Consider the following 576,716-nt stretch of genomic DNA (forward strand, 5'->3'; position numbering starts at 1 on the left):
TCGTTGCACCTGAAAGGCTCTTCATTGTGGAGTGAGGGCTTAGTTGTGGTATGTGGAATTTTAGTTCCCTGACCAGGGATCGAACCTGTGCCCCCTGAATTGGGAGTACAGAACTTTACCTGCTGGACTGCTGGGGGAGTCCCTGTCACCAATTTTCTGATTTCTTTGTTTCTTTTTTTCTCATTTATTTCTTAAGAGAAACATTGAAATATGGTAGTTGTACATAAGGAGTTTTGAAGTCAAACATTTGGATGTAGCACCTTCCAGGTATAATTGCTAGACTTTTCTTAACATCCCAAAACTTGTGTTTGCAACTAATATGTTAGTAACAGTACCCATAGGATTGTTAATCATAATTTTAAGCTCTTTGCATTGGGCCAGGAACAAAATAAGCAATTATTATATAGTAGCTATTATTATTATTATTAATTATTTTTGGCTGCCCTGGATCTTCCATGCTGCATGCGGGCTTTCTTTAGTTGTGACAAGTGAGGGGTTACTCTCTAGTTGCAGTGCATGGGCTTCTCATCGCAATGATTTCTTGTGGAGCATGGACTCTAGGGCAAACGGACTCTGGTAGTTCTGGACAGGCAGGCCCAGTTGCCCCTTGGCATGTGGGATCCTCCCGGACCAAGCTCGAATCCTCGTCCTCTGTGTTGGCAGGCAGACTCCCCACCACTGGACCAACAGGGAGGCCCTATGGCAGCTATTGCTAATGTTAATGAGCATTTTGTTTATACAAAAGTCCAGATCCTATTACAAAACTAGCTAGAACCAAGTTAGGATTATGAACTAAACCACAATACATAGAAATGTGAAAGGCTGTTTTCCTTGGGGGAAATTCCCAATTCTGGAGGTGGGAATTGTAAATAGGGTTCTCAACCCTGGCTGTCCAGAGAACCATCTGGAACAACAGCAATTTTCTCAAGGAAGAGGGTGGCGGGGATGGATTAGGATGACTTAAGTGCAGTATGTTTTGCATTCCTATGAGAATTAAATACTGCTGCTGATCTGGCAGGAGGTGGGGTTCAGGTGGTAACAGCCATAGGAAGCCGAGGCTGCAGATACAGATGAAGCTTCTTTGACTCACTGGCCACTCACCTCTGGCTGTACGGCCCGGTTCCTCACAGCCCATAGACCCAGACAGGTCTGTGACCTGGAGGTTGAGGATCCCTGATCCAGAGAATATTAAAGCAACATAACAATCTGAATCAGTGGTGGAAATGCAGGGCTCATATCAATTTTCTTTTAAAAAGCTCTTTAGATAATTTTAATGCTTAGCCAGGGTTGAGAACCACTGGTTTTAGAGACATATTTTGCTGTTTTGGGCCTCAGAGGAGGTATTTGGGGGGTTTCCCTGGTGGAACTCATGGTAAAGAACCCACCTGCCAATGGAGGAGATGTTAGAGATGTGGGGTTCGAGGCTTCGGTCAGGAAGATGACAACCGACTCCAGTACTCTTACCTGGAGAATCCCCTGGACAGAGGAGCCTGGTGGGCTATAGCCAATGGGGTTGCAAAGAGTGGGACTCGACTGAAGTGACTTAGTACGCAGGCACTCATGAAGGTATCAGGATCTGATCTAGGAATGGGCAAACCATGGCTAAATCAGGTTTACTTTTTAAAGGGTTAAACAAACAAGAATATGTGAAAGAGACCTGTGTAGACAGCAAATCCTCAACTACTTATTATCTGGCTTTTTACAGGAAGGTTTGACTATGTCTCCACGCAGAGTGTGTAAACATAGAGTTACTCCCTTTAAAGAAAAATCAGGCCTGATCCTTGATCTCCAAGGGCCTAGCCACCTCAGGAATTCCTGAGGATGTTTTGGTTGAGGTGATGATATTGTTTCAGTAAAATCAAATTATCAGGAGTTACATTTGATGAGTAAAATACCCGTTTTAAAATATATTTAGTTATAATCATAATTGGTGGGCCATGCCTTACTCTGTATCTGATGCTATTTATTTTTTATTAACAATTTAAAAACATTTGGTCTACACTGGGTCTTCACTGCTGCACGTGACTGTGAGCAGGGGCTACTCTTCACCGTGGTGCCAGGAGCCCTCACTGCAGTGGCTTCTGTTGTGCAGAGCACGGTCTCTAGGGCACACAGGCTTCCGTAGTTATGGTGCACAGGCTTAACTGCTCCGTGGCCTGTGGGATCTTCCTGGAACAGGGATCAAACCCGTGGCCCCTGCATTAGTAGATTATTTCCACTGTGTCACCAGGGAAGCCCCTGATTTAATTTCAAAAGCTGACCTTCCTAATCCATATTAAAACTCTAGCTTTTGGAACTTCAACAAGAGGTATGCTGCAGAGAGGGACTGTCCATAGAAGTCTCAGCTTCAGTTCATTTCAGTTCAGTCCAGTCGCTCAGTTGTGTCTGACTCTTTGCCACCCCATGGCCTGTAGCATGCCAGGCTTCCCTGTTCATCACCAGCTCCTGGAGCTTACTTAAACTCATGTCCATTGAGTCGGTGATGCCATCCAACTATATCATCCTCTGTCGTCCCCTTCTCCTCCTGCCCTCAATCTTTCCCATCATCAGGGTCTTTTCAAATGAGTCAGCTCTTCGCATCAGGTGGCCAAAGTATTGGAGTTTCACTTTCAACATCAGTCCTTTCAATGAACACCCAGGACTGATTTCCTTTAGGATGGACTGGTTGGATTTCCTTGCAGTCCAAGGGACTCTCAAGAGTCTTCTCCAAAACCACACTTCAAAAACATCAATTCTCTGGTGCTCAGCTTTCTTTTTAGTCAAATTCTTACATCCATATCTTTGACTAGATGGATCTTTGTTGGCAAAATAATGTTTCTGCTTTTTAATATGCTGTCTATGTTGGTCATAGCTTTACTTCCAAGAAGCAAGCATCTTTTAATTTGATGGCTGCAGTCACCATCTGCAGTGATTTTGGAACCCCCAAAATAAAATCTGTCACTGTTTCCATTGTTTCCCCATCTATTTGCCATTAAAGGATGGGACCGGATGCCATGATCTTAGTTTTCTGAATGTTGAGCTTTAAGCCAACTTTTTCACTCTCCTCTTTCACTTTCATCAAAAGGCTCTTTAGTTCTTCTTCACTTTCTGCCATAAGGATGGTGTCCTCTTCATATCTGACGTTATTGATATTTCTCCCAGCAATCTTGATTCCAGCTTGTGCTTCAGCCAGCCCAGTTTCAGAAGCATAAAGTTTTAGGGTTGTGTGTGTTTGTTCATCTAAGTTTTATTATATGAAAAATTTTATAAATAGAAATCTCAATTAAATAGAGACCAGGACAGGAGGCTTTCACACCCTATGATGATATCCCAATAGGAGGAAGATTCCTCTTCTTTCCTGGTAAGGACTCAGCCAATGAAAAGCCCTGTGCTCTTTATTTACTATAGTTTTCCCAGCTTCTTTAGAAAAACAGCTGTGGCGTCTTGGTGGCCCAGTGGTTAAGACTTTGCTCTCCCAACGCAGTGGGCATGGGTTCCATCCTTGGTCGGGGAACTAGATCCTACACGGTGCAACTTAAGATCCCCTGTGTTGCAGCTGAGACCTGGCACAGCCTCACCCCCTCAAAAAAAGCGGCGACCTCCCTGCCCTGAGGGAACTTGCATGAGGCTTGCCAAAGTTGCAAGATCCTGAATTGCCAATTCTCGGATGCCTCAGAATAAACTCATCTTTGCTGGAGAAATAACGGGGCAGAATATTTGTTTTAGGTCAACAATTCCAACGGGGCATGTCTTGAGCAATTCAATTCTGAGGATTACCCCTAGGAGCTGGCATCAGACACCACAGGTTTAAGGGCTCAGTCTCCCAGAAAGCAGTGTCAGTCACTCAGTTGTGTCCAACACTTTGCAACCCCATGGACTGTGGCCCGCCAGGTTCCTCTGTCCATGGGATTCTCCAGGCAAGAAACTGGAGTGGGTTGCCCTGCCGTCCTCTAGGGGATCTTCCCAACCCAGGGATCAAACCCAGGTCTCTTGCATTGCAGGCAGATTGTTAACCCTCTGAGTCAACAGGGAAGACTTGGTGTCCCCAGAGCTGCCCTTACATTAGAGGTCAGCTTCAAGGGAGACCCCCATGCCACCCATACTTCTGGTTGGCTACATAATGAGGTTTCCACAACCCCCTCAAATTTTATAATTCTCCAGAACCATTCATGGAACTCAGGAAAGCACTCCACTTATGATTTCAGTTTTACTACAAAGGATACAAGGTGAGGTCTGGGAGGGAGCACAGAGCTCCCATACTGCCACTCTGTGAAGTCAGCACGTCCCCCTCTGAGCACATTGTGTTCTCAGTCCAGGATGTTCCATTCAGTCTTGCTGTCCTGTTTTTACTTGATTACACAGGTGTGGTTGATCAGCTTACTGGCCACTGTGGCTCAAATTAATCTCCAGCCCCCTGGTCTGCCAGGAGCCAGCACGCGAGATCCCACCCATGACAAGGTCGTGAGGAGAAGACCTGACAAGCAAGGCAGATCAGGACTTCAGGGATTTGAAAAAGCTGCCCCGGTGCTCACCTTAAAGATTATATCTGTCTTTCTGATGCTTATCTTTCTGACTGCTGTCTTTCTGATTCTCCTTAATTTCTGTGACACAGGCAGAAGGCCTTCCCCGATCTCTTTCCAAATAGAATCAACTTGTTTATGCCCTTGGCACTAACGCACATGACTGCTCACAACACCTTAATCATAAATAGCATAAAGAACCTGATCACACAAAAAGCCCTAATAGAAGCAGAGCCCTTCGGGGGGGTAAAGAAGCCCTATTAGAGAATATAAAATATATTATTCTAGAAGTTGTTACTGAATCAACGTTTGCTAGCTGTGTTTCTGCTCTTGATGTAGAAATTATTGTCACTATACTTAGAATTTAGAATAATAAGAGTTTAGCCCTAGTGTAGAAACGATAAGACAATCGTTAATATTTAACCAGGAGTGCTAGGCAGAGGCTGCCTCACCGGAGCCGCAGAGTCTGTGTGTAGTAACTAGAAAGAACTGACCATTGTGTTAAATTTCTAGTATGCTGCAACCTGCTGAACCTTTACCCTATGAGATTATAACTTTTCTGTTTTCTGTTTAGCTCAAGGCAAGTGGAAAAATAAGAATAGCTTACAAAAAACAGCTTTGCATTCACCTAGCTTGTAAGAAAAGGTCATAAGATGTTAATAGGCCCCAAGGCCAGAAGATAATTATTAATATCTACTATAGAAAAGACTCTCGTAAACAGAAGTATGCGGAAAACATTCTGGTTTTGTAAAGGGAAAACTGACGTAATGTTGAGCTGACTTTGTTCACTCCCTTTAGAATTGTACTAGTTTAGGGTATATAAACACTGATGTAAAAAAATAAAATAGTCTTGATCCTGCTCTCAATCAAGACTCGACTTGCTTTCTTTTCTTCTCCGACGCCGCTCATCCTGAGGCTGGACCCCAGTACTGGTCCAGTCTTCCCAGGAGGTTGTGAAAGTGAACGTCACTCAGTCATGTCCGACTCTTTGTGACCCCATGGATTATACAGTCCATGGAATTCTCCAAGCGAGAATACTGGAGTGGGTAGCCGTTCCCTTCTTTAGGGGATCTTCCCAACCCAGGTAACCCAAATTGGAGGCAGATTCTTTACCAGCTGAGCCACCAGAGAAGCCCTCATTTTACTTATCAGTGAGCAGTTAAATGAAGAACTAAAGAGCCTCTTGATGAAGGTGAAAGAGGAGAGTGAAACAGTTGGCTTAAAACTCAACATTCAGAAAACTAAGATCACGGCATCTGGTCCCATCACTTCATGGCAAATAGATGGGGAAACAACGGAAACAGTGAGAGACTTAATTTTTGGGCTCCAAAATCACTGCAGATGGTGACTGCAGCCATGAAATTAAAAGACGTTTGGAAGAAAAACTATGACCAACCTAGATGGTATATTAAAACGCAGGGACAGTACTTTCCTGACAAAGGTCTGTCTAGTCAAATCTATGACTACTATTTCCAGTAGTCATGTATGGATGTGAGAGTTGGACTATAAAGAAAGCTGAGCACCAAAGAATTGATGCTTTTGAACTGTGGTGTTGGAAAAGACTCTTGAGAGTCCCTTGGACAGCAAGGAGATCCAACCAGTCCATCCTAAAGGAAATAAATTCTGAATATTCACTGGAAGGACTGATGCTGAAGCTGAAACTCCAATACTTTGGCCACCTGATGTGAAAAACTGACTCATTTGAAATGACCCTGATGCTGGGAAAGACTGAAGGTGGGGGGAGAAGGGGACAACAGAGGATGAGATTGTTGGATGGCATCTCCGACTCAATGGACATGAATTTGAGTAAGCTCTGGGGAATTGGTGATGGACAGGGAGGCCTGGCGTGCTGCAGTCCATGGAGTCACAAAGAGTTGGACAGGACTGAGCGACTGAACTGAGCAGTTATGGATGATCAAAGGCTGACTCTCCTCTAGCAGCTTCCTTTGCTTAAGCAAAAGGGAAAAAGGGAAAGGAACACTCTCATACAGAGGTGGATGTCACCAGAGTGAACCCCGCCATTCTGGATGAGGCCCCTTGGAAATATTAGCAAGCCTGAGGGACTCAGAGACCTGCATTGCTTGGGACAGGACACAGGTAGTCAACATCTAGGAGCAGAGTCAGGAAACCTGCATTCAAGCCCTATCTACACTACGCATTGGCAGCAGAAGCCAGGGCAAGATGCTTTACTCTGCTGACCCTCGCTTTGTTTATAAACATGGGATTGCGCCTATCTCAAAGGATGCTGGCAAGATTAAATGTTCGCAAATGTCCTACAACTACACACATGGCACTCAGCAGGCCTTCAATGAATGGTACCTATTAGACGCTTGCTTTGGTGTTCGAGTATAGGAAACACAGAAGTGTTTTCAAGTTCTAAATGAGCAGGAAGCTAGTGGGGATGAGAAAGCAAAATGAATGCAGAGCTGGCTAGAATCAGAGGAGGGGATAAGTAGGAAGTTCAGAAACCACCCAAGCTCTTTGTGCCTAGCTCTGATGGAACCTTGTGTGTGGCAGTAGAAGGAAAACTAAAGAGATCCCTTTACTTTTATCTTGGTCAAGATATTTTCAAGAAAATTTTGTGTGTGTGCAAAATCATTGAAGGAAAAGCTAGACTTTGTTGCAGAAAACCAGAAAGATTGTTTTTAGGCTACTGAACATCATCAGACAAGCATCGTCTTTCAAAAGCCCATGGAAAGTGTTTGGCTTTCATTATAGTTTCACCTAGCAAAGGTGAAAGCAGGGCAACCTCAGAAATAGCACACACTATTGAGATGCATTGAGCAACTCTGACGCTGGCGTTAAGTGTCCATTTTGCTGGAAGGGAGTAGGGAGGGAAGGATGAAGGAGCAGAGTATGAAGTCAGGGGTCACCTGGGCCATTTCTCATACCTCTTCCCCAAACTCCAAAGCCCGTGATTACACTGGAGCATCTGCTAAACATCAACAGAAGTGAGGAAAAGTGTTTTGAAGATTTTTCTGCTTTCAAAAAATACTTTCTTCTCCTGAATGATCCCTATAACCACCTTAACTTTCTACTTTTCCTACTTTATGGAAAATTGTCTCCATGGCAAAAGTAAATTGTGCAATTTAACTCATGTAAGACTTTTCTCTATGCCTGGTTCCCCTGGAAACCTGAGCTGTATCTGCCTGTCTGATTTTCTCCCTACCCCCATCAACTGGCATTGAAACATGACTCTTCTCAAAAGTCACTAGGATGCACTGATGGTTTCTCATATCTGAACGGGGCATTTTAACTGCATACACCTAGAATGTAAATAATCTTACTTTCACCTGGATTCAGAGGATGAGGAGGAAACTGGTCTGTTTCCACTAAGGTAGCCAAAGAACATTCACATGAAGAGACTGGCCAGAGTGGGGGCAGTATTTGTAAAGAAGGTGCATGGCTACCACACAGAATCCATGGGTCAGTAAATGATTGGGGATTCACTGTGACATCTTCAGAAAATGTGTTCCATCATCCCCTATGCTGAAAGGCTGGTTGTTGAACAGAAAGGCGGGAGGTTGAGCTGGCCCAAAGTTTTAACCCTATATTCACCATTACAGGATGGATCTTCCCAGGAACTATCCCCATCCTGAAGCTATGTAAGGGCCCCATTCAGTCACCTTATTAGCATAACAAAGATTTCTTTCACTCAGGGTTTCACAAGGATTTATAAGCTATTTGCCAGGAATGGGGACAAACACCAAATATATTTTTTGTTATATCACATTATTTGACTTTATGTGTTCCATGGAAGTTCATTTAAATCACGAAGCCTCATTTACTGGAAGAAATAACCTTTTAGTCTATAGAAAATGGCATAGGTCATGTGAACAATAAATTGATCTTTTGATGATGGCGTTCTAAGCAGATACAGGTATATTCTTGTGGCTCAGGGTTAATGATGAGCTACTGATTATATTACAATACAGGACTATCTTTGTTTTCAGGTAGAAACAGTTCTAAAGAGGAAAAGAAACTTTAGAACTTTCTATAATATATACTGTGTTCCAGCAGAAAAAAAGAAGTATTAATCAGGTTGAGGTAAATTAGGTTAATTGTTACCTAGAATGTGTTCACTGATGGACAGCTTTGTAGAACAAATGAGCTTTCTTAGATCACAAAAAGAATGGTTAGTATGAAACTCTGTGCTATATATATATTCTATTATTAATAGAAATGATGCTTGCTTTTATTGTCACAGGCTGGAAAAGTGTAATCTTGTCACACTTTGTTAAATTTTTTTAAGAACTATGAAGTTTTCTTTCAAGAGTCACATGTTTAATGGTGCATGCTATGCTAAGTGGCTTCAGTCATGTCCGATTCTTTGCGACCCTATGGACTGTAGTTCACCAGGCTCCTCTGTCCATGGGATTCTCCAGGCAAGAATACTGGAGAGGGTTGCCATGTCCTTCTCTAGGGGCTCTTCCTGACCAAGGGACTGACCCCACATCTCCTGCACTGAAAGGTGCGTTCTTTACCCCTGGTATTTAACGGTAGTTAAGTGAACTCCGGGAGCTGGTGATGGACAGGGAGGCCTGGCGTGCTGTGATCCATGGGGTCGCAAAGAGTCGGTCACGACTGAACTGAAGTGCTAAAAGAGAAGGGAGTCCTTTTAAAAACAATTTATAGTGAGAAAATTGTCAGTGTAGGAAGAAACAAGGAAAGATGATACATCACATGGTCCAGAGAGCAAAACGGCAGACTCGAAGTAAAAGAATGTGCACGCCTTCTCTCTGCTCTGGTTGGAAATCAAAGTGAGGAAGGTGGAAGAAAGTGGACAGAAGAGCTGGTCAGTGTCTTATGAACTGCTACCATGGAAACCACTGCTTTGATCTATGCAAATGAGCAGCTTTCTGGAACAGGGCCAGTCTCGAGCTACTTCTTCTCCTCCAGAAATGGCAACAACAGGGTTTGATAGTTTTCAGACTGTGGGTTATCATCCATTAGTCACTCATGAAAATACAATAAGTGAGAAAGTTTTCTCTTGGTTATATATGTATATACAGGTCAAAATATATTCTGTGCTATGACTGGAAGTCACACGTTTATGGAGCTGGGCGGGCAAGGCCACTTGCTGCCTGTAACTGCGTCAAACACTTCACATTAATCGTGGTGGAGATGAAGGGAAAAAAGAACCACATACCGCAACATGTACAGTAACAGTACCACAGGGAAACTCACATTGTTATTTAAAATATATAATGTAAATATGATACTGACAGTATAAAAATTAAATGCTTATGAAAAACTCAAGGAAGGTCAAAGGGCATACAAGCAAGTACTATACAGATAGTTTCCTTAAAAGATAAATTTTAATATACAGAATAAAATTCAAGAGTTTATTTTTTCACGTTTCCCCAAATTTGTGGCCATGAATGCCTCTAAATCTGACCAGGAGAGTTTTATTTTGGCCCAATACATTATTAGACTACTTGTATGATCAAGTCCAGCTTGATTATCATAAATCATAGCGGTTAATGGAATTTATCGGGAAAATATTATTTTTATAGATGATAAGTTTTCAATTTTTTCTTAGCTAAGAGTTTATTCCACTTTAGCCTCAGAATCAGATTCAAGATATCTTCCTTAACAGCTGGTCATCATGTTAGGGTTAATCTAGGAAAATTATTTACTACTTTATTGAAGACCATAAAAAAAAATATTCCACAATAAATAATGAAAAGAGTACACAAAATCATTAGCCTCTGTCTGCAATACAGAAAATACATGTCAGTTCTGCACCAAAATAATTCCACTGAAATACAAAAAGCGCTAGGGAAGAGTGGAAGGATTTGCACTGACTGCTTTTGGGGGTCAGCTACAACCAACAACCCTCAGCTATTTTGGAAAGTGAAGGTGGGGTTTAATTTGCAGATAAAGAATGTCTTCGGTAGTTTAAAAAAATATAAACTCTAAAAAAGCTTGTGAATCATATAAAAAAGCAGCTGTCTGAGACCAAGGTTGAAACCCAGAAATCTGCGTGTCAGCACCACCAGCAAGCACAGGTCCCGTGACTCATCCACCCTTCTCTCCTGTGCAGAATGCAGCCTGGACGGTTGCACACGTCATTTACAGGTGTGCAAGCCGGCCCGGAGCACAGGTTTCCTGTAGGGTAAAGTCTCAAGCCCGAAGAGGCACCAAGCGGTTACAAAGCCTGGGCAGCCGTCCAGGTCACAAGTTCCGACGATACAACAAATCCCGTGTTGCCTTATCAACTTTTTGCTGGTAGTCCTCCAATTTGTCAAGTATTTTCTGGGACAGCTGTAGGAGAAAAGAAGGGAATTGTTAGAGAATAGGTCAAGGACTGAAAGACACTAAAGTTATCGCTTTGATGGCACCAACCAGATGTCCCCTGATAAAGCTGCTAGCCACTGTGCTTCATTTAATCACCGTTCAGTATAGGAGTCTGCTCTGTGGCTCCACTGCTAAAACTGGACTTTTCTATTATATACAATACTCCAAACTTCTTTTCTTAATGAATTTCTAAATATGCAAATCATACCAGTATTTTTAATAAAAGCTTCATTAGTTCTTGTCCCAATATCAGAAAGCTTATATGTGATTTAATCATTTCGTAAAGGGGCAGAATTCCCTGGTAGCTCAGATGGTAGAGTCTGCCTGCAATTTGGGAGACCCAGGTTCGATCCCTGGGTTGGGAAGATCCCCTGGAGAAGGAAACGGCAACCCACTCCAGTATTCTTGCCTAGAAAACCCCATGGATGGAGCAGCCTGGAAGGCTACAGTCCATGGGGTTGCAATGAGTCAGACATGACTGAGCGACTTCACTTTCACTTTTTCATAGAGGGACTGGGCAGCATGTGAAGGGCAATGAATGGCTTCGGCCCCTCTCTTAATCCCTGAGAATCAAAAAAGCAGGCTTTGCAACTGCTAGTGCAAGGACTTATAACCTAAGGTGCCTCAGGAGAGGATTTACTCACTGCGATGTTGTGACTGTTGGCAGTGTTCTCTCCCAGAGCCTGGAGAAGCTGATCAATGGAGGAGTATGGGAGCCACACCATCGGAGCCGTGGCGGACAGTGGGAACTGAAAGGAAAAATACGGATCGTTTGGAGAAAATCTGAAAAGTAGACCCTTTCTTCTGGCAGTTACTTCTACAGGATTCAATAACATGATACGCTTTTTCTTTTCACAACAAGGAACTGTGTATGTATGCATGCAAGTGCATTCATGTCATCTTTAATTTCATGTCAGGAATTTAAATTCATGTCATCTTTTATCTTAAAGCAGGCCTAAGGCCAATTAAGGAAAAATACACTCAACAAAACTTTTCTCTAAATTGTTAATGAATGATATTGTTTCCAGTCTGAAATTTAAATTCAAGTTATCTGGAAAAACCTTTGGAAAAAGCAAGTGTGATGATACAGAATTAAAGGCAATGTGGAGACAAGCCTACCTCAATTCCAAAGTACTGATGTCCTTTTCCCAGTACAGCATCCACATATTCTGAAACCAACTCCACAGCTTCTTCTAAAAGGTCATAGTTTAAGTACAGACGGAGCAACTCAGCTGCATCAACTTTCTGTAAAAAGTCAGTGGTCAAAAGCATTTACCTGTTTCCATCTAACCCGGGCACTGTCCAGAGGATGTTGAGTGTCTGATTCCCTGGCATTTATACTTTTCTTTATAAATAGACAAACACCATGGCTTGCTTATCTTGGGATGAGGGCTAGATTCCCAAGAGCCTAGTTAACTCTGGGCACCTTGCGAGGCTCTTTCTGTTAAGTGGCCTTCTTCACCTGTTCTTTGATCTAAGACACATTTTCATTCTTTCCTACTTTGTTTTGACAGCAGGTAAAAGTCAACAAAGCTTCCCAGAAATGCTGAGTACCAGAGACAATATAGTCACATTAATTCTAAGGAATACATGAAGAATCACCAACTTTCAATGCTTGAATTATATTTGTACTAAACTCAGGGTGGGAAAAAAAAAACAAAAACTCAGGGTGAGAGAGAAATGGAATACAGCCTCAGTTAGGAAGGCTCTCCTAATCACCCCAAATATGCTTTCTATATTCTGATTTGATCACAATCTTAACCATTACCAACTCAGCTGCTTTCTCTACTATTTAACTTAAGAAAACAGATTAACTTTCTTGATTTTAAGCTTCGTATTCTTTTTTTCCTATTCTTCCCAATGTATTTCAGAAACAGTAGTCCTCAAATTTAGGCATGCATCAAATCAAATTAGGACCTTGTTAAAAATGCATATCCTGGATCTTAACTCCAGATAATTTGATTATGGAAATCTTGGATGGAACCCAAGAATCAAATATTTCAAAGACGCCTACCACCCAAATAATTTAATGCAGGTGTCCCAAGAACCCAATTTTGACAAAACCTGAAAGAAACACTGTTGCAATATTTGAAAACTATTCCATCCACTCCTGTGATTTCTTGAGTTCAGTTCAGTTCAGTTCAGTCGCTCAGTCGTGTCCGACTCTCCGCGACCCCATGAATCACAGCACGCCAGGCCTCCCTGTTCATCACCAACTCCTGGAATTCACTCAAACTCATGTCCACAGAGTCGGTGATGCCATCCAGCCATCTCATTCTCTGTTGTCCCCTTCTCCTCCCGCCCCCAACCTTTCCCAGCATCAGAGTCTTTTCCAGTGAGTCAACTTGTCACATGAGGTGGCCAAAGTATTGCAGTTTCAGCTTTAGCATCAGTCCTTCCAATGAACACCCTGGATTGATTTCCTTTAGAATGGACTGGTTAGATCTCCTTGCAGTACAAGGGACTCTCAAGAGTCTTCTCCAGCACCACAGTTCAAAAGCATCAATTCTTCGGCAATCAGCTTTCTTCACAGTCCAACTCTCACATCCATACATGACCAGGGGAAAAAGTGTCCCACATAAACTCTTTGTTCTAAAATAGATACTCATTGTTCACTGGGCACACCAGCACATACTAACTTAGTCACCAACCGAGAGAACTATAAATCTCACACCCAGTATTTCATAAAAAAACAGAAGCAATCTGTTTTTAAAGTTTTTAGCTAAGATTAAGAAGCTATAAGTATCTGTCAGTATATTTCCATAAATTATCATTCTTTTTCTTTTTAATCATCTTATAAAGTTATTCAGGATGATAAAGACCAGGTTCCTACTCTCTCCAAGCTAAGGTACCACTTACCTTGTAACTATTTATTAGCCAGTTAGGCAGAGGAACTCCATGAGATAAGAGCTTGTTGATGACACAGTGGTGATGTAAGTTATTCTGGACTTTGTACCTTTCCAGGTAAGTTGATAATAGCCGCCATGCTTCATCTGTAGCACTTGATAAAAAGAGAGGACTTATGAGTTCCAGACTCTTAATAGATAACTACAGTACCATTCAAAACATGTATTTACAAGGAAAACAACTGTTAGACATAACCAATTGACAATACAGCTAAGTGATAACTAACATTATTAGGGCCAATGTGACTTAGGGGTGGCATCAGAAACTAGATGACTTGGATTTTTGTATTTCCCAACAACCACATATGAACTCAACAATTTACTTATTTGTTCCACATTTCCAACACAAGGAAATTGGCTCAGACCCCTGTTCCCAAAACTGACCAAGCATTAGAATCATGTAGAAGTTCTAATTTAGAAGACTAGGGTGATGTTTTGTAATCTGTATCTTCATAGTAATTCTGGTGTGAATTTAGGGGCTGAAAAATAATGTCAAAGGACTTCATAACTGTAAGAGAAGGATTCTGAAGACACCAGAGTACATTCAGATAGACACTTATTGGGTGCACTGGGGAAGGATGTGGAGGGTGAGCCTTGCAGGGCTGGAGGAAGTCTAGGGCTGTACCTAGACTCCTTAGTGGTGATGACTGACGAAAGCTGGTTGGCTGCTAGCCAGGCCCAGGCTTCTGCTTGTGCTGCCTCTCCTCCAAACTGCAATTTGATGCATCTGAAATGAGAATGGGTCCACACACAGTAAATCAATTTGCTGAAATGCACATTATTTTGCTACGAAACCTGGAGATAAGGTGACAACTTTAGCTCCAGTCTATTGCTGAATCCCCTGCTGAGATACTGGCTTTCCCTCTCCTCACGGTCACATAACTGGATGACCCACAAGGCCAAGAAGTGTTAAGAGATCATTTACTTACAAGAGAAAACTGATGATGAAAAATTCTGGAAGTTTACTTCTAACTCACAAACAACCTGACCAATATTTAGGTGGGACGCAACATCAGTAGGAAGCACTTTCAAACAATGTGTGGGCCAAGAGGTGTCCTGAAGGACTGAACAGAACGCCTGTCTTGTTTAGACGGACACACAGGTCATCTACTGTCATGTGGGCGTGTGGGCTCGGCAACGCCAGATGTGATTTCTCAAAAGATGCTATACGCCAAGATTAACACCCCTCCCCCACACAAAAGTCTCACAGTCAACTACCAAGAAAAAAAAATCCAGACTACACAAAAACTTCTTTAAAGTTGGCTTATAAGATACTGGCTTGTGTGATCACTGGTTCATACTAAGCAACAGTGAAGTAAATAGAAAATTAAGAATATTTTAGAAATTGAAGACTAGAAAATTAGACTATGTTAGAAAATTAAGACTACAGAAAAGCAATTTTATACATACTTGAAAGCAAGTCCTTCAAAGACTGGCGTTAAGGGAAGCTTGAAAGTCTGACACAGTGATATGGCAGTGTCAAAAAGGCCAGCCTGAACCAAGAGAGTGACCATCTCCTCTGCGGAGGAACTTCCTGCGGAAGTGGGAAAGAGCTATTCAGTGCAAACACTGGGACATGGCAATGAAGTGAACCCAAAGACTGCGTCCTTGATGAATGCCCAGAGTAACAGCGACATGCTCCACACCCACGTGGCACACGATGTCTGCTGCCCGGTCCTGGAACGCGCTGTTGGTGCCAAGTGCCCACCTGCGACCGCGGCCGCCGAGGGGTCGTGCTGAGCCAGGGTGAGGCGAATGCGGGCCAAGGAGCACTCCTTCTCCAGATCTTCCAGTTCCAGGATTTCAATCTGTCTATTTGCTATAAGCCAAAGAAAAACAGTTTCAATGCCCAACGCCTGTTAGACAAACGCAACCTGTCAGTTTCCGCTAAACACTAAGTCACTGTCCGTTTAAGAAGATGGGGTGAGAACAAGGGGCTCAATAAAACAAACAACCCCGCTTCACTCTAGAGCCGAGTCAAGGCACAGAACTCTAATAACCGCCGCCGCAAGGAGGTGCTTGCAAGGCAGTTTACACATAATTTCAGTTAACTCTTCCAAGTGTGAAATACTGTCATCTTTACCGGTAAGGAACATGCCCAAAGTGAGAGGCAGATTAAAACCAAGTGTGTCCAACTCTAGAGCCCAGGCTCTTTAAGGAAGGAAATCATGGTCCAAGACTCTGTGCTCCCACTGCAGGGGGTGGGGGTTCAATCCTTGGTTGGAAAACGCAAAGACTACTTGCCTCGAGGCACCGTCATGAAAAAAAGGAAAAAAAGAGAAGGGAAATCATGCCTCTATGGAGACACTAAAGGAACCCAATTTAAAAAAGTATGCTAAGCTGACTCGAACACAGAAGGCAACAAACACACACACACACCCTTTTTTAAGGATTTTCATTTCACACACAGGCACACAAAGTATTCAAAGGGCAGCCAGACAGAATACTGGTAAGAAACTTTACCATATTTTACCAAAGTAACTACCATACACATACAATATACTACAATATGATTATTTATACTATAAGTACTATTAAAAAAACCAAGTGTAACAAGTGCCATTCAGCAAAATACAACTAGTGTAACAAGTGCCATTCAGCAAAAGTCGGCCTGAGCTCCCCAACTCACTTGGGGCAGCTGTGCATTCTCCATCATGATTCCTCTTAGGGGATGCTCCAGGGCGATCATACTGAAAAGACAAAACAAGAGATTTAACTGTGAAAAATCAATATTTTATTTTAATGTCATTGACTATGATCCAGGGTTTTCATACTTAAATTCTCTCAGCGTAAATTATGTCTGTTTCAACAAGCACAGCTCTTCTCACAAAGTTACTGGAACTACTAGACAAAGAAACTCGGCTCACTTAGCTAAAATTTTACTGAGTCCAGAGACACTGACTTGATGCCCATATAAACTACCTGACTTTCCCTGGTTTACAAAATTACACTCTCCACTCACAACCCTGGAAAACAGAACAGTATATGCAGGAACTACACAAGTAACTGGGGTATTCCATCAGCATGATAAGAAAAACTCAAGGTTCACCTCCTTTAAAATAGTAACAATAGATTAAATTAACAAAAGTGAGTGAAATAAAAACAGCTAGCATTTACTGAGCACTTCCTGCAGGCGAGGCACTGTCACTGTTCTATGCAATCTTACATAGGTTATCTCGTTTAATACCCAAATGATCCAGTCAGGTCATCTTCATTCCTATTTTATGCAAGGCAGCCGACTGGACAATAAAAGATACAGTAATCTGCCTGAAGTTAGGTTGTCTGATTCCAAAACCACTCTGTAATATTTATTCAGAGAACTAATGATTTTGAACTGTGGTGCTGGAGAAGACTCTTGAGAGTCCCTTGGACTGCAAGGAGATCCAACCAGTCCATCCTAAAGGAAATCAACCCTGAATATTCATTGGAAGGACTGATGCTGAAGCTGAAGTTCCAATCCTTTGGCCACCTGATACAAAGACCTGACTCACTGGAAAAGACCCTGATGCTGGGAAAGACTGAAGGCAGGAGAAGAGGACAACAGAGGATGAGACGGTTGGATGGCGTCACCGACTCGATGGACATAAATTTGAGTAAACTCCGGGAGTTGGTGATGGACAGAGGAGCCTGGCATTCTGCAGTCCATGGGATCGCAAAGAGTCTGACATGACTTAGCAACTAAACAACAATACTTATTCCTACAGTAATTCTGAACTTGGAAACCAAAGGGGATAGTAACATCAAACAAATGAATCGCTGCAAAAATAGATTAAGTTCACAAATATCCCAGTGGAAATTTTAAATGAAATGAAGCAAAATGAGGTATTTTCAAAGGACCAAACAAATTAAATGATCCCCAAATTCCAGGATACAAAGTTTTCATACCACTGCACCAGATGCTGGCTGAACAATCCATGCGTATTCTGGGCGAATAAGTCGTAAGCAATTAATAGCAGCCAGATAACAGTTGCCCTGCTTCTCAAGTCCCCGGATAGTTCGAACCTCTCTGCCAAGACGCATTCCATACTCAAACATCACGGTGCCAGCTATGAGGCAATAACAGATATGAGGAATTCAAAAATGTGTCTCTTTAGAGACACAGATAAAATGTCACACTCACCAAATGTTAAAATTAAAAAAAAAAAATTCAAGCTTAACTTAAAACAACAAAAAAATCACGTATTGCTAAGAATGTGGAAAAATCGGAACCCTTGTGTAGTGCTGGAGGGAATATAAATTGCTATAGCCACTAAGGAAAACAGTTCTTCAAAAAATCAAAATTACTTTATAATTCACCAATTCTACTTTTGGGTGTATAAACTACTCCCCCCGCCAAAAAAAACCCAACTGAAAGCAGAGTCTTGAAGAATTATTTGTACATCCCTGTTCATTGCAGTGTTATTCACAAGAAACAAAAGATGGAAACATCCAAGGTTCCATCAAAATTGTTATCAATACACCCATACAATAGAGCATCGTAAATTCTGATGGATGCTATAACATGGATGAACCTTGAAGACATTATGCTAAGTGAAATATGCCAGTCATAAAAAGTCAAATGCTAGAGGATTCTGGTAGCCAAATTTGAAGACAGAGAGTGGAATGGTGGTTGCCAGGAGATGGGGAAGGAGGGAATGAGAAGTTGGTGTTTAAGGAATACAGTTTCCGTTTGGCAAGGTGAAAAGAATTCTGGAGACTGGCTACACAGTCATGTGAAGGTGCTCAGCACTACTAAACAGGTAAAATGGTTAAGATAGTAGTTTATGTTACATGTACTTTACAACCCCCAAGAAAGGCAGAAAAAAAAAAAAAAGTTCTGCAAACATCTAAAATGTTAGTTTTGAAGTTTAGATACTACACACCCAGGTAGCACAGAACACTAGCTTGGAGAACTAGTTCCAATTCTGTGGTCACCTATCACCACCCAGGATCTGCGTGTCTGTTCAAGGTTACAAACTCTTTTTCTTTTTTCTGGCCAAGTCACATTGCATGTGGGATCTTTGCTTCCCAAACAGGGATTGAACATGCGTCCCCCATGTTGGAAGCCTGGAATCTTAACCACTGGATTGCCAGGAAAGACCCCCAAGATCATACTCTCATCATTGTTCTGAGACATCACGGGACTCCAGAAACTAAACAGATTTAAAACTTCTCTTTCAGTTTCAAACCAAATCAAACTCTTTTTCATCCCAACAAATACTTTTGAGTGCCTGGAATATGTAAGACGTTTTTGTCAGAAAAACAGCCTTGCTCCAGAAAGAGCTGAACATGAATCCAGCTAAACTGGTCTTAATCAGGTGGATGTAATGGATGCTGTCACTGTGAAAGCAGTGAGAGGCCTTGAATCGTCTATATTGCCTTTCTTGTATTATTCAAAGAACATGCAAGCATGTTTTACCACTAGGAATATTAAGAACTGGCCTATGAACTATTTCCAACTATTCTTTCCAATGAAAATCAATAAGAAATCTAAAAAAAAATTCGTGAGTGAAAATAGTATAAAAATGATAGTGGTTCCAAAGGGTAACCACAATGATTATCTTGTAAAATATCTTAAAACAGCCATGTAATCCCTTAACTTTAGCTGACCTGATAAAAGATCTCATTGTCATCAAATAAATACAAATTCAGAAACATTCTACAAAAATGATTGGCCCATCCTCTTCAAACATATCAGTGTCATCAAAGGCAAAGTAGGGCTGACAGAATGCCCCGGATTAAAGGAGACTAAACCGACAGGATAATTAAATCCAAGACGCGATCCCAGAGTGGGGTGAGGACAGTGTGAGGGAAATGTACTAGCCGTGTTTGGCGATATTTAAATATGAATAGTGCGTCGAGCAAGAGCACGACATCTACATCTAGTTCACAGAATTAGTTATTCTCTCAATCTGCGGTTATATGAGAAAATGTCCTTGAAATGCATCTGAAGTGTTTATGTATTGAGTCATGATGTCCACAACTTACCCTCTAAAGGATCAGCACAAGGAAGAGAAAAGTAAAGGCCAAAGGCTTCCCTGGTGGCTCACTGCTAGAGAATCTGCCTGCCAGTGAAGGAGACAGGTTTGATCCCTGGTCTGGGAAGACACCAGATGCCGTGGAGCGATTTGAAGCCCGTGGGCCACAACTACTGAGCCTGTGCTCTAGAGCCGGGAGCCACAACCACTGAAGCCCGCGTGCCCAAGAGCCCGTGCTGCACAGCAAGAGAAGCCCAAATGCTGTAACCACTGGACTGCCAGGGAATTCTGGCAGAGAAGTGTCTTATCTTTAAGATTAACAGGTAATCTACAAAGAGGTGAAGCCAATCTTGAACTTAAACATAAGTTCCCCAAATGCTTGTAGAGAACACCTGTCCAGTGGTAAAAATAAGGTAGAAATTACGTAAGTCAAGCAGATAACATTTTTTTGTAAAGCATGAAACAACTGATTGGGTTGCCTCCCACAAAGACGACATGCTTCAATGCTCACCCTTCCGGTAATTGTGACGGTAGATGTGAAAGGCATACAGAAGCTCATAGTAATTGTGAGTCATAAGGTCCACAGCTCTTGCCCGTGATTCAATTATTCCCACCACCTAAAGGAGGGGAAGCGGTCAGATGTCAACGTTAGCAGCCATCACGACGCCCACCAGAACGGCACCCAGCCATCAGTGGGTAAATAAGATGACCTCATTGTGCAGATTCACATAGGGAAACTCCACGAGGTCCTGAAGTTGGGAACGTTCACAAAGAACTACCACCAGCTGCCGCAGACAATCCAGCTGCCTAGAAGGAAAGAAAGGGTATGAGTGTACATTTTCCTTGTGGGTTACACAGGGCTGGTAAACTGCCGCCTCTAAGTAAGACTGTATGTTTGATTACCTGCTGGAATCAGGAATTTGGGTTAAGGCTTCATAGGCTTGGCTGTTGTGACCTAAATCCAAATGATGTTTGAAAATGCATGTCCTTAAAGTGGCCTAAGTATCAAATACAGGGGAAAAAAGAACAGAAATTAAAACACCGTACCCATGATAAAGCTCAAGGGTAATAAACAGAATACAGTTAGTCTTCACCTGACTTTTCCAGTCATCACCTGCTTCAGTTATTGCTGATGTGGCCAACTGAATAACCAGTTCAGGCAAACCTACGACATCCAGCAGACGCAAAACCTAGGGAGAAATATAAAAGCACTTCAAATTGGAATACAATTTATTTCATTTCATGTTTTGGCTTCCCTGGGGATCCAGTGCTTGAGTCCACCTGCCAGTGCAGAAGACAGATTCAATCCCTGGCCCAGGAGGATCCCACATGCAGCTGAGCTCATGAGGCATAGCCACCGAGCCTGAGCCCCTGCGGCCTGTGCGCTGCAACGAGAGAAGCCGCTGCAGTGAGCAGTCCAAGCACAAGCAGAGCGGCCACTGCTCGGTGCAGCCGGAGAACGCCGATGAGCGGCTGCAAAGACCCAGCGGAGTCAGAGATGAAAGGGACTGAGTAGCGTTCCTCGTGCTATATATGGTCCGTGCTTACTGATTTTATATATAAAGTGTATATGTTAAGCCCAAACTCTCATTTATCTGCCTCCCTGCCCCTATTACATTTTTACCCAGTGTGGTGCAAGAAGGACCAAACCATGCCAGAACCTTATCATAATACTGCAGCCGGGGGGTGGACACAACCTCTCCATCCTCTGAACGGATCAAGCGATCTAAGAATTCCTCTTTGCCTACTTCGGACGCTGCCTGGCAGAAACATTCCAGAGCCTGGAGGAATAGAAGGATATAAAATGACCTATAATAGATTGTTCCACTTCCAGATACTATGAGCCAAGAGTTCTTGTACTGAGAAAAGCTGAAAAAAAGAAAGAAAATTATTTAGGTAAGTAATTATTAAGTAAGTAAATGACTGCATTTACTGTTTGTTGTATATAAATTCTCTCTGATGCATTATGTAATATTTTATCTAACTTTTTAACTTAAATGTTGCTAATTACAAAGTAAACTTGAAGAAGATGCTTGATGGATACCTGTGGTACAGCAACTATAGCACCATGTTAATTTTGTTAATCTGAGGGGGGGGTTTAGTTTGAAAGTCTGTGGACTTTTATATCTGAAAGTTTACATAACAGGATGTCAGGGAAAAAATCAGAAATGTAAACTACCATAATGGGAAAAAAAACCAGCATAAAAAAACATGCTACAAAAACAATGTATCTGAGAAATATTTTAGTCATAAAAAAGTATCCCTAAAAGCATTGCACAGCGGCAGGAGGGTTTTAAAGTATTCTTCTTCGTATTTTCCTGTGTCCTAAATAATCTGTAAAGTACATGAAGCTAAACGGTCCCCACGGGCCGATTATGCCCCTTGCTGGCACTGTTAGTCTTCTTTACCCTATCTGGAGGATTCTATGCCTCCAATCCCCGCCCTGAGACGGAAACTGAGTGTCCTTACACTAAAGTTTGCTCATCTTTCAAATGCAGTTTACCTTCTGTCCCTCTCCTGTAACCAGGTAACACCGTCCCAGCATAAATCGGCAGGAACCAACATTGACTTGACACCAGGGATGCAGCAACTGAATATAATCCTTAAAGGCAAAAAAGATGGTTTCTGATTAGAGGATAAATATCCCTTAAGGAGATATTCATTTCCATGCTCTTCAGAGGGAGAGAAGATAGTGGTCATTCAACACAAAAGTTGTATTTTCAGAAAACATCTGGAGGTTAAAACCAAATCCTGTTAATCCATTCTTAAACTATTAATAAGTTATTAAACACTTTAAGAAAGCAAACGGGACGCTAATAACACTATCACATGAAAACAAACACACACTTTCCATCTTGGCAATCTTCCAACTTTTGGTATTTACTGGCTCAACTGACTAGATTCCAGTGAAGGATCTGTATGAAGACAATGATAGATTTTCTTTCTATAAAGAGAACCCAATAGAGAGAATTAACAAAAAAGTACTTTATAAAACAGTGTTAGGAATGATACTGCCAAGAATGAAGTAAAGAAAATCTTTCTGGTGTATGTTTCCGTGTAATCCAGTGTAAATTACTGTGGGTCTTATCAGCCCAATTAAAATGCAGGAAACATTTACAAAGAAAAAAGTTCTAGAAATCCCCTTCTTTACAAGAATAACTGTCCTGAAATGTTCAACAGTACTCACCTGCAATTGTACATACTGACAATTTCCCATCAAACATTCTAGAAAGAGACAACCAGGATTGCTTGGCCATCTAGTCATTGGTTAAGGAGATTATTTACTGTTTTGGTAAAGCTTAAATATACACACTGGGCACCCAAACTCCATGAAATGGCTTAATTTTTAAAAAGAAGGTAAAGAGAAGGTGTTACAACACATGTTCTTCCTACGTAACTATGTAACTTTAATATTAAACACACACAGTGAAAAGGTTATATACTAGGAGCCTGGTCACCTGCATTAGAATGCAACCAACAAAGAACTAAAGCACATATTGCACCTTTTGGTGGTCACTGCTAATTTTAGCTAGGATATCGCCAACGCATACTATGCCAATGGATTCTCAGTACCTAACACAGGACTTGGCATACAAAACCATTCAATAAGTATTTGATAAAAGGAAATGGCAACCCACTCCAGTGTTCTTGCCTGGAGAATCCCAGGGATGGGGGAGCCTGGTGGGCTGCCGTCTCTGGGGTCGCACAGAGTCGGACACGACTGAAACGACGCAGCAGCAGCAGCAGGTATTAACTGTGTGTGCACCAATAAAATCTGGCTCAACCCCTGAGCAAAAAAAAACAAATTAAAAACAAACAAAAAAAGGGATACCTGAAAATAACTATCATTTCTTACTGGGATGGGGGCGGGGGGGTAGACATCCAACCTCATTAAAATTTTTCATTACACAGGCAGAATATTCCTGAATCTTAGATTATTTAGATAGAAAAAAACTTTTCAATTAGCTTTTAAATGAAAGGATACAAGAGCTGCAATAAATAATTGGTAACAGCGGTGATCATCTCTGGCCAGTTCAATCCAGTCTGGCTTAGAGGTGCCTTTGGTTGAGAGAACAGATGAGAGATAATGTGTTTTCTTGCAACTTCTTGGAAGAATAACTCCACAATTGTCTGAGGGCTAGATACTTAAAAATAAAATGTTTTAGCAGTTACCAACTTGTGACAGTAGTTATCAATTTTCAATTAAGACAGCCTACCAATTCATTCTACGCCTGTCACAAAGAACATTTATTATTTAAAGACATAAACTGCATCACTGGTATAATCAATGGCAATATAAATAAAAGCAATCTGTAAACTATGAAGTACTATATAAATGTAATAAAAAAGCCACTAAATAAACATGACAGTCATGCCATTTCTCTAGAAGTGTTTCCAATAAATATAGTCCTAAGATTCTAAATTTTATACCAAAACACAAAATAAATTCTCCAGAATGGTTCTCAAGCATGAGAGAGGACTTCTTTTGAATATCTGTTGATGAATACAAGATTACAAAAGTCATATGAACTTAAGTAAATTAAAAAAATGATTAATCACTGGAGTATCAGTATATAGCGGAAAAGCACTTGTACATATGTATATGTATGTGTGTGTTTACCTATATATATGGCTTCCCAGGTGGCTCAGTGTAGAGAATCCGCCTGCTAATACCAGAGAGACGGATTCAGTCCCTGGGTTGGGAAGATCCTCTGGAGAAGGGAACAACAACCTACTCTAATATTCTTGCCTGGGAAATCCCACGGACAGAGGAGCCTGGGGGGCTACAGTCCATGGGGTCACAGAGTCGGACACGACTGAGCACACACACGTGCGCACATACACAGGCAACACCCTTCACTTCTGTCTGATCCGATACTACTTGTCACAACCAGAGAGGTCTCAGGGCACAGCTTGCTACACCCTCTCAAACTGAAAGCACAGGTGAGGCACCTTTTCTAAAGCAAAGGTGGCAGAAGACCACTTCAATGAACAGGCAATAAACGCCCAACTTACAATCAAACGCATGCGCAGCCCAGTCCTTACCAAACTTATTTGCCGCTAAAGCGCCAGAGTCAGTCAGTTCCAGTACCGATAAATGTTGAAGGTTAGACTCCCTGTGAGGAAAGCGGAAAAAACAAAAAAGCTCAGTAAGTCTTCCTATGACAACGGTACTTCAACACGTTAGCCGATTAAAACACTGTCAATTCCACTAAGAAATTACACATGAAAGCTCCACTGAAAGCACAAAAATATCTGGAAAATGAGCTATGGTTTGGATTGTTTCCCATTATAATCACCCAGTGATCCTTCAAGGAGAAGCCAGAGCAGAAATTTCTTAGGCCTCCATGCCATGAAAAGCCTTCGCTTGCCAGAAAACAAAGTGGCTTATCTAACTGAAACATCAGTCTTTTAGGTACACGTTAAATTTTGTTTCTTATTCTGGTTATAAAGAATCTCAAGTCTACTCTTGATAATTAGCATATTTTTGTGTGTAGCCTAACCTTCTCTGTGACCTCAACTTAAAAAAAAAAATTATTTACGTTTACTTGAAGGATAATTGCTTTACCATATTGTGCTGGTTTCTGCCACACGTCAACGTGACTCCACCACAGGTGTACAAGCGTCCCCTTCCCCCACTGCTCACTCCCACCCCCCAGGCTGTCGCAGAGCACCCTGAGTCACACAACAAACTGACCTCATCTTATTTTGCTTTCCACAGGATTTGTCTTTACATTATTCATACACACACAGAATAATACATATTTATTGCTTTCATTCTTTTTTTATATTATTTTCATTCTTATAACTTGCCTTTAACCTTTAGAAAATGGAGTTATCTGAAAGCTCTGAATTTTAAAGGCATATCATGCTACAGCATATTTAATTTGCTTTTCTATCAGACAATGGAAAAAAATCATTAAGCTCACAATTTATTTTTAAAATAATCAGAACACTGAAACTCACAATGTGTCAACTGGAACATCAGTTGCCAAGCACTGGCTTCCCCACTTAATGAGGTAATAAGATAAGAGCAGGGGAGCTGTTCGATGCAGTAGGTCTTGCTGGGCTTGAAAGAGCTGGCCAGCTCCCAAGATCACCTATATGTCACGGGTGGGTGGGTGAGACAGTAAATAGCATTTAGTAACGATAACCCTTAGGTTCAGGTGGCGGTAGAATGACAAACAGTTACAAAGGGCATACATAAAAGTGGCACACCTATGACAGTTTGGGGCAGCAGGCAGCAAAGGATCCACCCACTGAACAGTACAAAATAATAAAGACAGCTCACCAGGCCACAGGAGCTGATGGTGAAAAAGAAACGGTAACAGCTCAACTGTCACCAGATCTGTAGGTTCAGGACCCAGGAGGAACAGGGAAATCTAAGACATTTCTTAACTTCTGGTTTTGGGTAAAATAAATACGAGGACAGAGGAAAACTTGACAAGAATATCTGTAGCCTTAAAAACGTGCGTCACTTTGGGACTTCCCTGTTGGTCTGCTGGTTAAGACTCCACACTTCTAGTTTAGGGGCACGGGTTCAATCCCTGGTCAGGGAACAGACCCCACAGGTACCTGCTATGACTGGATGCAGCCAAATAAATAAATATTAAAATACAATACAAACTCAAAAAACAAAACAAAAAACAGAACCACAAAGGGAATTCCATGGTGGTCCAGCGGTTGGGACTTGGGCTTTCACTGCCAAAGCCTGGGTTCAATCCCTGGTCAAGTCACTATTATCCCATGAGCTGCGGGGCAAACAGACAGACAACTTTCAGGAACGGGTCCTGCTTCTCCTTGGTGGTCCTAAACCAATCATCTTCCGGAATGTTTTCTCCTTATCTTTTACCTGAAATTCTGCCATTAGCCATGTACTTGAGTTAATGAATTCTAATTTAAAAAGTATAAACACCCCCGGGAAGCTCCAAGGGCTTTCAGTTTATTTATATATTAATATGAATTAGTTTAATCAGATTGCTTCCTTGTCAGGCTCAGATGAGTGAGCTAAATGGGCCTTCTGAGGGTGGGCAGAAAGGTTAACTCTGGCATGTGAAACGCTCAAGCCGGGGAGGAGGGGGAAAGGCAAGGACAGCAGTCTGGCAACAAGAGCCTGGTGGCAATGGGAAGGGAGACACGGAATGGAGCTGGGAGGACCCCAGAACAAACTCTGCAATTCCAAAATTGCTTAGGGTAAATCCTGTACTGCAGAAATAGGTAAGTTCTTTTTCTCTTTCTTCCTCTCTCCTCCGTCCTAAATGGTACCCTGTGATCACATCCAGATGTGTACTAATAATACTGCATTTTGGGAGAGTCATCTGAGAAAATTATCCCACCATTACATACACAAAGGTTAAGAGTAAAACAACCCGCTTCATAAACATTCCTTTTTTTTCCCCCATGTACATTCTTAATCTGCAATTTTAGGCTCACTCATTCTTAAATCAACATGTATTCACAGAGGACCCACGAAGGGCCAAGCACGCGGGACAGAGCAGTGAACAAAGACGGAAGTCCCTGTGCTCTCAGAGCTGATGTTCTGCAACGTGCCTGCAGGTCAAGGCCGGGTTTCAGATTTTACAAGCTTTCCCTCAGGTAGTACTTACAGCATCTCCTAGCCTCATGAGAAGCTGCTGTAAGATCAAAAGGTCTCGGCAGAGGAGGAAGCGCGTGCTGGCGATTTTACACACACTCCTGCACACGACATGCCCTGCTGTGTTACTGCCGTAGAGCTGGGAAAGATTCATTCGAATATTCAAAGGCTGAGCTGTAAATTAAAGAATAATAATAATTTAAAAAAATTTAACTGTACTGCTGTTTTCTCTAAATCAAAAGGCGCAGCTGTTGCTTTGTCATTTACCTGGATTGAATCCCTTTTCCATTTCTACCTCTGTCTCATAGTCCATTTCCCGTATTAGAAGTCCGATGGCATGGATCGGGTTCCTGACCTCCTGCAGTTTACTACAGATATCCTCCATCACATTGTCTCTATAAGGAAGTTAGAAAACTATTACTTCTGAGAATGGATATGATAGATTCTTTACGCCCCTTTAAGGTAAATGCTCTATGAAACAGGAAAACTAGCCATGTCATACAGGAGTGAAGTAATCACTCTGGTATACAAGATAATTTCATGCCATGTAGCAAATTTTCCTTCATTTTTTTTCAGAAATGACAGACAAAATGTATTAGAGGAAAATACGTTTACATTTTAGAATTTACAGCTCAGTTCATAGTTAATAGCTAGACCATAATTCATGAGTCTTGTTTCCAGACTTGAATTCATGTGTTAGATTTTCTGTTTAAAAGCTGAAAACAGCTACTTAGAATCATGACAACTCACTTTAAACCACTACTTTGTACATATGTGAATTACATTTAAACCTGATATTGACACTAAGAATTGCTAAACTTCCATTAGGAAATGGACTTTACCCTAAATTCTCCTTACACATCAATAGTGATCAAATCTTCCAGAATCTGTTCTGCAGCCTTTTCTGGAGACTGTAGGTTGTAACAGCTCATTTCCATCATTACTGACATCTCCATAGTTACGGACTCTCCAATCAGCCGGAGGCATCTTATAAGACACATGACATCCCGAGCTACATCCACGTCTGTAAGAGAAAGGTGCCATTCATGTCTCAGGTCAATGAAGAGCTGCCAGTTAATATTATACTAAAAAAATATTGACAATATATGACAGGTAGCGATCTGAAGTCTTGGAGATGCGTAGGCCTCTTCATTTTTTTTTAAAAAAAAAGTACAATGAGGTACACTGACCAGGAAAGGTCACAGTGACCGTCGGTCGATGTTTTTTGTACCTGTCTGAATGAAAGCACAGGGCTTATGGAGAACGGAGTTTGAATGTGGACGTAATAATCACTCTTACCGTCAGATATGGTTGTCTCATCCTCTGTCAGAAGATTCTCATCAGGGAGGAGATACAAATGATCCACTAAGGAGGAAGGCACAAGGAAAGACAGGTACCCCTGCAAATACAAATCTTCCAGTTATATTATTTTTTTCAGTGAGTGTTTAAAGGTATAAAATAGTTGAGAACTGAATCTTATCACGAGGAGACCCCAGACAAATCCAAACTGAAGGATACTCTACCAAATAACAGGTGGAGCCTTCAACGAGGATCAACGTCAGGACCAGGACTTCCCTTAAGAATCCACCTTGCGATGCAGGCACGAGGGCTTGATTCCTGGTTGGGGAACTAAGTTCCCACATGGACCGGAGCAACTAAGCCCTCGCACCGCAACTAGGGAGTACGCATGCGGCAACGAAAGACACCACAGGACGCAACGAAGACCAGCCGCAGCCAAATAAATAAATAGTTTGAAAAGTTAGTGTCATGAAAGACAGAGAGGCAGACAGCAGGTGGAGATTAAGTACAGAAACATGGCAACTCAAGATATGCAAGACCTTAAATTGGATCCTAGATCAGGGAAGAAAAATTCTAAGCACAACTAGTAAAATCTGAATATAAACCAATATCAAACTGCCTGATCTTTAAATTGTGCTGCAGTTATGAAAGAATGCCGCTGTGCTTAGATACACGCTAAAATGTGTCAGGATCAAGGGGCATGATACTTACAACTAACTCTCAGGTGGCTCAAGAAAAGCAAATGAGTTAATAAATGGTGAATCTGCGTGAAGGGGATATAGAAGTGCTTCATGCTATTCTCGTAACTTTCAAATTAGGAATCACTTCAATGTAAAAGGAGAACAAGATGCAGAAAAGTGTAAATAGTGCAAAAGACTATTTAAACACAAATTAACTATAATTGTAAGGATGCCCCCCACAAGAGAAAACCCACCAAAGTCCTAAAAGCTAACTGCAGTATACAATAGACACTGCATTCTGAAAGACCCACTGAACAGCCTACAGGAGTTCTGTGTGTTTCTGCTCTCTTACTTTCTTCAACAGGCACACCATGTTTGTGTGTGGATTCAAATGCAGGGCAAGAGGATGAGAAAGGGCTTCTTGATACTGAAGACAGCAGGCATAGAACTTGCACCAGAATTCCTGCTGTAAATTTCGGAACTCTTCCTGGGAAAATTCATACTCTGTTACACTTCCTTGGAGCTGGCAAAGAAAAAAAGAAAGAAAGAAAAAAAAGGAACTCTTGATACCATTCAGGATATTTTCTTCCATCAAATGTAAATGTTTAATATCATTTTACTAAACTATAGGGAAGTGAATATTCCTTATGTATATATGCCATAGACTCTGTAAATGTGTATCTAATTTTTTAACTAGAAGTTTTAGAAGTTTATATTTCTTAGCAACAAAGTCCAATGAACAATTTGAACAATTTCTTGATACCAATCTATCCCACAGTGAGATGAAAGAAACTGTCTTTCTTTCTTTAATCAAACCTCACCTCATTTTCAACAGCTAAAGTGACTTCTTTCTTTAGTTCCGTCCAGGAAAGATCTAAATTCCTCTCAGTGCCTCGACAGAAAATCTGAAAAGAGACACAAAGAGACACTTCAGAGTACCACGTAATACTAAAAATACTCCAGTATTTATTTTTCAAGTGAAAAATACTCCAGAAGACGTTGAGGCAACATATACCAATACCATAGGCACTGGACGTGCCTGAAATAACACATTTACTCTTAACATCGTGCAAATAATTTCTAATTGTGAGATCACAGCAAGTTGAAATAGTTTCTATAGTCCAGGATAAACTATAAAAACTCAAGAGCCTGCAAGAATTATAATAGGGTACATTTGGGTCATTACAAAAAAGGAAACATAACATCTACTGCTCAGCTGGAAGGAAGATGTAAGATGATGCCAAATATATACATCCTGACAGGCGCAAAGGTGAGCGAGAATAGTGGTGGAGGTAGGTCACTCTACTGGGAAAAATTCTCCTAAAGTAAAGCTTGTGATCGGCGCCTTACTGATTATGCAGGATCTCAGTCTGCAAGAAACACCATGAGAAATCGTACATTTGATTACTGTTAACAAGAAGGGCTGATGAGATGAAAGAAATAATGCCTTAGAAGTAAGCGACTGTGTCATCTTGGAGTTTTACTAGAGAGAAAATAGAAAACATAGAACAGCCAGATAGTCAAGAATGTACCCAGAAGAAAAGTCAAAGATCTGGAAACCACATCACCTGGGAGAAAGTTAAGGGACTGGGTGTATCGAGCCTGGAGAAAGATAACACGGAAAATGCTTAAAATACCTGAAGAGTGACTTTATAGAAAAGAGCCATGTTCTATGAAGTTCCCAAAGAAAGATGCCACCTAAATGATGCAGGATTAAATCTGATCTAATACTAGGATGAACCTTTCTTTGGCTGTACCACGTGGCTTATGGGATTTTACTTCCCCAAACAGGGATTGAACCTGGGCCCCAGGAGTGAAGGTGCTGAGTCCTAACGACAGGACTGCCAGGGAATACCCTGGGATAAACTTTCAGATGGCACAGTTCTGAACGATAAGTCACACAGGAGGAGCTAAGATACTTGTCACTGGAGGCAGAGACAACTGGAAGCTGATTAGCTGACTGTCAGAGAAGCCTGAGAAGGTATTTCTGCTTTGTGTGGGAGGTTAGATCAGGAGATTCTAAGGTATTTTTTAATTCTATGAGTGATTATTTCAAATTCATGAACCTAAGTGGCAATTTAACGAAGTCTAAGTGACTTGCATCTCTTATACCCTGTAACTTTGAAGCTTAGATTTTATTTTTAGAGTTTTCTTAAACCTGAACCAAGTCAGACCTTTGCTGTACTAACAAAAGGGTAAAAACAGTACCAGCAAACGTATCCAAGAAAACCTTTAAACTTTTTTTCTAGTATGGAGTACACGCAGTGTAGCAAAGCACGCTTTCACAACGGTGTAGGCAAAAGTTTCTCTTTTACTATCGTCACGCTTCACTAGTCAGTGGGAAAGTGCCCTCAATCCTCTCTCCACAGTGGGACTCTTGGTATTCTTATGGAAAGAACATTAAAAGAAATTACAACAGTATTTATAAACACCTGTATATACAATTGCAAAACTATGTTGGGGTTAGTACGTGCAAAACAACAAAAATAGTAATCATTAACTATATAATGATAGCAATAGAGAGTCTTAGATCAACATGAAATATTTTTTCACTGACCTGTAAAGCTTTACATAAAGCTGCGTTAATGAATCGCCCTGGTGTAAAAAGACTCTGCAAATACATCTCCTGTTAGAATATTGAAGCAAGAATTAGCGTCTTTCTAAAAAAGATAAAATTTGGAAAAATCTGAGTGAAGAATCCAACACATTAAAACCAAAGTCTGCATTTCTATTACGTGACTGTGGAAATTCTGCCCTCTGCGTAGAGCAGAGTGGCGGGGCAGTCATATATTTTCACACCGAGAGTGAAGCCTCTAGCATTCTGAATCAACTGGACGTGCTACACTGAGAATGCTGTGTTCCTCACGGAGCGCTTCAGTGGGTCTGCTTATCAAACGTCAATCCTAAAAGTGAAGAGTTCTTATCTAGGTTACGAGTCATAAACACCAGTAAGAGAACAAGTGAACCAAGTTGGTTTCCACACCATCCAGAAAAGGCCTCATTTTACGGTTCCCATATAAAAGGAAAGGAACCCGTAAGAATAGGCGTTATGCATATGTGTATATTAAAGACTGACAGACGGAACTGCAATAGGCTCTACCAAGTGGGCAGATGAAGTCGGGAGGACACAATGGAAGGCCCCGCACTGTCTGATCGTTTTGATCACATTTTACAGACCAGATTCGCCAATAAGGGGCAAATTTGGTTGACCTTCATTCAAGTTTCCTTCCTTTCACTGAGGTTCTGAGGGATATTTACAAAATGACCAAAACGGAGAAAAACAAGAATTTTTAAAAATCAGCATGTGATTTTGACTTCTAGACGACAGTTAAATGCCAATAAACTCTTGGGATTAAAAATACAGCAATATTCAATTTCAGATATTCAAAATCGGTTTCCCAATCCTACAAAGAGTTAATGTCTTAGACCCAGAGCCCATAATCTTTAAGCTCATTTTAACAGTAAAGAATCAAGTTTTTCTTCCGTTTACCTTGAGGATGTCCCTGAAAAACAGGGAGCCTGGCCTGTTTTGTTCTCTACTGCATTCCCTTTTACAGTTGTGTTCTTCATAGCATACACCTCTATCAGAATTTATTTTGTTTCTAGTTTTCATGCATCTATTCACACGGTTAGTAGAGTGGACACCCATGGTCTGTGCCTGCCCAGCATCCATTTCCCTTTCTTTTACTAACAAACCCTTTACCTTTCTCTGAAGAATCACTCCTCTTAAACCCACACCCAACTGAACTTCACCCTCCACAATAAGAGGGTCCAGGCTGGACAGGTTTCTCATGCCAAGCCAGAATATTCTATTCCTTCTGATTAGAGTGACCATGCCAGGTCACTCAGATTGACTCAAGCCAGGCCAGGGTCAACTCCACGACCTAGAACAGAAGCGCTCTCTTTTCCCTGGAGTTGCTAAGTTCACAGAGTCAAGCTTGTTCAGAAAACCTGCCCAACAATAAACCCAAAAAGGAGGGAAGCAGAATAGAGACAAAGGAGAGATGAAGCCCTAAAGGCACTATTCCAGCCGTGGCTGAAACCAGGTTACTCTGAACTTCTCAGCAGCACAAGCCAATACATTCAACTTAAGGCAGTTTGAGGTGGGCTTCTTTCAGCTGCAGCTCAAAGAGTTCTGCTGATACAACTGGTTCTTCTCAAACTGATGATCAGGGTAAACCATCTCCTTATAGAAAACTTCAGCGCCGCTTACTCTGGGGTCTTGATCGTCTCTGATGACAATCTCTTCCTCTGGCAGAGGCTGCATAAAAACTGGACTCCACTGACCTGCAACATTACTAACAGAGAAGAGAGTCCGTCAGTCCACGTAAAGACGATGAAGAAAAATGAAGCTTATGCGGGTAGCACTATCTGGGCAGGAAGGGTCCATTGCTGACCTCTGCAACTGCTGCTTGATCAATTCTATTTTTTTCTGGCTGCACCAGGCAACATATGGAATTTCCCTGATCAAGGATTAAACCCATGCACCCGGCAGTGACAGCATGAAATCTTAACCACTGGACCACCACAGAAGTCCTTGATCAATTCTATTTAAAATAGTTTCCAAAAAAAGAAACATATTCATAGCAGAGTCTGGATTATAGAAGTGCTCTTACTTCTTTTAACAGGCATCTTCCTGAATTAAAACTCTAAACACAAATCTACAAATAATAGCTAACTTTCATGCATTTACCATATGCTATGCCTTCTGCAGGTCTAATTCAAGACATACTTCCTGTATGTGCTTAGTTGCTCAGTCGTGTCCAACTATTTGTGACCCCATGGACTGTAGCCAGGCTCCTCTGTCCATGGGGATTCTTCAGGCCAGGATATTGGAGAGGGCAGCCTTTCCCTTCTCCAGGGGATCTTTCCAACCCAGAGAGTGAACCCAGGTCTCCTGCATTTCAGGTGGATTCTTTACCATCTGAGCCACTAGGGAAGTCCAAGAATACTGGAGTGGGTAGCCTATCCCTTCCCCAGGGGACGTTCCCGACTCAGGAATCAAACTGGGGTCTCCTGCATTGAAGGTGAATTTTTTATCAGCTGAGCTACCAGGGAATCCCACACTTCATGTATGCTGCTGCTGCTAAGTCACTTCAGTCGTGTCCGACTCTGTGCGACCCCAGACGGAAGCCGACCAGGCTCCGCCGTCCCTGGGATTCTCCAGGCAAGAACACTGGAGTGGGTTGCCATTTCCTTCTCCAATGTGTGAAAGTGAAAGTGAAGTCGCTCAGTCGTGTCCGACTAGTAGCGACCCCATGGACTGCAGCCTACCAGGCTCCTCTGTCCATGCGATTTTCTAGGCAAAAGTACTGGAGTGGCTTGCCATTGCCTTCTCCTACCTTATGATAATTCTTTGAAGGATACACTGCCCTCATTTTAAGATGCTGAAAGTGAGGTTTAGGGTATCTCACAGCTATTAAGTTGGAGAACCAGGTTTCAAACTCATCCTACACTGGATTTTTTGCTTTTTTAACCCACTTTGCCTGAATGCCATCTAAAAGGAGTACTCTCTGTTTTCTGAGGTGTGGTTCAGGGTCAACCTGGGGGTAACCACTCCTAGAATTCTAATCTAGAATATGGGTTTCATGAGTGACCCTTTGGGTACAATTACTTTATAGTTAATTCTTGAACAACATGGGGGGTTTACAGGTGCTGACCCTCAAAAGCCCAGGTACAATTTATTCAAGCAACTTTAGATCGAACAATACTAGTGTAACTACTATGAAAAAAATCGATGCATTAAGTGGACCCCCACAGTTCAAAATCCATGCTGTTCAAGGGTCAACTGTAGTTCCAGGAGCATCAAAATATGATTCAGGGAATCCTTCATATGTTTCAGGAATTACACAAGTGTCTGATTCAAAACTGGTTCTTAAATGTGTTTTGTAACTGGTAAAAATCTTAAAATGAATATCATGTAAATAACAGATATACCAAACATATCTAATATTAGAGATTATCAACATGTTATATTGTGTTATAATTTTATACTCATAAAATATTGGTTTTGTTATATACTGGAGTTCATTATCTTTGGAAGGAAAAAAAAGGGTTTCCTGTTTAAAAAACAGAGTTTGAGAAGCACTGTTCTTGCAGAATCTACTTTTATCTTAGGGTGAGGACACTGAGACCTCAAAGGGGCTGCAGTGATTTTCAGAAGCTGTGGGTATCAGAAATGGCCTCTGCTTAAAAGCGAAGGAAATGTGCGGATTGCAGGCCCCTGCCGTCTTGGAGGCTGCCATGGGCTGGGCGCACCCCACCCTGATGGCAGGAGGACGGTGAACGTGAGAAAGTCGCTGGAGTTGCTCAGCTCGAGGCTCCAACCCGTCATGAAGAGTGGAAAGTAGGTGCTGGGGTACGAGCAAACGCTGGAAACGGTCAGACAAGGCAAAGCAACACTGGCCATCCTTGCCAAGCACCCAGCCTCCGGGAAACCTGAAGGACAGTATTAGGCCATATTAGCCGGAACAGGCCTCCATCGCTATAGGGGTATTAACACGGAACTGGCAGAGCGTGTGGAAAATACTAGAGCATGCACACTGGCTATCACGGGTGCAGGTGATCCAGGTCGTGCCAGAACAGACTGGTGAAAAGTAAATCATGTACAACTTTTCTTTCATAAAACCAGCCAGAGCTTGTTTGAAAAACAAAAAAAGAAGTATTTTGGATACATGCTGTCTCTCCCAATAAAGATGGTATATGTGCATATTTTTTGTGTGTCATTCCAACTCTAAGAATCCTTCTTCTGTCCTAAAACCGTAAGGTAAGAACACAAAATGAAACAGAAGGTATGTGAGAAAACAGGCAGACGCAGGGCTGAGTCCTTTAAACGCAAACATTTGACTTCTGTCCTACACAGTGAGCTCCCTTCTTTTCTGAGAATGACTCTGCCTGGGGTAAGGTAGGATGACAGAGGAGAGGGACCCGTACTGTTCAAAGTTGATGTATTTCACAACTGTCTGGTTCTCAGCATCGTGCCACAGGGCCCAGATATCCGTAGAGGTTAAGGCAAAGTCAATCAGTGTCTCCTGGAAGGAAATGTAGGGAGAAAACAAAAACAAAATAAGACAGAAAAGGTACCCCTTTATGGTGAATTAAACTTGTATAAGCAGGAGAGGTAAAAACATGAAAACAAAAGATGGTACCACGTGAACCTGGTCAAATCCAAATCAAATTGTGTTTGGACGAAGTTTCATCAAATATTCCACTTTAAGATTACAATCACATTACAACAGTTAAGTCAGCCAACACTTCTTTCCTGTGCTTGTGTGATAGGCAAAGAATGACTCAACCTACCTGAGAAGTGAACAGTGAGGAGATGTGATCCAGGCTATAGCGGTTATTCTCAGCGCTCACCAACTGGAAAACGCAGAACTGATAAAACACAAGTCGCTAAGTGAATACTTGAAATAACCAACATGTCATTTTTCTAAGCAAGCAAGACTTATTAGCATTCAAAAAACAATTTTTAAAAAAAATGTGTGGTAAAATATACGTAGCACTTACCATCTTAACTTTTTTTAACTGTACAGTTTAGTAGTATTAAGTACATTTATACTTGTGCAACCAGTCCCTAAAACTTTTTATCGTTTTTCAAAACAGAAACGCTGTATTCATTAAATCCCACATTTCCCCTCCCCACCAGCTCCTGGCAACCAGCATTCTATTGTCTATCTCTAGGATCTTGACTACTCTACTCAATGGTACCTGTCTTTTAGGGGCTGTATTTTCACTTAGGACAATATCCTCAAGGTTTACCCACGGTGCAGCATGTGTCAGAATCTCTTTCCGTCTAAAGTTGAACAATATTCCGTTTTATGTAAGTACCACATCTTGTTTATCCATTCAGGCACCGATGGAGACGTAGGTTGCTTCCATTTTGTGGCTACTGGGAATATTGTTGCTAAGAACGTGGGTGTACAAATATCTTTTCAAGACCCTACTTTGAATTCTTTTGGGTATATATCCAGAAGAGGAATTGCTTGATCATACGGAAATTGAAGAATTGCTGAGCTGTTTCCCATAGCGGCTGCAGCATTTTACGTTCCCACCGGTAATGCACAAGGGTTCCAACGTCTCCACATCCTCCCCAAGACTTGATATTTACTATTTCCCCCCACCACGGTAGCTATCCTTGGGTATGAGGTGGAATCTATGGTCAGAAACCAAAAATAATTTAAAACATACTCAAGATTAAAATAAACTCGAGTCAATCTTCACTACAAACAAAAACCTATAAAATAATTCATGTTTCGTATTTAACTCTACTGCCAAAACAAAAAAGATGTCAAACTCAAAAATAATATTTAATAAACATTACTTTAAATAATTTTTTGACAAAGAAAATATACTACAAACTAACAACAGTGATGAAGATTCTATGTTGCTAACAAGCAACTGTTCTCTAGAAGCTTTAAAAAAATATACAGTGATTTCCTTTTTTGAAAGAAAAATAGACTGTACGAAGTATGAGAAAAGTAAGTAGTGGTCACATTCATTCCAGCCTACAGCTATATTTCACAAGCTACATATCTCAAATCACTAGTGAGACATGAATCAACTCAGTAGGTCTCAACCAGCATTTAAGAAAAAGAAAAGATTAAGAGTTAATCAGTTCATCACCCATGGTGAGTATGTTTCATGCAAACTGGTTTCTGTTATATGTCCATTGCCACGTAAGGGCATCCAGACAGCAATGTAAAATAGTTGTTGCATATTCCAGCCAAAAGGCTGGAAAAATGCTGGTCTAGTACAGTGCTTCTCAAACCACCTGTGGTAAAGGAACAAAGGAATTTTTTTTTTTCCTTTTAGTTTTTAACCTGCTCCAGACTAATATTCTTTTTTCTTTTTGGGTGGGGGCGCAGTGGCTTCACTGGGTGGCATGTGGGAATCTTAATCCCCCAAGCGGGGACTGAACTTGTGCACTCCGCAGTGGAACCGTGGCGTCTTAAACCACTGGACCGCTAGAGAAGTCCCTCAGACTGATGCTTTCACGACATACAGAAACCATGAATGTCTGTGGCAACGTCCAATCACTTATGCTTCTGTTCTCTCAGTTTCCGTATTTATTTTACTGCAAACGAGTAACAAACAATTTGTGGCCCAGGACCATTCCACAGACCGCACCACAGGTCTCTGGCACTTCTGTTTGAGATTTGTATTAGTGTCCTAGACTGACTATTATTGTTATTGTGCAGTGGCTAAGTCCTGTCCAACTCTTTTTCAACCCATGGACTACAGTCCACCAGGCTCCTCTGTCCATGGGATTTCCCAGGCAAGCATACTAGAGTGGGGTTGCCATTTTTTCCTCCAGGGGATCTTCCAAACCCAAGGATCAAACCCATGTCTCCTACATTGCAGGTGTATTCTTAACCACTGAGCCCAAGGAAGCCCAGATGGAAATACATATGGCGCAATATAACACTGAGGACATGATGCTGAGAATGATTAAATTAATGCACCCCACTGTGGATGCTGATTGCAGCCATGAAATTAAAAGACGCTTGCTCCTTGGAAGGAAAGTTATGACCAACCTAGATAGTATATTAAAAAGCAGAGACATTACTTTGCCAACCAAGGTCCGTCTAGTCAAGGCTATGGTTTTTCCAGTGGTCATGTATGGATGTGAGAGTTGGACTGTGAAGAAAGCTGATTGCCGAAGAATCAATGCTTTTGAACTGTGTTGTTGGAGAAGACTTGTGAGAATCCCTTGGACTGCAAGGAGATCCAACCAGTCCATTCTAAAGGAGATTGATCCTGGGTGTTCATTGGAAGGACTGATGCTAAAGTTGAAACTCCAATACTTTGGCCACCTCATGCGACGAGTTGACTCACTGGAAAAGACTCTGATGCTGGGAGGGATTGGGGGCGGGAGGAGAAGGGGATGACAGAGAATGAGATGGCTGGATGGCATCACCGACTCGATGGACATGAGTTTGAGTGAACTCCGGGAGTTGGTGATGGACAGGGAGGCCTGGCGTGCTGTGATTCATGGGGTTGCAAAGAGTCAGACACGACTGAGCGACTGAACTGAACAGAACTGAACAGAAAGTGTCCAAAGAACCAAAAGAAAACCAAGAAGAAACAAATGAAACTAACAGGAGTGGCTGTAAACCACCACAGAGATTAAAAAGACCAAACAGGGCTCCCTTGGTGGTCCCGTGGTCAAGAATCTGCTCTGCGATGCAAGGGACACTGGGTCGACCCCGGGTCCAGGAAGATCCCGCAGGCCTCAGAGCAATGAGGAGGAGACGCCACCGCAACGGGAAGCCCACGCACTGCAACCAGCATGGCCCCAACTCACCCGAACTGAAAGAAAGCTGCTGTGCAGCAACAAAGACCCACCACAACCAAAACATAAATCTGTAAAAACAAAACCAAACTTCATATGTGCAGGGTAGGGAGAAAAAACATTCAGAAGAGCAGTTTTTGTTTAGAAAAAGGAAAAAAAAAAAAAAAAAGACCTCAACTTCATTATACTCTGAATAGGCACACCAGCATGACATGGCTGCTAAAAACGAAGCATATCTGATTTTAGGCTTCATTAATAGAACCTAATGCTTAAACCAAAGGAGGTAATAGCTCTGCTCAATTTGACCCCAATCCTAGAATAAGACATCCAGTTTCAGTCTACTCTTTAGAGCAGAGGTTCTCAAAATGTGGTCCACAGACACCCAGAGGTCCCTGGGGCTAATTTCAGGGGGTCAGTGAGGCCAAAACTCTTCACAGTAATTCTACATTGTTTGCCCTTTTCGTTGTGTTAATATCTGCACTGATAATGCAACAAAGCAACGTGGGTGAAATTACTGATGTCCTAACGTCACAGGGGCACCAACCTGAGCACCCTCTCATGATAAAAACTCAACAAGCGAGGAACAGACAGGAACTTCCTCCACACAAAAAATTCACGGCTAACATTACAGTCAGTGGTGAAACACCCAAAGCTTTCTCTGTTAAATCGGGAGTAAGACAAGGGTGTCAACTCTTGTCACTTCTATTCAACACTATACCGGAGGATCTGTCCAAGGAAATTAAGACAAAAAAAGAAAAGGCACATAAATTGGAAAAGAAGTAGTAAAACTATCTTTTTTTGCAGATGTTGCTGTCCTATAAATAGGAAGTCCCAAGGATTCCACTATAACACTACTAGAACTAAAAAGAGTTCAGTGCACATAAAATCAATATAAAAAAGTGAACTATGTTTCCATAAACCTGCAACGAGGAACCTGAAATGAAATTAAGATACCTTCACTTACAATAGTACCAAAAGGAATAAAATACATAGGAATAAGTTGATTAAAAAAAACCCTGCAAAACCTGTATCACGAAAACTATAAAACATTAAATGGAAAAGCATCCTGTGTTTATGAGGCAGAAACCTTAATATTGCTAAGAAGGCGATGCTTTCCAATATGATCTACAGAGTTAACAAATTTCTATCAGAGTCTGTGAAGAAGCAATAAACACACACGCCGCTCTCTGGCTCCTTAGACACTGAGCCCCTAAAGCACCTGCAATCTTCTCAGTGGTGACAGAGGTGCTAGAAGCATCTTTTGTTATAATAGTTGGTCTCTGACCCTGGTTCCTGGCACAGACTCCTAAACCCCTGAGTGACAGGAACACTTTTGCTCTAACAACTGACTCCTGGATAGCTCCAGGATGGCAACTGGTCACCAGAAAGAGGAAGCCTGAATAGAATCTTGAAACTTTCAGCCCTGACCCCTATTTTCCAGAAAGGGAAGAAAGGCCACTGGGTTAATAATCCATCATGCCTATGTGATGAAGCCTCCTTAAAAACCCCTATCCCTATGGGATGCGGGGAGTTCCCAGGCTGGGGAACACATCCATGTGCCGGGATGGTGGTGCGCCTCAATGCCTCGAGACCCTTCTGGGCCTTGCCCTACCTACATCTTCAGCATTTATTGTATAATAAACCAGTAACTGAGTGTTTCCCTGGGTTCTGTGAGCCATTCTAACAAATTACTGAGCCCAGGGAGGGGGTGGCATGAATCAAGAACCCAAGGACAAGTGACTTCTCTTGTGGTCTAGTGGTTGAGACTGTGCTTCCAATGCAGGGGGCACGGGTTTGATCCCTGGTCAGGGAACTAAGATTCCGCACGCGAGGCAGCTCGGCCAAAAACGTAAAACGTGAAACAAAACAGAAAAAGAACCCAAGGAGGTAAGAAGAGTCTCCGTATTGGGCAGCAGCCTGGCTTCAGGTGATGAGCATGAGCATGTGGAAGGCCTGGGGTAGGGTGAAAACTCACGCAGGACGAGGAGAGTGTCCACACAGAGTGACAGTCTGCACTGGGGACGAGAGTCCAAGGAGGTGAGGAGGGTGACCACTGCATGGGGGCGGACTGGGGCAGTGTCAGCGCCCGAGGAGGTGAGGAGGGCATCCACGTGAAGGGGCACCCTGGTGGGGACTGCTGTTGTTTAGTCGCTCAGTCGCGCCTGACTCATGGACTGCAGCATGCGGGCTCCTCTGTCCTTCGCTGTCTCCTGCAGTTTGCTGATGGAATGGCACACCAGAGCCCAACAGGAGTGAGGAGGGGACCCGATCAGACCAGCACCCAGCATGGGGAACCAGAGCTCCAGTGGAGGGAGGACACATCTGACCTCACTGGAATGTCACTAGGATTAAATGGATGGTACGTGTAGTGTGTGAGCCCAGAGGAAGCACACAGTCCAAGCATTTGCTGTTAATGTACATAAAGGGCCCGGCACCGTGTCAAACACAATATCCAACAATCTATTTACTTATTTGGCTGTGCCACAGGGCTTAGCTCTTGTTCCTTTCTGCCATAAGGGTGGTGTCATCTGCATATCTGTTACTGATATTTCTCCCAGCAATCCTGATTCCAGCTTGCAGTCCATCCAGCCCAGTGTTTCTCATGATGTACTCTGCATATAAGTTATATAAGCAGGGTGACAATATACAGCCTTGATGTACTCCTTTCCCAATTTGGTTCATTGGGACCAGTTCCAAATAAACATAGAACTGTTGTTCCGCGTCCAGTTCTAACTGTTGCTTCTTGACCTGCATACAGATCTCTCAGGAGGCAGGTAAGGTGGTCTGGTATTCCCATCTTTTTAAGAATTTTCCAGTCTGTTGTGATCCACACAGTCAAAGGCTTCAGTATAGTCAATAAAGCAGAAGTAGATGTTTTTCTGGAACTCTCTTGCTTTTCCCATGATCCAATGGATGCTGGCAATTTGATCTCTGGTTTCTCTGCCTTTTCTAAAACCAGCTTGAACATCTGAAAGTTCACGGTTCACGTATTGCTGAAGCCTGGCTTGGAGAATTTTGAGCATTACTTTGCTAGCGTGTGAGATGAGCGCAATTGTGCAGTAGTTTGAACATTCTTGGCATTGCCTTTCTTAGGGACTGGAATGAAAACTGACCTTTTCCAGTCCTGTGGCCACTGCTGAGTTTTCCAAATTTGCTGGCATATTGAGTGCAGCACTTTCACAGCATCATCTTTTAGGATTTGAAATAGCTCAACTGGAATTCCATCGCCTCCACTAGCTTTGTTAGTAGTAATGCTTCTTAAAGCCCATTTGACTTTGCATTCCAGGATGTCTGGCTCTAGGTGAGTGATCACACCATCGTGATTATCTGGGTCATAAAGATCTTTTTTGTACAGTTCTTCTGTGTATTCTTGCCACCTTTTCTTAATATCTTCTGCTTCTGTTAGGTCCCTACTGTTTCTGTCCTTTATTGTGCCCATCTTTGCATGAAATATTCCCTTGGTATCTCTAATCTTCTTGAAGAGATCTCTAGTCTTTCCCATTCTATTGTTTTCCTCTATTTCTTTGCATTGATCACTGAAGAAGGCTTTCTTATCTCTCCTTGCTATTCTTTGGAACTCTGCATTCAAATGGGTATATCTTTCCTTTTTCTCATTTATCTTCAGCTTCTCGTCTTTTCTCAGCTATTTGTAAGGCCTCCTTAGACAACCGTTATACCACTGTCAGTCAGTTCAGTCGCTCAGTTGTGTCCGACTCTCCGTGACCCCATGGATCACAGCACGCCAGGCCTCCCTGTCCATCACCAACTCCCGGAGTTCACTCAAACTCATGTCCATCGAGTCGGTGATGCCATCCAGCCATCTCATTCTCTGTCGTCCCCTTCTCCTCCCGCCCCCAATCCTTCCCAGCATCAGAGTCTTTTCCAGTGAGTCAACTCGTCACATGAGGTGGCCAAAGTATTGCAGTTTCAGCTTTAGCATCAGTCCTTCCAATGAACACCCAGGATCGATCTCCTTTAGAATAGACTGGTTGGATCTCCTTGCAGTCCAAGGGACTCTCAAGAATCTTCTCCAACACCACAGTTCAAAAGCATCAATTCTTCGGTGATCAGCTTTCTTCACAGTCCAACTCTCACATCCATACATGACCACTGGAAAAACCATAGCCTTGACTAGATGGACCTTGGTTGGCAAAGTAATGTCTCTGCTTTTTAATATACTATCAAGGTTGGTCATAACTTTCCTTCCAAGGAGTAAGCGTCTTTTAATTTCATGGCTCTCATCTCACACGCTAGTAAAGTCATGCTCAAAATTCTCCAAGCCAGGCTTCAGCAGTATGTAAACCGTGAACTCCCAGATGTTCAAGCAGGTTTTAGAAAAGGCAGAGGCACCAGAGATCAAATAGCCAACATCCGCTGGATCATGGAGAAAGCAAGAGAGTTTCAGAAAAACATCTATTTCTGCTTCATTGACTATGCCAAAGCCTTTGACTGTGTGGATCACAATAAACTGTGGAACATTCTGAAAGAGATGGGAATCCCAGACCACCTGACCTGCCTCTTGAGAAACCTGTATGCAGGTCAGGAAGCAACAGTTAAAACTGGACATGGAACAACAGACTGGTTCCAAATAGGAAAAGGTGTACGTCAAGGTTGTATATTGTCACCTTGCTTATTTAACTTATATGCAGAGTACATCATGAGGAATGCTGGGCTGGAAGAAGCACAAGCTGGAATCAAGATTGCCGGGAGAAATATCAATAACCTCAGATATGCAGATGACACTACCCTTATGGCAGAAAGTGAAGAGGAACTCAAAAGCCTCTTGATGAAAGTGAAAGAGGAGAGTGAAAAGGCTGGCTTGAAGCTCAACATTCAGAAAACAAAGATCATGGCATCTGGTCCCATCACTTCATGGGAAATAGATGGAAAAACAGTGGAAACAGTGCCAGACTTTATTTTTTGGGGCTCCAAAATCACTGCAGATGCTGACTGCAGCCATGAAATTAAAAGACGCTTGCTCCTTGGAAGGAAAGTTATGACCAACCTTGATAGTATATTAAAAAGCAGAGACATTACTTTGCCAACCAAGGTCCGTCTAGTCAAGGCAATGGTTTTTCCCGTGGTCATGTATGGATGTGAGAGTTGGACTGTGAAGAAAGCTGATCGCCGAAGAATCGATGCTTTTGAACTGTGGTGTTGGAGAAGACTCTTGAGAGTCCCTTATACTGCAAGGAGATCCAACCAGTCCATTCTAAAGGAGATCAATCCTGGGTGTTCATTGGAGGGACTGATGCTAAAGCTGAAACTGCAATACTTTGGCCACCTCATGCGACGAGTTGACTCACTGGAAAAGACTCTGATGCTGGGAAAGGTTGGGGGCGGGAGGAGAAGGGGACGACCGAGAATGAGATGGCTGGATGGCATCACCGACTCTGTGGACATGAGTTTGAGTGAACTCCGGGAGTTGGTGATGGACAGGGAGGCCTGGCGTGCTGTGATTCATGGGGTCGCTGAGAGTCGGACACGACTGAGCAACTGAACTGAACTGAACTCAACTGAACTGAATTTCATGGCTGCAATCAGCATCTGCAGTGATTTTGGAGCCCCAAAAAATAAAGTCTGGCACTGTTTCCACTGTTTTTCCATCTATTTCCCATGAAGTGATGGGACCAGATGCCATGATCTTTGTTTTCTGAATGTTGAGCTTCAAGCCAACCTTTTCACTCTCCTCTTTCACTTTCATCAAGAGGCTTTTGAGTTCCTCTTCACTTTCTGCCATAAGGGTAGTGTCATCTTCATATCTGAGGTTATTGATATTTCTCCCAGCAATCTTTGTACTGTATCCTAAATACCTCATCTACATACAACAGCTAATGTTTGAATGATGAGCAAAATTATTTTGTAAAATTAACTTCCCCTGCATTACTTAATAACACCTACATCCTGTTCACAACTCCAGGTTTTTCACTCAGACTTTCAAACTAGCTCTTTCTTGTTTAGTTTTGGTTAACCTTTCCTTCCACGGACTTCCCTTGTGGATCAGCCGGTAAAGAATCTGCCTGCAATGGGTTCGATCCCTGGGTTGGGAAGATCCCCTGGAGAAGGGAAAGGATACCCAGTCTAGTATTCTGGTCTAGAGAATTCCATGGACTGTATAGTCCATGGGGTTGCAAAGAGTCGGACACGGCTGAGCGACTTTCACTTCACTTTCCTTCCACGTTCCTTTAAACTCTCTACTCCCTTTCATCCTGTATTTTCCTTTAAGATCTTTTAATTCACACATTGGAGAAGGAAATGGCAACCCACTCCAGTGTTCTTGCCTGGAGAATCCCAGGGACGGGGAGCCTGGTGGGCTTCCGTCTATGGGGTCGCACAGAGTCGGACACGACTGAAGCGACTTAGCAGCAGCAGTAGCAGTAGCAGCAATTCACACATTAGCACAAAAAGTGGAAACATTTTTTTGTGTGGAAACAATACAAGATACATCTAGAGGCTGATGTGAAGAGCTGAAAAGAGACTCAATGAGTCTGGAGCTATTGCTCCACGTCAGTACACACAGAATAACTCGATATGTGTCTTATCTGTTTCATACCTGTCCTCGCTTTGGGGCATGCAGGTATACTCCCAGGTAGAGTCCCATGGCAGGGGAATAAGCAAGTCGCAATTTGTGTCCAGTCCCAGCAGTGAGCCGGAGATCTTTATTTACAGGGACAAATTCCAGCATGTCAGCCACCATCAGGCACATTTGGTCCTGTCAAGAAAAGATTTAGTAAGCGGTATTAAAGAACCTTCAAGACAGAAAAAAAACTTCTCTTTTAAAAGAATGCATATCCATCATATCTATCACCATATGTAATTTATCTGTTGAAGGGCCCTACAGGTTTTTTTTTTAAAAAGGGCTGAGATGAAAACATTTCTTTGGTCTGATAGATAAAATCATCAGCTGTTTTGTATTCAAAAGTTGAACACTATTTTACCAACTTGCATTTTACTTTTTTAAGTTTTTATTTAAAAAAAAGTTTTGGCCACACTGCGTGGCACGTGGGACCTTAGCTCCCCAGCCAGGGATCAAACCTGCAACCCTGCACTGGGAGCAGAGTCTTAAACGCTGGGCCGCCAGGAAGTCTCTCAACTTGCATGTTAAAACCACATTTGTCCTGAAGTGAAGAGTATACTCTGTACCACGTCAATGTTTCTGTAGGACTCAATTTTCCAAAATAAAAATACAAAAATGTAGGGGAGAAAGGTATGAAAAATCAAGTTAAATGAAACCGTCTGAATCAGGAAATGGCCCATTATTTCCAAAGTAAGAGATCTGATCATCTCTACGAGAGGAAACAAGACTTATTTCAATTTCTCTACAATTCACAATCCTATTTGAACTTACAGTAACTATCCACGTAGCATTTACCTTGTAAGACCACATTCGTAGTTTATGATCTTGACACAGAGCAAAGATGAAGGCATCGTGCTCGACACAATGCACAGCAAGGCTCAGGGGACGATCTGAAGGCCCCTGGTCACCTCTGAAAATGGAAGGCCGAGCATTAGCGTTTCAATGGTGCCAATTACCTGACTGTTAGAATTTGCAATTTAAGAGACAAAATAAAATTATAAATGTACACTCTTAACAGAAGGAGCAAGAGTTTACAGGCTGGTAAGCGATAACCACATTTTCTACCTGACTCATGTCCAGTTACTATGACAAACGGAATGCAATGTTGTGTAGGCCCTTCTCCCTTCCAGTATAATATTTATTTGTGTTGGAGTCAGACTGGAAGCTCTAATCGCTGCTGACCAGGGCAAAAGATCACACTCTTGGGCCCTCTGATTCACTGGCTAGAGACCACTCACCTGATAGCTGTGGGCATCCAGCCTATGAGCAGGCGCTGCATCACTGAGCTTTGTTTCAGCTCCACGACTGACACCACCCCTGCAAGACGGAAAACAGGCCGGTGATACCCAAGGCACCCCGCGACCATACTTGGCGAAACCCAAAGACAAGAGTATGCAACCGTGAACAAGGAATTTATAACAGGTGAGCTTTCTATGCCAAGGAGGTCTTAGGCTGTACCTTTTCCATAGATATCTCCTAACTAGAATATTCTGGATCATTACTGGATCAATAGCAACAGCAGTTTTACATTCCGAGGGGAAATTTCTGTCTTTAACAAATGGTAACCCATGTTGCTGCTCAGAAGCAGCACTTCATTTTTCCCAAAAGCAACACTGGGTACCGTTCCTGCGCTAGGCGCAGTTCTAGATGTGAGAGGTACAGCAGAAAATACCAGTGAAAGCAGTCTTTCCTCCTGGAGCTGAACACTGCGCTGAGACGGAGGGAGAAGCAGAGACAGCTAACGAAGTAAGCAGAACGCAGAGAGTGGAGAGAAGGAAAGCACGGAGGGGCGGCGCGCGATTTAAAAAGCGGTGAACGGGGGAGGGGCGGCGCGCGATTTAAAAAGCGGTCAGGCCGCCCCCTGAGAAGGGGCCTAAGGAGACGAGAGAACGAGCCACAGCGGTAGCTGGGGACACACGATTCCCCCAAAGCCTAAAATCAAGATTGCCGGGAGAAATATCAACAGTCTCAGATACGCAGCTGACACCACCCTTATGACAGAAAGAAGAGCCTACTGATGAAGGTGAAGGAGACAGTGAAAAAGCTGCCTGAAAACTCAACATTAAAAACACGAAGATCACGGCATCCGGTCCCATCACTTCATGGCAAACAGATGGGGAAACAGTGGAAACAGTGACAGACTTTATTCTCTTGGGCTCCAAAATCACTGAGGACAGTGACTGTAGCCATGAAGTTAAAAGACGCTGGGTCCCTGGAAGAAAAGCTGTGACCAACCTAGACAGCACATTAAAGAGCAGAGACACTGCAGTGCTGACCAAGGTCTGTATAGTCAGAGCTATAGTTCTTCCAGTAGTCATGCATGGATTTGCGAATGGAACATAAAGGCAGAGCACTGAAGGATTGATGCTTTTCAACTGTGTTGGAGAAGACTCTTGAGAGCCCCTTGGATGATCAAAGGAGATCAAACCAGTCAGTCCTAAAGGAAATCAATCCTGAATATTCATCGGAAGGACTGACGCTGAAACTGAAGCTCCAATCCTTTGGCTACCAGATGTGAAGAGCCGACTCACTGGAAAACACCCTGATGCTGGGAAAGACTGAAGGCAGAAGGGGACAACAGAGGACGAGATGGCTGGAAGGCACAGTTGACTCGATGGAAATGAGTGTGAGCAAGCGCTGGAAGATGGTGAAGGACTGGGAAGCCCGGTGGCTGCAATCCACTGGGTCGCAAAGCGTCGGACACAAAGCCCTGAGGCAGATGTGCCTGGGATGTTCAAGGAACCGCCAGAAGACATGAGGCTGGCTCGGAGGAGGAGGGGAGAAAGAATGAGAAGATGAGTTAAAGAGCAGCAGGCCGTCACCATAAGGACGCTGGGTTTACTGGAGTGAGATGAGAACAGTCCTGACCCGAGGGCTTCGAGCAGCGGGATGGCAAGACTCAACTTAGGTTTCAAATGTCTTGGTCTGGCTGAGAAGTTCCTGCAGAGGGCTAAGGACAGATCTGGGAAGATAATTAGGAAGCAAATGCAACAGTTCAGGTAAGAGAAGGTGGTAACTTGGAGCACGGTAGCAGCACTGAGCTTCCTTGTTTCAGTTAAACTTATTTTAGTCACAGCACCTCAAACTGAAAATAGACATCAGTCAAATTCTCTCTACTAAAGGCCTTAGAATAGGCCACCTTACAGTCACCTATTTCCCTATATTCCAGTAAGCGGCAATTCCTCATTCACTGCATAAAATCCTACCCTCTTGGGAAAACTGAAAAGTGTTAGGGACTCATTAGGCAAGCAATAATGAATAACCATTTTAGGGTGGTTTGGAAGCAGTTCCTGCACTGGATAATGGCCTTGGACTTCTAACATCTGTCTTAATGCCAGTATTTGTTTAAAATTAAATCCATGCTGCACTCCCGTTCTTACCAGGTACATCATAAGGAGGTAGTTTAAGAACAAAGATTCCCCCAGAGGCAGATGGCAGAGCAAACAGAGCCTCCCCATCATTGCTCAGCCAGGCTGCTGAGGTGGTAGAACTAGGGGAGATGCCAGGTACTGACGGAATTAACTGATAGTTGCAAGGATCCCTGAAATCAACTTTTCCAATGTCAGTGAATATTGACTGCATCTGACTTTCGATTGCCAACTCCTGTGGAGAAATGAAAAAGAAAAATCTGTTAAACACAAAATAAACTAGATTTTGCTCAGTTCCTCCCAACTGCTATCAATGCTTTTAAAGTAAAAAATTGTTGAGTTGAAAAAGGAAGCTGTTCTTTTTAATGAAACTATGTTTGCAACTTAAAATGTATTTGATCATTTTAAATAGTAACTAGGAAAGTATGAGGGTTCCCCAGTGACTCCTCGGTAAAGAATCTGCCTGCAATGCAGGAGATGGGGGGTTGATCCCTGGGTGGAGAAGATCCCCTGGAGGTGGAAATGGCAACACGCTCCACTATTCCTGCCTGGGCAATTCCACAGAGAGAGGAGCCTGGTGGTCTATATTCCACAGGGTCGCAAAAGAGCCGATCACGACTTAGCAACCCAGCAATAATAACAACATGGAAGTATGCTTGGTTAGGGCTAGCAAGGAATCCATCCTTTCCTCAATTCCACTTAGCAACCCAGCAACAATAACAACATGGAAGTATGCTTGGTTAGGGCTAGCAAGGAATCCATCCTTTCCTCAATTCCAAAGCACACTGCTCTAACACTAAATTTGTGACCGAGTAACTTGTGAAACTCCAATACTTTGGCCACCTCATGCGACGAGCTGACTCACTGGAAAAGACTTTGATGCTGGGAAAGGTTGGGGGCGGGAGGAGAAGGGGACAACAGAGAATGAGATGGCTGGATGGCATCACTAACTCGATGGACATGAGTTTGAGTGAACTCCGGGAGTTGGTGATGGACAGGGAGGCCTGGCGTGCTGTGATTCATGGGGTCGCAGAGAGTCGGACACGACTGAGCGACTGAACTGAACTTGAGAAATAAGGAACATTATGCTTAACCAACTTACACTCCTATACATCCGGGAAGGGTGTGGTAAAAGCAACCTATGCACTGTCTGATTGGTTAATATCAAGATTATCACATGATTCTGAGTCTCAGACACATGAACTCCTCCGGGCAGAAGGACGCAGCTTTGGAATCTGAGGCGAACTGCATTATTCAACAGATTTATGTCCAATGACTCTTCCACCAGCTCCAATGTATCTCCAGAGGTTTTCCTATTAAAAAGAGACATTTGTACAAAACAAACAAAAAAAAAGTTTACACTTTTCTTTCTGACTGCTGCATGGAAATGTATGACAATAGTTTTCAGGTGAACTCTCGAATTCAAAAATTTTGGATAAGCAAACTCAAATCAATTCTGACATTCCAAACCACATTGTATAGGCTACAAAACACAGTATTATATACAATTCAACTATTATTATATGTTTCTCTGTTAAACAGAGACATTTCCAAACTTGATAGTACATTTAGAACACAGTGTTAAGTCGCTTCAGTTAGTTCAGACTCTTTGCAACCCTATGGACTGCAGCCCTCCAGGCTCCTCTGTCCACGGGATTCTCCAGGCAAGAATACTGGAGTGGGTTGCCATGGCCTCCTCCAGGGGGATCTTCTCGACCCAGGGATTGAACCCAGGTCTGTTTTGCCTCCCCCACTGGCAGACAGATTCTTTACTCATCTAGCGCCAGCTGGGAAACCTTTAGAACAATAATCAATTCAATTAAACTCCACTAGGATTAAAATTCACACCATACACTCACACCTTAGAGCGTAATGTGGCCTCTACATGTAATTACTATAGCATTGAACTACAGTGATCTTATAAATGTGGGTGTTTCCCTTCTAGAGCTTCCTCCGGCTAGGAAGCAGGGTGGACGCCTCCTCCCGTACAGCTCTGCCCTGTGGTAGCTTCGGAGCCACAGAAAGCGCCGTGCCGGGAGTGTCCTAACCAGTCATCTCATCTGCCGCACTACCCGAGTCTCCTCTGTCAGCGGTCTTCCGCCTCTGGGATCGAACGCCGGAGCTGAGGTCACAGAAACCAAGGGCACAGCAGATGTAACGCGCCTGAATCGTTCTGAAGCCAGTCCCCCACCCCAGGTCGGTGGAAAAACTGTCTTCAGTGAAACTGGTCCTTGGTGCCAAGAAGCTTGCGGACCGCTGCTATAGGTGATCGCCTTTGGTTTAACAGCTTTGACAATAATTTCTAAATCCGTATCTTATTCAGCCCATACTCTCCACTCACCTCCTGACTACGGCCTCAAACTTGCACTTGTATATCAGGGATCTCAAACGACACCTGTCCGAAACAGAACTCCTGGACCCAGCAAACCAGAAAAAACATCTGTTTCACCTGCACTTTCTATAGATGGCATCTCTATAACTTCCAGTTGCTCAAGCCAAAAATCTGGGGTTTACCCTTGAATTTTTTCTTTCTATATACCCTACATCTGATCCGATATTAAGTTCTAACAAAGTCACCTTTAAAACACATCCACTATTAGAACATTTCCCACAGCCTCTGACAATCCCAAACTCATTTTAAGCCACCGTCGTCTTTTGTGTGGATTGTGGCACCAACCTCTGATTGGTCTCCCTGCTCCCACCCCTTCCTACTATACTTTGTTCTCAACACAGCAGACAAGCAATCTTTTACAAACACTGTTATTCATAATATTTCTTCACTTAAAACCCTCCTCTCACTCAAAGTGAAAGTCACAGCCTTGAAATAACTGACACAGCCCTAATCTGCCCCTTGGATACCTTATTCCCTTATCCTTCATTCTCCCAAGAGGCAGATTTCTGGCCGTTTGCCATTCTTTGAAAACAACACACAAGCTCCTGTCTCAGGATTGTTGCCCTTTTTCTTTGAAGGCTCCACCTGAAATCTCATCCTGTGGGTACCCTTCTTTTCCCTGCTCAAATGTTAACTTGTCACTGGGTCTTGCCCAACTGCCCCATGTGAGACATTAAACATAGTAATTCCCCTTCTCCCTCCCCTGTTCTCCATCCCACACATCACCTCAAGAACTATTGTTTTCTGGGGTTACTGTTGTTGATCAGCTCCCTCTGAGAGCAAGGACTGTCTGCTTTGTTCCCAGTCCCTAAACATTCACTGGAACACATTGTGTGTGTGCAAAGTCACTACAGTCTGACTCTTTGCAACCCAAAGCCCTGCATAACTTGCCAGGATCCTGTGTCCATGGGATTCTCCAGGCAAGAATATTGCAGTGGGTTGCCATGCCCTCCTCTAGGGGATTTTCCTGACCTAAGGATCGAACTCACATCTCTTATGTCCCCTGTACTGGCAGGTGGATTCTTTAGCACTAGCGTTGGAACATACTAGGCACGCAAAAATATTTCTGAAATCAATGAGATTTGCACCTCTAACATAGGTCTTTCTTCTGAGCCTATAAATTTCAATGCCTACTTGACACTGTCAAAGAGCAACTACGCAGACACTTTAATAGCATCTCTAAAAGAATTACTTAACATCTGTCCAAAACAGATGGCAATCCTTCTGCAGGGTATCTGGTCAGTCACACCAAAAGACAGGAACTTGTCCTTACTCCCTCCTTTTCCCTCACCATCCTTTATCCCATAGTCAGTCTATCACCTGGTCCTAATGAAGCTACCCTCTAAGTATATCTTGAATCCATCTATTTCTGTTTTTCTAGCCACTCCCACAGCTGAGTCACTGACATGTCTTACTTGGTCCATCATAAAAGCAAACTGTTCTTTTGTATTTTACCCATCCACCCCAAACCTACTTTATACAAAGTAGACTGATTATTTTAAAATGTGATTTTGATCATGTTCGGTTCAGTAGCTCAGTCGTGTCCGACTCTTTGCGACCCCAGGAATCACAGCACGCCAGGTCTCCCTGTCCATCACCAACTCCCGGAGTTCACTCAAACTCATGTCCATCGAGTCAGTGATGCCATCCAGCCATCTCATTCTCTGTTGTCCCCGTCTCCTCCTGCCCCCAATCCCTCCCAGCATCAGAGTCTTTTCCAGTGAGTCAACTCGTCCCATGAGGTGGCCAAAGTATTGGAGTTTCAGTTTTAGCATGTCCTTCCAATGAACACCCAGGATTGATCTCCTTCACTGATTCCTAGAATGTCTACGTTCACTCTTGCAATCTCCTGTTTGACCCCTTCCAATTTGCCTTGATTCATGGACTTAACATTCCAGGTTCCTATGCAATATTTCTCTTTACAGCATCGGACCTTGCTTCTATCACCAGTCACATCTACAACCGGGTATTGGTTTTGCTTTGGCTCCATCCTTTCATTCTTTCTGGAGTTATTTCTCCACTATAGGCTTTCAGTGACTGCTCAATATACTCAGGATAAAATTCACAATCCTGGGGCTTCCCTGGTAGTCTAGTGGTTAAGAATCTGCTTGCGAACTCTCGGGATACAAGTTCGATCCCTGGCCGAGGAAGGTTCCACATGCTCTGCAGTAACTAAGCCCATGCTCTAGAGCCTGTGCTCTGCAACGAGAGAAACTGCTGTAAGGAGAAGCCCGGGCACGGGAACAAAGACCGAGCACAGCCTGAGGTCCTTCACGACGAGTCCAGCCCAGCTACCTGTCCCAGCATCTCTCACGGCCTTATCCGTTTTGCCCATTTGCAGTTAAGCCGCATAGATCTTTAGTCAGTTCCTCAAACCTGTCGAATTCTTTTTACCTCATGGATTTTGGAGATAGTGATCCCACTTGCTCAACTGCCCTCTCCCACAACACCTTGCCTGGCTAACCTTTCAGCCCTCCAATCTCAGGTTAAATGTGACTTACTTTAGGCCTTTCCAGCCTCAGTAATGCTACTTGGTCTTCCCATTAGCCTCTCAAAGCCCTATTCTTCTCCTCTGAGGCAAGAATGAAAAATCTGTATTTATATACCTATGTAGGAACACTAGCTTAATGCCTTTTTCCTTCTCCAAACTGCCCCAGGAAAGATGGGTCCACTTCTCTTACACTGCCACACCTCCCATGATGAAAACGGTGATTGTTTTTGTTAGTCATTTTGTCCCGAGGACACCCAGCAGTGCCTGACCAGTAAAGGCTCAAACACATTCATAGAATGAAGGAAGCTTCATTCGTAGAATGGATATAAAGAACTACAAACACATGAAGGGTTCATACTGAAAAACTGGTCTCTGGGGCTTCAGCCCCTATGCTACATTTCTTCTGCTTTTAGCGTTGCCTGGGAGGGTACCTCTTCCAGAACTCTGCAGCTGCTGCTGCTAAGTCGCTTCAGTCGTCTCCGACTCTGCGACCCCACGGACTGCAGCCTACGAGGCTCCTCCGCCCATGGGATTTTCCAGGCAAGAGTACTGGAGTGGGTTGCCATTGCCTTCTCCGCTTCCAGAACGCTGGTCTCCTTAATTCTCCACTGATTAAGCCGTAAATAGAATGCAGTCTTTTTTTCTTTTCCTGCCTACAACCACTTCGGAAAATGAATGACACCTTAGGGCCAGCCACGAAAATTCAGCCGCCGAACGACACGACCTTCCAGAGGGTTTGCCAAACACAGCACTCACCAATGAATGAATCTGTTTCTGGTGACGGAGAACAACTTGCCACTTTCCACATAGTAGAAGCCTCCCGCGCTCTCACCGTATTTCACGGCTCCGGCCGCTGTATTCGCAGTTCCTGCAAAAGGTGAGTGGTCAGCCTGCACACGTGGTTGTCTGGAGATGACAGGGGCTGAGGTCGCTGAGAAAGCAGAGGGGGACGGACTGACAGTCCATACAGGATGGAAGGGAAGGAAGGAGGAGGAAGCAGGACACTACGGTAGCTCTGATTCCTGTGCTCACAGGCATGGGGGCTCCGAAGGGTAACGGGGGCGCTAGGGATTGAGGAATGCACGGGAGAGGCCCGCGGGGAAGGTGCGGATCGCGCTCTGCTGGGATGCTGCCGTACCGATGCCGCAAACGGTGAACTCCCGAAAGTGCCTCGGCCTTTCGCGCTCCGCGCCGCCGAGCTCCACGAAGCTGCGTTCCACGGCTCCCGCCGCCGCCATCTTCCCGCGCCGCCGCGAGGCCCGACGGGACACCGGCAAGCCCGGGCGGGTGTCGTCACTTCCGGGGGCGGGGCCGGCGGAGAAGCGCGGAGAGGTCGGGGGCGGCCGGATGCTGCGTCGTGAGGCGCCCGCCGGGCAGGCTGGCGACCAGGTGCGCAAGGAGGGAGCCGGGGGAGAAGCGGCTCGGGGAAGCCTGCGGACTCTGCCTGAGGACACCTTCGCGTGGCCGGCTGGGACGCCCCGAGGGGCGGCGCCATTTTTCCCGGCGGCCTCGGGGCAGGGGGCGTGGCCGGGTTTGTTTCCAATTCAAAAAGGCCGGCGCGGCCGCGGGTCTCGGCCTGCTGCGAGGGGCGAGGTCCTGCGAGGCCCGGCGGGCGGGCGCCCTCTGCTGGGCTTCGAGCTTGCGGTCACCTCTCCCTGCGTCGTCGTGTCTGTCAGTGCATCTCCGTGCTGTCGCCTCTTATTCACCCTTAAGCGACCCTTGGGATGGGATGGTGGGTGATGGGGGCGGGGGCAGTGAAGGGCAACACAGTGAAGTTTGTGTTGGAATTTTTCCGAGAGACTGTATCCGTGCAGTCCATGGGGTCGCTAAGGGTCGGACACGACTGAGCGACTTCACTTTCACTTTTCACTTTCACACATTGGAGAAGGAAATGGCAACCCACTCCAGTGTTCTTGCCTGGAGAATCCCAGGGACGGGGGAGCCTGGTGGGCTTCCAGCTATGTGGTCACACAGAGTCGGACACGACTGAAGTGACTTAGCAACAGCAGTATCTGTGTAATTTTGTATAATGAACCTTATTGTATTCAGGTAAACATTGATGCTGCTCCCAGCTGGAATTGCCTAAATGCTGCTCACTTACATAGGTGAAAGGAATTTGCCGTTTCTTCCATTTGTGATTTGAGTGTTTGGAAGATACTCTGGCTTTAGTCGTATGTAGGGCAGAGTAGGGGGCTTACCCAGTGGCTCAGCGGTGAAGAATCCACGTGCAATGCAAGGAGGTAAGGGTTCCATCCCTGGGTTGGGAAGATCCCCTGGAGGAGGGCATGGCAACCCACTCCAGTATTCTTGCCTGGAGAATTCTGTGGACAGAAGATCCTCATTAGCTGCAATCCATAGGGTCACAATGGGGTAAGGTTGTCCATGGGGTCACAATGGGCTAAGTCCATCGGGTCACAATGGGGTAAGGTTGTCCATGGGGTAAGGTCCGCCTTACCTGCCTCCTGAGAAATCTGTATGCAGGTCAAGAAGCAGCAGTTAGAACCATGGAACAAACAACTGGTTCAAAATTGGGAAAGGAATAGGTCAAGGTTTTGTTTTGTCATCCGGCTTATTTAACTTACATGCAGAGTACATAATGCGAAATGCTGGGCTGGATGAAGCACAAGCTAGAATCAAGATTTCTGGGAGAAATATCAATAACCTCAGATATGCAGATGACACCATCCTTATGGCAGAAAGCAAAGAAAAACTAAAGAGCCTGTTGATGAACGTGAAAGAGGAGAGTGAAAATGTTGGCTTAAAACTCAACATTCAAAAAATGAAGCTCATGGCATCCAGTCCCATCCCTTCATGGCAAATAGATGGGGAAACAATGGAAACAGTGACAGACTTTATTTTTTGGGGGGGGGCTCCAAAATCACTGCAGATGGTGACAGCAGCCATGAAATTAAAAGATGCTTGCTCCTTGGAAGAAAAGCAATGACCAACCTAGAGAGCATATTAAAAAACAGAGACATTACTTTGCCAGCAAAGGTCCATCTAGTCAAAGCTATGGTCTTTCCGGGAGTCATGTGTGGATGTGAGAGTTGGACTGTAAAGAAAGCTGAGCGCAGAAGAATTGATGCATTTGAATTGTAGGGTTGGAGAAGACTCTTGAGAGTCCCTTGGACAGCAAGGAGATCCAACTGGTCCATCCTAACGGAAATCAGTCCTGAATATGCATTGGAATATTGGAGGAAGGACTGATGCTGAAGCTGAAACACCAGTACTTTGGCCCCTGGTGTGAAGAGCTGACTCTGGATAAGACCCTGATGCTGGGAAAGACTGAAGGCAGGAGGAGAAGGGGGTAACAGAGGATAAGATGGTTGGATGGCATGACTGACTCAATGGACATGAGTTTGAGCAAGCTCCGGGAGTTGGTGATGGACAGGGAGGCCTGGTGTGCTGCAGTCCATGGTGTTGCAAAGAGTCAGACATGACAACTGAGCTGAACTGATGGGGTCACAAGAGTCAGACACAACTGAACACAGCCCAGGGTAGAGTAGGTGTTCAATTTGGGGGGAAAATAGCCCTTTGCAGGGGGAAAAGGTATTTTTTTCCCCTCCCAGTTAACATTTGTTAAGCACTTGTGTTGTTTGTTGTTATTACCAGTGACCGAAACCTTCCACTGGTGTTCTGTCATTCCTGTATTCTAACTGCTTTCCACTGTTTTTCCAGCTCACTCCTGCTGGTGAAATGGAGCAGGACCCTATGCTCCTTACCGTACCCCCTCCCCTATGTCCTTTGCCTGCCTTTTGACTGTGGAAAACTTTAGTCAAAAAATAAGTTTAATCAGAGAGGTGAGAAATGCAGAAACAAAGGAAAACAGTTAAAGGAGACTAAATAATAATGTCGTCGTTAAGCAGAGTCAAGGACCTTTAGTTCTTTCTCAAGGGCTGTAGACACTATTCTGAGCCGTATCCCATGAGCTGTCTGACAGATACTAAAACACCAGGCGGAGAAGTTAACGACACGATGACCAGACTGTATCCAGGAAATGAGTTGCCTCAGTTCCAAGAATTGGCTAAAAAGAAATGAGAACAAAGGGACCCTGGAACTGAAGATTAACTGTACCAAAAATAATCAAGATGATGCTGGTCAGACCACTGATGACCAATCTGAAGACGACTGTTAGAGATGACTGTGCTGTTTCTACATATAGCCACTGCCCCCCTCTATCTATAAAAGCTCTCACCCTGTTCTTGTGGAGTGGGTAGGGGGAGCTGGCCTTTGGACAGATGTCTGCCACCCTCCCCCCACAGTTGCCAGCATCTGAAATAAAGCAAACTTTCCTTTCGGTGACACCAGGACACCTACTCTAGCAGCGCAGTCACTCCGTCCCACCTACAGTCCATGTTCCTGTTACCTGTTCACTGCCTTTCACGTCTTGCTCTTCAAACCTGTGTGCAGGCGACTGAAAAGACTCTTGGGAAACAAATTTGCTTTGGGGGAGAAGGAACCTGTTACCATCTAATGCCATGGGACCTAAATGTAGTGGCGGGGGGAGCATTCTGGGTGTGGAGTGATTTATCTCCCTCCCCATTCCCACTGGACTCAACTCTGAGACCTGTGGAGGCAGAATGGGGGACCAGAATGAGAAAGTCCAAGTTCATTTCCAATTCTGTGAACCGTTGAGGGCTCGCAGATGCTGCACTGAGACTGCTCTCACGGAGAGAGCCAGCATTCCCTCCCCCCAGATGACTGACCCCAGAGCAGTTTTGCCCATTTAAAGGCTTGCCAGAAATCTGGTGATCAAAAGGGTGGAATGAGTAGCTGACGAGCTGGGGTCTACTGTAGCAGGGGTGGTCCCCAAAGGAGACGAGCCTATCCAGTGCAGCATCTCTTTTTTGGGGGGAGGGGAGTATTTTAATCCCTTTTTTAAAAGAAATTATTATTGAAGTATAGTTGATTTATAATGTGCTAATTTCGGATATACAGCAAAGTGATTCAGTTATACATATGAAAAGTGAAAGTGTTAGTTGCTCAGGCATGTCTGACTCTTTGCAACCCCATGGACTGTAACCCACCAGGCTCCTCTGTCCATGGCATTCTCCAGGCAGGAATACTGGAGTGGGTATCCATTCCTTTCTCCAGAGGATCTTCCTGACCCAGGAATGGAACCTAGGTCTCTGGCATTGCAGGTGGATCTTTTACTGTCTGAACCACCATGGAAGCTCATTTGTTATAAGCTCATTCTTATTTTCTGTTATGGTTTATCACAGGATATTGAATGTAGTTCCCTGTGCTATACAGTAAGATGTTGTTTATTAGCAATTTTAAACAGTTGATAGAGTACTTGTACTGTTTAGAAATGGATTATTTCAGAAGCAGATTATTTCATGAATATAGAGATCCCCTGAGAACCCTCAGAGGTTTGAGGGACTCTTCAGCAGGGACTGAGTAGGTGGGGGCAGAAGTCAGTAGAATTTGTTCACTCTTTTAATGTAACTGCTTTTTACCCATGGGATGGGAAACTTGAGTTTTGTGCTGTTTGGTAAGAATTTTCTATTGCTGATTAACAAATTGCTGCAGATTTAGTGGTTTAAACAATACTCTTTTTTTTTTTAAATTTTATTTATTTATTTGCATTACAATAGTTTAATATGAACAATCAGAACTAATTAACAGTATAACAATATTTTACAACTGAAATAATTAAAATAAACTATAAAATTACTACATAAAACAGGTCTGATCTAGCTTATGTACTTTCTATAATCTCTTCAGTGCTGCAAAACCATTTATTTCTTTTTTTTTCATGTTTTAATAAACACTTCGTCTTTTTGTATTGCTTTTTTTTTTCATCACAATAATAGAAATATAACACCATATATCACTGTAAAACACATTTCCACATAAATGCTGATAAGCACAAAATATTTTTCATCATTTACGTTTTAACTGTAATAATATATGGCAGAATTAAAGCTGCATCCATCATGTGTCTAACTCACCTTGCTGTAATGAATTTTTAAATGTAATGGTTTCTGTCGCAAAGTAAAATCGTACATGATGTCTAGTGACACAGTACGCTGGTGGATGGGTGGATTTGGAAAATGGAAATGCAACTTCATTTTTAATTAGATTTATAAACTTCACCACCTCCACCTCCAGCCAGCTTCCCAACCCTCCCTCCCACCACCATTATTTATTTATTTATTTATTTTTTTAAAATGAGGCTTTTAATTAATGTTTGACAGAGCTGATTCAGGTTGAATAGACTAAATTTCTTTAAACAAACTTACTTATACTCCAGAGACCTTTAAAAACTTAATAGCATTTATACATTGAAGGTATTTGATTTTCTTGTAACTAGCACTTCAAATGCAACAAGCATTTGAAGCAACAAGCATTTGACCCAACAAGTAAAACTTTCTACAGTTCATAACTTTTATAAATAAAATAAATTAAATGTACAGTGAATAAGTTCTCTGAAATATTTCAATATTTCTGCAGGTTTAGTAACATCATAAAATACATTTCAACTAAAATTTACAAATCTAAAAACCTGTTAGGCATTTTTAGGCATTTTAAGTTGGAAATGAAGACCAATGTTACGTTGTAATATGCCAATTACAAATAGTACTTCAAATAGCAAATACTACAGTTTGTCCCAAACTTTAAAAACTATTCATGAACTCAACACTGAACTATTGATGGCTATGAGAATTGTTTCCTAGCCTTTTTGAAAATTTCAACCCATTTACGTTTAAGGTAATTATTGATAAGTACGATCCCGTAGCCATTTTCTTTATTACTTTGGGTTCAAGTTTATACACTCTTTCTGTGTTTCCTGTCTAGAGAATATCCTTTAGCATTTGTTGGAGAGCTGGTTTGGTGATGCTGAATTCCCTCAGCTTTTGCTTGTCTGTAAAGCTTTTGATTTCTCCTTCATATTTGAATGAGATCCTTGCTGGGTATAATAATCTGGGCTGTAGGGTATTTTCTTTCATCACTTTAAGTATGTCTTGCCACTCCCTTCTGGCCTGAAGAGTTTCTGTTGAAAGATCAGCTGTTATCCTTATGGGAATCCCCTTATGTGTTATTTGCTGCTTTTCCCTTGCTGCTTTTAATATTTGTTCTTTGTGTTTGATCTTTGTTAATTTGATTAATATGTGTCTTGGAGTATTTCGCCTTGGGTTTATCCTGTTGGGGACTCTCTGGGTTTCTTGGACTTGGGTGATTATTTCTTTCCCCATTTTAGGGAAGTTTTCAACTATTATCTCAAGTATTCTCTCATGGTCTTTCTTTTTGTCTTCTTCTTCTGGGACTCCTATGATTCGAATGTTGGAGCGTTTAACATTGTCCCAGAGGTCTCTAATATTGTCCTCATTTCTTTTAATTCGTTTTTCTTTTTTCCTCTCTGTTTCATTTATTTCTACAATTTTATCTTCTAGTTCGCTAATCCTGTCTTCTGCCTCTGTTATTCTATTGTTTGTTCCCTCCAGAGTGTTTCTGATCTCATCTATTGCATTATTCATTGTATATTGAGTCTTTTTTATTTCTTCTAAGTCCTTATTAAATCTTTCTTCCATCTTCTCAATCCTTTTCTCCAGGTTATTTATCTGTAACTCCATTTTGCTTTCAAGATTTTGAATCATTTTCACCATCAAAATTTGAAATTCTTTATCAGGTAGATTCCCTATATCTTCTTCTTTTGTTTGTGTTGGTGGGCAATTATCTTGTTCCTTTACTTGCTGGGTATTTCTCTGCCTCTTCATCTTGCTTATATTGCTTTGCTTGGGGTGTCCTTTCCCTCTTCTTGCAGTCTGTGGAGTTCTCTTTATTATGTAGTTTCTTCGCTGTGTGTGGGGTTGGACGGGTGACTTGTCCGGGTTCCCTGGTTAGGGAGGCATGTGTCAGTGTTCTGGTGGGTGGAGCTTGATTTCTTCTCTTTCCTTTAGAAGACAATGGCTGCTTTCCTGGGAGCCTGATGTCCTCTGCCAGTATTCAGAAGTTGTTTTGTGGACTTTACTCCGCATTCAAATGTTCTTTTGATGAATTTGTGGGGAAGAAAGTGGTCTCGCCGTCTTATCCCTCCGCCATCTTGTTCCTTCCTCCCCAGAACACTGGATTCTTATATTCCACTTGATCGTGGAGTACCTCTTCCCAGCTGCTCCAGCAAGGCGCAGCCGCTGTACCTTACCTTGGACGAGGGGTATCTCCTCAAGGCCGCCCCTCCTGCTTTGAATGTGGATCAGCTCCTCTCGGCCCTCCGGTGCCCAAGCAGCCACCGCCTCCTGGACGTGGTACAGCTCCTCTCGGCCACCGCCCTAACCCTGGGTGTGGGGCAGCTCCTCTCAGCCACGATTCTGCACGTGGTCGGTTGCGCCGGGAGCCGGGCGTCTCTCGCGTCTGCGCCGCCGGGAGCCGGGCGTCTCTCGCATCTGCCTAAACAATACTCTTATCTCACAGTTCTATAGAAGTCCAACAAGGGTCTCATGGGCCTGATATCATGATGTCTGTAGGGCTGTATTCTTTTTGGAGACAAAAAAGAGAATCTCTTTTCTTGTCTTTTCCAGCTTCTAGAGGTCATCACATTGCTTGGCTGTTGACACCCTTCTTTCATCTTCAAAGCCAGCAATGTCATCTCTGTCTCTGATCTCTGAGAAAGGTTCTCTGCATCCAAGGACTTACGTGGTTAGGTTGAGCTCACCCAGATAATCCAAAGTAATCTCTGCATCTCTAAATACGTAAACTGAATCACGTCTACAAGGTTCTTTTTGCTACGTCAGGTAGCATAATCACAGGTTCCAGGGGTTAGGGTGTGAACAGCTTTCTTGGGAGGGGACATTATTTATGATTTTACTACTAATATCATGTTCTAATTTTGTTCTCATCACATCCCTTGTGAAGTAGTATCCCTGTAAGGTAGATGACTTTTCTGAAGCACTTGTTAAAAATATAGTTTCCGTCCATTGGCATCACCTTAACCCAGAATTCAGTCTTAGCATTGCTCACATATAAGGACAACCAGATATAAAGTGCCTCCTTCTGCGATGTTATATGGGAGACCTTTATGTCAATGACCTCTTTCTAGATCCAGAGACTCAAAGCCTCTGATCTTACACTATGGCCATTGGGCACTTCCAACAAGAAATGCGCTTGGAGGGTGTCAGCCAGGACCCAGAAGGACTCTGAGGGACTGCCGCTATAAGCCCCAGGGATTCAAGTACTAACTGGGGTTTGGAAAGGTGGGTCCCTAAAGGCTCAACTCCAGCCCACGTGGATGGCCCCTACCCTGTAATACTTTCTGCGCCTAAAGCAGTTGTCCTACCCCCTCTCTCGGCTTCCCCTGTTTATCTTCCTGTCTCCTCCTCTTGGTTGCTGTGCAAAACAGGGCTCGTACCTGCCACCAGTCAAGAAAGGAGTTGAAATGGGCATACGCGCAAGGCCAGTTGACAGTTGCAAGTTATGTAACTATGGGCTCTATAACTTATATATAACTATAAGATATAGTTGTGCATATCTTCCCATAATTCAGCCTATTATAATCAGATGTATGTATGAGTAGAATATTAGTGAACCCTTAGTGGGCCCCTAGCTGCCTGAGTTTACTTGAGGAATCCCCTGTGGTTAGTTTGTATCCCCTGTGTGCCCAGGGTGCATATACAGGAATTGGAAAAGTCTCTGTGGTTATTTTTGTAGCATATCTGTGAGCACTCCTGGGTGTGTCTGGGATGGGGTTTAGAGATCAGCTTGCATCCTGTTGGCTAGGCTAGGCCACCCCTGTTGCTCATACCTAACTGTCTGATATAAAATGAAAGACACATTAACTCTAAGGCATCTTTTGTTCTTTTGGCCGCACTCGCACTCCCGTGCTAGCAGGATCTTAGCCTCACAACCAGGGATTGAACCTGGGCCCTCGGCAGTGAAAGCATGGCGTCCTAACCACTGGACCACCAGGGAATCCCCTGTAAGGCAGTTATAAACAACTTTTTTTTTTTTTAAATAATTTTTTTGTTTGTTTATTTTTGGCTGTGCTGAGTCTCTGTTCCTGTGTGGGCTTTCTCTGGTTGCGGTGCCTGGGCTTCTCATTGCAGTGGCTTCTCTTGTCTCAGAGCACGGGCTCCAGGGCACAGCGGCTTCCGTAGTTGTGGTTCTCGGCTGTAGAGCGCAGGCTGAGTAGTTGTGGCACATGGGCTTAGTTGTTCTGAGTCACGTAGGCTCTCCCCAGACCGGGGATCGAATCGGTGTCCCCTACCCTGCAAGGCAGATTCTTAACCTCTGGACCACCACGGAAGCCCCACAACTTTCTTAAGGTAGTCTTCACATACCATAAAATCCCCGCCTCTAAATTGTGCCCTTCAGTGACTTTGGTATATTCATATAGTTGTGTGACAGTCACCACGATCTCATTTGGGAACATTTTTTATCACCCTTAAAAGTCATTGACCATTTCCGCCTCCCCAGCCCTTGGAAACTGCTAATCTACTTATGTTTATATAGAGTTAGCTATACTACATTTATATATTTCTTCTGGCAGTCTTGATTCCTGCTTGTAACTCATCCAGCCCGGCATGTCACATGGTGTGCTCTGTACGTAAGTTAAACAAACAGGGTGACAACAAACAGCCTTGTCGTACTCCCTTCTCAATCCTGAATCAGTCAGTTGCTCCGTACAAGGTTCTGACTGTTGCTTCTAAAGAACCTCTTGGTAAGGGTGAAGAATGAGAGTGAAAAGGCTGGCTTAAATCTCAGTATTAAAGAAACTAAGATCACGGCATTGGTCTCATCCCTTCATGAGAGATAGAAGGGAAAAGGTAGAAGCGGTGACAGAGTTCCTCTTCTTGGGCTCTAACATTGCTTTGGATGCGACTGCAGCCCTGAATTAGAAGACAGCTGCTTCTCAGCAGGAAAGCTCTGACAAACCTAGACAATGTATTGAAAAGCAAAGACATCACTTTGCCAACAGAGGTCTGTATAGTTGAAAGGTTGTTGCTAAACTATGAAAGATGTCGGGATTCTTGGCCTCCGGAGGAGAAGAATTCAGTCCAGGGCCAGAGACGAGGCTTCATTGCTCAGAGCTTTGGTGTAATAAAGTTTTATTAAAGTATAAAAGAGATAGAGAAAGTTTCTGACATAGACATCAGAAGGGGCAGAAAGAGTGCCCCCATGCTAGTCTTTAGCTGGATGTTATATAGCTACTAGCAGTCTGCTAATTAAAGAAAGGAAATGTCTCAAAACTCAGAGAATCGCACCAGCCTCCTCACCCACAGGATGCATTTTGAAATAACCTTGGCACCAGGTGAGTCATCCCAGGCCGTAAAACGATTGACATGAATCTTGAAGAAAGGCAGATTTCCACACAAATACATAGTTTCATTAACATAGATTAAGAAAACAATGTATGAGGTTAACATACTGGTTTGTCAAGTCAGTTCTGAGCCTTTAGGCGGAACCAGAACCAACTTGAAGACAGAGTCTGGGGTAAATACATAGCACGTTAACGTAGCTTAAGACAAACATCTCCATGAGAAAAATGCATTGGTGAGCTCACGGTTTGAGAAAAGTCAAGCTCAGGTGGAGCCAGGTGTCATTATGGCAACACAGACTGAAGAGAAGCCTCTTTGAACATTTGTGTAGAGAAGGGGAATGTAACGCTCGTTTGTCTCCTCCTGCTGCTTAAGAGAGAGAGAAGAACTGTCTGACACCTGCAGCCTGTTTCTTCCATTTGGAAACCCCTGGCCTTCCTGCCTGTTACCCTCTCATAGTCAAGGCTATGATCTTTCCAGTAGTCATGTACGGATGTGATGACTGGACTGTAAAGAAGGCTGAGCACCAGAGAATTGATGCTTTTGAACTGAGGTGTTGGAGAAGTCTCTTGAGTCCCCTGGACAGGAAGAAGATTAAACGAGTCGATCTTAAAGGAAATCAACCCTGAATACTGCTTGGAAGGACTGATACTGAAGCTGAAGCTCCAATCCTTCTGTCACCTGATGTGAAGAGCCGACTTGTTGGAAAAGAGCCTAAGGGTGGGAAAGGTTGAAGGCTGGAGGAAAGGGCGACAGAGGCTGAAATGATTGGGTGGCATCTCTGATTCAATGGACAAGAATTTGGGCAAACTCCAGAAGATGAAGGGACAGGGAGGCCTGGTGTGCTGCACTCCATGGGGTCTTGAAAAGTTGGACTCGGCAGCTGAACAACAACATTATTTATATACACACATACATGCACACACATCAGTTGCTGGGCAATTGGGTTATTTGCACTTTTTGGCTATTATGAATAATGCTGCTATGAACATATGAAGTATTCTTATAAATATATTTAATTCATATTGTGGCAGGCAGAATAATGCCCTCCACCCCATATGTCCACTTCCTTATCCCTGGAACCTGTGACCTCACGTGGCAGGACTCTGTACTCCGTATGAGTACAGTAAGGACCTCGAGACGGAAGGGTGAGCCTGGGTCATGCAGGTGGGCCCTGTCTAGTCACACAGTCCTTAAAAAGAGAGGACACGTCCCTGCCGAGGTTGGAAAGACGAGAGGACTGAAGAAAGGTCAGGGTTATGTGAAATGACTGGCATGTAAAGGTGGAGAAGCGGGGGCCGTGGGCAATGAGTGTGGTCAGTCTCCGGAGGCTGCAAAAAGCAGACACAGATTCTCCCCTCGAGTCTCCAAAAAGGAAGGAAACCCTGCACACCCTGATGTTAGCTCACTGAGTTTCGCTCTCAGCTAAAGGGAGCTGTCTGGCCTATGGTTATGCCCCCTGCATCCAATGAGTGGTCACTGTGGGGAGTGTGAAGGTCTCAGCCCTTGGGTTGGATCTGGAACGACCCTGAAGGACCATCTCCACTCCAGAGCAGTAAGTGGAAATGTCTGAGGCTGAAGCTTCTCTTTCTGCCCAGTCCTGCCTCTCCCTGCCTCTTCAGGGTGCTCGTTCGGAGAGCGCTCTCCAGCAAATGTCCTGCATGCAGATCTCTGTCTCGGAGTGTCCCCTCGGGGAATCCTGCAGGAGACATTCACTCACACATCAGTTCTTGTCTGAGGATGAGCAGTCAGCTGGGAACCTGCAGGGAAAAAGTATTTGCAAAAGGAGGATCTTCTGTAAATTCCAAAATTGATGATGCAGTACTGGAAAGAACCTCAGCCGGGCTGTAGAAGACTGGGGTTTAAGGTCTGGCTCTGTCCCAGCTCACCTCTTGGCACTCGGGAAGCCCCCCCCAAGTCACTTGAGTGCCCCTCTGTCTCGGTTACTTAGGAGAGGGTGTTGTACTCATTGACCTTCAAGCTCTTTCCTGGCACTAAAGGTCTAACATCTGTGGTCTGAAAGTCAGAGAGTGGCTGGGTCTCCAGCTTCAGCTCTCCTTGATTTCTAAGCTCAGAGCTGAGCCCGCCCCGGCGCTCCCGGGTCTGAGAACTGGCATGTCCTCCCTGAGTCGAAATTGACTCAGAGTCACACAAAGCTGTGACCTTTGTGCTGCTTAGTACAGACAATGATAATTTTTTAGGTACTTGGCTATTACAGTGCTTTCCGTACACTGCATTTTCTCACTCCTATGATGTATACTTAAATTTTTTTATGTATAAAAAAACAATAAAGAGGATTAAAAAATTTTTTTACATAGTAAATGGCTTAACAGAAAAATTAATAAAATACTTAAGAAAATAAGAATGTGTCACACAATCCACATGCCTATTTAATGTGGTCATGTTTTTTTTTTTTTCCAAAAAAAGTAGTTGTTCTTTCAATATGGCGAGGTGGAAAAGCCTTGAGCTTGACCTCTTCTCATGGACACACCAAAATCACAACTAACTGCTGGACAGCCATCGCTAAAAAAAGGCCGGAACCTACCAAAACAGATCGTCTGCATCTAAAGGCATAAAGAAGAAGTGGCAGCAAGATGGTAGGAGGGGTGCACCTGCAAGACCCCCGTGGGTGACCCACCCGCTGGAGAATAATTATGTTACAGATGCTCTCTCACAGGAGTGAGAGTCCTGAGGCCCATGTCAGGCTTCCTAACCCGAGGGTCTGGCATCGGGAAGAGGAGCCCCCCAGAGCATTAGGATTTAAAGGCCAGCAGGGCTTAATTCCAGGAGCACCACAGGGCCAGGGGAGACAGACTTAACTCTTAACGGGATTGCAGTGGGATTGAGGACAAAAGCAGTGATTTCATGGGAGCCTGGAGCCGACCTACCTGCTGGTCTTAGAAGGTCTCCTGGGGTGGTGGGGCACAACTGTGGCTCCTGCTGGGGTCCAAAAGATGGTGGCAGATATTTTGGGGATTATTCTTCTGCACGAACTCTCCTTGAGGCAGGCATCTTGCTTGGGTCCTTAGCAGCAACACCTGGCCCCACTCAGCAGCCTGTAGGCTTCAGAGCCGGATGCCTCAGGCCAGACAACTAACCGGGCAGGAACACGGCTCCAGACAGGTTGCCGAAAGACTTTCTGATCCAACAGTCACCTCTGGACACAACCCTAGACACCATCCTGCCTACCAGAGGGCCAGGACCCAGCTCCACCCACCCATCAGCAGGCATCAGCTCTTTCCAACAGGAAGCCTACACAGCTTCTAGACCAGGCTGTCACCCACCAGGGGGCAGAAACCAGAAGGAAGAAAGCTACAATCCAGCAGCCTGTAGTCTGCAAATGCAGGCTAGACACTGCCCTGGGACCACTGGCCCCTGGCCCTTGGTGATGAGAGAGGAGGGCACTGCTGGGACCCATAGGATGTCTCCTACTGAAGTCTGCTTCTCCAAAGTTGAGAAACACAATTAACTCAAAATGTGGTGGCAGGGGAATCTGCTTCAGATGAAGGCTCAAGATAAAACTCCAGAAAAACCAAGTGATGTGGAGATAGGCAGTCTATCGGAGAAAGAGTTCAGAGTAACGGTGGTAAAGGTCATCCAAGAACTAGGGAGAAAAATGGATGCACAGATCCATAAGTTAGAATAATTTTTTAAACAAAGAGAAAGTATAAAGGACAACCAAAGCAGTTGAAGAATACAATAAATGGAATGAAAAGCACACTGGAAGGAATCAATGGTCGGGTCAATGAAGCAGAGCCGATTAGCGAGCTGGGGGACGGAGTAGGGGAAGTCATTGTTGTGGAGCAGAAGAAAGAAAGGAGGGCGGTTTAAGAAAGCTCTGGACCAGCGTTAAGCACCTACGATTCACATTGCCGGGGTCTCAGAAGGAGAAGAGAGAGAAGGGCCTGAGAAAATATTTTGAGAGAGAATAGCTGAAAACGTCCCTAACCTGGGAAAGGAAACAGTCCCCCAAGTCCTGGAGACACAGTTCCAAACAGGATACACCCACAGAAGGATCAAAATGACAACAATTAAAAGTAGAAGACATTAAAGGCAACAGGGGAAAAGCAACCAGTAACATACAAGGGAACTCCCATAAGGTTATCAGCTGGTTTTTCAGCAAAGACTGCAGAGGAGAAGGGAGTGACATGTTTAAAATGAAAACTAAACTGAATATGTCAGGCAAGAGCTGCTGTAAGGGTTTAAGATGATGCCAGTGAAAAGTGGGGGCCGGCTGGCGGCTCTGCTGGGTTCAGCAGAGTTCACGTGCACCATCGAACGGGCAGCAGCACATTTGGAGTGGTGGGCAGGAAGATTCAGGGCCGCCATCAGCTCGCGATAAGTTGCACTGTTCCTAAAGGGTGGGAGTACAATCAAGCTCAGGCCTTCCACCCAGGGCGGGACGCCAGACAGGTGTAGGGTCTCAACTTGTGCAGCAAAGAAGACGCCAGTGTCTTCGCAAGTGCCCTGATGCATGCCTTAGAAGTGTTGAATTCATAGGAAACAGGGCCAGAATTCCCGACTACCTGCCCAAGTTCACAATGCTGCTGCTGCTGCTGCTGCTGCTAAGTCGCTTCAGTCGTGTCCGACTCTGTGCGACCCCATAGACGGCAGCCCACCAGGCTCCGCCATCCCTGGGACTCTCCAGGCAAGAACACTGGAGTGGGTTGCCATTTCCTTCTCCAGTGCATGAAAGTGAAAAGGGAAAGTGAGGTCTCTCAGTCGTGTCCGACCCCTAGCGACCCCATGGACCGCAGCCCACCAGGCTCCTCTGTCCATGCGATTTTCTAGGCAAGAGTACTGGAGTGGCTTGCCATTGCCTTCTCCGAAGTTCACAATGGCCCATCACAATTTGGAAATTCAAGGAAGGCAGCTACAAGCCCAGCAACCGTAAAAGGAGCTGGCGTGGGAAAGGATGCAGAGAGAGAAGGGAAAGGGCGAGACTGGAGAGGGACGGTAGAAAGGGAGAGGCCGGGGCGGGAGCAGCTGGAGAGAGAGGAGAGGGAACGTCAGGATCCCTGGACAGGAGAGAGGAGCGGGCAGAGGCTGGACCCGGAGAGGGCAGGGCCGCAGCGGCAGGAGCAGCTGGAGAGGGCGCGCGAGCAGAGACTGTCAACGCCCCTGCCCCTGCCTCTGTGGAGCGTCCCTGCGCTCTGTGCCGGGGCCTCCTCTGCTTCGGAGCCAGGCTTGCAGGCAGCTGCTCAGGCCATTGTCGTGGGACCACCTGCACCCCAGCCGCCCCTCCACTCACCCCCCCAGGTCCTGCCCAGACATCAGCCGCACCCCCCTCTCCCCCAGGGCCCCTCCACCCACTCCACTCCCGACCTCAGGGCCTCCACATCTTCCACCACCCCTTCCTAATCAAGTACCCCCTGCTCCTTCACCGCTCTTCCTGTTCCTCCCCTCCCTGCACCTGGATTCCCCGCCCCCCGCCCCCCACCGGGATTCACATCTGAAGACAATCGCCCTTTAACTGGACTTGCAGCTGCAGTTGCTGGCCCAAACCTTAGCAAAGTGTCACGGATAGAGAATGCCTCTTTCCAAGTGGAGGAAGTTTGATTGGTGTGAATTCGGCCTCATCTAAAGGAGATGCTGGTCGTGGAACTGGACCCCTTCTTCTAGGGGGTACTCATTTAGTGGAAAAAATGAGTGCCCTGCTGGCCAGGAGGAAAAGAATTGCTGAAAAGGGATCAACAATAGAAACAGAACAACAGGAGGACAAAACGAAGATTCAGAGCCTGTAACTTCTAAGGCCTCTTCAACCAGTATGCCTGAACCAACAAGAAAACCTTGGGAAAGAGCAAATACAAGGAATGGCAGCAAGTCACCTGTTGTTTCCAGATGTGATTCTCCAAAGAAAAATCAGATCTTTTTGACCACAGGCCTTATGATTCATTACACAGACCAAACTCTGCACTCTGGTCACAGGGCAGTGCCAGCAGAGTCCAGACGGAGGGCCTGGGCTAGGACGGATTGAAGCAGGATGTTTTAGATGAAATGAGAAAATAATTAAGCCAAAAGAAAAGCTCATTGATGCAATCCAGCCGGAAGTGAGCAAGTCAAGTGCTGTCTGGAGAAACAAACTAAGGAGAGAGGGCTTTAATCTGGAGAAAAAAAAACCCTGCAAAGAACACTGACAGCAACGAAACCTTTACACTGTGTGAGCTGTAAGATGATGGAGACAAACAGTTGGAAAGGAGGGAAAAAACCAACACACTTTGAAAGCCTTCAGATGTTACTGCTGCTGCTGCTGAGTCACTTCAGTCGTGTCCGACTCTGTGCGACCCCATAGACGGAAGCCCACCAGGCTCCCCCGTCCCTGGGATTCTCCAGGCAAGAACACGAGTGGGTTGCCATTTCCTTCTCCAATGTGTGAAAGTGAAAAGTGAAAGTGAAGTCACTCAGTCGTGTCCGACCCTTAGCGACCCCACGGACTGCAGCCTACCAGGCTCCTCCATCCATGGGATTTTCTAGGCAAGAGTACTGGAGTGGCTTGCCATTGCCTTCTCCGTCAGATGTTACTACTCTGGCTGTTTCTCTCCCAGTTTGCTGCTTTTCCCCCCTGACCTTTATAGCAAGATGGAAGACAATCGTATAGGAGTTCCTGTGTCAGTTATGTAGAAAATACGAAACCCATCAGGTAAGATCACCGTGCAGTGAAATATTTTCATGTCAAGACAAAATCGCACATTTTCCACAATCCATTGCTAAAATAAAAAAGAGAGGGCTTCCCTGCTGGCTCAGTGGTTAAGAATCCACCTGCCAATGCAGGAGATAGGGGTTCGATCCCTGATCTGGGAAGATCCCACCTGCTGTGGGGCAACTAAACCCATGTGCCACAACTATTGAAGCCCGAGTACCCTAGAGCCTTTGCTCTGTAACCAGAGAAACCACTGCTGTGGGAAGCCCCAGCACTGCAACTAGAGTTAAACCCCGCTCGCTGCAACTAGAGTTAAACCCCGCTCGCTGCAACTAGAGAAAAGCTTGACCAGCAACAGAGACCCAGCACGGCCAAAAATAAAGTTATTTTTAAAAAAGAAGAGAAAGACTTGAGAAGTTCTTTTCAGAGGACATTGGTGAGGAAACTGGCAAGTTCCAACCACAACGACCCCACGAATCACAAGCACGCCAGGCCTCCCTGTCCCATCACCAACTCCCGGCATGGGGTCGCCAAGAGTTGGACACGACTGAGTGACTGAACTGAACCGAACCACAACGAAGAGTAGCCCCCACTCGCTGCAACTGGAAAAAGCCCACACACGGCAGCGAATACCCAGCACAGCCAGAAATAAATAAATAACTAAATAAAAAAGAATTTGGCAAGTTATGCTATTGTAAGTGTTTCAGGTTTGTCTCCCTGTCATATTTGATGTAGCGATATTAATTGAGATCAGCCCTATGTAGGTTAAGATCATAAAATACAGAATAAGTGGAACTGTATATGCTTTCAGAGGGTGATGTTTATAAGAAAGTGTCCGAGAGATGATTTGTCCAGCGTGAGGAATTTGAGAATGATAGCAAGTCTCTCAAGTTTAGTCCTTTCATAGATTCAAGCATAAAATTCATCCAGAATTAAAAGATTTAGATGCCTTCCTAAATTATTACAATGCTTTACCAAATCTATGACTCCTACAAATACAAACCAGTGGTCAAATGTAAAACAATATATTGTAGATTTGGGAGGTCCCTGCTGGTCCAGTGGTTAATAATAGCCTTGCAATGCTGGGGACTAGGGTTCAATCCCTGGTCTGGGAGCTAAGATTCCACCTAAGCCTGTGAGGTGCAACTACTGAACCCGAGCACCTCAACTAGGAAGCCTACCACTGCAATGAAAGATCCCGCATGATGCAGTGGAGACCTGATGCAGCAAAATAAATAAAAATAAAGTGTTTAAAAAGTATGTTGTAGATTCATTGTAGGTTTTCAACCTTTTTTAGATTTATGCGTGTAGACATGTTTATAATGTAGTTACAATCACCACAAAATTAGCTTTTTAAATTGCACATCGTAGTGCACGTCATACTAATATGTAGTGACCTTTCCAAGGTCTTGTCATTGTTGGTTAGTTGCTGAGTCACGTCTGACTCTTTACGACCCCATGGACAGCAGCACGCCAGGCTCCTCTGTCCTCCACTGCCTCCCGGAGTCTGCTCCAATTCATGTCCATTGAGTCGGTGATGCTATCTAACCATCTCATCCTCTGCAGCCCCTTTCTCCTTTGTCCTTTTCCCTTCAGTTTTCCCCAGTATCAGTCTTTTCCAGTGAGTCAGCTTTTCTGATTTTAGACTATAGAGTGGTTGCAAAAATAGTGTTATACAAAGGGTTTCCATACTCTGTTAATCCCTAATGTTAACATTTAACATAACCATAGTACAGTTACCAAAAATAGGATTAAAAATGGTACAAAACTATAAACTGGTGTTGGCAAGCTTTTACTGTAAAAAGCAAGATAGTAACTATTTTAGATATTTGCCACTACTTTGTAACTCCACCATTATAGCACAAAAATAGCCATAGACAATTTGTAGCAAATGAGAGTATATCCAATCAAACTTTATTTCAAGAGCAGGTGGCAGACCAGATGAGATCCATGGGCTGTGTAGTGGGCTAATACCTGCAGAGCTGCTTTCAAATTTTAAGTTGAAATACTAGTAATTTTTTTGGGCTCCAAAATCACTGCAGATGCTGATTGTAGCCATGAAATTAAAAGACGCTTACTCCTTGGAAGGAAAGTTATGACCAACCTTGATAATATATTAAAAAGCAGAGACATTACTTTGCCAACCAAGGTCCGACTAGTCAAGGCTATGGTTTTTCCCGTGGTCATGTATGGATGTGAGAGTTGGACTGTGAAGAAAGCTGATCGCCGAAGAATCGATGCTTTTGAACTGTGTTGTTGGAGAAGACTCTTGAGAGTCCCTTGTACCGCAAGGAGATCCAACCAGTCCATTCTAAGGGAGATCAATCCTGGGTGTTCATTGGAAGGACTGATGCTAAGGCTGAAACTCCAATACTTTGGCCACCTCATGCGACGAGTTGACTCACTGGAAAAGACTCTGATGCTGGGAAGGGTTGGGGGCGGGAGGAGAAGGGGACGACGGAGAATGAGATGGCTGGATGGCATCACCGACTCTGTGGACATGAGTTTGAGTGAACTCCGGGAGTTGGTGATGGACAGGGAGGCCTGGCGTGCTGTGATTCATGGGGTCGCGGAGAGTCGGACACGACTGAGCGACTGAACTGAACTGAACAATGATGATAGCAACTAAGCTCACAGAAATCATTAGATAAAGGGAACACAGTGAGGGTCTGTGCATACTTTTCGTTTAATAAATAAAATGAGACTTAGGTGATAGGAAGAAGGAATTAGATACTCTGCTTACCACCGTATGTGTGCCTGTGTGTGTGCATGCATGATTGTGTGGGCACTCAGGTGTGTGTGTATAATCCATTCCCTTTTCTTTGAAGCTTCTCAGATTAAAACGGGAGAAAGCCTGTATGCTGCAATGATAGAGGTTTTTGGAAAATTCAGGAAATCAGAAATTTTCCGGGCTCTTCATTTTGATTTATGCTTGAGTTATTTTGTGCCTTCTTTGCAGGCAGCAAGTGTCAATCAAAACTGAAGACCGAACACGAATGTTGAGCTCTTATGCTTTGGGTGTACTTCCTTTTTAGAGTTTTTGGTTCTCTGCTACTTTTACCATACTGTTTCATTTAAAATTTCCTACATACTACCTTCATTTGTGCAGCTGAAGTAAAATTGCAATAAAAAATATGGTTTTTAAATTGATGGGGCACCCTCATTTCCCAGGAATCCAGGAATTATTGGGTTTTCCCCTATATTTATCCATATTTTATTTTTCCCTGTTCCCATCACATCTGTAGTTACCAAAACCAGTCAACTGTGTAAGATCAATTTGGTGGGAAACAAACTCTCTCATTTGTGAAAGAATGTTCTGAGTCTTAGAAGAAAACATTGCTCTTACATGGATCTCAATCTGGAATCCACAAATGCTAGGAAGTCAGTTTTTAAATGTTTTAAAGTTTAACCCACACTGACATGCTAGGAAGCCCACTGAGAAAGGTTTTCTAGGCTGAACACCTGTCTCCCCTTAGTCCCCCCAGCAGAGCGTGTACATGTTATGACCCTGTGTGCTCACTTGTGTCCAGCTCTTTGTGATGCTCTGAACTGTAGCCCACCAGGCTACTCTGGCCACATGGGATTCTCCAGGCAAGAATACTGGAGCAGCTTGCCATTTCCTTTTCCAGGGGTTCTTCCCGACCTAGGGATCGAACCCAAGCCTCTTGCATCTCCTGCATTGGCAGGTGGGTTCTTTACCACTGAGCCATCTGGGAATCCCAGTGTACATGTTAGTTATCTTCACTTTACAATCTCTGCTCTCCCACCACTGTACCAAGATCGCCTAAACTGTGTGTGTTGGATTCTGAATGATCTTAGTTATGTATTAACTGCAAAAGATTTTCTGCGTTCACCTGTCACTTGAATCCTTTGGCTACTATTGAAGATGAAGTCCAAAGAACTCTTTTTTTTCCCCTCAAAGAACTCTTAAATGACACTCCTCTGGGGGCGGTTATTTTTACAGAAATTAGCAACCGGCACCTGTATCTGTGCTGATCCCATCTGGGAGACAACTTGTAAAACTAAAGAATCATTTGATGCAACAGCCAACTCAGTGACTCAAAAGCGAAGGTTAAGTTTAAAGAGAAACTGGAGGATAAAAGGCAATCCTGGGGGAACTCATTCTAAGCAGTTATCACTGTGCCTCTGTGTGTGTGTTGTGTGCGTTGTGTGTGGAAGGCACTAGGAGAGTGATTCAGGACAGGCTGGCGGGTCCCAGACAGCTCTCCTTTTTGGGAGACAGTGATCTGAGGGAGCAGAATCTGGCAAGAGGCCCGTAAAGAGCAGCAGTAAAGAGCTGGGGGCATTTATATTCAACCCCCTCTGGAGTCAAGGCTTCCCTGGTGGCTTAGCGATAAGGAATCCACCTGCAATGCAGGAGCCGCAGGAGACCTGAGTTTGATCCCTGGGTCGGGAAGATCCCCTGGAGGAGGGCGTGGCAACCCACTCCAGTATTCTTGCCTGGAGAATCCCGTGGGCAGAGGAGCCTGGGGGGCTACAGTCCACGGGGTCGCAGTGTTGGACACGGCTGAAGCGACTTAGCACGCACAGTGGAGTCAAGCCTACCTCTTGGGGAATTCCCTGGCGGTCTAGTGGTTAGGACTCATGTCTCTCACTGCCAAGGGCTGGGGTTCAATGCTGGGACTTCTTTGGGACACGTAAGACGGAGGCAGCTTACACACAACAGGGCAGGAGGCGCTTCACTTGATTCAGGTGCAGCAGTTCAGCTGTCTCTCACACTGCAGGCACACAAGAGAAATTCCGCCTTGGGTCCAGGGCAGCTGACCAGGCGCTGCTGCTAGTGTCTCCTTCTGGAGCATCCTTTCTGGCCTCAAACTGAGGCCGAGACTGTACCGATTGTGTCAGTTTCATCACGGAGATTCTTACATCTTTGGATGATGGTTTTCATGTAACTTTTCAAAGTCCACAGCTAACATCTTTAACCCATTTCCAAGCTCCGTTTGTTGCTTTTAAACTTCAGCCTGCAGCTCTGTTCTCACATCTCCGTAGATGCTGAAAAGACCCTGTATCTCAGCGAGTCCTCTGATTACAGTTTTTGACAGTGAGCGCTCTCATTTTCAACATTCATCAGAGCTCTCAGAACTCAGAAGTTCCTGGTAAGTGTTTGAAAGGATGACTAAAAGTGAGTAGATGCACATCTACAGTCTTAGAAAACTGAAATACTCTTTTTGGTGTGGTTGTAACATAAATGGGGCTCCCCTGGTGGCTCAGCTGGTAAAGAACTCGCCTGCCAATGCAGGAAACGTGACACATGGATTCGATCCCTGGGCCAGGAAGATCCCCGGAGAAGGAAATGGCAACCCGCTCCAGCATTCTTGTCTGGAAAATTCTGTGGACAGGGGCGCCTGGCAGGCTACAGTCCCTGGGGTTGCAAAGAGAGACAGGAAGGGACAGACACACACTAACATAAATGGAATTATGTTGCCATCTAGTGGTGAGGTGATGACTTCATTTAGAAATAAAATGCAGACTAAGATTGCTGTTTGTGCAGCGTGTTTTATTTACAAATACTTTCATAGGAAAAATAGTTTTATTGCTTGACACTATTATCTTGGTTTACCTCGAGAATGTCTTGATCTGCTAGATCGCCACTCAGTAGAAGAGTATCATAAATTGAGCTTCAAAGCAGATTTTCCTACACTAACCGAACAGCTTTTCCTTCAAAGAAGAATTCAGTGGCTGAAATAAGCATGGGAAATGATGACACAGTTCAACATATTTCTTTCCCGCAGAACTTTTCGGAGACAGTAATATGATAGTGTGCTTTGTAAAACTCCAAGAGGACCTACGAGTGATGTGTTTCCCAGACTCTCTGTTCTTTTCCTTGGAAGGACTGATGCTGAAGCTGAAGCTCCAGTCCTTTCACCACCTGATGCAAAGAGCCGACTCATTGGAAAAGACGCTGAACCTGGGAAAGACTGAGGGCAGGAGGAGAAGGGGGTGTCAGTGAACGAGATGGTTGGATGGCATCACTGACTCAAAGGACATGAATTTGAGCAAACTCCGGGCGACAGCAAAGGCCGGGGAAGCCTGGCGTGCTGCAGCCCCTGGGGTCACAGAGTCGGACGTGACTTACTGACTGAACAACAAATACTCTTTACAAGGGACAACTCATTGGACCGTTGTTCTGTCCACTGCTGCATTGTTGCTTTCCTCATGTGTTAACGTATCCAGGCTTTTCATTTTGTCGTGGTGGGTACGGGGCTTCCTGTTGGTATGGAAGCATGTTGGGACTTACTGAGGTATGGGAAAATTCACTAAGATTAATTCACTACATTTTATCAATAAAAGAAAGATTCTAAAATTAAAAAAGACCAAAGCTATCCCTGCATAGCGTCTTCCTGACTACAGAGCCTTTTTGGCCTTCGTGTCCGTACTCTAGACGCAGCGAGTTCAGGGCGCATCGCAAGAAGTCAGTAGTCGTGCCTTACATTTATAAGGATCTTAGTTAATTTTTCAGTAATAATTTCTTCTTAAAAAATTTTAAAAATATAACTTTATTTTAATTGGAGGCTAATTACTTTACAACATTGTATTGGTTTTGCCATACATTGATGTGAATCTGCCCCAGGTGTACATGTGTTCCCCATCTTGAACCCCCTCCCACCTCCCTCCCCATCCCATCCCTCTGGGTCATCCCAGTACACCAGCCCCGAGCATCCTGTCTCACGCATCAAACCTGGACTGGTGATTCGTTTCACATATGATAATTTACATGTTTCAATGCCATTCTCCCAAATCATCCCACCCTCGCCCTCTCTCACAGAGTCCAAAAGACTGTTCTATACATCTGTGTCTCTTTTGCTGTCTTGTATACAGGGTTATCGTTATCATCTTTCTAAATTCCATATATATGCGTTAGTATACTGTATTGATGTTTTTCTTTCTGGCTGACTTCACTCTGTATAATAGGCTCCAGTTTCATCCACCTCATTAGAACTGACTCAGATGTATTCTTTTTAATTGCCGAGTGATACTCCGTTGTGTATATGTACCACAGCTTTCTTATCCATTCGTCTGCAGATGGACATCTAGGTTGCTTCCATGTCCTGGCTATTATAAACAGGGCTGCAGTGAACATTGGAGTACACGTGTCTCTTTCAATTCTGGTTTCCTCTATTTTTTTTAAGAACACTTTACTCATCTTTGGCTGTGTTGGGTATTTGTTGCTGGCATTTCTCCGGTTGTGGTGAGTGGTCTTCTCTTGTGGAGCTTGGGCTCTGGGGCTCGTGGGCTCAGGAGTTGCAGCTCCCAGGTTCTAGAGCGCAGGCTCAATAGTTGTGGCCCACGGGCTTAGTTGCTCTGTGGCCCGTGGACTCTTCCCAGTTAAGGGATCGAACCTGTGTCTCCTGAGATGATAGGCAGATTCTTTACCGCTGAGCCACCAGGGAAGCCTGGTAATCATTTCTTTAATTGAAATTAGCATCATTTCACATTGACTACTTTTTACAAAATCTACTTGGGTTCTAGGAATGTGGTTTCCTGCCATGCGGACAGTCACTTTCAATAACAGCTGTGAGTGATAGCAGAATGACTTGGGATATAACCACAATGCAAATGACTCGAGATTTTCTATTTCTGCTCTTTTTTTTTTAATTACCTTTCACATATTTGTTGCCAAATTAATCATAGCAGCTAAATTTCACATTCCTGGCAGTAGCTTCATTTGCCCTTCGTCTGTTTAGACTTGCGGCCTTGAGCGCACCCCTGCCTGTGCTGGTCCCCGGGCTTAGACAGACCCCTCGGATCCAGGCTCTGTGCCGTCAAGGGGCTCGTCCGCCTTGTTTTCTGCTGTATCCATGATGCCTGGCATGGCGACCAGCACTTCCTTAGTGTTCATGAAACATCTGTGGACAGAATAAAACTTTCTCACACTCTGCTTTTGAGAGTCTCCCGGCTGCAGCCACGAAATTAAAAGACGCTTACTCCTTGAAAGAAAAGCTGTGACAAACCTAGACATCATATTAACTAGACAGCATATTAAAAGGCAGAGACGTCACTTTGCTGACAAAGGTCTGTATAGTCAAAGCTATGTCTTTGCCAGTAGTCATGTATGAATGTGAGAGTTGGACCACAGAGAAGGCTGAGCGCCAAAGAATTGATTCTTTCAATTTGTGGTGCTGGAGAAGACTCTTGAGAGTCCCTTGGACTGCAGGGAGATCCAACCAGTCCACCCTAAAAGGAAATCAATCCTGAATGTCCATTGGAAGGACTGATGCTGAAGCTCCAGTCCTTTGGCCACCTGATAACAAAGAGCTGACTCACTGGAAAAGACCCTGATGCTGTGAAAGATTGAGTGCAGAAGGAGAAGAAAGTGGCAGAGGATGAAATGGTTAGATAGCATCAATGACTCAATGGACGTGAGTTTGAGCACACTCCTGGAGATAGTGAAGAACAGGGAAGTCTGGCGTGCTGCAGTCCGTGCGGTCACAGAAATCTGGACATAACTTAGCAGCTGAACAACAACAACGGTTTAATAGACAAAGGAGAAAGAACAGTAAAATATGCTCATTAATATAAAAGAGATATGTACCAAAGGAGAGGGAGCACTCCAGGCAAAGGTCTTAAAAAGCATGGAGAACTGGAGTAAGAAGGCGGGGGCCTTTTTTGGAGAGCTTTTCCTTTCTTACTGAGGAGTTTACATTATCATTATACATTATATATGATAATTATACATTATCATTGTAGATCTGGTATAATCATTTTATTGGCTCTCAAACCAAAACTTTGTAAACAGTTAAAAAAAAGTTTTTTTGAAAGGTTGATCTGATCCCAGTATCAGTTCAGTTCAGTTCAATTCAGTCGCTCAATTGTGTCTGACTCTTTGCGACCCCATGAATCACAGCACGCCAGGCCTCCTTGTCTATCACCAACTCCCGGAGTTCACTCAAACTCATTTCCATCGAGTTGGTGATGCCATCAGCCATCTCATCCTCTGTCGTCCCCTTCTCCTCCTGCCCCCAATCCCTCCTAGACTCTTTTCCAGTGAGTCAACTCTTCTCATGAGGTGGCCAAAGTATTGGAGTTTCAGCCTTAGCATCAGTCCTTCCAATGAACACCCAGGACTGATCTTCTTTAGAATGGACTGGTTGAATCTCCTTGCAGTCCAAGGGACTCTTAAGAGTCTTCTCCAACAACACAGTTCAAAAGCATCAGTTCTTCAGTGATCAGCTTTCTTCACAGTCCAACTCTCACATCCCTACATGACCACGGGAAAAACCATAGCCTTGACTAGACGGACCTTTGTTGGCAAAGTAATGTCTGTGCTTTTTAATATACTATCTAGGTTGGTCTTAACTTTCCTTCCAAGGAGTAAGCGTCTTCTAATTTCATGGCTGCAATCAGCATTCGTAGTGGTTTTGGAGCCCCCCAAAATAAAGTCTGACACTGTTTCCCCATCCATTTCCCATGAAGTGATGGGACCAGATGCCATGATCTTAGTTTTCTGAATGTTGAGCTTTAAGCCAACCTTTTCACTCTCCTCTTTCACTTTCATCAAGAGGCTCTTTAGTTCCTCTTCACTTTCTGCCACAAGGGTGGTGTCATCTGCATATCTGAAGTTATTGATATTTCTCCTGGCAATCTTGATTCCAGCTTGTGCTTCTTCCACCCCAGCGTTTCTCATGATGTACTCTGCATATAAGTTAAATAAGCAGGGTGACAATATACAGCCTTGACGTACTCCTTTTCCTATTTGGAACCAATCTGTTGTTCCATGTCCAGTTCTAACTGTTGCTTCCTGACTTGCATATAGGTTTCTCAAGAGGCAGGTCAGGTGGTCTGGTATTCCCATCTCTTTCAGAATTTTCCACGTTTATTGTGATCCACACAGTCAAAGGCTTTGGCATAGTTAATAAAGCAGAAATAGATGTTTTTCTGGAACTCTCTTGCTTTTTCCATGATCCAGCGGATGTTGGCAATTTGATCTCTGGTTCCTCTGCCTTTTCTAAAACCAGCTTGAACATCTGGAAGTTCACGGTTCATGTATTGCTGAAGCCTGGCTTGGAGAATTTTGAGTATGACTTTAGTCGTGTGTGAGATGAGTGCAATTGTGCGGTAGTTTGAGCATTCTTTGGCATTGCCTTTCTTTGGGATTGGAATGAAGACTGACCTTTTCCAGTCCTGTGGCCACTGCTGAGTTTTCTAAATTTGCTGAGAAACTTAATATGCTTGGGCCTTGTTGAAACACAGCAGACATCACTGTATGCTTGGTAACTCATGGGGAAGCCAGGCTGACATTGTAAGTTCTTAATAATTGCCCCAACACGCTGTCTAGAATTTTGAAATTCTCCCCAGGAAACCCCCAGAGCAGAGCCCTGCAGGAGAAGTTTCTTTTAAAAGCAAAATTGTGGAATAAGCGAAGTGTGTCAGTGACATCTCACTTCCCTTTTCATGATTTCTTTCTACCCAGTTAGGAAACCACCCTGATTTCAGACAGCAGGGCCTTCTGATGGCCTGTGAAAGCCTAGAGTTCCCACCCAGACCTGATCTTGCTGGGCTTTGGATTTATCCTTGGGGACCGTATGCCTTGGATTTTTTTTTTCACCTTTCCGGTAATGTTTCCCGTAAATTTCAGCATGTTGTGATTCATTACATGCTTACTTAAATGTTAGTTTTATATCTTTGTAAGAGCTTGCATGTATTATTTAATTCCCAAAAATCAGAAAAAAGAAATCCTTGCTTGAACCATCTATCCTGACTTTTGCTTCTGTGAAGTGTGCTGTGCCTATTGAAACCAGCACTGGAAATGATCTGACATGAATTCACCTGAGACGCCGATGATGTAAAAGCTTAACAAAGAGGTATGGGTCCTGCAGTGCGCACTGCCCTACCCATGGAGCATTGTCATCTTTTCTCTCTTGCTCATCTCGCTAACCAGTTGGGGGAGTCCCTTCCTACCTCACCGTTGCTGTGACATCGTCATTCAGACAGCTGCTACCAGTTGATGGGGATTGACATGTGATACATAGTCAATTCACCATCTCATTCAAAGGGATGGTAGAATTGGAGGCTTCAGTAAGGAACCAGATGTTTTGGCAGGCTCAACAGGGACAGTTAAGTCATCTCAGTAAAATATGATTAATATTGAACTTCAAGACCAAGATCAAAGCTGATTCAGTAAATGGGACTTTCCTGGTGGTCATTGCACCTGCAATGCAAGGTTCGGTCCCTGATCTGGGAACCAAGATCTCACATGCCGTGGAGCCACCATCTCACAAGCCTGCAGGCCACAACCACTGCAACCTGTTCATTCTGGAGCCCAAGTGCTACAACTAGAAAGTCCATGGGCCATACAGAATACTCCACATGATGCAACGAAAATCACAGAAGCTGCAGCTAAGACCCAACATAGCCAAATAAATAATTTTTTTTTTTTAAAAAAGCTGATCCAGTAAAGAGTTTTACTCGCATGTACATGGAGCCCAGAGCTGCTTTTTCCTGTAATAGCACACAGTTAAGAATTTAGAGATTCAGATTTCTAAGTATAGATTCTTATTTGAATCTAGATTCTTGCAAAGTTGCACCCACTTCAGATGCTCCATTCTCATTCTGGCCTTCCCTAAAACCTCAGGGCTGTCACTTCTTCTGTTGCTCCGAGATCATGGGCAGTGCCAGCCAGCCTACCCATGTCTTCGCCTCTGCCACCACAAAATACTGATGGCAGTTAATTACCATCAGAAGACATTGCCATCTGTTTAATTCTTTTCTTCTTTCATCTCCTCCTTTGAGCGCTCTAACTCGATCTCCTGTTCTCTTCCTTCAAAGAGTAAAAAGGTTCAAACCATAAAAATAGAGTTTTAAGAAGTATGACCCCTTCCTCATTTTGCCTGCCAAGTTTCAATCTGGTGCAGGTGCTGACAGACGCTTATAGGCAAATAAAATAAGTCATTTCCATATCACTAAGGAAGGACGCTCACTGACTTGAGTCAGGGTCAGAACTTTGATTAGAGGCTCTGGTTTGAGGTCAGAGGCCAGTGCTTTAGTAAATCCCAGACTTGAGTATTGTTTTAACTAGCTTTTGTCATCACCCTAATTCTGCAAGAATGTCTGGAAATTAAATAAGTCAAAAATGGATGGCTGTAATCTTGGGTCTGGCAGAGCTTCTACAGGCAGCCACCCCGCACCCAATGACTGTTTATACTTCTCCTGCGTCCTTTGGAATCCTGCTTACGCATCAGTTTCTATTGAGGAACGGTGTGTGGAGCCAAGTCAGGAGCGGTCAAGTTCCTCGTCTGCCTTCTCAGTCCGGTGATACCGGCCCCCGACAATGCCAGGCTCGGGAACTATTTGTTTCTGAACTCCAGCCAAGAAGTCTAACAATTCTCTCCCTTCCTCTCCATCGCCCTCTTCATCCTTACCCATGCCAAGTCTGGGATTTTTTCCTTGTCTAGAGACTATATAGGCAAGGAAATGAACTTTCTTGGGATATGACAGACCACTTAGCCGAGAATGTGCCTTTTGTTCTCATTTGAATGCCTTTTCCTTAAATGACATTTCTTAGGCTTCTGCAGATACATCCGCACTTGACTGTTTAATTTCTACAAGGTATCTATCAGATGCTAAGAAGTAGGTGCTGGAATTCCATTTTTTTTTTTTTCTGATCAGGAAGCCGTGGCTCAGAAAGGAAAACTGATATGCCCAAGGACTTAGTCAAGCACTTCTATTAGTTGTGTCTGAGTCCATTCTTTAATTTTATTTAAAAATCCTTTCAGCTTCCAGCAACCACGTCCAACATGAAGGAAGAAACACTTACACAGAAAAAGACACAGGTCTGAGTGTTGACTCCAATTCCACCATGAGTCGGAAAATTTAATTTCATTTGGACACACCCAAGGACAGCCCAGCACAGATAAGAGTCAACAGGGAAATGGGTTCTACTTCCCACTGTTCACTTGCCACTTGACCTTGGGCAAGTCACTTCAGGCCTCTGGACCCCAGTTTCCTCATCAGGAAAGCAGGGCAGCTGAGTTTCATGATCCCTTTGGTTTCCTTCCAGCTTCAAGAAGTCTTATTGTTGTTGTTCGGTTACTCAGCCACGTCCGACTCCTTGTGACCCCATGGACTGCAGCATGCCAGGCTTCCCTGCCTTTCACCATCTCCTGGAGCTTGCTCAAACTCATGTCCATTAAGTCAGTGATGCCATCCAGCCATCCCGTCCTCTGTTGCCCCCTTCTCCTCCTGCCCTCAGTCTTTCCTAGCATCAGCGTCTTTTCCAATCAGTCACGTAGGAAAAAGCTAAAATGAAGACATAAGGCTAAGATATCTCTAAGAAGTCAGCAAAGCATCTACATATAAAAAGCACTTTAAAAGAATAATCTCTGGTAAGTAAAAATACGTGTTCATTTTGACTCAGCAATTTCATTCTGAGGGCTTTATCCTAGGGAAAGAATCAGAGGTGTGCTTCAAGATACAAGAATGACTATCACAGTGTTTGTTTGTCTGTTTAATAAACTTTTAATTTTAGGATAGTTTTAGATTTAACAGAGAAGTTGCACAGATGGTGCAGTTGTTCTTTTAGTCACTAAGTCATGTTCCAACTCCTTGCAACCCCATGGACTGTAGCCCGCCAAGTTCCTCTGTCCATGGGATTCTCCAGACAAGAATCCTGGAGTGGGTTGCCATTTCCTTCTCCAAGATGGTGGAGAGAGTTCCCATATACTCCTCCTCCCTCATTTCCTTTACTATTAACAACTCACATTAGTATACTAGGGTACATTTATCACAACTAATGAGCTAATAGTGATGCATTAGTAACTAAAATCCGTACTGTAACAACATTTTCCTACTTTTACCTGATTTCTTTTTCCTGTTCCAGGATTCTGTCCCGAACACCACATAACATTTAGGTCACATCTCCCTAGGTTCCTTAAGATGGTGGGAGATTCTCCAATTTTTCCTGATTTTTGATGAGTTTGTTAGTTTTGAGGAGCAGCAGTCAGATGTTTTGTAGAATGTCTTGATTTAGGTTGGTTTGGTTTTATTAAAAAGAGACACATCATGAATAGACTAAGTTTCCTGGGAGAAAGATCACACATGTGAGCTGCCTTTCTCGTTACATCGTATCAGGGTATCAGCTGTCTACTGATGTTTACCGGTGATGTTAATCATACAGCAGGTAGCGTTTGCCAGGTTTCACCGTGCTATTTTGCTTTGGCTGTGCCACATGGCTTGTGGGATCTTAGTTCCCTGAACAGGGATTGAACCCGGCCAGCCCCTCTGCAGTGAAAGTACGGAGTCTAACTGCTGGATCACCAGGGAATTCCCTCACCATGGTATTTTTTAATAATAAAACTTTTCAATAATAGGACTGAAGTCTTCCTGAGGGCAGGGAGTCTGCCTGTTTCACTCCCCACAATGCACCCAGTGCCAAGAATAGTTCTGCTGCGTGGAACACAGGGGTCAGTAGGTAGAATTGGTTGAATGAAAAGAGACCTATTCAAATAAATTAATTTATGCAATGAGAATACTAGCAGTCATCATAAATATTTGGTGATATGGATAAACGCTAGTGATAAATTCAGTGAACAAATAGGTTGAAAGCAGTCACCATACATTGTGTCTTTATAAAGTGCGCACACCCCTCTGTGGGCAGAGGCTGAGACTACTATTGTCACAGTGTTAACAGGGGTCATTAGTTACTGCTGGGTGGGAGGATTAGGGGGATTTAAATTTTCTGCCTTGTTCAATATTTTCCAGAATTTCAACGATAAAGGTGAAGTTTTCCTGGAAATTAGAAAGAAACATACCACGAAAATGGAGAGAAGTTTAAACCTTCAGAAAGATCCTGGAGCAAGAAAAACAGATGTTCCAATACAATGCCCAGCAACCACATTATTTAGTCATGTATCAGTGTCTGTGAAGGAACTGAAATCAGTGGTGCAGTGCGTAGAGGGTGTTGTCCTCACAATTCTGCAGTTTCTAGGAAACTAGGCACCATCTGTTTCTGATTTAGGGCATTAGAGTTGCAAGATCATGCGCTGTATCTTTGTTACTCTCATAACAAATTGTTTAAAGTTAGGAAAAAAAAAAAGAAAAGGAGTGAAGAGCACAGAATACCAGAGTGAGTGGCGTTATTGCATGGTTTGCTTTCTCCTCCCTGGGGCCTTGCATTTTAAAAACACATGTTGCGGCTTTTCTGTGATTATCTTCCCACTTCCTGTGCTGCGCCTCCCTTACCGTAACTGTCCTTTTGTAGAGTCATGCTTTTCTTGTATCTCCCGTGCGTTGTGTCTTTCTTCATATTCACTAAACTTTCTCCAAGCTTCCACTGTATATTTTTTTCTAATTTGTATGAGTCCGATGGTATTTATTTTATTCTCCAACAAGATTTTAGAACCCTGGTTTCAAATCCTAGGTCCATCTTTTATTAGCTGTGTAATTTGGAGAAAGTCGCTTAACCTCCCTGAGTTTCCGCCTTGGAAACTGGGGGCCAATATTATGTACACACTGGGTGTGTTGCAAGGATGGAATGAGATTTAATGTAAAGGTGTGGGGGATCCATCCTAGTGCTGGGCATAAACAGGGCTCTTGACCGTTGGCATCTGTTCCTTCCTTCCCCCCTGCTGTGCATGCTCTGTACTGTGTCTCTTGCCATTTTTCTAAAACATAGATTAAAGGATCAAGTCTAAATTTAGGCTTTCAGGGTCCTTTTCAAATAATCCATCTCATGGGCCTCACTATCTTCCAGGAATGTTCTGTATCCCCATGTATCCCCATGTTCTGTAACTCCAGGCACATTGCTGTTGCCTAAATACATGGCACTCTTTCTTCTCTGCTTGCCTTTACACATGCTATTTTCTGGGTCTGGAAGTCTTTTGCGCTCCTACCTAAGAAATGGTCTTTGTGAAGCCTCTGACAGCTTGAGGCCCCTCCGCTCCCCTTCGACCACAGTCATTTGTCCAGAACTTTATTACTGCAACTCCTTATTCAACTGTCTCTGTCCATCACTCACTCATGGCAGCGAAGAGTCATCCGGCCCCTACGATGTGCCAGGCACCGAGAATGCAACCTCTATTAAGAGCTGAATTATAGGTTCCATAAGTACAGGGGTCTTGTCTGATTTCTCCTTCCCCAGGGCTTAGCACAGGAGAAAAGCAAACAGTGTTTGTTTGTTCAATATCGAATAAAATTAGAGCATTTCATTTTCAATCATCAAATCGAAAACCATAATGCTGCCAAGTACTTCCTGGTTTGCCTTTTAAAGGCAAAGATAAAAGACACATATTTTCTTTTACATGTAACATATTGTTACACTTTTTTTTTTTTTTTTAAAAAAAACAATTCCAGGGGGCTCAGAACTATTCCCTTGCTTTGAATGCTTTCCATCTGGAAAAGTTTAGCTAATTAAACCAAAGACTGCAGATGAGTTGGCCCCATTTATCTCCAAGGGATGAAATCTTTTTCTCTCCAGAGATTCTTCCTCAGACAAATACCAAGGGTCAGTGTTATTTTTAGTAACATATAGTTTTGAAAGTCTTAAAAAAATTTTTTTTTCAATTTCTAAGTTTGGTAATACAAACTTTAAAAAATCTTTTCATAAAAAAATATTAAATTTACTAATAAGCCCTAGCCTGTACAGAAGCATTTCTATCAACTCTAGATAATGTTGAATTACTATAGTAGAGGTTAAGTTAGCCATTGATGTACTAACAAGAAGTTAGAAAAAAATGCTTTCTCTTTCCTTTTTTTGGTAAATGCAGGATGCCTGCTGGTGATGATAATCTGTGCAGACTGAGTGGTGATTCAGAGAAAGCTATTCTCATCCTTCATTTTGAGGGATTTTCACTTTTTGATGATTTGTTACTATTTCTGTGTTTTCATTCTTGCCCCTACCCTGTCCCCTTCTCCATTTTCTCCTGATCTACAGACACATACAAACCTTGCTTTCTTGAATGAATTTGGATCCTCATATACCCCATAGGACGATTATGAAAATCATGTGCCAGTTACGTGCTGCCTTCTCTGAGGTTCAAAGTGAAAACGCTATAACTTCACACTAACAATACTTAATGGCCACAAAAGCTGAGTTTTATTGATATAAATTAAAAAAAAAATTTTTTTTTTCCAACTGGAAATAATTTGTCCATCTCCTGAGTTATATCATGAGATTTAAACCAATGGGCCCTGATAGGAAAGAGCTACATTAGGTTTTAGTGAAAAAGATAGTGTGCAAACTTTGATAGTGAATAAACCAAATTTCAGGGCTAATACTGCAGTCTTTGACAGGCAATGTCAGCGTGCACAGTGGATTCAACTGAATTTCATAAAAGCGAAACACCAGTAAAGAAAGTCAGTGTGGGCCCAAGAACCTGTTGAAGTTCATCGGCCCCATGCGAGCGAGGCCCTCTTCCACACCCCTGCCTGGGGCTGCCCCCCCGCCTTTCTCAAGGCTGACCACCTCCTTTCCCATTCTTCTTCTGTGGGAACAAAAGGGCCCCCCCAAAGCCAAAGACTCGGGTGGGGGAGGGCTGTTGAATTTCGTTTCCTTTTGAATTTCCCTGCTTGTTTTTCTGCCTGTGCTGGGTGTCTGTGCTGCCCACAGGCTTTTTCGAGTTGCAGCGCTCAGGCTTCTCACTGCAGTGGCTTCTCGTTGCAGAGCCTGGCTCTCGGGTGCACGGGCTTCCACAGTGGTGGCTCACAGACCCAGTTGCCCTTTGGTGTGTGCAGTCTTCCCAGGCCAGGGGTTGAACCTGTGCCCCCTGCATTGGAAGGTGGGTTCTTAACTGCTGGATCACCAGGGGAGTCCTGGCTGTGGAATTCAGATGACTGAGTTTAGTGGAACAAACAGGTTCTGTGGTCACCGCAGCCCCAGTAAGAGAGTGGACCTAAGCCTTAGCTGCTGAGTAGTCTTTGAGACTTTTGATGCAGTTCAGTCGCTGAGTCGTGTCCAACGCTTTGCAGCCCCATGGACGGTGGCACACCAGGCTCCTCTGTCCTCCACTGTCTCCCCAAGTTTGCTCAAGTTCATGTACATTGAGTCAACCTTGCTGCCTAACCATCTCATCCTCTTTGGCATTTTACAGTGTCCCGAAAGCCTGAGGGCCAGCACCAGGTGTTCATTTCTCTTCTCTCAGGCCCTCCTGGAGGTCATTCCATCCATCCTTCACTCCTGGGTGGTGTCAGAGGAGGTTACCCCAGTTTTGTAGACTCAGGTAGAAATATCGGTGCTTCTATCTTGGGCTTTGGTGTTGTCAGGAGGATCCAGGCCATCCTTCACTATGCTTTGAGAAAGATATTATGATACTCTCCATTAAATTCCTTTGGAATGATCCATGGGATAGTCCGTAGTTTTAGAACAATTATGCTGTGCCTATGCAGTTGATATGTTTATCCTTCAGGGACCCTGTGTATTTTGTAATTCATCATTTTTCTCTCTTGTGTTGAATACCAGGAGGCTCTGAGCCAACTTTTGTCTCATTGATAGCAAAGACTCCATGTCTTGCATCTTAATTATACCTTTGCTTTCCCTCATGTTTCTTATTTCAAATTTATTTGATATCCCTGTAAGTGTTTGCTTCCCTGGTGGCTCAGATAGTAAAGAATTTGCCTGCAATGCAGGAGACCCAGGTTCGATCCCTGGGTCAGGAAGATCCCCTGCAGAAGGGAATGGCCACCCACTCCAGTATTCTTGCCTAGAGAATTCTATGGACAGAAGAACCTGGCGGGCTACAGTCCATAGGGTCTCAAAGAGTTGAACACAAGTGAGTGACTAACACTTTCATAGTGTTTGCATTTTTATAAGCAGCCTTAAAGGTTTCTTGAAAGAAAATAGGTTGCAGATTAATAAGAAAATAAACATTTGTGTGTAGGAAAATTCAGAGACAATGAGTTCTCTCAGGCAACAGACCTTGATAGGATTTAGGACTGCCACAGTTCGGTATGGATTATGTTAGAAAAGTCAACACCCCTTTGAGCACCATGGCATTGCCTGTAGTATGGATAAATATGACCATCGATGTATGAATCACAGCCTCAGGTCAGTGAATGAATGGAAAAGCAGGGATATAGGAAGAGAATGTCTTTTTTAAGTTGGTTGTTGAAAAAGATGAGATTCTCTTGCAGGAGAAAAACTCAAGTGACCCAAAGGAAGTGATTCACAGGGGATGAAAACAGAGTGGTGACAGAAGGCTAAAGATGGCGACCCAGAGGGAAGCGGGAAGTGCCAGGCAGAAACTAGAGAAAAATAAAAATAAATAAATCCACATTTGTCGAAAGGCGAGTACAGAAGCTGTCCAAACCAGGGTCACAAGCTCCCAGCAAAGTAGCTAGAATTTCTGCCGATGAATTGAAGGAAATTTGCAATAAGGAAAAATACACCCATCTGAAAAGAAATCCAGTTCATAAGGTCAGCCCAACCCAAAACAACATCAGTGAACAGGAATTTCATTCTCTGAACAATACCAGTCTTAGCACTACTGTGGCCAACTCATTCCTTTCTAAAGGATGCACGGTTCACACCTATTTTTGTCCTGAAAATTCTGCAGAGAACTTTTGGAAAGAGGCCTGCACAGTTAGAAATCCTCAAATAAAACGTGTGATTGTGCTTCCATGTTCAGCTGCAGGGTGGCTCATGTCCCCTTTAATATGCTGGCAATTCCCAGCTTCACTGAAACGCGCAGATGGACACAGTGAGACACAGGAAGTCTCTCAGGGAAGGGAGACAGGTTGCATGGTAATATTTTGCGTGGAACTGCTCATAGCCTCTGTATTAATCGCTCAGTTGTGTCTGACTCTCTTAGACCCCATGGACTGTGTAGACATCCAGGCTCCTCTGTTCATGGAATTCTCCAGGCAAGAATACTTGAGTGGGTAGCCATTCTCTTCTCCAGGGGATCTTCCTGACCCAGGGATCAAACCCAGGTCTCCTGCACTGCAGGCAGATTCTTTGCCATCTGAGCCACCAGGGAAGCCCTTGTAATTACAGATAACTAAAACAAAGATCATGGCATCTGGTCCCATCACTTCATGGGAAATAGATGGAAAAACAGTGGAAACAGTGTCAGACTTTGTTTTTTTGGGCTCCAAAATCACTGCAGATGCTGATTGCAGCCATGAAATTAAAAGACGCTTGCTCCTTGGAAGGAAAGTTATGACCAACCTTGATAGTATATTAAAAAGCAGAGACATTACTTTGCCAACCAAGGTCCGTCTAGTCAAGGCAATGGTTTTTCCCGTGGTCATGTATGGATGTGAGAGTTGGACTGTGAAGAAGGCTGACCGCCGAAGAATCGATGCTTTTGAACTGTGGTGTTGGAGAAGACTCTTGAGAGTCCCTTATGCTGCAAGGAGATCCAACCAGTCCATTCTAGAGGAGATCAATCCTGGATGTTCATTGGAGGGACTGATGCTAAAGCTGAAACTGCAATACTTTGGCCACCTCATGCGACGAGTTGACTCCCTGGAAAAGACTCTGATGCTGGGAAAGGTTGGGGGCGGGAGGAGAAGGGGACGACGGAGAATGAGATGGCTGGATGGCATCACCGACTCTGTGGACATGAGTTTGAGTGAACTCCGGGAGTTGGTGATGGACAGGGAGGCCTGGCGTGCTGTGATTCATGGGGTCGCGGAGAGTCGGACACGACGGAGCGACTGAACTGAACTGAACTGAATACCAACCTTGTGGATATGATGACTGTAATAATTACACTTGCCCATGCTGACGTGGTGCTTGCTATGTACTGGACCTGGTGCTAAGCGTTTACACATATTAACTCGTGTAACTTAATCCTCATAACAGGTAGTCACGTAAGATGGCCCTAGAGAGGCTTTCCCATTTTCAGAATGTCTGAGTATGTACGTCTTATTGCCATACACTAGGTCAAGATTTCCCTTGAACTTGAATATTTATGAACTCCTTCAAATTCCTTGGGCAAGTGGGTAAAGGAGGTACCAGATGGCCTATTCATGCTGTGCTAGGCACACATTACATTGTGCCAAGTCTCTTCAGTCGTGTGCGACTCTCTGCGACTCCATGGGCTGTAGCCCGCCAGGCTGCTCTGTCCATGGGATGCTCCAGGCAAGAATACTGGAGTGGGCTGCCACACGCTCCTCCAGGGGATCTTCCCGACCCAGGGATCGAACCAGTGTCTCTGATGTCTCCTGCATCGGCAGGCGGGTTCTTAACCACTAACACAACCTGGGAGCCCACACACGACGTCACTGAACCCTTAAACCAAGGCTTTGAGGTGGTTTCTGTCATCAACCCCATTTTACATTCACAGGAACCAAGTCAGAAAGACAAAGTACACTCAGTGCCCAAGTTAGATCTAGTAAGTCAAGACTGAGAGCGCCAACTGGATTTGGCCACGTGGAAGTTGCAGAACGACGCAGGGTCACCAGCAGGTGGAAGAGTGAATGGTGGCGAAGGAGAAAGAGGACTTGAGAAGCTTGGCTGTGCTCAGGAGTGGAGAAGTGTTGTTTAGTGAATGTTCATGTGCTCTAAAACCTGAGATGCCAGGGTGAAGCAGAAGAGCCGACAGATGTGGGCTTCTGTCCTCAGGTGACTGACAGTCCAGCAAAGAGAGACAGGCCACAGATTTATTCAGCTTCAACTTGGTAAGTGCTAAAAACACAAGTGGAGGGTGGTGTGTGTCTGTTACAGCAAGATGGCACCTGAAGACGGGGAGGGAGGAGGCATCTCTGAGGAAGTGATGCTCAAGTGGATGACAATTTCATATCCCATGGGGGTCCACCTTCAGGAAGCGAACACCCTCGCCCTGCTGACATGGGCATTTGGGTCCCCATGGAAATTTCTTATTGTTGTGTGTCACCTCCGTCACCTGGCTTCTAGAACCAGCATATGCAAATGGAAGTCATTTATGTGTGTTCAAAGTATACTGGCTACACCCTCAAGTAGGAACTGAGCCTCCCCCACTAAAGTAGTCCCAAATAACCCCAGAGGAGTACTTCACTCACACTCTGAAACCAGGGTGTGAATGTGAGAATACCCACGTGTGTGCCGGGGCCTTCTCCCCAGGCTTCTAGCACCACCGGTTATCCGGGTGAGGAGCAGGGCTGGGTCTGGGTGGAGGTACGGAGGTGCAGAGTGTGCCGGCCGCACCCCGGAGCAGTGATGCTTGAGCGCATAGTCTCCCATTTAAGTTTTCTGTCTCCTTTCTGTCCTGTTCAATCCCAGTTCAAGGGCCAGATGGGAGGTCGAAATAAGACCTTGGGCACGTTACTTAGCCTCCTTCTGCCTCAGTTTCCTCCTCTGGAATATGGAGATAATGAAAGTACCTATTTCAGGGAATTCCCCGGTGGTCCAGGGGCTAGGACTTGTGCTTTCATTGCCCAGGTTGAATTCCTGGTTGAGGAACTAAGATCCCACAACCTGCGTGGTGTGGTCAAACAAACAGTACCTGTTTAAGACTAAGTGAGAAAATTCATATAAAGTACCTTGCATAGTGGCTAGCACATAGTAGGTACCGGATAATTGTTGGCTTTTATTATTACTATTATGATTATGTTTTGGAGAGTTCTGTTATATTGTGTTTGAGTCTTAGCTCAGCTAGCTAGAGCCTACTATTTAAAGTCTACTGATGGGCATCCCTGGTGGTCTAGTGGTTAAGAATCTGCCTGCCAATGCAGGGGACGCGGATTCGATCCCAGGTCTGGGAAGATCCCACATGCTGCCGAGCAACTGATCAACTACTGAAGCCCACACGCCTACGGCCCATGAGTCCTAACTACTGAGCCCACACGCCTAGAGCCTGTGCTCTGCAACAAGAGAAGTCCCTGTTATTTGCAGCTAGAGAAAGCCCGTGTGCAGCAACGAAGACCCTGCACAACCAAAAATAAAAGTAAATAAATAAATCTTGAAAAAAAACACAAAGTGTACCGTTGAATAAATTGGCGTTTTACTTTTATTCATCAGTCTTACAAACTTAGCTAAAGTACGTCTGACGCTAAGAGCTGAAGCAAAAGCTGACAACCTCTGGATTCAGAATGACAAGGCGGAGGACAGCCTTGGCTTGGGACACATACTCAGAGGCATGAGGCTTCTTGGAAGTCAGCTTGCTGCCCTGCCTGGATACGCCCAACCTCTCCATTGTTTTTCCATTTGAAACTCTGGCATTCTAAGGCCACCCTTGCTTTTTATATTCCAACCAGAAAAGAATGTGTTTTTAAATACAGCAGTACCTACATGCCAAAGGTTTCTAACTGTCTCAAGAGTTTGGGGAGATCTTTTTTTTTTGTAATTTTTGAAGAAAAATTCACAACTTAGGCTGCTGATCAGCCCAACTGCAAGTATTACTGTTATTTTCTATTGGAGTATAATTGCTTTACAATGCTCTGTTGGTTTCTGCTGTGCAACAAAGTGAGTCAGCTATTTGTATACATATATCTCTTCCCTTTTGGACCTCCTCCCACCCCCCATCCCCACCCCTCTAGGTCATCACAGAGCATATGTGGAATCTAGAAAAACACTTCAGATGAACCTATTTGCAGGGCAGGATAGAGACCCGAACGTAGAGAACAGACACGTGGAACAGTGCGGGTTGGGGAGGGTGGGACGAATCGGGAGAGTAGCATTGACTTACATACACTGCCACGCACAGAACAGCTAGCGAGTGGGAAGCTGCTGGACCGCACAGGGAAGTCAGTTCAGTGCTCGGGGGAGATCTTTGTTTCCCCCACCACTCTCTTGCTTGACTTGGTGGGCCTCCTATTGTCTTCCTTAGCGAGGCAGCACAGTGCTGAGCGCCAGCAAAGGCCCAGGGAAAACCTTCTGCCAAAATGCAAAATCAGAGAGAAAAAATAAATAAAAGCAATGATTTTGGAGCAGACTGGCATCAACTGTGAGCCCAGTCTGCCATATTTACTTTTTCTTAATCTAAAATAACAGAGATAACATGCACAATAGGCTTTCTGACTTGCCGCTTTTCCCTTATCTTTTTTCCCTTTGTGAACCTAAGACATCATGTTCTTTCATACAGTCCCGAAAAGAAAAAAGCCTTTGGCCATTGCATTCCCTGCTGCCCATGGAGAAGGACAGACTCTATCTGATATTTCAGCTGGAAGGCAGGGTGGCAGATTCTTTCCAATGGGGTGGCGACTTCCTCCCCTCTTTCAGAACACACCCCTTCCCAAAAATACGCCCTCCGGGGCGAGCAGCACAAAGGGAGCTCTCGGCGTCAGCAAATGCCCACATCCCTTCCTTTTCCTTTTACGCCCAGTGGCCTGAGAATGGCACAAGAGTTTGGGGAATCCGCAGCACAAAGGTGTGTGTAGCCCCTCTGGGCCTGGAAGTGGCCTCACCCTCCTCTCTTAGCCTCCTGCTCCGTCTTCCAAACCAACTGTCAGAGGTGGTTTGGTTGCTCAGCCATGTCTGACTCCTTGCAACCCCATGGACTGCGGCCCTCCAGGATCCTACATCCATGGGATTTCCCAGGCAAGAACACTGGACTGGGTTGACACCTTCTCCAGGGGATCTTCCTGATTCAAGCATTGAACCTGCGTCTCCTGCTTTGCAGGCGGATGCTTCACCCACTGAGCCAGCAGGGAAGCCCGTCATAGCGATTGTCCTAAAACCCAAATCTGATCATTCCATCTACTTAAGAACTTGCTATGGCCTTTTGGCCCAAAGCAAGCATTCTCAAGCTCCAGCCGATGCATGGGCCTGTGCATAGTTGACTATGAAAGAATAGTCTTTTTTAAAAAAAACTTTTACTTTTTGGTGGTGCCATGCAGCATGTGGATCCTAGTTCCCCAATCAGAGATAGAACCCATGCCCCTTGCATTAAGAGCATGCATAGTCTTAACCACCGGACCATCAGGGAAGTCCCAGAATGATCATATTTAAGATATAGTTTCTGAAGTTTGAGATAAGACCTGGGAATTTGTAGATGTTAGTTTGAATTCTTTAGACTGTGAGAAAAAATCATCTCAAACTAGTTTAGGTCAAAAAAGTAATCTGTTATTTCCTAGGGCATTCAGGGGATAAAAGTATCTCCGTTATATCTGGGGGATTTTAATCTCTCAGCATGACTGAGTGACGACATGGAGAGGTCAGTGTCTTTGAAAGAATTTATTACTTAGATTTCCCGAGAGCAAAGGCCCTTGCCATGCAGGGCCACCTAGGGAAGCACGAGTTTTGGCCAGGAGGCAGGAAGAGGTGAACCACAGCCCTCATTGGGGTTTTTGCAGGAAAGGTAAGGCAGGGTAGAATAAACAGCTTAGGACTGGCTGGTCTGAATGATTCTTCTGGGCTTTGGGGCACAGCAGCTGTTCCTAGATGTCTGATATCTGGCCCTGTGTTGATCTGGGTCGGGGAAACAATGGCTTGGTGTGTACAAGTTAAAGGAGGTGATTTCAGAGTATGAGCTCTGGATCTCAGAGGAGCTGAGTAAACAACTTCAGCTGTCTAATGGACGCCAAATAGACAAATATAGAATCTAAGAAAACAGGGCAAGAGCTGGCTTCAGTAGGAATGGGTCTAGAGTGGTGTGGTCTGCAAAGCTGCCACTAGCCACATGTGACTGGCAAACACTTCAAAATGTGGTTAGCCAAACTGAAATGGGATGTGAAGTAAAGGCTGGCTTTCAAAGAGCATAAAAAAGAAAACCATCTCATTAATGATCTTATATATTGATGACACATTGAAGTAAAATTTTGGAAATATTGGGTTAAATATAAAATAGCATGGAAATTCATTTGCTTTGATTCCTTTTACTTTTCCTAACATGGATACTAGGAACTGAAGATTGCATATGGCAGCTTGTATTTTGGAGTAGGAAATGGCTACCCACTCCAGTACTCTTGCCTGGAAAATTCCATGGACAGAGGAGCCTGGCAAGCCACAATCCATGGGGTCACAAAGAGTCGGACATGACTGAGCACAGCACAGCTTGTACTTATGGCTTCCATTGTATTTCTATTGAACAGCATTGATCAAGGTCAAATGATGTCCTCTCTGTCTCTCTCTACCCATGATTCGACCCTGCTCCCTTCTGATACATTTGGAGATCATTCTGTCCGACTATCAACTATCTTTCCCTGTGCGTCCATGGGAAAATGACTGATGGAAGCTCCTGGCTTATAGAATTCCAGCTTCCTAATGCTGTCGAAGACAGGCTTTCTTCCACTGTTCATACATTAGTCTCTGAGAGAAAGACTCACTGGCCTGCTGATGTCATATTCTACTCCCCTTAGAATGATTCTGTCCAGGAAGAATTTCCTGTATCAACCACTTAGTTTTCGTGAGATGTAGTTTGTATCCCCTCATCCCTGTGCTTTTTCATATCCCAGTCCATCAGCCTGGTATTCCACCTTTCCTTCTCTCCTGCCTGGCTAATTCCTAATTCAGCCAGATTCTTCATGACCTAGCTGAAATGTGAAGCTCTGCTAAATCAATCATAGCACTCACTGCCTGTTTTTTCTTTTTTAAATTCTTTTGATGTGGGCCCTTTTTGAAATCTTTGTTGAATTTGTTAAAATATTGCTTCTGTTTTATGTTTTGTTTTTTCGGTGGTAAGGCATGTGGTATCCTAGCTCCCTGACCAGAGACTGAACCCGCACCCCCTGCATTGGAAGGCAAAGTCTTCACCACTTATTGCTTTCAGTTTTGTGCTTTCCTGTCTCCTCCACTGACCTTTGGCCCCTCAAAGGCAGGCTCTGTCTTCTATTCTTTCATTTGGCCCCAACAGAATAATGGGCACTCAATAAACATTGGTGAAATGAAGGTGAGCTTGTTCATTGCAAGCAGCGGGCAAAACACAAAGGTTAGTTCAGTTCAGTTCAGTTCAGTTCAGTTCAGTCGCTCAGTCGTGTCCGACTCTCCGCGACCCCATGAATCACAGCACGCCAGGCCTCCCTGTCCATCACCAACTCCCGGAGTACACTCAAACTCATGTCCACAGAGTCGGTGATGCCATCCAGCCATCTCATTCTCCGTCGTCCCCTTCTCCTCCCGCCCCCAACCTTTCCCAGCATCAGAGTCTTTTCCAGTGAGTCAACTCGTCGCATGAGGTGGCCAAAGTATTGGAGTTTCAGCTTTAGCATCAGTCCCTCCAATGAACATCCAGGATTGATCTCCTTTAGAATGGACTGGTTGGATCTCCTTGCAGTATAAGGGACTCTCAAGAGTCTTCTCCAACACCACAGTTAGTTACCTACTTTATATTCTGTATTGGCTTTGTATTGCTAGGTAGCGAACTACTACAGATCTAGAGGTTTAAAGCAATACATTTATTGTCTCATAGTCCTGTGTTTCAGGAATCTGGCATGGTTTATCTGCATCATTTGCTCAGGATCTCATCAATCAGTAATCAACGTGGTAGTTGATCTCCATAGTTTAATCTGCATTAGGGAAGAATTAATTTCCAGGATCATTCAGGTGGTTGGTAAAATCCATTTCCTTGTGATTGCATGATTGAGGTTTCTGTTTTCTTGTTGGCTGTAAACTGGGGCTATTCTTTTTCTTTCTATCAAAATTAATTTTTATTTTTAATTGGAGGACAATTGCTTTACAATATTATGTTGGTTTCTGCCATACATCAACATGAATCAGCCATAGGCATATTTATGTCCCGTCCCTCTTGAACATCCCTCCCTGGAGTTGCCTGGAAAATCCCATGGATGGAGGAGCCTGGTAGGCTGCAGTCCATGGGGTCGCTAAGGGTCGGACATGACTGAGCGACTTCACTTTCACTTTTCACTTTCACACATTGGAGAAGGAAATGGCAACCCACTCCAGTGTTCTTGCCTGGAGAATCCCAGGGATGGGGGAGCCTGGTGGGCTTCCATCTATGGGGTCACGCAGAGTCGGACACGACTGAAGTGACTTAGCAGCAGCAGCAGCAGCAGCAGAGGTTGCCCACAATTCCTTAGTGCGTGACTTTCCCCATAAGCTCTCTCACAGGGAATTCCCTGGTGGGCCAGTGGTTAGGACTCGGTACTTTCACTGAGGGACCTAGGTTCAGCCCCTGGTTGGGGGAACTACGGTCCTGCAAGTTGCCATCTCACAACATGGCACCTTATTTTTTCCAAACCAGTAACAGAGAGTGAATCTCTCTAGCATGTGCTTTCGGGGTGGAAACATGTACACAGTTGTAACTCTAATCACATTTTTAGTTCTACTGGTTACAAGCAAGTAACAGGTCCTATCCATAACCAGGGCATGTCCTCCACAATTAGCAATGTGACTAATGAGAGTCTGCTGTGTATCAGAAACTATACCAGGCACTTTTCATTCATTATTTCACTTAATCCTCAGATCACCTTAGGAGATGAATACTATGAAAGCTGTTTTAAGACTTGGAAATTGAAGCTAAGAGAAATTGGTTTTGACTTGTTCAAGGTCCTCTCCCGCACTCCCGCCACCAGTACATGGCAAAGCTGGGATTCAAAGTCAGATTTGATCTTAAAAGAACCTTGTGCCCTTTAAACCTCAACTTTTAAGTAGTTTGCCCCAGAAACGTTTAAAAAATCATCCTCTTCTTCCTCTTTCTCAAGGGTCACAACAGAAATAGGAAATGCATATTCTTTGCTTCTTGGGTTCATATTTTTAATCACAGTCAGAATGAAGTCTTCCTGCTAAGAGAGACTGTTTAGATAGAAGCTGGCCATTCTAGGAAACATTATGTTGCAGAATTAGGGCAGGCTGCCAAAGCAGGGAATGAGACCTGACCTGGATTTTCTCAATGCTATTTGACAATAATTACATAATAATACCTCATAGTTATATACTGCGTTATCAATTGTTGTTTCATTTGATTCTCAGTGTCCCTGTGAGTTAACCAGGGCAGAGATTTTGTGTAGTATAGAGTTGTTTTTTTTTTTAATGTACCTATTTTAAATTTTGGCTGCGTTGGGTCTTAGTTGCAGCATGTGGGTTTTCTCTAGCTGTGGCAGGCGGGCTCCTGAGCACTTGGGCTCTGTATATGGTTGTGGTGAGCTGGCCTAGTAGTATGATCTGAGTTCCCAGACCAGGGATTGAACCTGTGTCCCCTGCCTTGGGGGGGTTTCTTAACCACTGGACCACTAGGGAAGTCCCCCTCCATATTCATTTGAAAAAACTATTTATTTTTATTTTGACTGTTCTGGGTCTTCACTGCTGTGCAGGCTTTCTCCAGATGCAGTGCTCAGGCTTCCCACTGCAGTGGCTTCTCTTGATGCAGAGCTCAGGCGCTAGTCCGGTGGCTTGTGCGATCCTTCTGGATGTGGGATCGAACCCATGTCTTCTGCATTGGCAGTTGCGTTTTTTTTTTTTAACCACTGAGCCACCAGGAAAGCCCCAACACCATATTCTTAAATCTTCTCCTTAAACAGGATTTTAGACGGCTGCTTAATATTCAACTCAATGGATCTATTCTTCCTTACTCTAAAATGTTTCCTTAATTTTAGCTATTGAGGTTTCTCCTTGTTTTTCAGTATTATAGAAAGTATTGTGAGTAACATCTCTGATGGTCAAAAATGTCCTTTCATTAGGACAGAGTCCCAGAAAAGGGACGGCAGATGACAACCTTAAGAGTCTCGGTGTATGTAGAGATATGATTATAACCCCCACCTTTTAGGTGCAGAAACAATCTTAGAGTGTGACTTGCCCAGATTCACATGGCTCATAACTGTAGAGTGGAGACTTGGATCCAAGTGTTCTGCTTCCAAGATGAAGTTTTTCCTTACAACCAGCTACTCACAGTGTGCTCCATGGAGCAGCAGCATTGGCAAACTCAGGGAGAATGTTGTGTTGTTGTTCGGTTCCTCAGTGGTGTCTGACTCTGCGACCCCATGGACTGCAGCCCTCCAGGCTTCCCTTATCCTTCACTATTTCCCGGAATTTTCTCAAACTCAGGTTCATGGAGTCAGTGATGCTATCTAACCACCTCACCCTCTGCCACCCTGTTCTTTTGTCTTCAGTCTCTCCCAGCATCGGGGTCTTTTCCAGTGAGTCAGTTCTTGCCATCAGTTGGCCAAAGTATTAGAGCTTCAGCATCAGTCCTTCCAATGAATATTCAGGACTGATCTCCTTTAGGATGGACTTGTTGGATCTCTTTGCAGTCCAAGGGACTCTCAAGAGTTTTCTCCATCGCCACAGTTCAAAAGCATCAATTCTTCGGTGCTCAGCCTTCTTTATGGTCCAGCTCTCATGCTGGTACATGACTACTGGAAAAACCATCGCTATGACCACATGAGCCTTTGTCAGCAAAGTGATGTCTCTGCTCTTTAATGTGCTGTCTAGGTTGGTCACAGCTTTTCTTCCAGGGACCCAGCGTCTTTTAACTTCATGGCTGCAGTCACTGTCCTCAGTGATTTTGGAGCCCAAGAGAATAAAGTCTGTCACTGTTTCCACTGTTTCCCCATCTGTTTGCCATGAAGTGATGGGACCAGATGCCATGATCTTGGATTTTTGAATATTGAGTTTTAAGCCAGCTTTTTCACTCTCCTCTTTCACCCTCATCAAGAGGCTGTTTACTTCCTCTTTACTTTCTGCCATTAGAGTGGTATCACCTGCATATCTGGGGTTGTTATCTCTCCCAGCAATCTTGATTCCAGCTTGTGATTCATCCAGCCCGGCATTTTGCATGATGTACTCTGCACGTAAGTTAAATAAGCAGGGTGACAATATGCAGCCTTGATGTACTCCTTTCCCAATTTTGAACCTGTCTGTTGTTCCATGTCCAGTTCTAACTGTTACTTCTTGACCTGCTATAAGTAAGGTGATCTGGCATTCCTATCTCTTGAAGAATTTTCCAGTTTGTTGTGATCCACACAGTCAAAGGCTTTAGCATAGTCAAGGAAGCAGAAGATGTGTTTTTGAAATCCCTCCCTTTCTTTATGAGCCAGTGGATGTTGGAAATTTAATCTCTGGTTCTTTTGCCTTTTCTAAATCCAGCTTGTACATCTGGAAGTTCTTGGTTCATGTACTGTTGAAGCCTAGCTCAAAGGATTTTGAGCATTACTTTGCTAGCATGTGAAATGAATGTAATTGTGCAGTAGTTTGAACACTATCATTGCCCTTCTTTGGGACTGGAATGAAAACTGACCTTTTCCAGTCCTGTGGCCATTGTTGAGTTTTCCAAATTTGCTGACATACTGAGTGCAGCACTTCAACAGCATTACCTTTTAGAATTTGAAAGAGTTCATGGAATTCTATTACATCTACTAGCTTTGTTCATGGTAATGCTTCCTAAGGCCCATTTGACTTTACACTCCAGGACATCTAGCTTTAGGTGAGTGACCACACCATGGTGGTTTTCTGGGTCGTTTAGATCGTTTTTATATAGTTCTTCTGTGTATTCTTGCCATTTCTACTTAATTTATTCTTCTTCTGTTAGGTCCCTGCTGTTTCTGTCTTTTATGGTGCCCATCCTTGCATGAAATGTTCCCTTGGTGTCTGCAATTTTCTTGAAGAGATCTCTTGTCTTTCCCCTTCTATTGTTTTCCTCTGTCTCTCTGCATTGTTCACTGAGGAAGGCTTTCTTATCTCTCCTTGCTGTTCTTTGGAAATTTGCATTCAGATGGGTATATGTTTCCTTTTCTCCCTTTTCTTTTGCTTCTCTTCTTTTCTTAGCTATTTGTAAGCCCTCCATAGACACCCGCTGTGCCTCCTGGCATTTCTTTTTCTTGGGGATGGTTTTGGTCACTGCCTCCTGTGCAATGTTATCAATCTCAGTCCATAGTTCTTCAGGAACTCTGTCTGCCAGACCTAATCTCTTGAATCTATTCATCACCTCCACTGTATAGTCATAAGGGATTTGATTTAGGTCACACCTGAATGGCCTAGTGGTTTTCCCTACTTTCTTCCATTTCAGTCTGAATTTGGCAATAAGGAGTTCATGATCTGAGCCACAGTCAGCTCCCGGTCTTGTTTTTACTGACTGTATACAGCTTCTCCATCTTTGGCTGCAAAGAATATAATCAGTCTGATTTGGTGTTGACCATCTGGTGATGTCCATGTGTAGAGTCTTCTCTTGTGTTGTTGGAAGAGGGTGTTTGCTGTGACCAGTGCGTTCTCTTGGCAAAACTCTGTTAGCCTTTGCCCTGCTTCATTCCGTGATCCAAGGCCAAATTTGCCTGTTACTCCAGGTATCTCTTGACTTCCTCCTTTTGCATTCCAGTCCCCTATGATGAAAAGGACATCTTTTTTTGGTGTTAGTTCTAGAAGGTCTTATACGTCTTCATAGAACTGTTCAACTTCGGCTTCGTCAGCATTAGTGGTCGGGGCATAGACTTGGATTATTGTGATGTTGAATGGTTTGCCTTGGAAACGAACAGAGATCATTCTGTCATTTTTGAGATTGCATCCAAGTACTGCATTTCAGACTCTTGTTGACTATCAGGGCTACTCTATTTCTTCTAAGGGATTCTTGCCCACAGTAGTAGATAAAATGGTATCTGAATTAAATTCGCATATTCCCATCTATTTTAGTTCATTGAGTCCTAATATGTCAACGTTCACTCTTTCCATCTCCTGCTTGACCACTTCCAATTTACCTTGATTCATGGACCTGACCTTCCAGGTTCCTGTGTAATATTGTTCTTTACAGCATTGGACTTTACTTTTACCACCAGACACGTCCACAACTGAGTGTCATTTCCACTGTGGCCCAGCTGCTTCATTCTTTCTGCCGCTGTTAGTAATTGCCCTCTACTCTTCCCCAGCAGCATACTGGACGCCTTCTAGCCTGGAAGGCTCATCTTCTGGTGCTATATCTTTTTGCTTTTTCATACTGTTCATGGGATTTTCTTGGCAAAAATACTGGAGTGGTCTGCCATTCCCTCCTCCAGTGGAACTCAAAAGCCTCTTGATGAAAGTGAAAGAGGAGAGTGAAAATGTTGGTTCGAAGCTCAACATTCAGAAAACAAAGATCATGGCATCTGGTCCCATCACTTCATGGGAAATAGATGGAAAAACAGTGGAAACAGTGTCAGACTTTGTTTTTTTGGGCTCCAGAATCACTGCAGATGCTGATTGCAGCCATGAAATTAAAAGACGCTTGCTCCTTGGAAGGAAAGTTATGACCAACCTTGATAGTATATTAAAAAGCAGAGACATTACTTTGCCAACCAAGGTCCGTCTAGTCAAGGCTATGGTTTTTCCCGTGGTCATGTATGGATGTGAGAGTTGGACTGTGAAGAAGGCTGATCGCCGAAGAATCGATGCTTTTGAACTGTGGTGTTGGAGAAGACTCTTGAGAGTCCCTTGGACTGCAAGGAGATCCAACCAGTCCATTCTAAAGGAGATCAATCCTGGATGTTCATTGGAGGGACTGATGCTAAAGCTGAAACTGCAATACTTTGGCCACCTAATGCGACGAGTTGACTCCCTGGAAAAGACTCTGATGCTGGGAAAGGTTGGGGGCGGGAGGAGAAGGGGACGACGGAGAATGAGATGGCTGGATGGCATCACCGACTCTGTGGACATGAGTTTGAGTGAACTCCGGGAGTTGGTGATGGACAGGGAGGCCTGGCGTGCTGTGATTCATGGGGTCGTGGAGAGTCGGACACGACTGAGCGACTGAACTGAACTGAACTGACCCAAGATTTTGTGACTCAGAATCTGCATTTACACAGTCGGGAGAGGCCTGTACAGACACTAAGTTTGAAAGCGATGCTGACAGCACGCCCTCTCCTATGATCCCGTGAAAAGCCTTAAAATGAAGCGGAACGCCAGTGTCTCCTCAGCCTTGAGATGTCTCACATTTCCGCAAGGGCTGTTCGCAGTGTGCCCTCCTCATGAAGGGATCTGTTCATTTCCTTGTAAACCATCAGATTCTTTTTAAAAAATATTTATTTATTTATTTGGCTGTATTGGGTCTTGTTTGTGGCACTTGGAATCTCTGTTGCAGCACGCAGGATCTTTTTAGCTATGGTGTGTGGGATATAGTTCCCTGACCAGGTATCGTACCTGGGCCCCCTGCATTGGGATTGTGGAGTCTTAGCCACTGGATCACCAGGGAAGTCCCAAAACATCAGAAATCTTTAACTCCATATTATCCCTGGATATGGCCAAACTCTCCTGCTCAGAACCATACAAACAGCACTTCGGATACTTTACAGGAAGTACCATGGTGAAGGAGAAAGGGCAGGACACCAGGAGTCCTGGTCCAGATTCCATAATTAACAAGTTGGGTGACTCTGGAGAGCTTCTAAATCTTTCTTTATTGAATTAGATGCAGTGATGAGAACATGCTTTGTGTATCATAAAGCCTTGGGTACATCTGGTTGGGAGCCTATATTTAGACATCGTCTTCCTTGTGAGAGAAATGATGGTGTTTAGGCTAGGTGATCCTTGGGGCAAGTACTCAGAGGACAAATCCTTCTGAGAAAGTCTATTTTAGGTGGGATTCCGCCTGTGCTCCCCAGGAATATAATGACAGGGGGATTATACAATGAGTCAAATCAGAATGGGTGAGAGTGAGAGCCTGGAGTAGCTGATCTTCAAAGTCCCTTTAACATCTAAACACATATGCTCTTCTCCCATTTCAGTACGAAAAAAGAATGAGAATTCTAGCATCAGCTGGTTATTTTATGCAACTACCTGCTGTGATTCACGGGGTCGCGGAGAGTCGGACACAACTGAGCGACTGAACTGAACTGAACTGAACTGACCTGCTTTCAGGAAAAGAGAAACTATTCTATTCTTTAAAAATTTGGATTTACTTCAAGTCTAATTCCTGAGATTTAAATATGTCTTCTTGTATGTGATTCAATTAATTTCACTTGCCTTAAGCACACTGAGCAGAGAGCAGGCTCAGGTCTTCCCAATCAGGTGTAATTACTGAAGTCACTGATCTCTGGTCTGTTTTCCTTTTTCCTCTCCACGTATTAGCTTTCTTGGAAGAAGGAAGTTAAAAGCTTTACATAGTCTCTCTGTTTTGTAACCACAGTTCTCAAACTTAAGAGTTGAACATCATGATGACTAAATAAGAGGTCTGATTCAGCTTCTTGGAAAAACACATAGTTAAAGGAATTTATGTGTCACACACAGCAGATTTCAAAAAAAATGGTCAATGATGGCCATTAACCCTGAACATCACAGTCATGTCCACAGAAAAAGGAACCATATTTTTGAGACTAAAATCTAAAACTTCCCTTTTGTTTTAGTGTATTATATAATCTGCTTTCTTATGATAATTCAGATTATATTTTTTTCTTAGAGCTCCTTGGATATGGGGGGGGGGTGTTAAATTGAGCTTTTTGATATTGAGAGGTCAGAATTTTTAAAATCTCCAGGTTCTGAGAGGGGGAAGCAAGGGGAACAGAGAATATTTCAATTACTTTCAACAGCAGGATATTTGCACAAGCATCTATTACTTAATACCCCTTATTAGGTACGGATGGGAAACTAACTATTCATTCATTTTACACGTATTTGGTGAAAGCTGATGTGTCAGACACACCCAGAGATCCCAGGTGAAAGACATAGCTCCTGCCCTCAAGGGGCTTCGAGTGCAGTGGTGCACTGGTGTTGGAACAAGGGTTCCCGCAGGGCGCTACAGAGACGCCAAGGACAGAAAGTTCCTCCAAAGGGGCTGGGAAAACACTCCCTGGAAAAGGAGTCCCTTGGACTGCGGAGGAGATAGTGAGGGGGACGAGGGAGGGAAGGGTGTTCCATTCAAGCTAACAGCGGAGGCAGAGGGAAAAAAAAGCAAAGTGCAGAGGCAGCCGAAAGCACCGCAGCGAATGAGGCCTGCCTAGAGGGCGGCGGACGCGCCGGGGACTGAGCGAGGCGCGGGGATACAGGCCGGGTCTGACGCAGCACTTGCCGAAATAAACCCAGGCAGACCGAGCCAGAGTCTTCACTGCGTGGCTTCAGAGCCTGGACTTACTCTACAGGCACTTTCGAAATAACACCTGTTAGGAGGGAACTTTAGTTTGGAGAAGGCACCGTATCGAAAATCCTTTGGTCGGAACTCCCCTGGCGGTCCAGTGGTTAAGACCAGGCTTCCAGTGCAAGGGGCGCAGGTTTTATCCCTGGTGGGGTTACTGAGATTCCACATGCTGTGCGGCACAGACTAGAAAGTATATTAAAAAAAAATAGAAGAAGGGGGAAAAGAAAGAAAGAAATTCATTGGCATTACTCCAAAGTAGAGATTATCATTCTTATTTTGCCTAGACTTGCTTTTTCTTTCTTTGTGTTTTTCTTCTTTCCCCCTTTGAGAGCAACTGCTTCATCTCTCTTTGGAAGAAAATAGAGCCTCAGCGCAGGCAATGTTTGATTCAGGGCTCATTTGATCTGGTTGATTCAGGAAACAGATGCATCCTCTTGGTCTCCGCACAAATTGTTGGGGTTTCTTTTTTTCTTGGTTTCACCAAAGCCAAAGCCAGATCTATGTCTCGATCAGCACAGAGGAAAAAAGTAATTACCGAAGTATTAGTGTGATTATTATTTCCTGATATGAACTGCTGCATTCTTTACTAGTATCTGGTTCTCTCCCTAGGCTGGAGTCAGAACATTTAAAAACAAACTCTTCTTGGGCAAAGCCTGTACTAATTATTTTTTAACCTCATTTGCATTAGAGAACTCTTTGAACATTTAATGAAAGAGATAAACCCTCTTCTCAGAAAAATTCATTTTCTCACACCTACGCAGCGCAACAACAGTTTCAAGAAGTCCACAAACTTCCTGATGCCCCTAGGATCCTTGAGGAAGCTTAGACCCTGGTTATAAACCTATGGTCTGTACAGTAAAGAATAAAATGGAAGAACCGCCTTTTAAAATTGGACTGTGACTGTTGTCTGTTAATTCTGGCCAGATGTTCCCAGTTTATTCTGGGAAGTCAGAATAAACCTAAATGGCATTGGCCATAGTTGCTCAAGCCTCTGCCACAGCCTTGATTCAGTGGGTGGAACTCAGCTCCCTCAATGTCCCCACCTCCATGCCAACCCAAACACAAGCGAAGGTCCCAGAGGAGCAGGGGGAGCCGGAAATCACTTGAGAGTTCTAATTTTCTAAAATTATCACTCCAGGCTTTTAGTTTCCTAAAGTTGTCTCCCCGGCCTTGGAGTTATAAGAAGACCTGGTTTTAATCTTAGTGCTACCACTTTCTATTTATGTAGTCTTGCCAAGTCATTTACATTTTTCGAGTATCAGCTTCCTCATCTGTAAAATGGGGTCAATTTTAATACCTACTGTCATGGCTGTTCTGAGGGCTGAGAGAGATAACAAGTGTGAACGAATCTCCCAGACATTTGACTCATAGATGGTGCTTGACAAACGTTAACTGAAATTCAGTTCTTCGCAGCCCACTCCAGTGTTCTTGCCTGGAGAATCCCAGAGACGGTGGAGCCTGCTGGGCTACCATCTATGGGGTCGCACAGAGTCAGACACGACTGAAGTGACTTAGCAGCAGCAGCAGGGCAGAGTAAGACCTTTTAGAGACTCCTCAGTACTGAAAAAATTATGGTGGAGGACTTCCCGTTTCCTGTCTGGCATGTAAGGAGCTTAGAAGTTGCTGCTGTGTCATAACAGCAAGTAAAAAGCTGAACAAACTGAAAAAAGAAAGAAAACAAACTTGTCTTAGATCTGTCAAAGAGATGAGGTCGTAGGGCAAATCACCAGACAAGTGAGCGGATACAGAGAATCGCAACTGACGGGAGCAGAAGCCCCTGCAGTGCGTGTGTGCTCAGTCGGGTCGCACCCTGCGGCCCCACGGACGGTAGCCCGCCAGGCCCCTGTGTTCATGGGATTCTCCAGGCAAGAATACTGGGGTGGGTTGCCAGTTCCTCCCCTCGGGGATCTTCCCAGCCCGGGAATGGAGACTGCATCTCTTGCATCTCCTTCTTTGGCGGGTGGATTCTTTACCACTGAGCGACCTGGGAAGCGAAAAACCTGAACCGTAACTGAAAAATTGCTGGAAGGTCAGTGTGGACACAGTGTGGACAAGTCTGAGAGTTAAGAGCTCCAGGGGGACCCAGTGATAAGGGGGCCTCTGCACTTTAGTACCAGTGTTCCTCCCAGTGAATATTGGAGAAAAGTACTCAGAAGTCCAGCAGGTGGTGGGGGAAAAAGAACCACTTTGAAATATGCTAGAGTATTCTGTTCTTAGCAAAACCTGCCCTCAGGAGAAATTATTTCATCAGAACTTAACCTACTAGGGTTTTACCAGGACCTCTCTTGCCTAGAAAATCCCATGGATGGAGGAGCCTGGTAGGCTGCTATCAGGGACCAGCCTCGATATGGCCCAGGGTATCCTCGGGACGAACGGCGTCGGCGTCAGAGAGAGAGAGAGAGAGAGAGAGAGAGAGAGAGAGAGAGACAGGGGCTGATGATTCCTTGGTTTACGCAGGAAACCAATAAAACCCCAGCATGGGGTTTGCTCTGTTTACGTAGGCTGCAGGCGCCCTCTCGAATCACTGGAGGTACCCCACCAGGGCACCCCCTCGAGTGGGTCTTAGAAGCCCAGGCAGATAAGTAAACGCAGAGGGCCCAGCGCTCCAAGGATCTCAACCAGAAAAAGGAGAATAGAGAAAAGGATGGAAAAAGAGAAAGAACGACACGGGGAGACCAAGCTTCAGTGAGCAAGGCCCAAAACTTTATTTTCCAGTGTTGCTTTTATACCCTAAGTTGTGCACATAAAAAATAGAGAAAGAGAGGTATAGAGTCACACCAAAATCACGCGGGGTCAGCAGTCTTGACCCTTATCAGGATCAGGGCTTATTTTTGTATGTCTCGTGATATACAAAAGTTTTAGGTGGTTTACATCATCTTCTGGCCAGGGGGCCTGCTAACAGTTTATGGCCCTCTCTCCTAACAAAGGTTAGTTAGCTAGAAAAAGTCTTATATTCTTTTAAGGTGATTTTCCTAAAGTCAGGTGCTAGACACATGACAAAGTTACATTCCTATAAGGCAAAGGTGTAGTGAGCTACAAGAAAGGAATTTATTAACTTAAGATCTGATGTGGTTAAATCAAAGACTATTACTTATTTTCTCTATATGTGATTAATATATTTCCAAGGATACAATAGATAGAGGAAACTTTGCAGCAAGCATTGATTCAACAATGAAATCTTTTTTAGTACTATTCTGATGATTTTAACTTCTTCAACAAATTCCTGTGTTTTAGAATATTAGGCTTTCTGTCCTTGCATGGCTGGGAGGCTGTAAACAGTCACACTCATAGTTGTAAGAGCCCGGACAAACTTGTCATGCAAGTTAGAAAGCTATCAGAGGGGCTTGGATTGGAACACTCCTATTAAGTCAAGGAGAACTTTTTAACTACAGCTCTGAATTAATGTTTTCAGAGAAAGGTGGTTGGGGGGAAGCCCCCGTAAGTATTAGAGGACTTGGTAAGAGGCATAAGATAGTAAGGCAGTCAGACTCCGGTTTTCTTTGGGGTAGATGCTCAGGTAAGTCCAGGGGGTTCCTCGAGTCCTGATTAGCCTTTGCCCGTCAGGCCTCTTCCCCAATTGACATTTGCCACAGGTAGGATTTCCCTTGCTGGCTCCCGGCAGGCTGCAGTCCGTGGGGTTGCTAAGGGTCGGACACGACTGAGCAACTTCACTTTCACTTTTCACTTTCACACATTGGAGAAGGAAATGGCAACCCACTCCAGTGTTCTTGCTTGGAGAATCCCAGGGATGGGGGAGCCTGGTGGACTTCTGTCTGTGGGGTCACACAGAGTCGGACATGACTGAAGTGACTTAGCAGCAGCAGCAGCAACTTACCTTGGGGAAAGGAAATACCTAACTCAAGCCTCCTCTAGCCTCCCATGTGGGAAAAGGGAAATACGTAACTCCAGTCCCTCCAACCATCCTGGCCCAACTAAGGTGGGAGAGAGGGGTGGGTGTTTAAAGCGCTGGTGAAGTTCTCAGTCCATGGCCAAGTGGGGTTTATACCAGGTATGCAAGGTTGGTTCACTACTTGAAAATCAGTTAATGTAATCCATCTCGTGAACAGACTAAAGGAGAAAAATCACATTATTATAAGAGTAGATGGAGAAAAAGCATTTGATAAAATCCAACACTTGTTCACAATAAAAACTCTTGGCAACTAGGAACAGAGAGGAACTTCCTCGACTTAATAAAGAACGTCTACAAAAACCTCCATCTAGTATACTGAATGGTTAGAAACTAGAAGAATTTCCACTAAAATCAGGAATAAGATGGGGGTGTCCCTCTCACCTATATTTTTCAAAATCACACTGTAAGTCCTAGTTAATTCAGTAAGATAAAACAAACAAACAAAAAAAAGGAAATAAAAGGCATATAGATTGGGAAGGAAGAAATAAAACTGTCTGAGTTTTCTCCTGTCTGTTTCTCCTCCTGAGAAACCTGTATGCAGGTCAGGAACCAACAGTTAGAACTGGACATGGAACAACAGACTGGTTCCAAATAGGAAAAGGAGTATGTCAAGGCTGTATATTGTCACCCTGCTTATTTAACTTATATGCAGAGTACATCATGAGGAACGCTGGGCTGGAAAAAGCACAAGCTGGAATCAAGATTGCCGGGAGAAATATCAATAACCTCAGATATGCAGATGACACTACCCTTATGGCAGAAAGTGAAGAGGAACTGAAGAGCTTCTTGATGAAAGTGAAAGAGGAGAGTGGAAAAAGTTGGCTTAAAGCTCAACATTCAGAAAACGAAGATCATGGCATCCGGTCCCATCACTTCATGGCAAATGGATGGGGAAACAGTGGAAACAGTGTCAGACTTTTCTGGGCTCCAAAATCACTGCAGATGGTGATTGCAGCCATGAAATTAAAAGACAGTTACTCATTGGAAGGAAAGTTATGACCAACCTAGATAGTATATTAAAAAGCAGAGACATCACTTCGTCAACAAAGGTCCGTCTAGTCAAGGCTATGGTTTTTCCAGTGGTCATGTATGGATGTGAGAGTTGGACTATAAAGAAAGCTGAGCGCAGAAGAATTGATGCTTTTGAACTGTGGTGCTGGAGAAGACTCTTGAGAGTCCCTTGGACTGCAAGGAGATCCAACCAGTCCATTCTAAAGGAGATCAATCTTGGGTGTTCATTGGAAGGACTGATGTTGAAGCTGAAACTCCAATCCTTTGGCCATCTGATGCGAAGAGCTGACTCATTTGAAAAGACCCTGATGTTGGGAAAGATTGAGGGCAGGAGGAGAAGGGGACGACAGAGGATGAGATGGTTGGATGGCATCACCGACTCAATGGACGTGGGTTTGGGTGGACTCCGGGAGTTGGTGATGGACAGGGAGGCCTGGCGTGCTGTGGTTCATGGGGTTGCAAAGAGTCGGACATGACTGAGTGACTGAACTGAACTGAACTGATATAATTGTCTATGTAGAAAATCTGAAAGAATTGAGCAAAAAACTCATCAAACTAGTAAGTGGTTATAGCAAGATCACAAAAAGACATGGAGGAAACAAATGCATAGTACTAAGTGAAAGAAGCCTATCGGGGTCCAGCCCCGATATGACCCAGGGTATCCTCGGGATGAACGGCGTCGGCGTTAGAGAGAGAGAGAGAGAAAGAGAGAGAGAGAGAGAGACAGGGGCTGATGATTCCTTGGTTTACGCTGGAAACCAATAAAACCCCAGCACGGGGCTTGCTCTGTTTACGTAGGCCGCAGGCGCCCTCTCGAATCACTTGAGGCACCCCACTAGGGCACCCCCTCGAGTGGGTCTTAGAAGCCCAGGCAGATAAGTAAACTCAGAGGGCCCAGCGCTCCAAGGATCTCAACCAGAAAAAGGAGAATAGAGAAAAGGATGGAAAAAGAGAAAGAACGACACGGGGAGACCAAGCTTCAGTGAGCAAGGCCCAAAACTTTATTTTCCAGTGCTGCTTTTATACCCTAAGTTATGCGCATAAGAAACAAAGAAAGGGAGGTATAGATTCACACCAAAATCACGTGGGGTCAGCAGTCTTGACCCTTATCAGGATCAGGGCTTATTTTTGTATATCTCGTGATAATAAAAGTTTTTAGGTGGTTTACATCATCTTCTGGCCAGGGGGCCTGCTAACAGTTTATGGCCCTCTCTCCTAACAATAGGTTAGTTAGCAAGTAAAAGACTTTTCTTTAAGGTGACTTTCCTAAAGTTAGGTGCTAGACACATAACAAAGTTACATTCCTATAAGGCACCGGTGTAGTGAGCTGCAAGAAAGGAACTTATTAACTTAAGATCTGATGTGGTTAAGTCAAAGGATTAATATATTTCCAAGGATACAATAGAGGAAACTGCAGCAAGCATTGATTCAACAATGAAATCTTTTCTAGTACTATTCTAATGATTTTAACTTCTTCAACAGATTCCTGTATTTTAGAATATTAGGCTTTCTGTCCTTGCATGGCTGGGAGGCTATAAACAGTCACACTCATAGTTGTAAGAGCCCGGACAAACTTGTCATGCAAGTTAGAAAGCTATCAGAGGGGCTTGGATTGGAACACTCCTATTAAGCCGAGGAGAACTTTTAAACTACAGCTCTGAATTAATGTTTTCAGAGAAAGGTGGTTGGGGGAAGCCCCTGTAAGTATTAGAGGACTTGGTAAGAGGCGTAAGATAGTAAAGCAGTCAGATTCCAGTTTTCTTTGGGGTAGATGCTCAGGTAAGTCCAGGGGGCTCCTCGAGTCCTGATTAGCCTTTGCCCGTCAGGCCTCTTCCCCAGTTGACCTTTGCCACGGGTAGGATTTCCCTTGCTGGCTCCCGGCAGAAGCCGATCTAAAAAGATTACGTAGTTTGGTTCCAACTATATGACATTCAGGAAAAGGCAAGACTATGGAGACAGTAAAAGGATTGCCAGGGGTTGCGGGCAGGAAGAGGGTGAGGCAGAAGGCAGAGAATGTTTTAAGATAGTGAAACTGGTCTGTGCAATACTGCAGTGGTGGATACATGCCATTATGTGCGTGTCCAAGCCCATAGATTATAAAACCTCGAGTGAGTGAGTGAAAGTCACTCAGTCGTGTCCGTCCGACCCTTTGCGACCCCATACAACACTGAGAGTGAACTCTAATGTAAACCCTGGACTTTAAGTGGCCATGATGCGTCAGTCCAGGTTGACTGACTGTAACAAACGTGTCCCTCTGGTGTGGGGGTGTTGCTGGTGGGCAAGGTTGTGCTTGTGTGAGGACAGGGCGGCATGTGGGAACTCTGTGCTTTCCACTCAGCTGTGAACCCAAAACTGCTCCAAAAAGTGAAGTTTATTCATTTTTAAAAAAGCAAAAAATAATTGTACTATACCTCCACTCCTACAAGTAATTTGAACTAAGAACAATATATGATAAACCTCAGGGAAATAGTATTTTCTTCTTATGATGGCATCAGAGCTTTTTGTTATTTATTTATTTATTAAACATTACTTTTTTTGGCCAAACCATGCAACTTGTGGAGTCTCAGTTCCCTGACCAGGGATTGAACCTGGGCCATGGCAGTGAAAGTCTGGAATCCTGACTACTAGGCCGCTAGGGAATTCTCCAGAGCGTTTTTTTTTTTAATCAGGCATTTATAAATAGGAAAGCATACATTAATTACGTAAAAATGGTTTTCAAATAGTAGAGTAAGTCACTGTGTTGTCATTAGCGGGGGCAAAGGAGAGACAGGCATGGCAGTGTGGACGCTCCTAGTGGGTACAAAGGTGGAACTGTGGTTCCCCAGAATTTTTAAATTTATTTTAAAATTTTACTTGCTTGTTTTTGGCTGTGCTGGCTTTTCACTGCTGTGCACGGTCTTTCTCTAGTGCGGCGAGCCTGGGCTGCTCTGGCAGTGCCTGGGCTTATTGCTGTGGCTTCTCTTGTTGTGGAGCAAAGGGTCTCTAGGTGCTTGGGTGTCAGCAGTTGTGGTTCCTGGGCTCCAGGGAGCGTAGGCTCAGTAGTTGTGGCACAGGGGCTTCGTTGCCCCGAGGCATGTGGGATCAAACCCTGGCCAGGGATCAATTTTTAAAAAACCATTGAATTCGTGTGTGTGTGCGCCTGCCTTGCTGGTATCCTTGGAGTACGCTTTGTCTTCCAGCTGGGTAACCCAAGAACTGAATTCCCCAAGTACACAGCTCAAGGTCATAATCAAGGACAGCAGGAAGGAAGAATCTTTCGGGGGTGTGGGCACCGTTGTCAGGGTCAGAGACACCAGAACAGTTTCCTCCGAGGGTTCAAGAGCAGGACTCCTGCCCGTGGGTCACTGTGTGGGTCAGGCCGCTTCTTTCCTTTTCAGCCACACAGGTGGATCAAAAGTACTCAGACAACCCTGTGTGTGGTCCACCCCTCCGACGTGTCGGTCACCTTACTTCTCAGGTGGCCTTTCTCTTTCTAAAGCAGAACTGAAATTTCACCTGGGCAGTCAGCTTGAGCAACCACAGAACTTTCATTTCCTTGTTATCGTAGGGAGAAAGTTCTGAACGTTATTATTTCCCCAAGAGAAACTGAGTACTGGGGGAGGAGACAGCCCACACCTGTGGTCCCTAACCCAGCAAATGACTGGAATCACCTGGGGGAACTGGGGGAACTTGTGATGATGAAGTTCTGGCTTCACCTGAGAGCTGCTCTGGGCATGTAATTTCTTATGTGTTCAAGTGTTTCTGGTGATCTTCCAGGCTTGGGATCCACTGGGGTACAGAAATAAAGCTACCTGTCCTTTCCTGCCCAAGAGTATTTGGTCTTCCCTAAACTGGTCACACGTTTCCTGCTTTATCGTCTTTAATCGCGTCTCCCTCTCACTGATCCTTCCCGTAATATTTGCACGTTCCTTTATTATGTCACTTATATCTCACGTGATTTTTTTCCTTGACCAGATGAGCTCCTCACGGCAGAGATCAGGCCTTACTCATCTTTGTGTTTCCTGTACCCATGGTTGCCACGTGTAGTTGAGCAGGTCGTTCACTGTGCAGAGAGCTTAGTGTGAGGGTAAGTGGGGTTGAAAGTGGTTCTGAAATCTAGCTAGACCCACCAGCTCACGAGCCCTGATTCTGACCTCTGACCGTCTAGAGGCCAGATGCTTTTTCTCATAGAACTAAGGTGTGCTGTGGGCTATTGCTGGCCCTGCCTGAGCCTGTAATGGCATCACAGCAGTACTGCAAAACTTAGTATATGCTGAGCGCCTATTCCAAGAAAGGCACGGGGTTTAGTGGTTTTGGTAAAGAGTAGGTCGTTAAATGGTGTTTGTTAAATTGAATTAAAATCCTTCTTGGGGTTTCCCTGGTGGCTGAGTGGTAAAGAATCGGCCTGCCAATGCAGGAGACACAGGTTCGATCCCTGGTCCGGGAAGATCTCACGTGTCTCAGAGCAACTAAGCCCGTGCCCCACGACTGCTGAGCCTGTGCTCTAAAGCCCAGGAGCTGCAACTACTGAAGCCCATGTGCCTAGAGCCCATGGTCTGCAACGAGAGAAGCCACCGCAATGAGAAGCCTGTGTGCCTCAACGAAGAGCAGCACCTGCTCGCTGCGACCAGAGAAAAAGCCCTTGCAGCAATGAAGATGCAGCATAACCAAAAAAAATATGAAATAATTTTTTAAAAAAGCGCTTTTGCTCATCTCTGTCTCTTGAATCTTCTCATTCTTTAAGGCCCTGCCAGATATTACTTCTAGGTGAGGTCTTCCTCCAGCCTCAGCACATTCCTCCTTGGAGACACGACAGCACCTGGCTTATATTGAGAACAGCACTTCCTGTGGCCTTACACTGGAGTCGGTGTCTCCCACTACCCAGTGAGCCCCTTGTAGGCAAGGGCTACCTTATTCAGCTCCTAGATCCTAGACATCATAATGAGGGTTTATTAAGTGAATGAACACCCCACCCTCAAGTGGCCTTTTAGACTTGGGGTTTCATTGGATCACGTAAAGATGTAGGCTTTCGACTGTCCTGGCGGTCCAATGGTTAAGAGTCTGTTTCTCCCAAAAAGGTTGTGGGTTGAATCCCTGGTCTGGGAACTAAGATCCCACATGCCATGCAGCACGGTCAAAAAAATAAAAAATACGAGGGCTTCATCCCTATCACCTGAAACTGGAAGCAAAATTTCAGAAATTAGTGTTAATTCAACTGATTATATACATGTGTGAATATGTATATATTACCTATAAGTATTTATGGGCTTCCCTGATAGTTCAGTGGGTAAAGAATCTGCCTGCAATGCAGGAGACCCCAGTTTGATTCCTGGGTCGGGAAGATCTGCTGGAGAAGAGATAGGCTACCCACTCCAGTATTCTTGGGCTTCTCTTGTGGCTCAGCTGGTAAAGAATCTGCCTGCAATGTGGGAGACCTGGGTTCAATCTCTGCGTTGGGAAGATCCCCTGGAGAAGGGAACGGTTACCCACTCCAATATTCTGGCCTGGAGAATTCCATGGACTGTATAGTTCATGGGGTCACAAAGAGTCAGACACAACTGAGCGCCTTTCCCTTCCCTTCATGTGTGTGTGTGTGTGTGTGTGTGTATGTGTGTGTACATACACGGGTATGTTAACATCAGCCTTGTGGGTAGCACGGGGCCACGTTAGATAGGTGACTGGCAGACAGCTCCACTGGTAGCTCACGCGCTAATGGTCTCTGAGGATATATGTATTAGGTTACATCTGTGTGTCAGAAGTCTGCATTTTGCTTTCACTGATACAGTAGACAGTTCTGGAGTTGCCCCCTGTCTGAGATGTAAACATGAGCCCTGACCTAAGCTGCTCTTTCTCTGGTTTTCCAAGAGAGAGGGGCTGAAGAGGGGGTCATTTCTATAATTGCATGAGCTCCTCTGCACTGGTCTACACGGATCCTGAGATTACAAATAATGTGGAACAGGAGAGTAGGAAATGAAACGTACCCAATGCTGGTCAAACTCGGGGACACTCTTAGGAAAGCTCAGTGTCCACTTTTGGCTCATCTTTATTGATGAGATCAATTTGACTGAGGCATACAGGGCTCTGGAAGTCAAAAAAAGCTCAGGATCCTTCTGTTTTTTTGTAGCTTCTGATAAATGAAAATATGAAGACAGTATAAAGTAGTGTAATACACACTGTGGTACATTTAATATATAAAATATTTACATTTAAAAAGTTAATATTTTACCCCCTGTCCCTTGGACTGCAAGGAGATGAAACCTGTCAATCCTAAAGGAAATCAGTCCTGACTATTCACTGGAAGAACTGATGCTGAAGCTGAAACTCCAGTACTTTGGCCACCTGATGCAAAGAGCTGACTCAGTGGAAAAGTCCTTGATGCTGGGAAAGATTGAAGGCGGGAGAAGGGGATGACAGAGGATGAGATGTTTCGATGGACATGAGTTTGAGCAAGCTCTGAGAGTTGGTGATGGACAGGGAAGCCTGGTGTGCTGCAGTCCATGGGATCCCAGAGTTGGAGACGAGTGAGTGACTGGACTGAACTGAACCCCCCAAAATGTAATTTTATATTGTTATTCACAAGTTATGGCAGAAGTTCTAAAGCAGTATTAATTCAAAGTAGACTCTAAATGCCACAGCCCAAAGTCAATTGTAATTCTACTGATGTAGCGCAGTAGTTCTGAATGTAAGTTCTTTTGTGTGTGCTTGCGTGCTAAGTTGCTTCAGTCGTGTCCGACTCTGTGCAACCCCATGAACATGCCCCCGCCCGGCTCCTCTGTCCATGGGATTCTCCAGGCAAGAATACTGGAGTGGGTTGCCATGCCCTCTGCCAGCGGATCTTCCCAACCCAGGGATCAAACCTGCATCTCTTATATCTCCTGCATTGGTGGGTGGGTTCTTTACCACTAACGTCACGTGGGAAGCCCGTAAGTTCTTTTGTAGATGAAGCCAAAAGTGAATCTGAGGTCTTTGTCAGTGTAGGGATTTGGATTAGATGGCTCTCATCTCTTCCCCCAGCTTGCCTAGCATCAAAGAGAGAACTTAAGGCCTACTCTGCTGCTGCTGCTGCTGCTAAGTCGCTTCAGTTGTGTCCGACTCTGTGCGATCCCATAAACAGCAGCCCACCGGGCTCCCCCGTCCCTGGGATTCTCCAGGCAAGAACACTGGAGTGGGTTGCCATTTCCTTCTCCAAAGGCCTACTCTAGGACCTGTTTATTGAACTGATGCATGCTGAAGGTGCCAGACCTTGGGACTGTCACTGATGGATTCAAATTGCTACGAGGACATCAAAAAGGGCGCTTTGGGTGGAGAAGAATGGGCTGGGTGAATGGAAACCCTGACCACTGAGTATGCATATTTTCTTGGTCTTCCACTAGAGCTGAAAAGTAAGGAGAACTCATTTCTAACTCAGGCACAGTTGGGAAAGTACAGCATTGGTCTTAGAGAGTCATTTTGACTTTGGGGTCAGGTCCAGTGCACCCAAGTGCATTCTTGGGTAGCCTCCTCTCAAGCTAGATGTTACATACAGAGAATGGAATGTGCCCTGCCTATAGGCTAGAGTTAATAAGGGCAGTTTTCCAGCAAATCAAGTCCTTGTTTATGCACAATATTTCCTCCTTTGGATATGAAGTCATTATGCTTTTCTGGGCCCTTAAGTCTACCAGAAGAGGAAGGGACACATGGCAGATTTTGAGTTGAAGTAGATGGAGGAAGGGCTTCCCTGGTGGCTCAGTGGTAAAGAATCCCCCTGCCAAGCAGGAGACTTGGGTTTGATCCCTGGGTCGGGAAGATCCCCTGGAGAAGGAAATGCAACCCACTCCAGTATTCTTGCCAGGAGAATCCCACAGACAGAGGAGCCTGGTGGGCTGCAGTTTATGGGGTCACAAAAGAGTCGGACATGACCTGGTGACTAAAGCAACAACAAGATGGAGAAAATCCCTGTCAGTGGGAGAATTTGCAGAACTGTCACCTTGGGTAGCCCTAGGCTGAATCCGGATCCTGGCATCAGACTGACCCATGACCCTGGCCAAAGATAAAAATCAAGGGGAAGACAAGTTAAATTTATACTGTGGACAGGGGCCAGCAAGCTTCTTCTGTAAAAGGCCGGAAATACTATGTTAGGCTCTGTGTGCTGTGCCGTCTCCGTTGCATTGTTCACCTCCGCCATTGTAGCGTGAAGTCAAATGAACGTGTGTGGCTGTGCTCCAGTGAGACTGTCCTTCCTACGACAGGTGGCAGCAGGCTTGGCTCACGGACCATAGCTTGCTAACTCTTACTCCAAACTATCACAGACAAAACACTGTGCACCTTCAAGAAATTTGTTATCGTTTAGTCACTAAGTTACGTCCGACTCTTTTGCGACCCCATGGACTGTAACCTGCCAGGCTCCTCTGTCCATGGGATTTCCCAGGCAAGAATACTGGAGTGGGATGCCATTTCCTTCTCCAGGGGATCTTCCCGACCCAGGTGTCTCCTGCAATGCAGGCGGAGTCTTTACCACTGAGCCACCGAGGAAGCCCTTCAAGAAATATCAAGTCTAAAATATGATCAGAAAGTAAAATATCAAAGAGCAATGTTGACTCCATAAAAGGGACCCCTAGATTAAATGGGCTTGAGTCTCAGATCTATTATTTACAAGCTATGTTACTTTGGAAAAAAAACACATAACTTCTCTCATCTTCAAGCTTCTTATTTGTAATACGGAGACTGTAAAACCAGCTCTGCCTATCCTAGGAATATTGTGATGCTCAAATGAACTCTAATGCATCAGCAGAAAGAAACATTAATTTGTACTAGTATAGAATTGCAGAAACGCCTCATTCAATCTTTAGTACCTGCTCCATATTGGCACTCAGATTAATTTATGAACTTTATAAATGAAGCAGATAAAATGTTTCCTTCTTTCAAATCAGTGTGATAGTATTTGAATAGACTGGACAAACAGAAGACTGCAGTGAAATGATTGGAAACTAGGTCAGGAACCATTTAAATTTTGGAGTTTAGCTACTTTTGGAGAGCGTTTCTGGACCCACTTGCCTAAATGACTTTGGACACGTAGAGAAGAGCTCCCACCAGAATATTACACACACATTTCCAACTGCACTGAGATGTATTGGAAGTGTTCCATAATCAAGGGAGGATTTTCCCTCAGGCCTTTAAATATTTCTCATCAGTAATATCCTCATCGCAAGAGAATCCTGTCTGAGTACCCCAGGGAGAGCCACTAGTTTCGACACTGTATCCCGTGGTTGGACATGACCACTGCATAAACCTCTCAGACTCATGATACCAGCCTGTGTAGCAAGACAGGGGTCCGTTTGGTGTATTACAGACATGTCATTGCCAAAATAAAGGCTCTAGATAACAATCTGTCGTGAATGCTACTGATGCCAATAAGAAGAAAAGGAAGCAAAAACCTAATGCTTGTGTGTTGTGGTTGCATCCCAGCCCCATCTGTCTTTCCATTTTGGAGGCAACAGTGAATGGTGGAGAGAGGATGAGCTTTGGCATTAACCAGACCCGTGTTAAGATCATAGTGACAGCATGTTAGTTCTGTGGTCCTGCATGGTTTACTTAATCTCAGGTTGGTTTTTTTTTTAAGAATTCATATATTTATTTTTGGCTGCGCTGGGTCTTTCTTGCTGTGCGTGGGCTCCTCTCTAGTTGCATTGTGCGGGTTTTCATCGTGGCGGCATCTCTTGTTGCAGAGCACAGACCCCAGGGCACGCCAGCTTCAGTCGTTGCAGTACGCCAGCTCAGTAGTTGTGACGCTCGGGCTTAGGTGCCCCTCGGCAGGTGGAATCTTCCCAGGCCAGGGACTGAACCTGTGTCCCCTGCTTTGGCAGGCGGATTCTTATCCACTGTACTACCGGGAACTTCTGCGTAATCTTAGCTTTACATCTCAAGGCTATTGTGAGAATAAGACAAATCAAAGTAAATAAAAGGACCCAGCAAGTACTGCTGGGGTCCCTTCTCCAGAGGGAGTGGAGAAGCATTCTGAGATGTGGGGGTTGTTGTGGGCTGGGTAACCTCCCCCAGAGGGGCCTGTGACCAGGGCTTCTTCCGGCGTTTTGCCTTCTGCTCATCATATGCAGGATCAGTGATGATGAAAAATATTCCCGAGAGTGGATGAAAAGCATTCAGGCTATGATGTGGGGGAAAGTTCCTGGACAATCTTAAAAGAAATGACCAAAGACTAATGGGCAAGAAGAGAGGCCCTGGGTGACCATCCCAGGGAAAGAAGCCACCACTAATGACCCCGTTGTTTCCTCTCAACATTTCCCTCTTTAGCTTCTATAATAAGGGTTTTTTCTGCAGCGAATGCCATGCAGTTGCTTTGGGTAGTGATTTGAGAGTGTGGTTTACCGGCTGGGAGAATGGACTTGAGAATTAGACTGCCTGCTGGGCAGGTTAGTTGGCTTCTCTGAGTCTCCACTTCCTTATTCCTAAGGATGATTGTTTTCGTTCTCTACTCTGTAGCTTTTTCTTGCCTTCTGGCTTCTGCTTACACAGAGCTGCTTTCTGCTCATCACTGCAGTTCACTCAGGGCTGTAAGGCCCATTCCTGGGGTCTCTAGGAAGAACTTTTCACTTTGGAAGCTGCCAGACAGCCTATGGTTGCCTGCCTATTGGTCAGTTGCCCACCCCAGGACCAGTCAGCATGGCCGACAGGGTAGACATGGTCACAGAAGGTAACTCAGGGTTGGCTGCTTAGCCAGGGACTGTAGACACGGCCACTCTCACCGAGGACTGTGGGAGTGATGTAACCGTGACTGATGCCCAGGACACCGAGGTTTAACGCGAGGCAGGCAGTGCGAGGGCTTCCCAGGCGGCTCAGTGGAAAAGACTCCACCTGCCAAGGCAAGAGATGCAGGAGACCTGGGTTTGATCCCTGGGTCGGGAAGATCCCCGGGAGGAGGAAAGGGCAACCCACTCCAGTATTCTTGCCTGGGAGATCCCACGGACAGAGGAGCCTGGCGGCTGCAGTCCACAGGGTCGCAAAGAGTCAGAAGTGGCTGAGCGCACACGCGTGCACAGATGCACAGACAGTGGTGTAGCTGCAACATGAATCAAAGGAATGCTGAAAAAGAGCTTCACAAGTTCAGAGAAGGAAACTGCTTTCTAGTTAGGAGAGTCAGGGGAAGGCTTCACGGAAGAAAGGGGCTCCAGAGCGTCTGTTACCCCAAGGCAGTCAGGGGTCGTCCCTGGACTTGAAGGCCGGGGTCAGTCGTACCCAAAACTTCATGACTGGAACTTCAGGGAGTTCTTACAATGAATGTGCCCCATCCCTCCCCCAACCCTGGCCACAAGCATTGATTAAAGGATGGGGGTATGACGAGAGTCAGGCCTGTCACGGACAATGAAATCTACCAGGAAACAGATGTTCGTCTTCTCCGCCAAATGTGACGTGGAAGCATGTGGTCTTAGAAGACCCTGGCGGCTATCTTATGGGCACAAAGGGCGAGCCTTCTGAGAACAGAACCCTCACTGGGGAAGCAGAGCTGGGAGATAGAGACAGATAAATAGAGAGAAAGGGGGGCCGAGAGAGAGAGGAACTGGGTCTTGGACACATCCTTCTGGGAACATCCGGGGAGCGGGGGGCAAGAGTGAACAATACAATTCACTGAGAGCTCTGGGAGCCCTGGCGCCATGGTGTCAGCCCTGGAAAGGCAGAGTGGAAGGAGAGCATCCATGTCTTGAAGTGGGGATAAGAGGCTTTTGTTTTCTTCTATAGGCAATAGGAAGATACTATGATATGAGCAGTGAAGTGAAGTCGCTCAGTCGTGTCCGACTCTTTGCGACCCCATGGACTGTAGCCCACCAGACTCCTCAGTCCATGGAATTTTCCAGGCAAAAGTACTGGAGTGGGTTGCCATTTCCTTCTCCAGGGGATCTTCCCAACCCAGGGATCAAACCCGCGTCTCCCGCACTGCAGGCAGACGCTTTACCATCTGAGTCACCAGGGAAGCCCGATGTGAGCAGAGTTGTGGATAAATCAGTCAGCAATGTGAGCGAAATAGATTGAAATGGTGAGAGGCTGTAGGTGGAGGAGCCTTGAGAGTTTATTTTAACAAGTTACGCCAGGCGGCGCAGTGGTAAGGAACCTGCCCACCCAAGCAGGAGACGCAAGAGACATAGGTTTGATCCCTGGATTGGGAAGATCCCCTGGAGTAGGAAATGGCAACCAACTCCAGTATTCTTGCCGGGATAATCCCATGGACAGAGGAGCCTGGCGGGTGACAGTCCATGGGGTCGCAAGGAGTCAGACACAACTGAGCACGCACACGCACACACACAGCAAATGCAGTGTGGCTGGAGGGAGGAGAAGAGTGTGCTAAAGACAGACCGCAGAGTCAGGCGTTCCAGTGAGATGCTGTCACTTTCTAAAGGCTGCCTGAGCGGAGGAGGGCGCCACATAACGCTGGAGGCACACCGTACCTCAGCCCCTGGAAGGGCTCCTCCAGGGCAGCAGTGTATCACCACAAAGGACGGATGGAAGCCATTAGACAACCGGTTAGATGACCCGTCTTCTTAGGTCAGATCTTTGTCACAATGCAAATGGATCGCGACACAGCTTTCCAGCCTTGAGCAGCAGCCCATGGTGTTGGCTCATCCGCGTACTTCAGGAGCTATTTATAGAGGGGGCCAGCTAAATATTTGTGAAGGGGGTGGCACACCATACACACCAGTTTGTTGAGATTAGAGCTTTTTTTCCCAGCTGCGTGACTCTGGTAAATCGCCCTCTCTGAGCTACAGTTTACTTAACTTAAAAAAAAAAAAAGGATAAAGTTTCTTCCTGGAATGGGAATCCTCACCTCATGATCTCACAGGAAAACTATTTGCCAGTTCCTAACGAATAAAACCAGTCCATTCTAAAGGAGATCAATCCTGGGTGTTCATTGGAAGGACTGATGCTAAAGCTGAAACTCCAATACTTTGGCCACCTCATGCGATAAGTTGACTCACTGGAAAAGACCCTGATGCTGGGAGGGACTGGGGGCAGGAGGAGAAGGAGATGACAGAGAATGAGATGGCTGGATGGCATCACCGACTCGATGGACATGAGTCTGAGTGAACTCCGGGAGTTGGTGATGGACAGGGAGGCCTGGCGTGCTGTGATTCATGGGGTCGCGGAGAGTCGGACACGACTGAGCAACTGAACTGAACTGAACTGAACTGAACGAATAAAAGGTAAAATAAATAAAAATATGAAAAATAACACATTAAAGGTAAATGTGTTTCAAACCTCCCTTCTTTCCTTCTTTTCTAGGTACGCTTTGCGTTGACAGGCTGCCTATCCACAGGTACTGTGTGTCATCACAGCTTGATAGGTTTCCTACAGCTTTTATGATGAAATCCTTAGATTCTGGTACCATCTCCATCATAGAATTGGGATGGCCTCTCTTTGCCCTGTGTTCTGTAACCGTGTACTAACTAAAATGAAGTATTTGATTATGATGATTTGCTTGAGGAGCTAAAAAAGTATCCTTGATTTGTATTAGTTGGGGGGGAGGGCGGTGCTCCACAGCAAGGGACTGTGCATGTGGCAAGCACTGTGATTGACATCTCCAGAGCAGGGGGCCACTTCGTGGACCACAGCCTTGACGTGGCCAGGGGGCTTGCATAACTCAGTGAAGCTATGAGCCTTGCTGGGCAGCGCCACCCAAGACCGATGGGTCAGAGTGAAGAGTTCTGACAAAACGTGGCCCACTGGAGGAAGGAATGGCAAACTGCTCCAGTATTCTTGCCAGGAGAACCCCGTGAACAGTGTGAAGAGGTACAAAGGTGTGACACTGGAGGATGAGCGCCCCCGAAGGTCGGAAGGTGTTGTTTGCTACTGGGGAAGAGCAGAAGGCAGTTACTAATAGCTCCAGTAAGAAGGAAGAAGTGGGGCCAAAGTGGAAACAGGGCTCAGTTGTGGAAGTTAGATAGCATCACCTACCTGATGGTCAGAAATCTGAGCAAACTCCGGGAGACAGTAATGAAGGACAGGGGAGCCTTGGCGTGCTGCAGTCCGTGGGGTCGCTAAGGAACGACTGAGCGACCGAACAGTAGCCAAGAGCAGGGGGATAACACGGACGGCTAAAATGCAAGGGAAAGTGAGAGGGCCCTACAAGAAGCATAGATGAAGCTCTGTGGCCAGGGGAGAGCCACTATTATGGATCCGGTGCCATAGATCTGCCAGCAGTTCCGCCACTTCTCCTCCACTACTTCTCGCTAAGTGTTTGTGCTATTTTGTTCAACTCTCAAAATAACTCGTAAAGCATTATTATTGTCCTAAGTAAGCATAATCTGTCAAATGGACCGATGAGGAGACTGAGGCCTAGGTCACTTGTCCAGGGTCACAAAGACAACTAGTGAGCGACACAGCGAGGACTTGAATCCGTGCTTTAAAAATTCCAGAGCCTGTGGGTTTAACGCTTGCCCCAGATTACCCATGTTGAGATTTCCCGGGAAGAGCTCTCTTATCTTTTCTTTTATAGGCACATGATTTATATCACCCATCTGGAATGGGATGGAGTGAAAAAAGGGATTTGGGAACTATTGTCTCTTCAAGATTACTCAGCTCTTTGATTTCCCCCCTGGGAGCCACGCTGTCAGCTAGAAGGTGCTGGAAAAAATTAGATTGCTCCAGTGTGTTCACGTGTATGCAATTTATCATTTCTAAAGATAAGGCCTAAAGAGACCTCATTGCATTATATTTCCTCCAATAAATGAAAGCAGAAGGGCATCTGTTTAGTATTTGAGACATGCACCTGGCTCACTTTGGTTAAGAGAGGAAAATAAGTATTAAAACATAGTAGTCCAAGGAATGACTCCCTCTGGGCTCGCTTGCTCTCTGCTTTGAGTATGGACCTCAGAGGCAATAATTTAAATTGGGGGCTGCCAGGAAAGGATGCCTTTGCTCTTGATTAGTTGGGAAGACTAAAGATATCCCGACGAGAGGGCTTGGGTTCCCCTCTAGAGTCTACCGTTTCTAGATCTGGATCTGAAGCTTAGAGAAAGTGTTGAGAATCTATCAGAGGGTGAGACAGAAGGAGAGGTTACCTCCTTCATGCTGTGCTGTGCTTAGTGGCTTAGTCATGTCTGACTCTGTGCAACGCCATGGCTTGTTGCCTGCCAGACTCCTCTGTCCATGGGGATTCTCCAGGCGAGAATACCGGAGTGGGTTGCCATGCGCTCCTCTAGGACATCTTCCCAACCCAGGGATCGAACCCAGGTCTCTTGCATTGCAGGCAGATTCTTTACCAGCTGAGCCACTAGGGAAGCCCAAGAATACTGGAGTGGGAAGCCTGTCCTTTCTCCAGGTGAACTTTCCGATGCAGGAATCGAACTGGGGTCTCCTGCATTGCAGGTGGATTCTTTGCCAGCTGAACTACCTTCACGCGCTCCTTTCACTGTGGAGGACACTGAGGCCCAGTGTGCTGGGTACTGCCGACTGACCCCCCGGACCTTTCGTCACCCTTTTCCACTGTGTGCTGTGTCCTAGGAGGCTGCCTGGATGTACTGTGTCACTGGGTTCCCTTCTTCTCAAGTCTCTGGTTTGATTAGGCCAAAGGAAAGCATCCACAGATCCAAGGGCAGGAGGAAATCAAAGTAAAGGTATTAAAAAAAATTTCATATTTATTCATCTGGCTGCACCAGGTCTCAGTTGCAGAACGCAGGCTCTTTAGTTGCGGCATGTGAACTCTTATTCGCAGCATGTGGGATCTAGTTCCCTGACCAGGGATCGAACCCGGACCCCCTCCATTGGAGTGTGGAGTCTTAGCCACTGGGCCACAATGCTAGGGTGCCCTGAATGGGCTGCACCCCTCCCCTGAGGGTCACAGCCTCCCATCTAGTGGCCTCTCAATGCAGCTGCTGCCTCTGATCCTGGTGGCTGCTTCTCCTTTTGCTCTTTCATGGCCGAGCGGAAGTAAAGCCTCCTTGGGGCCACTAACCTTGAGATAGCCACTATTCATTCATGCACATATCTTTGTAAATAGCCCTGTTATTATACTCTAATCGGATTACTCAGTTTGGATGTGCCATCTGTTGCCTGGTGGGACCCTGACTGATACGCCCAGAGAGGTTTAATGATTTGCCCGAGGTCTCAGGAGGATTTGACTATGTACCGCTATGTGTTAATGAGAAGGCATAACACTGGCCTTTCATATGGTTTAGGAAGCACATTCATAACCATAATCTTGGGTGCAGGAAAGGCATTAAACTTTCCATTTAGAGACTAGGAAATTGAACCTCAGAGAAGAGGAGGGGTTTTCCACAGCTGGTAAACATCAGAGCCATCCTCAAACCATACGCATGGGCTCTGCTGGTCACACCGTGGCTTGTCCACTGGTCAGGGCTGAACCTCTGATTCTTCACTAACACAGCTCGGAGCATCTGGGAAACACATAAGCCCAGAGTCCCATTTTCCAGGTCCAGAGCTAATGATATTACATACACAGTCTAACAAGTTGTGGGGTCAGCGGTGAAGTCAGTGAAGTGAAGTGAAGTTGCTCAGTTGTGTTTGACTCTTTGTGACCCCATGGTCTGTAGCCCACCAGACTCCTCTGTCCATGGGATTTTCCAGGCAAGAATACGGGAGTGGGTTGCCGTTTCCTTCTCCAGAGGATCTTCCCGACTCAGGGATTGAACCCAGGTCTCCCGCATTGTAGGTAAATGCTTTACCATCTGAGCCACAGGGAAGTCAGTGGTATCATCCCTATTTTATGAAATTCATTTTATTTTATTTTTAAAATTTATTTATTATTTTTGGCAGGGCTGGGTCTTCCTTGCTGCACAGGCTTTTCTCTAGTTGTGGCTAGGAGTGGCGGCTCCTCTCTTGATGCTGAGCAGGGGCTGTAGGGTGTGTGGTGTGTGGGCTCAGGGGTTGCGGTTCCCAGGCTCTAGAGTGAGTTGGGGTACACAGGCTTAGGTGCTCTGCGGCTTGTGGGATCCTCTGGGACTGCTGACTGAACCTGTGTCTCCTGCTCTGGCAGGCGGATTCTTTACCACAGAGCCACCAGGGAAGCCTCACCCTTATTTTATAGATGATAAAAGTGAGGCTCAGAAAGATTACTCAAAGTCACGCAGCTGGGAGGTCCCTGGAGTTTGAACCCAGGCCTGTCTGCCTGCTCTTTCCACCACCCCTGCCGCCTCTTTCTGCAGAGATGTGGCTTTCTGAAGGTCCTGCAGGCTGCAAGCCTGGCACACCGTTGTATTTTCTCTCATCAAACCAGACCCAGCCTGGCCTTCATACTAACCCTGGGACCCTAGCCTGGCTTTCCTGTTGGGCAACCAAAGAGGCTTTTGTGGATAAATCATGATAGAAAATGGAGTGGGGCTGACTAACAGCGAGAGATAACGAGGCGAGGCCAGGCCAGCCCTTTGTCTGAGACAGCCTGGGAAAAATGCAGCCAGGGTTTGGACCGCCTCTCCGGTTCCTGCTGAGAGGGTAGGGGTGCCAGAGGCAGTTCTTCAGCTTTGACAAGCAACCCTGCCAGCAGGGCTGAAGGGTCCACCTAGCCTATCAACTCAGCAGCAGAAAAATTTCCTGGGACCCACTAGCTTTCATGACATAAAAGCAGAGTCAGGCTGTTGTTCGCTGAGCAGTGCCCTGGGGTCACCTACTCTCTGAGTGGCCTTAAAGGCTCACTTCCCCAGGTTGGACTCCAGGGAGCTTATCTGAAACCTGGAGGAGATGGGTGAATCCAGTGTTCCGCCACCGTCTTCCCAGTTTATCCTTTGTGAGTCTGTGAGTCTGGGGAACGATGTGAGCCTTCTGAGGCCTCCCCGTTCACGCCCCCTCCCTTGGCAGGACACCCAAGTAGTACCGGCAATGGATTTGCCCCAGTCAATTCACATTTTCCCTACTGACTCACATCCACAAACAGCTGCCCCAAACCAGGCAGTGGCCTGAGGTCGTGGAGGGTGCGGGACCAGACTCAAGACGTTGTCTGCACAGCGTTTCCACCGGCCGGCAAACCTCGAGGGGTGTCTGTTACCGTCTTGGGAAGTAGTATAGCTCAAGAGCTGGTCCTGCTTCCCCCTACTTTTCAATGTTGCAAAGCAGACCCTGGGGTGCTAAATGACTTTCCCAGGACATCCAGTTCCCTGGTACTGGAATGGGGCCTCCCCCATGCACCGTACTGTTATCACCCAGGAAAATCATTCCTGCGCTTGATGAGAGTCTCTGTTTGAAGTTACTGCTTTGAAGTTTAAACGGACATGATAAACATCCAGTGTATGGGGGAAATCATAGAAAATGTAGAAAAGCAAAGGGAAGAAAATGCAACGGGGTGGTTCGATGTCCTGCCGTTTTGGCTTAGGCAGTCCTGGGACTCTGTAAAATGAACTGGAGGCTGGCTTAAAACCCAGCAGAGACTGAACTTCTTGTTCTTGTTGGCAGGTTCACGGGCTAGTGGTCACTCTGCTTTCTGTTTTGGGAAGGCCCTTGGCCAGAGTTTTCTGAGTCCTCAGCCCAAGCCAGAAAATGAAGCAATCACCAGTAGACAGAGAAAGGGAAAGTGTTTCCCTTGGTTGAGTGAGGAGGTGGCTCCTTAGTGACACAGCACAGAGGGTGGGGTGGTCCCCAAGAGAAGTGAGTAAACCTATAGAGACACTTGCTCTGTGGGAAGACTTGCTTCCCTCTAACGCCCGCTGTTAGGGGGTGGCCCTCCTTTCACAGTTCCTAAGAAATAGCTGCTTCCAGATAATTTTGGCTGAAGACTGCGCTTTCCATGAGCAATTAAAAAAAACTCTGTTCAATGCTTGAGACTTAGAATTTCAGAGTGTCTGAGCCCAGTAGGACCTTACAGCCTATTTAATCCCAACCAGCTGATTTAACACACGGGGAAACTGAGGTTTAGAGATAGAAACTGGCTCACTGCATGTTATATGGTACCTTATCGGCAGTGCCAGGCCTAACATGTAGGTCTTCTCGTTTCATTCTCTGTGCCAAAAGTTAATTTCAGACACATGGGGAATGTGTTCTCAGCCAGTGTAGGGAGTTAGGGTTTACATGTAAGTGATTAGTAGCCTTAGTTCTATAAACAATGATGTGTGTGTTAGTTGCTCTGTCACGTCTGACTCTTTGTGACCCTATGGAGTGCAGCCTGCCAGGCTCCTCTGTCCTTGTGATTCTCCAGGCAAGAATACAGGAGTGCGTAGCCATTTCCTTCTCCAGGGCATATTTCCAACCCAGGAATTGAACCCGGGTCTCCTGCATTGCAGGCAGATTCTTTACCATCTGGGAAGCCCTATGAATATGATAATAATGAGCTGAAATTTATCCAGAGCTTGTTATATGCTAGCAATGTTCTAGTCATGATCTCACCTCATGTCCATGGTAACCTATAAAGGAGATGTTATTATTCCAAGTGTTTCACATGAGAAAACTGAAACTTAAGGGGTGACATTACTAGCCCAAATTCACACAGTGAGCAGATAGCTGAGAGAGGATTAGAACTTCAGTCTGATGTCTCCGCCTCCCTGCTGCTGCTGCTAAGTCACTTCAGTCGTGTCTGACTCTGTGTGACTCCATAGACGGAAGCCCACCAGGCTCCCCCATCCCTGGGATTCTCCAGGCAAGAACACTGGAGTGGGTTGCCATTTCCTTCTCCAATGTGTGAAAGTGAAAAGTGAAAGTGAAGTCGCTCAGTCATGTCCGACCCTTAGCGACCCCATGGACTGCAGCCTACCAGGCTCCTCCATCCATGGGATTTTCTAGGCAAGAGTACTGGAGTGGCTTGCCATTGCCTTCTCCGCCACCTCCCTAGATTAACATAAAATGATCCTGCAAAGTTTGGTCTGAAATGAGACATGACTTTCAAGCGTCATTTTTCTTCATATCTGAATGTTTTAGTAAATCTATACGGGAGTGTGCTCAATGGTTTAAAGAAGTAGTTCTCAAGCTCTAGTGGGCATCAGAGGGCTTCCCGGTGGCACTACTGGTAAAAAAAACTCACCTGCCAATGCAGGAGACTTAAAAGAGTGAGTTTGATCCTTGGGTGGGGCAGAGCCTCTGGAAGAGGGTATGGCAACCCATTCCAATATTCTTGCCTGGAGAATCTCATGGACAGAGGAGCCTTTGGGTACTGTCTATAGGGTCTCAAAGAGTCAGACACGACTGAAGCAACTTAGCGCGCACACAGTTGGCCATCTAAGGGACCTTCTGAAAACCTGGACTGCTGGCCTCTCCCCCAGAGTTCCTAATCCACTATATGTCTGTGGTTTGGCTGGTAGATAGGGAATTTTAGCAAGTTCCCAGGTGACGCTGATGGTGCTGATCTGGGGACCACATATAGAGAGTCACTGATTTAAAGGAATCATGAAAAGATTTTGTGTCAGCTGCATTTTCTCGCACTAGGTCTCATTTTCCAGATAAATACCCAGGAACAAAGCTGTTACATCTCACTGAAAGAGCAATTTATCAGGAGATACAAGAAATGATATTATCGCTTGATTTCCCAACTGCCCCCTCAAAAGAGTTGGTGAGGGGTCTTCAGTTGGGATGAATTGTCAGGAAGGCTAAAGATTTAGGCCGGAAAGCACAGGAAGTGAAGTGTTAGTCAGTCGTGTCCGACTCTCTGCAGTCCCACGGACTGTAGCCCGCCAGGCTTCTCTGTCCATGGAATTATCCAGCAAGAATCCTGGAGTGGGGTGCCATTTCCTTCTCTGGGGGATCTTCCCCACCCAGGGATTGAACCGAGTCTCCTGCATTGCAGGCGAGTCGTTTATTGTCTGAGCCACCAGGGAAGCCCAAAAGACACAGGCTGCAGCAGCAAAAACAAATAACTTCAGGCATTTCTGCGGTCCATGAGGGAATCTTTTTTTTTCCCTTCAGTTTTTTGGCTGTGCCTGGCAGCAGGTAGGATCTTATTTCCCCAACCAGGTATCACACATCAGCAGCCCCTGCTTTGCAAGCAGGCAGTCTTCACTGCGGGACCTAGGAGCCACTGAAGGAGTCTTCATAAGATTGACAGTCCAGAGGGAGAGATTGGGAGTGGCTGAGCTTAGGTCACATGCCCATTCCTGAGCCAATCACTGTGGCCAGAGAAAGGGGATGCCCTGATTGGCCAGACCTGACTCGCAGGCCTGCTCCTAGAGCCGGAACTGACATGGACCTCTGGAAATGACTTCCGTCCAGGTGCAGAACCTTGAAGAGGAGTTGGGAGTGGTCCCCGCTGGAGGAAGCCTGGGGGTGAGGACACAAGAAAGAAGGGTAAATGGATGGCAGCTGCCACCCCCACCCCCCTTTCTAGCTGCCAAGCAACCTTTTACCTACTTTCTTTCCCCCAGAGTTCTCCTAGCACAAGGGCTGACTCTTCCCTAGATGGAAGAGGGCCAAACCCAGGAAGCCTTGAGTGAAGTGGAAAGAGATCTAGGCTAGAGGTTGGGGTTTTAGTCCTGTTCTGCCACGAACTTCCTTCCCTCTGGGAGTCTGTTTTCCTGTCAGCTGTAAAATGAGGAGACTGGATAGGAGCTCTGTGGGCGCTTGCAACTCTAATAGCCTGCGGTCTGGGTAGTGTCTTAGGCGGTGGGGCTCTCCCAGTTGCCTCTCTGTTTCTCAGAAACGAAGGCAGCTTTCCATGAACGTGAGTAGTCCCCGCCATGAAATGACCCAGCTTTCTAGAAAGAGTTTTGGCTTTGGCATCAGAAAGACTGACTCCTGTGTGACCTAGGAAAATTAGATGAACCTCTCTGAACCTCCTTATACAAAGTAATGTTAATAATAATTGCTGCCTGGTCTTGAATGTTGTCCAGAGAATGAGAAATTGGACGTGAAAGTGCTCTGTAAGCCCCCGAGCGCCATGCACGTGGAGGATTTACCAACCCAGGGCTCTTGCCTCCTAGGCCAGTTCTGGGACCCAGCGCTCTGAGAAAAAGTTAGTGCCCACATTCAGTGAGCACGAGCCCGTCGTGAGGCACAAGCCTGCTCCATATAGGGCTTTGTCCTCGACCTCGTCATTCTGCCCGTGAATACCGTATCAGGTAGTAAACTGAGGCAACTGGGAGGCTGGAGTGGGGGCAGGAGGAGGAGGCCACTGGTCATTCCAGATCTCGCAGGGAGAGTCTGTCCTGGAGTCTCAGCTGGGGCCCAGGACCCAGTGACTCACAAGAAGTAGGAAGCCAGGCCCCGCCCTTCTCTTCGGACCATCCTGTCCCTCTGAGTGGGGTTTTGGACGAAGCCTCCCTCTCAGTTGTCTAGTGGGGAGTGAGTTAGCCATCTCTACTCTATGATATCTCACAGTCATCTCAAATTAATGTTCAGAATCAGTTTCTTAATCTCAGTGCCCACCCCACAAATCTGTTTTCTCCTGATTCTGTAAATATCATTTACAGCCATTGAGTCTCCCTTGTAAGACACCTATTGGTCATGACGCTTCACTCCCATCCCCCAAACCCATCATCAAATCCTGTCTAGTCCCCTCTTAAAGTATATTTATTTACACTGATTTCCACCCTCCCCCCCCATTCTCACCACTAAGACACCTACCTGAGACACTGCCATCTCTTACCAGTAACTGCCTCCTCACTAGTCTTCTCATTTGGGGTCTCCTGCCCCACTTCATTCCAGTGAAAGGGGACATCTATCGGCTACAGTGAACTTGCCAGAATGCAAATCTGATGGTATTACTGTCCCTCTTACTAGTCCTCAAAGACTACCCGGTACATTTGGAGTGAAAGTCAGGCTCCCCAAGGGGGTCCATCAAGTCCTGCAGGAACTGGCCCTGCCCACTTCTCCAGCCCCAGCCCCTCTTCCTCTCTCTCCCCCTGTTCTCTGGCCTTTGTCCAGATCATCAGCAGGCCAGGTTCCTGCACACCTCAGTGTCCTTTCCCAGGCTCTTCCCCTCCATGGCCACACTCTTCACACACACACAGCGGCTTCTGTTCACCCTCCAGGTCTCAGGCACAGGGTCACGGTTTCAGAGAGGCCTCTTCTAACACCTCTGTCCTGGCCCCTCCTCACTGCCCGCCAGTTCTTATCTCTTAGCGGTCTGCTTCCTCTGTAGCACTTATTGCAATTCATATCCATGATTGCGTTCATTTAACTGCTTATTGCCTAGCTCCATACACTGTTAGCTCATGAGTCAGGGGAAGTGCCTTCCTATTGTATGTCTAGCACCTGTTTGCTCAATAAATATTTCTGGAATGAAAGGACAAGTGCAAAAATTAGAAGTCTTGCCCTTCTATCTTCTTCAGAAGATTTTCCTCAGAGGAGTTATGAACCAGTAATTCTTGGCATGCTGTGGAAGCCAGGAATAGAAAGAAATGCTGGCAATGTCTGGTTGTACCCAGGTTGTTGGAGTGGCCTGTCCCTTGACTTTGACCTTGCCCTTCTCCTCCTGCCTGTCCACTGTTGCAAGTACCTGGACCCTCAAGCTCTCCTAAAATGACTTTCAGGAAAGGATCTGATAAACCCAGGTATACTGGTAAACGAGAACGTGCTCATAGGAAATCGGACTTCCCAGGTGGCACAGTGGTAAAGAACCCGCCTGCCTGCCAACGCCGGAGACTCAAGAGATGGGGGTTTGATCCCTGGGTCGGAAAGATCCCCTGGAGTAGGAAATGGTAACCCACTCCAATATTGTTGCCTGGGAAATCCCATGGACAGAGGAGTCTGGCGGGCTATGGTCCGTGGGGTCGCAAAGGGTCAGATACGACTGAGTGAGCATGCACGCATGCAAGAACAGACACTGTATATTTTACAACAAACGATAAACTAGAACACCTGAGGCGGCAAGGACTTTTCTGACACTTCCTGCAGAACTGACGGCATTAATTTGTGGGGTCCAGTACGAAATGAAAATGTGGGCTGCTTGTTAAGCAATTATTAAGAATTCCGAGACGGCGGCAGCAGAGCATTGAACCAAGCGCAGGTCTCCTTCTTAGTGTGGCTCGCATACCCACAAAGATACCCTTGCGTGCTCGCTGCCTCCAGGGGCAGCCCAGGAGATCAGTTTGGATTCTCTGAGCTGGCCCTGATCTTTCTGGATACTGTGGCTTCTAGGCAACCCTTTTCCGGTCAGCTCAAGAGCGATACTAACTCTTAAGACGGCACTCTGTCTCTTAGTAGCCAAGAGTGTGCCAGGCCCACAAGAGGCTGCTGCCACCTCTTTACCCCAGATTTCCCCCAGATGCCGTGGTTTCAACTAAGCTGGTTGATTGAGAGCAGAGCCAAGTTTATTTTCTCTTATCTAGTAGTTTAAGGAAGCAGGAAGGTTGTTTTGTAAAACTCCTTGGAAGGTAAACACGATGACACGCTCGTTCTGTGTGCACGGACACACTGGCATGCAGGGGATTTCTGTTGTCACCACATGGCTCTGTTTACTTGTCCTTCGCACACTGCCAGTGAGCTAGTGAGACAGCTCCCTCAGGGGCCCAGCCTTCAGGAATTTGGCCTTATTTTAGTGGTAGGGAGAGGTAGAGAGAGGAAGCGTGAGGGCAGGCCCAGGGTTGAGCCTGTGGATGCAAATGGGAGGCACACTGGTTTACCTTTCCTGAAAGTCACCAAGGGAAACTGAACTGCAGTCATCAATTGATTCAGTCAATCTATATTTTAAATAAATACAGTTGTCAGTTTGACTGACTTTATTTTTGAATAGCTAATACATTCTTATGGTTCAAAACTCAAAAGTTACAGACAGGTTTATGGTGAAAATTCTTCCCTGTTCCCAAGTAATCCACCTTGCCTCCCTGTAGGTTGTTGCTATTTTAATAGCTATTTTTTGGTACCCTGGTAGAAATACTATTTGCATAAACAAGAAAATACAAATACACGGCCTCTCTCTCTCTTTTTTTCTCCCCACCATTCATAGCGTATTTTAACACTGTCCTGTACTTTGTTTTTTCCTTAAGATTAGATTCAGGAAAATATGAAAACTCTAACTTAAAAAGATACATGTACCCCAGAGCACCCCAGTGTTCGTAGCAGCACTATCTGCAGTTGCCAATACATGGAAGCACCCCAAGTGCTCGCTGACAGCAGAATGGAGACGGGAGTGGAGCATATGTACAGCGGGGGATTGGTCACCCATAAAAAGGACTGGAATAACACCACTTGCAGCAGTCTGGGTGGACCTAGAAACTATCATTCCAAGTGAGGTAAGTCAGAGAAAGACAAATATCGTGATATCGCTTCTATGTGAGTCCAAAAGATGATGCAAATGAACTTTTTTTACAAAACAGAAATAGACTCGTAGACATAGAAAACAAATTTAAGGTTCCTAAGGGGAAGGAGAGGACGGAGATAAACGCGCTTCGGATGAACAGATACACTATGTAAAATAGGTTAACAACAGCACAGGGAATGATGGTCCGTGTCCTGTAACAGGACGTGCACATGTTTCTGCATCACTTTGCTGCACACCGCGACTGTCAAAACGCTGTAAATCAACTGTGATAAAGAAATTAGATTCAGGAAATCCTTCTGTGTTAGTCCACAGAGAGCGTCATTGCTCTCTCCCAGGTATTTGAGGTATCCTCGTTTACCGAAATGTCTATAGCCAAGTAGACATTTAGGTTCTTCCAGTCTTTTGTTATTATAAACCATGGTGTGATGAATTACTTTGATAACTGAGGTTCAGAGATTCTCTTGGTTCTTTTAAGGAAAATAAAAATAAGATTCACCCTCCTGATCTCATTTGCAGTCACTGTGAGTGCCTTTGTAGGCATGTGCCTTTGTAACTTTGTTGGATACTACTATTCAGCCCTCTGTGGACTTCCACAATCATTTATTGAGTGCCCACTTCAGCCAACACTGTTGCAAAACCCGAAGTGGGGGTTACTGTGGTGCCCTGACAGATCCTGCTCTTCTGACGGTACAGTCTACTTGTGGGCCAGTGATCAACTGGAGCCCAAAGGAGTGAATAAGAGAATTTCAGATAGTGATCAATGCTGTGGGGGGAAAAAAAGGTCAAATCCAGGAGGTGTGGTGGAGCATGTGCAAAGAACCACTGAAGTGGGGACCAGGCATGACTGCTCTTGGATATCTGAACTGTGCTTGGGGGCCAGTTCCAGAAGAGGTAAAAAGAAACCCGGCACGGAATCTCTGTCATATTTGGAGCCCTTTCAGACGTCCCCCATCCGCTGGTTCCCTAAACGGCAGGAATGCGTTTCTTGGGATGAGAGGCTGGAGGCTTTCTATGCCCTCTCTCTCTCTGTTTTTGCAACAGAGAACATAATCTCCAACTGTCCTCCCCAAGGAAGGTTGCCTCTCACAGTGAGGAGACAGACTGTGCTGGGGTAATATCCCTTGTGTCCAGGGATGATATTTTTTTATTCTTTATTGATTTTAGGGGGCGCTGGGTCTTTGTTGCTGTGCAGACTTTTCCCCAGTTATGGGGAGTGGGAGCTGCTCTTCTGTTGCTGAGCACAGGCACTTGGGCATGAAGTATACGGGCTCAGTAGTTGCAGTTCCCAGGCTCGAGTGCTTAGTCGCTAGTTGTGTCCAATTCTTTGTGACCCCAAGGACTGTAGCCTGCCAGGCACCTTTGTCCATGGGGATTCTCCAAGCAAGAATACTGGAGTGGGTTACCATGCCCTCCTCCAAGGGATCTTCGCAACCCAGAGATCAGATTCTTTACCATCTGAGCCACCAGGGAGGGCTAAACAATTGTGGTGCATGAGCTTAGTTGCTCTGCAGCATGTGGGATCCTCCCAGATCAGGGTTTGAACCTGTGTTTCCTGCATTGGTAGGTGGATTCTTCATCACTGTGCCACCAGGGAAGCCCCATTTGGGGAAAATATTAAAAATCCTTTGAACCACTGCCTTGACCAATCAGGCAAAAGCTGGTTGCTTTACAGATGGATATGTCTCTCCCACTCCCACCTCTCCCGTTCCTTTCCTCCTGTGGCAAAGCAGACAGTTCCTTATTGTTTCTGCTTTAAGGTCGGGGTGGGCATCCTGTTTATTCCCTACAAGCCCCTTTAGGGTAGAAGCCTTGACAGCCATACCCGCTTCCATCTCCCCCAGAGCCTGGCCCAATAGAGCCTTGTCCCTAGTAGAACCCTAACTCACGCATGCTGTCCAGGGAGTGAAAGGGCTGCCCTGGATTGTGAGGTGGCGTCATGTCCATAAGTGGGTGAGCTGCTGATATTTAGGGGCAGCGCTCGGCACGTTGTTACTCGAAGCTGTAAGGAAACAGTTGGACTTGTAGTTGTTCTAGCGAACCTATTTCCCATCCGTGTCAGCACTCTCTCCTTTTCTATTTTGAGTCCAATTTCACCGGAACGATTAAACAAAAGGGAAATCCTCATAAAACAAACAAACAAACCATAAGTGCAGAGGCACAGGTAGAAATGAGCGTGTGGGGTTGAGGGGAAGGTGATAAAATTGCGGTCAGCATCCTGGGAAGCCCGGACACGAGCTGAAGCAAGAGCGGATACCAGCAGGACCACAGGGCAGTCTTTGGGGAGGAGCCGTACGAGAAGAGGGGCTGGTGGCCACATAACTCTACCCTGGGGACAGGCCAGCTGTCCTGACTTGTAAGAGGGAAGCCAGAATTGCTCCAGAGGTTTTTGTTGTTGTTGTTCCTGGAAAGAAGCGTGAACAGAAATTCCAGTCGACGGGCCTGTTGCCGTCTCTCTCCCCCATGCGCTGGGCTGGGCGTGCCGCCCCCCTCCCCAAGAGGAGGGACCGCTGTGTGCATTCCAGTCCCAGGGCAGGGAGACAGGGTCTGCTCTCCCCCGTTCCTCCCCTTGCTGGAGGAGGAGGCTGACCCTGGACACTCCCACTGCAGGGAGTCTGGGTCCCCAGTGGCTCACAGGTGTCATGGCGGGGGGTGTGGATAGCTCCAAGGGGAAGAGGCCTGAGAGGAGCAGGAACGCACAGCACCCAAGGGGGATCTCAGAGCCTAAACTGGCCTAGGGCAGGGGCTGAGGGAAGGAGAAAGAGGCTTGGCTGCTTCTGCGGAAGCGAGCTTTTTTACCAACCCTTTTGGTCAGTGGCCCAAAGTAGCCACGGCCCCCCAGTAGCCACTTGCCCACATGGTTCTTGAGCGCTTGCAATGTGGCTGGTCCAAGTGGAAATGTGTTGTAGGTGTAAAATACACCCTGAATGTCCAAGTCTGTATGAAAAAAGAACATAAAATATCTCATTAATAATTAGTACATGTTGAGGGACTTCCCTGGTGGTCCAGTGGCTAAGACTCTTCACTCCCAGTGCAGGGGACTTAGGGTTGATCCCTGGTCAGGGAACTAAATCCCACACGCTTCAACCACCTGCCACGATTAAGTTGCAGTGCAGCACAATAAGTAAAATAAGTATTTTTAAAAAAATTATTACATGTTGAAATGACAACGTTTGGATTATTGAGTTAAAATACATCATTAAAACTAGTTTCACCTGTTTATTTTTTGCTTCTTTTAATGAGGCTACTGGTAAACTTAAAATCAATGGCTGTGCCACTCTCGAGAGTGTGCCTGAGGAGTCTCTTGGCGAGGAGTCTGGTGCTGTTTAAACTGGGTGTGCTCAGTTGCTTTGTGAACCTGGGCAATTTAATCTCTTTACACCTCAGTTTTACCATGTGTAAAATGGGGATAATATGTGTGTTCACCTCATGAGGAAATTTTAAGGAGTGACAGAATGCGTATGAATTGCTAAATCCAGCGTCTGAAACTACTGTAATTATTAACAACTGCCTATTTACATCATTTTCGTTTATCCTATTGTTGAATTAATCTTCCCTCAAATGTTCTGAACTCCATTCTCTCCTTCTTTTTAAAAATCTTTATTTACTTAAATATTTTGGGTCTTAATTGTGGCATGAAGGATCTAGTTCCCTGACCAGGGATCAAACCCAGAAACCCTGAGTTGGGAGTGGCGTCTTAGCCTCTAGACCACGAGGGAAGTCCCTCCGTTTCCCTTTAATCAAACTCTCAGGAATAGTGGTATCCAGTAGAACTTCCTTCCGTAATTGAAATGTCCTAAGTAAGCTGACGGAGAAGGCAATGGCAAGCCCCTCCAGTACTGTTGCCTAGAAAATCCCATGGATGGAGGAGCCTGGTAGGCTGCAGTCCATGGGGTCGCTAAGGGTCGGACACGACTGAGCGACATCACTTTCACTTTTCACTTTCACACATTGGAGAAGGAAATGGCAACCCACTCCAGTGTTCTTGCCTGGAGAATCCCAGGGACGGGGGAGCCTGGTGGGCTTCCGTCTATGGGGTCACACAAAGTCGGACATGACTGAAGTGACTTAGCAGCAGCAGTAGCAGCAGCAAGTAAGCTGAAACTGCAATACTTTGGCCACCTCATGCGACGAGTTGACTCACTGGAAAAGACTGATGCTAGGAAAGGTTGGGGGCGGGAGGAGAAGGGGACGATAGAGAATGAGATGGCTGGGTGGCATCACTGACTCTGTGGACATGAGTTTGAGTGAACTCTGGGAGTTGGTGATGGACAGGGAGGCCTGGCGTGCTGTGATTCATGGGGTTGCGGAGAGTCGGACACGACTGAGCGACTGAACTGAACTGAAGTTTGCACTGTCCAGTACAATAGCTACTAGCCCCTGTGGCTATTGAACACTTGATAAGTGGTTAGAACAGTGGCTAAGAGCTAACTTTTACATTTTATTTCATTTTAATTAATCTAAATTTATGTTTAAATAGCTTTGTGGAGCTAGAAGCTACCATTTTGGACAGGGCAGCTCTAGAAACTAGAAGTGATGGGAATAAAAAGTGTTTCTTTTAATGAAAATGGGAGAATTTTAAATAAATGCAGTAGTTTTTTTTTTTTTTGCCTTTTAGCTATTGTTTAAATAAATGCAGTATTTTAAAAGTGTTCTTTACAGATATAAACTTACTGTATCTAATTTGGAATACCAGAATATATTATATAAAATTTGATTTGCTTATAAAGTATTGGGATATTTAAATATATGAAAATCCTTAACAAAAAGGGACACTCTTTCCCTTCACTTTCTTTCTGCTCTTCCACTTTCTCCTTCCTCTAACCCTCTTACTTCTTAAAATTCAGTTATTCTGCTTCCTTTCCTAGTTTTGTTTTTTTTTTTCCTTTTATTTTTTGGCTGCCTGGCATATTGGGTGTGGGGATCTTACTTCCCTGACCAGGGATTGAACCTGTGCCCTCTGCAGTGGACATGGGGAGTCTGAACCATTGGACTGCCATGGAATCTCATTTCCTGTTTTTCTTTTCTTTCTGGGGCTAGAGCTGAGAGCGCCTCAGTGGATGGACGGTTGACAGGGAGAAAACCGTCTCGATTCCTTTCTGTCCTGTTGTCCATCTCAGAGCCAGGAGAGGGCTGCCGCCTTCTCTATTCATTAGGTTCAGGTAACACAGAGCAAGGCAGGACACTCCAGTTGTAAAATCATGGGTTTTTGAGCTGGGACGTTCCTTTGAGACTGTCTGGTCCAGTCCCTTCATTTCATAAATAAGGAAATAAAAGCCCAGAAAAGGGAAGTGACGACCAAAATGCAGGCCTCCTGGCCCGGGGCCCTCCGCTTGTTCTGTGACTCACAGTGGCCAGCTCACATATTTTTCCAGTTCTTTTTCTTAAAAACAAAAGTAATTAAAACTCAACTGCACTAAACCAAACCAGGCTTTTAAATTTTGTTTTTCTACTACTAAACCTTTTAGATGGAACTCAGTAAAAAATTTTTGGTCTTGATACATGGGCAAAGAAGTAAAGACATACTTTGAGTGTCTTTTGAATGAAGAATGACTCTGTTCTAGTAATGTTTTAAAATGTTGCATCATGTTTTAAATCCTTGTAAACAAACTGACTGAATATTGCCTGGCAATATTGTACTTTATTCAATATTTTGTGACTTTGCTTTTTTAGAAAAACAGCTGGTGCCTGCATGTTGGTGGGAAGCTACTAACGAAAGTAATAGCAAGAGTTTTCATCTCATTTTCTAAGCTACTAAGCAAAGCATACCAAGGCATTTTTCATATTAAACATTCATCTGGTATGGAAAGCAGTCTTTAACAAATGACATGCAAAATAACTAAATTTAGTGGACTTTGCATAAGAGTGTCTGTTTTTCCTAGCAATTAGACAATAGTGTACTCAGTGGTTAGATGCTAAAGGTTTAGAGGAAAATGCTTGCTGACTCCTAGAAGCTATTTGAGCCTGGGCAAGTCAACTAACTCTTCTGAGTCTGTTTCTTCATCTTATAAAATGAAGTTCATAATCGTATTGACCTCAAAGAGTAGCTGTTAGGATTTAAAGAGAATGTATGTAAAGCTTATAGTATAGTACTTGACACATAGTAAGCATTCAATACATCATTATTGTCATTTGCTTATTGCATATTACTATTATGAAATAATGTGAGCTTTGCAAATTAAGTGCTTATGCAAATGAAAATTAATGATTATATATTGATATTTTGAAAACAATTTAATTACTAAAAATACCTCAGATTATTTAACTGAAACATTGAAAATAAAGAAAAGTGTGGGAAAAATTAAGATCACCCATAACGTCACCATTCAAATGCAACCACTGACACATTTTTTTAGTCTGTTTCTTCAATTTCTTTTTCTAGACATAAGTGTAGTTTTATCTTGTATATATAATTTTAAAAAGAGCACAGGCTCTAGGCATTTGGGCTTCAGTAGAGGTGGCACATGGACCCAGTGGCTCCAGGGCATTTGGATCGAACCCATATCCCTTGTATTGCAAGGCAGATTCTTAACCACTGGACCACCAGGGAAGCCCTTGTATATATCATTTAAAAATTGGGTCTCAGTCAGGACTCCTCTAGTGGTCAGTGGTTAAGACTCTGCCCTCCCAAGGCAGGGATGCCCATCTGATCCTTGCATAGGGGACTGGACTCCACCGGCCTTGCAATGGCCAAAAAAAAAAAAAAATGGCTCTCAGTCTGCAGCGTTCCTTCATTATCTTCATGTTGTTTGTTGGAAGAAACTTATAGGCCATTCAGAGCGAGCCTGTGAGACTTCACGTGGATCCTTCTCCTGTTGAGAGTCCTTCCCTTCTTTCAATCTATCTTAAAGTATTTATACGGATCTCTGTAATTGTCTAATATTCTTTTTTGAGTTAGCAAAGTAGAAATCAATGACTCAATCCTGATTCCCCATTAGAAGCACCTGGAGAGTTTTTTAGAAACTTCTATAGTATGCAACGGAGAAGGCAATGGCACCCCATCCAGTACTCTTGCCTGGAAAATCCCATGGATGGAGGAGCCTGGTAGGCTGCAGTCCATGGGGTCTCGAAGAGTCGGACACGACTGAGCAACTTCACTTTCACTTTTCACTTTCCTGCATTGGAGAAGGAAATGGCAATCCACTCCAGTGTTCTTGCCTGGAGAATCCCAGGGACAGGGGAGCCTGGTGGGCTGCCATCTGTGGGGTCGCATAGAGTTGGACACGACTGAAGCGACTTAGCAGCAGCAGCGTAGTGTGCAAGCTATACCCCAATTTAATAAAAATGTCTAGGGGTGGGGTTGGTACTTTTCAAAACAGCTCAAGTGTTTGTTTATGCAGATAAACAAATAAATACATGATTATAATAATTTATAATATATCATTATTGCATATCCTTCCTAAATGTACTGAATTTTTATTTTTAAAACTCAAAACTACCCCAAACTTTTGTGATGTTATTGCCAAAAATGCATGACCTGAATTTAATAGGTAGGAAACATTTGACAGAACCAAATAGAGGAATATTCTACAAAATACCTGGCCTGTGGTCTTCAAAAATGTCAATGTCTTGAGAGATGAAGAAAAATTTTGAAACCGTTCCAGAGTAAAGAAAACTATAGACAGCACAACCGAATGTAAAATGGGATGCCAGATTTTGTTCTGTTCTAAGGAGACTATTGAGATAATGAGAAATCTGAATAAAGTCTGAAGATTTTATACTATCACGTGATCATCAGTAAACTATTTAGGGATAAAAGGGCTTATCCTGTCTGTAGTTTACTCTCAAATGATTCAGAAATAATATGTATATATTATATATGTGTGTGTACATGTGTGTGTGTGTGCAGAGAGAAAGTAATAAGACAGATGTGATTAGTTGTAAATATCTGCGGAATCTGGGTGAGGATATATCATTTAAAAATTTCTTGTGTTATCCTTCCAAGTTTTTTGTAACTCTGGGATTACCTTAAAATAGATACATTTTGTTTAAACCCTAAAACTTTTACAAAGTCCTAAAAATGGAAGAGAGTAGGGACAGAATTTAAAAATTCAAACAAACCATTTTTTGTTGTTTTAAAAATAATCCATAGCTATAGGGAAAGAGATCTTCCTGAAGAAGAGGTGGTTGTCAGAATAAAGGCGAAGGAGTTCTGGGCTTGTGTTTAAGCATCTGCTGATTTCAGGTTCTAGCAAGTATGCTGGCAGAGTACCTCCAATAGAGGGCGGTGCAACATTATGAAGAATAAATCACGTACCATGGGTTTTGGATGTTACTTCAAGTAGATTCTCGGAGAAGGCGATGGCACCCCACTCCAGTACTCCTGCCTGGAAAATCCCATGGATGGAGGAGCCTGGTAGGCTACATGCCATGGGGTTGCTAAGAGTCGGACACGACTGAGCAACTTCAAGTAGATTCTAAAGTGTTTCCAAATAGAGGCACCAAGAATCTTAGAGCTGAATCTGTCTGCATCCCATTTTACAGATGCATAAACTGAGACTCAAAGAGGGGAAGAAACTTGCCCAAAGTCATAACCACCAGTAGCACAAGTGCCTTGCACATAATAACCGCAGCTGTGATTTATGGAAGGCTTACTCTCTGCCAGGCATGTACCTAGTGAGCACTTCACGTGCATTGTTTCTTCAGTCACACCTCCCCCGTATCTCTCTCTTTTTTCCCTCCAGTTACGTAGCTGAGGCTTAAAGAAGTCAGTAACTTACCTGATGGATGGCACCGGTAAAGGGCTGTGCTCATAGCTAACATGGCATTCGGTGCCCCAGTTTTGCTGGTGTAGCCACCCTACCCTTGAAGTCAGTCTCCTCATAGGGGAAGGAGAACACAGCCATCAAAAGAGGAATTTCTCTCAGCTTCTACTGACAGATACATACACACACACACAAGGAACCAGAGATCTAGTGACGAAAGAGTCCTAGGACTGAAGAAAGCAGAAAAGGAAGGTGCCTTTGAAATAGTGGAGCGTCAATGGCATGGGGGGGTGGTGGCTTTAGAGACGGTGAAGAGAGAGCAGAGAGTGGAGGTGAAGAGAAAATGAAGGGGATGCACACAGTCTTGCTGGGAAGGCGTGAGTCTGATATGTTGGCTCCTCCTGTCTCTGCTACCCTGTGTGCTAAGTCGTTTCAGTCGTGTCTGATTCTTTGTGACCCTATGGACTGTAGCCCGCCGGGCTCCTCTGTCCATGGGGAGTCTCCAGGCAAGAATAATGGAGTGGCTTGCCATGCCCTCCTCCAGAGGATCTTCCGACCCAGGGATCAAACCCAATCCTCATCTCTTATGTCTCCTGCATTGGCAGGCAGGTTCTTTACCACTAGCGCCACCTGGAGAGTCCAATGTCCCCTCTAATGAACCTGTCATTAGATGGGTTAGATGGATGGTGTTAGCTCTACATCCAGAAACATCTGTGGTCCCATCTGCACTGCCTCCCCTGGCTCAGGCTACATCACCCCCCACCTTGACTTTTCAAAAGCCTCTGAGCTGGTGCCCTTGCTGCTTCTCTTGTCCTATCCACAGCTCACACTCCACACTACAGCCAGTCATGCAGCAATCATGTCACTCTCCTATGAACATCTGCTAGCAGCTTCCCGTGCACTCAGAATAAAATCCGAACGTCTCTCCAGGCTCTACTTGAAAGGGCGCCGGCCTCCCTCTCTGACCTCATCTCCCGCTGACCTCCTCCTGGCCTCACATCACTTTAGCTGTACTGGCCTTTGTTCCACCCCGAGCACATGTAAAGTTTGTTGCCACCTGTAGGGCCTTTGCACGTGTTCTCACTTTTGCCTGGAACAGTCTTCCTGGGTCTCCACCTGGCTGTCCTTTTCTTCTCCCTCAAGCCTTCCCTAAACGTGGCCCCACAGAGAAACCTTCCTGACGACAGGATGGAAGGGGGTCCCACCGCCTTTCTATCGCTGCATCCTGCCTGGATGGCGCTACTGTTATCAAAGCATCAGTAACATCATCCTTATCTGAAATTCTCCTGCTAACTTGCTTACTTGCCTCTTGTCCCCTTTCCCTGTCTTTCTACAGTGTCTTCTTGTTCAGCACAGCAGCGCCTAGAGTTGTGAGTACCGGACACATAGTAGGAATGTAAAACATAGTTGTTGAATGAATTGAATTGATTGAAGCAGAGAATTCTTGTGCAATGAAGCAGGGTGGGGTGGAGAGGCACGTTTGACAGGGTCAGGATAAGATTGAGGAGGGTCTCATGGCAGACCAGCCCCTCTATGTGTGTGCTGTAGGTAGTTGGGAGGCACTGAAGGTGTTTGATTTCCTGAAAGCAAGGTTTGTTCATGTAGTTTCCAAGCAGTGTGTAAGATGGTCTTCCCTGGGGGCCCAGAAGTAAAAGAATCTGCCTGCAGTGCAGCAGACGCAGGAGACACGGATTCAGTCCCTGGGCTAGGAAGATCCCTTGGAGGAGGAAATGGCAACCCATTCCAGTGTTCTTGCCTGGAAAATTCCATGGACAGAGGAGCCTGGTAGGCTGCAATCCATGTAAGGTGGTTTGGAGAGGAGAGCCTGGAGATGATTGAGTTAGGAGACTAGTGCAAACCCAGCCAATTACAGAGTCATTTCTTTTTAAACTAAATGAATTGCCTTGACCATATAACACAAATAATTACCAGGACTCATTGTATAGAATTTACTGTGTGCTTCTCTTTGTCTCAGCAGACCCACCTGGAGCGTCCCCCAGTGGTGTGAGGTCTGGAAGGAGACTGGAAATGGAATCAGATGGACAGACACATCAACTTCTTCTGATTCTGCAATTATGGTTTATGGGTAGCATCATTTAAAAGGTTAACAGTCAGGTCATAGGATTTAAGAATTTAAAAGTCTGAGCTCCAGAAAGGACCCAGTTCATATCTTGTCATTTTCACCTATAAGGAAAAATGAGCTTAGAGAAGGGAAGTGACTCGTTGAAGGCCAGGAGACCAGGAGAGCTTACTTTGTCTTCCAGAGACACGTCACATCTATGTTAAGGTCCCTCACCTAGAATATGCAGATCAGATGAACAGGATCAAACGGATACTGTGAGAGGGCATTGCAAACTGTGAAGTGAGGGGCTCATGTGATATTTTATTTTTGCTAAGTCACTTCAGTCGTGTGGTGGGACTATAGCCCACCAGGCTCTCTGTCCATGGGATTTTCCAGGCAAGAACACTGGAGTGGGTTTTATTATTATCTGGCCACAACCAGGTTCAGACAGATCCTTTCTTCCAGCACATCTTGCTTAGTGCCTGCTAGAGCAGGGTCTGTTCTCAGCAGTGGAAACCCTGCAGTGAACACAGCGCCTACAAGCCCTAATCCCCTCAGTGCTTACGCTCAGGGCAACTGCGAGTGTGAGTGTGTTTGCTGTGTGGTGATCAATGCTGCAGAGAACAGCAGAGCAGAAGGGGGAACGGCAAGTGGCCAGAGGTGGGAAGAGGGGCTAGAATTACACACAGAGGAGGCGGTCAAAGAGAGCCCCTCAGAGAGAGACCCAGATCCCAGACTGCACCCAGCACGGTGGAGGGAACTTTTAAAATTGAAATAAAAAATTTTTGTGGAAAGAAGTATATTTGTTCTTGGGCAGCAGAGTCTCCAGGGAAAGGCTGACTTTGCTCAGGTCTGTGGCAGTGGCTCTCTGACACTGGCCCCGGGCATGGGCTGCAGAAATGAAACCTTTGTCATCAGCTTTCTTTTAGACCATCAGATGCAACTTTCTGCTTCCTTCTCACAAACCAAACCCAAGCAGAAACCTTTGGGGGTTAGCAGAAATGATTTGCATAAAGACGTCCTCAGATCTTCAGGGAGTTAAGCCAGCAGGCAGGAACCCGCACCGCAGCCCTGTGTGCGCGCTCAGTAGCGTCTGACTCTCTGCAGCCCCATTGTGTCCTGAGAGCCGTGCTCGGCTCCTACCCCCTCCTCCATCTCCTCTCATCCTCTAGGCAGCCCTACGAGGGAACGTTATAGTTCCCATTTTGTAGATGAGGAAACTGAGGTTCGGAGGGCCCGCATGACTTGCTCAGCGTCGGCATAGGACAAACCAGATATTTAAACCCAGGCCAGCCTGGGTGTGGACCCTGTGCTCTCTCTGCAAGGTCACAGCCCCTTCCCTGGACTGAGAGCTGCAGTGGTTTTGAAAGCGACTTCTGAAACCTTTCCCAGAAGCAATTCAGAAATTACATAGTCCAACCCCTTCATTTTGCAGATCAAACAAGTTAACAATACAAACGTGCGCCTAAACACCTGGTAGCCGTGAATGGATGTTGGTTTCCTGTCTTTGCAGATCAGAAACCAGCGGTTCAGAGAAAAGAAGTTACTTCTCTGAGGTTTACAAGGCAGCTTAGTGGCAAAGCTCATAGACTAAGGCAGCCTTGGGACTTGTACGTGTTTTCACTTCTCTCCGTGCCCCTTAAGGCTTCGAGGCGAAAGGCCGTAGTGTCGGTGACAGAGAGGGAGGAAGAGCCATCAGGACTGGAGGACAGTGGTGCTTTAAGACTTCCATTGACATGATGACTGCAGAGGGGTGGGGGGGTGTGGGGTCTGGGGCCAGCACCCGGGAGTGGCAGGGAGTGGGTGGGCTGACGGTCAAAGATAGCTGCGCTCTGTCTTACAGTGCATAGACTGGCGCCTGTCACGTCGGACCTGCTCTTCAAAGTGCTTTGCTTTGAGAGGCAGGGTGGTGGCGGGCACTGCCGGCCGACTGTGGGCTGGCTGTCTCGGTCCCACACTCATTCACGGGTTGAGCCTAAATAACAGTAACAGTTAATAACGAACAGCGTCCCTGGTGGCCCAGATGGTAAAGAGTCTGCCTGCAATGCAGGAGACCCAGGTTCAACCCTGGGGTCAGGAAGATCCCTAGAGAAGGGAATGGCAACCCACTCCAATATTCTTGCCTGGGACATGGGGCCTCAAAGACTGAGCGACTGCATGACTGCTACTGCTGTTACTTCAGACACCAAACCTGACCTGTTCTCCCTCCAAAATAAGTAGTTCCAGTAGCCCTACCCAGGTTATTCCCCCATGCCAAGGATCTCCAAAGCTTTGGGGCCTTCCCTGTAGCTCAGACAGTAAAGAATCAGCTTGCAAAGCAGGAGACCGGGGTTCAATCCCTGGATCGAGACGCTCCTCTGGAGAAGAGAACGGCAACCCGCTCTAGTATTCTGCCTGGATAATTCCATGGTCAGAGGAGCCTGGTGGGCTGCAGTCCATGGGGTCACAAGGATTCGGACACGACTGAGCAACTAACGCCATGGCTGTAACAGTTAATGAGTCTACATCAGGGCTGGGGAGCCGGGGTATATATGTGGGAGGGGGCTGGAGTGTACATGGGGGGAGCTGGGAGAAGGGCCACTCATGTCTGTTCAGAGTGTGGGGGGGTGGGTTAAAGCTTGGCGGAGGAGGCGGGCTCACATGTCGTTTTCCCCACACCCAGTCAGGTCACTTGAGGTTTCTTCCCAGTTCACAGACGAGAAGGCAGAGGCTCAGGGAACATCAAGGTCACATAGCCAGTGAAGGTCAGAACTCTAGTCTGTCTAAGCTCTGTTTCTCAATTTTAAGCTGGGTGTGTGAATGTGTATGTGTGTGGAGGGGCTTAATTCCTTCTTCCACTTTACCAAGAAAATGCCATGGGGTGAGCGGGGGCAGATGGGTGCTGGCGGGGGACGGGAGGCTCAGTCTCGTTACTAGGAGTAAATGCCCCGTACTTTTGGATGAGTCTCTCTCTGTTTGGGAATTTTGCCAGGATGGGGCTTTATACAAACGCGAGGCAAGTCCCCGCCCATTGTCCTTGGGGAGGAGGTGGGGTCACCCCAGTCTCTGCACAGATGGAGCGGAGAGGACTGAGTTCTCTTTCACGATGTGAATCTGTGTCTTTTGCCCTGGAGGAGGAGTGAGGGGGAAAGTCTTTCCAGAGAGAGATCCCAGCGGCGGGTTAGGTGCCTCTGTGGGAGGTCTTTGCAGACTGAATAATGGAGATGAGGAAGCTGCCTCGGACCCCGGTGACTGGTTTGAGTCATCCAGTCATTCATTAATTCCCCGGAGCTCTGTTCGGCTTTGGGAATTGACTGGTGAGTTGCCCCCAGCTGAGAGTTAAAAGGGCAGCGAAGCAGCTCAAAATAGGATAGCTAAGATTGGAACTGACGGGGACTTCCCCGGTGGTCCGGGGGTTAAGAATCCACCTGCCAAATAGAGACTCAGACCTAGAGGACAGACTTCTGGACACAGCGGGGGCAGGAGAGGGCGGGAGGAGCTGAGAGAGTAGCAGGGAAATGCGTCCATTTCCACAGATACAGGGGATGGCTAAGGGGACGTTGCTGGTGATACAGGAGCTCAACAACCCCGTGCTCTGTGACAGCCGAGAGGGGTGGGGAGGGGTGGGAGGTGGGAGGCTCGAGAGGGAGGGACACATGTTATGCCTGTGGCTGACTTGTGTTGATGGGTGACGGCAGAAACCGATACAACATAGTAAAGCCATTATCCTCTGATCAAAAACAAACAAAAAAGGATCCACCTGCCAACGCAAGGGACGCTGGTTCTGTTCCCACGTCAGGGAAGATGCCACGTGCCTCAGAACCGCCAAGGCCGTGTGCTGCAACTAGGAAGCCCGAACTCCGGAGCCCCCGAGCTGCAGCTCCTGAAGCCTGAGTGCCCTAGGGTCCCTGGTCGGCAGCAAGAGAAACCACCCCAAGGAGAAGCCCGCACATCACGACTAGAGGGTAGCCCCCGCTCACAGCAACCAGAGAAGAGCCTGCATGCAGCACGGAAGAACCCGTGCAGCCAAAGATAAATAAATAAAGTTTAAAAGAGAAAAAGATTGGAACTGCCGGTTAGACTTGTGCAGCTGACCTGGAGTCTTGATGTCAGGGTGTTGGGAGAAGGAGGGGCTCTGCGTCATGTCAATATTTGGGGAGTTTGAAATCAGGACGATCTAGTGGGTGATGAGATAAATTTCCAGTGAGAGTCTGGGATCAGGGAAATGCAGTTTAGACATCTGTTTGGTTGTTAGTCGCTCAGTCATGTCTGACTCTTCGTGACCCCGTGAACTGTACCCGCCAGACTCCTCTGTCCATGGGATTTCGCAGGCGAGACTAGTGGAGTGGGTTGCCATTTCCTTCTCCAGGAGATCTTTGTGTTTGGTTAGTAGAGGCTATTTTAAAATTTGAATTTAAATGCCTTTAGGTGGGGATCCGATTCCCAGCTTCCTGGGTTCTCACTGCTCCTTATTGGCCCCATCAGATTTATGTATTTACATGACCGGTCATCTGCCCAGCCCTGTGGCTAACAGAATTTTCCACCCGAACAGTAGATGTCTCTAAGTTTTGAGAGTCTATTAATTCAAGGAGAAACAAACCAAAGGCAGATTTGCAGAATCTAGTATAGTTCTAAACTTTGAACTTTTCTCTGATTCTCACCGGAATGAGAATAATGCCAGTCTTTACGGGTGATCTTCACTGATGACAATGATAATTGGTGGTAAATAACAGTGAATAAGTTGGCATTTGTTTCCATTCATTCCATATGTTTATTGAGAGCTGCTCTGTGTCAGCACTTTTCTAGGTCTCGGGGTAACAGCAGCGAAGGAAACAGACAAAAATGGAACTTGATTTCCAGTGTGGGTGGAGGGAGACCCACATAGAGAAGATACATCGTTGTGTTAGATGGCGATAAGCACCACGGAGAAGAGTCGGGGAAGAAGGGAAGAAGTGTTGGAAGACGAGGGGTTAGATAAGGTGGCCATTGTGGGCTGCACTGAGAGAATGAGCACGTAGTAAAGATCTTGATTGAGTGCGGGAGGTGCCTTTGGAGTGCAGACCTTGGCAGGAAAAAGCGGCAAGGGCAGAGGGCTTAGAGGAGCCCCGTGGGCACTCCGTGCTCGGCTCTGAGTCACTGCTCTTCCGTAAGGGAGGTACTGTCATTCTTCCCACTCGCGGATGGGCAGACTGTGGCCGGAGAACCTCAGAAAGCTCCTGTGGGCTCATAAGAGGTAGAACCGGGCTTCTAACCCAAGCAGCCTAACTCCAGATCTCGTGCTTATAAATGCTGAGCTGAAGAAATTAAACCCAGGTACTCCAGTCCTCTTGCCTGGAGAATCCCAGGGACGGGGGAGCCTGGTGGGCTGCAGTCCGTGGGGTCGCTGGGGGTCGGACACGGCTGAGCGACTTCATTTTCACTTTTCACTTTCACACATTGGACAAGGAAATGGCAGCCCGCTCCGGTGTTCTTGCCTGGAGAATCCCAGGGATGGGGGAGCCTGGTGGGCTGCCGTCTATGGGGTCACACAGAGTCGGACACGACTGAAGTGACTTAGCACTAGCACTAGCACGGAGGATTTACACCTCCAGCTACAAGCAGTCTTCTAGGCCCTGGAGGAAAACCCTGGGTGTGGTGGGAGGGGAGCGAGTGACTCGGGCTTTGGCTGGTTTCCTGCTGAGTCACTGCCGATGGGCCATGAAGGGAGGCGAGGGGCACGCAGGCCTCCCCTCCTCACAGTGGTCGGTTCCTGCCTTCCGGGGGAGACCTTCCTGGCAGCCGGCCTGAACCACACATTGTCAGTGGGCAAATTCGTCTGACTTTCCTAAGAGCTCTGCTGCGGACTTGTGGGTGGGCTCCGTTTGCCGGTGTGGCCCCACGGCCAGCGAGAGGGACCGGCCCTGGAGGTTGACCCTCCGCCCAGCCCGGCCCGGCATTCTCCAGCAGGTCCCGGATGGACATGTTCTGTCTCTCGTCAGACTGGCTGGCTGTCATCTTCAAGAACAGCTGCATGCTTGCCCTGCCACGATGGACAGCCAGATGCAGAGGGCAGCCACCCGCACTGCCCTGGGCCTCGCGAGGCTCACCCTCCTGACATATTCATTTAGGCAAATGGCAAGGAAGGAGCCCATAAGTACTATAACGTGTGTATCAAGTTTGTTAAGGTTTCAAAACAGGGACTGGGCACTTAGCTTGGGCCTGGTGCTGCCCAGAGCTTATCTCCTCTTCATAGTTCCTTCACCTCCTAGTGAGGGACGTGCTTCCTGTTTTATAGAAAAGAGCCTCAGAGGCCTTACCCAAGAGAGGGCCAGAAGGACAGTGGGGATGAAATCCTGGAGTCAGGAAAGTACAGGCACGAGGTTGGTTCCCTGGAGAGCCCCAGGTTAAGACTCTGTGCTTCCAGCACAAGGGGCACGGGTTCAGTCCTTGCTTGGGGAACTAAGGATCCCACATGCTACACGGCACAGCCAAAGCAAAACAAAAGGACAGAGGAGGAGAGTGACTGATGAAGCTGGAGAGGACCGGTGGGACCAGAGGACGGGCTTTGGGCTTGAGTTCGCGGTGGCAGGGAACCACTGAAGCTTTTCCCCCATGTTTCTCCTTGGCGCCCCAGAGGTACTGCACCCTTGTTGCTTTAGTTTAGGGTGACCTTGGTGCTCAGGTAATGGAGACTGAACCCAGTGGGAAGAACTCAGGCTGCCTGTGGGGTGACATCCCTCTCGGGCTCCTTTCTCGCCAGGCAGCCTCTGTATCTGCTGAGCTCCCACAGAATATCCGTAGGTGAGAATTGTAGGGCTTCCCTGATGGCCCAGTGGTGAAGAATCCACCTGCCAAAGCAGGAGACGCAGGTCCGATCTCTGGTCGGGGAAGAGTCCACATGCTGCAGAGCAGCTAAGCCCGTGCACCACAACTACTCATCCTGTGCTCCAGAGCCCAGGACCTCAACTCCTGAGCCCACCCGCCACAGGTACCGAAGCCCACGTGTCCCAGAGCCTGTGCTCCACAGAAGGAGAAGCCACGGCAAAGAGTAGCCCCCACTTGCAGCGACTAGAGAAAAGCCCATGCAGCACAGAAGACCCAGCAGAGCCAAAAATAAGTAAAAAAAAATTTATAAAAGAAAAAGGTGTTGCATTATCTTAAAAAAAAAAACAGCAAAAAAAGAATTGTATGTTCCAGGACTGTGCTGTGCTGCCCACAGCTGGCTGGTCCTCTCCACCCTGGCCACGCCCACCTCCCCTAATCCACCTTTTCTCCTGGCCTTCGTCTCCTTCCTCCCAAATTCTAAGGTGCACCGAAATTGTTTCTGTTTAGCTAGCATTTCCACTGCTTTTGTTAAACTTCTCCTCTCTGTGCGTCTTATGAGATCTATTCAGGTTGCCTCACAACACCTTCTTGTGATGGACATCATTGGGTTACCTACCCAATCTAGTCTCCTTCCTGCCTGGCTTAAGAAACCCCAGTTTTCTTCCAGGTGACCGCATGGCCAGCCCCAGGCCATGGGTCTAAACCAATGACAGCCCTGTTTCCCACTTTCCCAGACTCCCTTGCAGCTAGGGTATCCGTGTGACACAGCTGTTGGCAACAAGACCTGCAGGAAAGTCTGCTCCGAGGCTTCTGAGAAAGTTTTTAGTTTTTTAAAAAAAGGAATTAAAAAGCGTCTTGATGAAAGTGAAAGAGGACAGTGAAAAGGTTGGCTTGAAGCTCAACATTCAGAAAACAAAGATCATGACATCTGGTCCCATCACTTCATGGGAAATAGATGGGAAAACAGTGGAAACAGTGTCAGACTTTATTTTTTTGGGCTCCAAAATCACTGTAGATGCTGATTGCAGCCATGAAATTAAAAGACACTTACTTGGAAGGAAAGTTATGACCAACCTAAACAGCATATTAAAAAGCAGAGACATTACTTTGCCAACAAAGGTCCGTGTAGTCAAAGCTATGGTTTTTCCAGTGGTCATGTATGGATGTGAGAGTTGGACTGTGAAAAAAGCTGATTGCCAAAGAATTGATGCTTTTGAACTGTGGTGTTGGAGAAGACTCTTGAGAGTCCCTTGGACTGCAAGGAGATCCAACCAGTCCATTCTAAAGGAGATCAATCCTGGGTGTTCATTGAAAGGACTGATGCTAAAGCCAAAACTCCAATACTTTGGCCACCTCATGCGACGAGTTGACTCACTGGAAAAGACTCTGATGCTGGGAAGGATTGGGGGCAGGAGGAGAAGGGGACGACAGAGAATGAGGTGGCTGGATGGCATCACCGACTCGATGGACATGAGTTTGAGTGAACTCCGGGAGTTGGTGATGGACAGGGAGGGCTGGCGTGCTGTGATTCTTGGGGTCACAAAGTGTCGGACACGACTGAGCGACTGAACTGAACTGAACAAAAGGAAACAGGCCCTGCCCCAGGGCTGCTGGGGGCAGCACTTTCCACTGCCCCCAGCGTAAATACAGTCATGATGGCTAGGGAGCCTTGCAAGCTGGGGGAGCGTGTCAGGTGAGGGTTGCCAGCAGCCATCGTCTGGAGAAAGCCTGCCTTCCGAGGTGAGCATGCCGGCAAACACACAGAGAAGAGCAACAGCGGCAAGGAAGAGAAAGAAAAGTCAGTCTTTCTTGAATGTCTTGATTCATACCGGAAACCAGCACCACCCCTGGAATTCCAGGTTGTGTGAACAATACATGCCCTTCTTTGTTCCTTATGCATGTTGAGGTGGGTTTCTATTATTTGTAACCAAAGGCCCAGGTCTTCCATCTTGACAGCAGATGTTTAACGGGGCTCCCGACCTTCCTCTGTCTGCACACCGGCGGCCTCGACGGCTGTTCGGATGTGAGTGAGGGCCCCAGTCACACGTCATCGTCCTGCCCGCCCTCAGTCTGAGCACACGCACACCTCACTCTCTGCCCTCTTGGTCGAAACTGGCCCAAAGGAGTGAACAGCGGGGAAACGCAGGGTGCCAGCACGTACCGTTCTGAGCTCCGCAGTGCGCCCAGCGCGCCCTGCTTCGCCCTTGTTTGGGAGCACTGGAGTTAGGCAATGCGCGTGCAGGAAACGTGGTCTGGGTGGGCGCGGGGCCGGTGTGACCCGGGAGGGGCCTTTGCGGATGTGCGTCTCTTCTGTCGCTCATTTGTTACTCGGAAACCACACTAGTGTCTACATAGACACACATATATTTCGCTACACCTCGTTCGGCTTGTGAGCTCTCCGTTCCTCAACCAGGGATTGAACCTGGGCCCTCAGCACTGACAGCGCTGAGTCCTACTCTCTGGATGACCAGGGAACTCCCTGTGCTGTGCCAAGCCGCTTCAGTCGTGTGCGACTCTTGAGACCCTGTGGACCGTAGCCCACTGGGTTCCTCTGTCCATGAGCTTCTCCAGGCAAGAATACTGGAGTGGGCTGCCATGCCCCACTCCAGGGGCTCTTCCCGACCCAGGGATCGAGCCCGAGTCTCTTATGGCTCCTGCACTGGCAGGTGAGTTCTTTACCACTCACGGCGCCTGGGAAGCCCCTGGACTTCCCTACGGCAGTGTTGTTAACTGTAGTCAGCACGCTGCGGGTGACACGCTGTGACGTTTATTTGCCGAGTGGAACTTTGTACCCTTTGGTCCTCTTTGCCCATTTTTGCCCGCCCCCCGCTGCTGCCACCACCCATCTGTCCTTCATGCAACACGGCTCTCTTTTGAGTGCCTATTTCGTGCCGGAGTCCAAAACCTTCCCTGGCTTCTCTCCGTGGGTGAGGTGCAGTGTATGAAAGCTACAAAGGAAAGAAACCAGCTGGTGAGGCTCCACCTTCTCTCCTTCTCAAAGCGGAAACGACCTTAAAATGAAACAGATGAAATCCAGATTGGCAAGAGAGCCTTACTATTGAGAGGGATCTGAGATACTAACAGGAGGCGTCACACTGGGAGTGGGAACCTCCTTTCCTGGAAACCTTCAGGATGAAGGTCTAAACCTCTGACTCATCCTTGCTAGGCATGTCCGTGGGGCAATGCAGAGAGCAAGGGCTTCTGAGTGAAGAAGCTTGGGTTGGAATCCTGATTCCTTTCTTGAAAAGGCTGGATTTTGACAAATTGCTAAACCTCTGAGGCTCAACATTCCCTGAGTTATTGTGAGCATTTTAGGAAGATAATAAGTAATTAAAAAAAATTTGTTTATTTGTCTGTGCTGTTCTTAGTTGTGGCATGTGCGATCTTTAGTTGCAGCATGTGGGATCTAGTTCCCTGACCAGGGATCGAACCCAGGCCCCCGCCTTGGGAGCATGGAGTCTCAGCCACTGGACTACCGGGGAAATCCCTATGGAATGTGTTTTTGAGGGCTGACTATATTCTGGCTCTGATCCAAGTGCTGTATGTGTCTTAACTCATTAAACCTTCACAACAAATGAAGAAATTGAGGTTTAGGAAGGTCAGATGTTTTACTGGTCAGTTGTAAAGCCTTGGCTTTGAACTCGGAGCCTGGCTCCAAAGCTTGTGCATGTAACCAGGTCACTTACTGCCACCCTTGGTAAGATGGAGATGACTCCCTTGTTTCAATCACTAGAAAGGATAAGAAAGTGGTAAGATGCGTGGGCTCTGGAGCCACACTGCCCTGGGGTTCCAATCCCAGGTTTACCACTCTGTAGTGGAGTTACTGCATTTCACACATGGCAGGACTGGTAAAGAATCTGCCCGCCAGTACAGGAAACATAAGAGACTCAGGTTCGACCCCTGGATGGGAAAGAGCCCCTGGAGGAGGGCATGGCAACCCACTTCTGTATTCTTGCCTGGGAGACCCTACGGACACGGGAGCCTGGTGGGTTACAGTCCACGGGGCCACAAAGACTGAAGAGATAGCAGCAGCAGTTACGAGCAAGTCGCTTCCCTTCCCTCTCCCTGCCTGATTCCCTCATCTGTGAAGTGGAGCTGAAGGTAACACTCTCAGGCCTTTTGTGAGAACTGAGGGAGTTGACCCAATAAACTTTTTAAATTTATTTTTATTTATTTGGCTGCGCCAGGTCTCCGTTTGCGGCACTTGGGGTCTTTCATTGCGACGTGTGAACTCTGAGTTGCCGCCTGTGGGATTCCCCGAGCAGGAGTTGAACCCGGCTCCCTTGCACGGGGCCCAGCAGGGAAGTGTCAAAACAACAGACTCGCATCATGCCCGCTGCCTGGCAAACGCTCAGTCCCTGCCGCCTAGGACTGTCCGTCAGGTCTGTTTCCTCAGGGAGGCCCCCCCCACCTGAGCTGAATTATGTCCCCCCCCTGAGCACCCTGTTCCTTTCCCGCTTCGTGGCACATGTTTGGCTCTCGGCAAGGGTAAGCTGTTATATTATTATCACCAATTATTTACACTGGATGCCTTCCTTGGTTGAAAACATTGATGTAGTGACGTATTGACAATTTCACCAAATCGAAGCATTATTCAGTCAGTTGCGTCCGACTCTTTGCAACCCCATGGACTGTAGCCCGCCAGGCTCCTCTGTCCATGGAATTCTCCAGGTCAGAATACTGGAGTGGGTTGCCATTTCCTACTCCAGGGTTTCTTCCTGACCCAGGGATCAAGCCCAGGTCTTCTTCATTGCAGGCAGGTTCTTTACCGTCTGAGCCAAAGCACCCATCAATTATATTACTAATGGATTTCTAAGAAATACAAAATCATGGCATAAAGCTTTCTCATCACTTAGAATTTCCATTTCGTACATATTGAAAGAACTCTTTTAAGTTTTATTTAGACATAGATTTTTATCGTGTATCAAGCTGCTCTGTTTCCTTGCTTTTTAGAAACACAATAACTTTTCATTTCAGTGCCAAATCAGCATGAAGTCTTTTTGAAGACATTGTCAGCGGAGATTAAACCAACACCTGCGGTGCTGACGCTGCCCAAAGCTTAAGGACAAGGATGACAAGATGCAGAGCCATGACCAAGTTCCCGCACGTGCGCTACATCACCGCCATCTCCCGGCTGCTTGCGGCTTGAGATGCCGCCGTTACTACACACGACCTTATTTCAGAGATGCTAAAATTATGGGGAAAAAAGGTCTCATAAGTTTGATGGAGCACAATATGAAAATTTAAATGTCCTCCCTAACAGTTGTGTTGTTCCTTATTTGGTGTTTCAAAAACCACCATAGTTTAAGTCAAACCTATGTAGGTTTTCCCCACCTATTTCCCGTGAAGTGATGGGACCAGATGCCATGATCTTAGTTTTCTGAATGTTGAGCTTTAAGCCAACTTTTTCACTCTCCTCTTTCACTTTCATCAAGAGGCTTTTTAGTTCCTCTTCACTTTCTGCCATAAAGGTGGTGTCATCTGCATATCTGAGGTTATTGATATTTCTCCCGGCAACAGTGGAAACAGTGTCAGACTTTATTTTTTTGGGCTCCAAAATCACAGTAGATGCTGATTGCAGCCATGAAATTAAAAGACACTTACTCCTTGGAAGGAAAGTTATGACCAACCTAGACAGCATATTAAAAAGCAGAGACATTACTTTGCCAACAAAGGTCCGTCTAGTCAAGGCTATGGTTTTTCCAGTGATCATGTATGGATGTGAGAGTTGGACTGTGGAAGAAAGCTGAGCGCCGAAGATTTGATGCTTTTGAACTGTGGTGTTGGAGAAGACTCTTGAGAGTCCCTTGGACTGCAAGGAGATCCAACCAGTCCATTCTAAGGGAGATCAGTCCTGGGTGTTCATTGGAAGGACTGATGCTAAAGCTGAAGCTCCAATACTTTGGCCATCTCGTGAGAAGAGTTGACTCACTGGAAAAGACTCTGATGCTGGGACGGATTGGGGGTGGGAGGAGACGGGGACGACCGAGAATGAGATGGCTGGATGGCATCACCGACTCGATGGACATGAGTCTGAGTGAACTCCGGGAGTTGGTGATGGACAGGAAGGCCTGGTGTGGTGTGATTCATGGGGTTGCAAAGAGTCGGACATGATGTGAGCGGCTGAACTGAACTGAACTGAACTGATGTAGGTTTTCCCTCTAAGTAACGGCTTCATCTTCAGCATTGACCTTTCTTAAAAAAATTTTTAATGTATTTATTTGGCGGTGCTGGGTGTTAGTTGCAGCATGCAGGATCTTCAGTCATGGCTTGCTAACTCCTAGTTGCGGCATGTGGTATCTAGTTCCCTGACCAGGGATCGAACCTGGGGCCCCTGCATTGGGACTGCAGAATCTTAGCCACTGGACTGCGCAGGGAAGTCCCCTAGCCTTGAGCTTTGATTCAAGCAATGCTAGCTGCTGTAAAAGATAAACCCTAAAACCACATTGGTTAACACTCTAAAGGTTGATATCTTTCGTGTATAAAGTCCAAATCAGGTGTTCCTCGTTGGCAGCAAGGACTTCACATGGTCATTCAGGGATCCAGATACATAGATTTTGCCAGTTCCAAGAGATCAAGGCTGCCCTGGGGCTAGAAACATAGAAGGTTTTATGGGCTGAGTCTGGAGGAGGCAGGCACAGAACACTTTTTCTCACATTCCACTGTCAGACCTTGATCATATGGCTGCATCTATGGGAGCCTGGGAAATGTTCTGTGGCCGTGTCACCAGGAAGAAGAGGAACTGAGTTTGGTAATCAGACACGAGTATCTGCTCTGGGCTTTGTAGGAAGTTCAAGCCCTGTGACGGGCATGCTGGGTAAGTTAATTCATTTCACCCTCACCGCAAACCCCCCAAATGGTTCCTATCTTCATTTTACAGGTAAAGAAGCCTAGGCTTGGGATTTCCTTGGCTGTCCAGTGGTTAAGACTCCATGTTTCCAATGCAGGGGGTTCGGGTTCAATTTCCCAGTCAGGGAACTAAGATCCGACATGCTGTGCAGTGCGGCCAAAAAGTAAAAAGAAAAAAAGAAACTGAGGCTCAGAGAGATGATTTGCCCAAGGCCACATCATGCCATAGTTCAGTTCAGTTCCTTTCAGTCGCTCAGTCGTGTCCGACTATCCGCGACCCCATGAATCACAGCACGCCAGGCCTCCCTGTCCATCACCAACTCCCGGAGTTCACTCAAACTCATGTCCACAGAGTCGGTGATGCCATCCAGCCATCTCATTCTCTGTCGTCCCCTTCTCCTCCTGCCCCCAACCTTTCCCAGCATCAGAGTCTTTTCCAGTGAGTCAGCTCGTCACATGAGATGGCCAAAGTATTGGAGTTTCAGCTTTAGCATCAGTCCTTCCAATGAACACCCAGGATCGATCTCCTTGCGGTACAAGGGACTCTCAAGAGTCTTCTCCAACACCACAGTTCAAAAGCATCAATTCTTCGGCGATCAGCTTTCTTCACAGTCCAACTCTCACATCCATACATGACCACGGGAAAAACCATAGCCTTGACTAGACGGACCTTTGTTGGCAAAGTAATGTCTCTGCTTTTTAATATATTATCAAATTGGTCATAACTTTCCTTCCAAGGAGTAAGCGTCTTTTAATTTCATGGCTGCAATCAGCATCTACTGTGATTTTGGAGCCCAAAAAAATAAAGTCTGACACTGTTTCCACTGTTTTTCCATCTATTTCCCATGAAGTGATGGGACCAGATGCCATGATCTTTGTTTTCTGAATGTTGAGCTTCAAGCCAACTTATTCACTCTCCTCTTTCACTTTCATCAAGAGGCTTTTGAGTTCCTCTTCACTTTCTGTCATAAGGGTAGTGTCATCTGCGTATCTGAGGTTATTGATATTTCTCCCAGCAATCTTGATTCCAGCTTGTGCTTCTTCCAGCCCAGCGTTCCTCATGATGTACTCTGGATAGAAGTTAAATAAGCAGGGTGACAATATACAACCTTGACGTACTCCTTTTCCTATTTGGAACCAGTCTGTTGTTCCATATCCAGTTCTGAATGTTGCTTCCTGACCTGCATACAGGTTTCTCAAGAGGCAGGTCAGGTGTTCTGGTATTCCCATCTCTTTCAGAATTTTCCACAGTTTATTGTGATCCACACAGTCAAAGGCTTTGGCATAGTCAATGAAGCAGAAATAGATGCTCTTCTGGAACTCTCTTGCTTTCTCCATGACCCAGCGGATGTTGGCAATTTGATCTCTCGTGCCTCTGCCTTTTCTAAAACCTGCTTGAACATCTGGGAATTCACGGTTCACATATTGCTGAAGCCTGGCTTGGAGAATTTTGAGCATGACTTTACTAGCGTGTGAAATGAGTGCAATTGTGCGGTAGTTTGAGCATTCTTTGGCATTGCCTTTCTTTGGGATTGGAATGAAGACTGACCTTTTCCAGTCCTGTGGCCACTGCTGAGTTTTCCAAATTTGCTGGCATATTGAGTGCAGCACTTTCACAGCATCATCTTTCAGGATTTGAAATAGCTCAACTGGAATTCCATCACCTCCACTAGCTTTGTTCGTAGTGATGCTTTCTAAGGCCCAATTGACTTCACATTCCAAGATGTCTGGCTCTAGGTCAGTGATCACGTTATCGTGACTATCTTGGTCGTGAAGATCTTTTTTGTACAGTTCTTGTGTATTCTTGCCACCTCTTCTTAATATCTTCTGCTTCTGTTAGGTCCATACCATTTCTGTCCTTTATCGAGCCCATCTTTGCATGAAATGTTCCCTTGGAATCTCTGATTTTCTTGAAGAGATCTCTTGTTTTTCCTATTCTGTTGTTTTCCTCTATTTCTTTGCATTGATCACTGAGGAAGGCTTTCTTATCTGTCCTTGCTATTCTTTGGAACTCTGCATTCAGATGCTTATATCTTTCCTTTTCTCCTTTGCTTTTCACTTCTCTTCTTTTCACAGCTATTTGTAAGGCCTCCTCAGACAGCCATTTTGCTTTTTTGCATTTCTTTTCCATGGGGATGGTCTTGGTCCCTGTCTCCTGTACAATGTCACGAACCTCCGTCCAGAGTTCATCAGGCACTCTATCTATCAGATCTAGTCCCTTAAATCTATTTCTCACTTCCACTGTATAATCATAAGGGATTTGATTGAGGTCATATCTGAATGGTCTAGTGGTTTTCCCTACTTTCTTCAATTTAAGTCTGAATTTGGCAATAAGGAGTTCATGATCTGAGCCACAGTCAGCTCCTGGTCTTATTTTTGCTAACTGTATAGAGCTTCTCCATCTTTGGCTGCAAAGAATATAATCAATCTGATTTCAGTGTTGACCATCTGGTGATGTCCATATGTAGAGTCTTCTCTTGTGTTGTTGGAAGAGGGTGTTTGCTATGACCAGTGCGTTCTCTTGACAAAACTCTATTAGCCTTTGCCCTTCTTCATTTCGTGCTCCAAGGCCAAATTTGCCTGTTACTCCAGGTGTTTCATGACTTCCTACTTTTGCATTCCAGTCCCCTATAATGAAAAGGACATCTTTTTTGTGTGTTAGTTCTAAAAGGTCTTGTAGGTCTTCATAGAACCGTTCAACTTCGGCTTCTTCAGCATTACTGGTTGGGGCATAGGCCTGGATTACTGTAATATTGAATGGTTTGCCTTGGAAACGAACAGAAATCATTCTGTCGTTTTTAAGATTGCATCCAAGTACTGCATTTCGGACTCTTTTGTTGACCATGATGGCTACTCCATTTCTTCTAAGGGATTCCTGCCCACAGTAGTAGATATAATGGTCATCTGAGTTAAATTCACCCATTCCAGTCCATTTTAGTTCCCTGATTCCTAGAATATCTGTGTTCACTCTTGCCATCTCCTGTTTGACCACTTCCAATTTGCCTTGATTCATGGACCTAACATTCCAGGTTCCTATGCAATATTGCTCTTTACAGCACCGTACCTTGCTTCTATCATCGGTCACATCCACAACTGGGTATTGGTTTTGCTTTTGCTCCATCCCTTTATTCCTTCTAGAGTTATTTCTCCACTGATCTCCAGTAGCATACTGGGCACCTACCGACCTGGGGAATTCCTCATTCAGTATCCTATCATTTCGCCCTTTGATACTGTTCATGGGGTTCTCAAGGCAAGTATACTGAAGTGGTTTGTTAGGGAGCCAGTATTGAGGCATTTCTACCTGTGTTCCTCCATTAACCCACCTCCCTCTTTGAACTATCCGAGAATGGCGAGGGAGGGAGTGTCAGTGGTTCTTCTCAGATGGAGCTGAGTCACATACAAGGTACAGTGTGTTTTTTCCCAAGGCCAGTGATTTCACCTGTAGTCAGTCGCCTCTTGGGCTTCCCTGGTGGCTCAGTTGTAAAGAATCCACTTGCTAATGCAGGAGGTGTGAGTTGGTCCCCTGGGTCATGAAGATCCGCTGGAGAAGGAATTGGTTACCCACTTCAGTATTCTTGCTTGGAGAATTCCATGGACAGAGGAGCTTTGCGGGATATAGTCCATGAGGTCACAAAGAGATGGACATGATTTAACGACTAAAGAACAGTCACCTCTTACTAGTGGATGGGAGGCAACAGGGTTTGCTACCCACTAACAGGATCGTGACTTAACAGGATCGTGTCAGACTCTTTGGGACCTCATGTAGCCTGCCAGGCTCCTCTGTCCATGGAATTTTCCAGGCAAGAATACTGGAGTGTGTTGCCGTTTCCACTCTAGGGGATCTTCCTGATGCAGGGATCAAACCTGAGTCTTTTGTATCTCCTGCACTGGCAGGTGGATTCTTTACCAACTGTGTCACCAAAAGTATGGTTGTTCTGGGTATATGACTCTTTTGAGCAATCACTATTTTTGGCTGAGCCTTGAAGCTGGTCATTCAGTCATGTCTGACTCTTTGCGAACCCATGGACGGTGGCCCGTCCTCTGTCCATGGGTTTTTTTTTCAGGCAAGAATACTGGAGCAGGGTGTCATTTCCTACTGCAGGGGATCTTTGAGACCAGGGTATCAAACCCAAGTCTCTTGCATTGGCAGGCGGATTCATTACCACTGAGCCACCTGGGAAGCCCTGCTTTGCAAGATCTTATTCCCTGGTAGCTCAGCTGGTAAAGAATCTGCCTGCAATGCAGGAGACCCCGGTTCGATTCCTGGGTTGGGAAGATCCTCTAGAGAAGGGATAAGGATACCCAATCCAGTATTCTTAGGTTTCCCTGGTGGCTCAGCTGGTAAAGAATCCACTTGCAATATGGGAGACCTGGGTTCGATCCCTGGATTGGGAAAATACCCTGGAGGAGGGCATGGCAACCCACTCCACTATTCTCACCTGGAGAATTCCCATGGATAGAGGAGCCAGTGGGCTCAGTCCATGGGGTCGCAAAGAGCTGGACATGACTGAGCGACTAAGCACACAGCACATTTCCCTGACCAGGGGTTGATGCCCTTGGCAGTCAAAGTTTGGAGTCCTAACCACTACACAGCCAGGGTATTCCTGGGAGTGATCATTTTGACAATAGAGATCTATCTATAGATATAGTCCCTCTGTCCTAAGTCAGTTCAGTTGTATCTGACTCTTCGCGACCCTATGGACTGCAGCCCTCCAGGCTCCTCTGTCCAGGGGATTTTCTAGGCAAGAATACTGGAGTGGGTTGCCATGCCCTCCTCCAGGGGATCTTTCCGACCGAGATCGAACCCAAGGCTCTTATGTCTCCTGCACTGGCAGGTAGGTTTTTTACCACTAGCACCACCTGGGAAGCCCCTATAGATATAGGTGTTGATGTAAAGGAGATTGTAGATAGAGACATGACAAGGAGACTTAAAAGTAAAAACAGCATGGCAAAAACCATCACAATATTGTAGAATAATTAGCCTCCAATTAAAATAAATAAATTACTTTTTTTAAAAAAAGTAAAAACAACCAAATGCAATGTGTCCTGATTGAGTCCTAGTTTGAAAAACCAGTATTTAAAAAAATTATAGGAGCAAATGTATATTTTTGAGCATGGGCAGAGTATCTGGTTCTATGAAGGAATTATTATTGTGTTGGTTGTGATAATCTGTACTTCTCTAGTGACTTAGATGGTATAGAGTCTGCCTGCAATGTAGAAGACCCAGGTTTGATCCCTGGGTTGGGAAGATCCCCTGAAGAAGGGCATGACAACTCACTCCAGTATTCTTGCCTGGAGGATCCCCATGAACAGAGGAGCCTTGTGGGCTACAGTCCATGGGGTCACAAAGAATTGGACACAGCTATGTGATAATCATATTGTAGCTAGGTGGACAACTGTCTTTAGTTTATAGAGGTGTACTGAAGGGTGAAATGTCTTGATGTTTATACTTTAAAACAAATCAATGACAAAAAACAGTAACAGACAAATAGATGAACCAAATGTGGCAAAACTTTAAGAACAGTTAAATGTTGGTAATAGGTATGAGTATGTTCCCTACATTTTTTTCCCCATGATATTTACTGTTTTTTTAATTACTGATTTGTGTGTTTGTATGCCTGGTACACAGTTGGATGTTATTCCTTATTTTTTCCTGCTAAGCTCAGTTCTCACTGATGTTGGCTCTTCTGCATCACTGCCGGCCTGTGTTTGGCTGGTTCTGGCTGCATCTCTGGCTTTCTAGGGTCCCCCATTCATAGACCTCCCCTGCCTTGTTGTGGTCTGCCTCTGGCCACAGGAAGCAAAAGCCTGCTGGTGGCCTGGTGCTCCCCGCAGTCTCAGCGTGAGCCTGCAGTTCCCTCACCCTCCCCGTGACTCGCTGCCACCACACTGTCAGCCCCTGGAGGGCAGAGACTTTGCTGACGCACCTGCGCCGTATGCAGTCAGGGCTCTGAAATCATTCGATGATTGATCGCTTGCGTTCATCCCCCTCGGCCCCACGTCACACTTTGCTGATGAGAAATATTTTCATGTGTAACTTTCTTTTCTCCTATTCTGTTCTGTTCAGTCGCTCGGTCGTGTCCGACTCTTTGCGACCCCGTGGACTGTAGCCTACCAGGCTTCTCCGTCCATGGGATTCTCCAGGCAAGAATACTGGAGTGGGTTACCATTTCCTTCTCCAGGGGATCTTCCCAACCCAGGGATCGAACCCGGGTCTCCCGCATTGGAGGCAGACTCTTTAACCTCTGAGCCACCTACAAGTAACACACAATCATGGTAGAAAACTCAGAAGATAGAGATAAACTAAAAGAGGATTAAAATAATCTGAAATCTGGTCTTCCATTGTTATCATTTTCATGCATAATTAGCTTTTCTTTATGCATATGTTGAAATATTTTTCTGGGAATTCCCTAGTGGTCCTGTGGTTAGGACTGTGCTTTCACTGCTGAGGGCCCAGGTTCAATTCCTGGCTCGGGAACTAAGATCCCACAAGCTGTGCAGCATGGCCAAAAAATAATAATAAGAAAGTAAAATGTTTTTTCACTCTATAAAAATGGCATTATCTTTTCCTTCCTTCCCCAACACATTATTGAGAGAATATCCTTCCAAATCAGTAGGTATACCTCTATGCCATCATTTATGTATTTAACTAGTCCCCTGTTGGTAGGCATTTAGGTTCTTTCTAGCTTGCTACTGCATCGAAGATCCTTGCTTGTATCTCTTTGCACATGTCAATCATCTGCTTGTTCATTCAGGGGTCTTTTATCGAGTCCCTTCTGGGTGTCAGGCTCTTTTCTAGGCGCTGGAGAAACAAGCACAGTGGATTTTTGCTGGGGGTAAAATGCCCGTATTGGTTTCTATTATTGTTAAAGACTTTTAATACATATGGCCAAACTGTCTCAAGAGAGACCAGGCGGGTTTCGTTCCCGCTTGCGCTGTGTGTGTGTATCTAGTGCCCTGTCCACGGTGGTGCTTCCGGCTGGCTCCACACGGCCTCCACAGGAGGTGCCCAGCAGCGTGGCGGGCATCCCGGTTCTCTGCCCCCCTGCTTGGGGTTCTTTCCTGGGCCACACCCCTGCCTTCCCGAGTCGGCTTCCCTGCCTCCCTGTTCTGGCTCCACGACCCTAGCTTCCTGCCTGCCTCTGAGCGGGCCTTTGATTTCGAGGTTCCCTGCAGATTCTTCCTCCAGCTGCCTTGGCCCCATGCAGTGCTCCCCACCCTCAGCCACCAAGCTTAGCCCCTGAATAGGGGGCTCGGACAGCCAGAGGGCAAGAAGCAGGCTGGCTTCTGGGACGTCACTGCTGACGGCAGGTTTTCCCTTCCTCTGCTTCTCTGTCTTCTTTCAGCAATACCCTCAGAAGCCAATCAGTGCATCTCCCCTCATCTGTGTGCAGAAAGAGCTGGAACTGAATCTTGGCCTTTGACGCAAATCCTTCCAGGAGAGCAGGGGCATCCCTTGGCATCCACGGATTACTGCAGAGTGTGCAGCCGTGTATTTGGACTTGGCCTTGGGGGCAGAGGGATCAGTGGTCCCGGGGAAAGGCATTCTGGCCTGAGAGTCGGGAGACTCAGGCCTCAGCTCTGGCTCTGTGTGTCCTGTGTGACCTTACTTGGCGTGTCTGCTCAGCTCACCGCTACTCCTGTCTGTGCATTAGCTACCCAGTGGGGAGCCCTTTGATGGCCGTTTTCATATTGGGTTGGCTGTAAAGTTCATTTGAGTTCTTCTGTAAGATGTTATGGCTACTATAAGGGCTTCCGTCATAGCTCAGTTAGTAAAGAATTTGCCTGCAATGCAGGAGACCCCGGTTCGATTCCTGGGTCAGGAAGATCCGCTGGAGAAGGGATAGGCGACCCACTCTAGTACTCTTGGGCTTCCCTTGTGGCTCAGCTGGTAAAGAATCCGCCTGCAATGTGAGAGACCTGGGTTCAATCCCTGGGTTGGGAAGATCCCTTGGAGAAGGAAAAGGCTGCCCACTCCAGTATTCTGGCCTGGAGAATTCCACGGACTATACAGTCCATGGGGTCACAGAGACTCGGACGCGACTTTCACTTTCACTTTTCACTTTCATAAGATGACCCTACATTGGTAGGACTTGGGGTGGGCTTGGAATCCAAGCTGGGCTGATCAGCCACCCCCTGGAAACTGTGATTTCATGTGGTCTAGGAGTCACTGGGGAAGCCGTGGGCGGCCCGCAGGAGAGCCGCGGCGAGGGCGGCCCGCAGGAGAGACGCGAGGGGCAGAGCCCACCGTGCTGGGCTCTCGGTGGTTCCCGGTCTTGGCGCCAGGCTGGTGGAGGCGCTGGGTTTTCCTGTCTTGGGGTGGGGGGAATGGTCTGTGAGAGACCCCGATGTTCTCAGAATAAAAGCCCCCTTTTGGCTTAAGCTATCTCTGTAATCTGCAAACCAGCAAACAAAAGCCTTACTCAGGATGGTGCAGAGGGCTAGATGTCGGTCTCTCTGAGCCTCCCCTTTCTCTCTGTAAGATGGAACTAGGAACGGAGGGCTCTTCTCAGGAATGTGGAGAGGCCCAGAGGTATTCGTGTCTGTGGGGCTGGGGGCTCGTGTGTGTCATCAGAACCTGTGCCAGACGGGTTAAACCGTCTTGAGTACCGGCCTTGACTGTGTCTGGAAGAACTCTGTGCCCGGAAGAACTCTGTGCCCGTGATGAGCACAGAACACCGTGTGTGCATGCACACGTGTGTGTGGCTCTGTCTGTGTCAGTCCCTAGTCGGACTTCTCCCTACAAACTTCTCCAGGACTTTGTTATCTTTTTAAAGGAAGTTTTTGTTAATATTTATTTGTTTCATTTTTATTATTCACTTGGCTGTGCCGGGTCTTAGCTGTGGCACGCAGGATCTAGTTCCCTGACCAGGGATCGAATCCAGGCCCCCTGCATTGGGAGCACAGCGTCTCAGCCACTGGACTACCCTCTCCATGGCCTTGGACAATCACTGACCTCCTTTAGGGCCTGCATTTGTTGTTGTTGTCTAGTCACTAAGTCATGTCAGACTCTTGTGACCCCATGGACTGCAGCCTGCCATGCTCCTCTGTCCATGGGGTTTCCCAGGCAAGAATACTGGAATGGCTTGCCATGCTCTCCTCCAGGGGATCTTCCCAACTCAGGGATCGAGTGTGCATCTCCTGCATTGGCAGGCAGATTCTTTACCATCAAACCACAAGGGAAGCCCAATGAGTCCTTTGTTTACTTGTAAAATCAGGGGTCGAATGCGTGACCTCTAAACTCCCTTCCTCTTCTGGGAGTGGAAGGTCGAGCTGGCTGGTTAACACCTGGGTATGATCCAGGCTCACAGAGAACACCCCTGCCTCAGGTTGCTGCTGAAGGCCAGGAGGCCAGGGGCCAGGGATCCTCCTGGGTAACCTGCCAGTGAGAGTCAGGGAGCCAGGCATGATTCTCGCACTGCTTTGCCCTGTTTGTGCTCATGGATGGCTTGCTCCAGGCCAAACGAGTCTCCAGGTTGTCACTGTGCCAGCAGGGGCCGGAGTAGAGAAAAATCTAGCTTTGCCAGAAAAACCAAGATCTTGAGGACACTGGTTGTAGCCTTACGTCCAATCGGATTATAGCTCGCGTACAAACACTTTCTGCTGGATTCTTCTGCTTTGGACAATGGCCAAGTAAGAAACAGGCCCAGGATCAGATCAGCCCAACCCAGTTTGCTTTCCCAGGGCCAGGAGCCTCAAGGCAAAAATACTTCAAGTTCTGGGGATTTCCCTCGTGGGCCAGTGGCTAAGACTCTGTGCTCCCAATGTAGGGGGCTGCAGTTCAATCCCTGGTCAGAGAACTAGATCCCGCATGCCACAACCAAAGATCTGCTACCAAGACCTGGTGAGTCAAATAAATAAAAACAAATGTTAAAAAATTCTTCACGTTCTGTACCTCCTTGGTGACTGCAGACTTCAAGGCTTCGCTAAATCAAGTTTATTGGCATTTCTTAACAGCCCAGAAATGAGTGGAGGTCATTGGAGAAGGGTGGAGCCTCAGATTGTTCCATCCGCCACACAGAGGAGAGGGAGCATGTCAAGAAAGGTGGAAGAACCCAGCCTTTATTGCTGAAGCCTTGCGGATACACAGACCGGCTGTGTTACCATTCACAAGTCACCTAATCTCTCTGAGCCTCAGGTTCTTCTTCAGTTTCTTTATGTGTAGAATGAGCAGATTGGACTGGATGGCCTCCAAGGTTCTTTGTTGCATGTTACAATGTTAACAATTGTACATTTATAATTTATTTACTTCCCCAGATCTCAGAATGATTAACCCTGACAGCAGCAATAGCATCTTTCAGCAGAGTGGAAGCAAGTCTCAGAAAAAAAAAAAAGAAAAAAGCCTGATGAAAACAACAGCAGAGGATGAATAAGAATCAAGGCAGATGGGGAATCTGTGTACAGGTCCCTGTCTTGAAATCCTTCGTTTGCTGGGGGTGTGCAGGAAATTCAGGAGCATCTGTATCACACCGTCCTGGGCAAGGGGCTGAAGGTTAAAGGACCATGTGGGAGAGACAGGGTAGGGAATGGATTCTGAAAAAGGACCTCCTTTGGCCAGGGATGTTTGCCCTGGGAAGCAGTCTTGGAGTGGTTAACACAAGCTTTGACTTCAGCCGGGTTTTATGTGCCTGCTGCTTTTTCTGCCTCTATGTGTCACTGAGTAAGTTACGTAAACTACGTGCTGTGGTTTCCTTAAACATAAAAATGGGAATCATGATAGCACATATGGTATAGGGCATGGGTTACAAATATTCAGATAAATAAGGATTAAACGAGATGAAATACATCAAATAGCTTACACATAGCCTGGTACACAGTCAGCTGCCAGTAATGGGTGTGATTATTTAGGTGTTTTGCCATTTCTTGACCTTGGATTATAGTTTCCAAGTAAGTAAAACAGAATTCTAAACATCCTCTGCTTATATGTGGTAATTTAGATCTTTTAAAGTTCTTTTTCCTTCATTGGGAAAAAAAAAATCCCAACAGACTCAGAACAAGCTTAGTATTTTCCCAAACTGTGGTTGGAGGCAGCTAGCTGTCCTGGGTCACCTGTGTGCGTCTTGGTGCAGAGTCCAGAGCCCAGAGTCTTTGAGGCGGGCCCGGAAATCAGCATGTGAACCAGGTCGCTGAGGCAGGTAGAGTCAGCTCTTCTTTCTCTTTTGGTCTGCACCGGGCCTTCTTGCTGCGAGTGGGCTGCTCTCTAGCTGCGGCTCGGGCTTCTCTTGTTGCGGAGCAAGGGCTCCGTATATGCAGCACGTGGCCTTGTTGCCTTTAGCGTGTGGACTCTTCCCAGAACGGGGACTGAACGCTTGAACCCATGTCCCCTGCACTGGCGGGCACATTCTTTCTTTAATTTTATTTTTAATTGGTGGATAGTTACTTTACAATATTGTGATGGCTTCTTCCATACATCAACATGAATCAGCTGTAGGTATACACTTGTCCCCATCCCACCCCTCTAGGCTGTCACAGAGCACCAGCTTTGGGTTCCCTGTGTCCTACAGCACATTTCCTCTGGCTACCTATTTTACATACGGTAGTGTATATGTTTCAATGCTGCTGTCTCAAATCATCCCACTTTCTTCCTCCCCTACTGTGTCCAAAAGTCTGTTCTTTATGTCTGCCACTCCATTGGGCAGGTGGGATTCTTAACCACTTGACCAGCAGGGAAGTCTGAGAACCAGCTCTTAAGGAGTATGCCACCCTGCCACCCAGGGGACCAGGTCAGTGCTTCTCAAACTTTAAGGTATAGAGGAATTTGCTGGCAGTCTCGTTAAAATGCAGACTCTGATTTAGTAAGTATATTAGTCGGTGTTCTTCTAAAAAAGAGAACCAATAGGAAAAAATTATATAAAAATATATATGTTAAAATATACATGTACGTGCCTGCTAAGTCGCTTCAGTCGTGTCCAACTCTTTTTGACCCCATGGACTGTAGCCCACCAGGCTCCTCTCTCCATGGGGACTCTCCAGGCAAGAATACTGGAGTGGGTTGCCATGCCCTCCTTCAGGGGATCTTCCTGACCCAGGGATCAAACCTGAGTCTCCTGTGGCTCCTGCATTGTAGGCAGATTCTTTACCACTGAGCCACCAGGGAAGCCCTATATACATACACACACACACACACAGACAAATAAACTAAGGTATTGGTTCATGTGATTATGGAGGCTGAGAAGCCCCATGACTTGTCACCTGAAAACTGAAAACCCAGGAAAGCTGGTGGGTGAAGCTCCAAGGCCCAAGAGCTAATGGTGCAGTTTCCAGTCTGAGCCTGAAGGTCTGCGAACCAGGAGCACCAGGGCAGCAGCAGATCACTGTCCCACTCAGACAGTCAGGCAGAGAGACAGTCCAGGCCTCCTCCGCCTGTTCGTTCTGTTCAGGCCCTCAACAGATCCGATGAGACCCTCCCACAAGGGGGAGGGCCATCTGCTTTACTCAGCTCATTAATGCCAGTGTGAGTCTCTTCCGGGAAGCACCTTCACAAACGAATCAGAGATAGCGTTTTCCCAGATATCCGGGCCTCCCCGGGCCCCCTCATCAAATTAACCATCTCCGTAGGTCTGGGGTGGGGCCAGAAATTCTGCATTTCTAACAAGTTCCCAGGGGAACATCATGCTTCTACCCACTGGACCATAGTTTCAATTGCCAGGTTTTCGAGGCTCTGTCACTGTGATGGTCATGAGTACCATTCGCTAGACATTTCTAGATCCACTTTCTGGGCACCTTGTAGGATTGTACTTCCTGGCCCCTTTGTAGTTGAGTGGGGCCATATGACTAGTTCTGGCTAATGATCTGTGGGCAAAAGAAATCAGGGTCACTTTCAGGACAGAGTATTTAATTGCAGGTTCGATTCTCCAAAGCTTTTTTCTGTTTGCCACGGCTACTGGCAATGTTTCAGGTAGCATCTGTTGTAGCAGACGGCCCCTGGGGTGAGTGGTATGGAACCTCGCCCTCAACTGGCCTGTGAGGACACATGTGTTTGTGGCTTTCAGTCTCCCATATTTGGAGAGATGCTTGTTACTGCAGCATAACCTCGTCCTTCCTGACTGATACACTTATTCTAACCCATGTTGTACAAAACAAGAGAACAAGCCCTTGGGAATTCCCTGGTGGTCCAGTGGATAAGACTCCGAACTCCCAATGTAGCAGGCCTGGTTTTGATTCCTGGTCAGGGAACCAGATCTCACAGGCCACAAGAAAGACCCCATGTAGCCAAATAAATAAATATATACTAAAAAAAAAAAAAAAAAGAAGCCCAAGAGGAATGAGTTATCTGTGCTCTGACACTTGGTCAATGAAATACTAGGGTTCTGACTCCCAATTTCCTTCCTTTTTCATCCCATCAGTGACCATGCCTTTACCACCTGGATCTTCTGGAATATGTGCCAGGCACTTTTCATGTGACAATTCCTTCTATCTTCACCACAGTGAGTTATCATCCCGCTCTTTATATGAGACGGAGGCCAAAGTCACACAGCAAACATGGGACTTGAACCTCTGACCATCTGATCCAAAGCACATGTCCCCCTCCCCCATCACACCATCCATCTCAGATCTACCAAAATGATACTTTAATAATGGCAAACACACGCTATTTACTTTATTCCAGGCAGTACTATCAGTGATTTAACTATTTTAATGCTTATAAAAATCCTATGAGGCAGATAATGTCATCAAGAACATCCTCATGTACAGATAAGGATATTAAGGCACAAAGAACTTGGGTAACTTGTCCAGTGTTACACAGCTAATACATGGCAGGACCAGGATATGAACCCAGGCAGCTGACCTCAGGGTTCATACTCATACCCATTAGACTTTATTGCCATGACCAAAGATCATGCATATATCGGTCTAACATGATAAATGCGTGGCACATATAATGTAACTATATTGCCAAATAAGATTTTTCTCTGCTTATTTAGATTTAGGGTATTTTCTTCTCTACCGGCAGGACTCCACTATACAATCGTTCCCACACGAGTTGATTTACTGACTGAAGGGGCCCAGGTGTTGTATACACCGAGCCTAGTGTGATTAAGATTTTCTTTTCAGCCTGGAAAAAATTAATTAATTTTTTAAAAAGCCTGGATGAACCCAGCTGCCAGGAAGCCCTGGGCCCCTGGGCCTCCTGCTTAGTCTCCCTCTTCTTATCTTTGTGCCTCTCAGCCCTTTCTTTGTTGGAGGTGATGTTTTCAGCTACAGGCTTGACAGCCTCTTGCCCACTGCCTGGCACTTCTGGTCTTTGTGTGGAAGTCGTTCTCAAGCCCTTGACAAAAGCCTCTTATCCCCTAGGCTCCAAGTCTCCTTGCCAACAGACTCCCTGTGTTCTCAGGTACCCTGAAACCCTGGGTCTTTCTTTAATTTGTTCTGCTAGAATGTGAAGGTACTGGGCTCCCTGGGAGCTTGACTCAGGACCTCACAGCTGAGAGTGCAGAAGCCAGTGGGCTCATCCTTGTGGGTACGGAAATGTGGGAAAGGCAGGGGACTCTTGACAGCAATGACTCTCTTCTCTCCACACTCTAAAATCTGTCATGTGCTACTTTTTCCTTGCAACTCAGCTGTTTCCCGTCTCAGCATAACACACACACACACACACACACACACACACACACAAACGGAATATTACTCAGCCAGAAAAAGGAATGAAATGGGGTCATTTGTGGTCATGTGGGTGGACCTAGAGACTGTTATACAGAGTGAAGTAAGTCAGAAAGAGAGAAACAAATATCGTTTATTAATGCATACGCACAGAATCTAGAGAAATGGCGCATACAGACGAACCTATTTGCAGGGCAGGAACAGAGAAGTACATAAAGAGAACGGACCATGTGGCCATGGTGCGGGGGAGGGGAGGGTGAGATGAATTGATTAGGACTGACGTATACATGCTACTGGAGAAGACAATGACACCCCACTCCAGCACTCTTGCCTGGAGAATCCCATGGATGGAGGAGCCTGGTGGGCTGCAGTCCATGGGGTCGCACAGATTTGGACACGACTCAAGTGACTTAGCAGCAGCAGCAGCATACACACTACCAGCTAGATGTAAAACAGAGAGCTTGTGGGAAGCTGCTGTATAGCACAGGGGGCTCAGCTCAGTGCTCTGTGATGACCTAGAGGGTTGGGTGGGGGCTGGTGATGGGAGGTTGGCTCAAGAGGGTGGGGACTCACTTCTTTGTACAGCAGAAACAACACAACATTGGAAAGCAGTCATACTCCAATAATAATAATAAAAAGGACATATGAACATGCTTACTGTTGCTGCAAGTGCTTAAAGTCAGGAATGAAAAAGGCCTTGGCAAGGCTTGGTGCAGGGCAGGTGATTCAGGCCCGCTTCTGGGAGGAACTGAGGTCTGCTGGACAAACAAGGAGTTCTAACCACAGCCCACTTATTAGTCCACAGGAAACATCCTGTTACTCTTATAAAGATGAAGTGCTACTTTTTATTTTTTTTTTAAAGAACTTTCTAAAAGTCTTCCTTTCCGTTCTGATTCAGTTCAAGTCTGTGAGGCAGGAAGGTCTCAGGGCAGCCATGCCTGCAACATTAGCTAATCAGACTCCCAAGAAACATTCCATTCCGCTTAGGAGGGCTTTGGAGAATGGTTTGCTCATGGTGGCTTTTAAAATAAACTGAAGGTTGCCAGGCTGAATGGACTCCCTGCGGGGCCTGTGACCTGGTTCCAGGCCGGTGCCCAGCGGGCTTGCCTCCTGCTGGGTTGGTGGACCTCCCATTAAACATGGTTGCCTTGCCTGTGCTCCATTCTTAGGGGATGAAGTGGAAAGTGTTGCACCTTCTGTCCCTTTCTGCTTTAAAACTGGGGAAACTGAGGCCCAAGAGAAAAGTACTAACAACAGCCAATGCATAGAACACTTTACATTAACTTACCTACAAAGGTCAAGGCAAGGGTCACCATGGCATAGTGGCAAGTAAGAAATAGCTTCAGATCCTGGTTTTGACTCTCTGAAGCTGTGTCATCTCGTGTAAGTAACTAAGCCTCTCTGAGAGGTAGCTTTTTGCTCCTCAAATATGGCTAGTGATACGTATTGTAGAGAGCAGTTGTGAGCAGGAGAAATAATGGTTTTAAAGCACCTAGAGTAATGACTGGCATCCAGACAGTACCTGATGAATGGTCTTTATTATGAGCAGGGATGCAGTGTGGGCCAGCCACAGGATAAACAGTGTCTTCCAGCCTTCATGGACAGAGAAGCCTGGTGGGCGGGTTAGTCCACGGGGTCACAAAGCATTGGACATGACTGAGCAGAGCACACAGCCCAATCCTGCTCCACAACAAGAATGACCCGAGGAGCTGGTGAAAAGCACAGATGCAGTCTAAGGAAAAGCACTGGCATGTATCACAAGCCACTGGGTGACTCCTTATGGCCCATTTTGCAACACATCCAGGAAGCCTTCCCTCCAAACTCTTGATTGCTTCGGTCCCTGCGTACCTGGCCCCGTATTCAGCAAAGATTTTGCTTGAGGGTAGACATGATTAAAAGGTCAAATATCATTATATACTCTCAAAGAGAATGTGCCTTGAACTTTACACAGTAGCTTTCTTCCTGGAAAGCTGCTTGCAAATAGAATTTGGTGTGTGCGTATGTCTGCATGTGAACAGATGTATGTTTAACACCTAAGTTTGCTATTCAAAGGAATGCAATCAATTCAGCTAAATGAATATTACATGTGTGACTATTAAGTGCTGAGGATACAGTGACCAATAAGAGGCAGGCCCTGTCTTCAAGGGTCTTCCTTAGGGCCCAGTGTGGTAGATAAGGTTCACACAGGGACCACGGAGGGAAAAGGGTACCCAATTCAGGGTTAAGGCACCTGGGACAGTTCTAGGGGAGGTGACATTTGAGGAAGAAACCTCTACACTGGAACCTGGTCTCAAACCCTTCTGGAAAGAGAACGGTCCTTCCCTAATTCATCCCTGGGGAAAAATGGACTTTCACACCTTGTTGCCCTGGATTCACTTACACAATCAGGCCGCTGTAAAACAGCAGGTTCCTGCCATGCGTAAGGCACTGAGAGAGGGGTAGGGCAGCTAGGGAGAGCAAGGCCAATCCCTGCCCTCAGGGAGCTTATACCACACCTGCTTATGGCCCAGCAGGATTAGTCAGGTCTTAACTCCCTTTCCTGAAAATACTGTTTATTCTCTTTCATCGCCATGTTGTGGAGAAACGCAGTTCTGGCCAACACACCCATGAGCATCGTATTTCATCCAGGAGAAAATCCAAGTGTGTGCAAGCATCCCCAGGGCTGCGTGCAGACCCTTCATGAAGTGGTGGGAGGCTCCTGAGGTGGCCCAGTGCTAAAGAACCCGCCTGCAGGAGATGCAAGAGATGCGGACTGGAGTCCTGGATCAGGAAGGTCCCCTGGAGAAGGGAATGGCAACCCGCTCCAGTACTCTTGCCTGGAGAATCCCATGGACAGAGGGGCCTGGCAGGCTACAGTCCATGGGGTCATAAAAGAGTCGGACCTGACTGTGCCTGAGCACATATACACATGAAGCTGTGGAGGCCTGGATGAATTCTTGGGGTCCACAGGGTCTGTGAGTATCTGGGGCAACCTGAAGACCCAGAAGCACCCGCGGTAAGTGATGCTTTCCTCCCTACCCCCCACCTCCCGCTGTCATCAACAGGAATGTTTTTCAAACCACCTGTCTCTGCCCTGAGAAGAGGAAGAGTCAGGAAGAAACAGCATTCCTGGTGCATTACGATCAGTACACCATGTGCAACCAGTCCATCCTAAAGGAGATCAGTCCTGGGTGTTCACTGGAGGGACTGATGCTGAAGCTGAAACTCCAATACTTTGCCCACCTGATGTGAAGAGCTGACTCGCTGGAAAAGACCCTGATGCTGGGAAAGATTGAGGGCAGAAGGAGAAGAGGGCAGCAGAGGATGAGATGGTTGGATGGCATCACCGACTCGATGGACATGGGTTTGGGTGGACTCCGGGAGTTGATGATGGACAGGGAGGCCTGGCGTGCTGCAGTTCATGGGGTCGCAAAGACTCGGACACGACTGAGCGACTGAACTGAACTGAACTGAACACCGTGTTTACAAAAGATGGCAAGGTGTTGCAGTAAACACGTGAGGTCCTCTTGCCTTACGCTGTCTGTGTGTGGTGCCCTGGGAGTGAAGACGGGCTCCCATCTCCCAAATGACAAACCCGAAGCACGAGGGGTGCCTGGAGGCTGTGTTGGCCACCTGGTGGTTTGCACGGAAATCTAGCCCACACTTGTTATTTTCCTTTCAAAGTCTCCTTTATATGTGAACCCCTCAACCTCGTATTCGTTGCTTCTCTGAAGGCCAAGCCTGAAGCATCCACCTCCTCGTTTTTTTTGCCAAGTTGCTCCCACTTCCTGGGCCACTGCCCCGCCTCTAATTGGCTGGTGAAATTCAACCCATCCCTCAGAGCGCAGCTCACCGTCACCTCTCCCTCTGGCTGGAATTCACCTCTGTGTCCCCAGCACTCCTTGTCTGGCCTTTTCACTCATTGCTTTTTCTTGGGCAACAGGCCTAAGTCTCTCAAATCCTCACTTCTCTCCTCTGTGCACGGGCATAACATCTGCAGTAAACTTTACCCCTTTTCGGGTAGCGGACTTCTTTGAAAATGTGATGAAAGCTGCTGGAAGGGCTACTGTTGACGGAAGCCCACTGTGCGTCAGTGTCAGGCCTGGGGTTTAGGGCTTTTCCGTTCATTATTTCAGGTGATGGTCAAGTCTCTCCAGCCAGGTGCTAGTATTATCCTCACGTTACAGATGAAGAAAGGAGGCGCAGAGAGCTGAACCGCCTCTCCGCAGGTCACCCAGCTGGTACCACCAGCAGAGCCAGGTTTACCCCGCGGCAGAGTCGGGTGCTAATCTCTGGATCCGCTCCAACGCCCCGCTCTCAGCCTCCCTGGCCCGGGGATGGGGTCGGGGGCGGGTTAAGACAGCACACCGCACGTCTCCTGCGCTTTAGGGGTTCGTGCACCTCTAAGCCACCCACTGGTCGGGTCAAGCAGGCCATCGCTGGGGTGCCATCTGAACGCAGGCCTGGCTGCTCCCTAGGGAGGGGTCTCGGTCCCCATCTGGCGACCCAAACCCGGGGGCCCCGGAGCCGGGGCCGAGGGTACAGGCTGGTGGTTCGGGAGCCGCGTCCCGGGTGCCGAGTCCCAGGAATGTGGGAAGGCCGGGCGGAGAGGGCGGGCGAGGCGGGGGCGCTTCCTCGTCCCGCCGGGAGGGGAGCCGCCCGGGCGCGCGCGGGTCGCCGCCGCCCCCTCCCAGCGCCCGGCCGGGGGCGGGCGGCGAAGGGCCCGGCGCTCGGCAGCCTGCCGGCCGGGCGGAGGAAGCGATGAATATTCAGAGGGGGAGGGGAAGGGAGGGGGCCGGGCGCGCGCCGCGGCTCCCTGCAGCCCGAGCCGCATGACGCGCGGAGGAGGCAGCGCGGGCCGCCGCGGGAGCCGGGAGCCGGGCGCCGCGCGCCGCGGGTGGGCGCCGCTCGCTCCGCCCTGCGAAGCCCCTGCGCGTCCGGGGACGCGTCCCCCGCGCCGCAGCCGCGCCGGGCTCCGCCGTGTGGCCGCCGCCGCCGCCGCCGCGGCCATGTCCCCGGGGAAGCCCGGGGCGGGCGGAGCGGGGACGAGGCGGACCGGCGGGAGGAGGCGGAGGCGGAGGCGGCGGCTGGAGGCGGTGACTCAGGCGCCGGGGCTCGGGCGCTCGGCGGGGCCCGGCTCGCGCGTCCCGGGCACGTTCCAGGGCGCGCGGGGCATGAAGCCGGCGGCGCGGGAGGCGCGGCCGCCTCCGCGCTCGCCCGGGCTGCGCTGGGCGCTGCCGCCGCTGCTGCTGCTGCTGCGCTTGGGCCAGGTGAGCCGCCGGGCGGGGGGCGCGGGGCGGGGGCGCTGGTGGCGGGGCCGGGCCGGGAGGCCCCTGCACCTGCCCGGGTGCGTCCTGATGGCGGGGATCCGGGGCGACGGCCGCGGTGGGGTGGGGGGCTCCGCGTCCCCGGGGCCCTCCCCTCCCGGAGGCCGGCCTCGCGCGCCGGCGACCCAGCCCTTTCCCCGGCTCCCGCGTCCCCGAGGGAGGGCGGCGGGCTCGGGGGTCCCGGGCGGGGGTCCGGAGCCTCGTCGTGGCCGCCCCCCGCGCGCGCGGCAGGCAGTCTCCGGCCCGGCTCGGCCCCGAGCTGCTCACATCTGGCGGGCGCGGGCCCGGCTCGCCCGGCCGAGGCGGCCGGAGGGGGCGTGTTTGCGGAGAGCTCCGACCGCGGAGCCGGGCCGGCCTGGCTGAGCGGCGGCCGACCTCCGACCCGGGCTGCGGGGGCCGAGGGGGAGCCGGGGCCGCGGCCGCGGCGGGTGGTGGGCGAGGTGCGGGGCCTCCGGGCCGCGGGCGCCGCTTCTGCGGAAAGTTGCAGCCCCGGGAGAAGGTGGCCCCTCGCAGGCCTGCCTCCGAGTGACGCTCCTTCTCCCGGAGAAGCTGCCTGCTTTCCCTGGGTGCTTAATTCGCCCATTGTGGGCGCCGGCTTCCCCTACCCCCCCGCGCGCCCTGTTCTCGAGCTTCGCCTTTCAGATAATGCTGTGCCTGGCGTTTGGGCGATCCATTCCCCTGAAAAGCGCCGTTTCCCCTTCATGGTGTTCCCCCCGGGTGAGGCAGGGCAGCTGAGCGATGTCCCCATTTCACAGACAGGGAACTGGAAGGAGAGGTGAAAAAGCAGAATTGCCCCGCCCCGCCGCGGCAGTTGAACCAGCGCGTTGGTCCCCTTCTAGGAGCCTGCTGCGGTCTTGAACCCGCGATGGAAAGGGCCTTGGCCTTTTTGTGAAGGAAATAATGTCTCTTCTTTTATACAGACGGCAGCTCTAAGAACAGGATACTTGAAACCTGGGAAGCGAGTTATTGACTGGGGAGGGAACCTGGCTTCAGGGAAAACTACGCCCCCCGCCCCCCGTGCCCCATCCCAGGTCCTTTCCTTTTTCTTTCTTTCTTGAAAATAAAGTCGAGTTGATTTAGAATATCGTGTTAATTTCAGGTGTACAGGAAAAGTGATTCGGTTATACGTACACACGTATGTATCTTTCTGTGTATTTTTGATTCTTTGACGTTATGATTTACTACAAGGGAAAAGTTTTCAAACACAAATAAAACGATTGCCTGCGAGCAGAAACATCAGCCTTGGGGCAGCAATGCAGCCCAGCAGGCAGGACAGGAAGGTAGCTAGGGCCTGGGGGCTCCAGTAGCTCTCCGCACCCAGAGGGCTCTCTGGTTGTCAATATCCCTTCAGTTTTCCTGGGCAGGCTTTGACCAGTCTCTCCAGAAGGCCTGGAAGGCACCGGTGACCTCCTGCAGAGAATGTGGGATTAGGTTTTCAGAAGACCAGCTCCAGGGCCAAGTTCAGTCTCCTCTATCCTCAGTTAATTGCTTTCGTAAGGAAGGGACCACCTGCCCCATGGGTCTCCCTGGTGGCTCAGTGGTAAGGAACCTGCCTACAAGGCAGGAGACGCAAGAGATGTGAGTTTGATCCCTGGGTTGGGAAGATCCTCTGGAGGAGGATCCCACTCCAGTAGTCTTTGCTTCAGAAATTCCATGGACAGAGGAGCCTGGTGGCCTATAGTTCAGGAGGTCAACACACACACACACACACACACCACCTGCCTATAGTTCAGGAGGTCGACACACACACACACACACACACACACACACCACCTGCCTATAGTTCAGGAGGTCGACACACACACACACACACACACACACACACACACACACACCACCTGCCTATAGTTCAGGAGGTCGACACACACACACACACACACACACACCACCTGCCCCATGTGATTGTCTGAGGGGTTTCACTGGCCAAAGTCTGAAATAGCCTTGTGAACAGGAAAGTGTATCCAGGTGGGATTATCATTAAGGGACAGTGTATGGACTTGCTCCTTGTCCCTATAAGGCAATTCATGGAGAATAGTATATGAGATTTAAAAAAACATCATCTTATATTGAAGATCTCTTGCACCAGATACTTCATTTATTTTTAGGTTGCTGCTGCTGCTGCTAAGTCACTTCAGTCGTGTCCGACTCTGTGCGACCCCATAGACAGAAGCCCACCAGGCTCCCCTGTCCCTGGGATTCTCCAGGCAAGAACACTGGAGTGGGTTGCCATTTCCTTCTCCAATGTGTGAAAGTGAAAAGTGAAAGTGAAGTTGCTCAGTCGTGTCCGACCCTTAGCGACCCCATGGACCGCAACCTACCAGGCTCCTCCATCCATGGGATTTTCTAGGCAAGAGTACTGGAGTGGCTTGCCATCGCCTTCTCCGATTTTTAGGTTACTTCGGTGCAAATATATCTTACAGTATTTCTCCTTTTGCATGGGCCATAGTGGTTGCTAGCTCTGTTTGGAATCAGCGAAAAGTTTCTTGGGTAAATTTATTTCTTGCCCAGTCCTTCCTTGTGTTTCAATAGCATTTTGCCATGCGACACTTGTCCCCTATTCAGATATTTCCTTCCTCTCTAATTTGTTCTGTAGAAACTTGAGGAGTCTATTTCTCATTTTTGGATGCATTATAAAATGGGAAATGTAAAAGGCTTTCTGAAAAAGCATCTTCAAAATCCATGTTCAACAGTTCATTTTGATGTTGGATATTTCAGGGAGTCAGTGCATTTTTGAGCTGGACCAGACTTCAAGATAGCTCAAATTCCTTATTTTTTTTTTTTAAAGATAAGGCTTTTGAGGCCCAGGGAAGACAGTGATTGAACTGAGGCCACCTGGCAAGATGGTAGAGGAATTGGGATGGGATTGAAACCTGTGTCCCTTGCCTGTGTCTCTGATTTTCATGATTTTTTTTGTTGTTGTTGCCATTTTTCAGTTTGCTCTTAATTTTACTATAGGCACAGTGCTGCCTCACTGTGTATTCCTGAAACTGTGGGTGTAAATAGAGTTTTTCTTTTTTCCAGCATTTTGTGGGATCGTCCCAGGTCAGGAATCAAATCCCTGTCTCCTGCCTTGACAGGTGGATTCTTTACCACTGAGCTGCCAGGGAAGCCCTAGAGTTTTCCAAGTCAAATCATATTTTCCATGTATATGTTTGGCTGATCACCTTTACTGTCCACCTGAAACTATCACAACATTGTTACCAACTATTTACTCAAATATAAAAAAAAAGTTAAAGTCAAATCATATTTGAGATGGAAAGTCATATTTGAGGTTTTCAAAGCTTATACATTTAGGAAATGTGGGTAAAGGGTCTGATTGTCTCCCTAACACTTGGTTAGTTTAGTAAGGCTTGGATTGAGTGTGTGTATGTGTATGTTTTAAAACGAAATCAATGGTAGCAGGTTAAAAAAATGAGCAAGCTGTGGAAAAATGCACTTTGGGCATTCATGAGGATAGATAAAGACGCGGGGAAGCTGAGATGCTAGAAGACTCTGCTTAGTAGGTCTGGAGAAGCAATTTTTGAACCTGTTTTCTCATCCCCTTTCTCTGGGGCAGGAAGGATGGCCGGGGATGATTCCAACATGCAGACTTGACTGGTTGCAATGACTTCACCCTTCTGGCATTTTTGCACACTAATTTCAGTTTGTGTGTATGTTTTAGGCAATATGACAAAGCTATCCACCCCTCCTCCCCTGGTCTCCTTCTCTTGAGAAAAGTAGTTCTGACAGATTCTTTTTGAAATCAGCTTGATCGTGGACTGCTTTAAAATGAAAAAAAAAAAAAAGAACTGGTGATTGATAGCTGTTTTGTTGGTCTTATGGTGTTTTGGATTTGCTTTTCTTTTGTTTTCTTGTTTCCTGGTGAATAATAGCTGTTTCTGTTTATTATCTACTGTAGCTAATCCTTAAGTCTGCTTGCTTACCTGTTTCATCTAGGGTACAAAACATATTTTGACTCCTTCAAAATTGCTTATTAAATTCTCATAGAGACAACTTTAAACATTTTTGTTTTGCTTCAGAACAACAATGGAAAAAACTGAATGATTATGTTTTGTTTGCAGGCAATTTAAGAAAACAGAGCAAATTGGTTTACGGTTAGACTGTGACTTTGAGCTGACTTCAACCTTAGCCCTATGATAAAGATAACCCTGGAATACCCAAGGTTTCCTAAGCAAAGAGAATCCTGGCTCCCGAGTGAGCAATTTTGGTCAGCAGAGAGGTTATTTAGCTCCTAAAAGTAATTTTTGCTTGGGATTGAGACTCAGGCAAAGTTGCTGGGTTTAACCAGCACATCATCAGCAATTACTTACTTAGCTTATTCACTGGTTGGCCAGGGGAATTATTTTGAGTGCAGGGTAAGAGGCAATTTTCTGTGCATTTCTGTTCTAATAGAATGCTGCTGCTAATACTGTAATTAATAGGTAGCTTTATATGTGGCAGGTGTTGTGCTAAGGGTTTTATTTAATGCACTATCCCATTTGGTCATATCAGAAATAACTGAGAAGTAGGTGCTGATCATGGTCCCATCTTATTCGTTAAAATTCTACTTATTTTTAAAAATTTTTGGCTGTACTCTGTGACTTGTAGGATCTTAGTTTCCCAACCAGGGATTGAACCTGGGCCCCAGCACTGAAAGCATTGTGTCCTAACCACTGGACTTCCGGGGATTTCCTGGTCCCATTTTATCTGGGAGAAAACTGAAGTTCTGAATTAACCAAAGTTTCATCATAATAGTCTGTGGCAGAGCTGTGTTTGCCATCTCTGGCAGCCCAGTTTACTGTCCTGTGCTGTGAGAATGCATGTTTTACAGAGTCTTCAGTGTTCAGCTGGGAGAGGAGGTGACACGAAGGAACCTGCCTGCAAAAGGGAAACAGATTCCTAGAGAACAGACTTGTGATTGCAGGGCAGGGGGTGGGGGATAGAGAGGGAGTGGGAGTTTGGGGTCAGCAGATACGAACAGTTATATGTAGAATGGATGAACAACAAAGGCCTACTGTAGAGCAGAGGGAACTATATTCAACATCTTGTGATAAACCATCATGGAAAAGAATTTTTAAAATGTTTATATAACTGAGTCATTTTGCTATACAGCAGAAATTAACACAACATTGTAAATCAACTATACTTAAAAAAAAAAACAAATGGGGGATGGGGAAGAGGAGGTGACTGACTTGTGAAGGACAGGCTTGCAGGGCCTTACCCTTTCCCTGCTTATGTTTCTTTGGGAGCCTGAATCTGCACGGTGGGCCTGCCTTCGTGGAGACGGAATGGGATTTGGGATGGAAAGCCCTGGGGTTAGGTCCTCTGTCAGTCACTCAGCAGCTGCATAAACTTGGGCAAGCCACTTAACCTCTGTGACTTCTCGTTTCCTTATCTGGAAAATGGGACTAATACTTCCTGCTTCGCTGGGTGGCTGAGAGGATCAAGTAAGATAGAAGGGGAACTGCTCCGTGAAATCTAAGGCTCAAGTTCAGTTGGGGCCTGCTGCTATTATCTGGGGAGAGGATGTGAGGCTTCAAGTCATTGATTCATTGAACAGGTATTTATTGTCTCCCACAGAGTGGTGTAGAATAACCCCAGGGGTGTGCAAAATGAACTCGGCTCACATAACGTTAAAAATAGTAATTTGTTTTAGGGAGCTTTTAGTAAAAATGTCAGTGAGATGTTAAATCCATGCGTGTCATGGTAAATAAATTTGTGTAAAACTTAATAAAAAGTTGAGCTGAAGAAAAATATTGAGGGAACTTCCCTGGTGGTCCAGTGGCTTGGACTCCTCGCTTCCAGTGCTGGGGCTGAGGGGGCAGGTTCGATCCCGAGTCGGGGAACTAGATCCTACCTGGGGAACTAGAGATCCCGCATGCCCAAACAAAGATTGAAGATCCTGTGTGCCCCAGCTAAAACCTGGAGCAGCCAAATAAACAAATACTTAAATAATAAATATATTTTGAAGAGAAAAGTATTGAGTAAAAATAATGATGTAAATAATGGTGTGGTTATGGCACCCTTGTAAATGTGACGCATTTCTTAAACTGGGGACATGCTGCATGGGGCACAGGCGGTGGTGAGCAGGAGAGGCAGCCTGGCCTCGTGTCTCTCACAGGCTGTAGGGCCGGCACAGCCCTGATCACCCCCAGCTCAGCAGTCACAGCTGTGACACAGGCTCTGCTGGCGGTGGCCTTGCTGCCCCCTGCCCGCCCCCCACCCCAAGAAAGGGCTGGCCCTGGATTTGCCAGGGAAGAAGTGGTGATTAGAGGGACACAGTGGACATCCCAGGAAGCTGCAGCTGTGTCAGACCAGAGAAGTCCACAGCAATTTTGTCACCTCCTCCTATGGCTTTCCAGTGGCTTTTCTGGTGACCGCTGGGAAGACAGGAGCTGGAGGAAATTTGCTATTACTTCCTGATCAGCGGTAGGATTCCCCGATAGTCATCCTATTGTCTCAGCCTTTCCATGGCTTGTAAATGCCTGGGTGAGGGGTGGTGGTAATGACACAGCAGATGGGGGCCACTTTGAAAGCCAAGTAGTGTCAGCTCCCACAGAAGGTCTAATTTTAAACATGCAAATAATTTTCAGTTCCACTTTTCCTTCTTCCTGTTAGAGGGAAGCTGTCCCCTGTTGCCTTCTCTGAGGCTTGAGCAGACAATGTTGTTATTATGCCACAAACTATCTCCTTCTCCAGAGCAGGGATGGGGTGGTGTCTTTCTGAGTGCCTGTGCTGGCCCCAGTAGTGAAGTAGTGAAAGTCACTCAGTCGTGTCCGACTCTTGCGACCCCAGGGACTGTAGCCCGCAAGGTTCCTCTGTCCATGGGATTCTCCAGGCAAGAATACTGGAGTGAGTTGCCATCAGCCCAGGGTTATTTCATGGCTTCTGAGAAGAGATGTAAGTGAATATTAAAACTTAGCACCAATACAGAGTCTAACACAGTGGTTCTTAATCTTTCAGGGGAGGGCGAGTTGTACAACCCTAACAGAGTATGTATGTGTAAATGTGAAGAGTCCTCTCCCTAAAAGAAATGCACATATTTACAATTTTGTATCCAATTTCAGGAGTTTTACAGCCCCTTTAAAATAGCCCATGAAGCCTAGGTTAAAAACCTTCCAATCTAAAATTGTAACATTTATAAAAGTATCAGTTCTCTTCAAAGAGATAACTACTGTATGTATCCTTGTTTTCCTCCTAGGGGAAAAAACGTTTCTGTGTAATATATTTAAGTATCTATGTTCATCATTTTAAAAAGTTACATTAAAGGAAACATTATATATACAGTGTTCTCTACTTTTAGCCTTTTACTTAGTTATCTTGGAAATTATTTCATATCTGGACCCATAATTTTATTTTTTTAAATGCCTAATATTCTGATATGTGACTTTACCACAGTTTATTTGGCCATTCTGGTCAATGGACACTTTAGTTATTTTCTGACAACCCCCTTCTCCCTTTTTTAAAATTTTTTATAAATCTTGCTTCAGAGAGTGTTTGATACATATTTCTTGTAACTTTCAGGAGAATATCCACAGGGTAAATTGCTGATTTTAGGATGGCTGGCTTAGAGGGAACCTGCATTAAAAATTTGATAGCTGTTGAATTTTCCCATTTGTCCCTGCACCCACAGGCTTGGAGAGTGTCTGTTATCTCCATACTATAAGCTGAAGTGAGGATTGTTATGTTTTTAAACGTGTATCAGCCTGAGAGATAAAAAATTATATCCTGTTACTTTTAGCTATATCTTCAATTTTGAGTTAGTTGAGCATTTTTTCTGGCTATTTGCATTTCTTCCTTCCTTTTTTTGGGGGAGGGAGTTAACTCCCTGTTCATTAAAAAAAGATTGTCTTTTTGCTGTCTATTTGTGTGCAAGCTGTTTGGAAACGAAGGAAGTTAGTCCTTTTCTCTAATTTGTGTTTCAAATGCAACAATATAATTCAAATATAACTGTATCTAAAACATGACTCTTTTAGATGCAACCCTTGTCCTTAGGTACTGGAATTTAAATAAGACCTCTGGGTGATAAGGCTTCCCTGGTGGCTCAAACAGTAAAGCGTCTGCCTGCAATGTGGGAGACCCGGATTCAATCGCTGGGTTGGAAGATCCCCTGGAGAAGGAAATGGCAACCCACTCCTGTACTCTTGCCTGGAAAATCCCATGGACAGAGGAGCCTGGTAGGTTATGGTCCATGGGGGTCGCAAAGAGTTGGACACGACTGAGCAACTTCACTTCACTTCTGGGTGATAAAGAGAGTATAGACTCTTTGTAGCGAGACTGCCAGGTTGGAATCCTAGCTCCACCATCTAAATAGCTGTGTGTTTTGGGCAGGCGCCTTAACCTTTCTGATCCTTGGTGTTCACATTTCTAAATTGCTAGTAGTACCTCTCACACAGGGTAGTTGGGTAAGTTAAATGAGATCACATTATGTATGTTAAAGTTCCTTGTAAATTGATCTCGAAATATAAGAACACTGTTTCCCTAATTCAAGAATTAGATTTTTAAAGTTAGAGCAAAAGGACATAATTCTGAATTGTAAAAATTGTGTTGCAAAATTTTAAAATTGAATTTGAGATTAAATCCACAATGGATAGTATACACACACACACACATACATATATATATGTGTCTATATACCTATATAGTATGTGTGTGTATATATAGATAGATATGTTTAAATGTATGTGAAGCGGTGCAGGGTTCTCTGCTAGGATAATTTAAATTATATTTCTCTTTTGACAAGTTGATATACTTGAATTAATACAGGTTAAATGAGCACAAGATGTGACTGAAGAGTGGCCAGTGCAGTCTTCGTCCCCAAAGAGTGTAGGACTATTGACCGTGTCCCTTAAAGAAACAGGGTCTTCCTTGAGCATCCCTATCTTTGTGACCTGGCCAGCTCTGACTGTGGCCACCTCCTATCTCTGGGGGCATTTTCTCTAGGACCATGAGGAGTTATTTTATGCTGCCAACTGAAAGTTTGAAGGCGTTCTTCTTGGGTCTAATTGCCGAAGATGGAAAGTTGAGAGAGTCTGTGCTGACTGGGCCACCTTGTTTCCATGGCAACACGGTGATGCTGCAGTTCCTGCTGCTGGCTGAGGGGCCATCATGTTTTCATGCCCATCTGTTGTGGGGGTTATTCCTTCCCCACTAAGCACGGACCACACTCATGGTCTCATTTTGCTGAGACGCTGGCGTACTTTACTGTTTATGAAAATGAAAATATTTTTACCTGTTTGGTTTGCAGGGCCTTCAACATACATGATCTCATTCAGTTCTCACAGCATCCCTGTGGGTTTGTCATTGTTGTCCCCATCTAAGATCAGACTTGGACTGTCTCTCAGTGACTTGTCCTGTCCATTTCAGGTGCCATCTGTCTGTTGCACAGTAATAATGTACATTTACTATATAGCCCAGTTTTTAACATTAGTCAAATTTAGAATTAGCTTTCAAGAGGCTAATTGGCCATTTGAGTCCCCTAGTTTGGTTCATTCATAATTATTAGGTTGAACCATATGAAATTACTGTTTTGGTCCTTTGATTCCCGGCAGTTGTATATGGTTCCATCTAATATGTTCCAGGAAATGTTCTTTTATAGTGAAGTTTAGAAAACCAGATCATAGACTTGCATGTTGTAAAGTGGTGTGTTTGAAACCATGGGTCATAAAATCAGTTTAGTGGGTTATGATCAGCATTAAAAAATGATAGACTAGAAAATGCTGGCACCTTCTGCAGGTGGGACGGGTGAGAACTGCTTTATGAAAGCACGTATATGTGTGTCTGTGTCTGTACTGAATTGCATATAGATTGGATTCATCACGGCTTCAGTCATTGCCAAGAAAACTGGAAGCCACTGTTACAGGGAAAGGAGAGGTGGAAGGTGTTGGTCAGGGAGTGGAGGTGGTTTCTGTCTCTGAAGACAGTGGAAAACTAGTATAATGTCCCCAAATATGCATAATCAGTGCCCACATAGATGACTGAAGACCATTATGCAGTGGCTGGTACAGGGAGGCCCTTAGGAGAAGAGTGGGTTGCTTGGCAGCTGAGGCGGCCTGACCTTAAGTAGCTGCCCTTCTGGAAACCTCGGGGGGACCACCCCAGTGAGATAAGTTATTGGCCATGCCCTGTGTTCTTTGGTGAATAGGTCTGGTTGGGAGCGGACACTTGCTGTCTGGTGTGTTGTGTACTTTGAATAAAACCTTAGGACCTTCTCAGGGGAGCTGAGACTCTGAGGGGTTGTCACCTGTCTGTTGAGTAGTAGGACTCAGACTCACAGCCTGGCCTTTTTTTTTTTTTTTAACCTTCAGGCCATGCTGCCCTCAATCCACTCATGCTGATCCCCAGTTGCCTGGAGGATCCTGACCTAGAGTTTGACTTTATTCCTCTATAAGTCAGTTCAGGGTTTTTTTTTAACATAAAAAATTTGAAAATACAGATAAATGAAAAAAGAAAACAAAATTATTATCTGTAATCTCCACTCCCTTGAAATTAACTCCTGGTACCGTTTTCTGATGAGTGATCTTTGTCTTTTTTTATGCTTGTTCTGTTTCTACTAAAATAGGGTTATCTGCTATACATGCTTTGCTGCTAAGTCACTTCAGTCGTGTCCGACTCTGTGCGACCCCATAGACGGCAGCCCACCAGGCTCCCCCGTCCCTGGGATTCTCCAGGCAAGAACACTGGAGTGGGTTGCCATTTCCTTCTCCAATGTGTGAAAGTGAAAAGTGAGAGTGAAGTCGCTCAGTCATGTCTGACTCGTAGCGACCCCACGGACTGCAGCCTACCAGGCTCCTCCGTCCATGGGATTTTCCAGGCAAGAGTACTGGAGTAGCTTGCCATTGCCTTCTCCGATACATGCTTTATAATTTATATTTTTCAATTTAAAAAAAAAAAATTGGGGTCGATGCATTCGTAGGGTGTATCCCAGGAGCCCACAGCATAATAAACATGAGGCTTCTTCCTGGAAGGTCACTGTTATTCAGTAGAAAGTCTTTTGAAATTTACAAACATGGTTGCATACAGAAAATTTTCAGCAAGTACAGAAGACAGCAAAAAGAATCTCTGTCCCTCTGGGGTATGAGTTCCCTTTCCTCTGCTATTCTCAGGGGCATTTTGTAAAGTACTGAGAGTATGTTGCAAACATTTCCCCCTTGAGAGTAAATACTCTTTCCTTCTCTAAGTTTTAACTGTTGCATCTCATTGCATTGTATGGCCGCACTTTAGTTTATCTCATTCATCTTGTGATTAGTTGTCTAGTTTGTTTCTAAGGTGTTTTGCCATGATAAAGACTATTTGGATAACTTTGTGGTTAAATCTGAACACATCTGATGATTTGGGGATACCTGGTGATAATAATAGTAGCTACCATAGGTTCAATAGCTGTTATGAATTGTCAGCACTCTGTATGTGTTAACTAATACAATCCTATGATGCAGGTACAGGGAAGGAAACTGAGGCCAGGGAGTTATAATCCGGACCGTGGCCACAGCCTGTACCAGGACCTCAACCAGCTAGTTGTGGGTTTCCTGGAGGATGCAGGGAGATATGGGGGGGATTGCCTCCATGCGCCAGGGTGTGTGTGAGTCTCCTGGAAGGACAGCTGGACTTGAGGGCCACTCTCACAGGTGGGAGAGCCACCTTCCTGGGGGGTGGGGGGGCAGTGACATTTGCTGCTTAAGTGCCATGACTTGGCAGGAATGAAATGCTTCCCAGAACTGCAGAAGGTAAGAGTGTCTTGGCCATGGATTTTAGATCCTGAAGCTGTAAGTGGTAAAGGCTACCGGAAATTTTGGGGCCTTGGCTCAGATCAATTGATGACATAATGGCATGGCTTTGGGGTCTTGACCTTCCTTTTGTGAACGAATTTGGACTTCATAGAGCTTGAAATTGGGCATGGATGACATGCCTTTAGGGTGTCCCAGGAGAAGAGCAGCATGGCAAAGGACATGGGCTCTGGCATCAGCAGAACATGCATCCAAATCCATGTTTGTCTCCTGCAGCCTTGCCTTGGAGACTTGTCACATCACCTGGGAAATGGGTCATAATAACCGGGCCACATGTTATTAGGGTTAAATGAAGGAAGGTGTGTGAGATTAAACTCAATCCAGATTGTGGCTCAAAAGTGTGCTCCCAGCTCACCCGTGGTATCACATGCTTTCTGACTTTGGGCTATGGTTGCCATGCATCCAAGGATGAGACCTGCTGTGTAGGTGTTGAGACAGTTTCTGCCTAGGTGCCCAGGAGTAGTAGTGTCTGGAGTGGTCACCAGACCCCACTGCATGAAGAGAAATTATAGGGGTACAGATGGGAGCTCTTATTTCAGATGACACGTTGGCATGTCTGCAGATGTGGGCATATATTCACTGTGAATCACAGTGATCTCTAAAAGAGAATGATGTTGATTAAGCTGGAGCAGGAGATCACAGACAGAGGGGTGGAGAGAAAGAGGTCACATACAGGCAGCTAGAGTCAGCCCTTCCTGGAGGAATGTAACGGTCCCGTGTGCCTTTTCTCCGTGCTGGTGAGGACATGCCAGCCCGTCACATTCTTGCTTCAGGCAGGAAACATTTAGCCAGCACTAATCTCACCTTTCAGATCTAGCACGCTGCAGCCCAGCCTGTCTCTTTAGGGCAGCTGTACATCCCGGTGACGTATAGCTTGGCTTCATCATCCAGCACCTGTCTTCAGACTTCCTGCCCGAATCCATCCCTCGAGGTCCTCTCCTCCTGCAAACCACTCTACCTGATACCACCTCTGATTCTGCATTCTCATTAGAGTTCAGACCTGATGCTGAAATTGTTTCACAGCTCTGACCCTTGCACCTCCCCAGTCAATCATAACCTCCAATTTAGCTTCCTTGTATCTGGCTGTTGGGAGTCCATCCCTGTGAGAGTGGATGTCAGATGGGGACAGTCTCACCAAACTCTGGGCTTGTTTCTGGAACTGAGAGACAGTGTGTGCGGTTGTCAAGAGCCCAGGCTCCTGAGGAAGAAGACTGCATGGGCATTCCACGAGAAAACGCGTTTCGTCATGTTGTTTTCCCTCCCTGTGCCTCCTTTTGCTCATCTGTAAAGTAGTGGTGCTTGTATGACTCAGCTCTGGGGCTGTCAGAGGAAGCAGGTAGGATAAGGTAGGTATTGCAAAGAATTAGTCACCGCGTGTTAAATCTCAGCAGAGAATCCCAGGGGGCTCAGTGGTAGAGAATCCGCCTGCCAGTGCAGAAGATGCAGGAACACGTGCTTGATCCCTGGGTTGGGAAGATCCCCTGGAGAAGGAAACGGCAACCCACTCCAGTATTCCTGGCTGGAAAATCCCATGGACAGAGGGCTACAGTCCATGGGGTCACAAACAGTTGGACATGACTGAGCACCCACACACATGCAACCAAATATCAGTAAATGTTACAAAAAAGAAAAGGGACCGTGTGCTGGATGGGGGTGAGGTTCAGACGCTATCTGACCTTAGAGTCTGTGAACAGCCGTTTGGTTTCCTTTGGAAGAGGCACATGTGGTATTAAGCCTTTGCTGTCCCCTGGAATCTGGCCTTTAGGCTTCGAAGCTGTCTCCCAGGGTCATTGGGGGTGAGTGGGGACAACTGCTATTCCTTTAGACCAGGGCTTCTCAACCTCAAATAATCCCTTATTTGGGGGACTATTCTACGCACTGTAGGGTGTTTAGTGGCATCCATCCCTGGCCTCTGCCCATTGCCTCTCCCAATTTGTGACAATTGAAAAAAAGTCTCCCGTTATTGCCAAATGTCCCCTGAGGGGTAACGTTGACTTAGTAGGCGGGCCCAGCTGTCTTTCCATACCCAGGTGATGATGTCACTGACTTCATCTTTTTTTGATTGGACTCTTTTAAAAGTCTTTATTGAATTTGTTACAATATTGCTTCTGTTTTATGTTTTGGTTTTTTGGCCAAGAGGCATGTGGGATCTTCCCTCCCCGACCAGGGATTGATTGAACTACACCCCGTGAGTTGGAAGGCAAAGTCTTAACCCCTGGACTGCCAGGGAAGTCCCCCGCTGACGTCTTCTTGTGAGACAGTAGATCTCAGCTAACAAGTGCATTTACAGATGTGACGAATAGCCACACTGCTGGGTCTCAGAAGAGGACTCCCATTCAACCTCTGCTTGTGCAGTGAGTACCTTTCAGGGGTGCTATGGCAGGTCAGGCGCTGTCCTGGGCATCTTGGCACCAGGAGCCGAGTCCTATGCCAGGCTCCTCCCTGAGTGCCCCGTCTCTCTTTCTCTGCAAAAGGGGAATAACTGACACTCTTCTCACCCTGCCCGGTGGGACAGGAAGCCCCTGGTAATGCGATAAGTGTGGTTCAAAGCTTCACTGCAGGGCATGTGAAGTTGAAGGAAAGGCTTAGTGTTTATTAGGAGTGAAGCCAGATGTGCCAAGTTCCGGACAAGAGATAGACCTGGTCAAAGGGAGATCACATTACACAGAGGCACTGCCAAGTTCCCCCTCCCACCACCTCCCTAGAAGATTTTTCAGCTTTTTGAATGATTAGCAGCCCCAGAGATAGGCATAAGCCTAGAGATAATGCCTTCAGAGCCAGTGACAGGAGACCAGCAGGAACAAGGCTAGAGAAAGAACCCTGGAAACCCCACTGGATGGTGGTAGTGCCAGCCCAGGGCGAGGGGGGTTGAGAAGGGTTCATGCATGGGTGCTCGGTGGTGTTCAACTCTTTGCGACCCCACAGACTGTGGTTTCACCAGGCTCCCCGTCCCTGGGATTTTTCATGCATGAATGCTGGAGTTGGTTGCCATTCCCTTCTTCAGGGGATCTTCCTGACCCACGGATTGAACCTGCATCTTCTGCCTTGGTGGGCAGGTTCTTTACCCTCTGAGCCACCTGGAAAGCCCTGTCCAAGAGGGTTGGGTCTCTGAAAGTCTGACATTGATGCAGCTGTTCGAGGATACATCACTTTGTGAAGCCAACAAAGGGCTCCTCCCTCCGTGTTGGTCACGCCTGGCCAAGGCGTACTCTTTCTAGCGGCTCTAGTCTTGTACCCAGATTCCAGCAAGTTCTCCTGAACTGGCCACTGGATGCCACATGCAGTGCTGGGTTCCCTCTTCATCCTTTTCTTTCTGGCCGTTTCAGAGCTGAGGCACAAAGAAGTGAGGGGACTTGCCCAGAGCCAGGCATGGGGCTGTTCAGTAATCTTCCTATTGCTTGTGATCAACAGCAATTTAAACAGCTTTCAAAGCCTGAATTTTCCTACATTGCCAAATGGGGCTAACAAACACCTCAAAGGATTCTGATTGAGATGCCATGAGAAAATGCATGGGGAGCCCCCAGCCTGGTGCCTGGCATACAGAAAGTGCTCCATAAATGCCAGCTGCTGCTGTTATTATTGTCTCAACTGTCCGTGGTAGCACAGGGCACTGGCTTGGATGGGCTTTTCCAGGAATGGGAGGGTCTTGTCTCATCTAAGCGTATAGTCAGTCTCAGGACTTGTTCAGTGAATATTTGGGGGTGCAGGTGTCTGGAGGGGAAGGGGGATGTCATGTGGGGAGGACAGAGAGCCTGAGGTTGAGAGAAGAGAGCAAGAGAAAGCAGTCTGCCCTCAGGGATGGAATACGCGATCTCCGTCAAACCGCCTGAGCTCATTGCCATGCTGCTTGGTAGATAAGCATGGCTCATCAGAAGATAAGAAGGATCATCATAGCGAAGAGTGAGAAGGGACCTTAGGGACATTAGGCTAGGACAGATGGGTTCCAGTTTGAGTCCATTTTCAAGTGGTTGATAGCGGCAATGCCAGCCCTGCACGGCAGGGTTCTTAAACCACTTGGGATGGCCTCGCTGCGCTGGAGAGAGTGCTGGGATCAATTAGTGATGTCTGTCATGGCCACAGCAAGGAAGGAGGTAGCACACACACAGGCCGTTTGTTTGCTCTCGTTGATTTCAGCTGAGACACTGAAGCCTGAGTACTCACCAGAGGGTCACCCAGCAAGTCGTAAAATCACAAAAGTCCCTTTTGAAAGGGATCTTTCAAGGGTATCTAATTCTTGGGTTTCATCTCCGGGAAAGTGATTTTTTGCTGGACTGTCTTTAGCGGGAAGGAACTTGCTGTCTCAAAAGGTGGCTGGGTCTGTCTTTGGGCACCTCTCCTGCGTGTGTGCTAAGTTGCTTCAGTCGTGTCTGACTCTTTGTGACCCCGTGGACTGTAGCCCGCCAGGCTCCTCTGTCCATGGGATTCTCCAGCAAGAATACTGGAGTGGGCTGCCATGCCCTCCTCCAAGGGATCTTCCTGACCCCAGGGATCGAACCTGCATCTCTTATGTCTCCTGCATTGGCCGGCGGGTTCTTTACCATGAGCGCTACGTGGGAAGCACCTTTCCTGGCTGGCACTTCTACCACAGGGGAGAGAAGGCCTTAGAAGCCGCTTCTGGTGGTCTCTTCCCCACCGTGGCTGCACCTGGGGAGCTTCTAGAAGATGGTGATTGGAGGCCCCCCACTCCGACCAGTGGGATTTGAACTTCTGGGTGGGTGGCCACACACCTTGCCCAGCTTTGCTGTTTTGTTTTTATTTTTCCAGATGCTTCACATAGTATTAAAGTGTGGCCAGGGATGAGAGCCACTGAGACTAAACCCTTTTTTTTTTTTTTGAATCAGAGGCCCGGAAAGCATATGGTTGTCCAGGTTTAGTGAGGCAGGAGAAGGAAACTAGGGTTTCTTTCTTCGTAAAGGGCCAGGCATATGCTAGGCTCCTTTGATTTCCTGCAGAGGCTCCTTTGTCCCGTGGAGGTGTGCAATCCCACTGTTTGAACCCAAGTGGCTTCATATCGCACTTGGCATTAGCCCACATGGTGTGTCTGCAAGACCCCGAACCTCGGGTCTGGGTGGCAGCCCCATCCTTCCGCTCTGACTCACCGGTTCCCCTGCCCCTTTGGCTCTCTTACAGCAGACACTGGCGCCCACCCTGCTTTCTCCCTTGGTGGGTTGGGAGGACTTGCCTCAGTGCTCTTCCCCAGATCTTTCTGGCTGCTTCTCAGGCTGTAACTTGGGTGACTTGCCCAGAGCCCTCCAGCCCTCTGTCCTTCTTCATCCCCCCTGCTTACCAGAAACGACCTTACTGGTTAGCTGTTTCTGTTTCCCTGGGGTTTAGTCACTGAGTCGTGTCCGACTCTTTGCCACCCCAGGGGCTGTAGCCCACCAGGCTCCTCTGTCCATGGAATTTCCCAGGCAAGAACTTTGGAGTGGGTTGCCATTTCTGTTTCCCTGTTCCCTGGAATAAGAACTTCAGGAGGTAGGGGCCCTGTCTGGTTCTTCGCTCCATCTCTCATGACTTGCACAGAGCCTGCCTCAGAAAGATGCTTGGTAAATGGATGAGTTAAAAGAACCACCTTGCAATAGACCTGGTATTATCCCCAAGTTGCGACCAGCTAGAATCCCAGTTAACTGCCTGTAAGTCTCATATTATTTCCAATGATCTCATAATATTTTTACCTTTAGCCATGACAGCCCACATGTGTGTGTGTTTGTGTGAGTGCATGCTCTAGTTAAAAAAAAAAAGCCCAGATTTTTAAGTCCTTTGGACTTCAGTTTGAATCCCAGCACTGCGTCTCACTAGCTGTGTGATCTTGGGAGATCATGGAACCTGTCTGAGACCCAGACTTTCTTGTGTGCAAAATGGAATGACAGTCAATATTAATGCTTGTGCGTGCGTGCTGAGTCGCTTCAGTCGTGTCTGACTCTGTGCAACCCTACGGACGGTAGCCCGCCAGGCTCCTCTGGTCATGGGATTCTCCAGGCGAGAATACTGGAGTGGGTTGCCATGTCCTTCTCCAGGGGATCATCCCGACCCAGGGATCGAACCTGCATCTCTCATGTCTCCTACATTTGCAGGCCGGTCCTTTACCATGAGGGCCACCTGGGAAGCCCAGTATTAATGCTTAGTTGGCATTGATTGAGTGCTTTTTGTGTGCCAGGCACTGTGCGAAGGGCTTCATGTGTTTGGACTGATTGAGTCCTCATGACCACCTCAGGAGGAGGCTCTCTTCTTGCCTTCATTTTATAGGAAAGGAAACCTGAGATACAGAGAGGTTAGGCAACCAGCCTGAGGTCACACAGTGAATCCAGCCAGACACGAGAGTCCAAACTTCGGCAGTTTGGTTCTCGAGTCAGGGTGTTTTGAATTTATAAAACCATATCCGGATGGCCCCAGATGGGTGGTGGTGATGAGTCCCCAAGGCTTGTGCAGGGTGTTGAGCCTGGGCACTCAAGGAGTGTGGGTGAATGAGTGCATTTCCCATGAGAAAAACAAAACTAAAAAACTCTTTGCCTTAAATATTTTATCAAACGCCTACTTTGTGCCTGGCATTGTGAGTAGGGCCAGTAAAAAAAAAAATTAAAAAAAGAAAAGGGCTCCATCCTATCGCTCCAACTCATCAGCCTTTTATGCCTGATTACTTGGGCACTTCCTGTGGTTGTGATGGTTTCAATTGGACATGTGACTTTGTGACTGTGCTGGGCCTGGGTCGGGCATCACCGTGCTGAGGCATTTTCTGGAAGGATGTGCCCTGTTCTGGTAAATGGAAGTGTGAACAGCCACGCCTGCGTTTCCAGTGGCTGCTGCACTTCGGGCTGAGCAGGCCTCAGGGTTGACGTGAGACGGAGAAGCCTCATGTGAGTTTGGTCTTTTTTTTTTTTTTAATTCTGTTTCCCTAATTATATTCGAGTGGCACAACAACGTTAAAAGAAGCTGGAGAAGAGGGGAAAAAGCCATATATCTCTCCTTATCACGGAACTCCTCTAGTTTAAAGCAGTTACAGCTATGATTTAGTCCATGCGGCTTCTTGTTTAAAATAACTGATCACCGCTATTAATATGTTCAAAGTATATAACCAACAGGAGGCTACTGTATGGCACATGGAGCTCTACTCAGCATTATGCACCAGCCTGGCAGGGAGGGGGCTGGGGGAGAATGGATGCGGGTGTGTGTGTATGACCGCGTCCCTTCGCTGCTCACCTGAAACTGTCACAGCATTGTCAACCGGCTCGACGCCAAGACAAAAAGTTGAAAGTTTCAAAGAAAGTAAATAAAATAATGGTGATCACAGACAGGGACAGTTTCAGGCCTCTAATGTCAAAAGGCGAAATGAAGAGCGAGACATTTTGCCCTGGTGACACGTGGATGATATAATTTTTAATAGCTGCAGGATACTGCGTGGGGTGGATGTGCTGTAATTCACTTGAGCTTTCTCCTACTTAGAGTTTTAGGCTGCAGCCAATTTTCCCCGTTACAAGTAATGTAGGGACGACCGTCTTCACGCCTGTCGCTTTTTCTGAGAGACAGAAGTGATTTCTTCCGGATTAATTTCCAGGCATCTTTATAATCTTTGACACCGCTTGCCAAATGACTTTCCAAAAGGGGCGCATTGTTTATATTGCCATTAGAATGCATGAGACGGCCTGTTTCATTACGCCCACACTGGCACTGGGTGTTATCATTTTTTAAAGACAGATTTTAAATTTAATATTTGCATTTGCAGACATGCCAACTGGGCTGTGTGGTGGCTGGCTGCCTCATGCCGCTTTTGACCATGTGTGACTCATATAGAACCTGTTTTGTGTAATCTTTTTAAAAAATTCGTTATTATTATGTTTTTTTTAACGCTTGGGGAAAATGTCAGGTCACTGTCTGTGTTTTGTTCCGAAGTCAACACTTGTCTGGTTAGGTACCTAGAAAATTCTAAGCACGGCCAGAAGCCAGCTGGGCCTAGTTGGGTATTTTGTGACGGGAGAGATGATCACCTGTATTCATTTCAGTTTTAGAGCTGCTGTTAGAGATGCCTGCTCTCCAGTATCTCAACCTTAAACTTGAATTATGTGGTGGTCGGGGGGACATGGGGAAATGAAATGTTATTGAGTGTGTCCTAGATAGCTCAGCCTTCCTGGTTACAGCTTGAAAATGGCAGTGCTTGCTGGCATAGCAGGCAGAGAAAATGGAGTTCAGACCCTAGCTTCGCCCCCTGCCTCCTTCCCTCCTCCTGCCCTGCCCCTCCCTGCCCTTGAATCAGTCTGCTAGTGCTGAGGCCAGGATGGAGAGCCCGGTGATCGAGGATTCAGCCCACAGGGAGACCTGGGGATCTCCTTTTGGTGTTGACACAACAGAGGCCCAAGGGGCGGGGACAGAGCAGAGGGAGGCAGGCTGCCCCAGGTGGCTCTCCTTTGGGAGGTTCTGGTTTAGCAGGAGAGAGAAGGTGGGCCGCTGGGTCAGCGTCAGGTCACGGGTGGGACGGCCCTCAGAATGACAGCCAGGAGCTGACGCAGAAGGGAGGCCGAATGAGTCACCTGGTCCCTGATCGGGGTTGAAGGTTGGGTGCCCGGCCTGGCCGTGGGGAGGACTCCTCCTGGGTCCAGTGAGGAAGTCGTGGTTGGCAAGTTCAGTGTGTTTGTGGCAAGGGGGGCTGGGGCCGGGCTGGAAGGTGTCCGGTGTCTGAGCCCTTTAGACTCAGACTTGTAGAGCCCGAGGCCTTACAGGAGGATTTTCTTACAGATTTTAAATACTAACTGTGTGTGTGTGTGTTGTTGCTCAGTCATATCCGACTCTCTGTGACCCCATGGACTGTAGCCCGCCAGGCTCCTGTGTCCATGGGATTCTCCAGGCAAGAGTACTGGAGTGGGTTGCCATGCCCTTCTCCAGGGTATCTTCCCGACCTAGGGATTGAACCCTGGTCTCCTGCATTGCAGGCAGATTCTTTACCCTTTGAGCTAAAGGGAAGTCCTAACTGTTGTTATGTTGTTATTTTTTCATGGTCATTTAAAAATTAACAGCTGTATTGAGATGTAATTCATGTACCACAAGATACATCCTTTTAAAGTCTCCAACTTGGTTGGTTTTAGTATATTCAGAGGCAGTTGTCTCTGTTACCTAGTTCCGAAGTATTTTCATTCCCCCGACCCCCGCAATAGCCCCATGCCCGTTAGCAATCACTCCTGATGCCTCTTCCTCCCAGCTCCTGGCAACCAGCAGCCTGCTTTCTGTTTCCAAGGACTCGCCTGCTCTGTGTGTTTCGTGTAAGAAGAATTGTACAATAGTTGTCTCTTGTATCTGGCTCATTTCACCTGGCATAACGTTTTCAAGGTCCATCCTTCTTCTTCTTTCTTTTTTTGACTGTACCACACAGCTTGCAGGATCTTAGTTCCCCAACCAGAGACTGAACCTGTGCCCCCTGCCTTAGAAGCCCAAAGTCCCAAACACTGGACTGCCAGGGAGTTCCTTCAAGGTGTACTGGAGTATAGCAGCACCTCATTCCTTTTCATGGCCAAGTAATGCTCCACCGTAGGGACCCCCCCGCCAGGTGTTATTTCTGCTTTCATGAATTGATGGGCATTTGCGTTAATCCCTCTTTCCAGCTGTTGTGAATAATGCTTCTGTGAACATTTGCGTGCCGGTTTTTCTGTGGACAGAGGTTTTCTTCGTGAGAGGATTATGAACTGGGGAGTGGATTCGGAGCCTTTGAGCAAGATGGTCTGTGAGGAGTCCCATGTTGTCTCCACCCTTAGCAGGCCAGTCCAGGGCAAGCTTAACATACTTCTTTTCTATGACTCTCTGAGGCAGGGTCTGATCTTACTCCGTTTTGACAGATGAGGTTACTCAGGGTCAATGAGGTGAAGTTAAGTTGCCCAGCTAGACAATGGTAGGACCAGCTCAGTTTGTGCTCAGCTGGCCGGCAGGCCACCTGCTCCTGGAGATTGGGTGGTGGCGGAGGCCTCCCTGGGAGGCTGAGTGGTGCTGCAGAGCGGCAGGGAGTGGGATAGAGTGGGGGTGTGTGTGTACACCGGTGTGAGCTGGGTGTGTGGGGAGGGGAGAGCTTGCACAGGCGTCAGGGGCAGGGCCTGCTGTGTAGCTGCGACAGTGGAGAGAACCCCGAGCTGGAGCCAGTGAGAGCCAGTTGGATTCTTCGATTGAAGCGACTTAGCACGCATGCGTGCACTGGACAAGGGAATGGCAACCCACTCCAGTCCTCTTGCCTGGAGAATCCCAGGGACAGAGGAGCCTGGTGGGCTGCCGTCTGTGGGGTTGCACAGAGTTGGACACGACTGAAGCGACTTAGCGGCAGCAGCAGCAGCAGTTGGATTCTTGGCACCCTCTCTGTGACCTTGGGCAGAGCTTGTCTCCTCTGAACTTGACCTTCCTCGTCTGGAACCTGGGGCTCTTCTCCCAGCCTCCTGCCTCCCTGAAGGCTGAAATGAGCAAGAAGCGGGTGGAGGGTGGGGAGAGAAGGGCAGAATCGAGGTGAGGAGGAGAAAGGAAGAAGGGGTGGGGGACAAGAACCTGCTGGAACATGTCTGGGGGGGCAGGGAGGGACTCGTGGCAGGTGCAGGCAGGCTCGGGAGGAGGTCACCAGCTGGTCTGGGAGGATGAGCATCCCTGACCATCTGGGGGAGGCCCGAACCCTGGAAGAGCTCCTGCCCAGAGGTTAATGAGCTGGTTGTCACCCTGGAACTGTTGATTTTCCATAGCGTTTGAATTGGAGCTTTCGTTTCCAGGAAGAGTCTGGCGCTGACCCGCCCTCAGCATCAGTGGCCGCCTCCAGCACGTCCCTTCCTCTGTCTGCCTGTGCATCACCTTCAAGCCACTGAGGCTTGCCCGGGTCCTTGAGGTCACTCGGTGGCCTCTCCTCTCCGGGCCTGTCTCTGTTCCAGTGGCAGAGCCGGCTGTCCCTTTTTTATCAGTGACTTGCAGCTTACTGGCGTTTTGTGTAAAGCTTGTCATTGCCAGTTAGAAAATAAAGATAGAAACCTCGCCTTTGGAGTTGGCACCGCACTGACTTGCTCTTGTTCTGACTCCAGTATTTTGCTGGGTTGTTATCAATCAGTCACTTTTTTCCCCCCAAGTGTGACAAGCACATTTGTCTTAAAATGAGAAGCTAGGCTTTTATGTGATGCAAGTCAGATGATTTTTCATTAGACTAAGAATCCTGCCCTTACCTCGATCAGAGAATGATCTGATGTGTTCAGTTTTGTCCTGACCTTTGAGGACATAAGAGACGCGGGTTCAGTCCCTGGGTTGGGAAGATCCCCTGGAGGAGGGCATGGCAACCCATGCCGGTGTTCTTGCCTCGAGAATCCCGTGGACAGAGGAGCCTGGTGGGTCATGGTCCATGGGGTCACAGTGAGTCGGACAAGACTGAAGTGACCGAGCGTGCACACGTGAGGACACGGGACTTTGGTGTGATATCCTTCCTGTGTGTGGTTTCTGCCCCTTTGCCTCCAGGCAGCAGCTGTTGGCTTGGGGCTGCGCGTGTGAGCTCGCATCATGAAGTCCAGTCACCGTTCACTTATATAATTGGTCAGGCCCAAGGGCCTCCTTCCGAGCAGGAAGGGACCTTAAGGATCACCTCATCCAAACCTTGCCCTTTGCAGATACTGAAAGTGAGGCCCCCAAGAAGGGAAGCCACGTGCCCTAGGCCACACAGCTGTTCACAATGTGAGCGCGGCTTCCTGGCTCCCCCAGGACACTGTCTTCCGCTGTCCATTCCGCTGTCTTCCAGACAGTAAAGCTCCCAACAGTGAGCATGCTGTGGGGCCTTCAGGGAGCATACCTATCTTTCACCTGTTTCTCTAGCAGATGCAGAACTGGTTTTCTGGAGGTGAATCCTGTCACATGCTTGGCGATCTGCTGGGGAGAATTCCGTGCTTTCTGGGGAAGAGTTGGAGGTGTCCCCTGGAGTCGGTGTCTCTGCACTTTTTGGCCATCTGGGGAGAGATTGAGCGTGCTTAGATCCTGAAGGTGTTGACTGCCAGATGGTCCTCACCTACTACCCCCATTTATTGCATTTATATCTAATAGAGCAGGGGTTTCCCAAGCTCCAGAGTCTAAGGCCTGATGATCTGAGGTGGAGCTGATGTCGTATTTACAGCAATAAAGTGCCCAATATGTGTCATGTGCTTGAATCATCCCAAAACTATCATCCCCTCCCAGTGCATGGAAAATACGTCTTCCGTGAAACCAAAAGGGTTGGGGACCACTGTAATAGAGAACCCAGCCCAGCAACCAAAACTGGGGGTGCTGAGCTGGGGAAGAAAAAGAGTGGTGTTTCTTTTAGAATAAAACTTGCTGATACAGCTTTGAAAGTCACTGTCTTACTCATCCTTGTTCGAGATAAGTCACACAATGGGTGGCATCTGGGGTGCTGTTTCCCCCGTGAGAGCACAGTGAAGCGAACCTTGTGTGGGCTGCTCGGTTAGAAACCCAGAAGCCAGGGCTTGGAAACAACCGAAATAGTAAGCAGTGGGGGAACTTCACAAGCCGTGCGCTGCTATGAGGTCATCACAGATGCTTTGAAACAATGCCCTGGGATCTGGGAAGATGTTCATCATGTAAGATATTTGAAGGTATGAGCTACAAAGTAAGTAAAGCAGAAGCATTCAACCCGACTTCAAACTCAGAAACGTGTTTTGCAAGGATAATAGTGTGGTGTTTTTTTTTAAAAAAGAAAAAAGACAACAAAGAAAAACAAGTTAGGCAGGCCTAGGCCCCTTGGGCAAGTCGTCAGACCTTCCAAACTCAGGCTTCTCATCTGTAATTTGGGAGATGTTCCTTGCCTCTGGGTTGTGGGAGGAATTCAGTGACCTATTTGGGCCTTCAGAGATAGGGCTTGCCTCCGCCTCCGGCCTTGGACCTTAAGTCTTCATGCTGTGGTCGAGTGATTGGACCAGACCCCATTATCTGCTGCTTCAGGCCCATCAGAGCTCCCAGGGCCTTTTGGATCCTGGACTCGCATGCTGGGGGCTCACACCTCCACGTGCTCTGCCCTTTCTGGTCACCAGGCCCGTCCACGTGCTGGAGTAACTCTTGTGTTTCTGTCTTCCTAAGTAGACTGGCTTCCACACAGGGCACCATGTGCGCAGGGCCTGGTGTCCAAGAGGTGCTTAGTCCAATGTTTGTCAACTGACTTGAAGAGGTGGGACTTGAATTGGGCCTTTAAGTGCGAAGTGGGGCTTGGTGATCAAGGTTGGAGTGTCATCCTAGGAGCCAGGCAGGGCAGAGGTGGTCATCACTCCTGCCTGTTCAGGGACCAGACCAGCTGGGCACAGCAAGGGATTGACATGGGCGCAGCCTGCGTTTTTTTTTAAATAATTTTATTTATGTATTTTTGGCTGTGCTGGGTTTTCACTGTTGCATGGACTTTTCTCCAGCTGGGGCCAGCAGGGGCGTCTCTCTAGTTGCGGGGTGCGGGCTTCTCACGGGGGTGGCTTCACTCTGTCCGGGAGCAGAGCTCTGAGGAGCGCGGGCTTTGGTCGCTGTGGCTCTCAGGCTCTAGAGCCGTGGCTCAGTAGTTGCAGCGCATGGGCTTAGTTGCCCCTGGCATGTGGGATGGAACCCGTGGATCCTGGATCGGCAGATGGGTTCTTACCCACGGAGCCACAAGGAAAGCCCCGAGGCACAGCCTGCCTTTGGCGTTCATTGTCATTGGGCATCACTGCTCTTTGTAAGACATTTAATGGGTCAGGCTCAATCAGCTTTGCTAGCTTTTGTAGCTTGGGGCTGTGTGTGCTTCTTTATAAGAGAGACCCATCAAGACCAAGCCTGTGGGGTGGTCACGTATCAAGACCAAGCCTGTGGGGTGGTCACGTATGTATGGAGGCCGCTGACATCCTGCTGAAGGTGAGACCCAGCTGGACCCAGAGGCAGGAGGCAGCCTGGGTTCTCTGTCTCACTTTGCCACTTCCTGGGCTTCCCCGGTAGCCCTAGTGGTAAAGAACCCGCCTGCCAATGCAGGAGATACTAGAGACGCGGATTCGATACCTGAGTCGCAAAGATCCCCTGGAGAAGGGCATGGCAACCCCCTCCAGTATTCTTGCCTGGAAAATCCCATGGACAGAGGAGCCCTGCGGGCAGGCTACGGTCCATAGGGTCACAAAGAGTCACACATTTCATACAACTGAAGTGACTTAACACGCACACCCCCACACCCCCACTGACTCGATCATGTCTTCAGCGGAGTGACTTCAGGAATGAGAGCACGCTTGCCAGACGTTCCAAGCGCTGTCTGCGCACAGTGTTCTCATCCAGTTCTGACCGCAGCGGTGTAATTCCGAATGTGTCCAGTTGTGCGGGTGTGGTTGGTGTCCCTGAGGCAGTCGGACGACGTGGGGACTCGGAGAGTCTGTCCTGTTGGAAGGGGAGCCCTCCGCTTTTTAAATGGACACATTAAAATGTGTCAGGCAGTTTTTTTTTTTTTTTTTATTCTTTTGGCCAGACAGCTTATGGGATGCTAGTTCCCTGACCCGGGATCAAACCCAAGTTCTGCCAGTGGCCACCGAAAGTGCCAAGTCCTAACCACTGGACTGCTAGAGAATTCCCTTGTTGTTTTTTAAAATTGCAGTAAAAATATACGTAACATAAAATTTAGCATTTTAACCATTTAAAATTCTTTTTAAAAGTTTGTGTTTATTTTGTACGTTTTGGCCATTTTTAAGTGTGCGGTTCAGCACTGTGAACGTGTGCTCTCCACCACCGTCCACTCAGCACCACCCCACTTAATCCTCACTGAACCTGCTGAGATAGCTTCGACTTTTAATCCTCATTTGAGAATTGAGGAATTTGAGACACGGACGGGTTAAGGCACTGGTCAGTGTTGGAACTGGAATTCTAACCCTTAGGGGACTGAGTTGTCAGTTACTCTGATTCTTTTTTTTTTTTCTTCTTTTTTCCAGAAAAGCTGGAAATAGCTTTAAATGTTAAAACTCCTGCTTTTAAAAAGTATTGACTCAAACTAACCAAACAAAGCACCATGGAGGCCAGACAGCAGCCTCTTCCTTACTAAGGGCATGGTTCTCCCCGTAACTCACTGACACCCATCTGGCCTGCCTCCAGGAGGCGTTGGGGCGGTCCAGGGTCCAGTTGCTTCCCAGGTGACGCTAGTGGTAAAGAATTCGCCTGCCAACACAGGAGATTTAAGAGACATTGATTCGGTCCCTGGGTCGGAAAGATCCCCTGGAGGAGAGTATGGCAACCTACTCCAATATTCTTTCCTGGAGAATCCCTGGGACAGAGGAGCCTGGTGGGTTACTGTCCATGGGGTTGCAAGAGTAGGACACGACTGAAATGACTAAGCACACACACACACACACACACACAGGGAGATAATGTAAGTAAAACTTGGTGTAACCTGTGAGGAGCAAGCAGGATGTCTGATTTGGGGGTTAGTAAGCCTCTTGATGTGGAGAAGGAAATGGCAACCCACTCCAGTGTTCTTGCCTGGAGAATCCCGGGGACGGGGGACCCTGGTGGGCTTCTGTCTATGGGGTCACACAGAGTCGGACACGACTGAAGTGACGCAGCAGCAGCAGCAGCAGCAAGCCTCTTGATGAGAGTGAAAGAGGAGAGTGAAAAGGTTGGATTGAAGCTCAACATTCAGAAAACTAAGATCATGGCATCTGGTCCCATCACTTCATGGGAAATAGATGGGGAAACAGTGAAAACAGTGTCAGACTTAATTTTTTTGGGCTCCAAAATCACTGTGGATGCTGATCGCAGCCATGAAATTAAAAGACGCTTACTCCCTGGAAGGAAAGTTATGACCAACCTAGATAGCATATTAAAAAGCAGAGACATTACTTTGCCAACAAAGGTTTGTCTAGTCAAAGCTATGGTTTTTCCAGTGCTCATGTATGGATGTGAGAGTTGGACTGTGAAGAAAGCTGATTGCCGAAGAATTGATGCTTTTGAACTGTGGTGCTGGAGAAGACTTTTGAGGGTCCCTTGGACTGCAAGGACATCCAACCAGTCCATCCTAAAGGAGATCAGTCCTGGATGTTCATTGGAAGGACTGATGCTGAAGCTGAAACTCCAATACTTTGGCAACCTCATGCGAAGAGTTGACTCACTGGAAAAGATTGTGATGCTGGGAAGGATTGGGGGCGGGAGAAGGGGATGACAGAGAATGAGATGGCTGGATGGCATCACCGACTCAATGGACATGAGTTTGAGTGAACTCCGGGAGTTGGTGATGGACAGGGAGGCCTGCGTGCTGCGATTCATGGGGTCGTGGAGAGTCGGACATGACTGAGTGACTGAACTGAACTGAACTGAAGAGTAGCTAAATACGCATATTGAGTGCTCGGTATGTGTCAAGTCCTGTTCTTTCGAGAGTCCTCCAGGGTCGGGGTATCATTCCCCTCCTTTTACAGATGTGGCTCAGTCAGGTCAGGTACCTCTTCTGAGGTCAGGAGCGGTGGAGTTGGGATCTGAACCCGGGCAGTGGACTCCAGAGTGGGGCTCTGTTACCACTGTGCTTATTGCCTTGGAGCCCAACTCTGAAGAATTACCAGGGAAGGGGAAGCGATGAGCATCTATTTAAAGCCCAGAGCAGGGGCCAGACACTTTGCCAGGCACCTTCTCTCACTTTATTTCATTTCACTCCCACAACAGTCAGGTGGAAACTGAAACTCAGGTCTAGTGACTCGCCAAGGCCCCATGGGGAGAGAGTGCCAAAGCTGGGGTTTGAACTTGGATCTGTGAGACTCCAAAGCCGGCACTATGCTTTCCTCGCCTTGAGAAGTGAACGTGTTGGTCTCTCAGTCATGTCCGACTCTTTGCAGCCCCATGGACTGTAGCCCGCCGGGCTCCTCTGACCGTGGAATTCTCCAGGCAAGAAGACTGGAGTGGGTGGCCGTTCTCTTCTCCAAGGGATCTTCCTGTCCCAGGGATCGAACCTGGGTCTCTTATGTCTCCTGCATTGATGGCAGATTCTTTACCATCTGAGCCATCAGGAAAGCCCTTCTTCATGGAAAGGTAGTAATCAGCTAATGTTCAGATTTTAAAAATGTGTCTGCTTAAGGGGAGAGCACAGAGAAGTGCAGTTAGAGTTACGGCGGCTCAGGGGAAGCCCCCGGGAGCTGTAGCAGTTTCCCTCACGTGTGTTTAGGTGGCTCCTTGGGGGTCACGCGAGTCCAGATCTGCTGCCGTTTGGAGGCATCGGACAGGGAGTGTGGAGCTGGGGTGAGGGCTGTGCTGGCCCCAGTTTCCTCTTTTTTCCTTTTTTTGGAATGCTGCTAACAGCCCTGTAAATCAGCTTGTTTGGATCCACATCCTCCCTCTAAGCGGTACTAGTTGAAGGAACCACGGCCCCAAGGTGGTGGTTTCAGGTTGGCATCTCGGTGGCTTGGTGGGAAGGTCTTCCAGCCACCGTGCTGACAGCCCCTCCTCTCTCTTTAGCATGGTCCCTCAAGGCTGGCCCGTGCCAAGCGCTGTGCTGAGTCCCCGGGGAGTGAGAAGGCAGGGGCATCCCTGTACTCAAGGACCGAAGTCAAGGGCCTCGCGATCCAGTGCAGGAAAGCAGGGGCTGCCGCTCTGGCTGTTGTAACAGCCGATCAGCCGTCAGAGAGGACCCTGTAGGCGGCAGGAGCCACACGGTCAGATGAGGGACCTGTCGGCCGGGCCTTGGGAGAAGAGAGCTCGTGGATCTCACCCACCTTTCTGTCCCTGGCTCTTAGCCCTGGACCTGCTCACCGGGCTTCAGAGAATGAGTCGGGGTTGTATTTGAGCTGCAGGCCCCGGCGGGCAGAAGGTAGATGATGAGAGAGATGTCAGACGTGCGCCTGGCCGCTTTGATTTCTTTCAGACCATGGACTAGGCGCCTCGCAGTAGCAGGACCGTGGCTCTGTGGCTGTGTGGGTCCGCGCTGGGCAAGGGCCACAGGACACAGCCTGCCAGTGGCGCCGAGAGCCCAGAAGGTCAAGGCCAGGGCTCAGTTAGAAGCCTGGGCCGGCACTTGGTACTCAGTGCTAGGTAGGCCCTTAGCAGCTGCTTCTCGAATGAGTGGATGGGCCCCAGAACCCGCCCCGGGTGGATCCAAGGCTGGGAGCAGCCCTCTGCTGCCCGGAAGTGCTCAGTAAACGCTCGTTAATCATTTCCTGCCCAGCAAGCCCTGTGGGTGCCGGGGAGAGCCCTGGTTCGCTTGGGGGAAGGGTCATTCGGACGACCTGGCCTCCGGCCCGCCCGGCTCTCTGGGAGCTGGAGGCAGGGTGGCACCTGCGGGCGTGGTAGCGGGAGCGGCAGCCAGGGAAACCTGGTGCCAGGAGGCCTCTCGGCTTAGTGAGCTAAAGGGAAACACGTGATGTGCCCTGCAGGCTGCCCCCCGGGGACTCCTGGACAGATGCACGCCCGACCCCCTCCCTCCTGCACCCTCTTCCATGTGCTTCTGACTCTTTGAGAGAAAGGGGGATATAAAATGCTTATTTTCCTCCAGTTTTTTGTTTTACCTCATATCTATTTATCTCTGTTATTAGAAATACCTCAGGAACCTGCTGCAGGAAATGAATCAATTAATTCAGCAAACGTTTATTGGGTAATTACTGTGTGCCAGTGGCCACTATAGATGCTTGGGATAAGTCAATGACAAGTCCAGATCTAGAGCTCTATGCTGGAGGAACTTACCTCCTTGTGGAAGTGATGAAGTGATCTCTGCGGAGGACCTGCTGTGTGTCAGGTCTGTGAGTTATCACATGTCATCCCGTGTAACCCTCACAACAGCCTGGTCGGATAGATGGACCATTTTACAGTTTAGGCTGTAACTGAGGCTCCCAGGGTAAAGTGACCCCCCCCACTTGGGCTGAGTTACAAGTGGAGCTGGTGGCTTGAGGAACGCTGGGCAGGGATGTTAGGGTCTGTGGCAAGGATCTGTTGCAAGGATCTGTTGCTATCCTCTGGTGTCCGTTTGTGAAGGTCTGATGGAGAAACTTTCCCGAGAGTCTCTGAATCAGACAGGGGAAGACGTGCTTCTCCTGAACAACTGGTTTGTTTTCCTCTCTGGGCACCGAGGTTCTCGTGACTGATCGTGTTTCCTTTTGGCTTTGGTTACTAAGCACCTGAGGGCTAGGTGTGTGACCTGGCTTGACACTTCTGCAGAAAGAAACTGACCATATGGTATATTTTTCTACGTGTTGGGCTTGCCTCTGGCTTTATTATTTTCCTTATGCTTATTTTTCTCTTGGCCTGATTCCCTTGACTGTTTATGTTATTCTTTGGTGCTGTTTGTATTATTTGCTGTAAATACTTGGTGGATGGGTATAACTAAATTTAAAAAATGCTGGTCAGGTGCGTTGTGTCAGATCCTCCAGCTAGTTGGCTGGGGGAGGCAGGCTCCACCTCTGTCCTCCATGCCATGTGTCTTTTCGGATGAGGATCTGCCATGGGACAGTTCTATTTGCTTTTGCAGCCACCGTTCTGTGGGTTTCAGTGGAAACCAGGCTAGCTGAATTGGAGGTCTTGAGTGGCTTGAATTGACCTGCATGTCACATGTGGTTTGAGCAAGACTCTGGGCTGTGGATCCTTTCTTGGTGAGAGCTCCTCGGCCTTCCCTTCCTGCTTGTGGCTCGGAGGGTTCCCAGGGGGACAGACCCTCTCCCTGCCTTGGACAGACAGACGAGCACTGGCTGCTCTCTGCAGCTCCCTCTCATTGACTGTCCTCATGGCAACTCTGGAGAGCATCAGGAGGAGCCGGTGGCATTGATGAGAAAACAGGCCTGGAGAGGCTGAAGGGCTGCACCCACACCTTAGCCTGCACTGCGACGTAAAAAACCACGCCACCCCCGGGAGAGCTCCCTGAACCCGCTGCTGGCAGTGTGGGAGTGGGGAAGAGCTTAGGATTTGGGGTTGGGTTCACATTGGGCATGAGTCCTGGCACACACAACTGTGTGTGCCTATGGGTAAGTCACTTTTTCTGAGCCTCAGAAGCCCCATCTCTAAAATGGGCACCCTAATTCCTGCCCTGCCAGCCTCACGGGATGAAGGAGAAGATGAGCATGAAGCATTTGTCTGGTGTTAGGTTCTGTGCTTGTGAGCTCTGCTCCATATTCATCGTGCTGGTGATGAAGAGGATGGCAACAATGCTGTTGATGAGAATGGCGAAAGTCATAAGAATGTGACTTCTTTACCCATACATTATCTTAGTGAATGCACAAAGCAAGCAGATGAGTGGGGGGTATGAGAGTTCCTTTTTTCAGGTGGAAAAAAAATTGAGTAATTTGTTTAAAAAAAGATTTAAGTAATTTGCTTAAAGGCACAGAGCTATTAAGTGGTAAAGCCAAGATTTGAACCTAAGCAACTGACCCCACAGCTGAACTTACCATCACAATCATGGGAATGGGCAGAAGCCCAGGGCCTTTTAGGGTGATGGTGTTATTATTTTGGGGTGATGGTATTATTATTTTAGGGTGATGGTGTTATTATTTTGGGGTGATGGTATTATTATTTTAGGGTGATGGTGTTATTATTTTGGGGTGATGGTATTATTATTTTAGGGTGATGGTGTTATTATTTTGGGGTGATGGTATTATTATTTTAGGGTGATGGTGTTATTATTTTGGGGTGATGGTATTATTTTAGGGTGATGGTGTTATTATTTTGGGGTGATGGTATTTTAGGGTGATGGTGTTATTATTTTGGGGTGATGGTATTATTATTTTAGGGTGATGGTGTTATTATTTTGGGGTGATGGTATTATTATTTTAGGGTGATGGTGTTATTATTTTGGGGTGATGGTATTATTATTTTAGGGTGATGGTATTATTATTTTAGGGTGATGGTGTTATTATTTTAGGGTGATGGTGTTATTATTTTGGGGTGATGGTGTTATTATTTTAGGGTGATGGTATTATTATTTTAGGGTGATGGTGTTATTATTTTAGGGTGATGGTGTTATTATTTTGGGGTGATGGTATTGTTGCACATCGATGTGAGAGGACCAGTAAGGACCACCTGGGCAGGCAGTTGGTGTGGGTGGTCCCTGGAGGGGCAGTGGGACCTGGGGCAGCCTTGGGCAACTGAACCTCCCTCCGAGCTTCATGCTTTTCACCTGTAAGATGAGATAATAGCATGCTTCACGGTGTTAATGAAATGGGGGTGCATGGATGCTTGTACCTTGTATAAAAGTGTTTGTGACGCGTGAACGACATTCTGCAGGCGCGGAGAGCAGATGTAGATTAGTTGTCACGGCCCCTCTGTGTCTTAAAATCATCTCCCTTGCTGAGATGGCGGGATCACCCGTAGTATGCAGGTTCTTCGTTCAACCAGTTAGTTGAGAATCCGTGTTGCAAAGTCTTAGCAAAGTGCTGGCTCAACAGGTAAAGAATTCGCCTGCAGTGCAGGAGAGACAAGAGACGTGGGTTCAATCTCTGGGTCAGGAATATTCCCACCCCCCCGCCCCAGAGGAGGAAAGGCAAACCACGCTGCTATTCTTGCCTGGAGCTATTCTTGCCTGGAGAGAGGAGCCTGGTGGGTTACAGTCCATGGGGGCGCAGAGGGACAGAACTGAGCACAGCACAGCGAAGTGCCAGGCAGGCCCGAGTTACCCACCCAGGGCTGTTGCTGATGCGGGGGTGGGGGGGGATGGGGGATGGGGGCTGGGCGCTGGGGGCAGGGTCGGAATTGCCTGCAGCCCTCGGCCTGCCTTGGGAGAGGTGGGAGGACCCTTAGCAGTGATATCCCTGGGATGAGGCAGTGGGATCCCGGGGTTCTCTGGTGGGAGAATTCTCTTTTCATTGTTGAGATCTTTTCTCTTCCCACCTGCAAGTAATAACAACACTTTGAAAAGTTATGTGAAAAGCGGCTAACTGAAAATATAAATACAGGCCCCTAGGAGACTGGAAACAGATACCGGGGAAACAGGTTCCTTGGGAACAAGGAGCTTCTGTAAGCGCCAGTCGGGGGCGGGGCGGGGGCGGCGCTGGCGAGCCACTCCCACTTTCGGAAGGGGAGCCGGGGCGCGGCCTTTGGTTCAGCTTGATGAACTTTGGCTTGGCGCAAGGGATAGCCCTTTTATTTCCTGCTTTGTTCTGTCCCAGGTACGCAGCGACCACAGCCCTCATTCATGCAAATGGAAGCTGCCCGCGGGGGCGGGCTAGCTGCCTGGGAGGAGAAAACCGAAGCCTTCCTTTCCTCCTGCCTCCGCGGGAGTCCAGTTACCTTCCCTCCAAACTTCCTGAGGGTGGTGGTGGTGGTGTGTGTGTGTGTGTGTGTGTGTGTGTGTGGACAGGGAAGACTGGCGCGCTGCAGTCCATGGGGTCACAAAGAGTCGGACAAGACTGAGCCACCGAACAAAGGCCCCCGCAATGGGCCTTTGAGGTCAGGCTGTCCCAACCTCCCCCGTTCTTTTCCTGCCTTTGGGACGACCTCTGTCTGGGAGTATGGAGGTGGCGGAGGTGACAGGAACAACGGAGAAGTACTCTCAGGGGAAAGGAAGCATCCTTCCTGGTTCACCCTTCCCTGCCTGACCCCTCTGGACAGATGCACATGGACAAGCTTGTTTGGACCGGAGACCTCTTCCCAATACTCCCTGCCCCCCGCCCCACCAGCTCTGAAAGCAAAAGTGAGGGCCTGCAGCCACGGAAGCTGCAAAGTAGGCACCCTCGTCAGAGCTGATTCTGACTTCAGATCGTGACCCCGTGCTGTGCTTAGTCGCTCAGCCGTGTCTGACTCTTTGCGACCCCATCCATGGACTGCAGCCCACCAGGCTCCTCTGTCCAGGGGGATTCTCCCGGCAAGAATACTGGAAGGGGTTACCATGCCCTCCAGGGAATCTTCCCCACCCAGGAATCAAACCGAGATCTCCTGCTTTACAGGCAGATTCTTTACCAGCTGAGTTCCTAGGGAAGGACCCTAAGGAGTGTTATTTTGAGGAAGCATCTTTGGACTTAACTCCTCTCTCCCGCCTCCAAAACATACCCAGCACCCACCACTTCTTTTCTCTGAGACTGAGAGGAGTAAACTGGGCCAGGGAACCTTCAGGAAGGGGTCCAACTCTCTCTGTTGACCCTTCAGCAAACCCATTTGCCCAAGCCTGAAGGTAAAAATTTGCTGACCCAGGTGAGAAGGGTAAAAACATGTTGTGCCAGGAACCCCAGGAGACAGTGAAGAACAGGGAGGTCTGCGTGCTGTAGTTCACGGGGCGGCAGAGGGTTGGATGGGGCTTAGCGACTCAACACCAACAACAGAAACACCCACAGTGTGTTTCTGCTCCCAAGGCATCGGCCTGAGACACAGGAACATCTGGGTCTCTCCTGCCAGTGTGTTGAATGCTTGTCAGCTTTCCCTTCCTGAGTCTTCATCTTAATAAATTATTTGAGTAAGGCAGATTTGCTTTGGAACGTCAGCACCTAAGTCTGCGCCATCAGACGGCACACAGCTGAGAGACCCATGCAGTTCTTTAGAATTTGCAGCCTGTGTTGTGTACACAGCAGTGGACCTGGGTGGTGGTTATGTGTGTAACCGCTGACAAAAAAAGGAACCATAAATTTTGCAGGAAAGAATTTGTTTTGGTTCCCTGTTCTTTTTGCTTTATATCACATATTGTTTAAAAGAAGGATTTTTTTTTTTTTGGCTAAAGGAAAGGGAACTGTGTATTTGAGATAAGTAGACTAAAGTGAGATAAATAGTTGGGTTCTGTCATGTGCGAATCAAAATGGCATGATTTCTGAGGTCACCCTGGTTCTGTTCTGTTCCAGTATTTCTCTGAAAATTAAAACATACAAAGTATGGGCAGGTCCTGCGATGCTGGTTTGATTGGGATTTATAATGGCATTCCTTTCTGTTCGCTTTACAGAGCTGAGTTTGGTGAAATTTCAGGCGATTGTAGCCAGTGGTGATCCAGAGACATAAATATTGCTTTGTGGGGAGCTTTCTACCTCGTGTCTGATTTGGTGACCGGTAAAAGGTGGCCAAATGGCAGAACCCATTATGCAAATGTGGAAGTGGCCGGATTTGAGTCAGTCACCTCCGCTTGCGGCATAAAATACCCTAATTTTTGGTGGCGGTGGTGGAGGGCGTTGGCACAGAAAGTCAAGATGCTTTCCGTTCCCTGCTGCTGTGGGAATGTCTCTCATCTCTTCCAACCCTTCATTTGGTGTGGTCCCCTTTCCTTCTTAGGACATCTGGGGTTCCCTGGGGCATGGGAACCTGGTCCACATCTGACCCCCAGCTGGAGGTCTTGTAACTGGACTTGGTGCAATCTGGGTGCAGACCAAAAGCTTGGTGACCGCAGCTGGCCCAGCCCAAGCCCCCGAGGTGGGTCAGAAGCTGAGCAGGCAGAGGTTTCAAAAGCCTGTGAAAGTCAAGCTGTGTGTAGGTTCCGCTATTGCTTGCTGTCAGCTTGTAGCTTCTGGAGTTACCATTGGCGTGGATGCTCCAATGAGCTACGAACAGGCTGTGGGCAAATTCATGAAAAGTCAAGGAGTGGGGGTTTGGACAGTTCACCTCTGGATTATTTGACTTTATTTTATCATGTGCCAGAGTTGACGATAGATCCCCAGATGCAGAGAAAGCCCTCAAAGGGCAGGCTGAACCCTGAGGGCTTATTTTTTAAAGAAACAGCCGGGCAATTTCTTGCATTGAGTGGCATCACCGATTCAATGGACATGAGTTTGAGCCAGCTCTGGGAGATGGTGAAGGACAGGGAAGCCGGGCATGCTGCAGTCCATGGGGTTGCAGAGTCAGAGATGATTGAGTGACTGGACAATAACTAGGTGTTTTATTTTTCTGTGGGAGGAGAGTAGTCTGCCCAGAGCCCTTAACAGGAGGGTGGGTTTTGTATGCAAGCCTCAAGGTTTGGGGCATCAGAGGTAGGAATGAGGCCAAGAGCAGTGTGTGAAGGACACATGCACTGTGAACAGACTGAAAACTTTGGGCTGCTGTGGACATTCCCGTGTGACTGCCGCATCCCACCCCTCACAGAGAGGCGCTGCCGAGAGAAGCAGCCAACAGAAGTCTCGGAGGGGCACGGTCAGGGTTCCGTTGCAACCGCCAGTGTCATGGGTGTTGTTTTAATTTTTTGTTTTTGTGGTTCGTTTGCTTCTTAAGGGACACTCTAGGTGTATTTCCTTTGTCAAATGGTTAATAGCACAGTATTCCCTTTTCTGCCTAAAGGCAGCCGGTGATTCCTACTGGCGAAGTGCTTAAGAACCACTCATCTAAAGCCTGGCTGCCTGGGTTCAGCCCCCTGGCTCCGCCCCACATCAGCGCTGTGACTTTGGCCACATTCCTGAATCTCTGTGAAATGGAGGGCATCAGAGAACCCCTGTCCTTAAGACTGTCGTGGGGATTAACTATGTTCACCTGTAAGAGAGGACGTGGGGAAATGCTGGGCACCGGGTCTGTTTCACGCGCGTGTTGGCTACACGAGTTGATTAAGCTGCCGTGTGGGCAGTGGAAAGTGCTCTGGTCGGCTGAGTCGAGAAACCTGGCTTCCGGCCTGATTCTGACAGGCTGCGGTCCTCCGGCCAGCTGGGCACTTTCCCTCTCTGGGGGTTCTGACTTTGCACCTGTAAGATGAAGACATTTGGCTTGAAGAGTGCTTTTCTGGGACTCTGTGGTAAGGGGTGAGAGGGGTGGGGGCAGCCCCACGACCGACTGACGGAGGCTTGTAATGTCCATCTTCGCTTCAGCTGGGGCAGGCTGGGTTCGTTGCATCTGTGGATTTTGGTTCATGGGGAGGAAAGGGTTCTTTTGGGGGGCGGTGTGTGTGTGTGAGAGAGAGACAGAGAGAGGGGGAAACAAAGAAGTGTGGGAGTGGCTGAACTCAAGGGCCCTTCCTGGGGAAAGAGGCAGGGTGAGTGGGCCCGCCAAGGGGAAGTTGTCCAGGGAGGGGTGGGCCTGGTGGGCCTAACGGAGCCTGGGGAGGGGGTCTGAAGGCTGAGGTCAGGCGGTACAGGACGGGACTAAACACAGAACAGTAGGGAAATGCTGTCTATCCAAGTGGTCTGGGCTGATCTACTTACTTGGGAGGTACAAATGACTGCTTGTTTATAAGGTGACCAGACTTTGGAGAAGAAATTAAGAGCCAGGAAACCAAGAAAAATGACTGTTAGACATGTAGAAATTCAGTTTTGTTACAGCTTACCAGGTCTTGCTGGAGGTCATCCCAACTTGAACAAAACAGTTGCTGCCTTTTCTAGAATTGAAATCAGAGGGTGTCTGCCAGTCCTTAATACTCCTGTTTCCACCTCTTCTTTCCTTTCCATTCTAATAATCACTAGGAATTTCCCTGATACAAATGCCCATTCATTCCTTTATTATCACTTAGAGACGAGGCGCTATCTTGCCAAGTGGAAAACCCATTCACAGGCTGAATGGGTCTAACTTTCTCAAATGAGAGTTTTCCATGGGATTTTGAACTTCATTCTTCTTAAAATGGGATTTAATGTTTCCTATTTTTTTTCTTCAATTGTAATTTTATTAGATCTACAGTACTTTTTTTTTTTTTTTTTTAGAGGGAGGTCCCAATGATTAATCCAGCAGAAGTTAGATGATTTATGCCACTCTGCCCAGGTCACTTCTTTGATTAAAAGCATCTTTCAAAACCCTGATTTAGGGACTTCCCTGGTGGTCCAGTGCTTAAGGCTCCATACTACCAATGCAGGGGGTGCAGATTCAATCCCTGGTCGGGGAACTAAGATCTCACATGCTGCGGGACCAGAAAATTAATCCCCCCAAAACAACAAAACAGCAACAATCCCTGCCACATACCCCCCACCCTCCCCAGCACACACACCTCATCCAGCAGGTCTCCTACCTGGACCCCAGCCTGTGTTCACGTTCCTCCCATATTAGTGACTTCATTAATCTGTAGGGTTTAGTGTTTGAATCCTTGACTAGGCTGTTCACTCAATGAAGACAGGAGTCACCGTTACATTTCTTTTCTATTAGTATTTTGCTGCCGTGACTAACCTTCTCTCTCTTTCCAAGCTCTCTCTCTGTCTCTAAGATGAAAGCAGTGGGGTAGATTTCCTGGTACAAACAGCTGATTCTGATGGGAGTAAGGGGTGGGGACTGAACACCCAGCCTGTCCTGAAAAGGCTGTGCCTGCTGCCTGAGTTACTAGCTAGTGAGTGTTGAACATTTGCTTGTAGAATGTACGAGGATTGCTGTGTTTCATGACTGAGCTGTGTTGTTATTTCCCTTATTCTGAGTGGCATCTAAGTCAGATCCACCTGGACTTACTCCAGGTTCCCCCCACTTCCGCCCCAACCCCAGACCTGGCAAAGGCACGGATCCCACCTTACTCAGATGTTATTTCTTGACCTCGGCTTAGAAGGCCTGACACACAGTGGGTAATCAGGAAGAGCTGAGTCAGTAATAGAAGGGAAAATAAAGATAGCTTGAGTTTCTTCCGAGCTTGTTGCCCAGCTCTCTGGAGAGTCCTTCTGGTTTCTTTTAGCCGTGTTATCGAGCAGGGCCTGAGAGTGTGTGAGGGGGAGTAAGGTGCCAGGTCACTGTGGGTCAGCTGTGAGCTCTGGGGGCAGGATTGGCGCCTGAGGCTGAAGGAATCAGGAACATCTACTAGACCCATAAATCAAGCATAGATGTGGTTGATGCTGCAACTCAGAGGGCTCTGGGGCTGTGGTAGATGGCCTGATAAAAGATAAGTGGACAGTGGGGGTTTACCCTCCATCCTGGAGATTCAAGAGAGGTGACCGTATGGAAAACAGGTGGCTGTGTGCTCTGCCTGGTGGGAGCAGCTGCCAGTCAGCTTCTTTGTCACCATGTAGAAGTGTCATCCTAGGAAAATTCAGAATTTTTTTTTTTTAATGCAATGTCTCCTAATTTTTGAATGTTGGCAACCGTGTCAACCACAGAGTCACACCTGCTGGCTGGCCTCAGAGTGGGAGGGCCAGGCTGACGAATGCCAGAGGCCCCCCAGGGGACACACGTTTGCCAGAGGGTCAGTTTGGGAGGGTGGGAGTCACCATCCAGATGGTGACATACTGTGATGGCCACGGAAATGGACTTGCCATTCGGGGCGGGCGGAGCAGATGCCAGAGGTTGGCATCAAGGAGATGTTAACGACCAGGGCTGAGTTCTTTGCCCACATGAAAGCCTTCTGGTCCTTGTTTCCTTCCCCGCCCCGTGCCTTCCAGGGCCCCTCCCTGCCCCCCGAGCCTCAGTCTGCCTTTTCCAGTCTGACATCAGGGCCTCCCTTGTGCGGTCTACCTGGAAACGGTGCTCCCGCGTCAGAGAGTGGCGACCCCTGACGGGCACGCCCGTGGGGTCCCCTGGGCCCCTCCAGGCTTCCCGGGCCGCGGCCGGGGCTTCCAGGGCATGCCCACGGCTCCTTCCCTCCGGGTTCCCTCTGCCGGAGTGCTCGTGCCCCCAGCGTATGGGCGAGTCCACGGCCTTCCCCGCTCTGTAAACTGGGACGAAGTCGGGTGTCCCTGAGCCCCGCGCGGTCTCGTGCTCTGCGCCCCGTCCGTGGCTCGCAGCTGCTCGGAGCTCTGTCTCCTGGGTCGATGGGGCGGGCTTTGTGGGGGCCCCGGTCTCCTCACTCTGCGCTCGGCTTTGGCTCAGGACCGCGGTCAGCAGGAGTTTGCGGAGTGAGACGCTTCTCGTGGGGGCATGGAGCTTTCTGAAGAGGAAGCTGCTTCGGGTGTGCGGGCAGCACGGAGAGGGGGCCGTCGGCCGGACCAGAGGGTGGGACCGCCTCGCGGGCTCTCTGGGCTTCAGAGCAGGCCCTGCCTGCGGGACTCTCAGGTTTCCTTACTTTTTTCTCCCCCAAAGCGCTTCTTTAGGGCGCTCTTAGTCCCACGCTCACAGGCACGCGGGGTCCAGGCATGGAGTGGCAATGAGAGGGGCTCCCCCGCGAGAGAAAACGCACCCGCGCTAAGAGCCCTGCTTCACACTGTGCCTGCCTTGCGTCTTGGAGGCCGAGGTCTTTCCCGTTGCTCGGTTGTCTGCCCTCTCACTTTTCTGGAAGCACAGGTTCTTCCTGGTTTCTCTTTCCATTTTGTGCTTCTGACAGAGGCATGGACGCCACGAAATGTTGCTTTTATGGCGGAGAAATAAGCTTGGAGGCGGGTGCTGGCCTAAGAGAGGTGGTGCTGGGAGCAGCCTGGGGACCCCTGTGTGCCCCCTCGCACCACCTGTCATCCACCCTCAGCCCAAGGATGGGGACCTGGCATGCCTACATCCCCCAGGTCTTCGCGACAAAACTGGAAATCTGGGCTTTTAGTGGGAACTCTCTTAATTGTTAGCTTTGTTTCAAAACATCGTGAAGCAGACCCTCCATGGGCCTGATACAGCCACGAGCCCCTCCTGCTCTTTGTCTGGGATCCATGGCAGAGAGGGAAGTTAAAGCTGCATGTGAGGGCTCCTGAGAATAAAGGGTAGTTTGGAAGTCAATAAAAGCAGAGGAGATTTGCAATGATGGAGGCAGGATTTCGTACTGTGTCCTGGTGCCATGTGGCAGAGGCTTGTCCTGGTGGTGTGTGGAGGCTTTGAGCCCTGCGCTGGTGGTGGCCTTGCTGTGTCTGGCTCAGGTCCTGTACTGGGAGCTGCCGATGCTGCCGTGAGCACAGTGGACGCGTCCTGCCTCATTGGACACCCCTCCCCGTGCCTCGGGGGTGTGGGCTGCTTCTCATGGGTCGGGGAGCCTCACACCTGTGTGCATTGCTTAGACCCTGTGACCTCATGCAGACTGGTCCAGTTACTTTTCCGTTTCCAGAGCCATGAACATAACTTAATTTCTTTTTAAAAGGGAAAAATGTCAACAAGTGCGTGTACATGGTCGTATGAGATTCAGAGCATACAGAGAGGCCTAAAGAGGGAGTTACCCTTTGCCCTTTCCTCTCTTCCTCTCCCAGTTATTTGAATAAAAGAACTGACTAGTTATGTGACCTCAGACAAATCCTCTCACCCCTCCAGACAGTCTCCTTATATGTTATGGGATAGTAGTAAAACATGCGCTTCCCTGGTGGCTCAGACAGTAAAGAATCTGTCTGCAATGCAGGAGACCTGGCTTGATCCCTGGGTTGGGAAGATCCCCTGGAGAAGGGAATGGCTAGCCACTCCAGTATTCTTGCCTGGAGAATCCCACGGACAGAGGAGCCTGGTGCACTACAGTCCATGGGGTCACAAACAGACAAAAACCTAATTCACAGTATTATTATTTTTTCTTGAGCGTGGATTAAATGAGATGATGTGAAATCCTCCAAATACTAAGCACACAGATTCTTTTTTCTTTTTTGTGTTGAGGATTTAGCTGCAGAAGAGAAATAATAAAAATATTAAAGCCGAGCAGTACCATTTTCAACTTGAAATCCTGTTCCTCTCCTCTTCCCATGGGGAATCTTAACATTGCTTTCATACGCTTGCATCCCGAGACTCCTGAAGACCTCTGATGACTGGCTCTCAGTAAGACCAGAGGACAATTTTCTCTTAATTAGAACAGGACGTGGGATCTTGATTGTATGTTCCTTCCAGCCAGTGATAGAGATGATAGTCTAAGACGTGCTGGACATCTAAATGTAAAACAGATTAATTTGTAGGAATGTTGGATTTTATCTGGGCAGATGTTTTGCTTTTTATGGAGCTGGTTGGGAGTAAAGATGGGGTCACGGTTTCGTTGGAGCTTTAGCTTTGCTTTCAGCTCATGTTGGTTAGGATCAGCTTTAGCTGCATGGGCTTCCCTGGTGGCTCAGATTGTAAAGAGTCTGTCCGCCATGCAGGATACCTGGGCTTGATCCCTGGGTCAGGAAGATTCTCCTGGAGAAGGGAATGGCAACCCACCCCAGTATTCTTGCCTAGAGAATTCCATGGACAGAGGTGCCTGACAGGTTACAGTCCATGGGGTCACAAAGAGTCAGACACGACTGAACAACTAACCCCTCTTCTACACTTCTTAGCCGCTTACAACAAAATGAAACCCCAGCAACCTCCAGGTTCACCGTAATTTAAAAGTTGCTTAAGGGATGTAAGGTTTTGTTTCTCACATAAAAATTAGCTGGAGGTAGCAGTTCAGGGCCCGTAGAGCCCCAGGGTGTCATCTGGGATCCAGGTTTCCATCCTCAGTCACTTCACGGTCCAGGGCGTTTGTTGAGCTCCAGCTGTCGTGTCTGAGCCACAAGCGGCTGGAGAAGGAAGGGCATAGCCCTCGCAGGAGGCACCTTGTCTGCTGCCTCAGCTCTCTTGAGCTCTTTTCTGGAAGCCCCACAGAACACTTCTGCTTGTGTTTCACTGTAGTGACTTGGACACACACACACACACCCCCGTACACACACACACATGTACACACACACACCCGTACACACACACACACACCCCCCGTAAAGGGAGGCTGTAAAGTGTAGCCCTTTAGTCCCTAGTGCAATGTGTAAACTTAAAAAAAGGGTCTTTGACTATAAGAAGGAGCCTGGATATTATGGATGTGGGCAGCAAGCAGTGCTTTCAAGGACTGTAGATGGTAGAAATTTGTGAGCTGAACTCCTTCCCACTTCTCTCCTCCCCTCTAAGCGAAGGACCACCTCATTGGTCTGTACAGTGACCATCACCTATTAGATTCTAGGAATACAGACTCCTAGCTGACTCCTCCTTTTTATAAATGGTGGGGTCAGGGTATCCAAGCCTGAAGAAGTAGGGGGGCTGACGATAGACCAGCACAGGGGCAGAAGGTAAATTGTGCGGAGCTGTATAAGGCACCCAGGCCCCGGTGTCAGAAGACCTGGGTCAACTCCCAGCCTCCTCTGACCTCTCTGAGCTCTTCCCATCAGTGAGACGGGGAGTCCCGCCACCTTACAGGGCTGCCGAAGCCTGTGGACGCCTTGGTGGATCCGAAAGCGTGATGTGAATGAATAACCCACTGCTGGGCTGAAGTGTTTCGCGCAGGCACATGGGAAGCGCCCATAGTGTAGAAGGTGCCGGGGGTTCAAAGATGTCACAGAAGCAGTCCAGCCTGAGCCTGGCCCAACACGCTGTGGGGGCACAGTCGGACTCTGTTCTTTACCAAATGGCAACCCACTCCAGTGTTCCTGTGTGGAAGATCCCATGGACAGAGGAGCCTGGCGGGCTACAGCCCATGGGGTCGCAAGAGTCGGACGCCACCACCATGCATGTCTGGATGTGGCCTGCAGGGTCTGCGGGATTGGAAACACGCACTGCTTCTTCCTGTTGACGTCCTCGCGCCTCTCACCGTGTGGTTATCCTGCCTTGCCAGTGTGCTTCCAGGGATTAAAATGGGTATTTTCCATGCAGTGTGCTTCCTTCATGTAGACCACCTGCCTGTCCCTTCACCTGTCCAGCGCTGCAGTGCAGAGGACAGTGTGTCCTTCCAGTGACTGCCTTGGTTGGCACATTTCAAGGGTTGTTATGCTCGTGGCTGGTCCTATCCCCACACCCTGGTGACATTAGGACCTAGCCCTGTGTTAGAGGGAGCATCCCTGTGGCTCTGTCATGGGGTTGTCATGAGAATGAGCACCCAGCCAGGTTCCCGGCGCTTGGTCAGGGCTCGGTAAGTGACCACTGCTGCGTCCAGCTGGTCAGAGCAGGGCAGGCGGCAGAGAGTGACTCAGTTCCCCCGGCACCTCTTCCTGCCCCCGGCCAGGATGTTCCCCCGACTTGGTTCCTTTTTTGGGGGTGAGATTCTCGTCCCTCAGCTCTGGATTTCCATGTGCCATCGGTTTCAAAAGATAATGAGAAATAAAACAGAGAAGGGGGAAGAGAGACAAGCGAAGCCCAGCAGCCCAGCTGAGCGGGATGCTGAGCACCTCCACGAGACTCCTTGGCTTGGCTTCAAGTGCGTCTTAAAAACTTGAAGTTAAGCCCCAGATACGATTTTGTTTTCTCACCCTTTCTTTGTCTACCTTGGCTTCTAGTTAGTTGACCAGTTAGTGGATTCGTTCAGCACACGCCCCGTATTCAGTGCCTGCTCTGTGCCAAGCCCCGGTTATGTCCTGGGGTACTGGCCTGCACAGAACAGACCATGCCTCCCCTCACGCAGCCTCCATCTGGTGGGGAAGACAGGTGGACTTCAGGCTGAGAAGTCAAATAGGGTAATGGGAGGCAGCTACTATTTTACATGTGGCAGCCGGGGCAGCCTCCACAAGGGGTTCAGGAGACAGCACGTGCAGAAGCCCCGAGGGAAGACTGATGGGCTTGTCTGTGGAACAGCAAGGAGGCAGCTCTTTGGGGAGGGGAATGGACTGGGTGGGGGGCGTGGGGTTTAGACGTTTGAGCTTGAGATACTTTTCAGCATGAATGTGGAGAGGGTGAGTAGGGTGTTGGTAGCAGGTCCCCGGAGTTCAGAGGAGACCCAGAGTCTGGGACTGGATCATGTGAGACTGGCCGTACTGGCCAGGTGGGCACGTGGCCAGGCTTGGCGGATCTTCAAGAGATAAAAGTGCCTCTCTGCTCAGTCACTGGCCGTTGATGTGCATCTGGACAGAGTGACCAAGGACGAGTCCGTGTGTTGCGCCCCATCTGGTGTGGAAATCCCTCAGAAGGATGAGGCGAGTAGAGTGGAGGAGAAGCCGCTGATGCGTCTGGCCTTGAGGTCCGGCCTTGATAAGTGTTTGCTGGGTGACCACTGATGGTGGTGGCCCCACTGGCATTGCCCAGCAGGACCAGAGCACTTGACCTCTGCTAGCCAGCTGAGTTTTCAACAAGTGCGTTCTTTACTACTATCTTTCTCTCCAAGGCGAATAGGGCCATGTACCAAGTACGGACTCGGCAGGACTTCCAGGTGTGAACTCTGAAGTGCTGACACTATTAACAGTTGCCAAGTGGCAACAGTTGCCAGTTGTCAAGCCCTTCTTACTTGGTCAGAAAGTAACACGCAGACTTGGCGCAGGACTCCCATTTCCTCTGCTTCAGCCTGTCCTGTCCTGGGGCTCACCCTGGTGCGGACCTTCCTGCTGGCCATTCCCTCAAGATGGCACGTGAGAAGGATGTGATCTGTTGGGAAGAACTTGGCTGTACAGGCAAAGACTTGAGCTAGAAAAAGAACAAATGGTCATTCATTTGGTGCTTCCCATTAACCAGTTTTTTTTTTTTTTTTTCTTAAAGGAAACCTTCAAGAAAGGGAGATTCCCAGGCCATCTTTAGAATTTAGGCCCCGATTTCACATCATAGAATTGTTTCTTTTGGGGGAGGTTCAATGAAAGACTTAAATAACTTAGTGGATATGAATATGAAGACATACTGTAGATGTTAGGAACTGCTGCTGTTGCCTTAGAGGAAACCCCTTTCCCCAGATCCCGATTGATTCATCTTATTTATGTAACAAATCCATAGACTAGAGCCTGGCATGTATGTATACACCGTGTAAATGCTGTGCATGTATTACCTCATTTATCCTACATACCAGTTGGGAAGTAGGTGCTATTATTTCATCTGTTTTACAGATGAGGAAATAGACACAGAGGTTAAATAAGGTCACCCAACTAGCAAGTGATGGAGCTCAGATATGAGCCAGAGGAGCCTGGCTGTGGCTCCAGGCTTTTCAGCTTATTGGCTTTGCTGTAAATCTTTACTAAAGAATAACGGTGATGGCCATATCCATAACTGTTACTCTTTTATACTGTCATGGGGTTGTATATTTCAGAGGCTTAGACTCATCCCCGTGTCGTCTTCAAAGCCCATTTTTCAGAGAAGGAAGCAAAAGGCTCCGGGTCGTTAAATAACCACTCCGAGTCTAAGGGATGGCGCCAGGATGCCAGCTGTGGTCTGTCTGCCTTCCGAATCCTGCTGTTTCCTCAGCACAATGACCGTCCTGCACTCTGCACGTAATACTGTCCTGCCCTGGGTGACTCATGGTCCCCGGTCACCTCCTTTCAGAACTTTTGTGGCCCATGGCACCAGTTGGGCTGCAGGATGGGACAGTGGCCTGTGTTTCTCCAGGCCTGGCTCCCAGGCCACGTGAACACCCACCCCCCCATGTCTGGGGAGGCTGGCGAAGTCGGAGCTTGAACTTGAAAGCTGTTAATCCAGCTGGGCCCCCCTCCATATCCTCTGCTCTGTTTTATTAAGCTCAGAGTTTTCCTAAAGCACCTCAGATCTCCTTTTCCTGTGTGAAGAGATTAGGCCAACATGCACACACTCAGTGTGTGCAAGATTAGGCATCACACCCAGTGTGATATGCAAGCATCTAGAGTCTGGTCAGCACTGGGATGAGCAGTTTCTTGTGACGTGCCCGACCCCGGAGAAGCCTTGGGAGGGTGGGGACCATCTGTGCTGTCCTGTAAAGGAAATTGTGGTTTCTTTCTTTCCTTTTTTCTTTTTTTCATTTATGGGAAAGGGAGACTTGTGTCTCAATCGAGTCTTTGTGGCGTTGCATTTCAGAGAGTCACAGAAAATGTTCTATGTAAATGACTACGAGTCCTGATGAGGGCCTCAATGGGTGCCATTGTGTCATATTGCTATTATTGGCGATTGTAGGATTCTAAATGATATTCTCATCAGGCTGAAAAAGTTCAGTGTTAGCAGTGAAACTCGGGGTTAATTATACCACTCTGAATTAGAGCATAGAATTAAGTTTCGAGGAGAGCTGGGCTCTTAATTTCTCTGCCGCCCTCCCCCCACCCTCTGTCTCTGCAGGGTTGCTGCTGGAGGTTTGATCAGAGTATTGTTTAACCCGTGTTCTAAATTTGTACTCACTGGCATTTTGCGCCGCATGAGTGAGTACCCTTTCTGGTGTTGGGAAACACAGGACCAATTTATAAGACGGTCGGTGAGGGGGAGAAGGGGTCAGCTTCCCAGCGCATCCTTAGTCCCTCTCTGCCTAAGAAAGACTGAAGTCTTAGGGGGCGTGCGGGACCCCCCCGGAGAGGCTCCTTTAATTTGGCTCTTGTCTCTTCTGCCTTGGAATTGCCGGCTGCTCTGATACCGACTCACCTCTTTGAAGAAATGACACACTGACCTACATCTCAGCTGAAACAGATGGAAGCCTCTTCTCTCTGTTCTGCCCCTTCTTGGCATTCCCCAGGCGACCTGCAAGGGAGGCCCGCGAGGCAGGCCCTCTCGCCCTCGACTTCTTTCTTGCCCTCGACTTCTCTCTTGGCTGTTTGAATTGCGGAACTTGGCTCTTCTTTGACTCGTTGCTGATTGTAAACTTCCTGCATTCCTTCTGCTCCTTCTTTTGTCTATAAATTTCATGTCGCCTGCATCTCTTCTGAATGCACATCCCCCTTCTCTTTAATATGTTACATGGGTTATGAATGTAATTGTTACATTAAAAAAAAACTTTGAAAACAATTTTTTTGTAGCAGTAGCCTCCTACTGTATTGTCTGTATCATTATTTAACCACTTCATCACTTTTCAAAACATTTTTATTGGAGTATAGTTGCTTTGAAAGTGAAGTGAAGTTGCTCAGTCGTGTCCGACTCTTTGCGACCCCATGGACTGTAGCCCACCAGACTTCTCTGTCCATGGGACTTTCCCAGGCAAGAGTACTGGAGTTGGTTGCCATTTCCTTCTCCAGGGTATCTTCCCGACCCAGGGATCGAACCCGGGTCTCCCGCATTTCAGGCAGAGACGCTTTACCCTCTGAGCCACCAGGGAAGCCCACATAGTTGCTTTACCGTGCCGTGTTAGTTTCTGAACCAGCTGTACTTACACAGATATCTCCTCTGTTTGGACTTCGTCTGTTTAGGTCACCTCGCAGCACTGAGTCGAGCTCCTAGGGCTGTCCAGTAGGTTCTCGTTAGTTATCCACCGCTTCAGGTTTGTTTGTTTGTTTTTATTTTGGCTGCCCAGCTTGTGGGATCTTAATTCCCTGACCAGGGCTCGAATCCAGGCCCAAGGTAGTTAAAGCACCCAGTTCTGACCACTGGCTCACCAGGGAACTCCACACCACTTCACCAGTTTTGGGTGTTTAGGGTGAATCTTCTCTTTCTTTCTTTTGCTTTTGTAAGTCATACTATTGGCAACTAGCCTAGGACCGATTCCTAGAAATGAGCGTACTGAGAGTACGAACTGAAAAGAAGAGAAAGCATTTATAAACCCAAATCCACCTGCCTCAAACCGAGCGCTCCTTCTGCTGATCTTCATTCTCTCTGACCTGCCAGGAGAACCAGAGCCCGCCCAGAGGGGCCAGGCACATGCTGCTGTCCCTGGGGGACCCACTTCTCACCTGGATGGGTCAGAGGCACTGAGCTCTGGAATTCTTTCTCTCTTATTTTTGGAGTTTGGCGGTGGTGACTGGTTCTCTGGGACAGCACCAGCCCCTGTCCTGCACAGCACGTCCCGACAGCACACGTTCAAGAATACTACATGGTTAACATGTGGCCCTTGAAAGAGTAAGAGATATGTTTTTTTTTTTTTTCTTTTTTTTTTGTGGCCATGCTTCACAGCATGTGGAATCTTACTTCCATGACCACAGCTTGATCGGCAGTGGGAGCAAGGAGTCCTAACCCCTGGACTATCAGGGACTGCCATATCGAATGTAATTTATTCCTCCCAGTGCAGACCCCCTGCAGAGCGTCCCATCCCTATTTGGAAACATTAGTTCTCAGTTTTCTCAGGCAGTGTGGTAACATATTTTCTGTATTTATAGCATGTAAAACAGACGTTCTGAAGCACAGCCCTGACTGAAACGACTGTCTTTCCCACGCTGTGCATCCTCTCAGGACCTAGAGAGAGTATGAGTGGGGGAAAAGGGGTCCTTTGGTCAAACAAGCTGGGGGAGAGCTCTGTTCTCAAGCGAGCCCTGGGGGACTTCCCTGGTGGTCCAGTGGTTAGGACTTGGCCTTCCAATATAAGGAGTTGTGGGTTCGATCCCTGGTTGGGGAGCGAAGATCCCACATGTCTTGTGGCCAAAAAAACAAATCATGAAACAGAAATAGCATTGTAACAAATTCAAAAGACTTTAAAGATGGTCCACATAAAAAAAAAAATGTTAGAAAAGAAAGAGACTCCTGAAGCCCTTAGACTCTTGGAGGCTCAGCTACACTGTAGTCGGGAAGCCTGTTTAGTTCTGTGGAAGCCACTTTGTTCCCCTGGACACCTGTTGATATCTTGTGGTTGAAGCAGCATGGGCAACAACGCTGAGCCAGGGATTAAGTCCAGACTCCTAGCGTTTCCGTCCCCACACCTGCTCCCACCTTTTCGTTTCCCATCCTTCCTGGCCTCTGTGCATCTACGGACACCATCGTGTCCGCCAGCTGTGCCCTTTCCCTTATCTAAACATGGCCAAGTTCAACCGTATCTTCACATGGTCAGATTCAACCCCATTTGCAAGACTCAGCTCAGAGCCTCCTTTTTTTCGCTTTATCATTAGACAGTCTCTGAACACTTTGCCTCTGGGCCCCTGGCATCCTTACAGCTCCCTGTTCTTTGTACCCGGCGTGTGTCGTGACAGCCCAGCTGGTCCTCCATCTACCGGTGTCCACGTCTTTGTGATGGATGCGTCTCCTTGGACACAAGCCCGGTCTTCCTGTCATGGCTTCAGAGTGATGGTCATGTTGTCTTGCATGTAGTAAGTGGCCAGTAAATGCTGAGCGGATGTTCGTTGTGTTGGGTAGTGCTTCCGTGGAGGGAGGGCCTGTCAGCGGTGGTCACAGGGGAGATGTCCTACGGCAATGTCTGTGCTGATCTCAAAAAACCGGCCACTGAATGAGTCGCAGAATCTGCCTTCTCCATTCAGCATTGCTGGGGAGGACAGCTTTTTTTTTTTTAAATTTTTTTATTGGGGTGAAGATCCTGTAATATGAAGCATGCTATTTTAACTAATTTACCTGTGCCTTTCAGTGGCACTAAGTGCATTCACTTTGGACTCCAAAATCACTGCAGATGCTGATTGCAGCCATGAAATTAAAAGACACTTACTCCTTGGAAGGAAAGTTATGACCAACCTAGATAGCATATTAAAAAGCAGAGACATTACTTTGCCAACCAAGGTCCGTCTAGTCAAGGCTATGGTTTTTCCCGTGGTCATGTATGGATGTGAGAGTTGGACTGTGAAGAAAGCTGATCGCTGAAGAATTGATGCTTTTGAACTGTGGTTGCTGGAGAAGACTCTTGAGAGTCCCTTGCACTGCAAGGAGATCCACCCAGTCCATCCTAAAGGAAATCAGTCCTGAATATTCATTGGAAGGAATGATGTTAAAGCTGAAACTCCAATACTTTGGCCACCTGATGTGAAGAACTAACTCATTGGAAATGACCCTGATTCTAGGAAAGATTGAAGTTGGGAGGAGAAGGGGACGACAGAGGATGAGATGGTTGATGGCATTACCGAATCAATGGACATGAGTTTGAGTGAACTCCAGGAGTTGGTGATGGACAGGGAGGCCTGGCGTGCTGTGATTCATGGGGTCGCAAAGAGTTGGACACGACTGAGCGACTGAACTGAACTGAACTGAAGTGCATTCAACTTGTGCTACCCTCACCATCATCTGTCTCTGGCATTTTTCACTTTCCTAAACTGAAACTCTGTCCCCATTAAATACTACCCAGGGATGGAACCCGGGTCTCCCATATTGCAGGCAGATTCTTGACCATCTGAGCCACCAGGGAAGCCCCCTTCACCCCCACCCCTCCACCCCCAGCGTCTATCAGTGTACTTTCTCTCTTAGTAATTTTCTTTATTTTTGGCCGTGCTGGGTCTTCGTTGCTCTGTGGGCTTTTTCTCGTTGCAGCAGGCGGGGACGACTCCCTCACTGCGGCGTGCGGGCTCTCACCGCAGTGGCTTCTCCTGTGGCGGAGCACCGGCTCTAGGGCGTGCAGCATGCAGACTCAGTAGTTGCGGTTCTGGGCTCTAGAGCACAGGCTCAATAGTTGCGGAGCCCGAGTTTAGTTGCTCTGCAGCACGTGGGATCTTCCTGGACGGGGATCGAACCTGTGTCCCCTGCACTGGCAGGCAGATTCTTTACCACTGAACCATCAGGGAAGCCCTACCAGTGTGCTTTCTGACTATGAATTTGACGATTCTAGGAACCTCACACAAGTGGAATCAAGCAGTATTTGCTTGCACCTATGAACACTGAAAGCATGTTTAAGGTTAACTTAATATATGTCCCACAGATTGTACCTTCCCCCGACCCTGACTCCATAGCAGGTTCTCGTTAGTTACAAATTTTTACACAGCTGTGTGTGTATGTCAATCCCAGTCTCCCAGTTTACCCCCCACCCCCCCTCCTGTTCCTTTCGCACAGCCTTGCTTCTGATGCTTTTCCCCTGATCAGTTACAATGAAGGTTTCTTTTCTAAGACTACTGGTAGATGATCGTCACCTTTTTGAGCAGCACCTCGTGCATGAAGTCGTTAGCACCTAGTTATCTCTAGAATCCCTCTGTCTGCCTAGTGACTTAGGCAGGGTTTGTTACTCAGCCAGTGTCGAAAACTGTACCCAGAGACGTTAAAAAATGGGCTCAGGCATGGTCCTGTGGTAAATGGCAGTGCTGGGAATTAACTTCGGGTGTGACTCCAGGGCCCTTAGTACCACGTGACTGTCGCCTTTCACCGAATGCAGTGGGTGCTGTGGTGTGTGTGTCGTCTGTAGGTTCATTGACTCGCTTCCGGGCCCTCCCTCCCCATCCTCTGTTGAATAACACCGTTTCTTCCCTCCTGGGCGTGATATTTGTGGCTTTAAATGTGGCTAATTGACTCAGTTTTACACAGTTTCTTAATTCTACCTTTCCCCTCACCCCTCTTCTTTTTGAAGCCTTATCGAGAAACCAGCTGATGGGAGGATAAAGGCTCCTAGTGTCCAGTCTGGCAGTGATAGGTGGCTGTCTTCCCCGATCTGCCCTTTGCCCTGCCTTGGCATCGCCGACACACCCTACCCTCACGCCTTTCCAGATTCTAAGTCTGAGACCTGTTTTCTCTGGATTCGGACTGCCTGTAGGTGTTGATTCTTTTGGAAGTTCCTAGAAAGCATATCGGAGAAGGCAATGGCACCCCACTCCAGTACTCTTTCCTGGAAAATCCCATGGATGGAGGAGCCTGGTGGGCTGCAGTCCTTGGGGTCGCTGAGTCGGACACGACTGAGCGACTTCACTTTCACTGTTCACTTTCACACATTGGAGAAGGAAATGGCAACCCACTCCAGTGTTCTTGCCTGGAGAATCCCAGGGATGGGGGAGCCTGGTGGGCTGCCGTCTATGGGGTTGCACAGCGTCGGACATGATTGAGTGACTTAGCAGCAGCAGCAGCAGCAGATAGCATATGCGTGCATGCTAAGTAGCTTCAGTCATGTCTGACTCTGCGACCCTGTGGAGGCCCACGAGCCTCCTTTGTGCATGGGATTCTCCAGGCAAGAATACTGGAGTGGGCCTTGCTAAACAGCCCAGCGCCAGAAACTGTCACCAGCTCCCTGAGATGTGCGCGCGCACACACCTAGTGAGATGTAAACATTTACAGGGAATAAAGGACATTCTTTCCCCAGAGCTGAAATCTGGAGAGTTGCCAATGTATACAGCGTTGGCGGTGATTCCATATGTTGTGTTCATCTTTACGTTTCTGCAGCCTCCACAAATTTATTTTCCACGCTGCTGCCACCAGCAGGAGAGCGTTTCCACAATGCAGATCTGACAATCTGACCATGTCATTCCGCGGTTAAAAGTCTTTCTTTGGCCCTCCCGGAGCCCTCAGGCTGATTGGCCTGTTGGTTGCCCACTTTCCAGCCTCTTTTATGTGCTTCCTGTAAGGTTGCTCCAGCTGGGATGTATTCCAGGTTGTTCCTGCGTGTATGCAGTTCTGTCTTCTCCAGGCATTCCTGGCTGGCTGCGCCTTCTGTACTTGTCCCTCGTCTCCCCCTGGCTGATTCCTATTGGCCACGTCTGGAAATCTATGCCCAATCAGGTCCATCCCGGGTCTGCCCTTCTGTTGCGTCACGGGGCTCGCTGGGCTCTGTTCCCGTTCGCTTCCTCCCTCAGCTGGACCATTCACACCTTGCCTTCTTCGTGTCTGTACCTGGCACACAGTCGGAGCTCAGTAACGGTTGAATGGAGGATTAGTCACAAGACTTTATTTCCTGTGAAAATGCAGAGAGGTGGGAAAATCTGAGCATTCTTGTTCCTTGTGCACTCCCAGATTTGCTTGATAATGCACTGCTGGTTATCCAGTGTGTGCTTTCCCAGCGCTGTTGTTACCTTGGCTGTACCCAAGTATATAGTGTTCCTACTGACCCATCACACAAGTGAAGAAGCAGGGGCTCCGTCTCTCATATGAGAAGTCAGTAGACCATGGCTTCTCAGCATTTCAAGGCACTTTCTGCCTTTAAAGCTGAAGGGCATTACCACCAAGGCTCAGGGAAGTGGTGACAATAGTGTGACAGTATTTGAAACAGAATCTTGGGTGCTTGGGCCCTGAGAGAAGTTGCCAGTTGCCAATCCCCCTGAATGTAAATGGGGAGAGGGGGGATTTTCTTTCTCCGATAATTTGCGTTTACATGAAGGCCAAATTGGAGTTGTTTATTGACTCAATAAAGACACCGTCTCTTTGAATAATTCAGAATCTGATGGGCCTATTAGCCTGAGTTCCCCTTTCGTGAGCGACACGGGCTGCTGGATGCCATGTTGCAGAGCTGGGGGGTTATCTTATAAGGGGTCTCTTCAGCGTTGTCTTGGTTATGTGAATTTTTATTTGCTCAGTAGGACGTGACAGAGGCTCTGAACAGTCAAAGAACGCGTCTCTCTTGTGTTTTTCTCATGAATAGAACACGTTGTGTCCGGAGCTGTTGCTCCACTGGGGCCAGCACATGGTGTATTTTCCTTATGTTTGAACCAATACACTTGTTCATTTTGGGGCAATCCAGGTGAATTCTGGTGCTGACAAGGAGAGTATTTCTTTTTTTGTGTGTGTTTTTCCCTTCTGTCCTGGTGTTTGAAAAAGTAGATTTTGAGTTGCATGACTAATCAGCATATTTATTAGAAATTAATGTTCTGCCAGCGATCGGAAATTCCTTCCTCTCTTCCATGCTCTCAAATCAGAACAGTGCTGGGGGCTGGAACTCGGGGGGGTAGGTATTCAGATCCGGAGGACAGCAGTTCAGAACACTGGAGACATTTGCAAGAATAAGTCTATGGCCTTGGACTCTGATTCTTTTATCGTGTGTGTGTGTGTGTGTGTGTGTGTGTGTGTGTGTGTGTGTGTGTGTGCAGTGTGATGGGGGTAGGGAGAGAGAGAAAGGAAGATTGATTGGGAGGAGACTGTTAACACATCTACTCCCTGAAACATGGGACCCAAAGAGACATCATAGCAACCATGTTTTCCAGCCCTTGTGTCAGGCTCAAGTTCTGGTAAAAGTTTTTCTTGTGTCTTGTGAATTTCTTAACGTGAAAAGTGTTATATAACTGTGGACATGTGGTTCGTAGACTGCTTTATGGAACAGAATGAACCCCTACAGGGCGGGCCCTGACCTGTGAGCTCAGAGCCTGATATGAGTTGCAGACAGTGGTCTTCGGTCTTTGACCAGTTCCCTTTTGGGTGGAGCCTTCTCTGCCAGCCTGATAGTCATAAACGGCGTCACGTTTAGTCTGAGGTCTTCTTCTTTTCCAGGGAAAACAGAACCACACCCATCTGACCAGGAAGACCTGGGCTGAGCCCCAGGAAGACCAGCATCTCTGGCTAGAGGACTGTGGGAACTGAGGCAGACACGTGCAGGAAAAAATAACAGTTTCTCATCTTTAGAAAAAAAGTTCAGTGTTCACTTGGCTAGAACAAGTGCCACCTGTATGCCGCTGTGGAAGGCCAAAGCCGCATAGGGAAGGAAATGGTTGAATAATTCCGTTTTTTTTCCTCCTTTCTTGAGTTTCCCACCCCCTCATTTCCTCCCCATCTAGAGGGATATTTCACAATTGGCAGAGTCCAGTGGATCTTGAGATTGTGGGGGTGGGGTCTGGGAAGGGGCTCAGCCATGGCTGACTCCCAGCTGCGGTTCAGATTGCTGCTCTGTGCTAGCCCCACACTTCATCCTCAGAACCCTCCTCCAAGTTGAGAAAGTGGGGGCTTAGAGGGTGGGTCCCAGGGTCTCATGGCTAGTATGTGGCTTTCAGATCCGTGCTGGGGTGGGGGTGGAGGGAGAAACCCTGGATGCATTCAGAAGGGCATTTGTGCAGCTCCTCTCCCGCCCCTCAGAAAGGATGCTCATCACCTCACTCCTGCTTTGATGCTCTGAAAGGTTCCATAACCAAGAGATCCATCTGCTCAGGGGGGCTCCCCGGAGCTTGGCTGCTGTCCTCCTCCACGGGGGACTGGCTGTGCGGGAAAGGCAGGGAAATCCGGTGTGCTGGGCTGCAGGAGGCATGGGCCTTGGTGCACACAGCCTTCCCTTCTTGGAGATGGGGTGGTCCACGCTTATGCTTTTCACTTGCGCTTGTTTTGAGGCATGCACGCTTCTTGCTCGAGTGGGGCTGAACTGGCTCCTCGCCCAGCTGGACTTGGGTTGACTTCCTCAGTGGATCCCACCTGGGGGGTGTGGTTTCCAGTGTTGGCCGCGGCTCACAGCTGCTCTGCCGTCAGGCGTGATGGCCACTGGGACCCTCAGAGGAACTGGGTGGCCCAGGGGCAAGGCTGGGGTGGGATGGCTGCCTGTCATCTTCAGCCTATGCTCAGGGATCTCCCCAAACTGGCTGGCTTGCTAGTGACACTGGCCAGAGGAGTAGCTCATTTGAGTAAGGCTTTCATATGCTTCAGTGGGGTTTGGGTATGCGTTACAGGAACCCGCACGATGAAGAGGTTGGGTCAGGTGGTTTTCTGCCCGCTTCAGACATGAGGACGTGGAGACTTGTTAAAGACCGTACAGTAGTTGGAACTCAACTGCTTTCTTAAGGCTGGTGTTCCTTCCACTACCCTGTCCGAACCAGAGAGAGGACACACAGCAAATCAGGCCTTCAGTGACCAGAGCTACACTGGAGGAGGTGGCCAGATGAGCTTGACAGTGCCCTGAGACAGTGGAAGCCATCACTGCTGTGTCCCCAGCCCCTGACAGAGCCTGGCTATGTAGGTTCTCTGGTGTTGCTGGGGCCTTGGAGGAGTTCCTAAGCCCTGGGGAGTGACGTTGATGGAGTGATGTTGATTACCCTGCATGTTTCAGATTGTTTCTCTTCCTTCTGTGACCCCCAGATTCTTTCCTGCCTGCTTCTTTCCTCCTTCCTGGGGTAGCACCTCTTACTCCGGCAGTGGGATGGTCTCTGAGCAGCACCTTTGAGATTCCCGTCTAGCTTTTCCTTTCCCCCACAAGTGATGGCACTTGGGACTGAGAGAGAGAACGTTTGGGCCCAGCGCCTGAGTTTGAGGGGGCTCCCAGGTCATGCTAGTAGTGAGTGCAGGAGACGCAAGAGACTCAGGTTCGACCTCTGGGTCGGGAAGATCCTCTGGAGGAGGGCACAGCAACCCGCTCCAGTACTCTTGCCTGAAGAATCCCATGGACAGAGGAGCCTGGCGGGCTATGGTCCCTAGGGTCGCACAGAGCCAGACACAACTGAAACGACAGCACGCATGCGTGAACTTAAGGTCTGGCTTTTATGGCTGGCTTCTGATGCTTATAGACCCCTCTGACCTGGGAGGGAGTCCTTGTAACTTCTCTATCAGCTTAGGAGAGTGGGTCCCAGGGGAGTTTGGGGAGCTGCCTGGGGCTTCCCACTGAGCAGCGACAGAGCTGGGTGTGAGCTTGAACTTTCGCTGCAGTGCTTTCTCTGCGCTGGTCCCTTTTGTCCCAGACACCAGTGGGTGATCTTAGATCTTTTGAGATATAAGTCTCTCTGGTTTCTGCTGCTTGGAACTGAGCAGGGGACCTTCTGTTTAGTGCAGAAGGTCGGTGGGATGTCTCTAGGTAAGATCCCGAGGCCGCTGGTGCAAGACTCTTGAGGCTCTGGGGTAGTTTTCTTTTGAGGGTTTGGTTTTCTTCCCCTTTGCCTCTCTTTCCTCCACCCACCTTGTGTTTTGAGCTCCTTGTGGCTTCCCCGGGTGGAGACAGGTAGAGGCGAGCAGGTGGAATATCTGCGTGTGGCGCTGATCCCCAGACCCCTTGTGTGGGTGTGGCTGGGGGTGGTCTAGCTGGCTTGGCCTCTCTTCTGAGGCTGCGGGCTGCACCCCACCCACCCGCCTCTCCCTGGAGGGCCCAGGGGCCGGCCACCTGGTGCTCACAAGGCGGCTCTGCGTGTGTTCCTGTGCGAGGAGAGAGGGAGAGGGCAGCCTGATCACGTGCGTACACGTGACTGTGTCACAGCCTTGCTCTGTTTGTGCTCTCGTGTGCCCTGAGGGTGGGGTAGATTGCCACTTACTGGCACCTGTGTGGAGGCCCTGCCCTGGGCACCTTCCCATCCGTGAGCTCATTGATTGAATCCTCGCAGTAATGCGGGGTGGGGTGGGCCGTCTCTTACAGAGAAGGAGACAGAGAGCCCTTTGCTCGGAGGTTACTTTCATTCTTCGTTCCATCTGTAGTTACGGAGTGTCTGCTGTGTGCCGAGCCCGGGCCTAAACCTGGCCTTGATGCAGGAGACCCACAAAGTCCCTGTCCTTGTGGAGCTGGGACCCCGGGGTGGGGGTCCCTTAGTGAGGTTTGTGAGTGGGAAGCAGTGAGAAGGGACTGGAGGCTGGCGGAGGGACTTAGGATTTTAGCCCATTTTACTCGGACACGTCATACTCCATCACGGTGCTGGCCTTCTCTCCGGGTGCCCTCCCCACGCCCCTCAGATTATGAGCACGGTTTACCTACGTGTGAACCTGGGCTCAGAGAGGCTGGGCAACTTGTCTGAGGTCACCTAGTAGGTGAGTTGCAATCTGAAGAAGACCCTGGGTGGATTTCTACCATCTTACACTGCCTACCTGTGCGTACCGTGTTTTCATAAAATGAAACCGTTGGCAGCAGATAGCAAGTCCTTCTGTGAGCATTCGGGTAAACTCTCAAACAGGCTCACTTCAGAGCTGCTCCTGTGTAAGGGTGAGCTCTGTGTCTTATTTTGTAATCGGGACTCGGAGATGTGGGGGGTCTGAGGTCCGAGTTAGGGTCTGAGCATGTGGCCTTCGCTGTGTCTCATAATCTCCCTCCATTGAGAGGGTGAAAAACCTCTTCAGATAAAGCCCTCACTTTTGTTGCCAACATGAGCCCATGTTAATGTTTAAACCCTGCTCAAACTTTCAGAAAGCAGAAGTCTGGAAATTCCATGTTGAGCCACCAGTGGCTTCCTGGCACACAGGCACGTGAGCGTGACTCGGGGATCTGGGCGGCTGGCGTGGCAGCCGGGCAGGCGCCCTGGCGGTTCCCTTCAGAAACAGGAGTTCCTGGGCACGTGCCGTTCTGACCTTCTCAGGAGGCCTCCCGAGTTGGTTAGGACCACCTTTATTTGGTTCTGGTTGTTGGGGGTTGCCTTGCAGTGAGCGGATGTTGTGGGGCCCTGCTTGGAGCCCCCGAACCCCGAGTTCTCGCTGGTTCTTGTCACTTGAAAGGGCACCCTGATGGGGGCCGGGCTTTGTGGTTCAGTCTGCTGCTTGTTTGCTCGGGGTCTGCAGAGGAAGCCTGACTGATCCTTTCCTTTGCTACCAAAGGCTGCTGCCGTGGGACTGTCTGGTTTCGGGCCTCCTTCTCCTTCTTGCCTTTGCTTACTTCGTCATCACCCCCGTCCAGGACACCTTTGGGGGTACAGGTGACCCCAGGAAACTCTGCTCGGAGACCCCCCGAGCTGCCCCACCTTGCTCAATGTCCCTCGGGGCCCTGCCCTGCTTCTGGGAAGCCTTCTACTGCCTGGCTGCTCCCCAGCTGACGGCGGAGAGGACTCTTAGCATCCAGGAGACATCTCAGCTTTGCTGATCGGTCTCTCCTGAAGTTTGTATTTGTGACATGCCGGGCACTGAAGTGCTGTGAACCCTTTGTGTGCATAACCTCTCACTGCCTTCACCCAAACCTTTGGCTTCTTTCTTGTCCCCACTGGATGGCTGAAGAAACGGGCTTGGATGGAGGCAGTCATACCAGCTCACACAGCCAGCTGTGGAGGACTGTGTCTCACCAGAGGAGCAGAGTTCCACTTAGGAATGTCCTTCGCTTGCACGCGTGAGTGCGAAGTGGCTTCAGTCGTGTCCGACTCTGCGACCCCATGGACTGTGGCCCACCAGGCTCCTCTGTCCATGGGATTCTCCAGGCAAGAGTACTGGAGTGCGTTGCTGTGCCCTCCTCCAGGGCATCTTCCCCACCCAGGGATTGAACCCTTGTCTCGGGCATCTCCCTGCATTAGCAGGTGGGTTCTTTACCACTGGCGCCACTTGGAAAGCCCTGCAGGCCTGAGGCAGGGTTTTAAGGTTCCTTCAGCTTTTCCCTCTTAAGTCTTCTAGTTAAGATAGGGCCTCTTGGCCTTGGCTTTCCTGACATTTGGGGCCAGATCATTATTTTTTTTATGTTTAACTTTTTGCCACGCCACGTGGCTTGTGGGATCTTTGTTCCCCAACCAGGGATCGAACCTGAGCCCCCTACATTGGAAGTGTGCCACCTTAGTCACTGGCCTGTGGGGGGGAAGTCCTCTGATCATTGTTGTGGGGGCATCTCTGGCTTCTACCTACTCGATGCCAGTAGCATCTCTGTCCTGCCCTGTCCCGCCACCTCACAGCCTCCAGTGTGACCACCCAAAGTGTCTCCAGATGTTGTCTCCAGGGGTCCCCTGCGGCGGGGGTGGGGTGGGGGTGGGACAAAACTGCACCCAGTGAGGACCACTGGATTATAGTGACCACTTCAAACCCTGAGCCAGGATGTACATTATTTGGGGATGGAGAAAGAGCATTTAAAATCAGGACTGTCTCAGCAAACTTGAAACTGCAGCTTTAACTACAGCCTTCTGTGTGGGAAGACAGACTGACAGCAGGCCTTATGTGGGGATAACCTTTTAAGATTAAATTTGTTTACTTTCACAACATTTAATTAAATAATTTATTTGGCTGGCCTCCCTGGAGGCTCAGCGGTAAAGAATCCGCCTGCAATGCAGGAGCCACAAGAGACACAGGTTTGATCCCTGGGTCAGGAAGATCCCCTGGAGGACGGCAAGGCAACCCACTCCAGTATTCTTGCCTGGAGAATCCCATGGACAGAGGAGCCTGGCGGATTACAGTCCATAGGGTTGCAAAGAGGCAGACACAGCTAAAGTGACTTAGCACGCATGCACGCACAGGTCTTAGCTGGCGGCATGTGGGATCTAGTCCCCTGACCGGGAATCGAAGCCGGGCCGCCTGCATAGGGAGTATGGACTCTTAGCCACTGGACCATCAGGGAAGTCCCACGATGAAATTTAATTTACCCTGCAGACCTCTTGGAGGCCTGTTATGGAGTCCCCTTAAAGTCTTCTGTCTTTGCTGGTAGCTTGTGGGGAAAAAAATCGTAGTCTTTGATTTAATGGAAGTTTTGTGGTTCAAGGCACTTTCTGTTGGAAAGAACCGGGTGAAAACGAGAAGAGCCTCCCTCAGGCCCTGGGACACATGGAAAACGTGCCCTGACGGAGCCTTCCTGTGTTCGCCACACGCCCCTGCGCACTCGCCCTGCAGGTCTCATTGGCGCCCCGGTCAGATGTGCTGTGTGTACACAAGCCCACGTGACTTTCTTTTCATACACACAGCTGGCAAACCCGTCATGTTTTGTCCGACGTGATTTCCTCTCCTCCACGTGTAGCTCCTGTGGGTTCACACATCCATCCTCAGAGGCTCCAAGCCAACCTGTGCCAGTCTGCACCTGAAACCTCAGAGCAGCTGTTTGCAGAGATCATGAAACATGGGAGCACGTGGTGTGCCGAGATGCCTCGTACTGAGAAAATCCAGTTTATTAAAACCTCAAATGAAACAGTAACATTTGGAAAGATTTGTGTTTCAGATGATGCAATCAGAAGATAAATCCCATTTCTTTGGTTCTGTGGAAGAGTGCTCCCTCCTGTGAGGTCATAAGTAGGGTTCTGTTTGCAACACCCCTTTACACGTGCTTTTCCAGAAGCACATATATCAGCCGGCTGTAGTCTACCCCTGAGCTGTAGTGGGCGACCTCTGGGGGCCAGACTGGTGGCCTTGTGTTTAGTACAGCTTATGAGAGTGGCTGGTTTTCAGCAAATGGTTCTCTTTTCAGTCTGGGTAACTCAGGGGAATTTTGCAAAAGTGCCTGGTGAACATTTCTATCTCTTTGCAGCACTGATATAACACCCCCAGGGGTGACGTCTAATTAACTGATGACATCTTTTTATCCATAAGGATCCATCATTTTTTATTCCCAGGGCTTAACTCTCCCCTCCAATAGGAAAAGTCATAATAATAGCTACGTTAGGCATCCTGCTAATCTTGTTAGGAGTGTCATTAACTGGGAGGGTTAACCCCCAGCACGGGGAGGCACAGCAGGACTTGCAGAGTTGGGATCCCAGCCCTCAGGGCTTTCCCGCCTCTAAGGCCATTGTAGATACAGAACCAAGGGCACAAGGAGAGCTTAAAACAGAAACAGAAATCCCTTCTTGAGGCCTACGTTGTTAGCATTTTACCGTTTCCTTATGACTGAGCCCCCAGCACCCTTACGAGACTGATCGTACTGCACGTGTTGGTCTTTATTTTGCATATATGACTTTTGTATCTCAAACTCTCAACTTTGAATTTTATTATGAGCACGTTCTCATGTTGACTGTTCTTTTATCATTTGCTAGCTGCGTAATATTCTAGTGTCTCTTGTATTTTATTTATTCTGTTATGGAGCATTGGGTGTTTATGATGTGTCATGATCCTCAGGGACTGTCGCTGCAAGGCTGCTCTGACACTAGGGCCATCGGGTGTGTGTGTGTGTGTGTGTGTGTGTGTGTCGCTGCAAGGCTGCTCTGACACTAGGGCCATTGGGGGGTGTGTGTGTGTGTGTGTGTGTGTGCCATCGGGGTGTGTGTGTGTGACTGCAAGGCTGCTCTGACACTAGGGCCATCGGGTGTGTGTGTGTGTGTGTGTGTGTGTGTGCCATCGGGGTGTGTGTGTGTGTGTGTGTGTGTGCCATCGGGGTGTGTGTGTGTGACTGCAAGGCTGCTCTGACACTAGGGCCATCGGGTGTGTGTGTGTGTGCCATCGGGGTGTGTGTGTGTGTGTGTGTGTGCGCGCTTATGTGCAAGTTTGTGCAGACTGACTCACAGCGTGAAGCCTGTGTGATGGGCCATTGGGTTCCAGGCTCGAGCTGGAAGCTTCTTACATTTGACTCCCAGGCCAAGCTGCTTGTGGTTTTTCCTTTCTTCCTTTTTGGTTTAGAGGAAGTCACTTGGTCATATTCCCCCTCCCCCGCTGGCCACCTCCCACGGCATAAGGAAAATGGTGTTTCTGATGATTGTGTTTGTCCGTAGATGTGGGAAAAAAAACCTGCTCCTGGTTTTTCAGAGAGGTTTTCCAGGTCACTGCGAGGTGGGTCTCAACTAGATGACCAGACTTATTCTAATGACTGCTGAGCACAGTCAAGCCCTGCCTGGGAGCCAGCTTCTGGCCCAGATTCTTGGCATAAGCAGTTGCATTTACTGGAGGAGCCCTGAGAAGGAGACACAGTGCTACTCTGTCTTACAAAGGAGGAGACCGAGGCGTATGCTCAGAGGCTGGGCTGGGATTTAAGGCCAGGCTCAGACCCGGGGCCCCTCTGCCAGTCTGTCTCTTCTGCGCCGGGCTGTGCCTTGGTATCCAGTGCAGCTCACAGCTGGGGGCGATTTTGCCTCCCAGGGGACGTTGGGCAGTTATCAGGAGACTTTTTGATGTCATGATTGCGGGGCAGAGGATTTTAAAGTTGCTGTTGGACTTCTCTGGTGGCTGAGAGGTAAAGAATCGGCCTGCCAATGCAGGAGGCATGGGTTTGGTCCCTGGTCCGGGAAGATCCCACAGGCCACGGAGCAACTAAGTTCATGTTGCCTCAACTACTGAGCCTGTGCTTTGCAATTACTGAGCCAGGGGCCCTAGAGCCTGTGCTCGGAAACAAGAGAAGCCACCACAGTGAGAAGCCCGCACCACAACTGCAGCTAGAGAAAAGCCCGAGCAGCAGCGGACACCCAGCATAGCTGACAATGAATAAAAAAGAGTTGCTGTTGACAGCTGATGGGTGGAGCCCGGGCAGGCTGGTAAGGGCTCTGCGTGCACAGGATGGCTGCTCACGATGATGGACCATCCAGCCTCAGATACCAGCCATGGGTGGGGGGATGTTGAGAGGCCCTCCTGTGGGTGGGGGACGGAAGAAAATACAGGCTTCTTGGGGGGTAACCAGGAGGGGGTGGAAGAAAGTGGGCTTGGGAGAGGGAGCCCTTTTCCTGGTTTTATCGTCTTACACAAATCACACAAACTTCTTGAGGCTCAGCTTCCTTATCTGACAATCAGGAAGTAAGGCTTGACTGGCATTTCCAGCATGGGTTCAGGAGTCAGACTTCCTGGGCCTGAATTCTAGTTCCTTCTGCGAGTTTGAGCGAGTTACTTTAACTTTCCTAAGCCTCAGTTCTCTCATTGGTTAAACAGGCAGATAATAGTCATACTGAAACGTGATGCATGTGTGTGTTCAGTTGCTCAGTTGTGTCTGAGTCTTTGGGACTGTATAGTCTGTGGGATTCTCCAGGCAAACATACTGGAGTGGGCAGCCTTTCCCTTCTCCAGGGGATCTTCCTGACCCAGGGATCGAAGCCAGGTCTCCTGCATTGTAGGTGGATTCTTGACTGTCTGAGCTGCCAGAGAATCCCACCAAAATGTGACAAAGAGAGTGAAATGTATTAACGTGCCAGCTGAGACATAGTGTACACAGGCAATGTTAGTGCCTTGAAAATAGTGACAGTGGTGAAGAAGGTCCTTAGCCAAGTCTAAGGGTGCAGAGTCTGCTTCCTGAGGACAGGGTTTTGTCTTACTCTGTGCTATCTCTAGAGTCTGGAATTGCCTGTATGGTTCTCCCCGGGAGCCCATCCGGGTGGGGCTGAGTTTAGAAAGACATGAGATATCGCATCTCCAGTGATATGAGGCTTAGTGTTAAGTCTTGGTCTACAAGGTAGCTGAAGAAGCTCCAGTACTTTGGCCACCTGAGGTAAAGAGCTGACTCACTGGAAAAGGCGCTGATGCTGGGAAAGATTGAGGGCAGGAAGAGAAGGGGGCAACAGAAGATGAGATGGTTGGATGGCATCATCGACTCAATGGGTATGAGTTTGAGCAAACTCTGTGAGATAGTGAAGGGCAGGGAAGCCTGGTGTGCTGCAGTCCACGGGGTCGCAGAGAGTCAGACACAACTCCACAAAGTAGTGGAGTTGTGATTCAGCTGTGAGTGTGCCCTGGGATTGGTGGTGGACAGTCTTCAGGTTCCTCAAATAAGAATATGGTTCTCTTGGGGCAGGCACTGGCCTTTTTCTTTCCCCGCCAGGACTTCAGGAGATGCTGGCCATCCTCTGGAGCCCATAGATGGTCTTACTCACTCCTGGCTTCAGCCTGAAACTGAGGTGTTCCCTGTTCCAGGCCTTGGATCAGAGCCAGCAAGTCCCCCAGCCCTACCATCCACTGAACCTCCCCACCTGGCTTGACAAGGCTTTGTGCCTCCTGGGTGGCACACGAGTCACGGGGGCCAGGAGGTGCTGGGGATCTCACATATCTGCATCCCTTCCCTGATGCTTCTGATGGGAGTGACTTGATCAGGTGGAGTCCAGCTCTGAAAGGGTGGGACAGATAGATCCAGGAGGTGGGGGAGAGCTTGGGGGAGCACCACGCATGCTTGCCCGAGAGGGCTCTTTCCACATTACTGCCGTCAATGAAATGTCCTTCATGGATCCCCCAGGTAACAGGGAAGTGGTACCAAAAATCTTACAACCCAGTGAAGACTCGGCAGAATTATAGAAACTGGGGAAGGCTCAGCAGCTGTGTCTCCCAACACCTTGCTGTATGCAGTGCTCACTCACTTTAGCAGTGCCAGGCACCAGCCTACAGAGGCCGGGCAGCCATAAGTGCGAGGGAAGCGAGCTGGGGGCAGTGGTGTTGAGTTGAAGGGGTCAGGTCCCCCAGGGGCTGCCCCCACTCAGCCCCAGTCCTTGTCATGTGAGAATATGGCCGAGTGTTGGTAGATCTTTTGCGTCCCTCAGCCCCCTAGGAAAAGTGCATGCTCAGTCCCTAAGCTGTGTCTGACTCTATTTCCCCAGGACTGTAGCCCACCAGGCTCCTCTGTCCGTGGGATTTACCAGGTGAGAGTACCGGAGTGGGTTGCCATTTCCTTCTCCAGGCGATCTTCTTGAGCCAGGGATCAAACCCACGTCTTCTGCATTGGCAGATGGATTCTTTACCCCTGAAGCACCAGGGAAGCCTGACAAAAGTAGGAAATTCTGTTTTGATGGAAGGTACTTGCTTTCAGCAGATAGCCCTCCAGAGTGGTCGGGGCCTGTCATTTGTAGACTGTGGGTTCTTTTGGTCTCCGTGGACTGCATTTTTGCCTGGCCGGTTGTCTGCAGACACGGAGCCTCTGGTACAACAGTGATTCTTGGAGTCTAAGGGGCCCGAGACGCCCAGCCGATCTCTGGGGTTGACACACAGTCGCCCTCCTGCCTTTATTCCCTGGCCTCTGTCCCCTCCACCTCCTCCTCCCACCAGTGAGACAGTCACATCCTCTCTAGAATATTTCTGATGAATTCCAGCCCCGGGAGGCTTGAGGGCTGGTCTCATGACCAACAGGTGAAGGACAGCGTCAGCCCACCCTCCCCACCTTGTATCCTTAATCGGGCCCCTGGGCTCCATACTTCAAGGCGGGTTAGCTTCCAAAGCCTGCTGGCAAATACCCCTTCTGTTATCCCACTTGCAAGCGGGGGGCACCAGGGTCCCATTCCACCGTTAGGCCTCAGGGCCCGTGGATGAAGGTAGATCCTGGAAGTCAGGTTCATTAAAGCCACTGGGGCAGCTGGCCTTGGTCTGTGATGCTGACCTTAGGACCCAGCGGGACGCGGCTAGCTTGCCTGGCTTAGCTGGGTTGGTGCTGGGAATAATAAGCAGCGTTGAAGATGCGATGCGTTTCAGTCCCCATCACTCTGATCCCTCTCCAGGTGTTGGGAGAATGTTTTTCCAGCTTGGTTACTTGCTGACACGCATAGGTAAATATCCAAGGTGTTCCTGGAGAAGCTGGGGCTGGGTGTTTTTGCTTCCTGGGATGTGTTCTGGGGAGGAAGTGGGCTTTTCAGCTTGGTGGGTATAGGATGTGGTCTGGGGAGATTAGAATCATGCTGTGGATGAAGTTAACAAGAAGAGTGGAACTTCCCCCCCCCCGCTTTTGTACTTTTGGGCTTAAAAGGCTTCTCGAAAGGAGCTTTGTGTATCAGGGAGGTGCCCTTGGTTCTGCAGGTATTCTAAACATTTGTATGGGAGCCAGAAGCACACTCATCGCTCTATTTCATGCAGAAGATATTTTTCTGGCAGGTCACTTGTAAGACCTGAGTTCAGCTTCTGACTTTGACACTTAGTGTAACTTATCCTCACACAGAATTTCAGATTGGGGAGTAAAAATGGGACAAAACTCTTGGGGGTTTCAATGCGTTATTGCATATAAAGCACTTAGTGTACAATTCTTGGCTCAGAGTAAGTATTTAGTAACGGTAGTTATTATCCTAATTATTAGGCAGCGTGGTATGATGATGATGATAATAATAATAATAATGATGGTGGTGATGATAGTTATTGAGGGCTTACTGTGTGTCAGTTATTCTTCCAAGTACTTTGCATCAATTGACACGTTTAGTTCTCACAGTAACCCAATGAGGTAGGTGCTGTTATAAATGCTGTTTCATAGGTGATGTAACTCAGGCGCAGAGAGGTTGAGTAACGTGCCCAGAGTCACCCGGCTTATAAACATGAAAAGAGCAAGCACTTAGGAATCAAGAGACCTTGGCGGCATGCCCAAGTGTCGTGGTGCGATAGCGTGGTCTTTTGCAAATTGCTTCCCTCTGAGTCGCCTTTCTTAGCCATAAAAAGCTGCTCCTGTGTCAGACCTCCCTTGCCTCATCCTTCATCACTTTGTGCTTGGTTGTGGGTGCTTAATAATACATGCTGAGTATTCATTTGCTGACTGACTGATGTTAGGGTTAATGAGGTTCCATTGGTGGTTATTTTAAATGTCCCTATGTGCTTATTGTTGGGGTTTAAACAGCACACCTGTTTTTCAGATTTCTGAACCACTCAAGAGAGATACCAAGTAAAAAAAAGTAAATATCAAAATATCGCCTTTCTTACTGAGAAAGGCTTGCTTGGAGGATGTGGCTTAGGTGTGGGATACCATGAGCTTCCTGATAAGAGCTCGATGGTAGACGGATGGACCTACCCAGCCACGAGCAGCCTTCAGCACCCACGGGCCTCCTCCACGGGATGATGGCGGTGGCAGCAGTGACTCCCGGGTGGAGAAGCGGACCACCAGGGCGGGATTTGTCACTTCTGCATGGGGGTGGGGGCTAGGGGGAGGCCTAGAGGGAGAGGCAGACTAGATTCAGGAGTTTTGAAGGAAAATCTTTCTTTCTGATGTGGACCATTTTAAAAGTCTGTATTGAATTTGTTACAATGTTGCTTCTGTTTTATGTTTTTGGATTTTTGTTTTTTGGCTGTGAGGCTTGTGGGAATCTTAGCTCCCTGACCAGGGAGTCAAACCAGCACCCCTTGCGTTAGTAGGTGAAGTCTTAACCACTAGACTGCCAGGGAAGTCCCAGGAAAATCTTTATTTTTGGAAACTAGAAGTAGGGAAGAAGCATACTGGCTGCAATGACTAATGAAAGAAATATTGTTCTTCTCCCCCTGCAAAAAGCCCCAGTCACCAAAAACGACCCTCGCTCGTGTTCTAGCCACCTTCTGCCAGCAGTTTGTGTCTGCTCATCCCTCCGCTTGCTCACCCCTAGAGCCGCTGGGTCACCCTTGACGTTTCCCCCACACCCTGAACCTGTACCCGCATCGGTCTGTGGGCTCAGCCCTCAAAGCAGATCCAGAGTCCAAGCCATCACTGTCCCTCACCTGGGTTCTTGCAGGGGCCTCCTTACTGATCTCCCTACTTCTCCCTTCATCTCTTTTCCGTCTTGGAAGCAGCCACAAGGAACTGGGAGTCAGGCCATGACCTTCCCACTTAGCACCTCCAGTAGACTGCACCCTTCCTCCTGCAGTCACAGTGTAGGCTCCAGGAGAATTCTGATCTGGTTTGTGGGTGGATTCATCTCCAGCCACCAGGGCGGTGCCTGGCGCGTAGTAGGTCCAGAACATGGCCCTGTAACAGCTACTGGAGACTTTGCCGTGCGCCCTCAGAGTAGAGCAGGCAATGACACTGTGCGCTCCCATATCCCTCGCTCTATGCCCCGCACGCCACCCAGGCTGCTTTGCCGTCACCTGGCAAGGCAGCTCCTATTTAAAGCCTCCATTTTGCAGGCGAGGAAACCCAGGATGAGAAGGGATGTGTAGCTGACCTAAGGCGATACATCTGGCTTGCAGTGAAGTGACGGTCAGCCCTGGTGTCACCTCCGATAGTCTGTGTCTTAACCACTGCGCCATCTGTCTCCATCGACAGAAACCTGCAAGAACCCTAAATCCGGTTTTGACTGAGGCTGTAGGGGGGCTTTGTACGTGGTTAATGCAGTGCTCTGTGGTCAAGGGGTTCTGGGAAGCCTTCTCCATCGAAGGGATGCTTTGTAAAGTGAAGATGCCTCTGGTAAATGGAATAATCCCCCACCCCCACAATTAGCTTCATTTTCCAGTTAACTATAATATATCAGGCTTTCAAAAGTGGAGATATGCCTATTTTATTTTTCTCTCTAGGTCTGGGAAGTAGATTTTTGTTATGAGTAAAATTAAAAATGACTGAGTCCTAGGGTTACTGAGAATTCAAGAGATGGGCTAATAACTTTATCTTTTGGAAAACATTTTTGAGAAACCCTCTTTATAACCAGGAGGCAGGCTTCATGAAACTTTGTTTTCCAATAAAGTGTCTATGGTGTACTGTAAACAAAGATTGGGCTCCTGTGAACTGCTTTTCCATAACTTAAAAAAAAAGCTATTTTTTTTTAAAGGATCCAAACTCATGTTGCCACACAAACAACAAAATAAACCAGTATGTGCCAAGAACAAACATTTGCTTTACCCACCCACAGTCTTGGAAAGATGCAGGATGGAAGGAGAAGTTGGAAGCCAGTGGGGTAGTACCGGATTGTTTTTGGGGCTCCTGTTAATTTTAGCAAGTCTGGAAGAAGCTCTTAAGCTTTTGTTTTTATTAGAACCACCACCTCAACAGAGTTGTCAGAAAAAGTATTTTTGTGAAGATTCACTGGGCTCCATGTTCCTTGAGCAATTGCGAGGCCTGGGCCCCTTAACAGGAGGACATTTCTACCCTGCCTCACTTCCTCCTCTCCACTGTTCCAGAGCAGTGTGGGCAAAGGAGTTTTTGAATCTCCTGTGTGGCCAAGGGCTTTTCAGGGAGCTTATGTGGCGGTGGTGGGGCGCTGCTCACAGCTGCCCCAGAAGCCGCCCTCTGTGGGGTGAGTGCTGTGGGCTGCCTGGGGTCCGTCCTGGCCCCATCCCCTTGGGCATGCTGCTGGGCTCCTACTCAGCGCCCAGTTGTGCTGTCTTCTACGTGACAGAAGCCGCTTCTCCCAGTCTCACTTGCTTGGGTGGGCAACCACGTGACCCTGTCCGCGGTTGCTTGTTGGGGTACCAGGTGGGGCTCCTGGGAAAGCCCTGAAGGGGGATTGACTCTGGTTTGCTCTTCGACGGTGCCCTTCCTACAGGGGTGTGGATGCTGTGCATGGAAGTGCTACAGTGATGCTGCAAATAAATGCATAATAAATATGATAATACTTATTATTTAATGTAATTATTATTTATATTTATGTTTTAGTAAATATAAGCTAAAAATAATGTAAATTTATTATATAATTGTTATATAATAATACTTTTAATATACTTTTTATATAATAAATAAAATAATATAATAAATATTGCTAGTAATAAATGCAAAGACAGGGAGCCTGTGTGTCAGGTACTTTTCTGAGCCTGTTTTATTAACTTGTTTAAGATAGGTAATATAATCTCTGTTGGATAGAGGAGGAACCTGAGGCTGAGGAGGGCTAACGCCCCCCCTTCCCACCGGGCCACAGGCTAGGTGGCAGAGCTGGGACCCTGGTACTGGAATTTGTAACCGTCTGCTCTCTGATATGCTGCCTATCACAGCGGTGCAAGTTCTGTCCTGAAGAATGGAAGCAAGAAAGAGCCTTGAGCAACTGCCTGTGTCCCGGGCTGCCTGCTCTGCACTGCTCCTGCTTGGAGCACTTGCTATTTGGGAAACGTAAACCTCTCACTTGTTACCAAGGGCCAATGCTTTATAAAACTGATGAAAACACTCCAAGCTGTGTGACTGTGGATGTGCTTCTTAAGCTTTCTTGTCTGTGCTTAGTCACTCGGTCGTGTCTGACTCTGCGACCCTGTGGACGCCAGCCCGCCAGGCTCCTGTCCGAGGGATTTACCCAGACAAGAGTGCTGGAGCGGGCGCCAGTCCCTCCTCCAGGGGTCTTCAGCCTGTCTTGGCCTCGGACTTTCATCTGTAAGATGTGGATGAAAATGGTGCCAACTTGCAAGTTGTTTAGCGCCTGGCATGCGTTCATGCCCTGCTGTTACGTCATCATCATTGGTGGCGGTGGCAGTGATCCCCCACTCTGTACCAGCCTCCGCAATAGGGGGGTAGAAGTAGCCCATGAGGGACAATGGTCAAGGTGCTGGAGAGGCACTGAGGAAGCGGGCTAAGCCCTGAACAACAGGGCCACCTGGCTCTCGAACACCATTGCTTCTGAAGCACTTTCTCATATCTTTTCCTGTTTAATCACCTTCTGCCTGCCAGCTTTGCCCACAGAGCCATCCCTAGGTAGCTAGCTCTCCCTTGTCAGCCTGGGGCTGAGATGTGTCCCTGAGCAGGTTCGTGTGTCCCCTCCTGGATGGATGCAGGGGCCACAGGTGGGCACGGAGTCCAGGCTACAGCGCAGAAACAGGAGACAGGTCAGCGCGGACTCCCGGGCAGGGATGAGGGTGTGGGGAAGCGTCTTCGATGTTTGCACTGTGAAAGAGAACGGGTTCCTTTATTTGAAAGTGCACCTTTGGAGACGTCAGCTCCCCCCACCCCGCCACCCCTGCAGAGCGGGAGGCTTTGTCCATTTTGTTTGGGGTCTCCTGCATGGCAGGCGGATTCTTGAATTCTTTACCGTCGGAGCCGTCAGGGAAGCCCTCTGTTTTGTTTACTGCTCTGAAATAGCCACTGGCACGGTAGGGTAGGTGCTCAGTGCATATTTGTTGAATGAGTAATGAGAGGAACTGCTTTCCTTGCTCAGTTCTCATTGGAAATTCAGTTCTCACATAAAGGGCCGTGTCGTGGACAGGCTGACGCAGGGTGGCTGTTTGCGATCGCCTCACTCTTTCCCGATGGAGGAAAGTGCACATTCTTGAGCTGCTTTTGCTCTGACCGACACACTTGGCTGCCTAACGAAAAGCCGGAGAAGGACCAAGAGTTTTAGCATCGTTCAACGTGCTTGCCATTCCTCTCGCTTTGCGAAATCATGAGCTAGTTATTTTGAGTTCACGTGAAGGTCAGAACTTGATCTGCAGGAAGGAGGTTCCCCTTGGTTTATGCTAAGGGAACTTTTCCCTTCTGTTTATTTTACCCAAAGGCTTCTGTTTCTCTCCCAAGCTAAAAATCTGGCATTTGTTGTAGAAAGTTCTCAGCTTTTGTATTTTTTTTTTTTAGATTCTTAGTGACCTTTTTTGCCGCCTTAGTTGATTTTTATGCTTTTTGCAAGGCCAGCTCATGAGTAGGAGCCTGAAGTTCCCTTTCAGTTTTAGAGGTGACTTAAAAACTGTTTTCCGAGGCCTTCTAAGGGCTGCTGCCAACTCGCATGGTTCTTTTGGTTTTAGCTGATCTAAAAGCAAACAGGGTCCCTCGAAGTCCATGGGCTCTTCTGCCTTCCCTTCCACCCCTGTTTTGTTTCTAATGACTGTGACACAAATGAATTCTCTTTCTCCTCCATGTATAATTTTTTTGGCAGGGAGGGAAGCCAGTGAAGTCCCTTGAGCCCTGCACTGTCACAGCCTCTCTTCTGGGGACTAGAGGTCTCGGGGCTGGGTTGGCTCAGAAAGTGGGGGGTGTTGGAACTTTGTGGGGAGGCTGCTGTAGGGGCTGTGTGGCGGGGCGGAGCCTGGTCCACAAGGCTGCCTAAGCCCTTTCTGCTCATCCAGAATCCTCAGAATGTTTTCCTACTGAGCAGGGGTGGAGAATCAACCCCAGGGGTCAGCGAAGAGATGAACTGGGGAAGGGGGTTCTCCCCATCCTGGGGGGCTTTGGCCTGTGTCCTCCAGCCCTGCCGGCTCCTCCAGGGCCTCTCCCAGGGGAAGGCGTCCCTCCTGGGAACCCATGCTTTCCTCTGGACTCTTCAGGTCTTCATTCTTTCTCCCTGTGGTGCCCATCAGCGTTTCCCCATTACACAGATTTGCATTATATTCTGGAAATTTCTGCAAGTCTTTCTTCCCGTTTGTAAACTGTATGTCTTCTGCTGGATTTTAAAACTTCTGAAAGCAAGTGTCCTTCTGTGTTCTGTGCTTCATCTGTAGGGCTCAGATGACCAAGCGTGTTCAGGCCTTCTCTTACTTATGAACAGTAACCGGGGTGGACCCTGCCATGGTGCTTCCTGGGAGCCAGGCTCTGTTCTAAGCCCTTTGGACCCACTAACTTACCCTCACCCCACGTACTGTGCTCTTATAAGCCCTGACATATCGAGGGAGAACTAAGCCAGAGAGAGGTTAAATGATACCCGGGCGGCCACACACTTGCCAAATGCAGAGCCTGGATTTGAACTCAGGAGGTGAGCGCCTTAATCCTGGTGTTTAAACCACTGCACCTCACTAGCCTTTGTGTTAGCAGCAGGATTTGGACTTATCATTCTTATTTCTCAAAAATGAAAACTCCTGGGAACTTCCCTCGTGGTCCAGTGGCTCCGTGCTCCCGATGCAGGGGGCCTGGGTTTGATCCCTGGTCTGGGAGCTGGATCCAACATGCCACAAGCCACTGAAGATCCTGCTTGTCACAGCTATGACAAGGTGTACCACGTAAATGCTCATTGGAAAAGACCCTGATGCTGGAGAGATCGAGGGCAGGGGGAGAAGGGGGCCACAAAGGGCGAGACGGTTGGATGTCCTCACGACTCAATGGACGTATTTGAGCAAACTCCGGGAGATGGTGAAGGACAGGGAAGCCTGGTGTGCTGCAGTTCACGGGGTCGCAAAGAATCGGACCTGACTTAGTGACTGAACGACAAAAAAGGAAGAAATAAACCGTCCTTTTCCTAAAAGATTCAAAAGTAATACCACAGGAAAAGCCTAAGTGATGCGTACGAACGGACAGTGCGTGCTCTCCCACTCCCTGGCGCTCCTGAGATGGACCGAGCTGCTGACGGGGATGCTGTCCTTACAGACTCCCCCTTTGGAATCCTTTGTGTGTTTCATACATCGAGTGTATCATACAGAATCACAGTGATGGGCCCCACTGTCCTCCCACAGGTGGTAGGGAGGCAGCTCAGGTGTTGAGTCCACTCCAGGCACTCTCTGATGCCGAGGAAGAGTCTAGGTTTGAACCCAGATTCCCTGTTCGCTGTGACCTGCCTTCTGGGGACTGAGTCAGGGGCTGGTTTTACAATCCTCCAGCTTGTATTGTTGACTGACGGCTTGTATTGTTGACTGACGGTCTTCCACACAGAGCTGTGAGCGCCTCCCGGGGTCATAAGTAAAAAGGGAATAATAGGTTTCAAGCAAAGACAGTAAAATGCAAATCTGCAGTTTCGGTTCAGAAAACCTGAAACTTGTGGTGGGGACATAGAAAATAAGGAAGTAGAATGATTCTCTTTCCCCCACCTCTCCCTTCTTTCCCCTCTTGCAGAGAGAAGGGGTTGGGAGGCCTCCTGGAAGACTCCAGGAGAATCCTTTCCTGCGATAAAACCAGCCCCTTCCCTTCCCCCGGGGCGATTACAGAGCACCTGGCCTGGAACCCTGGAAGCATCCTCACCAGCCTGGAGGAGATACCATTCTGCAAACAATGGGGGGAAGGAAAGGAAAGCAATGCGTCTGCCAGTGCTGCAGATGACTTCCTCAATGCGAGACTGGCTTGTGCTCAGGGAATCCCTACTGGGAGGTCCCCTGCATATAGCCTTTGCTTTCACTCTCCACATCCTTTAGACCAGGAAAGAACATTTCAAGGCGGTAGGGACGGGCCCCTCTGGCTGTGAATTCAGATGGAAACTTGAAAGGGAAGGGAACTTTATCCTAGGAAGCCTCTCTCTCTTTCTGGATCGGACTGGTCAGGCAACAGCAATTATCCAAACCACAGCTCTGCACCAAGAGGCAAACCACAGGAAAAAGAAATGGGAACAAGCAGTGAATCTAGGTATTCGTGTTTTTCTCAGAGAAGAGTTTTTTCTTCACGGTTTTAAGGACTGGTCCAGTAAGCGTACTTCTTCTGGTTTTCTGTCCCATAGCAGATAAGCAGGAAATTGAAAGGAATAGGAGAAGCCTGTAGGGTGTCTCCAGGGTGGAGATGGGAGAAACTGGGAAACGGAGAAGCATGTGCTTAACCACCTCTACAGCCCCTGGGACCCTAGGTGCTCGATTTCTAATCAGATCGTGGAAGGCCCTTGTCTCAACTGCCCTAGGAAACACTAACCCAGCACAGGTAGGTACAGGCTGCTGCTGAGATGACTTGTCATCCTCGAAAGGTGAAGTGATGACCGAGGTGATATTATTATATCGGAGTACTCAGTTTAAAAAGGCGAGATGGGAAATTCAGTGCTTTCACTGCTGTGGGCCTGGGTTCAATCCCTGGGAACTGAGATCCTGCAAGCCACATGGCTGGGCCAAAAAAAAAAAAAAAAATGTGATACACAGATACATACAGACTTCCATCATTTCTTCTTTCTTTCTCCTTTGGAGAAGCAGACAATTGAAATGTGTGAGCGACAGCAGTTGGTTACTGGCCTGCTCTAGGCAGAGGGGACGCTGAGCCAACGTTCATCAGCTGGTATAGGTGCAGAAGCGTTCGGGTTGCTGGGAATAGACACAGACTTGTCAACAGGGAGTGTGTGCTCTCCTGGCCCTGTGAGAGCCCTGTGATCAGAACTGAGGTGGGAGGAGAGCCCGCTTGATTCAGGCATTAAAGCTGGCCCTGCGTGTGTGCGTGCTCAGTCGTGTCTGACTCTTTGCAACCCCCATGGACTGTAACCCACTAGGCTTCTCTGTCCCTGGACTCTTCCAGGCAAGAATGTTGGAGCTGGTTGCCATTTCCTACTGCAGGGTATCTTCCTGACCCAGGGATTGAAACCACGTCTCCTGCATTACTAGCAGGCAGATTCTTTACCCCTGAGCCACCTGGGAAGCCCTGAAGCCCTGCCACTTGCCTTATTGACTGGCTGCGTCCCTCCCCATTTTAATCTTCAGTTTGCTCATGCTTGGAGTGAAGACTATAAAAGTTCTACCCTCAGAGGTCTCCTGGGAAGATGGAATGAGAAGAGGTGTGGAAACTACCTCTGCAGACTGCCCGGCATAGTCGGATAGCTGCTGTTCTTATTTGATTCTCCTTCACATTCGAAATCTGCCCTGGGTGGTGCTGGGGAATTCCAGGACCACTTTGAAGAGGAAGTGATCTTTGAATCCAGTCTTGAAGTCCCCCTGGTAGGTACAAAGGAGGAGACACCGGTTGAGAGTAATTCTCAATGGCTGTGATAAGCAGTACAGTGCATTTTGTGTATCAGGCCACATTGCCCGATGATGGTGGGAACAATGCAACTTGACTGTGTAGTACTTTGGTTTTGGACTGAGGTCCTCGAGGGTGAGGCCAAGTGGAATAGAATCTCAGTGGGAGCGTGGGTTCCTGATGGCAAGTCAGGGCTGTGGCAGACCTGCTGTTTGGGTAGGATCACAAGTGAAAGTCATCATCCCTTGAGTTGTCCCCAGATAGTGTCCAAGGTGGTATTTATCTGACACACGAAGGACATATGCCATCTTTCTCTGTTTTTTTTGGCCGTACTTGTGGCATGCAGGATCTTAGTTCCCTGACCAGGGGTCAATCCTGTGCCCCTTGCATTGGGAGCTCAGAATCTTAACCACTGGACCACCGGGGATGCCATTTCTTAGTAAGTTTCCTCCATGGTTGAAAAAAGTGCCGTCTGTGGTTGAGCATCAGATTTAGGGGCTACATGGTATGAAAACTCTGTATCCTTACATTTTAAATGAGGATGGCGAGAAATGGTGCTTGGGAATTGGGACTTACTGGGCTTCACTAGTGGCTCAGGGCTTCCCTGGTGGCTCAGATGGGAAAGAATCTGCCTGTAATAGACCGGGGTTCGATCCCTGGGTTGGGAAGATCCCCTGGAGGAGGGCATGGCAACCCCCTCCAGTATTCTTGCCTGGAGAATCCTGTGGATAGAGGAGCCTGGGGGGCTACAGACCATGAGGTCGCAAAGAGTCGGACACGACTGAGCAGCGGAACAGCAGCTTGGGACTCACTGAGGCTGCAGTTGATTTGGGTTTCCCAACAGATGGTGGGTGGAATAACTGCTGCCATTTAAATTATGTCTCTCTTACTTCTCCCCTCCCGTCAGCAGATGTAGTTTAATTCACCCCAATGATATCATTATATGATGGGACATCAACATGGATTTTTTGTTTTTGCTACTGCTGGTGATCTAATTTTAAATATGAATACGTCAGTGATAAGAGTTTTTGTTTTGTGTATTATTCTCTGTGGAAAATTTCTTAATGTATACTTCATTGTTTTATTCCTTGGCAGTTTACCAATAGCAGCAAATATCATTCTTTCTTATTGTTCAGAGGAGCAGACTATTTTTATATTTTTCCATCCAAAGTGCTGTGACCTTTTCAACCATAGAGGGAACTTTGGTGATTTAGTGTTTTATGAGGGCTGTCACCTGATTTTGCTCATTGACGTATATTATTACCTGTTTTCTGAGAGGTGGAGGGACTTGGTTTTCCTGGGTTTGCATAGTTCCTGGTTCACTGGAGTTGCAGATATATGAAAAGAAGGATTACAGGCCATCGGGTTCATTCTCCTTCCAGTGCAGGGAACCTTCTACAAAGTTCTGAATAGATTGAATAGGTCATAATATCAATGACTAGAGCTCAGTGAAGCTCTTCTGAAAAACAGTATGGAAAGTACATAAATGTAAAAAGTATCTCAGCTGGTAAAGAATCTGCCTGCAATGCGGGAGATCCCAGTTTGATTCCTGGGTCAAGAAGATCTGGAGAAGGAATAGGCTACCCACTCCAGTATTCTTGGGCTTCCCTGGTGGCTCAACTGGTAAAGAATCTGCCTGCAGTGCAGGAGACCTGGATTCCTTCCCTGGGTTGGGAAGATTCCCTGGAGAAGGGAATGGCTACCCACTCCAATATTCTGCCCTGGAGAATTCCATGGACTGTATATTCCATGGGGTCACATAATGTTGGACACGACTGAGTGATTTTCACTTCACTTCACCAAGTATCAAGAAGAAGTATCAAGCTACTATTAATATGTCCTTGGCACTGTGGTGGTTAGTACTAGGTATATATATATTTTTAATAATCTCAACAACCACTCTAATGAAAATAGCACCATATCATATCCATTTGCAGGTAAGGAAATACACAGAGGAAGTCAGGCGTTTTAACCTAAAATTATCTAATTCAAAAGTCAATGGTCTTTTGTTCTGTTTGACTCTTTTTGATCTGTGGTCCTTCAACTCCTGGTATGTGAGATGATGTTAGATGCTACCCAGATGAATATTTATTTCAGTAGCCATCTCTTTTAAAATGTGTTAGGGAAGAAAACCCAGAGAACAGTGAATGCCATGGTTTCTTGAATAGCATTACTTAGGGTGAAGCTGCATTTATTTCAGTAAAATCTGTAGATTAATTCACAGGAAAATATTAGATAAAAATGTGAGTGGCTTGTGACTTTGGCAGAAATGATGGTGACGGTACTTGAACGAGTGAAGCAATTTCAGCGATGCCTTTGGGAATTCGATGCTGTTCCACTGTTAACGTGGTTCTGCTGGTCGGAAAGTTCCTACAGTGGGGTGGTCTGCATGCCGGCGCCTTTTGCCTACTAGTTCTTCTGGTTCCCCTGGAGCCCCCCACAAAGAACCTGCATCCACTTTCCTCACTCCCTGTAGTACCTTCTTCTCCGGGTTAAGCATGCCCAGCCATCTGCGTCCCTGTGTGCCTCGGTCATTCGTGCCCCAGGACAGCATTTCAAAATGGTGGGCGTCCTGCTTGAGATCAGGTCACCTCCTGGGATTTCTAGAAATGCTGCTTCTGCGATGGAGACCTTCTACAGCAGATTCTCCAGGGCAGTCTGACCTCTTACGCACCGCTTCACCTCTTGATATTTTTCTCGTGACCCTCTCACCTCAGCTTTCTCATCTGTGAAATGGACGGGCAACATGTAGAGTGCTTGGCACAGTGTTCACTGTACAGAGACTATTGTCGCTACTGCCACGTCGCTTTGCTGCTCATGGCTCACGTTCTCTGATGACGCAGTATGAGTGAGTTAACTGCAACTGAAAACTTACAGCTTTAAGACCTTTGGCCTCATGGTGGAGGGACCCCTTCCTGATTCCTTTTTATCAGTTTTTCCTTTAAAAAAAAAAAGGGATGTTTAACATCTTTTCACTTTCGAGTTCAGCTTCTCTCTTCTCCTTTTTTCTGGGTGATAGTTGAAGTTATTATTTTTTAAAAATGTTACATACATGTGACATAAAATGACCCAATGTAGCTGCAAGTGTCCAAAGGTGTTTCTTGCATTCTTAATAGACCCGTTCGCTTTATAAGTCCTTAGGGTGTTATATTTGAGACCGCTTGCAGCCTTTATGTATACTTTAAAGAGCAAAATTATGCTCACAAACATATTAAACTCTTTTTAAACCACAGGGGGGAAATTCACTTCTAAATTTAAAAAACTAGGAAAAAAAAGTGTTTGTGTTAAGTCGCTTCATTTGTGTCTGATTCTTTTCGACCCTATGGTCTGTACCCCACCGGGCTCCGCTGTCCATGGGATTCTCCAGGCCAGAGTGGGCAGGAGTGGGTTTCCATGCCCACCTCCAGGGGCTCTTCCTGACCCAGGGATCGAACCCATGTCTCTTATGTCTCCTGCCTTGGCAGGTAGGTTCTTTACCGCAAGTACCACCTGGGAAGCAAAAAAAAAAAAAAAAAAAAAGTGTTTAAAATACTTTAAACTTGAGAACTTCAAGTTTCTGTTCTGTGTTGCGAATTAATTTCTGCAATAGTAATTATTTCAGCTGCCTGTAGTATTAGCATATAGGGACATTGGACTAATTTGTTCATGAGTATATTTAGAGCCTTTTACTTGATAAAAGCCGTATATGTCATGCCTAAATTTGTAATTACCCAGCATGCTGTGCTTAGGTGCTCACTTGTGTCTGATTCTTTGTGACCCATGGACTGTAGCCCACCAGGCTCTTCTGTCCGTGGGGATTCTCCAGGCAAGAATACTGAAGTGGGTTGCCATGCCCTCCTTCAGGGGATCTTCCCAACCCAGGGATCAAACCCATGTCTCCTGCATTGCAGGTGGATTCTTTACAATCTGAGCCATCAGGGAACCTCAGAACCAAGTTAATATACAGTATTTAGATTCTGGGAAACAATGCCTAAATAAACTAGCATTATTTAAGTTGTGCCAGAGTCTCTTGCCACCTGTTCTGTGAACCTGGGCAAGGTATGTAGCCTTCTGAGCCTCACTTCCTTACTTATCACATGTAAGTAACTCACAATGCAGTTTGGGCAAAAATCAAAGCCCAGTGTTAATGTGACAGTCATGGAGACTTTGAACCTTAGTTCAAAGTTTGGACCTTAGTTCTTAGGTCAGTGCTTCAGAGTACTTTTGCCTTTTTTGTTTGATGTTGTCTAAAGTGCAGTGTCGGAGAAGGCAATGGCAAGCCACTCCAGTACTCTTGCCTAGAAAATCCCATGGACGGAGGAGCCTGGTAGGCTGCAGTCCGTGGGGTCGCTCAGGGTCGGACACGACTGAGCGACTTCACTTTCACTTTTCACTTTCACACATTGGAGAAGGAAATGGCAACCCACTCCAGTGTTCTTGCCTGGAGAATCCCAGGGACGGTGGAGCCTGGTCGGCTGCTGTCTATGGGGTCGCACAGAGTCGGACACGACGGAAGTGACTTAGCAGCAGCAAAGTGCAGTGTGCCATCGTTTTTAGGTATTTTTGAAAATCCTAAAGCACTTACTGGAATAATTGATAAGAGTACGGAATTTTACCACATTAGGGCCAGGAGTCAGTCCTCTCAACACGGGAGAGTCTCACCCTCCATATATTTTAATGTAGGTTTTGCATGCTCAGCAAGAGCAGTAAAGGCACAGCGAGGGCAACAGTGCTTGCTCCCAGACTGGAGCTTTCTTTGCAAAGGGAGGAGTCAGTGGGCGCATATCGGATGAGGCATTCGCTTAAGGAAAGCATAAAGAATACTTGAAACTTACTGAATTTCCAAGATTCTCTGGTTTCAGTTTACAACCTGCAGCCGTGTTCCGGCCTCTTCCATCTCTTCCAGAGAACTGCAGGAGGATAATTTGATGTATGATCATGTCCCTTACCCGCTCTGAGGCCCTTATTTCCTGCCTCACTCCCCTAGACGGAGGCCAGGTTCTAGTTGAAGCAGCCTAATTATTGTTTTCTGTCTAAATGGCGAGTGCTGGGCCCTCAGGGTGGAATGCGCTGCCTTCGCAGCTATGTCTACTAAAGTCCAGGTCATCTGGTCTCCATCTCGAAGGTTCCCTGTTCATAAACTCTCCCACGGCCCTCCCCCCAACAAGGCATATGCTCCCTTTTCGTGAGACTGTCCTCGGAAGAGCGTGGCAGGCTGACCTGTCTTTGAATCACCGCCTGTGTGTTTGCCTGGGGAGCGATCTTAGGCGGGTGCATTCATGTTCTTAGCGCTTTAGGTTAGAGCCTGGCCCACGAGACCGCGCCGCTGGAACACCTAACGTAGTTTCTCTCCACGCCTTGTTGTCTTACCTCCTCTGTTGCCCTAACAGCCTTTACGTTTGCTGCTGTGTTGAGAGTTTTGTTTTTGTCTTGTTGTCGTCCAGTCGCTAGGTCGTTTCCCACCAGCCAAACCGCCAGCCCACTGATCGCCCCTGCCCTGACGGAGAAGGGAACAGAGAATGGACGGGAAAGAAAATCCACAAGCCTGGAGTCAGTGCTGGATCTGAATCCTGGTGTGTGAAATTGCTAAGGTGTATCCGACTCTTTGTGGGCTCATGGACTGCAGCACGCCAGCCTTCCCTGTTCTTCACCATCTCCTGGAGCTTGCTCAAATTCATGCCCAATGAGTCAGTGATGTCATCCAATCTTCTCATCCTCTGTCAACCCCTTCTCCTCCTGCCCTCAATCTTTCCCAGCATCAGGGTCTTTTCCAGTGAGTTCGCTCTTCACGTCTGGTGGCCAAAGTACTGGAGCTTCAGATTCAGCATCAGGCCTTCCAATGGATATTCAGGATTGGTTTCCTTTAGGACTGACTGGTTTGATCTCTCTGCAGTCCAAGGGACTCTCAAGAGTCTTCTCCAGCACCACAGTTCGAAAGCATCAGTTCTTTGGTGCTCAGCCATCTTTATGGTCCAGCTCTCACATCCATACATGTCTACTGGAAAAACTACAGGTTTGACTGTATGGACGTTTGTCATCAGCGTGATGTCTCTGCTTTTTAGTATGCTGTTTAGGTCTGTCATAGCTTTTCTTTCAAGGAGCAAGTGTCTTTTAATTTCATGGTGGCAGTCACCATCTGCAGTGATTTTGGAGCCCCAGAAAATAAAATCTGTCATTGCTTGCGCTTCCCCCCCATCTGTTTGCCACAAAGAGATGGACTGGATGCTGTGATCTTCATTTTTTCGAATGTTGAGTTTCAAGACAGCTTTTTCACGCTCTCCTTTCACCCTCATCAAGAGGTTCTATGCTTCCTCTTCACTTTCTGCCATTAAAGTGGTATCATCTTATTGTCTTAATTTAGTAAGTTGTGATCTTGTGAGAGAAGACTGTCTTTTCTTTGTTTTCCCGATAGTGCCTAGCATACTGCTTTTACATGGATCGTGTGGTGTTGCCAGTTTCCATAGAATCAAGTTGGTCTGGAGATACTCCAGTTAAGCGATAAAATTGGAGAGCGCTTGTGTTCAGAAGGGCCTTCTTCTCCCTTCTCATCCTTTATTTCTGTCTTCTCCCCATCTTTAGCTTCCATTTTTACTTCTTTAGTACTGAGAAAGCACAGGCTCACTTCAAAGAGTTGACTTCAAAGCCCCCTTGGCCGAGAACTGCCTGCCACTGAAGCCTACAGGGGTTGGCGTCAATGGGAGACCTTGTGTTGGTTGCATTTGAGAGTTTTTCGAGACTTCTATTTTTATAATCCCTTTAAAGAGATGTTATAGAAACATCTGCTTCTTAAAAAGAAAATCAGGCACAAGCCAGTGTAATTCTAAAAACAGTTAAGATGTCTTAAAAAAAAAGCTATTTTACAGTTGGTGAAAAAAAATCTTTTTTTTTCTTTTGAATTACTTTTTCTGGTCTGTCCTACTTTTATAAGGCTGAGGATGGAAATAGTCTATGTGCAACGTTTTCCAAGATGGCCAAGCAGGGCTGCAGGTTGCAGACCAGAAAGCAGGGCTTGGGCCTGGTGAGACCTCATACTCCATTCTTCTTGGCGCTGTGGGTGTGGGCTGGACAAGGAGAGGCGATTAGAGACTAGGGAGCTGCTGCCACTGAGCCTCTGATGCTCTCGTATGTTGACTTTTTGAGGCTTGGAGTGACTGACTCTTCCAAGAATGAGAGACGGAAGCCTCCCAGTTTCTAGGGTAGTCCCTCGACATATTTCCTGAAGGCCTACTGTGTGTCCACACCATGCTGAGCCTCCCACAGCAGCCCTAGTGAGTGTGTGCCTGGGCCAAGAAACTCTTTGTGACCTGCCGTTTGCCCCCTGCTCCACCCTTGCCTTTGCAGGACTCTCTGCAGCCTAGAATGCTGCTTTCCCTGCTCTCAAACCCTTACGTCTTATCGGCTTGCTCACCCTTCAAGACCTGGAATAAGGGGTCTGCCCTTTATAGAGATTTCCTCCATTTTCTCCTGAGCCGGTTGCTCCCCAACCCCCCTTTTAAAAATGTTTGGCTGTACCAGGCCCTAGTTGTGGCGTGTGGTCTTTAGTCCCCTGACCAGGGATTGAACACAGGCCCCCGGCCTTGGGAGCACAGAGTCTCAACCACTGGACCACCAGGGAAGCCCCACAGCTGGTTGCTTTGTTCTCCACTGCGACACTGTGAACACCAATTAGAATGTCCATCTTATTCTTCGGTAATTATCTGTTTGCACTTTTATCCCTGCTAATCGTAAGCCATTTGTTTTCCCTGGTAGCTCAGTTGGTAAAGAATCCGCCTGGAGTGCAGGAGACCCCGGTTTGATTCCTGGGTTGGGAAGATCCCCTGGAGAAGGGAGTGGCTACCCACTCCAGTATTCTGGCCTGGACTGGATAGTCCATGAGTTGGACACGACTGAGTGGCTTTCACTTTCACTGGGGGCTAGATGAATGGCTTGAGTGAGTGCTATGTGAATGGAGGCTCAGTTGAGGTGAAGTGATCAGGGGAAGTTTTGAGGACAGTCTCGGAGTCTAATCTATAAAGATGGATACAGTTTATTTGCCAAATTGAAAAGAATGGCCTTAGGTAGTTTAGGCTCTTAGGAGACAACGTGAAAGGTATCTGGGAACCTGAATGGGCCAGGCCTCACATGCCAGCCAAGAAGTCTGTCCATTTACAGAAGGGGAATGAGATGACTAAAGTGGAATCTGTTGGAAGAGCTGCCCAGGTAGGAGTAAGCAGGATGCAATTAAGGTGTAGTCAGATGTGCTAGGGAGGCCCAGTGGAGAGTGTTGGTGAGGTCTGGGGGTGAGGTGTCAAGGGTGTAGACCAGGCCTGCCACCTGTTTTTGCATGGCAAGGGAGTTAAGAAAATATGCCGTGACATGGGGAAATTATGTGACATTCAGACGTCAGTGTCCGTAAGTCAAGTTCTTTTGGAACACAGCCAGACCTGTCCATTTGCATGTTTTCTGTGGTTGCATTCACACAAGCATGTCAGCCTTGAGTTTGCGACAGCGATCACGTGGCCCATGATGGCTAAACTATGTACCATCTAGCCTGTGACAGAATAAGCTTTTCGACCCCTGGGGTGGACCAACCAGGGTGAGCGAGAGTATGAGGGGAAAGGACCGAGGGGCGTTTCAGAGGAGGGTGCAACCCAGAGTTCCGTATTTGTGCTCCCCTCCTTCTGGAACTCCACGATTTAGCGGTGGTGCCCTAGACGTGGGCTTCGCTAGGGGCTGCTGCTGCTACTGCTAAGTCACTTCAGTCGTGTCCGACTCTGTGTGACCCCATAGATGGACGCCCACCAGGCTCCCCTGTCCCTGGGATTCTCCAGGCAAGAACACTGGAGTGGGTTGCCGTTTCCTTCTCCAATGTGTGAAAGTGAAAAGTGAAAGTGAAGTCGCTCAGTCGTGTCCGACCCTTAGCGACCCCACGGACTGCAGCCCACCAGGCTCCTCCATCCATGGGATTTTCTAGGCAAGAGTACTGGAGTGGCTTGCCACTGCCTTCGCTAGGGACAGGGAAGGTGAAAGGACTGTGCTTTCACCGTGGGGGGCCGGGTTAGTCTTAGAGTAAACCCAAACCACTGGGTGGCTCCAAGTCCTCCAGACCGAGGACAGCTTGCTGGCTGCTGGTGGGGCCGGATAAGAAAAGGGCGAAGCTGGGACTTCCCGGGCACTCCAGTGGTTAGGACCCTGTGCCTCCAGGGGCAGGAGGTGCCGGTTCGATCCCTGGTTAGGGAACTAAGATCCCACGTGTCAGCAACCGAGAGTGAAGCTGAGCAGCCCACACTTGACTGATTGGGGGGCTTTTGGGGTAACAGTTCCTCTGAGAGGCCGGGAGATCGGTGGAGGGGGAGCAGCCCCCGAGGCTCCTTTCTTCCCAAGCTGCAGCCTCTCAAGGCTGTGTCTGTATGAGACCTAAGCAACTGGAGCTCTGTCTCTGTCCGGCCGGTGTGGACGCTTCTTTTCCCCACCTTTGGGGATGAGAGAGGAAGCTGATGACTCCCTTTAGCGCTGGGTGTGGGCGAGGCTGGGAGGTCAAGTTCCCTACTGTCCAGTGCCTGCCTGCTTGCAAGGGGAGGGTCACCCACAGAGCTTTTTGAGGATGAAAAGATACAAAGAAGAAGCCAGGGTGGGAAGGGAGACTCGAGGGAAGCACAGGGTTCCGAGGCATGTCCCTCATCAGGGAACAGGCATGACTTTCAGCCAGCCTTAGGGGTGCCAAAAGCCATGAGTCGGAGGGGACATGCACACCAGTCCAGGACAGACCCTGGGGACTTGAAGTCTCTTTCCACTATCAGAAAAATGGAGTCGTTGCTCAAGAGATGTTAGGGTCAGGTGTAAGCCTCTGGTTTTGCAGGTGAGAAACTTGAGCCCGAGGTGGATATATTATATTTACACAGCTGGCTGGTGATGGGTGTTGTTGTTCAGTTGCTCGGTCGTGTCTGACTCTTTGCGACCCCGTGGACCGCCGCACACTGGGCTCCTCTTCCCTGCATTATCTGCTCAAGCTCATAACCACTGAGTCGGTGATGCTATCTAACCATCTCATCCTCTACTGCTCCCTTCTCCTTTTGCCTTCCATCTTTCCCAGCATCAGAGTCTTACATTTCATTGCAAACCTTTCATTATTATCATTACTAAATAATTCTTAACCATTTGAACCTGTACCCTGTGCCAGGGGCTCCACGTGTAGACTTACTCTTCACTGCAGCCTTGGAAAGCAGCTACTGGCTCTGCTTCACAGATGAGGGAAGCAAGGCTTGGAGAGGCTCATGGCCTGCAACCCGGTAACTACAAATGGTCCGCTGGCCCTAGTCAGTCTCACTGCAGGGGCTGAGCAGCTTCCTGTTCTCGTCGTGTTCAAGCCATCCTCCATTTGTTTTGTTTTTTCTTTTTCCTTAAAGCAAAAAGTCTTTTTTTTTTGACTGGATCATTTGAAAGTCTTTATTGAAGACTTTGTTACAGTATCGCTTCTGTTTTATGCTTTGTTTTTCTTGGCCCTGAGTCGTGTGGGATCTTATCTTCCCGACCAGGGATCGAACCCATATCCCTCACACTGCAACCCGAAGTCTTAACCACTGGACCTCCAGGGAAGTCCTCATCCTCAGTTGCTATTCATTCATCAATGTGTACTGAGTGCTTTTGAGCAGTCAGGAGGGTACTGGGCTAAGGGAGGATAGGTGGGGTGCATCTTGGTTTTGGCCAAGCCGACGGGAACGCCAAAGGCCAGCCAAGGTGGGGAATGATGGTTCCACAGCAGCCTCCTCCCCACTCTCTTGGCCTCGGTGCCACGATCCTGTCTTCTGTGATTCTGCTTGCGACCACCCGCTCCTGGCAGAGCTGATTTCTCCCACCTTTGAGCTCCTGTCACGCTCTGCCTTCAGCACATCGTCACCCTTGGATACTCAGACTAGGAGCAGGTGCATTTTTTTTTTATAAAAATTTTTTTTGAATTAATTTTTTTGACTGCACTGGGTCTCCGTGGTTGCGAACAGGCTTTCTCCTTGCGGTGAGCGGGGCTACTCTGCCCTGCGGCACGCTGGCTTCTCATGACTGTGGCTTCTGTTATTGAGACTTGTGGGCTCTAGAGTGCAGGCCCAGTAGCACATGGGCTGAGTTGCCCTGTGGCATGTGGGATCTTCCCAGACCAGGGATCGAACCCCTGTCCCCTGCATTGCAAGGCGGATTCTTAGCCACTGGACCACCAGGGAAGCCAAGGAGCACGTGCATTTATCTTTGCTTTCCTGTATCACAGGTGGCAAGTGTTGAGTGGATGAATGAATATGGACCCGGATTGTCCCTGGTTCTCAGACTTGATTTTGCAAATGAATCACTTGAGGAGCTTGGGAAAGATTGACGCTCCTGAGTTCTCTCCTTGCTGGATACTGCTAGGTTGGTGGAACCCAGATTCCGAATTTCCCTGCAGCACCAGGTGTTTCAGATGCGGGTGGTCTGCAAGCCGTGCGCGGAGCAACTCTGGCACAGGTGCCGAGCCTTCTGGAAGAAAGACAGGAACCGCACGTTAAAAATAGCACGCCATTCATTTGCTTCTGTTGGGATGCCAAGTGTCCCCTCCTGCCAGCGACAGGTCCGGATGTGGGCCGGGTCACTGCCCAGGGAAAATGAACAGTGTCTTCTCCGCAGTGCCCAGAACGGTCCGAGTCAGTGGAATGTGCCGGCCAGCCAGGCAGGCAGAAGGGAACTTGTACTTCTTTTTTAAACCTTGGTGGGAACGGGGCTGGCCAGGCAGACCGGGAGGAGAGGAAGCTCGATGTGGGCTTTGGGGTTGGCCGGCCTCGCAGGGCTGGCTGTACTTTGGGTGGCCGCCGAGGACCACTGCTATATATGCCCCTTTCCTCTTGAAATAGTCACTTCCCCGGCAGGATGATGTGTTGCTTGGCCGCCTCAAATGTGTGGCTGTTATTCAAGGGGGCCTCCTGGGATGTTAAAAAGTGCAAATTAGGCCAGGCCACAGCCAGGGCTTCTCAGGAAGACGAGCGAGTGGGCTTTGGCCCCTGTCACACCTCTGACTCATCGTGAGGTTCAGAAGGAGTGGCTTCTGGGTCCTGGGCTTGCTTTTCCATCTGTATAATGGGTGGGGTGAAGGGGCAGAGCAGTAAAGCTCATTTCTTCTCCTGAAAGACATGTTTCACGGCCAAGATTGAACACAGGGCTCTGTTGTTAATCTGATGCCATTGATGGAGGCTCAGGAAGCTTGCAGTTAACCCTTCTGGGGAACATGTGGTCAACAGTGCTGAGTCTCTGAGTTGGTGTCATGCTGATGATGGTCCTCCAGGACAGAAGCTCCAGAAGGGCAGGCCCTTGGTCTTTCTTCTCCAACTCTGTACCCACACTGCTCCATACTGGGCCTGGCGCCCTAGGTCTCCACGAACATTTGTAGAGCTCAGGGCTCCAAATATGGGTGCCTACTGAGCATCAGGCTCCATCTCTCTGTCTTCTTCATAAGTTCGACTTGCTGTCTGAGAAGGAGGATAGTGACGATCCAGGACATTTTTGGAGGAAGAAACTAAGCTTCTATCGTTATTCTAAATGCCTCATCCATTTTCTTTTCGTTACTTGAAGGAGTATCAGAGGGGAAGGAAATGGTGATGGTCTGGTGAAATGAACCATGAAGAGGGGTCAGGGGACTTGGGTTCCAGTTCTGAGTTCGTTATGTAACAGGCACGTTGTTGCGTATTAACCTCTGCCAGGCTCAGTTTCCTCATCTGAAAAAGGGATGAATAATACCCGTCCCAGGTCACTCTCATGGAGTCACGGGAGGCTCGGGCCGGATGGCCAATGTGCCGTATAGGCCAGGGAAGGGATCCTGTGTGTCAGCAGGGAGGCTGTGGTCAGCCCGCTGCAGGGGCAGAAGCCTCTGTGTGAGGTAGCTGCTGAGGTTCACCCCTCCTAGGGCCACTGGAAGGGACACCAGCCCCAGTGGTGAGCTCTCACCATCTCTAGGGCAGGCCACCCCACCGCCCCGCCCCGCCCATGTCCACAAGTATTTTCGTATTAAAAAAAAAACAAAACAGCAACCCATATTTTATTGTGAAACCCTTAAATTAGCAAATCCCGAGCTGGCTGAATTAGGCCTCCCAGGGAACCCACATGCCCATGTGCAAATATATGCTATTGTCTTTCATTTTTCCTCTGGCACTTAGCATTACCTGACATTATTGTGTGCCTTTACTGGTTTGTTTGTGTATGGTCTGCCCTCCCCATGAGAATGTGAGCTACACGAGGGCGGGGCTTTGCCTCGTTCTCTGCGGAATTCCCAGCACCTGAAACAGATGTAGTGGGTGCCCAGTAAGTATTTGTGGAATGAACGGATGCAGACATACATTCATTGAGTGTGAGCTTCTTACCGGTGGTTCTCAAAAAGTGGTCCTGGGACCTCTGGGCTTCCCTGAGACCCTTTCAGCAGATCTTTGTGGTCGGACCATTTCTGTAATAGTGTTGAACTGTGGCCTTTTCCTTCTCATTCTCTCTTGGGTACAGATCTCAGTGAACTAATATTTTCCGAGTAACTGATGCATGAGGGCACAAAGCCATTCAGGGTAAAAAGAGCCATGCAAAGTGCAGTGAGTACCAAGAGTGATTGATTTTCATGTAATGGAAGATGAGCAGTCACTGACAGAGTTTCAGATTCCACGTTACGGCTGTCTTTAAACAGCTACCGCTTGTTGAGTTTTGGTGTAGTGTCAAAGAAAAATATCCGCGATTACCGAGAAGGCTGAGAAAATACTCCCTTTCCCAACGACAGGTTTGTCAGGCCAGGATTTCTTCATCGACTTCAGCTCCCAAAACCATACTATAATAGAATGAACGCAGGTGCACACGTGAGAATCCAGCTTCTCTTACGCTACCAGACATGAAAGAGACTTGCAGCAATCTAAAAATAATGCCACTCCTCCCATGAATTTTTTTCCATGTTGGAAAATACCATTTCCATCCTGATTTTTAAACAGGTAATAGATACGATATTATAAACATATATAATATTACAACCAAAAAATCATTAATAAAGGGGGTCCCAAGACCAAACGGATTAAGAAGCTCTGGTCCAGATGGAGGCCCCCATGGGCTGCTGAAGGGACTGCGCTCATCCGGTAGCTCCCACAGGGATGCTTGTCCAGTGGGAGACTGGGTTTATGGAGCATTCCTTCTGTCAGGCATGCCTGTCTGAATGACATGCTTGCCTTCTAGCCATGTGGCCTTGGGGCAGTTGCTCTCTCTCGGGGCCTTGCTTTTCTCGTTTGTTGAAGACTGGGGCTAGGAGCAGGTGGGTCTCTGTCAGGTTTCTCTGCATGGTAGCTCTGCTCACCCTTCGCAAAGAGACGGTGTGGGAATTGAAATGGGGAGAGAAGGTTTCAGGGAGAAGAGGAGGCTTCAAGCTGAGCAAGGGATGCCTTTGAGGCTGGGAGGGATTCCGACCGGGGGGATATCGCATCCAGCTGATGGGCAAACTCAGGCTCTCTGGCTGAGCCCCGAGTCACGTGACCTGGGTGGAGGCACAGTTACTTTGATTCTGGGCCCCAGCCTGCATCCGTCCGGTGACCTGGAGCTTTTGCTCTTTTCACCCCAGAATGCAGCCCTGGCCTCACGTGGGGCCTTTCCTGGGTTTACGGAGCAACCGAGGTCAGTGGCCTGAGACCACCTGGCCTTTGTGACTGATCAGCTAGTGTGCAGGAAGAGAGCGAATGTGTGTGTTCGTTTTAATTGCCTTTCGATAACTTCCTGCTGCTCTTCTCAGGGCAGCAGTGCTTTTTAAAATAGACTGTGAATATGTTTCTTCACGTTGAGCCTTGAAATAAGTTGCAATCTGTTTTTTTTTTTTTTAAAGTCTGAATATATGTCCTTATCATGGTGCCGCTGGAGAACTGCATGTTGTTGCTGTGGAGTTGCTCAGTGGTGTCCAACTCTTTGTGACCCTGTGGACTATAGCCCACTAGACTCCTGTGTTTTCCCAGGAAAGAATACTGGAGTGGGTTATCACTTCCTTCTCCAGGGAATCTTCCCTACCCAGGGATCAAACCCATGTCTCCTGCATTGACAGGCTTATTATTGTTGTTATTTTTTTTTTTTTTTACCACTGAGCTACCAGGGAAGCCTGGAGAACTGCATACCTCGATTGAAAATGGACAAAAATTGGATATGGAGAATTAAATGACTGAATCCATGCAAAGCACTGAGCATCTTGCCCGCCTCAACAACAACAAGAAATAAAATTAAAGTAATCCGTTATGGTTGGTACAGTTTCTCTTTAGCAATCTTGGTAATTGACTTCTGCAACTCGTGTTATATCAGTTTATTCTGCAGCTAAAATGCATTGAGGTCTTCCAGCATGCCAGGCAAAGCGATTAATTTTATGCTCTAAGATGAATGTGGCTGGAAATGCATCTGACACTGATTCCCTTACACTGGTCTGCGGACCAGTGCACAGCCTGTGCAAAGTTTTCAGGGGCCCGTGTTAAAAAGAGAACAAGGATGACACACTGAGATTGTCATGACCCTACCTCAGTTCAAAGGAACATTCTTTCATCAGAATATGTCCTTGCTATATTTTTTGGGGAAAGTATTTCCTTTTGTGAAACAAGAATGACAGACAGTAGGTGGTAAGTAACCCAAGGCAAAATAAAAAGTTGTGACTCTTGGGTTTACCCTTAACGTTTTGTGTGTTTAATATTTGAAACTGCATTGATCTGTGAAATCCAAAACCCTGGTAGATAAATCCATAAAATGTCAGAGCTAGGAGGGACCTTACAAACCAGTCCAGGAATGTTCTCCTCATTTTACAAGTAAGGAACCTGAGACTCAGAGGAAGTACATGACCCGCCCAAGGTCACACGGCAAATCTGAGGCGAGTCAGGGCTAAAACCCAGAGAGGATGACTGTGAGCACCGGTTTTGAGTTAACCACACCTGTGTTCAAATTCTGCCTCTGATCTCTTCCCTGTGAGATTGGGGTATCCACCAGGAAGTTAACTAACATGCAGACTTAGGTGAGGGTTTAGGAGCGGTTTCTGGGTCAAAAGCAGAGGAAACCCTGTTTCTCTCCTCTCCTGCTCATTAGTAGAATAGGTTCTTCTGTAGTCAGAAAGTGACATCAGAGTTTTATTTTTAGCCTGGTTCCTGCATTGACTGTCTGTGACTCTAAGTAACATCAGCTTCTCGTTGGGTTGGTTCTTAGCCGTCTCTTGACTATCTCTCAACTGTGGATGGACTTCAAAGATCTGATTTGCGTCTCCCTGCCCCCAGGTTCAGTCCGGGTCCTAGGAGGATGGGATAAAAGGGTTTGCCCTGGATTCTGTGCTGTGTACACAGATCAGGCATTCTTCTCTTTCTTGAGAGGTCCTGCCTTCCTCTCCTAAGATGATTGACAAGCTTTTTCTCTCTCATCTGGGGCCTTACAAGGCAGCCTTTTAACAAAGATACCACAGAGTAGCAAGCATGGAGAAATTCTCATGACATCCTGTCAGATTTAAAGACCAAAGAGCATCCCATGCTCCTTCCTGAAGCCTTGTAATAACTGACATAAATTATGGGTGGGAATGGAGCCGCCCTGGCCTCGGCTGAGCTGTACCGTGCTCTCCCAGTGACGGTTTAGTGACTCCATATGTTCACAGGTGAGGGCAGCACGGCACCTTGGCCGATGGCCCCCTGTGCCCCTGGCTTGCTGCCACAGGCGCCTCCTCGAGGCCGCAGCCAGGTGATGTTTGGCTCTCGGCGTGCGGTGGGTGCCCCACAGGCGTTGGCTGTCATGGCCGGGATTCTGGGTCCAGGTAGCCCTGCGGTCTCCTCTCTACCTACCATTTGAGCACCGAGGTCTGCGGTCCTTCGTGTCCTGCAGGGAGGATGAATGAGACGCCTCTGATGGGCCCATCTGTGCACCAGCCCAGGGATCACATGTGGCTTCTATACTCAGGCGTGTTATGCTTGGCTGGGGGCGAGCTTAGCAAATGCAGTTTCCAGCCTGGTGTCATATTAAGAAAATTTATGTTGTGTTGGTGTCAGCCAAACCAGCCGACGAGCTTTGCTGTAGGAACTTTACGAAGGGTTTATCATCTATTATGTATTCAGCTGACACACGGCGTCTCTTAATTTCAGAGCTGTTCTGTTTGTCATCCCTGGTCAGCACGTTGTACAGCCAGGAGGGCTGTCCCTTGCGATTGAGACCACTTTGAGCGTTTTTAGTTTGGTGGTTATTATTCCCCACTGTGTTCTACATGGAATTAAAGTCCCATGTTTTTTAAAAATTGTGAAAGGAAGTCCTGCCCCGTGTGAAAAGGATGCCAACTACAGAAGCGTATTGAAAAGAAGCGGCCTGTTACTGATTACCTGAGGAGACCGCTATCAATGACCAGGTGTGTGTGTCCTCAGCATGTTTTTTTTTTAATGCAAAAAGATCCTTTAGTTGACGTCATCTTGTACACATATAACGGAGAAGGCAATGGCAAGCCACTCCAATACTCTTGCCTAGAAAATCCCATAGACAGAGGAGCCTGGTGGGCTACAGTCCATCGGGTCGCTACTAGTCGGACAAGACTGAGCGACTTCACTTTCACTTTTCACTTTCACACATTGGAGAAGGAAATGGCAACCCACTCCAGTGTTCTTGCCTGGTGGGCTGCCGTCTATGGGGTCTCACAGAGTTGGACATGACTGAAGTGACTTAGCAGCAGCAGCAGCAGTACACATATAAACTCTTAAACAGAGGTGGTGTATGTTATTCAGAGGGCTGTTGTGAGGGTTTAGTAAGATAACAAATGTGAAATGCTTAGCACAGGGCTGGCATCTAGTTCAGTTTAGTCGCTAAGTTGTGTCCGACTCTTTGTGACCTCAAGGACTGCAGCTCGCCAGGCCTCCCTGTCCATCACCAACTCCCGGAGCTTGCTCAAACTCATGTGCATTGAGTCAGTGATACCGTCCAACCATCTTATCCTCTGTCATCCCCTTCTCTTCCACCTTCAATCTTTCCCAGCATCAGGGTCTTTTCCAATGAGTCAGTTCTTCGCATCAAGTGGCCAAAGTATTGGAATTTCAGCTTTAGCATCAGTCCTTCCAATGTATATTCAGGACTGATTTCCTTTAAGGTGGACTGGTTGGATCGCCTTGCAGTCCACGGGACTCTCAAGAGTCTTCTCTAACACCACAGTTCAAAAGCATCAATTCTTTGGTGCTCAGCTTTCTTCACAGTCCAACTCTCACATCCATACATGACCACTGAAAAAACCATAGCCTTGACTAGGTGGACCTTTGTTGACAAAGTCATGTCTCTGCTTTTTAATATGCTGTCTAGGTTGGTCATAGCTTTTCTTCCAAGGAGCAAACATCTTTTAATTTCATGGCTGCAATCAGCATCTGCAGTGATTTTGGAGCCCCCCAAAATAAAGTCTGTCACTGTTTCCACTGTTTCTCCATCTATTTGCCATGAAGTGATGGGACCTAGTGACCATCAGTAAATGAAAGGAATCTGTATGGCGGACACGGGGAGGAGGGGGCTCCAGGCCTAGTTCTCTTATGTCCTAGCTCCAGGGCCTTGAACCAGCAGCCACTGGAGCACTAGCTCCAGTCCCTTTCCCCATCTGGGAAACGGGGCTAACCACGGGGTATCCCCGGATAGCACATACTAGATCGTTGGAGCAGTGCTGCCTCACAGCCAGCTCACAATAAATGTTGGCTATTATTAATGAAGAGAACCGTGGGAAGACCCATTTTTAGACAAAGTAGGAGTTCAGTCCCCGGCTCTCCAGCCACATGGACGTAGTGGCTCTGAGGAGACTCTGTAACTCAGCCTGTTGAGTGGCTCAGGGTCAGCTGGGAGCCGCCTGTGAGGACAGACACAGTCCATCACCTCCTCCGTACCCCAGGCCCCCACGGAGCTGGGCCTGGGCCCACCTCCATCCTTTAGCCTCCGAATGGAGGCCCACGGCCCCAGATGTTTCTTCCTCTTCCTGACACAGCCTTTCCTCTCCCCGGTCCACTTGTTACCCGAGCTTCAGGAAGGAGGAAGGAAAAATGGCCTCTTCTTCCCAGACCCCAGCCCACGCCGGCCTCCCTTCTTGAAGCTCCTGGCCGGCCGGCCCTCTCTTCTGCCTCGTCCCCTTGGGTCAGCCGTCAGGAGAAGGCTTTGCTTTGTGGTGTCTCTGAGCAGAGCCGGCACGTTAGCCTCTGCAGAGGCGCGGCTGGGCCTCCGGGCTGGCCTTGTGAGCCCGTGTCCTCAGTGACTATGATCGGCGTGCTGGTGCCCCGATCCCCCGAGCTGCCTGGCCTGGCCGGGGTTTTACTGAGCGCCTGCAGGTTGCCGCTGCTTCCGGCCTGCCGCACGGTGGTGTCTGGAGGTCAGCTCGCGCGCGGCCGGGGGTGCTGTGTGCGGCACGGCCTGGGGCCCGGCTCGCCTGGCTGGGCGTCCTCTGCCGCAGTCCTGCTACCTGGGCTCGGGTTGGCTGTGGGTATGCGGCTGGGCCTTTGTATTTAGAGTGAGATCTCTGTCCTGCTGGTGCGTTCTCCCCAGGTCTTCCAGCATTTCGGGAAGCCTGCCCAGGCTGCTGCAGCCTCGAGGTGAGTGTCTGGGGAGCGGTGCTGAAGTGCTGCCCAGCTAGAGGTTGCTTAGGAGACCGTCTTCTGCAGGTTGACCCGAAGTGCTAAGGGGAAGGTGCTTACCTGTTTGCCTCAGAAGATTTCTTCAATCTGCAGCTAAACAAACTTCTCCTTGATAGAATGTGGGACGATGGGCAGGACCAGGGAGGGGGAGAGCTGGAGGGAACATCCTACAGGCTGATGATATGGCCTTGGGCGATTCACTTCCTGTGTTCCGACCTTGATTTCCCAATCTGTGAAATGGCGATAAGAGCATCCCTTATCTTATAGCAGTTACTAGTATGCCATGGAGAAGTTTCCTAGCATATGGGAAGAACTCAGTGAATGCCTGCTGTTGCGATGATATTGTTGACATTATCAGAAATTTGCATTTTATGACTTCCCCATGAGGAGTTGTGTATGTGTGTATTTAAGAGGTTAGGCCACCAAATAAAACTCTTTCTAAACCTCAGGACAGGATGGGTCTTATTTAATTAGACTCCATAGCGGTGTTTGACAATGAGGGGAACGCCAGAGACCCTGCTCATGTGTTAAGGGCAGGTCTGGACTGGCCTCTTTGAAGTGAAAAACATAGTTGTTCACGTGACTTTTCTTTTCCTTTTCTGCTCCAGATTTGACATTTTTTTAAAAAAAATTTATTTTCTAATTAGAGGAAAATTGTTTTACAATGTTGTGATGGTTTCTGCTGTACGACTGCCAATCATCCGTAATTATACATATATCCCCTCTTAAGCCTCCCTCCCCTTGCTGCCTCCCACCCCTCTAGGTGATCACAGAGCCTGGCTGGGCTCCCTGTGTTATACAGCAGCTTCTCCCCAGTACATGGAAGTGTATATATGTTGATGCTACTGCCTCCATTCTTTCCTTCACATGGTTGAAAACATGCTGAAAGGCACCTGCTTCCTTAGGGTTGGTGTCAACAGTCAGTGAGGTAACCAGGTGAAGTCTGTTTCAAGAGCCCTTTGCTGTTTGCTGGCGATTGTTATTTCAATCAGAGGGTGGTGTCCCCTCCCCCAACCATGGGACAGGGTGAAGCTTGTGCGCTGGTGCTCAGGGACAACAGGGGCGGCTGAGGATTGGAGCAGAGCCCGGAGAACCGCTGGTCTGTGGAGTCGAATTGAGTCTCCCCTGTGAAGTGAGCGTGTAGGTTGTCATCTTTGGCAGCAAACAGCGTTATTTTGGGAGTCCCCTGGGTGCTGTTCAGACATGCAGGTGCTTCTAGAAAGCCACTGTTGTGGGAGACAGAAGTAGTTGTCAGAGTGATCAGGGTGGCCACTTAGTTCTGATAAACTGGCTTAAGTGTGTGCTTTTGCAGACAGGAGAAATCTGAAGTCTGCCAAGGGCTGGTTGGATCATTGAAGTGTGTCTGTTCAGTTAGAAGGCAGGGGTGGCAATATCACTTTATGGACAAAAGAACAGAGGCCCGAACAAGGTGAGCTGTCTTGACTCCAGGCACGGAGTCGGTAGTTAGATCCAGCACTCCAGACGCACAGAAATAGTGTCCCCCTCCCTTTACATCAGTTTGGGTGGGTGGTGGGTGGGTAGGTGGCTTCCGATGTGATCTGTTACCAGGAGCCTCCTGCACTGTCTCGCTGGGGTCCCGTCAGACAAACCACCTGGTCCAGCCAGCCAGCCACCTCCAGCCGGCTCCTGACTTTCTCTGATCCCCTCTTCTCACTCCCCTTCTTTTTCTCCCTCCCTCTGACGTCCCTTTCTTCCTCTCTTTCCTTCAAGGCCAGTGGTGGTCCTCAGGACCTTCCCAGCCCCATGCTGAGCACAGGCTGAGGCCCTAAGCTGGCTCTAAACTTCTTTTCTTTTCATACTCTCTTTTTTTTTCTTAAATGTGAACCATTTTAAAAGTCTTTATTGAATTTGTTACAGTATTGCTTCCCTGGTGGCTCAGCTGGTTAAAAAAAATCTGCCTGCAATGCCAGAGACCCTGGTTCAATCCCTGGGTCGGGAAGATCCCCTGAAGAAGGGAAAAGCTACCCACTCCAGTATTCTTGGACTTCCCTTGTGGCTCAGCTGGTAAAGAATCTGCCTGCAATGCCAGAGACCTGGGGTCGATCCATGGGTTGGGAAGATCCCCTGGAGAAGGGAAAGACTAACCACTCCAGTATTCTGGCCTGGAGAATTCCATGGACTGTATAGTCCATGGGGTAGCAAAGAATCAGACTCAACTGAGCGACTTTCACTTTCACAAAATTGCAGTTTTATATTTTGTTTGTTTGTTTTTTTGGCTGCAAAGCATGTAGTTCCCTGACCAGGGGTTGAACCCACACCCCTTGCATTGCAAAGCAAAGTCCTAACCACGGGCCCACCAGGAAAGTCCCCTAAACTTGCCCCATTGACTCCTAGTGAAGAAGGTCTGCTAAACCCTGTAGATGATGGCTCTTAGGAGAAAGCTTTGGATTTGCTTTGACAAGATACCAACCATTTGTATGCTCCTTAGTAAAAATGATGGGTAATATTTCTTATGACAGAGGGCCATCCGCCTTTCTGTTGCCACCTTGTCAGGTGGCAGAACCTGTCTTCTAGAAGCTAATGGTTTTAGCTGCCATTCAGGTATACAATTGGTTCTAAAGTGCCTGCGGATGTGCATGGGTCAGCTTATGATGATTTACCTTAAATGACCAAGTGTGTTATTCTGGTAATTATCTTATTATATAATATATATTTCACTTATGTATCCAGCCTGTATTTATTGGGCACCTGCTAGGTGCTAGGCACTCAGAGGGGAACAGAAGAACTGGCAAGGAGTGTCCCTTAACCTACACTGTGGTTGGGGAAATGAGGCAAACACCAGATACCCACAGGCGGGTGGTGACATGTGGCCTTGCGCGCCCTCCTCCTGGCCGAGGGCAAGGAGGCGTGGGTTTGTCTTCCAGTCCTGACCTCCCACCTGGCAGTGCCCCCTCTCTGGTTCTTCTCCTGTGTGATTGGAGATGTGCCCGGCCTCCAGTGATCACCTGGTAAGTGCTGGCTGCTGTCAGCGTCAGTGGTGGCAGTGGGTGGTGGCAGTGGTTTAATCATTGTTATCATGTAATATATGACCATTGGAGAGAATATAGCTGAGTTACAAGTGCAGTAACAGAGTATACTGGGAATAACCACCCAGTTATTCCATTTACCTGTGCTCCTTTTGGGGCCATCACTTGCCTCCCCTGCAGCCAGATCACTGCTGTCCTGAATGATGTTGATCACTTTTCAACATTATAAAATATTTAAACTATGTTGTTGTTCAGTTGCTAAGTCACATCCAGCTCTTTGCAGCCCCATGGACTGCGGCACGCCAGGCCTCCCTGTCCATCACCAACTCCCGGAATTTGCTCAAACTCATGTCCATTGAGTCGGTGATGCCATCCAGCCATCTCATCCTCTGTCGTCCCCTTCTCCTCCTGCCCTCAATCCTTCCCAGCATCCAGGTCTTTTCTAATGAGTCAGCTCTTCACATCAGGTGGCCAAAGGATTGGAGTTTCAGCCTCAGCCTCAGTCCTTCCAAAGAATATTCAGTACTGATTTCCTTTAGGATGGACCGGTCAGATCTCCTTGCAGTCCAAGGGACTGTTAAGAGTCTTCTCCAACACCACAGTTCAAAAGCGTCAATTCTTCAGTGCTCAGCCTTCTTCACAGTCCAACTCTCACATCCATACATGACCACGGGAAAAACCATAGCCTTGACTAGACGGACTTTGTTGGCAAAGTAATGTCTCTGCTTTTTAATATGCTGTCTAGGTTTGTAATAATTTTTCTTCCAAAGAGCAAGTGTCTTTTAATTTCATGGCTCCAATCACCATCTGCAGTGATTTTGGAGCCCAAGAAAATGAAGCCTGTCACTGTTTCATGTAAAAGATTGGCCTATAATTTTCCTTTCTCATTTTGTCCTTGTTTGTATTAAACAAAGATTATACTGGCTTTAGAGAATCAGGGAATGCTCTTCTTTTTTTTTTTTTTTTAAACCCTTTAATAATGTTTGTATAAGTTTGGAATATAGATGAGTAATTTAAAATTCTCCCAAGGAAACATTCTGTGAAATGTTTCAGGAGTTCTGTTAAATGTTTGGTTCAAATTAAAAAAATATTATTTAAAACTTTCAACACAATGCTGTATTTTATTTTACTTTTGTCTTAGACAATAGTCTTTATTTTTACTCAGAGCAGTGCAAAATGAGGCAGTTCTCCAAAGGGTGACTGATAAGCTAGAAAATCCATCCTAAGTGTGAAAGTGAAAGTGTTAGTCACTCAGTCCTGTCCAGCTCTTTGCGACCCCATGGACTGTAGCCCACAAGGCTCCTCTGTCCATGAAATTCTCCAGGCCAGAATACTGGAATTGGTTGCCATTTCCTTCTCCAGGGAATGCTGTATTTTATACTTGAAAGTTGCAAACAGAGTAGATCTCAAATGTTCTTACCCCCTCCCCCAAAAGTAACTATGTGGGGTAATTGGTGTATTCATTTACCTTGATGTGGTAATATTTTTGCAATATATACATATATCAGGTCACCGTGTTGTGCACCTTGAACTTACGCAATGCTCTATGTCAATTATCTCAGTAAAGCTGGGGGAAAAACTTTCAACCTTGAAGTCTACTCATATTCCTTTGTACTGCTAGCTTAACCTTTTTTGGCAATGAGGCCCTTAGGAATAAAACCTCTGCTCTCTATTTAATTTGGATGAATTGTTAAACTTGCACCATTTGCAGCTACACAGCTTAAGTCAGAATTTTGTTGATTTTTGTGCAACCAAATGAAACCCAGAAATGGATGAAGTATAACACGTGCTTTCAGATTTTCGCATTCGCCCAAGTTGCCATTAAAAAAAAAAGATGAATACTTTGTAATAAGTAAGTGATATAAATATGAACTATAAAAATAATTAAGGCTTCCTAATAACATTACCCACCTTATCTGGTTTTATTTGGGTGTTAATTTGTCAAGAGGGTTTTGCTGTTCTAAAATAATAAAAAGAGGAGCCACTGGTTGCCAATGGCTCCGGCAGCGCTGATGGTCCCTGATGAAGTGTTCTTTGATTAAGTGTCAAGATGAATGGAGCAAACCTGGGACAGGCAAGGCTGCAGCCGGAGAGAGCCTAGCGTTAACTGCTGACCTTGCCATCTCAAGTGAGCAGGTGCTGAATGTGCTCAGTTCTCTCTCAGCCCTTCTTTTTCCCTGGTGGGTCATTGGCTTCTGAGTAAGATAGATGCATGCAATAGAAGAACTGTTAATAGCATTTACTCTGTCTTAATCCTTTTTAATCCCATTCATATTTCAGTGTCTGAAACTTGGCAGGATGTCAGAAGCCACAGTGCAGGCAGAGAAATTTTTCTTTGAACAGCGAGGACCAAGTAAAATTGTTTTCCTGGTATTTAATTTGTTAAAACACATGAGAGTGGAATATTCCCTCTTAGATCCCAGAGAAAGACCACCAAAAGATCTTGTCAGTATGACCTTCCTGGAGTTTCTTCTTATCTTCATTTAAAAAATGGCCATAAAGTCATTATATCAGGCTTACCAAATATCATAAGATATTCCTGGCATATTAAATTTACTTCATAACTTTGACAAAGGTTGACAGACAGGCATTGTCTGTCTAATGTCAAACCTGTTGGGAATTTGGATCTTTTAACTTGTTACTGATAAGACTTTAGCCTCTGTTTGGGCTTGTTGACCCAACTTTTCCCCCCTTCTTCTTTTTCCCCAACTTTATTGAAATATAATTGATAATATAACATTGTATATAAGCTTAAACTGTGTAACACGTTGCTTTGATGCAAAATAATTACCATCATAGCATTAGCTAATATTTCAGTCCCATCACATAATTACCATTTTTTGACATAAAATTTTTTTTTATTGAAATAGAGTTGATTTACAATGTTTGCTAGGTTTCATTTGTACAGAAAAATGAGTCAGATCTGCTTATCTATCAAGTCTTTTTCAGATTCTCTTCCCTTATAGGTTATTATGAGGTGTCGAGTATAGTGCTATACAGGAGATCTTTGTGGGTTATCTATTTTATATTCAATAGTGTGGATATTTTGATCCCAGAGTTCTAATTTATCTCCCCCTACCCTATTCCCTTTTGGTAACCATAAGTTTGTTTTCTGTGTCTGTGAGTCTGTTTCTGTTTTATTAAAAAAGCTCACATGTATCATTTTTTTTTTGATTCCACATATAAACAATATCATATGATATTTGTCTTTCTCTGTCTGACTTCAGTTAGTATGATAATCTCAAGGTCCATCCGCGTTGCTGAAAATGGCCTTGTTTTAACTTTTTCACGAGTAGGACTTTACATCTTATGTGAAGACTTTGGAGAACCAGGGAGACTGAGACGCCAGCCTCCACTGTGACTTGTCAATCTGAGATTGGGCGTGGTGGGTTTTGGTGTCTGCCGTGCTGCCTGCGTATCTTAAATCTGTATTCTGGCCCTTAAGGATGACTTGGGGGTGTAGAAGTTCTTGGTAACACAGCAGCTCCCCAAAGGCTAGATTCTGGATCTGACTTGGGGTCAACTTCAGGATAGCAGGAGGACGGATGCCCAAGGACATGTTGTCTTCGCCTTCCAAATGGCCTTCCGCTTCTCAGTGCTGGCCTTTCCTGGGCGGAGATGGGTCTTGTCTGCCATCTGAGTTCTTGCCGAGCCCCGGGGTGAGGGCTGATGGGGTGGTGGCAGGGGGGACGTACAGCCCATTGTGGGAGAGAAGGCTGAGGGCTCCTAGAGGAGCATTTGGGCTTTGAGTCAGTTGTGTCTTTGAAAAAAAATTTACCCATTTTTAGACTTGTCTGTGGAAGCAATTAGGGAGATCACAGGACCGTTTCTGACTCCTGCTTCTGTACAGTGTCTATTCAGAAAAGTAGAAAACAGTCAACTGGAACAGGATTATTTGAGCACACACAGAGTCCTGTTGTCTCAGAGGCATGCCCTCAGACAATTTGCCTTTTAGTGAAGTTTTAAGCCCATGAAAGGAAATAAAAAGTGTCTTATTTTATGGCAAAGAAAGATGGACTGGACTTATGAGACTTTGAGCATTTTAGCTTTTGCTTTGTTAATGCAAACTTTGGAAGAGAGTGACTCTTTATAGAATGCAATTTATTTGTACAATGTGGTAATTAATCGCTAATAGTTAATAACTATCTTCAACTGGGTAAAATACCAGTGTGTGTGTGTGTGTGTGTGTGTGTGTGTGTGTGTGTGTATTGTGTATCTTTTGTTTAAAGCTAAACATTTCTACTTCTGAAGATAAGTAGACCAGCTAGCAATTATTAAGCATCTATTTTTTCCCCAGACCTTACGGTGGTTCCTTCTTGTCACCACTGTGGGAGGGCAGGCAGCATTATTTGCCACCTGAACATGTGGACACTGAAGCTTCGAGAGAACTGGTGACTCCCCCAGTGCCGTATACCTGGTCGGTGGTAGTGTGGGGATTTGAACCTGAGTCTGACTTGCAAAAACCATTCTTGTGTTTCTTGTAAAAGGCAGACTCACTCACTTTAGGCCTGGCTGGAACCCAGCCCAGCTAATTGCAGTTTACAGAATATGTTTACATCCATTGTGTCTCTTAAGCATCGCATCTTGTTTCCTGAAAGCTCGTAAGGAAAATCAGGGGCTCCATGAATGGGACCTGTGATGTATTGTATGAACAGATGGTGCCAGTCAGCGGGCAGGAAAAGGGCTTTCTGAGTGCTGAGTGGCAGAGCCTGGGTCTTCTGACCTTGGGAGGAAAACGGTTCAAGTTCTTGGTCAGTGAGGAAAATGAGCTCTTCGTCCCAATTCCTACCTAGACTGTTGGGATTACGCACTAAAGTTTGTTGGGTGGCTGAATTTGTTAAAGGCAGAAGGAGGAAGCTGGCAGAAGATTGCCATGCATCTGAGAAAAATCCTCCCTTTGATACACCTTCTCCACCAAGTACAGTTTGGTTTTAGCCCAGTTAGAACCTATGGGGTGACCTCAGTCTGAGTTCCAGAAGACCTGGCCCCTTTCTTGTTTAAAGACCATTAAAGGATGTTTTCAGTTTATTCTGGGTTGAATTTTCCTCAAACCTGACCAGCGTGCCCAACTCCCTCCCTGGAGTGAGCCGTTCAGGGTTTTCCTGGGAGATCATGGGCTGTGGCTGCTTCAGACCTCTGGGCTAGATCATCTTTTCTCACTGTCCCTTTAAAATGACTTAAGCTGGTGGTTCTCAAGGGCTTCCTAGGTGGTGCTAGTGGTAGAGAACCTGTGTGCCAATGCAGGAGACATAAGAAACACAGGTTCCCTCTCTGGGTCAGGAAGATCCCCTGGAGGAGGGCATGGCAACCCACACAAGTGTTCTTGCCTGGAGAATCCCATGGACAGAGGAGCCTGGTGGGCTACAGTCCACGGGGTCACAAAGAGTCAGACAGGACTGAAATGACTTAGCAGCAGCAGCAGTGGTTCTCATACAAGTCACCTAGAGAGCTGATTTAGAACACAGAGGCCCAGGCTGCTTGAAGTAGGATAGGAGTGGACCCTTTGTATTTTTGACTAAGTTCCCTGGACGGTCCTGAACCAGAGTGTGAGAATCACGTCCACATGTTTTCTTGTCACTGTATTTTTTTCAATCCTTGGCTTCAAATGCTGTCTTCCGTACTTTTCTGCTGCCCAAATAAAATCTAGTTTTCATGCTTGGACCCTCTCCCCACTGTCATCCTTTCAGCTACTAAGCTTTTATTTTTAAAATGAAAAAATACTGACGCATCGTTGATTTACAGTGTTGTGTTCATTTCGGCTGTACAGCAAGGTGATTCAGTTATGCATATCTGTACCTGTATCCATATCTATTCTTTTTCAGATTCTTTTCCACTGTAGGTTATTACAAGCTATAGAATACAGGTCCTTGTTTCATCTATCTAAACTTCTTACCGTCCAAATGTCTAGTTGTCGGCCAGTTCAGGTGCTGTGCTGGCCTTGAGTTCGAGTCCCCAGTGTCATGGAGTTTCCAGGCCAGATGGACAGTTATGATAACAGTAAGAGGAAAGGCAGGGTGCTGAGCATCCCATGGAGGAAAGCTCAGCTGTGCTGGGGGAGGGAGTTTGGCCAAGTTGTCCTGGTACAAGGCTGAGCAGGAATGAGTCGGGCATAGGAGAGAGTGAGACAGCCTTCTAGGGTGTGGGGCCAGCACGAGTCAAAGTAGGGGATGACAGCTCAGCTTAGCAGGGGATTTGAGGTATGTTGACACATGGGAAAATGTCCATGCAATAACAATCCTGCTTTTATGACTCATACTTTCCTTTACAAAAGGCATGGGCTACATCATTAAAAAAAAAGTATGTTGAAAAGTTCAGAAGAAGACGTGAAGTGGAAGAAGTAGAAGGTTGAAATCCTCACCAAATGAAGTGGTTTCCACCTAAAGGGAGAAGAACAAGACCGTTGTTTCTTTGTCGCCCTTGCTAGTGTTTGGGGAAAAATGTGTATTTTATTTGGCTGTGTTGGATCTTAGCTGTGGCATGTGGTACCTTTGCTGCCATGCGTGGGCTCTAGCTTCCTGACCAGGGATCAAACCCAGGCCCCCTGTGCTGGGAGCACGGAGTCTTAATCACTGGACCACCAGGGAAGTCCTTCCCCTTGCTGGTCTATAAGCAACTTGGGACTGTGGGACTTTCATCTCTGTGTCCCTGGAATGAGCGTGTGGCCTGGCGTAGAGAACTCAGTCAGTGAGCAGCGGGTGAATGAAGGGGTTTCAGATGCAGGAACATTGGACAGATCCCTTTGCCTCTCTGGGCCTCTGTTGCCTCAACTCCAAGGGACGGTTTTATCCAATGTTTGTGACTGATGACCCATATTCCAGTTGCTTGCTCTTGGGGCCCTGCAGTTCACACCCATGCATCCAAGTTTACCCATTAGTGGCCAGGCCAGCTCTGTTCCAGGCACTGGTGAGCCAATTAAAATTCACCAATCAGCCAACGTGGAATGAGCGTGGAAGGCCCTATGTTGGGCATGGGTGGATGTCAGTGTGTGAGTCCCTTTACCTTCATTTGTAGAGATGTGGATGGACCTAGAGCCTGCCATACAGAGGGAAATAAGTCAGAAAGAGAAAAACAAACATTGTGTATTAACACACACACGCATATGTAGAATCTGGGAAAACTGTGCTGATGAGCTATTTTCAGGGCAGGAATAGTGATGCAGATGTAGAGAATGGACTGTGGACGCAGAGGGCAGAGGGTGGGACGAACTGAGAGAGTGTTGGCGCATATACACTACCATGGGCTTCCCTGGCGGCTCAGGCGGTAAGGCATCCGCCTGCAGTGCCGGAAACCCGGTTCTATTGCTGGGTTGGGAAGATCCCCTGGAGAAGGAAATGGCAACCCTCTCCAGTATCCTTGCCTGGAAAATCCCAAGGACAGAGGAGCCTGGCGGGCTGTACAGTCCATGGGGTCACAAGGAGTCGGATGCAACTGACACTAACACACTCACGTGTGTAAAATAGCTAGGGAGAAGCCACCGTGTAACACAGGGAGCTCAGCTTGGTGCTCTGTGATGACCTAGAGGCGTGGGAGGGAGGCTCGGGAGGGAGGGAATACATGTATACACATAGCTGATTCACTTGGTTGTATAGCAGAAATCAACACAACGTTGTAAAGAAGTTACCATCCGATTAGAAACAGAGTTTATTGTCTGTTAGGGAAATACGTGGAAAGATAAATTGGCTTCCGTTAAGTGCCAAAAGTCAGGATGTTTGCAGATGTACAGGCTGCCAGAGGCGCTTCTCCGAGAAAGCAGTTCTGTCGCCAGTGTGTTTTGACCTTCAGCCACCATCCTCTGTTACCAATGGGCCCGTGTGTGCTGTGCGTAGTCGCTTCAGTCGTGTCTGACTCTTTGCAATGCCACGGACTGTGGCCTGCCAGGCTCCTCTGTTCGTGGGATTCCCAGGCAAGAATACTGGAGTGGGTTGCCATGCCCTCCTCCAGGGGGTCTTCCCGACCCAGAGATTAAACTCGTGTTTCACGTCTCCTGCAGTAGCTGGTGGGTTCTTTACCACTAGCATCACCTGGGAAACCCCAGTGGACCCATATTGCAAGGTATTTCATCTCTCAGAAACCCTGTTTTCCTGAAGAAAAGTTTTGTTCCTTCCCATGTCTTATCAGCTAGTTGGAAATTCAGGCCAGCACTGAGAGATACTGTGTTCTTAAACCGAGCTGGTTGATCTCTAGCCCAAAACCAAGAAACAATGGCAATAATGATAGAATTGTCCTCTCTGGAACATTTGCCTTATGCCAGACATTATTTCATTTAATTAGCTTAAGTCTTTAGGAGGGGACTGTTGTAATCTCTATTTTCAGAGAAGAAGATTAAACTTCAGCTTAGTACTCAAGCTAGTAATTGTCAGAACCAGGACCCAAACCCAGACCACAGGCTCATGCTCTGACCTGCTGCAGGCCTGTGCTGGTGGCCCGTCCAGCATAAATATGTGATTTAGGGCAGTGGTCGGCCAGCCATGGTCCCACAGGCCAGGTCCAGCCACTGAATGTTTTAGGGTGGCCTGGGAGCCAAGAGTGGTTTTTGTACATTTTTAAGTGGTTAAAAAAAAAATCAAAGCGAAGAATAATATTTTATGACAGGCAAACATTATTTGAAGTACAAATTTAATACTCATAGCTAAAGTTGTAATGGACCAGAGCCATGGTTGTTACTTTGCACATTGTCAGTGGTTGATTTCACGGTACAACAGCAGAGCTGTAAGACCTGCAAAAGCCTCAGATATATACTGTCTGGCCTTTCACGGACAGTTTGCCAACCTCCGATTGAGGGCATTCATCAGGCTTTAGGAGATGTTGAAAATCAGTCACCTGCCATTGCTGTCTTCTCCCTCACCATTTGTGGGTAGGCTCTGCTGATAATCAGTATTTTGTGATTCCGCATTCTCTTTTCGCTGCTCGGGTATTAAATGAAAGTGTTTACTCTGACCTCACTGGCTTGATAGTACCTGCCCTGGGGGATTTGCTCAGGTGCGGTTTTATCAAAGATCTGTCTCTTGGAGAAGACAGTGGTCTGACTTTGCTTTGAAAAATCTTTTTTGTGGTTTGGTGGTTGTATTAAGGTTACTGTTAAAAACTGATTTGGAGGACAGTTGTCGGGTTGTTCCAGAGATGGATGCACTTTTTAATTGAAGGAGAATATGGTAGGCAGGAAAATCTCTGTAAGAACTGACTTATCACCACCACCTGTGATTATGAAGGCCACCCTGAGACTGTCCTGGTGGGTGGGGAGGATCCGCCTGGGTCCTGTGCTCTCATTTTGCTGGCCTCGTGGGGAGCGGGGTGGACGGTGGGTTTGCTGAGAGCATCTTTCTCCTCTGGTGGAGGCAGGATGGCCTCGGTGCCGCTCTGGCCGTGATGGCTGGCGAGAGCTGAGACTGCAGTCAGTCTGAGAGTTTCCGCCCCAGCTCTTCTTAACACGCACCAGGGTCCCGGATGCCGGCCTCCGGTCTCTACCGCCCTTGTTTCCGTCCCTGGTTCTGCTTTTTCTTACGCTTTGTTGCGACAGCTCACCCCTCCCCACGCATCACCTCTTGAACCTTCCCTTCCCAGCTCCTGCTCTGGGGTGATAATGGTAATACTCGCTAATATTTATCGGGCCCCCACTGTATGTTAAGTGCTTCGCATGGATTGTATCATTTAAGGCTTGTCAAAGTCATCCTGTGTGGTAAATACTGTTTAAACCATTTATTTTTTAAGTTATGAAAGTTATCAAACACGCACACATGAACTCTGGGTGCCCCCTCTCAGTTCTGCCGGCTCGTTTGCCCCCTCCCTTGCTCAGGAAGGTGGTTACTGCAGTCGCTGACAGAGGATAGGGAGCTGGCTCAGGTGCGCGCAGCTGGCCGGCTGGCTGCCGGAGTGTCTCCTCTCAATCCCTGTGCCCTCCCACGTGCTGGCTGATCTTTGCTGCTCTTTAGGGAGTGCCTGCTTGTGCTCCTGAACCCCCACGTCAAGCCTGTAGGGTCGATGATAACTTACAGGTGAAAGAGTTCCAAGAGGCGAGCTCCCTGGCCTCCAGACTCCTTCCTAATAGCTAGCAAGACCAGGTTCAAACCAGTCAATCCTGAAGGAAATCCACCCTGAATATTCATTGGAAGGACACATGCTGAAGCTGAAGCTCCAACACTTCGGCCATTTGATGTGAAGAATTGAGTCACTGGAAAAGACCCTGATGCTGGGATAGACTGAGGGCAGGAGGAGAAGGGGGCGGGAGAGGATGAGATGGCTGGATGGCACCGACCTCAGTGGACACGAATTCGAGCAAACGCTGGGAGACAGTAGTGAAGGGTGGGGAAGCCTGGCGTGCTGCAGTCCACGGGGTCACAAAGAGTTGGACGTGACTTGACGACCGAGCACACCAGGATTCAAATCCCGAACCGACTCCAGGCCCCGTGCATTTCCTTCCCCACCCCATTCTCTGCCCTCCTGTCTTGGGCAAGTGCAGGGGGATCACTGGGGTGGTGGTTTGGCTTGTGGGAACCTCTTGCTGCAAACTTTGCTAGAACATAGGGTTACTTCAGGATGAACCCGCGAAGGGTGTGAGGAGCTTCTGAGCCTGTTGAAATCTCTGTTGGTCCTTGTGGCCTCGGAGACAGAATCCACCCTTGACCTTTCGGTTGTTTTTCATAGATAATGAGAGACCCTTTAACATCTGTGGTCAGTTGAAGGCAGAGCTCGCCAGGCTGGCACTTGGGAGTCCCGATGGTCAGCGCTCCTCTGGGGGGGAGGGGGAGAGGTGCGGGGTGCTGGGGAGCTGGGAAGGATGGGCTGTGGATGCACCCAGGTTGGGGGCAGGGTGGGGACGGGGAGGTGTCCACGAGGAGCTGGCCCCGAACACAGCGGGCCCGTAGTCAAGGCTGAAAAGAAGTGTAGTCGCTCAGTCCTATCTGACCCTTTGCGACCCCATGGACTGTAGCCCGCCAGGCTCCTTTGTCCATGGAATTCTTCAGGCAAGAATACTGGAGTGGGTTGCCATGCCTTTCTTCCAGGGGATCTTCCCGACTTAGGGATTGAACCCCAGTCTCCTGCATTGCAGGCAGATCCTTTATTGTCTGAGCTACCAGGGAAGCCCTAGTAAAGGATGGCTCTTAGCTATTTTTATCAGTACTCTAAGGTGGATGGGCAGTGCTGGAGGGAACTGGTGGGATTTATGGAGTGGTTTTATTCAGATTCAAGAGTAGCAAGTGAAAGTCTTCAACTGAGAAATGAACTCCCTACTCTGTTTTTGTTCTTTTGGGCGGGTGGTAGTGGCATGGGGGAGTAGGTCAGGGATGAGCAGAGAATTTGATGTTGTTTTGTGTCTCAGTTGTGTCTGACTCTTTGCAACCCCACGGACTGCAACCCGCCAGGCTCCTCTGTTCATGGGATCTCTCAGGCAAGAACACGGAAGCGGATTGCCATTCCCTCCTCCAGGGGATCTCCCCCCGACCCAGGGGTTGAAACCCTGTCTCTGGCATTGGCAGGATGAATTCTTTACCACTGAGCTGCCAGGAAAGCCTGAGCAGAGAATTTAGGGGCAGGCCAAATGGTCTATTTTACATCTGACGTTGGCCAGAGGGCTCTTCCTAAGAGAGAAAGTTAGAAAGTAAACAGCATGAATAATTGCAACCCGTGAATTTTACAAACTGCACTCCAGGCAGTGGTCAGAAACTCAAATGTGGTCACTTGTGGGGACTACAAGTAAATGGAATGTGCCAAACGCTGAGAAGTCGCAGTGCCCCTCCATCTTTTATATGCTCTCGTGTGAGAGAGAAAGTAAAGAGTGTGGGCGCCGTGTCGCTTGGCAACTGCCCTGTGTCCTCGGCTTTGGGGTGGCGATGCTCGGGAGTGGCAGGGAACTCCAAGCACTTACCGCGGTGAGGCGGGAGCTGATGCTCAGAAGCCACTCTTTGCTTTCGTTGTTTAGCCACTCGTCGTGTCCGACTCTTCTGCGACCTCCATGGGCTGTAGCCCACCAGGCTCCTCTGCCCATGGGATTCTCTAGACAAGCATGCTGGAGTGCGTCGCCATTTCCTCCTCCAGGGGATCTTCTCTACCCAGGGATCGAACTTGCATCTCCTGCATTTGCTGGTGGATTCTTTACTGCTGAACTACCAGGGAATCCCGACTCATTGCTTACATGTGGCCAGATCTTCTTCGCCATTGTTTTTTTCGTTTGAGAAGCTAAAAATCAGTACTTTGAAACATGCTATCTCCTAATTTTAAAGTATTCACTTAAGATTTTAAGAAACACTGTGGCAAAGCATTATGTTTTATACCATAAATATATATAATCTATTTTTGGTCAATTATATCAAAGTTAGAAAAAAGTACAATGGGGGAAATAGAACAGTGTTCTAACGGAAGTAAATTAAAAAAAAAAAAAGCAACAACCCCGTAGATTAAATAAAACATGTCAGTGGGCTAGATTTGAACAGTGGAGTTCTAACTTCAGACCCCGGGATTTAGCATGTGATGTGGGGAAAAGGTTCAGCCGGGGGCCTGGATCTCGCCAGCTCTGGTGATCTCATGAGATGGGGAGGTGAGTCCTGCTTTGTGCTTTAGTCTCAGGGCTGGCGGAGAAGGCGATGGCACCCACTCCAGTCCTCTTGCCTGGAAACTCCCATGGACAGAGGAGCCTGGTGGGCTGCAGTCCATGGGGTTGTGGAGAGTCGGACACGACTGAGCGACTTCACTTTCACTTTTCCCTTTCATGCATTGGAGAAGGAAATGGCAACCCACTCCAGTGTTCTTGCCTGGAGAATTCCAAGGACGGGGGAGCCTGGTGGGCTGCCGTCTATGGGGTTGCACAGAGTCGGGCATGACTGAAGTGCCTTAGCAGCAGCAGCAGCAGCTCAGGGCTGGGTCATGTTCGATGAGTTGCTGAACCACTTTGGACTTGACTTGCTTCCTTCATGAAGTCAAAGGGGAGATTGATTACTCTTTTACAAACAGTCCCTTGAGGTGCATCGGGGATTCCAAAAGTGTTTCCTGTGAGTTTCCTTAAAAAAACATGCCCCGCCTCATCTCCAACCCCTCCCAATAAACTGTAATACAGACATTTGTGTGTTACACCAATTTTTAGTACATTGGAGAGTACAGGGTCTTGACTATGCATCTATTATAGAAAGCTGAGCCGAAGAATCGATGCTTTTGAACTGTGGTGTTGGAGAAGACTCTGGAGAGTCCCTTGGACTGCAAGGAGATCCAACCAGTCCATCCTAAAGGAGATCAATCCTGGGTGTTCATTGGAGGACTGATGCTAAAGCTGAAACTGCAATACTTTGGCCACCTCATGCACCGAGTTGACTCACTGGAAAAGAGTCTGATGCTGGGAGGGATTGGGGGCGGGAGGAGACAGGGACGACAGAGAGTGAGATGGCTGGATGGCATCACCGACTCTGTGGACATGAGTTTGAGTGAACTCCGGGAGTTGGTGATGGACAGGGAGGCCTGGCGTGCTGTGATTCATGGGGTCGCAGAGTCAGACACGACTGAGCGAGTGAACTGAACTGAACTGAACTGATACTGAAAGTAAGAACAAGGTAACTTGAACTTTGAACGTATAAGGAAAAGATTGCTTTTACCCGAGGGCACACAAGCACACAGAGGCATTCATACCCACGTAGATACATGTGATATGTGGAACTGTATGCATGTAGTTCTTCATAAGATTCTTTGTAAAAGAAATACTTCTGCTGCTAAAGATACCCATGGAAACTTCTGGCCTGGGGTTTCCAAGTTCATCTTCAGCTCTGCATCTCAGAGTTCACACCGCCTCACCAAAATAGCCCCTCCAGTTACTTTTTCCTCTCTGATTTGGAAGGGAAATGTTCATCATGCCTTCAGCAGCCCCAGGAGGCAAAAGAGGAGCCAGCTGGTGTTTGCCAGGGCAGCTGTCACTCACTCCTTGTATCAAAGCCTCACCTGGCTTTTCTGGGGCTCAAAGTTATGGATGATGCTAACCCTTCTCCACAGTCTCTTTTGATGACAGTGTCAAGTTCAGAGAGTCGTATATTTGCCTACGAGGCAGAGTGAGCCAGCCCACTCTCGTCTTGCTTTGCCTGATGTCTTGTGCTGTGGGGACCACATGTTGCCTATTGTCCTGGCACTCCCCGCCTGGGGACTCGAGGATGGAAATGGATGCCACGTGTTAAGCCTGCCCCACGATGTCACACCTGTCTTCTGGGAAGTTTCCCATCAAGGTGTTTCTTGCCTGGCTTCTGGGTTCACAGGGAATGTTCAGCCTTTCCAGCCTTTCTATCTGATTTACTGTCTTTTTTAAGCAAAAGCAGTACAGATTTTTAAAGCTTTCCTCAGATATAATTGATATACAAAATTGCACACTGGGCCATGTGGCACGTGGGATCTTAGTTCCCCTGCCAGGGATGGAACTTGTGCCCTCCCGCAGTGGAAGCATGGAATCTTAACCACTGGACTACCAGGGAAGTTCCAGTGATTTACCTTTTTATCCCAGTTTTAAAGGGAGATAAATGGAAGAATGACAGCCGTTCAGGACTGGAATGTGTGCCTGCACCGAATCCCACAAAATGCTGTTTGATTTTGAAAATCACTTGACGCAGTTCACATTTTGGTTAATTACGTCAGTGGGTAAAAATAACTATTGTCATATGGTGTGTGGGCTTGGTTTTAGAAGGATAAAGAATCTACTGTTACCCATTGTGTTATTCAGTCACTTATTACCCACCCCGAAACTCCGAACGTGTGTAATAGAAAACCTGAAGCTTTGTCACTTGCTGAAATCCAGGCTCTGTGAATTTATTCTCAGACTCTGCTCAATTTGAGAATAGTGCAGAATCCTTCTTCATCCAGCCCATTTAAATAGATGGATGGAAGCTGACCACAGGGTCTGTGACAGGCAGGGTTTAGGGTGTGCAACCCCAGAAGTGCCTTTGGGTTCTGTGGTCTCAGGTGAGATTTGTCCAGGGTACGAGCCAGCTTAGGGCTCCCTGGAGTCATTAAGGTCAAAAGCTTCAGGGTCAGACAGACCTGAGTCGGAACCTTAGTCTTACTAGCTGTAGGATTCTGGGTCAGGAACTTAGCTTTGCCAAGGCTTAGTTTCTTCATCTGTATAATGGGGATGAACACAGTTCTTGCCTCCCAGGTCCTTGTCGTAAGCCTCTTGAAGGAGTTGATGAATGTGATACCTGTAGCGCAGTTGTTGGCCAGTAGTTGAGGGCTTAGTCAATATTATTGGAAGCTGACTCCACTAGCATGAAGTTCCCATGTGGGATCACTCTCAAACCACCCGTGTGCCTCCCTCTGTATCCCCCCTCCCTCAGCAACCCCCGCCGTCCAGCTGGGGGCCTCCTGGCTCCCTCTTGGCATTGCATGGTCTTTGATGTTGCTCCCGCCCGTGAGTGAGTCTGAACCACCTTATGTGCCCTGGTATCATACAGCCCAGGGCCTGGTGCTGTGCCAGGGCTCCAGGAAAGGACACAAATGGCTGGGACTGAAAGGGACTCAGAGCCTGGGGAGATCCTGGGGCTGGAGGGGTCATAGAAGGTCATCCAGAGAGTTGACCGGCAGCCACTTGGAAGTTTTGTTGCGGCAGGAGGAAGGCTATGAGGTTGGGCTTTTAGCAACCTTGTTTCATTAGAGCCCCAGGAGAATACCGATGTGGGCTCTGGATCACATATATCCCTCTGCGGCTTTCCAGCGGATGAAATGGATGGCTCGGTGAGACCCAGCCACGTCCCTGAAATCACATGTGCCAGGGGAGGTGGAACCTAACCCTCTCGATCACCACTCCGGGCCGTGCCTGCCAGGTCCACAGTGGTGAACTCTGCGGTGATGTGACATGAAGCCTGCTTTGGGCCTTCTGTGTGCAGCTGCAGGCCCCTGCCTCCCACCTCCACCCCGCTCCGCCCCTCAGGAGGAGGCTGCCCTTCCTGGGCTCTGCCATGAGTGCCCTGGGTCCACAGCTTCCTGCTGGGCTGGCCCCCCAGCCCCTCCCCTTGATTGGTCCCACAGCTGCTAAAACTCTCACCCAGCCCTTGCTGGGTCCCGTTCACCCTTGTAAACAGGCCCTTTGAAACTCCCCTCAGTTACCCTGGTAGCATGTCATCTGTCCCCGCTAGGCTTGTGTGTATGTGTGTGTGTGTGTAGATAGAATCCTCTGCTGGTACTTTGTGTGTGTGTGTGTGTGTGCGCGTGTGTGTGCGCGCGCGCGCGCTGAGAGCTTCAAGATGTAAAAGCAGAAATGGTTTGCCTGGTTCAGCCCAAGGACAGCGCTGTCTTCTCTTCGGGCTGAGGGTTACGAGGTTTGATTTTGGGTGGCCGCAGTGTGGAAATGGGAAGTCCAGGTGCATTCATCACCCACGCATCGTCAGGCCATGACCGCTGAGTGTACCCACAAAGGATGAAGGGAGGGAGTTTACGAACTGGGAGACAGGCGTAACGGGGCGGCCTCAGAGGTATTGGGTTGGCCAAAAAGTTCATTCCAACCCAGTACTTGGAGAAGAGGAAGAGAACACGTACAGGTCTGTTTTTTGGTGTGTATCTAGGAGGAGTGTTTACCTGAAGAGGAGCTGGGGGGCATTTAGAATTAGGTGAACGTAGCTAGTGAGATCCCTGTGATTTAGGTGTTTGGTAGGAAGAATCCAGTGTTCAATGTGGACCACTGATGTGATGACTGTAGCTTTGGTTGAGTTGGGATGGGACCAAGGGCGATGTTGGCAGTTTTGTTTCTCTAGGTGTGGAGGAAGATCCTTGTGACTGGAACCAAAGTTTCGGACTGGGGGTGGTTCCCAAAGAGGGATAGGCTCATCAGTGTGACCAGAGGAGGCTGTGAAGCAAGAACACATCCCCGGGGCAGAGGGATGATGAAAAAGGCTGGACGTCTTGACCGTGAGGGTCTGCTCCTTAGGAAAGAAGAAGGAGAAGACTGCTGCTCAATGTTGGGTGTTCTTGGGTGTTGTTAACGCTTGGCCATCTGGTTGACCAACGGGTGGACCATTGTCTGCTATCCCTTGGCAGAACTGAGGACAGTCTTAGATTCTTTTCTCGTATGTTGGTATGTCTTCCTTCTTGGACAGTGAGTGTAGTCTCTCTTCTCTCTGGGCCCCTTTAGCCCAGTTTTGGGGGCCTGCAGAAGCCTTGGGCCACCTGCATGGGTGACTTTGCAGGGGGAAAGCGGGAATGTGGGCAGGCTATGAGTGCTCCATCCAGGTCTGCCTCCCAGGAGAGAAGGCTTTGGGGCGTCCTGGCTGGAGTGGCTGAGGTCAAAACCTGAGTTTTTGGTACTTCCTCACTGGCTATGTGTCCTTGGGTAAGCCTCTGAGTGCCTCTGGGCCTCTGTGCCCACCTCTGTAGCTGGGTTCTTGTTCAACTATCTATATACTTTGGAAAGGAAGCGTTTCAAATTGTCTGTTGGTTTTATCAAGTAAAGTCTGAGCTTTGGTGTTGTCATCTGTAAAACAGAGATAAAATACCTTGCAGAGTTGCTCCGAAGATTCAAGGTAATGATGGTAGTAATAGCGGCTAAAGAGATCATTTCATTTCATTTTCATGGTAACAAGGCAGATGCAGTGATCCTCCCTGTTCGCAGATGTGGACACCAAGGGACAGAGAGGTTAGGCTACCTGCCCAAGGTCACAGTGCCAGGAAGTGGTGGCCCTGAGTGACTTCACCCAGGTGGTCGGTCTGGTTCCAGAGCCCAGGCTCTTCGCCAGGATTCCACGACTGTGCTTGGACAAAGGCCACAGAAAGCCCAGCTCAGTGCCTGGCATGCTGTGGCTGCTCAGTAAACTTGGGCTCCTTCCTATTTATCCTCAGAATGCATCTGGAAGTGGAGGTCCCCACTGTGCTTCTGGTCAGATGCTTCGGCTCGTGTTTTCTTTTTTAACTTTCTTTCTCCCAGTTCTGGAGGTTAGCAGCACCAGATCAAGGTGTGCATGCCGTGTATGCCAAGTTCCTTTAGTCGTCCCCGACTCTTTGCGACTCCATGGACTGTAGTCTGCCAGGCTCCTCTGTCCACGGGCTTCTCTAGGCAAGAATACTGGAGTGGGCTGCCATGCCCTCCTCCAGGGGATCTTCCTGACCCAGGGATTGACCCTGCATCTCTCAGGTCTCCTGCATTGGCAGGTGGGTTCTTTACCACTAGTGCCTCCTGGGAAGCCCTGCCTAGCTCATGGTATATAATGTCTGGTTCAGGGAGGTTCATTCCCCCTTCTCCAACTGTCCAAATCCACCTTTCAAAACCTTTCTATTTATATTACCTTCCTCTTCTCCTCCCTCCCCCCACCTCGTCCTGCTAGAAGCATCCTTCCACTAATCCTTCCCAGCGGCTCAGCTTGATGATAGTCACCTACTCATTCATTTTTTTTTTTTAAATTGAGGTGAAATTCACATAACATAAAATTAGCCATTATAAGGTGTGCAGTTCAGTGACATTTAGTACATTGACCATGTTGTGTAACCACCACCTCCATCAATTATAGTTTCAGAGCATGTTCGTCTGCCCATGGAAAAGCCAGTGCCTGTGAGCAGTCACTCTCCCTTCCCATCTTCTGTCCCCTGGCAACCGCTAGTTCTGCCTTCTGTTTCTATGGATTTCCCTCTTCCGGACGTTTTGTATAAATGGAGCCACAGTCTGTTTGCTTCTGTGTCTGACTTCCTTCATTTGGTGTCATGTTTTTGCATCCATCCTCATTGAAGCATATATTGGAGTTTCCTTCCTTCTTAAGGCTGGAAAGTGTTCCCGCGTTCCGTTTATCTGCCAGTGGACAGTGGGTTGTTTCCACCTTTAAGCTGTTGTGAGTGGTGCTGCTGTTAACCCCCACCGTCTTTTATGCAAACGCTGCCCCCTGCTTCTGTTTGAGCACCAGGGCTGTGACTTCTGGGGTACCCTGAGTCCTTGCCACAGGGTGGGCTCATTCATCGCTCCCTGCTGGGTCTCCTTAAGCCAGAAAGGAGAAGACTGGGAGCAAGAGTTGCCCCTCGCTCTTGGGCTGGCTCTACACACTTTATCTGGTTTAATTTCTGCCCAGAGGAAGGTAGTGAGTGGAAAGTGCTGGAAATTCTCTACCGTGAAGCACTTCTCACGCCTGTGTCTGGGGCAGGTTCGTAACAGCCAGCCAGGGAATTTCTGAGCTCTGTGACCTAAGGTGTTCTCTGGCCTCTGTGTTTTCATCTGCACAGTGGGGATGATCTTTCCTTTTTCACAGACTTGTGTGAGGGTTAAATGAGATGGAGCCTGTGGAATGCGTGCTTCTTTCCCTACCCAGAATTGGAGCTCTGGGTGAGGGACTAGTTTGAAGAAGGGTCCTTGCAGGCCATTCAGGTATGACCTGAATCAAGTCCCTCATGATTTTACAGTGGAGGTGACCGATAGATTCAAGGGATTAGGTCTGGTAGACAGAGTGCCTGAAGCACTATGGATGGAGGTTTGTAACACTGTACAGGAAGCAGTGTCCCAAACCATTCCAAAGAAAAAGAAAAGCAAAAAGGTGCAATGGCTGTCTGAGGAGGCCTTACAAATAGCTGAGAAAAGAAGAGAACGAAAAGGCAAAGGAGAAAGGGAAAGATATACCCAACCGAATGCAGAGTTCCAGAGAGAATAGCAAGGAGAGATCAGAAAGCCTTCTTGAGTGAACAGTGTAAAGAAATAGAGGAAAACAGTACAATGGGAAAGACTAGAGATCTCTTCAAGAAAACTGGAGACACCAAGGGACCATTGCGTGCAAAGATGGGCTCCATAAAGGACGGAAATTGTGTGAACCTATCAGAAGCAGAACAGATTAAGAAGAAGTTGGAAAAATCTATAGAAGAACTATACAAAAAAGGTCTTAATGACCCAGATAACTACGATGATGTGGTCACTCACCTAGAACCAGACATCCTGCAGTGTGAAGTGAAGTAGGCTTTAGGAAGTATCACTACAAACAAAGCTAGTGGAGGCGATGGAATTCCAGTTGAGCTATTTCAAATCCTAAAAGATGATGCTGTTAAAGTGCTGCACTCAACATGCCAGCAAATTTGGAAAACTCAGCAGTGGCTACAGGACTGGAAAAGGTCAGTTTTCATTCTAGTCTCAAAGAATGGCAATGCCAAAGAATGTTCAAAGTGCCACATGCTAGCAAGGTAATGCTCAAAATTCTTCAAATTAGCCTTCTATAGTATGTGAACTGAGAACTTCCAGATGTACAAGCTGAATTTAGAAAAGTCAGAGAAACCAGACAGCAAGTTGCTAACATCCTTTGGATCATAGAAAAAGCAAGGGAATTCCAGAAAAACATCTATTTCTGCTTCCTTGACTATGCTAAAGCCTTTGACTGTGTGGATCACAACAAACTATGGAAAATTCTTAAAGAGATGGGAATGCCTCCTGAGAAAGCTGCATGCAGGCTGAGAAGCAGCAGTTATAACTGGACATGAAACAATGAATTGGTTCAAAATTGGGAAAGGAGTATGTTAAGACTGTGTACTATTTCCCTGATTATTTAACTTCTATGCAGAGTACGTCATGCAAAATGTCAGGCTGAATGAAGCACAAGCTGGAATCAAGATTGCCAGGAGAAATATCAGCAACTTCAGAGATGCAGATGATACCACTCTAGTGGCAGAAAGTAAAGAGGAACTAAAGAGTCTCTTGATGAGGATGAAAGAGGAGAGTGAAAAAAACTGACTTAAACCCAGCATTCAAAAAACTAAGATCATGGGATCCGCTTCCATCACTTCATGGCAGATGAAACAGGAAAAAGTGGAAGCAGTGACAAAGTTTATTTTCTTGGGCTCCAAAATCACTGCGGAAGGTGACTGCAGCCATGAAGTTAAAAGATGCTTTCCTTGGAAGAAAAGCTATGACTTTTAATATACCTAGATAGCATATTAAAAAGCAGAGATATCACTTTGCCGACAAAGGTCTGTCTAGTCAAAGCTATGGTTTTTCCAGTAGTCATGTGCAGATGTGCAAGTTGGACCGTAAAGAAGGCTGAAGAATTGATTCTTTCGAATTGTGATGCTGGAGAAGATTCTTGAGAGTTCTTTGGACTGCAAAGGGATCCAACCAGTCAATCCTAAAGGAAATCAACCCTGGATATTCATTGGAAGGACTGATGCTGAAGCTCAAATACTTTGGACACCGGATATGAAGAGTCAACTCTTTGGAAAACACCCTGATGCTAGGAAAGATTGAGGGCAGGAGGAGAAGGGGGCGACAGAGGATGACTTGGTTAGAGAGCATCAATGACTCAACGGACATGAGTTTGAGCAAACTCCATAGTGAAGAATAGGGGAGCCTGGTGTGCTGCAGTTTGTGGGTCACGAAGAGTTGGACACGACTTCCTAACTGAATGACAATGACAGCTTGCAGGCAGGGCGATTTCTGTGCACTCCTTCTTGACGAGCAACCACCAGTGCCTTCTGGCATCCTCTTAGAAGTGGAAGGAGCTGCAGTCATTCTCGTCACCAGGCTTAGTTGTCACTGCCGGAAAACTGTCCCCACTTCCCTTTTCTGCAGTTAACTCTGGTGCTCAGTGCAGGGATCTGTGGAAACTGGTTTTCTCCCTCCTCACCCCAGGCACAGCTGTGCTTTGAGCTAAGTTTAGAGAGGTGAGCTTTCTGTTTGAATGACCAGAATGAGAGGGACTGTGCTCAGTCGTGTCCGACTCTTTGTAACCCTTTGGATTGTAGCCCACTAGGCTCCTCCGTCCATGGAATTTCCCAGGCAAGAAGACTGGAGTGGGTTCCCATTTCCTTCTCCAGGGCATCTTCCCAACCCAGGGATTGAACCGCGTCTCCTGCACCTCCTGCATTGCAGGTGAATTCTTTACCTGCTAAGCCAACGGGGAAGCCCTTTCTGTTGTATTCTTTTAAAAAGTACTCATAAGGTGTCCCCCATGCCATGTATCTTGTGGGGTGTTGTTTGCAAGGGTCTTTTTGCCCTGTGGTCACTGGAAGAGTTTGGGGGCCTGGCGGACCTGGACTGGCCTCCTGCGTTTGCCTCTCACTGACCAGCTCGGTAACCCTGGAGGACAGGCCACTGACCTTTCACTTTCTTGATGTATAAAAGTGAAGGTTAGTGTGAAAGTCAGTCATCTAGCTTTGTGCTCGTTATAGTGTCAACTAGTGTTCCAAGGTTGCAAACCTTAGACAACCTAAACAAAAGTAGTTAAATTAAAAGGGGTATTACATATCCCCAGTCAAGAAGTCCGGAAGTAGAAAGAGTCTAGAATTGCTTGATTGGAAGTAGAAAGAGTCTAGAGTTGCTTGATTGGAAGTAGAAAGAATCTAGAGTTGCTTGATTGGAAGTAGAAAGAGTCTAGAATTGCTTGATTGGAAGTAGAAAGAGTCTAGAATTGCTTGATTTGGCAGTGCAAGTGCCAGAGTTTGCAAGTGCTTGATTTGGCAGGGTCCCAGTGTTTTCTCTCTTTCCCCACATCAGCCATCCTCAGCTGGTGGGTAGGTTCTTCCCTCCTTGTCATATAGTGGCTGCAGAAGCGCCAAGCATCATGGGCAGATCTGCTGAAGTATAGCAAAGCAGGATGGTATTTCCTTCCATGCATTTCCTTTTTATTAGAGAAGAAGTATTCCCCCAAGAGACCCCTTGCAGATTTCTCTTAGGTACCCTTGTCCTTTGTTTTAGTCTGCATCCTTTAGATTCCCTGAGTCCTAAGGCAAGGACTAAGCTGCTGATGCTTCATTTGGGAAGTCAAGGCCCATTGAGGTCAAGGTGAGGGGATGAAGCTGGGAAAGACGTGAAGCCACATGAGCTAGGGTGATGTCACTCTCACTACTGTTTCGTCATGAGCCTCAAAGAGATGCCAGCTGGTGTGTACACGTGGCATATAAGGTCTCCTTTGGGAGGGTTGCCAGGAGAAACCGTACCTGGATTTGTCAAAGAAGCACACTGAGAATATCTTTTGAAGTTACTTTTTAAACCTTCCCTTAGTTCTAGTACATTTCTTGCCAGGTGCTTTACATTGGAAGCTAGTGGTTTAGAACACACACTGGAGTCAGACTGCCTGGGTTCAGATCCCTGGTGCTATAGCTCAGTAGGGACCTGTGCCTCCCGTTTAGGGCTGTTTGGAAGAGTGAATGAGTTAGTATCTGAAAGCACTTAGAACAGTGCTCTGTGCGTATTGGGCCAAAGGCATTGAGAATACAGAGTCAAAGCACGATTCTAATCTTGGGGAACTTGCGTTTGGCCGTGACTGTGATTCTTGGAATTTCATCTGTAGAACTCAGAGCTCTTTGACACGCTGTCCTGTGTCGTGAGCAGCAGCCAGTCAGTGTTTGCTGAGTCTCAGACTGCAGAGGACCCGGACTCTCTTCCCCTTCCCGTGTGCCTCCCCGACTTCCCTCAGCAGGTGGTACAGGCCCCAGGGCACACTCCATCCGTCCCGCTCCCTCCCTCGCTCTGCGGTGGCCCCTGTGATTTCCCTTACTTTTCTGTAAACAGTTTGAAGACAGGGCCCAGATCTTTATTGCTTTAGGCAATATTTGTTGGGATGGATGGATGGTTGAATGGCTTCCAGGTGAGCACACAGCACGCAGATGCCCAGGCAGAGAGATAATAACATTGTAAAGGGCTGGGACGTGCCATCCTAGGGTCACAAGGTGATGTAGTTTAATGGTTTCCAACCCTGGGGCAAAAAGAAGGTTTACTGCCCTGTGCTGCTTACCTGGTGACCTATTCCTCCTTTTTCTGCCTTGTGTGGTCCATCCTGGACGAGGTGGAAGGATGCAGAGCATAGAGTGAGGGCGAGGGCTGGAGGGAGGAAGGTGAGCTAGAGGCGTTTAGGTCTGAGACGAGGCGGATTGCAGGGCACATGGCAGTGGTGGGAATGGAAAGTTGGAGAGTGGGGTGTGAGCAGGAAGGGAGATCAGCAGGGCTCGCCCACCCCTTGCCTACCCCCTCCTGCCCCCTGGCACCCCGTCCCACAGGCTGGCAGGGAGTGAGGAGAGGAGGAATGCTGGATTCCTTTGCGTACTGGTGCCTGGGTCACTGGGAGACGGGGCTGCGGCCAGGCGCCCTTCTGCCCGCCTATCTCATGAGACGAGAACGAATGTTCTTGTTTTCTCCACTTGGTAAGCGCAAACTTGTGGGATAAGTGGGAGGAATACGGGGCTGAGTAATCGGGCTCCTGGGACCTGACTGGCCTCGGCCTTGTCCTTGCTGTGGAACCTTGGGCAAATCTTTCCCTTCGCTGGGCCTTAGAGGTTGGCTCCTCTGCAGAGTAAGAGGCTTGTGTTCTCCTTCCGTGACATGGATTGAGTGCCGACTGTGTGTAATATTCTAGGCGTGGGCACAGACGCGATTTCTGTTCTCCTGGAGTGTGCATTTCAGTTGGAGGAGACTGGCGATGATTGAGGTGAAGGCTGGGAGAAAATGCACCAGTCATGCAGTGTGAATGGGGCTCATTTCCATCGGCTGGTTGCACACAGACTCGTAAAGAGGTGGCACCATCTGGGAAGGTCTGGATGGCGGGATGGGGGGTGAGGGCAGAGTGTTTTTGGAGAAGCGAATCAGTGCATAAAGGTTCCCACAGAGAACCAGCTTCAAAAACATTGCAAGGGGCGTGAGAAGTGATAACAGAGGGAACCTGTAGGCTGCGGTTACGAGTTTGCATTTTATTCTAAGTGTGATGGGAGGTTTGAGGACATTTTTTCCACTGGGGTCCCTTTTGATTATTTTCCACTTTATAAGGGCCGTAGTTGGAAATATTCCATTAACCAGAAAGGTGTGATTTTACTAAACAACAGATTGAACAATCGAATTATTTTAGACTTTTAAAGTGTGGGGAAATAGTAGGGACTTGATAAATGTCTTTGAGGAGCCTCAGGAATCTCTACAGGTGGCAGATGGAGACACCCTCTGGTTCAAACATTTATTCTTCACAAAGCCATTTGCCGTATGATTTTTAAAAAGATTCCTGCCACCTCCTGATAGAAGATGAACTTTTGCACAATGAACGTCTCTAACGTGGTGGATTTCTGCTGCCACACGTCTGGCTTCATATCCTCCGTTCCTCGACCCAAAGTGGCTCTGGGGAAGGGGTGATGGGGGTGGGGATGGCCCTGCTCTCTTTCTTTTGGTCCAGAGAATCTCAACTCCTGTTGCGGTGTCCTTCTGCCTCAAAGTACAGTGTAGTGACGGGAAGGAGCGTGGACCTGGGGAGTTGCTCTTATTGGATGTTTCCAGGGGAAGAGACGCTGGGTAGCCAACAGCCCTTTGGTCTCCCTATAACTGAGTTCATCCGTTGTTTGCAGATGGCTGGCGCTTACCCTGAATTCCCACATTCAACGGTCTCACACCCTAACGCTGGCCAGCAGGCCTTTGCTTAATGCATTTCTTAACACCCACCCCCCCCCCCCACCCCCCCCCGTCATTAACTTTTCAGCTGCTTTATTTCTGATTTGCAGTTTGCCCAGGCTGAAGGAATCGACTGACTTCCGTTTTCTTTTTCCTTGCAGATCCTGTGCACAGGTGACTGTAGTAAGTACCACGGCCGGCTCTGCTCTTGTGCTGTTCGCTGCTGCCCCCTAATGGACGCATCAATATTAACAGGACGATGAAAAATCACAGAAAATGCTCATTTGCTAAAACTCGCTTAGTTCCAATATTTCTTTGGAAGTGGGGTGAGGGTGGAAACAGCAAATGAAAGAAAGAATCTGATCAGTTGTGCAACCCTAAAGAATACAAATTTTTTTTCTATGATTTTTTTTTCTAGCCTACATTTGTGGGTGATTTTTTTTTTAAGACAACTTAGTTTTCATAATGCAGTGTGATGTATATTTATTTCATGCCCTGTAAGTATTTCCTTGTGTTGCTGCATCACCCCATGATTTTTTAAATGGTGTACAGGTTTTGTATATAATCTCTGGAAAACCAGACGTAGTCTCCTGTATATTGTGCTTCCATGTGGAGGGCTGAGTCTCAGTTGCTAATTAGTTCCTGGTCCATTGAAGTCCTCCCTGGTCTATAGTAAAATGAGAAAAATGGGGTTGCTATAGTAAATTTTTAATGGAACTTAATATATTCAGTTGAAAGCGCCATTTACTGTGGGGTTATGTCCTCACTAATTTTTTGATCATTATTCACTTCTATAAGAAATAAAAGGAATAATATTTAGTAATTTTTAAATGTACCTCTTTGAAAAATAAAAATTGGTGGCTTTTGTCTGTCATCAAAATTCGAGGACTACTTTTTTTTCCCCCGGTTGGTAAAATCTCAGCCTGTGAACCATAGAGGTAAAATTCTTAGAATATTCTCACAGTGTCATGCAAAGAGGGGAGCCTTGCTGAAACCTTCTAATAAAGAGAATCTCACTTAATAGCAGTAATTATGCAAAGACTGTGCAAACAATAGGAAGAGTTCTGTAATTGCTTTCTCTTCCTTGTTAATCAGTTTGGTAAATAAGCTGGTAGGTTCCTTGCACAGGCTCGAATCACTGGTGGAAAAGAGGAAAAATATCTGTGTAGAGGCCATACTGTAAGGTGGGGGAGGGGAGATGAAAGAACTGTGATACATTTTGAAAATTATAGTTAAAAGTCTGTTGTATGGCCTGTATGTGTTGGTGGTGGGGGTGCCGTTTTATTAGCTTCCTTTTTGTTTTTCTTTCCTGCGTTCTAGGCACCGGCTGCAATGCGACTACATTCTCATCTACAGCCAGTAAGAGTCCGTGGACTGCAGCCCCAGAAAACCTTATAACAACTGTAATGGATTCAAATGGCCAGTTTACTCCAGCAGACAGTAGGACACTTTCACCCCTGGATCCTGGTATGCACCATCTTTTCACCCTTTCAAATGGCTCCAGTCAGTTCAATGGCTCAGTTGGGTCTGACTCTCTGTGATCCCATGGACTATAGCATGCCAGGTTTCCCTGTCTGTCACCAATTCCCGGAGCTTGCTTAAACTCATGTCCATTGAGTCGGTGATGCCATCCAACCGTCTCATCCTCTGTCTTCCCCTTCTCCTCCTGCCTTCAGTCCTTCCCAGCATCGGGGTCTTTTCCAGTGACTCGGTTCTTCCCATCAGGTGGCCATAGTATTGGCCTTCAGCATCGGTCCTTCTAATGAATATTCAGGACTGACTTCCTTTAGGATGGGCTGGTTGGATCTCCTTGCAGTGCAAGGGACTGTCAAGAGTCTTCTCCAACACCACAGTTCGAAAGCATCAATTCTTCGGTGCTCAGCTTTCTTTATAGTCCAACTCCCACATCCATACATGACTACTGGAAAAACCATAGCTTTGACTATACGGACCTTTGTTGGCAAAGTAATGTCTTTGCTTTTTAATATGCTGTCTAGGTTAGTTATAGCTTTATTCCAAGGAGTAAGCGTCTTTTAATTTCATGGCTGCAGTCACCTTCTGCAGTGATTTTGGTGCCCAAGAAAATAAAGTCTGTTACTGTTTCCACTGTTTCCCTGTCTATTGGCCATGAAGTAATGGGACCGGATGTCATGATCTTAGTTTTATGAATGTTGAGTTTTAAGCCAACTTTTTCATTGTCCTCTTTCACTTTCATCAAGAGGCTCTTCAGTTCTTCTTCACTTTCTGCCATAAGGGTGGTGTCATCCGTGTATCTGAGGTTATTGATATTTCTCCCAGCAATCTTGATTCCAGCTTGTGCTTCATCCAGGCTGGCATTTCTTATCATGTACTCTGCATATAAGTTAAATAAGCAGGGTGACAATATACAGCCTTGACGTACTCCCTTTCCTATTTGGAACCAGTCTGTTGTTCCATGTCCAGTTCTAACTGTTGCTTCCTGCCCTGCATACAGGTTTCTCAAGAGGCAGGTCAGATGGTCTGGTATTCCCATCTCTTTAAGAATTTCCCACAGTTTGTTGTGATCCACATAGTCAAAGGCTTTGGCATAGTCAATAAAGCAGAAGTAGATGTTTTTCTGGAACCCTTGTGCTTTTTCAGTGATCCAGTGGATGTTGGCAATTTGATCTCTGGTTTCTCTGCCTTTTCTAAATCCAGCTTGAACATCTGGAAGTTCACGGTTCATATTATTGAAGTCTGGCTTGGAGAATTTTAAGCATTACTTTACTAGCGTGTGAGATGAGTGCAATTGTGCGGTAGTTTGAGCGTTCTTTGGCATTCCCTTTCTTTGGGATTGGAATGAAAACGACCTTTTCTAGTCCTGTGCCCACTGCTGAATTTTCCAAATTTGCTGGCATATTGAGTGCAGCACTTTAACAGCATTATCTTTTAGGATTTGAAATAGCTCAACTGGAATTCCATCACATCCACTAGCCTTGTTCATAGTGATGCTTCTGAAGGCCCACTTGACTTCTCATTCCAGGATGTCTGGCTGTAGGTGGGTGATCACACCATTGTGGTTATCTGGGTCATGAGGATCTTTTTTGTACAGTTCTTCTATGTATTCTTTCCACCTCTTCTTAATATCTTCTGCTTCTGTTAGGTCCATACCATTTCTGTCCTTTATTGTGCCCATCTTTGCATGAAATGTTCCCTTGGTATCTCTAATTTTCTTGAAGAGATCGTTTGTCTTTCCTATTCTGTTGTTTTCCTCTATTTCTTTGCATTGATCGCTGAGGAAGGCTTTCTTATCTCTCCTTGCTATTCTTTGGAACTCTGCATTCAGATGCTTATATCTTTCCTTTTCTCCTTTGCTTTTTGCTTCTCTTCTTTTCTCAGCTATTTGTAAGCCCTCCTCAGACAGCTATTTTGCCTTTTTGCATTTCTTTTTCTTGGGGATGGTCTTGATCACTGCCTCCTGTACAGTGTCACAAACCTCCATCCAAAGTTCTTCAGGGACTCTGTCTATCAGATCTAATCCCTTGAATCTATTTGTCACTTCCACTGTATAATCATAAGGGATTTGATTTAGGTCATACTTGAATGGTCTAGTGGTTTTCCCTACTTTCTTCAATGTAAGTCTGAATTTAGCAATAAGGAGCTCATGATCTGAACCGTAGTCAACTGCTGGTCCTATTTTTGCTGACTGTATAGAGCTTCTTCATCTTTGGCTGCAAAGAATGTATTCATTCTGATTTCGGTATTGACCCATGCTGTCCACATGTAGAGAGTTCTCTTGTGTTTTTGGAAGAGAGTGTTTGCTGTGACCAGTGCGTTCTCTTGGCAAAGCTCTGTTAGCCTTTGCCCTGTTTCATTTTGTACTCCAAGGTCAAATTTGCCTATTACTCCAGCTATCTCTTGACTTCCTACTTTTGCATTCCAGTCCCCTGTAATGAAAAGGACACCTTGTTGGGGTGTTAGTTCTGGAAAGTCTTGTAGGTCTTCACTGAACCATTCAACTTCAGCTTCTTTAGCATTCCTGGTTGGGGCATAGACTTGCATTACTGTGATATTGAACGGTTTGCCCTGGAAATGAACAGAGATCATTCTGTTATTTCTGAGACTGCATCCAAGTACTGCATTTCGGACTCTTTTGTTGACTGTGGTGGCTCCTCCATTTCTTCTAAGAGATTCTCGCCCACAGTAGTAGATAAAATGGTCATCTGAGTTAAATTCACCCATTCCAGTCCATTTTTGTCCACTGATTCCTAAAATGTAACTGCTGCCAAAAAGTGCAAACACGTGAGCAAGACGTTTGGGGTAGGTTGTGGGTTTTGGAGAATGCCAGTATCTTCGTGTGTGCACTGTATTCAAGATCACTTCATCTAGGCTTCAGTAGTAAAATGCAACTACTTATATCTCTTTGCTCCCTATTCTTGGCCTCGTAGCCTGGCTCCCCTGGGAGCTGTTTTAACACTTGTCTTTCTGTCTGCTCTCTGAACAGCACTCCAATGGCGTAGTGGTTAAGAGCCCAGACTGAAAATCAGAGTCCCAGATTTGCTTCCTGGGTCTGTCACTGTCTCACTGTGTGACCCAGGACTAGTTATCCTCTTAGTTTATTGATTTATGTTTTTGCCCTCACCACACAGCCTGTGGGATCTTAGTTCCCCAAGAAAGTGAAAGTGAAGTTGCTCAGTCGTGTCTGACTCTTTGCAACCCCATGGACTGTAGCCCACCAGGCTCCTCCGTCCATGGGATTGTCTAGGCCAGGATACTGGAGTGGGTTGCCATTTACTTCTCCAGGGGATCTTCCCGACCCAGGGATCGAACCTGGGTCTCCTGCATTGTAGGCAGCTGCTTTTACCATCTGAGCTACCAGGGAAGTCCCTAAAAGAAATACTAAGTAATTTATTGAGTTTGGTTGGGCTTGAAGGGAACCCAGGAGTCAAATTGGCGTCTCCTGCATTAGCAGGTGGAGTCTTTACCACTAAACCACCAGGGAAACCCCAGGCCCTTCCAGCCAGGAATCGAACCTGGCCCCTGCCATGGGAGCCCAGAGTCTTGACCACTGGACCACTGGGTAAGTCCCTCATTGCTCCTCTTAGACCTCAGATTCTTCATCTTTATCACCAAAAATACACACATATACACACATTTTAAAAAGAGATTTTAAGATGTACTTTGTTTGCTGAACTGTTGAAAGTTCAGGACTTGCTCTTCAGGAACTCCCTGGCGGTCCAGTGGCTAGGACCCCACACTTCCACTATAGTGGGCACAAGTTTGATCCCTGGTCCAGGAACCTAAGGCTCCACATGCTGTGTGGCATGGCCAAAAATGAAAAAGAACTTGCTTTTCTAAAATCTTCCCAGAATCCTTGTGCGAATCAAAATTAGGTCTTAACACATTTCTTTTCCTTCTTAAAATGGTGCCGTCGCCTCCTCCGTGAAGTTGTTATGACCCGTACCCGGGAGAATGTGTGCACAGCCCCGTGGCGTGGTCCTTGGGACCCGGCCAGCACCCAGAACAGGACTGCGGCTGTTCTTGCCGCCTCCACGCTGTAACCGTTGTTTTATTCTTCTCCTCCTCGCCGTCATCCTCACTGACTGCAGATGGCATCACACGATCGCCCGCCAAAATGCTGCTCTGCCGCTGGGAGCGGTTCCGTTATAAGGAGGAGCTTCACGCCCGGAGGGGCTTCCTAGCCTGCAGTTTATTGCAGTGAGGGCCACTGGGTTTTCCGTGCCTGGTTTTTCTCTTGTTTCCTCTCTTGCCATTCTTCTTTGGGTCGCTGTCTGCGTCTCCCTGGCTCCCGATGGCTCGTCCACGCGGGGATGCTCTTGCCTGTGCCGCCGTTATTCTCCCTGAATCCAGCCCTGGGTCCTTGGGAAGGGCCGTACTGCTTGTGCTTGCTCTGCTGTTTCGAGCTGTTGGTCTTCCATCTGGGCTGCAATTAGGACACACCCATCTTGAAGTTTTAGTTCCTGTTAGTAACCAGCATGGCTTCCAATGTGTTAAGATCCCATACATCTGCAATCTGACAGAGGAGGAAGTGTCGTTCAGAGCAGTGAATTTTACTCTGAGTAAAATCACATGCCAGTGACGGGCAGGATTGGACTCTGAGCCCTGACTTCTGAATGTCCAAATCCAGTGACGGTGTTTACAGTGTCGTGGCATCTTAATAATAATCCTTTATGTTTAAATATAACATTCTTGAGCTATCAGCAGAAGAAACTGAGGCTGAGATATTTTCAGGGGCTACTTCCAGGTCACACAGCTAAGGGGCAGAAAAGGTCCTTATGTCCAGGCTTGGATTCCAAGGCCAACCCTTTTTTCTTTATGATCTTCGGTCCTATGCTGTCTTTATGCCAGAGAGCTGTGGAGCTTCCTCCCGAGATCTGAGTTTGGGAAAAAAGCTATCACATGCACAAAGTTTAGGTCTTAACACAACTTTTTCTTTCTTAAAATGGTTCTGTAGCCTCCTTCATGAAGTTGTTACGAAGCGTACATGGGGAAATGTGTGCACGGCACCTTGGCAGGGTCCTTGGGACCATGTAGTGTATACACCTCTCCATAAGCAGTGTTTTCTGAACATCGGAGATGGACACATTTAGCATCTCAGGTCAACTTCTGTACAGATTTAACTCTGTGTTCAAGTTGTAGCCAACAAGGCCAAACTCTATTATTTTTATCTTTTAAAAAACCTTTTTATTTTGTATTGGGGTATATATTTGATTAACAATGTTGTGACAATTTCAGGTGAATAGCAAAGAGACTCAGCCACGTATCTATTCTCCCCTAAACTCCCCTCCCATCCAAGTCACCACAGAACATTGAGCAGAGTTCCCTGTGCTATACAGTGGGTCCTTGTTGGTTATTCCTTTTAAATACATCCTGTGTGTGTGTCCATCCTAAACTCCCCAACTATCCCTTCTCCCCGTTCCTTTCCCTGCCAACCGTAAGTCCGTTCTCCGAGTCTGTGGGTCTCTTTTCTGTTCTATAGATTCCACATGTAGGGGAGAAGGGAATGGCAACCCACTCCAGTGTTCCTGCCTGGAGAATCCCAGGGACGGGGGAGCCTGGTGGGCTTCGGTCTATGGGGTCGCACAGAGTCGGACACGACCGAGTGACTCGGCAGCAGCAGCACGTGGGGGATGTCATACAGTATTTCTCCTCTGTCTGACTTTCTTCATTCAGTGTGAATATCTAGGTCCATGCTTATTTTTATCTTTATTTTGTAGCCTTCTGTTTCACTGACACAAATATATGTGTTATATACATATATGCATGCATGTATTATTATATACATGTATGTATATATCTATCTATCTAAATACATGGAAATCTAAATGTATTTTGTTGGAGGGAAGTCCAGGAGGCAAGTAAAGAGAAATGAAATTTTATAGTTGCAAAACTCACTTCTGGAAAGTAGACATACAGAACAGTCCTTATTCTTACATTTCTTTTTTGAAAGATAATTTTTTCCTGTCCTTTTTTTCGGAAACAACATTAAAATAGAATCCAGTCCTATGAATGCGGTCACCGTCAGTCCAACCAGTGTGACCCCCACTTGGAAAAACAGCACAACTGCTTCTAATTCCATGGGCGGCGTAAAGAGTACAGATGGGGATCTGCAGCTGAGCTTTGCAAATCAGACAGGCGATAACAGCACGGATTCAGGTCCGGGAAGCAATGGGACTTCAGGAGATACCACAGTGGGTAAGGCTCCCGGGACTGATCATGAGCTGTCCTTCTCACCCTGCATCCTAGAACCTCGTTCATTCAAGTGGCCTGTTGGAAAGAGATTGATTTTGTTGACTGTGGAAGATGAGGAAAGATTCTGTGTGGTTTCACGCCCAGGAGTTCAGGTGGCAGGATCACTTAATACTAAGGTCCTGCGTGTTTTGGGATATTTCAACTGCTTCCAACTGCTTGGTTTTTAAAGAATCTTTCATTATTATTGGTGAATACTTACTTTTCTGCTAAGACTTGGGAACAGGGACCCTGTTAGAAATGTGTCTTGATGCTGTCGGTAACTACTCGGCTTCTTTTAAGCTCCCCAGGAAAGTTGATGCTGTGTTTGTATTCCCAGAAGCTTCTGTTGGTCATGAAAGTTTGGATACTTTATAGAGCAGTATATGCTTCAAATGCAATAAGAGCCTAGTGACATTGGATTAAGCTTAGGTTTTTATTTAGCTTAGGTATCAGTACCCTGAACCACCTGTTATAACTGCAAATAACAGCTTTTTTTTTTTTTTTAAAGCTGAAAAGAACCAAAAACATAAAAAAGAGTTGAGATGCTTTTTTTTTTAAGCTCAGAAGAATACAGAATTCATAAAAAGAGGTCATGTGTTGGTTTTCTGATCTGGAGGGGCTGTGATGTCACTGGCTGATGGAAGCCATGGGAATCTGACCTCTTAGCCCGGGGCTTGAAGTGACCGCCCGGCACAGCACCTTCTGCGTACAAAGCAGCTGGTGCTAAACCAGTGTTTTTGCACATGTTTTTTTTCAAGCCAGGAAATTATTTCTTTAAATAAAACATTGCCCAGGTGCCCAGAAACTGGAAAGAACTGGAGAAAGAGGAGCTACAGGGATGCAGTGTCACAGGAGCCTTCACAAAACGCCTGGAGGTCCTCAGAGCACAGTTTTAGAGAAAACACAGACCTGCAGGAAAGCGCCACCGTGTTGTGAGAGAGAGAGAGGAAAAGAAGGACAGGGCAGGGAGGAGATGGAAGAGAAGGGAGTTGACTGTCTTGGAGAATAGTTCCAATCCTAAAAAGTTATGGCTTTAAGGTTCATCCCTTTCTCCTTTTCCTGCATAATGATAAGTTTTCTCCTCACTGTGAAGAGACAGAATTGCACTGGACTCTGACATAAAGGAAGGATTTGCAGTGGGCCCCATTGAAACATCGGTGCCCCCAGTCATTCATAAGGAAAGGTTACCGCAGGCATCTTGTTCCATCGGTGCCCACGCTGTGTTTTTCAAACAGGACCTCATCCAGTAACGGGTCTGCATGCTGCCTTCGTGGGTGTGACGCGCGTGGCTCTTACCTGGAAGAACGATAACATCACGGACACCTGCCGGATGCTCCTTGAAGGAAGACAGGAGTCGACTGTAAACTTACTGGTCAATATTTCTGACCTGAAGCCGGGGAGTCAGTACACGGTCACCCCGTATTCTTTAGGATCAAATGAGACACAGGGAAGCCCCCTGTCGACAGAAAGTGGTTTGGGTGAGTCACAGAAGTGGGCTTCTGACCCACAAGGAAGAGATGAGGTGACTCCGGTCTCCCTTCCTGCTTCTTTTAACCGGCCTTCCCCCTGGTCCAGCAGTTCTGCCTGTTTTACCCTCTCTCTGAAGGGGTCTGTTCCAGGGAGAAGAATGCCTTGAGTGGGGCTCTGCTTAGCCCAGGGTGAATCATGGGGTTGTCCCTGGAAATCCATGTCTGGAGTTGGGTGGGAGAAGATGGGCTCTTGGAAGAAATTGGGGAGAGAGGCGAATACCTGCTTGGAGAGAAAAGCATGCATGTCTGTGGTGCTGCCTGGGCTTCCCTGGTGGCTCAGACGGTAGAGTCTGCCTGCAGTGTGGGAGACCTGGGTTCAATCCCTGGGTTGGGAAGATCCCCTGGAGGAGGAAATGGCAACTCACTCTGGTATTCTTGACCGGAGAATCCCATAGACAGAGGAGCCTGGCGGGCTACAGTCCATAGGGTCGCAAAAACGCAACGGAGCGACTTAACACACCTGTGCTGAAAGTACAATGCAAAATACCCACCAAAAATGAGGCTCCTGGGACTTCCCCGGCAGGTCAGTGGTTAAGAAGCCACCTTGCAACACTGGGGAGCGTGGGTTTAGTTTCTGATCGCTAAACTAAGATCCCAGGTGTATCACACAATCAATGAATCAGTCAATACACACATATACACCCCTCTAAACCATTGCTTAAAACTATCAGGCTCCTTTCAGGAGCATGGATCTCTCTCTGGGAGAGAAGGGGAACAGGTGTTTGTAGAACCCAGCTGTGGGCACTGTCTGACGTGGCGTCCTTCAGTGGGGAGGGCAGCGGCGCTGAAAGCAGACAGCAGTGCACTTTGGTCTCAGGTTATGTCTTTGCCTTTTGTGTTTAAACAGATGCCGGCAACACAGAGAGCTTGCCGCAGCCCCCTCGGGGTCCTGTGGTCCCTGGGTCCAAGTACAGACTGGAACGTGCAGGCCCGTCCTCTGACCCTTCTCTGGCCCAGGACACCGTGGAAGTCCTGCTTCTCAGGTTAAAGCCTGACACACAGTACAAGGCCACAGTCTATCCCCGAGCTCTTAACGGTGCCGAAGGACAGCCCCAGGCTACAGACTTCAAAACAAGTATGTGGAGTTTTGTAAAATGGCTTCAGCCAGAATTTCCTAGAGCAAAGTTTGTCTCCTGTGATTCTGGTCCTGAGTTATCTATTGCTTCATAAGTCATTTTGTGGTTGGAGGGAATTTTCTGGAAGAGATTTTGGACAAATCTGTTCCAGTGAGTTTCTTCTGAGCTCTGTGGCCAAGGCTCTTCTTTCCTTGACCCCATCACAGCGTATTGAGCAGCTACTATGTGCGGCTGCGAGGGGCTCCCTTACGCTTTCTTTTATAGCTCTGCATACTGGCCCGGGAGGCACACTGGCATGAGCTTTTTCTCTTGAAAGTTGATATTCATTTTGTCCATGTTGGTTACGTGTTTTCCCCCAACAGGAGAAAATGAGTCTTCTTTTTTGACCTAACCTTGAAAGGCATACTGGCCTTCCTGTGACACTTGCTTGCAAGTACACTGCTGCTTTCTACCTAGAATCTGTCAGCATTCCTACTCTGTAAGCTGAACAGTTTTGGAGACTTTTTAGATTAGCGCTAATGAGGGCGTAAAGAAATGCATGGTTCCCATGCTCAGGAAATTTCAGAACAGAAGGGAAATCCAGGTAAAATACATGGAAAAGCACACAGCCATGCTCAGTGTGTTCAGAAATGAATGCTGTAGCCTTGTAGCCTTTGGGGGCTTGCTTGCAGGTGATACAGACTGACTCGGGTTATCTTATCCAAAAATATATCTATTTTGCATGGCAGTCTCTCTGCTGCACAGCAGAAACTAACACATTATAGAGCAAATATATTCCAATAAAAACTAAAACAAGCAAACAAACACCACCTCCCCCAAATATATCTATTCTGAAAGGCTGTCACAGATCCGTAGAACAGAGGGAGGAGGGTGGTGGCTGGAGGAAGCAGCCAGGAAACTGGCGGGCTGGACCACGCTGGACCTGGTGACCCGGAACAGGAGGTAGTGAGGAGAAGGCTCCAACTGCTTCCTCCTCCAGCCCTGCGGCAGCCTGCCTGTTTGACTCATTGGTGGAACCTGGCTCCAGGCCACCCGGCAGAGTGCCCGAGTGATACAGTATGTGGGGGTCAGCATTGCGGGGACACAGAGCAGGCAGGAGAAGGACAGAGGGTGGATCGGGAGGGTGGGGCGGACAGGTGATGAATGGCCAGCACTCTTGTGTTATCTTTCCTGGAGTTATGGTTATCTTGATTTTTTTTTTTAATAGATGAGGAAACTGAGCTCAGTGATTTTCCTAAGACCTACCAGGCTCTTGAGTGGAGCTCACCTTGGGACCCAGACCTGCCTTGTGCAAAAGTCTGTGATCTTTACTCGATCGTGTATATAGTGTTAATTCTTGGATGGATATATGCCTGAGACCTTCTGGGGTCACCCAGCACTTAGACGGGAGTGTGTAGAGTCCATGTTGTGGTTTCAGGCATCTATCGCTCCTCTAGGATTAACAGGGAGAATGAAGGGTAAACTATGCAGTTGCAATTAGGCAGGTTGTTTCTTCCCTGAAGATACTGTCTGACTTTTGCTGGGACCCTGTCTAACTTGGGCCTGGGTGTTAAGTGGTTAGAGCAGGAAGAAGAACTGCTGAGAGTGTTTCTTGGGTTAGACGCCTTGATGACGGCATCTCCCTCCCTGCCTCTCTCTGACTCGGCCGTCCTGGTGGTGGTGAACTCCTCTTGTGTCTTCACAGATTCCAGTCAGGTTTTTGACATCAAAATTGTGAACATCAGTGCCACCAACTTGACCATGACCTGGAAAATCAATGATAATGAGTCATCCTCAGACTACAGCTACAAGATACACGTTGTGGGCGAGACGGAGTCCTTCGACCTCACAGTCCATGAGACTCATGCCGTCATCACTGCACTCAGCTCAAGCACCCTGTACAACATCACGGTGTATCCTTTCCTTGACGATGGTTCCGAGGGCACGCCGGGCTTCGTCCAAGTTTACACCCGTGAGTCCACCCGTGGCTTTGCTAACCTTTCTTCCTGCCGGCCGTGTGCCAGGCCCAGATACAAGACAAACCCTGTTCCTTTTTTGAGGAATGCACAGTTCAGCGTGTGGGTCCACAGGGACTCTTACCACGTTCAGGATTTTCAGTCCTATAATGGTGACCATTGATGGACCCTGCCCACATGCCCAGCATCATGCGACATGTTTTCCTTGTGCTGTCTCCTTTAATGTTCACGCATCTGTGACATGGTTGGCATTGGCCTCACTTTATGGATGAGGAATTCCAGGCTGGGAGAGGTGCTGTGGGCAGGCATCACATCTTGTAAGTGTCTGGGGTGAGATCAGACAGCTGGGCTCTCTCAGCTCCAGTCTCCTAGCATGGTGGAGATGGGGAGCAAGTTGGTCTGTGGAGATGAACAGAACTTGGATATTCACATCCCTTTGTCCTTTGAATGTTGACAAAATAATGAAGCAGGACGCAGCTTTCTCTCTTTTTTTTTCCCTTCTCATTCTAGTCTCTCTTAAAGATAAGGTGATTGACAGCAAATAAAAACCTTTCTGTTCCAAAGAAGGTCCAATAATTAAAACAATAATGGTCTACCAGTAATGTAATAATATAGTGTATTACATTACATAGTGATATTGGTGTCACACTGTGGCAGGAGCTTTGCATGTATCGCAGGGGTCTTCATGGTAGCTGTTAGGATCCCTGTTTTTTTTTTTAATTTAATTTTAGTTTTTAATTTTTTATTTTTGATTGGGGTATAGCTGATTAACAATGTTCTGATTGTTTCAGGTGAACAGCGAAGGGACTCAGCCATACCTATATATGTATCCATTCTTCCCCAAACAGGATCCCTGTTTTACAGATGAGAAACCTACAGCCCAACATGGCTGAAGAATTTACCTAAGACCAGAGAGCTGGCAAGCGGCAGGGCAGGGACTTGAATCCAGGGATACCTGGCTCTGGACCCAGGGCTCATCCCATCAAAATGCTTTATTTGAGTGTCTGATGCTTCCTGCAAGGCACACCTTAGGCATTCTTACAAATGTCTTCTGACTGGGTCTTTGGAGTAAATGAAATCTGCTTCCTTTTCTTCACCTTCTCCTTTTTTAAAAATTTTAATATTTAATCTCTCTGTTAAGATTAGGTTCACTGTGAGTAACAAACTCCCCCAGTATCCAAGACAGGAGTTTGTTTCTCTCTCACTGTAAAAGAAGCCCAGGGCTAAGCCCAGGGCTAAGGATGGTAGAGGCTTAGCTATGGCTCAGTTGCAGGAAACAGGAACCGCGAGCTCACTGCAGTGTTTTTGATTTTTATTTTAACTTGTGGAAAATTGCTTTCCAGTGTTGTGTGGGTTTCTGCCGAATAACGACGAGAGTCAGTCATAGTTTAATGTGTATATATATATCCCTTACCTCTTGAGCCTCCCTCTCCTGCCCTCACCCCTCCCTTCTAGGTCATCCCTGAGGGCCAGGCTGGCTGGGCTCCCTGTGCTGCGTAACAGTTTCCCACTAAGTGACTGTTTTACACGCGATAGTGTATATGTGTCAAGGCTAATTCCTCAGCCTGTCCCGCCCTCACCTTCCCCCGCTGTGTGCACAAGTCCGTTTTCTACTAGGTTCATCAGTACCATTTTCCTAGATTCCATATCCACGTGTTAATGTACAATACTTGCTTTTCTGACTTCACGTCACCCTGTGTAACAGGCTCTAGGTTCACTCACCTCACTACAACTGACTCAAATTCATTCCTTTTTATGGCTGAGAGACTATGAGCTATTTGAAGCTGAGAAGAATCTAATCTTGGGAATTGAGTTTATAGAATCATTGGAAGGGCTGATGTGTTAATTTGCTAGCGCTGCTATAACAAGAACCACAGATTGGGAGGCTTTAACAGCAGAAATCTGCTCTCTCACAGTCTGGAGGCAAATAGTCTGAGATCAAGTGATTGAGGGTTGGTTTCTTCCAAGATCTGCCTTCTTGGTTTTGTAATGGCCAGCTTTTCCCTGTGTTTTCATGTGACTGTCCGTTGGTCTGTGCGTGCCTGTGTCCCAATCACCTGTTTATTGTATTGAAATACTGTTGATTTACCATGTTGTATTTAATTTCTGCTGTATGGCAGAGTGACTCAGTTAAACATGTTTATATTCTTTTCCATATGGTTTATCACAGGATATTGAATATAGTTCCTTCCAATTTCTTCTTATAAGGATACTAATTGTTGTGATTTAGGACCTACCTTAATGGCCTCATTTTACCTTAAACACTTCTTTAAAAGCCCTATCTCCAAGTATAGTCAGATTCTGAGGTACTGTGGGTTAGGACTTCTGTATAAGAGTTTTGAGGGGACATAATTCAGCTCATCGGAGAAGGCAATGGTAAGCCACTCCAGTACTCTTGCCTAGAAAATCCCATGGATGGAGGAGCCACCGGCTGCAGTCCGTGGGGTCGCTAAGGGTCGGACACGACTGAGTGACTTCACTTTCACTTTTCACTTTCACACATTGGAGAAGGAAATGGCAACCCACTCCAGTGTTCTTGCCTGGAGAATCCCAGGGACGGGGGAGCCTGGTGGGCTTCCGTCTATGGGGTCACACAGAGTCAGACACGACTGAAGTGACTTAGCAGCAGCAGTTCAGCTCATAACGTGTGAGGTGCAGGGTCTAGGCTGGGACCCAGAAGTGACTCCCAGTCTAAGGGTGCAGAACTCCCCAGCCAGGAAGTCCCCAGCAGTGTCACAGTGGCTGTAGTTGTTGGCTCTTGGAATGTATGGAGTTGCTTTCTGGGCATCAGGAGGCTGCAGCCACTGCCACATTGTTGGTTCTAGAGCCAGGTAGCCTGAGTCCAGGGATCACACCCACAGTTCAGCTACAAGGAGGAGAAAGGATAGAAAATAGTGCTCCCCTCTTTCAGGTTGCTTCTTAGGAGCCATATTGTTCTTATACTCACATCCCATTGGTCAGAACTTAGTCACATGACTAGTTGCAAGGGAGGCTGGGAAATGTAGTTTTTTAAATCTCCAAGAGTCATGTACATTGCTAAAAATCTGGGAGTGTATGTTTAAAGAAAATGGAGGGGAATGAATTTTGGGGGTCAACAGCACCTTCTGCTGTACATCCTTAAAAAAAGACTCTGGGTGGCTAAGTGTTGTATGCAAGATAAGACTGCTGGCAGTGGCCAAGGTCCCACTCCAGAGTCTGAGCCCTGAACCCTCGGGAATTCACACCTCTTCTCATTTCCTTTGAATGACTTTGTACAACTTAACCAGTGTCTGAACTTGAATGGCCATTTGTTCTCTTGATGGTTAGAAACATGTGTTGTAGATGATGATAAAAAGAAGAGGAAAAGAGAGGTCAGGGTGTTACCAAGTGTACATTTAATCTCTGTGTAAATATTTTGTGAGATTCAGTCACCCTTGTCTTCTGGAGAAATAGATTCTTAATCTAGTCATTTGCTTTCTACACACAGCCCCCAGTCCAGTTTCTGACTTTAGAGTGACAAGTGTCAGCACAAGGGAAATTGGCTTAGCGTGGAACAGCAATGACTCTCATTCCTTTGAGATACATATCACACCTCATGAAGCTGGAGAACCTCAAATCGTCACCACCACCGAACAAAGTATTATCATTGATGACTTATACCCTGGAACCCTGTATCATTTTGACATATATCCACAAGGACCAAGTGGCATTAAAGGGGATTCCCAAACAGTTTCCAGGACAACTGGTAAGCAAATAGGCTGTATTTTCTGTGAATTAGTTACGTTTCTCAAGGGAAATCAGTATAAACCTTACATGTCAAAATTTCCAAATACTGCTCTTCTTTTAATTATTTAAGAAAGACCTTCTAAAAAATTGTTAATGACAGCATTACATATTCATTATCTAAAATACAGACAAGCAAAAAGAAAAATCACCTGTAAACCAGCAGCCAGAGATAACCACTAATAGCTTTTGATGCATGATGTTTTAGAACAGGGGTCCCCAACCCCTGGGCCACAGGCTGGTACTGATCTGTGGCCTGTTAGGAGCCAGGCTGCACAGAAGGAGGTGATTGGTGGGTGAAGGAGTCACTCCCCATTGCTCGCATTTACCGCCTCAACTCCACCTCCTGTCAGATCGGCCTTGGCATTAGATTCTCATAGGAGTGTGAACCCTACTGTGAACTGCGCATATCAGGAGTGTAGGTTGCATGCTCTTTATGAAAATCATCCCCAAACCACCCCTCTACCCTGTATGTGGAAAAATGTCTTCCATGAAATCAGTCCCTGGTGCCAAAAAGGTTGCGGACTGCTCTTCTAGAATTTTAAGATATATAAAGGTGTATGTATGTATGTGTGCATGTATATATTAACAAGTATTAAAATCCTCTACATGTGTTTTTTTAAAATCTGCTTTTTTTTCTATTCAAGTTTATTATGACTCTTCTTCCCTATCAGCATAAATACTCCTGCAGATTAATTTTCATATCTGCCTGGCACTTCATTGTCCAAATCAGGAGTCAGCAGACAGTAATGAATGGTCCATTGGCCAAATCTGGCTCACTGCCTGTTTTTTTTATAAGTAAAACTTTATTCGAGCACAGCCATGCTCATTTCTTTACATAAAGTCTATGACTTCTTTCGTGCTAGAAACGAATAGTTGCAGCAGAGAATACACGGCCTGCAAAGCCTAGGATATTTGTTCTGCGGTCCATATAGAAGAAGTCTGCTGACTCCTTGGTTAGATCAGTGGTTCTCAAAGTGTGGTCCGGGAATCTCTGGGGGGTCCCCTAGACTCTTTCAAGGGGGTCTGTGAGGTATTATTATTATCATAATAGAACTAGAATACTGTTTGGCTTTTTCATTCTCGTTCTCTCATGGTAAGTATACAGTGGAGTTTTCCAGATGCAGTGTGACATGGGGTGGCCTCATTCTTCTGTTGGCTCATGGAATGTATGATTTGTATTCTTACATTTTAAGCATTTCCTCATTAAAAATGTTTTGTTACAGCATACATAAATATAACCTAAATAAATAAAAATTCTCTGAGAGCCTCAATAATTTTTCAGAAGGTAAAGGGGTCCAGACTGCTGGTCTGGATGTATTATAAATTGCTTGACCATTTGCCTGTTGTTGGACAGGTAGATCATTGACAGTCTTTCATGAACAATATTGTGATGCAGTGGTCTTGTTAGTTCTATGAGGCTGATTGATGTTGATAAAAGTATTTCTTGAAAACAATTCATTGTTCATTATTGTTACTTTTGAAATTTGAAATAAAATTTTTAGGAAAGCTTGGAGAACATCCAGTATCCTTGATCTTTGATTGCAGGGGACTTGAAACCCTTTCTACAGAAGGGAAGAGTAAAGAAATAGGACTGATTCCTTGAGCCATGTGTGAAGTCAGTTGGGCTCTTGAGATTCTCCTTGTGTGGGTTTTCTCAACTCCGTTGGTTGGGTTAAGCATTGATGGTTATTTGGAAGATCTACTTCCAAAATAAGGGAACTGCTAAAATACATCCCTCAGATGAAGTGCATAATTCCTTTTCAAGTCTGATTTTCAGATTAGACTTTTGAGATCAGGTTATAGTATCAACATATATATTTTCCTCTCTTTTTGAGAATGTAGCTAATGGTAAGGGGATCACAATTTGGGTCCCTTTGATGTTGTGTGACTTGCCAATTCCCAGGATTTAATGCAATAATAACATTATGTAGTGGGGGTCTACAAAGTGCTGGGCTCTCAGCCTTTATATTTAAACATTTTGAATACAACTCTGTGAGGTAGGTACTATTATCATCTCTGTTTTACAGAGTAGGAAATGGGGACTCTGTGAACTTAAGTAACTGGCCCAGGGTGACAAGGGAGTTAACTGGCCTCTGTCTGACTTTGAAGACTGAGGTCTTAACCACAGTGCGGACTGCACTTGGATATGGAGCAACTGCAAGAGTAATTTAGGACTATTCGTAAGGAGAAGGCATCTCTTGTACTATCACTGATAACTGTCCCAATGAATGGAAATCAAGAAGAGTTATAATAAGGCACTGGACTCTTAGGACATTACCAATTACCAATTACCAATGTTTGCTGTTATTGGGGGAGAATCAGTGTAACAGCATTAAAGGCGATTTTCAAAAAGGGAAGCAAGTATTGGATGACCCAGCAATTCCACTCTTACATGTATATGTATTTCTAAAAGAATTGAAATCAGGGACTTGAACATATTTCTCTACACCAACATTCATAGTAGCATGATTCACAATAGCTAAAAGGTGGAGGCAGCCAAGTGTCCATCAGCAGATGAAATGCGGTATATCCATATAATACAACAGTTGCTGTTATTTAGTTGCTAAGTCATGCCCGACTCTTTTGTGACCCCCATGGACTGTAGTCCACCAGCCTCCTCTGTCCATGGCATTCTGCAGGCAAGAATACTAGAGTGGGTTGCCCTTTCCTCCTGCAGGGGATCTTCCTGTCCCTGGGATCAAACCCGCGTCTCCTGCATTGCAGGTGGATTCTTTACTGTTGAGCCACCAGGGAAGCCTCACAATAGAATATTATTTAGCCATAAAAGGAATGATGTACCGAGACATGCTACAGTGTGAATAAACCTTGAAAGCATTATGCTAGGTGGGAAAAGCCCAACACAGAGGAACAGCTACCATGTAAATCCACTTACGCGAGGTGCCTAGAATGGGCACATTCACAGAGACAGGAGATAGAGGAGTGGGCAGCAGGGAGGACTGAGAAGTTCTTGTTTCATGAGAGCAGAGTCTGTGATGGGCATCACGGAACGCTTTGTGTTTAGACAGTGATGATGGTGATCCCACACTGTGAATGCATTTAACGCTGCTGAGTTGTACGCTTACAAATGGTTCAGACGGTAACCGTTGCGCTCTGTTTATTTTACTACCACAAAATTCAGTAAAGACTTTAAAGACGGTCCTTGTAAACAATATGTTAAAAAGGTTCTGTGCAGTTGTATTGCAGCTGGTTCGGTGTGCAGAGGTGAGAGGGTCTGAGTGCAGAGCCCAGAGCATTCTGGGTAGTTTCACTGCTGACCCCCGGCTGTGAGGATGCGGCTGTGTGCGCTTTTCCCCTTCCGCTTCCAGCCTCAAATGCCCCCACGTAGTGCCAACTCTGCATTTCAGTCTTTCTCTTCAGTGTGCCTGCCTATGTGACAGAAGTTTTCTTCCGAGGGAATGGTTTTTAAAAAACTTTACTGAGATGTAATACATACACTGAAACACACACACATCCTAAGTGCATAATTTGATGAATCTTTACAAACTGAGCCCATCTGGTCACTAGCACATGGTTTAAGAAAACTGAGCATGGTTTCCACTCTAGAAGACCCCCTCCCAACCACCCCAAGCCAAGGGGATGTCTCTATGACAGAAGCAAAAGGCCAGAGAACCGATAGGATAGGTTGGTAAATTCATCGGTGTTGTAGAAGAGCCAGCATTCTTGGAAGAAACTGTTTCTCCCCTAAGTGTTAGAGTCTGCCCTTTGTGAACTCACGTGATGACAGAAGAGTAAGTCCTCTGGACATTACGATGGTCATGAACAGGCTTTCCCTTTTCTTCCTTTCCTCTGCGCAGACCCCAGTGCAGTGTTCGACATCCACGCGGTTAACGTCACCACGACCGACATGCAGCTGGAGTGGCAGAATACAGACAGCGCTCCTGGCTACATCTACAGCGTAGAAATACAGTCTGAACACAGCTCTGATGTGAAAAACAGCTCTTACAGAGGGATCGCTTTCCACGGCCTGACCCCGGGCACCTTATATAAGGTCACAGTCACCCCCAGAATGAACTTTGTCCAGGGCGTGGCCAACTCCTCTCTACAGTACACACGTAAGTGTTTTAGGACACCCTCCTAAGGAAGCATTTTCCCAGACTTTCACCTGGAGGAGGGGAAACAAGCATGGGTTCAGTGATGAGGCCCTTGTGTTTCTGGGCTCCAGGTAGAATGTGAAACAGAGTAAGCTGAAGACATTGGGCTCAGCCAACGTTCTGCCCTGCCCTTGCGGCACTGGTGCTGAGCCATGTGAACTTGAAATTGTCTTCCGAAGCAGAAAGGCATCCCATAAGCATGGGAAGCATCACTATTCATTCATTCTTTGGGAATACAGACTAGAGGAGGGTCACCTGGTCATGCTGGCATGGAAGATGCTGCCCAAAGGAAACAGTTTTGCATGCACCAGTGAGGGACATGCTTTGCTAATATTTGACCTAAATATATGGTAGAGATGGAGGTTTATAATGTCTTTTTTGTATGTTTTTGTTTCATTAATCATATTTCAAAGACAAGTAGGAAATTACATCTTGAAAATAGATTTCAGATAAAGTATTAAAAGAAGTCTTTTCAAAGCTTCAATTTTTTTGAGGTTTAATCTGTATAATTATTTTCTAAATGTCTTTTTGGGGAAGCCTTCTCTTTTTTTGATACCAGCAAGTATTAGCTTTATTTATTCTTTACCTAAAGGAGCCAGGCTATTTTTATTTTAAATTTAATGAAAAAAAATTCCAGGCTATTTTTAGATGCAGTCAATAAAATGACTCAAGTTAATCCATCCTTTTTTTTTCTCTCTAAAACTTAAGGGCCCAGCAAGGTGTCCAGCATTGAGATAACGACCAATACCACAGCAGCAACCTTAAATTGGCATAATGTTGATAAAGCCTCTTCGAACTACACCTACTGCCTTCTTATTGGGCAGGATGGAAGTTCCAGCAAGGTCACGCAAATAGTCACAGGCAAAGGCGTTACCTTTGCTACGGTCACCAAGTTACTACCTGGTTCCTCCTATACCGTAGAGATCTTCACACAGGTGGGGGATGTCAAGTCACCTGCACCCGGCAGGCAGTCATTCTGTACAGGTGAGTAGTCTCAGGGGCCTCTTGGGTTCCTTCTTGTATCATGCTGACCTTGTGCATAAACTCTAGTTGATTAGTTTTTTCTTTTGCTGACCACCTTGGCATCTCAGTTTTCCAACCAGGGATAGAAGCTTCAGCCCCCTGCAGTGGCCCCCAGGGAAGCCCCTCTGGTTGGTTGGCTTTTGTGCGGCGTGCGAGCATTCTGTGATCTCATTAGTGCTGTCTGGCTGCCCTCGTTGTTCATTCATTTAACAAATATGTACGGAGCATGTACTGTGTGTCAGGTACCGTCAAAGGACACAGATGATCCCTGCCTTTCTGAAACTTTCGTTCTGGTGGGGGAAGACCTGATAAGCAAGAAATATAAGTTATTAGGTGATGATTCAGTTCAGTTCAGTTGCTCAGTCGTGACCGACTCTCTGCGACCCCATGAATCACAGCACGCCAGGCCTCCCTGTCCATCACCAACTCCCGGAATTCACTCACACTCATGTCCATTGAGTCGGTGATGCCATCCAGCCATCTCATTCTGTCGTCCCCTTTTCCTCCTGCCCGCGATCCCTCCCAGCATCAGAGTCTTTTCCAGTGAATCAACTCATCTATGAGGTGGCCAAAGTATTGCAGTTTCAGCTTTAGCATCAGTCCTTCCAATGAACACCCAGGATTGATCTCCTTTAGAATGGACTGGTTGGATCTCCTTTACTGCTAAGGAAAGAAAGTAAAAAGGATAGGAGAAATGAGGCGTTTATCTTGGGGAAGGCTTTGTCAAAAAGGTGACTTCTGAGCAAAGACTTGCAGGAAGGGAAGCCAGGCACGTGGACAGGAGAGACGGGCAGCCCCAGTGCGGAGGTCCTGGACTTGGAGTGTGCCTGCTGTGTTGGAGGAAGAGCAGGAGGTCAGGATGGCAGAGGTGGAGCCACGGCAGCAATAGGGGAGGTGGAGGAGGTGAGGTCCACAGGGTGAGGGGCCAGGGCACGGCTGATGTCAGGCCTTGCAGCTCATAGTCTGGCTCTTACCCTGAAGAAGACAGAAAGGATATAGTTAAGAGGGATGCTGAGCTTTTTCACTTGTCTTGATCCTTATCTCTCAATGCAAAAAGTGTGATTGTTTAAAGAGAAGAGCCCTGTGTTTCACTGAAGGAGCTTTCAGAGAGTGAGTGGGGGGATGTTTGGTGAATGGCTGTGAGTCCTTCTGCTCACACTTCTGGTGGCGGGGCCTTTATCCCTCTGGACCTGTGGGCCATCTGATCCCCTACCCCCTTTACACTTGCTTCCTTTCTTCCTTAGACTAAACCCTTCAGGTGTGTTCAGGCTGATCTGGAAGTGGGGCAGGGATCTCAGATCAGCCTCCTTGGTAGTGTAGGGGCTGGGACCTTGATGACCTCTGACCTTTCACATGGAGTGGCAAAAGGGATGCTGGCAGCTCTGAGTCCCCTGTGTTAACTCAAACTCCGTTCGGGTCTAGACTCTGATCTTTGTGTGGCTTCCATTGCTAATGTTTATCTTAGCTGCAGTCATGTTTCCCTGTAGCAAGAGAAAGATATCTGTGAGCATTTATGAGTAGGGGGATGGATGGATAGGACTGTGGGAGGAGGATCACGTTGGGCAGGTTGTCCTTCCAGGCCTCAGGTAGAGAATGTGGGAGCTGTGCTTGGGTGGCTCTTTAAAACTTTTTCTGCTTTAAAACACTGCAATGTTCAAGTCATGATAATATCCCCTCCCCCAGTACATTAACACAGAGTTTTCCATTTATTTATTTTTGGAGGCACCACTGGGTTTTCCATTTATGTTAGTTTTTTGTTGACACTTAGTAAAATCCTGCTGCTGCTGCTTAGTCGACTTCGGTCGTGTCTGATTCTGTGAGACCCCATGGACTGCAGCCCGCCAGGCTCCTCTGTCCATGGGATTCTCTAGGCAAGAGTACTGGAGTGGTTGGCCACGTCCTCCTCCAGGGGATCTTCCTGACCCTGGGATTGAACCTGGGTCTCCTGCCTTGCAGGCAGATTCTTTACCGCTGAGCCACTGGGGAAGCCCTAATAATATCCTACTGGCCCTCAAATGGGTAGAGACAAATAACACCCCGTATTAAAGAGGAAGAAACTAGTACCATTTACCACTGATTATTCAGCCTGTTGTGTATGTAGAAAACACCCTGGACTTGGATTTAGAAAACCCAAGATCCAGTTTTGGCTTTGCCACTGGCCAGCCACGTCATTTGAGCAAATTGCTTAATCTTTCTAAGTCTCAGTTGATTCAGCTGCAAAATGGGACAGTATTAACCCTGCCTGTTCCAGAAGGATGGTCAAGAGGGTGTCCAGATGAGGGGATGCAGGTGGAGAAATTGCTACCACTCCCAGCGTGAGGTAGCTACGTCTCACGGGCCTTGTGCTCTTCCAGTCTGGAGCCCGACGGCCACTGTTTCGTTTAATCCTCAGATAGTCCTGCAGCTGGGGCTTACAGCGGCTGGGGGACTGGCCCAAGGTTACACAGTTCAGTAAGGCCTAATTCAAGGTCAGCCTCTGCCTCTTCTGCCATTTCCCACTGCTGTCTCCTCATCACCAACGGGCCAGGCATCTCAAGTTTAAGTGTTTGCAAAGGCAAACAACCAGGAATCTCATGACATGCTGTGCTTGCCTTGCAGACCCTGAGCCGGTAGCCTCCTTCCACTGTGAAGCAGTCCCCAAGAAGGCCACCTTGGTCCTTACGTGGGCCTGCCCTTTAGGCACCAATACAGGCTTTGAGCTGGAGGTCAGCCATGGATACTGGAAAAATACAACGACCCTGGGGGCCTGCTCCTCGAAGAACGGCTCTGAGTTCACAACGGAAGTCACGCATTTGAATTTTTCTACCTTGTACGATGTCAGCATCGCTACCTGGTCCTGTAACAAGAAGGCACAACCCGCCCGAAACACCTGCCTCTCTGGCATCACAGGTGGGCTTCCTGGAGGGCAGGGTAGCCAGCAGGTCATTTGATCACTCCTGGAAAGCTGACCCAGAGGCTCTGCCAAGTGTGGTCTGGAAACCTGTTTCTAAAAAAATTTATCCAAAATATTTGTTTTTGTTAACCCAGTTCTATAGAAATCTAGTCTGTATAGTCTATAGAAACTACAGTGAGTGAGTGAAAGTCGCTCAGTCATGTCCGATTCTTTGCGACCCCATGGACTGTATAGTCCATGGAGTTGTCCAGGCCAGAATACTAGAGTGGGTAGCCTTTCGCTTCTCCAGAGGATCTTCCCAACCGAGATCGAACCCAGGTCTCCCACATTACAGGTGGATTCTTTACCAGCTTAATCACAAGGGAGGCATAGAAACTGTATAATCTATAAAAATTTAGTGAGTGAGAATTGTCTGTTACATTCCAAAAGTTGCTCTTGTTTTATGCAACAATTTGTTGCCACATATTCTTTTGAGTAGTAAGTTCCCCTACTGCATTAAAGCAAAGTATTTTTATAGAAATGTTCAAATAGACACGAAAGCAAAGGACAGTGTAATGGGACCCACGTACCATCATCACTCAGTTGACCATTTGTGGGCATTTGACCAATCTTGTTTCATTTACATCCCCTCCACTCTTACTGGATTTCTTTGAGACCAGCCCTGGTTATTCTATAATTTTGTTTGTATGTTTTCCACTTGTATTGATGCAAGAGAGGGACTCCTTTCCTTTTTTTTTCAAACATAACTACATTACTATTCAGTTCAGTTGCTCAGTTGTGTCTGATTCTTTGTGACCCCATGGACTGCAGCACGCTAGGCCTCCCTGTCAATCACCAACTCCTGGAGTTTACCCAAACTCATGTCCATTGAGTCGGTGATGCCATCCAACCATCTCATCCTCTGTCGTCCCCTTCTCCTCCTGCCCTCAATCTTTCCCAGCATCAGGGTCTTTTCAAATGAGTCAGTTCTTCGTATCAGGTGGCCAAAGTATTGGAGTTTCAGCCTTGGCATCAGTTCTTCCATTGAATATCTCCTTTAGGATGGACTGGTTGGGATGTCCTTGCAGTCAAAGGGACTCTCAAGAGTCTTCTCCAACACCACAGTTGAAAAGCATTAATTCTTCGGCGCTCCTATTACCATTACATTAAAAAAATTAACGATCCTTTTTTTTTTTTTTTGGCCATGTTGCACAACTTGTGGGATCTCAGTTCCCTAACCAGGATTTGATCCCAGGTTATGGCAGTGAAAGCACTAAATCCTAACCACTAGGTCACCAGGGAACCCCAACAATCTTTTTTTAAACTATTATGAGATACTCAGTTGAGATTCACATTTCGCTGGAATCTGGGTCAACAAGTTCCCCAGCTGTCTTGGGGTTATTCACAAGAGATTCCTTCTAGGGAACGTTCTCATGGTGTTTAGTTGCTCAGTTGTGTCTGACTCTCTTGCAACCCCCTGGACCGTAGCGCTCCAGGCTGCTCTGTCCATGGGATTTCCCAGGCAAGAATACTGGAGTGGGTTGTCATTTCCTTCTCAAGGGGATCTTCCCAATGCAGGCAGGCAGGGCCCCTTGAGTGTAGGACTGAGAAAGGCACTGAGAAGGAAAGAATTTACAGGCTTGGAGGTGGGAATGCTGTCTCCGGGCAGGGAGCTGGGGACTCCCTGCTGGCTGGAGAGAAAGCAAAGAGCTGCTGGCGGTGTGGGAGCGGGAGTTACAAAGTGGTGAGGCAGTTGACACCAAGACGTGGGGACAGTGCCTCCAAGTGGCCACTGCTGTCAGTTACTTGAGAGGTTGCCGGAGGATGGTTTAGAGCTGTGCCTTCCAGTAGGAAATCGTATGAGCCTCTTGTATAATAAAAAAATTTCCAGGCACCACATTAGGAAACTAAAAAGAGCAACTGAAATGAAGTTTTTTTTTTATTTTTTTTTCTGTTCTATGTGGTATATGGGATCTTAGTTCCCCGCCCAGGGATTGAACCCCTGCACTGGAAGTGTGGACCACTAGACTGCTGGGGGAAGTCCCTGAAATGAGTTTTGATCACATTCTATTTAACCCAGTTTATTAAAAATGTTACCATTTCAGCATTTAATTTCATTTAATTTGTATAAAGTAAGTTATTAATGAGCGTGAAAAGGTTGGCTTGAAGCTCAACATTCAGAAAACAAAGATCATGGCATCTGGTCCCATCACTTCATGGGAAATAGATGGAAAAACAGTGGAAACAGTGTCAGACTTTGTTTTTTTGGGCTCCAAAATCACTGCAGATGCTGATTGCAGCCATGAAATTAAAAGACGTTTGCTCCTTGGAAGGAAAGTTATGACCAACCTTGATAATATATTAAAAAGCAGAGACATTACTTTGCCAACAAAGGTCCGTCTAGTCAAGGCTATGGTTTTTCCCGTGGTCATGTATGGATGTGAGAGTTGGACTGTGAAGAAAGCTGATCACCGAAGAATTGATGCTTTTGAACTGTGGTGTTGGCGAAGACTCTTGAGAGTCTCTTGTACTGCAAGGAGATCCAACCAGTCCATTCTAAGGGAGATCAATCCTGGGTGTTCATTGGAAGGACTGATGCTGAAGCTCAAATTGCAATACTTTGGCCACCTCATGCGACGAGTTGACTCACTGGAAAAGACTCTGATGCTGGGAAAGGTTGGGGGCGGGAGGAGAAGGGGATGACCGAGAATGAGATGGCTGGATGGCATCACCGACTATGTGGACATGAGTTTGAGTGAACTCCGGGAGTTGGTGATGGACAGGGAGGCCTGGCGTGCTGTGATTCATGGGGTTGCGGAGAGTCGGACACTACTGAGCGACTGAACTAACTAACTAACTAACTAACTAAGTTATTAATGGGGCTTCCCTTGTAGCTCAGCTAGTAAAGAAGCTACCTGCAAATGCAGGAGACCTGGGTTCGATCCCTGGGTTGGGAAAGACCCCCTGGAGGAGGGCATGGCAACCCAGTCCAGTATTCTTGCCTGGAGAATCCCCATGGACAGAAGAGCCTGGCGGGCTACAGTCCATGGCGTTGCAGAGTTGGACACGACTAAGCAACCAAGCTCATGCGTGTGCGTGCGCACACACACACACACACAAGTTATTAATGAGATACTCTCCGTCCAGAGTTGGACTAGTTACTTTTCAGAGTGGTTTATTGTTGTTTAGTTGCTTAGTCATGTCTGACTCTTGTGACCCCATGGACTGTAGCCCGCCAGGCTCCCCTGTCTATGGGATTTCCCTGGCAAGAATACTGGCGAGGGTTGCCATTTGAGTGGTTGCCATATTGGACAGCATATGTTTGGAGAATTGGGCTGTGGGCTTTGTCTTTCTGGAGTTCACTTTTCTGGGTCTCCCTTGGTTATAATAGCAAAGACACTCACACTGTATGTGGGAGACAAAGTTAGGTAGAGTGTGTGTATGAGAAGAGGGATCATCTGTAATTCAGCTTTTCTTTCCTTTTGTGTCAATTCAGAGAGTGGCTCTATGAGTTTAGCTCGGGAAGCTGAGGCACGCGTCTGAAGGCCACTCTCAGAATGTTTCTGTGTGGGCTTGTCTGATTTCCAGGAGAGGGTCAGTGGAGGTTTCTCTAGCAGAGGTTTAAACCACCCCCAGCGAACAACGAGGACTTTGGTGTGCAGGGCACAGAGCGGGACCGCGGTCAGGTCTCAGGAGGAAGCGTGTTCTCTCCATGTCCCCTTCGCTTCCCTCTGGGAACCTGCTCCATCATTGTTCTCAGCTGGCCGACCCGTCCGGGGCCGAGGCCGGCTCCCAGGTCCCCACCTGGACGTTCCACCGACAGCCTCTGTCCCACCCTCCTCCTCCTGCCCTCCTTCTCAGGGTAAGCAACCTGGCCTTTCTGGGTCAGGAAGGACTGGCGGAAAACAGGAAAGACACGTTACCTTCTAGCAACAAGGTTACCAAGAGGCCCCCTTGGGAACGTGGCTGGACCCACTGAAGGGGTGCTTGTCAGCCAGGCAGGCTCCCCGAGGACCCCTCACCTCTGTCCCCACCAGTTCGCTTCCTTGCCCTTAGCTTCTGGATTTGCTTTGTGTGAGCTCAACACACAGCATCCAGAACCAGGGGAGATCTTGAGGGGGGCACTGCAGCAAATCCTCTCCTTAATAGTTTTGTTCCTTCTTTGGTTTAAAGTGTTTTGTGTTGTCCTGTTTCAGACCCCCCTCTTCCAGATGGGTCCCCTAATATCACATCTGTCAGCCACAATTCGGTGAAGGTCAAGTTCAGCGGGTTCGAAGCCAGCCATGGACCTATCAAAGCCTACGCGCTTGTTCTCACCACTGTGGATGGTAAGGAGGGCTCCTTATGGGTTCCGTAGCTCGTGGGTGATGGCGTGACCGGGCGCCACGTCCGTGCCCACCGAGGCACATTAGTGAGAGAGACACACGTCGGGTTTGACACTGCGGCCCACACTTTGGCACTCACCAAAGTGTGGATGGGTGGGTGGGTGGGTGTAATTCTGATGAGCTCAGTCAGAGGTTGACAGACTTTCTGTAAAGGGCCAGATGGCAAACCATTTTAAACGTCGCAGGCTCTGCAGTCTCCTTCTCAGCTGTTCAACTTTGCGGCTGTAGTGTGAAAGAAACCAGGGAAGATACAGAAAGAGTGGGAGTGACTGTTCCAGAATTCACCAAAAATGGGTGGCTGGCTGGTTGTGGCCCTTGAATTTGACTTGCTTACCTCTAATCTAGGCTTTTCATCTCTTTTGCAACATAGGGTCTTTTAGGTGGCAGATTAGTAGTTGTAACCAACTTTGTCTCTTGCACATGTGCATAGACACATACACACACACACACACACACGCACGTGCCCAAATGATCCTCAAAGGGTGACTTTTTCTTGGAAGAAAACAACAAAAACATTTGCATTTCAGTGGGAACTGGCAAAGAGCATCGGCACAGCTGAGAGAGGAGGTGGCTTAAATGCCGCCTTTCCGTAAAGGGCTCTGCTGCATTCCTTGGCAGTAAGAAGGGAAAGCTTCGAGGGTGGGTGGGTGAGGGGGTCTGGTGCTTTGTTCAAGGCTTGGTTTAAAGGTCTGAGTTTTGGAACTTCCCTAAGGGTCCAGTGGTTAGGACTCTGAGCTTTCAAGGCCATGTGTCTGGGTTCAATCCTGGTTCGGGAACTAAGCTCCTGCAAGTTACATGGAATGGCCAAAAACCAAAAATGTGCCGGGTTTTGCTTTTTGGTGATCCTTTAACTGTGAACAAGGCAGTGCTGTCCCTGCCCAGGCCTACAGCCTGTGGTTCTGTCTTCATCTACCTGAGGAAGATAGAGATCAAACCCACTGTCAGGGCAGTGGGCATCCGGGAAGACAAGGGATTTGCTGGTGTCGTCAACCTGTGGCTTAATTTCAAAAAGAGACGTTGAGATCTTGCTCTTTTTCTTTCTGTCTTTTGTTTTGAGTCTGTTTCAAGCACCTAGTCAGTTTGCTGTGAAGGTTTTCAGCAACTCCCAAGCTCAGACCTTCGCTGAATGGGGGAGGTGATGTCGCATACTGACCAGCCTGACCAGGGCTAGCCTGGGGTGGGTGAGGTCACACACCCTCCCCGTCAGATGGCCAGGGTTAGAAATTCAACTCCGCCATCTTTGGGCCCAGGTCTTTTTAGCATTGTGTGTCTCCCTTTCCCCATCTGTACAGTGGGGACAGTCAGCCTGTGCAGTGAGATTATTGTGGGGATTAAATGGGTAAGTAAAGCTCTTAGAACTTAATAGAAGGAAAACCTGGCAGAGAGAGCATACATAAGAGATGGCACGGGTCACCAGCATCACCCAGTGTCAAAGTCATTATTTAGAAACACAGGAGACACAATAAACCTGTGTGATCACTTTCTTTCTCTTAAAAGAAAGATTTATACAATTTGTAAAGGTTACACTCCATTTACAGTTGTTACAAAATATCGGCTACATCCGCTGCGTGGTATAAGGCATCCTGGACCCTGTGTTACACCAGTAGTTTGTACCGCCCCCTCCCCACCCAATGTGCGATCCCTCTCTGACATTATTCTGCCTTCCCTCCTGTGTGCCTTTCTTAGCTGTTCCGCCATCGGCAGCTGTTTTGAGATACACATATGACGACTTCAAAAGGCGGGCCTCGAATACTTACGTGACATACCTCATAACAACAGAAGCAAACAGGCGTGCCCAGGGCTTGTCTGAAGTCTTGAAGTACGAAGTTGATGTTGGCAACGAGTCCACCACGCACGGCTACTACAACGGGAAGCTGGAGCCCCTGGGCTCCTATCGGTAATGCCTTGTGGTTCTTGCCCTGGGAGGGGGGGCTCTGAGTGCAGAGCCCTCTGTGCCTGGGACCTCAGGTCTCAGCCACCTCTTTTTTCCCTTGTCACCCCGCAGGGCTTGTGTGGCCGGCTTCACCAGTATTGCCTTCAGCCCTCACAGTGAGGGGCTCATAGACGGGAACGGGAGCTACGTGTCCTTCAGTCCCTGTTCGGAGGCCGTTTTCTTGCCCCAGGACCCAGGTAGAGGAGCAAGAGTGCTGTTAGCAGTTCACTGAGCTTTTGCTTCCAGTATCCACAGGACAGGCGTCTGCACCCCTCCCTGGGTCCCCAGGAGGCTTGGAAAGCCTCTTCTCTCAGATGCTGAGATGTCCCTTGGCCATCAGGACGCAGCTCAGTTTCCTCTCCTGGGGTCCCCCCTGCCCCCACCCACCACGTCCCTTCTCCGAAGGCCAGTTCCCTTCCAGTCTGCATGACTGTCTGCGCCTTTCTTTTCTGTGTGACCGCGCGCCCCACACACGTGCCATTTTCAGTGCATGGAACTCTTGAGTATTAGGATCAGAAGGAGCCGTGGAAATCATCCTGTCGATGCTCGTTTTATTTTTTAAAACTTTATTGAGGTATAGTTGACGTCCAATGTTGTGTTAGTCTCTGGAGTATGGCAGAGTGATTCAGACACACACACACGTATATTCTTTTCTGTGTTCGTTCCCTTTCTGGTTTATCACAGGATCTGAATGCAGTTCCCTGTGCTGTATACGGTAGGCCCTTGTTTATCCATCCTGTCTGTAATAGTCTGCCTCTGCTAATCCCAGACTCTCAGTCCTTTCGTCCCCGCACCTGCCGTCCCCTTGGCAGCCACAAGTCTGTTCTCTCTCTATGCGCTTCCCGCCTCAGAAATGAGGTGGTTAAGGCCCAGAGAGGGGCGGTGCCTGTCCCCAGGTTGCACAGTACCTTTCGGGGCAGGCCTGACATTCTGGCTGGGACTCCTTGGCAAGTGCTCCTGTCCTTTATCACAGAGTGAAGTGATTTAGGAGCTTCAGGGACTCAAGGGGACAGGGTGCATCCCCTCCACTCAGGCCAGAGGCCGACTGACCAGCCCGTTTGTTACTTGTCTGGTCTCCGTACTTGGTGGTCACTGGCTTCAGGAAAGAAGCCCAGGAGCCAAGTTCAGGGATCCCCAAAGCCTCCCCAGCAAGCACCCGGGTTTTATGTGACTGGGGCGTGTGGGCATTCGTGTCAAAAAGTCAGCGGTGGAACGGCGTGTCCAGGAAGTTTCAAACTGCGGCCGCTCTGCCGCTCGGCCCATTCCCCGGGAGCTCCCGCCTGACCCCGCCCCACCAAGAGCGCTTCTGCCCGCTTTGTGTCTTGCAGACTGGGGGGCTGCACACACGTCCCCATGAGGAAAGGAAATGCCAGGTGAGGGTAGCCTGAGAGTCACAGCTAGCTCAGCTTCCTCAGTTTGCAGGTGGAGGGAGCGGTGCCTTTCCCGGAGCAGCCAGGGAGTGGTGGCCAGGAGCCCGGGACCGCTCCCACACGCCTTGGCTGGGTTACGGCCAGAGCAGTCTACCTGTCCTCTGCCACACACACCACACACGTGCAGACACAGGCACCACACACAGACACACACGGACACACACAGACACACACAGAGACATAGATACACACAGACACACACACCACACACACAGACACACACACACCACACACAGACACACACGGACAGACACAGACACACAGACACACACACAGACACACACAGAGACACAGATACACACAGACACACACACACCACACACAGACACACACACACAGACACAGCACACACACAGACACACACACACATCACACACACAGACACAGCACACACACACAGACACACACACAGACACACACACACACAGACACACACACACCACACACAGACACACACACAGACACAGCACACACACAGACACACACACACACCACACAGACACACACACACACCACACACACAGACACAGACACCACATACACAGACACACAGACACACACACAGACACATAGACACACAGACACACAGACACAGACACACACACCACACACAGACACATACACACACACCACACACAGACAGTCATACCACACACACACAGGGACACAGACACACACACACAGACACACACACCACACACACAGACACACACACAGACACACACACACCACACACACACACACAGACACACAGAGACACAGATACACACAGACACACACACAGACACAGCAACAGACACACAGACACACACACACCACACACAGACACACACACACAGACACAGCACACACACACACACACACACAGACACACACACACACACACCACACACAGACACACACACATCACACACACAGACACACACACACCACACACAGACACACACACAGACACAGACACACACAGACACACACAGACACACACACACACAGACACAGCACACACACAGACACACACACAACACACACACACACCACACACACAGACACACACACACACCACACACACAGACACAGACACCACATACACAGACACACAGACACACACACAGACACATAGACACACAGACACACACACCACACACACAACACACACAGACACATACACACACACCACACACAGACAATCATACCACACACACACAGAGACACAGACACACACACAGACACACACATCACACACACAGACACAGACACACACACACATCACTCACACACACACTGAGACACAGGTACCACACACAGACACACACAGACACACACAGACACACACACCACACACACACAGAGACACAGACACATACAGACATTTACACACACATCACACACACAGATGCACATAGACACACACACAGACACACACACCACACACACACACAAACCACACACAGACACAGACACAGGTACCACACACACACACAGACACACACACACACAGATGCACACACAGACGGACACACACACGGACACACACAGACACATAGACACACAGACACAGACACACACACCACACACACACCACACACACAGACACATAGACACACACACATAGACACACAGACCAAGACACACACACCACACATGCACCACACACATACACAGACACACACACACACCATACACACACAGACACACACACCACACAGACACAGACACACAGATGCACACACACACAGACACACAGACACACACACCACACACACAGATACACACACAGACACATACACACCCCCCCCCCACAGACACACACACACACCACACACAGACACACATCACACACACAGACACAGACACACACACAGACACAGGCACACACACACAGACACACACACCACACACACATACAGACACAGACACACAGACACACACACACAGATGCACACGCACAGACACACACACAGACACACACACCACACACACACAGGGACACAGACATAGACACACAGACACAGAGACACAGACACACACACAGACACACACACCACACACACATACAGACACAGACACACAGACACACACACACACCACACACACACAGGGACACAGACATAGACACACAGACACAGAGACACAGACACACACACAGACACACAGACACACACACCACACATACCACACACGTGCAGACACAGGCACCACACACAGACACAGACACACACACACACCATACACACACACAGACACACACACCACACACGCACACAGACACAGACATAGACACACAGACACACAGATGCACAGACACAGAAACAGACACACACACGACACACACAGACACACACACAGACACAGACACACCCCCCCCACAGACACACACACACACACACACCACACACAGACACATATCACACACACAGACACAGGCACACACACAGACACAGACACACACACACAGACACACACACCACACACACATACAGACACAGACACACAGACACACACACACAGACACACACACAGACACACACACCACACACACACCACACATACACAGGGACACAGACATAGACACACAGACACACACAGAGACACAGACACACACACCACACATACCACACACGTGCAGACACAGGCAGCACACACAGACACAGACACACACACACAGCACACACACAGACACAGACACACACACATCACACACACACAGACACAGGCACTAGACACAGACACACACACACAGACACACACACACAGACACATCACACACACAGTCACACAGACACAGACACATAGACACACAGACACACAGACCACACACACACAGACACAGGCACTACACACAGACACACACACACTCACATCACACACACAGACACACACACAGACACACAGACATAGACACACCACACACACACACACACAGTCACACAGACACACACAGACATATAGACACACAGACACACAGACACAGACACACACAGAGACACATAGACACACCGACACACAGACACACCACACACACACAGACACACACAGACACACACACCACAGACACACCACACACACACAGACACACACACACAGAGACAGACACACACACACACCATACACACACACAGACACACACACCACACACACACAGAGACACATAGACACACAGACACAGACACACTCCACACACACACACACACACACACACACACGTTTTATGTCCAGAGCTATTTACCTGTCCTCTGCGCCCCCCCTCCCCACCGCACACACACGCCCTGGCTGGCTGTCTGGCTATGAACACCTCTTGACGTGCCTCCTGTGTGGACTTTCCTCAGGAGTCATCTGTGGAGCAGTGTTTGGATGTATCTTTGGTGCCTTGGTTATCGTGGCCGTGGGAGGCTTCATCTTCTGGAGGAAAAAAAGGTGACTGCTGCTTAAGCTAATAATGTATTATTAATTCTTTGAGCAAGAGACTGAGTAAGCACACTGTGGTCTGTTCGTACCCCAGATCTCCTCCTGGCCCAGCGCTTCTGATGCGTCCTCCGCCTGGCTTTCTCTACCACCTTGCCCTCCTGGGTTGATAGGCAGTGCCTGTCTTCCAGCTTTTTGCATTAGAGTCTATTTTTTTTTTTTTCTGAGGGAGGGGTCAAAAACAACTTTATCGTTTCTTGTTAAAGTAAACTTATATATACTTATGACAAAAAAAGCAACAATAAAAAACAGAAAGACAAGAAATAGTCCATGCTTATACCATGGAAAACTACTGTTAACACAGATATGATTACAAAACTCGCATAAATACCCACACCCACACCCACAAGCAGAAGCATATTATGCATGTTATTTTCTGGCTTGCTTTTGTTCATGAGACATGTGGACAGCTTCAGATCTTCATTTTAAGTGGCTGCCGAGTGTTCAGCTGTATGGAAATTATTCAACCAATTTTCTGGCGTTTTTGTGTCCTCCTTATTTGCCTCTGTTACTTATCCTCGTGTGTAAATCTGGGCACAATCATGGTTATTCCCTTAGGCCAGATTCCAAGCTGGGTAGTTGCTGGGTCAGGGGGTATGCATGTTTTTAATTTTAATGCATGCTGCGGCATCGCCTTCCAGAGTTTTATCTTTTTTTTTTAATACCAGTATGGGTTTTAGTCAGCAATACAGGAGAGTGCCAGGTCCCTCCCCAACACCCACCCCACCCCCCCTCCCGGTTCCTCGCCAACACTGGATATGTTTTCTGGTTTATTATGTTAACTTTTTCACAAAGGCTTACTCAAAAAACAAAACAAAAATCAGAGTACGAAATAGTGAGCTTGCTTGTATAATAGGGTGATGCTGCTGATCTGTATTTACTCAGAGAAATTCCTACAAGTTGCTTGAGTAGGATCCTTTGATGCTTTTAGATGGTATAAAAGTGAATAACTTCACAGGTTTAGACTGTTAAGCTTTAGTGTTTGTGAACAGGATCTGATGTGCTCTATGAACCAAGGCCCAGGGAAGAAGCATCTTGTAGACACACAAAGGGAACAAAGCATAGTATTAAGCCACTTTGATCTAATGGGTCTTTTTTTCTTTCAAAACAGGAAAGATGCAAAGAATAATGACGTGACATTTTCTCAAATTAAGTAAGTCTCTAGATTTATGAGCCTTAAGACATTTAATCCCCCAATCTGTTCAGTGACTATTTTGAGATTTTTTTTTTTTTTTTTGATGGGAACTGCTGCCATTTTTCCAGATTGACACGTTTGGACCTGATCATCCAGCAGTTCTTATTAGTGTTATTGTCCTGCGAGGACCCTATGTTTACTTTTCTCCAGAAGCTGGCTTCCTTGCCATGTTCTACCATGCCAAGTAGAATTATACTTGCCATATTCTACCAATAAATATATATTTTGTGATTAAAAACACGGTTATTCAAGGTCTAGGAGGAGAGAACTTGCTCAGAGCCATGAAGCCACTCAGTTACAGAACAGGGTCTAGAAGTCAGATTTCCTGATTCACGTTTCGTGTTCTGTGAACCACCTCACAGTGAACCTCCCCATCCACCCACTGCCCTTATACTATAGGTTTTCTTCTTTGGGGAAAATCTCTGGAGTTAGGGTTGAGTCTTTTTTTTTTCTAATTGTCTTTTTTTTTTTTCCTTTGCTTTTCTACGATGAAGACCTAAAAAGTAAGTACACATTTTGCTTTTTAAAAAATGCATTTTTCTATCTTGAGTGTGAACTTGATTGAATGCAACCAATCCTGATACGTTGTTTTTTTCCCCTAGATCCAAGTTAATCAAAGTGGAGAATTTTGAGGCCTACTTCAAGAAACAGCAAGCTGACTCCAACTGTGGGTTTGCAGAAGAATATGAAGTATGTGGTTGTTAAATATTGTAGTTTTATTTGCTTTATGTTTTTCCTGAAAGTTGGGAAACGGCCTGTTTCTGTTTTATGGTGAAGCTTTGGGTAAGAGGGAAGAGAGAAGCTTTTTTTTTTGCCATGCTGCCTGGCATATAGGACCTTAGTTCCCCAATCAGGGATTGAACCCACGCCTCCTGCAGTGGAAGCGCCACAGTCTTAACCAGTGGACTGCGGGGAAGTCTCCTGCCTCCATCTCTATGTGTCTCCCTTATATGTCTCTGTCTCAGTGTCTTTTCTCCTCTTATAAAGGTATCAGGGACTTCCCTGGTGCGGGGGGCCCAGGTTTAATCCCTGGTCAGGGAGGTGGGTCCTGCATGCTGAACTAGGAGTTTATACGCCACAACTTAAGATCCTTCTTGCCACAAATAAAAACAGACCCTGCATGCTGCAACTAAGACCTGGAACAACCGAAAAAAAAAAAAAAAGACATCAGTGATAACTGGATTAAGGGCCCGCCCTCTGCAGTGTGCCCTCATCTTATCTTGATTGCATCCACAGAAGCTGTAGTTTCCAGGCAGGTTGTGTTCACAGGCACCAGGGCTTAGGACTTCTGTGTCTTTCTGGGGATGCAGTGTTCCCCATAACATCTCTGCATCCTACTGTATCCGGGCTCTACTCTTTGTGCCGTGTGAATACTGTCTGGACACTGAGCGAATGAACACGCCTTATGGTCTGCTCGCAGGATCTGAAGCTTGTTGGAATCAATCTCCCTAAATATGCAGCTGAACTGGCTGAGAACAGAGGAAAGAATCGCTATAACAACGTTCTGCCCTGTGAGTTGTTTCCCCACATCCTCCCTTTATCCCCCATCTCGGACATCACGTCTCTGAGAGCAGGGCCAGAGGAACCCGGATACTAACCAGCCACTCCCACCGCCATTCAGTAGTCACCTGCTGCATGCTCAGCACTGTGTTTAGGCCTAAGCCATGGATTCAGCCTCACAGTAGCCTTCTGGAACAGGTAGTAGGATATTTGTTCTGCAAGAAAAAAAAAAAGCCCAGAGTGGCTAAGTGATTTGTCCGAAGTCACACTGAGAGGCATGGTGGGACCACACCTGGACTGGATCTGGCAGTTTCCTGCAGGGAAAAGGCCAGAGTCCGTGCTTTGAGCCCCTTTGCTCTCACAGCCCGTGCGTGCCCCTTTATTCCAACATGAGCACAGTTCTGCAACAGAAGGGGAGCCGGTGGAGGACAAGCTGGGAGTGAGGCTTTCTGCTTGTCTAGACCTGCCTCTGATTGGCTGAGTACATTCCATGGCTAGATGTGAATTATATTTGGATTCATTCCTGCTTTTGAGGATTGACAATGTCTAGCCTGACAGGAACAACGACACATTGAGTTTACTCTGTGAGTTTGCTTCTGTTTTGTAAACAAGTTCATTTGCGTCATATTTGAGATTCCACACATACCACTTAGAGTAGTCTTGTACGCTCAGTTTATTCTTACATTTGGGACTATCTTTTTATAACAACTTTTTAATGAGAATAGGGAAAGCGTGAAAGGCTTAACTTTCTACCCTGAGGATCTGCCCTGCCGTGGTGGAAAGGGCACTGGATTTGAATTCTGGCTGCCACTCACCAGATGAAAGAGCTTGGAAAAATCACTTAACCTCTTTGACCCTCAGTTTTCTCATCTGTAAAATGGGCACAGAAGCTCAAAGGATGGTTATGAGGGATAAATAACTGCAGAGGGCCTTCCCTGGCTTGTGGCATACACCCAATGATGGAAGTAGTTGGTTTCATCAAGAAGGTGGTCTGGAGTGGTTCAGAGCTTGGGCACCGGTGCCAGACTGTCAAGGTTCGAACCCCGGCTCTGCCACTTACTAGCTCTGCCCGGGGAATCATGTAACTTCTCTGTGCCACCATCATATCTGGTGATGGTGGGAATGCAATAAGGCTGTGGATCTAAAACACTGAGCCATGCAGGGTCAAGGTGTGATGGAGCCCCTGCGTTGCCGCTTTGCCCTTGTTTATTCTGAGATGAAGTATTCTATTCCGTATCCTAATGTGGAACTCTTCTCTTTGAATGTCACAGATGACATTTCCCGTGTCAAACTTTCAGTTCAGACCCATTCGACTGACGACTACATCAATGCCAACTACATGCCTGTGAGTGGGGAGTGGGGCTCGCCGTGCTTGCTGGCTGGAGGAGGTCCTCGGGGCTCCTCTTCTGTCTGTTTGAGATTGACTCTGTGCTGCTTTCCATTTTTTTAGGGTTACCATTCCAAAGAAGACTTTATTGCCACGCAAGGACCTTTGCCTAACACTCTGAAAGATTTTTGGCGTATGGTTTGGGAGAAGAATGTCTATGCCATTGTCATGCTGACCAAATGTGTTGAACAGGGAAGGGTACGTAATTTTTATTTTTATTGTTATTCAGTTCAGTTCATTCATTCATGGTTACTGTGGTGGAGGATATTTTAAAACCTATTTTTTTTTTTTTTAAAGACACTCCCCCAGACATTAGCACTTCTATTTTTAGAAATGTGTTTTTTGTCTTTTTCTCCTCTAAAAGTTTTAAAAAAATGCTAAAAAAAGAAAAAAATCTCTGTTACTGTTACCTTCTTTATGGACAGAAGAATGTTCCCTATACATTAAGTCACTGCTGCTGGAGTTAATAGACATCAAGATTTGGGTTAGTGCAGCAAAAGAACTTTGTGTGACTCCATCCTTCATCAGCTTCGTGTCAATGAATTTTTTTGGTCATGCCCCGTGGCATGTGGCATCTTAGTGCCCTGACTAGGGACTGAACCCATGCCCCCTGCATTGGAAACACAGAGTCATAACCACTGGACCACAGGGAGTCCCCATCAGCTTTGTGAATGGGTACAAGCCTGTCTTGTCCCCGAGCAACCAGCTGCACCTGTGAGATGACCAATTTGAGTGATTCAGTGATTTTCAAACTGAGTTTTTAGCATCGGAACCCTTTCTTTCTGCAAAATTTCCAACTGATCTCCCGATAACTCTCAGCAGTTCCCTTTCTCCTGTGATGGCCTGGAATCCCCCCATCAAAGATAAGATTTCTTCTAGTAATAAAATCCCTTGGCTTCCCTAGTGGCTCAGATGGTAAAGAATCTGCCTGAAATGCAGCAGACCTAGGTTCAATTCCTGGGCTGGGAAGACTCCTTGGAGAAGGGAATGGCAACCCACTCCAGTATCCTCGCCTGGAAAATCCCATGGACAGAGGAGCCTGGTGGACTTCAGTCCATGGGGTCGCAGAGAGTTGGACATGACTGAGTGACTTTCACTTTTCCACAAATAAACCAAGGGGAACTGAAAAACATGGGCTGGATTCAGAAAAATCTGTGCCTGAGGAATAGGACCTCGTGTGCTCTGTGAATCTTTTCATGTAGGTCTGTTACTTGAAGAATAGGGTGGGAGTCAAGTCCCTAAGCCCATGGTTCTGAAACATTAACATGTCTTGGACTCACCTGGAGGGTTTCCCGTTTCCCTGCAGGGTTTCTGCCTGCGTTTCTGCCAATTCCTGGTGCTGCCGCTCCAGGGCGCTCACACTGTCCCGGGGAGAGTGGGAACCTGGCAGGCATGATTTCTCTCCATGTTCTTTTCTTTCACTTTAGTTGAGCAGATGTGTGTCCAGCCCCAAGTGCTTGTGTAAGGCGGAGAAGGCAATGGCAACCCCACTCCGGTACTCTTGCCTGGAAAGTCCCATGGACGGAGGAGCCTGGTGGGCTGTGGTCCACGGGGTCGTGAAGAGTCGGACATGACTGAGTGACCTCACTTTCACTTTTCAATTTCATGCACTGGAGAAGGAAATGGCAACCCTCTCCAGTGTTCTTGCCTGGAGAATCCCAGGGACGGGGGAGCCTGGTGGGCTGCCGTCTGTGGGATCGCACGGAGTCGGACACGACTGAAGCGACTTAGCAGCAGCAACAGCAGCAGCAGTAGCGTGTGTAAGGCCCTGTGCTGGGGGCTGGGGATGGAGGAGGCAGAGGTAACAAAGAGCAATCAGAGACGGTTCCCATCTTCGCTTTATTTGTGATGCAGAAGGTTGGGTTCTGTACATGCTTTTTACGTTAGAGCAGGTTATTATGCAAATGAAAGGCCACTGCTTATGTGTGCAAATAAACTCTATGGTGCTGTTGAACCCAAGGCTTCACACGTGGAACCTTCTCCTAAATATCTGTTAGATAAATGAAAACGACATAGTTAATGGAGAGCGAGACAAATTTAAATGGGCCCTTGTTCATTTTTAAAGAAAAAATTAACTGATTTTTGGCTGTGCTGGATCTTGGTCGTGGCTCATGGGCTCAGCAGTTGCGGCTCGAGGGCCCTTTTCATCTCACACTGGGAGGGAAGTGGATGTTAATGGCTCAGTGAGAGGAGAAGGGGACCTGAATTATTGTCGTCCAGATGCTCGGCTGTTTCTGACTCTCTGTGACCCCGTAAACGGCAGGCCCTGTATTACTGTCGTCCAGATGCTCGGCTGTGTCTGACTCTGTGACCCCGTGAACGGCAGCACGCCTGTTTTCCCCGGTCCTTCACTATCTCCCAGAGTTTGCTCAAACTCATGGCATTGAGTCGGTGTGTGAGAAGTGTGAAAGTGAAAGTCGCTCAGTCGTGTCCGACTCTTTGGCGACCCCATGGACTGTAGGCCACCAGGCTCCTCTGTCCATGGAACTCTCCAGCCCAGAATGCTGGAGTGGGTAGCCTATCCCTTTTCCAGGGGATCTTCCCAACCCAGGAATTGCACTGGGGTCTCCTGCATTGCAGGCGAATTCTTTACCAGCTGAATGAGTTGATGATACCATCCCACCATCTCATCCTCTGTCACCCACTTCTCTTCCTGTCCTCAATCTTTCCCAGCATCAGGGTCTTGCCCAGTGAATTGGCTCTTCACATCAGGTGGCCAAAGTTTTGAAGCTTCAGCTTCAGCCCTTCCAATGAATATTCAGGGTTGATTTCCTTTAGAATGGACTGGTTACCTGCACTAGATTCTCCATATGTTATTTTTTCCTCTAACAACCCTGGGAGATGTCACTATTTTATAGATGGGGAAACTGAAGCTTAGAGTTTAAGAACTTGCACACAAGTTAGCAACATAAATCCAGCTGGTAAGAGACCAACTTAGGCAAAAACTCCATGCCGGTGTATGCCCCAGTCCTGTGTTCTTTCTTGGAGCAGTGGTCCAGAAGCCAGGATCTTTTTTGGCATCAACCAATAAAATTTATTTAGTGTATCATGTGGCAAAGTTAATAATATCACGAACAACTTAAATGATTGGTTTTCAATTGGTTTCAACAAAGAGAAAAATTACATCAAAATCAATATAACTTTTTACATGAATTAACTCAAACAATGTCAGAGTTTAACCTTACTCTTTCATGAAGAAAATGAAATGGCATAGTTTAGTGTTACCTTCTTCCCAGCTTTCACCAAGTGCTAACATCAAATACCATTTAAGTCATTTTCTTATTTGAGTATGAGGTGTTATATGCTGTGCTGTGCTTAGTTGCTCAGTCGTGTCCAACTCTTTGTGACCCCATGAACTGTAGCCCGCCAGGCTCCTCTGTGGGGATTCTCCAGGCAAGAATATTGGAGTGGGTTGCCATGCCCTCCTCCAGGGGATCTTTCCAACCCAGAAATTGAACCCAGGCCTCCTTTACTGCAGGCATAATCTTTACTGTCTGAGCCAGCAGGGAAGCCCATGAGGTGTTTCTGATTTTCTACAAATTAAGATTTTTTAAAAAGCAGAAGCTGGGATCTTTTAATAAATACAGATCTCTGGGCCAGAGTCAGCATCTCTGGACTTGAGAAGCAGGCATCTGTTTTTTAAAGCAAAACAAACTTCTCATTTTTTAAAAAAGTCAGTTACCAAATGGGGATTCAGATACTTTCAGAGAGTGGTTATTTCCTGATTTTTATTTCTGTTCACATTTGCCCACTGGCTGTCAAAATCAGAGACCCCAAAATGATTTAATCTGATTTTCTTTTTTTTGGTGTCCATATTTGTATTGTAGTTAGTGTATATCTAAAAGTCTTGAGAAAAGCTCTCATTTCTTCTGCACGTGGAGAAGTTTAGTTCAGTGAAAAGTTGGTGGAAGGGCTGCTGTAGGGCTGGGGAGCTAGGTGGGCATAGGGTCCCCTGTGAAGGATCAGTGGCTGCTCAGCTGTAAGTTTCTGTGCAGAAATCGGGGATCAGTGTTGGCTAGGTCTTCTGATTTCTCAAGAGAAGCGAGAAATCTAGATTTTTATGGGAATACTCCCAAATTTATAAAGTTGGTAGGAGTTGAAAATTAAAATACAATATTCCAAGGGTCAGGCAGGACCCACGTAAGGCATGGATTCAGCTCTGATCTCGGTTTTAGTATCTCATCTCCTGTGAGGTTTCAGTGATGGCAGACAGTGTGATCTGAGTGTTTGCATTTTATTCTAGACCAAATGTGAGGAGTACTGGCCCTCCAAGCAGGCTCAGGATTATGGGGACATAACTGTGGCAATGACGTCCGAAATTGTTCTTCCAGAATGGACCATCAGAGACTTCACAGTGAAAAATGTAAGTAAGAAGTCAAGATGCATAGATCTCATATAAAATTAGCATACATTACTTTTGGGGTGACACTTTAAGGTTGATATTGATATAAATCATTTTTTTATGCATCAGAAAAATATTTTCACTTTCTTCTTTATAGAATGTAACAATCTGTATCTGCATATACTCTAATGCAACCTGTTGGCTTTGCTTGCCTGAGAATTTCATAAGCTGTTCTTAAATGAATCTTAGGAGCATGGCTCTGCATCTTTAACTTCTTTTCTTCCCCTTCCAGGTGACCTGCTTATAGAGTTTTTCTTACAGATCAAGGCCCTTTTGGATTGTTTGGTTGGAAATTTGACATCAGGAGTGTCCATTTGCTGTTGAAATAGTTTATGATGACAATTACGTTAATAGGACTCCAGGATATATGCATAAGGCCTCCTTTCCCCTCAAAAGTTATGAAAACAAATGCAACTAAATTGTGTAGGCATTCTAAGAAGTCAGTATATGTGTCCTTTTTATTTTTTAACAGTATTTAAAAATTGAATCAGTGTCATGGGTAACACTGATATCTTTTGATGGCTGTGTAAATTGGTATAGCCCTCTATGCTGCTGCTGCTGCTAAGTCACTTCAGTCGTGTCCGACTCTGTGTGACCCCACAGACGGAAGCCCACCAGGCTCCCCCTTCCCTGGGATTCTCCAGGCAAGAACACTGCAGTGGGTTGCCATTTCCTTCTCCAATGTGTGAAAGTGAAAAGTGAAAGTGAAGTCGCTCAGTCGTGTCCAACCCTTAGCGACCCCATGGACTGCAGCCCACCAGGCTCCTCCATCCATGGGATTTTCTAGGCAAGAGTACTGGAGTGGCTTGCCATTGCCTTCTCCGATAGCATTCTATAGTTTATATCAAAGGCATAAAAATATCTGTTCCTCTTTGATCTGCTGGTTTCAAGTTTGAGAATCTGCCTTAGAGAAATAATCTGAAATATAGGAGAAGCATTCTCCTTCTTTTTTTTTACATTTATTTATTTAGCTGCGCTGGGTCTTAGGTGCGGCATGCGGGATCTAGTTCCCTGACCAGGTGTCGAAACCCAGGACCCCTGGACTGGAAGCATGGAGTCTTAGCCACTGAACCACCAGGGAGTCCCTGATATATATATATATATATGTATATGGAAAAAGAAAATAAATGTGCTTCAAAGGGTAGTTGTCATTAAGGAGCAAATGCCTGCCGTCCAGGTGTAGTACACACCGGTGAGGTCAGTCCCCAGGTGTAGGCATAGTGAGTACAGTTGGCTCAGGAATGTGAATGGTCCAGCCAGGGCAGAGTTCTGATAATTAAAGGTGTGTGCTTTGGTCCACTGTAGGAAGGCAGTCTGTATCATAACTAACTCTCTTGTAATGAACTTCACTTTCTAATGTCCATCTGAAGTTGAAATAGACGCTTTTTGGGGGAGTCCTTTCTCAAACCCTGACAGTTCTAAATATTTACTTGGTGCTTGTTGATTGCTTATCACTTTATTAAATTCTTTGGAAAGTGAAAGTTGCTTAGTCATGTCCAACTCTTGGCAACCCCATGGACTATAGAGCACATGGAATTCTCCAGGCCAGAATATTGGAGTGGGTAGCCTTTCCCTTCTCCAGGGGATCTTCCCAACCCAGGGATTGAATCCAGGTCTCCCACACTGCAAGTGGATTCTTTACCATCTGAGCCACAGGGGAAGCCCAAGAATACTGGAGTGGGTAGCCTGTCCCTTCTCCAGATCCAGAAAGTGGATCTTCCTGACTCGGGAATTGAACCAGGGTCTCCTGCATTGCAGGCAGATTCTTTACCAACTGAGCTATCAGGGAAGTCAAAATTCTTTGGAAAACGTGAATTATGAGACAGTTTTTGCCCTGAAGGCACTGGTTATCATAGTTACATTTGCATAAATTTATTTCTGGTATGTCACCTTCCCCCTTGGGCTCAGGGATGGGGGTTTATGAAGCTCTAAGGAGGTGTAGGTATAAGAATGTGAGACGCTATTGGCAGTGGGCTGTGGTGAAAAGGGAAGATTCTGAACTCAAAACTGAAGGATACGAGATTTCTTCCTCTGAGCTGAGCGTTAGAGAAGTCACTTCACAACTTGGAAAGTTTGTTTCCCCTTCTTAAAAGGGAGATAATAAACCCTCCCACTTGGCTTGTTATACGAATTTGCAGTCCATGCAAGCACTTTATTAGCTATTATACCAACGTACAATTCTAATTTGTAGTCATCACCGCGTCTGAGCTGCTTTTCAGCTGTACTGTGCAGTTCAGCCTTCAGGTATGGCTTGATCTAGCTTGCCTTTCTCTCGGCTCTAACCTCGTTTCTTGGTTTTTAGACTCCGACAAGTGAGAGTCACCCTCTGCGTCAGTTCCATTTCACCTCCTGGCCTGACCACGGTGTCCCTGACACCACTGATCTACTCATCAACTTCCGCTACCTTGTTCGTGACTACATGAAGCAGAGTCCTCCCGAGTCACCAATACTGGTACATTGCAGGTATGCATATGTGACAGATTTCAAATGTAATTATAAATATGGACACTTTTGAAAAAAGAAAAAAGCCCGAGAGGGGATGCAGTAGGTATTTGTAAATTCAAGAAGGTTAGGATATGGGACAATGGATTTATTCCCTAAACCTTCAGACTTTAGAACAGGGATTGGCAAACAATAGTCTGTGGGTCAGATTTGGTCAGCTTACTATATTTTAAAAAACATTGTAACATATTTTATTTCTTATTTATAATATTTCCCTTTGAGATATTTCAACCTTACAAAAATGTAGAAAATAATAATTTAACAAAACTCAGCATGACACCATATATGTTTCTTTTTGTTAATAATACATTACAGGTATAATTAAAGTCTCTACTTACTAGCCTCCTATCCCATTCCCCTTCTTACATGGGTGAACATTTGGTTCTAAAGTTGATCTGTATCATTCCCTTGCATGCTTTTATATTTTATTGCATATGTAGGTAACTCTATTGTTTTATATGGCTTAAAACTTTTACTAGATTTTATAATGTATAAATCATTCTGCAGCCTGTTTTCTTTAGCATTTTGGTTTGCTGTTTAATGGTGTTGAGATACATAATTCTAGTTCATTTTATTTAAAATTATGTTTTCCACATACAAAAACTGTCTGTAAATGAATGGATACAACCTGATAAGTTTTGAGATGAGTATACCTCCATGAAGCCATCACCACAATCTATTTGGCTGCCTGTTTTCGTCAATAAAGTTTTATTGGAACACAGCCATGTCCCTTTGGTTACATAGTGTCTATGGTTACTTTCACGGTGCAGTGGCAAGATGAGCCTGCAAAGCTGATGATGTTTTACTTTCTGGTCCTTAAGAGAAAAATTTGCCACCCCTTCCTGCAGAACAACAATAGATTAGCTTTGGAGCTAAAGGAATTGATTTTGGGACAGAAGATGGGAGGGACTTTGTTACCCTTTGAGAGTAACGGATTGAAACGGATGAAACTTGCCATCCTGGATACAGTTGCAGCTTCGATGGGACTGAGATTAAAGACCTCTAACAAGGTGTTTTATTTGTGGCATCTGATTTGAAAGTACCTTTAGGTCTTGGGTCCCAGTTCCAAGCTAGTACAGTGTGACTTGCTGAGGTTTTAATTAAGCCAGTGGTTAATGGTCCTGGCCTTGACCCTCAAAGCTGCTAGCTGGGGAGAGCAGGATGTATGTACAAATGGGAAGTGGGAGTTTTACAGTAGGGGTGACCCATGCTTGGTGGCGATAGCGGTTAAGAACCTGCCTTCCAATGCAGGAGATACAGGAGACTCAGGTTCGATCCCTGGTCAGGAGGATCCCCTGGAGGAGGGCTTGGCAACCCACTCCAGTATTCTTGCCTGGAGAATCCCATGGACAGAGGAGCCTGGTGGGCTACAGTCCATGGGATCACAGAGTCGGACACGACTGGAGCGACTTAGCACCCTCAACCTGTGCTGACGTGCTCCCTTCCTCTCTTTTTCAGCGCTGGGGTGGGAAGGACAGGCACTTTTGTGGCCATCGATCGTCTTATCTATCAGATAGAGAACGAGAACACTGTGGACGTGTACGGCATCGTGTACGACCTTCGGATGCACAGGCCTTTAATGGTGCAGACAGAGGTGAGGCCAACGTCTGCGTTTGACAATTCTCCCTTCCTGTCCATTTTTTAATTTAATTTTATTTATTTATTTAAATTGGAGTATAATTGCTTTACAGTGTAAGTTTCTGGAGTACGATAATGTGAATCAGCTCTTCGTATTCCCTGAAATGTTCCAGATAAACAGTATGTTCAAGGCGTGTTCTCAACAAGGGAACTGGGAAATATCCCTCCTCAAAACTGACAGGGTGAAGGCATCCTGACCAGGATAGAGCCGAATATTAATCTGGTGTCCGGTCGTCACCCTGAACCAGTTTAGAACTCTGTGAAGAGGTGCTGTGTTTCTGAGTCCAGCAGAGACTCTTCTAGAGGCCTGGGGTACACTGTGTGCTTTGGGGTGAGCAGGTGGCGGGGGTGGGAAGAGTGCAATCACCTCCCATGTTGGTTGGTACAGAGAGCTTCTTTTTCCTGCTTTAATTATATGGAGTCGTAGTTCTTCGTCTTTTAGATTTTGGGTAACACAGAAATCTTATGCCTGCTTACAGATGTTCTTGTCCCTTTTTAAAATATTTTGAAAATTGCATAAATTTGTTCATATCAAAAAACTCAGTACAGGATTATATAGAGGGCATTTTTCTCTCTTGCCTTTCCTTTTCCAATTCCATGCCCTAGAGGTGGTTAGTGTTTACAGTTTGCATAGCTCCAATACTTTGGCCAGCTGACATGAAGAGCTGACTCACTGGAAAAGACCCTGATACTGGGAAAGATTGAGGGCAGGAGGAGAAGGGGACGACAGAGGATGAGATGGTTGGATGGTGTCACCGACTCAATGGAGATGAGTTTGAGCAAACCAGGGAGTTGGTGGTGGACAGGGAGGCCTGGGGTGTGCAGTTCATGGGGTGCAAAGTGTCAGCATGACTTAGCAACTGAACAGCAACAATATATCTTTATAGGCTTCTTTATGTACATCTGTTAAAAAAAAAAGTATGTGTGTACACACATGGGGCGTAATTTTTTTGAGAAGATTTATAATTACTTTTTTTTTTTTTGCCTTTTAGTTTCTTGGTTATTTCATTTAGTATAATGTCCTCAAGTTCATTCAAGTGTTATCATATTGCAGATGTTCCTTCCTAGAGCTTGTTTGAAAAATTGGAAACTATTTTATACATAATGCTGCCCTATGATTTTTTTCCCTCTTAAAGTTTGTGCATGTCTTTCAGGAAACACCACTTCTTCTTCTTCTTTTTAGTGGCTACCTGCAGATTTTGATGTGCTTGCCTGAAGGGTGGGGACCCTGATCATAACCTCAATCTCTACACCCCCTTGAAGGATAGGAGCCCCCAACTCAACCCTGATCATCCTCCGTTATTTCACCCCTTTTGTTGGGAATCACAGTTTACTTCTTATTCTTCATATCCTCCCTTGCCAAGAAAACGGCTGGACATTTTATTGATTGAATACACATGTGCTTTAGCTCCTCCACGTACTTTCTTTTCCCTTCCTTAAGATGCTAGTACTTCTTGAGGAGCTGAGCTGTGTGTGGGGGCACCCCTCTGGTTGAAACTCATTAGTGACGAGAACCTTGCTATGTCTGGTTTCAGATTTCCCCACTGTGTAGTTACTCCTTGACCACGTGAACTTGGAGTGTTCGCTTGCAGGGTGGTGAGTGGGGTTGGACGGTGGAAATCTGTTTGAAAAGACCTTGGGTGCTAATCTTTGGTGCTTCTTTTTTTTTTTCTCTTTCTTTTTCTAACAGGACCAGTATGTTTTCCTCAATCAGTGTGTTTTGGATATTATCAGATCCCAGAAGGACTCCAAAGTGGATCTTATCTACCAGAACACAACTGCAATGACAATCTATGAGAACCTTGCACCGATAACCACGTTTGGAAAGACAAATGGTTACATTGCCTAATTCCAAAGGAAAACCTTTCTGGAGTTAACCAGACCGTCACACCCACAGCAAAGGAAAATGCCCCGATGTTGACATGTTTTTATATGTCTAATATCCTAATTCTTTGTTCTGTTTTGTTAGAACTAATTTGAGAGTGTGAAGCTGCACACGTGAAAGATGACAGATGAGAGGCTGGGGCTGTCAGGGGCTGCGGGTGGCTGCTGAGCAGACCAACTACATTCCTGATCACCAATGGGATGAGTTCGCTTTTTTTTTTTTTCTCTTGAGAATTACAGAATACCAGGAAAAGTGAGCTATGATTTTTTTTTTTTTCCTTTTACAAGACATTCTTTTTTAAAAAGACTATTTTATATGATTCACACGCTAAAGCCAGGATTGTGTTGGGTTGAATATATTTTAAGTATCAGAGGTCTATTTTTACCTACTGTATCTTGGAATCTAGCTGATGGAATATACATAATTGTGGATGATTATCACATAGGGAGGGGTATGTGGTACCTCTTCCGCCTGTGTTTTCTATTTGAACATGTGCCTTTTCTGAATTATGCTTCCACAGGCAAAACTCAGTAGATGTCTCTATTTTTGTACTGAATCTCATGATTGGACTATGTGAAATATTTAAGCAGTAGTTTAGTATTGGAGGTTCAGCCTTCTCAGTGACATTCCTGCTCTCATTCGATTAGAGAAGATCTCGCCTCCAGCCCCCACTTTCCCCATCTCCTGTTTCGTGCTCTATTCTTTTGTTCCTTTTCCCCTCTGGTTTTTCCCCAAAGACATTTCTGATGACCACATTTTCTGCCCACTGGTTGAGCAAGAGTGGAAACTAAATTATCGCCTTGAAAATTTTGGGGGTGGGAGTCGGGGGAAGCAGAGGAACCCTTCAGTGACACAATAATCTTTTATTGTCCCTGTTTTATCTTTTTTCCCCTCATTTCTGTATTTGGTAAGAAGGATTATTTAAAGGTGCAATATGTGACTTAGTGATTCATGATGCTCTAGGTTTTTAGTAATGTTTTACTCAGGTTGGCATTTTATGTGTCTCTGTGTGTCCGTGTGTGTGTGTGTTTCTAAAAGTGTGGCAGTCTGTGAACACTTCTGTGTGAAAACGGTATCAGATGAATCCCTTCTTAAAGTCTACTGGCTTTAGTCTGTATCTGCAGTGACACATATCCATATCTACTGTATATATATACTAAACTCTTAAAACAGTCATTCCTTGGAATTGAGGTGTACAAAGTTTGAATTTGTATCAAAGATGTAATTATTATTTTTAAAACCTCTTTTTCACTATACTGCTGCTGTAATTACTTTGATTTTTTTTTAAACTGTAGATTAATTTTTGTTTATTGTTATTTGGCTTTCAGGTGTGTATCCACCGAGAGTTTCCGAATCTATGTGGATTTATTTTATTGGTACATAATCTGTAAACTTCTCAAGGCATTAATTAACATGAAAGGATTTGTTTCTTTTGTTTTGTTTTATTTTATATTGTGGCTCAGGTTCTATTCTGAAGATGTATTAAGTTTCTCCTCCAATAAGCAATGAAGTATTCAAGGTCTTATGAAGGATCGATCAAGTCCCTTTAGTTCTGTGGCTGTTTCCCACAGTGATAAATCCTGCTGTAAGTGTAGGGCGACGTGTCCTGTTGGAAATGGGAGTGGGGTCTTCTCTGAGGGCCCCGGTCACCCTGGGCCTGTGGGAGCCCGTCTCCTGGCCCTGTGCTCCAGCTCGCTGGCACTTTGAGCGCTGACGGGGCACTCTGGAGGGGGAACCACAGTGTACACAGAACCCTTGCTTCAGTGCCGGGGTCCAGGGCCACACGTCTTTGTCTCCCTCCCCCTTTGAGGTACTGAAAGGAATAGAGGAGAGGGAGATGGTGTTGTGTTTCGGGAGAGCCTTACTTCCCAAGTGGAAATTGCACTTTTGGCTAAGTCCTTTGCGCTCTCTGTGGTGGAAAGCAGTTCATTCCGCGTCAGGCCCTTCGAGGAGCGGGCTGGCCAGGCTGGGCCGGGTCCTCTTTGGTCCTGGATCAGGGAAGCCCTGCCATCCCGGGCTGCTGAGTGAAGCTGGGTTTGGGCGACGGCTTGTAAGTCCTTCCCGTGGGTCCGCCCCTCGCGCGCCTGTCTCGGAGAGTTCCCTGACTTCTTCAGGGGGCCCGGTCCAGGTGGCAGTTCTGGGGTCCCACCCCTTCCCACTCCAGTTTGCCAGGAAACCATGCTGATGGGTGCTGAGGCCCCATCAGGCCCCACGTAGGTGGACGCCCTGCCCGCGCACTGCTGCTGCCCTGGAGAAGTTGGGGGGGAGGACTTGACTCCAGAAATTCCTTTCAAAGATGTAAGCAACAATAATTAGAAACACATGGGTGTAAAAATGCAAAGATCAGAGACCCTCCTCCCTTCCGCCTGGGATGAGCTTGGGAAATGGGCTGTAGCCTGGTCAGCCTCACTCAGACGTCACCCCCGGTCCTGGGAGGAAGGCTTGCGGTGGCCAGGTCTGCTTCCAAATGGGCAGGTCACACGAAGGTCATTCACGATGCTTCTCCGCATCCTGAAGACGCCTGGCGACAGCCCGGGGGTGGGGTGGTGAGGGTATTTATAGCACAGTGACGGAAAAGGGAAGACTAGTGTGTAAATATAGAGGGCAGGAGGGCCGAGGGCTGGTCACAGAAGGGAGAAAGCGCTTTTGAGTTCCTGCCCCGAACCGTCCTAGGAACAATGAGCTAAAGTCGGAGGCCAGTGGAGTCATGGGGATGGCGTGGTCGCCCCTGCTTAGTATTTGACAAGTGCAGAAGTACACCAGCCAGCATGGGTTGAGCTGGTTTGAGGGATTTCGGCTTCTAAACTCTTCTTCCAAGAGCAAGGATGTTTTTGTCTGCAAAGTTAAATCTAGTGATGGTTGGCAGCAATGTGAAATGAGATGCAGGTCGGTTCCCTGTGGCCACGTGACGACCACCAGCTAGGTTTTGGCATACTTGACCACTGGACGTGGGCATCACCAAGTTGGAGGCTCCTGGGGCTTGGGGCTGCCTATGCAGCTGATTGGTGTTTGCTTTTCATCTGGGGGTGAAAAAGCCTGGTTTCCTTTTGAAATGCTTGATTGCACTTGCTGAGCTAAACAAGCCTTGGTGACTGATGTTGATTTGCCTCCAAAGTCCAAGTTCTGAATTTTCAGACTCTGTGTAGCAGTCGAGTATTCAATATACTGTAGCTTTTTAATCCCCTCGGGGGCACCTATGAATAGGATGTGTTGATGTGGACTCTAAAACTGTAATTTTCTTGTAACTATTTTGGAATGATGCATATTTCTAATGTTTGTTATACTTGTACAGAGTATTGCTGTTGGTTGCTTCCCCCCCGCCCTTGGTTTGTTTTTTAAGGAAAAACATGGCCTGAAAAAAAATTTTTTTAAAAGACTTACAAATACCAAATATAAAAAAAAGTCAACACCTTATGCCTCTGTTTGCTTGTCTTTCTGCCTCCTTACTTTGCATCCACATCATATCATTTACCGAGCAGTTTACTGGCCCCCGTTCAGCTGGGGGATCCTTCACAAAAGCATGTTTCCCTTGGGGTGTTTCCACATTGTTTTGGTTTGCTAGGGGCTGTTGTAACAAAGTACAGCATGCTGAGGGGCTTAAACACTATAAAAGGATCATCTCACAGTCCTGGAGGCTAGACGTCCGAGATCGAGGTGTCGGCAGGTTGGTTTCCTCTGAGGCCACTCTGGCTGGTGGACGACTGTCTTCCCCTGGTCTGTTCTAACCTCCTCTTCTTACAAGGACACCAGTCACTGTGGATCACAGCCCATGCTAATGACCTCACATGACCTGAGTTACCTCTGGAGACTCTTATCTCCAAATACAGTTGCACTGGGAGGTACTGGAGGTTAGGATTTTAGCATATAAACTTTGGGGGCACATAAGTCAGCCCAAAGGGCTTCCCTGGTGGCTCAGTGGTAAAGAATCCACCTTCAATGCAGGAGATGTGGGTTCAGTCCCTGGGTTGGGAAGCTCCCCTGGAGGAGGAAATGGCAACACACTCCAGTATTCTTGCCTGGGAAACCCCATGGACAGAGGAGCCTGGTGGGCTACAGTCCGTGGGGTCACAAAAGAGTTGGACCACAACTTAGCAACTAAACAACAGCAGCAGCAACAACAAAAGTCAGCCCAGAACACACATGGAAGGTGTAAAGTGGGGCCTGGGGAGTGAGAGTGGTGGCGTACGTTCCCAGAGGGTGGGAGGCGGGGCTCTGCAGGTGGACAGACACCCACTTGGGGGCAGCTTACATCCTTAGGCAAGCCTCCAGGATCTTTAGAGGCTTTCTGGTTGATGGGTTTGGGGAATCTCAAAATTTCCGGGGGACGGTAGCAGTTGGGAGGTTTTTCTTTCATCTCACTCCCTTATGCCTTGATGCAAACTCTTAAGTAGATTGAGATGATTTTAAGGTATCTCTTGTTCCTCTTTCCCAAAATCAATCAATCCATTCAACAGTGATTTATTGAGTACCTCCTGTCCACCAGCAACTATACCTTGGTGGCTGAGGGTTCAACTGTGAACAAAATAGAAATCTCTGCCCTCATGGGAAGTGAAAGTCACTCAGTCAGGTCCGGACTCTTTGCAACCCCGTGGGTATAGAGTCCATGGAATTCGCCAGGCCAGAATACTGGAGTGGGTAGCCATTCCCTTCTCCAGGGAATCTTCCTGGCCCAGGGATGGGACCCGGGTCTCCAGCACTGCAAATAGATTCTTTACCAACAAAGTGAGAGCAGGTAGACAGACATATGTAAATTAAATCCTTAGTATGTTAGAATCTAACGGATGATGAACAGAATAGTATTTATTCATGCCTGATGCACCAGCTCATTTTCACCAAGGCAGAGCAGCCACAGCGTGTCAAGGAGAAAGTGTTGCTATGTGCTCATCACTCAACCCCTGCTTCAGGCCCGTCAGGAATATAAAGCTGAACACCGCCCAGGTCCTGCCCGGGAGAAGTGGGCAGTCCAGAGGGCCAGGAGCATAAGGGATGCAAATGCAAAATGGACCTGAAAAGTACCAGAAACGATTTAAAGCAGCAGGAGACAGGAATCCCAGGAGCCTAAGAGTGGGGATGGCAGGCGAGCTCAATTGTGAGCAGGAGTTTAGTAGGAGGATACAAAGGGGAAGCGGAGGGTGAATGTGCCTGCGTGGAGGCTGGTGAGATGTGAGCCTGTAGGGAGGGTGGGGTCAGGTGAGGTGAGGTGGTGGCTTATGACCCTGGCAGGGAAGAACCCTGGGATTATAGGCCTGCTTGATGAAAATGGCCTCACCTTTAAGATGCTGACCTGTCGTGTGTGTGTGTGTGTGTGTGTGTACACACATAAATAAGTAAACTTACTAAGACACATGGGCTTCCCAGGTGGTTCAGACGGTAAAGAATCTGCCCGTAGTGTGGGACACCTGGGTTCTATCCCTGGGTTGGGAAGATCCCCTGGAGAAGGGAATGGCAACCCGTTCTAGTATTCTTGCCTGGAGAATTCCATGGATGGAGGAGTCTGGCAGGCTTCAGCCCAGGTTGCAAAGGATCAGACACGACTGAACGACACACACACACACACTCTATTTTGTCTTCACTATTTTCTTTGCATGGAAACCGCGTGGTGGTCACAAAGGTGAGTGACCACGGGAGGATGGAAGGAGGGGACGCACCAGACCCTTGGCTGGTCAGTGGGAGGAAGCAGTGTGCGTCCCCACACAGAGAGACCACGTGGAGCACGCTCAGCCGGAGCCGCGTTTCCCTGGCCTCCAGGTCCCGCTTGGTCCTCAGCGGTCTCTGCTGTTGGCAGAGCAGGCGGCGTTGCTTTGCTGATCGCACCCTCTCAGTCCTTTTCTCTCTCCCCACTTCCCTTTCTCTCTGTCTCATCCTCCTCGCCTGTGCCAGCATCTGGAGGCAACAGCTAAATGCTGGCCTGCTTGCCAAGTCAAAATAACTGCTGAGAATTCCAGCACACTCCTGAGTTGTTTGTTTGAAATACCAGGTGAAATGAGGTCAGTTTTCCAGGCATGGATTCCTGTAGTATGTCCAGGTCTGCCCAAAGTCTGTTGCTGTAACTACATTTCTGATTAGGCAGAGAGCACAGATCTGGAGCATTTGACAATGTAACTGTTCCAGACGTGATTACTTGCCTCAGTGAGGATAGAAAAGCTTTTGCTTTTAAAAAGAGGCTTCCAGATGTATGATGGTAAGAAGGACGTTGCGGGTCCAAAGTTCAGCGGCCTGATCACAGAGTTCCCTGTGCCTCACGGTAGATCCTTGCTGGTCATCCGTTTTCAATGCAGCAGTGTGTTCATGTCAGTGGGACTTCCACGTTGACTCAGCGGTAAGGAATCTGCCTGCCAGTTTATGAGACACAGGAGACGTGGGTTTGATCCCTGGGTCGGGACGCTGCCCTGGAGGAGGAAATGGCAACCCACTCCAGTATTCTTGTCTGGAAAATCCCATGGACAGAGGAACCTGGTGTGCTACATATATACAGTCCATGAGGTCGCAAAGAGTCAGACGTGACTGAGCACACACTCACACCCACCCACTCTCTCACACACACACACACACACACACACGTCAGTGCCAAACTCCCTAACTATCCCTCCTCTGAAATGCTTACTCTCTGGCAGCCATCAATTTGTTCTCTTAAAAAAGATGAGAAACAGTCTGTGGCGGGGAGCTGAAGTTTGCTGGAGGGGTTTGGAGAGCAACAGCTGTGGCTTGTTGAGTCCACGGCCTCGAGGGCCCAAGTGGATGTGGGCCCGGGTGGCCGTCTTGTTAAATCCGAGGCGGTCTAGAGACTCAGTTTCTTCAGGGGGCATCGTCCCGCATGGATTTTGAATCCATCCACATGTCTTGAATGGTCCCCTGACCATTACCCCTTCAACTGGGAAGCTTCCAGGGCCTACCTTCATGTCCCAGCAGAGAGGGGCCTTGAGGGTTAGTTCAGAAAGAAGGAAGATGGAGGAGTGTGGTGACGTGTGACGCTGTGACGTGCCGAGACACTCAGCGTATTGCCTAGGACATCTGAAACACCTGGTAGGTGCAGCTGTCTTTTTTAATCAACTTAAATTTGTTTTGATCAAATACTGTGGGCTGGCAGTGGGCCCTTGGTATGTACCTCTGTGGGGAAAAAGAAAGGCGTGATCACTGCCTTTGTGGAATTTAAGGGCCTACAGAAGAGGCAGGAAGTGAAGAAGGAATTGAACACGTATCTGTCGATCCCTTCCGGCTGGAATGAGAGAGCGGCCCTGAGGGAGTGGGCAGGGGTGCAGCCTGGGAGGAACACTGTGGCAGGAGTGGTTTGGCATTTGAAGAGCAGTGTGGTCTCTGAGGCCTTGCTGGCGAAGGAGCTGAGGCACGATATGAAGCCAGAGAGGTGGTCGGGGCCATCGAGTGTGGCTTCCTGAGCCGAGGTCTGGAGAGGGGAAGTTAGTCTACGAGCCCTGGGAGGCCGTCGGAGTTTCCAGAGCAGAGAGTCCTGACACGCTGGCCCTGCACGGAGCTCGGGCTGCCGGGAGCCCGGAAGCAGGGAAGCGCGTTAGAGCCTCTGGTTTAGCAGTGGTTTTGGAAACCAGATGAATCTATAGCCCGTGAGACCTTCCCTGGTGGCTCAGACGGCAAAGAATCCACCTGCAGTGCGGGAGACGCGGGTGCGATCCCTGGGTTGGGAAGATCCCCTGGAGAAGGGAATGGCGGCCCACTCCAGGATTCTTGCCTGGAGAACCCCAGGGATGGAGGAGCCTGGCGGCCTACAGTCCACGTGTTTGCAATAGCGTTGGTTACGACTGAGTGACTTTCACTTTGACTTCATAGCCCTTGAGGAAGAACTAAATGTTCTTGACTTTAAAGGCTAAACTGCTATTATTTTGTCCTGTTTAGCTGCTTCTCTTCTGCGTTTTCTCACTTCTATGGTTAAATGTATCCTGTTTCTGGCTGTGTGGGGTCTTATCACTGCGTGGAGGCTTTCTGTCTCTAGTGGTGGCGATCGGGGGCTGCTCTCCTGTGGTGGAGCGTGGGCCCTCCAGTGTAGGGGCTTCAGTGGTTGGAGCCCCCAGTCTCTATTTTTGTGGAGTCTGGGTTTAGTGGCTCCACGGCACGTAGGATCTTCCCAGACCAGGGACGGAACCCATATCCCTTGCCTTGGCAGGAGGATTCTTAGCCACCGTGGAAGTCCCTAAGTTTATTCTTTGGCTAAAATTTTTCCGCAGACGAGAGGCAGATAGAGGACGTGGTGGGGAGGGTGGGGGAGGTCTGTCCTGGGAAGGGCCCAGAGGGTCCAGCTCGGTTACGATGGGAAATAAAAATCAAGGGATCACCAGGGCTCTTATAACGTGTAAAGGTGACGTGAGAAAAGCAATTTATAGAACGATCAGAAAATAATTCCAGGAAGCAGTGAGGTCAGCACGTAAGAAGACAAGAAAGACACCACCACAGTGAAGTAATGTGGGGTTGTAAGTTTTAAACAAATGTATCTATTTTTGGCTATGCTGGTCTTCCTTGCTCTGAGGACTCTTCCCTAGGTGTAGTGAGCAGGGCCTGCTCGCTAGCTACAGGGAGCAGGCTTCTCTTCTCAGCGGCCTCTCCTGGTGCAGAGCCCAGGCTCTGGGGCCAGCGGGCTCAGTGTTGAGGTTCCCGGGCTCCAGAGCACAGGCTCTGTAGTTGTGACACCTGGGCTTATTTGCTCCGTGGCCTGTGGGATCTTCCCAGACCAGGGATCGAACCCATGTCTTCTGCATTGGCGGGCGGGTTCTGTACTGCTGAGCCTCCAGGGAAGCCCCCAATGGTGTGGGGTTATGAGTGGCTTTTATTTTTACTTTCCTAAATTTTATAATTTTCCCCACTGAGTATGGAGTTCTTGTTGAGACTAATTTAAAATTTTAGCATTTTTCTTCTTGACTCAGAAAAGTAAGCTAGAACATATTTCAAGATATACTTGTCCAAATTTACCAAGTTCTTCAAAATGAATGTGAACCCAAGGCTTTTTTTGAGTTGCAAGGAGTTTGTTAAAAAGTGAAAGTTAAATTTACAGTATTAGATTCTGAGCTGTTAAGCTGGAGGAAGCAAGGCCCACCTTCTTGCTCCCAGTTGAGTGTTTATCTGCCAGGGTGGAGGGCCTGGTGGGCACCTGGGGGGCAGGGGGAAGAGGCAGGGGGAAAAGAGGGTGAGCCCTGCTCCTCAAAGTTCTTACAGCTCTCCCACCCCATCTGGGGTTCCACAGCTCCCTTCCTGGATGGTCCCTGGGCCCTCGGAAGAAAAACAGGAGGGCCGAGACATTACCCTATAACTGCTGTGTGTGCTCAGTCATCATGTTCAACTCTTTGCTGCTCTGTCCATGCAATTGCTATTTCCTACACCAGGGGATCTTTCCGACCTTCATGGGAAATAGACGAAAAACAGTGGAAACTGTCAGACTTTATTTTTTGGGCTCCAAAATCACTGCAGATGCTGATTGCAGCCAGGAAATTAAAAGACGCTTACTCCTTGGAAGGAAAGTTATGACCAACCTAGATAGTATATTAAAAAGCAGAGACATTACTTTGCCAACAAAGGTCCGTCTAGTCAAGGCTATGGTTTTTCCCGTGGTCATGTATGGATGTGAGAGTTGGACTGGGAAGAAAGCTGATCACCGAAGAATTGATGCTTTTGAACTGTGGTGTTGGAGAAGACTCTTGAGAGTCCCTTGGACTGCAAGGAGATCCAACCAGTCCATTCTAAAGGAGATCAATCCTGGGTGTTCATTGGAAGGACTGATGCTAAAGCTGAAACTGCAATACTTTGGCCACCTCATGCGATGAGTCGATTCACTGGAAAAGACTCTGATGCTGGGAAAGGTTGGGGACGGGAGGAGAAGGGGACGACGGAGAATGAGATGGCTGGATGGCATCACCGACTCTGTGGACATGAGTTTGAGTGAAGTCCCGGAGTTGGTGATGGACAGGGAGGCCTGGTGTGCTGTGATTCATGGGGTGGCGGAGAGTCGGACACGACTGAGCGACTGAACTGAACTGAACTGAACACCAGGGGATCTTGCCGACCTAGGGATGAAACTCATGCCTACCTTGTCTTCTCCATTAGGCAAGGTGAATTCTTTACCACGGAGCCACCTGGAAAGCTCCCTTATAAACTGTTCTTTTCAGTCGCTTTGCCATGTCCGACTCTTTGCGACCCCAGGGACTGCGGCATGCCAGGCCTCCCTGTCCATCACCAACTCCCAGAGTTTGCTCAAACTCATGTCCATTGAGTCGGTGATGCCATCTGACCATCTCATCCTCTGTTGTCCCCTTCTCTTCCTGCCTTCAATCATCCCTGAGTCTGCTTCTGCTGCTGCTAAGTTGCTTCAGTCGTGTCCGACTTTGTGCGACCCCATAGACAGCAGCCCATCAGGCTCCCCCGTCCCTGGGATTCTCCAGGCAAGAATACTGGAGTGGGTTGCCATTTCCTTCTCCAATGCGTGAGAGTGAACAGTGAAAGTGAAGTCACTCTGCCACCCCATGGACTGTAGCCCATCAGGCTCCCCTGTCCATGGGATTCTCCAGGCAAGAACACTGGGGTGGTTTGCCATTTCCTTCTCCAGGGGATCTTCCCAATCCAGGGATCGAACCCAGATCTCCCGCATTGGCGGCAGGTGAGGCCCGGCAGCGATTTTGCATATAGCCACTAGATGGCGCCAAAGGACTGCTGAGAAAGCAATCCGGGTCAGATGGCAATGGGGGAAAACAGGTTTGCAAAAAAGGAACTCAGAGAGCTGGCTGGCTTTGAAGGGAGCACGGGTCATATCGTCCCCGAGGGTGTACAAGCAGCTGCCACCTTGGTGAGAGGTAGGGCTGGAGGTGGAGGAGCTGGAGTCAGGGCCAGGAATTCTCTGGTGCTCAATGGCAGTCACTGCTCTACCGGGCGCGTGGACGGGGCCGGAGGAGTAGGAGCAGAAACCCTGAGGGTCAGGTGCGAGCTGTTCATGGATCCCTTCCGGGCGAGTGCTTTCCTCGAGTGGCACGTCTGTCCTGGTGGAGAACAGCACCGGGCGCCAGAGTGGCTGCGGTAGCCTCGCCCTGTGGGCGGGCTGCGTACTGGGGCGGCACTGAGCAACCAGTCAGAGCCCCAGGCGGTTTCGTCTGCTTTCTCTGTGCTGTTCCCGGAAATAAGCAAGCACACGTGTACAATCTTCACAAGTGAGGTCTTGGTTACCTTTAGCCCTCCTGGAAGTCTCTGGTTTTAAAACCAGCTAAGGGGACTCTTGGAGAAGGAAATGGCAACCCACTCCAGTGTTCTTGCCTGGAGAATCCCAGGGACGGGGGAGCCTGGTGGGCTGCCGTCTATGGGGTCGCACAGAGTCGGACACAACTGAAGCGACTTAGCAGCAGCAGCGGCAAGGGGACTCTTGTAACAGTGAAGAGCAAAACCCAGCTCCACGCTGGATTTGTTTCTTTGACTTTAACCTTTGCTTTTCATTGCTTTTGTTATTATAGCCAGTAACAGGATGTTGTCTATAGCTGTTCAGTTCAGTTCAGTTCAGTCACTCAGTTGTGTCCGACTCTTTGTGACCCCATAAACCGCAGCACGCCAGGCTTCCCCATCCATCACCAGCTCCTGGAATTTACTCAAACTCATGTCCAGTGAGTCGGTGATGCCATCCAACCATTTCATCTTCTGTCGTCGCCTTCTCCTCCAGCCTTCAATCTTTCCCAGCATCAGGGTCTTTTCCAATGAGTCAGTTCTTGGCATCAGGTAGCCAAAGTATTGGAGTTTGAGCTTCAGCATCAGTCCTTCCAATGAATATTCAGGACTGATCTTTAGGATGGATCGGTCTATAACTGTAAGCATACATAATGGCCTGCCTCTGGGAACCTGCCCCTCTGCCAGAATGTCAAACCAAAATGCCTTTGTTCAACTCTCAGGGATACCTTCTGAGCCTCCCCATCTGTGAATGGCAGCAGGAAAGAAGAAATTAAAATATTCCACCCCTGCCCCATCCCATGCTGGCCAAGCCAAGAGATGTTTTGCAAGATTTATTCCCTCTTTGGGCTTCCCAGGTGGTGCTAGTGGTAAAGAACCTGCCTGCCAATGCAGGAGATATAAAGAGTTGCAGATTCAATCCCTGGGCCAGGAAGATACCCTGGAGAAGGAAATGGCAACCCTCTCCAGTGTTCTTGCCTGGCGAATCCCTTGGACAGAGGAGCCTGGTGGGCTGCCGTCCCTGGGGTGGCAAAGAGTTTTTTAGTGAGTAAACAACAACAATGGCCTTTTCACTTTCTGCCCTCGTCCTCCCCTCTCTGTTCTATAAAAGAAACTGGCATCCAGACCCCATAAGAGGTACTCTATGGCATTAGACTGCCATGAGATACCAGGCCTCGCACCTCCTGTCTTGATTACTGGCCTGTCCTGCAGTGAGCAGACTGAGCTTCGATTTGGAAACAGTCTTCCCAGTGTCAGACTCTGGGGCTGGGGCACCTAGTAGAAATAGTAACAGACTTTTATTTTGTTGGGCTCCAGAGTCACTGTGGACAGTGGCTGCAGCCATGAAATTAAAAGATGCTTGCTCCTTGGAAGAAAAGCTGTGACAAACATAGACTGTGTATTAAAAAACAGAGACATTGCTTTGCTGACAAAAGTCCATAAAATCAAGCTATGGTCTTTCTAGGAGTCACATACAGATGTTAAGAGTTGGACCATAAAGAAGGCTGAATGCTGAAGAACTGATGCTTTTGAACTGTGGGGCTGGAGAAGACTCTTGAGAGTCCCTTGGACAGAAAGGAGATCAACCAAGTCAATCCTAAAGGAAATCTACTCTGAATATTCACTGGGAGGACTGATGCTGAGGCTGAAGCTGCAATGCTTTGGCCTCCTGATGCAAAGAGCTGACTCTGGAAAAGACCCTGCTCCTGGGAAAGACTGAGAGCAGGAGGAGAAGGGGACGACAGAGGGTGAGATGGCTGGATGGCACCACCGACTTCGATGAGTCAGACTTTGAGCAGACTCTGGGGAATTGTGAAGGACAGGGAAGCCTGGCGTGCTAAAGCTCATGGGGTCTCAGAGAGTTGGAGACAACTTAGCGACTGAACAGCAGCTTTACTCCAGGGAGGATCCACAAAAGTATGACGGCCCCTTCCTCTTCTGTGTGTTCTGCGCTAAGGGATGGGTTCTGAGCTGATCACTTCCTCTCATACCCAACTCATTATCAACCTCTCTTTACAGTCTTGTAATTATTGTTAATATTCCCTTGTGAAATCTGTGACAAGGTTGGTTGAAAACGTCATTTTGGTAATCAGAGAAGAGATTTGGTGAAAGGGAGATACAGTTTAACTGTTTATTTTCTAGTATCTTTTGGTTTTTGTGTTTCAATGACGACCAAAGATGGATTTCATCAATCTGTGGTTTGTCAAGGGATATAAAACATTTGTTTAAAAACAAATAAAAGTTATTGATGCTGATGATAAAAAAGAAAAGGAACTCAGAAGTTGATGTTCTGAGAAGAGATGGTATCCATCATTATGTGAGTGATAAGGACTTCTGCTATTAAGGCAGAGGCGGCCTTGAGCCATTAGTTGGGTAAATAAACGATGTGATTTAATTTGTGAAATGAAAATGGTGAAATAGATTGAATGGTGAGGTTTCACCAGATGGTGAAATAGATTGAATGATGAAACTAACTGGTTTTATAAGAAATAACTCCCAGATCTCAGCGGTTTAATACCTACGTCACAGTTTAACGTGGCTGGCGCTATTCGAGGATATAGACTGGTACAGGCTTCCCCAGCTTTAACCCAAGCTTGTCGAGGTCGTCCTGGGGTCACCATCCAGCTGGCAGATGAGGAAGAGGACACAGGAGGCAGTGCGAGGGTGGTTTCTATGGGCCGGGTTTGTGTGACATGTACCACTCTCATCCTCCTTCCATCGGTGGGGGAAGCGTTTGACTGCGTACCCTGGAGGAAGAGAGCTGGGGGTCCTGGTGAGCACGGGCATCCTGTGGCACGTTGGTCAGATCAGTGGATAACGTGCTTAACACGGTGCCTGGCACTTTGTAGGGATTCCGTCAATGGTGGTCTCCTCCTCCCTTCCGGAGCCACCTGTCTGGGGAAGGAGTGGGTGGGAAGGAAATGGCTTCTATTCTGCGTTGGCATGGCAACCCAGCTGCTTCTAAAATGTATGGTTCGTGGACCTAACAGGGACCCTGGGAGGTGCTGTGTCCTGGTTTAGGGCCACAGTAGGCTTACAGGTGTCGGGAACTGTGAGCTCATGAGTGACTGGCACATTCAGTGGGGATGTGCTCTTGAAGCTTCCACCCATGCCTTTAATCACTTACCTGAAGCTCCTGGGGATCTCAAGGAAGGAAAGAAACTTCTTTGTTCTGAAGAGCCCCCAAGGGATGGCATTAATTTGCTCCTTCGCAAACTTTTCCTAACTCTTTGCCTCAGCTCCTGAGGGCATAATTAATTGCCTGAAGTTGTCATCATGCCAGAAAACCTGAGTGTGGCCTCCAGAAAGTGGAGGAGTAACTGATCACTCTGTATTCACAGAATGGAAAACTAATTGGCTCGTTTTCTTCCCTTGATGAGCCTTGTAGCAGCAGAGAACTTTTTCTATTAAATGCGAAGAGGCTAACCTCTGAGTTGTGGAGTGTCAGTGGGAACCGCTGAGAATACATGGATTTGATCAACAGTTTTCTTTTTTACATTTACATTGTATTACAATACGTTTTTCCAACTTTTAAAAAAGTTTCGTAATACATTTTGGAGCTCTTTCAGTATCAGTGTATGTAGATATGCTCACCGGTATTAGGCCTAGTTGCCATAGCAAAATATCAGATGCGGTGGCTTAAGCAACAGGAATGTAATTCTCATAGTTCTGGAGACCAGCAGCCCAAGATCAAGGTGCTGTTGGATTTGGTCCCCTGGTAAGGACATGCTTCCTGGCTTGCAGAGTCTGCCTTCTGGCTGTGTCCTGACATGGCAGAGAGAAAGAGAGAGAGAATGGATTCTTGTGCTAATTCCATCATCAAGGTTCTACCCTCGTTACCTCCTCGAATTCTAATCACTTCCCAAAGACTCCGTCTGAAATACTGTCACAGTGAGGCTTAGAACTTCAACACTCAAATTTTTGGCAGACACAATTAGTCCGTGGGCTTCCCTTGCAGCTCAGATGGGAAAGAATCTGCCTGCAATGCAGAAGACCTGGGTTCAATTCCTGGGTTAGGAAGATCCCCTGGAGAAGGAAATGGCAACCCACTCTAGGATTCTTGCCTAGAGAATCCCATGGACAGAGGAGCTTGGTGGGCTACAGTTCATGGGATCTCACAAGAGTCAGACACGATTTATCGATGAAAGCACCACCACCTTGTTAGTCCATAGCACCATTCTTTCTTTTCTATTTTATTTTTAATTTCAGCTTTGTTGAGGGATTGACAAATGAAATCATGAGGTAATTAAAGTATACATGGTAGTGATTATATATATATATATATATTTATATACACATTGTAAAAGGAATCCCCCATCTAGTGATGGCACATCCATCACTCTACAAACTCACATATTTATCTTTTTTGGTGAGAATATTTAAGGTCTACTCTTTTAGTGGATTTTGATTATACAGTATGATGTTGTCAACTTTAGTCACCATGCTATACATTAAATCCTCTGACCTTATTCATCTTATAGCTGAAAGTTTGTACCCTTTCACCAACTTCCCCTATTTTCCCCACCCTCCAGTGTCTAGAAGCTACTTTTCTACTCTCTCTTTCTGAGTTTGACTTTTTATTTTAGATTCCACATATTAACCTCTTTATTACTATATCATGATGTGCTTTTTCTCTTGTTACATTCTTTTTATTTTAATCTGTTTATTTACTTGGCTGTGACAGGCTTTAGCTGCAGCATGTGGGGTCTTCATTGACTCGTGTGGACTCTTTCCTTGAAGCATATGGATTCTCGAGTTGTGGCTGAAATAGTGCAAGGGCTCGGGAGTTGCAGTATGTGGGCTTGGTTGCTTGGTGGCGTGTGGGATCTTAGGTCCCTGACCAGGGATCGAACCTGAGTCCCTTGCTTCAGAAGGCAGATTCTTGATCACTGGGCCACCAGGGAAGTCCCTCTTATTACATTCTTTGACTAAAAGTCACTTTTTTCTCGTATAAGAGCAGCAACTCCTGCTTCTTTTGGTTTCCATTTGCATGGAATGTCTTCATCGCTTCACTTTCAGTCTCCGCCTTAAAGTTGAAGGGTATAGGCAGCGTATAGTTGGATTTTACCTTTTTAATTCACTGAGACACTGTGTCCTTTGATTGGAGAATTTGTTCATTCATATTTAAAGTAATTGTTAATTGGTAATTGCACTCATCTCACACACTAGTAAAGTAATGCTCAAAATTCTCCAAGCCAGACTTCAGCAATATGTGAACTGTGAACTGCCAGATGTTCAAGCTGGTTTTAGAAAAGGTAGAGGAACCAGAGATCAAATTGCCAACATCCGCTGGATCATGGAAAAAGCAAAAGAGTTCCAGAAAAACATCTATTTCTGCCTTATTGACTATGCCAAAGCCTTTGACTGTGTGGATCACAATAAACTGTGGAAAATTCTGAAAGAGATGGGGATACCAGACTACCTGACCTGCCTCTTGAGAAACCTATATGCCGGTCAGGAAGCAACAGTTAGAACTGGACATGGAACAACAGACTGGTTCCAAATAGGAAAAGGAGTACGTCAAGGCTGTATATTGTCATCCTGCTTTATTTAACTTATATGCATAGTACATCATGAGAAACGCTGGGCTGGAAGAAGCACAAGCTGGAATCAAGATTGCCAGGAGAAATATCAATAACCTCAGATATGCAGATGACACCACCCTTATAGCAGAAAGTGAAGAAGAACTAAAAAGCCTCTTGATGAAAGTGAAAGAGGAGAGTGAAAAAGTTGGCTTAAAGCTCAACATTCAGAAAACTAAGATCATGGCATCTGGTCCCATCACTTAATGGCAAATAGATGGGGAAACAGTGGAAAAAGTGTCAGACTTTATTTTGGGGGGCTCCAAAATCACTGCAGATGCTGATTGCAGCCAGGAAATTAAAAGACACTTACTCCTTGGAAGGAAAGTTATGACCGACGTAGACAGCATATTAAAAAGCAGAGACATTACTTTGCAAACAAAGGTCCATCTAGTCAAGGCCATGGTTTTTCCCGTGGTCATGTATGGATGTGAGAGTTGGACTGTGAAGAAAGCTGATCGCTGAAGAATTGATGCATTTGAACTGTGGTGTTGGAGAAGACTCTTGAGAGTCCCTTGGACTGCAAGGAGATTCCAACCAGTCCATTCTAAAGGAGATCAATCCTGGGTGTTCATTGGAAGGACTGATGCTGAAGCTGAAACTCCAATACTTTGGCCACCTCATTCGACGAGTTGACTCACTGGAAAAGATTGTGATGCTGGGAAGGATTGGGGGCAAGAGGAGAAGGGGACGACAGAGAATGAGATGGCTGGATGGCATCACTGACTCGATGGACATGAGTTTGAGTGAACTCCGGGAGTTGGTGATGGACAGGGAGGCCTGGTGTGCTGTGATTCTTGGGGTCGCAAAGAGTCAGTCACGACTAAGTGACTGAACTGAACTGAACAGGACCTCAATGGATTGGATGATATATTGTCATGGGGGAGGGAAATATGCTTTGCTCAGTCTACTGAGTCAAATGCTGATCTTTTTCATAAACATCTTCATGGGCACACCCAGAAATAATGTTTAACCAGATATTTGGCATTGTGTGGCTCAGTCAAGTTGACACATACAGTTAATCATCATAGACATCTACTGAGACTCAGTATTATCTGCATCCAGGCAGTGGCAGAGGAAAGAGTGTGGAGCATGTTCATGGGAGGCTTCCTGTGGTCAGGACTGAAAGTGGTCCATGTCACTCCTACCTTCTATTGGAGAGATCTTATTTACATTCACTCCTGACTATAGCAGTGGTCGGCAGTGTGAGCTAGTTGTGTGCCTGTGGGAGGGAAGAGCAGATGAATGAGAGATATTTCCTGTTGATTTATGAAATATTATATAGTGTGGGTAATGATTTCTCTTGTTTTTTCCTATTCTGTTGTTTTCCTCTATTTCTTTGCATTGATCACTGAGGAAGGCTTTCTTATCTCTCCTTGCTATTCTTTGGAACTCTGCATTCAGATGCTTATATCTTTCCTTTTCTCCTTTGCTTTTCGCCTCTCTTCTTTTTACAGCTATTTGTAAGGCCTCCTCAGACAGCCATTTCGCTCTTTTGCATTTCTTTTCCATGGGGATGGTCTTGGTCCCTGTCTCCTGTACAATGTCACGAACCTCCGTCCAGGGTTCATCAGGCACTCTATCAATCAGATCTAGTCCCTTAAATCTATTTCTCACTTCCACTGCATAATCATAAGGGATTTGATTGAGGTCATATCTGAATGGTCTAGTGGTTTTCCCTACTTTCTTCAATTTAAGTCTGAACTTCGCAATAAGGAGTTCATGATCTGAGCCACAGTCAGCTCCTGGTCTTGTTTTCGCTAACTGTATACAGCTTCTCCATCTTTGGTTGCAAAGAATATAATCAATCTGATTTCGGTGTTGACCATCTGGTGATGTCCATGTGTAGAGTCTTCTCTTGTGTTGTTGGAAGAGGGTGTTTGCTATGACCAGTGCATTCTCTTGACAAAACTCTATTAGCCATTGCCCTGCTTCATTCCGTGCTCCAAGGCCAAATTTGCCAGTTACTCCAGGTGTTTCTTGACTTCCTACTTTTGCATTCCAGTCCCCTATAATGAAAAGGACATCTTTTTTGGGTGTTAGTTCTAAAAGGTCTTGTAGGTCTTCATAGAACCGATTAACTTCGGCTTCTTCAGCATTACTGGTTGGGGCATAGGCCTGGATTACTGTAATATTGAATGGTTTGCCTTGGAAACGAACAGAAATCATCCTGTCATTTTTAAGATTGCATCCAAGTACTGCATTTCGGACTCTTTTGTTTACCATGATGGCTACTCCATTTCTTCTAAGGGATTCCTGCCCACAGTAGTAGATATAATGGTCATCCGAGTTAAATTCACCCACTCCAGTCCATTTTAGTTCACTGATTCCTAGAATGTCGACATTCACTCTTGCCATCTCCTGTTTGACCACTTCCAATTTGCCTTGATTATGGACCTAACAGAAGCAGAAGATATTAAGAAGAGGTGGCAGGAATACACAGAAGAACTGTACAAAAAAGATCTTCACGACCAAGATAGTCACGATAATGTGATCACTGACCTAGAGCCAGACATCTTGGAATGTGAAGTCAAGTGGGCCTTAGAAAGCATCACTACGAACAAAGCTAGTGGTGGTGATGGAATTCCAGTTGAGCTATTTCAAGTCTTGAAAGATGATGCTGTGAAAGTGCTGTACTCAATATGCCAGCAGATTTGGAAAACTCAGCAGTGGCCACAGGACTGGAAGAGGTCAGTCTTCATTCCAATCCCAAAGAAAGGCAATGCCAAAGAATGCTCAAACTACCGCACAATTGCACTCATCTCACACGCTAGTAAAGTCATGCTCAAAATTCTCCAAGCCAGGCTTCAGCAGTATGTAAACCGTGAACTCCCAGATGTTCAAGCAGGTTTTAGAAAAGGCAGAGGCACCAGAGATCAAATTGCCAACATCCGCTGGATCATGGAGAAAGCAAGAGAGTTTCAGAAAAACATCTATTTCTGCTTCATTGACTATGCCAAAGCCTTTGACTGTGTGGATCACAATAAACTGTGGAACATTCTGAAAGAGATGGGAATCCCAGACCACCTGACCTGCCTCTTGAGAAACCTGTATGCAGGTCAGGAAGCAACAGTTAGAACCGGTCATGGAACAACAGACTGGTTCCAAATAGGAAAAGGAGTGCGTCAAGGTTGTATATTGTCACCTTGCTTATTTAACTTATATGCAGAGTCCATCATGAGGAACGCTGGGCTGGAAGAAGCACAAGCTGGAATCAAGATTGCTGGGAGAAATATCAATAACCTCAGATATGCAGATGACACTACCCTATGGCAGAAAGTGAAGAGGAACTCAAAAGCCTCTTGATGAAAGTGAAAGAGGAGAGTGAAAAGGTTGGCTTGAAGCTCAACATTCAGAAAACAAAGATCATGGCATCTGGTCCCATCACTTCATGGGAAATAGATGGAAAAACAGTGGAAACAGTGTCAGACTTTGTTTTTTTGGGCTCCAAAATCACTGCAGATGCTGATTGCAGCCATGAAATTAAAAGACGCTTGCTCCTTGGAAGGAAAGTTATGACCAACCTTGATAGTATATTAAAAAGCAGAGACATTACTTTGCCGACCAAGGTCCGTCTAGTCAAGGCAATGGTTTTTCCCGTGGTCATGTATGGATGTGAGAGTTGGACTGTGAAGAAAGCTGATCGCCGAAGAATCGATGCTTTTGAACTGTGGTGTTGGAGAAGACTCTTGAGAGTCCCTTATACTGCAAGGAGATCCAACCAGTCCATTCTAAAGGAGATCAATCCTGGATGTTCATTGGAGGGACTGATGCTAAAGCTGAAACTCCAATACTTTGGCCACCTCATGAGACGAGTTGACTCACTGGAAAAGACTCTGATGCTGGGAAAGGTTGGGGGCGGGAGGAGAAGGGGACGACGGAGAATGAGATGGCTGGATGGCATCACCGACTCTGTGGACATGAGTTTGAGTGTACTCCGGGAGTTGGTGATGGACAGGGAGGCCTGGCGTGCTGTGATTCATGGGGTCGCGGAGAGTCGGACACGACTGAGCGACTGAACTGAACTGAACTGAACTGAATGATTTCTCATTCTCCTTTGCGGCTTTGGGCTCATCTTGGCTGATCTGAATCTCAGCCATCTCCTCCAGATGGCCTCTGTGTTAGGCTGTTGGTCCTGTAGCCCCTGTTGTAGGGTTATCTCCTCATTGAAGCCCCCAAAGAAGATTCCCCCGACTTCCAGCCACCTTTCACCTCCTTTGTGGGACTAGCAGGAACCCCTATATTTTCGTACCACATGAAAGATCTGTACATTTTAATTTTTATTTTACTGTATTTTATGCTTATCCATGTACCAAAGATTTCCTAATTTCATTATTTGAAGTTTCAGTATGTTTTGATATTTGTGTATAATGTTTAACCACTAAAAATAAGGTTTGTGAAAGTGTGGCTTTCAGAATAGATGATTAAGTAGCTCACAAAACCTATCTCCAAGAAGCAACAACAAAACTGGACAAAACTGTCAAAAATAATGATTCAAAACCCCTGGATATTGACCAGAAGCATACAACAAAGTGGGAAGTGCTTATTCAAGAGAACTTACCCAACCTTGGAGAGAAGAGCGGGAATCTTTGGGCATTTTATTTTGAGGCTGTCCCCATCCACTCCTCTACTAGGTACATGGTGTAGACATTCTACTGGGGCAGAGCGTCAGTCTGTGAGGACAGGTATCTACACTTCGAGAGAGGGTTGACTATTTATTTGGAGCAGAGTGAAGAAAATTTCATGTCCAGGGTCATTGTTGAAAGCGAGAGTGACCTCTGGGACTTAAAATCAGAGACACTCAACACTGCATCTCTCCTGAGGTCTTGAGACTTTTTTGAGGCAAGCGACAGTTTGGCAGAGAAATGAAAAATGTGACAGGAAGATCTGGGGAGTTATATCTCTTCTCGGTTTTCTTTTTATTTATTACAGTAGAAACACTCACTGAAGCAGTCCGTGAGGGTCACTGCAGAGGACCTTCGCGGCATGGTGAGGCAGAGTGCAGAGTGGCTCGGAGCAGAGAGAAGGGTTCAGGAGTCCACCGTGAGGGCTCTCAGCAGCTGCTCAGAGCCTCGTTTGGTCAATGGTTGATGTTCTCCACAAAGGAAACTAGTCAGAGTTCTGTGGGATGCTGTCAGTTCAATCATGATCTCATCTGAATCCTAAAATGTTAGCTACTACTGTGCTCTTGATATAAGGTAGTGGAGAAAAGGAAGGATAGCATACAATTACTACATGCATACATACCACAATTAGCATGCAACAGTTGCTAAAGTTCCTGCTTCTGTAGCCAGTCAATAGTCATCAACCGGCCCAGAGCCTGTACTGCCCTTAGACACAGGCGTGTGGGATCCCTACACCAAGTGCTACGCCCCAGGAGGTCAGCTTTTCAGAGCTCCTTTCTTGAAATTTTAAAAGTCTCCATTTAGTGCTCAAAGGAAGCCAGGTTTACTTCCTTATCCTGCAGGAGATTTTTTATCTTCTAAAAGATAAAGAAGCTCACTACTCAGAACTGTTCAAACTTCTTGGGTTTCAGTGATGAGAGGTTGAAGGTGCTAGGCCATCATGTAAAAATCACATGCTGTTTATTGCATTGCTACTTCAAGATTTAAACTGTACATTTTGACCTCTTCTGGCTATTGTTTAAACAAGTTAGTAAACCTGCTCAGAAAGTAGAACTCTCTTCTCTTGAAGACATGCAAATTGAATTTATTTTTAATTTTTAAATTTTATTTATTTATATTTTAAAAAAATTTATTTATTTTAATTGGAGGCTAATTACTTTATATTATTGTATTGGTTTTGCCATACATTGACATGAATCCGCCCCGGGTGTACATGTGTTCCCCATCTTGAACCCCCCTCCCACCTTCCTCCCCATCCCATCCCTCTGGGTCATCCCAGTGTACCAGCAGCCCCAAGCACCCTGTCTCATGAATTTAAATTCTTTTAATATTTGTGTATATTTTCCCCTTTCACTGTAAGTCAAGGGCTGATGCTAAAGCTGAAACTCCAATACTTTGGCCACCTCATGTAAAGAGTTGACTCACTGAAAAGACCCTGTTGCTGGGAGGAATTGAGGGCAGGAGAAGGGGACGACAGAGAATGAGATGGCTGCATGGCATCACCGACTTGATGGATTTGAGTTTGAGTGAACTCCGGGAGTTGGTGATGGACAGGGAGGCCTGGCGTGCTATGATTCATGGGGTCGCAGAGAGTCGGACACGACTGAGCGACTGAACTGAACTGACCTGAACTGATGTCAATGGCTGAACTCCCTAGGCAAGATCTCTCAGGTTGAGTTTGTGTGTCAACATTTATTGGGACGTGCTCTCAGTATTAACTTCTGTATAACAATGAAGAGGGCAGAATTGGGCAGAGGGGGAAGTCAAACCATGATACAGTGACAAAGATCTGGGAGGGGCCCCCAAGGAGCCTTAGAGCCGGGGTGGCCCTTTGAAGCCGTCTCAGGTTGAGGCAGGAGGCACAGGTCCTCTCGCCGTCACCCTGACCATTCTTGCATGTCGTCCGCTGCGGATGAGGGTGTGATTCTGGTGCTGCCCTGGGGGATGGCGGCGTCTGGAGAGGAATAAAGAGTCAGGCACTAGCAACCATCCCTCTGGGCATGAGGGAATGAAGGGGCCTGTGGGTGGCTCACCACAGCATCCACTAAAACCCCTTTCCTTGACTCAGATAGTCCAATAGTGAGCACGTTTTTAAACGTTCTGAATTCAGTATCACTTGTACTGTAGCTTCCACAGAAACAATTCCCATTGATGAACTGTTTAAAGAAACCTATGTGAGAGAAACTCCTTAACCTCAAATTAAATTCTTAAAATGAGAGTTGCCTAGGTGTCTGGAGTTGTCAAGTTAATGGTAAGAACAATAAGGTCCACGAATGCAGCTCCTATCACAGAAAAATTGCTTTTACTGCAGTTCCATCTCATAACCCTGGGAAGTGGTTGGAACAGTAGTGTCAATCCGTTTAACAAACTGAGAAACATGCAAGGCAAAGGACAGTGAAATCCACTTCAGCATTTGGTTTTGGCATCATCCCTTCATTAGAAAACCTAGACAGCACATTGAAAAGCAGAGACATTCCCTTGCTGACAAAAGTCCGTCTAGTCAAGGCTGTGGTTTTTCCAGTGGTCATGTATGGATGTGAGAGTTGGACTGTGAAGAAAGCTGATTGCCGAAGAATTGATGCTTTTGAACTGTGGTGCTGGAGAAGATGCTTGAGAGTCCCTTGGACTGCAAGGAGATCCAACCAGTCCATCCTAAAGGAGATCAGTCATTCATTGGAAGGGCTGATGCTGAAGCTGAAACTCCAATACTTTGGCCACCTCATTTGAAGAGTTGACTCACTGGCTCACTGCAAAAGACCCTGATGCTGGGAAAGATTGAAGGCGGGAGGAGAAGGGGACAGAGGATGAGATGGTTGGATGGCATCACTGACTCGATGGACATGAGTCTGAGCAAGCTCTGGGAATTGGTGATGGACAGGGAAGCCTGGTGTGCTGTAGTCTATGGGGCTGTAAAGAGTCAGACATGACTGAATGACTGAACTGATATACCTGACATCAGTTCAGTTCAGTTCAATCACTCAGTCGTGTCTGACTGTTTGTGACCCCGTGGACTGCAGCACACCAGGCTTCCCTGTCCATCACCAACTCCCCGAGCTTGCTCAAACCTGACATACCTGACATATCTCATGACTTAGAGGCATTGCCCAGGGACAACAATACTGTCTGCTATGAAACAGACTATGGTTGGTATCAGAATTCTCTGTACAAATGTTTAATCCACTCAGGGCTCCCAGTAGGGAATATCTCTTATCAGATATTTGGATATCACTAAAGTCAAACCACTAGTGACTAGTAAGGTAGGTCCTCCAAACTAGGTCTTTAGATTTCAAATCCAAGACTCTTTATATTGGATTAATATTAGATTGCTTATTTGTGTGATGAGATTAAGGGCTGATTACTGACTGTTCTCACCAACCGTTTTTGGAAACTGGTACAACTGAGGCTGTTCCAGTACCACTGAACTTCCTATCAGAGTCGCTCCTATTTCTGCCCAACAACGTCTTGATCCACAGTCTCTTCATGGCATTTTTCACCTCCATGTTTCTCAGGGTGTAGATCAGAGGGTTCAACATGGGTGTGATGATGGTGTAAAATACAGCCACAATCTTGTCCTCAGGGAAAGTGGTGGAAGGTCTCAGGTACATGAAGAGGCAGGGGACGAAAAACAAGATGACCACAATGATATGGGAAGCACATGTGGACAGGGCCTTGCGCCTCCCCTCTGATGAGCGGGTCTTGAAAGAAAGCAAGACGACAGTGTAAGAACCTACAAGAGTGACAAAGGAGCTCAGTGAAATCATGCCACTGTTGGCCACCACAATGAGCCCCACCACATATGTGTCTGTGCAAGCCAGCTTCAGTAAAGGCTGGACGTCACAGAAGTAGTGGTCGATCAGGTTGGGGCCACAGAAAGGCAGTTGTACCGTGAGCATGGTCTGGACCAAAGTATGCACAAACCCTCCTAACCAGCAGAACACCAGCAAGATGGAGCAGAATTTCCAGTCCATGATGGTCAAATAGTGCAGAGGCTTACAGATGGCCACGTATCTGTCATAAGCCATCACCGTGAGGATAAAGATTTCTGTGCAGCCAAACAGGTGGGAGAAAAAGAGCTGGAGCATACAGCCAACAAAAGAGATTCTTTTGTCCTTGACTTGAAAGTCGATAATCAGCTTGGGGGCCGTGACAGAGGAATAGCAGATGTCAACAAAGGAGAGGAAGCTGAGGAAGAAGTACATCGGAGAGCTGAGATTTGGGCTCCTTAGAACAGTCACTATAATGAAAAAATTTCCTGTCATGAGGGTTATATAAAAGAGCAGGAGCAAAATGAAGCATAGCTGCTGTACGTCCTTGTTTTGGGAGAGACCCATGAGGATAAATTCAGTAACATTATTTCCCATGAAACCTGGAAGTCTACAAGAGAGAAGTGCCTTGTGATTTACCTGCTGGAAAAGGATGAAGGGCAATTAGATTGGGGCACAGGATGTAACATTATTGTTATTATTTTTTAGCAGTTATTCACAAAGTTCTTCACTTAAAGGTTTTGGTTTCATGATACTCTATTTCTTAAAATTACGTGAGACTAAGGGTGGGACTCTCTTGCTTTTTCCACGATCCAGTGGATGTTGGCAATTTGATCTCTGGTTCCTCTGCCTTTTCTAAAACCAGCTGGAACATCTGATGAACTCCAGGAGTTGGTGATGGACAGGGAGGCCTGGCGTGCTGTGATTCATGGGGTCGCAAAGAGTCGGTCACGACTGGGCGACTGAACTGAACTGAACTGAAGGGTGGGACAGGGGAGCAAGAGGAGAGAAAAGAAAAACTGATGGGCTTTAAATATATTTAGGCATGGAGTCTAGGCTCTCCAACTGTCAGCTGTCTGAATCATAGTTGCTTGAGAATTTAAATTATATCTTCTCAAATCAAATTTCCAAGTGATAAACTCCACTCTCCTGTTCCAGGGTGCTTTTCCCTATGTTCCAGTTGATATGTGGAATGTGAAGTGAAGTGAAACTTGCCCAGTCGTATCTGACTCTTTGCAACCCCATGGACTATACAGTCCATGGAATTCTCCAGGCCAGAATACTGGAGTGGTAGCCTTTTTCTTCTCCAGGGGATCTTCCCAGCCCAGGGATTGAACCCAGGTCTCCTGCATTGCAGGTGGATTCTTTACCAGCTGAGCCACTAGGGAAATATGGAATCTATGTAAATATACACACACATTTGTGATCATAAGTACTGATACATGTCTTCAAATGTACAGCTTTGAGCCAGACCTGGGATGTAATGAGCCTTCTGTGTAGCTCTTTGGCCTCCCAAATTACTTTCAACCTGATTGTCTTTATCTCATTCAGTTTGGTTCAGTTGCTCAGTCATGTCCAGCTCTTTGCGACCCCATGGACTGCAGCACACCAGGCTTCCCTGTCCATCACCAACTCCCAGAACTTGCTCAAACTCATGTCCATTGAGTTGGTGATGCCACCCAACCATCTCATCCTCTATCATCCCCTTCTTTTCCTGTCTTCAATCTTTTCCAGCATCAAGGTCTTTTCCAATGAGTCAGTTCATCACATCAGGTGGCCAAAATATTGGAATTTCAGCTTCAGCATCAGTCCTTCCAATGAATATTCAGGACTGATTTCCTTTAGGATGAACGGGTTGGATCTCCTTGCTGTCCAATGGACTCTCAAGAGTCTTCTCCAACACCACAGTTCAAAAACATCTGTTCTTCAGTCCTCAAGAAAATGAAGTCTGTCACTGTTTCCATTGTTTCCCCATCTATTTGCCTTGAAGGGATGGGAACGGATGCCATCATCTCAGTTTTCTGAATGCTGAATTTTAAGCCAGCCAGCTTTTTGAATGATGAGTTTTATCACAATAGGTTATTATATTATTCTGGGACTTCACTTTTTGTCTCTTATCATCTGTTTAGAAGTTGGAGAAAGTGCATAGAGGCTTCAAAAAATGGAAATACCATTTGCAAGATACTCAAATCTTCAGATTCTACTTGACATTAGTTGTTATAGGATTTGGGGAGGTACCAGTTCTCAGTTAGGTTTAGCAGTGCCTCTGACAATGACCAACTGTGAGATCTGGGGTAAGTTATTTGTCTTCACTGAGACCTAATTTCTTTGGTCAAAGGATTGACTCTAGAAGGTCAATCCCTCTAGAGAACACTAGGGTCTCCTCCAGTGAACGTTATGTCATGAAATTTAGGGTTAGTTCTCCAATACAAAGAATCACTGTCATTGAATATGATTTCTTTCTTTTACTGTTTTTGTGTTCCTTTGAACCAAAGATGTATAAAGGTGGGGACAATATGTATTGGTTTAATAGTTTGGTAAGTCATTTAAGCTTTTTTAAACTTCATCTTTCAAATGGAAAGCTACTGACTACTTCAGAGAATTGTTTCAAGTACCAAACCCAGTCCAGCACATTGGAAGTGCTCACTGAATTATGCCTTTTGATTTTCCAATTCGATTTCCAGTACTTACATTTTGTTATGAAACTTTTGAAATATACACAGAATGGAGATAATAAGAGCTCATATACTTGTTGTTTCGTCGCTAAGTCCTGTCTGACTCTGTAACCCTGTGAACTGCAGCACCCTGGGCATCCCTGTTCTTCAGTATCTCTCAGAGCTTTGCTCAGTCTCATATCCACTGAGTCAGTGATGCTATCGAACCATCTCATTACTCAGATTAAAAAATGATTTTACCATTTTCACCACAATAATTCTGTGGTAAAATTATTTTACCACATTTGCTTCATGGATCTCTCTTTTTCTTTACTTTTTTGTTCCAATTATTTTAGTGGAAATCTTTCATCACATTATTTCATCTTCAGTATCCATGTCTCTGAAATTAAGGCATTAAAAAAAGTAAGCATGAGGCCTTAATCACATATAATAATATTACCAGTAGCTTCCCAGTATCTGGTCTGCTGTAGCCATGTTTTCTTCCCACCTCTCCTTATAGTAATTAGTTGAGCGCCTACTTTGCCTGCTGTGTGGAATAGGGTCACTCACTGTGAGTAACTGAATACCTGCTGTACGGACAGTATGATTAAAAAACAACTTTCAATTTTATTTAAATTTAATTTTTAAAAGTAAAGTGATATAAAATGTTTGACATCATAAATTTTGTATAATTGAGTTAAACAAGATTTTAATATTACAAAAATCAGTTCAGTGTAGTTCGGTTACTCAGTAATGTCCGACTCTTTGTGACCCCATGGACTGCAGCATGCCAGGCCTCCCTGTCCATCACCAACTCCCGGAGCTTACTCAAACTCATGTCCATTGAGTTGGTGATGCCATCCAACCATCTCGTCCTCTGTCATCCCCTTCTCCTCCTGCCTTCAGTCTTTCCCAGCATCAGGGTCTTTTCCAATGAGTTAATTCTTCACATCAGATGGCCAAAGTATTGGAGCTTCAGTTTTAGCATCAGTCCTTCCAATGAATATTCCAGATTGATTTCCTTTAGGATGGATTGGTTGGATCTCCTTGCTGTCCAAGGGACTCTCAAGAGTCTTCTCCAACACCACAGTTCAAAAGCATCAATTCTTCAGTCCTCAGCTTTCTTTTTGGTCCAACTCTCACATCCATACATGACTACTGGAAAAACCATAGCTTTGGCTAGATGGACCTTTGCCTGTAAAGTAATGTCTCTGCTTTTAATATACTGTCTAGGTTAGTCATAGCTTTTTTTCCAAGGAGTAAGTGTCTTTTAATTTCATGGCTGCTATCACAATCTGCAGTAATTTTGAAACCCAAGAAAATGAAGTCTGTCACTGTTTCCATTGTTTCCCCATCTATTGGCCATGAAGTGATGGGACTGGATGCCCATGACCTCAGTTTTTTGAATGTTGAGTTTTAAGCCAGCATTTTCACTCTCCTCTTTCACCTTCAGGGGTTCAAGATGGGGAACACATGTACACCCAGGGAAGATTCATGTCAATGTATGGGAAAACCAATATAATAATGTAATTAGCCTCCAATTAAAATAAATAAATATAAAAAAAGAAGCTCTTTAGTTCTTCATTTTCTGCCATAAGGGTGGTGTCATCTGCATATCTGAGGTTATTGATATTTCTCCCGGCAATCTTGATTCCAGCTTGTGCTTCTTCCAGCCCAGCGTTCCTCATGATGTGCTCTGAGTATGAGTTAAGTAAGCAGGGTGACAATACACAGCCTCGACACACTCTTTTCCAATCTGGAGCCAGTCTGTTGCTCCATGCCCGTTTCCTCACCTGTGTGCAGGCTTCTCAGGCGGCGGGGGGATGACCTGGTGTCCCCATCTTTCAGAGTTTTCCACAGTTGTTGTGACCCACACAGCAGAAGGCTTTGGCACAGTCAATGAACCAGAAGGAGATGCTTTTCTGGAACTCTCTTGCTTTTTCGATGATCCAGCAGATGTTGGTAATTTGATTTCTGGTTCCTCTGACTTCTCTAAATCCAGCTTGAACATCTGGAAGTTCTCAGTTCATGTACTGTTGAAGCCTCGCTTGGAGAATTTTAAGTATTACTTTGCTAGCGTGTGAGATGAGTGCAAATGTGCGGTAGTTTGAACATCCTTTGTCATTGCCTGTCTTTGGGATTGGAAAGAAAACTTAACCTTTTTCAGTCCTGTGGCCACTGCTGAGTTTTCCACATTTGCTGGCATATTGAGTGCAGCACTTTAAAAGCATCATCTTTGAGGACTTGAAATAGCTCAGCTGGAATTCCATCACCTCCAATAGCTTTGTGATACTATTGGTGCTTCCTAAGGCCCACTTGACTTTGCTCTTCAGGTTGTCTGGATCTAGGTGAGTGACACCATTGTGGTTATCTGGGTAATTAAGATCTTTTTTGTATAGTTCTTCTGTGTAATCTTGCCACTTTTTCTTAATATCTTCTGCTTCTGTTAGGTCGATACCATTTCTGTCCTTTACTGAGCCCATCTTTGCATGAAATGGCCCCTTAGCATCTCTAATTTTCTTGAAGAGATCTCTAGTCTTACCTATTCTATTAGTTTCCTCTATTTCTTTGCACTGATCATTAAAGAAGGCTTTCTTTTCTCTCCTTTCTATTCTTTGGAACTCTGCATTCAGATGGGTGTATCTTCTCCTTTGTCTTTCACTTCTTTTCTCTTCTCAACTATTTGTAAGGCCTCCTCAGACAACCATTTTGCCTTTTTGCATTTCTTTTTCTTTGGAATGCTGTTGATCACTTCCTCCTGTACAATGTCACGAACATTTGTCCATAGTTCTTCAGGCACTCTCTCTGTCAAATCACAAAAATAAATTTTACCTATTTCTTTTGCTTTTATTATGTGGTTACAAAAGTATTTAAAATGACAATGTGGCTTGTATTCTGTTTCTTCCCCACAGTGCTGTACTGAGGATTAGGCTCTGGTCTCAGTGTGTGACCATAATATCTAATTTAGTTGTTGTAACACTCTGAAGTATGTAGAACTAATAATTGGTCTGCTGCTGCTGCTGCTAAGTCGGTTCAGTCGTGTCCGACTGTGTGCGACCCCATAGATGGCAGCCCACCAGGCTCCCCAGTCCCTGGGATTCTCCAGGCAAGAACACTGGAGTGGGTTGCCATTTCCTTCTCCAATCCATGAAAGTGAAAATAGGTTTGAGGTCTTCTTAATAGGCAGGTTCATAATTTTTAAAGGCCAATGGAAATTTTACATTTAAGTGATATAATGTAGCACAGGCTAAGACAATATTTTTTAACAATTGAATCTTTTTTCTACCGATGACCAGCTATGACTGTAGATAAACTTAGTTTTCCTTCCTGGGTTTAATTTCCTATGTGAATAGTGGGACTAGTTCTACATACTCCACAGTGTCACTACAATTAAATTAGATATTATGGTCATGTTTGAGGGCTTCTTGGGCTTCCCTGGTAGCCAACTTGATAAAGAATCCACCTGCAATGCAGAAGACCCCAGTTTGATTAGAAGGGATAGGCTACCCACCCGAGTATTCTTGGGCTTCCCTGGTGGCTCAGCTGGTAAAGAATCTGCCTGAAATGCAAGAGACCTGGGTTTGATCCCTGTGTTGGGAAGATCCCCTGGAGAAGGGAACTGTTACCCACTACAGTATTCTTACCTGGAGAATTACATGGAGTGTATAGTCCATGGGGTCTCAAAGAGTTAGACACGATTGGGCGACTTTGACTTTTGAGGTCTTCTTTATTCTTCTAGGGTCTCTGGGAGAGAACTGCCACTTTAATTAACTTAAATAAAATGTAATTAACCAAGTGGACACCAGTAGTCTGTGATAAGTTAGTGCCCTCGGTAGGCCCACCGGCTTATACCTAAACAGCCGTTCTGACTGTAGGACAGCCACAGTCTTAGAAAAAGGTTCTGAGAAGCATACTCAAGCCCTCCCATTATCCTGCCAGAGTCTGGGACCCAGCAAGATCCTTTTACCCATCTTCCCTCCCCACACTGTTACCTGCCACGTGGTGCTGCAACTAGGTGTAGCTTTATCCACATATGCCAGAAGCTTTCAATCAGTAGCTGAATGTGGATCGAGGCAAAACCTAACAGGTGAGGCTTTAGGCTTCTCCAAGTGCTAAATTCCACTGCCTGGCTGGATGCTCAATCCCTGAGTAAATGCGTCATCACACTTGTCCTGAAAGAGGTGGCTTTCCAAGAGTCTGTTGTAGATGAATTTCTTGACCCCTTTAGGTATCTTCTGTTTATTTTGATCTTAAGATGTAAAACCATCATCTTTGAGATTACTTGGTGTCTACTGAAAAACAGTCCCCCATTTATTCCTTAGAATTGCTGCCTTGGTCACAAAGCAAGGTCATTTGTTTTAATGCCTAGAAAAAAGCTAAGTTTTTACATTGTTAAGATCTTGGCAGGTCTTCAGTAAACAGGAAGGACAGAGGATAAATATAGAATAGAAATATGTGACTGAGAGCATTCCAAAGTTAACTTACTTTCTCGCCGAGATCCAGGGTTGCTCGTCACCTCAGTGTAAATTTGGTCAAGAGTCCCTGCTTAAGGCTCTTTCAAAGCCAAATGCTATGGCTTGAGAAGAAGAAAGAAAAGCCTCTTGATACCTAGAGGATGCTATGCTGTCACTATCCTGAGTAATGAGCTCCCTTGAGCCTTCCAAACTGCTTTCCCTGTTGAAAATTCTGACGAAAGATACACAAAACTTTCCCCAATGCATTGGTCAATGTGGGAACCCTCTTGGGAGATGACTGCTTTTTATGGTCCCTGGATGTGGATCACCATGGATGCCCATCCTTTAATGTAACTGTAATGGCTTCCATTGGTTAAGCACTTACTATGTGTTCTGCATTATTACAAGCACTTTATAGGCGTTGCATGGTTTCTTGTTTTGTGTTTAGGGCCTCAGTTGAACTGAATTGATGTAATCAGGATTGTTGTTTTGAGGCTCGCAATCATCATTGTTCCATGCACAAGCTGTTTGGTATTATTTTAATAAGTAAATACCTGTAAGCCATAATGTAATCCAAGTGTTGAGCATTATGAATAAGTTAAATCTGTGTGCTTATTCGCTGGCTTATCCCATTGTCAATCCTTGAACTCCAAGGAGTGACTTTATTTTAAAATCTGTGTCTTTTACTGTTTTGATTTAGAATATTTTAAGATTGAATGCTGTTTCTTGACTATCATGTCATTTTGATAGTTTTGTAAAAGGCCCCTACTTTTTTTTTTTTCATTTTTAGGTTAGTTGATCTGTAGAAGTTTTGTTAATGATCTGTAGAAGTCCTTTTTATGTAATCTGGATTTTATATAATCTGGGTAAAATTCCCTTGCCCTACGTGTATCTATGTTTCTGTCTCTATCTTTACATTTATATCATTTCCTCTCCCAATTCTGTAACTTGTTTTTTCTTTTAATGGTATTTCTTGAGGAATAGAAGTTTTTATTTTAACATAATATAATTTATTGATATTTCCCATAATGATAGCTGTTACGAACCGAATATTTTTTTGTCCTTCAAAATTCATATAAAATCTTAGCCCCCAATGTGATGGTATTGGAGGTGGTGCCTTTGAGATGTGATTAGGGCATGAGGGTGGAGTCCCCAGGAGAGACCCCAGAGAACTCGCTCATCCCTTCCACCACGTGATGATACAGCGAAAGGCTTTCTGTGAACCAAGAAGTGGGTCCTCTCCAGACACTGAATCCTTCGGCGCCTTCATCTTGGACTCTCCAGCCTTCAGATCTGTAAAATTTCTGTTATTCGTAACTTACCCAGTCTTACAGGGCAGGAAACTGAAGACATAAGCCTGGATGAGGAGAATAAGGAGGCATGTGGGAAAAGCACAAACCCCCAAACAGACCCCCCTCTCTTATGGAACAAAATAATGAACAAAACAGGGGAACAAGCATAGCAAACAGAAGCAGAGTCATAGGTACCAGGAACAAACCGACGGCTGCTGAGGGGAGAGGTGGGGAGCAGAAGGAGACCGACGAGGGAGACGGAGAGCAAGCCTCCGCTTCCTTCCTGTCTGTTAGCGTTTGCTTTACGCATCTGGTGCTCCTCTGTTGGGCGCATATATGTGTATAATTTCATATCTTCTTCCTGGATTGACCTCTCAACATTGTGTATTTTCCTTTTTCGTCTCTTATTACAGTCTTTTAAGGCATATTTTGTCTGATATAAGCATTGCTATACACATTTTCTTTTGATTTCCATTTTCATAGAATATTTTTTTCCATTCCCTCACTTTCAGTCTGTGTGTCTTTAGATCTGAAGGGAATCTCCTATCAGCAGCCTGTATATTAATCTTGCTTTTTCTATTTACTTAACCACTTATGCCTTTAGATGGAAGCATTCAGTCCATTTATATTAAAGTAATTATTGATAGTTATATACTTATTACCATTTTGTTAATTGTCTTGTGGTTGTTTTTATAGTTATTTTCATTCCTTTTTCTTTCTTTTGTGCTCTTATGATTTGATGACTGCAGTGTTATGTTTGAATTAAATTTTCTTTTTAAGTGTATGCCTATTATAGATTTTTGGTTTGTGATTATCATGAGATTATATATAATAGTATATATATATATACCTAGCTGCTTTAGTTGTATCTGACTCTTTGTGACCCCATGGACTGTAGCCCACCAGGCTCCTCTGTCCATGGGATTCTCCAGGCAAGAATACTGGAGTAGGGTGCCATGTCCTCCTCCAGTGGGTCTTCCCAACCCAGGGATTGAACCCAGGTCTTCCACACTGCAGGCGGATTCTTTATCAGCTGAACCACCAGGGAAGCCCAAGAATACTGGAGTGGGTAGCCTATCCCTTCTCTGGGGATCGTTCCTACCCAGGAATTGAACCAGAGCCTCCTGCGTTGCAGGCAGATTCTTTACCAGCTGAAGTACCAGAGAAGCCCCGTATATACACTACTTTATATAAAATAGGTAACTGATAAGAACCTTTTTTATAGTACAGGGAACTCTACTCAATATTCCCATAAGCTAGAGGGGAAAAGAATTTAAAAAACTGTAAACAAACAACCCTAAAACAAGTGGCTACATGTATATGTGCAACTTATTTACTTTGCTGTTGAAACTAACACAGCAATGTAAATCAACTATATTGCAATAAAAGGTTTTAAGAAGCGTCAATCTGTACACTGAAAAAAAAAAAAGAGAGAAAATTTGCCCTATAGGACTGTTGTGACTATCAGAGATAACGGTTACAAAATGTCTGGTATAGTGCCTGGTACATGGCAGGTACTCAATAAATGGCAATTATTATTATTATTGTGATCATGATCATCATCATTGCTTGTGTGGTATTTAACTCTAGGGGACCTTGAAGCACAGATTGTTAGAGTGAGAAGGGACATGAAAGAAAATCTTGTCCAATTCTGTCATTTTCTGTCTGGAGAACTGCAACCCATAGAGATGAAGGAACTTGCCTAAAGTCATCCAGTTTGTAGTCCCTTCCCCTGGGTCAGTCCTCTTTTCTCCCTGCAGACTCATACTCCCATGGAAGCTCAGAAAGTTGGGGTAAAAACTCTCCTAATGTCGTGTTTTTAGTTTCTCTCTCTCAGAGCATAATTACTGTATGTTTGTTAACTTCTCAAAGTTCTCTAAATTAATTGACACACATTTTGAACTTTTTTTAGCTCCGTTTCTTGGAAAAGTTTCACATCAGAGTTGAAAAGCCATGGGGAAATTTGGTCCCTTGATCACAGCACATGGCTCAACTTATTTTAAATAGTTCAAGCATCTCCATATTGAAAAACCATGTTTGGTTTTCTAGAGAGTGAGGAGGTTTCCTAAACCAACAGCAGGACCTAAAGCTTACTGGTTAGCTGTTTTTGGTAGCTATTTTCCTGTTTCTGAATAGTTGATCTAAAGATTGACTAAGGGACCAATTTCCTAAATCTTTCCCTTTGTGATTTATCCACATCACCATAGGCTGTTCATTTTCTAAAAGATCACAGGGCTGTGGGGTTTTGTCATATGGTAGCAAAATTGACACTGTTAACTGGCAATAACAATCACAAAACCAAAATTGCTAGAGACAATTCCAGTATTTTAGAAACAGTGCCACAGCACCTTGACCAAAAAACAGCTGTGTGACTTTAAGAAGTCAGTTAAACTCTGGCCCTCGTTGCTTCTTGGGTAAACTGAGAAGGTTGAGTTAACGGTCTACAGATTTCCTTTCAGCTCTAAAATTTCTTCAATCTCACCTGCTGCCTTGGCTGAGACGAAGTGGATTAACTCACTAGGGGCCTTCAGTGCAGGGAAAGAAGCCCAGTGGAAGGGTTTTGCTGTGAAGAGAAGCTTCTCTCAGCCCAGGACATCTGTTTGAGTGAAGAGTTCTTGCAACAGAAGGAGAAATATTTCCTGTGCCTAAGGAGAAAACCCTTCATGTTCAACTGCTTGCTCTAATATTGAACATTACCCACACCAGGCAGGCGATGGCATACCTGGAGGTGTTCGCAGGTTGATGGAATGTGAGAGGCTCTGAACCCCTGTGATCTGGGGTGAGTCCCTCTTCCTCTCTGGAGCTTGGTTTCTCCTTATATAAAAAGGAGAGAACTGGACAGGATGTTTCCTAAAGGTCTTTTTTTTTTGGCTTTCATATTATGGGATTCCGTGAAACACCACTTGGAGGTCCAAAGTGGGCAGGAGGCTCTCGTGATGTGATTTGAACTCATAGCAATAAGTCTTCAGGCTCTCTATCACTTTATTATCGTGTCCTTATTAGATTTCTCTCACTGGGACTGTATGCTCATTCTTGTGTGTGTGTTCAGCCGTGTTTGACTCTTTGTGACCCCATGGCTGTGGCCAGCCAGGCTCCTCTGTCCATGGGATTACCCCGGCTCGAATACTGCAGTGGGTTACAGTTTCCTTCTAGGGATCTTCCTGACACGGGGATTGAACCCAAGGCTCTGGTGTCTCCTGCAATGGCAGGCAAATTCTTTACCGCTGAGCCACCTGGGAAGCCCCAAAGTTAGAGGAGAAAATTCTAACTAGTTAGGGTCTAGACCATCACTTACCTATCTAGACTTTTACAAGCAACCCAAGGATTATTTTGTAATCCTTAATTCCACAGTAAGGGTTTTATTTGGAGAAGTGATAGAGGGGAGAAGAGGTAATTAGTTACAGACTGTCTTTCTCTTGGGCCAGGGGGAAAGAGAAACTAGAGAGAAATGTAAATAAATACCAGGAAGTCTGAGCTAATAATTGCTCCTATTGATTGAGAACTTCCTATTTGCCAGGTAACCCTCTTAAGTACTTTATGTATTTTATCTTATATCTAACTCATGCAACAAACATGTCACATATGAATTGTTACCCCATTCTAAGAAAATGAGAAAACCTGTTCCCAAGGACATGTGATATGTGATGACAGAGCTAAGAATTGGCTGCCAGCTGTAATACTTGCTCTTATAACCACCTCTCTAGACCGATCTGGGAGGAGAGTGAACGTCAGCTCAACTAGGTGTCCTTACTGTATTTTGTTTCCCTCTGTCCAGCGATCCATGAACCTGGGACTGTTCCCTCTACAAAAGATCACAATGGCATAGATTCAAGCTATCAAAATGGAAATATCAAGTCAAACCTTTTAACAAGAAGCTGATCACTTTTAGCTGTATTTTACTGACAGTTCTATGATTTGCCATGACGTTACATGTCGGTCAGGACCCTAGAATGAGTCTGGGCAGTCCCTACTGTGTCCTACACCCTGTGGTTGAAAAACACTGAGAAGTGGAAGAGCTATGGGGTCAGTGGCCAGGGAAAGAGTGGGAGCCACATACCAGGCTGCGGGAGGCACTCTAGCCTTTCCCTGTGGGAGCCGGGAGAGACTTTGGTAGGGATGTTGTGTCTTCCTTTTCTGAGGGTGTGTGTGTGAGACACACTCTGACTGATCTTTTAAGAGGCTCTTGCTGACTCTGCTAGCTGGAGAATAAACTTCAGGAGAGAAAGTGGAAGCAGCAAGAGCAGTTGGGAGCTTATGGTAGTAATCCAGCCGCGAGAGAGTGGTAGCTTGGACTAGGTTAAACAGACATATGAGGTGCCTGGGAATGGGTCACTTTGTACAAAACCTGGGTATTGCTTTTCTCTCTTAAGAGTTGGCTTTCTTTACTTCTGGTGGCAATTAAGATGATTGATGTTGCTTATTTTACATTTTTTCCCCATTGCCCATGAATGAGAGGCTCCAGGAATCCCCCCTGAGGTGTTAATGTTGCCTTTCTCTCTGTTCCTCCGTCTTTGTTGAATCCATGCCCCTTTTGACGACCTTGTCCTGTTTCAGTGCTCGCTACAGCAGACTCTGACGTCTACTCTGGACTCTAAGGTGTATAGACATATTTCTTCACCTAAGGATCAGGTCTCCTGTAAGAATACTGAGGCATCAGAGACTGACCCAATAGCTAAGGCGATGTTCTTCTTTGAGCCACACGAGGGAGGGCACTATAGTGCTTCTGTCTTCATAGAAATAATGCTTTTCCTTGTCAGCTCTCGCCCCTCAGGTTCATGCCTTGCCCACGGTTACGGAGGCTCTTCCTCCCTCTTCTAGATCGACCTGGGTTTCAGCCTTGACTTAACCACTCATAAACTGTGTTTCTTTGGGTAAGTAACTTAACCTCTCTGAGTCACAGTTTCCTCAGCTTGCCATTCACCACCTCAGAGTGGGGGCAGATTTACATGAGGAGAGGATTGTAACACGTTTGCCACAGGCCGGCACACAATAGAAGCTGAATAAAGGGCAGTGGCGTCTGATGCTGTGGCTCCCATTTCTTCCCCAGTTTTAGCCAAGTAACTAACTGAGGATTCTCTTAGCACATTTTCACCTTGTATATATATGTCTTCAAATGCTCATCAAGAAAAAAACTGGGGAGAAAAGAGGTGATTAATCTATTTCATTGTGGATGCACCAGAGGCAGAAGGAAAAAAATAAGAGGAATGAGATATTTCAAAGTAGTTTTTAAAGCAGAGGAAGTCTTGACAGTTTTCTCTGCCTCATTAATAAATGTGCCATTTAATTGCATGAAGTTGCAAGCTTCCTAAAGGTGAGAGCCATCTTTCTTCTTTCATACGTCCTGGATCTCTGAAGCACATGGGAGGCCCTTAATAAAATATTTGGTCAAAGAATTGAATTAAATCCTTAACGTCCTGCTGGCAAAAAATGTTTCTCATTGTCAGGGAAACTGGAAGACAGAAAATAGCAAACTGGTGAATCTCCATGTATTATATTTAAACTGTTTTTGACAGTGAGCTATATTCTCAACAGCTCCTAGATTTTTACCTTGGTCTCCAGTGTCAAAAATTTCAAAAAATGTTGGTAAAAATTCATCAAGCTGTGGGATTGAGTGAAACCATAGCTCTGAAATAATTCAGAAACTTGTCTAACTTACACAAAGAGAATATCAAAGGCAGTCTTTAGAAAAGGAGGATTATCAATGGGACTGGTATTTCTGGGGAATAAAAGAAAACAAGAGATTGAGGAGCAGAAGTTCACTTGAGAATCTCTAACACAAGGTATGATGAGAGTGGGGTAATTGTTACTCATTAATATATATATATATCAGAGGTCAGATCAGTCGCTCAGTCGTGTCCGACTCTCCGCGACCCCGTGAATCACAGCACGCCAGGCCTCCCTGTCCATCACCAACTCCCAGAGCTCACCCAAACTCATGTCCACAGAGTCGGTGATGCCATCCAGCCATCTCATTCTCCGTCGTCCCCTTCTCCTCCCGCCCCCAACCTTTCCCAGCATCAGAGTCTTTTCCAGTGAGTCAACCCGTCGCATGAGTTGGCCAAAGTATTGCAGCTTCAGCTTTAGCATCAGTCCCTCATAGATGGCTATTAATGCTGAAGATAGTAATTATTTTTTTCAATGTGGTTTCTTGAAATAACATATTAGAATAAAATAGTCTGGTTCTTGTTCTGAATCCATTTCCTGCTGGAAGGCTTGGTCAACCTCTCTGAGCCTCAGTCTTCTCACTTAGGATATGGAGATTATAGAGTTTTTGTGAGGTATATTGAATCACGTCTTGCATAAAGTGGGCTACTGAACAAACATTTACTATTAAGCAGTCAGATATTATGTGTGAAAGAGTTCCATCAACAGGCAAGTGCCAAGAAAACATGAAGGACTGGGTGTCATGACTGTTTGTTTTATCACAGGTCTCTTCTCTTAAATCCATCTTCTTCGAGTGGATTCCATGGCGAGGACCAATAATGTGACTGAGTTAATTATCACCGGTCTTTTCCAGGATCCACAGGTGCAGAGAGTGTGCTTTGCGGTGTTTCTGCCTGTGTACTTGGCCACGGTGGTGGGCAACGGCCTCATTGTTCTGACCGTCAGCGTCAGTAAGAGCCTGCGTTCCCCCATGTACTTCTTCCTTAGTCACCTGTCCCTGGTGGAGATCAGTTACTCCTCCACTGTTGTCCCTAAATTCCTCACAGACTTACTTGCCAAGATGAAGACCGTCTCTCTGGAGGGTTGTCTGGCTCAAATATTCTTCTTTCACTTCTTTGGGGTCGCTGAGATCCTCTTGCTTGTGGTGATGGCTTATGACCGCTATGTCGCCATCTGCAAACCTCTTCGTTATATGAGCATTATGAACCGTCAACTGTGTCACATACTAGTAGCTGGTTCCTGGTTTGGGGGCTTTTTTCACTCCATAATTCAGATTCTCATCACCATCCAATTGCCCTTCTGCGGTCCCAACGTGATTGACCACTACTTCTGTGACCTCCAGCCACTGTTCAAGCTTGCCTGCACTGACACATTCGTGGAGGGGGTCGTTGTGATGGCCAACAGTGGATTATTCTCCATCTTCTCCTTCCTCCTTTTGGTGTCCTCATACGTCGTCATCCTGGTCAGCTTGAGGAGCCGTTCAGCAGAGGGGAGACGCAAAGCCCTCTCCACCTGTGCCTCTCACGTCACGGTGGTCACCTTGTTCTTTGGACCCGCCATCTTCCTGTACATGCGGCCCCCCTCCACCTTCACTGAGGACAAGCTGGTGGCCGTGTTCTACACGGTGGTCACCCCCATGCTGAACCCCATCATCTACACACTCAGAAATGCAGAGGTGAAAGTTGCCTTGAAGAGGCTGTGGGGCAAGAAAGAGAACTCGGATGGAGAGAAAATGGGAAAGTGATTTATAAAAGTGTGCCTGATTATCATCTTGAAATGGATTTTAATTTTAGTAGGATGTAGAGGAACAGCAGAAACAAATGCAAGGACGTAACCTTACTGTGCTGTGACTCTCCTTAGTAACCAAAGTCTTTGTCATGTTCCAAGGACTGAGGTCAGATGGTCTTGTTGGTCTTAGAGAACTTAATTGGCTCTGTGATATTCAGCAGTTTCACGGGACTGGTTTACACTGAAACTCAGATTAAGTACGAATGCGAAGGAGAACTCTTGGGCAAATATTCTGTTAAAGTGATTCTGTCACTCCCTTTCTGCATTCCCTTTCACCTTCCTTCTTTCGCCTTTTTTTCATTTCTTCTTCCCTCTTCGTTTAACCTCCCTAATGATAACAACCCACATTTCATTAGAAAGGAAACCAAACAGAGGAATTATCATGGGATATTTGGGGAGAAGGGTACCAATCTTATCTACTCTTTCAGCGTGGACAATTGTGTTTTTGAAAATTGCATCCAGGGATTTTTCTATTCTCCTGCTTGTTTTAGCATCTTGTACCATAGACTTTTTGAGCACAAGTACTAGAAAAGACCCTGGAGCAGTTTTGGTTCTTGTGACATGTTGACACAAAAGGTAGTCCTTAAATCTCTTCTCATAATGTCCTGCATCCAAAATTTTAAAGAAGATCAAACATGGCATAGATCCTGGCTGCCAGTGGGGAAAGATCAAGACACACATTTTAACAAAAAATATCACTTTTAGCTTTATACTGATGTAAGTCAATACAGAATATAAAAAACTTCTTGGGCCTAAGTTGAAGAATGAAGGAGAGGGAAATAATGTCCAAGCATGTTTCTGCTCCACACTCTGCCCTTCATTCTAACTGCTCAGCTAAGTCCATTTCTAGCTAAGCCTATTAGTGTTCCTTGGTGGAGCAGGATGAGAGAGTTTGTGTTTGCATTATGGTTCATCTCTCAGAAACTCCTTTAACTCAACTGACTCTTATCATTGTGAATATAGAAAGAATATAACAAAATTTGTTTCTATTGGCTTTGGAATAACATGGATTTTCTTGTATTTGCCCTCCATCTTTCCAACTGTCCTTGTGGATCAGGGGAAGTAATGCATGCAATTTCCTTGCAGAGGGATGGAGCATCATATTATGTTATAGGCCTTAAAGGTTTTTCCTTTTCTCCTCAGAAGCTGGTTAAGCATGCAGATGAATAGTAATTTTAAAGGTACCAGGAAATCTTCCCCACTTGCTTGTCATCCTCACTAATCATTGACATGGACGACCATTCATAATCGCTGAGGAAATACCACTTCTTTCTGGAATGATTTTACTACACTTTTCCACATGACAAACCCCTACATAAAATCACTTTCCTTACAAGTTCTCTCACCTTGCTCTTCCTTGGGTTGAACTTTGTCTTCTAGCCATGGTTATTTTTACATAATTTTATCATTGTCCTTATCACTTTGGAGGTATTATTTTGTATGGTTTTTCTCTCTGAATAGACTGAGTTCTCAGGGACAGGGTTATTCACTTTCCTTCTTCACAACTCTAAGCATCATGTGTTAGCTGGTGCTTTGTCAGTGCTTATTGAAAACAGACAAACAACATTTAGGCCCATGACCAATCCCTTCTAGATCATATTTTGCAGATTATTTTTTTTTTTTAGAGTTTTCTTTTACGTTTACTTAATAGTTTAAGGTGGGCTTCCCCAGTGGCTCAGTGGTAAAGAACATGCCTGTCAATGCATGCGACCTAAGAGATGCAAGTTTGATCCCTGGGTCAAGAAGATCTCCTGGAGAAGGATGGCAACCCACTCCAGTATTCTTGCCCGAGAAATCCCATGGACAGAAAACCCTGCAGGCTACAGTTCTTGAAGTTGCAACTAGTCAGACATAACTTAGTGACTGAACAACAATAGTTTTAAGTAACAGTTGTATACATTTACACAGTATTTTATTGAGACAAAATTTATGGAACATAAATTTTGCCAATTTGACCACTTTAAATTGTACAATTCAGTCATTTTTAGTACATTTTGCAACCATCACCACTAATTGCAGAACATTTTCAACACCTAGAAAACAAACCCTAGATTCATTAAGGAATTTTTAAACAGCATGTCTCATGGTGGAGTGCCTAGCTCTTTCTGTTAAAGTTGGAAGAGCTCGGGCTCTGAAGCCCATCAGGCTCTTCTGAGTGCCCGTCTCTCAGAACTCATGACTTGAGTACTACTTAATTCACCACCTGTTTCTCATAAATGCAAGAAGATTAACAATAATATGAACTTCAGAAGTATTCGGAATATTAGAATAGTTAATATACATTAAACTAAAGAGTTATTAATTTTACCCATTAAAAAATAAATTAATATATGTGTTAGTATACTGTATTGGTATTTTTCTTTCTGACTTACAAGACACAGATGTATAGAACAGTGTTTTGGACTCTGTGGGAGAGGGCGAGGGTGGGATGGTTTGGGAGAATGGCATTGAAACGTGTATATTATCATATGTGAAACGAACTGCCAGTCCAGGCCCAATTCATGATACAGGATGCTCGGGGCTGGTGTACTGGGATGAACCAGAGGGATGGGATGGGGAGGAGGTAGGAGGGGGGTTCAGGATGGGGAACACATGTACACCTGGGGTGGATTCATGTCAATGTATGGCAAAACCGATACAATAATGTAAAGTAATTAGCCTCTAATTAAAATAAATAAATTAAAAAAATTCTGCAATATTGTACTGGTTTCTGCCATGCAACAAAGCAAATTCGCCATGATTATCCATACACCGCCCTCTGTCCCTATTTGTTTGTTTACTTTTGGCTGTGCTATGCCTTTGTTGCTGCATCTGGGCTTGCTCTGGTTGTGGTGCCTGGGCTTCTTATTGTGTTGGCTTCTCTTGTTGCAGCCCGTGGGCTCTAGAGCACTCAGGCTTCAGTAGCTGCAGCACGTGGGCTCGGTAGTGGTGGCACATGGGCTCAGTGGCTCCTTGGCATGTGGAATCTTCCTGGACCAGGTATCGAACCTGCATCCCCTGCATTGGCAGGTGGATTCTCAACAACTGGACCACCAGGGAAGCCTCCAGCATACATCAAAGTGTTAGAAAAGAACATGGTATAGATTTATACTATAGACTTGGTAAATATTAGCTATCATAATCTTCAGTCGCTCAGTCGTGTCCGACTCTCCGCGACCCCATGAATCACAGCACGCCAGGCCTCCCTGTCCATCACCAACTCCTGTAGTTCACTGAAACTCATATCCACGGAGTCGGTGATGCCATCCAGCCATCTCATTCTCCAACACCACAGTTCAAAAGAATCAATTCTTCGGTGATCAGCTTTCTTCACAGCCCAACTCTCACATCCATACATGACCACAGGAAAAACCATAGCCTTGACCAGACGGACCTTTGTTGGCAAAGTAATGTCTCTGCTTTTTAATATATTATCAAGGTTGGTCATAACTTTCCTTCTAAGGAGTAAGCGTCTTTTAATTTCATGGCTGCAATCAGCATCCGCAGTGATTTTGGAGCCCAAAAAAATAAAGTCTGACACTGTTTCCACTGTTTTTCCATCTATTTCCCATGAAGTGATGGGACCAGATGCCATGATCTTTGTTTTCTGAATGTTGAGCTTCAAGCCAACCTTTTCGCTCTCCTCTTTCACTTTCATCAAGAGGCTTTTGAGTTCCTCTTCACTTTCTGCCATAAGGGTGGTGTCATCAGCATATCTGAGATTATTGATATTTCTCCCAGCAATCTTGATTCTGGCTTGTGCTTCTTCCAGCCCAGCGTTCCTCATGATGTACTCTTCATATAAGTTAAATAAGCAAGGTGACAATATACAGCCTTGACGTACTCCTTTTCCTATTTGGAACCAGTCTGTTGTTCCATGTACGGTTCTAACTGTTGCTTCCTGACTTGCATACAGGTTTCTCAAGAGGCAGGTCAGGTGGTCTGGGATTCCCATCTCTTTCAGAATGTTCCACAGTTTATTGTGATCCACACAGTCAAAGGCTTTGGCATAGTCAATGAAGCAGAAATATTATTCCTAGCTGCAGATTTTTTTCCCTTTGTCTCTTTTCAAGGGCTTTTTCTTTATTCACCTTCTAGGTGCCGCTTTCTCTAACCACCATCCTGGACTCATTCTTCTTTACTCTGCCTCGTGAACATGTCCAGATTCACACTCTGAATCTGCTTCCATGCATTTCTTACAGTAACTCCAATCTTAATAATGGTAAGTCCATTTTCCTTGCTCAAATCTACCTTTCAGATATCCTTGAATTGTCTCTCTCCTCTCATCAAAACCTCAGCAAATCTTCTCTGTTCTATCGTTAGGATGTCTAGAATCTGACCCCTTCCTAAAACATTCAGTGCTACCATCCTGGTAAAGACAAGCAACTACTGGCTGGATTATTGCAATTGATATTCACCTAATTGGTTTCCTCATATTTCCCACTTCCCCTTGCTGGGAATATGACAGATATAACTGTTTTGAGTTAGGGTTGTCGTTTCCTCATGGCCAAATCTTTAGCACCCGTGCTTGACACATTAAAGGACACAATGCTCTTTCTTGAATAAATGCGTGCATGAATGGATGCCATCTCTTGCTGAGGAAATTCTTCCTCTATTACATTATTATCACTGTCATTGGAGAGGCTGAAACGCAGGAAGTCTAAGTGGCTCATATGTGTGTGTTAGTCGCTCAGTCGTGTCCACCTCTTTGCAACCCCAGTCCTTCTGTAGCCCGAAGGCTCCTCTGTCCATGGGATTCTTCAGGCAAGGATACTGGAGTGGCTTGTCATTCCCTTCTCCAAGTGGCTTATATAGACGTTAGTATCGGATGGTACAATGGGGATAATCTAGCCAATTCTGTCATTCTACTTAGAAGTGGAAACAAGGGAGAGTGAGAGGTGGAAGGTGAAATGACCTGGTTGAGATAGAAGTGGATCAGTTACTGGACCTCAGCCAGCGCCCAGCTGTCCTGCTTCCCTGTCCAGTCCCCATCGTCCTTCTGTTCAGCTGTCCTTTTCACTCTCAGCAGTTCAGCCTGGAAAAGTATTCCCTTGATGTCTTAACTTCAACTTTTTTCTTTTATTACTTTGTTTTTGGGTACGAACTTTATGGACATCTCCCTAAGCTAATTGAAAAGATTTTGAATCTCTCCTAAGTCAAGGTTAGTTGACAAAGTTTCACCTGAGAGAGAAGAAATTCCATGGGGAAGTTGTTCCCTTGAGTAGAGTGTGTGAATTAATTTATTTAAAGGATTGTAACTTATTCAAGGAACTAATTACAACTATTGGGGTTTTGGTGGGTGTGTAAGTTTTCTTCATGAAAACCAAGGTCTTAAAATCTCTTTTCTGCTTTCTGTGGCATTTGTTTATTTCCTAGCTATTATAAATCAACTCTGATCCAGATCCCCTGAATTTTCCTTTTTTTTTTTTGGTGATTCATCTTAGACATCATCTGCTTTGTGTTCTAAAATTACCCAGGGACACTGGTGCTTTTCTTCAGGGCAAGGTTTGATCCTTGAGTAGCAGTAGCAACACCATCCAGTCCTCAGTGCAGGAAAAGCACTGATTTCTGAATTAGTAACCTGGGAAATAACTGGTGTGCAGCTTGGGAATCCAGTTACCCTCTCTCCGCTTCATTCACCTCATCTATAAATGGAAGAGGTGAGAGTTAAAGGTCTCTAAATGTTTTCAGCTCTAGTTAGAGTGACTGAGCTGGGTGTGAACTGAACTCTGTTCAGGGGGACTTGAGTGAAAAAGCGGCTGAGCTGGTGGTATTAGCAAAGGCAGCTGTCTTTTCAAGGTTTAGGATTCCCAGGGGGGATTTCAGTTCTCTATCGTCTTCTAGTTTCCCCAAACCAGATCATCTCCTTGAGTAATGATAGATTCTAGCAGAGTGGCCAACTTCATGATGACTTGGATGTGCTCAGGTGCATTTGAGATCCATCTGACTCAATTCTTTTTTCTGAAATAGAACTAACCACATCAGCTATTTTGACTTAAAGGTAGGTGATATGACTGGAAGTGCAGAGTCTCTAAACAGCCATAGGATGTTGGGTAAGTCAGTTTCTCTCTTAGAGCCTCAGTGTTCATTTGCTAAATGAGCTCAGTTCAGCTCAGTTGCTCAGTTGTGTCCGACTCTTTGAGACCCCATGGACGCCATATGCAGCACGCCAGGCCTCCCTGTCCATCACCAACTCCTGGGGCTTACTCAGAATGAGCTGGTTGGGTTTAAAGTATTTGCTTTTTTTGGTGGGGGTAATGAATTCAACTTATTTAATTTATTTTTATTGTGGTAAATTATACAGAACATAAATTTGATGAATTTCAAGTCCTTTACAATTTAGGGATTCTACGAGGTACCATTCGGGAATTACAAAGCGGGAAACCGTGATTGGCATGGGGCTTCCATTACCTCAGTGTGAATCAGCCCCACTGGTGCATGAACATTTCTATCATTGTCTCCATTCTATCAGAATGCTCTGGTCCAGAGTCCAGCAGTCGACCTGATGTACAGTCTGTGTGTTCAAAGGCTGATTTGGGCTTTTATATGCTGATCACTCTCCCCCTCATCCTTCTGGGTGAGGCAAGGTAGTGTTAAGAGAGGAGGTATGTTTCACCAGCTCAGTGGGAGAGACGGTGGAGGTGGCTGAGGCGGGGGCAGCAGCGACAGGAATAGCTACTGAAAGGCAAGGATGACAGAAAAGGAAAACGTAGTTTTCCAAGTTACCAGTTATTCCTTCTGCTAGGGATGAAGACTGGAGAAACTGGACCCTCCTTGATTTCTCTCTTATCTCTGAGTGAGCTCTCAGACTGGCCCTAGAATACTGTCCTTGGTTTCTCTGGTGAATAAAAAACATTGAGTTCATACTCATACAAGAAATATATGTGTCGGGGAATCAATATACGTTGGACTTCTTATAGAAGAGAACATCTAATTTTAACTCTTCAGTACGTGTTTATGTGCCTAGAAATTGTATAGGGTAGTAATTAAAGAGCATACGATCTGCAGTTAAATTGCGTGGGTTGAAATCCTGGCTCCACTGCTGTGTAAACTTAGGTCAGTGAATTCACTTACCTGTACTTCTTTTTTTTTCCCCTCATATGTGAAAAATGGGGTGATAAAAATATGCACATCACAGGTTTGTTCTGGAAATTGAATTAATTAATGTGTATAGAATAAAAAGCCCAAACAAAAACAGACTAGTAGATACAGAGAACAAAATGTTCATTGCCTGAGGGGAAGGGTGTTGGGGGAAGGATGAAATAGGAGAAAGGGATTAGGAGATACAAACTTCTGGCTACAAAATAAATAAGGCATAGGCCTGTAATGTGTACATAGGGAATATAATCAGTAATGTTGTGACAGTTTTGTATGATGACTGATGGTAACTGTCTGATTGTATATTGAGTCACTATATTGTATACCTAAAACCAATGTAATATTGTATGTTAATTACAACTTAAAAAAAACTGCGTGACATATGATGCCATTGAAATACTATTATTGTCAACCAAAATGCAATTAATAATAAAAATATAATAAAAACAGATAATTTTGAATACTAGGATATGTATTTCTTGGTGGAGATAAAGAAACAGTGTTATAATTATAAAGAATCTATTAACTGCTAAAAGAAAAGCAGTATGATGAACTACTTACTGTAAGAGCACAAAGGCAGGACTATATTATCTCTATAGTAATCAGATTCTTCATGCAATCTAAAAAGAAGGGAATACTAAACACGGTGAAGGGAGAAAGGACATTTTGGATTAGGAAATAGCTGTATAATGTTCATTTTGGGGATGACAGTTGCAAAAATAGGCAATGGCCCATTCAAGAAGAACCTGGAATCCATGCTAAGAATATTGGAATTTGTGCTGTAGGCAATGCAGAGGTGTTGATATATTTTAGGTAGAGTAGTAGCCTGATTTGCTATGCATTTAAGAAAAATCACCAAAGTATTCTTTCAATGCTCAGAGAAGATATATATGGAGTGTTAATCATGAGAAGGCTTCCCAGTGGCTCAATGGTAAAGAATTTGCCTGCCAATGCAGGAGATGCAGAGACTTGGCTTTCATCCCTAGGTTGGGAAGATCCCTTGGAGGAGGGCACGGCAACTCGTTGCAGTATTCTTGCCTGGAAAATCCCATGGACGGAGGAATCTGGAAGGCTACAGTCCATGAGATTAGAAAGAGTCGGACATGACCGAACGACTGCACACACACACACACACACACACACACACACACACACATTAATCACAAGATTCATTGAATGCACAGGACTGGAATTAGGGTTAGAAGGTGGACAGGATTGAAAGGGACAAGGAGAGGGCATTTCGGATGAAGGCGGCTCTGTGGTGGGAATGAACAATGTGGGGTTGTGGGAGGAGGAGAGGACCCTGAGTTGAATGGAGGTGAGTTGAAGTTTAGTTGGCTACGAAGGTGACGGTTGAGATGGCTCAGTCCGTGAAGGACTTTGAACGTGAGCCAGAGGCGTCCAGGGTTTTCCCTGGTTATTCCCAAGCAGTGGAGGATCTGAGGAAGCAAGGGTCCGGGAAACAGTTTTCTGGCTGTAGTCTTCAGGATGGATGGGGTGGGGGGTTGTAGAGACTAAGAGGCTTTGCTGACTTAGGCATCAGCTGGCAGCAGGCGTGAAGGTGAGGGCAGCAAGGTTGGAGAGAAAGTGCACACAGGAGAGATGATTAAAGATAAAATTAGTGAAATGTGGTGACTGAGAATACAGGAATGAGAGGCATGAATCACATTTGGCATCAAAGCTGCAAGCCTGGGCGTCTTGGAGGCTGATGGCGTCTTTGCAGTCTCTTCCGGATCACGCTTGCTTGAAGGTCTCCTGTTATTCCATAGCTTAGTCTTACCAGCTTCAATCTAATCACTGTCCCAACTTCTCCTTTGGTTCCAGTGAGGATGTGGTGATGTTTTGTGATGTCTCACAGTCTTACCTTTTAACCATCCAGCGACTGGATTTTCCAAGGTGCGATGCTGCCAGGTATTCCTGGTTCTGAGAGCCTCGTGTCCACAGCACTGCTACCAATGGAAAGGACGCTGTGCTATGATGAATTTATCAATACTGCTTGTGTTTAGTCATGAGTACCAGTGTCGTTTCTATACTGTGTGCATCAGTATCTTCCAGGAAACTGTCTCTTGATTAGGCAATTTCTTTTTGTTGCCATAGGTGACTGAGCCCACCCCACCCCTTTTCTTTACCCCTGCAGAAGTTCAGAGTAGTCATATAAATCAAAAAGAAAAATTCCATTGGATTTTAATTGAAGTCGCCAAAAATTTGTATATAAAGTTAGGAATAGTCAAAATTATTATGTTAACTTTTATTATTTAAATGTAATTTGTAAGAATTTGGGGGGATGGATATGTTTTCCATTTGACATATGTATTTTCTTCTAGTAGTTTTATGGTTTTCTCTGCATAACTGTATTACATTTTGAAGTAGTTATTTTTTTTTCTTGGCTGTCATAAAAGGAATATTTTTGAGTTGTGTTTTTAACTAGTAATTGTATTTTAATTTTTTTTATTGTGTTAGTGATGTTCAGATTTACGTATGCATTTGTTTACTTATTTATTCCTTTCCTAGGTTTATGTATTTGGTTTTGCTTGCAAGAAACAGAAGTCCATTAAACTCGCTTAAGCAGAGAGGAGAACTTATTTGAGGAATAAGGGGCACTCTCTGGTCCTCAGGTACATAGGAACTGAGTCAGGGATGGAAAAATCAAGGCTCATGGATGCTTTCTGCCATGATCTTTTTCTCTACTATTATTCTTGCTCTAGAATACTAGTCTCTCAGCTTTTTTTTTTCTTCAAGTTTGGTGACTTTACATAATCCTAAAATTTTAAAAATAAAAATTGTGTACATTTCATATTTATAACTTGGTATTTGATGGTCATATACATAATGAAATGGTGACAGCTGTTAAGCCAGTTAACATATTCATCTCCTCCTGTAGTTACTCTTGGGGTGTGTGTGTGTGTGTGGGTGTGTGAGAACACTTGTAATCTGCTCTCAGGAGATTTTGAAGTTCTGATGTGAGGAATTCTGACACGTATGGCTTTGTTCCCGTCTGTCAAATCATTGACTTCTGTTTTCTCTGTTGGTTCTAGTCCTTATTGATCAGGTGCAGTTTTACTTTTCCAAAAGTACATTTCTTGACAATTTCGGTGTGAAATCAGAGATAAGGGGAAAAGCAATGGGTAAGATTTAAAGCCGAGAATCAAGGTCTTCATACTGTTCCTTCCTTATTTCTCATGGATCCTGTGTGGTGAGAATACGCCTCACACAGCACATTAGAGAGTATTGTTTTGAACCAGATGTTGTGATCCATATTTCTTTTGTATTTTCTGAGGGTGTGTGTGTGTGTGTGTGTGTGCTCCATCACTCAGTAATGTCTTACTCTTTGTGACCCAATGGACTGTAGACTGTCAGGCTCCTCTGTCCATGGATTTTCCAGGCAAGATTAATGAAGTGGGTTGCCATTTCCTACTTCAGGGGATCTTCGAGACCCAGGAATCAAACCCAGGTCTCCTGCATTTCTTGTTTTGGCAGGTGGATTCTTTACTACTGTACCACCCAGGAAGCCCACTCTGAGGGTGTATAGCAGTATAAAAAGTGCTTGGTTAAGTGTCTGCTCAGGGAAATAACTCGCAGAGAAATTTCCATCTTGTTGTCATATTCTTTGCTGCTGGCTACCAATTAAAAAGCAGAGACATTACTTTGCCAACAAAGGTCCTGCCAACAAAGGTCCGTGTAGTCAAGGCTATGGTTTTTCCCGTGGTCATGTATGGATGTGAGAGTTGAACTGTGAAGAAAGCTGATCACCGAAGAATTGATGCTTTTGAACTGTGGTGCTGGAGAAGACTCTTGAGAGTCCCTTGGACTGCAAGGAGATCCAACCAGTCCATTCTAAAAGAGATCACTCCTGGGTGTTCATTGGAAGGACTGATGCTAGAGCTGAAACTGCAATACTTTGGCCACCTCATGCGATGAGTTGACTCACTGGAAAAGACTCTGATGCTGGGAAAGGTTGAGGGTGGGAGGAGAAGGGGACGACAGAGAATGAGATGGCTGGATGGCATCACCGACTTGATGGACATGAGTTTGAGTGAACTCTGGGAGTTGGTGATGGACAGGGAGGCCTGGCATGCTGTGATTCATGGGGTCGCGGAGAGTCAGACACGACTGAGCGACTGAACTGAACTGAACTGAACTGAACCAACCGGGAACCGGGACAGGCAGTCTGGTCAGCCACAACAGTGCTCTCAGAGGACAAGCTCTGCGAGTTCAGGATCTGAGAGCCGCTTGAGCAGTGTGCCAAGAGTTGTGAAAGTTAAATGATGGAGACAAGCTGCTAAGTGGAATTCTCTGCAAAGTGTTTGAGCGCTTGTTGTATAAACACAGTTACTGAAACTGCAAGACCGGTGAAGGACTCTGACCTGAGTGAGCTGAGGAGTAGAATGGAGTGAAGAAAACAATACAGAAGGCCTTTTGGAAAGGGAAGGATTAGCAATGGGAAGGTGGCTCCCTGAAGAAAAGATGAGGGATAGAAGGAATTTAGAATTTAGGAGTAGCAGCGTGTCTTGGTGCAGAAGGCAATGGCACCCCAGTCCAGTACTCTTGCCTGGAGAATCCCATGGATGGAGGAGCCTGGTAGGCTGCAGTCCGTGGGGTTGCTAAGAGTCAGACACGACTGAGTGACTTCACTTTCACTTTTTATTTTCATGCATTGGAGAAGGAAACGGCAACCCACTCCAGTGTTCTTGCCTGGAGAATACCAGGGACGGGGGAGCCTGGTGGGCTACTGTCTATGGGGTCGCACAGAGTCGGACACGACTGAAGCGACTTAACAGCAGCAGTGTGTCATGGGGATTTCCCAATAAGAGAGAGCCATCAAAATGCAATGAAGATGGTAAAAATAGAAGAGCTGAACTTGAATGACTCCCTAAATTCAGAATATCTTGTGGTGGGTTAGAAGAAACCCTATGAATTCAACCTGATTCTCAGTCCTACATTGGCTATTTTCTGTGTGATCATGTGTAGACGACCATTTCTCTGTGCCCTCATTTTCTAATATATAAACTATTGTTAGATTGGTCATATTTAATGCTCAATGAGCACATATCGTCTAAATAAATGAGTTCATCGTAAATTTTTGTTTTAAACTGATTTACACTGTCCAATTTGCTATAAACAAGGTGAGTTTGTTATAATCAGTGTTTATTTTATTGCAGACTTCTGACTATTTCCGGTCCAGTACATATGAATCGACTCCATGGCGAGGACCAATAATGTGACTGAGTTAATTATCACCGGTCTTTTCCAGGATCCACAGGTGCAGAGAGTGTACTTTGCGGTGTTTCTGCCCGTGTACTTGGCCACGGTGGTGGGCAATGGCCTCATTGTTCTGACTGTCAGCATCAGTAAGAGCCTGCATTCCCCCATGTACTTCTTCCTTAGTCACCTGTCCCTGGTGGAGATCAGTTACTCCTCCACTGTTGTCCCTAAATTCCTCACAGACTTACTTTCCAAGATGAAGACCATCTCCCTGGAGGGCTGTGTGGCTCAGATATTCTTCTTTCACTTGTTTGGAGTTGCTGAGATCTTCCTGCTCACAGTGATGGCCTATGACCGCTATGTGGCCATCTGCAAGCCCCTTCGCTACGCAACCGTCATGAGTCGGCTTGTGTGCCAGCGTCTGCTGGCTGCTTCCTGGCTGGGGGGGTTTTTTCACTCTATGGTTCAGATCATTATTACTCTCCAGTTGCCCTTCTGCGGTCCCAACGTGATTGACCACTACTTCTGTGACCTCCATCCCTTGTTCAAGCTTGCCTGCACTGACACATTCGTGGAGGGGGTCGTTGTGATGGCCAACAGTGGATTATTCTCCATCTTCTCCTTCCTCCTTTTGGTGTCCTCATACGTCGTCATCCTGGTCAGCTTGAGGAGCCGTTCGGCAGAGGGGAGACGCAAAGCCCTCTCCACCTGTGCCTCTCACGTCACGGTGGTCACCTTGTTCTTTGGACCCGCCATCTTCCTGTACATGCGGCCCCCCTCCACCTTCACTGAGGACAAGCTGGTGGCCGTGTTCTACACGGTGGTCACCCCCATGCTGAACCCCATCATCTACACACTCAGAAATGCAGAGGTGAAAGTTGCCTTGAAGAGGCTGTGGGGCAAGAAAGTTAACTCAGGGGTGGAATAACAATGAAAATATTAAAAAAATTAATATGTATAGGGTGACCAAATATGCATTCTGACTTTAGTGAATATGAGCAAGAGAGGAAAAGTTAACCTGTTCATGTTTTTTGTTGTATTTTATTTTATTAGTTTTTACAACACTGCCCTATGATGAGAATTTAATTTTCCTTTTCCTTTAGACACCACCAGAAAATTCCAAACTTCCCTTGTACTTCAGTGCTGCCATCATTAAACTCAAATTTCCCCCAGACTTCACGCTTGTATATTATTTTCTGACTACTTCCTTTTGTGTCAGCTTTCTTTTATTCTATCTTCATTGTCATTAAACAATAAAATATATAATTACTTAGGTACTCTACATATGCGTGGTTCTTTAATTTCTATAAAGCTTATTTTATAAATAAAGATTTATTGTTGATGATTTAGTTGCTAAGTGGTGTCTGAATCTTTTGCAACTCTGAGGGCTGTAGCCTGCCAGGCTTTTCTGTCCATGGGATTTCCCAGTCAACAATACTGGAGTGAATTGCCATTTCCTTCTCCAGGGGGTCTTCCTGACCCAAGAATTGAAATTATGTCACCTGTATTGGCAGGTGGATTCTTTACCACCTACCCACCTGGGAAGCTCAAATGAAGATCTAGGTACCACTAATAAATTTACCAAATGACTGAAAAATCTTGTTTGCAAAATGGTAACTGATTTGTTCCTGAGAATCCAACCAAGCTTGTCTGTCTACTTTGAGTGATGGCATAAAGGCACCCTTTTATCAGTCTATGTGGCCCCAGACTTCCCTGGCAATTCCAGAAGACCTTGTCTCCTGCTCTGTCCAAACCTGTCTAAACCTTCACTGTCTCAGTCTGGTCAGAACCGGGCCTCCAATTCTTCCAGATACCATTCTTTTCATAAAACCCATACCAGTTTCCTTGGGTTGGGAAAACTTAACTTCCTCTGAAAACTAATTGCTCTTTGCTTATATGGACAGCTTTTTGGGTATTTAAGCCTGTGTATTTTATACTATTGCTATTTCCGGGTGTGTATACCTTGAAGTCTACTTGAGGGCTGAACATGAATTACCTTTATGCTCTACTTCAGAGTCAGCATAATTTTATGCATATACTATGTCCTGAGCAAAGTTGAATAAATGAATACAAAATTAAATAGATTAATGGATAACAGAATATGTGAATGGCATGTAAACTCTGGTGTCAAGGTTCATACACAGTGATGTGAAGAATAAAGAATGTCCTATGGCCTCAGCATCCAATCCTAACCTTCAATTTCTAGAGTATATTTTTACAATTATTTTCTTTGCATAGAAATGGTGAAATTTTCACTTGGCGTTATAGAATCACTTCAATTGACAAACAGTCCACATTAACCATCTTAATGTTAACGGATATGCTATCATTCACTTCAGTTCAATTCAGTCACTCAGTCGTGTCTAGCTCTGCGACCCCGTGGACTGCAGCATGCCAGGCTTTCCTGTCCATCACCAACTCCCAGAGTTTACTCAAACTCATATCCATTGAGTCGGTGATGCCATCCAACCATCTCATCCTCTATCGTCCCCTTCTCCTCCCGCTTTCAATCTTTGGATCTTTTCAAATGAGTCAGTTCTTCGCATCAGGTGGTCAAAGTATTGGAGTTTCAGTTTCAGCATCAGTCCTTCCAATGTATATTCAGGACTGATTTCCTTTAGGATGGACTGGTTGGATCTCCTAGCTGTCCAAGGGAATCTCAAGAGTAACACTGATGCTATCATTAGAGAGTAAAACTTGTTAATACACTTGAGTAATGATGACAGAAGAAACATTGCTTCAAGTCATGATTTGGGTGAGATTAAGATAGAATTCAGGCTCTTTTGTTGACCATAATGGCTACTCCATTTCTTCTAAGGGATTCCTGCCCACAGTAGTAGATATAATGGTCATCTGAGTTAAATTCACCCATTCCAGTCCATTTTAGTTCACTGGATCATGGAAAAAGCAAGAAAGTTCCAGAAAAACATCGATTTCTGCTTTATTGACTATGCCAAAGCCTTTGACTGTGTGGATCACAATAAACTGTGGAACATTCTGAAAGAGATGGGAATCCCAGACCACCTGACCTGCTTCTTGAGAAACCTATATGCAGGTCAGGAAGCAACAGTTAGAACTGGACATGGAACAACAGACTGGTTCCAAATAGGAAAAGGAGTACGTCAAGGCTGTATACTGTCACCCTGCTTATTTAACTTATATGCAGAGTACATCATGAGGAACGCTGGGCTGGAAGAAGCACAAGCTGGAATCAAGATTGCCGGGAGAAATGTCAATAATCTCAGATATGCTGATGACACCACCCTTATGGCAGAAAGTGAAGAGGAACTAAAAAGTCTCTTGATGAAAGTGAAAGAGGAGCGTGAAAAAGTTGATTTAAACCTCAACATACAGAAAACTAAGATCATGGCATCTGGTCCCATCACTTCATGGCAAATAGATGGGGAAACAGTGGAAACAGTGTCAGACTTAATTTTTCTGGGCTCCACTATCACTGCAGATGGTGATTGCAGCCATGAAATTAAAAGATGCTTACTCCTTGGAAGGAAAGTTATGACCAACCTAGATAGTATATTAAAAAGCAGAGACATTACTTTGCCAACAAAGGTCCGTCTAGTCGAGGCTATGGTTTTTCCCGTGGTCATGTATGGATGTGAGAGTCGGACTATGAAGAAAGCTGAGTGCCAAAGAACCGATGCTTTTGAACTGTGGTGTTGGAGAAGACTCTTGAGAGTCCCTTGGACTGCAAGGAGATCTAACCAGTCCATTCTAAAGGAGATCAGTCCTGGGTGTTCATTGGAAGGACTGATGCTAAAGCTGAAACTCCAATACTTTGGCCACCTGATGCGAAGAGTTGACTTAGTGGAAAAGACTCTGATGCTGGGAAGGATTGGGGTCAGGAGGAGAAGGGGACGACAGAGAATGAGATGGCTGGATGGCATCACTGACTTGATGGGCATGAGTTTGAGTGAACTCCGGGAATTGGTGATGGACAGGGAGGCCTGGCGTGCTGCGATTCATGGGGTCACAGAGAGTCGGACACGACTGAGCGACTGAACTGAACTGAAGATAGAACTGCCACTTTGTTAACTTTCTATAGAGTATCTGAGATTGTGTTTTCACCCAAAATATTTTTGGTTTCTCATGTACCATCTTTTCCCATATAAGACCTGAGTAGTTCGTGTCATGCTGTATTTTGGATATCTCCTTGTAACCCTTGGTGTCAGTCGTAGCTCTTTCCGAGCTGTCCCTCTTTAAATGCCTTCTCTTCTTTGGTGATCCACAAGGCGAAGTGCACAGATTTTAGGGAGGAAAACCTGGACTTAAGTTCCCACGCTGTCACCTTCTGCCTGTGCAACATTGGCTTCATTCACTATTTCTCTTGGTGTCAGCACGCTGTGACTTGTGGAAAGACAGTGGCATGTGGAGAGAGATTACAATTAAAAAATAATGTTATTTATTTATTCATGGCTGTGCTGGGTCTTTATTGCTGTGCGGATTTTCTCTAGTTGTGGTGAGCAAAGGGCCACTCTCTCCTTGCCGTGTTCGGGCTTCTCATTGCGGAGGCCTCTCTTGTTGCAGAGCACAGGCTCAGCGCACAGGCTTCAGTAGTTGCATCGCATGGGCTCCTTAGTCATGGCTCCTGGGCTCTAAAGCACAGGCTGGTCGTGGCGCATGGGCTTAGTTGCTCTGTGCATGTGGGATCTTCCTGGATCAGGGGGTGAATCTGGAAACAGAAGATTACCTTTTAGTTTTATCCCTCCCTATCAGTGTGATAACATAGGAGTGCCAGGAAGGCTTTTCTAACTTCCTTGGTGCCCTCATCCTGTTAATACTATTCTAATATCTGTAATTCCCCAGGAGGAGCTTTGTTTCAGGGAAGTAGGGCTTCGCTAGAAGGGAAACTATTGTTAATCCCTAGTATCTTAATTTGGATAATTTTATAAGATGGTTTTCTTTTCTTTCTAGATGGTTGTTATCTGGCCACTGAAATACAGTTCAATCCAAATCCAGTCCATTGTTTGCTTTTGATGTGAGCTAAGAATTGTTTTTACATTTTAAATGTTTGAAAAAAACTCAAAGTAAGGTAATACATTGTGATACATGAAAGTTATACACAATTCAAATGTTTGTGACCATAAATAAGGTTTCATTGGACTATAGTTGTACTCAGTATTTCACTTCTTATTTATGTCAGTTTTTGTGTTCGATTGCCATGAGTAGTTGTGACAGTGTGGTCTGCATAGCCTAAAATACTTACCATGTAACCCTTTAGAGAAATTTTCCCATCCCTGGCTTAAGCTGAAGTGAAGTTTATTACTTACTCAACAGGAAGTTGGGAGGTCAGTGGTCCCAGGGTTGTTTTGCTATTCCCATGATGCCCAAGCATCTGGCTGGTGCCCCTTCAATTCTCTAGGTTGTCCTGTCGTGGCTGCTAGATGTCTGTAGCAGCTCTTGGTGTTATCTGCTCCCATGCAGGGAGGGAGAGGCTCTCATTTTATTGTGGGAAATATTTCCCAGAAATACCCCAGAACAACTCTGACTCCTGTTGACCAGAACTAGGTCATATGTCTATTCTGAGATGCAAAGGAGGCTGGAAGTAAGTAGTGAAAATAGGTATAAGATGATAAGATTGGACCAAACACTGAGTTTCCTCTGAGCCAGTCACCCTGGTGTCAATAATGTCAGAGCTCTCTCATTAAATAAGGGAGTTTTGGCAGGGGAACCCTGGGGGATAGTGATGTGGGCGCAGTGAGGTTGTGAAAGGATTTGAATCTGGTGCCAGAGTCTTCAACTGAAACCGAGTTTAACCTCTTAGAGACTGTGCAACCCCAAGTAAGTGACTAAAACCTGTCATTCAGTTTCCTTAATTAGCACGGAAGTTTGGGCCAAGTGCAAGAAGCATTTTATTTTTTTGGCCATGCTGCACAGCATGTGGGATCTTAGTTCTCTAACCAAAGATTGAACCTGTGCCCCTGCGCTGGAAGCATGAAGTCTTACCCACTGGACCACCAGAGAAGTCCCAAGAACCATTTTCCTAGCAACACTGTTTTCTTGACAGCGCACCCTGATTTTTTTTCCCTGGCGAATAATAAAGGATTGAGGCCCTAGGATGTGAGTGGTTTTTTTTTTTTTGTGAAATTTAAAACATCTCTTGTTATAAGAAATTTAAACCATATACAGATGTTATCATAGCATGGTTACTGGACTCACCTGTACCAGACACCTAGTTTCAGTAACGATCAATTTAGGAGAAATCTTGCTATGTCTCTATCAGGGTATCTCAATGGCAGCATTGTTGACATTTTGGTTCAGATACTTTTGGGAGGCTGTCCTGTTCATGTAGGATGTCCTGGAATCCCAGGCCTTGACCTACTAGATGCCAGTTGGAACACTTCTTCACGCAAATTGTGACAGGACAAATGTCTCCAGATATTGCCAAATGTCCTCTCGGAAGAAAATTGCCCCCAGTTAAGAACCACTGATTTGTCCCAATTTCTCCTTCTATCCAAAATTAAGAATGTTCCTGGGACATCCCTGGTGGTCCAGTGGTCAAGAATCCACTTTCCAAAGCTGCTGATTCGATTCCACCCCTGGTCGGGAGCTAAGATCCTTCATGCCTGAGGGCGACTAAGCCCGCGGTCAAAACTGGAGAGAAGCCCTCGAATGCAGGCATTGGAGAAAGCCCATGTGCCACAGGGGAAGATCCTGCAGGCCACGGTGAAAATCTCGTGTGCAGCAGCTAAGGCCTGATACAGCTAAGGAAGTAAATAAAAACAGGAAACACCCCAAATTCCCAAAACAAAACAAAAAACAAGATTAAAGTGTTCCTAGACTCATTGGAAAAGACTCTGATGCTGGGAAAGCTTGGGGGCGGGAGGAGACAGGGACGACAGAGAATGAGATGGCTGGATGGCATCACCGACTCTGTGGACATGAGTTTGAGTGAACTCCAGGAGTTGGTGATGGACAGGGAGGCCTGGCGTGCTGTGATTCACGGGGTCGTGGAGAGTCGGACACAACTGAGCGACTGAACTGAACTGCACTGATATGATCCCTGGTAAAATGAAATGAAGTAAAGGGAAGTGGCAATCTCCTTAGGACAAATCTTGCTAACAAACACACAGAGCAAATCAGGACATGCCACAGATGCTCACAGACACAGCTGAGAGTTATGGCAGCTTGGTGCTTAAATGCTTGGCAATGCCAGTTGCCCGGGGCGTCTGCTGCCTCTATAACGCTCACTTGTTAAGACAAACGCTGCTTTTTTCCCTTTTTATCTGTTTTTGTAAAAGGAAAAAATCCTCTTTGGGAAACAGGTACCAGTGGAAAATAGTGGTGGTGTAAAGCAAACCTTTGACAAGTGGGGGATGCCTGTAACCGCATCCAAACCAAAGGCCAGGAGAAGTGCTATGTCAGTTTTCTGACACACACCACCCATATTCCTTGGGCCCATTCTTTGATGGTGTCTTGTCATGTGAAGTCACGTGACTGAGTTCATGATAAGCAAGAGCTGGATCTAACTGACCTCTGCCATGATATAGGGACCCACAGCCTAAGTGCCCTGTGAACACTGGGTGAAATTAATTTAATATATTCCCTATTGAGTTCTGAAGTTATGTTACCTACAAGGAAGTTTGGGATGTTAATATCCAGGTCCTGCTTCCCACGAGGCAGGTTTCTGATGAGGAAGGGGAAAGACATGGCTCTCTGGGGGCCAGTCGTCTCTCATTTGATCATCATGCCTTCCCCCTGGTATCCCTTAGCAGGGTGAATTCAAGGCTGAGCTGCCAGAATTCTTCTTTCCTGTGGAACATGGAGAGACAAGAGTTCTATGTTCTTCTTTTTAATCAGGTGGAGTAGACCCACGGGCTTAGTCTTAACATTCCCAAGCCGAAGGCTGGAAGGGGAACAGAATCTCCATCTGGCAGCTCCTGAGATGTATGAGCTCTGGTTGTGAGCTTGGCTTGACTGCGTTGAAACTGTATAACTCTGAAACCTGCACTAGGTGAGTGATGTTCTCGGGGCGTTATTTGCCTCTCTGTGATCAGAGCAGAAAAAAGATCTGGGGTGAGACATCAAAGGCACAGAAACTCTGGGGTGAGTTTTGTTTTGTGAGCATGTGATGGTTACAATTCCACTTTAAGAGTAAGGGGAATGCTACCAGGAAAGTTGTGGTGTTTTACAAAGTGCTCTCACGCTGGTCTGGTCTTTGCCTGAGGCAAGCATTGTGCTAGACATGGGATTCAGGGATGGAGAAGATGTGGTCTTGGTCCTTGGTGACCTTTGCTCTTTGAGTATTTGCTGAACATCTGTGATGTACCAAATACCGGGCTAAGAAGGCTCGGATGATCTGTATGCCCTGTTACTCCATCCTATGCACATTGAGTGAGTGTGATTTTCTACAGGTGCCTCAGTTAGCACTGGAGATAGAGTGGTAATAAGAACTAATCTCTGTTCTAGAAAGTTCAGACTGGTGGGGCAGATGGTCATGTAAAACAATTACAGTAAATTCAATGTGTGCGTGCATGCTAAGTCGCTTTAGTCATGTCTGACTCTTTGAGACCCCATGGACTGTCGCCCACCAGGCTCCTCTGTCCATGGGATTCTCCAGGCAAGAATACTGAAGTGGGTTGCCATGCCCTCCTCCAGGGGATCTTCTTGATCCCGGGATCGAACCCACGTCTCTTGCATCTCTCACGTTGGCAGGGTGATTCTTTACCATTAGTGCCTCCTGGGAAGCCCTACAATTCAATGTGCAAAGTGCTGTATTTCCAAAATGTTCTAAGAGAGGAGATCACTTCGCCTAGGGTTCTATGGATTGCAGAGATGGATTTCATATTTCTGAGAAGGTTCCAAGGTTGCAGAGTTTGAATGGTAGCATTTCAGGTACACAAGGGACTATTATATAATTCATTCCTTAAGGAAGGAGTCTTTTGTTTCATGTCATTTCAGATCACCCTTCCAAATTCCTGCCTCCTGGTGGCTCCGCCATGGCTAACATGCACAATGTGACAGAGTTCATTTTCCTGGGACTTTCTCCCTGTCAGAAGGTGCAGAAAGCCTGCTTTGTGATATTTCTGCTCCTGTACACAGCCATTGTGCTGGGGAATTTCCTCATTGCCCTCACGGTTATGAGCAGCAGAAGCCTTGGCTCCCCCATGTACTTCTTCCTGAGCTACCTGTCCTTTGTGGAGATCTGCTACGCCTCGACGACAGCCCCCAGACTCATCTCAGATCTGCTGGCTGAGAGGAAAGCCATATCTCTGTGGGGCTGCATGACGCAGGTTTTTTTTATTCACTTCTTTGGTGGCACTGAGATTTTCCTTCTCACTGTGATGGCCTATGACCGCTACGTGGCCATCTGCAAGCCCCTCAACTACACCACCATCGTGAATCGGCAGGCGTGTGCTTTCCTGATGGGAGCAGCATGGGTGGGGGGCTTTGTGCATTCCTTGGCCCAAATCCTTCTCGTCTTCCGTTTGCCCTTCTGTGGCCCCAATGTGATTGACCACTATTTCTGTGACGTGCTTCCCCTGCTCAGACTTGCTTGCTCTGACACGGTCCTCACTGGTCTTCTGATCGTTGCCAATGGGGGGACCCTGTCTGTGATCAGCTTCGTGATCCTGGTAGCCTCCTATGTGGTCATCTTGCTCCATCTGAGGACTCGGAGCTCCGTGGGGCGGCGCAAGGCCCTGTCCACCTGTGGGTCCCACCTCACTGTGGTCACCTTGTTCTTTGGGCCCTGCATCTTCATCTATCTGAGACCTTCTACCACCCTGTCTGCGGACAAGCTGGTGGCCGTGTTCTACACAGTGATCACCCCACTGCTCAACCCTGTCATCTACTCCCTGAGAAACGCTGAAGTGAAGAAGGCCATGAAGAGGCTGTGGGTCAGGACAGTGAAACTAGAAGAGAGGTAGAGGCTGAGCTTTGGTCTTGACCTATGGGTTTAGAATGATGCTACGACCTGCATTTAAAAATCCTGTTATAGAGGAAAATATAAAACAGAGAAATGCTCACAATAAACATTTTAATAAAAATGTGTATATTGTTGTATTCAATAAAAATGTAAAAGATTATGTCTAGGTAGATGTAAAGACTGGAAGGAAATCTACTCCATCTTTTCAGTAGTCAAAAAAAAAAAAAAATGATGCCTACTCCAAACTGAAGGGGCAGGATGGGATGATGTTCAGTTTGCAGGACTTGTTAGTTCTAGAGTATTCTAACTGGTTTCCATGCTCAACAACTTCATTATAATTGTAAAATATTTCATCTTATGGATATATACTGTTACTTAAGCCATTGTTTTGGTTAGAAGTTTAGATCATTTCTAATTTTTTAGTCATATAAGTAACACTGAGGGGAAAAATAATACTGAGGTCAGTATCCGTGAATAGAAATATTTTACTGTATTTTTTAAAGAAGCTCACTTGCTGTTCTGGTTGGGAGAATTCCATGGACTGTATAGTCCATGGGGTCGCAATGAGTTGGACACAACTGAGAGACTTTCACTTTCACTTGCTATAAATAACTTACTGTTTTAAAAGTTGTTGAAACCTTTAAGGCATCATGTTAAATTGAGGTTTAGAAATGCTGTAGTAACCTTCCTTGTGAAAGTAGTTGTGACAGAATTGAACATGATCACTTAACATTATCTTGATTTCACATAGTCTCAAAATATCTCCCCCAAACATATTTATTAGTTGCAAAAGTTACTTGCAAAAGTCTACAGTGGAGAAACCTGGAAGATACCCATTAAACAATTCCTCATAGTTAGCATCATCAGTAATGAAACTGGAGAGGCACACAGTATTATTACCGTGGTATTCCTACCACAATATGTAACCTGAGTCTAATCATGACAAAATATCATGGAAACCCCAATTAAGGAATATCCTGAAAAATTATTATCCTATGTTTTTGTAAAATACAGGACAAAAGAATTGAAGAATTTTTCTAGATTACAGAGATATGATAACCAAATGTAACCTGTGATCCCTGACTGGATCCTGTACTAGATGAAGGTCATTAGTGGATAAAAGTGCTGTAGATGAGGTATTTTTAATAATAAATTATCTCACAGTTAATTTCCTGATGTTGACGATTGTAATGTGTTTATGTCTTAGAAAGTCCTTGGATCAAGGAATTGCTCACTAAGATATGTAAAAGTAAATGAACAGTAGCATCAAATTTCTGACACATCAGAAAAAATTCTATCAATTGAGAGATTGAATGATAAAATGTGATAAAATATTGGGATACTTGGATCAAGCATATACAGGAATCCTTTGTATTATCACAACTGTTTTATAAGTCAGAAATTAAGGAAGTCCCCATAAAGAACTCACTGTTGCAGACTCAAGAGACGCCCGGCTCCGGCGGCGCAGACGCGGGAGACGCCCGGCTCCGGCGCAACCGACCACGTGCAGAATCGTGGCTGAGAGGAGCTGCCCCGCACCCAGGGTTAGGGCGGTGGCCGAGAGGAGCTGTACCACGTCCAGGAGGCGGTGGCTGCTTGGGCACCGGAGAGCCGAGAGGAGCTGATCCACGTTCAAAGCAGGAGGGGCGGCCTTGAAGAGATACCCCTCGTCCAAGGTAAGGTACAGTGGCTGCAGCTTGCTGGAGCAGCTGGGAAGAGATACTCCACGACCAAGTGGAATATAAGAATCCAGTGTTCTGGGGAGGAAGAAACAAGATGGCGGAGGGATAAGATGGCAAGACCACTTTCTCCCCCACAAATTCATCAAAAGAACATTTGAACGCGGAGTAAAGTCCACAAAACAACTTCTGACTACTGGCAGAGGACATCAGGCTCCCAGGAAAGCAGCCCATTGTCTTCTAAAGGAGAGAGAAGAAATCCAGCTCCACCCACCAGAACACTGACACATGCCTCCCTAACCAGGGAACCCGGACAAGTCACCCGTCCAAACCCACACACAGCTAAGAAACTACATGATAAAGAGAACTCCACAAACTGCGAGAAGAGGGAAAGGCCACCCCAAGCAAATCAATATAAGCAAGATGAAGAGGCAGAGAAATACCCAGCAAGTAAAGGAACAAGATAATTGCCCACCAACACAAACGAAGAAGATATAGGGAATTTACCTGATAAAGAATTTCAAATTTTGATGGTGAAAATGATTCAAAATCTTGAAAGCAAAATGGAGTTACAGATAAATAACCTGGAGAAAAGGATTGAGAAGACGGAAGAAAGATTTAATAAGGACTTAGAAGAAATAAAAAAGAATCAGTATACAATGAATAATGCAATAGATGAGATCAGAAACACTCTGGAGGGAACAAACAATAGAATAACAGAGACAGAAGACAGGATTAGCGAACTAGAAGATAGAATTGTAGAAATAAATGAAACAGAGAGGAAAAAAGAAAAACGAATTAAAAGAAATGAGGACAATATTAGAGACCTCTGGGACAATGTTAAACGCTCCAACATTCGAATCATAGGAGTCCCAGAAGAAGAAGACAAAAAGAAAGACCATGAGAGAATACTTGAGGAGATAATAGTTGAAAACTTCCCTAAAATAGGGAAAGAAATAATCACCCAAGTCCAAGAAGCCCAGAGAGTCCCCAACAGGATAAACCCAAGGCGAAATACTCCAAGACACATATTAATCAAATTAACAAAGATCAAACACAAAGAACAAATATTAAAAGCAGCAAGGAAAAAGCAGCAAATAACACATAAGGGGATTCCCATAAGGATAACAGCTGATCTTTCAACAGAAACTCTTCAGGCCAGAAGGGAGTAGCAAGACATACTTAAAGTGATGAAAGAAAATACCCTACAGCCCAGATTACTATACCCAGCAAGGATCTCATTCAAATATGAAGGAGAAATCAAAAGCTTTACAGACAAGCAAAAGCTGAGGGAATTCAGCATCACCAAACCAGCTCTCCAACAAATGCTAAAGGATCTTCTATAGACAGGAAACACAGAAAGAGTGTATAAACTTGAACCCAAAGCAATAAAGAAAATGGCTACGGGATCGTACTTATCAATAATTACCTTAAACGTAAATGGGTTGAAATTTTCAAAAAGGCTAGGAAACAATTCTCATAGCCATCAATAGTTCAGTGTTGAGTTCATGAATAGTTTTTAAAGTTTGGGACAAACTGTAGTATTTGCTATTTGAAGTACTATTTGTAATTGGCATATTACGACGTAACATTGGTCTTCATTTCCAACTTAAAATGCCTAAAAATGCCTAACAGGTTTTTAGATTTGTAAATTTTAGTTGAAATGTATTTTATGATGTTACTAAACCTGCAGAAATATTGAAATATTTCAGAGAACTTATTCACTGTACATTTAATTTATTTTATTTATAAAAGTTATGAACTGTAGAAAGTTTTACTTGTTGGGTCAAATGCTTGTTGCTTCAAATGCTTGTTGCATTTGAAGTGCTAGTTACAAGAAAATCAAATACCTTCAATGTATAAATGCTATTAAGTTTTTAAAGGACTCTGGAGTATAAGTAAGTTTGTTTAAAGAAATTTAGTCTATTCAACCTGAATCAGCTCTGTCAAACATTAATTAAAAGCCTCATTTAAAAATAAATAAATAAATAATGGTGGTGGGAGGGAGGGTTGGGAAGCTGGCTGGAGGTGGAGGTGGTGAAGTTTATAAATCTAATTAAAAATGAAGTTGCATTTCCATTTTCCAAAACCACCCATCCACCAGCGTACTGTGTCACTAGACATTATGTACGATTTTACTTTGCGACAGAAACCATTACATTTAAAAATTCATTACAGCAAGGTTAGTTAGACACATGATGGATGCAGCTTTAATCCTGCCATATATTATTACAGTTAAAATGTAAATGATGAAAAATATTTTGTGCTTATCAGCATTTATGTGGAAATGTGTTTTACAGTGATATATGGTGTTATATTTCTATTATTGTGATGAAAAAGAAAACAATACAAAAAGACGAAGTGTTTATTAAAACATGAAAAAAAAAAAGAAATAAATGGTTTTGCAGCACTGAAGAGATTATAGAAAGTAAATAAGCTAGATCAGATCTGTTTTATGTAGTAATTTTATAGTTTATTTTAATTACTTCAGTTGTAAAATATTGTTATACTGTTAATTAGTTTTGATTGTTCATATTAAACTATTGTAATGCAAATAAATAAATAAAAAAAATAGTTAAAATATTTTAAAAATTAAATAGTTTATTGTACAGCTTGCATTTTTAGGTTTTTTGGTAAATGAGGATAGTTTTAATTATTATTTAGCTTCGAGTCTTATTTACAAAGTTTTTAATGTTTAAAGTTTTACATTGTCACATAGTAATATTTATGAGTTTTGTCTTTTGTTTTTTTGCCTTGTGTCTGTTTAGATTATCTTACAAGATCAACTAGACATGTATTTAAAGAAATTAGCTAAGATTTTAATTTAACTTTTTGGAATGATAATATATCCTCAACATTAAAAACATCAACAAAATAAAAAGATAGCCAAGTGGAAAGCTTCATTCCATTCTCTTCCTCATTCCCACATTCCCACTAGATAAGCAATTTTCCTAGTTTTCTGTTTTTCTTTGGGGGCTTCTTTAAGCAAATACTATAATATATATACAATAAATGATTATAATTATATTATATTCTTAATATAATTAATGTAGTTAATAATTATAATTTATATAATAAATAATAACCACAATTATTATTTATATAATAAATAATTATTGGTTATATATATTATAATTATAATTGTATAATTATATCAATATATTATAAATATAATATAAATATATTTTTATATATTATATAAATATATATAATTATATATCCTTATTATATATTATATTAATTATAATAATCATTATATTAGTTATATATATTAATATAATTAATTATATCAATATAATACCAATATATAATATTGATATGATTAATTATATTTATTACTTATATTAATATATTATATATAATTATATAATATAAATATATTATTATATATTATAATATATGGTATAAAATATATATAATATATAATACATGTGTATATATTATATAAGTATTTATAAATATATTATTATATTTATATTATATATTATAAATATAATAATATTTATAATAATATTATTGTAATAATATATTAAAGAAACCATATACAAATATATATATAAAATGTAAAAAATAAATATATATACTATATAATATTCTTATAATTATATATATATAATTATGTAATCTACATATTATATATAATATTAAATATAGATATTTATTTAATATATATTACATAAAATATTGTTTATAATATATAATATACTATATTTTATTAAATATAATATATTATATGTAATATATAGCTGATTATATATATATCTATAATATAGAATATATTATATTATATATGTATATTCTAGTATTTGCTTAAAGAATCCCCAATGGAAAAAAAGAAAACTAAGAAAATTATTCATCTAGTGGGTATATATATATCTTTTATCTCTGCATTTTACACAGACATACTATGTAAGTGAATCTGAAATTTGCTTTATTACTTAATATGTCTTGGAGACATTTTTATGTTAGTACAAGGAAAACCTCCTCTTTCTTGTAGTTTTGCTGTGTTCATCGAATGGGTATATTGTCATTACTTGTTCAGTCTTCCACTGATAAATATTTGGATTGTTTTGAAGTGTTGAAGTGAATAACTTTGATTTAAATACGTGCAACTAAACTACGGTGTAGTTCTAGAAATAAAACTGCTTTAGATATTCCCAAACTGTCCTTCACCTATTTCTACTCTCACCAACAACTTTGTCTTTCTTGTAAAATGTTTTGCTGAAGTTTGAGATTTTGCTAATCCAATAATTGAAAAAATGGGAAGTAAAATAATTTTAATTTCTCTTATTTTGAATGAGGTTGAACATTTTTCATACACTTAAAAGACCTTTGGGGAACTCCCTGGCAGACCTGTGGTTAGGACTCCATGCTTTCATTGTGAGGAGCCTGGGTTCTATTTCTGGTTGGGGAACTAGGATCTCACAAGCTGCTTGGTGAGGCCAAAAAAGCTACTTGTATTGTCTGTATAAACCGTTTCTATAATTTCCCCATCCATATTTGGGTTGCGGTTCTTTTTATTAAGTTTGAAGACCTATTTAAATATAAATATTAGTTCTTTCTGGTATGAACTGGAGTGCATGCGTTTGTGCTAAGTCACTTCAGTCATGTCCGACTTTGTGTGACCCCATCGACTGTAGCCCACTAGGCTCCTCTGTCCATGCAACTCTCCAGGCAAGAATAATACTGGAGTGGGTTACCATCCTCCTCCAGAGGATTTTCCTGACCCAGGGATCGAACCTGCTTCTCCTGCGGCTCCTGCATTGCAGTCAGATTCTTTACCGCTGAGCCACTGGGGAAGCCCTTCACAATGTATACATATGTCAGAACATCACACTGTATGTCTTAAATACGTACCATTCCTACTTTTCAAGTTTATTTCAATTAAAGTAGAAAATTAAACTCAGTATTAACTCATGCTTATTTGCTTAGTTGTGTCTGACTCTCTGCGACCCCATGGACTGCAGCCCACCAGGCTCCTCTGTCCATGGGGATTCTCCAGGCAAGAATACTGGAGTGGGTTGCCTTGCCTTCCTCCAGGGGATCGTCCCCACCCAGGGATCGAGCCCAGGTCTCCCGCATTGCAGGAAGAGTCTTTACCAACTGAGCTACCAGTATTAACTCTCCCTGAGCAGATGGTGTGTGCACGTGTGTGTGTGTGTGTGTGTGTGTGTGTGTGTGTGTGCGTGCACGCATGCGCATGGGTCTCGGACTAAAGGGGTGAGGTAAGGCAGAAACGAAACTCTCTCTTCCCGCATCTTTGGCCACAGAAATGCACACCATGGACCACTGTTTATATCACTTCATTTCATTCCATCAGCCTATGTTATTCCTAGAAGTCCCTCCCAGGTTCTGGACGTAAAAAAGCTGTTAAACATAGAGTGGTTTTGCAACATTTGTTTGTTTTTCAGAGCTATAATGATGAGAAGTTAAGAAATCCTGAGCTTTTTATAGTAACCAATGCCATTTAGTTAAAAAAAAAAGTTATGGAGATAGGCATTGATGGAGAAAGGTTTAACATAGGTTCCTTGAAGTAGTGAGAAATCCTTTAAACATAGAGTTTCTGTTCTTGAAGTATTTAGGATGAGTTACAGGAAGAGGCCACACACATACACCACTGTTCCATAATTTATTTGGCCAAACATACAAAGCTCCGAAGAAGTAGCATGGCTGCAGACTGGGGGCATAGTCTAGTTCTATTTCCTTCTGGCCTCTTTGCTTCATAGTGAGGCACCAGCTGCTGGTGACATATTCTGTGTGGATGGGAGATGCTCCACCGAGTCATCTGACACAACGGGGAAATTCATTATTTATATAGGTCTGAACCATTCTCATCATCCTTCTGAACGCCAGTGACCTTATCTGTCAGGTGGGAATGCTAGTTTCTGCAGTAGAGTGTTATTGTGACTGTATGTGAGATGTTAGAGAAGCTGAAAGACACAAATGTACTGTGCTGTTACTCAAGAGACTCTGCCCAGAAGTTAGGGAAGTGTAGGCTTTTTGAAGCCCTTGCACATGAAAACCATGTGCTCACAGCAGTAAAATGCTTAGAACTTTAAGAATGAGTTGTAGTAGGACCTCTGTACTAGGAGTTAAGAAAAGAGTTTAACCATGCTATCAATGCACAGGGTGGCTTGGCACCGTGATTGTCCCTCTTTGACTGTTTGGGCATCTTTAAAATGAATGAGTTGGGCAAAATGATCCTGAAGGCCCTTCAGTGACTAGCATTCTGTGATTCAACTGTCACACATGGACTGTGTGCGCAAAGTGGTCCTGGCCTTCTTGGTTACAGTCTCCCTGGAGCTCACTGACTTCAGTGAGCTAGTGAGGGTGAGGCCAGAACCGGCTGGCAAAGAGCCTCTTGTGGATGTCTGGGGTGGGACAGAAGGGTGATGTGATACTGGATTCTCCTCCATCACTTGCTTGAAATGCAGATGGAAACCTCTAGGGGCCAGGACAAGAGGTTGTTAATTATACAGGGGCAAGTAGAAGTCCCAACATTGTAATTGGATTAATTAGAGATAAGTTCCTTAACCTCTGAAAGGAAACAATTGGGAAGTTGACTTTCGCAGTTCTCAGAAATTCCCCAGACAGGGGATGCCAGAAAAGTTCAGGGAATTCAATTCTCCTGTCTCAGTTTTCCATCTCATTCACTTAAATACATACAGTTCCACCCCCCAGCAAATATTTTTCTAAATCTTCATTTTACTGGGTTTTAGGATAGACTGATCTTGTTCTATTCCCCTATAAATTTCGTCATGAGAAAGTCATTAAGTGCTGGAACTGGCACATGAAATATTGGCATAGGTGGTGCCTTGTGAGTCCACTGAAGGTAAACATTATGTGGTGCTTTTTTGGGTAGAACAGATTCTGACTCAGGCAGGGTCTTCACACACATTGCACCATTCATTTCTGTTACTCTAGCTCCCATGTATTTCAATCACGGGCAGTCTTTGCCCACTTTTTCAGCAGATGGGTCACACTTTAGATATCATCCTATTAAAGTCTCTCCTGCCAACTTCAATGACAGGAGGAGAAAGACTCTGTAGCTTGACTTAGAGCAGATATTACAGTCACCCTCACCAGAACCACTTGTAAAATGGTCACTGTGGGGGTATTAAAGCTAGTTTTCATCTCTTCTGAGTCATGTAAGAATATCCTTTTGAAAAATTCAAGGGGGCTGGCTAAAACAGTTTCATGCCTGAAAGTCTCTGGTGAAAATGAAGGCATTAGCTTCTTTCAAACCTGGGGATAGAACTACACAGAAACCTAAATATTGCCGAGGACCAATCTTGGCCCAAGATTTCCAAGTTTTAGATCAGTGCAAGCGAACATACTTTAGTTATGTTACAGACACATATTTCCTTGTGTCTGTGAGATAAAAATCTCTGTCTGCCTGGAGTGACTTGTGCAAGTGAATCAGTTTTCTGACTACGGAAGCTTCAGAAGATAAAGTTAAGAATCAAGGCAATAAGCAATATTCAAGGTAAGCTTATTCACTTAATCTCTATAGGGGCATACTTTGGAATTATTTTCAAAAAGCTTACTTTTTATACTACATACCTTCATTATACTTATATGTATATATATATTTTTATAAGATACTTGCAATGATACCTTAGTTTTGAAATAGGTGTAGCAGCAGATGCCGAATTCAGGGGTCAAGCCTCCAATATTTATTAACTCTGCTGAGTTCCCTACCCTACGTGAGGTGTAACAGTAGAAGCCTGTAAAGATGGAAAACTGGAGCAGGAGCCCATTATTGTTCGCGTCGTTAGTGTTATGTTTTTTTGGAGCTTACTCTTTAGCTTTGCTTTGCCTTTTGTTATCAGCACGACTCTCTTCTCTTTCCATGCTCTCCATTCACTGTGGAAGCCTGCTGTCTGTGGGCACCAGTGGAGGACTCAGTGGATGAAATGTGTGAGGGAGAAAGGACTGGACAGGAAGCCGTGGAGACTGATCGGAGTCCAGGCTCTGCACCAGCCCACTGTGTGAGTCTGGGTCTTCTGTAAAAGAGGAATCCATGAGCTTCCTTCCAAACCTAACAGTTAGTTTTACTCAGTAAGGGACACCAGAGAGGAGAGGCTGGGCATCTGATTCCTCTGATGATAGTATATCTTTGGAGAAAAAGTAGGAGAAAATGAATACTGGAAAAGGCAGTCAGACCAATTTTTTAAAATTATATTTTACTTGTTGGACTTATTGAGGACTTAAGCCTGGAATACAGTTTCTCAGATAGCTCTGAGGGACTGTTCAGACCAATCTTATTTTTCAGAAGTCCCAGGACCTAGAGTTCTATGATAGGAAAATTATGATAAGAAATCATACATGAGGACGAGAATGAAGAAGTTTCACAGAAGTTGTTTATTGGGTCTAATCTATCTTAAGCTTCTGTGTTCATCCTTGTTTCAGTTTTCTTAATCATAAACCCTGGAAATGTGCAGTTACTTACTGACTGATAAGAGTACATTATCTTATCTTTCAGACTCTCTTCTTTGGTCTTGCCAGTTAAAATGTCAGAATTAAAATTAAAATTACCCCACAGGTAAAATTTCACTGCCACTGTCAATAATATACAGTCTGATGACCTCTTTATGCAATTCTTTTCAAATGTTTTCCATTTCTATTCAGAAGTTCAATAAAGGTCAACTTACTTTTTTCTCTTTCAATCTAAATACTTTAAAAATTTAATTTTTTAGAGAAAATTTAATTGCACCAAATATACATGCTATTCTGTTGACCTTCAATGACGTTAGACAGAAAAACAAAACTAATTTTTCTTTTTTATTTGAAAGCTAAAGTGGTCCTTACAAATCTTCTGAGAGAGTATCTCCCACTGACACCCCCAAACAAAGGCAATTATAGAAACAGGGAGCATTTACATTCAAAGCTAAATTTCACAGAAATAATTTGTGAAATTAATTATTTGTGAAAAAATCGTCCATTTCTAACACAGCCATTTTTGCCATGAGGGTGAAGCATGCCCACCTGTGATTCCTGTTCTTCACTGAAACGCCCTGAGGATGAAATATTGGCACACGGCAAGAGAGTCAGCTGGGTGCACAGAGGAGCCTGATGGGGCGGTGAGGGAAGGGCACACCAACGTGTATGGGTTTATGATGCCTATTTCATACATCAGGACACTGAGACTCAGAGAGGTCCAGTCCCTTGCTCTAGGCCACAAAGCTCAGTTTGAACAGAGATCTGTATTTTCCAAAATGCAGATGCTTCCACTATCTCTCTTACTCTTGAAGCGTGCCTAATATGAATGCATAGCAAGAGTGTCATATTGTGGACTTCCCACAGCTAGTGCTAGTTTTTCAATTACTCTGCAACCTTGGAAATGAACCAGGTGCCCTAGTACCTATAAGAGAGAAAAGGGAAAGGAAGTGGAAAGGACAAAGTTGCCAAGCTTCAACCTGTGTTCTTGGAGGTTGGTATGGGTAAGGGGAAATGGGAATCTCTTGGGTTTATCTGTCTCTGTCTCTCTCTCATCTCTGTCTATCTGTGGTAGAACACAAATAACATAAAATTTACCACTTTAACCTCTTTAGCTTTTAATTAACCACTTTAAATTTTATGTGCACGAGTGAAGTGAAGCCGCTCAGTCGTGTCCAGCTCTTTGCGACCCCATGGACTGTAGCCCACCAGGCTCCTCCGTCCATGTGATTCTCCAGACAAGAGTACTGGAGTGGGTTGCCATGTCCTCCTCCAGGATATCTTCCCAACCCAGAGATCGAACCCGAGTTTCCCGCATTGCAGGCAGATGCTTTACCATCTAAGCCACCAAGGAAGCATTTACATGCACAGTTCAGTGTATTAAAGAGCATACACACTGTTGTGCAATCATCACCATCATCCATCTCAGGAACGTCTTTCATTGTCACAAACTACTCTGTACATGCACTCACCAAGCACTAACTCCATGTACCCCCACCCCCAGCCTCTGGAAACCACCATTCTACTTTCTGTCTCTCTGAATTTTACTACCCTACAGATGTCATACAAGTGGTCTCATACAGTGGTTTTCTTTCTGGAACTGACTTAGCATGTCACTTAGCATACTCAGTCCTGTGTTATTCCATAGCCCACTATTCCATAAGCTAGTTCTAAGATGCTTAAGTCAGATCCCGAGGCTGCTGCAAGTCTATGCACACAAAGATGGGTGTTAGGCCTGCCTTCTGAAGTGGGGAACATTGAGTCCCCATCAGACTCTGCACTCATAGGGTGATACGGCAGAGTAAAAGCATAAATTAATTATACTCTGATCTGTCTAGTCAAGGCTATGGTTTTTCCCGTGGTCATGTATGGATGTGAGAGTTGGACTGTGAAGAAAGCTGATCGCCGAAGAATTGATGCTTCTGAACTGTGGTGCTGGAGAAGACTCTTGAGAGTCCCTTGGACTGCAAGGAGATCCAACCAGTCCCTTCTAAGGGAGATCGATCCTGGGTGTTCATTGGAAGGACTGATGCTAAAGCTGAAACTCCAATACTTTGGCAACCTCATGCGGAGAGTTGACTCACTGGAAAAGACTCTGATGCTGGGAAGGGTTGGGGGCAGGAGAAGGGGACGACAGAGAATGAGATGGCTGGATGGCATCACCGACTCTGTGGACATGAGTTTGAGAGAACTCCGGGAGTTGGTGATGGACAGGGAGGCCTGGCGTGCTGTGATTCATGGGGTCGCGGAGAGTCGGACACGACTGAGCGACTGAACTGAACTGAACTGATGCGCATTTCTCTAATAGTGATATTGAGCATCTTTTCATGTGACTCTTGACCATCTGTATGTCTTCTTTGAAAAAATATTTATTCAGGTCTTTTGCCAGTTTTTTTTTTTTGATATTGAGCTGCATGAGTTGTTTGTGTCGTTTGAAGATTAACCCTTCACCTGTTGCTTCATTTGCAAATATTTTCTCCCATTCTAAGGATTGTTTTTGTCTTGTTTATGGTTCCCTTTGCTGTATAAAAGCTTGGATTGCCTGGTGGCACAGACGGTAGAGAATCTGCCTGCAATGCAGGAGACCCAGGAAGATCCCCTGGAGAAGGAAATGGCAACCCACTCCAGTATTCTTGCCTGGGAAATCCCATGGACAGAGGAGCCTGGTGGGCTATAGTCCATGGGGTTGCAAAGAGTTGGACATGATGGACAGACTAATACTTTCACTTTGCTGTACAAAAGCTTTTAAGTTTAATTAGGTTCTATTTGCTTATTTTTGCTTTCATACAAACTAACACAACATTGTAAAGCAATTAAACTTCAATAAAAATTATATCTGATATTCTTATCAATTATCCTCTTATATAATTACTACTTAAAACTTGTGAGCTCTTTCAATTCTGAAAACAGCACCATGGAAAAGGTATTGTTTTTCTGTTTTCCAGATGAAATTTATCAGCATGGAGGAAAACTGTTGACTTGTTTAATATCACAGAGCTACTAAATAGCTGTGCTGGAATTGAAAACTCATCTCCTGACCCCAAGCCCTGTGTTTCTGTCACTGGATCAACACACAGATGCTAAACTGGACTGCAGGATGGTTGTGAAGTGTGTGAATATGGTCTTAGGATGCCTTTAGGTTTGCTTGAAGGAATGACAGCTTCAGAAATGTGATTATGGGTTTTCTGTGTCTGGTCACCCTTTGTCAGTTTGCAGAGCCCTCTAAAGACTTACTCACATTTCCATAGCCACCTCCAAGGACAGCGGATGAAGCAGGGTGACCGTCTCTTCCCTTTCAGCCTCTCTCCTATGTGTTTTAGGGAGCCAACCTGCAATTCAATAACTACAGGGTAATTGAGGTTGAGAATATCTAGTAGCCATTGCAAAAGTTGCTTCCATGTTATCGTGTATAGCAGTACTGACTGAAACTCTTATTATGGATCCAAATATAAAGTGCACACTTCAGGAGTAGAATATGTAGTAGCTGCTGCTGCTAAGTCACTTCAGTCGTGTCCGACTCTGTGTGACCCCATAGACGGAAGCCCACCAGGCTCCCCTGTCCCTGGGATTCTCCAGGCAAGAACACTGGAGTGGGTTGCCATTTCCTTCTCCAATGTGTGAAAGTGAAAATTGAAAGTGAAGTCGCTCAGTCGTGTCCGACCGATAGCGACACCATGGACTGCAGCCTACCACGCTCCTCCATCCATGGGGTTTTCTAGGCAAGAGTACTGCAGTGGCTTGCCATTGCCTTCTCCGAAAATGTAGTAGCAGCAGCTACATTTTGAGAGATGCAGACCTCAGTTTAAAGATGAGCTGTGTGCCATTGAATTGGTGACTGAATTTCTCTGAGCTTCGATTTTTGTGTGTGAAATATTCTCTTATTTCCGCGTGAAGATTCATTAGTTAATGATGTGACTAAATCAGAGAAAACACTTCAAAGAAGCATTATACAAGCTCAGCTCCTGCTTTGGAAATAATATCAAGCTTTTATGACCATTGTCTTGTCCATTTGTCTCAAGAGCATGTTTTGGAGAAGCTCAAGGCAGAGGGGATTAAGAGGAAGTAGAAGGTCAGTTTTCCTCAAGGTCTTAAAAGGATGCTCCTAACTATTGAAGAGACATCTTTGGCTTCTGTGATTTCAGGCGTCAGCTCCTGAGCTTTAGAACATGGCTGCTACAAGCAATGTGACTGAGATCATTTTCTTGGGATTCTCCCAGAACCGGGATGCCCAGAAGGTCATTTCTGTGCTGTTTCTCCTCTTGTACGTGGCTATCCTGTTGGGTAATGGCCTCATTGTGGTGACCATCATGGCTGGCAAAGGGCTCACCTCCCCCATGTATTTATTCCTCAGCTACTTGTCCTTTGTAGAGATCTGCTATTGTTCTGTCACAGCCCCCAAACTCATCCTGGACTCTTTTATGGAGAGGAAAGTCATTTCCCTCAAGGGCTGCATCACACAGATATTTTTCCTCCATTTCTTTGGTGGCACCGAGATCTTTCTCCTGACAGTGATGGCCTACGACCGCTACGTGGCCATCTGCAAGCCCCTGCACTACACGGTCGTCATGAACCGAAGGGTATGTGGCCTCCTGGTGGGGGTGGCGTGGGGTGGCGGCTTGCTGCATTCGGTCGGGCAAACCTTCCTCATTTTCCAGCTGCCCTTTTGTGGTCCCAAGGTCCTTGACCACTACTTCTGTGATGTCCACCCAGTGCTGAAGCTGGCCTGCTCTGACACCTTCCTCGTCGGCGTGCTAATTGTTGCCAATGGTGGCTCCATCTCAGTGGTCAGCTTCACTGGGCTGCTTGCTTCCTACTTGGTCATCCTGCGCTCCCTGAGGACCCAGACCTCAGAAGGCTGGCGCAAGGCCCTCTCCACCTGCGCCTCTCACCTTGCGGTCGTGGCCCTGTTCTTTGTCCCCTGTTCCTTTGTCTACATGAGGCCCTGTGTCACCCTCCCTGCAGACAAAATAGTCACCGTGTTTTACACAGTGGTCACACCTCTCTTAAACCCCGTAATTTACTCATTCAGAAATGCTGAAGTGAAAAACGCCCTGAGGAGACTGATGGGGTGGAAAGGGAGTTGGGACGAGAAATAGATGATTCCATCAGGGAAAAATGGGGAGCAAGGCATAGGAAATTGGGGTACCGAGATTTCACTGTCTACGTTTAACTGACCTGGAGATCTTGGCCCAGCCACCATCTTTTTTTTTAGCATATAATTTCTTGTTTCTTGTTCCTTCCTTCCTTGCTTTTCTATTCTTCAAATTCTTCTCCTATTTAGGTTATTACAGAATACAGAACTAAATTCCTGTGCTGTACAGTAGGTTCTTGTTGGTTATCTATTTTAAATATAGCAGTGTTTATATGTCCATCCCAAACCCACTCTTCCCCACTGGTAACCATAAATTCATTCTCTAAGTCTGTAAGTCTGTTTTTTAATCAAGTTTATTTGTACTATTTTTAAAAAAAATATTCTGCATGTAAGTGATATAATTCACAGAAGGCATTGGCAACCCACTCCAGTACTCTTGCCTGGGAAATACAAGGGCAGAGGAGCCTGGTAGGCTGCAGTCCATGGGGTCGCAAAGAGTCAGACACAACTGAATGACTTCACTTTCACTTTTCACTTTCCTGCATTGGAGAAGGAAATGGCAACTCACTCCAGTGTTCTTGCCTGGAGAATCCCAGGGACGGGAGCCTGGTGGGCTGCCGTCTATGGGGTTGCACAGAGTTAGACATGACTGATGTGACTTAGCAGCAGCAGCAAGTGATATTATATGATACTTGTGTTTTTCCGTCTGACTTACTTCACTTAGTATAATAATCTCCAGGTCCATCCATGCTGCAGCAGATGGCATTATTTCACTCTTTTTAATGACAGAATAATATTCCATTGTGTATATGTACAACATTTTCTGACCCATTCACCTGTTGATAGACATTTAGCTTACTTTCATGTCTTATCTATTGTGAACAGTGATGCTCTGAACATTGGGGTACATGAATACTTTTGAGCCAAATTTTTCTCTGGATATATGCCCAAGTTTCAGTTTCTTCAACTTTATGGGACTGGACAGGACTGAAGGGGTCTCTAGGACGAAGTCTAGGAAGGGTCTTCTGGTGCTGCACTTCCACATTTGACAGTGCTCTTGAGGCAGATTGACTGATTTGGAGAGAATGAACTATCTAGAAAACCAGGGGCTCTCTGGGAATAAAGAAGAAGTAGGTGGAAAAGGAGAAGGAGCTGCTTCAGGGAGGTGAAAGTTTAGGAGAGAAATAGTGGCCATGCCAATGCTTAGAAATTTTAGTGTTCTGACATACCAAAAATTTGCCCAGTGGGTTCTAGGCAGGCCAAGTTGATCCTGGAGGTTTTAGTCCTCAGAATCGAAGGTATTTTAGCTTTCAACAGAGATTCATGTAAGCTCATGCTGTTAAATGGAACCACAAGGAGATTTTAAGAGGTCTGAGAGCACTAGGTGATGATGTCTGCTTAGGCACAGCTATTTTCCACGTGCCATTGACATTTTGATGTCTAAAATTCTCTTCTGATCGCCTCTGTCTGTCCTTTCCTCTTCCTCCTTATACCTTCATTTGTTTGGCCCATTAGTTTCCTCTCTCTTCAGCCTCTTGGCTTCTCTTGTTTCTCAGCCCTTTGAAAAAGCACCCCAATAACCCCCTCTCTTGTACAACCATGTTGCCTTGTCGCTCTCCATCCATGAGCGCCCCTGCTCCTTTCTTGCCTCGCTCTGGAGCTGCCTGTTGACTACGGTGTGAAGTTAACTGCCCTTGGGGCCTCACTGCTTGTCAATCACATTTCAATCATATTTTTTTGAGTCCATAAATACCTCCCCACATTAGAAGAACATACCCCTCAAATTCTAACACAATAATAGTGGGAGACTTTAATACCCCACTCACACCTATGGACAAATCAGCAAACAGAAAATTAACAAGGAAACACAAATGTTAAATGATACAATAGACCAGTTAGACCTAATAGATATCTATAGGACATTTCACCCTCCAAAAATGAATTTCACCTTCTTCTCAAGCGCACACAGAACCTTCTCCAGGATAGATCACATCCTGGGCCATAAATCTAGCCTTAGTAAATTCAAAAAAATTGAAATCATTCCAAGCATCTTTTCTGACCACAATGCAGTAAGACTAGATCTCAATTACAAGAGAAAAAATACTAAAAATTCCAACATAAGGAGACTGAACAACACGCTGCTGAATAACCAACAAATCATAGAAGAAATCAAAAAAGAAATCAAAATATGCATACAAATGAATGAAAATGAAAACACTGCAACCCAAAGCCTGTGGGACATGGTAAAAGCAGTGATAAGGGGAAGGTTCATAGCAATACAGGCATACCTCAAGAAACAAGAAAAAAGCAAACTAAATAACCTAACTCTACACCTAAAGCAACTAGAAAAGGAAGAAATGAAGAACCCTAGGGTTAGTGGAAGGAAAGAAATCTTAAAAATTAGGGCAGAAATAAATTCAAAAGAAACAGGAGAGACCATAGCAAAAATCAACAAAGCCAAAAGCTGGGTCTTTGAGAGGGTGAATAAAATTGACAAACCACTAGCCAGACTCATCAAGAAATAAAGGGAGAAAAACCAAGTCAATAAAATTAGAAATGAAAAGGGAGACATCACAACAGACAACACAGACATACAAAGGATCATAAGAGACTACTATCAGCAATTATATGCCAATAAAATGGACATCTTGGAAGAACCAGGAAGAAATAGAAAATCTTAACAGACCCATCACAAGCATGGAAATTGAAGCTGTAATCAGAAATCTTCTAGCAAACAAAAGCCCAGGTCCAGATGGCTTCACAGCTGAATTCTACCAAAAATTTAGAGAAGAGCTAACACCTATCCTACTCAAACTCTTCCAGAAAATTTCAGAGGAAGGTAAACTTCCTAACTCGTTCTGTGAGGCCACCATCACCCTAATACCAAAACCTGACAAAGATGCCACAAAAAAAAAGAGAACTACAGGCCAATATTACTGATGAACATAGATGCAAAAATCCTTAACAAAATTCTAGCAATCAGAATCCAACAACACATTAAAAATACCATACATCATGACCAAGTGGGCTTTATCCCAGGGATGCAAGGATTCTTCAATATCCACAAATCAATCAATGTAATACACCACATTAATAAAATGAAAAATAAAAACCATATGATTATTTCAATAGATGCAGAGAAAGCCTTTGACAAAATTCAACATCCATTTATGATCAAAACCCTCCAGAAGGCAGGAATAGAAGGAACATTCCTCAACATAATAAAAACTATATATGACAAACCCATAGCAAACATTATCCTCAATGGTGAAAAATTGAAAGCGTTTCCCCTAAAGTCAGGAACAAGATAAGGGTGCCCAGTCTCACCACTACTATTCAACGTAGTTTTGGAAGTTTTGGCCACAGTAATCAGAGCAGAAAAAGACATAATAGGAATCCAAATTGGAAAAGAAGAAATAAAATTCTCACTGTTTGCAGATGACATGATCCTCTACACAGAAAACCCTAAAGACTCTACCAGAAAATTACTAGAGCTAATCAATGAATATAGTAAAGTTGCAGGATATAAAATCAATACACAGAAATCCCTTGCATTCCTATACACTAATAATGAGAAAATAGAAAGATAAATTAAGGAAACAATTCCATTCACCATTGCAACAAAAAGAATAAAATACTTAGGAATATATCTGCCTAAAGAAACAAAAGACCTGTATATAGAAAACTATAAAACACTGGTGAAAGAAATCAGAGAGGACACTAATAGATGGAGAAATATACCATGTTCATGGATTGGAAGAATAATATTGTGAAAATGAATATATTACCCAAAGTAATTTATAGATTCAATGCAATCCTTATCAAGCTACCAACAGTGTTTTTCACAGAGCTAGAACAAATAATTTCACAATTTGTATGGAAATACAAAAAAACCTCGAATAGCCAAGGCAATCTTGAGGAAGAAGAATGGAACTGGGGGAATCAACCTGCCTGACTTCAGGCTCTACTACAAAGCCACAGTCATCAAGACAGTATGGTACTGGCATAAAGACAGAAATATAGATCAATGGAACAAAATAGAAAGCCCAGAGATAAATCCATGCGTCTGATGCTAAAGCTGAAACTGCAATACTTTGGCCACCTCATGCGACGAGTTGACTCACTGGAAAAGACTCTGATGCTGGGAAGGGTTGGGGGCGGGAGGAGAAGGGGACAACCGAGAATGAGATGGCTGGATGGCATCACCGACTCTGTGGACATGAGTTTGAATGAACTCCGGGAGTTGGTGATGGACAGGGAGGCCTGGCGTGCTGTGATTCATGAGGTCGCGGAGAGTTGGACACGACTGAGCAACTGAACTGAACTGAACTGAACTGAACTGAATGGACACCTTATCTTTGACAAAGGAGGCAAGAATATAAAATAGGGAAAAGACAGTCTCTTTAACAAGTGGTGCTAGGAAAATTGGTCAACCATTTGTCAAAGAATGAAACTAGAACACTCCCTAACACCATACACAAAAATAAACTCAAAATGGATTAAAGACTTAAATGTAAGACCAGAAACTATAAAACTCCTAGAGAAGAACATAGGCAAAACACTCTCCAACATAAATCACAGCAGGATTCTCCATGACCCACCTCCTAGAATATTGGAATTAAAAGCAAAAATAAACAAATGGGACCTAATTAAAACTAAAAGCTTCTGCGCAGCAAAGGAAACTATAATCAAGGTGAAAAGACAGCCTTCAGAATGGGAGAAAATAATAGCAAATGAAGCAACTGACAAAGGATTAATCTCAAAAATATACAAGCAACTCCTGCAGCTCAATTCCAGAAAAATAAATGACTCAATCAAAAAATGGGCCAAAGAACTAAACAGACATTTCTCCAAAGAGGACATACAGATGACTAACAAACACATGAAAAGATGCTCAACATCACTCATAATCAGAGAAATGCAAATGAAAACCACAATGAGGTACCATCTCATGCCAGTCAGAATGGCTGCCATCCAAAAGTCTACGTGCAATAAATGCTGGAGAGGGTGTGGAGAAACGGGAACCCTCTTACACTGTTGGTGGGAATGCAAACTAGTACAGTCACTATGGAGAACAGTGTGGAGATTCCTTCAAAAACTGGAAATAGAACTGCCATACGACCCAGCAATCCCACTGCTGGGCATACACACTGAGAAAACCAGAATTGAAAGAGACACGTGTACTCCAATGTTCATTGCAGCACTGTTTATAATAGCTGGGACATGGAATCAACCTAGATGTCCAAATGCAGACGAATGGATAAGAAAGCTGTGGTACATTTACACAATGGAGTATTATTCAGCCATTAAAAAGAATACATTTGAATTAGTTCTAATGAGGTGGATGAAACTGGAGCCTATTATACAGGGGTGGCAGCAAGATCTTCCTCCTCACGGCCATGGCCTATGACCATTATGTAGCCATTTGTCAGCCCCTGCACTACATGACCATCATGGGCCGACAGAAGTGTGGCCTGCTGGCGAGGGCCTCCTGGGTGGTTGGCTTCCTGCATTCTATCCTGCAGACGCTCCTCAAGGTCCAGCTGCCCTTCTGTGGGCCCAACGAGATCGACAACTTCTTCTGTGATGTCCATCCCCTGCTGAAGCTGGCCTGTGCGGACACCTCCGTGGTGGGGTTCATCATGGTGGCCAACAGTGGCATGATTTCTTTAGTGTCCTTCATCACCCATATCATCTCCTATGTGGTCATCCTACTGAACTTGAGAAGCCAGTCTTCTGAGGGCCGGCGCTAGACTCTGTCCATGTGTGGCTCACATATCATCACTGTGCTTCTCGTCCTGGTGCCCCCATGTTCATGTACATTCGCCCCTCCACCACCCTGGCCGCTGACAAAGTCGTCATCCTCTTTACCATCGTCATGCCACCTTTGCTGAACCCTCTGATCTACACGCTGAGGAACAGTGTGAGCTGAAAAATGCCATGAGGAAGATCTTCAGGGTCAAGGGGAGCTCGGTGGGAGAAGTGAAACTACAGGCATCTCATGAGCCTGGACTTGGGAGACTTGCCATCTTTGTAGCATCTAAGACGGTTTTGCATCTCTGGTCTGATGCTTGTAATGGCAACTCTTGCTCTTTTTCTAATAATACTCCACTTGTTCCCTTAATCTTTCAGTCATTAAATATTATCTGCAATGAGTGAGGTACTGGGAATACAAATAAAAGTAAATTGTAATCACTACACTCAAGGTGGGGTCACAGTGCAGGAGGTTCATGTATGCTAAGTTGCTTCAGTCGTGTCTGACTCTTTGCAACCCCATGGACTGTAGCCTGCTAGGCTCCTCTGTCCATGGGTGTCTCCTGGCAAGAAGACTGGAGTGGCTAGCTGTTCCATTCTCCAGGGGATCTTCCTGAGCCTGGGATGAACCTGGGTCTCCTGCACTGCAGGCAGATTGTCTACCATCTGAGCCATAGTGGAAGCCTTTATGAGGCCCTCAGTGTGATATTTAAAGGCTCGTTCAGGAGACCTGTGACAGCCTATGAATGTACGGGTATCTCATCTATAAAATGGACAATAGCGCTCAATAATCCTCTATTAACACAACAGTTGTTGAAGTTCACTTTCTCCTTGGTTATGATATTCAAGGCACTTCACTCATATGCCTCATTTTGTGCTCTCAGGAGACAGCTGAGTGAATAAATGTAGCAAGATTGAAAGATTTACCCAAGTCACACAGTAAGTCTTGAGCAAGGTGGGGACAGGATCGAAAGTCTGCTTCCAGGGCTCTTACCACCTCCAGGACAAAGACTGAGCGCCTGGCTATCAAACAGGATGGACCCGGAATTTTGGGGACCAAGGACTGATGGTTTCCTGGGATGCTGGGGAGCAGAGCTGGGGAGGATAGGTCTTTAGCATTCTACCCAGTGGTGTCCAGTCCTTTCTCCAGCAGAACAGGGACTGTTCCACATTAATCTCCTTTGCTTTGCCCTATTTGCTCTAGAGAGGGCCAGTTTGTTTAGGATGGAATTTGAAGAGCAGGTTAGAAGTCCTACTCAAGTAACCATTCATGGGTCATTTAATTCATCTGGGTCTCAGTTTCCACAAATACAAACGGAGTCGGTAATAATACCAGCTTCAGAAGGTTTCAAGGGGACCTTCAGGACTTTATACATCCTTATATCAAAGAATGTTGTTCAGGGGTGGCTGCTACCTCTGTTCCTTTATATTGTCTTCTAATCCCTTTTCTCTTCCTATTCCCCACTTTGCCCCTGACCTAAAGCCCTCTAATGACCATATTGATTAGTCCTTCCTGACACGTCTATCGATCACTTAGCATGTGATAGCTTTGTTCTTTTTTTCCAATCTGTGTTTGTGTTTCTTCAATACAGGCAAGCACTCATCTCTTTCTCAGAAAAGTAGCTGAGCTGGAGGAACAAAACAAACAAAGGCTTTCAAGTTGTGTGTGGATTGGGGTGAAGCCTGAGATGAGGTGAGGGTGCGTGGGACATGAGACATGGACCCCAATATCAGTGCCCACCCCTGAATCCTCACTCCTCACACATTCTAGGTGGGGCCAGTGAAGGTGTCCATGGGAACAGCTCTTGGACTTTCTACCACTTCCAACCCTTTTTTTTTTCATTTCTGCCCTCTCTCTTTCCTAAGGCAAATATTTCCTCCCATTCTGTAGGTTGTCCTTTTGTTTTGTTTTATGGTTTCCTTTGATGTGCAAAAACTTAGATGTTTGATAGGTCCCATTTGGTTATTTCATCCCCAAATCACAAGGATTGTTTAACATACACAAGTTAACCAATGTGATGCACTGCATCAACAAAAGAAAAGATAAAAATCATGATCATTCATTAGATACAGTGAAGCATCTGATAAAATTCAACATCCATTTATGATAAAAATTCTCACCAAAGTGGGTATATAGGGAGCATATCATAATATAATAAAAGTTATTTACCACAAACCCTCAGCCAACATAATACCCGGTGGTGAAAAACTGAGTCTTCTTTTTAAAATCTGGAAAAAGACAAGGATGACCACTCTCACCACTTGTTCCACATTGTATTGGAAGTCCTGGTCACAGCCATCAAACCAACAAACAAAAATGGAATATTACTCAGCCATTAAAAAGAATACATTTGAATCAGTTCTAATGAGGTGGTTGAAACTGGAGCCTACTATATAGAGTGAAATAAGCCAGAAAGAAAAACACCAATACAGTATACTAACACATGTATATGGAATTTAGAAAGATGGTCATGATAACCCTGTATGGGAGACAGCAAAAGAGACACAGATGTATAGAACAGACTTTTGGACTCTGTGGGAGAAGGTGAGGGTGGGATGATTTGGGAGAATGGCATTGAAACATGTATAGTATCATATGTGAAACGAATCGCCAGTCCAGGTCCGATGCATGATACAGGGTGCTCGGGCTGGTGCACTGGGATGACCCAGAGGGATGGGATGGGGAGGGACGTGGGAGGGGGGTTCAAGATGGGAACACATGTACACCTGGGGCTGATTTATGTCAATGTATGGCAAAACCAGTACAATAATGTTAAGTAATTAGCCTCCAATTAAAATAAATAAATTAAAAAAATGTAAAAAAAAAGTTATCCAAATTGGAAAGGAAGAGGTAAAACTGTCTGCAAATGACATGACACTCTGTGTAGAAAACTCTTAAAACTCCGCACAAAAACCGTTAGAACTGACAAATGAATTCAGCAAGGCAGCATATAAAAGAATACAGGAATCTATTGCATTTCTTTCATGAACAATGAAATATCAAAAAGAGAAAGTAAAAAAACAATCCCTGTTAAAATTGCATAAAAGAATATCATAGGAGAAAACCTGACCAAGTAGGTGAAAGTCTTATATGCTGAGAACTATAAAACACTGATAAGGGAAATTGAAGATGATTCAAAGAAATGAAAAGATATCCCATGCTTCTGGGTTGGAAGAATTAATATTGCTAAAATGGCCATACCACCCAAAGCAATCTACAGATTTAGTGTGGTCCCTATCCAATACATGACATTTTTCATGGGACTGAACATATGGAAGTCCCCTGCTTTCATTGTATTATTGTTGATTTTCCCTGTTAGTATTTGCTTAACATATAGGATTGGCCAAAAAATTAGTGGGAGTTTTTCCATAAAATCTTATGGAGTGAACTTTTTGGCCAACAAAATATTTAGGTGCTTCAGTGTTAGTTGCATATATATTTACAAATGCTACACTTTTTTGATGAATTGACCACTTTATTATTATTTAATGACCTTCGTCTCCTATTCCAGGTTTTGCCTTAAAGTCTACTTTGTCTGATGTAAATATACTGCCATTCTGCCCTCTTTTGGTTTCCATTTGTAAAAGCATTTTTTTTCACCCCTTTACTCTCGAGTTTGGTGGTGGTTTAGTCACTAAATTGTGTCCGACTTTTGTGACCCCATGCACTGTAGCCTGCAAGGCTCTTCTGCCCATGGAATTCTCCAGGCAAGAATACTGGGGTGGGTTGCCATTCCCTTCTCCAGAGGATCTTCCCAACCCAAGGACTGAACCCAGGTCTCCTGCATTGCAGGCAGATTCTTTACCAACTGAGCTATGAGGGAAGCCCTACTCTTGAGTGTAGATGTTCCTAAAGCTGATAACAGGTATTGTGTAACAGCATATAACTGAGTCTTCTTTTTTTTTTTAAATCCTTCCAGTAACTCTGTGCCTTTTGATTGGAGAATTCAATCCACTTATCCTTACAGCAGTCATTGAAATGTAAGGACTTACTGTTGTCATTTGATTGTTTTCTGGCTGTTTTATAGTTGATTTTTGATTCTTTTGCTGACTACATTTTTGAAAGGGTAACTTTGTGTGGTGTTATGCTCTGATTTCCTTGCCTTTATTCTTTTTGAATCTACTGTAGGTTTTGCTTGTGGTTACCATGAAGCTCACATGAAACAGCAACACAGTATGTTGATGGCAACTTAATTCAGTTGCATACAAAAACTCTACCCTCTTACGTCTCCTTTAATGTCTTTAATGTTGTAATATGCCTCTTTTTATATTGCATATTCTTTCACAAATTACAGTAGTTGTGGTTATTTTTGATACTCATGTCCTTTAACCTTTATACTAGAGTTAAGAGGTTAACACACCATCTGTTACAGAATTAGATTTTCAGAATTTGACTATACATTTCCTTTATTCAGTGTGTTATATATTTTTCATATATTTTCGTGTTCTACCTAATGTTCTTTTATTTTAACCAAACAAACTGTCACCATTTCTTGTAAGGTAGGTGGAATCGAATTTTTTTTAGCTATCTGTCTGAGAAAGTCTTTTATTTTTTTTTGGTCAACTTAAAATTTATTATTTGTTTATTTATTTATTTTTAAATGGAAAGTTTTTTTATTTTTTAATTTATTTATTTTAATTGGAGGCTAATTACTTTACAATATTGCATTGGTTTTGCCATACACTGACACGAATCCACCCCGGGTGTACATGTGTTCCCCATCTTGAACCTCCCTCCCAGCTCCCTCCCTTTATCATCCCTCGTGATAACTTTTCTGGATACAGTATTCTGTGCTGGAAGTTTTTGTTGTTCAATAATTACAGAACATCAATTCACTTTCTACAGGCCTTTGATAATCTCATGGAGGTCCTTTGCAGGCTTCAAACTTCTTTCCTCTTGCTGCTTTTAGGATTCACTCTTGAGTTTTACAATTTTATTATAATGTGTCTTGAGAAGGTAATTTTGGATTGGCGTAATGAGTTCTGCCTGCCTCTTGCCCCATACACCTGTGGATGACTCTTCTCAAGTTCCTTGGCATATGGAGCTGGATCCCACATGTCCCATGGGTAGACGGGTAGATGCCAAATATTCATTGTTAAATAAAGGGAGGAGACAAAAGTGAGAGTGTCTTGGTCACCACGATGCTGCTGTCACTCTATATTTCCAGGCATTTGAGGCAATTCAGTCCTTCTGTTTTAAGGCTCCTTTGGCTGGTTTTGCTTAATAGTTTTTGCTTACCAGGCACAGTACTTGGCACAATATAGCAGCTTAATAAATATTTGTTACATAGATATTGTCTGTAACATAGCACCTCTCCTATTTTTCATGCTAAATATGCTTATATGGTTGACTCTTGAAACACGTGGATTTGAACTATGCAGGGCCACTTATATTAGGATTATTTCCAATAAATATATTGAAAAACTTTTGGAGATTTGTGACAGTTTGAAAAACTTTATAGGAACCGTGTAGCATAGAAATACCTTGAAAATTATGAAAAAGTTAGGTATGTCATTAGCATGAAATACACATGAATAGATGTGAATCTACTTTATCATTTGCTACAATTAAATATATACAAATCCATCACAAGCAGTGAAACTTTGTCAAAAATATGCACATTTAATATTAATATTACTTAAATATTGGAAGCTTTCATGTAATTAAAAATGCTAACCTTTTGCTAACCTTCTTCCCAGTGCTTTTTTTCAATATGGAGAATAATGATTAATTAGGGTTTGCATTCTCAAAGCAATTGCATTAAAATCTTTAAAACAATCTTAAAATATGTCATTATAATTTTCTCCTTAATTATTAGTTGAAATTTCTCATCTTGTTTCAGCTTTAATTTTACTCAAGACTGAATTAATGATATTCATGAATAGCACTGGTGTAGAGTACATTGATTTTGCAAAGTGCCATAATGGCATTGGTAAAACATTTTGTTGCAGAGTCAAAGCAGATTAATAAACTCATATGCAAACAAAGTCCAGTTTTAATAAACACCAATTCAGATTTTTTTTCCTCTTTAGAAGGGTATCTGAATAGCAGTAGTATTGTGATTTGGCTCAGATAAGCTATGATGTGGAGGCTATCCTGTGCATTATAGGATGTTTCTTAGCATCTCTGGCCTCTGCCCACTGGATGCTAATAACAGCTCCTCCTGTGCAGGTTGGTACAATGAAAAATGTGTCCAGATATTGCCAAATATACTCTTGAATGCAAAAATTGCTCACGGTTGAGATCTACTGTTCTGCACCCTTATCCACACCAAAGGCCAGTAGAGGTGTTATCTCAGTTTACTGATTCCACCCATATTCCTTGGACCCATCCTTTGAAAGGTGTCATTTCATGTAAAGTTACATGACTGCGTTCATGATAAGAGCTGGATCTAACTGACCTCTAAACAGCATGGAGCCCCATAGCCTAAGTACCCTGTGAACACTGGGTGAAATTAATTTACCCTTCCCTATTGATTTCTGAAGTTATGTTACCTACGAGGAAGTCTGAGATGTTCGTATCCAGGTCCTGCTTCCCATGAGGAAGGTGCCTGATTAGGAAGGGGCCAGGCATGGCTCTGGGACCAATCTTCTCTCACTTGATCACCATGCCTTCCTCCCTCTGGCTTAGTCTCAACATTCCCAAGCCTGAGGCTGCCGATGAACAGGTTCTCCAACTGGCAAATCCTGAGATGTATGAGTTCTGTTTGGTTGCTTGGCCTTAATGGTTTTAGACTGAATAACTGGGAAATTGCATACTCTAGGGGATGTTCTTGGGGTATTATTTGCCTCTCTGTGGTCAGAACAGAAAAAAGAATAGTGTGAGACAATAAAGCTACAGAAACACTGGGATGAGTTTTATTTTGTGAGCATGTGATGGTTACCATTTCACTTTGAAAGCAAAGGGAATATTGTAAGACATCCATGGCATTTTACAAAGTGCTCCACATTGATCTGCCTGAGGCAAGCACTGTGCTAAACATGGGACACAGGGATGGAGAATATTTGGTGTTGATCCTTTATTCTTTCAACATTTAATGAACATTTACAATGTACCAAATACTGTGCTCAGATGCTAGGAAAGGTCTATATTTGCTGCTCATTCTATGCACATTCACTGAGTACTATATTGTGATGGATATTCAGTTGGCACCAGAGATGGAGTGTTGAGCCGCTTATAATCTCTGCCCCAGGAAATTCACAATTTAGTGGAGCAGATGATCACAGAACACAATTATGAGTCAGTGTGTATAATGCTGTGATTTCAAACTGTCTTGAGAGAGGATCACTGACTGTAAGGGTCTATAGATTGGGAAATGGATTTCCTATCTCTGAGAAGCTTCTAAGGCAGCACAGTGTACGAATACTTAACTTCTCCTGGGATGGGCTAGGAGGGAGATATATGGCATCTAATTGTGAGGTAGGTTTTATCTCCATGGAACAGTGTGGATTTGAGTCTCTGAGAGGGTAAATAACTTTCTAGATTAGTTACCACCTGTAGTAATTGGAATGTGAACCTAGGAGTCCAGCAGTGGTTTCTTCTAGGAGTGATTTGGTAAAATTCTCAAAAGATCTGAGGGTTTAGTGATGGTCTCTGCCTTCTCTTGGTCTCTGCAATCATAAACTCTATTGGTGATTTCCTTATAGCGGTGACTCGTGATAGCCCGTAATCACCTGTTTCCAATGTTCAAGGAAGGATGCTTTGTGGTATGAGTGGATGTCACATGACTCCTAGTCTCAGGTGCCCTGGAGTCCACCTGTGGGAGGGACCATGTTGATACAGTTTGATCTCAGTCACCTTGACCAAATCCAGCATGGGTGAAGATAGTCTGCTAACCAGTCAATGCACAATCGTGGTGATGTTTTGAGGTGTTGGAAGGTCTGCCTTCTTATAAGGATGTGTCATACTCAGCATTTTGGGTGGAGAGGTGGTTTGTACTTCTAGTGCCACTGAGGGACAGAAGCCTGAAAGAAGTGAAGGTACCTGCAAAGAGAAGAATTGTGGATGGATTGATCTGGAACTTTTGAAAGGAACAAGGTCATCTGGTGACCGAATGTAGAAGCAGTTAGGTGGAGAAGCAGAAATAAGGGTGCTTCAGAAGACCCTGAAGGGTATATGGGAAGGTGAGACTCCTATTCTGAAAACCAGAAAGGGAAAGGAGCAAAAGGAAGTAGGATGAAGGAAATTTGCAGGCAAAAGACAAAAGCATTCAAGGGCAATAGAGAGACAGTTATTATGGACACAGCAACACTATACCTGCTGGCCTACATCATCCAGTGAGGCAATCAGTCTCCTAATAGGCTTCTCCTAGTTCAACCTCTAGTCCACTAGTCCAGTTTCTGCATGCCAAGTGATTCTGCCCTTGGGCCCACTGACATTTTTGGTGAGTCCTCATTGCCTGTTGAGCAAACCCCAAGGTTCACAATGGTCCTTTGTGAATCGGTACTAGATCCTGTCTACAAGTTTATGGTTGGTATTCTTCACTTTACTCCAGCCTTGCTCAAATATTTATAGTTTGCACTTCCTCCACGGCTTCCTTGGAGCACTCGTCCCTTCTTTTCTAAATAACTAACTCCTACTTATCATTCAGTATCCAGCTCACAAACTTCTCACACTGAAAATGGATTGTTATGTAAATTTCCCACTTAATGTAGGAGACTTTTGTTTCGTGTCATTTCAGATCACCCTTCCAAATTCCTGCCTCCTGGTGGCTCCACCATGGCTAACATGCACAATGTGACAGAGTTCATTCTCCTGGGACTTTCTCCCAGTCAGAAGGTGCAGAAATCCTGCTTTGTGATCTCTCTGCTCCTGCACACGGCCATCGTGCTGGGGAATTTGCTCCTTATCCTCACGGTCACGAGCGGCAGAAGCCTTGGCTCCCCCGTGTACTTCTTCCTGAGCTACCTGTCCTTTGTGGAGATCTGCTACGCCTTGACGACAGCCCCCAGACTCATCTCAGATCTGCTGGCTGAGAGGAAAGCCATATCTCTGTGGGGCTGCATGATGCAGGTTTTCTTTATTCACTTCTTTGGTGGCACTGAGGCTTTCCTGCTCACTGTGATGGCCTATGACCGCTACATGGCCATCTGCAAGCCCCTCAACTACACCACCATCGTGAACCGGCAGGCGTGTGCCTTCCTGATGGGAGCAGCATGGGTGGGGGGCTTTGTGCATTCCTTGGCCCAAATCCTTCTCGTCTTCTGCTTGCCCTTCTGTGGCCCCAATGTGATTGACCACTATTTCTGTGACGTGCTTCCCCTGCTCAAACTTGCCTGCTCTGACACCGTCCTCACTGGTCTTCTGATCGTTGCCAACGGGGGGACCCTGTCTGTGATCAGCTTCGTGATCCTGTTAGCCTCCTATGTGGTCATCTTGCTCCATCTGAGGACTCAGAGCTCCGCGGGGCAGCGCAAGGCCCTGTCCACCTGTGGGTCCCACCTCACTGTGGTCACCTTGTTCTTTGCGCCCTGCATCTTCATCTGTCTGAGACCCTCTACCACCCTGTCTGCAGACAAGCTGGTGGCTGTGTTCTACACAGTGATCACCCCACTGCTCAACCCTGTCATCTACTCCCTGAGAAATGCTGACGTGAAGAAGGCCATGAAGAGGCTGTGGGTCAGGACAGTGAAACTAGAAGACAGGTAGAGGCTGAGCTTTGGTGTCTTGGTATTAACATCCATCACCACAAATAGTTGCATATTTCTTTTATATATATATATATATATTTCTTTTTTACCTTGTGAGAATACATTTCCCCCCGCCCCCACCCCCAGTCCAGCTGTGTTGTTTGTGGGATCTTAGTTTCCTTAGCAGGAATGGAGACTGCATCCTTATCATTGAAACCGTGTAGTCCTAACCATGAGACTGTCGGGGAATTCCTCTTCTTTTTTTAAAAAATCCATCCAGCAACTCTGTGCCTTTTGATTGGAGAATTCAATCTATTTATCCTTATACATTGAAATGTAAAGCCTTACTGTTTCCATTTGATGAAATACGTTCTGGCTGTTTTGCAGCTAATTTTTTATACTCTTGTAACCTACATTTGTGAGTTGGTGACTTTGCATGGCGTTATCCTCCTATTTCCTCAGCTTTATTTCTTGTGAATCTACTGTAGATTTGCCTGGTGGTTATCATGAAGCTTACTTAAAAGATAACAAACCAGTCTACCTTATGTTGTTAGCAACTTAATTCAATTGCATACAAACACTTTACCCCCTTATACCCCTTAAATGTCTTCAATATTACAATATGCCTCTTTTTATATTGTGTATTCTTTCATAAATTATAGTAGCTATGATTACTTTGCTATTCATATCTTTTAACTTTTATACTATAGTTAAGTGGTTAACATATCATCTATCACAGTATTAGATTTTCAGAATGTGACTATACATTTGCTTTATTTAATGTGTTGAATATTTTCCATATATTTTCACGTTACTAGTCACTGTTTTTTTCATTTTACCATAAGGAACTTCCGGCACTTCTTGTAAGGTATGTCTAGTGAAATTGAATTATCTCAGGTGTTTGTGAAAATGTTTTTCTTCTTTATTTCTGAATGATAACTTTTCTGGATAGAGTATTCTGGGTTGGCATGTTTTTTCTTTCAATAATTTGAGAATATATTTTCATTCTGTTCAAGCCTGCAAGATTTCTGTTATGAAATCTGCTGATAATCTAATGGAGGTTTCTTTGCAGGCTTCAAACTTCTCTTCTCTCTCTGCTTTAAAGATTATCCCTTTGTGCTTGATTTTTACTGTTTTATTATAATATGTATTGAGAAGGTAATTTAAATTGATATAATGAATAATTGATTACTTTTGTGACTTGAATGCCCAAATCTCTCTCTGGGTTTGGAGAGTCTTCTGTGACTTCTTCAAATAAGCTGTCTGACCCCTTCTCTTTTTCTTTGGAATGACATTGATATTGATTTTTTTTTTGATGGTCTCCTATAGGTAACATTTCTTCACCTTTTAATTTTTTTCTATTCAGCACTGGATGTTCCAATGTTTCTATTCTGTATCTGGGCTTCCCTGGTGGCTCAGGTGGTACATAATTCACCTGCAATGAGGGAGGCGTGGGTTTGAACCCTGGGTTGGGAAGGTCCCCTGGAGGAGGGAATGGCAGCCCATTCTAGTATTCTTGCCTGGAGAATCCCCACGAACAGAGGAGCCTGGCTTTGGGATCACAAGGAGCCGGACACGACTGAGTGACTAAACATACTCTATCTTCTGACTTTTTTTTCTAGGTCTACTCTGTTGTTGATGCTCTCTATTGCATTTTCTATCCATTGAATTCTTCAGAAATTCAGCTCCAGAATTTGTTTGGTTCTTTTGTATGATCACTCAGTTCAGTCACTCAGTTGTCTGACTCTTTGCGACCCCATGAATCACAGCACGCCAGGCCTCCCTGTCCATCACCAACTCCCAGAGTTCACTCAAACTCACCTCCATCAAGTTGGTGATGCCATCCAGCCATCTCATTCTCTGTCGTCACCTTCTCCTCCTGCCCCCAATCCCTCCCAGCACCAGAGTCTTTTCCAGTGAGTCAACTCATTGCATGAGGTGGCCAAAGTATTGGAGTTTCAGCTTTAGCATCAGTCCTTCCAATGAACACCCAGGACCGATCTCCTTTAGAATGGACTGGTTGGATCTCCTTGCAGTCCAAGGGACTCTCAAGAGTCTTCTCCAACCCCAATCACTAATATTTGTTAATTTTCTCATTTTGATCATGTATTGTTTGCCTGGTTTCATTGGATTGTCTTGCTATGATTTCTTGAAACTCAGTGAATTTCCTTAAAGGAGATTTTGAATTATCTATCAGGTAAATTGTAGATCATAAGCAGAGACATTACTTTGCCAACCAAGGTCCGTCGAGTCAAGGCTATGGTTTTTCCCGTGGTCATTCATGGATGTGAGAGTTGGACTGTGAAGAAGGCTGATTGCTGAATAATTGATGCTTTAGAACTGTGGTGCTGGAGAAGACTCTTGAGAGTCTCTTGTACTGCAAGGAGATCCAACCAGTCCATTCTAAAGGAGATCGATCCTGGGTGTTCATTGGAAGGACTGATGCTAAAGCTGAAGCTGCAATACTTTGGCCACCTCATGCGATGAGTTGACTCACTGGAAAAGACTCTGATGCTGGGAAAGGTTGGGGGCAGGAGGAGAAGGGGACGACAGAGAATGAGATGGCTGGATGGCATCACCGACTCTATGGACATGAGTTTGGGTGAGCTCCGGGAGTTGGTGATGGACAGGGAGGCCTGGCGTGCTGTGATTCATGGGATCTCAGAGAGTCGGACATGACTGAGCGACTGAACTGAACTGAACTGAACTGAAATTGTAGATCGCCAAGTCTTTGGGTCTGGTTACAGGAAGATTACCACAATCTTTTGGTGTTGTCTTGTTTTCTTGATATTTTATGTTCCTGGGAATTTTGCATTGCTGTTCTTCCATTTGATTTAACTGTCATTTGCTCAGTTATTTACCAAATGTTTAGGATAAAATATCTTTCATCAGTCTTGCTATTGATTCTAAGATGTTATAGATTCTAAGGCTTTCTCATACCTTGTATAGATGCACCTGCTCTAAACCTCTTGCTTCCTTTGTGGCATAATTCTTAGGATTATTTATATCCTTTTGAGCCAACAATGTGTCAATGGAACTGTCTCTCTCCTTTTCCCCTGAATACAGTGTACATTACAGGTTTATGCCCACACTCCTGGCACTATTTCTACACCTCTGCCTATCTGTTAGAACCTGCTCTTGCTGTTGTCCTTGGGAATATGCATTGGGAGTTGACTGCAGAAGAGGGGAAGGTGGGAGCTTGCATGCAGTGTGCTGGGGAGGCCAGTGGTTTAGCTGGGTGTTCCTGGGTGAGATTTGCTCCATGACTTGTGAACAGTCTTCCTGATGGAATCTAGAATTCAATCAGTATGAACTTGTTGTTCAGTCACTAAGCTGTATCCAACTCTTTGAGACCCCATGGAGTGTGGCACACCCAACTTCCCTGTCCTTTATTGCCTCCCAGAGTTCGCTCAAATTCATGTCCATTGAGTTGGTGATGCCATCCAACCGTCTCATCCTATGTCACCTCCTTCTTTTGCCTTCAATCTTTCCCAACATCCGGGTCTTTTCCAAGGAGTCAGTTCTTTGCATCATATGGCCAAAGTATTGGAGCTTCAGCTTCAGCATCAGTCCGTCCAATGAATATTCGGGACTGATTTCCTTTAGGATTGACTGGTTTTATCTCCTTGCTGTCCAAGGGACACTCAAGAGTCTTCTCCAACACCACAATTCAAAAGCATCAGTTCTTCAGTGCTCAGCCTTCTTTCTGGTCTGACTCTCACATCTATATGTAACTACTAGAAAAAACCATAGCTTTGACTATACGCACCTTGGCCAGCAAAGTGATGTTTTGCTTTTTAATATGCTGTCTAGGTATGTCATAGCTTTTCTCCCAAGGTGTAAGCGTCTTTTAATTTAATGGCTGCAGTCACCATCTGCTGTGATTTTGAAGCTCAAGAAAATTAAGTCTGTCACTGTTTCCATTGTTTCCCCATCTATTTGCCAACAAGTGATGGGACTGGATGCCATGATCATCATTTTTTGAATATTGAGTTTTAAACCAGCTTTTCTCTTTCCCTTTTCACCTTCATCAAGAGGCTCTTTAGTTTCTCTTCACTTTCTTCCGTTAGAGTGGTATCATTTGTACATCTGAGGTTGTTGATATTTCTCCTGGCTATCTTGATTCCAGCTTGTGAGTCATTCAGCCTGGCATTTTGCATGATATACTCTGCATGTAAATTAAACAAGGAGGGTGAACTGAAGTCTGTTTAATAAATTCAAGAATCCAAAAATCCTCACCACCCATCTGCTTCCTCCTTCCCTCCCTAGCTGTGCTATTCATGAAACCCCCAGTACAATTCTCTGGAAGCAGTGAGGGTGAAACGAGCCTTCTCAGCAGCATCCTGCAGAGCTTGTGAAGTCATCTGTTCACTCACCAGCTCTCCTTTTCTCCCGTGGGAAAATCACAGGCAACCAAGGCCAGCCCTAAGTTGTGCCCCTTTCGGGGAGGAGTGATGCCGGCAAAGTCAAGACGTTTATTCTTCACACCCTAGTGCATCCAAAGTTATACACATGTGTGTGTGCGTGTGTGTGTGGGTGTTGTACACAAATATTGCTTCAAAGGAGTGTGAAAGTTCCACTGAAAAGTCCCACCTCCACAAAGATTCTCTCATATGTAGGTGAAATCCCCAGTTAGTGTTCCCACTGGCCTTCCCGGGACAGGGCCAAGAAGGGCCAGAACTCATTCACAGTCTCCTGTAGGCCCCGCAGCTGGTCCTGACATCTGCCTGCCTCTTGCCCCATACACCTGTGGGTGAGATTCTTGGTGAGTTCCTTGGCATATGGAGCTGGATCCCACATCTCCCATAGAGGCACCTTTGTTCACGGGTGGATACCAAGTATTTACTCTTAAAGGAAGGGAGGGGACAGAACTGAGCGCATCTGATGCCAGCATGATGCTGCCACCACTCTCCATTTTCAGGCATTTGAGGCAATTAAATTCGTCCTTTTTGAAGCTTCTTTGGCCTCTGTTGTTTAACAGTTTTTGTTTGCCAGGTACAGTACCTGGTACGATGTAGCTGCTCAATAAGTACTTGTTAAATAGCTGTTGTCTGTAAGAGAACCTCTATTATTCTTTATGCTAAATATGCTTACATGATTGATCCTTGAACAATACGGATTTGGACTGTGCAGGGTCACTTATCTGAGGATAGTTCCCAATAAATATGTTGAAAAATTTCTCGAGGTTTGTGACAATTTGAAAGAGCTGGTTGATGAACCATGGAGCACAGAAATATCTAAAAAATTAAGAAAAAGCTCGATAAGTCATGACAAAAAAAGTGTAGATATTAGTCGACTTTACTATTTACTTCTAATAATATATAAAAATCCATTATAAGCTACTAAATTTGTCAAAACTCATGCATACTTAATAATAATATTACTTAAATATTGGAAACTTTTATGTAATCATTTGCTCATCCTTTTCCTAGTGTTTTTTTTTGTGAAGTGAAATGAAAGTCACTCAGTTGTGTCCGACTCTCTGAAACCCCATGGACTGTCCTCTGTCCATGGGATTCTCCAGGCAAGAATACTGAAGTGGGTTGCCGTTTCCTTCTCCAAGTGTTTTTTTAATTGGAGTGTAATTGTTTTACAATGTTGCTTTGGTTTCTGCCATACAATAATGAAAATCAGTCATGAGTATATAGATCTGTCTCCCCTTCCTCTTAAGCTTCCCTCCCACCCCCACCCCATCCCCTTCCTCTAGGCCATCACAGAGCATCACCGGGCTGAACGACCATACCATACAGCAGCTTTCCACTAGCTATTTTACACACTCTTTTGCAACATAAGGGGTAATGGTTAATTCAGGGTTTTCACTCTCAAAAGCAATTGCATTAAAGTCTTTGAAATGATGTTAAAATGTGTAACGATTCTCTCCTGAGTCATCAGTTAAAATTTGGCGTCTCGTTAGAGCTGTAATCGGCGTTGAATTGATGGCATCCTGAGTAGCACTGACATAGGGCACACTGATCTTACAGTGCTGTTAGGGCACTGGTGAAAGCTTTCACTTAAAAAATTTAATAGATATACAGGTGTGGTCAAGACAGACTACTATAATCACATGTAACCACAATCCAGCTTGAGTAAATACTGCTTTGGACAAATTTTGTTTCCTCTTGAGCAGGGTATCTCAATAGCAGCAGTATTGATGCTCTGGATTCAGATAATCTTTTCTGTGGGGGGCTGTCCTGTGCATTGTGAGATACTTCTCAGAATCTCTGGCCTCTTCTCACGAGTTGCCAGCAGCATGACCTCCCCACCCAGATTGGGACGGTAAAAAATGTCTCCAGATATTGGGGGGCAAAAACTACCCATGATTCAGAACCGCTGTACCTTATCCTCATCGATGGCCAGGAAGTGCTATTTCAGTATTCTGACACTTATGGCCCGTATTCCTGGGACCCATCCTTGAAATGGTATCATTTCATGTAAAGTCACATGATTGAGTTCATGCCAAGCAAGAGGTGTGTCTAATTGACTTCTGAACATCATTGAGGTCCATAGCCTAACTGCCCTGTGAACACTGGCTGAAATTAATTTAACATTTAACATTTCCTATTGATTTCTGAAGTTATGTTACCTACGAGGAAGTCTGCTATCCAGGTCCTGCTTCCCATGAGGTAGGTGCCTGATTAGGAAGGGGCCAGGCATGGCTCTCTGGGGACCAATCTTCTCTCACTTGATCACCATGCCTTCCCCATGGTATCTCTCAGCTACGTGAACTCAGGCTGCGCTGCTAGACTTCTTATTTATGGAACATAGAGGGGCAAGTCTACTCTACTCTTGTTTTTAATCAGGTGGAGTAGATGCACTGGCTTAGTCTCAACATTTGCAAGCCTAAGGCTGGAAGGGGATCATATTTTCCATCTGGCAACTCCTGAAATGTATGAGCTCTGGTTGACAGCTTGGTCTTAATGCTTTCAGATTGAATAACCGGTGAACCTGCATGCTGTGTGGGATAGTTTCAGGGCATCATCTGCCTTCTGTGGTCGTAACAGAAAAAAGAATTGTGGTGGGACAACAGAGCCACAGAAACATTGGGGTGAGCTTTGTTTTGTGAGCATGCATTGATTACAAGTCCACTTTGAAAACAAAGTGAATTGCCCATGGCATTTTACAAAGTGCTTTCACATTGGTCTGGTCTTTACCAGAAGCAAGCGCTGTGCCAAGTATTGGAATTCAGGGATGAAGAATATGTGGTCTTCGTCCCTGGGGACCTTTATTCTTTCAACATTTTCTGAACACTTACAATGTTGCCAAACACTGTGCTATGACAGTGGTTAGTCAGTGTTAGTCTCTCAGTCATGTTCGACTCTTTGTGACCCCATGGACGGTAGCCCACCAGGCTCCTCTGTCCATGGAATTTCCAGGCAAGAATACTGGAGTGGGCTGGCATTCCCTTCTTCAAGGGATATTCCCGACTCAGGGATTGAACTCCAGTCTGCTGCATTGTAGGCCGTTTCTTTACCATCTGAGCCACCAGATCTGTAGCCACTCTTCATTCTGTGTACTCCACTGAGTGCTGTGTTATGGAGGATATTCAGTTAGCACTGGAGATGGAGTGTTGACTGGGACGTAATCTCTGCAAATTCATAACTTAGTGGGGCAGATGGTCACATAATGCAATTATAAATCAGTGTACAAAGTGCTATGATAGAGCAGAAGGCCACTAACTATAAGGCCTGTGGGTTCAGAAGATGGACTTCCTATCTTTGAGAAGCGTCCACGGCAGCCCAGTGAATGAGTACTTAACTTCTCCTGGGATGGAGATGTATGACATCCACCTGTAAGGTAGGTTTTGTCTCCATGGTACAATTTGGATCTTCAGTCTCTGTGAGGTGAAATAACTTTCCAGATAAGTTACCACCTAAAGATATTGGTATGTATACCTAGGAGTCCAAGCAGTACTTTCGTTCATGAGTGATTTGGTAAAATTCCCAAGCTGATCTGAGAGGTTAGTGCTGGCCTCTGCAGTCGTAAACTCTGTCAGTTTCTTCATGGTGGTGACTCATGATATCCTCGATCATCTGGGCCAGTCTCCAATGCTGAAGGAAGAAAGCTCTGTGGTGTGAATTGATGTCGTATGACTCCTAGTCTCAAGCACCCTGGAGCTTAACCATACAAGAGCCTATGTTGATACACACTGATCTCAGTCAACTCAGTGTGGATGAAAAGAGTCTGCTAATCATTCATTGCACAATCTTGTTGTAAGGCTGGATTTCAGAGGAGGATTTGTCATAGCATGAGTTGGGATTCTGGGTGGAGAAGTCGTTTGCACTTCTGTTGCCACTGGGGGACAGACACTTGAAAAAAGTGAAGGTACCTGTGTAGAGAATTGTGAATGTATTTAACTAGGTCACCTACTGTCCAAGTGTAGAAGCAGATAATTAGGAGGAGAAGCAAAAATAAGGAGTCCTGAGTATCGAGTGAAATTTCTTCAGAAGACTCTGAAGGGTATATGGGGAGGTGAGAGTCCTATTTTGTAAGCCACAAAGAGAAAAGGAGCAAAGGGCAGTGATATAAAGGAAATTGTAGGTAAAAGCCAAAGCATTCAAAGTCAATACAGAGACGAATATCATGAAGATAGCAACACTATCCTTTCTGCCCCTATATCACCCAATGGGGCAACCAATTTTCTAATAGGTTTCTCCTAGTCCAAAGTCTGGGATTCGCTGGTGGCTCAGTTCAGCTCAGTTCATCACTCATTTGTGTCCGACTCTTTGCGACCCCACGGACTGCAGCACGCCAGGCTTCCCTGTCCATCACCAACTCCCGGAGTTTACTCAAACTCATGTCCATTGAATCAGTGGTGCTATCCAACCATCTTGTCCTCTGTCGTTCCCTTCTCCTCCCATCTTCAATCTTTCTCAACATCAAGGTCTTTTCCAATGAGTCAGTTCTTCACATCAGGTGGCCAAAGTATTGGAGTTTCAGCTTCAACATCAGTCCTTCCAAAGAATATTCAGGACTAATTTCCTTTAGGATGGGCTGGTTGGATGTCCCTGCTAACCAAGGGACTCTCAAGAGTCTTCTCCAACACTACAGTTCAAAAGCATCAATTCTTAGGCACTCAGCTTTCTTTATAATCCAACTCTCACATCAGTACATGATTACTGGAAAAGCTGTACCTTTGACTAGATGGATCTTTGTTGGCAAAGTAATGTCTCTGCTTTTTAATATGCTGTCTAGGTTGGTCATAACTTTTCTTCCAAGGAGCAAGCGTCTTTTAATTTCATGGCTACATTCACCATTTGCAGTGATTTTGGAGTCCAAAAAAGTAAAGTCTGTCACTGTTTCCATTGTTTCCAAATATATTTGCCGTGAAGTGATGGGACCTGATCCCATGATCTTAGTTTTCTGAATGTTGAGTTTTAAGCCAACTTTTTCACTCTCCTCTTTCACTTTCATCAAAAAGTTCTTTAGTTCCTCTTCACTCTCTGCCATAAGGGTGGCGTCATCTGCATATTTGAGGTTATTGATATTTCTCCCGGCAATCTTCATTCTAGCTAGTGCTCCATCCAGCCCAGTGTTTCTCATGATGTGCTCTGCATATAAGTTAAATAAGCAGGGTTACCATATACAGCCTTGATGCCCTTCTTTCCTGATTTGGAACCAGTCTGTAGTTCCATGTCCAGTTCTAACTGTTGCTTCTTGACCTGCATACAGATTTCTCAGGAGGCAGGTCAGGTGGTCTGGTATTTCCATCTCTAAGAATTTTCCACAGTTTGTTGTGATCCACACAGTCAAAGGCTTTGGTATAGTCAATAAGGCAGAAGTAGATGTTTTTCTGGAAAATCTGCCTGCAATGCAGGAGACCTGGGTTTGATCCTCTGGTGAGGAAGATCCCCTGGAGAAGGGAACAGGTACCGACTCCAGTATTCTTGCCTGGATAATTCCATGGACAAAGGAGCCTGGTGGGCTATAGACCATAGGGCCTCAAAGAGTAAGACTTAATTGAGAGACTAACACTTCACCTGTTTCACAGTTCAAAGTCGAATCCACTAGTTCAACCTCTACCGACAAAATGCTTTCACTTTTCAGTTGCCTAACTTTTTTTCAGGATTGCCCATTGTCTGTTGACTGAACTCCAAAGTCCATAGGAGTCTTTTATAGTGATACTATAGTCTATTTCCAGCTTTAGTATTTCTATTTCCACTTTACTCCAGCCTTACTCAATTAATTTCCATTGTTTGTACATCCTCTTCTGCTTTTTTGGAGTGCTCTTCCCTTTTTTTTTCACATGACTAACTCCTACTAGTCTTTCAGTATCCAGTTCACAAGCTTCTCAGACATGCAAGGGATTGTTACGCAGTTTTCCCACTTAATGTAGAAGACTTTTGTTTCATTTCAGATCACCCATTGAAATTCCTGCCTTCTGGTGGTGATTTCATGGCTAACACACAGAATGTGACAGAGTTCATTTTCCTGGGACTTTCTCCCAGTCAGAAGGTGCAGAAAGTCTGCTTTGTGATATTTCTGCTCCTGTACACAGCCATCGTGCTGGGGAATTTGCTCCTTGTCCTGACGGTCATGAGCAGCAGAAGCCTTGGCTCCCCCATGTACTTCTTCCTGAGCTACCTGTCCTTTGTGGAGATCTGCTACGCCTCGACAACAGCTCCCAGACTCATCTCAGATCTGCTGGCTGAGAGGAAAGCCGTATCTCTGTGGGGCTGCATGTCACAGGTTTTTTTTATTCACTTCTTTGGTGGCATTGAAATGTTCCTGCTCACTGTGATGGCCTATGACCGCTATGTGGCCATCTGCAAGCCCCTCAACTATACCACCATCATGAACCGGCAGGTGTGTGCCTTCCTGATGGGAGCAGCATGGGTGGGGGGCTTTGTGCATTCCTTGGCCCAAATCCTTCTTGTCTTCCGCTTGCCCTTCTGTGGCCCCAATGTGATTGACCACTATTTCTGTGATGTGCTTCCCCTGCTCAAACTTGCCTGCTCTGACACGGTCCTCACTGGTCTTTTGATCGTTGCCAACGGGGGGACCCTGTCTGTGATCAGCTTCGTGATCCTGGTAGCCTCCTATGTGGTCATCTTGCTCCATCTGAGGACTCGGAGCTCCGCGGGGCGGCGCAAGGCCCTGTCCACCTGTGGGTCCCACCTCACTGTGGTCACCTTGTTCTTTGCGCCCTGCATCTTCATCTATCTGAGACCCTCTACCACCCTGTCCGCGGACAAGCTGGTGGCCGTGTTCTACACAGTGATCACCCCACTGCTCAACCCTGTCATCTACTCCCTGAGAAACGCTGATGTGAAGAAGGCCATGAAGAGGCTGTGGGTCAGGACGATGAAACCAGAAGACAAATCGAGGCTGTCTTAGTGTTGTTCCTCGGGCTTAGAGTGATGGTGAATGAAAGTGAAGGGACACAATGGAATGAAGGAGACTTTCTGGGGTTTGTTATTTTTAGATTACTCCATCTGGTTCCAGTCTTCAACAGCTTCACTGTAATCATTTGTTAAATATTTTCTTTTATGGACATACTATTACTTAACTAGCCATTTTTCTGTTGCAATTTTAGATTGTTTATATATTTTTACTACTATAATAATGTGCTAAGTATTCTTGAAAAAAAATCTTTAATGATACTTCTCATTTTTAAGTCTACTTTGCTATCATAAATTTACTGCATTAAAAATTACTATACCTTTTGATGCATAGTCTCAAATCAATTCTCAGAAAGTTTGTAATCCAGCACAGTCATTACAATTTTCTTGGTGAGAAATAAAATTTTGTACACTCTCAAATGATCTCCCCACGAGATGCTTATTAATAGTAAAAATTTAAAAGTAACTTTAAGGTTGTGAAACCTGGTAGACACTTCCTTTAACAATTACTCAAATTTATTATTGCCATTTACAAAGAGACATACAATGTCAGTGTGATATTTCTACCCAAAAGACATTATCTGAGTTTAATTATGAAAAAAAGTCAAACCTTAGTCAAAAGACATTTTAAAAGGAGAGAGATGAAGATGGTAGAGTAGGAGGAAGCTGGCTCATCTGCCTTCATAAACATATGAAAACTACAGCTGCATATATACTGACTCTCACTGAAGTTGATACGGGTACTAGCAGAATTGTTCTTCTACAGCCAAAGCTGTAAAGAGAGATCCCCATGGATTCTGATGGAAAGGGAGGGGATGTGATCTGTTGAGGACTCACACCCCTAGTGGGGAATACAGAAAAGGAGAGGATATTATAGACTCAGGGTACTGAGGGGTTGAAGCTACATATTAGACACCCCAGGCCTAAAGTCTGATACCAGGAAGAGGAGCCCTCTTAGCTGGTTCGAAAACCAATGGGGCTTACTAGAAGGATTTAAGAATCCAAGGCTCTGCTCTTGAAAGCATACACACAGCCTTGCTTACTTCCAGTTACACCACAAACCGCCTGGGGATCTAGCTGTCCTTCGAGCACCACTCAAGCATGCCACTCTTCTTGCCTGTCTGTGCTGGGCCCCTAATGCTCTGGGGCTGTTTACCAGTAAGCCAGAGGCTGCCACTACTAATAGGGAGCACATACTTGAGGGAGCAAACCAGAATGGATCCAGCCCCTGCTTCTGACCAGGGCAGAAGCGGCGAATGCTTTGCATGCATTGCCAGTGAATGCTTTGGTTCACACACTTGGGAGAGTGTGAGACCAGCTCCAGGGCAGAGAGAGCCTCTGCTATCATCTCTGTGCACACTCTCAGAAGGGAGCGAAACTAGCTCTAGGTGGAGACCGCCCTCAAAGTACTGAAAAGGATAAAGCCGACAACCTAGGATAATCTACCAGCAAGATTATCTCTCAAAATTGAAGGAGAAATAAATCACTTCTCAGACAAGCAAAAACTAAAAGAGTTCATCAATGCTAACCTGACCTTATAAGAAGTTTTAAAGGGTCTACTTAAGGGAAAGAGAAAAGGCTACAAGAACTAAGAAATTATAGAAAGGGGAAAAGTCCACTGGTAAAGGCAAATATATAGTAAAGGCTGTGGATCAACCACTTAAACTAGCATGAAATTTAAAAAACAAACAATGTAAAATCAGCTGTAACGACAATAAAGAGTTAAGGGATGTGCATGAAGATGCAGACTATAACATCAAAAATGTGGGGAGGAGTGAAAAATGCAGAGATTTTAGAATGTGTTTGCACTTAAATGACAATCAGTTTAAAACAAGTAGATATAGGTCAACATATATGAACTCCATGAAAACCACAACTCAAAAACCTACAACATATACACAAAAACTAGACAGAAACACAAACAGCATTAAAGAAACTCATCAAACCCAAGGGAAGAGTCTAAAAGAAGAACAACAGTAGAACTACAAAAACAATCAGAAAATAAATGGCAAAATCACTATCCATACCTATCAACAATTACTTAAAATTTTACTGGGCAAATGCTCTAACCAAAGACTTAGGGAGGTTATTTGGATAAATAAGCAAGACTTATCTAAGTGCTGCTTCCAAAAGACTTACTTCAGAGCTAAAGACACAAACGGACTGAAAGTGTGTGGATGGAGGAATATATCAAGAAAATGGAAATGGAAAGAAAGCTGGGATAGCAATATGCATATCAGACAAAGTATGCTTTAAAACAAAATCTGTAATAAAAGACAAGAAAAGACATTACACAATAATAGAGTGATAAATACAAGAAAATGATACAGCCTTTATAATATACCTCATATAGGAGCATCTAATTATATAAAAAGCATATTAATATGAATTAAAAATGGACAATAATACAATAATTGGAAGGGACTTGTCCGCTTACTTCATTGAACATTCATTCAGATTTCTTGACCTGTTAACATCCTATCCACCCTCAAAAACCCACCTGAAATGCTGCTGCCTTAAAATTTATCAAAACTTAGGTACACACACCCCTACAGACCATGTAAGTGTAAAACATGTACTATTTGCAGAGAGAAATGTAAACAAATGTGAAGATGCAGTATCAAATCAAACTGCATAAAACTAACGGTAGTACATACAGTATGACTGTAATAATTCCATTTCCACCTCCTGTTGCTATGACAGTGAGCTCAAGTGTTGCAAGATACACTTAAAATGAATCTGATGCTAATCAATTACCCATGAGCAGTCACCTCTGCAGTAAATTGTTTTTCTCAGTAAAAAGTGATCTCTTGAGGTTCTTGTGGACTTTTCATCATATTTAGTGCAATATCATAAACATTGAATAACACTAGGGACCCTTATGAAGTGCCATTAGTGATTCTAGAAGTATTTTTAAGAAGCAAATGCCATTACTGAAAAGTTGAGTTGCTTGATATGTTCCATAGATTGAGATATGAAGCAAGGGTCGCCTGCCACTTTAAGATAAATGAATCCAGTATAAGGATGATTGTAAAAAAAAAAAAAGAGAAAATACATAAAGCTATTATTGCAGCTGTTGGTTCCATTGACACTCTCCCTAAAGTCAGGAAGTACCTTGCCAGTAAGGGACTGTCTTTTATATCCCTTTTGGTATTGGACAATGCCCTTGATTACTCCTTGGAAGGAAAGTTATGACCAACCTAGACAGCATATTAAAAAGCAGAGACATCACTTTGTCAACAAAGGTCTGTCTAGTCAAGGCTATGGTTTTTTTTTTTAATTTATTTATTTTAATTGGAGGCTAATTACTTAACATTATTGTATTGGTTTTGCCATACATTGACATGAATCTGCCCCGGGTGTACCTGTGTTCCCCATCTTGAACCCCTCTCCCTCCTTCCTCCCCATCCCATCCCTCTGGTTCATCACAGTACACCAGCCCCAAGCATCCTATACTGGCGATTCGTTTCACATATGATAATATACATGTTTCAATGTGGTTATGTATGGATGTGAGAGTTGGACTATAAAGAAAGCTGAGAGCCAAAGAGTTGATGCTTTTGAACTGTGGTGTTGGAGAAAACTCTTGAGAGTCCCTTGGTTAACAAGGACATCCAACCAGTCCATCCTAAAGGAAATCAGTCCTGGGTGTTCATTGGAAGGACTGATGCTAAAGCTGAAACTCCAATCCTTTGGCCACCTGATGCAAAGAGCTGACTCATTTGAAAAGACCCTGATGCTGGGAAAGATTGAGGGCAGGAGGAGAAGGGGACGGCAGAGGATGAGATGGTTGGATGGCATCACTGACTCGATGGACATGGGTTTGGGTGGACTCCGGGAGTTGGTGATGGACAGGGAGGCCTGGTGTGCTGCAGTTCATGGGGTCGCAATGAGTCAGACATGACTGAGCAGCCTGAACTGAACTGAATTTGATTACTCAGAACACTGTGAGATTAACACTGAAAGCATCGAAGTTGTCTGCTTGTCCCCAAACACAAGGAGTATAATTAAGCCTCTAGATTGAGGGAGTGTAAGGACCTTTGAGATTCATTGTCCATGGTGCTCTATGGAAGGGATTGTCAGCAGGACAGGAGAGAACCTGATAGAGAAAGCACCATGAAAGTCTGGAATAATCACACCAGTGAAGATGCCATTATTGAAAAATCTGTGAAACCATCAAGCCTGAAACAATAAATTCCTGCTGGAGAAAACTTTCCAGATGCTGTGCATGATTTCACAGGATTTATGACAGAACCAATCAAGAAAATCATGAAAGAGATTGTAAATGTGGAAAACAACACAAAAGGTAGGGAGTGAAGTGTTTCAAGGATCTTGAACAAATTCAAGAGCTAGTAGACTGCACACTAGTCGCATTAGCAGAAGACACCTTGATGGAGATAAGTGCTTCCAAACCAGTGCCCAGAAATGAAGGAGACATCAAAGTAGCACCAGGAAACATGCTGACATTAGACAACCTGGACAAGGGTTCCAATTAGAAAAGGCCGATTTTGACTTCTTTTAAAACATAGACCCTTCCATGAAACAGGCACAGAAACTAAACAGCAGAAGAAGGATTAGTACTTTGTAGGAATTACAGAAACGAAAAGCAAAAAGTCAGATAGAAGTTATGATGTATTTCCATAAAGTTACATCAAAGGCATCTGCCTCTTCTGCCTCCCCTTCCACCTCTGCCTGAGACAGCAAGACCGAACCCTCTTCCCCCTCCTCTTCCTCAGTCTACTCACGTGAAGATGAGGAGGATGGAGACTTTTATGGCAGTCTACTTCCACTTCAGTTCAGTTCGGTTCAGTCGCTCAGTCGTGTCCGACTCTTTGCGACCCCATGAATCACAGCACGTCAGGCCTCCCTGTCCATCACCAACTCCCGGAGTTCACTCAAACTCATGTCCACAGAGTCGGTGATACCATCCAGCCATCTCATTCTCTGTCGTCCCCTTCTCCTCCTGCTCCCAACTTTTCCCAGCATCAGAGTCTTTTCCAGTGAGTCAACTCGTCGCATGAGGTGGCCAAAGTATTGGAGTTTCAGCTTTAGCATCAGTCCTTCCAATGAACACCCAGGATTGATCTCCTTTAGAATGGACTGGTTGGATCTCCTTGCAGTCCAAGGGACTCTCAAGAGTCTTCTCCAACACCACAGTTCAAAAGCATCAATTCTTTGGCGATCAGCTTTCTTCACAGTCCAACTCTCACATCCATAGATGACCACTGGAAAAACCATAGCCTTGACTAGACAGATCTTTGTTGGCAAAGTAATGTCTCTGCTTTTTAATATACTATCTAGGTTGGTCATAACTTTCCTCCCAAGGAGTAAGCGTCTTTTAATTTCCTGGCTGCAATCAGCATCTGCAGTGATTTTGGAACCCCAAAAAATAAAGTCTGACACTGTTTCCACTGTTTCTCCATCTATTTCCCATGAAGTGATGGGACCGGATGCCATGATCTTCGTTTTCTGAATGTTGAGCTTCAAGCCAACCTTTTCACTCTCCTCTTTCACTTTCATCAAGAGGCTTTTGAGTTCCTCTTCACTTTCTGCCATAAGGGTGGTGTCATCTGCATATCTGAGGTTATTGATATTTCTCCCGGCAATCTTGATTCCTGCTTGTGCTTCTTCCAGCCCAGCATTCCTCATGATGTACTCTGCATATAAGTTAAATAAACAGGGTGACAATATACAACCTTGACGTACTCCTTTTCCTGTTTGGAACCAGTCTGTTGTTCCATGTCCAGTTCTGACTGTTGCTTCCTGACCTGCATACAGGTTTCTCAAGAGGCAGGTCAGGTGGTCTGGTATTCCCATCTCTTTCAGAATTTTCAACAGTTTATTGTGATCCACAAATTCAAAGCCTTTGGCATAGTCAACGAAGCAGAAATAGATGTTTTTCTGGAACTCCCTTGCTTTCTCCATGATCCAGCGATGTTGGCAATTTGATCTCTGGTGCTTCTGCCTTTTCTAAAACCTGCTTGAACATCTGGGAGTTCACGGTTCACATATTGCTGAAGCCTGGCTTGGAGAATTTTGAGCATGACTTTACTAGCCTGTGAGATGAGTGCAATTGTGCGGTAGTTTGAGCATTCTTTGGCATTGCCTTTCTTTGGGGTTGGAATGAAGACTGACCTTTTCCAGTCCTGTGGCCACTGCTCAGTTTTCCAAATTTGCTGGCATATTGAATTTCCAGTTAACACCAGGCTATTTGCAGTTACGTTTTGGGAAGTCAAAATTTATACTCGTATTTTTGACTGGGCAAGGAGTAGTGCCCCTAACCCCTGTGTTGTTCAAGGGTCAACAGTATTTTGTTTATGTACATTTTAAAGCATTTGGAAGGTCTGAGGGTTCCCTTCTCTCCACACCCTCTCCAGCATTTATTGCATGTAGACTTTTGCATAGCAGCCATTCCAACTGGTGTGAAATGGTATCTCATTGTGGTTTTGATTTGCATTTCTCTGATTATGAAGGATGTTGAGCATTTTTTCATGTGTTTGTTAGCTATCTTTATGTCTTCTTCGGAGAAATGTCTGTTTAGTTCTTTGGCCCATTTTTTGATTGGGTCATTTATTTTTCTGGAATTGAGCTGCAGGAGCTGCTTGTATATTTTGGAGTTTAATCCTTTATCAGTTGGTTCATTTGCTATTATTTTCTCCCATTCTGAAGGCTGTCTTTTCAACTAGTACAGCCACTATGGAGAACAGTGTGGAGATTCCTCAAAAAACTGGAAATAGAACTGCCATATGATCCAGCAATCGCACTCCTGGGCATACACACCGAGGAAACCAGAATTGAAAGAGACACATGTACTCCAATGTTCATTTCAGCACTGTTTATAATAGCCAGGACATGGAAGCAACCTAGATGTCCATCTGCAGACGAATGGATAAGAAAGCTGTGGTACATATACACAATGGAGTATTACTCAGCCATTAAAAAGAATGCATTTGAATCAGTTCTAATGAGATGGATGAAACTGGAGCCTATTATACAGAGTGAAGTAAGCCAGAAAGAAAAACACCAATACAGTATACTAACGCATATATATGGAATTTAGAAAGATGCAAATGATAACCCTGTATACGAGATAGCAAAAGAGACACAGATGTATAGAACAGTCTTTGGGACTCTGTGGGAGAGGGTGAGGGTGGGATGATTTGGGAGAATGGCATTGAAACACGTATGTCGTCATATGTGAAACGAATCACCAGTTCAGGGTCGATGCATGTTACAGGATGCTCGGGGCTGGTGCACGGGGATGACCCAGAGGGAGGATAAAGGGAGGAGGGAGGTGGGAGGGGTGTTTAGGAGGGGGAACTCATGTACTCCCAGGGCGGATTCATGTCAATGTATGGCAAAACCAACCAATATAATATTGTAAAATAATTAGCCTCCAATAGAAAAAAAAGTTAAAAAAAAATAATAAAGCATTTGTAAGGTCTGATGCTGAAACTTCAATTCTTTGGCCACCTGGTGCGAACAGCTGACTCATTTGAAAAGACCCTGATGCTAGGAAAGATTGAGGGCAGGAGGAGAAGGGGATGACAGAAGATGAGATGGTTGGATGGCATCACCAACTCAAAAGACATGAGTTTGGGTAGGCTCCGGGAGTTGGAATTGGACAGGGAGGTCTGGCGTGCTGCAGCTCATGGGATTGCAAAGAGCTGGACATGACTAAGTGACTGAAGTGATCTGAACTGAAAGCATTTGGTCCAGACCTAAACTCAGAGGAGCTGCCCTCCCTTTCTCTCTTGATGTAGCAGGCTAGGATGTTAGTCTGCAGGCTGTGATAGGAGTTGCTTACTCATGTGGATGTTTCATTTTCTCCTGAGATCTATAGAAAGGACATTAGCAACAAACTTGAGTCATCAGATATTGCAAGAATAAATAATATCTACTTCTACTAAACTGTCAAAATTCTCAGGGATTATCTCATCTATTGAGGATTGAGAGTTGGTTGGTCTATTGAGGGATAATTGATCACTTTTTTTCTGGTCTCACTGGAAAAAACACAGGAATCAATGAAAACATTTTTATTTTTTTTTAAGAGGCAAAGATTGTAAAATGTTTAAAATGCCTTCTTACTTCCCAGAAGTGTAATGATATAATACTTAGCATTGGAGACCTCTTGGCTAGGTTCTCAATTGTCAGTTTTGTTACAACATAAAATAAAGCCCCAAGAAAATGTATTTTTTAGGCAATAAATTGGAGAAGGAAGTGGCAGCCCACTCCAGTATTCTTGCCTAGAGCATCCTGTGGACAGAGGAGCCTGGTGGGCTGCTGTCTATGGGGTCACACAGGGCCGGACACGACTGAAGCAGTTTAGGTGCAGCTGTAGCTGTAGGCAATAAATATAATAGTACAAAGGAAAATTTGTAGAGGGCAGAAAACTACTCTGTGTATACAATTTTGTATTTTCTTCCCACTTATTATTTGTATCATTTTGGGTATAGCTTGAACTGCATATAACAGAAATACGGAGCAGCTTATAAGACGGAAGTACAGAGGTAGACAAGCCAGCATGACTATTGCGGTCTAATAGCATCATCAGAAATCTAGACTCTGCCATCTCAATCGGGCAGCTTTAGCCGCATCACCTCTCAGGGTTGCTAGTGTTATATTCCAGTGCTGTCCACTACAATTTTATGCTGTGCTAGAGGTGTTCTCTGTTTGTGTTGTCTATGCAATAGTGACAACTGAGCACTTGATATGTGGCTATCCAGACCAAGGAATGGAATTTTAAACTGTATTTATTTTTAACAAGTTAAAGGTAAAACACTTCATGGGGCTAGTGCGTACTGTATTGGACAACACAGCTCTCACATTTCAGCTATCTTCCCAGGAAGCAGGAAAGGAGTACGGGGAAGGGGTGAATGAATTCCTTTCTTTTCAGATTTTTCAAAAGTGCCACATAGCACTTTTATTTTCACATTATTTGATGGAAGTTAGTCACATGATTACCCTTATTTGCAGGAGAGATTGGAAACTAAAATATTTTCTATGTAGAGTTGCTGCTGCTGCTGCTGCTAAGTAGCTTCAGTTGTGTCCGACTCTGTGCGACCCCATAGATGGCAGTCCACCAGGCTCCGCCATCCCTGGGATTCTCCAGTCAAGAACACTGGAGTGGGTTGCCATTTCCTTCTCCAATGCATGAAAGTGAAAAGTGAAAGTGAAGTCGCTCAGTCGTGTCCGACCTTCGCGACCCCATGGACTATTATGTGCTCAGCTACTCAGTCCTGTCAGAATCTTTGTGACTCTGTGGACTGTAACCCACCAGGCTCCTCTGTCCATGGGATTTTTCTAGGCAAGAATACTGGAATGGATTGCCATTTCCTCCTCCAAGGGATCTCCTGACCCAGAGGTTGACCCTTGTCTCTTGCATCTCCTACTTTGGCAGGCGGATTCTTTACACTGAGCCACCTGGGAATCTATTACCCATGTAATTAAACTCTTTTTATAACAGTGATTTTGATGGGTTGGTTATATTGCAGAATCCAGTTGTGGCATAACTTGCTAATCATTCACTCTGGAGTTTTTAGGTACATTCAATAATTTATTCAGCAAAATTTGATGAGCAATACTGTGTTCCAGGCATTGGTGAAGAGACGGAGGCATGGGGGACTGAGTGGCTTAGACCTGAACCCGTGAATGTTAGAATCAGGAGGGACAGTGGAGTTAGCCTAGTCCAACGTTGTCACTTTATCCAGAAATGGAAACAGGGGAGAAGGACAGGTTAAAAGGTGAGATGACATGGCTCAAGTTAAATAGTTAACCAACGCCTGAACCCAACTAGTGCCCAGGGGTCCTGGCTCCCTGTCTAGTCCTTTTCCCCCTCTATTTATTCTCCTGTTAATTCTCAGTAGTACACCCTGGAAAAAATTTTCCTTCATCTTACTTTCAAGTTTCCTCTCTTACTGTCTCATTCTTGAATGCGAAAACTTTATAGAAATCTCATTAAGCTAATTGAAAGTGATTTTGAATCTTTCCCCAAGTCGTAGTTAACTTGGTAAAGCTCACCCTAGAAAAAGGAAATTCCATGGGGAAATTGTTCCCTTGATTATATGTGTGGCTTAATTTATTTCAAATAGTTCAAGGATCATTTAATCACAACCGTTGAATTTTCAGCTGGTGGGCAGGTTTGTCTACAGGAAAGGCAGGATCTTAAAAACCTCTGGGTTGCTGCTTTCTGGGCTTATGTGTATTTCTTCGATATTTTATAAATCCCAAATGTTAATCCAGATCCAAATCCTCTGTATTTTCCTTTTTGTTTTTGCTGATTTGTCTTAGCTATGATCTTTTTTGTCAGGAATATTGTTGACTTGTTATTGGGTACAAGATCTGATCTTGAGTCCGGTAGCAACCACCACTCAGCACCATCAGAAGGCAGCCTAGTGTTGTTGAAAGAGAACTCATTGCTAAGTTAGGAACCTGGCAACTAACTGGCATGTGCCTTGGGATCCAATTAACATGGCTCATTCTCTCTCACCCTATCTATAAACAAAGGAGGTTAGAATGAAAGGTCTCTAAATCTTTTCAGCATGACTCTCAGAGTGGCATAGCTGAGTGTGACCTGAACTTGGCTCACTGGGGGCCTTCAGGGGAAAATCATCTGAGTGTGTTAATATTAGCCAAAGCATCTTGCTTGTCAGGATTCCCAGAGAGGAATTCAATGCTCCATTACCTCCCAGTTTCTCCAGACCAGATCATTTCCTGAAGTAATGATCAATTCCAACAGAAGCTAACTTCATGCTGAATTGGAGGCACTTGAATGTATTTGAGATCCATCTGAGCCAGTTCCCTGTCCTAAGGCAGAATGGACCAAACCAGATTCTCTGACTTAAGGGTAGGTGATGTGACTGGAAGTGAGTTGTAGAGTTTCTGACTAACCATATATATGATATTTGGCAAGTCAGTTCTCTTTCAGCCACAAACGCTCATTTGTTAATTTATAAGTTGCATACTATTTATTTCTTTTTGGTTGTGTCATGGGTATGTGGGAACTTCCCTGACCAGGGATCAAGCCCATGTCCCCCTGCATGGGAAGTCTTAACCACTGGGCAACCAGGGAACTCCCTCATTTGTTAAATCGACTCTTTGTGACCACACGGGCTGTAGCTGGAAAGGCTCCTACGTCCATGGGATTTTCCAGGCAAGAGTACTGGGGTGGGTTGCCATTTCCTTCTCTAGGGGATCTTCCCGACCCAGGGATTGAACCCAGGTCTGCCTGCATTATAGGCCAGACGCTTTACCGTCTGAGCCATCAGGAAAGATCATACTGTTTATTTATTTTTTGGTTATGCCACAGGCATGTGGGAACTTCCCTGACCAGGGATCAAACCCATGCCCCCCTGCATGGGAAGTCTTAACCCCTGGACAACCAGGGAAGTCCCTCCTTTGTTAATTAGGTGGTTGATTTTGAAGATTTTTTGGAGGGAGGCGACAGGGCAAGGAATCAGTTTATTCATTTGCTTTTTGTAAAATATATGTAGCATAAGATTTGGTGATTTGTAAGTCTTTTACACTTTTGTGATTCTGTGAGGTAACATTTGGGATTATCAAGTGAGAACCTTGTGACTGAGATGGAGGTTCTGTCACTTCACTCTGAGACCAGTCCCAATGGCACGTGAAGCTCTCTTTTATTGTCTGCATTCTATCTATCACTGGCTCTGGTCCCCAGTCCAGCAGGTAACCTGATGTACATGCTCAAATGCTGATTTAGACTTTTACATGCTGGTCACATCTTCTTTCCGTTTCTTGGGGAGGCAGCTTTGCAGGGAACAAAGAGGTATGTCTTCTCACTTAAGTGGGAGAGATGGTGGGCATGGCCAGTTAATTGCCTTGTCTGTGCTTCTGTTTCCTCATCTGTATAAAAGCAGCAGTGATTATAATAATACCCACATTACAGGCCTGTTGTGAGAATTAAATGAATTAATGTATGTAGAGCAAATGGCAAGTACCATTGCAATACTAGCTCAAAAAATGCAATTAATAATAAAGACTGAAGAAGAATATAAGCAGAAAATTTTGAATGTCATCATAATATATGATAGTCTGTATAGACCCAGAAGCTACAATTATGAAATGATTTAAAAGAGGTATGATAAAGTACTATGGGAGACCAAAGAAAAGACTGCATTATTCCTATAGTAGTGAGGTTCTTCATCTAACCTGTAAAGAAGGAACACTAAACAGAGAGAGGATACCTGTATAATATTCAATTGGGTAATGAAAAAACAAGAATGGAGACATAGCAATGGTCAGTTCAAGAAGGACCTGGGATTCATCATGAGAATATTATATTTTATACCATGGGAAATGGGGAAGTGTTGCTAGACTTTGGGTAGAGAAGTATCATGATAAGATTTACGTTTAAGGATAATCACCAAAGGATTTACAGTGCCCAGAGAAGAGAAGACACAGATGGTTGGAGGAGTCTTAAAGTCAAGTGTTGTTGAATAAACAGGACTCGGTTGGAAGGTTGGTCTAACTGGAAGGGACAAGGAGAGGTCATTCCTGGTGAGGGAGGGCTCTGTGATGGGGATGATCAGGGTGGGCTTGTGTGAGGAGGGGAGGACCCTGGGCTGAATAGAGATGAGTTGAAGTTTAGTGGGTAGGAGGGTGGTGATAGTTGAGGTGGCTCAATCTGTTCAAGTCTTTAAAAGTGAGCAGGGGAGCTTAAGTTTTCCCCGTTTATTCCCAACCAGTGGAGGATCTGAGGAAAGACGGGTCTAAGGAACAATTTTCTGGCTGTAGTCTGCAGGATGGATGGAGTGGGAGCATCTGGCAGCTAAGAGGCCTCGGTAATCTCGGTGTCAGCTGACAGCAGTTGAGAAGGTGGTAGCAGGAAAAATGGAAAGAATAATGCCCCACAGGAGAGATGATTAAAGACAAAACAAATGGGATGTGGTGACTGACTGGGTACGGGAATGAAAGGGAGACGTGTCACATGGGACATCCCAGCGACAAGCCTGGGCATCTTGGAGGCTGAGATGCCTCCAAGTATCTTCCAGGTCACAGGTGCTATAGGTCGCCTGTTATTCTGTAGTTTAGTCTTCTTAGATTCAACCTTGTGGGCTCAGTCACTCAGCTGTGTCTGACCCTTTGTGACCCCATGGATTGTAGACAACCAGGCTCTGTCTGGAGAAGGCAACGGCACCCCACTCCAGTACTCTTGCCTGGAAAATCCCATGGATGGAGGAGCCTGGAAGGCTGCAATCTATGGGGTCGCTGAGGGTCGGACACGACTGAGCCAGTTCACTTTTCACTTTCATGCATTGGAGAAGGAAATGGCAACCCACTCCAGTGTTCTTGCCTGGAGAATCCCAGGGATGGAAGCCTGGTGAGCTGCCATCTATGGGGTCGCATAGAGTCGGACACGACTGACATGACTTAGCAGCAGCATCAGGCTCCTCTGTCTATGGAATTTTCCAGGCAAGAATACTGGAGTGAGTTGCCATTCTGTTCTCTAGGAGATCTTCCTGACCCAGGGATCAAACCCGGGTTTCCTGCATTGCAGACAGATTCTTTACCATCTGAGCCACCAGGGAAGCCCCCAAAATAGTATTTTTGTTTTATGAGCATTTATTTTTAGTATGTCTCAAAGTCACTTTAGTCATTTCTTTGACTCTCTCAGAAGTCATGACCTCTTTCTCTAGTCTTTTCCTTGCTCCAGAACACTAGTTTCTTAATAATTTTTCAAGCTCAATAGCTTTGTGCAGTCTTAACTTTGGCTTATATCCTTACCTGAGAAACTCTGACACCTATTGATTTGTTTCCATCAGTCTAGATCACTGATTTTTGTTGTTGTTGTTCTGCTCCTTGCTGTTGAGGTTTTTTTTAGTTCTTCAAAAGTATATATATTTCTTGTTTTTGCAGACAGGCAGAAATCTGTGTTTACTAACAGTTCTGAGAGGTGTACATTTCAAAGGCTGATTAAGATTTGGAGGGCATAAGATAATAGTTCTTTCATGACAATTCAAGTCAAAATTATAAAAGCCAACAAATAGAAAAGAAGGATCCTAACAAGACCAAGGCATGTAAGTAACCAACATGCTTTCCCTTAGTGTAAATAAATTGACAAGACAGACTTTCTTCTCTTTTAAAATGAACCATATGTTCCTAAACCCTTTACAAAAATAATATTCCCCACACCCCTAACACTAGAGTAGACAAAACAGTATTGAATTGCTACCTAAATGAACAGACCTCAGGAAATGGAAAAGCTGTTCAAACCTAACATGGCAGCCTGAGAAACAAAGTCCTGTATGGGAAAAGTATGGAATCATGGTGAATGGAAACGTTCCCATGATCGGTTGCATCCCTGGGGTTGAAGCCTTTCCATCTTTTATTCTTTTATTTTAAATGTTTCCCATTTTTATTTCTTTTTCTGTTTTGTAAATGAGTTCATTTGTATCATGTCCAAAGCTATATTTTTTTAAAGTTTTAGTAGAAAATCAGAGATAACTCAGTTCAGTTCAGTTGGTCAGTCGTGTCTGATTCTTTGCAACTCCATGAACTGCAGCATGCCACACCTCCCTGTCCATCACCACCTCCTGGAGATAAAAGGAAAAATAATGGGATAAAACTTAGAAATTCAAAGTATTAATACTATTTCATTCTTATGTCTCATGGACTATATGTGGTGAAAAATGTCCTAATTGGTTCGCTTAATCTGGAGGATATTTTTTTGAATTACATGGCATTGTTAGCTTGAGGTGGTTTCATGATCTGTATTTCTTCCCTCTAGTTTGGGTTTTTATAGATATATAAAGAGTGTCAGTAAGTATGTTCCAGGGGTGTAACTTGTAGAGAAATTCTCTACTAACCTGGAAAAAGAATAAATAGACTGGCCACCCATAACAATGCTATCTAAGGACAAACTCTGTGAGTTCATGATCTGTCAGTAGTTTGAGCAGAGGGGCACGGGTTGTGAAAGTAATAGTGTGATGATGGTGACAAGCTAGTGGATTGAATTATATCCAATGTGTTTGAGCATTTGTCATAGGAACATAGTTATTGAAGATGCAAGACTGAAGGACTCTGACCTGAACAGTCTGAGGACTGGCAGAAAGGAGTGAAGAAATCAGGACAGAAGACCTTTTGGAAAAAGGTAGAAATATCAGTGGGGGATGATTCCCTGAAGCAGAGATAAGGAAAAAAGGAAGTTAAGAACAGAAATGTCTCATGAAAATTCCCCAATAGGAGAGAGCATTCACCCGTGGCAGATTCATGTCAATGTATGGAAAAACCAACACAATTTTGTAAAGTGATTAGCCTCCAATTAAAATAAATAAATTTATATTAAAAAAGAAAAAAAACAAAATGCAATGAAGTAAAGAACACTAAAAAATGCAAAAGGATAATAAAACTATAAGCTCTGAACTTAAATGATTCCCTAAATTCAGAATATCTTATAATGGACTAAAAAGAATTGTGGCTAAAGTCAGAAAGTCTGGTTCTGAGTCCCAGAATTCACTACTTTCTGTGTGATCTTGGGTAAATAACCAATTCTCTGAGCCTTAATTTTCTGAGTTATAAACTGTTAATGCTTAATACATTCATACTGGCTAAATGAGTGATATCATAGTAAGTGTATTATAATGTTGTTTGCACTGCCCAACATGCTGTATATGGAGTGAATTCATTATGATCAGTGTTCATTTTATTACAGGGCTCTCAGTAGCTCTTATCCAGCCCGCCTGAAAGGATTCCATGGCGAGGACCAATAATGTGACTGAGTTAATTATCACCGGTCTTTTCCAGGATCCACAGGTGCAGAGAGTGTGCTTTGCGGTGTTTCTGCCCGTGTACTTGGCCACGGTGGTGGGCAATGGCCTCATTGTTCTGACCGTCAGCGTCAGTAAGAGCCTGCGTTCCCCCATGTACTTCTTCCTTAGTCACCTGTCCCTGGTGGAGATCAGTTACTCCTCCACTGTTGTCCCTAAATTCCTCACAGACTTACTTTCCAAGATGAAGACCATCTCCCTGGAGGGCTGTGTGGCTCAGATATTCTTCTTTCACTTGTTTGGAGTTGCTGAGATCTTCCTGCTCACAGCGATGGCCTATGACCGCTGTGTCGCCATCTGCAAACCTCTTTGTTATATGAGCATTATGAACCGTCAACTGTGTCACATACTAGTAGCTGGTTCCTGGTTTGGGGGCTTTTTTCACTCCATAATTCAGATTCTCATCACCATCCAGTTGCCCTTCTGCGGTCCCAACGTGATTGACCACTACTTCTGTGACCTCCATCCCTTGTTCAAGCTTGCCTGCACTGACACCTCTGTGGAGGGCGTCGTTGTGATGGCCAACAGTGGCTTAATTGCTCTGTGCTCCTTCCTCCTTTTGGTGTCCTCATACGTCGTCATCCTGGTCAGCTTGAGGAGCCGTTCAGCAGAGGGGAGACGCAAAGCCCTCTCCACCTGTGCCTCTCACGTCACGGTGGTCACCTTGTTCTTTGGACCCGCCATCTTCCTGTACATGCGGCCCCCCTCCACCTTCACTGAGGACAAGCTGGTGGCCGTGTTCTACACGGTGGTCACCCCCATGCTGAACCCCATCATCTACACACTCAGAAATGCAGAGGTGAAAGTTGCCTTGAAGAGGCTGTGGGGCAAGAAAGAGAACTCAGGGGTGGAATAACAATGAAAACCTTAAAACACTGAGCATGCATATGGTGACTGAATAAAAGTTTGATTTTAGTGAACTATGAGGAACAGAGCAAAAGTTCACCTATTCATGTTTTTTTTTTTGTTGTTGTTGTTGCATTTTAGGTGAGGGCTTTATATTCCATAAAATAAATCAGATGCCGTTCATAGCCCTCTGTATTTTGGAGAAAGTTGACAATTGAGCCGCATCACTGTTTTTCTTCATGTTGTTTAGTATACAGGGCATAGACTTCAGGGAGGGATCACCTGGATTGGCACTCCACTCTGTCACCTTCTACCTGTGAACCCTGGGTTAATTTGCTTTCCTTCTCAGTGTTAGCATGCTGTGGTGTGGGGAAAGATTGTGAACTGGGAGAAATAAGTTTATGTTTTATTCTTTACCTCTATCAATGTGCTGTTGTGGGAATCCCTGGAAGGCTTTTCTATCAATACTTCATTTTAGGTCTAGTTAGGGAGCATGGGGGAGAAGGAAATGTCAACCCACTCCAGTATTCTTGCCTGGAGAATCTGATGGGTAGAGGAGCCTGGTGGGCTGTGGTCCATAGGGTCCCAAAGGGTCGGACTCAACTGAAATGACTTGGTGTGCACAGGGAGTTTGGGATGGGCATGTACCCACTGCTATATTTAAAGTGGATAATCAACAATGGCTTACTGTATTTCACATGGAACTCTGCTCAATGCTATGTGGCAGCCTGGATGGAAGGGGCATTTGGGGAAGAATGGATACATGCCATCCAGGGTCCGTCTAGTCAAGGCTATGGTTTTTCCCGTGGTCATGTATGGACGTGAGAGTTGGACTGTGAAGAAAGCTGATTGCCCAAGAATTGATGCTTTTGAACTGTGGTGTTGGAGAATACTCTTGAGAGTCCCTTATACTGCAAGGAGATCCAACCAGTCCATTCTAAGGGAGATCGATCCTGGGTGTTCATTGGAAGGACTGATGCTAAAGCTGAAACTGCAATACTTTGGCCACCTCATGCGATGAGTTGACTCACTGGAAAAGACTCTGATGCTGGGAAAGGTTGGGGGCGGGAGGAGAAGGGGATGACTGAGAATGAGATGGCTGGATGGCATCACTGACTCTGTGGACATGAGTTTGAGTGAACTCCGGGAGTTGGTGATGGACAGGGAGGCCTGGTGTGCTGTGGTTCATGGGGTCGCGGAGAGTCGAACACGACAGAGCGACTGAACTGAACTGAACTGAATGACAAAACCTGGGCTAAGTCCTTGTACAGTGTTTTACTTGGCCATCCTACTTGACATGTGTTATTTTCTCCATCTAAAATATGAAGAAACTGAGTTTCTGAAGGGTCAAGTAACTCGCACAATGTCGTTTAGCTAAGAGAATGGAAGAACTGAAAATCAGTTGCACAGAATATGTCTCTAGTGCCAAGGTTTTCTTGATAATGCTGCCTCCCAGAGCAGTTTTAACTTGATAGCCTAAATACCAACTATGCAATTTCAAGCATCTTACATCACAATATCCTTGTTGAGCTTTTTTTTCTGGAGTATTACAAAAGACCAGACAGAAACAAGAAACATGCTTTATCCCCATCATAAAACTAGGTAAAAGCAAAATATGGTAGATTTTTTTGTGTGTGAAATAATGCTTAGGTTATTTATTTGCTATTACAGCCTTTTTGGAAGTTATACCCAATGATTATATTATTTTTGGTTCTAGCATTCTCTTTCAATGAAAGGACCTGGCTCACTATTTTCAGGGTTATTTTCCCTTTCTGTTCTGTGGTTAAATGTAACCATCTGGTTAAACCATTTTCAGAATTTTAGCAAGGGGTAGAAGAATAATTTTTTCTGCAAAATAAATACATATATTTTCTGCTGGGAATTTCTGGAAGATGAAGGTACTTACTAAGCCTGGGCAGAATGTCCCAGAAGAGGACAATTATTTCTTCATTCCTGGCTCTGGCACCATTGTTACTTACTGTTCTTTGGGAGAAGGCAATGGCAAGCCACTCCAGTACTCTTGCCTTGAAAATCTCGTGGACGGAGGAGCCTGGTAGGCTGCAGTCCAGGGGGTCGCTAAGAGTCAGACACGACTAAGCGACTTCACTTTCACTTTCTTCACTGTTCTTTCAGCTCCACCTGAATTGGGCTCTGCTAAGTGCAGCCTCTTTGTGTCAACCTCAGTGAGTACATGCCAAAGGCATTTCAGTTCTTCCTACCAATCTTCAGTCAACACTTTATCAGGATCTCAAGTCTCTGGGAGATGCAGAAACTGGAGCTTATCTAAGTCCTTATAACACATAAGGGAGGATCCTCTTTACTGTTCTGCTATTAATTTTTTTTTTTTTTTTTGCTGTGCTGGGCCTTTGTTGCTGCATGCAGTCTTTGTCTAGGTGGGATGAGCAGGCTTCTCATTGCTGTGGCTACTCATTGCAGAGCACAGGCTCTAGGTGGCATGGGCTTCAATATTTGTGGCGAATGGGCTCTGTGGCCTGTGGGATCTTCCTGGACCAGGGATTGAACCCATGTCCCCTGCATTGGCAGCTGGATTCTTAACCACTGGACTACCAAGGAAGTCTTGTTCTGCTGTTAACAAATATCATTTGGCCTTTTTTTTTTTGGTCATTGCAATTAAAAAAAAAGATCATCGATAAAAGAAATGCTCAAAGTACTGTGGAATTTTACTTTCTTTGTTCCCACTGTCTACCATGCTGCCCTTGACAATGAACCAGTGATAACCACCAGCATCTTCCTGTTGTTGCTGATGGGCTCACGGGAGAACCACTGAAGATTTCCAGGTTTATGGATTGTCGTACCCAAAGAGAAGCCTTGAAGTCAGCTTCCTAATGTCAATCTCTTGCTCTCTTTTTTAAATCTTATTTTAAACTATTACAGACCTACTCTATAGTAAAGAGAATGCTACTCAATACTTTGTAATGACCTATATGGGAAAATAATCTGAAAAATAATGGATATGTGTATGTGTAACACTAATTCACTTTTGTTGTACCTGAAACTAATGCAACTTTGTAAATCACCTATACTCCAATAAGAATTAAAAAAAAAATCTCCATTTCAGAGACGAGTGACCGAGGCACAGAGAGGTTAGGTTATTGGCCCAAGATCATAGACCCATAAACAGTGGATCCCAGGTCCAGAGCATGGAATCTACTATATTGACAACAGTTTGTACTTGACAAACTCATGGCATAGAATGCAGCTAATATAAAAGTCAAACTTTTCTTTGGTGTGTGACAATGATTTGCACTCTGGATTTAATTAGATTGTCAAGGTCTATTGAGTATCAAAAGTTTCTTGAATGTACTAACAAATAAACTTTGATGGGAAAAGGGGAGGGATCAGTTCAATTAAGATCAGTCGCTTAGTCATGTCCGATGCTTTGCTACCCCATGGACTGCAACACACCAGGCTTACCTGTCCATCGTCAACTCCTGGAGCTTGCTCAAACTCATGTCCATTGAGTCGGTGATGCCATCCAACCATCTCACCCTCTGGTGTCCCTTTCTTCTGTCTTCAATCTTTCCCAGCATCAGGATCTTTCCCAATGAGTCAGTTCTTTGCATCAGTTGGCCAAAGTATTGGAGCTTCAGCTTCAGCATCAGTCCTTCCAATGATTATTCAGGACTTATTTCCTTCAGGATTGACTGGTTTTATCTCCCGCAGTCCAAGGGACTCTCAAGAGTCTTCTCCAACACCACAGTTCAAAGGCATTAATTTTTTGGTGCTCATCTTTCTTTATCGTCCAAGTCTCACATCATGACTACTGATGTGAGAGTCTCCATTCATGACTACTACAAAACCCGTAGCTTTGACAGCTTTTTAATACGCTGTCTAGGTTGGTCATATCGTTTTCTACAAGGAGCAAGAGTCTTTTAATTTCATGGCTACAGTCATTGTCTACAGTGATTCTGGAGCCCAAGAAAATAAAGTCTGTCACTGTTTCCATTGTTTCCCCATGTATTTGCCATGAAGTTATGGGACAAGATGCCATGATCTTAGTTTTCTGAAGGGAGGGATAGAGGCCAGCAAATGAGAAATTGTGGTCAGAACAATGGAATATGTTTACCAAATTACTTCATCTTTTTCTTCTGGGCACACAAGCTGCCTTTCCTGGTCCCCTTACATCCACATGGGGTCTTGTTACTAATCGGTGGAGATGATGTACCCATTTAGGCTTGGTCCATAAAATGTCCTTCAGTTCAGTCAGTTCAGTCACTCAGTCATGTCCGACTCCGCGACCCCATGAATCACAGCACGCCAGGCCTCCCTGTCCATCACCAACTCCCGGAGTTCACTTAAACTCATGTCCATCGAGTCGGTGATGCCATCCAGCCATCTCATTCTCTGTTGTCCCTGTCTCCTCCTGCCCCCAATCCCTCCCAGCATCAGAGTCTTTTCCACTGGGTCAACTCGTCGCATGAGGTGGCCAAAGTATTGGAGTTTCAGCTTTAACATCAGTCCTTCCAATGAACACCCAGGACTGATCTCCTTTAGAATGGACTGGTTGGATCTCCTTGCAGTCCAAGAGACTCTCAAGAGTCTTCTCCAGCACCACAGTTCAAAAGTCCCTGCTGCTACTGCTGCTGCTAAGTCGCTTCAATCGTGTCCGACTCTGTGCGACCCCATAGACGGCAGCCGACCAGGCTCTGCTGTCCCTGGGATTCTCCAGGAAAGAACACTGGAGTGGGTTGCCATTCCTTCTTCAATGTGTGAAAGTGAAAAGTGAAAGTGAAGTCACCCAGCCACGTCTGCTAGTAGCGACCCCATGGACTGCAGCCTACCAGGCTCCTCAGTTCATGCGATTCTCCAGGCAAGAGTACTGGAGTGGCTTGCCATTGCTTTCTCCATCAAAAGTCCCTAGTAATCCTCAATTTATCTTTGATGACTAGATAGCTGGGTGCAGATGACCCAGGAGATGGTCCTGAAGCCCCAAGAGACCAGAGGTGTCACAGATTGCCATGGGCCTGTTTCTGATAGTCAAGCTTGGTGGAGAGCTCTCCCCAAAACCTGCAAATCTGCATTGGAATTAGTGTGAATGAGAAATAAACTTTCACTGGGATTAGTTCAGTTTAGTCGCTCAGTTGTGTCCGACTCTTTGCAACCCCATGAACCGCAGCACTCCAGGACTCCCTTTCCATCACCAACTCCCAGAGTCCACCCAAACCCATGTCCATTGAGTTGGTGATGCCATCCAACCATTTCATCCTCTGTTGTCCCCTTTTCCTCCTGCCTTCAATCTTTCCCAGCATCAGGGTCTTTTCAAATGAGTCAGCTCTTCGCATGAGGTGGCCAAAGTATTGGACTTTCAGCTTCAACATCAGTCCTTCCAATGAATACCCAGGACTGATCTCCTTTAGGATGGACTGGTTGGATCTCCTTGCAGTGCAAGGGACTCTCAAGAGTCTTCTCCAACACCACAGTTCAAAAGCATCAATTCTTTAGTGCTCAGCTTTCTTCACAGTCCAACTCTCACATCCATACATGACCACTGGAAAAGCCATAGCCTTGACTAGATGGACCTTTGTTGGCAAAGTAATGTCTCTGCTTTTTAATATACTATCTAGGTTGATCATAACTTTCCTTCCAAGGAGTAAGCGTCTTTTAGATTCATGGCTGCAGTCATCATCTGCAGTGATTTTGGAGCCCAGAAAAATAAAGTCAGCCACTGTTTCCACTATTTCCCCATCTATTTGCCATGAAGTGATGGGACCGGATGCCATGATCTTAGTTTTCTGAATGTTGAGCTTCAAGCCAACTTTTTCACTCTCCTCTTTCACTTTCATCAAGAGGCTCTTTAGTTCTTCTTCACTTTCTGCCATAAGGGTGGTGTCATCTGCATATCTGAGTTTATTGATATTTCTCCCGGCAATCTTGATTCCAGCTTGTGCTTCTTCCAGCCCAGCGTTCCTCATGATGTACTCTGCATATAAGTTAAATAAGCAAGGTGACAATATACAGCCTTGACGCACTCCTTTTCCTATTTGGAACCAGTCTGTTGTTCCATGTCCAGTTCTGACTGTTGCTTCCTGACCTGCATACAGGTTTCTCAAGAGGCAGGTCAGTGGTCCGGTATTCCCATCTCTTTAAGAATTTCCCACAGTTTATTGTGATTCACACAGTCAAAGGCTTTGGCATAGTCAATGAAGCAGAAATAGAAGTTTTTCTGGAACTCTCTTGCTTTTTTGATGATCCAGCGAATGTGGGCAATTTGATCTCTGGTTCCTCTGGCTCTTCTAAAACCAGCTTGAACATCTGGAAGTTCACGGTTCACGTATTGCTGAAGCCTGGCTTAGAGAATTTTGAGCATGACTTTACTAGCGTGTGAGATGAGTGCAATTGTGTGGTAGTTTGAGCATTCTCTGGCATTGCCTTTCTTTGGGATTGGAATGAAAACTGACCTTTTCCAGTCCTGTGGCCGCTGCTAAGTTTTCCAAATTTGTTGGCATATTGAATGCAACACTTTCACAGCATCATCTTTTAGGATTTGAAATAGCTCAACTGGAATTCCATCACTTCCACTAGCTTTGTTCATAGTGATGCTTCCTAAGGCCCACTTGACTTCACATTCCAGGATGTCTGGCTCTAGGTGAGTGATCACACCACTGTGATTATCTGGGTCATGAAGATCTTTTTTGTATGGTTCTTCTGTGTATTCTTGCCACCTCTTCTTAATATCTTCTGCTTCTGTCAGGTCCATACCATTTCTGTCCTTTATTGAGCCTATCTTTTCATGAAATGCTCCATTGATATTTCTAATTTTCTTGAAGAGATCTCTAGTCTTTCCCATTCTATTGTTTTCCTCTATTTCTTTGCATTGATTGCTGAGGAAGGCTTTCTTATCTCTCCTTGCTATTCTTTGAAACTCTGTATTCAAATGGGAATAGTTTTCCTTTTCTCTGCTTTTCGCTTCTCTTCTTTTCACAGCTATTTATGGCCTCCCAAGACAGCCATTTTTCTTTTTTGCATTTCTTTTCCATGGGGATGGTCTTGGTCCCTGTCTCGTGTACAATGTCACGAACCTCCGTCCATAGTTCATCAGATACTCTTTCTATCAGATCTAGTCCCTTAAATCTCTTTCTCACTTTCACTGTATAGTCATAAGGGATTTGACTTAGGTCATACCTGAATGGGGTAGTGGTTTTCCCTACTTTCTTCAATTTCAGTCTGAATTTGGCAATAAGGAGTTCATGATCTGAGCCACAGTCAGCTCCCGGTCTTTTTTTGCTGACTGTATAGAGCTTCTCCATCTTTGGCTGCAAAGAATATAATCAATCTGATTTCAGTGTCGACCATCTGGTGATTTCCATCTGTAGAGTCTTCTTTTGTGTTGTTGAAGAGGGTGTTTGCTATGACCAGTGCGTTCTCTTGGCAGAACTCTATTAGCCTTTGCCCTGCTTCATTCTGTACTCCAAGGCCAAATTTGCCTGTTACTCCAGGTGTTTCTTGACTTCCTACTTTTGCATTCCAGTCCCCTATAATGAAAAGGACATCTTTTTTGGGTGTTAGTTCTAGAAGGTCTTGTAGGTCTTCATAGAACTGTTCAACTTCAGCTTGTTCAGCGTTACTGGTCGGGGCGTAGACTTGGATTACTGTGATATTGAATGGTTTGCCTTGGAAACGAACAGAGATTATTCTGTCATTTTTGAGATTGCATCCAAGTACTGCATTTCAGACTCTTTTGTTGACCATGATGGCTACTCCATTTCTTCTAAGGCATTCCTGCCCACAGCAGTAGATATAATGGTCATGTGAGTTAAATTCACCCATTCCAGCCCATCTTAGTTCAGTGATTCCTAGAATGTTGATGTTCACTCTTGCCATCTCTTATTTAACCACTTCCAATTTGCCTTGATTCATGGACCTAACATTCCAGGTTCTTATGCAATATTGGTCTTAACCCTGCTTCCATCACCAGTCCCATTCAAAACTGGGTGTTGTTTTTGCCCTGGCTCCATCCCTTCATTCTTTCTGGAGTTATTTCTCCACTGATCTCCAGTAGCATATTGGGCATCTACCAACCTGGGGAGTTCATCTTTCAGTGTCCTATCTTTTTGCCTTTTGATACTGTTCATGGGGTCTTCAAGGCAAGTATCCTGAAGTGGTTTGCCATTCCCTTCTCCAGTGGACCACATTCTGTCAGACCTCTGCACGATGACCCGCCTGTCTTGGGTGGTGCTGCACGGCATGGCTTAGTTTCACTGAGTTAGACAAGGCTGTGGTCACTGGGATCAGGCCACTGAATTTTGGGCTATTTTGTACTACAACAGCATTTCTAGCCCATGAGAATTAATGCAGATAATAGAGTTGCTAATGAATTTATTTGATAAAGTGAAGAATGGAAGACGTAGGGATAGGGGCACGAGGAAGGACTGGATGAATGGACCATTCCACGGAGCACTGGTCATGAGACCGGAGCTGTCCTGGATAGAACTCTTGCTGTGCTGCCCCTCAGCACAGCACTGATCACCATCTCTCTAACCTCTGGACACTTCCCCACAATGTCCCAAGCTACCCGGTGCCAAGCGGGTGAATGCTGCACAACTACAGCGTTAGTGGTGGAGGCACACCCTTACTTGGGAGAATTTCTGAAATGAGGAAACCTAGACCTCTGAGCTGAATTAATGACCCCAAGGCAGCAGTGTATTGCCGAATAAACAAACACTGATAATTACATCTGCTCTGCCTTTTATTAATACACAGCATTCTGATCAAAAAATGAGTTAATGGGTGAGCAATTCCTTTGCAAAATTCAATGCACAAATAAGAGAAAGCACAATTCTTACTATTCAGTTCAGTTCAGTAGCTCAGTCATGTCCCACTCTTTGCGACCCCATGGACCACAGCACACCAGGCCTCCCTGTCCATCACCAACTCTCAGAGTCTACTCAAACTCATGTCCATTGAGTCGGTGATGCCATCCAACCATCTCATCCTCTGTCGCCCCCTTCTCCTCCCACCTTCAATCTTTCCCAACATCAGGGTCTTTTCAAATGAGTAAGCTCTTTGCATCAGGTGGCCAAAGTATTGGAGTCTCAGCTTCAACATCAGTCCTTCCAATGAACACCCAGGACTGATCTCCTTTAGGATGGACTGGGTGGATCTCCTTGCAGTCCAAGGGACTCTCAAGAGTCTTCTCCAACACCACAGTTCAAAAGCATCAATGCTTTGGCGCTCAGCTTTCTTTAGAGTCCAACTCTTACACCCATACATGACCACTGGAAAAACCGTAACCTTGATAAGACGGACCTTTGTTGTCAAAGTAATGTCTCTGCTTTTAACAGTGTTTTAACTCCAAGGTGTCCCTGGGTTATATTGTTGCAATCCTGAAAAATCTTCCTGATCCCAAATTACATCCCCCAAATGAGTCATTATGCCTACTAGATTGAGCATGCCATGGGGGAGGAAGCCGTGTGTATTTTTTTTTTCCTATCTGACCCTCCTTAACCTGAAACCCCACTGTATACAATGTCCAGCTCAAAAGTGTCAGTTCCTCTTGGACGGAAGGATGAACAGATGGGATGAAGGTCACAGGGATGTGGTGACTTTGACAAGGCTGTAGATTTTCTGAGATGGATTCTAGCTCTTAATTTCCACCATTTCCCCACACTCTCATTACCTTTCCTGAGCTGCGCTTCTCTTTTCTTTAAAATGAGAAGTTATATTTATAAACTTTCAGATGTCCCTACCAGATTTTGTATCCCACTATTTCAAGAAAAAGTTAATGGATTGCGCTCATTTCATTTGGCAGCTCTCTAATGTGCCATCTGGGTGAAAAGCGACCAACAGGAGGATGAAAGAGACAAGTGTGTGAAGCAGGTGGCACCGTGTGGTAGCATGCGAAGGTTCAGAGCCAAGCCTTAGAGGCCATCGCTTGAGAGTGGTGATGCTGAAAAAGTCACAGAAGGAAGAGGGCCTCCGGGCCTTCTACAGCCACTGGGGGAGGTGAAGGGTCATCTTAGAAGATTTTCAGTTTCACGCTATAAAAAATGAGCCTGAAGTCTTTCAACATACTAAAGATGATGGCAAAATTCATATTTCGAGTGAGTACTACTGCTTTATTAAGAAAAAGACTCCCATTATCACTTGACTTTTATAAAGTCAAGGTCCCTGAATCTCTAAAGAGAAGTTGAAACAGAGAAGATCTAAGCTGCACTGTTTAGTTTATTTGGACCTAATAAAACGTATTAGTAACAGAATAAAGTATAAAATAGTAAAATAAAAGGGTGATTATTTTGAGTGAAGAAGTTGTAAGAAGTTTTTTCTCTCTCCAAAGATCTGGATGTAGACATGTGGGGCTCTGGATAGAGGGAAGAGAAGATCCAGCAGATGTGATGCGGCCAGAAGAAGCAGCCTCGAGAGAAGGGGGCGACCTGATCTAGAGACTCCCTAGGACGTGATGTGGTTGATGGCTGCTGAGAGCACTGGTGCCTGATATTAGCGCTCAGGATTTCCTTTATCTTGTTCTATTTTGTTTTAATTGGAGGATAATTGCTTTACAATGTTCTGTTGGTTTCTGTCATACAGCAAAGTGAATCAGCCATAAGTACAGATCCCTCCCTCTTGAGCCTCCTCCCCTGCCCCCATTTCACCCCCTCTAGGTCATCGGGATTTCCTTTCTATTACTAAACTTTCTTTACGCTGTCTTCAGATCCTGTGATTCACGCAAATGTCCACATGCTGCAATGAAGCTGCTGTTGTGGCACAGAAGTGGTCAGATGCACATGATCGTTATTATTGTCTAGTTGCTCGGTCGTGTCCGACTCTTTGTGACTCTGTGGACTGCAGCCCACTAGGCTCCTTTGTCCCTGGGATTTCCCAGGCAAGAAGAGTGGAGTGGGTTGCCGTTTCCTTCTCTGGGGGATCTTCCTGACCCAGGGATCAAACCTGCGTCTCCTGCACTGGTAGGCAGATTCTTTACCGCTGAGCCACCAGGGAGGCCTGTGCATGTGGTTAGGGAATAGCCGCATTGCAGATAATAGTGATGCTAATAATCTGACAGCAGATACTTACATAGCAGTTACCATGTGCCAGACACTGTTCTAAGCATTTTATATGAACTCTCATTTTATCCTCATAAATGCCTTATGAGGCAGGCATGTTTTTTCCCAGCTTCATCAAGATATCGTTGACATAAAGCATATGTAAGTTTAAGGTGTACAATGTGATGACTTGATATATATATATGTGTGCATGTGTGTGTATAGTGAAATGGTGATCACAAATGGTCAGTTAACACCTTCCTTTCCTTACCGCTTTTTTTGATGTGTGGTGAGAACATTTAAAATTTGCTCTCTTAACAAGTTTCAAGTATATAAATGTATTAACTGTAGTCACTGTGCTGTCAGTTTCTAAGTAAACACTATTTTAGCCCCATTTTTCAGGTGAGGAAACTGAAGTACTGAAGGTTAAGTGTCAAATAATTTGCCTAAAGGGAGAAATCTGGAGCAGAAACCCAGATGCCTTAGAATCATTTTCTGCAGGAGTCCAAGAGAGAGGGTTAAGCGGTTTTATTGGAATAGTATTAATCACAGAGAGTGACCACTGAAGGCTGGGCAACCTGGGGCCACAGGTTCAGCACTTGTGACCACCTTTGTCCACTTCTCTGCGTTTCCACGTGCTGGCCCTGGTCCACACTGAGTAGACGTGGAAGCCTCTGAGACAGGGTCTCACAGGGCACATTGTTTCAATCCCTGGTCCACTGCCAGCTTCTTCCAGCTGACTGGGAGGAGGGTGTCCGTTCCTTTCAATTGTTCCTATTTCCAGGACAATGAGATTAAGATGTTTCCATTCTAGTGGGTGTTAAACATTTAGCGGTTGCATCCAAGGGGTCAGACATCAGGGCTTTAGGACTGGGGTCATCTAAGGCATGGAGTGGCCATCTTTCGCTTCCCCACTCTGACTCCAGAGAGCCAGCAGGACTCGACCACCTTTAAGCGAGTTCAGTGCTGTGGTGATTGTCACAAGAGAGATGCTAGGAACTACTCTTCCAGGCAGAATCCAAAACTTCAACTCATACTTCAGAAATTTCTAACCTTCAAGACTTTCTAGAGAAATATCCAAGCAAGAAAATAAACTACACATTATTCAAGTCCTTCAACCTTGCTGTACAAGTAAGTTTTCCTTCATTGTTGATATCTTTTCTATTTAATTCAAAGTTCCTATCATTTCTGATGGAAACAGACAATGAACCAACTCATTTGATAAGTTTGTAATGAACCTAAGTTCATTTTTCTAAATTTTGATTGAAGTTTTCAAAATCTTGTTGTATACCTGTTTTCCAAGTTTGAATTAAGAAAAGAATAACGATATATAAGTAATAATAATCAACAACTTTTTTCCCTAAAGCTTTGCAATGTCTATAATCTGTTCATTTATTTTTTTCATCTGATCTTATTTACGGCAGGTAGAGAATAATTATTGGCACCCTTATTTTCCAAATGAAGAAACTGAGGTTCAAACTGTCTGAGTGGAAGAGCTGGTACCTCCATGGGTTAACGGCTATTTCAGAATCTGAGGATCTAATAATATTAAGAACTTGTCATCAGAACCAGATGTAGAACAGCCCAGTCCAGGGTAGTGAGTCCCACATCCATTCAGAATTGTTATAAATTTCCTTTGCATGATTTCTCTACCTGTCCTCTGCCAGCCCCTCATTATAAGGATGCAAGAAGACAGATAACACAAAATTTCTCAAGCTCTTTCTGAGATTCAGCTTCTCTTTAAAATATATTTTCAGCTACCCTTATCTGCAAGGATCAGTGAGTTTACCTTGCAATTCCATAGCACCATCTTTTGGAATTCTACAGCATTCTGTAAAAAAAAGTTCTTTTGACTTTCTTTGTTTATGACTCTAACAATTATGGATGAGGCTGGAAATGTCAGTTACGATCAGTGTATTAAAATTTATGGGCCCTCATCAACAACTTGGATGTCAGAGATTGGAGCTTAATTATAGAGGAGGGTATTGCAGAACTTAAAATAAAGGAGTCTCATGACTAGGAGAGCTGGATGGGTGGAGGAACTGTGGAACATAGAGAAATGGATGGGAAACTTGCAGGGCTGACTTCCAGGGACCATAGGGTGGCAGTGGCAAGGCTCCCAGGGGAGAGTTGAGTATATCTGTGCAGTGAGAAGCTGAGAGTGCTTAGTGCTGAGGGGACTACGTTTAGCACTTGTGAGTAATTTAGTTTTCCCACTCTTTGCCTCCAGGTTGGGGTGGGACTCATCCTCATGCTCATATAATCCTTGGGCAAATGTCTGTCACAGCACGCTCTCTATGAGAAGAGGAATCAGGCTGATTTCCTCTGCTGCTTCCCGATCAATTAGCCCAATACCTAAAATAATACCTGTTGAATATATGAATGAATTAGTAAATGAATAGAGAATCTAAGGCTCTTCCCATATCTCAGTTCTATTCTAGTTTGATTTGATTAATTCTAGGATGTGTTAGTGCTCATCTGCTAAGATGTGGAACTCTGTCTGTATGAAAGCTGATCCAAAAGGGCCTGGGAATGCTATGACCACTGTCAGGGATTTTAGAATACACTAAACTGCTCCTTTGCTGGCTTAATACTGTAATTTTCTTTTTTCCTTTTTGAATAAAAATGTTCTTTGGATCACTCATGTCCATTAGAATTCCAGAGTTTTTTTTTTTTTTTTTTAAGGAATTAGGTTTAAAGCAGAATAATTTTACGTATTTATTTATTTTTGGCTGTGCTGGGTCTTTGTCAGTGCACAGGCTAACCCCTAGCCGCTGTGAGCAGGCCTCCTATTGTGGCGGCCTCTCCTGTATCAGAGCACAGACTCCAGGGGGTAGGCTCAGATGTTGCAGTTTCTGGGCTCCAGAGCACAGGCCCAATAGTTGGGGTGCACAGGCGTAGCCGCTCTGCAGCACATGGGATCTTCCTGGGTTGGGGATCGAACCCAGCCCAATCTGCCTGCATTGGCAGGCAGATTCTCTACCACTGAGCCACCAGGGAAGCCCTGAATTTTAAATTTTGAGCTTTTTAAAGTTTGTTCTTTTTTGACCATGTGTCTCAGTCTTTATTATAACAAAGCATTAAAGGGCTGATACTTCTTCTCTCTCCCGGTTTTTAAAAGAGGACAGGCTGGTCTTTGGACCTGGTTGAACTCCTCGATGTAATACATGTTTAAGTTCTGGATTCCAGCTATGAATCTTCTGGTTTAATGATGTTTTAGCCTGTAAATCTCCTTTTTATGCAGAGTGAAAATCTGCTCATTTTGGCAGCATCTATTGCTCTTTCCAGTTGAGCACAATTGACCATTTAATACTTCAGGGTCATTTCGTTTCAACCCCCTGATGTGTATTCAAATAGATAGCTTCAGTTAAAACCCAGAATGGGCTACTTACTGGTCATGAGAAGTAAGCTTGAGCATGCCAGTTTGTCTTTGACACAGACTCTTTCTTATAAAGATGGCACATGAATCTTAAGGATTATTGTGGAGACTGAGTGAGATGATGCGTGTAAAGAGTTTACTGCAGAGTGAGTGACAGTCGCTCAGTCGTGCCTGACTCTGCAGCCCCATGGACTGTAGCCTGCTAGGCTCCTCTGTTCATGGAATTCTCCAGGCAAGATTACCGGAGTGGGTTGCCATTTCCTTCTAACCAGTGACAACTAAACATCAATACATGCTTGTCTTACTCTCTGTAAACAAACAAACAAAAAAGCCCAAAATGATCGCTCTTCCTTGATTGCTCTTTCTCTGACTCCTCCTTCCCAGAAGCTCCTGTTTGTAGAAAATGCCTCTCTTCCCTCTATCCTTTTACTAAGACTTTTCCCTCTTGTGTGTAAATTTGAACTTTTTTTTTTTTTTTTACAACAGACTACTGTTCTTTGACACTAAACTTAGGCTGGGTGAGTGAGGCTTTCTATTTAGCCAACATTTTCTTGAAACCTCAATCACAGGTTATAGTTTTTCTGAGTTGACGGGTTCCCTATAATGTGTCTCGCCATGACTTGCTGTATAACCAGAAGACTACACCACATGTTTGGAGCACCGGCCCCAGTCTGTAGTTTCTCCCTGTGCCTTGGGGTTGATATGTCTGGAAGGAGAGTGGAGCATGGAAGATAAAGCCTCTTGTTGCTAAATTGTAGCTAGATCCATTTCTTCCTGGGTACCAAGAGAATGTATTTTTGGGTTTAATGATTGCGGGTGGGCCTTTCAAACCTACTGTGAATCTTAGGAGCTGTGAATGAGCTCCAGCTTACATGGCTTACAGATAGTTTGCATATGACATCTCCCTTATGATTTCCTGTAGCTCATCTTTCAAGGTGCGTGTAGACTGTCAAGTCCTTCTTTCAGACTTGTAGCCTGCAGACTCCTTCCTCTGTCCATGGGATTTCCCAGGAAGAATCCTAGAGTGGGTCGCCATTCCTTTCTGCAGGGGATCTTCCCAACCCAGGATCGAACCCGGGTCTCCCGCATTGCAGGCGGATTCTCCACCACCTGAGCCACCAGGGGAGCCCCGGTGTCTCACGTGTGTGGAATCAGACAGCATTTGTCTGCGCTCAATGTCTGTTGGGGTGCATTCCACCCTCCCGGTTTGCCCCGTCCCCCCCAACCCCCTTCATGTCCACATGTTTGTTCTCTGTGTCTTGATAACACTCTTCACCTTCAGTTTCCCTCACTTTACAAGTGAGAATATTATGGCTCAGGAAGGTGAAGTGCATTTCCAGAAGTCTCACAGTTCCCTCTCGGCTAAGTTAGGACCAGAACCCAGACCTCCTGACTCAGGCACTATTAACACCTGACGGAGCTGCTTAGGAAAGAAAGAGTTACGAAAACAGTCAGTTTTCTAACCTAATAGAATGATGCAACGAAAAGTGTGTGAATTTGACATTAGATGGAGCTGTGGTCAAATTCTATTTTATCACTTGCTAGCCTTGGGATAGTAAGTATGAGAAGAGATTTCACTGACATTTAATTTCATCATCTATGAATGAGAAAATAAAATTTGCTTTTCAGTCTCATTGTAATGATGAAATGATATGGTGCCTAATAAAATGCTGAGTTATATATTCAAATAGGCCAATTATATGGACAAGAAATTTTCTCAACCAATTCCAAAACTGGCTCGGCAAGAAATTTTAAGAGTTTGCACCTAAGAGGCTAAGCTTGGAGAACATCAGTCACCTACTAAGTTGCTTCTAAGTTCATTCCAAATTGCTCTTTATGACTTTAACAATTTCCAAAAAGAGAATACATTTGATAGAAAAACACAGGAAGCTGTTTGCTATCAGCAGTGGTCAAACAAAAAGAAAAAAAGAAAGATAAAATTTAGCAAATAAATAAATTGCTGTATCCATTACTGGCCTGGGTGAAAGAGAATCTAATATATTTTGGTGATAGCTGTGTAAATTGGGAGTAGTACCCTTTTGGTTAGAGATGTCAAAAGTCTTTATAATATCTGTAATACTCTATTGTACATTTGGGGCTTCCCTGATAGTTCAAACGGTAAAGAATCTGCCTGTAATGTAGGAAATACAGGTTCGATCCCTGCGTCGAGAAGATCCTCTGGAGAAGGGAATGGCAACCCACTCCAGTATTCTTGCCTGGAGAATTCCATGGACAGAGGAGCCTGGCTGGGTACAGTCCATGGGGTTGCAAAGAGTCGGATATGAGTGAGTGACTAACATGTTCATGCTTTCACATTGTATATTCATTTGAGAAATTATCCTAGGAACCCAGAAATAAATTAATGCATGTTGAGGTTTTCCTGGTATTAGAAACAATGACTTATTGTTAGATTCATCCACTTGAAAGAATAATATGCAGTTGTTAAAAATAATGTTTAAAGAGCTTATAATGATATGGGAAATGTTTAAATTATAATGCTAATTAAGATTATATGTTACATATATTCAGTTCAGTTAAGTTCAGTTCAGTTCAGTCGCTCAGTTGTGTCCGACTCCTCGCCACCCCATGAATCACAGCACGCCAGGCCTCCCTGTCCATCGCCAACTCCCGGAGTTCACTCAAACTCATGTCCATTGAGTCGGTGATGCCATCCAGCCATCTCATTCTCTGTCGTCCCCATCACCTCCTACCCCCAATCCCTCCCAGCATCAGACTCTTTTCCAGTGAGTCAACTCATCGCATGAGGTGGCCAAAGTATTGGAGTTTCAGCTTTAGCATCAGTCCTTCCAATGAACACCCAGGATTGATCTCCTTTAGAATGGACTGTTCCATATATTGCATGATTCCAAAAGGATAAGTGAGAAGTGAACAAAAATCCATATATGGAAGAAAGAGTGGAAGGAAAATGCTAGAAAATTGAGAACTTTCCTTTTTGATGGCAGTACTGAGAGTTATATTTTAATCTCCTTTAAATGTTTTCTAGACTTCGTCTGATCATCCAGATTTATTTTTGTAATTACTCCCCCCACCTTTCCTTAGAAGATTTGCTGATACACAACCTTGACAAAAACCAGAGTGAGCAGCTTTGTCTTTGTCTGTTCCTCTGTCGGCTCCATGGGCTTTGTATTCTGGGTCTGAGAGGGACCCTTTACGGTGTAGGAGGGGGTACAGGCTGAGGGTGGGAACATATGGGGTCTGAGTTCACCTAGCTTCTGTGACTTGGGCTTCTTACTTAGAATGTCAAGGTCAAAACCGAAGATGTGTGTGTCAAATTGTCACAAACACTCTTAATAGATTTTTAAGCAGAAAACATAGGAAGTGATGATTTAAGAAGTCTACTGTAGCCCATAAATAGATGAAATCCCTCATCCGGTTTTTGAACCTGGGTCACTGAGGATTGTGGGAGATTTCCAAGTCAAAGAAGAGATTATGAAATCATAGATAATTTCTCACTGCATTTTTTTTTCTCTCAGCAGGAACTTTTAAAAATCCTGTTTAGGCATTTAACACACATATCATCAAAGCAGGGGGAGGAAAGACCAGAGGATGCAGAAATACGGACCAGATGACCTGTTAAGAATTCTATTTGTTCTGTCACCCTGCCATGTTAGAATGTAATATAAATTCGAATAGGAAGCTATGAACCTTCTTAGATCCAGGTATTGTAAGTTTTCTTTATTTTTTTAGTCAGTCAGCAGATATTCATTGAACACTGCTCCAGCTGTGGCAATGAGGATACCAAGCACAAACAACTTCTGCTTTCGAGCTACTCCTAATGCAGGGTGGGAGAGTGGAGGAAAACCAATACAACACGGTGTGCAAAAGCCTAGGATGGAGATGATATAGGGGTACAGTGGGAGTCCTTATAATCCAGACTAAGGTGAGGGAAGAGATCATTTTCCTTGTGGAAATGTTGAAGCATGTGTAAGAGTCAGTCAGTAGAAACGGGAATGGGTATGTAGGATGGGGCAGTAGGTGGGGTGATGGAATGACACATGGAAGGCAGTGAGCTGTGAACGAGCGTGACTTGGTCAGAAATTTAGGGTAGTCCACAATAGTGAACAGGGAGCGGAGCTGAACATGGATGGGTTTGCAGGGTCCAGGGACTTGTAATGAGACTAAAAGGCTTAGATTTTATCTTGAATATAAAGAGGAGTCTTTGAAGAATTTTAAACTGGATAATGACATGATTGGATGATTGTTTTATAAACATCATTGTGATTGAAGTGTGGACCACTGAGCAGGTGTCTGGGTGAGGAAGATGGTGGAGACACCAGCTATGAAGTTATTGTAGCAACCATCAATTACTTAGATAATTAGTCTAAATCTAGTGCTGAGAACTATGGTTGGGTGTGGTGAAAGTGAAGTGAAAGCGTTTGTTACTCAGTTGTGTTTGACCCTTTGAGAACCCGCCAGGCTGTTATGTCCACGGATTCTCTAGGCAAGAATACTGGAGTGGGCATCCGTTCCCTTCTCCAGGGAATCTTCCCAACCCAGGGGTCGAACCTGGGTCTCCCTCATTGCAGGCAGATTCTTTACTGTCTGAGCCACCAGGGAAGCCCACAGTGTGGTAGGAACTCAAAAATGTTCATGGAATAAATAAATGAACGGATGAAGGTTAAGGAATAAGATTTGGAAAGTTGCATTGATTCATTTCGGTGTTATAAGATGTAAAGGGAAAAGTCAAGGGTAATTTCCATGGTTATAGTTGATGGTGGAGGAAATACAGAAGACAACCAGGTGCATTGAACAGTACAATTGGGACTTGGAAGTGTGGCTATGAAAAATATTTAGGAAAATTATTTTCCCATAACTGGCTATTTTGAATGAACTTTATATGTATATATATATATATATAAAATTTTTATTATAAAAGACTCCTTGAAGATATCAATCTAAAAAAATGAGAATTTATTTTTAATGGTTACAAAGCAAGAGATGTAATATTTTGCAGAGTTATTTTGTCTGTGATTTAGCTTTGTACTTTGGGAAAATTACTGCAGTGCAGAAAATAATGTGTATGTTTTTGCTTTGGGATTCAGGATTTGGTTTAATTGTATTGCACATTGAATTCCCCCTTTTTTTATTTTTCAAATGTCTTATAAGAGGTAGTAACAATTTTTTCTTGGTAAACCTCTTTTCACCCAAGTTCTTGTGGCAGCGCACGATTCATGGATAGCCCAAGAAATGTCACGGAGTTTTTCATGCTGGGACTCTCACAAAGCCCCCAGGTGCAGAGGGTGTTGTTTGTGTTCTTTTTGATCGTCTACCTGGTCTCTGTTGGAGGCAACCTGCTCATCGTGATCAGCGTTATCTTCAGCCCTGCCCTGGGCTCGCCTATGTACCTTTTCCTCTCGTGTTTGTCCTTTATTGATATTTGCTATTCCACATGTATGACTCCCAAACTTGTTGCTGACTCCTTGTATGAGGGGCGAGCCATCACTTTTGAGGGCTGCCTGGCTCAGTTCTTTGTTGCCCATTTATTAGGAGGGACTGAGATCATCCTGCTCACAGTAATGGCCTATGACCGCTACGTGGCCATCTGCAAGCCCCTGCACTACACGGCCGTCATGACCAGGCATCTCTGTGCCCTGCTGGTGGGGCTGGCTTGGCTGGGGGGTTTCCTGCATTCCCTGGTCCAGCTCCTGCTGGTCCTGCAGTTGCCCTTCTGCGGGCCCAACGTGATCAATCACTTTGTCTGTGACTTGTACCCCTTGCTGGAACTTGCCTGCACCAATACCTATGCCATCGGGCTGCTGGTGGTGGCCAACAGTGGCGTGATCTGCCTGTTGAACTTCCTCCTGCTGGCTGCCTCCTACCTCGTCATCCTGCACTCCCTGAGGTCCCACAGTGCAGAGGGGAGGCGCAGAGCCGTCTCCACCTGCGGGGCCCACTTCACGGTTGTTGCTTTGTTCTTCGTGCCCTGTATATTTATTTACATGCGGCCGTCATCCACTTTGCCCATTGACAAAATAGTGGCTGTGTTTTACTGTATTTTGACACCCATGTTCAACCCCCTGATTTATACCCTGAGAAATGCAGAGGTGAAAAATGCTCTGAAAAATCTCTGGAAAAAATGAGCAATTGTGGATGGAGGATACAAGAACCTAGGGAAAGAAACGACCAGTCACTCTCAGAGAAGAATTCTTACTGTCATTGTGAAAGTTGAGAAATCATCAAAAAATTTCAGAATCAAGCTGATTTGAAATTATGTTCGAAATTGAATTATGTTTGAAATTATGCCTATTATATCCATATCCTGTGTTGTTGACTATGCAAGTGAGTATATGCCCGTTCATGTTTTTAGTTCTTGAGTTTGTCCTAAACCGCAGAACATGGAAGCACCACATTTCTTGTCTCAGCTTGTGTTTGAGATGGAGCCTTCCTCAGTCATGAGCAAACTCTCCTTATTGCAATGTTACTAACCTGGTCCTCCAACCCTGCACATCAGAGTACTGATCACAACAGCTATTGGTGATTCCCTTGCACCTGATTTATACTGACAGTGATATCAGAAAGAATCTATAGTTTGATGAGACTTTGAGAAAACAGGGAATACAATTAAGATTGACTGAACGAAAGTCATGGAAGTGTGTAGAATAGGTTTATACACTGAAACATAAGCATGATCGTACACTAACTGTAATGTGGTGGGAAATTCTGAAACAAATGTCCGGTGTGCACATGTGACCACACACACCTGCACCCCCACACACATACACCCCTACATGGTGTATGGTTTATCGAGCATTGATCTGGTATTAGCACGCACTGCTCCACTGCTCAGATACTCAGTCATGTCTGGCACTTGCAACCCTACGGACTGTGGCCAGCCAACTCCTCTTTCATGGGATTATTCAGGCGAGAATATTGGAGTGGGGTGCCATTTCCTCCTTCAGGGGATCTTCCCCACCCAGGGATTGAACCTGCGTCTCTTAAATCTCCAGCATTGGCAGGCAGGTTCTTTACCACTGAGCCACCAGAGAAGCCCCACTTCTTATCATTCAGCTTAGTTCAATTGCTCAGTTGTGTCTAACTCTCTGCAACCCCATAGACTGCAGCATGCCAGGCTTCCCTGGCAGTTCCCATACCAGCTCCTGGACTTTGCTCAAATTCATGTCCGAGTCAGCGATGCCATCCAACCATCTCATCATACTGATCATCAGATTATCAGCAGGTTGAGACATTTAGCTACTTTAAGGAGACTCATGTTTCTAGGAAAATAGTAGACTGCTGGAGGGTGGGACCGTTTTTATTTTATCAAAACTTAGATAAACACAGGCATTTGCTGAATATAAGGAAAATGAAGGGTAGGTAGGAATATTTTACTTTGGCCACCTCATGCGAAGAGCTGACTCACTGGAAAAGACTCTGATGCTGGGAAAGATTGGGGGCGGGAGGAGAAGGGGACGACAGAGAGTGAGATGGCTGGATGGCATCACCGACTCTGTGGACATGAGTTTGAGTGAACTCCGGGAGTTGGTGATGGACAGGGAGGCCTGGCCTGCTGCAATCCATGGGGTCACAAAGAGTCGGACACGGCTGAGCAACTGAACTGAACTGAACTGAGGAATATTTTGCCAGATGAGATTCTAATTTACAAGGACATTGCTTAAGACAGGGCGTCGGTTCTTCCTCCTTCCCTTAAGTGAATAGGCAGATAGTCATTTAGTAGAATCTTTCACTGACAGTCACAAAACTCTTTTTTATTTTTTAAACATTGATTCATCCCTTTGTACTGTTGAAGGATGGTTAGCCTTTAACTAGAAGGATTTCTCCAAGTTGAAGGAAAGCAAAACTCAGAAGTATATATAATGTATAAAGCAAGGGGAAAGAGTAATTTAACTTCTACAGCACAGGCAGAAGTCGGGGTAAATGAGCAAGTGGGGGTAAAAGAGAAGTTGGGCAAGTTTCCAGCTCCGGCCAAGTAAATATCTCCCCATTCTACTTCAGCTTACTTTACATTAATTTGTGTTACTATTGGAAACAAAACAAAACATAGAAAACCTCATTGCATATCAGAAGAAAGATTTAACTGAAAAAGTAGGGACTACACATACAGAGATTTCAGGAAATCCTATTCATGGGTTACTCAAGGGCTATTGTATCTACGTGGAACCTTGCTGAAAACTGTCAGAGTTGTACTCAGGTTGAACTAGAAAAATCAATGTCTGCCAAATGTTCCAATTCAGTAGAAACAAAATAAATTAAATTTTAGGTAATTAAATTATTATTTTCATGTAATAACTTAGGCATCTAGTACCTAAAGGTCTTCCCTAGTGGCTCAGAGGGTACAGGGTCTGCCTGCGATGCAGGAGACCCAGGTTCAATCCCTGGGTTGGGAAGATCCCCTGGAGAAGGCAATGGCACCCCACTCCAGTACTCTTACCTGGAAGATCCCATGGATGGAGGAGCCTGGTGGGCTACAGTCCATGGGGTCGCAAAGAGTTGGACACGACTGAGCAACTTCACTTTCACTTTAACCTAGTGTTCACATGCTCAAAAATAGCTTAATTTTTCAAATGGGAAAAGGACTTGAATATGAATTTCTACAAAGGAGACACACATATGAATAACAAGTATATGAAAAGATGTTCAACAACATTAATCATCAGGGAAATGCGAATCCAAACCACAGTGAGATATCCCCTCACTGTTAGAACATCCATTATATAAAACAAAAGGGTTGGCAAGGATGTGGAAAAATGGGGACTTTTGTCTTACTGTCAATGGGAATATAAACTAGTACAGACTCTTTGGAAAACAGGAGGGGGTTTCCTCAAAAAAGCAAAGTTAGAAGTACTGTATGTCCTGTAATCCCACTTCTGGGTATTTATTCAAAGCAATGTAAATTAGGATCTCAAGGAAGTATTTGCACTATTAAGTTCATTTCAGCATTGTTCAGTCCCTGGGTTGGGAAGATCCCTGGAGAAGGGAAAGGCTGCCCACTCCAATAATCTGGCCTGGAACATTCCACGGACTGTATAGTCCATGAGGTCTCAGTTGGACATGACTGAGAGACTTTCACCTTCACTTTTGGGCCTCCCTGATAGCTCATTTGGTAAAGAATCCACCTGCAATGCAGGAGACCGGGGTTCAATTCCTGGGTCGGGAAGATCTGCTGGAGAAGGGATAGGCTACCCACTCCAGTATCCATGGGCTTCCCTGGTGACTCAGCTGGTAAAGAATCCCCGTGCAATGTGGGAGACTTGGGTCCGATCCCTGGATTGGGAAGATCCCCTGTAGAAGGGAAAGGCTGCCCACTCCAGTATTCTGACCTGGAGAATTCCGTTTACTGTATAGTCCATGGGTTTGCAAAGAGTCAGACATAACTGAACATCTTTCACTTTTCACTATTCGCATTATTCACAACATCCAGGACGTGGAAACAACCTAAATTTCCATCAATAGGTGAATGGATTTTCTAATGTGGTGTATACTTATGTGGAAAATTAGTCAGGATTTAAAAAGAAGGAAGTCCTGCCATTTGTAGCAACATGGATGAACACACAGGTCATTATTGTAAGTAAAATAAGTCAGTGATAGAAGGACAAATGCTGCATAATTCAATTTATTTGATTGTATAAAATAATAAAACTCTTAGAGACAAAGAGAGCAAAATTATTGTTTCTAGGGGCTGGAGGAAGGCAGGAATGAGAAGCAATTATTTAACGGATGTGGAGTTCCAATCTGAGAAGATGAAAAATTTATGAAGATGTTTACATGACAGTGTATTAATAATTGTATTAAATGCCACTGAACGGTGCACTTAAAATGGTAAATTTCATGTTATGTGTATTGTATGACAATAAAAGAATCAAGGGGGAGGGACAGACTTTGAGTGAGGTTGGCAGCAAAGAGGAGCAAAGTTGTTAACTCTTGTGGACAGAGCTGAGTGCATGGCTTCTGAACTTCAGGAATGCATTCACTTGGTTTAAAGGTAAAGGCTGATAACAAAGAAAGGTGAATCTGGGCGGGGTTCCAGCTGGCTCTTCATGGCCTCAGAGGTGGAGAGACAGACGACAGTAGTGGAGCCTCCTGTTTGTAGTGTTTCTGTTCTCTGCCTCTGGTCGTCTTTCTTCAGGAGTGACTAGCTGGGTGTGATTTTCTCCATGGCTACTTTGTGAAAGCCTAGGACTTACTGTAAGTTCCCATGATTCTCTCTCTGAGTGGAGAGAATGCCATGAGAATACCACAGAAACCATGAGAATTTGTCACCTAGGTACTCATCCCAGAGGAAGTTTATATGTTTATGACCTTTAAATTACTCAGTTTTTGGGAACTGGGAATCTTGTCATCTAAGTCTCCTCAGAGTCACTCATAAAAACATCACAATATCCCAGGATAAGCTGGCATATAACTTTGAAGACTATCATTTCCATTCTCAGAGCAATCATAGCCTTTTGAACATTCATATTTTCAGAGAGAAATTTATTCTCTGAACTCTGACCTATGCCTAAAATCACCCCATATAGCCTCTGCCAGGGTCACCAATGCCAAAATGAAGAACTAAGCCCTGTCACCAAACGTTGCACTTACCTTACCAAGCCTCAGCCTTAACGAGAGCCAGAAGCATATGTTTAACTAAAGCTCAACTGCGTTTCTGGCCTCTAATTGTTGTTTGTGGGAGCCAGACAGGAGCAAAGGAAAGTCCTTGGCTGACACATCAGTAAAGATTGCAACAGAACCAATTACTAATCCTCTGAGGACTTGACAGGTCAATGCACTACCAAACCCTGCACTTTGTGAAAATCGATTTAAGCACTCCTCTAGAGTCAATGAAGAAAGAATTGCAAAGGACCTTGAAATAAATAACAACCACAGAGCCATAAATCAACAAGCTGAAAATCTGCTTGGGACTCATTGCTCCCAAGGACTCTTTGGCAGACTTGATTTGAGAAAACCATGTCCAGTCAAATGGATTTGATTTCCTTATACATTCTATATTTCCATATACTAGTTTTTCCTGATTTGAAGAATTTTTCATAATCCATGTTTGAAGATGCATTTATAACCTCACAAGAAGCCAAGAAAGTGAGTCGAGTCAAAATTAAATCATAGAGCTATCACTTTCTTAACTAACAGTTCATTTTCTGAGTAAATCCAGAAAATGAGAGTTGTCCAGAGACAAAGAACTCCAGTGTTCCTCTTGATAATATACATAGGCTATTTGCAGCTGTGGGGCAAATGCCTGGCGGGAAGAAAACAATGACTGTGGTTAACTTAAAAACCAAGGAATCTACAGTTAACTAATTCAGGTTAGTGATAACATTCTTTTTTCTGCCATTTAAGAAAGGTTAACTTAATTTGGCCAATTTTGTTTCACTGAAATAATTTTTGTAGTTAGCTTATGTGAACTGAAAGTTAAACTTTCTAAGAATGAATTTGGATGTAATGATGAGAAAATATCAAAAGAAACACTATAATGTTCCCAAAAGGCTTCCCTGGTGCTCAGTGGTAGATGAATCTGCCTGCCAATGCAGGAGACATGGGTTTGATCCCAGGGTTGGGAAGATCCCTTCTAGAAGGAAATGGCAAACCACTCCAGTATTCTGGCCTGGGAAACCCCATGGACAAAGGAGCCTGGTGGGCTACAGTTAATGGGGTCACAAAACAGACAAACATGACTTAGTGACCAAACAACAACAATGTTCCCAAAAAGATGCTGTTGAAAACTACAAAAGTCACTTTGCAAAACTGTGGTTAGTATTTATGTATTACTGAATAGATTGATTCTGTGCATATGAATTATTTTGTATTGAATTTGAGACCATCACTCAGAAATACTGTGATCTTTCCAGATCCACTATGTGCTTACAACTCAAGATGAACTGATGGAGAGGATGAGCAATGTAACAGAATTCATCCTACTGGGCCTGACCCAGAGTCCAGGACTGCAGAAACTCTTCTTCGTCGTGTTTTTGATCACCTACTTGATCACACTGGCAGGTAACCTGCTCATCTCCGTCACCATCTGCACCAGCCCAGCCCTCCGTTCTCCCATGTACTATTTTCTGTCCTATTTGTCCGTGATAGATGGTTTCTATGCTTCCTCCATAGCACCCAAGTTGATCTTTGACTTGGTCTCTGGAAAGAACACCATTTCCTTCAGTGGCTGCATGACTCAGGTCTTTGCTGAACATTTCTTTGCTGGAGCCGAGATTGTCTTGCTGATTGTCATGGCCTATGACCGCTATGTGGCCATCTGTAAGCCCCTGCACTACATGACCGTCATGAGTCGACCTGTGTGTGCTCTCCTGGTTGGAACGGCTGGGGCTTTGGGCTTTCTCCATGGAGGGATCCAGATTGTGTTCCTGGTTCAGTTACCATTCTGTGGCCCCAATGTCATCGACCATTTTTTGTGTGATTTAATACCTCTCCTGGAGCTGGCCTGCACAGACACGCACTCTCTGGGGCCCCTGACTTCTGCCAACAGTGGGTCACTGTGTTTGCTAACTTTCTCAATGCTGGTTGCTTCCTATGTTGTCATCCTGCGCTCCCTGAGGACTCATAGCTCTGAAGGGCGTCGCAAAGCCCTGTCCACCTGTGCCTCTCATGTCACAGTTGTCATCTTATTCTTTGTACCTTGTTCATTCCTCTACCTGAGACCCACGACCTCCTTCCCCGTTGACAAAGCTGTGACTGTGTTTTGCACCATAGGAACTCCTATGCTGAATCCTTTAATCTACACCCTGAGAAATGCAGAAGTGAAAAATGTCATGAAGAAGCTCTGGGTACAAATAATGAAAACTGGTGATAAATAAACCTTGTGTGGAGTATTCAGATAAAAAAAAACCACTAGTGATATTTTATAGAAATTTATTTCCTGTGTTAGTCTGGATCAGTTTTTTTCCAGGAGCTCATATATTGTAAGCCAGGGTTGTTATCCATTAAGGCATAGTCGACACTGCCTTCAGTTCACAATAGTTTTAAGAGCCCCTGAAATATTTTAATTTTAAAACAGCAAGAAAAAATTAATATAATTTAAATTCAGCTTGGATTATAGTAATCTATATAGCAGTCAGAAAATATGATTTTTAATATTTTATGGAGGAAATGATCCATGAGGATGAAAGTACCAAGGGCTCACAAAAATCATAATGTTGCCTGGATTGGGATATGAAACAGATCAGCAGCAATATTCTTGAACACTCATTACACCAAGCACTATAGCTAGAGTGAAGTTTTATTTTAAAAGAGGGAAAGCATGAAAAAAATGTGGAACAGTAAAGAAAGTCTTCTAAAATACATTTATCAAAGTATACTTTTTTCTGATCACCCTAGGTTTGAGAGGTTTTTAAATGTTTTCCCACTACAGTAATTAAAAAAACCAACTTTTAACTTATCACCTTCCCAAGAAGAGAGGATTTGTACACAGACGTAGTTTTCAAAAATTACATTGCCATCATCCCCTGTAGTATACCATAGTTCACAAAAAGAATTGGAAATGGAATATTGGCGAGCATAAAAGAAACATCATTTATAAAGTCTGTACAGTTAAGGCAGAAAATACCTGTACATTAAAGTAGTTTTAGACTCCAACAAAGGAAAAGAGGACTCTGAAAATGAAGCACCTCTTATGGGAAATTACCAGTGATTTAAGAACAAGTGTGTGTCATAGAGGGTTTCGCTGGTGGCGGAGTAGTAAAGAATCCGTCTACCAAGACGAAGAAGTGGATTTAGTTCTTGGTTTAGAAAGATCCCTTGGAGAAGGAGAGGCAACCCACTGCAGCACTCCTGTCTGGGAAATCCTATGGACAGAGGAGCCTGGTGGGCTACAGTCCATGGTGTCACAAAGAGTGGGACATGACTAAGTGACCAAGCGCAAGAATGTGTGCCCCAGAACTTGGCAGCAATCGCAAATCTCTGTTATAGAAAAGAATCCGTACCATAAATGGAATGAAATTCCAAGTGATTTAGAAACAGTCATTTGTTTTGAAATGAGAGCTAGGAGCTTCGGCTTAAAAAGTCTTGATTTCTCATCTTGCCTGAAGCACGAGCCAGCTTTGTCAGCGTCAGCAAGTTTCTTCACGTCTTCTTTTTTGTCGTTGTGTTGGCTTTTCATGTAAAAGGGAACTAATGTTATAAACTTGCTTAAGTTGTGAGGATTAAATGACTGAGCTGGGAAAATGAGTCTGCGAAAATCTAAGATTGCTCAGACATTGTTGTAGCCTTCAGAGATGCCACCAGAGCATAAGGGATGCTGGTGATAGTGGTTCTTGACAGAGGAGCCCAGAAACCACTACTGTTATTCACTAACCACAACCACAGGGAGGCCAAACGTCCATCCCAGCCTCCCTTCACTGCAAAATGTATCATGTCAGCCGGTGTGCAGGTCTCTGAATATGAGAGCTAGTCTCTCACCAACTTCCTGTTCTGAGATTAAAATGCCCTTAAGTATCTCTACAGTGACAAGTGGGAGAGCTGGTGGGATCAGCTGTGAGATGCTTGAGCAGCACTTATTTCAGAAGCTCTCACTGATGGGGATCCTGTCCTGATCCTGTCCTTGGGAAGAAAGAGGAGAAGGGACAGCTCAGTTCCAGAGACCAAAAGGCCAATCTCCATACAGAGCTTGCGATTTCCAAGGGAAAGCTCAGAAACTTGTTTTCATGAAATTTCTCAACCAAGGATTTGAATATCAGGCGATGCTGGCTTTGCATTTCTCCTGTTCTTCGGACTTTATTATCAGGTTAGATCTCACTGTGTATATAAAGGCTTTAAAAAATAGATATTTTGCCATAACCTTCCAGAGTGATCATTTTGTAAATATATGTAAGCAACTGTGTGTTTTAAAAAGATCACATATATCTTTTAAACATCTAATTGTAGTCCCCAAGAAAGCTGGAATGAAACAGGACGATGTAAAAGCAAAGATAACAGTGATGATAATGATAGCTGTTTACTGAGCCCTTTCTGTGAACACAGTCTTCATCTGAGCACACACTCATTTTATATGCTTTGGAGGAAACAGATTTGTGACCTTAATTTATGTCTTTCTTTAATTTGTCTCAGACTGTGGAACTTATCTCTGTCTTAAATATTTCTTTGCCTGGACATAATGGTGAACCTATGTTAAGGATGGTGTGAATGTAAATAAATCAATGCTAGTGTAAAAAATTATGACAGCTTTTCTTACTCATGTTTTCACCCTGTGCGAAGTGGTTTATATTCGTTTTATTTAATTTTCACTATTGCCCAAAAATTGCAGTCATATTAATATTCCCATTTCATAAACTAGGAAACGAAGTGTCAGAGAGGTTAGGTATATTGCTAGAGATCAGTTATCTAAAGTTTGGCTGAATGAGAATTTAAATCTAAGCCTGTGTGATCCACAGCCTTAGTGCTTTACCAAAACCATTTTGAACCCCCCCTAATATAAACAGCCAATAAACTGAATTTCTCATGTTTCCCTTGAATCTTTGGAATTCTCTTCCTGAAACCTTTTGGCCTTCATGTGTTAACCAACTGGAAAGTGGACTTTCTTTCACAGACCTGAAGTGCATGAGTCTGAGAAGAGCCAGCTACTGACTGGGTGGTGATCCCACAAACTTTTGATTCCCATGTAGTAGGAAATTCCTCTGAAATTATTTTCTTCTCCATCTGCACTAGTTTATACATAACGACTGGCTTATACTGTAGTACTTTCCTTGGTTAATTTTTTTAAATTAGCAAATATATTTGATATGAATATGTATTCATTCTGCTGTTGTCCATTAAAATATATATAAGTAAATAAAATAATACTCTGCTTGAGGTAGGGGAGTTCAAGAGAGCTGGTACACTTTTTATTAAGTAGCTGAGCAATAGCCATGTGACCATGACCAGTGGAATGATAATGCCAGATACAGTTTTTATTTTCTTTTTATTCCACAAGTATATTTTTGACAATTCATTAGACTCCTGTCACCTATCAGATACAATGCTCTTCATAGTCAGTCTCCTTTCATTAGGTCATAAGGATGAGATTGCCCTGCTTTTTAAATTTTTTAATTAAAATTTAAAAATTTTTTAAAATTACAAATTAAATTTAATTAAAAAATTAAAATTGAAAGAACATTTATTTTGGCAAAAGAAGAGAGTGAAAAACTTGGCTTAAAGCTCAACATTCAGAAAACTAAGATAGTGGCATATCTAAGATCATGCCATCACTTCATGGCAAATAGATGGGGAAACAATGAAAACAGTGACAGACTTTATTTTCTGGGGCTCCAAATTCACTGCAGATGGTGACTGCAGGCATGAAATTAAAAGACGCTTGTTCCTTGGGAAAAAAGCTATGACCAACCAAGACAGCATATTTAAAAGCAAAGACATTACTTTGCTAACAAAGCTCCATCTAGTCAAAACTATGGTTTTTCCAGTGGTCATGTATGGATGTGAGAGTTAGACTATAAAGAAAGCTGAGTGCAGAAGAATTGATGCTTTTGAACTGTGGTGTTGGAGAAGACTCTTGAGAGTCCCTTGGACTGCAGAAGATCCAACCAGTCCATCCTAAAGGAAATCAGTCCTGAATATTCATTGGAAGGACTGATGCTGAAGCTGAAGCTCAAATACTTTGGCCACCTGATGCGAAGAACTGACTCATTTGAAAAGATCGTGGTGCTGGAAAAGATTAACGGCAGGAGGAGAAGGGGACGACAGAGGATAAGATGGTTGGATGGCTTCACCAACTTTATGAACATGAGTTTGAGTAAGCTCTGGGAGTTGGTGATGGACAAGGAAGCCTGGTGTGCTGCAATCCATGGGGTCGCAAAGAGTTGTACAGGACTGAGCAACTGAACTGAACTGAACTGGTTCTTGCTTCAGGCACGTGGTCTTCTCTAGCCCTGGCCTGTGGGCACTAGAGCCCTAGGGCTCAGTAGCTGTGGCTTTTGGGCTTCTCTGTGGTATCTTAGTTCCCTGACCAGGGATTGAATCTGGGCCCCCTGCATTAGGAACGCGGAGTCTTAGCCGCTGGACCCTCAGGGAAGTCCCTAAACTGCCCATTGCTGGATGAGCAAACTGAGGATCAGAAATGTTTGTTTGCCGAAGATACCTTGTAAACTAAACAAAGAAACAATTTAGTCCCAGAGAGTAACTTTTAGAATGGTAGAAGCTCAACCAAGTTTGTAGAAGTAGCTGAAAGAATAAGTGGAAGAGAAGAAAAAGATGATGATGATTAAAAGGATATTTACCAAACTATTGATGGTGATTACCTCTAGGTAGTCGGCTTATAAGTGGGTTTACACTCACACACACGCGCACACACACACACACACACACACACACACATGCATGTGTGTGTTGCCAGTCTTATTTTCTAAATTCTAAGAGATTTGTGTTTAGGAGGAAAAATATTTTACCTAGTCTTGGATATAACACTTCCTTTGTAAACAAGATCAGCAATAATTTATAAATCATCTAGAAAACTTCTGGTGGTATTTACTGATGTGTTTATTCCAACAGGTTGAAATTTTAAAAAAATGAGCAGTATTCGTAAGACAATTGAGCCGCTGTTAATCATGACTTGAACAACAAAAAACAAGAGGGCACTACATCAGTCCTTTTGGCTATTTGCTATTTTAACTGTAATAAAAATAAAAGTGCTTTTTGAATTTCAAAAATATTCTTTTCTAGAAAAGCTTCCTGAGATTTAACTGTGGGAAGCTGGTTTGGCTACATTTTAGTAACCTTCCCAATGATTTCATATTTTGTAGTTAATTAGAAAATGAGCTCAATTATATTTTTATAATCTAACAGCAAAAATGAATTGGTAAAGGCTCAAGATCTGCTATACTCAGCTGTTATTAACTACATCATCAAAATGTAGTAAAGTTAAGAAAGACAATATTTTGCCTAAGAATTTGGCAGCTGTTGTTTTTGTTATGCATAGAAGTTCAGGGTAAAGCAATAACTATTTCCTAATTATCTCTGGAACTTAATGGTTCTTGGAGACTGATTTTGAATACCTGTAGTGGTCACAGGACTGGAAGAGGTCAGTCTTCATTCCAATCCCAAAGAAAGGCAATGCCAAAGAATGCTCAAACTACTGCACAATTGTACTCATCTCACACGCTAGTAAAGTCATGCTCAAAATTCTCCAAGCCAGGCTTCAGCAATATGTGAACCGTGAACTCCCAGATGTTCAAGCAGGTTTTAGAAAAGGCAGAGGCACTAGAGATCAAATTGCCAACATGCGCTGGATCATGGAGAAAGCAAGAGAGTTTCAGAAAAACATCTATTTCTGTTTCATTGACTATGCCAAAGCCTTTGACTGTGTGGATCACAATAAACTGTGGAACATTCTGAAAGAGATGGGAATCCCAGACCACCTGACCTGCCTCTTGAGGAACCTGTATGCACGTCAGGAAGCAACAGTCAGAACTGTACATGGAACAACAGACTGGTTCCAAATAGGAAAAGGTGTACGTCAAGGTTGTATATTGTCACCCTGCTTATTTAACTTATATGCAGAGTACATCATGAGGAATGCTGGGCTGGAAGAAGCACAAGCTGGAATCAAGATTGCTGGGGGAAATATCAATAACCTCAGATATGCAGATGACACTACCCTAATGGCAGAAAGTGAAGAGGAACTCAAAAGCCTCTTGATGAAAGTGAAAGAGGAGAGTGAAAAGGTTGGCTTGAAGCTCAACATTCAGAAAACAAAGATCATGGCATCTGGTCCCATCACTTCATGGGAAGTAGATGGAAAAACAGTGGAAACAGTGTCAGACTTTATTTTTGGGGGCTCCAAAATCACTGCAGATGCTGATTGCAGCCATGAAATTAAAAGACGTTTGCTCCTTGGAAGGAAAGTTATGACCAACCTTGATAGCATATTAAAAAGCAGAGACATTACTTTGCCAACCAAGGTCCGTCTAGTCAAGGCAATGGTTTTTCCCGTGGTCATGTATGGATGTGAGAGTTGGACTGTGAAGAAAGCTGATCGCCGAAGAATTGATGCTTTTAAACTGTGGTGTTGGAGAAGACTCTTGAGAGTCCCTTGGACTGCAAGGAGATCCAACCAGTCCATTCTAAAGGAGATCAATCCTGGGTGTTCATTGGAGGGACTGATGCTAAAGCTGAAACTGCAATACTTTGGCCACCTCATGCGACGAGTTGACTCACTGGAAAAGACTCTGATGCTGGGAAAGGTTGGGGGCGGGAGGAGAAGGGGACGAAGAGAATGAGATGGCTGGATGGCATCACCGACTCTGTGGACATGAGTTTGAGTGAACTCCGGGAGTTGGTGATGGACAGGGAGGCCTGGCGTGCTGTGATTCATGGGGTCGCGGAGAGTCGGACACGACTGAGCGACTGAACTGAACTGAACTGAGAAGGAAAATTATTTTTCCATACTAATTTCTAGTTTTTTTGTTTTTTCTTTTTTAGTGTAAAAAATGGATATTTGTGGCACAGTGAATTACAAATTGTCAAACAAGGTATAAGCTTATTATAAATTATAGGCATCCATACTTCTAAATGCGCTTCAGTCTGTGGGGTCACACATGTCAGACACGACTGAAGTGACTTAGCAGCAGCAGCAGCATACTTCTAAGCGATGCAGCTTGGGATGGATGTGGTCCGAGTTTCATTCCTCTCATTCCAGGAAAGGAATGAAGTGAACATGGATGCATGTTTTAAACTCCAGAACACTAGGATCCCACAGAGTTTGAAACAGAGTCAGTAAATTTATAAGGAAATGTCACTTTCCATCATTGGCCAAAAATAAGCCATTCTCTTCTAAATGAAGTGTGTGTTTCAAACTTCAAATAGATACAGAAAAGTGAAAGAAAGCAGCCTCTTTATGGAAGGTTGCAGAAGGTTGAAGTAGAAATAGCAGCTAAATTTAGGGGGCCATATGTGCCATAAATTGGATTAAAAACTTTACATAGATTGTCTAATTTAATTCTTATGGTAATGCTTTGGACACGTTTATTTTATGTCTATTTTCAAGACAAGCACCAGAGGCTTTTAAAGGTTTTGTCACTTGCTCTAGTTTGTGCCATGAAGAAGTATGGGAAATGAGACTCAGACTCAGGTTGATCTGTCTCCAGAACTGAGATCTTACCCTCTGCTGTATTGAAGTAGCTGATGTTATAAATGTGATGAGAAGCAGGAGAAGCCAGACCTGTATGCACACAGACTACTACATATGGCTATGAGTGAAGTTATTTGCTTTAAGGGTTTTGCCTCTCATTTCTCAACTCAACTGATAATCATACAGACTCCAGTGACGTCAGCATAGATTGCCATTTAAAGATCGGTAAGACGGATCAAAAATAACTGATTCTGAGTTTTTTGTTTCAGGCAGTTCAAAGCTAGGTAATTTTAATGAATCAATTAACCGCATCAATAGATATGGTTTCTTCATTTCTAAAACAGGAATAATAATCATTCATGCCATATGCATTTCATATAGTTGTTTTATTATCAAATTAGGCAATTCATATGAAAGTCTAAGTAAATCAATAAAGTCTGTGAAGATGAAAGAATGGATAAGATGGATTAAGATGTATATGGCAATAAGTAACAGGTTTTGGTTTGTTCCTCTTTCCAAAATAAAGTCATTTTATTTCCTACTTTCCAACTTATCAGCTACATTTAAGATCTTACTGTGTGAAGAACTTTGTCAAAGCATTCTTTACCTCTTCATTTCTCAGAGTGTAAATGAGTGGATTCAACATAGGAGTCAGGATACCGTAAAATACTGCCATGTTTTTGTCTATAGATAAGTAGTTGACGGCCGCATGTAAGTAAATATACAGGGCACGAAGAACAAAGCAACAACCGTGAAGTGGGCTCCGCAGGTGGAGAGGGCTCTGCGCCTCCCCTCTGCACTGTGGGACCTCAGGGAGTGCAGGATGACGAGGTAGGAGGCAGCCAGCAGGAGGAAGTTCAACAGGCAGATCACGCCACTGTTGGCCACCACCAGCAGCCCGATGGCATAGGTATTGGTGCAGGCAAGTTCCAGCAAGGGGTACAAGTCACAGACAAAGTGATTGATCACGTTAGGCCCGCAGAAGGGCAACTGCAGGACCAGCAGGAGCTGGACCAGGGAATGCAGGAAACCCCCCAGCCAAGCCAGCCCCACCAGCAGGGCACAGAGACGCCTGGTCATGATGGCCGTGTAGTGCAGGGGCTTGCAGATGGCCACGTAGCGGTCATAGGCCATTACTGTGAGCAGGATGATCTCAGCACCTCCAAAAAAGTGAGCTCCAAAGAGCTGAGCCATGCAACCCTCATAGGAGATGGCTCTCCCCTCATACAAGGAGTCAGCTATGAGTCTAGGGGCCATAGAAGAAGAATAACAGGTATCAGTAAAGGACAGGTTGGCCAGGAAAAAATACATAGGGGAAACCAGGGTGGGACTATAGGTAATGGTGATCACGATGAGAATATTGCCACAAACTGTGATCCCGTATACGGTCAAAAAGGCCACAAAGAGAGCTCTTTGTACTTCTGGGTTCTGTGAAAGGCCCAGCATGAAAAATTCTGTGATATTGTGTGGTATTTCCATAGAGTCCAAGGACACTGAGGATGTAAGTACAGCTTTGCCTATAAAGTCAAGAGAGAAACAAAATGTTACAAGATTTTCTTTAGCCAAACCCACTTCTCTTTACCCTCTTAACCCTTTCTGTTCCAAAATTTGTGTACCAATTCATCCCGTTAACCACAAAATGTAAGCATGTCTGTTAACTTTAGCATCGCTGGGTAATAGAGATCTAAGTTATTATATGAAAACAATTATTTAATTATCTAGAATTTATTTTGTCAAATGGAATATTTGGTGGACATCGATTTTCTAATTTGACCAGAAAACATCTCTGACAGTTTTCAGCAGGGTTCCACATAGATACAATGGCTCTCAAGAAACCCATGAATACGTAGGATCTTCTGGAATCTCTGCATGCATAGTTCACACCCTTTGGATTAACTCTTTCTTCTTCTTTGCAGTGGGGTTGCTACATTTTCTGTTGTGCTTCCGATAGCAACAGAAATTGATGCAAAGCAAACTGAAGCGGAGTAGGAGACACTGACTTGCTTGCAGCTGGAGGCGCCCAAGTTCTCAGTTTCTCTCCTTGTTCATTGACTCCCACCTCTGCCTGTGCTGTGGGCAGTATCACGTATAAGAAGTTAAATTACTCTCCCCCCTTGCCTTACACATTATATGTGTGTCTGGGCTTTACTTTCCCTGGACCTGGTGAAATCCTTCTAGTTAAAGGCTTCCAGTCCTTCTATAGTCTACAGGGATGAGTCAAAGTTAAAAAAGTGACCAGCAGTGAAAGATGCTATTAAATGATTATCCATCTATTCACAACATAAAGGAAGTTACAGGAGGAGGAAGAAGAGATACTCTGTCTTAACCAATGTCCTTGTAAATTAGAATCTCATCTGCCAGGTTTGATGCATGATACAGGATGCTTGGGGCTGGTGCACTGGGATGAACCAGAGGGATGGGATGGGGAGGGAGATGGGAGGGGGATTCAAGATGGGGAACACATGTACACCCGGGGCAGAATCATGTCAATGTATGGCAAAACCAATACAATAATGTAAAGTAAAAAAAAAAAAAAAAGAATCTCATCTGACAAAGTATTCCTACTCATGCTTTATTCTCCTAATTATATAAAGGAAATATCTGTGCTAGTCTTGATTTGATTAAACAAAAACTGTCACTCATCCCACCCACCAACCATCTATTGTTTTCCTGGAAACATAAATTTTTTTTTCATTTTTTTTTTATTGGAGGCAAATTACCTTACATTAATATATTGGTTGGTTTTGCCATACATTGACATGAATCCGCCCCGGGTGTACATGTGTTCCCCTTCTTGAACCCCCCTCCCCCCTCCCTCTTCCCCATATCCTCCCTCCAGGTCATCCCCGTGCACCAGCCCCAAGCATCCTGTATCATGCGTCGAACCTGGACTGGTGATTCATTTCACATATGATAATATACATGCTCCAATGCCATTCTCCCAGATCATCCCACCTTCACCCTTTCCCACAGAGCCCCAAAGACTGTTCTATACACCTATGTCTCTTTTGCTGTCTCGTATGCAGGGTTAAGGTTACCATCTTTCTAAATTCCATATATATGAGTTTGTATACTGTATTGGTGTTTTACTTCCTGACTTACTTCACTCTGTATAATGGGCTCCAGTTTCATCCACCTCATTAGAACTGATTCAAATGCATTCTTTTTGATGGCTGAAAAATACTCCACTGTGTATATGTACCAAAGCTTTCTTATCCATTCATCTGCAGATGGACATCTAGGTTGCTTCCATGTCCTGGCTATTATAAACAGTGCTCCAATGAACATTGGAGTACATTTGTCTCTTTCAATTCTGGTTTCCTAGGTGTGTATGCCCAGGAGTGCGGTAGCTGGATCATATGGCAGTTCTATTTCCAGTTTTTTGAGGAATCTCCACACTGTTCTCCATAGTGGCAGTACTAGTTTGCATTCCCACCAACAGTGTAAGAGGGTTCCCTTCTCTCCACACCCTCTCCAGCATTTATTGCTTGTAGACTTTTGGAAAGCAGCCATTCTGACTGGCGTGAAATAAGTGACTAAATCTCTCCTTTTGCTGAGGATTTGATGCTCAGTATGATATGCACGAAAGGAGAATCATTGAGTGTCAGAGGAAGAGACGCGCAAATATAGGAAGTGCGGTGAGAAGACCCTTGTATTGATCAGGAAGCTGCACACTTTCTTTCTAAGCTTGGTTACAAAGTCAAATACAGTTTCTGCAGGAAACAAATCTGATTACGACCTTTTCAGAGGAGAACATTATGGCCAAGAGCATGAATGTCAGTAATAAGTGCCACCAGTGTAACACTTAGCCTTTGCAAGCACTGTCCTAAGTGCTTTAAATATATAAGCTCATTTAATCCTCATAACATCCCCACAAGATAGATTATTATTTTTCTCCTCATTTCTTCAGAGGAAGAAAGTGAGAGACACATTTAGAAACTTACAGAAGCATACTCAGCTAATAAGTTGCAGAGTTAAGACTTGTGCCAGGCCGTTCTGATATAGAGTCTGTGGGCTTCACTACAGTATCCTGATACATAAACTCACTTAAGTTTGAATATTTCCAGTATCATTTATTTTCTGTGTAATCATGGACAAATTCCTCAAAGCCAATGTTCTTACCTATAACATGAAAATAAGTACTGCTACACCCTGAGTCTGCAAAGAGCAGTCAGTGAAAACAGTGCATGTCAAGTGTTTGCACAGAGCCTGGATATGACAACCATTCCAGCAATGGTATCGCTGAAGTCACCGTCATCAATGCCATGGACGACAACTTCCATTTATTGGATCTGAGGACCCGAGTATGTCGTCAGGTGTTCTGTCTTTGTTTTTGTTCTTTTACGTCCTAATATCATGAAGTGGTGGACCTGGGCGAGTTATTAAAGGGTCACCTAGACCAGCTCCAAGCATATCAACCCAAATGTCACTGTTTCATGTGCTTAAACTCCTGCATGAGATTAAAACTGTGTTTCTCATTTAGGCAGATCTCACACTGGGGAAGTGCTGTTGATTGCAGGAATGCATCTGAGCTGAGAGTTTCTTAGACTAGTATTAGGGGAAAACCCAAAAGGGCATCATTCATTCACAAGCAGCTGAGAATTTGCTCCATTACCCACTTCCCTCTTATTTCCTGAAAACGCTACGGCATCTAAAATCATCCTTTCCAGTTGTCTCTGTTTTAAAGGCGGTGGATTTAAGACTCAGAAAGATGAGGTGCAGATGGTCCAAAGGTGAACTGATGGTTTGTGGTGGAGGTGCAGCTGGAACCCAGGTCACTCAGCACTCCTCTCCGCTTTCTGATGTCACCACCACCAATTAGTAGATAACAGTAGATAAGAGATAATAGTAGATAATCCAATGTCTACTTTCTCTGTCACTGGGAAGACAAAGAAAATGCTGTGGCTCACATTAGGGAGAAAAGCCTCAAAACAAAATAGCTGGCTTGTCGTCTCTGCTTTCCACTAACAATGCTCATCAACATGGTCTCAGAAAATCTTTCTCTTGCCACTGAAAAGGGTGACTTATAAGGTGGGCGAGGTAACGTGATTATCACTGCTCGGCTTCTCTGAAGAATCACTCTTCCCCACGGCATCATTGCTGAAACAGTTCTGGGGCTTGGGTTTTGCCTCATTCACAGGGTAGAACACAGTGTGCTGCCATCATTAATTAGTCCCTTTGAATGCAGTTTTGGTCTCACAAGGAAGAGAATTTCACCTTACTTCCTAAAAGTGCCCAGTGTCCTTCTAGTGTCTAGAGAGTCCACAAGTTGTCAGGAGGAAAAGGGAGTAAGGATATTTCAGGAACAGATATTGGAGGGTTAGTGTCTTTAGGAAAATGCTGACTGGACAACAAGGACAAAGGTTAATAGCATTTATTGATCATCTTCGTGTTCTAAGTGCAGGTCCTTGGTGCTTTCACATATAGTATCCTTTGTTGTTTACTCCCTAAGTTGTGTCTGACTCTTTGCGACCCCACGGACTGTAATCCACAGGCTCCTCTGTCCATGGAATTCTCCAGGCAGGAATACTGGAGTGGTTTGCCTTTTCCTTTTCCAGGGGATTTTCCCAACCCAGGGATCGAACCCAGGTCTCCTGCATTGCATGGGATTCTTTACCGCTGAGTCACTGGGAAGGCCATATATTACATACAACATTGTTAAGTAAATATCAATATTACTGTACTTACTGGACTTTAATAAGAATTAAATAACAAAATAAAAACTCTTTGCACAGAGTAAACACACAAATAAAAAAAGATGTCATAATTATTTCTTTTACACTAGCTTTGATTTTTTGATGTTTACCCCATCCTAAGGGTAGGTTCACTACTATGTTCAAATAAAGAAATATTTTAGAGGTTTTCTCGGCTTGAGGCTTAAAGAAAGTCATAAATTAAGGTCAGAAATCTGTTGCCTCCCAAACACACAGAATAAGTGCTTAGGTCAAGACTTTATTCACAGAGAGGGCTCAGTAAACAGCTATTGTCATCAGCGTTACAGTATCGTCACCATCATCACCTTTTTTTCTACATCATCTTTTGACATTCCATGTTTCTTGGGAACTACCACTATATGTTTAAAAGATAATTTTGAGTTTTTAAATACACAGTTGCTTATATATATGTGTATATATATATATATTTCAAAATAATCACTCATAGGAGATTATGGCAAAATATCTATTGTTTAAAGCCTTTATAAATACAATGAGAGCTAACCTGATAACAAAATCTTAAGAACATTAGAAATGCAATGCTGGCATCACCTTATGTTCAAATTCCTGGTTGGGAACCCTCTTGAAAACAAGTTTCTGAAGTCTTCCCCCATAAATCACAAACTCTGTACAGAGATTGATCTCTTGGTCTCTCCAACTGAGCTCTTTCTTTTTCTCTTTCTTCTGGAGGATGGAAACAGGATAAAAGGATTCATTATCTGTGAGAGCTTCTGAAATAAGTGCTGCTCAAGCTTCCCTGGTAGCTCAGCTGGTAAAGAATCTGCCTGCAATGCAGGAGATCCCGGTTTGATTCCTGGGTTGGAAAGATCCATTTGAGAAGGGATAGGCTACTCACCCCAGTATTCTTGGGCTTCTCTTGTGGTTCAGCCGATAAAGAAACCACCTGCAATGTGGGACACATGGGTTCAATCCCTGGGTTGGGAAGATCCCCTGGAGAAGGGATAGGCTCCCCACTCCAGTATTCCTGGGCTTCTGTGGTGGTTCAACCGATAGAGAAGCCACCTGCAATATGGGACACATGGGTTTGATCGCTGGGTTGGGAAGATCCCCTGGAGGAGGGAACTGGCTACCCGCTCCAGTATTCTGGCCTGGAGAGTTCCATGAACTGTATAGTCCATGGAGTAGCAAAGAATCAGACACGACTGAGTGACTTTCACTTTCAAACATCTCATAGCTGATCCCACCGGCTCTCCCATTTGTCACTACAGAGATGTTTAAGTGCAGTTTAATCCCAGAATAGGGAGTTGGTGAGGCACTCGCTGTCAACATTCAGAGAACTTTTTATTGGCTGAGATGACACATTTTGGAGTGAAGTGAGGCTGGGATGGATGTTTGGTCTCCCTGCTGTCCTGGTTTGTGAATAACAGTAGCGGTGCTCTTGGGCTCCTCTGTTAGGAACCACTGTCCCCAGCATAGTTTATGCTCTTGTGGAATCTCTGAAAGTTGAAACGAAGTCTGAGCAATTTTTGTTAATTTTTAGCTGACTCAGTTTTCCTCTTGAAGTCATTTAATCTGCACAATTTAAGGAAGCATGTAATGTTATTTTCCTGTTTGTTGTTGTTGCTTAGCTGCGATGGTCCTGACTCTTTGCGGCCCCACGGACTGCAGCCCACCAAGCTCCTCTGTCCATGAGATTCTCAGGCAAGAACACTGGAGTGAGTTGCCCAGTCCTCTTTCTCCAGCGGATCTTCCCAAACCAGGGATCGAACCTGTGTCTCCTGCTTGGCAGGCAGATCTTTACTACTGAGCCACCTGGGAAATTCTATTTTTTTTTTAATTAAAGATGAAAAAAATAGAGAGGTGAAACAATTTGCTAACATTTACTGGAATAATTAATGCTGGAGACAATAAGAAAAATTAAGCCTATTTTGTCCAAAGCACTTAATCTCTGACTATTTTTGAATCTCTTAGAATTTCATTATGTACATGGTATGGATTCTTTAGCTCAGATTTGTGATTTTGTGCTGTTCCATGACAGTCCCATGACTTGTTCTTAAATCATTGGAAAGTTCCTATAGCTGCTATTTTTGTCTTCAGAATCTTCTTTTCCTTTGTCTGTGTCTAAAACCAGACTTTAATGTATAGATATTTTCTGCCTTAGCTCTATGGACTTTATGCTTAAAATTATGCTTATTTTATGCCATCCAATTCTGTTTCTAATTCTTTTTGTAAACTCTTGTATACTACAGGGAATGATGAAATGTAATTTTCAAAAAGTACTTTTGTGTGCAAGTGTTATCTTTTTGGGATTGTGATAAGTAAAAATTTCTTTTTATTGCTGTGTTTATTTTATTGATAAGCCTCTCAAACCTAGAAAGATCAGAAAAAGTGTATAAATGTACTTTTTGAAAACTTATTTCCTACTGTTCTGTCCTTTTTTCATGTGTAGTTGTTTTCCCGCTTTTAAAATGAAACTTCACTCTAGCTATGGTGCTGGGTGTAACGAGTGCTCAAGAATATTGCTGTTGATCTGTTTCATACCCACAGTCAGGGCAACATTGTGACTTTTGTGGACCCTTGGCACTTTCATCTTCTCGGGTCTTCTCCTCCATCAAAATGTTAAAAATTATCTTTTCTGACTGCATTGCTATATAGATGACTATAATCTAAGCTGCATTTAGATTATATTAATTTTTTTCTTTCTGTTGTAAAAGAAATTAAAACATTTCATGGCCTCCTAAAACTATCGTGGGCTCTTGGCACTGTGTCTGCTATGCCTTCTGAATATCAACCCTGGCTTACAATGTATGAACCCCTAGAGAAAATTGATCCAGACGGAAGAATCAACCCAGTTCAATCAATTAAGAAGGGGGAAAAATTTCTGTAAAATATCACTAGATTTTCCTTTTTTTTTGCCTAAATACTCCACACAAGGTTTATTCATCATCAGTTTTCATTATTTGTCCCCAGAGCCTCTTCATGACATTTTTCACTTCTGCATTTCTCAGGGTGTAGATTAAAGGGTTCAGCATAGGAGTTCCTATGGTGCAAAACACAGTCACAGCTTTGTCAACAGGGAAGGAGGTCGTGGGTCTCAGGTAGAGGAATGAACAAGGTACAAAGAATAAGATGACAACTGTGACATGAGAGGCACAGGTGGACAGGGCTTTGCGACGCCCTTCAGAGCTATGAGTCCTCAGGGAGCGCAGGATGACAACATAGGAAGCAACCAGCATTGAGAAAGTTAGCAAACACAGTGACCCACTGTTGGCAGAAATCAGGGGCCCCAGAGAGTGCGTGTCTGTGCAGGCCAGCTCCAGGAGAGGTATTAAATCACACATAAAATGGTCGATGACATTGGGGCCACAGAATGGTAACTGAACCAGGAACACAGTCTGGATCCCTCCATGGAGAAAGCCCAAAGCCCCAGCCGTTCCAACCAGGAGAGCACACACAGGTCGACTCATGACGGTCAGGTAGTGCAGGGGCTTACAGATGGCCACATAGCGGTCATAGGCCATGACAATCAACAAGACAATCTCGGCTCCAGCAAAGAAATGTTCAGCAAAGACCTGAGTCATGCAGCCACTGAAGGAAATGGTGTTCTTTCCAGAGACCAAGTCAAAGATCAACTTGGGTGCTATGGAGGAAGCATAGAAACCATCTATCACGGACAAATAGGACAGAAAATAGTACATGGGAGAACGGAGGGCTGGGCTGGTGCAGATGGTGACGGAGATGAGCAGGTTACCTGCCAGTGTGATCAAGTAGGTGATCAAAAACACGACGAAGAAGAGTTTCTGCAGTCCTGGGCTCTGGGTCAGGCCCAGCAGGATGAATTCTGTTACATTGCTCATCCTCTCCGTCGGTTCATCTTGAGTTGCAAGCACATAGTGGATCTGGAAAGATCACAGTATTTCTGAGTGATGGTATTTTAAACTATATAGAAAAAATTTCATCATCTCTTTAGCTCGGGTCCCTGGGACTGGTGGAGCTACTCCCTTCACTTACCTCTGATATTTTACAGAGAGTTGTAAAGAAGAATGGGTGGAGTTTAAATCTCTCCTGATTCATATAATTTAAATATATCATGACAATACCTTGCAAATACCACAATAAAAGCAAGATTTTTTAAATGAATATTGACATGCAGCCAACTTCTAAATTTTCTTTTTAGCTCAATGTCTCACAGATAGCTTTCTTTTACTCTAGGGGACAAATTTCATTGACAATTCTTTATAAAGTTATATTAATGCTTGTCTATTGGAATGAATATTCATAGGTACATGGACACAGTATTTTAAAAATCAACTTTGTATCAGACAGGAAAAGTACCAATCAAACCTTACTCTATACCAGCTGTGTTCTGTGACCTGTTATTCATTTTTTAATTAACGCACACGCACACATAGGGACAGAGCTGCAGATGGAGTTTTTGTCCCTTGAAATGCCAAGAAACTCTCTTTATAACAGCTCTTTGGGCAGTATTCACTCAGCAGCCCCGGATGTTGTGTCTGGCTCAACAAGATAGATATGCTCACTCTTTTCTACATCTTTGAATGTGAACATGTAAGTGGTGCAAAGTTCCCTGAAAAGTTCTCAGTATTTCTGAAACGAGCTTTCTGTGCAATTGTTCTTTCACTGCAGATAGAATAATGCTCTGGATTAGCTGTATTACCCTACTCACATTTTGCTATGAAATGATATAAGTCAAGAAGTTTTCCTGAGTTTCCTATTGACCAGACAAAACTGTTAGGACCACCTGAAATAATACAATTTCCCCTTTTGGAATAAATTTTTATCAATTAAGATGAACTTGAAATTTTCATTCCTAATGTAAAAATAAGAATGCATTCTTTTCTTGGGGAGTGAGCCTGTATATAGGTTTCTAAGATAGACTACACATTGTTGTAACCAAGATCATAAGCTATTTTATTCGTTATCTCCTTTCCCTCTTCTTCAAAAACATAACCACATATTTTTTCCTCAAAAGTTTCTGGGCACAGAACTCAGTATTATTCTCTCTCAGGTTTCAATAAATATGAAATAAGATTGTTTAGAGTTTTCAGGAAAGCTTATGCCTGAGCTGTTTTTCTCTCTCCATGACTCCAATGATGGGGATTATGGCCAATCATTCTTCAAAGATTTAACTCGCAAATTCTTCAATGTGGTGGCATGAAAGGCATGAAAAGAGGAAAGAATTTGTAATAATTATAGAGATCTTCAGAATCAATCTATTTAGTGAGACATAATGTTAATCCCAATCTTATAAAAGTGACTTTAGTGATTCTCAACAGCATCTTGCCTGGGAACATTCCATACAGTATTTTCTATTGACATTTTCACATCATTGTGTCCAAATTCATTTTTAAAGAGAAAGGCTAAGTTTCATTTTACAGTTCAGTTCAGTTCAGTCGCTCAGTCGTGACCGACTCTTTGCAACCCCATGAATCACAGCACGCCAGGTCTCCCTGTCCATCACCAACTCCCGGAGTTCACTCAAACTCATGTCCATTGAGTTGGTGATGCCATCCAGCCATCTCATTCTCTGTCATCCCCGTCTCCTCCCGCCCCCAATCCTTCCCAGCATCAGAGTCTTTTCCAGTGAGTCAACTCTTCGCATGTGGTGGCCGAAGTATTGGAGTTTCAGCTTTAGCATCATTCCTTCCAATGAACACCCAGGATTGATCTCCTTTAGAATGGACTGGTTGGATCTCCTTTCAGTCCAAGGGACTCTCAAGAGTCTTCTCCAGCACCACAGTTCAAAAGCATCAATTCTTCGGCGATCAGCTTTCTTCACAGTCCAACTCTCATATCCATACATGACCACGGGAAAAACCATAGCCTTGACTAGACGGACCTTTGTTGGCAAAGTAATGTCTCTGCTTTTTAATATGCTACCTAGGTTGGTCAAAACTTTCCTTCCAAGGAGTGAGTGTCTTTTAATTTCATGGCAGTATCTAACTACAAATATTATTTCAGTGAAATGAATTTGGCTAAGTTAACCTTCCTAAATTTGGGGGAAAAGAATGAATTATCACTAACTTGGATCAGCTGGTTGTGGATTCCTCAGTTTCTAGATTAAACCCAGACATCGCTGTCTTCCCACCAGGCATTTGCCCCACAGCTGCAAATAGACCGTAAACTAACAAGGAGGACAGTGGAATTCTTACGTCTCTAGACAACTCTCCCATTTTCTGGATTTACTCAGAAAACAAGCTGTTTTAGTTAGGAAACTCTGATAGCTTTCAGATTTAGTTTTAACTCACTTTCCAGGCTTCTTATGAGATTATAAATGCATCTTCCAAGCATATATTATTCAAATGTATCCATCACATTATTCAAATTTGATTCTTCAGAGTAAGAAAAATCTTGTATATGAAATTGTAGAATGTATATGAAAGTAAAAGTATTAGTTGCTTAGTTGTCTTCAACTCTTTGCCACCCAATGGATTGTAGCCCACCAGGCTCCTCTATCCATGGAATTCTCCAGACAAGAATACTGGAGTCGGTTCAATTCACTTATAGTCTGAAATGGCAACCCACTCCAGTGTTCTTACCTGGAGAATCCCAGGGATGGGGGAGCCTGGTGGGCTGCTGTCTATGGGGTTGCACAGAGTTGGACACGGCTGAAGCGACTTAGCAGCAGCAGCTTTCTATTATTTAATATAATAATATTGGTTCAATCCCTGGCTAGGGAAGCCCCCATGGAGAAAGAAGTGGCGACACACTCCAGTATTCCTCTCTGGAGAATCCCATGGACAGAGGAGCCTGGTGGGCTACAGTCCATGGGGTCACAAAGAGTTGGACATGACTGAGCAACTGCACTTTCACTTTCGAGGTATAACTGGCAGTTAGATTTTTGAATTTATATTACATTCAAATAAAACTTTCTAAGAATACCACCACACAAGAAGAAAAAAGAATATTCTGAAGAGGATAAAATAGCATGATGCAATGCAATATCCCCCAGATTTATTTGAAACATTATGATTCACTCTGTTCAGTTCAGTCGCTCAGTTGTGTTGGACCCTTTGTGACCCCATGAACCACAGCACTCAGGCCTCCCTGTCCATCACCAGCTCCCGGAGTCCACCCAAACCCATGTCCATCGAGTTGGTGATGCCATCCAACCATCTCATCTATCGTCCCTTTCTCCTCCTGTCCTCAATTTTCCCAGCATCAAGGTCTTTTCAAATGAGTCAGCTCTTCGCATCAGGTGGCCAAAGTACTGGAGTTCCAGCTTCAACATCAGTCCTTCCAATGAACACCCAGAACTGATCTCGTTTAGGATGGACTGGTTGGATCTCCTTGCAGTCCAAGGGGCGTTCAAGAGTCTTCTCCAACATCACAGTTCAAAAGCATCAATGCTTCGATGCTCAGCTTTCTTTATAGTTGGAGAACTTTTGTCATTTTAGGTTTCAGAATAATTTTGCAAATCAAGCTCAGTTTAGGGAAGACTATGAAAAATTCTCTAGATCTCTTTAGAAAACAGGTACTTTTAAGGTAAGGAAACTAAAGTGTTATAATTTGTTTATCAGCATGTGTTCTGTGCAGTCAGGTGTTTCTAAATTCTGTTTTCAGATTAGCAGCTATATGATGTTATGTACAGACCTTAGTCTTACTGCCCCTAAACTTTCTCACATACAAATTAAGAAAAATAACAGATGGTATGGAGGAATTGAAGAATATTATTATTATATAGGTCAAAATGCTATACTAAAAGTAAAATGTATAACTTTCCACATACTCCAAATTTTTGATGAGTATAAAAGTGAAAAAACAGACATATCATTATTATTATCCTTAAAATACTTGATTATTATAGTTAGTATTTAGAAAGAACAAAAATAAAGAGAGAAAATAAGGGAATTAAGTAATCAGTTCAAGAGGTTAGAAAAGCAACTAATTGTATTCAGGAAAAGTTGAATGCAGAAATTAATATATTAAATAGTAGAAAGCTAGTAGACTATAAATGAATTCAAATTTTTTTAGAAAAATATGAATGAAATAAATGAGCAGATAAGCTCAATAAGAGGTAAGTATGGTCAAACTGTAAAAGGTCATTATTTTTAAAGAAAATTTGAAGAAATATTATGTGTAGTTCATAAGTGATTTTTTAACAACTAATAGATACTTTTCAAATAAAGCCTATCTTTTATGCCATCAGCAAATAAAGAGAAAAAGAGATAGAAAAAAAGGGTAGCATGCATCAAAGACTTTCAGTAAAACAGATTTCTTCAAAAACCGAAAATCAAAAGAACAAACATATATATATCTCATCTCTAGGTGGGGAAGAGCATTTTAAGCAAAATTCAGTGGTGTAAAAACTAGGACAAAGCCAACAGATTTTACTACATGAAGGTACAGAACACATGGGAAAACTATTTGCAACAAGTATGATAGATCGCTATTATCATAGATGTAGTTTTAAAAAAAAAGTTCTACCTACACAATTATAAAAATTAACAAAACTTTTTAATAAAAAGAAAATTCTTAGAAAAAACATTAGATCCCTTAAAAAAATCCCTATTTCATAAGCCATCAAGGAAATGCAATTTAAAAACAGTGAAATACTTTAAATTGGAAAATGAGCAGAAGTTTATGATAGTTATATTAGTACTGTGTTGATGTAAAATATTCTGGAAAGAAGTTTGACTTTGTATAATCAGGGCTTTATAATCAGGTTATGCCCCTTGATCCAGTACTCCTTATTCTTCAGAATCTATCCTGTATAAAGATTATGGACAAAAACTGTGCACACAGGCTATATTTCATATTTTGTATGATAATGAAAAAGTGAAAACAATTCAAATGTCTACATAAAGAGGGACAATTAAGCAAATTATAGTTATGAAATATCAGGTGAACATTGAGGCTATTTACAAGAAAAATTAATGGTGTGAAAAAATTCTTCCAACATAATATTAAGTAGAAAACACAAGATACTAGACACCTTCTTTATTATGATCTAAATGGTCCAAAGTGACATATAAAGATAGAAAAGTACCTGAAAGAAATGCTCTAGAGACTAGTAATGTTTATTTGGATTATGGATTTAAGATAAATTTTGTATTCTTTTTAAATTTTTCTGATCTGAATTTCCTACAAAGAGAATATGTTACCTTTATAATAAGAAAAATAATTTAATAAAAGAGATAATCTGTGTGACTCTTTTTCTCAGTATGTTGGTCACTATTTATAAAAATCTGTGACAGTAGAAACGGATGTTTAAACCTACTGCTGCTGCTGCTAAGTTGCTTCAGTCGTGTCCGACTCTGTGTGACCCCATAAACGGCAACCCACCAGGGTCTTCAGTCCCTGGGATTTTCCAGCAAGAACACTGGAGTGGGCTGCCATTTCCTTCTCCAATGCATGCATGCATGCTAAGTTGCTTCAGTTGTGTCCGACTGTGCGACCCCGTGGACAGCAGCCCACCAGGCTCCTCCATCTACAGGGTTCTCCAGGCATGAATACTGAAGTGTTTAAACCTAACTCACCTGTAATTTGAATACCCTAGTATGAGATGGTTGGCATCGCCGATTCAATGGACATGAACTAGGGCACTTTCTGGGAGATGTTGAAGGGCAGAGAAGATTGGCCTGCTGCAGTCCACGGGGTCGCAAAGAGCTGGGCATGGTGACTGAACAACAACGAAGTATCACCTTGAGAAAACGTGATAAAGAAACCACAGATTGTACTTACCTCTCCGGATGCATTTGGGAAATAAGTGACATGCTCATTTCATAGCAAGGTGTTACTTGTAGAGCATAATTTGCTTGGGGGTAACGATCATTGACCTATCAACAACTGCTGCTTTAAAGGTTTGTTCACTTTTTATCTTAAATGAAAATTTCCTTTTCCTTACTTAATGATTTGAAAATGACTGCTGAAAGAGAATTCCTAAATAATGCTGAGTTGATGGACTGGGTTTTAGGTTTGCTTTATTGGCTCATACTATTATGTGAGTGGGGCACACACAGCTCAGCTCAGATAACAAATTTCTTTAGTCTGACACCTTCTGAAGTGTTAGGCTTCAAAAGAAAGTGATGGGAAAAAAGTCTAACCATTGGAGGAAATTTCCATTTATGCCATCTTACTATACGTTTGTCAGTCTTTCTTGTGCCCAGATGAAGTGTATTAAAAAGAGCCACTTGACCTGAGATCTATCCTGACTCAAAGCCCTGGAAATAGCACACTGTTAAAGTAGAAAAATTAGGAACTGCAAGCACCATAAAATCAGCAACAAATAAAAGTTGATTTGAAGTAACAATTCCCTGAGGTTAGCCCTTTCAATTATTTTTCTTACTAAGCCTGTGCTCAGCCTATAGATGTCTTCCTTTGTTCCTAGGAGTCTAGATCCAAATGTTTTAGAGACTCAAAACCACACAGCTTCTGTGATCCAGGGATGGTTATGCTTATATAGTCTTCCTGGGTTCATCTTCACCAACACTTTTAAGTGTGTTTACAGGGAAATATTTAAATAAGTATTACTCTAGTGCAAGGAGTTAGGGAGTCTCCGATCTCTCAATTCTCAGAGGATTAGAACTAGCAGCTTCAACCAAGATGGCAGCCAAATCAGTTTATCCATTCTCCCTTGTGGCCATGACATCTCTGATTAAGAAGACGAGGGAGAGGCATCTGGGCTGGGTTTGCAGCCCCTCTATGAGTGTGTTTAGAAAATGATCTTGGACTCTGGGACCCAAGGACAGAAGGTCCTAGTCATGGGATAATCGATGCATGAGCTCCCTAGTGTTCATCAGTTCAGTTTGGTTCAGTCACTCAGTCGTGTCCAATTCTCTGCAACCCCATGAACCGCAGCATGCCAGGCCTCCCTGCCCATCACCAAAAGAGCCTTATTCATACCTGTCTGACAGAGTTATAGGGGGGATTGAGGAAGATAACATGTGGAAATATCTAAGTCCCTGCAAAACTGCTATTCTACTGCTAATGCCCTGTAGATAAAGGCATGTAGGCTAGATTGGCTAAGACTGTAAAGAATTTGCCTGCAATGCAGGGGATCTGGGTTCAGTCCGTGGGTTGAGAAGGTGCCCTGGAGAAGGGAATGGCAACCCAATCCAGTATTCTCACCTGGAGAATTCCATGGACAGAGGAGCCTAGGGGGCTACAGTCCTTGGGATTGCAAAGAGTCAGATGACTGAGCAACTGCAAGGCTAGAGAAACTGCTTTTAGTGACCGAATAGTGGATCATGATTAACTGTGAGAGTTTGGCTGCCGCTTCTCTTTGCTAACTGTGTGATCTTGGGCAAGTTCCTCAGCCTCTTTCTTTATACTGAGTTCTCACACTTGTAGAAGAGGGCGATAGGAGTGCCTGTCACAGGATATCGTGGGGTTTCTACAAGTTAGCACATGTAAAGTGCTTACAGCGGTGCTTGGCGTAAAGCAAAAGCTCATTGGTGTCTGTTGTCACTTTCTGTATAGGAAACCAGAGCACATGGCTTGACTGATTCACGTTTCTGGAAAGAACTGTCTCAACTCACATACATGGATTCTTTATTCTTATGGTGTTAGGAGCCCTAACATCTGAGTAGCTGTGATAGGCCTGAGATCTTGCTTAGGCCTAAGTTTCAATTTCCTGGAGATAGGGTGGAGGCTGGGTTCATAGAAACTCCTCCCTAAGAAGATCCTGCCGGCGCCAAGAATTAAGAAACTCCTCCCTAGAAAAATCCCGTCGGCGCCAAAATTGGGCCAATCAGAAGAAAAAGGGAAATCCCCCAGCGAAAACCCCGCGCGGGTATAAACTGGCCAATGAGCTTCCGTGCGCGCATGAATTGGCCAATGAGCTTCTGCCAGCTTGATCTTTTGAACAGAAATAGGTGCTTATGTAACCTGAGACTATAAAAACTGCTGTAAGCTGGGCTCGGGGCTCTTGTCCGCATTCCACTGCGCTGGGAGGGGCAGGAGCCCTAGCTCGAACTAGAAATAAACCCCATTCTTGCTTTTGCATTGCTGCGAGTGTCTTATTCTACCAGTTAAGGGGGACCGGACTCAGGGCATAACATTTGGGGGCTCATCTGGGATCCCTCTGACTGGCGAGAATAACGCTTTCCCGGCAGAAGGGGTTCATCAGCCCGGAGGAGGGCTGATTACAGCACTGGTGCAAGGTCTGTTTAGGGGCGATCGCCGTAGCCAGCGTAAGGCCGAGGCCCAGCATTCGCGCTGGAAGGCAGCTGGCTTTGCGGGAGAGAGGAGGTCTCTCCCGATCTGGAATCTGGTGGGCAGTAGACGCCCTTCGGTAAGGTTACTTTAAACTGCAGGAAGCCTCAGAGGTCTCAGAGATCTAGTAGTGTGTTTTCGGCCGACGTTTGTCTGTCCTCAGTTTGTCGTGTTTTCGTGTGTGCCGGCATTGTCTCTGTCTCTCTCCTGTGTCTGTTCTCTGCCGTAATCTATTCTGTGGTCATGGGTCAAGGAAGCTCTACCCCGCTCTCCCTCATGATGGATCATTTCTCTGACTTTAAATCTAGGGCGCGAGACTTGTCTCTGCTGGTGAAGAGGAATAAGCTGGTGACGCTCTGCTCCTTGGAGTGGCCCACTTTTAATGTCGGGTGGCCGAAGGAAGGAACCTTCAGCCTGCCCATCATCCGGGCTGTCGGGGGGAAGGTTCTCACGCCTGGCTCCTCTGGCCACCCGGACCAGATGCCTTATATCCTAGTCTGGCAAGATCTGGTGAAAAACCCACCAGCATGGATGAAACCTTTTGTTTCCCCAGCGACACAGGTCCCACAGGTCTTGGTCTTGGAAGCTCCGGAGGAAAAGAAGACTGAGAGCCGTGGAAATCGAGCTCCGACTCCCACCGTGTTCCAAGACTCTTCACTCTACTCTAACCTGATTGACCTAGATTCTGAGCTTCTCCCCCCCCTTATTTACCCCCTCCTTTGCCACCTCAGGTACCCCAAGTATCGTCTGGGGAGCCAGGGAGGGGCAATGAGTCTTCGGCCCCACCCCGAGAAGGGGGCCCAGCCCTCGGGACATGTGGAAGGACAAGGGAACTTTCGGTCCCAGCGGGTGGCTTGGATCAGGAAGGCCCCACCTCCACTGCTTGGGCGCTACCTGTTCGGGTGGGGCCAGCCCGCCAGGATGGGGAGTGTACTTATCAGTACTGGCCCTTTTCCACCAGCGACTTATACAATTGGAAAACCCAGACACCCTCATTTTCGGAGAGACCCCAGGGACTTATTGACCTCTTAGAAGCTATCCTTTTCACCCATAATATCACCTGGGATGACTGTCAGCAGCTGTTACAGGTGCTCTTCACCACGGAAGAACGGGAGCGGATCCTATCGGAAGCTCGGAAACATGTCCCGGGTGTAGACGGAAGGCCTACCATGCAGCCGAACCTAATTGATGAGGGATTTCCATTGGCCCGGCCCCAGTGGGACTTTGAACGTGCGGAAGGTAGGGAGCGTCTCCGAGTGTACCGCCAGACTCTTATGGCAGGCCTCCGAGCAGCTGCCCGGAGACCAACGAATTTGGCTAAGGTAAATTTGGTGAGACAGGAGCCTACAGAGAGCCCAGCTGCATTTCTAGAAAGACTAATGGAAGCTTTTAGGCAGTATACCCCCATGGACCCGCAGGCAGATGAGACCTGTGCGGCTATCATCCTAGCTTTTGTGAATCAGGCAGCTCCAGACATTAGGAGGAAATTGCAGAAAATAGACAGATTGGGAGAGAAGACAATTCAGGAGCTGCTAAGGGCTGCAGAAAGGGTATATAATAATAGAGAGACCCCTGGGGAGAGGGAAGAACGGATTAGGAGGGAAGAACGGGAAAGCAGGGCAGAAGAAAATCGTAGAAATCAGCAAGAGTTAGCTCGCATATTCTTTGCGGGAGCCAAAGGTGGTCAGGAGAATTGGCAAATCAGAGACGCCAGACCAAAGGGAAAGGAAAAACTAAAAAGAGATCAATGTGCCTGTTGCAAGGAAAAAGGACACTGGAAAAATGAATGTCCCAGGAGAGGCCAAAAAGAGAGATCGGGCAAAAGTGAGACCTCTGCCCCGGCGACTCGCATTCTATATACTGGGGAAGAGAGTGACTAGGGGAGTCAAGACTCGGTGCCCCTCCCCGAGTCCTGGGTAACTATTGCAGTGGAGGGGAAACCGGTCGGCTTTATGGTAGACACTGGAGCCCAGTACTCGGTCCTTAATCGAAGAGAAGGACCCCTGTCCAAAAAGACCAGCTGGGTACAAGGGCCCACTGGGACAAAGCAATACCAATGGACTACTAAACGACAGGTGGACTTGGGAGCAAAGTGGGTGTCCCACTCGTTCTTAGTCATACCAGAATGCCCGGCACCCTTGTTAGGAAGAGACTTGTTGTCTGAAGTCAACGCCCAGATTCATTTTGCCCCCGGAGGGATCTCTGTTACTGATGGGACGGGACATCCAATCCAAGTCTTGTCGCTCGCTCTGAAAGATGAATACAGGTTGTATCTGCCAATGCCCTCCCCAGATATCAACCCTACGGTCCAACCTTGGGTTCAGCGCTATCCTTCAGCATGGGCCGAGACTGCTGGGGTGGGATTAGCCAAACAGAGACCCCCCATCATCGTTGAGTTAAGGGCGAATGCCACTCCTGTGAGGGTGAAACAATACCCTATGAGTCAGGAGGCCCGGCAGGGAATCACGCCCCATATCCAGAGACTCCTGAACGTGGGAATCCTCAGGCGGTGTTGGTTGCAATGGAATACTCCCTTATTGCCAGTGAGAAAACCGGGGGGGACTGACTATAGGCCAGTCCAAGACCTCCGCGAAGTCAACAAAAGGGTAAATGACATTCATCCTACGGTCCCTAACCCTTACACCCTCTTGAGCGGCCTGTCCCCAGACTGTGTTTGGTATACAGTCTTAGACCTGAAAGATGCTTTTTTCAGCCTGCCTCTGGCACCCCAGAGCCAAGAAATCTTCGCCTTCGAATGGACTGATGGAGACAATCAAACCACTGGACAGTTAACCTGGACTCGCCTCCCGCAGGGATATAAGAACTCGCCGACACTGTTTAATGAGGCCTTAGGTGAGGACTTGCGTGAGTACCGGGCTGAACACCCAGACATCATTTTATTACAATATGTAGATGACCTCTTATTGGCAGCCAAGACCGAGAATGCATGCCTGCAGGCCACCGGAGACCTCCTCCGCGCCTTGGGGGAATTAGGGTATAGGGCCAGTGCCAAAAAGGCCCAGATTGCTCAGCAGGAGGTCACCTACCTGGGGTATAAGATTAAGCAGGGGCGACGATGGCTGACCCGAGCCATTAAAGAGACTATCTTGCAGACTCCTGAACCAACCACACCCCGCCAAGTGAGGGAATTTCTGGGGACTATTGGATACTGCAGACTATGGATTGAGGGTTTTGCTGAAAAAGCTCGGCCCCTCTATGAGGGCAGCAGGGAAAGCAAAGACTGGGTGTGGACTGAGCCAATGAGAAAGGCCTTCCAGGAGCTTCGGCAGGCCCTGTTAGAGGCCCCAGCCCTCGCCCTCCCTGACCCGTCCAAGCCGTTCCAGTTGTTTGTAGACGAGAAGCAGGGAGTGAGAAAAGGAGTCCTGACCCAACAGTGGGGACCCTGGAAGCGGCCTGTGGCCTACTTGTCCAAACGACTGGACCCTGTGGCGGCGGGCTGGCCGCCTTGCCTCCGCATCATTGCAGCAACCGCGCTCCTCGTCCACGACGCAGACAAGTTGACATATGGACAAAACCTCCTGGTCTACGCTCCCCATGCCATTGAGGGGACTCTCAAACAACCACCGGGTAAGTGGATCACCAACGCCCGCCTAACGCACTATCAGGCCTTGCTACTAGATACCCCCCGGCTGCGTTTCCAGACCCCCTGCTCCCTAAGCCCTGCCACTCTACTGCCAGTCCCCGAATCCCCTGGGCCAATGCATGACTGTGCTGAAGTACTAGCTGATGTTGCGGCACTCCGGGGAGACCTCAGAGACACACCCCTAGGGGATGGCGATCTGGTATGGTTTACGGACGGGAGCAGTTATGTGGCAGATGGGCAAAGAAGGGCCGGGGCAGCAGTGGTAGATGCTTCCGGGAATGTGATTTGGGCAGACGCCTTACCCGCTGGGACATCAGCCCAAAAGGCAGAATTGATTGCCCTGGCACAGGCGCTCGAGATGGCCAAAGGCCGGAGAGTCACCATATATACTGATAGCCGTTATGCCTTTGGTATGGTGCATATCCAAGGACCCATCTACAGAGAAAGGGGCTTTTTGACAGCAGAAGGAAAAGAAATTAAAAACCTGTCTGAGATTCATAGGCTCCTGGCCGCCATCCACCTTCCTCGAGTGGTGGCCATAGTCCACACCCCGGGACACCAGAAGGGAGAAAACATAGAGGCCCGAGGTAACCGCGCCGCAGACGCGGCGGCACGGAAGGCCGCCGAGGAAGGATATGAGACCCGCGCCCTAACTGTTGGGCTGCCGGCCCCAGGGATGGGATCCCTGCCACCAACCCGAGTACTCCCCTTCGGACCGAGAATGGATCCAAGTCAAAGGCACCAACCCAGAAGACCCAGATGGATGGTGCCGAGATTCAGCTGGAAACTTATTGCTTCCTTCCGACCTGGGATGGCATCTCTGCTCACACCTGCACCAAACCACCCACTTGGGAGAGAAAAACATTGCGTCCCTCCTGCAAACAGCACGTCTTCGGTTTCCTCGACAAAAGGCGATTATACAAGAAATTACTCATTCCTGCAAAGCTTGTCAGATGATGGCACCAGGGAAAAGAAAGGGACAACACACGGGCATAAGGTACCGGGGAATAAGACCAGGACAGCACTGGGAGATAGATTTCACTGAGGTAAGACCAGGCAAGTATGGATATCGATATCTATTAGTCATGGTAGATACATTTTCTGGGTGGGTAGAGGCATACCCCACTAGGAGGGAAACAGCTGTGGTGGTAGGGAAAAAGCTTTTAGAGGAAATGGTGCCTAGGTTTGGGCTGCTGGCCTCTATTGGCTCTGATAATGGACCTGCTTTTGTGAGTAAAGTTGTTCAGGGATTGGTTTCGGCTATGGGGATTGAATGGAAATTACACTGTGAATACAATCCCCAGAGCTCGGGCCAAGTAGAAAGGATGAATCGGACCCTAAAAGAAACTTTGGCAAAATTGGCAATAGAGACTGGCGGGGACTGGGTGACCCTCCTTCCCTATGCCCTTTTCTGGGCACGGAACACCCCCTATAGAATAGGTCTGACCCCCTTTGAGATTGTCTATGGGGCCTCTCCACCAGCATGTCCCACCTTTGAGGGGAAAGATAAACCACCCCCGAGCCTAAAAGAGTTCAGAGAAGCAGTTTTAACTCTGGGCAAGTTACATAAACAAGTATGGACTCTAATTAGAAATATTCATGAAAGACAAAACCAGGGAATGGTCCCATTGCATGACATTGGGCCGGGGGAATGGGTATGGGTCAAAAGGCACCAAGCAAAAACCCTAGAACCTAGATGGAAAGGTCCTTATGTTGTCCTTCTCACCACCCCCACCACTCTAAAGGTTGACGGCATCGGACCTTGGGTACACTGCGACCACGTACGCCTTGCCACCCCAGAAGAACAAGACAACGCCCGGATAGAATGGAAGGCCAGCTGTCACCCGTCAAATCCCCTAAAGCTAAAAATCACGCGACGGAAAGCCCCCTAAGGCTTATGGTCTTACTGCTGATGACCGCCTTCATCAGCTACGGGACAGCAAGCGGGAACCCACACCAGCCGGTCAAAATCACCTGGAAACTTCGAAACGGGCTGACTGGTGAGATACTCAACTCGACCACCGAAAACCACCCCCCCAACACTTGGTGGCCAGCCCTGTATTTTAACCTCAAAGACATCATAGAAGGTTCAACAGAGACCGGGGGACTTATGCAGGTCAACGGGTTTTGGGCGTGCCTGGGGTATATGAGAAACTGGAGGCAATGTGGGGGGATGCAACATTACTGGTGCAGTTCCTGGTCCTGCGTGACCTCAAATGATGGCAAAAACAGGTGGGATGTTGGGAACAGGGATGGGATTAACTTCTCATTCGTAAAAAGGGCCCCTAATGGATTTGCACACTCCCTAGGTCCAGACGGGAAAGACAAATATGCTCAGATCAAGGTGATGTTCAACCAGGAGGCAGCCAGAAAACTCCAATGGACTTCAGGGCTTAGCTGGGGGCTCCAGACCACTATGAGGCCCCTATGGCATGGCCCCTACTACGGGGGTATCTTAACCATCCTCCAAACCATAGAACCAGTTGTGATAGAGAGCATAGGCCCCAATCTAGTCAAAAGTCGAAGCCCACCAAAGAAGTCTAAGGCCACTCCCCAGGGCCATGACACTGCAACCCCGGCAGGGGTCTCCCCGTCAGACGCCCCTCACCCAAGGACAGAAGAGGCTACCCACGCCCCCATTCGGGGACCAGAAGAGACAATCCACTACCCTAGTATGCAGGCTGCAGATCCCTTATGGGGTTTAATTAATGCCGCCTTCACAGCATTAAACCATACCGACCCTAATGCAACCCGCTCTTGCTGGCTCTGCTATAATCTTTACCCCCCTTTTTACAAAGCAATAGGCCTCAATGTTTCTTACACCTTGTCTCACTACTCAGAACGATGTAAGTGGGGAGACCATAAGGTCGGTCTTACCATTAGGGAAGTCTGGGGAAAGGGACTTTGTTTGGGTACCATCCCACTCGAAAAGGCCCCTCTTTGTGCTCAAATCGGCAACATTACAGAGTTAAATGATACCCAATGGATCATTCCGGAGGCAGGGGGCTGGTGGATTTGTTCCCATACTGGGCTGACCCCCTGTTTGCATGCAAAGGTTTTTAATCAGAGTCAGGAGTTCTGTGTTTTGGTCACGGTTATGCCAAAAATTGTCTATCACTCTGAAGAAGTCATGTATTCCCACTGGGGTAGAGGGGAAAATGAACATCTCGGAGAAATGTCAATACAAAAGCGAGAGCCAATCAGTGCTATCACCTTGGCTGCTGTGATGAACTTTGGACTGGTAGGAGCAGGGACAGGTATAGCCTCTTTGTCCCTGCAAAACCAAGGACTCACCTCTCTGCGGGCAGCTGTAGATGAAGATCTCACCCTCATTGAGGAGTCTATCAGTCATTTAGAAAAGTCCTTAACCTCACTATCCGAAGTAGTATTGCAAAACAGAAGGGGACTAGACCTGATTTTCTTGCAACAAGGAGGGCTTTGTGCAGCCTTAGGGGAAGAATGTTGCTTTTATGCAGATCACACAGGAGTAGTGAGAGAGTCTATGGCCAAGGTAAGAGAGGGACTAGCCCAGCGAAAACGAGAACGAGAAGCCCAACAGGGATGGTTCGAGTCATGGTTTCAGAGCTCGCCTTGGTTGACCACTCTAATCTCCACCTTGTTGGGACCACTCATCATATTAATACTAATACTATCATTCGGCCCCTGTGTCCTAAATAGACTTGTGACATTCATCAAAGAGCGTATCAACACAGTCCAGTTGCTAGTACTTAGACAACAATATCAAACTTTACCCACGGAGGAAGATTCCTCCGTTTGAACAACAGAAAAGGGGGGAGATGTTAGGAGCCCTAACATCTGAGTAGCTGTGATAGGCCTGAGATCTTGCTTAGGCCTAAGTTTCAATTTCCTGGAGATAGGGTGGAGGCTGGGTTCATAGAAACTCCTCCCTAAGAAGATCCTGCCGGCGCCAAGAATTAAGAAACTCCTCCCTAGAAAAATCCCGCCGGCGCCAAAATTGGGCCAATCAGAAGAAAAAGGGAAATCCCCCAGAGAAAACCCTGTGCGGGTATAAACTGGCCAATGAGCTTCCGTGCGCGCATGAATTGGCCAATGAGCTTCTGCCAGCTTGATCTTTTGAACAGAAATAGGTGCTTATGTAACCTGAGACTATAAAAACCACTGTAAGCTGGGCTCGGGGCTCTTGTCCGCATTCCACTGCGCTGGGAGGGGCAGGAGCCCTAGCTCGAGCTAGAAATAAACCCCATTCTTGCTTTTGCATTGCTGCGAGTGTCTTATTCTACCAGTTAAGGGGGACCGGACTCAGGGCATAACAATGGTTGGTAGAATCTGGGCAAACACAGAAATGAAGAGAGAAGGAAGGTTAAGTTTTAAGGTATTGCATACTGATTCATAAGTCATGATAGTTCAGAAAGCTGTGGATGTTCAGCCATCTCTCACTAAAAAAATCTGACCGTGTAGCTGAGTCCTAGAAAGGCTCAGGATTCAGGAGATGTGGATGCAATGAGAACTAACGGATAATGAGCACTCTGCACTCACATCACTGTGCTACATGTGGCGTTTCATCCAACTCTCATGTAATCTCCCTGTGGGAGATGTTAATCCGACTTTATGTCAATGGAAATTGATGCTTACTGTAAGCATCTTTTGACCAAGATCTAAAAGCAAATAATAAGTAGGCCTTGGAGTGAAATGAAAGTTGGTATAATTTCTAAGCTTGAGCTCTAACAGTTATGTTAGTGTGGGCACTGGACATTGATTCCGTGATGTGTTTTGTGCACTGGGATTGGTGGGGGAGGCGGTGCTGGTTCCGACCAGCTGTGCATTATGTAGAGGTTTGCTTTCACCCCAGTGGCAGGGAACACGTATTCCTCAGACAGACCCCCTGTGAAGCACTGACCAGAAAGGAACACTGAGAAAAGAGAGTGTTTCTCACCTTCATTTCCACATTTGGCCCTCATCTGGGCTATCTTCCTAGGCACTCTGTTGGGAGTTTTCATTCTGGAAATTTCCGATGCTTTCAGAGTAGAAGGGAAGACTGAACAGATATTCAGACCTGGGATATCAATGGAACATGGTGGAGTCCTAGAGAAAAAATACACCAAAAACATGAACCTGGGTATTAATGATCAATTCTATTTTCTGTAAGATTTTATGCTTGTCACTGAACTTACCAGAACCTGTAAAACAGCTTAAGTACAGCTTAAATAAACAGGAGTTATTGGGAGTAATACCAAAAAATAGCATATAAAATTATCCATTATTACTTTATGCATAAGAAATATTTCCTGAAATAAGCTGAGAGAAAATTTTGCATTTCTTCACTACTATAATGCTGCTGATAATCACTTATTGAATCCTGGCTAAGCTGTGCATTCTTGGGTAAGTTATTCCACTTCTCTGCCTCGGTTTCCACTGCCTTATAAAGAGAGATAATAATAGTGCCTCCTGGGTTGATTAGAATCGAATTAGGTTCTTAGGTACTGTCTTGGGATATGGGAAGAAGATGACTGCTTTTCAAAATGGGAGGAAGTTGGTCATGTCTAAATACCAATGGGAAGAGCTAAAAGAGAGGAGGTGAGGGAGGGTGAGAAACCAGGAGAGAGGAAGAGACGAGGAAGAGGTAGAGGAAGGAGGAGGGGAAGGGGAAGGGGAGGCGCAGGGAAGGGAGATAAAGTTGAGGAGTGAGAAGGGAGTAAGCAGTAGAGGCAGATTGGGCAAGGCAGACAGTGTTAGTTGTCCACAGGGTAGCCACTTCTCAACTTCTTTCTGTCGACCAAGGCTCCATTGGTTCTGGTGCCAGGTGGCCATGTGTTTGGGGGAAACTGTGGTCGTCCCCCAGTTCATAGTGTGAATCTGAATTAGTTTAAGGAAGCATGACTATGTTTTTCTCCTTTCTAGTCATAAACTTAGGGATAGGCATGCGACACAATTCTCGCTAAGGAAAAAACTATGGGTACTCTTTCCAAAACATTTTGTTGAAATATAGTTGATTTACAATACTGTGTTAATTTCTTCTGTACAACAAAGTGACTCATATATGTATTCTTTTCCATTATGATTTGTCACAAGATATTGAGTATAGTTCCTGGTGCTAAATAGTAAGACCTTGTTTATCTATCCTGTATGTAACAGTTTGCTTCTGCTAATCCTAAACTCCCATTCCATTCCTTCCCTCTCCTATCCACCTTACCCCTTGGCAACCACAACTCGTTTCTCTATGTCTGTGAATCTGTTTCTGTTTTGTAGATATGTTCATTTATGTCATATTTTATTTATTAAAATTTTTATTGGTGTATAGTTGGTTTACAATGTTGTGTTAGTTTCAGGTGTATAGCAAAGTGAAGCAATTATACATATACAAATACCCACTCATTTTTTGGTGTCATATTTTAGATTCCACATATAAGTGATCTCATATGGTATTTATATTTCTCTTTCTGACTTACTTTTCTTAGTATGACAATCTCTAGGTCCATCCATGTTGCTGCAAATGGCATTGTTTCATTCTTTTTGATGGTTGAATAATATTCCACTGCATATATGTACCACATCTTTCTTTATCTATTCCTCTGTTCAGGGACATTTATGCTGTTTCCTTGTCTTGGCTATTGTGAATAGTGTTGCCATGAATGTAGGAGTGCCTGTATCTTTCCAATTAGTTTTGTCTGAGTATATGCTCAGAAGTGGAATTGCTGTGTCATGTGGCAACTCTAGTATTGTTTCTTTGAGGAACCTCCATCCTATTTTCCATAGTGGCTGCACCAATATACGTTCCCACGAACTTTGTAGGAGGGTTCCTTTTCTCCACATGTGGGTGCATTTCAGAGTGATGCTTCTCTGTTCCTAGTAAGAGTAAGGAAAGCATTTTATTTTCTTTCCTGAATAATGCTTTTTCGCAAGGGAATGCCAGAATTGCTACTTATCGGTGATCAGTGGGATTTTGGACTGAGCAGTTATCTGAAACACTAAAAAGAACACACTGAAAGATGATTTGCTAGCCTGACTCACGGGAAAAGAGTCTGATGTTGGGAGGGATTGGAGGTGGGAGGAGATGGGGAAGAGAGAATGAGATGGCTGAATGGCATCACGGACTCGATGGACATGAGTTTGAGTGAACTGCGGGAGTTGGTGATGGACAGGGAGGCCTGGCGTGCTGTGATTCATGGGGTCGCGGAGAGTCGGACACGACTGAGCGACTGAACTGAACTGAACTGAATTGAACTTTACCTGAAACTACTTATTACGGAAGGACATACATTATTTAGATCTAAAATACCCTGAATTATGTCAGATAATCATTCTAGTATGTCAGGAAATGAACAGAAGAGTTATTTTATAAATAGGAAATCAAATGTAAGAATATGTGAATGCGGCAATCATTGGGTGTATGAGCAATGGCTGCTTTGCCTTCAAGCCCTATACGAGATCCTCCTGAAGAATATCCAAACCTCATGGCTGAAGGAGTCCCTCCCTATGATCAATTATTGGAGGATGCCTAAAATCAGTATTATTTACAAATGGTGGTTCAAAAGTGAAAAGCCATCTCTCAGTCTGCTAAGTAGCAGCATAGAAACCAATTCACTGAAGAGGAAACTGTAAATCTACTCAATGAATAGAATTAAGAGTGGTGTTCCTTGTGGAATGAGAAGTGGATTATAATGGTAGTGGCATCAGATGGACTGTCCTGATTCTTACTCAATGTCCAGTGGTTTCGTAATAGAGTCTGCAAAATGGCCCTTAGGTAACTGGAAGATAAGGGGAACCCTGGATTATATCAAATGGGAGGACCTGAGTGAAAATTAATTCAAATAATAGAAAGATAATTGTTGCTAAAAAGAGAGCCAATAAATAAATCATAATGTACTTGTTTTTTGGGTTAATAGAGGTATAACTGGTAGGATTAATTTGTTTTTTGGGTTAATAGAGGTATAACTGGTAGGATTAATTTGATTTCAATGAAATCTGTGACAATACTGATATTGATTATCAAACATGTTAGGAAATTGAATTAAAATCTCCCCATGATATTCATCCGATGAAAGCTGATTTGTTAGAGGAGGAACTAGAGTTAGTTAGCAATCTATGAATTGTTATATAATCAATATATTGATACCTTTCATAAAGTTTAAATTTTAGTGGTGGCAGGAGATAAAACAGTTATCAAACTCATGCATCCTTATGAACAAGTGTGTGGTGAAATATTTGGTTAGCTGGAATGCTTCTTTTAAAAATGCTTACACCTCATTTGATGATACCATGTATTAGCAGTTTGGCAGGTGTCCATCTGTTTTTTTCTGTTCTATAAATGATATAAGCGGGAGATGAATAATTATGAGTGATTTTAATTTAATGGCTTGATCAGGAGTCAGAGGACAGAATCTGTGGATTTCTGGGGCAAGGTTTTCTGAAAAGTCTCAGAAATTTAATATAGCATTGGATATATTAAATACTATATTTAATATAGTATTGGCGGTCTTATCCAATATAATGTGCTAAGTCGCTTTAGTCATGTCCTACTCTTTGCAGCCCTATAGACTGTAGCCCACCAGGCTCTTCTTTCCATGGGATTCTCCAGGCAGGAATACTTTCTTGACCCAGGGATCAAACCTGTGTCTCTTAGATCTCCTGCATTGGAAGGTGGGTTCTTTACCACTAGCACCATCTGGGAAGCCCATCCAATACAATACAACAGGACAATAAAATGGAAGGTATAAAGATGGGAAAATAAAATATAAGACCATCATTATTCACAGATATCATAATTTTATATATAGACTCAAGGGCTCAGCTGAGTGGAAGAGAGAACTGAGTTGTCAGATGACAGAGGAGTAAATAAATTTATAAGCCACAAGTGAAAGCAGCAGCCTTAATCATCTGCTGACATAGTGTAAGTGACAGGTTAAAAGTAGAGTAGATGTCAACTTCCCCCTGTTCCATGATCCCTCGTGAAACATTGAGTAGTCAAGAGATTAGCACAGATATGGGAGTCATCTCATTGTTGAGGGAGCCCTGAACAAAAGGTTCCTGGAGTTTTATAGACCTGGCACAGGGGGAGGGATGAAGGAGTGGGTGTAAGATATAAATCCTATCTTACCAGTAATTATACAAAATAGAACTGGATTAGCACTCCAATAGTCAGAGATTGGCAGAATGGACAAAATCCTGATTCATATATGTTTTATCTACAAGGTTCATGATTCAAAGACACAGATAGTGGAAAGTGAAAATGTCAAGAAATATATATTATGGAAATAGTAACAAAAAGAGAGGTGAAAGAACAGGCAATGCAAATATAGGACAGAATAAACTTTAGGCTGTAAATTGTTGCTATAGACCAAGACAGACATTTTATAATGATTGAGTAGTCAGGTACTCAGGATATAATAATCGTGAACCTGTATATATCTCAGCCTCCTCTGGTGGCCTCAGGGATATTCCACCTGGATGAAACCCCATGGTTCCATCATTTAGAGTCCTTCACACCTCAGCTCTTGATACCCAAGGGCTTGCATGAAGAGTACTTTATCGCATAGTTTTCTAGACCAAGAATGCAGGCTGTTAAAGTGCAGGGAAAGAACCAATCAGGTGAAAATGTGTTGTTCATGGGTGAATTCTCCCAAATATCTGCTTCTAGGCAAAATCTTAAAAAAACAGAGATAATTAATTCCTGGGAGGATAATGCCTTAGATAGAAAGGTTGGTTCTTTTATATTCTCAGTATCCTCTCTAAACACTAAGATTCATGGAGAAGAGATTTCCTCATTTTAAGAGAAGACTAAGAAGGGCTTATTAGGTAACAGAAATATTTGTGTCTCTTCTTCTATATCCATAGACTAGGTTCTGAGGATCAGAAGATTCCTGTTAGTACCTAAGACTTTGGGTTTCAAATTCAACATAGCATTTTCTTTTCTTTTGACTTGATTTTCCAAGGCTTTGGAGCATGCTGAATCCATTTAAATAAATTTGTGTCATCTTGACAGAATTGTCCAGGCAGTGGGGACTTGAGAAATATGCATGATTTGACATTACAAGTAATGCTTATTTTGTATTTCTAAGTACCTTGGGCATTCTTCTTAACTACAGGGGAGACCATGGTAAGTGAACTTGAATTGCTGGGGTTTTTTTTATTGAGTTTTTATAGTTCTGTTTTTTTTCAAGGGATTTTTACAGTGAAAATCATTAAAGATTTATTCTCTGATATTTTATGGGGGATTACTTTTAGATACCCTGGGATCTTTAGCAGAAATATTTGTTCTCCTTCCTGTGTATGGATTTATCTATAATTTATCCAGAATAGGATTACAATCTGTGGATTCTGAAGACATTTTTTAAGTCCGCATAGGACTGAGGGGAAGGTCAGCATTTAGATTATGTATTTTGAAGGAATTTGTCAGCTCATATTGAATTCCAAATTGAGAATGTATAAATTTATAGCATTTATAAGGGAAAACGTACCCTTTTTACTGTGGTTTGGAATACACATTAAATCTCAAGTTCTGAGGCACTTTTTATTCTGATTATTTTCAAACTTTCTTGGATCTTCTAACTGGGCAGGATCTTATTTCTGCTGAAGTGGATGTGGTCCCTGCAATATAACTGAACTTTTGCATCCCTGACTTAAGACTTAGGCCTTTCTCTTAGAGAGTCAAGACACATACTGCTGAAGATAAGAGACGAAAGTTAATTTTCTTGGTCCGCTTCAGGTGATTTTTCTTTCTCCCTTGTATACACTGGGCTTAAGTCATCTCATGGGAGGTAAGGAGTGGTGGGATAGAAAATCACTGTGTTGGGCATTAAAAGACTTGGATTCTTATTTACCACTAATCAGCCATGTTTCCTCTCTGGGCCTCAGCTTCCTTATCTTTAAAGAGCAGATGAGTTGATAAAATGCAAGGTGCTGAAAGAATTTTCTTTTAAACTTTTTGTTTGTATTGGGGTGTGGCCAATTAACACTGTTGTGATAGCTTCAGGTGACTCAGTCATACATATAATGTATGCTTTCTCCCCCGACTCCCCTCCCCTCCTGGGTGCCATGCAACATTGAGCAGAGTTCCATGTGCGATACAGTTCCATGTGTTGATCCATTTTAAATCCAGCAGTGTGTACACGTCCACCCCAAACTCTAACTATCCCGTAGTATTGGAAGAATTTTAGGGCACAAAAATTCTGAACTTGTTAAATAGATCCTGAACTCATTAACATCTGACTGTACATCATACAGTTTAGCCAAATAACTGCCATGGATTACATATGGTCATAGGTGGAGGCTTTGTCCAAACTCTGACATCGCTGATTCCAAGAAGTAAACTAGACTTATACTGGAGAGCTAAATTCCAAAGAGCTAGAGGCAGACATCCTGGTTTTTTAATACAGATTGTTCTATTTTATTTTTGTATCACGACTCAGGCAAGTTGTTTACCTTCTAACCACATTTCCTTATCTTTCAAGTAGATAATACTTTACCAACCTCATAGAATTGTTGTGAAGATCTTGTAAATGGAATAGTGAATGTAAAACTGTTAGTATAGTGTGAACACAGCAAAAAGCCAACAATATTTAATGATTATTATGAGAATCATATGGTGAAAATTAATCTCTGCATTCAATTAAGAAAGAGAAAACAGCAGGTTTATAGTAAAAGTTTGTATTTCATAATGTGTGTGAATATGGAATTTAAACAAGTAATAAAGGTTTCTCTGCTTGGAAGGAAGTTTGTCTGTTTAAGTTCTTGTCTATCAACTGCAGTATGAATGCCCTTATGAGAGAAAAGAATTACTCTGTGAGATTAACACTTTATTTCTCATTTCTCCAAAAATATGTATTGTAGAGGATTTGAATGTTAATAGGCACAGCTAAGTCTAGTACAGAGGAAGAAAATGATCATGTGTTTGAGTCTGTCTGTTAATTCAATTCAGTTCAAAGACAGTGATAAGATAGAACTGTTTTTAACTTATGTCCTGATTACTACAAGGTTTGCAAGAAGCTGAAACAGTGTGTGAAATAATAAAAGTGAATGAGTCACATTTGAGGTTTTCTATGTGATTTTGATCATGAGCTCCGACCTTTGGTACAGGCCTTCAGGAAATTATAAAAACGCATTATTAGGTTCTTGGTTCTCCCGAGAACCATCTTCTCTAGGGAAGGACTGGCAATTAGAAGTACATTCAACTTGTTCCTCAGGTGTTCTCTTCCCTGGAAGGATTCTCTGATGCACTGACCTATCCAGAAGGGAGACCACTATCCTGGGGCTTGGAACTCTAAAGCTAGCCTCTCCATGAAGAGTTGATGGGATCATCTGTAAGAGGTTTCCTTTCCACATACCTCATTATTCAACTTGACCATGTGTAACTGGGAGAACTCATTTTACTCTTCACTGCTTTTGTTTTGCTTTCAGTTCAGTTCAGTTCAGTCACTCAGTCATGTCCGACTCTTTGCGATCCCATGAATCACAGCACGCCAGGCCTCCCTGTCCATCACCAACTCCCGGGGTTCACTCAAACTCATGTCCACAGAGTCGGTGATGCCATCCAGCCATCTCATTCTCTGTCGTCCCCGTCTCCTCCCGCCCCCAACCTTTCCCAGCATCAGACTCTTTTCCAGTGAGTCAACTCGTCGCATGAGGTGGCCAAAGTATTGGAGTTTCAGCTTTAGCATCAATCCTTCCAATGAACACCCAGGATTGATCTCCTTTAGAATGGACTGGTATTAGAGCAGTTACTTTAATTATATTCAGATATTTCTTGGGGTCCCATGATGTGTCAAAATACAATTCCCTATGTCTGCTTTCTCATGCATATTCCAATCAATTTAAAAGCACATAGTTTCAGCTTTAGAACTCTAAGACAAAACATGAAGATTACATTTAATTTCTAATCATAGAATTAGTTATGTAAGCTGTAGAAATTTGGAAAATACTCAAAAACATGGGAAATAAAATATCAACCATAATCTCACATTCAGGAGCAAATGTCCTCACTGTATTAAATTATTTTTCTTACCAATCTTCTATACATATGTTTTAACATAGATTAGAAAAGGATATAGAATTTTATAAGTGAAATTTTTGAATTTGAACTTTATTTTTAAAAGATGCATATAAAATCTGTAATATTTAAATGCTAATTCAATAAGTATATTCACTAAATTTTCCCCTATTTTTACATAATTTGTAAAATAGACTATTTTGTGACTTTTTAATTCATGTTATTTTGTGCATAAACTTTTAGATTATCCTCCAGAATTGCTACTTATTGTCCGAATTATTCCAATAAATTGATGTTTCATTAAAGTATTTCAGACACTATGGCCAAGGAAACTGAATTTCTTTCTTCTGGTTACTCTATGTCTTATAAAAATAGTTTGAGATCAGAATGAAAAAAGATTAGGTCAACTGAAATAACTTTTAAGATTCTGTTCCCACAGAGTTTTGGGAAAAGCAAGACTCATCTGTGACATTATCAGAGTACTGTTAAAAGGCAGAGTTTCAGTATATTTCACTTTTTTATGGTTCTTTTTTCTTTTCTTTTTAAGGCAAAGCATTCTTTCCCGGAATTTTTATTACCCACACCACATAGATGGAGAATGAAAGGAATGTGACCGTATTCATTCTAGTAGGCCTTACACAGAACCCCCAGATGCAAACAGTAGTGTCTGTGCTGTTTTTGCTCTTGTACATGGTAACCCTGTCAGGCAACCTGCTCACTGTGGTTACCGTTACCACCAGCCAGGCTCTGAACTCCCCCATGTACTTCTTCCTGACCCACCTTTCTTTGATAGACACAGTTTACTCTTCTTCTTCAGCTCCTAAGTTGATTGTGGACTCCCTTGAGGAGATCAAGACAATCTCCTTTAATGGGTGTATGGCTCAAGTCTATGCAGAACACGTTTTTGGTGCTACTGAGATCATCCTGCTCACAGAGATGGCCTATGACCGCTACGTGGCCATCTGCAAACCTCTGCACTACACGGCCATCGTGAGCCACAGGCTGTGCCTCCTCCTGCTGGGGGTGGCCTGGACCGGAGGATTTCTCCACGCAACCGTTCAGATCCTCTTTACGGTCTGGCTGCCCTTCTGTGGCCCCAATGTCATAGATCACTTCATGTGTGACTTGTACCCTTTGTTGAAACTTGTCTGCATGGACACTCACATCCTTGGTCTCTTTGTTGCTGCCAACAGTGGGTCCATCTGCCTGTTAAACTTCCTCCTCCTGTTGATCTCCTATGTGGTCATCTTGCGCTCCCTAAGGAAATGTAGCCTGGAGGGGAGGCGCAGAGCCCTTTCCACGTGTGTCTCTCACATCACAGTGGTTGTCTTATTCTTTGTGCCCTGCATATTTGTGTATCTTCGCCCAGTCACCACTCTGCCCATCGATAAAGCTGTTGCTGTCTTTTACACTATGGTGGCCCCTATGTTAAATCCTTTAATCTATACCCTCAGAAATGCTGAGGTAAAACGTGCTATGAAGAAACTCTGGAGAAAGAAAGTCACTTCAGATAATAGTTAAGCAGAATCATTAAACATTACAGATAGAAGTAAGAGAGGTACTCACGTCCAAGCCTCTTGATGACTATATCGATCTAACAAGGGGATGAACAATACTTGCTGACAGCCACTTAAGCACAAGAAGTAAAGCTTGGGTTGGAATCCAGACTTACTGTCTCCCATCTCTCACTCTCCTTATCACAACTTAATGCTCCTTAACCAATAAATACTTCTCTGTTAACAGGAAATCGGAAATATCTTCAGAAGCTAAAAAGTACAGATCTGAGTTTTGAATTGGTCTTATTATGTAACATGGAGATGTGTTGGTTACTACTGATTATGAAAAAAAGTGCCTAATGATATTCCTTTACTTTGGACTCTGGCCTCAGTATAGATTTTTGTGTGTGTGTGTGTGTGAATTTTCTTGTTCATTAAATCTTGTTTGTATAGTAAAAGAAATACTATTTATGACATGCTTATAAGACTAGCATTGTATTATGTATTTTCCATATTTAGTTAGTTGGGGGGCAGTTAGAGAACAGAACAGAGTGATGTGAACTGAAACAGTTCACAATCAGTCATGAATTATGTCAGGACGCTAACTATAAAAAGGGTAATGAGCTCTCTAAAAAAAGCCCTTTGACTGAGAAATGAGTATCCAAGGAAGGAATTCATTTTGAATGTGGGCTTCCTTCCCAGGCCAGGATTTCAGTCTTTTGGAGAAAGTGTAGATTTTGCCCATGGATGAAGGGATGGCATGTTTGACCAAACTTCAAGTTAGTGGAGAACTGAGATACAAACTTAGATATGACTCTTTGTCCACACACTGTTTACCCGTTAAACACAACTCTAGGGTGTCTTTCCCAGACAGTCTGGACAGAAATGAGGTAATGAAGCTGGTGATATTTATTAAAAGAAACCTCACATGGTTTCCCATTGAGCATGATCAGACGGCCCCAGAGATGGCCATTAGTTCATCAACCTTAACAGTGATCTCCACTCACACTGCATGTCATTACCGATGCTGCTTTAACTGTTTTCTCTTGAAGTTCTGGTACTTATATCACAAGATGATTTTAATTATCCTTAAAACAGTTAAGATACTGTTCTTTCATCAGTTCTATTTCATTCTGCCTTTGCACCCATGTACCCATGTTCTCAGACCACCCTGCTGCCACCACAAATTCATTCCCATATGTTTTTGTGCTTTGTTTTGTTGTTAATCACTGCTGCCAACAGTTGCGGGTATGCCAAACTACACTCACATTTATAATTTTTATGAACAGTTTTTATTTATGAAAATAATAATTGAAAACACTGGTATCTTTATGTTAAGGTACCAACAACATATTAGATAATAATTACACCATATAATTTGGCTTCTGATTTTTAAAATAAAAGCTTTTTCATATGTGAGGAAACCTATATAACGCTTTATTTTATTAATATTTAAAAATTAAACTTGGTACACACATTTCTACAGATCCTCATAGTTCTTTTTTAAAATTAATTTTAATCAGAGTATAGTTGCTTTACAATGTTGCATTAGTTTCTTGCTGTACAGCAAAGTGAATCAGTCATATATATACATATATCCCCTCCTTTCTGGATTTCCTTTCCATTTAGGTCACCACTGAATAGAGTTCTCTGCGCTATACAGTGGGTTCTTATTATTTATTTGTTTTATACATAGTAGAGTGTATATGTCAGTCCCAATCTCCCAGTTCTTTCCAATCCCCCTTCCCCACTTGGTAACCATAAGTTTGTTCTCTATATGTGTGACTCTATTTTTGTTTTGCAAATAAGTTCATCTGTATCATTTTTTAGATTACACATGTAAGTGATATTATTCAATGTTTTACTCTTTCTGACTTACTTCACTTTGTATGAGAGTCTCTAGGTCCATCCACATCTCTGTGAACGGCACTATTTCATTTTTATAATATTCCACCGTATATGTGTACCACATACTCTTTATGCATTCCTCTGCTGATGGGTGTTTAGGCTGCTTCTATGTCCTGGCTATTGTAAATAGTGCTGTAATGAACATTGGGGTGCATGCATCCCTTCAAATTGTGGTTTTCTCTGGATATATTCCTAGGAGTTGGATCACTGAATCATGTTATTTTTTTAAGGAACCTCCATACTGTTTTTCATAGTGGCTGTTCAAATTTCTATTCCCTGCACATTTCATGGTACTTTGTCCTTCCATTATTTTATAATTTATAACACCTTGTTGTAATTTTTTACTTCCTCTTGGGAGTTTTTCAATGGATCTTATGCTTTTTGAAGGCAGAATACAGGTCTCTCTCTCTCTCTTTTATTTTTACCATTGCAACCCCAGCAACTATCAACGTCTGATACATACCGTGTGCTCAAAATGTTTGTTAGTTAATGAATTAAGACAAAAAAGAATAAAAGGAGTGAAATTTTCTTGAAATTGCTTTGTACGTAGACAGAGCCACACATTTTAAAAAACAGCTTTTAATAATGAAATGGTATTGAAAAGTAAACAGGTTAACCGAAGAATATAGCTTAAAGAGCTCATATTAATAAGATAAAAAATCTTGCTGAGAGCAGGGAGAATATTGAGGTAAACTATTCGTTCATATGCTGAGAAGTGTAGTTTAAATTTCTTTCTCATTCTCAGTTTAAACAGGAATAAAAGCAAATTGTAGTTCCCTCTGAGGTCAAACGAGACTTTTCCTTGAAGTTGAATCAACTTAAAGTAGAAATGAGTTCCCTAGCCTCTAGTACTACTTTTTGGACTTCATCTTAGTGAATTTAATTATTCTCCTTTATATATTCACCCGTACATTCAATGTTGATCTTGCATATGATATTGTGCTATCTTGTGGAAACTATTGCTATATAGTCAGCATGTACTTTATGGTACTTTACAGAGTGTGACTGTATATGTCAAAAATAGAAATTCTTTTCAGACATCAAAATGTTCTTTTATTTGAGTCATTACCTTTCTGGTGTGTTACCAGCAGAGCACGGGTTATATGAGCAATACTAAATGGTGCTGAAGGCTACAAGGAAATTTGAAAATGGTGTAGTATTCATTATCTCCCCCTCAGAGGTAGACAGGGCCACTGTGTTTATAGCATTAAATAGTTATATACTTTAATATTGCAGGTACCGTGCGACTATCAATTGTGATGTATAAAAACAAGCACCATTATTAATGAAAAATTATTATACTTTTAGTGATGATGATCCAATATATACACTGTTAAGCACAGGTCCTGGCTCAGTAAATGGTTAGTAGTACAATTATCTAAACATTCTGTTATCATTGCCTGGAAGTTCATTGAAGTTCAGGGCATGACCTGGGAAATTAGTCAATTTTGATTACTGGCTTTCCAGTACATCTACTTTGATGGCATCCTCTTTATGACTTTTTTTGATACTTTGCTTTTTCTGCTTCCCAGTTGGTGCCAGTGGTAAAGAATCCATGTGCCAATGCAGGAGATTCAAGAGACACAGTTTCAATTCCCAGGTCAGGAAGTTTCCCCTGGAGTAGGAATGGCAACCCACTCCACTATTGTCTGGGAATCACATGGACAGAGAGGGGCCTACAGTTCATGGGGTCACAAAGACTCAGGCGCTATTGAGTATGCGTGTACGCACACATATCTTTATGCATACCTCCTTGGTTTATTACAGAGATTCTTTGTTGTGTTCAGTTGCCCAGTTGTGTCCAGCTCTTTGCGATGCCATGGACTGCAGCACGCCAGGCCTCCCTGTCCCTCATCATCTCCTGGAGTTTGCCCAAGTTCATGTTCATTGCATCAGTGATGCCATCCAGCCATCTCATCCTCTGATGCCCTCAATCTTTCCCAGCATCAGGGACTTTTCCAATGAGTCATCTGTTTGTATCAGATGACCAAAATACTGGAGCTTCAGCTTCAGCATCAGTCCTTCCAGTGAATAGTCAGGGTTGATCTCCCTTAAGATTGACCAGCTTGATCTCCCTGCTGTCCAAGGGACTTTGAGGAGTCTGGAGTCTTCTCCAGCACCGCAGTTTTAAGGCATTAATTTTTTGGTGTTCTGCCTTCTTTACGGTCCAGCTCTCACAACGGTATGTGACCACTGGGAAGACCATAGCCTTGACTATCTGGACCTTTGTTGGCAAAGTCATGTCTCTGCTTTTCAGCACACTGGCAAGGTTTGTCATCGGTTTCCTGCCAAGAAGCATGATTTCATGGCTGCAGTCACTGTCTGCAGTGATTTTGGAGCCCACAAAGAGGAAATCTGTTACTCAGTTCAGTGCAGTTCAGTTCAGTCGCTCAGTCGTGTCCGACTCTTTGCGACCCCATGAATCACAGCATGCCAGGCCTCCCTGTCCGTCACCAATTCCCGGAGTTCACTCAAACTCATGTTCATTGAGTCGGTGATGCCATCCAGCCATCTCATTCTCTGTCGGCCCCGTCTCCTCCCACCCCCAATCCCTCCTAGCATCAGACTCTTTTCCAGTGAACTTTTCCCTGTCTATTTGCCATGCAGTAATGGGGCCGGATGTCATCATGTTAGTTTTTTTAATATTTAGTTTTAAGCTGGCTCTTTCACGCTCTTCCTCATCAAGAGCCTATTTAGCTTCTCTTCGCTGTCACTTGAGTGGTATCATCCGGATATCTGAGGTTGTGATGAATTATAGAGATTATTACTTGGTGGCAATAAATTCCATTATTTCTTTGATTTGTTATTAGAAGAAAAACCTGTGAATTCATATAACTGGTTGAAGATAGTAAAGCTAAACCCAGATCTTGTAGAATTTCATGCATACGGAAAGAGAAGTTATGGGTCATTTTTCTCTCTTTTCTTACACTCATTTCTGATCTACTGAATGCAGAATCTGTGATTTGTAGCAGTTAATTTTTTTTCTTTATCCCATAAGTATTCCTTGCTGAGATCATCCATGATGTCCTTTTGACCATTGCCTCTATTGAATCAATGTTGTGTTCCAAGCACATTTATTTATCACCTAAAATATCTTTCCTACTACACAATTTCCTAATGGCATTTTTCATCTGGGCATTTCTCAAAGTATAGATTAAGGGATTTAACATGGGAGTGATGATAGTGTAGAATAAAGCAACTGCTTTATCAATGGATAAAGTATCTGCAGGTCGCATGTACACAAATACAACAAGGCACAAAGAATAAGACAACCACCGTGATGTGGGAGACGCAGGTGGAGAGAGCCTTGTGCCTCGCCTCTAAGCTGTGGGTCCTTAGTGAACGCAAGATGACCACATAGGAGACCATCAAAAGGAGGAAGTTTAAGAGGCAGATGAAGCCACTATTGGCAGCGACAAAGAGCCCTAGAGTGTGGGTATCAGTGCAGGCAAGGTTGAGCAAAGGGTTCAGGTCACACATAAAGTGATCTATGACGTTAGGGCCACAGAAGGGTAAGCGGAAGATGAAGAGGATCTGTATGGTTGCGTGAAGAAAGCCTCCCACCCACACCACTCCCACTAGCAGTCCACACACTTGCCGATTCATGACGCTTGTGTAGTGCAAGGGCTTGCAGATGGCCACATAGCGGTCATAGGCCATCACAGTGAGAAGGATGCCCTCAGCTCCTCCAAAGAAATGTTCCCCAAAGATTTGGGCCATGCATCCATTGAAAAGGACAGTTTTCCTTTCCTGGAGTGAGTCTACGACCAGTTTGGGAGTGTTGACAGAGGAATAAGAGGCATCATAAAACAGAGATAGGCCAGGAAGAAGTACATGGGGGACCCCAGTAATGAACTGGCAGTGACAGTGACCACGGTGAGCAAACTTCCCACCACAGTGATGGTATAGATGACCAAAAAAACAGCAAATGCGATTTTCTGCACCTCTGGGTTCTGGGTGAGCCCCAGCAGAACAAACCCTGTCACGTTGCTCCTGTTCTCCATGTGCTTCATGTGATGGACAATTGCATTACCTGAAAAGAAAACATATTTTATTAACGCACCCTTGGGTTTATCAAACTTCTCATTCTAACATACAATAATTTTAGAAAATTATATCAAGTATTGAATTCTTTTGATTTGTGTGTGTGTGCTTGTGTTGAAAAGATTGTGAGTTCTTCATGAATAATCTCATTGCCTCCCAGGTGAAGTCTTTGTTAAGATTATAGAAATGAATAAGTTTTGTAAACATACAGGCAGGAGACCTGCTGTGTACACTTTCTCATTGCAGATGACTAAGAGCACATCACAGCAGCATCACATAGCAGCAATACATCCTGAAAAGGAGGTAGAAGTTTGATGTAAAGTCTGTAAGTGAAAAGCTGTAAGATTTTCATTTTAGCCTTTGGGCAAGGGGGATCATGAAAACTAAGAGTATGGGTGAATTGCTGAACAGGAATATGAAGGGGAATCTTGGATGTTATTCTAGTAAAGATCTTTTGAAATGGCCTGCAGTTAAGTAAGGGGGTGGAAGGCAGACACAGGAACCCAAGTTGTATTAATAGACTGCTGACAATGATTGCATAAGGAGCAACAGAACATTGGTGACGGGAATTTAAGGAATGGATACGAGAGGTACTTAGAAGTAGTCATAATGCATGCTTCTTAAGTCCAGTAACTTTACAACAGCTAATAATGCATACTTCAAAATAATTGATTGCTGTGTGCCCAGTATAGTAGCAATTGTTTTGTACATACCCCTTTTCATATGATAACAACCTGTGTGGTTGGTAAAATATCTTCCACTTTGCAGCTGAGAATGTAGTCTCAGAGACTAGTGTTAGTAGTTGTAATAACAAGGATGATATTAACTAAAACCTACTGACCACTTGGTGTGGGCTAAATGATTTTGCAGACGTTTGATATTTTAAGCCATAGTGCAAAGATGGTTACTGCTATCATTCTATACCTATTTTTATACATTAGAAAATAAAAGCATAAAAAGTTAAGGATTCTGTTTAGGACCAAGCGTTAATAAAGGGGAGGACCAAGTTTAGATCAGATTATACTTGTTAATTTTTATTTTCTCTCCAAATTCTTAACCCACGCTCTGATTCACTATGTTATAATAAACAATGTTGAACTAGTAACCTTTTTTCTGAGATGATTGTAATAATTATAATCACATTAATACTACTCTAATATTTCAGAGGCAAGTTTATATGGAGCAGTTTAATCAGTTCACACACACAACATAATAACATATTGGAACTCCCAAATGTTAAGAAAAATGTGTTACTGCTTTCATTGAACAGCCCTTTTATCTTGGCCTCTCTCTTAGCCCCAAATATTTCCTCCTTTATCTCCTTACAAAATATGGGCTCACAGACTCTTCTGAAAAGTATCTAAAGTGATTATCCGAGTGGTTAAGTGTTTCTGTTTGAGAATTAGAAAAATCAGATTAGTTCCTGGTCCTTCTATTGTCACTTTCCTAATCTGGGTACATTATTTTAACACATTATATTCTGTTTCTTTATCTGTGACCTGAGAATGATATCCACCTCACAGGCTGTTATAAGAATTATTTGAGGTGACATATATGACACACTCATTACGGTGTTTGGAATACACATAGCACTTCTATGAATTTTATCATTGTATGTACAACTAGGAGATAGAAAGAACTGACAGTTTGAGTAATAATATGACTTAACTACACAGTGATCTCAGGAAGAATCATTACTAATTTTACCCTCAAGGAATCCCCCCAAACTCATATTATTCGTAATAGTTGATCCCTGGAAAGGTTCTCTATGCTTCTGCTGGAACTAACAGCTGATGATTTATGTCATTTAATATTCATGAATGTCTTTTGTTTGTGTGAAATGTAGTCTAATTTTGTTTTCATTTATGATTAGTCTTCCTCATTAAAGGAGATATCTAATGCCAAAAGCTTGGTGCCTAGTATCAGAGAGCTGGGTCCTACAATTTGCTTGATTTTTATGAGTCTCAAAATTTTTCAACCATCAAGTTAGATTAAGGATAACCATAAACGATCTCTTTGATAATTGGGATAAGGATGAAATACTTTATTACTGTATCTGAAAAGTGCTGAGAAATAATGAGTATAATACATGGTAAGTAACAATATTTAATAAGCAGCAGCACCATTTAAAAACTTACCTAAGTTGTCTTAGATGGTTTTAATGACGTTTTGGGGTTTTCAGAAACAATCTTATTTCCAGAATGACTACTTCTTGTAATAGTTAATTCTCAGTATAAAATATATGTAACTTCTGGGATGTCATACTTAGGGAGATCTTATTCAGGTAATTCACTATCAAATGAACAACTGTATATACTGAACATGTTCAATTTTTTTGTATGTCAAGTATACATCAATAAAATTATTAAAAAAGGAAGTGATCTTATAAGACTAAATCTTTACATCTATCCTTAAACTTCAAAATTTCTTCACATAAATCCTGTTAAAATATGTTTTCTGGTTTTGACTTTAGAGTGGATTCTCTTGAAATGCTATGGATTAGTGACCTTAAATAAAGAGCTCTGGTTCTGCAGGGCAAGGGGCAAGAGTGCAGAGGTCAAATGGCACTCTATCCATGATGAAGCTTGCCCTAGAGAGGTGAATGACAACAGAAATAATTCTTGCCTTCTCCTTGCTATGTGTATTTAAAGAGGTTTCCGTAAGGTTCAGGGACTTGTCCCATAGCTGCTGTTTTCTCTCCAAGGAATTAATTGTCTCTTTTGAGGAAAAGGCTTTGTCTTACAAGCAGGTTTTCTGGTGAGACATGTTTGAGAATTCCCCATTCTTGAGTGGGGAAATTATTTCCTACGCTTGGAACCTAAGCATGTGGGAACCCCCTTTTCTATCTGGCCTGTTAAGAAAATTGAATGTGATGTGGATATCAGGTGGCAAATCTCCAGTATATGGAAGTGTGATGTAGTTTTCCCATTGACTTGTATCACAAAAAGAGCTTCTATTTTCCTATCAATATTAAAACTTTTCTGGAAAACCACTATTGGATGCTTGAAAGGTAGATCAGCAAGGGCATACAATTAATGGCGGACATTTATCTATTTCTGGGTCAGAAACTCAGATCACAATTCCTTCTGGGATTCATGAGCGGTCATTATGAAACACTAGGCAGTGTTAAAACTGTGGCGAAATATCTGACACATAAGAAGAAATTGCTAAGCAAGGGCAGGGGGAGCGGGATGAATTGGGAGGTTGGGATTGACATATACTCTACTGGGGTGTGTGTGTGTGTGCGCGCGCACGCGTATGCATGTGTGTGTATGCACCCAGTTGCATCTGACTCTTTGCAACATCATAAACTGCAGCCTGCCAGTCTCCTCTGTCCATGGAATTTTCCAGGCACAAATAATGGTGTGCGTTGCCATTTCCTACTCCAGGGGATCTTCCCAACCCAAGGATCAAAGCTGTGTTTTGCATCTCCTACACTGACAGGCAGGTTCTTTACCACCAGCCCCACATAACTAGCATGAAAACCTACTATATAGCTGAGGGGGCTCTACTCAGTGCTCTGTGATGACCCAGATAGGGAAGAAATCCAACAAGGAGGGGATATATGTGTATGTATGGCTGATTCACTTTGGTGTAAAAACAGCACAACATTGTAAAGCAACTATTGTTATTCAGCCGCCAAGTAGTGCCTGACTCTTTGCGGCCCCATGGACTGCAGCACGCCAGCCCTCCCTGTCCCTCCCATCTCTCAGAAAATAAGACATGACCAGTGTTTCTGTATCCCCATTATTTGGTAGTTTTGCTTTCCTTTTAGACCTTATATGAAGATATGTAGACACCAATTAATGTAGTTTTAATTATCTCCAGGATCATTAATGATGTTGAACACTTTTTCACTTTTTTATTGGCCTTTTGTATTAACATATCTTATTTTGTGAAGTTTCTTTTCAAGTTCTTTGTAAATTCTACAAATAGGAGCTCTGGGTTTTTTTATTGCTGAGTTGTATTTGTTCTTTATATATTGTAGATACAGATCCTTAGTCACATATATATGACATATATGCAAAATTTTCTCCAAATCTGTGGCTTGCATTTTCACTTTTAAGAATGGTGTCATCTGGTGAAACAAAATTTTAAAATTTTGACAAATTTTAACTTTTCATTTGTCTTATGGTTCAGGCTTATTGTATCATAGCTAAGAAATGTTAGTTTACCCCAAGGTCAAATTAGAATTTTTATTATTTTCATTACCTTTGACGCATTGACCTCTCATTCATTATGTGTTAAATTTTGTGTATGGTGTGAAGTAATGGTGAGGTTTATTTTGTTTCTTATAGGTGTCCAAATGATTCAACATGGTTGGTTGAAACTATTTTCAGCATAGTTGGTTGAAAAGTCCTTGTTTTTCCTATTGAATTACTTTGATATCTTTGTAAAAATTTATGTATTTGGTCCTATATCTGTACATTCTCTTGTATTTTACAGGTCTGCATATTTATTCTTGTACCAGTGCAACACACTCTTGATTTCTGTAGCTTTATATAAGTTTTGATATTAAGTAATTACTTCAACTCATTTTTTGCAAGTGATTTGTTTCACTAGATTCTTTTAAATTTCTATATCTATACATATTTTGCAAAAAGCTTGTCAGCTTCTCCAAAAGTTCTGTTGAAATTTTGATTGGAATTTCATGAAATTTTTAACATTGATATGGTAAAAATAATGAGGTTCTAATCCATGATATATCTCAATGAGTTGCACATTTAATTTCTCTCAACAATGTGTTTTTGACCTTCATAAACAGGTGTTGAGTATTTCAAAAGTTAATCCTCATATTTCATTTTTAAAAACAGTTTGGATATTGTACTGTAGATGATATGATAAAGGCAGAAATTAGCAAACTGTCTTCCAAAGTGGCTGTTGCATTTCCATTAGCAGTATATGAGTTGCTGTTGCTTCCCATCTTCAGGAAACAGGTAATAGTTATAATAACAATGATAATATTAGCTAAAACTGAACACTTAGTGTGTTTAGTGTCTGTGAAGACAGTTGGTATTTAATTCTCAACGAATCTACTAAATGGTTACTACTATCATTTTCATACTTATTTTATACATTAGGAAATAGAAGCATGGAGAAGTTAAGAATTCTGTCCAAGACCAAGCAGCTAATAAAGAGCAAGGCCAAGTTAGGTCTCAGGTTATTCTTATTTAAATACTTTCCCTCCAAATTCTTAACCTATACCCAACATTGTTATGTTATGATAAACTAGTAATCTCCTTTTGAAACGATCATAATAATTCTACTTAATACCACTTCAGAGACAAGCTTTATGGAAAAAAGTTTATCAACTCACACACACACACACACACGGTTACACACACAGACAAAATAACATTGAGTTCCCAAGTGGTAAGTAAAATTGGCCTGGTAATTTTAGATGTTCAATGAACACTGTTAAAAAAGAATTGAGGTTATGATTATAGCTTCAAGATTATCCATGTCACATACATGAATTCTAACCCTCTCATTCTCTGATCACAGGGATAGTAGAAAAAAGGTAGAAACATTTAATTGCCATTTTGGGAAAGGCTACTAAAATAAATTACTTCTCCCTTGAGGAAATAAACAGTGCTGGTTAATGCACTTGGAAAAAACTCATTTATGTTGTGAGAACTAAAGGAGCTGAGAAGGCAAGACTGTGAGGATTTCTCGGTGGAGCAAATTACAAAGGCAGTACTTCTCCCCAACACCCTCTGTGGCCAGACTTGGGGTTCTAGTGAAATGAGTGGAGAGCAGGAGAAGTCCCACAGACCAAAACATACAGCTCCGCTCTGAGCATAGATGCTCTGGATAAAAGCTTGGAATAATTGGCTTTGGAAGATTTCTTATGCAGGGAACATTTAATCAACTGCTATCTTGATAACTGGATTTGCTTTTCTACCTTAAAGAAAGAAAATCTGCCATGTTCTTAAGGTCCTGTGTTAGTGGTCTTCAGAGAAACAGAAGCAGTAGAATACACTCATGTGCGTGCACGTGCATGCATACACACACACACACACACATGATTTAGTATAAGAAAATGGGTCATGTGATTATGAAATCTAACATATCGCAAGACCGGCAACTGGCAAGCTAGAGACCCAGGAGACCTGATGGTACAATTCTCATATGAATACTGGCGGGGTGAGACTCAAGAAGAGCTAATATTTCAGTTCAAATCTGAAGGCAGAGAAAAATCTCAATGTCTCAACTCAAAGGAAGTCAGACAAACAGAGAATTCGATCTTTATTAGTCTTCTTGTTTTATTTAGGCACTTGATGAGATCTGCCCACATTACAGAGGCAGGATAACCTGTTTTACTCAATCTATTGACTCAGTTCAGTTCAGTTCAGAGGCTCAGTCATGTCCGACTCTTTGTGATCCATGAACGGCAGCATGCCAGGCCCCCCTGTCCATCACCAACTCCCAAACCCATGTTCATCGAGTTGGTGATGCTATCCAACCATCTCATCCTCTGTAGTCCCCTTCTCCTCCTGCCCCCAGTCCTTCCCAGCATCAGGGTCTTTTTGGTGGCCAAAGTTTCAGCCTAAGCATCAGTTCTTCCAATGAACACCCAGGCCTGGTCTCCTTTAGGATGGACTGATTGGATCTCCTTGCAGTCCAAGGGACTCTCAAGAGTCTTCTCCAAAACCACAGTTCAAAAGCATCAATTTTTCGGAGCTCAGCTTTCTTCACAGTCCAACTCTCACATCTGTACATGACCACTGGTAGTCAGGATCAGTTACCCGGCTGTCACAGTTACTGGTCTTTTCACCTGTTGATTCAGAATCATGGGAGACTTAAAATGGACAGAGAACAGTTTTAACTTTCTGTTCAAAGGAATCAGTGTTGTGTCTCTTGGGAAAAAAAAAATCTCTTACTTTAGAATTAAGACTTCTAGGCCACCCAAGCATTGCAGGAACAGGAAATAAAATTTTTGCAAGTTCCTCAGGATAATAGGATAAATGTTTTGCAAATTCCTCAGGATACATGATTACTAGACCCATGAATCACAGCTATGGTACAAACAGACTGTAAATTTGATGCTTATTGAGGGCATATTGGTGTTCTGGAAACCTTAACTGTAGCTCTGTAAGGTATTGTCACCTATCTGGGCATGTAAAATTTTATTAATCCAGTTGTTTCTAAACTACTGTCAAGTTTTCCTTTGTTGTTTATAACTTGCAAATATTTCTTGAACTCTATCCTCCCATGCTATTAATGGGTTCAGTTCAGTTCAGTTCAGTTCAGTCACTCAGTCGTGTCTGACTCTCCGCGATCCCATGAATCACAGCACGCCAGGCCTCCCTGTCCATCACCAACTCCTGGAGTTCACTCAAACTCATGTCCACAGAGTCGGTGATGCCATCCAGCCATCTCATTCTCTGTCATCCCCTTCTCCTCCCGCCCCCAACCTTTCCCAGCATCAGAGTCTTTTCCAGTGAGTCAACTCATCGCATGAGGTGGCCAAAGTATTGGAGTTTCAGCTTTAGCATCAGTCCTTCCAATGAACACCCAGGATTGATCTCCTTTAGAATGGACTGGTTGGATCTCTTTGCAGTCCAAGGGACTCTCAAGAGTCTTCTACAGCACCACAGTTCAAAAGCATCAATTCTTCGGCGATCAGCTTTCTTCACAGTCCAACTCTCACATCCATACATGACCACGGGAAAAACCATAGCCTTGACTAGACGGACGTTGGTTGGCAAAGTAATGTCTCTGCTTTTTAATATACTATCAAGGTTGGTCATAACTTTCCTTCCAAGGAGTAAGCGTCTTTTAATTTCATGGCTGCAATCAGCATCTGCAGTGATTTTGGAGCCCAAAAAAATAAAGTCTGACACTGTTTCCACTGTTTTTCCATCTCTTTCCCATGAAGTGATAGGACCAGATGCCATGATCTTTGTTTTCTGAATGTTGAGCTTCAAGCCAACCTTTTCACTCTCCTCTTTCACTTTCATCAAGAGGCTTTTGAGTTCCTCTTCACTTTCTGCCATAAGGGTAGTGTCATCTGCATATCTGAGGTTATTGATATTTCTCCCAGCAATCTTGATTCCAGCTTGTGTTTCTTTCAGCTCAGCATTCCTCATGATGTACTCTGCATATAAGTTAAATAAGCAAGGTGACAATATACAACCTTGACGTACTCCTTTTCCTATTTGGAATCAGTCTGTTGTTCCATGTACAGTTCTGACTGTTGCTTCCTGACCTGCATACAGGTTTCTCAAGAGGCAGGTCAGGTGGTCTGGTATTCCCATCTCTTTCAGAATGTTCCACAGTTTATTGTGGTCCACACAGTCAAAGGCTTTGGCATAGTCAATGAAGCAGAAATAGATGTTTTTCTCTTGCTTTCTCCATGATCCAGAGGATGTTGGCAATTTGATCTCTGGTGCCTCTGCCTTTTCTAAAACCTGTTTGAACATCTGGGAGTTCACAGTTCACATATTGCTGAAGCCTGACTTGGAGAATTTTGAGCATGACTTTACTAGCGTGTGAGATGAGTGCAATTGTGCAGTAGTTTGAGCATTCTTTGGCATTGCCTTTCTTAGGGATTGGAGTGAAGACTGACCTCTTCCAGTCCTGTGGCCACTGCTGAGTTTTCCAAATTTGCTGGCATATTGAGTGCAGCACTTTCACAGCATCATCTTTCAAGATTTGAAATAGCTCAACTGGAATTCCATCACCTCCACTAGCTTTGTTCGTAGTGATGCTTTCTAAGGCCCACTTGACTTCACATTCCAAGATGTCTGGCTCTAGGTCAGTGATCACGTTATCGTGACTATCTTGGTCATGAAGATCTTTTTTGTACAGTTCTTCTGTGTATTCTCGCCACCTCTTCTTAATATCTTCTGCTTCTGTTAGGTCCATACCATTTCTGTCCTTTATCAAGCCCATCTTTGCATGAAATGTTCCTTTGGAATCTCTAACTTTCTTTAAGAGATCTCTTGTCTTTCCTATTCTGTTGTTCTCCTCTATTTCTTTGCATTGATCACTGAGGAAGTCTTTCTTATCTCTCCTTGCTATTCTTTGGAACTCTGCATTCAGATGCTTATATCTTTCCTTTTCTCCTTTGCTTTTTGCTTCTCTTCTTTTCCCAGCTATTTGTAAGGCCTCTTCAGACAGCCATTTTGTTTTTCTGCATTTCTTTTCCATGGGGATGGTCTTGGTCCCTGTCTCCTGTACAATGTTACGAACCTCCGTCCAGAGTTCATCAGGCACTCTATCAATCAGATCTAGTCCCTTAAATCTATTTCTCACTTCCACTGTATAATCATAAGGGATTTGATTTAGGTCATATCTGAATGGTCTAGTGGTTTTCCCTACTTTCTTCAATTTAAGTCTGAATTTGTCAATAAGGAGTTCATGATCTGAGCCACAGTCAGCTCCTGGTCTTGTTTTTGCTAACTGTATAGAGCTTCTCCATCTTTGGCTGCAAAGAATATAATCAATCTGATTTCGGCGTTGACCATCTGGTGATGTCCATGTGTAGAGTCTTCTCTTGTGTTGTTGGAAGAGGGTGTTTGCTATGACCAGTGCGTTCTCTTGGCAAAACTCTATTAGCCTTTGCCCTGCTTCATTCCGTGCTCCAAGGCCAAATTTGCCTGTTACTCCAGGTGTTTCTTGACTTCCTACTTTTGCATTCCAGTCCCCTATAATGAAAAGAACATCTTTTAGGGTTTCCTAAATGTAGATCCTAAAATGCAAATTTTATGTAAGTGATTTATAAGAAGGGATTGAGTGAAGTGACTATGGTAGGGGAGGAAATGGTGTGGCCTAAACTAGTGTCTGGTTTCAGCTGGTAGTCATGAGAGCTCTAGAGAATACTTTGTACTACTGAACTGGTTCTATTTTGAGGCAAGAGATCAGCTGGTGGTGTAATTTTCTGTTCTCTTTTGGGAGTTTTCAAAACTAAACTAAACTCTGAGAACACAGGGCTCTGATCTGTTTTTATTCACCAGTGAACCTCCAACAACTATCAGTGTTTCCTGATACTTTGGGTTCAAAATTATTTACTGATTAATGAATCAGAAAGAATAAATGGACAATATCCTGAAATTTTGTGTATAGATGAGATATTTTTAAAAAGCAATTTTTATTTAATTTTCTTTTTATATAGTTTTTATTGATATGTAATTCACATGCAATAAAATGCACCCATTTCAAGTACACAGCTTGATGAATTTTAACAAGTGAGTACATCCATTGTACCACCGATTATACAATTTAAGAACATGCCTATTAACCTTTGTAGTTCATTCACCACCCACTGATGCACCAAGTAATCACTGATTTACTTTCTGTCACCTACAGATCAGCTTTGCCTTTCTAGAACTTTATATAAATGTAATAATTCAGTGTATTATCTTTTTCATCTGGCTTCTTTTATTCAGTATAACATTTTTGAAAGAGATCCATGTTACTGTTTGTAATTGGTTCACTTTTATGTGGGGTAATATTCTATAGTATGAACGTGCTATAATTGATTTACCTATTTACCTGTTAATGTGTATTCATGTTATTTCCAGTTTTTCACTGTTAAGAGTAAAAGCTGAATAACAGTTTTTAATAATAAGTGTTACTGAAAAGTAAACTGACAACCAGAGAAATGTAAATAGCTTTTATATACAGGATAATTAAATCTTGCTGAGATGTGGAAAACAAGATAAACTGTTTGCTCAAATGCTGATAATCTCAGTTCTGATTTCTTCCTCATCCTCAGTTTAAAGAAAAAAATAAAAACACATGATTCTCCTAAAGTTTTTGACTAGAAGTTTTCTTAGATTTTCAGTAAGGTAGGAAAGAGTTCTCTAGACTTCAGCACTTTCCCCATATTTTATTGACATTTTACTTTACTTTATGCTTTTATTTGTTCATTCATATTCACTGTGGCCAGAAATTGTGCTACCTTATAGAAAATACATTGTATGGCAGGCAAATGATTTACGGAGTATGAATGAACATATTTAACAAATAGAAATTTATAGAACCTGTCTGATATTTAGATTTTTTTTTATTTGAGTCATCACCTTCTCTGATATTTTTTAGCCTAAGATGACGACATGAGCAATACTAAATATTCAGAAGTCCACAAGGAAATTAGGAATATGATGCAATCTTCATTATGTTGCTTCAGAAGTTCAATGGCCCATTAGTTTTGGAGATTTAAAATGGTTGCACTCTATCATGTTATAGTGAACATGTTACTATCAACTATGACATATCAAAACGATCGTAGTATTAACAAAAATTTATTGAATTTAGTTAATGAACTACTATGTGCAATGTGTCAAGCACAGCTCCTGGCTCAATAAATAGTAGCTAGCAATTAGTATACCTTCTTATGATCATTGCTTTGCAGTTAAGATTATGGTCCGAGAAATCAGTCAGATTCTGATTATTGACTTTTTAAAAGAATTAATTATTTTCATTGGAGGCTAATTACTTTATATTATTGTGGTGGTTTTTGCCATACATCAACATGAATCAGCCATGGATGCACATATGTCCGCCCATGCTGAACCCCCTACCATCTCCCTCCCCACCCCATCCCTCTGGGTTGTCCCAGAGAACTGGCTTTGGGTGCCCTGCTTCATGCATCGAACTTGCACTGGTCATCTATTTTCATATGGTAATATACATATTTCAATGCTATTCTCTCAAATCATCCCAGCTCACCTTCTCCCACAGAGTCCAGAAGTCTGTTCTTTATATCTGTGTCTCTTTTGCTGTCTTGCATATAGGGTCGTTGTTACTGTATTTCTATATTTCAACACACACACACACACACATACATGCATTTATATACTGTATTGGTGTTTCTCTTTCTGACATACTTCCCTTTGTATAGGAAGCTCCAGTTTCATCCTCCTCATTGGAACTGACTCAAATGTGTTCTTTTTTATAGCTGAGTAATACTCCATTGTGTAAATGTACCAAAGCTTTCTTATCCATTCGTCTGCAGATGGACATCTAAGTTGCTTCCGTGTCCTGGCTATTATAAACAGTGTTGCGATGAACATTGGGGTACACGTATCTCTTTCAACTCTGGTTTCCTCGGTGTGTATGCCCAGGAGTGGGATTGCTGGGTCATATGGCAGTTCTATTTCCAGTTTTTTTTAAGGAATCTCCACACTGTTCTCCATAGTGGCTGTACTAGTTTGCATTCCCACCAACAGTGTAAGAGGGTTCCCTTTTCTCCACACCCTCTCCAGCATTTATTGCTTGTAGACTTTTGGAAAGCAGCCATTCTGACTGGCGTGAAATGGTACCTCACTGTGGTTTCGATTTGCATTTCTCTAATAATGAGTGATGTTGAGCATCTTTTCATGTGTTTGTTAGCCATCTGTATGTCTTCTTTGGAGAAATGTCTGTTTAGTTCTTTGGCCCATTTTTTAAAAATTTATTTTATTGGAGGCCAATTACCTTGCATTAATATATTGGTTGGTTTTGCCATACATTGACACGAATCCGCCCCGGGTGTACATGTGTTCCCTTTCTTGAACCCCCCTCCCCCCTCCCTCTTCCCCATATCCTCCCTCCAGGTCATCCCCGTGCACCAGCCCCAAGCATCCTGTATCATGCCTCAAACCTGGACTGGTGATTCAGTTCACATATGATAGTATACATGCTTCAATGCCGTTCTCCCCAATCATCCCACCTTCATCCTCTCCCACGCCCCAAAGACTGTTCTATACACCTATGTCTCTTTTGCAGTCTCGTATACAGGGTTAAGGTTACCATCTTTCTAAATTCCATATATATGCGTTAGTATACTGTATTGATGTTTTTCTTTCTGGCTTACTTCACTCTGTATAATAGGCTCCAATTTCATCCACCTCATTAAAACTGATTCAAATGCATTCTTTTTGATGGCTGAAAAATGCTCCATTGTGTATATGTACCAAAGCTTTCTTATCCATTCATCTGCAGATGGACATCTAGGTTGCCCATTTTTTGATTGGGTCGTTTATTTTTCTGGAATTGAGCTGCAGGAGCTGCTTGTATATTTTTGAGATTAATTCTTTGTCATTTGCTTCCTTTGCTCTTATTTTCTCCCATTCTGAAGGCTGTCTTTTCACCTTGCTTATAGTTTCCTTTGTTGTGCAGAAGTTTTAAATTTTAATTAGGTCCATTTTGTTTATTTTTGCTTTTATTTCCAATATTCTACTTATTCTTTTTTTAAAAAATTTATTTATTTTGATTGGAGGCTAATTACTTTACATTATTGTATTGGTTTTGCCATACATTGACATGAATCTGCCCTGGGTATACATGTGTTCCCCATCTTGAACCCCCGCCACCCCCCTCCCCATCCCATCCCTCTGGTTAACTGGAGCCTATTATACCTCTTCCTTTCTAATTTAGATTTCTTTTATTTCTTTTCTCTGATTTCTATGGCTAGAACTTCCAACAAATAATAAATGTGGCAAGAGTGAAGATCCTTGTCTCTTTTCCTTATCTTAGAGGAAATACTTTCTGAGTATACACAGTATAAAACATTATACACTAAGTATAATGTTAACTGTGGGATTATCATGAATGGCTTTTACTGCATTGAGATATGTTTCCTCTCTGCCTACTTTCTGAAGAGTTTTTGTCACAAACGGGTGAAGAGTTTTGTCAAAAGCTTTCTTTGCCTATACTAAGATGATTAAATAATTTTTATTCTTCAATTTGTTAACATGGTATATCACATTGATTGCTTTATTGCTATTGAACTATCCTTATATCTCTGGGATAAATCATATTTGATCATGGTGTATGATCCTTTTAACTTATATTGAACTTAGTTGCTAATATTTTGTTGAAGAATTTTGCATCTAGGTTCATCAGTATATTGGCCTATAATTCTCTCTTCTTTTGTGATATCTTTGTCTGATTTTGGGTGATGCAGTCCTCATAGAATGAGTTCAGAACCATCCCTTTCTCTGTAAATTTTTTGAAATAGTTTCAGAAAGACAGGTGTTAACTCTTCACTAAATGTTTGGTAGAACTTACCCATGAAGAAATCTGGTCCTGGACTTTTTGTTTTTTTCAAAATTGAAAGTGTGTGTTAGTTGCTCAGTCATGTCTAACTCTTTATGACCCTATGAACTGTAGACTTCCAGGCTCCTCTGTCCGTGGAATTCTCCAGGCAAGAATACTGGAGTGGGTTGCCATTTTTTCCTCCAGGGGATCTTTCTAACCCGGTAATTGAATCCCGGTCTCCTGTGCTGCAGGCAGATTCTTTACCATCTGAGCCACCATAGTTTTAATTTTTTTAAAATTATGGATTTAATTTAATTACTTTTAATTTATATGATCATATTTCCTGTTTTTTACTGGTTCAGTCTTGTAGGATTGTGCATGTTTAGGAATTTATCCATTTCTTCTAAGTTGTTTATTTTATTGGCATATGATTGTTTGTAGTAATCTCTTATGATCTTTTTTGCTTTCTATGGGATTATTTGTAACTTCTCATTTTAAATATTTTGTTTTTATTGATTTGGGCCTTGATGAGTCTGGCTAAAGTTTTGTCAGCTTTGCTTATTTTTTCAAAGAACCAGGTCTTAGTTTCATTATTATTATTATTTTTTAATTTTTAGTTTCTTTATCTTTTTCTATTTCTTTTAGGTGAATAGTTAGATTGTTCCTTGAGATTTCTCCTCTTTCCTGAAGAAGGCTTCTATTGCTCTAAACTTCCCTCTTAGAACTGCTTCTACCACATCCTGTGGATACCTGGAGGAGGGCATGGTAACCTGCTCCAGTATTCTTGCTTGGAGAATCCCCATGAACAGAGGATGGTAGGGTATGGTCCACAGGGTCACACAGAGTCAGACATGACTGAAGTGACTTAGCATGCATGCATAGATTCTAGGTCATTTCACGTTTGTCTTAATTTGTCTTCAGGCACTTTAAAATTCCTTCTTTCAGTGATTCATTGGTTGTTTAGTGTTGTCTTGTTTAGCTTCCACTTGCTTTTTCAGTTTCTTTTTTCCTATAGTTGATTTCTAGTTTCATAGTCCTGTGGCCAGAACAATTTCTTGACATGGTTATACTATTATTACTATTTTCCCCAGTTCTCCATCCACTGCCTAGCCATACATCTAAATATAATAGCTGTATCAAGTCATGTAACATGTGACTTAAACCCTCTCCTCTAGGCTTCAGAGTATTTGCTAAAAATATGTGTTGCACTGTCCTGAGGATAATACATGTGAACAAAATTTGAAAAAATCTGCTTGCCTAGGTAGATTTTTTTTATTGAATGACCAATAGAATTCCCAAAAGTCTAAAATGTCAGCAAGAAGGCATAAGATGATATCTTTCTATATTTCTGCACCAGAAGTGTTGGTAAAATTTTAATCTCCATTTGTTCTCCAACTCTAGATATCACACTGCCAGAAAATATATCAAATCACAAGGTTCCTATAGATACCATTTGTCTGATATGTTTATAATACAAGTGAGACGTTGACTCAGAATCTTACCCACTTCTGATGACCTTAGTTAGTGAGGAAATGTTTTCAGAGGTATGCAACCTCGATGAAACCCCATGAAGTGTTCACATAGCATTTACTATCTTTTATGTCTCAGTTCATGATACCCAAGGGCTTATATGAGAGTTGCTTTCTCACCCAAATTTCCCACCAGGAATGAAAACTGTTGCTACATTAGTTTAAAGTTCACAGAAAAGAACCAATCAGGTGGCGATGTATTGTTTGTGGACAAATTCTCCGCAATATCTGTTTCTAAGGCAAAAGTTAGGAAAAAAAAATACCAGAGATAATTAATTCCTAGGGGGACAAAGCCTTAGATATTAATAGAAAAATCAGTCCTATAACATTCTCAGTATCCTCTCTAAATACTAAGATTCAAGAATAAGCTGTTTTCTTATTTTAAGAGCAAAATAAGTGGAGTTTATTAAGTAATGAAATATTTGTATTTCTTGTTGTGGAATCATGAATCTAAGTGCTAAAGATCAGAAGATTCTCCTTAGTACTTAAGAAGTTGGGGTTTCAAATTTATCATAGCATTTTATTTTCCTTTGATGTGAATTTCCAAGGCACTGGAGCTTTGCAAATGTGTGCTGAATCCGTTTGAATAAATCTGTGCCATCTTGATATTCTCTGCTTCCTGTAGAATTGTCCAGTCAGTGGGAACACTTGAGAAACTTCCATTACATGACGTGGTGTTTGAGCAGCTACAAATAATGATTATTTCTTATTCCTGAGTACATTGATCATTCTTCGTAAGGACAGAGGCCACCACGGTAAGTTAACTAGCACTGCTGAGTTTTAATCTGGTTTTTACATTTCCATTTTATTCTAAGGGGTTGAGAGTTAAAATCATTAAAGTTTTCCTTTCTGATATTGATGGTTTTAGATGTGTTAGGATATTTTGCAGAAACATTTATTTTTCTCACTATGGGTTTAACTATAATTAATAAGGGATAGGTTTATGATTTATGGATTCCCATGGCGAATCAATGGGAGAGACAAGGACAGCATTTGGATTCTACTTTTTTTTTGAAGAAAAAGTCCAGTTCAAAAACCTAGATCCAAATAGAAAATGAATTAAAATATGGCATTAAAAATGTACCCTCTGCTCTGATTGGGAGTCTTTATTAAACTCCAAGCTCAAAGGCTATTTTATTCTAATTCTATTCCAACTTTGGTGGATCTTGTTAGATCTTATTTTTGTTTCAGTGAATGTGGTTCCAATGGCATGATTAAATGTCTGTATCCCTGAACTGGACTTGCCTGGTGGCTCAGTGGTAAAGAATCCACTTGCCAATACAAGAGATGCAAGAGCTGCAGGTTTGATCCCTGGGTTGGGAAGATCCTCTGGAGTAGGAAATGCCAACCCACTCCAGTGTTCTTGCCTGGAAAATTCAATGGACAGAGGAGCCTGGCGGGCTGCAGTCCATGGGGTCACAAAGACTTGGACATGGCTGAACACACACACACACGCACACACACACGACCATAGACTTACATCTTTTTCTTAGAGAGTCAAAACAGGTATTGCTAAATATGAGAGATGAAAGCTAATTTTCTTTGTCACCCTATGGTGATTTTTTTTCCTTGTATACAGTCACCTTAAGGTGTCTGAACAGAGTAAGATGTGGTACTGTGGAAAGAAAATACTGTTTTGGGCTTTAGAAGACTTGGATTCTTGTGGATTACTGATCAGTTAGCTGTTTTTCTCTCTGGGTCTCAGCTTCCTCATCTTTAAAGAGGATCATGACATTTGGTCCCATTACTTCATGGCAAATAGATGGAATGGAAGCAATGGAAACAGTGACAGATTTTATTTTCTTGGGCTCCAAATCACTGAATATGGTGACTGTAGCCATGAAATTAAAAGATACTTCCTTCTTGGAAGAAAAGCTATGACCAACCAGACAGCATATTAAAAAGCAGAGACACTACTTTGCCAACAAAGTTCTGTCTAGTCAAGTTATGGTTTTTCCAGTAGACATGTACAGATGTGAGAGGTGGAACATATCACAGCACTGTTTACAACAGCCAGGACATGGAAGCAACTTAGATGTCCATGGGCAGATGACTGGATAATAAAGCTGTGGTACATATACACAATGGAGTATTACTCAGCTATTAAAAAGAATACATTTGAATCGGTTCTAATGAGGTGGATGAAACTGGAGCCTATTATACAGAGTGAAGTAAGCAAGAAAGAAAAACACCAATACAGTATACTAATGCATATATATGGAATTTAGAAAGATGGTAACGATGACCCTATATGCAAGACAGCAAAAGAGACACAGATGTAAAGAACAGACTTTTGGACTCTGTGGGAGAAGGCGAGGGTGGGATGATTTGAGAGAATAGCATTGAAACATATATATTATCTTATGTGAAATAGATCACTAGTCCAGGTTCGATTCATGAGACAGGGGACTCAGGGCTGGTGTACTGGGATGACCCTGAAGGATGGGATGGGGAGGGAGGTGGGAGGGGGTTCAGGATCAGGAACACATGTACATCCATGGCTGATTCATGTCAATGTATGGCAAAAACCACCACAATATTGTAAAGTAATTAGTCTCCAATTAAAATTAAAAAAAAAAAAGAAACACTCTGAGACAATATGTAACTGAACAAGCATGGCTGTGGTCCAATAAAATTTTATTTATTGACTGAAAAAAATATTACACATGAAGTCAAAAAGAAAAAAGAGAGTTGAAATGTAAAGAAAGCTGAGTGCCGAAGAATTGATGCTTTTGAACTGTGGTGTTGGAGAAGACTCTTGAGAGTCCCTTGGACAGCAAGATCAAACCAGTTAATCCTAAAGGAAATCAGTCCTGAATATTCATTGGAAGATTTGATGCTGAAGCTGAAACTCCAATACTTTGGCCACCTGATGTAAAGAACTGACTCATTTGAAAAGACCCTGATGCTGGGAAAGATTGAAAGCAGGAGGAGAAGGGGACAACAGTGGATTAGATGGTTGGATGGAATCACCGACTAAATGGACATGAATTTGAGCAAGCTGCGGAGTTGGTGATGGACAAAGAGGCCTGGCATACTGCATGCAGGCCATGAGTTCTCAAAGACTCGGGCATGACTGAGCGACTGAACTGAACTGAACTGATAAGATGATAAAATTCAAAGTACTGAGAGATTTTTTGTTTGCAAAACTCTGGGTCTTGTCCAATCGACCCTGGATCCCATTTACATCTTTCACTATATTTCATAGGTTAGCAAAAGAACTGCCATGGATTTCACATGGTCACTGGTGGCCGTGTCTAAACTCTGACACAGTTGATTCCCAGAAGTAAACTGGGTTCCTCCTGGAGAGGCGCTGAGTGGTAAAGAGCTAGATTCAGGCATCCTGAATTTGAATGCAGTCTTCCCTATTAGGTTTTTCATCATTATTACTTTGGGCAAGTCACTTATCTTCTTGCAACCCCAGTTTCTTTTTCTTTAAAATACAGACAATAGTATAACAACCTCACAAGGATCATTTTGAAGACCACATACATGTAAAATATTTAGTATAATGCCTAGTACATTGTGAAACTCATCAAAGCTTACAGTTATAGGAATGCGATGGTGTAAAAAATAAATCTCTGCATTCTATAAATATTGAGAAAAAGCAGACTTATAGTAAAAGTGCATTAACCAGCGTTTGAGTATATTGAATTTAAGCAAGTAACAAAGATTTCCCTGCTTAAGAAGTAGTTTGTCTGCTGAAGTTCTTACCTCTCAGTTGCAGTCTGTGTGCCGCCTTAGGGAAGGTCAAGATTATTTTGCTGTCCATAACTTTTGTCCATTTCTTATTTTTCCAAAACTATGAGTATTAGAGAATATGAGTGGAAATAGGAACAGAATTGGTCTCTGGATTAAGATAAAAAAAAAAAACACAACAAAACTGAAAATTATCCTGTGTTTGGGTCTGTCAATTAACAGAGGACATCAAAAATGTCCACTGAGTTTGACATAGGCCAGGTTGTTTTGTTTGTGAGTTGGTTATTGTGTTGTGTGGGATAAAAAGAGCTGATATAAATTGTAAAAGAGAACTATTTTAAAGCTAACTTCTTCAAAGTTTGCAAGAAGCTGAGGTAAAAAGTGAAATAATGAGAATGAATGAGTTAACTTTGGGATTTTCTGTCTGATTTTGATCATGAAATCCAACTGTTGGTACAGGCCATTGGGAAAGCATAAAAATATATCAGTTGGTTCTTGGTTCTCCCAGGTGTCAACTTCTCTAGAGAAGAGTTGGCAATTAGAAGTGCATGCAGACTTTCTTCTCAAGTGTTCTTGTCTCTGGAAGGATTCTCTGATGCCCTGGGCTGTCCAGAAGACAGCCCACTATCCTGGGGCTTGGAACTCTAAAGCTATCTTCTCAAAGTAGAGTTTGTGGGATCATCTGGAAGAGTTCCTTGGTTCCGAGAATGTGGGGCTTCTCTGGTGGCTCAGATGGTAAAGCATCTGCCTGTGATGCAGGAGTCCTGGGTTCAGTCCCTGGGTCTGGAAGATCCCCTGGAGAAGGAAATGGCAACCCTCTGCAGTGCTCTTTTATTTATTTATTTTTATTTTTATTGGAGACTAATTACTTTACATTATTGCATTGGTTTTGCCATACATTAACATGAATCACTGCAGTACTCTTGCCTGGAAAATTCCATGGACAGAGGCGCCTGGTAGGCTACAGTCCATGGGATCACAAAGAGTCGGACAAGACTGAGTAACTTCATTGGAAGAGTTACCTCGTTATGTACCTTGCCCACTTGTAACATAGACAATTCATTTTACCCTTCACTGCCTTTTTGCTTTAAAAATACATAAATATAAAGATAATAATGAAATCTTAGTTATTGTAAAATGCAAAGATTAATAATGACAATACGTAGTTGGATTCATGTTGCTAAGTTACTTCAGGCATGTCTGACTCTCTGTGACCCTATGGACTGTTGCCTACCAGGCTCTTATGTCAATGGGATTCTCCAGACAAGCATTCTGGAGTGGACTGGCATGCCCTTCTCCAGGAGATCTTCCTAACCCAGGGATCAAACCTGGGTAATGATGTCTTTTATGTCTTCTGCATTGGCATGCATGTTCTTTACCACTAGTGCCATCTGGAAAGCCCACTTAGCTATATATATATATATCACCTTAAAGTTGACTCGACTAATATAAATATTCCTCATCAAGTGAATGGAAATAGATTTTGCATTAAAGTGATCTGGTTGATTACTGAGCCTTGGCTTATTACCTGTTAGTATTAATGGCATATGTTGAAACTAGTGATCAATAATTTTTAGATGATAGACTGAAGACAGTATCTAGGATGATTAAAAGTGGTCCATGGGGCAGCTAGGGCAGACTTACCCCCTGCCCCGATCCTGTAAAAGCTGTTAGAGTCCAGCGAGGCCCTCATTCTATGTTCATTTAGAGAATTGATAATAATAACTTTATGAGCACATTAAAGTGATTTCTTCAAATATTAATATATTCAGATAATATACTTTGGGGTCCCACAATGTGCCAGTACACAACTTCCTATGTTTCTTTTCCCGTACATTTTCACATTCAATTAAAAAATTCATTGTTTCAACTTAAGGCCTCCAAGAAAAAAACACGTAAGTTATATTTATTTTCCGATTAAAATTAGTAAGGCAAGCTCCAGAATTTTGAAAACTATTAAAAAATGTAAAAAAAAATCTAAGAGAGTCAACTAAGAAATTTTGGTGCATGGATTCCTAGTTTGGGGAGAAGAAGGAATCATTTGTGATATTGTCAGAGTACTGTTAAAAGGTAGTATTTTGTAGTAATTTGTTATTTTATATTCCCTTTTTCTTTCTTTCTTTTTTAAAGGTAAAGTGTTCCTTGTCAGAGTTTTTATTACCCACACCACATAGATGGAGAATGAAAGGAATGTGACCGTATTCATTCTAGTAGGCCTTACACAGAACCCCCAAATGCAAACAGTAGTGTTTGTGCTGTTTTTGCTCTTGTACATGGTAACCCTCTCAGGCAACCTGCTCATTGTGGTTACCGTTACCACCAGCCAGGCTCTGAACTCCCCCATGTACTTCTTCCTGACCCACCTTTCCTTGATAGACACAGTTTACTCTTCTTCTTCAGCTCCTAAGTTGATTGTGGACTCCCTTGAGGAGATCAAGACAATCTCCTTTAATGGGTGTATGGCTCAAGTCTATGCAGAACACGTTTTTGGTGCTACTGAGATCATCCTGCTCACAGAGATGGCCTATGACCGCTACGTGGCCATCTGCAAACCTCTGCACTACACGGCCATCATGAGCCACAGGCTGTGCCTCCTCCTGCTGGGGGTGGCCTGGACCGGAGGATTTCTCCACGCAACCGTTCAGATCCTCTTTACGGTCTGGCTGCCCTTCTGTGGCCCCAATGTCATAGATCACTTCATGTGTGACTTGTACCTTTTGTTGAAACTTGTCTGCACGGACACTCACATCCTTGGTCTCTTTGTTGCTGCCAACAGTGGGTCCATCTGCCTGTTAAACTTCCTCCTCCTGTTGATCTCCTATGTGGTCATCTTGCGCTCCCTAAGGAACTATAGCCTGGAGGGGAGGCGCAGAGCCCTTTCCACGTGTGTCTCTCACATCACAGTCGTTGCTTTGTCTTTTGTGCCCTGCACATTTGTGTATCTTCGCCCAGTCACCACTCTGCCCATCGATAAAGCTGTTGCTGTCTTTTACACTATGGTGGCCCCTATGTTAAATCCTTTAATCTATACCCTCAGAAATGCTGAGGTAAAACGTGCTATGAAGAAACTCTGGAGAAAGAAAGTGACTGCAGATAGTGATTAAAGAGATTCACTGAGCTTTATGGATAGAAGTAAAACAGATAATCTCATCCAATCCTCTTTATCTATAGATGAATACATCAATTCTAAAAGGGACTGAATAATAACTGCAGATAGCCACTG

General features: G+C 45.1%; 15 protein-coding genes, 2 long non-coding RNA genes and 4 pseudogenes across 19 annotated transcripts; 15 read left to right on the top strand and 6 right to left on the bottom strand.

Annotated features, from left to right (window-relative positions):
* Nucleotides 1-9,687: 9,687 nt before the first annotated feature.
* Nucleotides 9,688-55,650, bottom strand: NUP160 (nucleoporin 160). The gene is made up of 36 exons (XM_055424124.2): nucleotides 55,496-55,650; nucleotides 55,114-55,225; nucleotides 50,577-50,787; nucleotides 49,487-49,709; nucleotides 47,345-47,423; nucleotides 46,902-47,016; nucleotides 46,083-46,241; nucleotides 36,535-36,612; nucleotides 36,169-36,266; nucleotides 33,449-33,533; nucleotides 31,793-31,861; nucleotides 30,057-30,140; nucleotides 29,588-29,758; nucleotides 28,556-28,655; nucleotides 28,115-28,280; nucleotides 27,524-27,651; nucleotides 27,270-27,430; nucleotides 25,630-25,763; nucleotides 24,709-24,779; nucleotides 23,648-23,807; nucleotides 22,850-22,919; nucleotides 22,166-22,264; nucleotides 21,324-21,443; nucleotides 20,757-20,852; nucleotides 20,566-20,660; nucleotides 20,373-20,469; nucleotides 20,174-20,279; nucleotides 17,591-17,751; nucleotides 16,335-16,395; nucleotides 15,414-15,524; nucleotides 15,116-15,239; nucleotides 14,331-14,432; nucleotides 13,659-13,800; nucleotides 11,919-12,044; nucleotides 11,444-11,548; nucleotides 9,688-10,766 (listed from the first exon to the last, which is right to left on the bottom strand). Exons 1-36 carry the CDS (start codon nucleotides 55,593-55,595, stop codon nucleotides 10,677-10,679), a joined length of 4,209 nt encoding a protein of 1,402 aa, XP_055280099.2. The 5' UTR covers nucleotides 55,596-55,650; the 3' UTR covers nucleotides 9,688-10,676.
* Nucleotides 55,651-55,704: 54 nt separating this feature from the next.
* Nucleotides 55,705-79,972, top strand: LOC129553681 (protein enabled homolog; annotated as a pseudogene).
* A 54,007-nt stretch (nucleotides 79,973-133,979) lies between these two features.
* LOC148775670 (uncharacterized) lies at nucleotides 133,980-146,918 on the bottom strand. Its single transcript, XR_016039019.1, has 4 exons — nucleotides 146,779-146,918; nucleotides 140,862-140,995; nucleotides 139,948-140,060; nucleotides 133,980-134,121 (listed from the first exon to the last, which is right to left on the bottom strand). It is a non-coding gene; the product is annotated as an uncharacterized LOC148775670 (long non-coding RNA).
* On the top strand, nucleotides 134,023-160,886 carry LOC129554839 (uncharacterized). 3 transcript variants are annotated; one of them, XR_008685656.2, is made up of 3 exons: nucleotides 134,023-134,148; nucleotides 137,787-138,032; nucleotides 160,586-160,886. It is a non-coding gene; the product is annotated as an uncharacterized LOC129554839 (long non-coding RNA). The 3 variants fall into 3 exon arrangements; XR_008685657.2 differs by lacking the exon at nucleotides 160,586-160,886 and adding an exon at nucleotides 148,739-149,622; XR_008685658.2 differs by lacking the exon at nucleotides 160,586-160,886 and adding an exon at nucleotides 148,742-149,622.
* A 20,963-nt stretch (nucleotides 160,887-181,849) lies between these two features.
* Nucleotides 181,850-359,701, top strand: PTPRJ (protein tyrosine phosphatase receptor type J). Its single transcript, XM_088843336.1, has 24 exons — nucleotides 181,850-182,307; nucleotides 306,692-306,713; nucleotides 307,851-307,997; nucleotides 314,004-314,204; nucleotides 315,476-315,718; nucleotides 316,617-316,844; nucleotides 318,530-318,796; nucleotides 322,267-322,524; nucleotides 326,381-326,638; nucleotides 327,386-327,661; nucleotides 330,299-330,589; nucleotides 334,769-334,900; nucleotides 336,644-336,854; nucleotides 336,963-337,087; nucleotides 341,647-341,734; nucleotides 342,894-342,935; nucleotides 343,580-343,667; nucleotides 344,398-344,488; nucleotides 345,749-345,822; nucleotides 345,928-346,062; nucleotides 350,108-350,227; nucleotides 352,569-352,729; nucleotides 354,227-354,362; nucleotides 356,097-359,701. Exons 1-24 carry the CDS (start codon nucleotides 181,870-181,872, stop codon nucleotides 356,253-356,255), a joined length of 4,191 nt encoding a protein of 1,396 aa, XP_088699462.1. The 5' UTR covers nucleotides 181,850-181,869; the 3' UTR covers nucleotides 356,256-359,701.
* Nucleotides 359,702-380,775: 21,074 nt separating this feature from the next.
* Nucleotides 380,776-382,019, bottom strand: LOC129553682 (olfactory receptor 4S2-like). Its single transcript, XM_055422442.2, has one exon. It carries the CDS (start codon nucleotides 382,017-382,019, stop codon nucleotides 381,027-381,029), a length of 993 nt encoding a protein of 330 aa, XP_055278417.2. The 3' UTR covers nucleotides 380,776-381,026.
* A 14,266-nt stretch (nucleotides 382,020-396,285) lies between these two features.
* On the top strand, nucleotides 396,286-397,234 carry LOC129554840 (olfactory receptor 4B1). Its single transcript, XM_055424125.2, has one exon. The coding sequence runs from the start codon at nucleotides 396,289-396,291 to the stop codon at nucleotides 397,228-397,230; it is 942 nt and encodes a 313-aa protein (XP_055280100.2). The 5' UTR covers nucleotides 396,286-396,288; the 3' UTR covers nucleotides 397,231-397,234.
* Nucleotides 397,235-409,327: 12,093 nt separating this feature from the next.
* On the top strand, nucleotides 409,328-410,732 carry LOC129554841 (olfactory receptor 4B1-like). Its single transcript, XM_055424126.2, has one exon. The coding sequence runs from the start codon at nucleotides 409,552-409,554 to the stop codon at nucleotides 410,479-410,481; it is 930 nt and encodes a 309-aa protein (XP_055280101.2). The 5' UTR covers nucleotides 409,328-409,551; the 3' UTR covers nucleotides 410,482-410,732.
* Nucleotides 410,733-417,383: 6,651 nt separating this feature from the next.
* On the top strand, nucleotides 417,384-419,437 carry LOC129554842 (olfactory receptor 4X2-like). Its single transcript, XM_055424127.2, has 2 exons — nucleotides 417,384-417,522; nucleotides 418,470-419,437. Exon 2 carries the CDS (start codon nucleotides 418,508-418,510, stop codon nucleotides 419,435-419,437), a length of 930 nt encoding a protein of 309 aa, XP_055280102.2. The 5' UTR covers nucleotides 417,384-417,522; nucleotides 418,470-418,507.
* Nucleotides 419,438-433,717: 14,280 nt separating this feature from the next.
* Nucleotides 433,718-434,650, top strand: LOC129554068 (olfactory receptor 4X1-like). Its single transcript, XM_055422715.2, has one exon. It carries the CDS (start codon nucleotides 433,721-433,723, stop codon nucleotides 434,648-434,650), a length of 930 nt encoding a protein of 309 aa, XP_055278690.2. The 5' UTR covers nucleotides 433,718-433,720.
* Nucleotides 434,651-435,731: 1,081 nt separating this feature from the next.
* LOC129553684 (olfactory receptor 4S1-like) lies at nucleotides 435,732-447,125 on the top strand (annotated as a pseudogene).
* Nucleotides 447,126-449,119: 1,994 nt separating this feature from the next.
* On the top strand, nucleotides 449,120-450,049 carry LOC129554070 (olfactory receptor 4X2-like). The gene has a single exon (XM_055422716.2). It carries the CDS (start codon nucleotides 449,120-449,122, stop codon nucleotides 450,047-450,049), a length of 930 nt encoding a protein of 309 aa, XP_055278691.2.
* Nucleotides 450,050-460,422: 10,373 nt separating this feature from the next.
* Nucleotides 460,423-465,957, top strand: LOC129553685 (olfactory receptor 4X2-like). The gene is made up of 2 exons (XM_055422443.2): nucleotides 460,423-461,322; nucleotides 465,916-465,957. The coding sequence occupies exons 1-2, from the start codon at nucleotides 460,423-460,425 to the stop codon at nucleotides 465,955-465,957; spliced, it is 942 nt and encodes a 313-aa protein (XP_055278418.2).
* Nucleotides 465,958-477,083: 11,126 nt separating this feature from the next.
* LOC129554071 (olfactory receptor 4B1-like) lies at nucleotides 477,084-478,013 on the top strand. Its single transcript, XM_055422717.2, has one exon. It carries the CDS (start codon nucleotides 477,084-477,086, stop codon nucleotides 478,011-478,013), a length of 930 nt encoding a protein of 309 aa, XP_055278692.2.
* A 19,561-nt stretch (nucleotides 478,014-497,574) lies between these two features.
* LOC129554129 (olfactory receptor 4C3D) lies at nucleotides 497,575-498,483 on the top strand. Its single transcript, XM_055422759.2, has one exon. It carries the CDS (start codon nucleotides 497,575-497,577, stop codon nucleotides 498,481-498,483), a length of 909 nt encoding a protein of 302 aa, XP_055278734.2.
* A 5,754-nt stretch (nucleotides 498,484-504,237) lies between these two features.
* On the top strand, nucleotides 504,238-505,167 carry LOC148775671 (olfactory receptor 4C45-like). The gene has a single exon (XM_088843513.1). The coding sequence runs from the start codon at nucleotides 504,238-504,240 to the stop codon at nucleotides 505,165-505,167; it is 930 nt and encodes a 309-aa protein (XP_088699639.1).
* A 7,830-nt stretch (nucleotides 505,168-512,997) lies between these two features.
* On the bottom strand, nucleotides 512,998-513,905 carry LOC129554127 (olfactory receptor 4C3-like; annotated as a pseudogene).
* A 7,132-nt stretch (nucleotides 513,906-521,037) lies between these two features.
* On the bottom strand, nucleotides 521,038-521,958 carry LOC148775672 (olfactory receptor 4C45-like). Its single transcript, XM_088843514.1, has one exon. It carries the CDS (start codon nucleotides 521,956-521,958, stop codon nucleotides 521,038-521,040), a length of 921 nt encoding a protein of 306 aa, XP_088699640.1.
* A 25,479-nt stretch (nucleotides 521,959-547,437) lies between these two features.
* LOC148775673 (olfactory receptor 4C12-like) lies at nucleotides 547,438-548,367 on the top strand. Its single transcript, XM_088843515.1, has one exon. It carries the CDS (start codon nucleotides 547,438-547,440, stop codon nucleotides 548,365-548,367), a length of 930 nt encoding a protein of 309 aa, XP_088699641.1.
* A 4,957-nt stretch (nucleotides 548,368-553,324) lies between these two features.
* Nucleotides 553,325-554,254, bottom strand: LOC148775674 (olfactory receptor 4C46-like; annotated as a pseudogene).
* A 21,413-nt stretch (nucleotides 554,255-575,667) lies between these two features.
* Nucleotides 575,668-576,597, top strand: LOC148775675 (olfactory receptor 4C12-like). Its single transcript, XM_088843516.1, has one exon. It carries the CDS (start codon nucleotides 575,668-575,670, stop codon nucleotides 576,595-576,597), a length of 930 nt encoding a protein of 309 aa, XP_088699642.1.
* Nucleotides 576,598-576,716: the final 119 nt, after the last annotated feature.

The sequence above is a fragment of the Moschus berezovskii genome, chromosome 14 (assembly GCF_049115385.1).
Source record: "Moschus berezovskii isolate FMDL1 chromosome 14, NW_MosBer_1.0, whole genome shotgun sequence".
Taxonomy (NCBI): domain Eukaryota; kingdom Metazoa; phylum Chordata; class Mammalia; order Artiodactyla; family Moschidae; genus Moschus; species Moschus berezovskii.

Bases quoted from the DNA above. Each gene is read 5' to 3' on its own strand.
- NUP160 (XM_055424124.2), bottom strand. From the start codon at position 55,595: ATGGCGGCGGCGGGAGCCGTGGAACGCAGCTTCGTGGAGCTCGGCGGC. The intron at 27,652-28,114 runs GTAAGGAGAATT...ACTTCCTTATAG, and splicing joins GATTTGATCACTATTGATGT to AGACAATGTGATGGAGGATA. The intron at 11,549-11,918 runs GTAGGCTTGTCT...TTTTCCTTTCAG, and splicing joins ATCAGTACTTTGGAATTGAG to TTCCCACTGTCCGCCACGGC.
- PTPRJ (XM_088843336.1), top strand. From the start codon at position 181,870: ATGACGCGCGGAGGAGGCAGCGCGGGCCGCCGCGGGAGCCGGGAGCCG. The intron at 306,714-307,850 runs GTAAGTACCACG...CCTGCGTTCTAG, and splicing joins CCTGTGCACAGGTGACTGTA to GCACCGGCTGCAATGCGACT. The intron at 345,823-345,927 runs GTGAGTGGGGAG...CCATTTTTTTAG, and splicing joins TCAATGCCAACTACATGCCT to GGTTACCATTCCAAAGAAGA.
- LOC129553682 (XM_055422442.2), bottom strand. From the start codon at position 382,019: ATGGGAAATAATGTTACTGAATTTATCCTCATGGGTCTCTCCCAAAAC.
- LOC129554840 (XM_055424125.2), top strand. From the start codon at position 396,289: ATGGCGAGGACCAATAATGTGACTGAGTTAATTATCACCGGTCTTTTC.
- LOC129554841 (XM_055424126.2), top strand. From the start codon at position 409,552: ATGGCGAGGACCAATAATGTGACTGAGTTAATTATCACCGGTCTTTTC.
- LOC129554842 (XM_055424127.2), top strand. From the start codon at position 418,508: ATGGCTAACATGCACAATGTGACAGAGTTCATTTTCCTGGGACTTTCT.
- LOC129554068 (XM_055422715.2), top strand. From the start codon at position 433,721: ATGGCTGCTACAAGCAATGTGACTGAGATCATTTTCTTGGGATTCTCC.
- LOC129554070 (XM_055422716.2), top strand. From the start codon at position 449,120: ATGGCTAACATGCACAATGTGACAGAGTTCATTCTCCTGGGACTTTCT.
- LOC129553685 (XM_055422443.2), top strand. From the start codon at position 460,423: ATGGCTAACACACAGAATGTGACAGAGTTCATTTTCCTGGGACTTTCT. The intron at 461,323-465,915 runs GTCAGGACGATG...TCCATGAAACAG, and splicing joins AGGCCATGAAGAGGCTGTGG to GCACAGAAACTAAACAGCAG.
- LOC129554071 (XM_055422717.2), top strand. From the start codon at position 477,084: ATGGCGAGGACCAATAATGTGACTGAGTTAATTATCACCGGTCTTTTC.
- LOC129554129 (XM_055422759.2), top strand. From the start codon at position 497,575: ATGGATAGCCCAAGAAATGTCACGGAGTTTTTCATGCTGGGACTCTCA.
- LOC148775671 (XM_088843513.1), top strand. From the start codon at position 504,238: ATGGAGAGGATGAGCAATGTAACAGAATTCATCCTACTGGGCCTGACC.
- LOC148775672 (XM_088843514.1), bottom strand. From the start codon at position 521,958: ATGAGCAATGTAACAGAATTCATCCTGCTGGGCCTGACCCAGAGCCCA.
- LOC148775673 (XM_088843515.1), top strand. From the start codon at position 547,438: ATGGAGAATGAAAGGAATGTGACCGTATTCATTCTAGTAGGCCTTACA.
- LOC148775675 (XM_088843516.1), top strand. From the start codon at position 575,668: ATGGAGAATGAAAGGAATGTGACCGTATTCATTCTAGTAGGCCTTACA.